Genomic DNA, 548348 nt, shown 5'->3' with positions numbered 1-548348 from the left:
CAAAAGGGCAAGGATGCATGAAGAAAACCATAGTGCCTCTACACCTATAAATAGAATATTTTGTCACTCACATACAGTGAAATACCTTTTAAGAATACCACCCCCTTTTAAACCGCTAGCCACATGCACTCGTGCGTGTGCGAGCGCGCGCGCACACACACACTCTCTCACGTGCACACACCTCTTTTGGTGCTATTCAGTTTGCTTTCCTGGAAAATTATTTTGGGGGGGGTCAAAATTAAAGGTTCATAAGAGGGTGTTAGTCATCGGTGCAATGGCAGGAAGAAGACAGAAAACTCTACCAGGAGGAGATGGGCAAGGTACCAGGTACACAGCATGGGAACTTAACCCAGCACGTATTTATTAGCTACCTGTTTATATAAAATACTATGGCAGACGCTGTGGGGGCAGGGATACAAAGCCATTTCTCAATCAAAACACAAAGAAAGGAAATACCTATTTTAGAATAGGAACCATGGAAATGTCTAGACTGCTTCTTCCAGCAGCGACCTATGCATCTTACTGGTACGAAGGTAAGTACACGAATAAGCAAATGAAATGACAAATTATCAGGCAAACATAACCAATCGGGAGATTATCTTTTACTCATCCCACAGTCTCTGAGCACAGGTGCTTTTTCTATTTTCTGAAGCAAAGTGAGACTGTGCGGTCTGAGGAGAAGTCAGGATGAGAGATACAATGCAAGGCAGGGCTGTCCCAAAAAATAGGAAAGCACTGGTTAAAAGGCTGAAATGGTTTCTTGGGTTTGTTTAAAAGCCACATCAAGGATCGGTAAATACCACATGCTCACCGGAGCGCTGCATGGGGCCGAGAAAGCAAGGCAAGCCAGTCCTAACCCCGCCCTGCAGCAACATCTAAGACCAACGGTGCAAGAAAACTGGGTGTGCACACAAACGACTTAAACGTAAATAGAAACTCAGAGTGTTTGTCTTTTTTCTTTAAATGAAAGATTAAGTAAAGGAACCCGTGGAACAGATAGACGGGTTCCAAGATGCTTTAAAACAGAGGGCATTGGCAAACCCAACACTTTGCACACTGAGGCTGACTAATTTTACCCCAGCGACATCAGTTTGCTAAAATAACACACACGATGACAGGCAGAAATGTGTTCTCCTAATAAGAATGCTCCTTTCCGAGTCCTATTATGACACAGACACTGGTATTTGTGGGGAGCCATGGTTCTGGAGATCTCCTCCCCACAGGGCTGCACGAAGCCGACCAGAGAGGAGAGGGACAGGCCGCCAGGGCTCCTTGCAAGTTCTCGTGCCCTAGACCTGGATGTTACAGCGGGCGGCGGTACTCACCAGTGTGTCTCCAGCGCCACCAGCATCCAGGAGCAATGGCCGATGCCATCTGCAGAGAACTCGCCTGTTGATAAGCGAGTGTGGCCAGCCCACCAGAGACCCAACAGCCAACAAGCGCCGGGTGCGAGAACACGCACGGGGAGCACGCAGCGGACAACACACACCTGCCCGCAATGACGGAAGCATGTGTGTGAGTTTGCGGATCACCCGATCACCTGGACGGGGACATCATGCCCACCAACAACAGGGGAAGACGCGGCACCCTCTGCAAAACACTGCCTCCCTCACGGATGTCCACTGGAGTCTGTCGGGGACATTTCCAAGGATGGGGGGGTGCAGAAGGACAAGCAGCTGAACGACACAGGAGGGGGGACACTTGGAGCCAACAGAGTATCACAGACAGCCCGGAACAGAGGGCATCCCCACTGGGGGCACACGCTGACCCCTTACAAGCTGGTCAGCGACAGGGAACACTAGAGACACAGAGAGAAGCAGAGATCACCACGAGGTTGTGGGGGGCAGGATCGGAGAACGTGCTAGCAGAACAGACTCAAGGCTGAACCCCAAGCAGAGGAGAATGGTTTGCCAAAGCAAGGACCCCAACTCTGCGGGCAGGAGTAGACACCGCAGGATTCACTGCAGGGAGTGCAATGATCTGATTGATCTGTTCCAGAAAAGTCGCTCCAGCCAGACAGACGGACAGACGGGGACACGACTGAAACAGGACCGTGTGGACGGAGGTCTGGGGAGAAAACAAGGACACAAGTGCGCAGCGTATTTCAGAAGTACAATCCACAGGACGTGGTGCAAACGACCCAGGAGTCCCCCTGACATTAACAAGGTGCGATCTCTTCACAGCTTGGAGGCATTTTCCTAGAATAAATCCCTTTCCACAGCTCGCTCTCAGCAACGCACGGAACCTAGGCAGTGCCTCTGGAAATAAACATTACCGGAGAAATCACATTAAATAGGGGAATGACAAACCCGTCCACAGAAATTTACTTCCGATGGACTTTGTGGGGGTAGCAAATCTCCCTGGTGAAAACTGACCCAGAAGCTCTGCAAAATGAAAACAGGATTTTGAAAAGCAAATCCTTTTCCTGCCTCCAACACCCTCACCCCCCAAAAAGGGCTATTTTTAAAAGGAAGCATATTTCATTTTGATTCTTAAAATATATATTAGTTTCAAGACCAAAGGTAAAACTTTCTATTAATGAAAGTACCTTTTTTTCTAAAGACATGAAAAGAAAGCTCACAAAGCTGGGTTTTTAAAGGGTAACTTCCTGTTTTTTACAATACACTTGTGATCCTATGTAAAGTTAATCCCACTCTAATTGGCTCCTCTCCTCTCTAAAGTTGTTGAACAACACAATTATAGTAACTTGGAGAGTAACAAGGCCACGATCTAGCTGTGTGACCTAGGCAAATAACTTGACCTCTCTGTTCCTCTAAACTTCTCATGAAAGCTTGATTAGATGTAATTATTGGGCCCTTTTCAAATCTAAAGTTCTATGAATCTACCAGAGCTTTTTTCAGTGTTTTATTTTTCTGCATTCAGATTACCTGTTTATCTGAAAGAATTTTTTTTTTTTAATCTGAAAGAAATTTAACAGAACAAGCATCCTCCCCTGTTAATTCTTTTCTGCCTCCTCCTATCATTTGGAGAATATTCAGAGACGGTTAAGTAATTTTAGCATAAGCCAAGCAAAGTCTTTTTAGGAAGAAAATGGGTGGGGAAGAACACTCACTAGATAGTATTCTAGAGCTAACCAGAAATTATTAGGGGTTTTTACCTATTTTTAATTATCTTTAGGCCAGCAAGGTCCAGTAGAATTTTCTAGACCTGCACGGTCCAGTACAGTAACCAGGAGCCACATGTGGCTACTGGGCCTTTGAAATGCAGCTAGTGTGAAAGAGGATTTCAATTTACATTTTCATTAATTTTAATTTAAAAGTCGTATCGGCTGCCGTATTAGGGAGCACAGCTAGCCCACCGCACAGGTAAGCCAGAGTTTACTATATTTGAATTTGGAGCATGTCCTAAAAATAACCATCAATTCTTGGCTCTCTTGAAAGTTTTAATTTAACAATAGCAAGCTAATTAAAAGAGAACACAGGCATTTTAAAACCTAAGAAACTTCAAAAAGAGACTTAACAGCTTCCCCGTGATATTCCACAAACATTTCACAACGAACGTTCCAATGTAGCGGATTTTTATAGAATGTGCTGCATTTTTGCATCAATATAATTTCAAAGAAGAAACGATCTAATAAGCTAAAGCATGTGCATCACACGAAAATCGTTTCCTGTTTTCATTCATCTATAAATTCAGGAAAATCATTCCAGCTCAAAAATGTAATCAGGCATAAAGTTTTCCTGGGAAGGAGAAAGAAGAGCCCATGAATGTAACTATTAAGAAATCAGTCAAGTATCAATGGCTTATAGAATACTCATTAAAGGGGGAAAAGTTTGCTCAAGTTTTTATGACGTCTTGGGGACTCAGCTCTCTGCACTTGCCCCTGACCAGATACTGTAAAAAAGGATTCGGGGACTATAAAGTAAGACATCAATTTAAATGCACCTAATCAATCATTTCAAATAGAACTCAAGGGTAACATTATAAATATCAAAAAGAAAGCCACATCAATGAGTGGCAGAGTTATTCTGTAAGGACAAGTGACAAGGCTTTTATTTACACAGGCGACTGCAAAATGTATTTATTTTGGCGAATGACACATCACACTTGCACTTTTCCAATAATATTTACTTTCTTCCTTCCCATAAAAGGTATACACACTCTGTAGAAATCTAGGAAAATAAAATTATAAAGGAACACATTAAAGTCACTTGTCACTCTAACACCCAGGGAGAATCACTTTTATGTGGATAACAGATCCCCCTGACAGCTTCTCTGCAGGGTTTGAGTTCATGTAGAATTTAGAATTTTAATTCTTGTTTCATTTACCATTACACAGGAAGCATTCCCCCCACGTTGTTAAAATTCCCTGAAAACATGACTTGAAATGGTTGCACAATTTTTATTATAATATGAATACAGTAATTTATTTACCATTCCCCTCCTACTGACCATTAAACTTTTTTATTTTTCCCCATCATCGTCAGTGCTGTGCTGGTCATCCTCAGCCATTAATGTTAATGCACCTCTGATGTGGCCTTCCCATGGAATCCCAGAGGTGAGATGAGGGGCCAAATGCAGGAACAGATCGAAGCCTCACAACCCACGCTGCCCAAATGCTCTCCAGCCCACAGGACTCACTTGCACCGCACTTAGACTGTGCCTAGCAGTGACGACAGACTGTATCTGAAGCCAACCCCCTCCAGGCCATCAGCCGCGTTTCCTTTCCCCTTTTCCAATGTGACATTCAAAAAACACAACATGCCATTGTAACATGCTACCCTCATGTGATAACCTTGCTCATCATATCCTTCCCACATTTTAACTGTTGGTATTTCATATAATTTTTAAGAGCGCTCCATATTCTATGTCACAAAACCGCTGCAAATATCTTCCCCAACTTTCCTTTTAGTGGCTCCTTTTGATAAAAGATTAGTTCTTTTTCTTAACTTAGTCAAATCTATCCATTCCCTTGATTTTTCTAAAAATTGTATTTTCTTTCTTTTTTTTTTTAATGAGAGAGAGAGAATCTTAACCAGGCTCCATGCCCAGCGCAAAGCCCAACGCGAGGCTCGACCTCACAACCCTGAGATCATGACCTGAGCCTAAATCAAGAGTCGGGTGCTTAACCAACTGAGCCACCCAGGGACCCCTAAAAGTTGCATTTTCAAAAAAGCCCTCCCCCCACCCTGAGACACCAGAAGTCTAACTTCTCTGGGATTCCAAGGCTTACACTTAACTCTTTAACATAGGGGGGATTTCTGCTCAAATATTCTGTGAGGGGCAGCTCTGGGCTGTCCCCTCCCGCCCCTCCCCCCAGCACAGGTAATAACCCATTTGTATCCCATTGGGTTTCCACATTCTGTCTTTATCACATATTAAAAACTTACGCATACAAGGCTGTGTTTCGGTGTACCAAAACTTCCTTGAATTATGAGAAAATTCACAGAAACAGAAGTATGACTTGTATCCATATATTCCCCCTTAGTTCAGCAGCCATTAAATTTGGAGTCCTTTGGGGTTGGTTTATAAAGGGACAACCATGATTTTGCACGGCCTGAAATGCAGTCTCCTATGACTTTATCATCACGAGGCATTTGACCGTGAACGGATTACTGTGTATCTGAAAGACACACGGGTAGAAATTTCTGTGCATCAGAGACTGCTCACTGTCCCTCCTCCACCCTCAACATCCGCTTTCCCCATCATCTACAGAGAGGTGTAAATGGCCAAGGAGTTGGATGTGGTTGTGCCAGATGCATGGCACAACCGAATCACCTGGAGGGCTTGTCAAACCTCAGGCTGCTGGGCTCCACCCCCAGAGTCTCTGATCCATAGATCAGGAGAACTGCCGATGCATTCGTATTTCTAACAAGTTTCCAGGTGCCGCTGATGCTGCTGGTCCGAGCACTACACCTGGAGAACCACAGCTTGATGAAAAGATTTTTGTCTGGGGTGCTGAGAAAGATAAAGTAGTTCTGCATCAAGAGATATTTAACATAGGTGTACTAAAAAAAATACATATATTTCTGCAAAGTCATTTACATGTGGAGAGGGGAAGGTTGGTTCTTTCAGAAATAGCTCTGCATTAAATAGTCTTGCATGATAAGTAGTGTTCCTTACAGAATGCCAGTTACCTCAGTTCCATCTTACAAAGTCAAGCTTTGCTACACCATCTGCCGAAAGGAGTTACAGTTTATCAAGATTGCATCATGTTGACTCTTCGTCGGGGAGCCACGCTCTTAATGGATCTATGTATCTGACCGAATTATTTTTTGCAGGTCTCTTTTCTCAAAAAGCAAGAGGAAACTGGGTTGTACAATCTCTAGGGACTCTTCCCATGGTGTCCCTCACTCCTCGCAATGCCCTTCTCCTTCAGATCCCTTGGCTGATTGCCATGGTGTTCATCTCCACACTGCTGATAACTCACTTATGAACTTCCCAGTTTCTGTCATCAAGTCATGGGCTAGCACTCAGCCTGCTCTTCCTCCCTCCCGCCCTTCGCCTCCTAGCAGGTGTGACCCCGAAGCTCTATGAGGACGTCCCAGCTGACCCCGCAGCACCCTGGGACTGTGTCCTTTTCCTCACACAACTCTGCCCTGGAGTCAGTCATGACCTTGTTCTTTCCACGTCCTTAGTTTTAACATACTTATCACCCATTCGAAAGAACGCAATGTTTCCACTCACTGTGGAATTCTCCTCTCCATAAACTGAGATATATAGGCATTTTGTTAATTTCATCTCAAGAACTTTCCACCAGGGCCTCTGTTCTGCTCCCATCCAGACGAACTGCCTTCTATGCCTGGCTGGCTGGCAAACGCCATCCTGAGACTTTGCTTCTCTCTCCTTTGTCACACAGCCTCTCTTCTGGGTCCCATGTCTTCCCCATTCTCGCTTTTCTCCCTTTTGAGGAGGTATGTTCCCTAAGAAAGGATTTAGGTGGAAAACATGAGGCCTTGCATGGTTGAAAATGCCGTTAACTATCCTCACGTTGGAACTAGTAGTTTAGGTGGGGAAAAAACTTCCAAGGTCAAGGGGTGCCAGGGTGGCTCAGTCGGTGAAGCATCTGCCTTCGGCTCAGGTCATGATCTCAGGGTCCTGGGATCGAGTCCCACATGGGGCTCCAAGCTCGGCAGGGAGTCTTCTTCTCCCTCTGCTGCTCCCCCTGCTCATGCTCTCTCTCTCTCTCTCTCTCACTTGCTCTCGATCTCAACTAAATAAAATAAAATCTTAAAAAAAAAAACCCTCCGCGGTGGAAAAAACATCTCGCAGAGTTTCAAGGGCTTCTGTCCACCGTCTCCCAGCTTCCACTGGGGAAGTCTGTCAGCAGCCCAGTTACTGGGGCCTCTGAGCTGAAACTTCTCAATGACGTGCCTACTGACGATCTGCTTGTGGCTTCAGGGCACACTGGCTTCTTTCAAGTTTAAAATTCATGTTCTTGTGCTAGGATATTTTCTTGAATTACTACTAATTTCCTCATCTCTGTTTTCTGTTCTTTTGCCCAAATATTCAATCAAATGTCGGACCTCCTCAATCTGCTTAATTTTTTCTTTTATGTTCTGTCGCTTTTTCTTTTCTTTTCTTTTTTTTAAATCTTCCACCTAGGATCTATCATCAGCTTCTCCCTCTAGCTCTTCTATGGAGCTTTACAATTTAATTTCCCAAAGCTCTTTTTAAATTCTCGTTAAGACTCCCTTCCCCACCCTATCCTGTTCTTGTTACCAGGATGCAAAGTCTGCTATTACCTCCCTGTGGTGATTCGTGATCTTCTTTTAGAGATTTTTCTTCTCTCCTTCATAAGAGAAGTTATTTTGTTCTCTTTGTTGGTTTTGGTCTCTACTTTTTATGTTAGGTACCTTCCTCAGAAGATTGGTGACACTTTGTGGTTCTCCTGTTTAAGAGGGGGGCACTGAGGGGCTGGCTGGCGTCTCCAAGCCAAGTGAGGCTGTCAATCCTGGGAACCCATCTGGAGGTCAGCTGGGTCATTCCAAGAGGAAATCCCAGCATGAGTGTCTTTACGTCTTTACTCCCAGGTTGGTCAACATACACTGAAAAGGATTCCACCATATTCCATTATAGAAGGGCTGGGGTCTCTGCCTACTGTCACCGGTTTAGAAGGGAACATCTCAAAACACACACATCCCTTTCTTCCCTGAGATGAGGCACGTGCAATCTCCAAGAAAGATCCCCCTCTTAAATCCAAAGCAACAGAGGAGTCCAGCTCCATCTTCAGATCTCCACTTATGAGAATCAATAAATTCTCTTCCTTCCTTCCTTCCTCACCCCACTACTGACTAATATACCACTTCTTCATCTTGATTTTGTTTTATAAGACATGAGGAATGTTACACTCTTACTGTGCAGAGACAATTATCCAAACTCAGGTGAAAACATGAAGCTTTTTATTGTAAGTCACGAGGCTGCCTCCAAAGGCTTGCAGCTCACAAGGGCTCACTTTAGTGAACTGCACTGTATTAGTGATAAAAGAAATGTCCCGTTTCTTTTAGTTACCCAGACTTTTCAAAGTGATCTGCCTCAAAGTAGTTCAAGAAACTTGCGATGTAACGACTTAACATACTCATAATTTCACGCTCCCTACTCTGAAGTGGGAAAAGGTTTGCAGTTGTTCGTTTCTTCACATGACTCAGAAAAGCAAATATTCTCCGGATAGAAAATAAAATGTGAAGGTCTAAACTCAAAGCTTATGAAATTCCAGACATGCTCTAGCTGCCCATGGATATCTAGCGTGTCTAAGTCGCACAGAAAACGGCCTCATTTCATACTCGGGAAATCTCGAAATGAGCACAGGACACCTAACCTGAGCTAAGACCTTTCAAAATATTTCAAATAAAGCGGAAAATATCAGAGGATTCTGAAGGATGCGCAACCTAATTTTTTTCCCAAATCTGATCTCTGAAAAATCACTACTTCCATCTTTGGAAGAAGCAACATGCAAATAAACAGCCAAATAACAGCCTGAGATCTTGAGAATGGCTACAAGAATCATACCTGTAAAGGGCTTTGAAGAAGAAAAGCCATGTTAAGGGCCTGGCGCTATGATCGAGGAGAGCCTCCTTCTATTTATATCCACCCTCTCACCAGATCCAGCCTGCTAATAAAGCCTGACTGCGCCCATCCCCTCCTGACTCCTAATAGCCAACACGCAGCCTTTCTAAGAAGAGACAGGTCCTGCCTGATTCCATCATCAAGTGAGATGAACTGATTCTTTGGGGCACAACGTTCATGAAATTCTGCCATCCGCCACATGCTCAGAGCTTGATTCACCTTGATTAGGACAGCAATTTACTGGCCATTTGTCAACCGGGCTTCGTTGGTTTTCACTCTAAATAGATTGAAATCTGACACAAATTGCTGTCCCCGCACAAGAAATGCTAATTTTTTACAATCAGATTCATACCTCAATCCTGGGAAATACGATATGTGGGGGAAAAGAGGTACTCCAGGAGAAAATACCAGGGCTGGCTGGCGGCAGCCTGCGGTTCCCACAATAACGTACCGTGTCTTCTAATTCATGGTTTTAACTGTCACCTCTTAACCTCCCAATCAAACGGCATGTATTACTCAAGAGTAAAGGTGAACGAAATCAGTGCTTCCAAAGGGACATTATGCAACATGAGAAACACGGCAGCGTCCCAAGCTACCTGCTCAAGAGAAGAGAAAACCCAAGCAAAGGGCAGATGAGCTGTGCACTGGCTCAAAAGTTCACTTACTAATTTACTATTTACCTACAGATTATTTAGGGACCCTTTACTACTTATTGGCTCTAAAGAAGGATGGCGCCTTGAAATCCCCAACGGAATCTACTATGCAATAGGTCTTTGCATCCAGGTGGTGATAAAGGGTTTCTTGCACCAGAAATTTGCTTCCAAGCCACCAAGGTCAAACACGGTCCTCACGTGACCCTAGGACTGACATGAGATACTTTACACCAAAGAGCCTGGAAGGGCCTTACGATAAAAAAGCATGATTTTTAGAATTAGCACAGACATCGTCCCACGCGGTCCTGACATCTTGAACTAAGCCTGGGGTTTCCCTGTCACCTACAAAGACTGAAATGAATTAGAGCATCCATCCAAGCCTCTGACAAAGCTAAAACATCCTTCATATTTTACAGGAGATGTGTATCCCACATTACATGCCCATGTGTGGAAGTCACTAGCCCATGTGCCGTACGTATGATCATGAGAACTCAAAAAGCAAAGAATTCTGACAAGGGATCTTTCAGTAAGCTAGACACGCGTAGATAATGTCTAATCATCAGCGCCTAATTTTCTGAGGGGATCTTATGTATCGGTTACTTCAAGCAGCACAGATACACAGCAATGATGCTTGAGAAATGCCACACACTTCAAAATGTCTAATGGAAGCCAGCCTGGAGAGCTGTGCAATCTCCTCGGGGATTCATACAACAACTAGAGAGCATTTCAGGTGTTTACCTGAAGCCACACCTATAACCATAAAATTGGGCATGAATCAAATTTTATAAATCATATCATTTAAATGCATGAAGGAAGTTGACTCCAGTGGTGTCCCACTGCATATTGTTATGCAGTCAACAAAAACACCCTAATTTAGCTTTGTTAGTACAGAACATGGGGAAGTAATTCACGGAGATCTGGCCTTTACACTGGAATGTAACGATCACTAAACCAGAATGTAGCCTTGGCCTTCTAACCGCAACAAGCAACACTGTTATCATCTGCCAAACACAGGGCCTGCTCTAAAAGTCTCGCCTCCCAGGCACACAGTTCAGGGAATCTGGGTTTTCACGGACCTTCCTTGTTAAAACAAAGCGTATATGGGAGGAGACAGTAATAGAGCCTCCCCTCAAATGGAATAAAGACTCAAAAAAAACAAAATATTACCCATGGTCTGAGCTGGATCCCGAAAGCTTTCGTAAAAAGAGGTGGGTCAGGACCTAAATGCCCAGCTGGCTAGTCACAGACTTAACCTGATAAACTGCATTAAGGCATTGAGGTTCCGTAGCCACAGAGGGATGGAAAGGGGAAAGGTGTCCTGCATTTTTCAGCTAGTTGGGAAGGATAAAGCATATTTAAAGTTTTAAAGACAATGAATGACAAGGGCCAAAACGAGGCTCCAAATAGTCTCTGCTATGCCGCTTAGAGTCATCCTGCCTCCTGCAAGCGTAACGTCAGCACGGAGAACCATGACTGGTGGGTTTGATTCCAGAGTTGGCTGTTTTTCTGGACCAGGGGATGTCACCTCGCCTTACCTGACATCACGGACACACCCTTGGCAGGGGTTACACACACCAGGGCATGAGGCGTTGGAGGATCTCAGAAACTGTCAGCTTCAATACAAAACATTACCCGCGGCATTCTGTTTCATTAGCACACTGATGTTAATGCTTCTCGCAAGATTCTGGGCCTGGCGATGGACTCCTCCCAGCGTCCCACTCAGCTAGGAAAGCCCTGTCCTCGGAAATGCCTGAAGAAAACATTGATGCCTAAAGAAATCTCGCCTGCCACCAGATAAACATCTGAAAACTCACTCCCACCCCACCCGCCCTCCAAGAAAACATACATACATACATACATACATACATACATACATACATAAATAAAAACGCTGGGAGGTAAGTCTCTCAAACACACATCTTGTACACACTCGGGACTTTAAAAGCCTCTGTGTAACTAGGCCACGTGGAAAATGAAGACTGAGAACTGCAAGTGATACGAACAAAGACAAAACACGTAGGATGAGGATGCAGTGTTCAGCGACCAAAATTGGGCTGACACGTCAGTGTCAATCATGGCCAATCAGTTTGAGCAAAACGAGCAAAAACAGGATCCAACCTACAGCCTTCAACAGGCAGCCAGAGGCTGGAGTAGTGATTTTGCATCTGTTGTTCGTCCGTTGACAAATAAAGACATCGTAAGTACAAAAGAGTAAGTACGATCAAAGCAGATGAAGTATAACTTAGTGAGTTAATATCAACAAGGATATGAATGCATAAGACAAGGAGGCTTCCTGGAAAAGTACATGTTTGCAGTCTGGACTTCCGCTGTATTAATGACTTCTGTCCTCCAAACCCTCCTTTTCGTCCCCAGGTACCTCCATGCTAAGGCTCCTATTTCCCTCGCTCCCACTTCTCCACCTTTCAAAAGGCAAATCCAGCTTCTTCCCTGCAGGAATAAATGCACACAACACAATGATCCAACCGAAGCGTTGGCAGTGTTCTTTGGCCCCTAATCCCCCTTGACTTTTTCTGTCCCTTATCTCTACTCATTTTGTGGGACGTTTCTGCAAGCTCTCCACAGTGCTGGAGAAGCAATGCGTCTCTTTCAGCAAGAGTACCAACTGGAAGCCTGTCTGGAACAGTCTCTTAGGGAGCTCTGCCTTTTTTCATTAAAGACCTCTAGCCTGGGGCGCCTGGGTGGCTCAGTCGGTGAGGCATCTGCCTTCAGCTCAGGTCAGGTTCCAGGGCCCTGGGATCGAGTCCAGCATTGGGCTCCCTGCTCAGCCGGGAGTCTGCTTCTCCCTCTGCCTCTCCCTTCCCCCTGCTCATGAGCACGTGCTCTCTCTCTCTCTCAGATAAATAATCTTTAAAAAAATAAAGACCTCTAGCCCACGCCATGCACCAGTTGGCATCATTTATATCAGATGATAGATCCCCTCTTCCCTTGCATGTCCAGTGTTTGTGCTAAGCACATAGACAAGTTGACTACGAGTGAATCCTCAAGATGACTACAACCAAAGAGCATTTTTTTTTTTAAACCACCCAGACGGAAACATCCTTTCCAACGTGGAGGTAGGAAGTAAAGGCGTCCTTTGCAACAGTAAAGTATGTAGGAGAGAGATTTTTTTCTCTAACAAAAAGATAGCATAATTGTCACAAATCCGTAAAAGTAAACCTGGCTTTCACCTTTTAAAGCCGGCCTGTAAAATATATTTGTACCTAGCAAGAATTCTATCTGCCATTCATGGCAGGAAAAATCGAAAACTGGAAGTAGAGGGAGGATTAAAGGAAAGTGACTTAGCCAAGGTCACACGCACACACATACACCCCCCTGGAGCCAGACCAGGGGTTCTGAATCCCTAAGCCCGGTTCACTCTAACCATGAGACCGTAGCTTATCTTCCTTTAGTGCACTTCCTAAAATAATGCCAAAAGCCAATTTCCAGAAAAATCCTGCTTACTTTGGATTTGGCAAAACTCGACATCTTCTCCTGAGCTTTAAAGGAGGTGAAATTAATACGTGCTCGTCTACAGCAAAGAAACTTTGATGGCCAGCTTCGAGCCTGAGGTCAACCTCACCATGTGCACAACCCACTGACAAGAGCAGAGTGGGCACAGGAAGGACCATGCTTACCCAGGCCTCACACAAGGAGCCGCTCTGAAGTTTTCTGTTTCTACTCAAGAAAACAATAACGTAATAAAAGACCAAAATCTTAAGTTGAATCTAAAAGACTACGCTCATCAGTAGCCGACACTAGTTAGAAAAGAAGGGCATCTGGGTGGCTCAGTGGTTAAGCGTTTGCCTTTGGCTCAGGTCATGATCTCAGGGTCCTGGGCTCGAGCCCCGCATCAGGCTCCCTGCTCAGCATGGAGTCTGCTTCTCCCTCTGCTTGCTGCTCCCCCTGCTTGTGCGCGCGCTCTCTCTCTCTCTCTTTAAAAGAAAAAGAAAAGCTACTTAGAAGGGAAAATTCTAGCTCTCTACCCCAGCTGTCCCAAGGTCCTTTGGAGTTCCACTCTCCACTTGCCTACGACTTGAGAATTTTTCCACTTACTCTCACCTACGCTGGTGTGGGAATGTCTTTCAGAGAGGAGAGAAAAAAGGAAACTGATGTATAGGAAAACCAATTACCTTTTAATTAAGCTGAAATTTCAGAAACACAACACTTTTCAAAACTGTAATGGCCAATTCACATGACAGGGAGCAACATTCTATCCCAACCCAGGACACTGAATATTTTCACTTCTACATTTAAAAACAGAGATTTAGCTTCATCTAGAGGCTCTGCTCTTCCATGACCATCTGAAATAAATGTAAACAGAAAATGCTCTAGTCTTCCTGCATTGCAAATCAAGTTCAAAAAAAAAAAAAAAAAACCAACCCTATTTATATGATGCCCTAGAACCTCTCCAAAGACTCTATCTCCTTATCAATAAAATAAAGATAACGGCACTCACCTGTAGCGATTAAGTAAGCTAACACATTTAAAGTGTTAGACACAGTGTCTCACACAGTAAATAATCAATATACAACAATTACAGTTTCAAAGACACTGTAAGACTAGGATTCAAATCCTCACTCTCTCTCTTGCTCTAACTTGCTGGCAAGACATTACTTAAAAATATTTTAAAAATAATAATAATAAAAGATTTTTTTTCTCAGCCAACAAAACTTCAGGGAAAAAAAAAAAATCACAGGATAAAAATCTGCCCCATCTTCCCCATCCCACCAGCTCCAAAATGGTCTTCTGTTGGCCTTACTCTACAGATTATCACCATATGCTCTCGCAAACACGTTATCTACCAAATGTGTCATTTTTTTTACAGAAAATCAAAAAGAATGAAACAGAAAAGCATAATGGATTCTTTGTTTCATCAGTGTCAACGACATCTATCTTATCACAAGGACAGAAACCTAAGTGACAAAAAAATAAAACTTTTTGATTAGTGAATATCATCTTATCAAAACCAAGGGACCTGACTATCAGTATATGGTGAAACATAATCATGTTTTAAAATTCACTAGGCGCTAACCAGATGGGGAGTGTGATGCTGGCATCTTTACATCACAATACCCTGACATGATCCTGCAAAACCAATCCTTCAGGGTCTTGTTCGGTGACTTTATATGAATCCTATAACATCCCTTGTTGTACTGCAAGCTCTAAACTGAATACCTTCCCTTATTTACAATATACAGTCCTGTCTCATTTACATGGACTTCAACACAGCCAACACTTGTTTTAGCCAACAAGATCATTTTTCTTAGGAGTTGTCCAGGACATGTCTAGTCTTACAGAGAGAGGAAGTATAGCTGACTCTTAAATTCAGGTTTGAACTCTAGGTCCACTGACATATGGATTTTTTTTTTTATAAAGTACACTACTGTAAATATATTTTCTCTTCCTTAGGATTTTAATAACGATTTTCTTTTCTCTAGCTTACTTCATTGTAAGAATATGGCGTGTAATACAAATATAAAATCTGTATGAATCAACTGTTCACAGTATTGGTAAGGCTTCTGGTCAACAGCAGGATCTTAGTAGTTAAGCTTTTGGGAAGTCAAGCGACACAAGAATTTTCAGCTGGGGGTGGGGGGGGAGTTGTTGCCCCTAACCCCTATGTTGTTCAAGGGTCAACTGTACTGCCTAGTGGCTCAACCTAAAGAGCAGGAATGGGGACACCTGGGTGGCTCAGTCAGCTCAGGTCATGATCCCAGGGTCCTGGGATCAAGTCCCACATGCGGCTCCTTGCTCAGTGGGAAGCCTGCTTCTCCCTCTCCCTCTGCTACTCCCCCTGGTTGTGCTCTCTCTCTGACAAATAAATAAAATAAAACCTCAAAAAAATAAAATTAAAAAAATAAAATAAAATGAAGAGCAGGAATGGTAAATGCAACATCAGATCTAGTTCTTTTACTCCCCAGGCTACCAGGAGGCCACAGTCACCCACCCACACTATAAATACTAGCAGAATGAGGTCCCAGCACTCACCCTGTCTGCCATGGTGGGGTATAGAGGGCTATGTGGAATAGTCCCTTCTAGTCCTATGAATTCCTAAAGCATACTTGAATCAGGTACTTCTTTATGACTTCTTTTCAAAACCACAATGACCTAGCCCAGCCCATGCTATTACAAAGATTATACACAAAGGCTGGGGCACCTGAGTGGCTCAGTTGGGTAAGCATCCAACTCTTGGTTTTGGCTCGAGGTCATGATCTCAGGGTCCTGGGATGGAGTCCCGCTTAGCACGGAGTATGCTTGAGATTCTCTCTCCCTCTCCTTCTGCCCTTCCTACTCATTCTCGCTTGTTCTCTCTCTCTCTCTCTCAAACAAAGAAATAAATCTTTTTTGGGGCGCCTGGGTGGCTCAGTCGTTAAGCGTCTGCCTTTGGCTCAGGTCACGATCCCAGGGTCCTGGGATCGAGCCCCACATCGGGCTCCCTGCTCTGCGGGAAGCCTGCTTCTCCCTCTCCCGCTCCCCCTGCTTGTGTTCCCTCTCTCGCTGTGTCTCTCTCTGTCAAATAAATAAATAAAATCTTTAAAAAAAAAAAAAAGAAAGAAATCTTTTTTAAGAAAGTTAAAAGATTATATATGAAGGCTCCATTTGTGTGTGCCTCCATCTCCACACCTCACTTTTGCAGGGCGTGAACGATGCCTGCCCCCATACATACACAGCTTCTTTCCCTCGACAATGTCACCACTTGACCCCTGCAGAGGGAACTACAACCCACCAACTGCTCTCACAAATGTCTTGCTGAGCCTCAGTCACCAAGGCCTGTACTTCTTTCACTCTACTTAGCAGGCATGGGGCTGACAGATGAATCACTTGAGCACGCCTACCAAGATGTGTTGAATCACTGATTTTTTCCCCCAAATAGAAGCATGGAGATCTGAGTGAGACTCCAGTCTGATGCATTTATTTTGTAGATAAGGAAGTTGAGGCTCAGAAAAAAAAATGCCATAAGTGGTCCAAGGTCACAAGGCTAGACAGAAATACCTCCTAAGTAGAACCCAGGCCTCCTGATCCTGTCCTCTCCTCTGCCAGGAATCTTCCTTACAAAATCAGGTGGTTAGATCCTGGGTCACCAATGAATGCGCAGGTTGGTTTGTTATGACAAGTTCCCTAATTTTTTTTTTTCCTATTTGTAGAATAGGGACAATAAGTCGGTACTGGGGCAATGTAGACATAAGAACAGTTTATAAAAAAACACAAAGTGTGCCTTGAACTACATATCCTAATTTCATTTTGGGACAAGAACGTTTTATAAACTCTTCTTTATGACCACTATACTGTTACGTCGTGAACTCCAAAAGTTCCAAATAGTGAAATACTATCAGACAAAGGTCCAAGCTGAGAACCCTAGAACTGGAAGTCATTCAAATCCTCACAGTGGACCATTTTGTACAAACTATTAAGAAGAAGGACAACAAGGAGGAGGAGGAGGAAGAGAAGAACTCTTTTACTTTGATACCCTGACAAAAACTTTTCGGTATTAAGTATAGGCCCTGCAAACTATGCATTTCCATTGCACGGGGTTCTTCAACCCCCAAAGCACCCTGTACCAATAAAATGGAACCCTCATTCACTTACTTCTCAGAGCAGTGTTTCCAACACAGAGAGGTGGCAAGTCCTTCGTGAGCACCAGTACATGGAGAAAGGTGAACAATGCCACCTCAGCTAGAGTGGGCAGAAACAGGATTTGATAAACCTTCAATACTCCCAGGACAGCAAAGGAAGGTCTTAGGAAGAGAGGCTAATCCTGAGATCACCCATGCTCTCCTCTTTCTTCAGGAACCTATTCTGGTTTATTTGTTTGTTTTTAAGCAAGAATCATGAACCTAGGGATTTATACCTAAAATGGTTTAAAAAACAAAACAAAAAAACAAAAACAATAACAACAACAACAACAAAAAGTCTATGGTTTCTGCAAGAAAACACAAAGAGGAAAAGCTCTCTCAGATCAATGACTCCCATCATTAGTGAAATTCAGGTCCCAGCAGGATGGCCTATTGGAAGTTCAAGGTGCTGAAACCCTAGTGGGAAATTCTTCTCTGAGAGCCAGCACTTCTAGAACAACACACATCAAAGCAGGGTGGACTCTTTTCTAGGGTAGGGGCTGCTGAATCAATCACCCTGCCGCTGGGCAGGGGTTTACACCGCCAGGGGAATGGGTCTTTAGCACAGTCCAAACTTTGGTAGGGCAGGGGAAGGTTTCTGGTGTGCGTGGGTGTGCCCCTCACCCCTTTCAGGCAGGTGGCTTGGTCCCAGCGCCTAGCTAAAATAAGGATCTGAGACATATTTATTTATGGAAGGGAGGAAGCAGCGTGTGTGCCAACTTCATGCTTACTAGGGAGAAAGTAGCAGATCTCCTATCGCACAGGAGCGCCTGGCCAATTCCTTCTGGCCACCAAGGCCTCTCCCCTCCCACTCTGTACCCGCTCAACCTCCCCCCCCCAACCCCCAACCGCCTCCCCAGAATGCGGTGCCGAATTTAAGCCGGTTTTCGCGTTTTCTCCGACCTGGTGAACCCTGGATCAACTTGCTTGGTGTAGACACGCGAATCGGTCCCCCAGGTCCCTTGGCGTCGGTGAGAGGGTGGAGGGGTGAGGGAAAGAGGACGGCAGCGGCGATGGATGCGGATTCAGGCAGGGTCGGCCCTGGTCGAAAGCGGTTTCCCACCAGTAGACTCGGATCCGCGGCGGTCGCGCCGCTGGAGCCGACAAAACGCGGTGCGGGGCCGACGCTCTCCGGAGCCGGGGCTGCGCGCGGGGCTGGGAGCCCCAGACCTGGAACGCGCCCGCGGGACCCGGGGACGCAAAGGAGGGGACGCTGGGGTGGTGAGAAGTCTGACTACTGCACCGAAAGGGGAACGAGCATCCGTACGACCAGCGCCTGGAGCCCTGCTCTTCCCGGAATCCCACCCAACTCTAGAAACCCAAAGATCCGAAAATTCCGAAAGCGAAACTGCAAGCGGGTCTCCAGAAGTTTGGGAACGGTCTCCCAGGCTTCCCGGCGTCTCTCTGCACTCCGGACACCACAGATGCCGTCAAGGCCAAACGCCCCTGGCGGTGGCGATCGCTGCGCACGGCTACCATCCGCGTCCCCGGGGCACCTCCCTCGGTTTTTTACGCGGAAAGGGCCCCAACTCCGACCCGCAACCCCAGCCCCAGCCCGGGTTCCTGGGCGATGGTCGGCCGGGCTCCTGCCGCGCCTCCCTCCTCCCGCTCCTTCCTACAAGAAAGGGAAACTTGGGCCCTGCGAGAATCCTGAGGAATGTTCTTTGTAATCGGTTGTATATTCGCTTCCACGGCACAGCTCGGTGCAAAATCGCGGGTTTCGGGGCGTTAGAGTGAATTGTGCGCTTGTCAGCGGCGACGTCAGGAGGACGAGGGGAGGGGTTCCCGGCTGAAACTGCAGTTTACAAGCACAGAGCCATTTTAGGCTGGTTTCCACTTCAGCGAAGCCCACGGGAAAGCTGTCCCCGGGAGGACCCGCTAGCCGCGCACGCTGCAAGGGCCGGGGACGCGCCGCGCTCTCTGCCCGGGGGACCCACCCTGTCTTGGCCGGAGTGTCGCCGATCTCTCAGCCCCGCCAACCCAGGTGGGAAGGAAAATCTGCCGCGGGGTATCCAATCCTAGTGTCGCCTCCCCTGGGCCCCCACCCGCGGGACACTACTTAGAGAGAGGCCTCTCCGACAGCGCGGCGTCTAAGGGGGAAGGACGAGCTGACCCTATGGATCGCCCCTCTAGGTCCCTGTAAATGCCCTGAGACCCCGTTACTGCGCTAACTACAGACCTAGCCAACACACTATCTTTTTAACCCTGAGATTTAAACACGTCTTGGCGCACTTGGCCAAGGCGCCATCAGGTTCGCCGGCCCAGATAAGGTCCCCAGAATCTGCCCTCGCCAGGCCCGGGGGACCACGCACAGCCGCCGCACGGCCCCCTGTCCCCTGGGTCCCTCCCGCGCGACCTCCGCTCGGCAGCTGCGTCCTGGCCACTGGCGACCCCTGTTGGAGATCCCTGTTCCTAGCTTAGCGAGCTCGGGTTTGCTTGCTTCCCCTCCGACTCCCCTTACAGGCTCCGACTTTGCCCCCAAACTCCAGTCCCAGACCCTCCAGGCCCCAGAAGCCGGCCTTTCCCGGACACCACTCAAACCCCAATGCCACAGCGCCGCCCGCTTGCCTGCCATGGCCGGGGAACGCCCCACTCAGATCCAGCCTTCTCGCGCCGGACCTAAGCTAGGGACACTTTCTTCCGAGACCACTTCTCCCATCCCCCACCTTCCCTAGAGCTCAACTCCAATCCAAAAGCAACTCCTCGCTTCGACCCTACACACTTTTCCGCCTAGGTCGGCGTGCCAACACCTTTCTGCCCCACCACTCTCCTCCCCACGCCTCGGCCGCGAGGCCCCCACCGCCAAGTGCGAAGTGCCCCCAGCACACACAAAACCCCACAGGCGTCTGCAGCCCGACTGCACCCAATACCCTAGACAGTCCTTTTAATAAGCACCTCCGCACTCCGCCTACTCCGGGCTTCACCTGCACAGAATCCAACATACAGAGAGCTTGTCTCAAAGAAAGCCGAAATAAATCATTGCCTCTGCCCTCATGTATTTTGCACCACGTGTCAGCAGTTTGTCACGTCAAATCATGGCAGAGTCTGGTTCCAAGACGCACACACACATTCGGGGCGTATCTCTTTGACACCGCCCCCCACAACTGCACACACCAGTATGCACACCGATCCAAAGACACATGCAGCAGTTGTGCTCGGATGCCCCAGTCTGGACCAGCGTCACCCCTTTCCCCCCCTAGCAATGGACTGGACACGCAGACTCGAAACACGGAAAAAACTAGGGCAGCTCATTCTGTCTCTTTTTTCCCATTTAATTCGCTAAAACAGCTCCTGGAGTAGCCAAAGAGAGTCGAAACTAAGGCATGGCAACTCCGGTTGGGTTTTTTCCCACCTCAAAACCTTTATTTTCAGTTTTTAAAAACCACCTTAGCCCGCCATATTGAAACTGGCAGGGTTTCTAAATACTCCTTCCCCGCAGTTGCAGCGCTTCCAAGAAAACACAAGTACGGATCGGGCTCTGGACGTGCGTCCGGCCACCGCGAATCCAGCACTTCCCACCCCCCAGGTCCCCGGTCCCCGGTTCAGCCTCTCCCGCCGCCCCGGGCCAAAATCAATAAATACATCTAAGCAGTTCCTACAGTTGTTTTCTTTTTTTCTTTCTTTTCTTTTTTTTTGGCGGATTTTTACCAACACACACACACGTTTAAAAAATAAACTCCAAAGCTAGATCAGATTAGCAATTTTGAAAGGAGGTCATATGAGAGTAGACAACAGGAAAGCCCCAAGTGACAGGATATTACTTTAAAGCGAAAAAAAAAAAAAAAAAAGAACAAAAAGATCATCCATGCCGGAGCACGCTCCGAAACTACTACTGACAATTTCATTTCAGCTGCACAGGCAAATGTTTCCAAGAGGGCGACTCCGAATGTGTAAACGATTTTTAACACCCCTGATGGCTGGTCTCCAGTCCTCACCCTACCATTTTCCCCCTCCCCGCCCCCAACACACACACCAAAAAAAGAAGAAAGAGACCCCGACAAGGGAAGAGACCGCGGAGCGCGGGGTTAGCAAGGGCGGCTGCGTCGCTAAAATGAGCGCACAAATGAGGAAGGTAGGCGGCGGGAGGGGACAGCTCGCACCCGGGGAGGAGGACACTTTGCAACTACAGACGGTCTCCCGCAAGGCCGGGCTTTTCAAAGCCGAGGGACGAGGTTGTTGGAAGGGGACGCGAGCAGCAAAAATGACAACCCGGGAGCGCAGAGCGGAGTTTGGGGCTCTGCTCTAGGGCTGCCGCTCTCCCCTCCAGCTCTTCTCTTTCGCTTCTCTCCCTCGGCACCCGCTCCTCAAGCCTCCCACGCCCGGGCTGGCCCGAGCTTCCCTTTTTCCCGAAGCTGGAAAAAAGAAGCTGACCGGCGCACTCAACCTGCGGGCCGGAGGTCTGCTCGCCGGGCGGGCTGGGCGCGGGGACAGCGGCCGGCGCGGCGTCCTACCTGGTGAAGTTCGTCCTCCCCTCGGAGTGGACCCAGGCCTCGGGCGCCGCCGGGGGGCTGCCGGCCTCGCTCGCTCGCTCTGCCTCGCCCCGGCTCGCTCAGCCTCGCTCGCTCCCCGCCCGCCGCCTCCCTTGGGCGCCCGCTCCGGTGCTCCGACTCCCACTACAGCCTCATTCCAATATGGCATCCTCTCTGTGCGCATGCCCGGCACTCTTTTTTAAGATTATTATTTTGTGTGTGTGCAGCGAACTCCTTCAACGACCTTTTCCAGCGCTAGCGGAACGTCTCAAACCAATTAGCCTGCGGGACGCTCCCGACGCCTTCCTCTGCCCCGCTGTGACGCCCCCGCGCTGGGCACACAACCCCCCCCTCCCCAAACACACACACACACACACACCCGGGCACATTTCACGCTCACACTGCCCCCTCCCCGCCCCGCTCTCCTTCCTCCTTTCCTTCAGCTCCCTCCATACACAATCTGCAGAAAGTTCACATCACAGGCGTTTCCGCAAACCCATCTGCAGGGAAATCTGGGCAAACTCCGCATCTCACTGGACACTTTGTTTTCTGGGTTTGCAATCCCTCGGCGGACGAAGCGCACAAACTTGCGCTTTATCCGCCGGTGGCTGGTTAGCAGCGAAGAGAAATTCAATCCTCTCCACCACCTCTGCCCCGCCCACTGCCCCCCCCCCCCCCGGCACTTAAATGGAACCTTTTCTATGGAGATTGAGACTTTTCCTGGTCCCGTAGGGAAGGCGGGAGGGGGCCGGGGGGAGGTTTTTCTGGGAAACGTGCCTCTAGGGGGAGGAAATGAAGTTGGGGCTGCTCGGGCGAGCTTGCAGCCGCGATCTGCCGGGCCCCGGCAGCACGCAGGTAACGAGGGTCGCCACGGCGTCTCCTGGGGCAGTGCCCGGGCCTGGACGCCCGAAGAGGGCACTTGGCCGGGGCCAGCTATTGTAGGGCGGGAAAAGAATCCTGCCCGAGAAAAAAAACGTGGCCCTCGGCGACTGTTGGAGCGAAAGGGAGGCAGCGCAGCCGGGTGCAGGGCACGGTTACCCGCCGGCGTGCGCGGGTACGCCGGCCCCTTGCCCGGGGCGTGGGGGGGGGGGGAGGACCGAGAGGACCATCCCCAGCCTAAGGCGCACTGTCTAGGCAGAGTCTGAACGAAACGTCCCCAGTCCGGAAAAGCTGGCGACGCCCTAGTGAGAAAGACCGAGAACTTACAAAGGTGGGCCTCTCTGTACTGAGAGCGAGGAGATGCTGGTCGGGGGGCAGCAATTTAGTTCCCAGGAAACTAGAGATACGGACACATTTGGTCAGGGGTTTTGTACTATTGCCACAACGTGTACAATTCCCCGAGTCTCCCAATTTTGTGTCCATCTCTTTCCTACGAACCCCTCTTGCCGTACCCCTACTCTGGCTTAGGGGGTCAGGAGGACCGCGCGGTCCCGAGCCTCCTGAGCTCTCGAAACTCCACCCACCTTCCCGGGGCCTGCCACCCCAAGTGCGTCCTCCAGGCCCGGGGAACTCTGGCAAGGGAGGTCCCCGAAGGAGAGATGGGCGCTCCGAAGGGCCGGGGACAGTGCGGGGACCTGGGGATGGAGTCCGGGGTCCAGAGTCCGACGGCGCGCGGGATCAGAGGGGTCCTGACCTGTTGGGTCCTCTGCCCGACGGCGGGGACTGAGCTTGTCTAGAAGATCCACGGGAGGGACTTGTCGAGAAAAGGCTCTCGCCAAGCCACGAGGTAGGGAGTGTCCCCCCACGGAAGCGGTCCAGGGAGCTCCGAGATGCCGCGCGGGCGTTGGCCCCAGTGAGGCCGCGCGCTCGTCCAGTATGGGGAAATAAATGGGATTTCCTTACACCTCGGAGAGCGCTTTGAGAGGTTTGAAACGACTTCCTTGGTCCTGTCACACCTCTTTGAGGCCCCACCTGAGACCGAGGGAGGTCAGGCGACTCACACAGTTCAAACTACAGCCCGAGTTTGCATCCCCGCCAGTTTTCCGGTCCCCTCCTCTTGGGGACACCATGCTGGAACCCCTAGCTCCTTCACCTGCAGGTCACTCCTCAAACCAACTGCGTCCAGTCCCTGCACATTAACCCTTTCACCCGCACCCGCGTACGGCCTCCCTCTGTGCCCTAAAACAGCGCCACATTGAGTCAGATGGACGCCCTGAGGCTCGGAGGAATCCAGAATGTGGACTCCAGACAGTCCCCCGGGCTCTGCTAGTAGGTGTCGCTCACCCAGGTCACCTCGCTCCTTCAACACAGTCTGGACGGGAGGGAAGGAGCGAAGGAGACGGGGGACCATCCCATGCCAAGAGGATTTGCACCGCTGGAGACGCAACCCGCGCGCCCTTCTCCTGGACTGCCCAAACGCTGAGCGCGCCGCAGCAGAAGGGCCCTGAATGCCGATCCCCTCCTCCAACCAGCCTGGCTCCGACCCCGGGTGCTGGGTGCACCCCGGCTGCGGGGGGCCCCGCGGGGGGCGGGCGGCTACATCCCTCCCGTGAGCCTCCCAGACCCGGCAGCCGGGCGGAATACGGGGGAGGCCGCAGGGGACCGCTCCCTACACAGGACTTCCGGAGCGCCCCTGTTTACGGGGAGAATGCGTGTTCCCTCTCGGTGAGCTGTGGCGACGTGAGCTGCAGCCCGCCATTGCGTCTCCAGGCTTGTTTACCAGGCTGAAGTCATTATCATGCTCGGAGCGTTAGTTCATCAAAACAAAAAGCAAATGCAAAGGATCACCTAATCCCTAACCCGATGACCAGTGTAGACATTATCTTGAAGTTCCTCCAGAGTCGTGGAGTCTCTCTGTTTTTGGTACTCAGACCCCTACAAAACAGAGTGCAGGAGGTCCATTTTGGGTACCTACCGTGATGAAGAAATAAATAGGAAAGCCACAGTGCACAATGGTTATCACGTTGCTGTCACAAAGACTCTCAACGTGGTCTACGGCGCAATTTCTCCCAGTTCTGTAACCTTCTACTTTCGCATTGCTTTTTCCGCGTGACTTCTGGAAAGGTCCTTGGCTTTCCATTTTGCTTCCTGCCTCCATTCTCCTGTATCCAAGGACACCAATGAGGCCAATGAAAATTGGTGAGAAGACCCCCCCGGCAGGCAATTGAAGTGGCCCCTTCATCCCACTCCAATACCTTCCAACTTCCATTTTGATTTCAAAGCCAGACACTTTGGGGATATGGGTATCCAGATGTAGAATCCACCCTAAATCAGTTGAAGATGGGGGGGGGGGGCGGAATCCAGCATAGTTAACCAAGGATAAAACCTGGTAAAAATCGCGAATGTTTCAAAGACATGATACTTTCCAACTCAGAGAAATTTAACCATGGAAATCTCATGACTAAACACACAAGATTTCTCTAATATATTGCTAACATTTTCTGAAAATCTTGGCAAAAAGAAACTTTTAATCACACCAACTGGCTATAACTGTTATTTCATTCCTAAACAATGGTTAAACCATGAATTACATGACTTTTAAAATGCACTTACACATCCCAGTTATGATTTCAGAAGGACTTTGGAATTCTTTCATATGGATGAGGCTTAAATTATACAAAATATTAAAATCATATTTGTTAATTATAAAATATATAGATGTTATTTCCATTTGCTTGATGATACAGCACAAATTAGGAATAAAAAATAAGAGTTGAAAAGTTTGTTTCTCATATACTGTGGGTTCCTAAAGTATCACTCCACAAAAATTATTGCTGAAGAGTTAACAATTATATGCATATTTTTTTAAATTTTATCTACGTTATCTGTGATTACTTAAATCTTGCTTCAATCTTCACACCAAGAAAAATATTGGTCAGTTTGCTCATAATTATTTTGTGATTAAGTTATCATTGCCCACTGAGAAAAGGAAATGCCCTAGGAGCACCTGGGTGGTTCAGTCGGTTAAGCCACTGACTCGGTTTCAGTTCAGGTTGGGATCTCAGGGTCATGGGATTGAGCCCTGCTTTGGGCTCCTATTGGAGTCTGCTTGAGATTCTCTCTCTCCCTATGCCCCTCCAGCTCATGCTCGCTCTCTCAAATAAGTGGGTAAATCTTTAAAAAAAGAATAAAGAAAAGGAAATGCCCTAAAGAATCCAACCATTATGCTTTCTTAATATAGCGAATCTCTAAAGAGATAATAGACATGCTATCTTACACAAAAACAGAAGAGGGGAAAAATCTCCCAAATACCCCCCCCCAAATAACCAAATATTTGAAGAATTTGTACAATCTTCACCTTACTAGAGGCTTAAAAGCCAAACTTGTCTTGTTCTAAGCTAGTAAGATGATATTTTTCCATCACCTTTCTATAGTCGCTAAGTGAAATCTAAAGACACTCCCTCCCTATGTTTTCACCCTTTTCCCTGATCCCCTGTTGAAGCATGAGCTCCGGTATCAGGATTCAGATGAGCACATCACTGCTCCATCACTAATTTCCTGTGTGACCTATCTCAGTCAAGTGACCTCTCTGAGCCAATCTTTTCTCCTGGGTAGAGTAAGGGATTGGACTAGATGTTCTGCAAGGTCCTTTCAAACTCTAAAGAGTGCTTATCAATCTACTCCAGGCCAAAGCCACAAATTGCTTTCCATAATATTCTAACACCATCTCTGTCCATTTGAAATGGTCAATGTGTAAATTCTGGGGTCACAAAGAGGAAAACAAAATGAAGAATACACGTGAAGGAAGGGAGAAAGGGCCTTCTTTGCCCAATGACCCTGAAGTAAAAGTATTGTTTGGTCATCTTTCTGCCTCGTTGAGATGACCGTTGGGTTTTATATTTGCTGCATGGGTTTTTTTGGTTGTCCATGGTAGTGTCAGGGCTGAGGTCAGTGTACCCATGAGAGTCTTTCTGGAAAAAGTGGGGTGATGGAGATCACTATTTAAATGGATAAAGTGCACTAAATGTGTATAGTGATGAGTAGAGGTCCACAAACATATCACTTAGCAGACAGTGAACTTTCTCATACATTTCTAGAAATTTCAGAAGCCCACTATTGCTTCTTATATAATTTGAAGGAGTTTCAGGCTTCCCTGGCAAAAGATGGGGGGAAAAATGCAGTATACAGGGCATATTAAAAACTGCATGATGTCTGAACTTCCATTTAATTAAAAAGCAGAGACGGTTTCCTTGTGGATGAGCCCATTCTGACTGATGGCTTCTTTCTCTGCAGAAGACAATGAACACCAGGACAAAAGTCACACCCAACTTCTGAGGCTCCTTGTGAAGGTGGGTGCCAGGTATCACAGGCTTCCCTTGGGAATCTTATTTTATATTAGGTAGAACCTTCTCCATCTTGCAGCCTTGCTTTCAGCCATTTCTGGAAGTGAGAAAGGAGAGCTAAGTTCTTACATGGGCTGCAGAGCAGGGCCTGACTCTCAAATACTGGTCTCTTATTCCTCTACCACAGGAGAAAGGGAAGAAGGAATTTATTTAGTACTTACTTTGTGCCAGATACTGTTCTAGGTGTTTTTACATACCTGATAGCTTTTAATGTGTTCTAGTCTTGAAACTGTTTTCAAGTATGTTTTAAACATATATTCCTTTACATACAAAGCTAGATTATGCTCTGCTGTCACTAGAACACATCTGTATATCACTTTTTTCATGGTGCTGGAGTTGCCTGGAATCATTTACATTCTCTCTGAGCAAGGATATTTATTGACCAAATATTGACCAAAACACACACACACACACACAGCACAAGTCAGGGATGTGTTTTATGACCCTGGGACAGTTTTGCTTCTGTACGTTAATGAGACTGAATTCAACCCTGTGCAAAAGTATAAAGAGTCCCATTGAACTTATAACATCATATAGACTAAACAAATTAAAAGAAGCAGCTGAAATCCCACATCAAGCAGTGGGTTTCATGTATAAGCAAGTGGACAATTTTTATATGCACTGCTCTAATAAATAAATATCCAACTATCATATACAGAGAAGAAATGCCAGTGTTCAGACCCTGTCAATCCAGCTTTATTAGAGCTTCAAAATCCCCAACCTATTTGTTTTTACTGTATAAGTCACTTCAGATGATCTTACTACAGAATAAATAATTATGATCATGATCAAAGAAGTAATAGTTAATAGACCCATAAAGACTTGATTTGCAGTGCCATCTACTGGAAACAAATAATGACTTGCTTTCAGATTATATATATATATATATATAGTTGTTGTTTTTTAAGGGAAAGAGTTTTGGGAATAACAGACACCACAGGTAAGAGAAGAATTGGGTTCTTACTATGTTTGATTACAGGTAATGATCTGGAAGCTCTAGTTTTAAATACACAGAAATATATTCATATCAAATCATGTATTCTTTGAATAGCATATAAATTACTTAGGGGATTTTCCATTTTTTAAAATGAGTCCTTACAACTAGATTTTTAATAGAGCACTATACTTTTTTTTCTTATAGATACAATTGATGAATTCTTAGAGGTTTTCATTTTAATTTCATATTTTGTGGGGGAGGGATGCAAAGATTTCTCAAGGTTTCCCAAATCAATTTCTTGAAGAGGTAAATGTTTTAAAAATTAGATATAGAAGAAAATTAACAAGTGATAAATAACAACAAACCTCTGCTCATATTGATTTATTCAACAAATATTTACTGAGTACTTCCTATGTTCTAGCCTCAGAAATACAGTGAACCAAATAGACACTTCATACTCCATGGTATTTAATTTTCATCTCGGAGAGCTCTATAATAAATAAATATGTGACATGTCTTGTGGAGGATAGTACAATGGAAAAGAAGAAAACAGGGGAAGCTATAAAAAGTGGCAACAAGGGGCACCTGGGTAGCTCAGTTGGTTAAGCAACTGCCTTCGGCTCAGGTCATGATCCCAGGGTCCTGGGATCGGTCCCGCATCGGGCTCCCTGCTCAGCAGGGAGTCTGCTTCTCCCTCTGACCCTCCCCCCTCTCATGCTCTATCTCATTCTCTCTCAAATAAATAAATAAAATCTTTAAAAAAAAAAAGTGGCAACAAGGTCAAGTAGGGAGGACATTTGCATAGGAGGGGGTCAGGAAGCCCGCTCCAATAATAATAATTCAAGTATGGGCTTGCTTGAGGGGAGTACTGCACATCCAGGAAGAGGGAACAGTAAGTACAAAGGTCCTGAGCTTGTCTTGGCTCCATTTCAAAGAAAGAACAAAGTTTCTTTCTGTAACAGTTTTTTGGGGTTTTGTTGGTTGGTTGGTTGGTTGTTGGTTGTTTTTAGAGAGGGTGGGCAGAGGGAGAGAGAGAATCTCAAGAAGGCTCCACACACAGCACAGAGCTGGGCAGGGCTCAGTCTCACCACCCTGAGATCATGACCTGAGCTGAAATCAAGAGTCGGACACTTAACCGACTGAGCCACCCAGGCGCCCCATCATAGTTTGATGATATTCAACAACAGAAGCATTAACTGTTAGTTAACATGTAGTCTAAGTGAAGCAAAGAGTACTAGTACCTCCAGATGAGAAACCACAACAAAACGATCAGTTCCAGTGCTTCCAAGTCCATGCATTCCCCAAGAGATCAAACCCAATTTTCCTGAGTTTCATTGGATTCTTAGATTGAAGGGAACGTAAAGATCATCTGGTCTAATCTCTCTCATGCCTAACACCTACCTACATTGTTCCTAATAGTCTTTCAGTCTGTGTTGGGACACCCCATTCTTTACTCCCTCCAGAGACAGCCAGTCCCATCTTTGGACTGCTCCAACTCTTCGCAATTCCATACTTACACTGAATAAAACCCATTTCTCTGTTCCCTGTGTTGGGCTGAGCTTGCCTGGCACAAGGAGAAGCCAGAGGGTCCCCTCTTCTTTTTGTTCACTGTGCAGGTAGCCTCTATAAGCAGGAGTTTTACATATGTTCTAGGACCTGTGGCTTTGCACCTGCCTCCTTAATGGACGTACAGTAAATACCATATCTAGAAATGAATTCATTCATCCTCATGAAAATGACCCCACCTTCATAAGAACTCCTCAGCCACACAGTGGTTTCTAAGCCTTGTCCTCACAACAAGGGAACTGTGTTTCCCTCGAAGCCTTTAAACCAGTAGAAATGGAGTAGTGTGCTGAACTGAAAGACCTCAATGTTTCTGGGCTCTGCCTACCTTTCATTCCTTGCTTGGTTTGCAGTTATGCTGAATCAAAATCAATCACTTAGGGATGACATAAATGAAAACAGTCTGGAGAACATAATCAGTTACAAATGAATCTGAGTAAACAATATAGTACATTTGCTGAAGGCAAACTTCATCTGGCTAGAGAATTCAAAACAACAGCTAACCTTTGCTGAGTACGTGCTCCATGCCTAACACTCTTCCAAGGGCTATACATCTATTAACTCATTTAACCCCGCAGCAAACCCATGGGTTGGGCAGTGTTATTATGCCCACTTTATAGATGCAGAAACTGAGAGCCTGGGAGCAAGGAAGCAACCAGGTCACCTGTGGGCACTAGTCAGTATTGGAGCCAGAATTTGAACTCAGGCAACCTGGCTCCAGGGTCTAGGTTTTCATCCCAAAATGACACTCCCATTATTTCTAAGAATAGAGATCCTGGAATCTAAATACCATGTATGGAGTGGGAGGTTGAAGAAACTTGTGTCATTTAGCAGTGAAATTAAAAAGGGGGACCAAGGACAAGTTGATGAGCAGCACCAATGGAAAAAAAAAAAAAAGGCATTGAAACATAGAATTGTGACCGTGACCTTGTAAGTGACCTTGAAGATGAAAAGTGCTGAGGACACTTGGAACATGACAACAGCACCAACAAGAAAGAACTACCGTTTACTGCCTGTACATCCCATGCCAGGCTCTGTGCTGCTAAGTGGTCGGCCTGCATTTGTCTTAATTAATCCTCATAAAGCCCTATAGGGCAATTACTATCATCATACCCATTTTACAGATGAGGAAACTATGACATAGAGAACTTACAGAATTGCTTAAGATAGCCAGCTAGTGAATCGCAGAGCTGGTGTCTTATATGCACATAGGTATTCTAACTCATGCTATTTGAGAGCCGAAACAGTTCGTCCTAAAGATGGGGCTACTTGGACACCACGAAAAGCTAATGGTTCTGTTTGTCAAACTCACCAAAGGCCTTCAGACACTCCCTGTTTCTACTGAATCCACGTCTGCTCCATGAGGCTGCATGTTGTAATGGAAAGAACATGGATTTGGAAGCTGGAAGGACTTCTACTTAAATCCCAGCTTTGCACGATCCATCTCCCGCCCTCTCCCTCATTCTTCTTCCTCCCTCTCTAACTCAGTTTCCTCCACGTCAGAATGGGGCTAAGGACACCTTCTCCCCACTGCAGCTTACCGTGAGGATTAAACTTCTCTTTTAGAGAGATAGACTGGCACATAACAGAAGCTTAAGAAATATTACCTACATCTCCTACCATCTGCCACCTGCTTGAAATACGCATTATTCATAAACTTCTAATACAATGTTGAAATATTTTAAATTCACACTTAATAACTATATGTTGAATGATCCAATCAGACCACACCCCAAATTTGTTTTCTCTATTCCATGATCTTGTTCCCCATGTGATCCCTATTTCAGCTTTCTTCTTCAATGAGTGTTTTCTCCCTATTAACATGATCCTTTCTGCATCACTCAGTAGTTTCACCGTCCTGAAAATGAGAATGAAATATTCCAAAACAAGAATGTGGCTAGCAAATGGTCCATATGATATCAAAAGGCTTGAAGTTCTATTCTACTCATTGGGAACAAAGCCTTCACATAGACCAATGCTATGTTCTTTTTGTGAACCTTTGTCAATCCTTCAAATTCTAACAAATTTTAATGCCCATTTTAAAAAGCAGATGAGGACACCAATAGCATGTTCATAGACAAATTGTTTTAAATTCACATGAGATGGGTAGTCACAGAATAATACTGTAGTCCCCCCCAAAATGTTACAAGAAATGAAGAGACCTGGATTCAAATCTCAATGACGTCCCTTACTAGATTCTTAAAAAGTCAGTGAATTTCTCTGAGCCTCCGATTTACAACTGTGAAATGGACATAATAACTTCTTACCTCATAGGATTGAAAGAATTGAGAGAGAAGCAATATACCCAGCGACTGGTGCAGAGCTTTGATTCGGATGCTAAAAAAAAACAAAACAAAAAACAAAACCACATTTCCTTTAGTTCTTTCTCCCTTTTTGTTTAATGATAAACTAAGTTTCCAAGTCCAAACCGTGAGTGAAAGAAAATCATAGACACTTCACACCTTACAAGGCCGCTCTATAATCCACATCAGTATAAATTATTGTCTGTTTTATTCCAGGCATTGAGCTAGGCACTATTTGCTTTCACATTTGTATTTGCGTTTCACAGTGCTTTGGGCTTTTAGAAAGAAGAGAGCTACAGAAACTTAATGTATGGCTGGTATTTCTTGGGAGTCTTTTGTTAGTGTCCCTTTTGCTCCTAAAAAGAAAAAAAGAAAGAAAGAAATCTTTAAAACCAGGAAGTTCTTTGAGACAGAAATATCTCCATCTTCTTTTCTCTTGACCCTCAGTAGCACAAATCACATTGAATGAGCTGGTATTTTCTAGTTAAAAAAAAAAAAACACCAGGTTTTTTTCTCTTCATTCTAGTTATCAACTAAAGGAAAGCTTTTTGACAAATTTTTAGTAGTGAAAAAATCAATATCTAAAGATCAGACCCTGAATCTGACACTTGCCAGGGTTATGTGTACACAGAAGGAGCTCACGGATGTTGGTGGAGTTCAGTCTCGGCTTTGACATTGACCCAAACGTAAACTATGAACTGATTGTACGTCTCTTTCCCCTTCTGCAAAATGAGTATGATATTGTCATGCATACACTTTTGGAAAGATCGTATGAAAGTCATTACAATTTTGTCACTTTTTTTAGCTTCTTGGAAGAAAAGGTGACAATAAGGATTTGGGTTTTTGAAAGCAAAGGTGGTTTACATAGCTTCTGAGCGACTGGTGTGTTCCACAAACCTGTTGTTTGCCCTTCTCATGTGTATTGATTTTGTGTTTGTTTGTCATTCTGGAGCAGGAAAAGAGATCCCTCTGGAGAGAAACCCCAGCAACAGGCTGCTGATACATTTAAGAAGAAAGCTATTTTTATAAACTGAATTTTTGAGGTAACCATTTTGGAGATGCTGAGGCCTGCAGTGTGGACCATCCTTTTTAAAAGCTATTGGATTAAAAAAAACGAATAAATAAATTTTTTTAATATTAAAAAAATACATTAAAAGCTGTCAAAAATATGACTCTCCAACGAGGGACAAAGGACCTCAAAATCTCTCTCATCAAGGCACACCAGCACTTGGCCAGCTTCAAAAGTGATACCGGGGTGAACTGTCGTTTGTATTATCGTTATTCTATCTTAAGCCTCAGTCCTGGGCTCTTAGGAGAATTTTAGCTAGTGCGCTGGCAACTTCGCTTCACGACGACTCTGACGATGTTGTCTTCAAAAGCAAGGTGTCCACCTCAACTGGGGCTCTTAACAGGAGCCCACCATCCAGAAACCGAGGTCTCTTCTCCACCAACGGTAGACAAGGTGTTTTTGTGTTTTTCCTAGAGGAGGGGATGAGGGGTAAATGTCTCATTTACATGTTTGTGTTTTTAGGGATTCTTTCCCCTTCACCTGGCATTCAGTGTAATGGCCTCGGGCTGGGAATTTTGTTTTGTTTTTAGTGTTTGAATTTTTTTTTATTATTTATTTATTTTTATTATGGTGTTAGCCACTGTATAGTACATCATTAGCTTTTTTTTTTTAGATTTTATTTATTTATTTGACAGAGAGAGATACAGCAAGAGAGGGAACACAGCAGGGAGAGCAGGAGAGGGAGAAGCAGGCTTCCCGCTGAGCAGGGAGCCTGATGCGGGGCTCGATCCCAGGACCCTGGGATTGTGACCTGAGCCGAAGGCAGACACCCAATGACTGAGCCACCCAGGCGCCCCACATCATTAGTTTTTGATATAGTGTTTAATGATTAATTAGTTGTGAATAACACTTGGTGCAAGCTGGTACAGCCACTCTGGAAAACAGTATAGAAGTTCCTCAAGATATTAAAAATAGAGCTACCCTATGACCCAGCAATTGTACTAATGGGTATTTACCCCAAAGACACAGATATAGTGAAAAGAAGGGGCACATGCACCCCAATGTACATAACAGCAATGTCCGCAATAGCCAAACTGTGGAAAGAGCCGATATGCCCTTCAACATACAAATGGATAAAGAAGGTGTGGTCCATATATACAATGGAATATTACTCAGCCATCAGAAACGATGAATACCTCCCATTTACATCAACATGGATGGAACTGGAGGGGATTATGCTAAGTGAAATAAGTCAAGCAGAGAAAGTCAATTATCATATGGTTTCATTCATATGTGGAACATAAGGAAGAGCATGGAGGACCACAGGGGAAGGGAGGGAAATCCGAAGGGGGAGAAATCAGAGAGGGAGACGAACTATGAGAGACTATGGACACCGGGAAACAAACTGAGGGTTTCAGAGGGGAGGGGGGTGGAGGGATGGGGTGACCAAGTGATGGGTATTAAGGAGGGCATGTGTTGTAATGAGCACTGGGGATTTTAATAGTAAAACAGCCATCTGCACTCATGGTGGGGAGTAGGAAAGAAGAACCTTACAGTCCGCCCCAAGAGAAGTATGCAATTCATTTATTCATCTATTTTAAAAAAGGTATATCCTCAGACCACCAATTTGGGGGCACCATCAGGGGGGAAATAAATGGCACCAAGGTTGTTATACCTGAACCCCTCCCCTTTTTTGCAAAAGCGTGAGCCTATGGAGGTTAGGCATGGGGGGGGCGTGTTTGACAGCTAACTATTTATGTGGCAACGTGATTAGGCCATGGTGCCCAGATATTCGGTCAAACATCATTCTCAGTGTTTCTGTGAAGGTAGTTTTGGCATCAGATTAACATTTAAATTGTAAATCAGATTTTCCTCCATCATGTGAATTGCCTCTTCTAATCTGTGAATGTCCTTAATAGACGAAAGGCTGGCCTCTCCCAAACAAAGGTGATTTTGCAATGGACAGCCTTTGGATTTGAACTGCAGCTTTGCCAGGGTCTCCCACCTGTAGATTTTGGACTGACCAAAGTTCCATAATCACGTGAGCCAATTCCTTAAAACACACACACACACACACAATTGGTTCTGTTTTTCTGGAGAACCCCACCCATGATTCTGTTTCTCTGGGGAATCCTGACTAATACAGGTGGTTCTAAGGGATGCTTTAGAGATGTCACTGTCCTCTGGTTCTTTTGTGGCCATAAACACAGCCTTACTGTTCCCATTTTTATTTATTTATTTATTTTTATCTATTTATTTATTTTTCTACTGTTCCCGTTTTTATGCACCTGTCTTGGGTTCACACTGCTCTATGCTTTGACGTCCTTCACCACAGAAGGGATACTGGGAATCAGGCCGAGATGACTGACTAGAGTCTTCTAAAACCTCTCACCACTTAAGGGACTGAACCCCTGGGGATGGTTTATGATCTGTGGCCCATCTGATTCCAGTGTTCTGCACTGGCATTTCTGCATATTATTTTCCCATACCATGTTATTTTATTATTAATCACTAGAGACAGATGGATATCAAAAACTCAATCTGTATATTTATAAACTGACACGTTGGTGACAACTCTACCTTCAGTCACAGTTTCTGACACTTTATATTTTACTGAGTATCTTTCAGTTTTGCTTCTGTAGACATAAGATGTGGGGAAAAAAGGCAAAAGAAAAATTAAATTTCCTTACTACGTACAGTCCATTGACAAGTTCTTGAAATAGGCAGAGTGACCTTCCTCTAGGAATTCAGCTAGGCCGATGTTAATACTTTGCTAAGGGCAAAAGGCAATCTTAGCCAAACCCCCCAAGATCCTGTAAGTCTTCTTTAACATATAAAAATACTTCTGGAAACTTCCTTTGTCTCTACCCCCCAAGATATAGGTTGGCAATCATCCCCCAAGCATATGACCCACCAGTATACATCTGAAGGATCTCATGACTAAGGTTTTATTAGATAGTAATAAATGACCTTTTCCTAACAATAGCTAGCCTCCTCAAGATCCTGGAAACCTTCCTTCCAAAATTTCCTAGAGACTTACGCTATCCCTAATCCCCTCCCAACTTGAAAGTATAAAATGGGCCACTCCTCATGGCCCCAGTGTAGCTTTTTCTGCCCACGGGTCCTGTCCCCGTGCTTTAATAAAACCACCTTTTTGCACCAAAGATGTCTTAAGAATTCTTAGATGTCAGCTCCAAACCCCAACATCTTTCCTATATCAGCAGTGCCCCAGTCAATAGATACTGCAAAGTGCTTTGGCCCCCCTTTCAGAATAGGTGCTGTCTGAGACCACCTCCTCCCTCCCTGGTCCCAGCCACCAGGCTCACCTGCCTCCAGGTGAGTTCATTGGTCTCCCTGATTCTCCTCTTACACTCTGCCTCAGGGCTCCATACAGAAGCACAAATGTGAGCTCTGAAAGAGGCAATCAAATCACGCTACTCCCTGCTTCAAACTCTCCGTGGTTTCCATTCTGACTCAAGTGAGAATCTGACGTCCTCACACAGCCTATTTGCTTCCTCCTCTCACCTTCCCATCGGGTTTTGTCCTCTGCTTCCGTCCTTTGTTTGCTTGGAGTTGGGTCTGCTCTTCCTTAGACAGGCTGAACACACTCCTTTCTTAGCCTTGGCCGTTCCCTCTGCCTGGAATATGCTTGCTCAAGTATTGGCCAATTTGTTCCTTTATTTCTTTCAGGTTTCTACTTCCCTAGCCACTCTACATGTACAAACAGCCCGTCCCCCAGGGCCTCTCTGCTTCATTATCCTTCCCAGTACTTACCAACATCAATATTGTATTATTTTTAAGAAACTTATTATCCGTCTCTCCCATTATCATAGCACGATGAGAGTAGGGAGTTTCTCTTATCCATAGCTGTATAACCCACTCCCCTAGAACAGAGCCTGGCACACAGTAGGTGCTTTATAAATATTTGTTGAATAAAAGATGAAAGAAATGCCGTAAACACAAAGTCTCTCAAAAAGGCTGAAATGAATATGTTCTACGTAAATTCTAGATTTTACATAATCTGTACTTATAAGAACAGATCAAGTAGGAACCTATTCAAGGGGGGCATGTTTACTGACCACCTGAGTGAGAATGGCAAGGTGCTTGCTATACTTTAAGAAGGTTCCTGCAAATGAGCACAGGAGACACTGAGAGATCCCTTGCCATTGAGCACTTTGCCTTATGAAAAAGACACCTCCATTTTTTTTTTTTATCCTTGCCATGGTTCCAAAATAGGATTTGAGGTCGGAGCTGCAAATTGCCTTCCTTTTCTCTGTGAAGCTACCACACTTCCAAATGAAAAAGATGTTTAAAATATTTCCTGCTCATTTTCTTTCTTGATTTTCAAGTAGATTGCAGGCATTATCCAAGCCTTATCTCATTAGTTGCCTTGATAGTCAGAGGACAAGGCCACATTCCACACCAGCACCTGTAGAGAATGGATCCTTTAAAAATAACCCATTGGGGGGGCACCTGGGTGGCTCAGTCAGTGATGAGTCTGCCTTTGTCTCAGGTCATGATCTCAGGGTCCTGGGATCAAGCCCACATCAGGCTCCCTGCTCAGCGGGGAGTCTGCTTCTCCCTCTCCTTCTGCCTCTCCCCCTGCTTGTGCTCTCTCTCTGTCAAATACATAAATAAAATCTTAAAATTTAAAAAATAAAAAAAAATTACCCATTAGGATGCCAGTATCCAGAAGGCCGGCAGAAACAAGGGTTGCTATTGGGTATCAGCTCCTGCCATTAACTCTGCTCTTCTACGAGCTCACAGCTCAGCAGTCGGGAATATGTGACTTCCAGTTCTTGCACCATTCAGAAAGGCGAGATCCTAGATGAAAGACTTGCCAACTACTATCTCGTCTTTAATGACCCTACATTATCGTAATTAGGCTCCCGTGGTATAATGCAAATGACTCTGACCCACAATTTGGGGTGTAACTTCCGCTTCTGCTTCTGGGCAGCCTTTCATCACCTCTATGATGTTGAATGAGTGAATTAACCACCTTCAGTCTAAATGTCCTTGGGTTAAAACAGAGAGAGGAACAGAGAACTAAAGTACCCATTCGAACTTCTGTATCTAATGTTTTCCATTTTCTTCCATTTCTCTCCTCTACTTCAGTGCAAGATGTCATCTAGGCTTAGCCATCTGAAGAGCTATTCTGATCGCCTTCAAATTCTATCTCCTTCCCCATGAAGGAAAGTATTGGCCACCACATCAACATTAACTACTTCTAAGTCCATTAGCAGAAATAAATCTAATGCTGTTACAAGGATGAAAGCAAGGGATTTTTTTGGACAACAGAGAGGCAAAAATAAAATCCTACCAGAAACATCAGTCATAATTTGTTGCCAAGATCCAATCTTGTCCCTTCCATCATTTCCCCACTGGCATATTAAAGAGGATGCTTGAGGTGAGCAAGCACCACCACTTCCAGCATGGAGAAGCAAGAATGACTCCATCCCCTTTGCTCCTGCATGTAAGCCACCATGCACCACTCTCCTGGGGAGGGAGAGCCGAGGGACATGGCTCATTGCTTTATCCATACTATGTTTCTTTTAAATCTCCACTTTACATGCAGATCTTGTGCCCAACAATTGAACTACTAAAACTATATATATATTTTTTTAAAGATTTATTTATTTATTTGAGAGAGAGAGAGCATGAGTGCAGGGAGGGACAGAGGGAGAGAATCTCAAGCAGACTCCTTGAGCGTGGAGCCTACTAGGGGTTCAATCCCATGAACCATGAGGTCTTGTCCTGAGCCAAAACCAAGAGTCAGATGCTTAACAGACTGAGCCACCCAGGCACCCCTAAAAGTATATTCTAAGAAAACAAGACAAGTACACAAATATGTATGTACAAAGATAGTCATCACAAAAGTGTTGAAAATACTTATAGGTGCTCAATTAAACTGTGTAAAGTATAATAAAACATAATAACAATAAAATATAATAACAGACATTAAAAATTATGTTGTAGATTTATATTTGTTGGCATGGAAAACATTTCAAAAATATCATATATATGATCTCATTTTTGTGAAAAAAAAAATACATGGGTAGATGCCTAAGGAAGGAAACACAGATACCATAATATCAAGTTTATGGTGGCATTATGCATATTTTCATTTTCCACTGTGTAACTTTCTATATATCATGTAATGTATGTTACAATATACATTTATTAATTCAGAAAAAACCCTTATTTTTAAAAGATAATGCTTGCATGTGGCACAAAATTTAAAAGCTGCAAAAGAGTCAACAATAAAAATTAAGGCTCCCTCCCTCCCATGTGCCTACCTCTAACTCTGTCTTCCCTAACCTTCCTGAGATGGTCTATGCTTTTCCATGTATTAGTTTCATGATCAGAAGAACAATGGTACTAGTTCCATTTTGGAAAAATAATTTTATTAAGATTAAAATGAAGTTTTGGGGAGTTAAAAGAAATGGAGGAACCGAAGCAGTCACAGGATTACTTGGGTTTTCTTCGTTCTGCAGCTGAGCAGTGGATAGGAAATACTGAATACTTACCCAACTCTGAGTGAGGAATAGGCCTTCTTTGTTATATTACACTGACTTAAGTACCCATCTTTCTAGTCTTTCTCCCCCATAATCTGTACATTTTGGGAGGACAGAATTGGTGTCATGCAATTTTTATCCTGCACAATTGTGTACATACAATAAAATAATTGAAGTAATCTTGGAATCATAATATTTATAAATTACCAAGATTTTATAAGTTGTAAGGCTTTATTAACACAAAGGATTATTGGGGCATCTGGGTGGCTCAGTCGGTTAAGCTGCCGACTCTAGATTTCAGCTCAGGTCATGATCTCAAGGTCGTGAGATCGAGCCCCGTGTCAGGCTCGCACTGAGCACGGAGTCTGCTTGAGGATTCTCTCTCCCTCTCCCTCTCCTCCCCCTCGCCGATACTCTCCTCTCTCTAAATAAATAAATCTTAAAAAAAAAAAAACACACAAAACACTGGGGATTATCATGACCGCTAAATAATAGTTTGTATACACCAAGCAGGAAATATGTATCTGCTTAAAAGATAAATAAATGCATATGGTCTGAAACAAGATTGAATATCTTGTTAATCATTGATCTTGAGTGGCAATGTTGTCAAATACTTATATTGTACTCACTATGTGCCAAGTATAGTTCTAAATACTTGACAGGCATTGACTCACTTAATCTTAACCATCCTATGAAAAGTTTCCCTTATTTTACAGATAAGGAAAACAAAACACACTAACTCACCCAAGATCCTCAGATGGGCTTGGCCGGGGGAGGGTTGCTACTGTTAGTAAGCCAGTATTTTTCCAACTAAGCTTCTTAAAGTATTTTATAATAGATAAATAGAAATAAACCAGTGCTTCAATAAGACACTTAGCGTTGCTGTTTGTTGTTACGTCTAAGATAAATATATCACTGTCCCTGACGGAGCTAAGGACTCTGAATTTTGGCCCCTTTTTCTAGCATCTAGACCCATTTCCCTCACCTGGAAACTGAGAGTTGCCTCATTTGAGGGGATGGACTACAGTCCGGGGAAATGAAAGGAAATACAGTGACTATTTGTCATTGAATGGAGTGATAATTGTACTCAAAGAACATTAAGAGATATTGAAGGTAACATGGTTGGAGAGTAAGGCCATGGAGAGCACAGACCCTGGCATTGTATTAGTGCCAGGGTCTGTGCTCTTAAATTTGGGTGAATTGAATTTAATCATTTCCCAGCTCGTGGCTGTTATTTTTTTTTTTAATTTTATTTATTTATTTGAGAGAGAGAGAGAGAAACAGCACGAGAGGGGAGAGGGTCAGAGGGAGAAGCAGGCTCCCCGCTGAGCAGGGAGCCCGATGCGGGACTCGATCCCGGGACTCCAGGATCATGACCTGAGCCAAAGGCAGTCGCTTAACCGACTGAGCCACCCAGGCGCCCTCGTGGCTGTTATTAAACTGACTACGTCCAGCCTCTGAGAGAGACTCCAAAGAAACCGTGAAAAGTGAAACCTAAGCTGGACATTTTCCAAGGTGCTGAGAGAAGGCAAGGTATCAAGTGTCCTAAACTCTATAGACAATTTCAAGCAGTGTGACACTGGAAACAGGAATCCTTGCTCATCTAAAGAAGTATCTCAGAAAGATGAACGGAAATGTGTGAATTATTATCATTACCCAAAATATAGTCCTCAGAGCAAAGCCACTAACATCACTTGGGGCTGGCAGACTCTCAGGCGCCACCTTAGATCGCCGGAATTTAACAAGACCCCCAGATGGTTTAAATGCACATTCATGTTTGAGAAACACCAACCTTGTTCAATCTCAATATTTGACATATAAAACCACTAAGTGCTATAAAGGAGCCCAACTCACATGGCTCAGTCTTGATGGAGACAGGATTAAAATCCAAATTGGAAAATATAGGTTATTAATACAAAAAACTGTTTTACACATTAAGTTATTAAAATGACCACTATGTGTATAAATAATTTTTGTGGTTATGCGTGGAAATGATGGGTGATGCTGAAATGGGAAGTAACTCCAGCATCTATGTAAGTGGTTGACCTCTATAATCAATGTACCCCTAGCCACCCTTAACCCTACAAATTCGTATGGTGTATTGGGCAAAGTGTATTTCCTTACTGAGGCTAATTTTCCTAACACCCGTTTTTTTCCACCCAGTTCACAGGTGCAACTGCAAAAAAAAAGAAAAAAGAAAAAAATTCTTCTTCGGCTGTCTTCTCTAGGATATGGTAATTACTGCAATATTTAAAATGTAATCCTCTTCTAAAAATATAAATGTTAAATGCAACATCTTCACTGTACACTATGATTTTCCATCATTTCAATTTCTCCACTGATTCTCCAAACAGTATCAAATAAGCTAAGTATTTATTAGAGGAATTTTTTTTCTCTTTTCCTTTTGAAGGAAAGAAGCATTTGTATTTTCATCCATGGGAAAGATAAAGCAATTATAGATTATTTAAACATGGTTGGTCTCAATTTTAATTTCTTGGGAGGGGTTAATGATTAATTAGTATTTAGATGCAGATTGAAAATTGAATTAGCTCCCCAAATGCTTAGAGATAGTAATAGTGTGCAATAGTAGGTCTTTAAAATGTGACACTTACTGGTTTTTATCAAAGCTGAATTGAATAACCGTAGTTGACATCTGCCTTAGTTCAAGCTGCTATAACCACAGCCTGGGTGGCTCACAGTTCTGGAGGCTGAAGCCCAAGGTCAAGGTGCCTGCAGATCTAATAGTGTCTGATGAGCACCTTCTCATTGTGTCCTCACAGGGCCCAGAGAGAGCGAGCTAATCTGGTTCCTGCGGCTCCACACTCATGACCTATCGCCTCCCAAGGGCCCCACTTCCCAACACCATCACACTAGGGATTAGGATTCCAATATGAACCTGGGGGACATAATCAGTCCACAGCAACATCCAGCTCTCGTACCCCAAATTCATATCCGTATTGCATACACTCATCCTGTTGAATTTGTCCACATCACCTATGATAGGTATCAGTCTCTTTCTCAACACTGATTTCCTTCTGTGCAAAAGACTCAGCTGGGATATTTTAAGCTCTTACTGTGTACCTGGCACCATAGTGAGCGCTTGCACCCACGTGATCACATTGACTGTTCAGTGTGGGTTTATGTCTTAAATTGGCCATGAGTTTCAAGTTTCTAAAAACGATAATCCTCCTCTGGGATTTATTCCAAAGAAACTTTTTTTTTCTCATTCAAATGACTTATTATTTGAGAATTCCTAATTGCCTATGGCTAAAAAATGATCAGCACTGCTGGGAAAAATGCAAGACTTGAGGCATTCCCGGGACCGCAGTTCCCACTGGACGCAACTGTCTCCCTCGTTGGCTCAGTGTGCATGTCTGCGTGGAGGGTAGTGGATACCGGGGAGGAATTAGTACCCTGGAGCCAAACTCTCAAGGTCCTCTTCAGAAAGAGTCTTGGGGCGTCAATCATTTGTCCTTGACAAAAAGAAACATGGTATTTCCCAATACTTTGCAAAAGTGTGATGCTTTCTGCTCAAATGGGGCTGTTAAAAATAAAAATGTTAAAAAATACTGTTAAACCTGCCAAGCCATGTTTTGAGTGAGAGTTAGCTAGCACAAAGTGAAGTGAAGGGACGGAACTCTCTTTAAACTTGAATTACTCGGACCATATCTGGAATGTTCCTCTCTTGCCTTCCAACCCAAAGGCAGGGAGGCAAAGAGGGAGGGAAGGAGAGAAAGACGGACAGAGAAATTCAACTTGTATTCCTCAATTATCTGGCTCTTCAGGTCTGTGAGGAAGGATGGAAAGGCTTATCTGAATCAATAATGAAGCCTCCATTAGAGTACATGCAACGGGCATAAAGGAACCAAGAAAACACATGTCATGAAGGGTTTGAGGTGATTACTAGAAAGAAGCCCTACAGTTAGGTTTCGATTTAACCAATCTCATTTCATTCAGTCTTCCGGATCATATTTGATTTAGAGTTTTTACAATATGAGTCTCAGTAGTCTTGCCGACAACATGGTGCCTAATTCCCTGAAGGCTTCATCAAACTCCTTTTTAATATATCTTTCATCACTGTATTATAGTCTGTCGGGTGATATATGTCTTTCTGAAGATAATTATATCCCTCCGGTATTTTTTTATTCTTCAATAACTGCCATGGTTTTTGAAATCTACAGTCTTTGCTCTTTTATCTCACAGGGCATAATGTTTTCCCTCCTGAAGAGTTCTTTCATAAAGAGATCCTAAAGTTCTTTACAGATGTTAATTAATTCTCTCACCAGGAAATGACTCTACCTAGTTTGCATCTTTGGGAAGTTGAGGCAGAAAACAAAGCAACACACTGAAGTCAGGTAAAAACTCAGCCCCAGAGCTGGAATTATTATCCGCCAGATAAATTCTCAGGGTTCTCTTCAGGAAGAAATTGTATTCTGAACTTGAGACAAATAATGATGATCAAAAAATCAGATCATAAGGTACAGAGACCTGCATAATTTCACTTCACTGACAGACAACCCCGAAGAACCACTTATTCTTAATGAAGATTTAGCTGCTCAGACTTCTATTACCAACATTTTATTACCACACACATACACACACACAGCAGGACTTTCAGTATCCTACTACGAAGTGTTATTTGAAATCGTTAAAGACTAAAATGCACCTGTCAAAATAAATCAACCAATACATAGAGTGATTCAGAATTGTCGCCTCTTTCTCCTTTCTATACACTTAATTCTTACTATTCTTTCCCATCATTAGTGTGGAATCTCCAAGTACTCCTGTCTTACAAAAATAGTGAATCCAAAGGAAATTGGGTATTTAACGCACAATTCTGTCCCTGGATTCTTCTTGGGCTGAGCTCTGTCACACGGTGTGCGCTTACAGTGCTGCTGTATGGGGTTTCCTCCTATAAAATGTTTTTACAGCTTTACGCTGTAAAAGTCAATCCAGCTGACAAATCTTGGCTGTTGTCTTTATGTATGTCTGTTTGATTTAACATGCTTCTGATTAACAATGGGGTTTCCTGATGCTGTCAAAATAAGCATGGAATGCCTTTCTAGAAATGACTGCTTTTGAAAGAGAGATTAAGTAAGCAAGCCATTCCTGCTGGTAAAATAATTGATTATGTTGCTGACTATTTAATATTATGTTTAGCCAGAACTCCCTAGGGACAGTTTATGGCGTTAGCAGAAACAAAGAGTGAACTGAAGGACCAGAGGTGGCCACACTCTGTGAGGGAAGCATAGGAAGAGAGGCAGTAGATAATTTGTGTTTGAAAAGAACAGGACAAGTTCTTTCCTCCCTGAAGTAACCAATGGATTGCAGGAAGACATACCCAGGGACTGGAGTGTTTCAAGTTTACCCAGGCGGTATGAAAACAGGGATGGGAATGTTTTGTAAGTTACTCTAACAGTCCTCTAATGAACTATGCAATTAAGAAAATGGTTTGGTTAATAAAGTTGAAAATCCTGAATTTAGCAGGCAGGAAATCTAGCTGGTTTTCGTTTTTATTTTGCTTCCTCTAACAGTCCACGGTTTTGTTTCCAACATGCTGGTTACACTCGGGAACATCTATTAACCTATTTTCCATGGACTCCCTCAGTAAGAGTGTCAGAAAGAGAAATTGATCCACTTTCCAAGGCACGCTTGCTGAGTGAGGCATAAAATGTGTTATTAGGAGATCCTGGGCTAGCCACTGCATGGTGTTCCACTTAGATCTGCATGATCTGTGATGGCTCCGTCATTTTTTTGAGCATGTGTATCCATTTCTTGGATTAGGAAACATTTGTTTCTCCTGCTACACTGGGTTTTGCAAGAAGGAAAGAAGGAAGCAAACAGATAGCTGGTACCAATCCGCTAGGTCCTCCTTTTCAATTGGGGAAAGCTAGGAGTTTTTACCAACATTCTTTTCTTGAATTCTCCCCCGAAACTGTGTGAGGTAGTTATTATCTGCGTTTTTACAGTGGAAGAAATGCAGACTCATGGGTACACAGCTAGAAAAGGCTGAGACTCCTTGGTGGCAAAGCGCGGGGTATTTCCGGGATGCCTGGGTGGCTCAGGTCATGATCTCAGGGTCCAGGGATCGAGTCCCGCGTCGGGCTCCCTGCTCAGTGGGGAACCTGCTTCTCCCTCTCCCACTCCCCCTGCTTGTGTTCCCTCTCTCGCTGTGTCTCTCTGTCAAATAAATAAATAAAATCTTTTTTGAAAAAAAGCGCAGGGTATTTCTGAGCAGAGAAGGTGCCAAGGTAAATGCAGACCTTTCCTGGGTGGGAAGGATGGCACTGAGAAGGAGGTGGGAAAGAAGTCCTCTGCCTCCATCATACTGTTCCCACAATGCTCCGTTCAGATGATTACCTAATATTTATTGACAGCACTAATATTACCTGATTCCTCCCATTTTTAGGAGAAAGAGATGGCTGAATAAAAGCATCAAGAGAATCGTCTAAATTTAAGGGCCTAAGTGAACTAACTTGAAAATGGAAATATTGTGTGAGGGTGGGGCAAACACCACGAATGGATATAGAGATTGATACTGATTGTTTCTCTTTTTTAGATATTCACCGTGTAGCTTTTTAATTTAAGGATAAATGAAAGTCAAACATTTCCCCCCTTGTCCTCATTGTCAGTATATTTTGGTCCATTATATGTTTGCCAATTGAAGTGTTTTCTCTTTTAAATTCTTTTTTTTTTTAAAGATTTTATTTATTTGACAGAGAGAGACACAGCGAGAGAGGGAACACAAGCAGGGGGAGTGGGAGAGGGAGAAGCAGACTCCCCGCCGAGCAGGGAGCCCGATGCGGGACTCGATCCCAGGACCCTAGGATCATGACCTGAGCCGAAGGCAGACGCTTAACAACTGAGCCACCCAGGCGCCCCTCTCTCTTAAATTCTAACTCATAGTAGCTCCCACCCCTACGAGCCCCTTCCTCAGCACCTGCCTTGGCCCCCAACATGTATGAAAGGTCAGTGAAGTGGAGGGGAGGTCCTGGGCCAGAATCATCATTTGAGATTCAACAAGACTGTCTTGTCACCTGTGCTTTCCGGGGTATAGTTTTAAAAGCATGAATTTTGAGATAAGAAAGGCTTGTCTTTACAGGTCAGTTAACTTGTCAAACATATGAATTCAAGGTTCCGATTCTGGCTCCAAAACTAAACTTGTTGCCCTGAACTTCACTTTTTTTTTTTTTAACTCCCCTGACCTTCAGTTTCTCCATCTATAAAATAGGGAAAGTATGTCTCACCTTCCTGGGTTGTGGAGGTGTTCTCCAGGTCATGACTTCAAGGCTGATAAAATGCAGGCAGCAGTAGGACCTGGTTGGGAGAGGAGAGCCTGGCTGGAGTGTTGGAGATGAGGAGGCAGGTAAAATCAGAAGTAAAATTTAGGATGAGAGAAGGGCGTGGTGGAAAAATCTGAGAAGAGCCAATCGTGTAGCTGGGAAGAAGACAGCAGAGGTCAAATCCACATGCACAAAGCATGCTCCAAAAGATGAGGTCAAGTAGAGAAATAAGGACAGAATAGGGGCATGATATTGCTGGGACTAGTGCAGTGGCCTAAGGGGATATAGGCAGCCCAGGCTGTTGGGAGAATTAACTGAGGTAATGTGAAGGCATCTGGCCTGGAGGTTGGAGTGATCTCCCAATTCTTCCTTCAATTTTTTCTCCCCCTTTCCATTCCCCATCTGCTTCCTATGAAATAGAGAAGATCAACCACTTATAAAGCTGCTAAAATCCTATCTGACCCCACTGCAGTACTTTCAAATGGCGAGGCATTAGGTCAGTGATATGGCTGAATAGGGATGCTCTAGATTCACACACTGCCAGATGTCCCTTCTATTCGGAATGACTTGATGTTCATTTGTGCACATTTTGAATTTTTTTAAGTGATCTCTTCCATAATGATTTATTCAGGGATAGAACTCAAAGTTCAGCTTTTTTTGGCTCAGGAAACCTACCTGTTAAGGAGATGGAAGTTGACATGATTTTAAATCCTTACCACATTTTCCAAAGCTCGGCTCATAACATGAATAAACGGAATTGAGTTGTGTGATTGAAGTTGACCTCAACAATATATTTTGCCCTATTTTTAACTTTCATGCAAACATTTACAGCAATGTCATACGACAGCCCTTCTGCCAATAATCCATTCCCTGCCTTCCCCTAATACTATAAATTACCCAAGACTGGAGAGGATTTCTCTTGCAAGGTAGCACTAAGTTTCTTTAATCAAATCAATGATCAACAGTTCTCACTTGGATGAGCCTCTTTTGTTGCTCCAGGCAATGGAACGTCCACGGGACAGCTCTACTCAATCGCTGGGAAGGTGATCATCGGGAACCCCTCTGGTGACAAGACTACTGTCTTGTGGGAAGTGACCAGATGTTTAAGGCATGGACTCCAATTCCTTCCAAACCCAACCCACGCCTCCAAGGCATTGGAGATGGACAGCCCGAGGTCTGAAACATACTAGCAACTTACTTCATCTCGCCGGTTTTCCGGTTTGTAACATGTGGATAATAATGACAACTATACAGAATTTTGCAAGGATTAATTAAGACAGTACATAAAAGCACCCATCACATAATAGTTACCAACTAAGTGGTGAGGGCAGACATAATAGCTAATATTTATGGAGCATTTAATATACTCCAGGCACGACAATACGTGTTTTATGGGCATTATTCTTTCTGTTCCTCGCAACAACCTTAAGAACAACTAAGTATTATTTTACTCATTTTACTGGCAAGGAGATGGAACTGGCGAGAGCCTACAGGATCTACTGAGCGTTCCCCAGACCCTCAGTAGAAAGTAAATTCCAGTTTGTGGACGTCCAGGGTGTGTTTAGTTAGATGTATCAGGAGTAGACATACACAAACTGAGCAATTTGTAAATGATTTAGAACTTCACTGAGCAAGTTGCCAACTGATTATTATTAATAAAAGAGCAATTTGTATTATATACGAGCGAAGCAACATTAACTTGAGTTACAGTAGACAGTGTTTTTCAAAATCTATTTCTCTAGAACCTATTAACTCCAATCTTAGTGAGCTCTAAGTATCAAAGTCACATTATGATGAGTACAGTGCAATCCTAAGAGAGGTAGAAGTGGTGCGAGGGAAGGTCATAATCCACGGGCTCACTGCCAGGACATGGTTTGGAACTGTAAACTCTATTTGGGTTATGACATAACCGTTGACTATCATCCCCATACTGTTATTACTTGCATGCAGCACTGGAATTCAATCTCAGACTCAATTTTTAGTGGTTGTTGTCAGCTTGTTTCTAGAGAGATTATACTTAATTATGAGGCGAATGTGGTAGGTGTTTTTCTCTGTGTGTGCGTGTGTGTGTAAGGAAAAATCTTTTAGGCTAACTGAATGGGGCCGGTGAGTATTACAGACCAAGAGGGAGACATCATGTTGAATAAAAGAGGGAGAACTTCCTATGACAAATGTGATCTTTAATGAGATGAAAGCAGAATAAATGTGATGAAAAATAGCCTGAGCTAAGGGATTAGGGAAAGAGAGCGTCTTCCTCGTCTGGGTGTTTGAGGACCTTAAGTATTATCATTAATTGTGTTCCTGTAATGTCCCAGCTACCAGGGCCTGAATGCCCACTTTCAGCACTATCTCAAGCTAGAGCAACTGAAAGGTAATAAGAGGAAAATGAGTAATGAATCCTTTTTATTGTGCGTTGTAAATGGCCTCCATTGAAAGTCTGTGTTTGGACTGGTAATAAAAATGAGTGATGAAGGCTGACGTTTAACATGGGAATTGGTTCGGGCAAGGAACATATTTTCTATTTTAAGAAAAAAAAAACACCTCACAAATAATTTAGGTTATGGAGAAATTCCTTGCTTGAAAACTTTCTGCAACTACTGTACAGTTTTTATAAGCCTTGGCAAGGCGGGCGCGTTTTGTTTTTCTTTTTGTGGCTTGAAACACTGGCAAGAACTGTAACAGTAACTGAGTAGCACAGGACTTTATGAATTTGTCAGTCTCTAGACCTCTGCAGGGCAAGCACGGAGCATTAGGAAGAATTACGTTTGTCAAACATTTGGCACTTCCTAAGCATCAAGGACTCTGCTAACGTGCAGGTCTGTCATTCAGATATTCAAACTGTAGCTTCCTCTAGACCCTGAAATCATTCATCCAACATTTTATCAGCTTTTCCCTCTTGTTTGCGTTTTCCCCTAAAAGAACATGAATCCGATTTACTGTTTTCTTACCCATCACCGTGCAAGGGTCTGAACGCCGGGATAGCTCATTTTTTGAGAACTTTCGTGTCTAGCACCCTCCCCACGACCCTTAGAGCCTCCCAGCAAAGTGGAGAGCTTCCTCCTCATTTCAGGGATCAGTTAATTAAGGCCCAGAGAAGCCTAATGGCTTGTCCACTAATAAGTGACGGAGCCTGGAATTTAAAAGCTGAGTTGGATGGACTCTGGAGGGCATAGTCTTGCCACTGCACTGCCCTGCATCTCACCGTTCAGGTAGCACCTGGCGGTCACCTACCCAGACATGACAATTACGACAATAAAGAATCACCGCCAGGCTGCAAGTTGTATAGCTAGCTAAGCGACAGCTGGGATTGGAGGGAACTACATGCACGCATGCGCACTACACACACACACACACACACACACACACACACACACACACTCACACTGTAGGGTTTTTTTTGTTTTTTTGTTTTTTTAACAGACCTTTGCTTTATCCTCAAAAGGCAATTCCCTGGAAAGAATTGGTAAAATGGAACAAAGATGAAATCAGAACTTCGAGAGATGGGCGGGGGTGCCCCTTGCTGGGAAGTGAGCCATCAGGGGTTTACCAGTGTGATTTGGAAAGTTTCCAGGCCATAGAGGCTGCACTTCACATTGGTCTTTGTCACAGGAAAATGGACATGATGGCATGGAAGAAAGGGTTCTCTTGCCATCCCCATGTTGCTCCCGCCTTCAGATCATGGATGCAATGTCCTTGGATCGCTTGCGCTTCTTGGAATACTTAGCAACTGCTGGGAGACAGGATTGTTGTTGGATATTCTGGTCAAAGTTTGCATTATTTGTGAAACCGAAGAAGCAGGTAGCAGGTACTTAAAATTAATAGTTTAAAAGATGGATTCCCACCTCAAAGCAAAAATCCTGACTGTTTCGGGCATCTGAGCACGTCAGTGTGTTAGGACCCGAAGGAACCCAAAGTTGCCCAAATATCTCCTACAGACGGTGTATGGGTTTCTTGCACTCTGAAAATACCACTCACTCCGGGAACCCCTGCACAGTGTAAAATATTAATATGCCAGAAGTGGAAATGAAGCATAACTGCTTCTGGGAGCAAATAGTCCACGACACCCAAACAGTAAGCCTGCAAGGAGATATGTCGAGAACGATTCTGATAAGAATTTAAGAAAAGCAGCATAGAACCCAAACCCTTGATCTGACCGAGCTGGCTCAGTAGCTGTCGGAAGGAGAGCCCAGGGACACCCTGTCCCGATCTCACCGTGGACTGAGCACCGTCAGCGCCACACGTCGGGGGACCGCCCAGTGCCCCCAGCTGGCTCAATCAGTACGTGAACTTTGTGACTGTCACCCACCCACTGTTGCTCACCAGTCTCCACGCCCAGGGAGTGACAGTAGCTCCATTTCTTTGGGTTTTATGAAATAAATACATTTGGTTTTGCACACGTGTGTTTTGCTTTTCCATTGGAGGCACTTCCCGGGAAACTTTCCTTGAGCTACTCGGTTAGTTTGCAGCCCGGCCTGCGCCTGGACATGGGAGGTGACAAAGAGGAGAGGTGGTGGGCCATGAGAAGGTAATGTGGGGAGCCCGGCCTGAGATTCAAAACTTGTATCGGGAAATTCAACACATCAACATGGTGCTATGGGGCTGGAGAGGATTTGGTGCCATGACAAGAAAGATGGGGGTCCTCGCTGTGCTCTCACAGGAAAGCTTAAATCATGCCGTGTAGACGCCCGGCTCGGCTGTGAGACCAACCGCTTGCTCTCTGTGTCCCTGGCATTGTAACCCATTGTTTATTGTCCCTACCTAGTAGAGGGAGAATCAAGTAGGAAAGTGCCCTGTGCAACAAACCAGTCAGAGGATTCCCAGGTAGGATGGGTGGAAGGGCCAGGTGTGCTCAGCGGGCGGGCAAGCTCTGCAAGCTTCACGACCCACACACTCAGTCCACGGGCTTGCCGGCCTTCCACAGGTCCTGCTCCGCGGTGGGAGGAGGAAGAGGCAGAGAAGTGGGGTCCATAATTTGACGACCTCTCCATCCCAGAAAAAGGATCATTTATTTTCACAGTTTCCAAGTGAGTATGCAGTTATGTCACCGAGAACGTACAATTGTTTTCATTCCCGACCTGACTTGAAATGTGTATGCTCATAAGTTGTACTGAAGCTCTCTTTCCTTGTCTGTTCCTCAATAAACACCTTTTGTCACCTTGCAGTGGGTTATGGAGATACTCAGTTATCACAATCACCAGCATTACCTTGCAACTAAGTTACGGTGAAGTAGGCAGGAATGAGGGGCAGAGCCGTCATTTAAACTCTGGATTCCCAAGTAGTGGTCTCCAAAATTGTGTACTGCATCATAACCCTCCCTGTACAAAAATAAATAAGAAATAATCATGTCTATACTCTTGATTAAATGCATAATTATTATTATGCATAATCTATAGAATTGGTTATGCACTAATAGATTGCTACTACTAATACAATACTAATAATATATTAATATTGCTAATGTGTTAGACATGGTATAAAACATAAAGTGGGGGGGAGAAGAATTTAAAAGATGAGAGAAAAATAAACTTTATTAGAAGTTCTCAATTTTCTTCCCATGCACCCTTTTTTTTTTTAAGATTTTATTTTTTTAAGTAATCTCTACACCCAACATGGTGCTTGAACTCACAACCCTGAGATCAAGAGTCAAAGCCTCTACTGACTGAGTCAGCCAGGTCCCGCCCCCCCCACACACACCATTAGATTGTCTCCAACACCCCATTTTTGGAAACCATGGATCTAATGGAAAAGAAAGAGGTTTTGGTAAAAACATTCTTAGTGAAAAGATTGACTTTTTTTTCAACTGTATTTATTGCAAATAAATAAAGAACCCAAGAAAACAGAACTGCTCTCTAAGAGGCCAGTGGCAACATTTTGATCCTAAAATATACGCAACCCTACAATGTTGCTACAAGTTCATTTTCTCGGGCAGAGAACAGTGCCTTGGTCTACACAGGCTTTGTCCTCAGTGGCTTCTGTGGGATGGGGTTGGGGACACAGGCTCAGCCTCGGGTTAACTGCGGTGGCTCTGCACCAGCCATTTCTAAGGAGATCCTGCTGAGGCTTAAATGCAGAACACCCACCCTCCCGTTCTCCCTGATCTGTCTCTGCCTAATTGAACTCCCATTGGCTCTGTTCCAGCACAGGCCTGTTTCGCTTACTGATAGATAGTCTTTGGTTTTCCAGTTTTAGAGCTAAATGAACCCCTGGAAGGAGCCACTGTTCATCTTAACTGTGTCCCCAGTGCAGAGACCAGAGCATTGGGCAATCGATAGGACTTCGCAGCAAATTGGCAGGGTTCTGCAGTTACTTGCTGGCACGTCAGAAACCCAGACATGGAATGGCTTTTCCCAAAGGCACCGGGGAACTTTGTTTGAAGGCTTAAGAAAAAAGCCTTGGGCTTCACTCTAGCTTCTTGCCAAAGTCTGGGAGTTCCAAAGGATGGCCCGAGTAAACTCATCAGGTAAATATTCCTTCACTGGGTTGAATGAGAAAAAACTCAGCACAGAATAGGCATACACATCTATCCATGGATAACATAGGAAACTAGAAACTGTGTTTAATGTATGTCTCTGAGCTCATACAGCCCCAGAAATCAAAGTAACCTAGTTTAGAGAGCCAAGAGTTCCACAGATAATCAAAACCTAGCCTCACATTGATAAGGACTGAAATCTATAGCCTGGCTTGCAGGGAAGTGAATTAGCATTAGGTTAATTACACAAAAATAGAAATTTTAGGAAGCACAAATGTGGGATGTGCTGCTTGTATTTTTTGTTTTGGGGTTGTTGTTTTGGTTTTTTTGTTGTTGTTGTTGTTTTTTAATTTTAGAGGGATAAAGAACCTTAAGCATGAGCCAACATTTCACTAACGAAGCCCAGATAGGAAAAGTAACCCACTTAAGGTCACATGCTGGTTGGTAGTAAAGCAAAGACAACAAAACCCAGACCCCTGACTCCCAGACCAGTGTTCCCTGATTTCCAAAATGGTATTAGAGTTCATACAAGACGAGATTCTTTTTCCTTCCATAATGACAGCCCAGCCCCACCTAAAAGCAAGAGTTCACTTATGTTTTTTTCAAAGCCTTTATGACGAGTAGCTCTGACTTCAGGGCAGCAAGGGAAGTCATTATCTGGAACTAAAGAGGAAGTTTGCTACTTTTATCAGCATTTTGAAGTTGTCAGTGGAGTCTGCAAATTTGCACATCTCACACATGCTGTCAGTAAATTCATGGTTTCATTTGTGCATTCATTCCCCTATGTGAAAGGCTCTGGTTTGGACTCCGAGAATATTCAAAAGAGAATATGACATGGTCTGTGATATCACACCAATATAAGTCACTTAATTATAAGCATTATTGCTAAATGCCCTCCTTCATAGCATAGGAATAACTTATTTCCTTTATTTTATTAAAAAAAATTTTAAATGTGGGATGCCTGGGTGGCTCAGTCAGTTAAGCATCTGCATTCAGCTGAGATCATGGTCCCAGGGTCCTGGGACGGAGCTCCACACGGGCTCCCTGCTCAGTAGGGAGTCTGCTTCTCCCTCTGCCCCTCCCCCTGCTTATGTGTGCGCTCTCTCTCAAATAAATAAATAAGATCTTAAAATAATTAAAAATTTTTTTTAATTTGATTTTTAAAACTTCAAATAGGGGCGCCTGGGTGACTCAGTCTGTTGAGCATCTGCCTTTGGCTCAGGTCATGATCTCAGGGTCCTGGGATCCAGCCCCGAGTCTGGCTCTCTGCTCGGTGGGGAGTCTGCTTCTCCCTCTCCCTCTGCTGCTTCCCCTGCTAGTGCATGCTCTCTCTCTCTGTCAAATAAATAAAATCTTTAAAAAAATAATAAACAAAAAATAAAACTTCAAATAATTATATGGTTTAAAATGAAAAACAAACCTCCTTCCATCCCAGACTCCTGGTTTCTCTCCTCAACAATTCCTTGTGTACCTTCCAGACATCATCTGTAGACACACATCCATAGCGCTCTTTCTTTTAGTACAAAGGAAGACATCTAGACCGTATTATTCGATACCTTGATTTTTATACTTGGCAGGATACCATGGCAATCTTTCTGTATCAGCACGTACCCCTCTACTGATTTCCTTCTAGCTGTGGAGCGCCCCATTGAGATGATATACCGTAAATTCTTAACCAGCCCCCATTACAGACATCAAAATTATTTTGTTTTTGCTCTTGCCAACAACACAGCAATGGTTACACTTTTGCATACATCCTTATGTGCATTTTCGGCATATTTGTAAACTAAATTCCTAAAACTGAAATTGCCAGGTGGAATGGTGCGTTCATTTTCTAATTTTGTTAGATATTAGCAATGCTCTGAGATAACACAAAACAAACACATCTAAGGACCTGGGCTAATTTCGAGCTCCATCCACAGTGTGTATGAGGCTGGTTTCCCTGGGCCCTTGCTAGCATCTAGCTTTGTCAAAATTTGGGGCAAAATTAGGACCTCAGTCCAACTTGTGGTTCTTAATTTTCCAGTGGGTGTGAGCATCTTTTCATGTCGATACTCAATTTAGGATGATTTTTATGTTAACTATCCATCTTTTCCATTTTCTTCTTAAAATGTATTTATTTTTAAATATCTCTATGTTTTTTGAAGCAATCTTTGTCTTATGTGTTGCAAATATTTCTTAGTTTCTCGTTGTCTTTGGTATATTTTACTATACTGAAGTTGAAGAGATTTATAGATCTACATATAAATAAAGACCTATATATCCATATCCATGTGCATATAGGTATATATATATATATATATGTATATATCACATACATGACAGAGAAGGGGCGAGATGAAATCATTTTCCTTGTGACTTCTGAGATTCCAAGGTTTGGTTCTTGCTTTGAAAGAACTTTCTTTACAGCAAATTGTAAAATAAATTATCCCATACACTCTCCTTGTGAATTATAGTTTTATTTTCTTAAATTCAAGTGTTTGATTCTGACTTCTACTTCAAGTTAGAATGTAGAAGGACATGAAAAGCCTTCATTCACATGGTAACACCAAGAAAAACCCAGACATATAAAAATCATACTTTCCCATGAGGCTAACAAAGATCAGGCACAAAGAAAGCCTTAATGAACTGAATTTCAGAGAAATGAGCCCCACGCTGGCAAAGGGAGTCAGGACAGCTCTATTCCTGGGGAAGAGTTTCAGGTCTGGTATGGCTGGGTCTGGGGAGACCTTTCAGGGAGGAGAAGAAATCGCCTGAACTTTGGGGGTATTGGAGGCTGCAGAGGTGAATGCAATGTGGATGTGTCCCAGCTGTAAAAATAAATTGCTCCAACCACTCTCACATTTCTACCCCTGCCCTCAAATTTGACCAAAAAGATTCTGGGAAGAAAGGACTAACATCCAGAGCAAGATGACAAAGACCCCCATGTTCCCACAGTACTTAGATTCCAGGGATCTTCTGAGTTGAATCCAAAGCAAATGAAAAATATTAAAAACGGAAGCCCATCAGCTCAAATATCAATAATTTCTCTCAAAGTGTGGGAGTTTGAGGGTCAGTCTAAGCACACCTCATCTCAATCTAATTAAAACTTCAGCCGAGACCCAGGTCGATTTGACTCTAGAAGGAATCTGAATAGTGAGACCTTCCCTTCAGTAGACAGAAGAAGACAGCCTACATTCTCTGAGAAATAAAGTCAAAACATTATTGTACTTCAGTCTTCATTGTCTACCTTAGGTACAATAAAAAATTACAAGGCATGCAAACAAATGGAAGACTCTACCAATAATCAAGAAAAAAACAACCAATAGAGGCAGACCTACAATTAGCCCGTTATTGGAATTAGCATCAAAAATTTTAAAACAGGGGCGCCCTGCTGGCTCAGTTGGTAGACTGTGCGACTCTTGATCTCAGGGCTATGAGTTCAAGTCCCACACTGGGTGTAGAGATTACTTAAAAATAAAATCTTAAAAAAAAAGAATTTAAAAACAATTACTATAAACATTTTAAACATTTAGAGAGAAACATGAATACAATGGGTAAGAGATAGGGGTGTTTCAGGAGAGAAAAGGGAACTCTCAGGAAGGACAAAATGGAAATGGAAATTCTAGGGGTGTAAATTGCAATGCCTAAAGTAAAATATTCACTAGATGACATTAACAGCTTGTTAAATCTTCAAAAGAAAGCATTTGCGAACTTGACACAGGTTGATGGACATTATCTGGCTGGGTCAGAGATGGAAAAGAGATTTTCACCAACCAAGTGTAGACAGTGTGAATGAGGACTGACTTACTGGAAACAATGCAAGCCAGAAGACAATGAGGAGTAATGTTAAACACTGAGGGAAAAAGCGCTATCAACCTAGAATTCTATACGCAGCGGAACGATCAGAGGCAACACAAGGGCAAACCAGATAGAAAAGAAACAAAGTCACAAGTGTGGCGGTCCTAAGTAGGGAGTGACAGATGTCCAATTCCAAGGCCACACAAAGATGTCTGGTCCCCAGAGTTCTTGTTGTCATGTATGCTGGTCCTGGGTCCTAACTGATAAGAGACCATTGTTCTGTTTTCTCTGGGGTAATGGGTATCCAGGCACTGATGTGTTTTCCTGATTCCTGTTTCTTTTTCTCTCTGTGCCTTAGGCTAAAAAAAGGACAAGTCATCATTTAAAGTAGGAGGAAGTCTCTATTCCTGGCAATCTGAAGGAGAAAAATTAATATAATTTCTTGAGACGAGGTGACTTCTCATCCAAGTTTTTGGTACATCTAACAAATACTTTATATTAAGGCATGGGGAAAGAGCCAGCATGGCAGACGAAAATAGCACATGACTGCTTCCACGGTCCCAGAGTCCCTCCACGAAACAGTCTCCTTATTTTACGTGAGGACTAAGCATCTTTCAATTAAAATTATGTAAATTTTCACAAACTCTCTTCAGAAAGAATGCAGTATTGCCCATTGGTTTACAAAAAATAGAAACAGAGAGGAGGGGTGCCTGGCTGGCTCAGTCAGTGGAGCATGCGACTCTTGATCGGGTTGTAAGTTGGAGCCCCATGTTGGGTGTAGAGATTACTTAAGAATAAAATCTCTAGAAGAGAATGAGAGAGAGAGGGAGAGAGGGAGAACGGATCATTGGCTTTGATGAGGCAGTCCAAATTTTTAATGAAGAATATAGACAAGCGTCAGGGGGAAAGTCTACATATGGCCATCAGGAAAGGAACAGTGAAGAACTTTTCACAGGTTTCTGCATTCTAAGCTGAATGGGTTTGTGAGAGTCTTTTCAAAATTACCATGATTATAATATATTCTCCCCCAGTAGTTATCACTTTGAAGTGTGTTTTAACTACAGCTTATATTCCACAAATAGCAGTTTAGCTCTTACTGGGAATACTTATTGCAGGAAACATCATCCACCAGTCCCTCTATTAGGATGAAATGTCACCAGTCATTTTTAGGGCAGTGTTTTTTTTTTTTTAAATATTGGCTGGGTTCCACCCTCTGGCAAAGGCAGGTTCAAAAATGGATGTCCTTCCATTGGCTCTTAAATGTTTATTTTACATACACTTGGAAGGGCTCCTTAGTAACAACTTAATAAAGAAGTTAGCAGGATTAATAAAATGTGATCCTGACAAACCACCACTAGTAGTTTTCCAGAGTTTATCCTAGATTCTAGCTCAGAATTCTGAAAAGCCTAACTACTCGTTTAGGGCTTGTTAATGTCACAAAGTTTCCCAAAGGGTGTTCTGTCCTCAGTGCATGATCACTCTCCGTGTGTCATTATATCAGGAAGGTTTGACAACAAATGATAGTATTCACTATCCCATGTAACAGCAAGTCCAAAGTTATGGTAGCTCTACTTCTCTGGGTTGTCTTGGCTTTGCTGCCCCCTAACCCTTATGTCAAGTTTGTCCCTCATGCTAGCACCTCTCAAGGTTGCAAGGTAGGTAAAGCATGTCTGGGCATTCCATCTGACCCAGCAATGTCCAGAAGAGCCTTGTGACGTGCCAGTGCCTAATGCAATCACCAGCAAGGAGAACTGGACATATGTAGACAAGCTAGACTCTACCATCTTCAGCTAGAGATGGGCAATTCTGAGCTTCATCAGGAAGGAGGAAGGATGAACGGATGTTAGGTGACTCAGGAAATTCTGCCCAAGTTAGAATGTTCCATTGCTGGTATTACTGGTTTTTCACCACAAATTACAGTTTCTTTAGTTTCAATGTTATTAATTTAGTTTGTTGTGGACTGTTTGGCTAAGCCTACAATGTGGAGAAACGCATATCTTTTTCAACAATGTTTTGGACTGTAATGTTTCCCATCACTAAATTTAAAGACACGTGACCTTTGGGGGCCAAGAATAGATTATCCACATTCCATCACCAAAGCAGATAAATCCACAGTCCTCACCACCATCCTCAGTACCCCCAACTGGCTTCTCCAGTGACCATCGTTGTTACCAGAGTTTTTCTTATGAAAAGAGGAGTTATGTGTGCTTATGGAGTACACTATTCTGCCTAAGTGGACTTTGCTCAGAAAGGTGTGGGAGTGTCTGCTTTGGGTAGGAACTCCCTGTGAGTTTCTTTCCATTTTTCTGTGCCACCAGGAAGAGAGGAAATGACTCTGTGCCTTAGCACCATATATGCTGACCTAGTCTTAGGGTGTGAGGACCCAGGGTCTCCTCATTAGTCTCCCATCTGGAATTGGCAGCAGCGAGATCACTTTCTCCAGTTCATGTATAAAGAACAAAGATCAAGGCTCAGGAACTACAAACACAACTATTCTGGCTGGAGTCATTCCAAGTCAATTACTACTATCATTAGGCATTAAATTAAAACATTGGCACTTAAAACTACACATGCTTCAAAGTTCAGGCTCTCATCACCTCTCATGTACATTATTACAACTGCTTCTTGCTTGATCTCTCTGGCCCCTCCAATTCATCTTGCAAGCCATTCCCAAGGGCTCTTTCAAAAACACAAATCTGGTCATGTCATTTTCTGGCTTAGAATCCTCACAACAACATCTACACATGCTTTAGTCCATTTCAGCTGCTAGAACAGAACACCGTAGACTAGACAATAACAATAGAAATTTATTTCTCACAGTTCTGGAAGCTGGAAGTCCAAGATCAAGGCACCAGCAGATTTGGTGTCTGGTGAGGACCACTTCCTGGTTCGTAGATGACCTGACCACCATCTTGCTGAGAAAGGGCGAGGGAGCCTCCTGGGGTCTCCTGTATGAGGGCTCACTTCCCAAAGGCCTCACCTCCCCATACCATTACACTGGGTTTTAGGATTTGAACATATGGATTTGATGGGGGGATGGGGATGGGAGTGGAGAGGAAAAGAAACTTTCAGTCCATAAATGGGCATACTGACCGTTCATGTTCTGGCCTCTGCCTGCCTTTCCAAATTCACCTCTTGCCCCCTTCCCCAGGAAAATTTCACTGGGCCCTGCAGTCTGACAACACCATTCTTGCAGTGTCTGGAACATACCGGAAGCTTCCAGACTGCACAACTTGCTCCCACTACCTGGAATGTTCTTTCTCCCTTATCGTCTGTCACATACCCATTTGTGCCTCAAAATTCAATCGAAGCACCACAGTCTCTTAAAAAAAATCTGTGTTTACTCCACTCGGAAAAGTTATTTACCTATCCCTGATGCATGCTGGTGGTGTTTAAGACCGTGGACTTCAGAGCCAAACTATCCAGGTTTCAAATGCAAAGTTCACCACCACTTACTGGCCACGCGGTCTTGTCAAGAATGATGTGGGATTGAGATTTTATCCTACTTACCAGCCATCAACCTTACCTGTTAGTGTTTCATAGATGCTGGTAGAAGACCTGACTCCTGGGTCAGAGACAAACGCAGTAGATTGAGCTTCATGTCAGCTAGTGTTTGCTCCCCATGACCGCCAAGTCTCATGGGGGCCATGCCGAGGGCCCATTACGATGGCTGCATAGGCAGTGAGTTGCATTGCAGGAGAGGATCCCTGAGCATGGGGGCAATCATCCCTTTCATAATAAGTGGAATAAAAAGCCTTCTCTCTATCCAGGGGGAGATGTTACCTCCTCTCTCAAGGCTGCGCTCTACAAACACAGCCCTGGGAATCAGCCCACAGAAAGAGCAGTGAGGACCTTGAGTTCTTGGCACACCCAGCAAGATCCTCCAGGAATGCTCAAGGTCCACAGTGGACTGTCTCTCCCAAAAGTCTTGCACATGCCATTTCACCTCTGACTATCTCATTTTTCTTGTCTCAAGTTGGGAAAATAATGGTATCGGTATCATGGGGACTTCGTAAGGGTTAAAAGACTTGCCGTATGTCCAGCACTTAGAACAGCTCCCAGCCCGGAATAAACGGTCAGGAAGAGCTAGTTATTAGTATTAACATCCCTCCCATATCTCCCCTTCCCACTATCCACATAGTTGATTTATAGCTTCATCACATGTCACGGTATTTGTTTACCCATTTTTCTTGTCCACCGGCCTAAGTGCTTTTTCAGGCAATTCATCTTTGGATCCCAGATGCCAGTCCAGGATGGGTAATTATTACATTTGTTGGACAAAGGAATGATTGACTAGTCCGCCTGCATATCAAACAGTGTGATCTCTGTGGCATCCTCTCTATACGTTCGATCAAATTTGAAGACTCTAAACTCTTCAGCCCTTGGTGGGGTCAGGGGAGGGAAAGGATGTTCTCTTTTATGTAGCTCTTTTTTCTCCCAGAATGACATGACATGGCAATCATGCCACCCACATGGGTAGATTAAGTAGTTCTTCCAATTGAAGGAAAATTATCTATTCTTATCCGCTTCCAATTCAGTAAAATGGCAAGAATAGCAGGGTCGGCCTCATATGCTTAGGACAGTGCTGAGCACCTACGAAATGCATGTTCACCTCTCACTCCTCACTGGATCCCACATCCCGTTATCCCCACCCCGTTAGAGGAAGTTACTGCAAGAGGTGTTTTAGTCACTGGTGATGCAGAAGGGGAAAAAATAAATCTGGTTTCCACTCTTCCTGTTGCAATTCAGAACACAGACTATCTGGGGACAGGAGGCAGATGGGCCACTGTTTTATCCACCCTTGTTCAGAAAGTAACCCAGGAAGGTCCCTGGGTCCCTGGCCGGACCCTAACCAGCACCTATCACAGATCCTGGTCTGTGACTCCCATTCGATAAATAAAGGCACGCATGAATAAATTAATAAGGAAGGAAAAAGTTACTGAAACTAACATGGTCCTTTTTTCACGCGCCTGATAGAAAATCACCATAGTACTTTTTTCCTGAAATCAAACAGGCTCTCAACGGATGGCTGACTTTCCTACTTTAATGCCCGGTCCTTTTAGCTGTGTTTCCATGAGATTATGGTCCTTCATGCCCAAACTGCTCTGACTACACAGACCTTGCTGGAAAAAGACTTCCCTGTCAGTTGGCGCCGTGCACTGTTTATTAGCTAAAAAATGTCGCCTTCCCATTGGTGCACGCATTACTGGTCTCTGGTGTGTACTTAACAGCCACAGCCCCTCTGGCCCAGAAACACAAGAACTGAGAAACGTGCCCTGCCCCGTGGTGAGAGCAGACTGACTCCAGGTCTGAGGTGTCACGGGTTGCACAACAGGACCTGTGTTCCTTCCACCCATGGCCACCTCGGGGGGGACTGAACCCACTGATGCCACCAATGTTTTGATCGCCCCTGACGACACCCACCTGCCTGGCTGGTCACCCCGTGATCTGCAGAATACACACACTTCTTCTCGGAGGGGAGAGGAAGACCGTAAGAAGATGTGATGAACAGAGAAGGTAGTTCAGCAAGTATGGAGCATTTGAGAGTGGACCTTCTAGTCCCGGTTCTTACTCTGCCTGACCTCGTTGTATATCGTGTTCGTCAGGGTTCTCCGGGGAACAGAACCGATAGGACTTATATCCAGAAACACCCGCCCAGACACGCCCAGAAATAATGTTTCATCTGGGCACCCTGTGGCCCCCTCCAGTTGACTCTAAAATTAAATCATCATAGATATGTATAGGATTTTACATGGGTGTATAATACAATATGTGTATATATTAATAGATGCATAATATACATATATCTATACAAATATAAAATATACATATATACACATGTAAAAATATATATTCTTTTTTTAAGATTTTATTTATTCATTTGTCAGAGAGAGAGCGAGCGCACACAAGCAGGGGGATTGGCAGGCAGAGGGAGAAGCAGACTCCCCGCCGAGCAAGGAGCCCCACGTGGGACTTGATACCAGGACCCTGGGATCATGACTTGAGCCAAAGGCAGACGCTTACCTGACTGAGCCACCCAGGCATCCTAAAAATATATATTCTTTAAAAAATAAATAACCAGCTACTTAGCTGCAGCAATCATCAAATATTATAGCTCTAAGAGACTTTATTATTTTTTACATCAAGACATGTGCTTTATGTCCCAAATCACATGCCCAATCAAAAGCAGGTCCAAAATGAGCGCATGGATGTTCTGACTCTCATTCTAAAGCCCTTGCCACCCTGGACCATGGTTTCTCTTCTGTGCTCCTCAGTACTAACTATTCCATGGAACCCTTTGCATCTGAAAGAGTCTATATAAAGAACTCAAGCTCATTTTCCAAAAAAACTAGAGTACAGTATCCAGTTCATACCAGCGATTTAGAGCACTCACGAGTTCAGACAGAGAAATGAGAAGCATGTCAGGATATCGCTATCCGCTCATCAACCCCCTTACCCTCTTCTTGGCCGCATAGGAGAGTACATTTCCACACCTCCTGTGCAGGGAGGTGAGGATCACATGGCTGAGTTTTGGGAAAGGCTCCCACAGAAGTGACATCCTATCAGCCTGGGCCACCCAGCACCTTCCACACCATCCCTCCTCCCTGTCCGCGGGTGGCAGGTTGGGGCGGGGCGGGGGGAGGACAGAGGGCTCTGAGATGGAGAACTATGCAATGGACAGAGATAAGATTTGAGGACAAGCTGCCTGCCCTGCAAAGTGTATCTGAGCAAAAAGGGAATTTGTATTCTGTTAAACTCTGTGATATTAGAGCTGTTTGTCACACAAGTGTATGAGATTCTGTCAGTACACCCCCCATGTCCCCTTGGTCCATCCCAGAGGTCCCCTGCAACTTCTTACTCAGGCCCTGGGTCTCCTAAGGGCCCCAGGGGATGGCTTGTCGTGCATATAGAACAGGTGGGAAGTGCTCAGGAGTTAAAACCTTTAGAATAAGCCCTCAACCAATAAAGGATGGAGGTTGGTGGATGGATAGCTCCACTTTCTTCCCTCTTGGGGGGATAACTGTAAGGTACCTCTGCATATTCTTTCGGAGGTCTTACGCAGACCTGAGCCCGGGTGCCCTTAGGTTCTCTCACTACTGCAGACTTTGTTGGTTTTCCTTCTTTCCCATCTTGCTTCTCCATTCCCTCACCGTGCTTCTGAGATCCCTTCCCAAATTAACTACTTACCCTCAAATCATGCCTCAGAGCCCCACTTTGTGGAAGGCCAAACTAATACGTGGCACCTAGCACTAATTTCCCAAGTAAGAAGAATATAGTTCATCGAGTAAAGCATCTGGTCACAAATTCCTCAGATTGTGACTTCTAATTCTGTCTGTGGTTCCAGCGCTTGATGCAGGTAATTAGGACAGTCTTACTCATCTAATATATGAGGGAGCCAGCAATCCAGTCCTGAAATTATTTGCAAATGTTAGGTAGTAGTTTCATCATAATCAGCAAAAATAAGTAGTTTGTAAAGAGTGTTTTCTGGTTACAAAAACAAAATGTAAATTTTGGAAAACCTATAAAATATGGAAAACATAGGAAAGCCTAAAGAGGGAAGTAAAATGTTTCCTGTGGTTGCTTTTGCAATTTGGGTATACAGCCTCTTGGTACTTGGTGGATACAAACTGATACACCTTTGTGCTATATTTAGCCAATTCAGGTACTTGATATACTAAAATAAAAATATTCGAAGATCAGGATGATTTCAAATTTACTTAGCGCCCTCCACGAGATCAGAGATTTTCGTGTTTTTATTTTGCTATCTCTGGAGTCTACAGTGATGCTTGGCACAATAAGCTTTCAATAAATATCTACTAAATTAAAAAATGAACAAAGGAGGCATTCGACGCCATCTTCCTGCTGGGATTAGAGCCAGTGTATAGTTAGGATGAAGCCAAGCTCAGTGTTTAATAACAAGCCCTCATGAATGTCAGGTTGCGGTGACAATTGCTTATGCATTGGATCTACTTTATTCCTTTATTCCTTGTATCAACGCCCTGCTTTTCCATAACAACTGAACATCCCAGAACAGAACTCATTCCTGTGGCGAGAACTTTCCCTTTCCCACAATATGTCCTCGTAAATCATTCACATGTGACATTCGTCAAGAAAATGGTTGAGAGCATTTTATGATGCTGTCACCTAGATTTGATCTCTGTTGCCAACATGTGATCTTCCGTCATGGGGCCACTTGCCTGCCATTCAACAGAGGCCATGGACCCATTGTCAAAAAGCTTATGGCCCAAAGTGTCATTGACATGTAATACCCTGAAATCCTCAGAGGCACTGAAAACAGAGCATCCGGCAGGCTCTTAGTCCTTTCCCTCAGGTCCAGACAAGATCTTCATGATTTATATTCATGTTCCTGCCTCTTGAGGGCTGTTTGAGATTTGAAAGCTGTTGAAGTAGCCTTAGAGACATAACTTCATGACCAGTTAAGTGTGATTGTCACCATTCTGGTTACTGGTGATTTCAGATGTCACTTGGTTGAGTAACATTGAAAATGCCACTCCAAAGGGTACCTTAGTTGTATCTGCAAACTGGCTCCCCAGGCAGAGTACTCTGCACCATTTCCAACCCTTACCACCCCTCCGGCTGAGGGAGATGGGAGACCTAGAGGCTGGCCCAGCCCCCATTCCAGCCTTTCCGGGCCACACTGTGCCACCCCATTTTTAGGTCGTGTCCACCATTTTTTTCCCTGAAAAATTAGCTTCATGGCATAAATGCAATGGTGGTCATCCATGGGAACAATAGAGGGGAATCCCAGGACCTTGAATGTTGTGGACATCCATTCAGAGTGAATTAAATGGAACCAAAGAGAATAAGCCATTGACTTTGTATCTTCCTGGCTGGCTTTGTACTGTTTCGGGATCAATGTACCCCACTATCACAAACCTGAAGAAACAAGAGGAAATAGTAATTAGTCTCCTATCTAACCAGGACAGAAAATGAGCTGTGCTTAGTGATGGAAGATGCAGAGATAACTGACGGAGTCAGGCAGAGTATTCTGTGCGGATTACTCACTGGCAATCATTAGAACACAGTCCTAGCTCGAGCGAGCGCACCCCAGCAGTGTAGGTGCAGGAGGAGGTGGGAAGGGCGAGAGAAAAGAGAGAGAGAAAAGCCCGGGGCTGAGACTCAGCCCAGCACTGATGCCTCCCGCGCTCGCCAGGAATGGGTATCCTCATTCGCCAAGTGAAATGTCTATATTAGACAGTGGCTGGAGAATTGTCAGGTTCTAAAACGTTTTGAGGAGGCTAAACACAGTAATACATTTGACATAGAGGTTTAAAGATAGGGAAGACAGAGGAAAAGTCAATCTTTAATATCGTGGTGCATCAAAAATACCCCTTACGTCTATATCACAATTTGGGGTAAATAGATGACAGAGATGAAACGCCAGAAAATAACCATCTCTGGGATAATAAAAAGAAATAGAATAACATCTTTAAATCACTTACAGTCTGCTCCTTTACAAAGAGTAATGGAGAAAGGTTCTATCTGAATCTCTCAATGAGGGAGCTTTGGGTGAAGGTGACTGTTGGTGGCCGTGAGTGGCAGGTGAGTTGGGAACAAAGAGCCACACGGAACTGGCCCGAAGCCCTGCTTCAGGTCCCGGCATCCCAGCTGGGGCTCTAAGCTGCTCAAAGAGTCAGTGGGATCACAGTGGAGTTTTTCTTTTTATAAAGCCAAAGTGAGGACCTTAAAAACACAAGCAAAAAAAGAATCAACCTCTTTGCTTAAAATTTACCCAGTAGGGAGAATAACTATCTGAAAAGTACACCCTAAGTTTTGCAGACCCTGGCCTAAAGGCAAGAGCATGGGTCCGGGAGGGCTGGAGACCTGGATGACTCCTTCAAGAAATCTTTATTCAACATCTATGAGGCACCAGGCGCCATGGGAAGCTCCATGTCCTACAACTAAGGGAAAGAGTTCCGAGTGTAGGGCTGATAGGGACACAACCCAAAGCACCATGTGGTGGGCAGTGGTTGGGAGAGGTAAGTACAAAGTGCTCTCATAGCCTAGGGATTTGGGGGGTTTTCACAGAAATTATACCTGAAGTGGCCACCATGCTGAGAAGGACAAACAGAGGGTGGGGGTAAGGGGTAAGTGTTGGACATTTCCAAAATTTCAAGATTGAGAATACCGTATATACAGAAAGAAGCCCAGAAGGGAGACAAGACATCCCCCCCAACTCATGTGCAACTTTGCACAGATTTTACCACGAAGTTATGAGAACTTCTAATACGTATTCCTCACGTCCCTCCTGGGACATAACGAACTCATTACAATGGTTTTGCTCTCTCTCGTTCAATACATGACCATTTGCAGTATTTACTTTAAAGATTAAAATTAGAATTCATGGAAGGGAAGACTTAGTGTGAGAAATGGGGAACTAAGTGCCTATGTAAAACAATAAACAATCCCGAAGTTATTTATCAGGGTATTCACTCAATACGACCAGGGCACCTTGCCAAATAATCGGCCAAAATGTTGATAAAGTGACCTTGGCAAAAAAAAAAAAACAAAACACTACACAAATTTCAGAGACATTCTAATACAGATTAGACATCTTACACAGTGGATTATGTGAAGGGGTGGATTGCTCTAAGCTTCCATCCTTCAGAAGACACAGACTTGACTTGAAAAATTTTTGACCATGTAGCAAAGAGGCGGCAAATAGAGGTGGCATGACTAAGGTTGACAGTGTGGTGTGGGCTCACGGCTGGGGAGCCTGGGGGAAGCTTGGTCCCATTTCTGCCCATCACTCCTCCACGTCTCATTTCCACTTGAGTACGCCTCCTCCCAAGCCCATCGCCAGGCTTTGAAGACGTGGAGGGAACCAGAGAGAAAGAGTGCGGAGTGCAGAAAAGGAGGCTGGAGAGGCAAGATGGAGGGGATGAGGGGGAGTGGAGTGAAAAGAGCAATGTAGAACCGAGAGGAGAGAATCAGGACTGCTGCTCAACACCGAAATACTGAAAGCAAGACCATAGCCATTGTAGGGTTTAGTGTGGTTTTTTTTTTCGCCAATGTTTTTGCTTAAAAATAGAGTGAAAGTATGGATCTGAGTGCCAGGGATGGGGTCAAGACAAGAACATGGGGGACAAATGTCTCCCTAGAGTTCACTCTCTGGGCTTTAGGATTCGATATTCCAGAGCACTAAGTTGTACCAGGTGGCCTTCTTAATTCTTGGGTCTTTAGTGCCTTTAGTACCTGTTGATCTTTAGGGTCTAACAACAACTAAAAATGCCAAGGTTTCACTCAGCAGGGCCCCTTCTGGAAGGCACGTGATTCCTGAATCTTTATCAAACATCGCAATGCACTCGTCTTCCCCGTGAGTGAGCTCTCTGCAAGAGAGTGGATGCTGGGGATTTGCTGAATCTAGAACCTCCATCTCTGTGCACACTTCCTACCCCTGCTTTCTCAAACAACATTCTGAGGCTTATCAGAAACCTCCCCTTCTTCATAGGAGTTAAACATTATTCCTTTTCCTCATTTAACCTTGATCCGTAGCAAACTTCCTTCAGCTGAAGTGTTAAGTTTCAGTAAGTGAGTGGAAATACTCGAAGCTCCTGAATGTGCTCCTAAGTGCTCTGTGTGACCTCCTGACCTTTATTTGGAAGGTGTTTCCCTGCTGGAAGCTCTTTATGAAGGACTAAATAGTCATGTCCTTTCCCTCTTCGGCTCTTTTTTCCTTATGGTCAAAGGAGGAAGCCCCTTTCTCAGTTGCAGGCTAGGTTCTTGTGAACAGCTTCTCTTGTTTATTTCCAAAGGACCCAGTAAATGATGGGCTCCCTTCCCACTCCCAGAACCTGTTGGACTTTTCCAGTTCAGCGCCCTGTGCTCTATCTGCTCTTCCTTAAGAGCCGCCCTCAAACCTTCCTGCGCTCAGCCTCTTCCGCCCAAGGCTGCAGAGGAGATGTGAGCGGCTGAAATAAATACAAAAGCTCAACACCTCACAGCATGGTTTAGGTTGGTATTCACAACTTCAGGAAACAAAACATACTCCTTTTCCCAATGAACTTGTTCTATTTTTATTTCGCTTTTTAAGAATTCCAATTAGGAGCGGCTGCCCCTGTCACAGCCCCACCACTGGTTTAAATCCTGCAGCTTGAAAGTGCTGGTCCCTCAGCTCCTGACTTTCTTCAAGGACACCTGCAGTCGTCCTAGCCTCCTACTTCCTTCACGCTCAAGCGTAGATTAGCTAAAACTGCCTTCACTGGTCCCTTCCCCCTGGAACACCCCTCCCCAGCTCTGGAGTGGAGATGAGTAACTGAGATGAGTAGCTGCACCCAGTGGGCCACCGAAGCATTCCCCAGGCTCTGGTGGAGTCTTTTACATCTCAAAGGAACTTCTGGCCACTGAATTCCCCCCGGGGGGCGGGGGAGCTGCAGAAGTAATCTCACTGTACCGCCTCCTGCCAACATCAAGAATCTGAGTGATATCTGACCGTGGCTCTGGAAAAAGTCTGTGATCGCCGAACTACATCTTACCTGGAGAAGTTATCTGGCTTTTTGAGGCCATGCTCCACCCCAGAGAATTTAAGCAGCCCAGAAAAGTGCATGGATCGCAAATACCCCCAAACCAGCTAATTCACTCCTCAGTACCCCAATGAGGCACGTCAGAATCCCCTGCCAGGCCCTTGCGAAGCGGGCACGTGCTGGAGACCTTACTTCAGAATTCAAAGTGGTTAAAGAGTCAAGGGTCTGCCCATGGGCTGGAAGATCGTTAAGATGGCAATATTCCCCCAATTGATCTTCAGGCTCAACGCAGTCCCTGTCAGAATCAAAGTCACTTTTATTTTGCAGAAATTAACCAACCGATCCTTAAATTCAGAGAGAAACATGAGGGACCCATAATAACCAAAACGGTCTTGAAAAAAGAACCCAGTGGGAGGACCCACGCTTCACAGTTTTACACCTTGTTGCAAAACTACAATAAGCGAGGTGGCATGAGAGGGCCATAGGGATAGATATATAAGTCGGTAAACAGAATTAAGAGTCCAAAAGTAAACCTTTTGCACTAACAGCCAGTTGATTTTCAACAAGTATGCCAAAACAATGCAATGGAGAAACAATGGTCTCTTCAACAAAAGATGCTGGAAGGACTGGACATCCATATGCAAAAGAATGAATTTGGGCAGCAGGTCATCGCAGCAAAAGGCAATTTCCCTGGGAAAGCCAGGAGCCGCGTCATCATACTGGCCTTGAAACGGTTTTAAAGAGAGCCTGGAGTATTCTATACCTTCCTAGCAGAAACGAAACTGGGTTTGAAGAACTACCAAGACCAGACAGCACAGATGTTCGGACCGTCTCTTCAGAGAGCCTGAAAGAGGAACACAGGAGAGAATCCCTCCCAAGGGACGACGTGCAGCTGCTGGAGCGTGTTGGGGGCTTGCCCGGAGTGCCAGAGACACTTGCCAGCCTGCAGCATCTGCTGGGGTGTGAGCACTGAAGAAGCCCATTCTCTGGATTTTCAGGCTGCTGATGTGGTTGTGCCAGGAGCAGTCCCAAAGCAATGGTAGAGAGCTCTCAACACAATTCTAGCTCGGGCACTGCTCCAAAAATGATTCCTGAATGGCCGAGAAGCGGATGACAAGATGCTGGACATCAGCAGTCGTTAGCGGAATGCAAATCAAACCCACGATGAGACTCCACCTCACTTCCACAAGACTGTGATCAACGAAACAGAAAACCAGTTGGCGAGGATGTGCAGAAACTGGAACCTTCCCACGTTGCTGCTGGTGGGAATCCGAATGGCACAGCCACCGTGCGTAATAGCTCGGCGGTTCCTCCAAGACTTAGACTGAGGTTTCCATACGATCTAATAATTCCACTCCTAAGTATATACCTGAGAGAACTGAAAACATGGGTGCATACAAAAGTTGTCCATGAATGTCCATAGCAGCATTATTCGTACTAGGCAGAGCGTTGGAATAACCCAGATGTCCGTCGACAAATGTATGTACACCTATGGTATATCCATACCAGGGAATGTTATTCACCCGTAAAAAGGAATGAAGCACGGGTCCGTGCGACCACATGGACGAACCTTGAAGACATCATATTAAGTGAAAGAAGCCAGGTCTCTAGGGGCTGGGGGAGGGAGGAGAACAGAGTGACTCCTTAGCTACAGAATTTCTTTTGGAGGGTGGTGGAAACGTTCTGGAACTAGATCATGTGATGGTTGCACCACTTTGTGAACATACTAAACAACCAGCGGCCAAGATGCTTTAAAATGGCTAAAATGTAGATATTTGGTAAATTTTGGTTCCATTTAAAAAAATGAAAAAAAAAAAGAAGAGAAAAGGGAAAGAAGGAAACCTCATAAAGCATGTGGTTCTGGTCTGGAGGCAACCCTTGTCCCTTTCTTTTTTTTTTTTTTTAAAAGATTTTATTTATTTATTTGAGAGAGAGAGAGAATGAGAGAGAGCACATGAGAGGGAGGAGGGTCAGAGGGAGAAGCAGACTCCCCACTGAGCAGGGAGCCCAATGCGGGACTCGATCCAGGGACCCCAGGATCACGACCTGAGCCGAAGGCAGTCGCTTAACTAAGTGAGCCACCCAGGCGCCCCCCTTGTCCCTTTCTTAGCCCCAGTCTGCAAGAGTGTGCAGTCCGTCTCTTCCAGCCACGGAGAGGGTGCATCCTTCAACAAATATTTGTGGTTCTCCTTCTACGCACGTGGTAGAGTAAACAATCTTACTCTGACTTGCTCCAGCCAGTGAAATGTGAGTGGAAGTCACACGAAGTTGCAGCCAGGTAGCTTGAAGAGCTGGTATGTGGGTCCCCAGGTTGTCTCTAGGTTGGCGGTGTGTCACTGTGGGGGCCTGGGTGCCCCAGCAACGCATGCTAGCTGTCCCATGATGCCTACTTGACATGAGAAGCAAGCCTTTGCTGTCTTATGCCACTGAGGTTTGGACATTGCTATTATTATGGCATCTATCCTGCCTAACGCAGGGAAATGGGCCCAGATAGCCCTTGGGGCATTCTCCCAATACCCCAGAGGGATTGATAACTAGGTATGGCTGCCCATTCTTATTGTGTTCAGAAACTTTTGCTGCAAATTCTTTTAAATGCTCTTAAGACCGTGATAGCTGACAGGTCCTGGAGAGCCGAGGGCGTCTGTATCTTGAATGACCTCTCTCTCCCCCTCCCCTAGAGTGCACGGGAAGATGCTCAGCAGGCCCATCACGCCTAACGTGCTTCGCCATGTTCTCGGGGCAAATATCGGTGAAGGGAGAGGGACTACACTTGAGATACTGTCGGCTTGAACTAGGCAGCAAAATACCACGACAGAAAAATCTCAGTTGCAGCCAAACCAGACCAGGGTGTCCTAGTGAGGCGTTGCAGAGAACGTAATCATTACCAGGCTGTTCCCCGACTCCTCTGGGTCTAATTAGCCCAGAGCTCAGCTGGGTGCTGAAGGCACGGCGGGAAAAATCACTGGACTCCCCCTTCACGGCAACAGGTTGAAAGGGCTGATTTATGACTCTTGGCAGGAACAGCTTGGCCCCGTGCCAGGGGATGCCACAGCCACAGCCCCGAGAGCCCGTCGGTGCTCCCCACCCCACCCACCACGAGGACAGTGCTCCGGGTTCCCAACTGCTCTGGCCTTGCAGAGAGAGGGACAGCCAGAAACTCCAGGGATGAACTATAAAGATGAGGGGCACCTCCTGGGAATGGCCCTGGCCAGCCCAGAGTTAAATCAACACTGTGCTATTTTGCTCCCAACCTTTCCTCCCCAGTCTCTCGCCCCGTCTAGCTTCCCACCAAGCTGTCGAGTGCCTTCCTGCTGATCCCAGCTGTTTCTTCCTTGAGGCGGCCTGGCAACCCTTCAGATCTCTGATCCTTGTCTTTGGAAGGCCACCAGTGTCCCTCCTTCCAGGGCCATGGAAGGGGACTGGTTAGTGTATCCTGATAAAGGTAACCACGCGAAAGGGTTTGTGGTGATGTGTCTTTCCCTCCCGGGGAGGCTTGCATCGTAAGCGCTCTCTCGGGACACTAGTACCTTCACACAAAGAGCTGAATCTTTAATGGGTGTTTATTTTCTTAGAAGAATGAGGTGGAAGTAGGAGCTTGAGGCATCTCTTAAAAATTCACTTTGAGATAAGTGTCCTTATAAAGTAAGGCCATTCTTGCCGGCAAATTGTGAAATGTGTGTTGGGGGAAATACAGAGACTCCTACAAAGCTGGCCTTTGGGGCAATCTGGCAAAATGAGGCACAGAGGCATGTGGACAAGGGAGGGAGCTGGGGAGAAAAGTGTGTTTATAATGACGATATAGTTAGCTCCGAAGAGAAAGAGTCCTGTCCCAACTCCTGGTGCATTTCATTTTTTTTAAAGATCTTATGTATTTGTCAGAGAGAGAGAGAGCACAAGCAGGAGGAGCATCAAGCAGAGGGAGAAGCAGGCTCCCCGCTGAGCAGGGAGCCCCACGCGGGACTGGATCCCAGGACCCTGGGATCATGACCTGAGCCCAGGGCATATGCTTAACCACAGAGCCACCCAGGCGTCCCCTGGCGCATTTGAAAATTGTCCTTCTTTTTATAGATTCCTCAATGTGTTTGGATTACTAACTTTAATAGGTATATAAGAGTTTTAAAAAAAACTTACCAGAATGGGAATACAAAATGGCGCAGTCTCTTTGGAAGATAAGTAGCAGTTTCTTACAAAACTACACATACTCTTCCCATTTGATACAGCAGTTGTGCTCCTTGGGATTTATCCAAAGGAGCGCAAAACTTAGGTCCACACAACCTGCCCATGGATTTTTATAACAGCTTTATTCATATATGCTAAAACTTGCCTGAGGCCATGACATCCTTCAGGAGATGAGCCCATCCAGACACTGGGATATTATACAGCACTTAACTGAAATGAGCTATCAAGCCAGGAAACCCATAGATGAACCTGAAATGCGTATCACCGAGTGAAAGAGCCCGGTCTGAGGAGGCTCCATACTGTATAATCCCAACTGTATGACATTCTGGAAAAGGCAGAACTATGGTAAAGAGATCAGTGGTCACCAGGGGAGAAGGGAGGGAGGGACAGAGGATTTTTAGGGCCGCAAAAGTCCTCTGTGCGCTACCACAATGGTGGATACATTTATTCAAGCCCGTAGGGAGTCCACCATCAAGAGTGACCTCAGTGTAGACTCTTGGTGATGTTGCTGTGCAGTGTAGTTTTGTGGATTGTAACAGCTGTCCCCTCGTCTGGTGAAGGATGCGGAGAGGGAGAGACTCTGTGCCCATGGGGCAGGAGGGATATGGAAAATCTCTGTACCTTCCCCCTCAGCTTTCCTGTGACCCTAAAACTGCTCTAAAAAAATAAAGTGTTCTTTAAAAAAGCTTACCAGTATTGATAACTTTCCTATAGATTAAATATATTCTTAAATGGTCACTGCCTACATCCACCAGGTAGAAACATAATGAATTTCAGGGCAGAAGAACTCCTTGCCTTGAGACACTCAGAATATCACCAACCATGATATTGCTGTCTGCCAGGTTATAAATAGTCTCCCAGTAATATAGGTAACTACCTATTCATAAGGGTTAATTTAGGATTTAAGCTCTTTTTTTATTTAAAATTTGTAAGCTCTTCTTACATTTATTTTTCTTTATTAAAATGTATATTTTGCCTTACTACATTCACCATACTAGTTCATTACAGAGAATTGAGAAAACAAAAATCCTAAGAAAGAAAGTAAAAGTCCTTCATAATTTTACCACCAGGGGTTCTTCCCCTTAATTTTTTTCTATGCATACTGATTTTTAAAACTCAAGATCATACTATATTTAATGCAATCTTTTTATATTTAGTGGGTAGCTCCGTTCCATTTCTGGCTCCCACGTGACCTGACTGACCTTTCTTTCTCTGCTCTCATAAATGGGCTTGTTTCGATCTCTCGATATTTTGCCTTTTTACTTTAATTATTTGAGTAGACTTAAACGGAAGAGATTGATTGAGACAATCTATAATGTCATTTTGAATAGCTGAATAGTTTTCTCTTGTATAAATACATAATTCAATTAGTTAATTCCCTGTTGGTTATATATTAACTTGTTGCTATTTCTTGGCCATTCGAAAGAACATTGTAATAAATATCACTATAGTGAGATCTTTGCAAATATTTCCTTAGGGTAAATTATTAGATGAGGAATTATGGGTTAAAGGAAATTAATATCATTTATGTGTTCCATCCCCAGTAATGGTGTGCATGAATATTCCTGTTTTCTGCACCCTTGCCAACATTAAACTGACAACTGAAAAAAAGAAACCACTCTGCCAATTAAAGTAGCTAAAAATATTGTCTCCCAGTATTAATTTATATTATATTTCATCACTGGAGTTGTAGATACTTCCATATATTGATTATTCCATCACTTATGCTGCATTATGAAGTACTCATTTCACATCTTTATTCGTTTTCTTCTATTTATTTGTTCATTTACATCCTCTTGACTTTTGAGTGTACTCTTTTTTTTTAAGATTTTATTTATTTATTTGAGAAAGAGAGAGAGCAAGCATGAGCGGATGGGAGCGGCAGGGGGAGAGGGAGAAGCAGGCTCCCCGCTGAGCAAGGAGCCCAATGCGGAGCTCGATCCCAGGATCCTGGGATCATGACCTGAGCTGAAGGCAGACGCTTAACCGCCTGAGCCACCCAGGTGCCCCAAGGAGTGCACTCTTTTAAAAATTAAGGACATTACACTTCTGACGGTCACATATTTTAAAGTTCTTCCTCCTCATTACCTATTTGCTTTTAATTTTACATATGAGATATTTTGATACGCATTAAACAGGGATTCGTATTGTCATGTGGTTTATTCCTTCGGTGTCACAACTAGAGAGTGGTTCACCTACCGAAGATTACATAATTACATACTTTCATTTTTAAGTAGGTACATTAGAAAAAAAGTAAAATACCATAGCACTTAGAAATCAAACACTTAAATGACATAAAATGGAGACATAAAGCAACATATACTAAAATAAAGACAAAATCCATTACTAGACCATCTCTAAAGTTTAGACATACTGAAAGTTACCAGTTATGAGCAATTCCTTCTACAGGAAAACAAAGGTGTTCTATCTCAGAATGAATTTCTTTTTAAAAGCTTTCCATCCTGCCTCAGATTCGTCTGGATTATCTAAGCCATTAAACATTACCAGGGAAAAAAAATAAGACAAGAAAATATTAAGGAATTCAGGTGGCAAAGACTTTTAACTATTTGTCTCTTTCCTGTGGATAAATTTGCACAGAGGCAATGATGAGAGAAAATTCACTCTGGACCTCCAAATTCCTATAACCCCATTCTTTTGTGTGGGGGAGTAAGAACAATTATCATCTGAATGTAAAATGCTCTCATCTAATGGACTGTGGAGTTCATCAGCGACATGGTTCCTATTCAGAAACGTCCCTAGAGAATCTTGAGTTGTCCACCGCTTAAGGCTGCATCATACATATTCACATTTTTGGGGTCTTGTGGCTAGCAGAGAAGTAAAACATGCATCGGGGGTTACAGGAGTTTTTCCATGATGGGTTGCAGCACAGACCAGGGATGCAGGAGTTGGAGGAGGAGAGTAAAAGGGAGACTGAAACCAACATTATCAAGGGCATGGCACAAACTAGTTGTTCCGTATCTCAGGTCGGGATTATTACCCCATTTTATAGATGAACAAACAGAAGCCCAGAGAGGTCTAGCAGCTTCCATGGTCACACAGCCAACAAATGAGGAGACAGGATTTGAAAACCAGGATGTTGGAAATAGCAGGAATAAGTGAAGACACCAAGAAGGGTAGCTTGTGAGACTCACATCAGTCCCCAAGGGTAGTGTTCAGGAAGACAAAATTTAGAGTTGAGCATCGAATTCTTTCTAGTCAAGCCCAAAAATACATGTCTTAGTAAGGAGTGCCTTTGGTTGGTTTATAGAAATTCGCTGACTTAGGATGGGTTCAACATAATGATTTTTCAACTTTATGATGGTGCAAAATGATATGTATTCAAGTAGAAACCGTACTTGGAATTTGGAATGTGGATCTTGTCCTGGGCTAGCAATGTGCGGTCAGTCCTCTCTCTCTGATGCTGGGCGGTGAACCGCAGATCCCAGGCAGCAATCACGAGGGCGGACGACCCATCCCAACAACCATCTGCACCCATCACCGTTCTGTTCTTCCCTTTCAGGGCCATCCTCAACACATGACACGGGACAGTCAACCCCTGATGATCAAATAGGCTTCGTGTGAGGTGTCTTACCCACCTGTCAGCTGATGGGAGTGTTGTGGGCATGTTTAAGGCAGGCCAGGCTAAGTAAGCTGTGATGCTTGGTAGGTCAGATGTATTAAAAGCATTTTCCACTTATAATGTTTTCCACTTATGATGGGTCCATTGGGACATAACCCCATTTTAAGTGGACGATCTGTATTAATTTCTTCCTTCAAGTTTTTTTTTTTTTTTTTTTTTTTTTTTTAAATTTTTTTTTTTTTTTTTTTTTTTTGAAACAGAGAGAATGAGAGAGACAGAGAGCACATGAGAGGGGATAGGGTCAGAGGACGAAGCAGACTCCCCGCCGAGCAGGGAGCCCGATGCGGGACTCGATCCCGGGACTCCAGGATCATGACCTGAGCCGAAGGCAGTCGCTTAACCAACTGAGCCACCCAGGCGCCCCTTCCTTCAAGTTTTGACATAGGTGGGTACCTCAAGGCTTTTGCTTCGGAGTCAAAAGTGCTTGCTAATTGATTTTATGTAAGAATATCTATAAATACGTTGCGATTTTATGGCCTGGTTATCCACTAAGACCTTAGGATTGTCCCTACTGAAAATCGACAGATATGCCCTCTCAAGAATATACGCCTTTGAGGGGGGCCATGCTTTCCTCTGAACGTCATAGTGCTGCATACAAATGTTCTCCGCAGCTTTAGCTTGCTTATTCCTATTCAAAGGATATGCTCTGCTTTCCCCCCAAAATAAAAGCATTTCCAGGAACACCAAGCACATCTTTTTTTTTTTCCCCCATAGACTTCCTCTTGGCAGGATCAATACGGTTGATTTACAAATTACATGGAGGTGTGCCGAATAGATGAAGGTTCATCGGATGTGAGCCTGCTCACTACACCTCCCATGTGACCAGATGTCGCCCTTAATTCTCAGCTAATCGCTTCTGCAAACATTGTTAGTTCCGGCCACTCAGGCTGCGCTCTGATCAAAGCAGCATTAGCCGTCCTCAGTGTAGGAGAGGGGAAATAAGGTCCTTCGTGTTGCAAATGAGTGCCCTCAAAGCACGACTTCCCTTGTTTGGTTTTTACTAATCCGTGTTTGAAATAGGTCCCTGTGCCTCCATATTAGGCCATCTTCATTGGCCAAGTAATTTGCCTCTGTCTTTTTTCACTATCAGCTGCAGCACTCTTTCTATTTGAATAAAGTCTTTACAGGAAAGAGGAAGTGTCTGCAATGATGTTCCTCTCCCATGATCTGACGCCAAAATGCAGCTGCGTGAAAGGCAGGGCGCTTCCCCTAAACACAGCTACCCCAAAGGAGGAATTCTTTGCCATCATGGACTAATTACTTTGTGCCGACTAATTACTGGAACTCTGTGTGTGTGTGGGCGGGGAGGGGGGGTGCATTCCAAGATAGAATTTTGGGATGGGTAAAATGTCTGGGTCTTTGCATCATCCTACTGCACAACACATAAAAACCACACGGGCACTCTGAAACCCCATGTTCTCTCTCTGCCTGCCCCTCCCAGCTAGCTGCCTCACCTCTTCAGGAATGAAAGAGGAGGGAGGGGGAGGAAAGGGGCAGACAAGTCCCTTGTACAGAGCGCCCGCTCACCCCTTGCCTCCCACGTGCACATACCCCGTCCCCCAGTGCACGCTCTGGACTGTAGCCCACGGATGATGAAGATCCACAGGATGTGGTTGCCCTTCCCCTTCCTGGCACCTGGAGGCTAGGTGGGCTAACACTGGGATGCTGTGACTGTTGACCTTCTGTGTCAAGCGGACGGGGAGAAGGGCTGCCCCGAGAGCTGGTAGAAGATTATTTCCGCACGTGTCTGTGAGCATTTCCATCCATAGGCTGGGTGAAGAAGACCCGTTCCCTATTGCAGGTGGGAATCTCTAATCCATTCAGGGCCTGAGTAAACCAAAAAGATGGAGGAAGGGCGAATTTGTTCTCTTGTTCCATGTGACATTGTCTTCTCCCGCCCTTGGCCATTGGTGCTCCTGGTTCTCGCTTGGACCTTCGGACCTGGACTGACTATATCACCGGCTTTGTAGTGTCTCCAGCTGGAGGATGGCAGGTATGGGACTTGTCAGCCTCGGGAATTGTGTGATCTAATCCCTTATAGTAAATCTCCTCTTCTAGATCTGTGGCTATATCCATATCTGCATCTATGTCTGTGCCAACATGTCTATACGTCTACATCGATAACCATACCTATACCTATTGATTTGAGGAATATATAGATATACAAAAAATATATGTAAATAAGAAACTGCATAGACAGACACAGATACGGCGGTTCTGTTTCTCTGGGGAACACTGAGTGACACATATTTAAAAATTAGAAATTACTACAATTCCTTAGACACGAGGAACCAGGTGGAAAGATGGAGGGGAAGTGATTTTTCCATGGCCACCACGGCTAACAAGCATGAGAGCCAGGGCTGGATGGCTGGTTTTCAGGGTTCTCTGTCCAACAGCAACTTGCTCCCCTCTACAAGGCTCGGCTCCCCAAGTTGGGCGCCATGACGCCAGACCCAGCCTTCTTTCATGCTCCCTGCTTGGCATCACCCTTGTTTGGTGACACTTGTCACTCAGAGTAGGAAGAACTGCCACCATATTTACGGACCCACCAGAGGAGTGGTTTTCAACCAAGGGTGATTTGTCTCCTCAGAGGTTTTTTTGAGCGATGTCTGGAGATACTTTTTGCTGTCACAACTTCAGGGGTGCTACTGGCTTGTGGTTGAGTGGAGGTCAGGGACGTTGCTGAACATCCTACAGTGCACGGGACGGCCCCCGACAACAAAGACTCCTGCCCCAAATACCAACAGGGACAAGGTGGAGAAGCCTGCTCTTGAACATCCCCAAAGTTGGTCTGCCCAAATCCAGAGCCACGTGGGTCCCTGGGATGTGGTTTTTGGCGGGAGCCTTCCCAGATCTCTGAGCACAATCGGGTAAGGTACAGAGTAGGGTAGCAGAAGGGTTAAGATATCTGGGTTGTGGTCCCGGCTCTGCTCTGAACCAGTCCTTGCATGAGAAGCCACTTCCTGTGTCAGGCCTAAGATAGGAAGTACCTATGCTCCCTGGGTGGCCATGGGTGCAGAGACCCGAAATCGCTCAGATACCACCCATAGGAGATGCCGAGGACACATCTGAGCATGCTCAGCCAGGCTTGGCTAAGGATGGAGAACCACCCGCCCCCTCCCCCTCCACTCGGGGGAAAGTCTGTACAGTGACCTGACTCCGTCGGCTTCCCTGCCCCTCAAGTCCTCAGCCACCCTCCCTGACAGGCTGGGGTGCAACCCCCAGACCCCGGGCATTTACCCTCCCCTTTCCACGTCCCACAGCTTCCTGATACTATTGCTTATTTTCTGCTTTTGCTTTGCCTCCAAGCTCTAATTCCATTTTTTAAATAATCATCATTGACAATATTTAAGGCTTATTGCAGATCAGATGTTTGATAACAGTAGGTCCACGAGTCCATCGATTTTCCTACTAGCTTTGCACTAAATCCTCAAAACCAGTATGGAAGGGGCACCTGGGTGACTCAGTTGGTTAAGCGTCTGCCTTTGGCTCAGGTCATGATCCCAGGGTCCCAGGATTGAGCCCCACGTCGGGCTCCCTGCTCAGCGGGGAGTCTGCTTCTCCCTCTGCCCCTCACCCCGCTCATGTTCTCTCTCTCTCTCTTTCGATCTCTCTCTCTCAAATAAATAAATAAAATCTTAAAAAAAAACAAAACAAAACCAAAACACCACTATGGAAGCATTTCTACTTTCTCTACCACTAAAGAAAAAAAAAAGAAGGCCTGGCTTTCCTGCTCCATCCGGTCCAGATCCCTGCTCTGGCCGGATCCCTGGCCTGATCCCTGGCTGGTTCCCTGACAACACCTGAACCACTCCGCAAGTCCCATATGCCTTCATTTCCCCAGATCTCCTCTGGCTAAAAAACTCTTCTTGGAGGACCTTCAAGGTTCTTTGAGAATCACTGTTCAAAAGAAATTTTCTCTACCTGAAATTTCTTAAGGCCCATGAATGGGTGTATTTGGTGCCTCACACACAAGAAATCCTCAACTAATATTTGAGCAATAACTCGATTTGATAATCAGCAGCCCCAACAAATGTCCCTGTATCCTATTGCTCTGTGTGATCATTGCTTTATGTCTGGGGAAAGTCAACCGTGTGGCATTTCATGAGTTTCCACATCATCCGTGGAAATGCACAGAGAGCGTGTCTTTTTCTTTTTTCTTTCTTTTCTTTTTTTTTTTTTGGAGCATGTCTTTTTCTTATCCCTGTTAGTTTCTTATCCTCTCACTAGAAACCCACCGCAGTGGAGAAAAAAACCAAAACCAAAACCAAAAAAACTCAGAAAGATAAAGAAGAGATGGAACCCAACAGAAATCTTAGGGCTCCTGCTGACCCCAAATGTGAATTTTAGAGAACACTGCTCTAATTCAAAGCCTTTCAACAAGCACGGACCCCATGAGAACACTAAGTTAAAAATTAACAAGATCTGCCTCTCGTTTTATATATTTTATAATATGGAGACAGGGACACATTGTTTGGGAGTCTCTGCCTTGTAGCCCAAAGGAGAATCAATTTCAGTAACTTGCTGTAAATGTGGCACTTTGTGAACAAGAATCTGTTAATGTGCAAAGCCATACTTTTCCATCAGGTCTATTCTGCTAACTGATACATCTCCCCAGAGCAGAAACCACAGCACAAAATGTCACAACAGGGAGGGAACCACGGAGGGCACTTGTAACTCACAAGCTATTACTCGCCAGCTCCAGAGCCGTGTAGCAGTGAGATCTTCATTATTTGTGTGGGGCCCCAGGATGTGTGCTGGTTTTGCAAAGCTCTCCGGCAGAGCCTGCCTTCCTGTTTATTTGCCCCGTACGCTCGCACAGCACACGCAATTCAAAACACAAGTGGATGTCTCTTACAACTCAGAACCAGAAGAGACTGGAGCATTTTTAATTAGACTGAAAATAAAAAGATAGCAGCTTTGGAAGATGTGTTCCCCTAGCTCCTTTCCTTTCGAAGGCTGCAATGAAACATGTTTTCAGGAGGACAGATCCTTGCCACCCCAAGGAAAGGGGGAACATGAACCCAATTATTTGGTAGTCAATTTCGCCCCTAAAATAAATGAGACCGCAAAGCTGTCTTTTACCAGATGCCCAGGCACTGACAGAAAACTGCACAACCAGAGTTTCGTACAGTTCCCCTTGGGGCATGATTTAAACCAAGAAATCTGTCATTAGAAGGTAAGTAGGGAACAGCTCCAGGGAGAGGCAAAAATGATGGTGAAGGGTTTTTGTCTCCCTCTCAACCCTGTAAAACTAAGTGAAACCGATCTCTGATTGATTATTAAGCACTTTGCGTGAAATGGCTGGGGGATATTCTGCTCATTAAATCCACAATTCTTAGCAGAGCCATTTCTGCTGGATTATATCGTGGGGGTGGGGGGGAAAGGGACACAGATAATGAGAAGGAAGTAGTTGTACCAAGTTGGCAAAACTCCTGAGGAAGTTAAAAAAACAAAAAACAAACAACAACAACAACAAACCGAACTTAATATTAGCACCATCCCCTGCAAACTGGAGAGCATTCTTTCTGAGATGAAGGAATCAGGTGAGCAAACCCAAGTCCTCACCTTTACCATGGGAAGCAGTTACTCACTACCCTACCGGGAGTGGAAGAGTAAGGTCTAGAGGAATCCTTTCTTTGTTTGGAAGAGTATACACGCTCAACATTTCCCATTCGCCTCAAATTGATTCCTTGAAGTCATAACGCCAGTAAAGGTCAATGTGTTTCTCTTTACTTCAGTCATGAATTATAATTCTTTCTGGCATCATTTTGTGTGTGTGTGTGCCTTCTAAAAATTTTGCACACCAGTGCCTCACACCCTGGTATTTAAGAGAAATGAGTTTCTCTGGTCTTAAGCAGAACCTTTAGGGGGACTCTGTGGTGCAAGTGCGGGAGGCATCATTAGGCTTTTATTTACTAGATGTGTTTTCCCCCCCCTTTTTCGTGGTTTTTACTTTTTCCCCACTTTACTTGGAATAACATCGTCTTCATTCTATCTGGGAATAAAAGATGATTACCTTTTTGTTCAGAATCCCCTAAACTAATACTGTTATTCTGTGCGTTGCTAAGCAACTGAGCGAGATTCCCCAGAAGAATCTCACTTCGCTGTTAGATCCTGGTTCCCGTTTTGGTAATTGACCACGGAGAGAGTCTGCTGATGGGAGGAAGGAGCTCGAAACCAAAAGACTGCAGGAGTAAAACAATTTCACTGTCCTGAGTTCTGTGAAAAACTTTCATCTCAGATAAACAAATTGTGGTATATTCCTCACAACAGAATACTGTTCGGTGATAAAAGGAACAGGACGCAGACGGACACAACATGGTTGAAACTGAAGTGTGCTAGAAAGGAGCCCGACACAAAAGAGGACTGGGCTGATGATGGGAATGTCCCTTCATCTGTCTCCCGATTGTGGTGGAGGTTGCACACCAACATGAAATGGAAATGGGTGCATTTTATTATTTTTTTAATTGGAAGAACATTGACATCATCTATATAGGTAAAGTGCACCTTTGTTGTTAAAGAAAGAGTTTTACTTGGGAAGAATTGCAGCTAATATTTCTCTCTTGGCTGCTTTTCTCCTTTCATTTTTATTTTTTCTTTTTCATTTTTATTAAAGTTATACATGCAAATAATTTGAAGAGCCTCCTACTCCATAGACACAATTACTTTCAACTGTTTTTAACTGTTTCTCTTAATGTCATATTCCTAGTAAAATGCTTATACTGCTGCTTCTTGATCTTTCAGATTTTGCTTTATTGGCTTTTCACTCTGGAAATTTAGTATTGCGTATCCTGTCTCTCTCTCTCTGTCTCTCTCTATCACACACACACACACACACACACACACAAACACACACTTCCATCCTTCATCTTCCCAATGTGGTTATACCATAGTTTTATTTAACTTTGTTTACCTTATTGTGATCATGGAAATGCCATTCATTGCTGAGACAAGTAGCAAACGGATTCTCTTTCCTTTCCTGCATGCTGGTTTCCCCTGGAGTGACTGAGAGCTGGGGTTTGTTTCGGTGTGTGTTTAGTTTCCTTGAGCGTGGTCCCGTGATGTGCAGGTCCCCAAGACGATGGTCACGTGGGGTCTTTCTTCCCCATCCTCGTGTGCTCCCTTTCACTTCTCATTGGACTCGCCTCTTCATCTGGCTTACGAAACTCCCTTAAAAAGGATACATGGCAGGTCTGCTTGACTAGAACCCCTTTTTAATCTGCCTCATATGTAAATGACTGCTTACCTGGGTGTAGATGTCTAGATTGAAATTCATTCCCTTTCCGAAATTTGAAGCTCTTTCTCCACTTGAATCTCAGGTGCTAGTGTTGTTTTAAGAAGTCTGTGCCATTCTGATACAATGTAGCTGTAGGAGACGATTTTCTTTCTGTGCAAGATTCTCAGAGACTCTTCTTTCTATTGTCCCAGTGTTCTGAAACATCACAATGACGTGCCCTAGCGGGGGGTCCATTTTCACCCATAGTGCTAATAACTCAACAGCCCCTTTCAATCTGGCAACTCATTTTCATCTGTTCTGGAAAACTCTTTGAATTGTGTCCCTGAGCATTTTTTTCCTGCCTACCATGTGTATGTCTGGATACCCCAGACCCATCTTCCAGTTACCTTATCTTTTTGTTCCGATTTTCTTTTGCTTTGTGTGTCCTTTCAATTTTAGTTTCCAACACGTCTACTGAGTTGCTTCTGGTCATCATAATTTCCAAGCATTGCTTCCAAGGGTTGATATATTATTTTATTTCTCTCCGTATATTAATAAATGTCTCTTAAAGTTTTGTTCTCTCTATTTAGGATCCTCTAAGTTTCTATTTTCTGTATGATTTGGTCTCTGTCTTGGTCCATTTGGGTTGCTGTAACAAAAAATGCCATAGACTGGATGGCTTATAAACAACCCACGTTTATTTCTCATAGTTCTGGAGGCTAGAAGTCCAAGATCAAAGCACTAGCAGATTTGGTGCCTGGCAAAAACCCACTTCCTGGTTCATAGCCTTCTCACTGTGTCTTCACATGGAGGAAGGGGTGGGGAGCTCTCCAGGGTCTCTTTTGTAAGGACACCAATCCATCAATGGGGCCTCCACTCTCATGACCTGATCACCTCCCACCCAAAGACCCACCCCAAATACCATCGCACTTTGGGTTAGGTTTCAATTTATGAACTTGGGGGAAGGGGCAAAGGGACAGTGAACATTCAGTCTATTGCAGGCTCTCTCTTAGGATGAAAGCTTTCCACAGATGTCTGGTGATCCTTTGCTATCTGCCCATTTTTAAGACTGGAGCATTAAAAGGCCAACAGGGAGCTCTCTCTGCGTAGACGGGGCTTGTGGAATGTGGACCTCGCTTCCTAGTCTTCCATTAGGTGGGGAAGGAGTGAGTGGAGATCAGACACCCAGCTGCTTCTTAAACAGACTCTCACCTAATCCTCTTGTGCTCAACCCCACTTACAGTGCTATTCTAGAAATATCAGTGCAGCATATTCCTGAATCTTCTGGGTTCTGCTTCTTGGCTTCCCTTATTGCAAGCTTAGAATTCATCTTTCTAGAATCTGTATCTCTTTCTACCTCTTTCCAGCTTGCAAATTTCCTCCATTACTTCCCTCCTCTGTTCTTCTTTTCTGTGTGGATTTACTGCTTCTTAGCAGATAATCCCTTTTGGGTTGCTTCTGGAGGTTTTAGGAGAGCATGGAGACAAATGCATGAGGTCCACCTGCCATCTTTAACTAGAAAAAAAATATTGTTTTCCAGTTTTATTGAGAAATGATCACTGCAGAATTTGAAGGCACTCAGCATGATGGTTTGATTTACATATGTTGTGAAATGATCACTACAGGAGGTTCAGCTCACGTCCATCTTCTTGTATGGATACAATAAAAAGAAAAGAACAAAGAAAATAATTTTTCCTTCTGATGAGAACTCATAGGATCTCCTCGCTTATCGTCCCCATATATCACACAACAGTGTAAGCTGTGGTCATCACGTTGCACATTTCATCCTGTGAACTTATTTATCTTATTACTGGAAGTTTGTACCTTTCAATCACCTTCTTCCAATTCCTCCTTCCCACTCCCACCGCTCGCCTCTGGTAACCACAGGGCTGATCTCTTTTCTATGAGTTTTGTTTTGTTTTAGATTCTATATATAAGTGAGATCATGCCGTATTTGTCTTTCTCTGTCTGATTTATTTCACTTAGCGTAATGCCTTCAAGGTCCGTCCAAGTTGTTGCAAATGTGAGGATTTCCTCATTTTCTGTGGCTGAATACTACTCCATTGTATATATATTTACCACAACTTCTTTATCCATTCACCCATCAGTGGACACTTGGGTTGCTTCCATGTGTTGGCTGTTGTAAATGATGGGGCAGTGAACATGGGGGGGGGTGGTGGAGGGGGACAGATATCTTCTCCAGTTCATGTTGTTTTTTTTGGATATGGTCCCAGAAATGGAATTGTTGGATCACATGATAGGTCTATTTGTAATTGTCTGAGGACTGCCCAACCTGTTTTCCATAGTGACTGTAGCAACTTAAAATAATTTTAAAAGGGTTTTAATTTTATATTTTGGATTAGTAATAGAACAAAAGAAGGACCCAGAAAAACATACACATATAGACAAAGTAAATATGGGAAAATACACAGAGAAGAAAGAGAAAACGCTGACCAAGTGAGACATGCAACAAAGGAGGGCAATTAAAAAACACAGATTACTGGGGCGCCTGGGTGGCTCAGTCAGTTAAGCGTCTGCCTTCGGCTCAGGTCATGATCCCAGGGTCCTGGGACCGAGTCCCGCATCGGGATCCCTGCTCAGCGGGAAGCCTGCTTCTCCCTCTGCCTGCCGCTCCCCCTGCTTGTGCTCTCTCTCAAATAAATAAATAAAATCTTTAAAAACAAACAAAAAAACACAGATTACAGGGGCTCTGGGCTGGCTCAGTCAATAGAGCTTGCAACTCTTGATCTTGGGGTCCTGAGTTAGAGCCCCAAGTTGGGTTTTGAGATTACCTAAAAAAAAAAGATTTAGAAAAACCACAGACAATATTAGGAAACCACAGGTGGGTGGGGTGATGTTGCTGTTGAAGTAGCATCCTAGTTACACAAGGAGGACATCAAGAGCCAAGGTCTTGCTGTAACTGACCCGAGCTACTGAAGCGAAGCTTGCCTGGCAGTTAAGCAAGCTGGTTACTTGTTACATAAAGACTCTGGACTTACACCTTTTTTGCAACTGGGTTTTTCCTCTGCAGTCACCATTTCCTCTCCCATGTCCCCTGCACACCATAAACAAAGGAGGATACTCTGCTGGTTCCTGCAGAAGGTGAAGCTCTGAGGGGCCCAGAACAGACAGGACCTCAGGTGACCCTGGTACCTTTGGATTGAAGAATCTCTCTGCCGCCAGACAGTTCAGTCTAATATTATCTATAATAGCCAATCACCCCCAAACAACTCAAGTGTCCAGCCGTGGAGGGACAATTTAAACAAGGTTACATTTGTGTACTTTGGACAGATATTACCTCTAAACTTCACAACAAGCCTACAAGACAGATATTTGCATCATTATTTAACAAAGACTGAAACTGACATGCAAACAGGTGATGTGACTTCCCCAAAGCCAGGAGGCACATAAAGTATTTACATTTAATTCCCAAGCCAGGGGCGAGACGTCCTTTTCAGACATCCTCTTCCAGGATTGTGTGTTTTTTGTTTCCCGAGTTGATTTAAACGCAACAGATACTAACCAGGGAAGCAAGAAACTGCGAGCTTCAAGCTTCACCAGCCAGAGAGAAGCATTTCAAATAGGCAAAGGGACAGATTCTTAGCAAGCCAGTGAGCTGCCGACACCGTCAGACTTTCCAAGGCCCAGAGTTAAAAAGGCAAACAGCACAAATCTATTGGCAGACTGCCCATGCTTCTGTCTGTCCTCACAGCACAAGATTCTCAGAACTGCATGCCCTTTGCTGATGGAAACCCTGAAAAATACCTTCCTTCGAAGTATTTTGAAGCTTGAGAGGACCACAGAAAAAAAATCAGATGGCTCCCTCCCAAGCGAAGTTTCGAGATACCACAGAAAACCTAACAAGGCCCAAATGGGAGGATTTTCAATTATGTAGCAACTTGTGACACTTTCCCCCCCCAAAAAACACAGCTGTTCCTTTGGCTGCCAATGCCATAATCTTGTTTCCTAACTGAGGCTTAGTGGAGGAGATTAATCTTCACAAGTTTACTTTGAAATCAATCTGCCTAAGAACCAAACCCAAAATCAGAGAAAACAAGGTAGAGTTGGTAATTATCCTTCACCATTTCTGCAACAACTAGGCTGCTGAGTGCTCTGCAAAGCACCCAAACAATGGTTTGAAGGAGAACCCTCACTTTGAGGAAGATTACAAATTATCTGTCCTATGCAAAGTCTTCTATATTATCAATGATAAGACTCAAATTGAGGGGCACCTGGGTGGCTCAGTTGGTTGAGCATCTGCCTTTGGCTCAGGTTGTGATCCCGGGGTCCTGGGATCGAGTCTCCGATCCACCTCCTTCCTCAGCAGGGGGCCTGCTTCTCCTTCTCCTCCTAGCTCGTGCTCTCTCTGTCTCTCTCTCAAATGAATAAAATCGTAAAAAAATTTTTAAAAAAGACTCAAATTGAAGTTTACAGCTTTATTTAATCACACTGCCAACAATAATTCCCTCTGAAGTGTAAGCTACCCAAAATGCATTAAGATGCCACCCCTCCTGGGAGCATTTGCAGTGAACCCCGAGACGGGGTAGGGGAACTTCAGGCAAAGATGTGACCTCTTCCCTGCAGAATTTCAGACAGGAGGGAGCAAAAGCAGAACCCCAGAGCTGGAAAAGACCCAAGGGGTGGTGTGCACCTGTTTCCTCGTTTACAGAAACCTCAGGCACCAAGACGTGGCTGGTGTCAGAACTCAAATTCCCTGACTCCCCAGTTCTGGGCTGGCTCCACGTGCTACCTTATCTTCTTTATGGGAGGGAAGCTGTGTGTTGTGACAGAGGCACCCGAGGAACCGCAGGGTCGGAGAGCTGGCTCCCCGTCGCCTCCCCCGGGGTTGTGTGTGGGGTGGCGGGGACGACTCAGAAAGAAATCCAACGCAGAAGTGTTTTCTGAAGACCGTGACCTTCAGCCCAGTCTTACCCAAGGTGGCAAATAGGGAAGATCATTTTATTTTTTTATTTTTTTTTAAAGATTTTATTCATTCTCTTGAGAGAGAGAGAGCACAAGCAGGGGAAGAGGCAGAGTGAGAGGGAGAAGCAGGCTCTCTGCTGAGCTGGGAGCCCGATGTGGGGCTCGATCCCAGGACCTGGAGATCATGACCTGAGCCGAAGGCAGACGCTTAACCATCTGAGCCACCCAGGCGCCCCTAGGGAAGATCATTTTAAAGTTGCATTTGGGCTTTATAGTTCCTTACCTGTGGACACAAGAAAACCCTTCCCGGCAGCCTAAGTGCTCCTCGCTATATTTCCGGTCACGATTTAAAGTCATCTCCCAGTGATCAGTGTATCAATCGTCTGAGGTGTGATGAGTCTCTGCAGAGTGTGCTCTCCACAGTGCAGTTAAACATCTTGAGACGCGCATGTTTTCCATTTGGAAAAGGCTCGATTTAATATACATCTTAACAGCTCCCCTGAGCTGCATCTACACAGATGGACTCACCATTCCTATGTTTTTCTGTTCTTTGGCTCTCTATTCTTTCTTGTATATTCTTTCCCCTTATTCTGGTATGCACAAGTGTTGCTTGGAATAACAAGGACCCACCAAACAATTATTACTAATTATTCCCATGGAGAACTCAAAATTTTGAAAAGGGGGCCAACACAGTTTATTCATTTGCAGAAAGATGGCATTTTGGAAAAGTTATGGGAGAAGTCTCAGCAACCATATTTTGTCTAAAGCTTGAATACTGGAAGGCAGGGCAATGTTGTCCTGATAGGAATCCAAATGGAATTAGATTTCTGCTTCTAAAAGCCTGATCAGATCCCAGAGAGTGGAAAAGCTGGAAGGTCCACTTAAGACACCACATGAGAGACCTCTGTGTCCCCCTTATCCGAGTTTCTCACTGGGGATCAGGCACAAGGTGATTGGAGAGAAAGAGCCAGTTCTGCTTAGAAACATCTCCACAACATATCTGGCTGATTAGTCAGCTCTCAGCGAGAACATGCACGGAACCAGGAAAGCAGGGGCAACAGGTGGAAACCCCAAGAGGAAAAAGACTACTTGCAGTTTTGCGGTGGGCTCTGGTTACCGCACAGATTTCAACGCCTCAGTGAAAGTATTACGGCCCGGTTGGAAAGCTGAAATGCTTAGTCAACCCCAAATCAGATATCTTCTTCTCCTCTGCTTCTCTGAAGGAGAGAGAGTGAGAAGGAAGGAAAAGGACAAGGAGGAGGGTAGATGCAAATATTCCCAGCATCCGACCTTCTCTAGTAGCTCCTATGTGCCAAGGATAAAGATGGCAGCCGTCCCAGAGTAAGAGAATGTTTGATGAGTTGTGTGGCCTCATGAACTGCAGGCCATATCCTTGGGAACAAAGTTCGTGAAGGTACTTAACATAGTGCTTGGCAGATGGTATGTGTTCTAGAAGTTTTTCTTAAATCTCAATCTAATCTGAGTGTCTAGGGCCTGGTGTGCTTTATTGTAGGAGTGTGACTTTCATGGTGTACAATTTCCAGGGGCAATTAGGGAGTAAGGGCCCAGTGAGTGAGATTGGATGGTTAGGGGGCAGCAGCTCCTGAATCTGGATGAGAAAATGAGACGGGGTGCTGTTTATTAAACTGTTGGGAAGAGCCACCATGCTGCCCAAATCTAAAGGGTAACGGGCGTATCCCATGAACGAGTTTCTGTGGACTCCTTCTTTGGAAGGTGGGAGGTGGTAGGCAGCTGTGCCACAGAAGGCTCCAGAGCGAGGTAGATTCTGCAGCCACGGGCCTGGTGGGGGCTCCCAGAGCAACAGAACAAGGGAAACTGGCTTAGCAAGACCCCCCCCCTCCCACGCACTTGCCATCCCGGCCCCGTCAAACTCCACTCCACTTACCTCAACCTGCCCACGTTTGTCTAGGGAAGGAGAAACCAAAGGCGCCAGACCCACAGCCAAACAGACCGTTGGCCACCCCGAAAATCATCCCGCCAGAGTGCGTGAGGTGAAGAGACCCACACCGTCCTGCCGCCCCAGTGCCCAGGCCGCGCCTGCCACCTGACCCACAGCAGTGGCCCCAGTTGAGGTCACGCCCCCAGGGAACTCGCCGGGTCTCCCCCACCGCACCCTCGGGCCTCCCGGATCCCGCTGCCCCTTTTCCCACCCATGTCCGTCGAGGCCCCGCCCCCTCGTCGCGGCCCCGCCCCCTCGTCGCGGCCCCGCCCCGCCTACCATCCTTCAGGTACAAGGCGATCTCCACTTTGCGCTCCTCCGCGCCCAGCAGGGCCTGCGCGATCTGCGCGGCCGCGCCGTGCAGGAAGTCGCAGGTGCAGGGCCGCTGCATCACCTTGGCCCGCGAGTAGCCGCACAGCTCGCAGAAGCCGTCGTTGCAGTAGATGACGGCGCAGTTCTCCACCCGAGCGTTGGCGATGATGAACTTGCGGCCTGGGGGGCGGGGATGAGCAGCTCCTGGGCCTTCTGGAGCTTTTGAGAAGGAAAGACCCTACCCTGTGGCCCTCCACCGTGTCAGTCTCCTCCCCCTCAGGATCATCTTGTTCCTCTGCTTCAGACAATGCTGCCCATCGAACTGATCCCTCCCTCCCCCAACCACAGTTACAAGCACACGTTGTCCTGTGCTCACAGGGTCATGGGCAAGGAATGTCACCCGCTCCCTGCTCCCAGGGCCCTTGGCAGTCACACCCACCATGGCACATGCAGCCTTGGAGACGGACACATGCATGCTGGGAGGATCAAACACCGACGCCAGAACATTCACCTAGCCTGGGACACTTCTGGAAGCCTCCCCTACTGGGCCAGCCTTAGGGGTGCTGTAGTCCCCATAAAGGGGCTCAGGACAGGAAAATCAGCAATATGGGGACACTGCCTGTTAGACCCTTAAAGCCCAGCTTCAGGCTGTGACACCCTCTCACTTGGGAGTCCACAGTTTGTAGCTCTGTCAAAGATTCCTCCCCACCGCCCATGCAGGACCGAACTCATGGGCTACACCTACAGCCCCAAGAGCAGGTTGGGCACTCACTCTAAGCTCTTGGCTCTCAGTCTCTCAAAAACACAGTCAAGACGGCTCAGGCACAATACTTAGTGTCCCACACTTTGGACCATATACCTTCTGTCCCTGCCCCCACACAGCCCCATCCACATCCAGAAAAAAAAACAAAAAACAAAAAACAAACTGAGGGTTCTAGAGGGGAGGGGGGTGGGGGATGGGTTAGCCTGGTGGTGGGTATTGAGGAGGGCACATTCTGCATGGAGCACTGGGTGTTATGCACAAACAATGAATCATGGAACACTACATCTAAAACTAATGATGTAATGTAGGGGATTAACATAAGAATAAAAAAAATTGCACAAAGAAAAAAATAAAATAAATAAATATTTTTGTTTTTCCTTTTCAAAAAAAAAAAAAAAAAGCCTCCTATCCCAGCTGATGTCTGGATTTAACGCAGCTCCTGAATCTGGATGAGAAAATGAGACGGGGTGCTGTTTATTAAACTGTTGGGAAGAGCCACCATGCTGCCCAAATCTAAAGGGTAACGGGCGTATCCCATGAACGAGTTTCTGTGGACTCCTTCTTTGGAAGGTGGGAGGTGGTAGGCAGCTGTGCCACAGAAGGCTCCAGAGCGAGGTAGATTCTGCAGCCACGGGCCTGGTGGGGGCTCCCAGAGCAACAGAACAAGGGAAACTGGCTTAGCAAGATCCCCCCTCCCCACCCCAACACCAGCCTGCTCTGAAGAGCTTCCCCACAGGACAACACACTCCAGCTCATTAAATCACAACGCAGAATGATCTGGCCTGCTTCCTTATTACATACCCAGCACCTCGAACAATGCTTGGCGTGGGTCAGGAACCCCGTAAATATTTGTGGAGCAGATAAATGAATGCATGCACAACGCAATTGCCCATCTGTGACTTTAAAGCAAATCTTCGGGACCGTGGCAAGTAGTTAGTACAAAGGAGGTGCGGCGCTGGGAAGCTTTGGGATGTAAATGAGCAGGTGCTGCCTCAGGATTTTGATAAGCCGAGCAAGAAATCTGTGGGGTAGCACTGACCTCCATGTCCTTTCAGCCCGAGATGGCAAAACCTCCTGCTCAGCCCCAGAGACGTTCAGAAACTCCTTCCTCTCTTTCCCTTCGAGTTGGCATCTGGCTCTAGTGAAGCAGATTGGAAGTTGAGAGTCCTGGCTTCAAGTCAGAGTTGCTTTTGATTATTTTCTTCCAGTTTCAGGTGTTTATGAATCGGTGCAAGCCCCAACACAATACACCAACGTGATTCTGTGCGTTTAGAGAGGAACCATTTCCTGCACGAGTGGGGGATTGTGCAAATGGCTTCTGGAAGACCTTCGTTCTTAGCAGCTTTGTAAGTGAAATGTTTCATTCAGAAGTCTGGACTTCCTTCACTCCTTTGTCAGCTTTATTCACGGAGTAGAACGTGTCTTGATCACGGGGACCCAGTGCGTTTCCAGGGTTCTGGGTGATTCCTCCTATCCCAGCTGATGTCTGGATTGAACGATGCCAAGCCCAAGACCTACAGCGCTGCTCCCGTACGTGCCACGAGGGAGCTAAGCTTGAATATTCCTCAGCCTGTCCGAGGATCGCGTGTAACGGGGTTGTGGCCAGGGGCCTCGTGATCAGAAGGAGGAAAGAATAAATCTGCAAGGCCCTGGACTAAGTAAGTAGTCTCTGCACTGAGGATGAATGCACGTCCAAAGTTACCCACAACCCCAAGTCCTTGTGCACGTGAGGAAGGGTGTGTGGCTAGCGTGGTCAGATGATGTCATCTCTCTGCCCCCCTCCGCCCCCATCATGGGAATCCTGGAGGTTCTTGCTCAACTTAACTCACAAGTTTGAGTGGACACCAAACTGAGGAATTAGTTTGAAAAACACTTTTAAAGCTCCAAAGTCTCAAATACAGTGCATAATTTCTGGCTTTTTCTGTTTTTCCCCTTCTTTTGTCCTTAGCACACATCTTCTTTTCTCCTTTTCCAGTGGTCTACTTACCTGTTTTTGTTGTGCTTACATGGGTTTGCAGCCTTTTAAAAAATGCTGGAAAAACCCCTTCTGACCCTTGAGCTCCATGTGCTTTTATTTTCCACTAAACTGAGCAAAGGACTCGGTACAAAGCAGGTGCTCAGTGTAGGTATGGCAACTGTATTCTGCAGAACTCACAGCCTCGACATAATTATGAGGAAGCTCCTGACATGTTTTATGTAAAGTTGTTCGCGTCACCTCTGCATTTCCCCAATTCCCTTTTTGAACATTCCTGGATGAATAACAATATACAATCTCCATGGGAACTTCTGTACAAAGAGCAAAGAAGCTAAACTATTAATTCCGAAAGCAGGGCCCAGGAGCACCCAGTTAAAGGAGGAAGATGGCTTGAGTTTCCCTCTGGACACAGAACGTCATTTTGGTTAAAAATAGGACAACAGTGTGAGTGATGAGAGGAGTTTATCCAGCCGAGCATCTCAGCTCCATGATTGACTCGCAGCCACAGGGAAGAGGTAACTCTTGACACAGTCTTTTCTCCCATGGGTTTGCTGGTCTCTAGAAGAGTAAGGAACAATGACCACGCCCGACACTTATCAAGTCTACACTCATTATGTCATTTAACATCACCCCCCAAAAAAGAAAGAAAGAAAGAAAAAAGCCAGCACTATTATTCCGATCCTTTGGGCAAGACAGAAACTGAACTTGAGAGAAGATTAATAACATGCTCAGGGTCACCAATGATGAACTGGCTTTCTGGATCATTTTACAGGTTTCTTGATGGCTAATTTATAAATTTATTTTGATTTTAAATACAAGAGGAGGAAGTTATGCCATTCACACTGCAGTCATATTATAATTTAAGTAGTGTAAATAACTAATAGGATCCCTGAGCATTTTTCCTCTGGACTACGCATAAAGCTACGTTGTTGACGCCCAGGGCTCAGATCCAGTGTCACGAGAAAGGGGATGGTTTGAGTTGCTCCAGTCCTAAGCCTGCTGACAGGCTGTGGTTCCACACACCTTGCCTGGTCTACACCGCAGCCCTTGTGCGTTAATTTGATTAAAAAAAAATGTTCCTTAGTAATACAAAGTCATGTTTATAAATTATAAGTTTTGATGAAGTTGATAGTGATGATATGATGGAGCAGGCTTAAATATCCTGTTTTTCTTTTCTTTCTTTTTTTTAAAGATTTTATTTATTTATTTGAGAGAGAGATGAGAGAGAGAGAGAACACAAGAAAGGGGAGGGTCAGAGGGAGAAGCAGACTTCCCGCTGAGCAGGGAGCCCGACGCTGTACTCGATCCTGGGACTCCATCCCGGGACTCCAGGGTCATGACCTAAGCCAAAGGCAGTCTCTTAAACAGCTGAGCCTCCCAGGTGCCCCAAACATCCTGTTTTTCATTTATAAAAGTAATTTATAGAAATTCTAAAAATTTCTATAAAAATTATAAAAGAACTGAGAATCTAACAGGAAGAAATCCCTTATAATTGCTACAAACCACAGGTTATGGAATATTGGAAAGTTTGTGCTACACTTCCTTCCAACCTTCTCTTTTAAGTCCATAATTGGCATCATGCTTTGTTTGCCAGAAGGGTGCTATTTTCTTCATATTAGGGTTTTTTCCCCCCCCATGTCACTAAAAGTTATGTGAAAACGTTTTTATACCTTTCAAAATGGCAACTTGCCATAATTTATTGAACTATGCTCCCTGTAGTTAGTTGGTCACTTAGATTATTTCCTTTAAGAAAAAAAGTCATAAATAACTGAATCTATTTGTGCTTAGTACACATTCCCAGAGGGGGGTGACTGGGATGGGGGAAGAAACAATTTGAACATTTGCAATGCAATAATACATTGCCAGCAAGTTGCTTCGCAGAAGGGCTGGATCAATTTGCACTGGTGAGGTGGATGCCTTGTGGGGTCCCAGGTCTCCCCAACATTTTGGGATTCATTCACTCCTGCAGCAGTCCTCTATGGCAGACATTCCCACTGCCACCTCCATGATCTGGTCCCTTCACCTCAAACATCTGTTTCCTGACTCAGCCGGTGACAGAGCTAGATAGAGGAGGATGTCCGAAATCCCTTTTAGAAACCTGTGTCTACTGTCTAGCACAGTCATGGGCACCCTTGAGCATCAAGTAGCGCCCCACACACCCCCTAGACCCCACTGTCCACATGGTATGTCTGTGCTCTGAGACCTGCCAGGCTCCCCGTCCTGCGTACCTGTCTCCTGCCTGGGTGGACGGGGCAGAGGACATTTCCCATGAAAGCTAACCCTGAGGACCCTCCTCCCGGTCTCCCCATGTGCATCTTGCATGTCCTTACCCTTGACTGCAACAACAGGGTACCGTTGGACCCGTCTGGGTCATCTTACTGGCACTCCCAGCTGTAGGCGCCTCCAGCACCCCGATGTGTAAGTAAGAGCTCCAGTTTGTATTCCTGGGGACACACCATACTTTTGGGGGACCACAGAACAATGGTCTATGAGGTTGTTACGAGTTCCACAGAGGTTTGGGCTGTTTGCAAATGTGTTCCCAAGTGGTGGGAGCTACCGGTGAGGTTTGTATTAGGATTAAGGGTGGAAATGGCACAGGATGATGCAGCTCGGATGGCAGAAGGCTGGGACTTGAGCTTTTTAGGATTCCGGCAAAGGAAAAGATTAATTCAGAAGCTGACTCCTTGTCAAGGGTCTTGAATCCCCCAGCTGGTGGGTGATGTGAATGGAGAAACTGATGCTCTGGAAAGTCCGACAGTAAAGGACCCTAGACTTGGAGTCCTGAATTGAGGGGGATGATTTCCTCCTTGCAGACCGAGCCTTCCTGCTGGACAAGGATGAATAGATCTGATTACTCTTGTGAGCCAGCGACCACATCTCTCGTTCTCAGTCCTGTGATTTTTTTCTAGGTCAAAAATACGACTTAACAAGTTGTGGATAAAAGCCAGCTTTTTAAAAATGGGACTGAATGCCAATGCCTTAATATACACTGTTCCACTGAATTATGATCATTAAGTCCATCCGAAAGGGTCTCCGAATGAGAAGAGTCAGGAAGTGATTTTTGTTCTATAGAGAAAGAATATATGGCAAATGATTGATCAGATACCACTGAAATCTTTTCCAGATGAACTCTGTCGTGACATCTGAAATGGAAGGAAATGGTACAATGATTAGAAATTAACTCTACCCTCTTGCTTCTTCAGGCAGGAGGGGGGGAAGACAAAGCTGGGTTCCATGGCATGAAAGCCCGGCCTGGTGAGGAGGAGAAAGTGAGAGGCTGTAAATGCTGGGGCTCACAGAACAGCAGATGGTTGGGTTGGAAGTGGATGTCTGCGAGGGAAATGCACTAAGTGGGGCTAGCATAGGCTTCCTTAAGTCCCTGACCTGCTTGTGTCTCAAAAGACTTTATTAAATGCTTGGAAAAATAGATTGGGAAGTTGATACAGCAAAGGAAAGTTAGAAAAGGAAAGGAAAAAAAAAGGAAAAAAGGAAAAAGAAAAGCGTGGAAAGAAGGAAGGAAGGAAAGAAGAAAAAAGGAAAGGAAAGGAAGGAAGGAAAGGAAGGAGGGGAGGAAGGGAAGGAAGGAAAGAAGGAAGGAAAGAAAGAAAGACATTAACTCCCCGAGGGTTGTGCCTCTCTCTCCCCTATGTGATTGATTTGTATTACCAGTAAGAATTTCTTTCATCCTGAAAAATATCAAAGCACTCCCCCACCCCCACCAAATTTCCTGCCCCCTTGTCCCTGGCCACCATCCCACTGGCAGTAGACAGAGAAGCAGAAAGCTAGGAGAGCAGCTGGGCCTTCGGCCTGTGGGCAGGTGCAGACTTGGTTTGACCCCACAAGGACTTCCTGCTGACTCTCATCCTGGGACCATCCACACGGGTGTTCATGGTGCAGCCCTGTTGGTAAGAAGGACACCACATCTCTGAGCTGTTTATTCAATAAAGGAATATATTTCTGAAGTGTATCAACAGTTTTGCTTATGTTGGACCAAGACTTAACGTTTCTGTTTGGCTTGAATCGGTATTTTCTCTGACTGAGAAGTCACCCATTGACCTTATTTATGTTTATCCTTGGTTCACAATATTGTCAGCTCCCTGAAGGAAGGCTGCTTGTCTTCCCTGCACCCAGCATGGGGCTTCTAGCTTGAGCAAGAAGATGCTCATTCATGATCCCATTGCATGGTCTATGAACGGTTCACTAGATTATCAGTTCTCTGGTGGCACAAGTCATGTTTTCTCTTTGAATGCGGTGATGCTCCATAGCAGCAGACAGACATCTTGCACCTCAGATGCTCACGAAATGTGGAATCAGAGTCTGTGGTGGACAGAACACACCCTCTTCTCTTCCCAGTGGGAGATAGCTTCACACGTGGGAAATGGGCTGCCGTGGGTCCATCTGGACCTGCCGGATACACCAGCGAGGATCAGACTGTGCCTGCCTCCTCCCTGGAGCTGCAGTCCTACAGACAGCAGGGCTCTCTGGACGGCCAGTGGTGTATTGCTCCTGAGACTGGATCTCTGCACCCCCAAAGCAACATTCCAGCCCTTCTGTTGGCCGCTGTTGGCTAGACAAGTGGACTACATCAAATCAAAAATCTTCTTTACACCAAAGGAAACAATCAAGAGAGTGAAAAGACAACCTACAGATGGGAAAAAAGTATTTGTAAACCAGGTAAGGTGTTAATCTCCAAAATATATAAAGAACTCCTACAACTCAATGACAAAAAAACAAAAACAAAAACAACCCTAATATCCCAATTAAAACTGGGCTAAGGACTTAAATAGATATTCCTCCAAAAAAGACATACAATGGCCAACGGATATGAACAAATGCCCATCATCACTAGTCATCAGGGAAATGTGAATCAAAACCACAATGAGAGATCATCCCACACCTGTTAGAATGGCAATTATCAAAAAGATAGGAAACAGGAAGTGTCGGGGAGGCTACAGAGGAGTTAGAACCCTTGTAGAGTGTTGGTGGGAATGCAGACTGGTGCAGCCACTGTGGAAAACAGTGTGGAGGTTCATCAAAAAATTAAAAATAGAACTATCATGTGATCCAGCCATTTCACATCTGGGTATTTATCTGAAGAAAATAAAAACACTAATTCAGAAAGATGTATGCACCTGCATATTCACTGCAGCATTATTTACAGTAGCCAAGATATGGGGAAAACAACATGTGTCCATCGGTGAATGAATGGATAAAGAAGATGTGGTATATATGTATATAACAGAATATTATTCAGCCATAAAAAAGAATGAAATCTTGCAACAACATGGATGGACCTTGAGGGCTTTATGCTAAGTGAAATAAGTCAGACTGAGAAAGATAAATCCACATGATTTCACTTAGATGTAGAATCTGAAGAAAAAAACCCCACCAAAACCCAAAGCAAAACAAACAAACAAACAAAAAAAAACAAGTTCATAAATACATAGAACAGAATGACGATTGCCAGAGGGGGTAGGAGTGGGAAAAATGGGTGAAGGGAGCCAAAATTTCCAGTTATAAAATAAATGTCACAGAATATAATGTACAAGGTGGTGGCTATAGTGACGGATACCGTATTTATCTGGAAGTTGCTAAAAAAATCTTAAAAGTTCTCAACACAAGAATAAAATTCTCTAACGATGCATGGTGATGGGTATTAACTAGACTTACTGTGCTGATCATTTCGTAATATATATGAACAATGAATCGTTATGCTGCACGTCTGAAACTAATACGGTGTCGTATGTCAATGATACTTCAATTTTTGGTGTATTTTTACGTATTCAGAAAGCATATCCAACAATTTTTAAAACACACACACACACACAGGATACCATCCCTACAAGCCTCTCATTGTTTGTTTGGTGTTCAGCATATCCCAGGACTGCTTGATACAGTGTCTTGTTCTTAGGGCAGATAAATGCACCACTTTTTAACATGTTGTTGTAACCTTAGAGATTTCCAGCTTCAACAATGTAAGTTGTTTTTTCCCCCATGTAGCCAGGCACTGGATCAATAGAGTAAAAGCATAATGACTTTGCCCGCTTTATTTTAGTAGGTTATCTGATACTATTTGCTTCTTTAGTCTTAGTCAATATAGGTTCCTCCCGGGAGGCAGAGATGATATCTCTTCAGGAAACCCATTTCTCCACAAGCACAAATAAAAAGCCAGCCAGGACAAAGGATGTGGACCGGAGCTGGTCATTCTTCAAGAAGTTTTCCAACAAATGATAGCTCAGCCTAATTTGTATCATAATAATTTCCTTTGCTACCAGAAGCTAAGGTGTCCTCGCCTTTCACCAGTAGCTCCCAGCTGAGTCATCCTTTAGGACTGTGTTCTGTAATAGGGCAGCCTGTCCACATTGCTCCGCTGAGGGCCTGCCGCAGGTCAGGGACAGATTTTAAAACTCAAGTGCAGAAATTCGGGCTGCATTATTGAATAGGAGGGAGAAAAGAGATTCCTTCCACCCCCTAACACAAACCCTGGTTTTCTCAAGTTCATGACATTGTGGGAACACCATACCTTCCCCTTCCTCGTTTCTGACAGCTTCCTCTCCTTCCTTCTTTCTCTCCCTCCTGATTTCTTCAAGGGCTAATTTCAAATGATTAAGACCCCCCCAAAGATGAATTTTGGAGCTGCCTGATATGACCAAGAATAATTACCTACAGATCCTATCTCCTCGGGCTTTCAAACTTAATCCAGTGTCAGAGAGCCTGCGTTCATGGGCCTTTCTTCTTCCAAATCAGACTTTGACATCAACCGTGGCAGTGGTCCACCAGAAAGCCAGTCAGATGACTTCTCATCAACAATTAAAAAAGAAAATGTTTCCCAAGAAGTATTAACAGTATCTTTGTACGCCTTAACCTCATGCTGTGACCATGGTCATTGCCTGGGCTCTCATTCTGTATGTGGGTAGACCGAGGCAACCAGGAAATGGACTCTTTGAAACCCATAAATTGAGTATCAAAAATGCACCGCTGCTGGACGAGGTCCAGTGTGGCTGTGAAAACGATGTAGAAAGTATGGGCTGCTCTGAGCTCGATTCTCAGCCCTGACGGTAAGTGTTGTGTGACCCTGAACAGGTCCTTTTACCTGGGCATCCTCATTCATTGAAAAGGAAGAGGTGGGTGCACAGGGCTCTGAGGTGCTAACGTTTCCTGATTTCTGGTTGCATGTCCCATAGGACGAAGGGCATGCGCTGAAACATACTTACAATTTGCAACTTATCTGTGCAATGGAATAAAATACTTCTTTCATGATGTTATAATTTGCAAAAGGGGAAAACTTTTATCGGGCAAACTGTGTATGAGTCGCCAATAAAACATAGCTCTTGAAAGCCCTATCTGCCGAATCATCATCTTTCATGGCTTTCCCACGTGGAAAATGTTACCCTCCTTTCCTTGTCTCAAAAAGTCAAGATGATGGATGGAGAGGGTCGTTTTCTGAAGTTGCATTTTTAGCCCTAGTGCTTCCGGTCTTTCAAGCTGCTATTTCCAAAACATTAAGCATAACGTGTTGAATTTGGAGGAGCTCCCTTGCCTCTTCAATGTTTACGAGCTAGACACTCTCCTCACTGGTTCTGCGTCAGAAACCGAATTATTTTTATCCACCTAAAGATGAGAATTCAGCATGTGGGTCCTAGAATAAATACATTCAAATGAGTCCATTTTGTTTTCAATAAAATCTTACTATTCCCTACTTATATTCAACTCCTGGAAAACGTTCAACAACAAAATTAAATATGGATTCCTTTACTCCTTATTTTCAGGATATTTCTAGATTAGTATTTCTTAACTAGGGGTTTGTGCATTGTGTCCTGAACAATAAAATGGTTTTGAGTCCTCGTAATGGGATTTAAAAGACTTCACGTGTATGTCTCTCCCTGTCACTTTTTTTTATACCTAGGAAGAAATTTCAGGGTTTTTATCCTATTTTCAAAGGAGACCATGACTCTCAACAGGAGAGGACTCTCTGCTGAGACAGTAATTCATACACTTGACTTGCTGACAGCCTCTGAGTTCTTTTCATCCACTTCCTTAGCAGATGGGAGCTGGGTTACTGGAACTGCACTAAGGTTTTCATTTGAACTAGTGAGCACCTAGGTTTAAAAAAATACCCACATTTCCAAACTGTCCACTTTGTGGATCAGAATTGCTCCCAGTCTGGGGAGATGGGGAAATTCTGTGTCCTCGGGACTAAGGATCTCTTTGTGCCCCATTTGGTACAAAGTTAACGTGCCGCATTTATTGGTCTCAGGAAAACCCTTTTGTAAAATAAATGTGTACAAGATTGTGAATATCCTTTTTAAAATTGCATGTCTTTTGGGAAGATGTTTATGTTTCTTCTTTCTCTCATTACCAAACAAACAAATAAAAATGCTACAAACCCTCTTTCGCTCTACAACTGAGCTATCAAACCGGACCATTTTAAGACACGCTTGTTTTCCTTTTTCTCCCTTCCTATTCACCAGTTTTGAAATTTGACTGAAGTTAAGGGGCACCTGGGTGGCTCAGTCAGTTAAGCGTCTGCCTTCGGCTTGGGTCATGATCTCTGGGTCCTGGGATCAAGCCCCACGTCAGGCTCTCTGCTCAGTGGGGAGTCTGCTTCTCCCTCTCCCTCTCTGTGCTCTCTCTCTCCCTCTCTCAAATAATTAAATAAAATTAAAAAAAATTCGACTGAAGTTAACAGTATAAAATGTCTCCAGGAAGACTATTGGCAGGAATTGAGTAACTACAAAAAGATTTAATGAAATAATCTGTCCTGTATAAAGTCATGCGATTTATAATCTATGCCAAGAAGGTTCCTCTTTCTTTTTCCACTACCCACAAAATTAATCATGTTAATCTAGCCAAATAGTCATTTTAGACTGTATTTTTAAAAATGGATTCCACTGTGACCTCTGCCCCAGCAACTTCTTGCTAGACATGTCTCCAAAGGCAAGGGACACAAAGGCAAAGATAAACTCTTGGGACTTCAAAGATAAAAAGCTTTTGCACAGCAGAGGAAACAGTCAACAAAACCAAAAGACAACCAACAGAATGGGAGAAGATATTTGTAAAGGACATATCAGATAAAGGGCTAGTATCCAAAATCTATGAAGAATTTATCAAACTCAACACCCAAAGAACAAATAATCCAATCAAGAAATGGGCAGAAGACTTGAACAGACATTTCTGCAAAGAAGACATCCAAAGGGCCAACAGACACATGAAAAAGTGCTCAACATCACTCGGCATCAGGGAAATACAGATCAAAACCTCAATGAGATACCACCTCACACCAGTCAGAATGGCTAAAATTAACAAGTCAGGAAACAACAGATGTTGGCGGGGATGCAGAGAAAGGGGAACCCTCCTACACTGTTGGTGGAAATGCAAGCTGGTGCAGCCACTCTGGAAAACAGTATGGAGGTTCCTCAAAAAATTGAAAATAAAGCTACCCTACGACCTAGCAATTGCACTACTGGGTATTTATCCCACAGATACAGAGGAAGTGATCTGAAGGGGCACGTGCACCTCAATGTTTATAACAGCAATGTCCACAATGGCTAAACTATGGGAAGAGCCCAGATGTCCACCAGCAGATGATGGATAAAGAAGATGTGGGAGATATATACAATGGAATATTACTCAGCCATCAAAAAGAATGAAATCTTGCCATTTGCAATGACGTGGATGGAACTAGAGGGTATTATGCTAAACAAAATAAGCCAATCAGAGAAAGACAATTATCATATGATCTCAGTCGTATATGGAATTTAAGAAACAAAACAGGATCGTAAGGGAAGGGAGGGAAAACTGAATGGGAAGAAATCAGAGAGGGACACAAACCGTAAGGAACTATTAATCATAGGAAACAAACTGAGGATTGCTGGAGGGGAGGTGGGTGGGGGATGGGGTAATGGAGTGATGGGCATTAAGGAGGGCATGTGATGTAATGAGCACTGGGTATTATATAAAACTGATGAATCACTGACCTCTACCTCTGAAACCAATAATATATTATATGTTAATTAATTGAATTTAAATAAAATATCATAATAGATAAAAAAATAGATTCCAAATGCATACTGGGATCCACATAAAACAATCAAGGTCATCCTGTAGAAATGATGTTGTAGAAACTTCACGTCCACTTAATTCATGTCTTTTCCAGTCACCTCCTGAGAGTCTGGTACCCGGGGAAGGACTGAGGAAGTGATGTGGGGTGCCTGATCCTGTCACCTGTTCACTTGCATTTGTGGCTGGGATTCTCACCAACAGAATAAGGAACCGATGAGTGGAGTGGACAGTTCAGTTGTAAAGTAGACCCTGATTCAGTCTACAGGAAGTTGGAAGAGGGCTGATTGGAGGCACTGAAGCAGTTGAAGCCAGAGTTCTAAAATTATACTTGGAGGAGGCCCAGGAGGTGGAGAAAGCACTAGAAGTTGGGGCAACACATAGCAAAGGCTTTCTCAGGAACAGTGAGAACCTACTGGAAGGAAGAGGATGGGCTGGGAAGAGAGTGGGAAATGCTGCATGGGGGCATAAGCCCGGGCTGATGGTGACAAGGGTCAAGTCTCGTCCCTACTGATACAGTGGCTACTGGAGGTGGGGTGGGTGAAGACACAGACCCCTGGAAAGAGCGAGGAGTCCCCTCACTTCAGGCACCTCCAGGGTCCAGCAGTGCCTGGACCGGGAATGGCGCCCGGAAGACTTGGACACGTACAGTGGTAGAGGGAACGAGAGAGAGGATCAGGTGGTGAGGAAGGGAAGAGGGAGAAAGTCAGAGAACAGAAGGGAATAAACTTATTCCATTGGATAGCTACTCATAAGCAGGGCTTCATAGGCCAACCCAACTCGGTGGCATTTCTGCTTCATGAAATGCTTCAGTGGGGATGGTAGCTCCCTGTGTCATAAACACAACTCCTCAGAGATGTTTTGATCTCCCTAAACTAATTTCTTTCCTGGGACCAAGCGCTTCTTGACATAGATGCACATCTTTACTCCTGCCTAATCAGGAGACCAATAAATATGAATTAAACAGAAATAAAGTTCCTTTAATATAGTTTATGAAGGATGACCTTGATTTTTTTCCATGTGGATTCCTTAACTTAGATCCCACTGTACACTTGGAGTGTGTTCAAAAGGGTATGGCCCAACCACCTCACACCCATGAGGATGGTTATTATGCAAAATGAAACAAAACAAAACCAACCAACAAAGAAATTCCAGGACAAAAAAAGAGTTGGTGGGGATATGGAGAAATTGGAACCCTTGTGTACTATTGGCAGAAATGTAAGGTGATACAGTCACTGTGGAAAATAGTATGGTGGCTCCTGAAAAAAATTGAAAATTGAATTACCACACGATCCTGCAATTCCAGTTCTTGATATACACCCAGGAGAAGAGAAAGCAGAGTCTTGGAGAGGTATTTGTGCACCCCTGTTCATAGCAGCGTTATTCACCATAGGCAAATTGTGAAAGCAACCCAAATGTCCATCACCAGATAAATGGGCAAGCAAAATATGATATATACATACAAGGGAATATTATTGAGCCTCAAAAAGGAGGGAAATTCTCATGCATGCTACACCATGGATGAACCTTCAGGACATACGAAGTGAAAGAAGCTAGTCACAAAAAATGCAAATACAGTAGAATTCTGCCTGTAGGAGGAATCTGAAGTAGTCCAAGTCATAGGCACAGAAAGCAGAAGGGGGGTTGTTAGGGGCTGTGGGCAGAGGGAATGAGGACTTCTTATTTAACGGGGACAGAGTTTCAGTTTTGGGAGATGAAAAAGTCCTGGAGATGGATGGCAGTGATGCTTATAAAATGATGTGAATAATATAACTAATGCCACAGAACTGAACGCATAAAAATGGTTAAGATGGTAAATTTTATGTCACGTATAACTGACCACAATAAAAAACTTAAACAAAAGAGGATGTGGTCCAAAATAACGAGGTAGCATGAGGTCCCACCGAGCAGAAGGGCCCCCTCTGCAACCTCTCAGAGTCTGATCGCTGGACCCAGCAGCTAGCGAGTGCCCTATTAAGCACTTAATTATTTGTCTTTGATACTGGCTTTTTAAAAATTATCTTTTAATACAACAGTTTTACTGTCTCTGATAATTACTCTGTCTCGATAGATCTGTTAAATCTAATGAGGCGTGGCAAGCTCTGCTCAACAAGGCAACACATCATTAGCTTCCTGCCTTTTTTGTCATCTTATCTCACTTAATTGCTATATCACCAGCCAGACACAAACCTGTCACTTGCCATTAGCCAAACAGTGTGAAATGACCTGCCGTCCAGGCAGTGAGTAGCGGTACTTAATAAACTTCCGGTCCTGCATTTTATCCTGCCCACAGTGTGGGTCGAGGGGACCCCTGGTAGAAATCAGCTTTCCACTTACCTAATAACAGGATCTTTAGACGGGGCCATCTGCTTTCTCACCCCCTGCTTCCAGGAGATTCTAAGGTTTTGTCTCAAGAGCCCCTGGGAGAAGTAATGCAATGAACATTGGGTTGAGTCAAAAAATGTTGGGACTCTCTTGCTGAGCTGCTCACCATCTGTATGGCTATGGGCAAACCATTTCATCTCTCTGAACCTAAGTCTCAGCCCAAACAGCGTATGTATGAAGGTGTCTTGAAAGGTAAATGAATGAATTGCCATCTCCTTGGAATCTACTTTTAAAAAGAGATAGTGTTATAAGGGGGTGGGGGAAGAGTTAGGGTATAAATCAATAACAGAGTCGAGATGCTGTCAAAAATCTACTTCTTGGGGCGCCTGGGTGGCTCAGTCATTAAGCATCTGCCTTTGGCTCAGGTCATGATCCCAGGGTCCTGGGATCGAGCCCCGCATCAGGCTCCCTGCTCGGCGGGAAGCCTGCTTCTCCCCCTCCCACTCCCCCTGCTTGTGTTCCCTCTCTCACTGTGTCTCTGTCAAATAAATAAACAAAATCTTAAAAAAAAAAAAAAAACCTACTTCTTTAGGTCTTCCTTCTTCCCCACACTTTGTATAACTGCCACCAACTTTCTATTGCCTCGTTCCCAAATCATCTGGGGATTCCTGGGGGTTCATTTATTTCTTTGGCATCTACCTCTGTTCCAGACTGTGTGCACGGTGGCCTGTGAGGTAGGGATGGTCTCTGGCCCTGGGACACCGATTGGCTCAGTAAGTGTGTGCTCTGTGCAAGGGCACCCATAGCCACAGCTTCGTACAAACGGAAAGAACAGCAGAAAGCTCATCACTTTCCACTTCCTTCTTCCCACTGCCCCAAGCAGTGTCTGGTCAAGTTCAAAGTTCAAAATACGGACACCAGTGGCCTTTACAGTGAGTGAGTGTAATGAGAAGGTGGACGGCAGTGACCACACAGAGGTACCATTTTGAGGTTGTGCGTGTGGTGTGGTGGAAAGTGCAGAAGATTTGGTGCTAAAAGACTGAGTTTTTGTTAATACTATGCCCTGGGCCTTTAGTAAAAGGGAGATGATAATGTCTCTCATAGGCTCTTGTGAAGACACGGACTGAAGCATCTGAAAATGATAGACTGTAAATAGCTATGGGAAATATTTTTATTAATTGTGGTAATTTCTCTTAGCTGTGGACAAGATAATTACTGACAATAGAAAGGGATGTTTTTAAGTTAAATATGCTCTATTAGAATAATTAAGATTTGGGGGATGCCTGGGTGATTCAGTTGGTTAAACGCCTGCCTTCGGCTCAGGTCATGATCCCAGGGTCCTGGGTTCGAGTCCTGCATCGGGCTTCTTGCTCAGCAGGGAGCTTGCTTCTCCCTCGGCTTCTGCTCCCCCTGCTTGTGCTCTTTCTGTCTCTTTCTCTCTCTGGCAAATAAATAAATAAAATCTTTTTTTAAGCTTTTATTTATTTATTTGTTTGGCAGAGAGAGAGAAGGAGAGAGCACAAGCAGGGGGAGAAGAGGCAGAGGGAGAGGGAGAAGCGGGCTTGTAGCTGAGCAGGGAGCCCGATGTGGGGCTGGATACCAGGACCCTGCGATCATGACCTGAGTCGAAGGCAGCCACTTAACCAACTGAGCCACCCAGGCGCCCTAAATAAATAAAAGCTTTAAAAAAAAAATAATTAAGATTTCAAGAACTGTAATTTCAAGAACCATCTCTCCCTCTGCCATCTTCTTACACCCATATTCTTGCTTTGCTTCCAAGCTCATTCTAAATCTGATTCTGTCAATGAACATTGGAGGCAAGAACCCAAGGAAGGCTTTCCATCCTACCAGGATTACTGATAAGATTTTGAAACGGGTCTCAAACACGCATCTTTAAAAGAAGGTCGGTTTTCACCCAAGCCCACAGGTATCTTTCATTTTCCGAAGATACAATGTCAAGTCATTTGTCATTTGTCATGTGTTTCTTCCAGGTTGTCATGATGTGAGTTTGATCAGTTTACAATAAATATAACAAACTACATTTTCATGCTTGCAAACCTGGAAAAAAAATGGGATTGTTGTTACCTTCAAAAGCTCCGTCCTTAACCCCAAGCAGAAAACCCTGGGGAGTGGGGTGTGAGTGGGCATGTGGGGGGAGGCTCTGAAAAATGTCGACAGCAGTGGGTGTCCTTGTTGCTGTGAGAACTGCTGGCTCCCAGGACACTCAGGACCCCCAAGAAAAACCACACGTCTCTGTTTTCCTTACTCCTTACACTGTCCCAACTTTGCCACCAAGGTGTTTCCTCCTCCTGGTCTGTTCCAATACCCTGGAAGTTTCTTTTTCCCCCAGAGAAAACAGGTGAGATGTGAGAGACTGCAGTCCCCATGAGTTAGTGCGCCCTGTTCGAGGGCAATAAAGATCCCCTGCTTGCTGTGCATAGCCTCACGTGGACACTTAGAGCTCCGCCTTGGGTTTGGATTTCCTCATTCTTTTGCTCTGTTGTCCCCAGGGCACTCACCCCGAAAGAATCCCGGGCAGGTGAGGAGCAAAACCGAGGGCTGCTGGCTCAGGAAGCACCCTAGAATCCAGTCTGCCTTAGATTGTGAGCTACCTGAGGACAGGGACGGCATCAGCCTGGTCCTCCTTACGTCCACAGTGCTCAGTGCAGGACCTTGCACCAAGTGAACACTGGGTAGGTGTTTCTTGAGCAAACAGATGGATGATGAGTGCATGCCTGGCCCTGAGTCCCTCACCTTGACCGTAAGTACCATCCCTACCCAGAGGTGTAGACTTGGACGCACCCCTGTAACCATATAGGGACGCTCTTCAGAACATTGAGTAACGAGGGACCCTCATCCCCCTAGGCTATGCGAAGTGAGCTACCATGGCAGCCTCCACCTATCTAGTCCTTTGCATCCCTTACCAACTTCATAGGCTTATTCATTAATCCGTTCTTTCTTTCAACATATCAGCTGAGCACCTGCCATGTGCCAGACAGGCACTTAAAAAAAAAATACATAATACATTTACACAACTCAAGAGTTCAAAATTAGATTAAAAAGATACAAACTGAGAAAGCTCCCCCACTGGTAGGCATTTTTACTTGTTTCCTATTTATAAACAAATATAAATATATAAATCTTGCTTTATGTGTTAGGAAGCGCCCTATGTATCCTGTTTTGTACCTGGATCTCTCCATGTCTACACACAGATATCTTCTTCAGTATTTTTTATAGCTGTATAGTATTCCACTACCATATGTACCATAGTTTATTCAACTTGTTTTCTACTGATAGGCATGGGTTGTTTCTAATTTTTTGTTATTGGAATACAAACAAAGTCACGGTGACTCCTTTTATGCACACACGTGCAATCGAATCTGTAAGGATAAATGCCCACAAATGGGATTGCTGGATCGAAGGACAAAGGCATTTTCATTTGGGGGAGGTCAGATTCCCTTCAATAAGGGTCTACATTCTGCACCCCCTCCAGCAATGTATAAGGTCCAGGCACCGTCTGCCGGGAGTGAGGACACAGTGGGGACCAAGACGGACTGGAACTCAACTGTTACGGAACGTGCATTCCAGTATGGACAGCCTGACACCCTTCAAGTTCAAGTAAAGAGATAATTGCAGTTGTGATTGAACGCAGTGAAGACAGTAAAGAAAGCTTGACACTGTGGTAGAGAGTCGTGCAGAGTGGTGGCTGGGGGTGATCCAAGACACAAATGGTGGGAAGGAGGCAGCCATGAGATCAGCCATGAGGCCATGAAAATTCCAGAACATCTGGGGATACACGGCAAAGACGTTTAGGTTCCTTCTGGAAAACAGTCCCTGCCCAACTCACCAGATTGCCCCTAGAAACAGGTGGATCAGCAAGGCACACCGCTTAGTTCTGAGATTCCTGTGATGCATTAATCAAGGGTCATTGAATGTGTAGTTGTTCTATATTTCCAACCCAAAGAGCATGTCAAGGTAGGTGAGGTGGAGAAAAGCCAAGTTCACTTTGTTGCTTGAAATTGGATCTTTTTGTTGTTCCCAGATATTTTTTCATAATACTTTTAAAGTTTCCAGAATATAGTAGGTACACAAATTTTTTAATTGTGCTTTTCAATTTCAACACATAACCTAAAGTTTACCATCTTAACCATTTTTAAGTGTATAGTTTTGTTGTGTGAGGTTATATTCAGACTGTTGTAGATCTTTCTATTTTTTTAACTAAAAAAATAAAATAAAATAAATAAGCCTAGGCTGTTTGTCAACCGAGATTGAAAGTAGGTAAAAATAACTAAAATGTGCAGCAGAGTTAATGTGAGTACCTATGATTCCAAAGTTGAAAGGAAATCCAAAGAGGGAGCAGTCACTTGTGGATGAGGATGTCACTGGGGGTCCTTGGCACCTGGAGATGTCCTTTCTCTAAAAGGTTTCGGATGAAGCCACCAGCTCAGAGAATGCTCACTGCGCACTCCCATCTGGGTTATAAAATTGTTGCAGCTTTTCAACTCCTACAGAGCGCTTTCATGTTTGGGAACGAATCACATCTTTTTGCTCAACGATAGAAAATAATTCATGCTATTTGGTAAATGACTGAATGAAATGAAGTCACCCCAGGCAGGTCAGTGTGGCTCTGAGACTCTGCGGTTGGCCCATGTGCTTCCTCAGATGCAGCCCCGCCAGTCTCATATTGTCACTGCCCCAGTTCCCGCCGAGTCAGTAAGTTCCTGACCCCAGGTCCCACGTGCCTGCCCACATGTGCTCCTTAGCCTCGCACACCCCCAGTGGTAATTACAGGGAATATAAGAATTGGCTACTATATAATTTTATAACCAATGTATTAATTTAAAAAAAGATTAGAGATATATCATCTTAATGACTGACAGTGGGCTGCATTCTGAGCTCCCCTTTATGGGGAGAGGATGTACATAGAGATGATGTAACAGAAAGTAGCTCTACTACCGAGAAATGAAGTGGGAAATCTACTGATAATGAAATAACATATCCTGGAGTGTCATCTCCGTTTCCCTCTCTCAGAGTTAATTTGGTTCAGGTTGCCTTATGACTTTAATCCACTAGATGGTGCTGTCCACCCGTTTATCTCCCAGATGCCACTAAGCCCTGCGCGGAACCCAATTTTGAGACTTGAAAGCTATAGGACAAGAGTTCCTTAGAAATAACTTATCAGGGGCGCCTGGGTGGCTCAGTCGTTAAGCGTCTGCCTTCAGCTCAGGTCATGATCCCAGGGTCCTGGGATCGAGCCCCACATCGGGCTCCCTGCTCCGCGGGAAGCCTGCTTCTCCCTCTCCCACTCCCCCTGCTTGTGTTCCCTCTCGCGCTCTCTGTCAAATAAATAAAATCTTAAAAAAAAAAAAAAAGAAAGAAAAGAGAAGAAAGAAAAGAAATAACTTATCAGTTAAAAAATAAATACACTAAAGATCCCTTTGGGTACAAAATGCCTACGAAGGTCCCAGGCTTCTTAGCTGCAAAGCTCGGCTTGCCCCAAGGAAGCCATGGATGTGAGGGATTCGTGGTTTCCCGGAGGTGGACGGAAGGCATGGAGGACAGACTAAGGTGCCATAGAACACCTTCCCGAAGTTTCAGTGATCCGTGCCGCTGCCCGACAGTGCCACTGTCTTAGGTCTGTGCGCTTTAGTCCCCGTTGACAGCCCACTCTGGACGTGAGGACTGGGACGCGAGGGGCATCCCCCCCCCCCATTGCCAGGGTGGGCGCGCGGAGCTCCGGCGGTGCGTCTGGGGAAGGCCGTCACCTGGAAGTCATAAAGCCACATTGGGATGTTACTGTTCGTGACCGGGGCTCAGGTTCCAAGACCTTAACCCGGGTCTGAGCCCCGAGGCCCGAGTGGGCAGGATGGAGCGCGCATTCCCACCGGAAGGTGTCGGGGCAGCTTTTGCGGCAAGGGAGAGCTCGGCCTTTCTGGGGGTTCCCCGGCCTGGACCGGCCGCGGCCCGCATGCTCTCCCTTCCTTTCTTCTCACTGCCGTTGTCCCCTCTCTCTCTTATCAGGAGCTTGATTTTCACCTGTTCTGTGACCTCCGGCCAGAACAGTCTGCTACTTTATCTCTTTTACAATTGTCCTTTTCAAGGTTTCCTCTAACATATTTTGGGGCGTAGGGAGGTATAGGGGCTGATTATTTCAGACGCACGAAGAATCGCCCTTGTCCTCAGAGGGCCGTGATGACCAGCCCCTTCACGCCGATGAACGCCTCTCAACCTGGAAGTGGGGGGCAGGGGGGTCACGGAGGCTGGGGACAGGGCGCCCCTTCCTGCTAGACCGTCGAGCTGATGAGATGCAGGGTGCCGGCTCTCCCCAGACCACCCTGGGGCGCGTCCACCTGCATTAATATCAACGTTGCCATGGCAACGCCCCTCCGCTCCCCAGGAAGGAGCAGCTGACCCATTTAGGAGAGGAATTCAAGCAAACTCGCCACCCACCCCCGTTTCTGTGCGGTCTCCCCCAGCGCCGCCTGTCCCGGGCCGCGTGCCCTTTCTCCTGGCCGAGGGACCTCGGCGACCTCATTTCCGCTGCTTTCCAAAACTGATTTTACTTCTTATTTATTTATTTTTTTTGAGTAGACTGCACACCCAGCACACAGCCCAGAGCGGGGCTTGAACCCACCACCCTGAGATCAAGACCTGAGCTGAGATTAAGAGTCTGACGCTTAAAGGATGGAGGTCCCCAGGCGCCCCTTTGATTTTACTTTTCAAGTTGAAGAAGGAGGGAAGGTGTGGGGAAGCTGGAATGAGTATGAACAGCTTGTACAATATAGGGTGAATTCCCCAATGTAAGTAGAGTCATCAGAAGAGTCAACTGATTGTGTTCATTTCATTTAACCAGAGATGTCAGAGATAGAGACAGAGATAGAGAGAGAGAGAAAGAGAGACAGAAAGAGAGAGGGAGACACATGACTGACAGGTGATGGACAGTGGAAGCTGGACAGATGGACTTCGTACTCCAGTTTATTTTTCATACCTGTAAAGGTAACCCAAAGGCACAATTTATTAGTTTACTTCATAGAGAAATCCTAGTAAAAGTGAGCTGTTTGCATATTTTGGATAAAATGAGCTATAGATCCTCCTCGAGTCTGCGATGTCTCAGCCAGGTGCTCTGCCCGTAGGAAGCAGGCAGTGGGAAGGGGCTGGAGGGTCGATGCCTACAAACGGTAACAACACAGCAGAGCAAGAATTTCGGGGCAGCACAATAAATACACGTTTATTCTACCTTTCAATGGCAGAGGGCTCAGAAGACCTCCCCCCAGGACGCTGCGTGTACACCTCCTTTTGAGGCAATCTCCAGGTGCAGGTCCAATGTCGTCCTGGGAGAACTGTTCTTCAACCCAAGAGCACCCTACTGGTCAGTTGGCTGTTGGAGGAAGATGGGCTCCTTTTTTAAAAAAACTATTTTAATTCAATTAATTAACATATAATATATTATTGGTTCAGTGATTCATCAGCACATATAATACTCAGTGCTCATTGCATCACATGCCCTCTTTCATGCCCATCACCCAGTTACCCCATCCCTCCACCCCACTCCCCTCCAGCAACCCTCAGTTTGTTTCTTGTGATTAAAAGTCTCTTATGGTTTGTCTCCCTCTCTGGTTTTGTCTTGTTTTATTTTTTCCTCTGGAAGATGGGCTCCTTGATGGAGGACCTAACTGACAGAGTTCGGGCCCTTTTGTTGAGAAATCTAAATATTCAACTGGAAGTCACATTAGAAAATGCTCTTTTCAAATTTCTCTACAAGTCTTACACACATTCAGTGATCTATGCATCCTTAAGGTTTGTATACTTGCCCTGAATAAGCCACTTTAAAAGTAAGAATAATTAATTACAACCAGCTCCACCTAGTCCTCTCTGCTTTTAAAAAGGATCCCCTCCCCTCCCCCCAACCACAGATTTGTTGTTTTCTGGTTTGGTTTGGATACAATGGGCTCGCTCAATAACAACAAAGCCACAGGCTTCACATTTTTTTGCTGAAACTGATCAGGCCCCAGGGAGACCCTCCATGACATGGGAGGTTGTATAAATGCCCTCCCAAGGGGGGAGAAAATGAAGGTCACTTCAAAGGTTTTGGTCTTGTGATTAATAACAATAAGAAAAAGACTCTACCAAGTTAGGACAGGTTCAAGCCTTCTGCCTTTACATCTTGTCAATGACTTTTCCTATCTCGGTGAATCTGAAAACATTGTGGTGGAATTCTGACTTTTCTTTTTCCTTCTCCTCTCCTGGAACATTTTAAAGAACCAAAAGAAGAAAGACTTCTGTGGACAGCTGGTCAGGTTTGACTACGTTCAGTGTGGATGGAAAGAGTTCTACCAGTTTCTCTTAATGGATGGTAATCATACTGCTTTTCGTTCCTGAATATCCCAAACATGACCCATGTGGGAGGCATTTTTTCTTAGTTTATAATATAACCTCTCACACAAAAGAAGTTGTTCTTATTCCTGACTACACGTGAAAGTCAACTGAGATAAACCTAACATTTACCCCCTCAAAGCATAAAACTACGGCAGAAATACTTCCTGACTTGAACTTCAGCTTATTTGTAAGATGCTGTTGGTTTGGGTAAATCGACGTCGGCCAGATTTCTAGTTGATCCACAGTCTGGCTGATTCATCCCCGGATGTCTCTTAAGCTCTGCATAATTTCCTCATTTTGTGAAAATAAAATGGCCTTATTACTTACGATCAGAATTACAGTGAAAGCAAGTAAAATATAAATATCGTCACTTCATTCCTTCATTGAAGTCATTGGGACCAACATCACAATGTATAAAGAGCATAATATGTATTTTATGTTCCTCTCATTCTTTCCTAAATGTCTGCCCACGTGAATGGCATAAAATTGAATGCATTTGCAAATGTCTGAGGTAGAACAGGGCAGTGTGGACTCTGGTGGTGCACCATGATTATGGCTTTTAAGGAAACATATTTCTTGGTTCTCTGAGGACTCAGAAGGAGTAATAGGAGCTCTTTTCATACACTTTGCTGACATTTCCCCAACAGATCTTACAGAACAGGACCCTGTTCTCTGCACATACAGATTCTGTCTCTAAAACACGCCATTGTCCTTGTAACCAAAAGTAATTGAATTGTGCATATAAATAATATAGATAATGTATTTAACTGTCACTAATTGGCTCTTGTTGGCAATCAGCAGGTGCTAAGTGAATCTACAATTGGTGTTTGGTCTTTCTTTGCCACCATGGCACTCTTTAAGGGGGAAAACCTTATCATGGTGATAAGCTTTTCCTTTTCCTCAATCCTTATTTATTTGGCTAATAGCATTTAACATTAAATGAACACACCTTTAGGAAAAGAGCTCAATCCATTTTCACTGGATATGCTGCATTGCACCTTGCCTTTGATCTGGGAAAATGCACTGGTCAGTTTCTTTGAAAGCTATTGAAGTTTCAGTGGTTGTCAGAAATGAGACAAGCGTTCAATTCGACAGACATTGATTGGGACCTACCTCTACCTGCCAGATGCTGTGCTGGGTTTGGAACATACAGAAATTAATTAGTCTCTGCTCAGCTTTTCGATTTGTGAAAAACGCAGACATCTGATTCTCCTGCCCTGTTCTATGCTAGGCCCCATCCTTTTCTGTTTATTTCTAGGTATAATCAATTACTCAGCACTCGTCTATTTTACAATTCATTCATTCATTCATTCATTCAACAAGTCTCTCCTTAGGACCCACTACATGCCGGGCAATGTGCTGGGTACAAGGATGGAATGAGTTGCAACAGTAAGACCTGATTCCTATTCGTGGAGCTCACTTCAGGAGAAAGATGTTAATCAAAGAATTGTCATGACCAAATGTAAAATTGTTCCCATGACAAGGGTTGTGAAGGAGAAGGGTGGTGGGTGCTTGGGTCATGGGATGGTGGGGGCGGGCTCTGGGCTTAGGATCTGAAGGTTGGTGAGGGGGTGAGAAGCAGGTGGTGTGTCCAGAGCAGAGAGCACAGGGTGGGAGAGGCAGTTTGGTGCAAGACCAGAGAAGAAAGAAGAGCAGGAGTCAAAGCATGGTGGGCCTTACAGGAATCATTCTGGATGGAGTGGTGACATATCAGGTTTGGATCTTGAAGGGATCTCTCTGGCTGCTGAGGCGTACCTTGCTGGAGGTTATAACTTCAAAGGACTCGTGATATATGAGGGAGAGCAAAAGGATGCTCATGCCCTGATGCCTAAGTGAGGGGCACTGTGTCCTGTGCACTTCCTAGGCAATCCTAGTGGTTGGGACTTGCTGGGCTGGTCTTTATCATCCATCTGCTAGAATAGACCAACAGCCCTGGGAATAAAGTTACTTCCAGTGGAGCCCTGAAAAATAATATGGATTTTATTCATTATCTGTCTATTGTAAAAAGCTATGAAAACATGGCAGAGTGAGTCAGATGGTAGAAGAAAATAACACTGTGGCCTCCTAAAATCCTCAGTACTTTGCAGACTGTTCTCTCCACGAGGGCAAAGACCATGCCTTCACTGCTGGGAAATCATGGTGCCTGTGTTCTTCAGCCAAAGAATAATGGGAAAAGACTGGATCATTTCAATAAAATGGGATTGCCATTAAAGAACTGCCAATAGAAAGCCTCTGAATTTCTTTAAGCCAGGGAAAGAGAAGCCACGTTTTCCACGGTGGAGACCCACCTATGGGGACCTTTTTGACGGGCCAAGCCTACAAGTGTTGGTTTAGCAGCTGTGTTCCCTTCCCTTTTTACTTTGTTACCCAGTGAATTTTGTCTGGGATGCCACCGTGGGAATGTTACTCCTACGGTCTGCAGTGGAACGAGGGGGACGCCGGGGTTCTTCCTGGTGGTGTTGGAGAGGATGCTGAGTAGAGATGAGATCCAGATCCACTCGGGTGTGGAGTATCTGTTTCCTCCGAGCTCCAGCTTCATTTCCCTCACACGGGCCTTCATAAAAGTTCTTTGTGAGACTGCTGTCCCCCCCCTCTGGCGTTCCGCTAACAAGAGCACTTCCAGGAGCTAAAGTGACCAATGTCCCACGTTGGTCAGGGTTCACTTGCCAAGAGCAGCAGTCCAAGCAGAGAAGGATTGATTACAGGGCGATAAATGACTCCCAGGATAGTTGGGAAGGCGGGAGAAATTGAAGAAACTCTAAGTGGAGTTTCCAGGAACGACTCCCAAAGTCACAATGAGGAATTGGGCCACCAGGGAGCTGCGGTCCTGTCATCATTCCAGCGGCAGCTCTGGGAGTTCAAGGTCCCGGCCGTGTCTGAGCCAGCACACAGCCTGCCTCGCACCCCACCTCTGTCCCACGTTATGGAGGACGATCTGCTTTGGACTTAAAGGGTAATCTCACCCACAAACACCCTCACAGACACATCCAGAATAATGTTAGGACACATACCTGGGCAACACCATGGTGCACCCACGTTGACACAGAAAATAAACCATCACACGCCCATTAACAGGCATCTCCCGTCCCTACTCCCTGCAGTACCCAAGGGGCCCCCGAGGGAGGCTGGAGGAGATTGGCTGTGAGCCAGTCTGCAGAAGCTGCTAGATCATCCTTCTGCCGTTACGACAACTCTTCAGTTTATGTATGGAATCTTGAAAACCAGAAATCAGGTATCACTGTTCCCGTCCTTGGTTTCAATTCCAAACGAACAGTTCTGTTTAAGTTCTGTCCTAGATGTGGGGATAAAAATATCTCTATTATAAGCATGACAATTTAAGTTACTAAAACAAGAGCAGGGTCATACACCAACAAAGAAAAACTTATAAAAAAGATTCTCCTAGTCTAGTTCATGGGTATTTCCAGGGGCTCCTGAAACAACGATCTTCAGTTTCCACCTTTCCTGTAAATAAGGTAGAAGTCTCCTAATTTTAGCCATTTCCCCAAATTCATAGAAAGTGACCAAATTTCTCTCAAAATTTTTAGTTTCTCTCAAAATTTCTCTCAAAACTTCTGAGATGAGATCTCTCTCTTTTAAAATTTTAGTTTCTCTCAAAATTTCATCCCAATGCCCTTCCTTCAAGAGAACGCCTTGGGACCTCCCACTAGAATTGAGGCAGTGAAGGCTCAGAGCTTCTGTCTTGACGACTGAACAGGGCTGCCAGTGAATCAGGCGCTAATTAAAGCACATAATGTAATAATCCTTCACCTTTCTCTTTTGAAATGTTTTCGTATCTGTTGCATTCTTTGGTCTTCCTGACAACCCTTGAGGTTGGTTGGTTTGTTTCAGATGAAAAAAAACCCCGAAGTTCAGGTTCATTGACTGTTCCTTGGAACACAGTGGTCAGTCCTGGAGGAGGCAAAGCCCACTCTGCTCACTCCACACCAGTTGGAGGTTCCAGTCCCTGGGATAGCTCAGCACACGTTCCCGAATTCCAACACAATCCGTAAGACACAAACTCTTAGGTCATCTCAGCCTTGGTTCATGACATCTTATGTGAGCCTCCTCAAAAGTGTTATGAAATACGCCAAGCCTTGATCCTAATTCACTCCACTGAAATGTCTGTGAGGTGTCTATTCAAGGTGTACTCAAATGCACTTCTTCTGTCTCAGTAGTTCTCAAACTGTCCCACAAGGGGGCGACCACAGTTCTTGGAGCGGACGAAAATTCTCCTACAGTCTTTCTTGTGATAGTTTGTTAGATGTTCTTCGTCTACCATCAGACCAGAAAACTTACTGTTTACGAATTTTGTGACCAAAAACCCAAGAAAATTTACTACAGCTAACTTGGTAAAAATTCTGTTTTAACCCCCTAGTTTGACCTGTTTTCCTACCAGCAGTACATGCTAAATGTAAGGTTTATTTCCCTCACCCCCTTTTTGTTTCTCTCTGCCCCCTCTTTGTTTGTGTCAGTATTTTCTTATAATTAGGTCCCTCCGATGTTGATGAGATCTCCTGCCACCGTGCTCTCAGCATGCCCCCTCACAGGCCCCATGGCATCCTGGGTACAGCAACTCTAAGAACTAAGGTCAGAATCATGTTAATTTAATGTTGTAAGAGAAAAGAACCATGGCATGGACTTCTTTGTCTTTGCCATAAGCACTGGAAAATGGGGCCATCTTGGTTCCCATGTGGTAGGGTAGTTATCCTCTGCACAAAGCAACCCCTTGAACCCTTGTCGAAGGTATAGAAGAATAAGGAGGACACGAGTGAATTAATCAATGATTGCTCTGCAGGAGAGATGGAACAAGAAGATCACGGACTCTAGAGTCCAGTGCCCGTTTCCACTAAATGATTTGTCATCCCTGAGACCCAGGTGCATCTCTTGAAGCCTCGACTCCTTTGTAGGTAATAGTCACAAACCTTGTTGCGTATCTCTTTTAAATCTCTTGGAGATGCTGAAAAAGTGGTTTCCAGCCTGCAGTGTGTGCAAATCACCTCTGGAGCTTTAAAAAATTCAGATGCATGGGCCTCACCTCTAGAGATCCTGACCCAGTGAGTCTCTCCTGGGGCAAATTTTATGCAAGTTTAATGGTGTATCTGCACACCAAAGGATAAAAACCACCGTCCTAAAGAAGACCACAGGGTCCAAGCTATTGAAATCTGCAAGAGCTTGAAAATAGTTTAATTTTTGTTCTTCCTCGTGATATGCTTTCTGCTGAGAAAGATGAGTCTATTTTTTTCTTTTATTCCCTACAAAGAGAACACTTCTACTACATTTACGCTCAGGAGGTCCTTCAGAGAATACTTCCAATTCTATCACCTGAGTGAGGCTTGGCTAATTTGTCATTGCCTCCCTGAAATAAACCGAAACCCACTTTCTCTTTGTCCCACTGGTGTTACTGGATATGAAAGTCGACTTCTAGAAAGTTACAGAAGACTTAAGGAAATTCCAGCAGATCCTCTCTAAGTCAAAGCAATACTCGTTGAACATCCACTGAGCACCTACTCTGTGTTGGGTCTTGCATTTCTCACGTGGCTTTTTCTCATTTAAGCCACATAACAATCTGATTTGGTACAGTTTCTTATTTGCACCTTAAAGATGAAAAAAGGTAGGCTCTCCGAGGCTAAGTGACTTGAATGGAGCTAAGGCACGGGGGCTCAGAGTCACCTGCTCTACCTCCATGGTTCTCAACCACTGTGCCATCCTATTTCCTACTGAAAACTCCATTTAAAAAGCATACATTTGAGCTTCCTTTAGCTGTCTTTAGAATTTGTTGCCCCTTTTTGTTGTTAAGTCAAGATGATTGAATGGCAGAAGGAAGGAAGGGAGAAAGAGAGGGAGAAAAGAAGGAAGGAAGGGAGGGAGGAAGAGAGGAAGGAAGGAAGGGAGAGAGGAAGGAAGGGACGAAGAGCAGAAAGAAGGAAGGAAGGATGAAGGAAGGAAGGAAAGGAGGAAGGGAGGGAGGGAGGAAGGAAGGGAGGGAGGAAGGAAGGAAAGAATCAGGAAGGAGAAGAAGATGACCTTTAATCATGCTCCAGGGAGTGGATAACTGGAAACTCAGCAGACCCAGGCGTGAATTGCAAGCTGGGGATCTTTCTAGATGGAAGAGATTCTGGCAACCGCTTGTTATTTGGGGTGGTAACTGAATATGAACTAATTTCCAGCTTCTCCTACAGACCTTATCAATTAGGGATACCTCCATTGCACTTGCCAAAGACCCCAGTTTTGCCCTTGCTAACTGAAAGAACATAATGCATGTTTGTAACTAGTCATGGCATCAACATATCAGAACAATGAAAAAGACATACAGACTTGAAACTGGAATTTTTTGGTTTTGTTTTTCAGTAAATATAGGTGTGTCTTCCTCCAAAGCCCCGTGTAAGACATAGAAAACTGCTCAAGAGACTACAAGAGTCACGTGGACATGGATGAAGCTGGAGAGCATTATGCTAAGTGAAGAGACGAATATCACATGATCTCATTTAAATGTGAAATCTTAAAAAAAAAATGTCAAATTCAGAGTATCAGAGAGTAGAATGGTGGTAACCAGAGGCTGAGGGGAGGGGGGAAGGAAGAGATATTAATCAAAGTGCACAAACTTTTAGTTACATAACGAATAAGTTCTGGAGATCCAAGATACAGCATGGTGACTATAATTAATAGTGTATTGTGTACTTGAAATCTGCTCAGAGAGTAGATTTCAGGTTTTCTCATCATACTCACAAAATAAGGCACCTACAGGAGGAGATGACTATGTTAGCTTGAGGGTAGTGATCATTTGACAAGGTATTCATATATCAGAACATCACACTATATACCTTAAATATGTACTTTTTGTTAAAAGTAAATTTAAAAATTAAATTTCAGAAAGGAATTATGTAAAGTTCTAACCCTACCACTTATCTCTCTGATCCACAGGAACAGGAAGACAAGTTTAAATAAAGGGATGTGGACCACTTGTTCTAATGCAGCCTTCGTGGGAAATTTAACCTGAAAAACATGTTGATCGGCATCACCGAAATTGAAAGACAATGTGTATTCGACCAAAATGTCACTTTAACCTCACTGCCTTTTCAGATACTCTGATTTCCTGCTGGAGTTCTGGTACTAAGTGAAGGCTAGACGCGGGATCTGTTCTATTTATTGATTACCACTGAACGGACCGTTCCACAGGTTAGAGATTTAGAACAATAATAATATCTATTTGGGGGCACCTGGGTGGCTCAGTCATTAAGTGTCTGCCTTCGGCTCAGGTCATGATCCCGGTGTCTTGGGACTGAGCCCCACATCAGGCTCCCTGTTCAGCGGGTAGCCTGCTTCTCCCTCTCCCACTCCCCCTGCTTGTGTTCCCTCTCTTGCTGTCTCTCTCTCTGTCAATAAATAAAGCCTTTAAAAATAATAATAATAGGGGGCACCTGAGTGGCTCAGTCATTAAGCGTCTGCCTTCAGCTCAGGTCATGATCCCAGGGTCCTGGGATCGAGCCCCGCATTGGGCTCCCTGCTCTGCGAGAAGCCTACTTCTCCCTCTCCCACTCCCTCTGCTTGTGTTCCTGCTCTCGCTATCTCTGTCTCTGTCAAATAAATAAATAAAATCTTAAAAAAATAATAGTAATATTTATTTTGTTCATGAATCTGCAGTTCAGGCAGGGCTTGCAGGGGTAGCTTGTCTCTGCTCTACTCTGTCAGCTGGGGCTGGAACATTCTGAAAGCTCATTCACTCACACGTCTGGTGATTCACACTCATGACTGGGTTTTTCTGCTGGAACATCTACATATGGCTTCTTCACAACATGGCGGCCAACTTCCAATGGATAGCGTCCTGAGAGAGATAGACAGAAGCCACGTCGCTGTTGATGACCTAGCCTCCGAAGTCCACTGCCATCCATTCATGGAGACAGCCACAAAGGGGGTCCCACCCACATTCAAGGGAAGAGGAAGACTCTGTCTCTTGATGGGGGCATTGGAGATACCCTAGAATAGCATGTAGGACTGAAATATCATGGTGTCCATTTTCTTTCAAAGATTTTATTTATTTATTTATTTATTTATTTATTTATTTATTTAGAGCACGTGTGAGGGGGAGGCGGGCAAAGGCAGAGGGAGAGTATCCCAAGCAGACTCTGTGCTGAGCATGGAACCTGATGCGGGGCTCTAGCCCACAACCCTGAGATCATGACCTGAATCAGATGCTTAACTGACGGAGCCACCCAGCGCCCCTGTCCCATTTTTGGAAAATAAAATCTGCCTCATAGTCCATTGTGTGGGAGTGCCCAGAGAGCCATATGGAGGCAGCAACATCCTTTGATGGTAGTTGGGCACTCTGAAGAGCAGATTACCTTGTCACCATGATAGGATGTCCCACTGCACCCCTATGCTAACCTCTGTCTGTTCCAGGAAGGGCTGTCTTCTGAGAGTGGGCCTTGAGCATTTCTCTCTCCTCTTGACTTCTGTTATCCTACCATATTCCCAGGCTCAGCCACACCAACTCCCATGCCTTCCCTGGCTTCTCTAGTTCACAATATTCTCTCCATCCTCTGAACTTTGACTCTATACCCCTGACCGAACCCTGCATATAATTCCTCCTATTGTGACTTAATTTTCTTGTGTGCATGTTTGCCTCTCAACTAATAGTAACCCCTCAGCATCTCTTATGCTGCCCTACACAGGGTGGGCCATTCAACAAATGGTCCTTGACTAGATTATACATTCATTGCATCACTGTAAAGCTAGTCTCCATGGGTTACATGTCAACACGGAAGAAAACTGCAGCCTCATGACTTACTTAAAAATGTGACATCTCACTTGAGTGCTGGACTGCCCTTCAAAGACAAGCAAATAAATGTCAGATTTTCTTCTTGTTTTTCTGATCTTCATGCAGTCATGGCTTTGTACCTCTAGGGATGGAAAGAATTGGATTATTTTGTGATTGCTTAGAATTAAGCATGAAAAGTGCTGAGGCATGTAGTTCTGGGGGCGGTAGGAAAGAAAGAAGCTGGGCAGGGTCAGCATTAATGGAATCTGGTGGGGCACTCCTCGCTTTCTCCCTTTGTGAGGAGAAGAGCAGATGGTGGGAGGGTGGAAGAAATGACTGTTTCAAGTTGCTCCAAAAACTGGGAGTGGGTGGGAATAAAGCAACTACCAAGGCAAATTACTACTGGTTTGTTAGGGAAGTAGAGGATGGTGAGCCATGGCATTGATCTGTTTAGAAGAAATCAAAAGCCCCGGCTCTACCTAACATAATGCTTTTACTTTTCCAGAGGAAATTTCCATCGACTTACTGAGGCTCTGTTGTCATTATGAGTGAAAGTTTATATCTTTCCTAATCCGAAAAACCCAATGGGGAGAGAACTGGTGTTTGTTTTCCTCTGATCTCTTCACTTAATAACCCTGCTCCTGGTTGTCTTCAGAGAATATTCTTAGCAGAAGGGGTGGCCACACCCTCCCTTCTATGCCAAGGACTTGAAGAATGTGCCCTGGTTAGAAGTGAAAAACAGACCGTGAAATGCGCTCTGCAGCGGTGGGCACCCTGGGGGAGAAGGAGGAAGACCGAGGAGCTGAGATGAATTGTAGCAATAATGGGTTTAGAGGAATGGGATGATCCTGTTACTCATGCAAGAGTGGAGAATCCAGAATTCAGTTCTTTTTGATTGAGAATAATGATGTGCTGTTTTCATGTCAAGCTTTGCTTTTCAAATAGTGTTCTATCTGTTTAATATTAAAATTTCTCTCTATTAAGGCAGTGAAATGTGTCCTGGAAATACGTTAGCTTCAGGAGTGAGACAAATTTGTACCAGGTATCCATTCACAGATAATAGATTTTTTTCATTCTTAGTTGACAAGTAATAGCTATGACTGATAAAAGGTAAGAAAACTGATTTTTAACATGTTAGGTGTCCGTTTCAATCCCTCCATATTTTTAAATTTTTAGAAAGATTTTATTTATTTATTTGTCAGAGAGAGCACGAGCAGGGGGAGCGGCAGGCAGAGGGAGAAGCAGAGTCCCCGCCGAGCAGGGAGCCCGATGCGGGACTCGATTCCAGGACCCTGGGATCATGACCTGAGCCGAAGGCAGACGCCCAACCAATTGAGCCACCCAGGAGTCCCAGTTCCGCCATACTTTTAAAGCAAAGATTGAAGTTCACGGAGAAGCCTTATTTTATTTCACCTTTTGCACTTTTGAGGTTAAACTCCTTGAGGACGGAGACTGTTTCTTAGGAAAAAACCCTGGAGCATGTCATACAACACCAGGCAAAACAGCAAGTATGTGGATGCCTGGGGGGTAAGAACTCAAACATTCTGTACAAAGAACAGGATGCAAGTTTGCCCTTGGGATCTGCAGTCGTTCGTTGTGCAAAGGATGAGGAGGCATAATGCCCTCCAAACTAAGGTTGATTGTGAACTCGGCTGGTCCTTTGCAGTCCTGTGGCAGACACACACCCTGCCAGGAGTGGAGGCAAGGGGGTGGGGGGTGGGGCTCCCAGCGCTGTTGCCATGGCGCCCTACAGTGTTTCTACAACACAGCCTTCCCACACTCTGGGCAAGCCGACTTGGATGGTTTGCCCTGCATGATGCTAGTCAGGCTGGAAAGTGATCAAGGACCTTTTGGGATTGATCCTCTGGTTTTGTGTGTGAAAGTTTGACTCTGGCTGGAATGGGGCAAGTATACCAGCCCAGGCTCAGGATCTCAGGATGGAAAGGGGATGGTCCTGGAGTTGCTCTGGGGTCATTGCACACACCCCGCCTCCTTTCCTTGCCGTTGGGGTTTGGTGAGCTTGCAGGGTGTGCTGAGTGTGCACGTGGCAGGGCGTCTGTGTCCGTGAGACATGGCAGCTGTAGGGGGAGGAACCAGAGTGAGACAAAGGGGAGGAGGTGGCAGAGCTAATGACAAGGGCCCAGGTGGTGGCTGACTTTTGTGGCTTGGAGATTTTAGCCTTTTCTACAAAAAAGAGTGTGCCAGCTTCTCTTGTCCCCAAGCCCACCCATCTCAGAGTCCTCCCTCCGTCCCGCTGACTCCATCGCTCATCCTAGTGACCAAAATGCACCGGGTATCGGAATATTTTTTCCAAACTTCCCCAGCTGGTAAAGTATGAAATCATTATATATTTGCTTTTCTTATCTTCCCTATTAAACAGCATATTCATCGAAAACAGACGTCATGCTTGCCCATGTTTGTATCCCCTAACTAACCTGTTCTGTGTATACATAATAAGCAAGTATCTGTTTAAATAGCATAAATCAAATATCGTGATGGGTTTGGGAGTGGACATCTACCAAAAAGGTATCAAACACAAGGCAATGGTGCGATTTCGGAACCCCTTAATCTACCAGGAAATTTTTGGTGACCATACAGATGATTTCCCCCCCACAATACCCCGCTCTTCCCATAGAATATATAAGACAATAATTTTGTAAATCTGTAAGCAATATTCACTTCTTTTCTTTCTTTCTAGACCCATCTTTGCATGTGTATGTACTCCATGTACTGCAGTGTGGTATACACAAACAACCCTCGGTGTGGTAAACACAAACAACCCTGTCTTGATTCACAACCAGCATCCTTAGAAACACCTTTATTTATTTTTTTGGAAAAGCATATAACATGGGATCTACTCTAGGCAGATTTTTAAGTGTACAGTGCAGTTCTGTGAACTATAGATACAACGTTGCACAGCAGATCCCTAGAACTTATTCACCCTGCAGAAGTGAAACTTCATACCCATTGATTCGCAGCTCCCCATCTCCATTCTACTCTCTGCTTCTCTGAGTTTGACGATTTTAGATTCCCCACATAAGTGAATCACGCAGTATTTGTCTTTCTGTGACTGGCTTATTTTAGTGTAATGTGTGACGTTTCCTCCATGTTGTCAAACAGTACAGGATTTCTTTTCTTTTTGAAGGCTGAATAACACTCCATTATATGTGTGTGCGCGCCATGTTTTCTTGATCCATTGCTCCACTGATGGACACTTAGCTTGCTTCCATGTCTTGGCTATCGGGAATAATGCTGCAATGAACATGGGAGGGAGGGTCTCCCTCGGAGATCTGGAATTCAGTTCCTTGGGATATACCTCCAGAACTGGGATTGCTGGATCTCATGTGGTGGTTCCAGGTTTAATTTTTTGAGGCAGCTCAGTACTGTTTGCCACAGATCCTGTACCATTCTGTGTTCTCACGACCAGTGATCAGATTTGCTCTTAATGTTTGTAGATTGGGTTAGTAGTTTGGCCGTTTATTTGCTCTGAAGAGATCCCCTATATAAAGTGCCCCACCTATGGTCAGGGTTCAGTAAATCTTACTAGTGCCCGCCTGTCCTCTCCCTGCTACTAAGACCCTAACAGTATGCACAGGCAGAGATTAGAGCCGGGAGCCCTGTGCTGGCTCCAGATTCTGCCACCTTGCTCAGGTGACCAGCAGGAAATCGTGTCAGCTTCTTTCATCTGCTGAGAGGGAGCCAGGGCTGTTTTTGCCTAAGACACTACCTTTAAAGCACTTGGTGATATCCCAAGAAAAGAATGCTCAAGACCCCAGGTCATTTCTCTACTGCTTTTACCAAGAGTCTCGTGTGTCTGGTAACCAGTAAAATATTTGAGTGAATGAAGAAGCAAAGCCTGGACTATCAGTGGAGTGATGCGTCAGTTTCTGGCCATCTCCTCCTTTGGGGACCCATCCAACTTTTGGGGAAATCCTCTGCTTTGAGCCCTGCCTCCCGTGTGGAAACCTTCAGAGGGCTTTATATCGTGGGGCCAAGTTTCAAGTTGAACAAGAAAGCTCTGCACTCCACCCTCATGTTTTCTTTTGCTGGGGGAGACGCATTCTTAGCAGAGGATTCCAACTTTGGTCTTTCTTGGTCTAAAAAAGTTCAAATTCTGCAGTCCTGATTTTCAGAGGGAAAGAGAAGCACGAGGTAGAGCTGGTGGAGAGGGAAGAGGGTGAAGACAACCACAGTCAGGAATCAGTGTGTGGTCTGAGGACAGCTGCCTGGGCCTCCCCTGAGAGCTGGTTGGGAATGGAGAATCTCGGGTCCATCCTCCTCCCACCCAAAATCAGAGTCTACCATTCTGCAAATTCTCCGGGGGACTCATGAGCTCTTTCATGCTTGGGAAAACGGGTTTAGAGAAAAGCCCGAGCAGCAGTGTTCAGAACTGAGACAGGGAATGTGTCCTTGACCGAGTCAGAAAGAGTTACCCGGTGTCAACACTGAGAAAGAAAGTTCTAGAAGGATATAGAAAGAAGGGTGTAGTTCTAAAGCAGACATTCCATTGCAGAAGCTTCTGGGCTCCTTTAGCTGCACATTACAGGGAGATTAACCGTCTGAGTAGGCGCAGGTAGGGGAGGCTGCGTGTGGCAGGAAGGCAGTGGTGGGCAGGAGAGAGAGGAGAGAGATCACATTATTTTCTTATGAGTTTTAAAGTGATACACATCCATTATAAAAATTTTAAACACTACATAAGAGCATAAAGTAAAAACAGACATTAGAATTGCCTTCTTGGGCACAGGCTCTGGAACCAAATCAACGGGGCTGGAAACCTGACGCTCACGCCTGCTGGCTGTGTGATCTTGGGCAAATTACAAACTTCCCTGTGCCTCAGTTTTCTCTGTCATAAAATGGAAACAACAGCAGAGATATGTGTGTTATGTTATGTGTGTAAAGCCCTTCAAATCGAGCCTGCACTTAAGTCTTATGCACTGGCTGTTACAATTCTAATACTTTAAAGATATTTCACATTTAAAACTTTGGTCCCTTTGAAGGGTGCCTGGGTGGCTCAGTCGGTTAAGTGGCCGACTCTTGGTTTTGGCTCAGGTCATGATCTTGGGGTTGTGGGATCGAGTCCCATGTCCAGCTCTGTGCTCAGTGCGGCGTCTGCTTCAGAGTCTCTCTACTTCTTCCTCTCACTTGCTCTCTCTCTCTCAAATAAATAAATAAAACCTTTAAAAAATTAAAAAAAAAACTTTGATCCCTTGGAAAAAAATGAGAAATAAAAAATAAAACTTTGATCCCTTTGGTATTTCAGCACAAGGAGTAAGGAATTAAAGGAATTCATTTTTCTCCCAAATGGTTAGCTCATTATCCACACATCATTTATTAATTAATTACTCTCTTTGCAGGTGTCTTCTGGGTTGAATTGTGTCCCCACAGCAGATATGTTGATGTCCTAACCCCCAGTCCCTCAGAATGGGACCTTATTTGGAAACAGGGTCACTGAAGATGTAATTAGGTAAGATGAGGTCATGCTGGAGTGGGGGAAGAGGGCCCTCATCCAATATGACTGGTGTCCTTGTAAAAAGATGAAAAGGACAGAGACGCAGGGGTGATGGGCAGCAGCAGACAGAAGCAGGGACAGGAGTGAGGTGGCCTCGAGCCCACGATCACACAGGCCTCCCAGAGCCTGGAAGATAAGAGGAGGGACCCTTTCTTAGGGGCTTTAGAAAGAGCATGGCCCTGCCAGCACCCCGATTTCAGACCTCTTGCTTCCAGAATCGTGGGACCATAACTTTCTGCCTTTTAAGCCACCTTGTGGTTTATTCCTATGCGTTAGTGGTATGTTTTAATGACCTGTAAACCCAGTTCAGAAGAAAGAGATATTCAACATTCCCATTTTTTTTTTCCCGATTCACAGTTTTTGAGATAAAATTCGATATCTTGATACGGAAAGGGCCAAATCAGCAACTAGTACAGGCTGTTGTAAAAATTCTCCTAGTTTTCTGAGAGTCTGAGCTCCCGTCAGCCCCACTGCCCACTGCGGGGCTCCCGACACCGTGACCTCGTAAATGAAAAATTTAACATGTCAGCCGCCATGCCTCCTCCTATTAATTGAGGGGAGTTCATGAAACCTAGTGGGATGCCATCGATGATTAATAAACTCTACCCATGGAGGGCGCTGAAGACTGTATTCGTGCAAAATACGTCTTCATTCCTTGGCTTATGACAATGTTAATTGTGTTAAGGACTCTCGGTGGCGCTGGAGAAAGAGAATGCCAATGCCAAGTTCGATTTCGCTTGAGTCAAGAAAATCAGATTAAAATAATGAATGACACTCCGGGAACTCTGAGGTTTCCGGGGGGAGCTAATGAGTGTCCATGGTCTTAGCATGAGACCCCCTCTGTGGCATAAATAGAGGTGCATTTCATAGCAGCTAAGCGTCAGGAAATATGCTTTTAATTATCACTTAAGATGTAACCTGTCAGAGGTATTAGTCTCACTTGTATTTAACGAGAATTGATTTTCAGATTGCATTACCCAGAAACCTGGTGCCTTCCTGAGACCTCAGTCGCCCCATGTATCTATGTCTGTGCTGTCCCCGGTCGGCAGCCGCCAGATACACGATCTGCTCACACGCGGCCCAGGCGGGGGCCTACTCATTAGCCTTGAAGTGATTCCTGATGAATGAGACTCCGCAAAGCTGAGCCTGGCTCATGTACTTCACTGCAAAGTGGGGGAGTCCCACAGAAGGTTAATAAGGGGTTGAACTGCTGGCTGTGGTCACAGATGGGTCTGGCCTGCGCAGGGATATGGCGCAGAAACAAAGAATCGTGGGAGAAGCATCCGCGTGAGCAGTGTCCACCTCCCGCTCGACCTTCCCCTGGTTTCCTTTCTGAGCTGGTCGAGCACGTCCTGGAGAGGCCGGCCAGGTGTGTCTCTGCCGAAAGGCAGCGAGAAGGAGGAAAGGGTGTCTGGCTTTGCGAGTGTTTCCCCAATTTAACTCATTCATGTATCATAACAGCTTCCTGTTTTTCTTGCTATAAACTGGTACTGCCTTTGCAATGATTTATCTAATATTGTGTAAGTTTGAGGTGTGCCCCATGCTGGTTTGGTACATTTAAATGTTGCATGCAGTGTTAGTTAGCACCTCGATTATGCCGCATAATTATCATCTCTTTTTTGTGGTGGTGGGAATAATTATGCTTCTCAGTTATAGATGGATATTGTGATGGTCTGATGGTCTTGCCTGGGATTCCTTTGTTCAAATGGATGTTCCAGAGGTGTTCAAGGCGTAGTCACATTATCCAGGACCTTCGCTTTTTCCTTGTCAGAATCAGAAGGGTTGAAAGAGAATTGGACAGGGAGTAAATTTTTCGCTATGAGATCCCACAGTGGTGATTTTTATGTCTGCATAAAACCTAAAACAATGGTAATGTGTGTCCCTGTATTTGGGAAAGTGATAGGATCCATGCATAATTGTGCGAGGGGCCTGCTGGCAGATGATGTAGAGGGAGGTCAGAGGAAGGTGGAGGGAAAGAGACAAAGATGAGTGAAGAGGCCCCCACGATCAAAGGGCTGCTTCTCTCCAGTATGGAAGAAACAGAGCTCTGAAAAGAAAAATGGTCCAACCTAAAATCAGCCCCACCTCAGTCTCATGGTCCCTCCAAGTTACTCTTCCACTTGGTGAGTATTAATGGCCTCCCTTGTATCCACACCGTGAGACATCCTGGAGCCATGAGGACAAAGAATCGCTGTCGTCAAGGGCTTGTCTGGTTTGGTAGAGACAGAGAGGCATGTGGACAGCGGGGCGTCTACTCAGAAGTCCCCTGACTCAGATTCTGGGAGACAGGCTGCAGCAGAGGGGAGAACGTGGTTACTGGGGTATTACCCTAATGGAGTATTCTAATCTGGGAAGTGGAAAGCCATCCCAATCAAACCGGCACATTTTGGAAAATAGTACACACCATCCTGGCTGGTTCCGCCCCTGACTTTCTGGGCAGAGGGCAAATATTGTTCCCTGCTTCACTGTTTGGCTGACTACAGAAGGGTAATACTAGTGCTCAACACCAGATGGCGCCAGTTATTAAAATTCCAAAGCCTGGGTCTCGCCATGTTGGAATTGGAAAGTTGGCTCTGAACTCTGGAACAGTGTGGCTAAATGGCTTGATGTGATTTCTTTGGGCGTCCCCAGTGTGGGTATTAGCCAGTGGCTCCCACTGGGCTCATTCTGTCCTCCAAGGGGAACTTTCCCATCCAAGGAGTGGACGGGGCAGTGTCTCCTGAACTTGCTGACCATGGTGCGTGAGAAGGTGGCCACTGGCTTTTTTCTGCTCATCCTAGGCTGGACCACGGTAAGAATTTGGGTGACGTCTCTGGCAGGTCTGTGGGCTGATGATCAAGAAAGTGTTGAAGTTTGAAGCCAGAAGGAGGATTGGATCTGGCCAACTCTTGTCTACTCAAGCACTGGTTATAGGGATTCAACCAGCCACTCATATTTGACCATTTCCCTAATCCTCCAAGGGAACATAAACCAGCCCATTTTACTCATCTTGAAACAGTTCTGGCAAAACACATATTAGGGCAGAAAATGAAAATGAAACCTTTGTGGAGTTCCCCTGGGGCTGGGAACATTTCTTGGATTCGGGACTTTTCTCTGTGCTTCCATTACCCGAATAATGGAGAGTTGCTTCTACTTGATTTCAACTCACTGGCCCCAAGCATCACTGCTTCATTTGCTGTGTAATTGTGAGCTATATGCTTAATATCTATTTTCCTTCACATTTCCTGATGACGGGGAGAAGCACAGGGGATTTTAGCTCCCCAGTGGGAGGTTGCCATGGTGTCGATGACTGAGACCCCAAGACAGACTCTACTGCCTTGTTGTGTGGTGGTGTTACTCTCTCACCTAGCTCCAGAAGATTTTACTGCACAATATCCCAGACCCTCTGTGGGATCTGGTCCTTATGATGTTTATTGTGCCTTTCATTGTCATCGTAAGTGGGTCCAGAAGGGTTCTAGAGTAGCACAGCCAGGCTCGTGGGTCAGTACAGGAAACTGGCCTCTGGGCCCCCTCTGTTCAGGATGAGGTGGAAGCCAACAGAACCCCCATGTGTCTTCCTTGGCACAGGATGTTCTCTTAAGGATTGGGATTTCCTCCAAGGAACCCATAAAACAATAAAGCAATGTGTCCTTTGAGTGGACAGAAGCACATGTGTTTGGAGAGTGCATTGTGTGAGATGCACATCTCATATGTCCCACACGAGAGTTTTGCTTTGTTTGTTTTCAAAGTATTCTCCTTGGGACATAGATCTATTTTGGCTTTCTGTGAACAGCCTGGAAACTTTGATGACTTGACTTCTGTCCTGATGCTTCCTGTCCTTGATTCAGTCTCCAAATGAAGGAGGCATGATGGCAAGTTTAAACTAACATGATTGATGGCTCTCATTCGGTTCAAAGGACAGGAAGTGGAAAATAAGTGCATCAGTTATAAGAAGTAGAATGACCCCTTAGCTCCTTAGAGCATTCAGATACTTTTGGTTTATTCAAATCACTGTGGTTCTACACCATCCACACCATCACCCTCCCTTCTCCCCAACACTTTTAATCATAAAGATTCTTCCCACATTCTTTTCTTCCACTTCCTTAACTTCTAGAATCTTCTTTCACCAGAGACACATCAGATGACCAGGAACATGTGGTCGGGACGGCTGGAAGTGAGCTGACTATGGGGATCGAACTGGAGACACATGGACAAGAAATGGTAAATGCTCTCTGTCCTCATTTCTCCCCTTCCTCCTAAGACCTTTACCATCTTCACAATCCACTATCAGGATTTTATTCAAAATCATTTCCCATTAATAGTAATAATTATTAAAATTTACATACCTTATTTTCTTTTCAAGGCCACATTTTCTGGGTGGTGGACAATGTCATCATGAGGAGGTACAAAAAGAAGACAAATAGTGGGGATGATCTTTAATGCAGACGGGAAGTGGGCAGTCTACCAGTCACAAAGCAGGAGAGTATCATGTTCAGATTAGTCCGTGCAACTTTAAACGTGATCCTGTGGCTGAGTCAGGATGCATTAAGTCAGGCATCTGGGTGCAGAAATGGTGCAATTATATTTGCAATGTTTGTTACAAAAGATGGAGACACACATACCTATAAATTCACTCAGAAAATTTATCTTTATTGTAGGAAATTTGGATACTTCTAAGTTAAAAAAAAAAAAAGAAGTAATAATGGTGTATAACCTTACCACCTAAAGGTAATCACTATTATTATTTTGGCACATTTCTTCCAGTTTTCTTTTCTATGGTTTGTATATGGCTCTCTTTTCCACGAACGTAGATGAACATTTTCCCATGTCGGAAAACATGCTTTGCATCATGAGACTCCCTCGAATGAGTACACCAGGCTCAATGTCACCAACCCTCTCTTGTTAGACACCTGAACTGTTTCTAGTTGGACTACATCATCATCCACGGATCTCTTGCCTACATCATGATGATGTTCATAAATGACGCCCCTTGTAGAAGTACCCTGAGTCGGGGAGTATGCATGTGCTTAAGATCACACTTGCTGCCAAGGTGCCCCTAGACAGTCGGCGCCAGTCTTTCCTCCCACCCTCAGTGTGTGAAGTGCTTGTTTTGCTGGGAATTATCCTGCCTCACGGACGCTAGCGCAAGGCTTCAATATGAAATCTACAGTGAGTTGGAGAAGACTTGTTAATGATGAGGCACAAAAGGTTGCCCATAAAAGAAGAATTAGATTCTCCAAAATTAAATGAAGTTTTGGAGTCCTGAGTTCGAGTCCAGCTCCAACAAGCTGCAGGACAAGCTCGAACAACTTTCCTTCTCTAGGCCTCAATTTCCTCTCCTAAAAAGTGAAGTAGTGATTGAAGCAATCAGCAATGGGCCAAAAAAAAAAAAAAAAAAATCCCTGAAATTAGGCTGCCTGCTTCCAAGTGGGCCCCGAGTGCAGGGCAGCTGCTGGAGCTGCATCCGTGGTTCTGCATGAGAACCCAGTCGCAGTGACGCTCATCCCCCTACAAGAAGGAAGCTCTGTTCTTGGCCAACACACCCATAGAGCCTTCCTCCCCTCGTAACCAGTGGGGTCAGATGTCAGTAGTGATAACCGACTTGTACAGTTCTTTTCTTTTTTTTTAAAGAATTTTATTTTTATTTTTTTTTTAAGATTTTATTTATTTGAGAGAGCGAGAATGAGAGAGAGAGAGAGAGGAGAGCACATGAGAGGGGGAAGGTCAGAGGGAGAAGCAGACTCCCTGCCGAGCAGGGAGCCCGACGTGGGACTCGATCCCGGGACTCCAGGATCATGACCTGAGCCGAAGGCAGTCGCTTAACCGACTGAGCCACCCAGGCACCCGACTTGTACAGTTCTTAAAACATTTATTGCAGCACCAATAGTCTCCTTCCAGAGTTGAGGGAACCAAGTGGACCCCGTGTTCGGGACCTGCCTAAAGGTTTTCTAGCTTTGGCGGACAAGACAGGAGTCCAAGCCTCCTCATTCCTCCCTGAATGCTTTCTTCCCATGGGTGGCTGCCTCATGAGCTGTCACCTCACCTGTTCTGTGAATGACGCGGGTTTAGGATTGTGCACAGTGAGTTATAATCGCACATTATGGACAGAATTGTGTTCTCCCAGAATTCATTTGTCAGATCCCTCACTCCCAATGTCATGGTAGTTGGAGTAAAGGGAGAATGAAGGATAGATGAGGTGATGAGGGTAGAGCTGTGATCCAGTAGGATTTGTGGCTTCACAAGGAGAGACGCCAGAGCTCGAGCACTCTCTCTCTCTCCTTCATATGAGGACACAGCAAGATGGCGGCTGTCTGCAAGCCAGGAAGTTCTCACCCAATTGGCTAGCATCTTGCTTGCGGGCTTGCAGCCCCCCGAACTGTGAGAGATGAACGTTGTTTAGCCCCTCAGGCTGTGGTATTTTGGTATGGCAGCCCCTGCAGATGGAGACACCACATGACAGAATCAGGAAGAATCTATGAGGAATAAGCATGGCTTTCACCATGGCATGACCCCTACCAGACAAACACAACTGAGCCTTTGTGGTCTCCATCGAGGCCCCAGAGAGGGTGAGGGCGGGTGGGTCCCATGCCCCACACTGATCTAGGGGCTGAGCGCCGAGCTCCCTGTGGCCACCCTGCTCTGGGCAGATGAGGGGCGGCTCTATCCTGTCGCAGAGCCCCGTTTGCTCCTGCTGGCAGCCCACACTTCTGGAACGCCATGGGGGGATCAAGTGTCTCCAGTAGACCTCAGCCTCCATCCCCAGGGCAGATTCTGTCTCTGGCCTGTGGTCCAGGAGTCACACACTTCTCACTTGCAATGGAGCAGGAAGACAGAAACATGATGAGGCTGACTCCTCACCGGCGCCTGGCGCCTGCCCCCCCATCCCGAGAACCTGATAGCACCCCACAGGCTCAGGGCATCACAAGCCACGTCAAAAAAAAAAAAAAAAAAGACCAAGCAAGAGCAAGCTGACCACTCCTTGGATACACACACGTCTGTTGTCTTATTCAGAAACGCTCCCTGCCTAGAGGTATTCGTGGTGACTCAAGGCGCGATGCGTGGTAGAGAAATCCAGTTGCTGGGCTGGTTATGGGCTATGCAGCTATCTCTTTTTTGAATACTTAGTGTATGCCAGACACGGCACCAGGCTCCGGACATTAGCTCACTGATCCCTCTCAACAACTGGGAGGCCGTCACCGAGATTTCCAGATTACAGGTGAGGAAACGGTCAGGTCACCACGTGCTCGCTTGCCACCCTGGCGGGGACCAGGACCCTTCCCCGCTCACGGATTTGCTTCTCCACGGGCCCAGTGTCTTTCTCCAGGGTCAGACAGACATTCACTGGCGAGGGACAGGGAATCTAATAATATAAAACTACTGGCACCTCATCTTTTTCTCAGTGTTAGCTAAATATTCTGAATCTCACTACTGAGAACACATTTCTTGCTGTTCCCTGGCTTGGCTTGCTCAGACTGTCAGAAGAGGGGTTTTATTCCTCACAGATCATCTCCTGGAAGTAGGTCTCTCTTGAAAACAATCTTTCCCCCAAACAGGACCAAAGAAGATACAAAAATCAAATTAAAAAGAAATTGGTTCTTTGGGATTTTCTGTAATTTCCAAGGTTTAATTATGCATATGCATTATTTTGCAACCAGATAACAATTGCTCTTTGTTTATGATTGCAAATGGAACGTCATCAGCCCAGCTCTAAGTGGGAGCACAGAGCGCCATTTTGCAACGTGTTCCCCACCCCCACCCTGACTTTGGGTGCTGGCTTTGCGGAATGTTCTTTCCACCACTCTCCTAAAGAGGGAGGCTAATGCAATGTCTTCCAATCCAGGAACAAAGCACTTCCACACACAGTATCCCTTGTCAGCCACTGACAATTGAAGCAAAGTTCTTTTCAACAGTTGATAGTTTAAATACGAGACTAGAAAGCTGAATATATTTGCAATCATTTTAGGAGTGATTTTGGAAGTCGGGGCATCTACTACTCATCTCAGACCCACGTCAACCTAGTACCTCCCTCTTTCTTAAAAAAAAAAAGATGTAAAGTTGTTAAAACCATGATCTGAATGAATGATGGTCCATTTTGAATATTTTGAATTATGACAACTGCTACTCATTTAAGACGTTTTTTTCTTCAAGGTTTAGCTTCTTGCAATGAGCGGGGTTGGTCACAGTGTTCTGGGTGTGCAGACTGGAAAGGGAGGTGTCAGGGACACGGTGTTTGCTCAGTTCAGCACGGCCACCTGGGAACCTTCACCATCACAGGGGGGTGTCGATCTAAGCGTGCCTCCAGATCACATCAGAAAAGTGGGGGGGAATATGCTATGTGGCTTATGTGCAAGCACTAGGGTGACTTATTAAGAAACATAAGAGCAGGGCGCCTGGGTGGCTCAGTTGGTTAAGCGACTGCCTTCGGCTCAGGTCATGATCCTGGAGTCCCGGGATCGAGTCCCGCATCGGGCTCCCTGCTCGGCGGGGAGCCTGCTTCTGCCTCTGACCCTCCCCCCTCTCATGTGCTCTCTTTCTCTCATTCTCGGTCTCAAATAAATAAATAAAAATAAAAAAAAAAATCTTAAAAAAAAAAAAAAGAAACATAAGAGCAGATGTAAGGATTTGATATGGAGAAGAGAAGAGGAGGAGTAGGGAGAGGAGGAGGAGGAAGAGGAAGAAAGAGGAGGAGGAGAGGAAGAGGAAAGGAAGGAAAGGAGGGGGAGGGGAGGAGAAGGGGCGAAGGGGGGAGGGAAGCCCGGGGAGGAGGGGGGAGGAAAAGAGAGAGGAGTTACCCCATCTCATCCTACAAAGAAGCTGGATATTTTCTTTTTAGAATTTTTAAAAAATTTTGGGCGCCTGGGTGGCTCAGTTGGTTAAGCGACTGCCTTCAGCTCGGGTCATGATCCTGGAGTCCCGGGATCGAGTCCCGCATCGGGCTTCCTGCTCGGCGGGGAGTCTGCTTCTCCCTCTGACCCTCCCCCCTCTCATGCTCTCTCTATCTCATTCTCTCTCTCAAATAAATAAATAAAATCTTTAAAAAAAAAGAATTTAAAAAAATCTTTTAATTTAAATCCAATTAATTAACATATACTGTGTTACCAGTTTCAGAGGTAGAGGTCAGTGATTCATCAGTTGCATAGAACACCCAGTGCTCATCACATAATGTACCCTCCTTAATGCCCATCACCCAGTTACCCCATCCCCCACCCCCACCCCTCCAGCAACCCTCAGTTTGTTTCCTATGATTAAGAGTTTTTTATGGTTTGTCTCCCTCTCTGGTTTCGTCTTGTTTTTTTTTTTTTCCTTTTAGAATTTAAAAACTATTTCTGGATCTGTCATCTACTTGTGCTTTTCTCTGCTTCCTAACTCTCAGGAAACTTGTCTGGACACAACCTCTTTTTTTTCTTTTTTAAATAGTATTTTATTTTATTTTTTAAGTAGGCTCCATGCCCAATGTGGGTCTCGAACTCAAGACCCTGACATCAAGAGTCATAGTCTACTGACTGAGCCAGCCGGGTGCCCCTATACAACCTCTTCTTCAGGCCCTGCTTTGAGGGGCCTGGGGTCCCCTTTCCATCCCAGATGCTGATTGCCTGTCTTCCAAGCGAAATCTTGAGTTGCAAACATCCCAGAGGCCTGTGACCCTCCGGATCCCCCTGCCCGCAGCTGTGCCACCGACCAGAGAGGATCCAGGACTTTGTGACCGCCTGGAATCCCCCGTGGTCATGGCCGTGGCCCTCACTGCCCAGATCACCTTCCCTCTTCACTTTGGAGCCCGTGGGGGTCTGTTCTTCAGGTGGGAAAGCAAAAGACCTGGAGGGTTTGTTTAAATCATGGCAAAATATAGAACATAAAATTTTAACCATTTAACCATATTTTGTGTGTTATTCTTTTCATGTATTCTCTTCGCCGATAATTAATGACAAATTTTTTGCATCCATGTTCATAAATAAGTTTTTGTCTGTCATTTTTTCTCATCGTGCAGTTTGTCAGGTTTTTCTATCAATGTTGTGCTCACTTTGTCTGTCGTGGTAAAAAGCAAGTAACACTGGGTGACGGTGTGTCAGCTCCAGTGGGGTTGTCGACGGGGGGGGGGCTTTGGGGGGGGGGGGGGGGCAGAAGGGAACTCCCTGTACCTTCCTCTCAATTTCGCTGTGAACCTGAAATTGCTCTAAAAAATAAAGTCTAATTTTTTAAAATAACATAAAATGGACCGTCGTAACCACCGTTAGGTGTACAATTCAGTGGCGTTAAGTTGTAAATTAGATCTCCTGAACTTTTTTCACCTTGAAGATCTGGAACTCTGAACTCATCCGACGACTCCCCTCATCCGCTCTCCTCCAGCCCCTGGGAACCATCATTTGACTTTCTCTCTCTATCACTCTATTTGCAGTACCCCATAGAAGTGGAATCATACAGTATTTGTCTTTTAGTGGTCAGTTCATTTCACTCAGCACTATGTCCTCAAAGTGCATCCATGTTGTAGCCTGTGACAGGATTTCCTTCCTCTTTAATGCTGAATTTGATTCCATTGTACCGAGAGACCGCATTTCGCTCATCCATCTACCCATCGATGGACCCTTGGGTTGCTTCCAAATCTTGGATTTTGTAAATAATGCTGCTATAAACGTCAGTGTGCAAATATCTCTTCAAAACTCTCTTTGGGCCATTTTTTTTAATACTTAAGTTTTACTCTCTTAGCAAATTCCTATTCTACAATACAGTTTACCAACTGAATTACCACACTATACAAGAGACCCTCAGATCTTATTCATCTTATAACCGGAAGTTTGCGCCCTTTGGCTAACACGTCCCCCTTTCCCCGCCTCCCAGCCTGTGGCAACCACTTTTCTACTCTCTGTTTCCATGAGTTCGACTGTTGTTTTTTTTGTTTTGTTTTGTTTTTTATTTTTTTAGGGCTCCACACACAGTGATACCATGCAGTTTTTGTCTTTTTCTGTCTGGCTTATTTCACATAGTAGAATGCCCTCCAGATTCATCCATGTTGTTGCAAATTGTTTTTCAAGGCTGAGTAATATTCCATTTTCTTTATCCATTTATCCATTGAAAGACTGGTAGGTTCTTTCTGTGCCTTGGCTACTGTGAATAATATGAACTTGGGGATGCGGGTATCTCTTTGAGACAACAATTCCATTTCCTTCAGATGCATACCCATAAGCGGGGTTGCTGGATCGCATGGTAGATCTATCTTTGACCATTTTTTTAAGGCAAAATTCAGTGTCATTAAGTGCATTCACATTGCTGTGTGTGGAGGCTGAGGATTTTGAGATTAGGCACACAAAATCGGATTCCCCCAAGAGAGGTCACCCCAATCTCCAAGCCTAGAAAGGGAAATGTGGGGTGTTGTTGCTCTCCCAAAGGAGAGGGTTTCTCACCAGCTTGTCTAGGAGGCTATGGCAAGGGACTCTTTGCCAGGGGGGGCCCCATCCCCAGCTCTGCTCACCACCACAGAGTCTGATCCATGCGCTGGTGCCCTGGGGCCTTCTTGCTGCCCACTCCCTCCCTCCTCCCCGCCTGCCCAGGCCCCAGGCAGGACCCCCTCCTAGCTGTGCACCTGCCCCCCCTGCAGACCCGTTATGTCACCAGACCAGTAGTTGAATGGGCTGACCTGAGCAAACTCCCACCTGCCCCTCTGGAAATGCACAGAGCCCCCTCCCTGGGCTTCGTTTCCCAGCCCATCCCCCACCCGCCCCAGGGCCCCTGCACTCTCCATGGAGTGCTAGAGTTTCCAGGCGGGTGCAGGGAGAGTGCCTCCGGGTTTATCAGAGTTCATCTGACTGTCTAACAGCAGGCTCCGGGCTGCCAGCATCCCTGCGACTAGAATTTCAACCATTTTCTCTGCGTAACACCTCGCTGCCCCCTCCACCCCCCACCCCACATAATAAGCTCCATTCTTTCCCAGCCAGCCGGCAGCCAGGGCAGCCCGGGACCTCCCGCGTGGGGACACAGGCTTCACTGAGCCTGCCAGAGAGTCTCCCCTTTCTGCCAGCACATTTGGCTGTAATCCTAGCAGGCCCAGGTAGAGGGGCGCCAGGGCTGAGCTGGGGAGAGCCCGGGCCCCGCCGGGGTGGACGGTGTGCTCATCAGCAGGTCGCTGGCTCTCAGCTTCCACCATGACCCTGGAAGCAAGAAAGGATAGGCTTGCCCCTCCCTGACCTTGCAAGGAGGTCTGGGAGCTGCTTTTGTCTCACTGTGGAGGAAGGAGAGAGATTGAAGTGAGGAACACAAACCAGAAACAGGGTCAGGTGTTGTCCCGAGAATTAGGCTCTGTTCTCTCAAAGGGACGGGCAGTTGGGTGACCCAGGGGAGTGAGGGTCATTCAAGGACCCGGACCAGACGAATTCAGCTCAAATCATTGCACAGGACCCTTAGCTTGGACTGTAGTGTGGTGGCCGCCTGAATTTGGCAGGAAATGATGTGCTTGGACAACTTTTATTAAGAGAGTCAGCTGTGGTTAGCTTTTTTTTTTTTTTGTAGAGAGAGATTTCCTATTTTAGCTTTTGTATTTTGTCAGGTGCTCACGAGCATCCATGACTAAAGCGATGTCAAGCACCAAGACGCTACGATCTGGTAGGATCGTGCCGATGCGGTGACCTGTGTTCTGATTTCATAGGCGTTTGCTTTCTGCGGTAACATGTGCAGCTCCACCAGCCCTGGGATTGGTGTTCCCACGGTGACCATTCGCTGCCACCTTCTGATGGCCATTTATGCCATTCCTTGGTGTCTGTGTGTTTGTTTTTAATATTATTAAAAAGCAGCGAGGAACATCCTGCGCAAGTAACTTTGCAACCTTATGTGAGCTTCTGAAATAAATTCATACAAGTCAACTGAAAAAAACCAGATGGTGTGATGTGTCCAGACCCGCTGGGTCCCTGATGAGGGTGAAGATGCTCATCTTCTCCCTGTCCCTCCCCCTTTGCTCCAAGCAGCTGGTGGGGGGCAGGCAGTGTGGACGTGAGCCAGGGGACCCCACAGCAGGGATGGGGCCCAAAGTCCCTTGTGGGGCTCAGGTGGGGGTGAGGTGCCCCAGACAGAGGGAGGGTGAGGAAGCAGGAGACGGGACACATAGGGGGGCTGCCCTGCATGGGCCAAGGCAGCAAGGCCCATTGCAACAGAACCCAGCAGAACTGTAGAAATCTGTAATCGGCTCCAGACCCGGCAGGCTGTCCCTCTGGTTTGCTTCCCTCATCCCCATGCAATGATCTAGGATGTGCCAACAAGATTGGGTGACATGAGAGACCTTCTCCAGGTACTTTACCTCTGGGCACCTTCCCACCCTCCTGCTGTCCTTGCCTGTGGCCCCAGAGCTAAGTCCGGGTGGGTTCCTTCCTTCCTCCCTGCTCACGCAGGGCTCTGCAGGGGCTCGCCTGTCCCCTCTGCAGAAACTAGGACATGTCCCCTGTGCACTGCGGCGGCTGTCTGACAGTGGGAAAGGGAAGCTGCCAGAGCGCCCGCCTCCCCAGTCCGAGCCCCTGCCAGGGGCGCCCGCGGCTCATTAATCACGTCCACAGCCGCTTTGTCTGCACCTCTCCAAGGAGGGCGAGTGACATTTCAAAGCCCTTGAGTGTGCACGGGAGTTCTGCGGCTCTCCGTTTCTGCATATGTGATGGTTGCAGGTTGGGACCCCGTTCTCCAGCTGCTCCCCGCACCTGAGCTCCCCAGACCTGCTTCCATGTCCCTCCAGCCCACAAGGATCTGCTTCAGAGAGCTGCTTCCCCAGTGGTTTCTAAGGTAAAGGGAGAAAGATGTGCTTGGAGTCATCCTGTGGCCTCCAGCCCAGCACATCCCCTGCCCCCTTGGCGCCTGGACCAGAGTCAGAAAGCAGCCCAGCCTTCCTACCATGGACACCTGCTTTCAGAGGGTGATGCTCAACTTAACCGCATCGGGCCGCCCTGCGCCATCCTTTCTTCTGTCCTTGCTCTGTGACACGAAGCTGATCCCCCAGGGTGGGTGCTGGACGCGGGCTCCAGCGATCCACCGGAGTCGCAGCAGAAGCCGCCTTTGTGGTGTCCAGAGCATGCCAGGGTCACCAGATGAGCAAAGGCACTGTGGTCAGACCAGCCTATGCTCAAAGAGCAGCTCTGTGATGAGAGTGAGGCATTCGAAGTCTCTGGAGTTTTAGTTCTTTTACACAACTTATTTTCCTTTACCTTAGTGTTTTTATTAAGAATAATTAAAGTTCTGGAGGGCGCCTGGGTGGTGCCGTCGGTTAAGCATCCGACTCTTGGTTTCAGCTCAGGTTGTGATCTCAGGGTCATGAGATCGAGCCCCACGTTGCACCAGGCTCTGGGCTCAGCATGGAGTCTGCTTGAGATTCTCTCCCTCAGCCCCTCCCCTGCTCATGCTCTCTCTTTCTCTCTCAAAGAAATAAATAAATCCTTTTTTAAAGAAAAAAGAATAATAAGTTCTGGGGGGCACCTGGCTGGTGCAGCCGGCTAAGCATCCAACACTTGATCCAGCGCAGGTTGTGATCCCAGGGGATAGAGCCCCACGTTGCACCCGGCTCCATGCTCAGGGGGGAGTCTGCTTCTCCCTCTCCCTCTGCCCCTCCCCCCTGCTCAGACTCTCTCTCTCTAAAACAGATGGATAAATCTTAAAACAAACAAACAAACAAAAAACATAAGTTCTTACATAAAATACTCCTAGTCTGCCCCTCAAGCTTCCCCAGTTCTGTAAGACTAGACCCAATGCAAGTGCCCCTTCCCCTGACAGGCCGAAAACAGGCCTTTCCTTTTCAAACTTGCATACATTTTATCTGAACCTTTGTGTGGGCCCACGGGTGTCCGTCTTTTACAACTAATTGCATGAAATGTTATCTGCAGGGATGCACTCTATCCCCTCCACATAGTTAGTGCCCACTGAATACTGGTTAAATGAAAGAATAGGTGAACATGTTAGTTTTGAAATATTTTGTCTTCTGGGAAGGTTGCATGAACAATAAAAAAAATGTTATGGCTCATCAGTAATACACACAGTTTTATATTATGTTTTCATCACAAGTTCTCAGAGTGTTCGATTTTAGTCTTCCAGGCAGGCTGAAAAGGCTGAAGAGGTTGAAAAAATAAAGAGTTGCCTCCAGATTGCAGAGGAGAACTTTCAGTTTCTAGAATATGCCTGGTCTCCAGCCTTCTTCAAAAGCAATTACACTTCGCTTCTGAGCTGAGCCTTCAGACTTTGAACTGGTTCCGCCTTCCCCATGGAAAGGTCTGGTCTTTTTCATAGCATCCATATGAACATGCAGACTAGAAGCTGGCTTTCAGCATTTTATGACATTTATAGAGCTGGAAAATTCTAGCAATATGAGGCAGACTTCTAGTTGGAAATTTAATAGGATAAAACAGACATGTATACCACGCATACATTCATTCCACTCAAGTATCGGGACTATTGTCTCTTCTACATTGCCCTTATACATTTCCAATAACATTTATTTTTAAAGAGCATACGAAAATGTATTTATAATGAATTTGGTACTGGCAGTGCAATGAAATTATTTAATTCACATATCAATAAACTTTGCACGTGTGATTTTCATCTTATATAACCAGAAATTCCCAGTGAGCAATCAGGACATTGGGTTTTCTCTTACACAAACACAGCTGTTGTTTTGAGAAAATAATATAATTAACAGAGAATTTTCAGGAAGAATGTTGTGTCAATAAAAATTATTTTAAACTGGACTCCTATGAAATGTATCCAACACACACACACACACACACACACACTTCTACCTTCATTTGCAACAACTGAAATAGAAAGGACTATTGCTAGAATTTCTTCCTTTCTTCCCAGATCCCAAACACTTATAATAAAAACATAGACACTTTGAAGATAGAAAGTTTGCTTCTATTCCTGAGTTTGAGCTGATGCCAGAATAACAAAAAAGAAGTGTCCCCAAACAAGCAGTCAAGCCCATAAATCTATTTTCGGGGGCCATCTATGCAGAGCCAGATGCTGAAGCAAGAAGTGAATGAGATCCCTATGGAAGAGCATAGAGGAGACCGAGGGGGAACCTGAGGGTAAGTCTCTAGGTTGGTAGGAGGAAAGAAATTCAGCAAAAGAGACTAAGAAAAAAAAAAATTTAATCACACAAAAGAAGCAAAGTGGTCCAGGATTACAAAGAGAAGAAGAGGCCAACATAGTCAGGTAGAAGAGGCTGAAGAGCCTGATGGCTAGAAGTGGGGGTCAGGACAGGGAGCGTGCCGTCTGAGATACACTTCCATTAACGTGGTGAGGACAGAAGCTAAATCTGATGAGTTAAGCACCTAAAAGGTAAAAAGAAAAAAAAAAAAAGAAAGAAAGAAAAAAGAGGTTTTGAATATCAACCTCTATAGCAAGCCTGACGCAGACATGAAAGATGGAAGCTCGAGGGAACCAGGTTGGGGACAAGAGTTTCAGACCAGAGGAGACTTCCAGAGTGATATTTGGAAACAAGAGGCCATAACCTGGTGGGAAACAAGAGTCTGGAGATTTTAGAAAGAAAATCACCAACTCCCCTGCCCAGAGGCCGTGAGATTGGAGGTGGCCAGTGATACTTGGAAGGAAGGGGTGTGAAGATGACAGAGCCACTTCGATACGAGCGCGAGTGAAGGAGGGAGCTCCTTCCACAGTATTCTCCCGCACAGGAGGCCAGTGACGGGGGGCCGTGGGGCGAGGTGGTCCAGAGAGCTGGAGCAGAACAGAGAGGCTGCTGAGGGCAGGGCGTATTGCAGAAAAGAGGGACCTGAGTTTGCTCAATGCCAGTGGGAGTCCTGGGGACGGGATGGGTCATGGGGAGCGGCGACTGTCCCTGGGCTGGGGACGGAAGCAGCCCCCAAATCCGGCGCAAAGTGGGTAGAGTAAGAAGGCCCCTGCCATTCGGAAGATGCTCCCAGCCGCCTAACATTATAGAAGACGAGCTTCTCTGGTTGCCTCTGCACATGCTCTTCCTGCTTGTGGTGCAACACCCTCCATCTCTGGACTGGTTTCCCCACCACCTTCCTGCCTTCACAGCTGAGCTTCCTCTGCGCGGGGCGCAGCCCATGGCCAAGTCCACGCACAGCATTTCTGGTGCTGTTTCCACCCTTGCATTCATTCTCCCTCCTGCTCGGAACTGTCACCTCCCTGGAAGCACGGGCTTTGTTTTCCTCTGAATCCCTGGGTCTGGAACACTGGATCTCAAAATCCACTGGAGTCATCAAGTGAATCATTCTGCATTGGTTACTTGGAAGTCTGGGAAGTATCTTCATCTGCCGGCAGCTGATAAAGATCCTGGGGTCTTAGTGCAGCCCCTTCGTGTTACAGGTGAAGAAGCCAAAGCCCAGAGGGGCTGACTTGACGCCCCGGCTCTCGGTGTCCTCTGGTTTTCTCTTTCATGTGGCCTTCCAGTGCCTTTGCTCACGTTCCATTCCGTGCCTGCGCTGGCCCTGACCCTGGGGGTGCTCCATTCAGAATTTAACGGAGCTCAGAGGGGATCCGCATGAGCCCCGGCAGGACCCCTCAGCCCCTGAGGGACAATGCCACAACCACGGGCTAGAAAGACTGCTTGAGGAGGGAAGACGCCCCAGAGGCAAATGGAAGAAACAGCAGCAAGACGGTGGGGGTCAGGGTGTGCAAATGAGGCACCCGATGAGGTGGCAGAAGTTCTGGGATGTCGGAGCCCCAGAAGTTAAGGGACAGAGAGGTTTAAGGCGCTTCTCTCTGTGTTTGACAGTCACATAAATCCGGTCAGGACTGTTTGCTGCAGTACTATAGCTTGTGTTGTTTTACCGTTATACTTCCGATGTCACTTACTCCTCCATTTACATATATCTTCATGTCATTCAGAAATTGCTATAAGCGAGCAGCACAGTTAGAATCATCCAGCTTTATTCTCTGCAGCCCTAACTCCATTTTCCCTCAAAACAGAAGCGTACCGATACGCTGTTTGTCTTTAGACATCAATCTCTTTGTTTAAAAAAAAAAGGCTCTTGAATGAGAACTATCTCATACCCTCCTTCTTAAACTGACTAAAATAAATATTTAAGGTTATGTTTCTAAGTCTTTGCTTAGCTATGTAACTTTATTTGCTGTTTATTTTAGCTGGACCATGTTCTCAGGGTTCCAGGAGCCCTCCCGATTAAATAACAGCACTGTATACATTCTGGGGAGCTTAACCAAGGGGACAGAATGCATATTTTGGCCTCAGTGTCTTAGTCAGCTCAGGCTGCTATTCCCAGAATACCATAGATCAGATGACTTAACGCACGTTTCTTGCTCACAGCTCTGGAGGCTGGAAGTCCGGGACCAGGGAGCCCGAAGATTCGGTGTCTGGTGAGAGCCTTCTTCCTCCTTCACAGACGGCCGACTTCTTGCATCCTCACATGGTGGAGAGCAGAAAGATCCTCTCTCCTGCGTCTCCTCCTGGAAGGGCACTAATCCTATCAGGGGCCCCACCCTCAGGACCTCATCCCCTTCCAAAGGCCCTGCCTCCAAATACCATCACACCGGGGGTTTAGGCTGCAGCCTATGAATTTTAGGAGGGCCCAAACATTCATTCCATCCAGTTTAGCCAAGAAATACACGTAAAGAAATGAATCCTGTCCCTCATCCCCCTATGAGGATTCCATGAAAGACTTCATGTCATGTCTGACAGAATCAAGGAGGGGTTCTATCCAGCTTCCAGCGCCAGAGCATCACCCTGTGGTTTACCCTCCAGGTCCCACTCCCTCTGGCTGGAAGTGGTAAATCCTTGAAAAGTCAGAATGAAGAAGATAAAGCACCCAGCATGAGTGGGTAGAGAATATCCCATCCATTTCATTTGGGGAATGGGATGCTTTAAATTAGGAAACCCTTAGAGAGGACCCCCGTTCAGATGTTTCTCTTTTTCAGATGAGGGAGGGCATAGGGACCCAGGAGGGGACCTGCTAAGACCCCGGTCAGTCAACTTTCCGGTTGTGGTGAGAACATGAGATTCATCTCCTCTGACTGCAACACAGTGGTCAGTCTCCTTTAACTGCTCACTTAGCACCCTGCCCCCCATTTATAGGTGCTCAAGGGAGAGAAATGATGGCCCACATGGTGAAATCGCAGCCAAGCTAACAGAATGAATTCTGGGGGTTCAGCCTGGCCCTGTTCTACCATCTTTCACATAACGTGGGAAAAATCACTCAACTGGACTCTGCCTCAGTTTCCCCACCAGAGAAGGGAATTCCTCCTTTCCTCTGTTACTTTAAAGCAGTTTTTAATTTATTTTTTAATTTTATTTTTTTAGAGAGAGAGAAAGAGAGAGAGAGAGGGAATGTGTGCACAAGTTGGGGAAGGGGTAGAGGGAGAGCGAGAAAACCCAAGCAGTTTCCATGCCCAGCATGGAGCCCGACATGGGGCTCGATCCTATGACCCTGAGATCACGACCTGAGCTGAAATCAAGAGTCAGCCGCTCAACTGACTGAGCTACCCAGGCGCCCCTGTATTTACTTTTAAAAAAGCTTGCTACCCACAACACACATGACCAACAGAAAATACTATGTTTTCCGATTGAATTACAAGGTCCTAAGTATAACATGGCTGCAGAGTTTTTTGGAGATATCACAGCCTCAGGCTAATATAGATCATTTAATGGTAAGTAAGTTTTCCAAAAAAAAGAGACAGCAAAGAGGTGGAAAAAGAAAAGTGGGATTTGTCTAAAGTAAAAACATTAAAATAAAAGCTCAACCTTGATCCTCAAAAAACATTTTTTTTTTCCAGAGGAGGAGGGTGTGGGGGTAACTTGCTGGAATATTCCTCTCTGCTCTTAGAAAGCAGCAGTAACTGGTAATGTGCAGTAACAGCCCTCCCTGAAGTCTTTCCTTTTGAGCAAACTCCATGCCCAACGTGGGGCTTGAACTCACAACCCCGAGATCAAGCATCGCTCTTCTACCGACTAAGCCAACCGGGTGCCGCTCTCCCAGGAGCCCTGAGGCCTACCCTGGACTGTGGGTCACGTCCGATGCTGACGGGCGGGCTGGGCCCCTAGGCTCGAGGGACATCTGGGGCTGAAGTTATGTAACAGGGGGGTCCCCTGGTGCACTGGCCCACCCCGGTGCACACTCTTCCGCTTCCTCTGAGCTCTGACATGTGGCCGTTTCTGCCGGCCATCTGGGCTGGTGTCTTGGCACCGCTGGTATGAAAACAGGCAGTCGAGTCTGGGAAGATGGGAGTCCGAAAACCCAGAGCTGGCCGGGCGTAGCCCGGTGGGGGCGCAAAGTGGGGAGAGGCCGAGTCTCTGGGAACTGAAAATGCCTCCCCCCCGCTCCGCCCACTCACAACCTCCCGAAGCCGCCTGGTCCAACAGGAACATGTGGATGTCATTTTGTTGCTTGAATGTTCCCCATGGGAGGGCAAATATGATAAACAATATTCTTAGCTCTGATTTCTCTCCAAGTCCTAAGTATGCTTCCACATCTCATGAAAGCATGCTCTGGAGTCACTCCCAACTGGAAGAAACCTCCTGTGAGGCCAGCACAAAAGCTTTTATTTAATTCAGCCTCACGTTAAAATATTCCATTTCTCTGTCCCCGATCTTTCTCTGCCGTGTGGCTCGAGGGGGGCCTGCGTCCATGTGTGTCCCGACTGCGCTCCTCACCCAGTGAGGACCAGGCTCTGCTGAACCTCCGTGGCTTCGAGAAGACCAAACAAGGCAAAAGCAAGAACTAGTGAGGAGGGCAGGGAAGGAGGATGCCTCCCCCGGCCTGGCTTCCCCCGGGTAGGGTGACAGGCTTCGCATGGGGGGTCCACTAGGAGAAGAGTGGTGCTCCCTGACCTCTGCAGCCCTGGCCACTGATTTTAACCGTTGCCTCGTGGCAGCAGATTGCTTGTCCAAGTTCTGGAACCAAAGTACCCCCCCTCGCACGCAATTCGCTGGCTTTGCCTCTCTGAGATGTGGACAGGCTTCTCAGCTGTGTAAGCACGCCCGCACCTTCCGCTGAGAACGTGCAAGCCGATCCCTGGAGGAGGCTGATGATGCGCTCTGTGCTGGCTCTACGTCCCATTCCAGGGCTGCGAGGGCCTAATCTGTCACCTCCCCGAGGACCGCCAGCAAGTAAGGCCGCAATTATGACAAGGAGAGGAGAGTGCCAAGTCAAAGGTGGGTCAGCTCTCCAACCAAGAGAGGCGAGTAAAAAACAGCCACGTGGGGTAGTCCTGTTTATTAGCTTTACTGGAATAAATAGGAGAATACCCATCAGCACAGTCAAGTGGTTTACAAAGCCCATTAGACATCGGTAGCTGGGATGAGGATTTTCTATTTTCAACCAATTTTTTTTTTTAATGCAAACTCACTTTCAAGGGCAAGATATCACAGTGGAAGAAAATCCTCTCCCAAGAAAAGACTTAATTGTTTACAATGATCAAATCTATGAGCTATTTGCCTGACCCATGGCCGGGGCCCAAGGAGAGGTTCCCCTGAGGCAGAGGTTGGCCACACATCTGGAGAAGACGGTAGTTCTAAGAGGAGAGATTGCTAAGCATTAGAATAAGGTGGAAAGCAGAGTGCCCAAACTTCGTCATTTCCAGAGAAAGGGAGCTTTGTGGCAATGTTTCTTCATCAGTTACCTTATGACAGGCTAGGAGACAGACAAGCCAGTTGGAACGAGACGCAGACGTCTTGCTTTCCCCCTTGGGGCCACCATCTTTCTCTACCGGACAGAGGGAGGGGGGAGGCAGGAGCAGGAAGTAGAAGGAAATAACATTTCTGCTTCCGAGTCCTGACTCTACCCTTCACTCAAGCAGACCCTGGGCCTACATGCCACCGAGGGAAGGTCACTGGAGGCAGCTAACTGCCAAGACACCAGGCATGCGCGAGCGACAGGAAGCGCACCGCGGGGACCCCAGAGACCACTTCCCTGTCACGCTCTCGTGCGTTCAGGCTGCTGGTGTCAGAGTCCCCTGGAGAGTCCCAGGCCGAATGACGTCTCTGAGTCAAAAGGATGGGTTGCCAGGTAATCTTTGTACTCCCCGTCGATCAGTTTGGCTGCGTTGTTCCTGGCAAACCAGCAGTCCACCTGCTCTTCCCCATTGTAGATTTTCCGCTGTTTCCAGACCACCGGGACCTGGTGTCCTTTCACCTTTAGGAAGGTCTCAGACTGCTCGCCTGCCTTCGGGAATGCAGGGTGAGTAGGCTCCTCTGTGAGGCTGGCATCCTTGTTCAGGAACTGACCTGGGAGGACACAAAAAAGCATCGGGTCTAAGTCAAGCGCAGGCAACCATGGGTTGAAAGATCTCATGTCAGTTTCCGCCACTGGTGACCAGTCAGTGCATGGTGTTACCCAGAGGCGGGGGGGACGGGTGCTCTCAGAGCGGGGGGTTAACTGACTGCAGTCCTAGGCTGGACTCTCCCAGAAGACTCACACCTGTCCCGTGTCAGGGACAAACGTGTGTGTGCTGGGTGCGGACGGGGAGTCCTAGGTGGGGTCCGCAGTGGCCTCCTCTTCTGGAAGCCGCCCGGCTGCTAACACGGGAAAGCCGCCTAGACTCATACAGACAGTTAACCACCGTCTCCTCGTGAGCTAGGAGAGCAAGACGGGCCAGACCACTAGGGAAGAGGCTGGGGTCTTCCCTCTCCTCCAGGCCCCAGCTCCCCTCCCAGACCGTGCATCCGGTGGGTACGGCTGAGGGGGTGGAAAGCGGTCGGTTCGGCCCGTTCCTGATCCGCATCACCAGAATTCTGCAGGTCAAGTGAGGGCACTGCTAAGGCCGCAGGAATCCCAGGCTGCGTCTGGGCAAGGCGGCTCATGCTTGGCAGTCAAGCAGGACAGAAACACGTCCAGCTCAAGTGCCAGGAAATCCTGCTTTCTAAACTGAGCCCTGGCGGCAGCTCACCCTTTACTTGTCGAAAGCAGCCAGAGAGGACTGCCTGCCGCCCAGGGCAGGGTGGGGGACCCATGCCCGGGGCCTGGGGGCTGTGCCCTGCCCTTTACCAGCATCTTCTTGCCCGGAGTCAGGAGCCAGACGTTGAGAAGATACCTCCCAAAGTCTTTGCTCACTTTCCCAGAAGGCCAGTGAGAATCACTGTGTGCAGCCCGTTCCCACTCCCGGGAGTCGCCAGGGGGCAAGGCATGCGATTTCGTGACTGCGTTTCTCAGTCAAGCTGACCGTATTGGCAACATCAGCCTCACTTCGGGAAACTGAATCCTGGGCTCAGAACCAGCGTGAAGAGCAGCGGCCTACCTAACAGTCCGTGGCAGTTGCCAGAGAGGCCCTCGCTGTTGGAGATGTAGAAACCCAGGTGGTTGCGCTGGTAGGGGGCCGGCTTTTTGTACAGGTGAATGAGGATGACGAAGGCAATGGTGCTCCGGACGGTAACGGTGACATTGGCATTGGCGGACACGGACACCTCCAGCCCCCGACTCCCCACCGCTGTGCTCTGGTTGCAGGGCAGGACCAGCCTATCCCCACCGTCCCAGATGACTCTGTTGGGTGTGATCTCCAGATAAGATCTCTTGGGCTTACTGACGAGGATGGTGATGGTGCGGAAGTAGGTGCGCTGCTTCTTGTGGCCGCTTGGGGGCGCCGGGGCCCCAATCAGCTCCCCGTTCACGGTCACGCCTGGAAGGCCGAGGGGAAGGGCAGTGGTTAGCGCACCATCCCACCGTCACGCTCAAGGCTTCTAATACAGTTTCCTTCCTCCTCGGGCCCCAGCGCTGTATCTGGCCCGCGGGAAGGGGCCCCTCAGTCCCACGGAATGAGTGAAGGCACGCGTGCGGGACGGCGTGAAAGAAGCCATCCCCAGGTTATCAACACGTTGGAGGAGGGGAAGCAAGATGTAGGCTTGCCCTCCCTGGGGCAAGGGGAAGGGGGGAAGGAGAAATCCCAGCCTGAGCAGAGACCAGGTACGGCCGCCTCAAGGCTCCAGGCATCTCCGGCTGTTTCCCATCAGGCACGCCATGCTGATCACAGAAACGCCAGGAACGGCCCCTAGGAAGGTGGGTGCCTCCAGGGAGGGGTACAGTCAGGCCCCCACTCCCTGCTGAGCCTGAGTTAGGACAAACTGAGATTTAGCTCAAAGGCCAGGAAGCCTTGCAAGAGAACAAGGTGGGAAAGGAGCCCCGGGATCACACATTACATAATTACATCACACGTGTCACCTGGCCTTCAAGAAACACACCCTCTCCAAACCGAGAACTGCCCCATGGCCATCCCTGCGTGTGGTTCCAGAGCTATACGTGTACTGACCTCTTTCCCCCAGCCCCTCTACAGACCCAAGGGGGTCAGAGCCCTATTCACCTCCATGTTCAAGGCACACAGAGCTGGGGGATGAACAGTGGCATTGCAGAGGAACCGAGAGAGATGGCTTTAGGACTCCGGCCTTCCCACCATTACGGTTTGGGAATGGAGAGACATGAAAACAATAATAGATCCTCAATCTCTATAGCATCTCTGCATTTACAAAACCACTTCATACCCATTACTGAATCTGGTCTTTGCAATGGTCTGATGAGCCTGGCAGAGCAAGGACCACTGTCTCCAGGTTACAAGGGAGACGTGTGCCCAGGGCTAAAGTCAGAGCAGGCTTCCAACGTTTGTCTTCTTGACTCCAAGCCCCACACACAGTCGACCACCTTTAAAGAAGCACCAACAACCCTCAGTGAATGTCTGTGATGTACCTCCTTATCTACGTGGACGTCTGTCTCAAGAACAGAGGGGGTGGTCCTACCTACCTTACCCTTGCCCAGAGGTCACAGAACCTACCAGAGTCCGCGTGATCGGAGACGAGCCTTAGGATGTCCCCTGGCTGCCCATCGATGTTGAAGCAGACAGTGAGCTTGCTCAGGGGGAAATCCACGACAAAATGGGGATCTCCATCCACTGCCAGACCAGGAAAAACAGGAGAGAGCAAGAGAGACAAGACATTTACTGGGTGTCTCCCATGCGTATACTCTCCTGGCTCAGGCATTATTTGTTTAGCCTGTCACTGATCCTCGACTTTGAAGCGAGGAAGGTGCCTGGGGGTGAAGGGACACACCAGTGTTATGCGTCACTGTGTGAGGTGCATCTGTGAACTCGGGTCCCCTCCATCCAGACATGATCCTCCTTCCACCACAATTCAGCAACAGAAAATCATTTCCTGTCTCCTCCAACCACCCAAGGGAAGAGATGTGGATGCAAACCCTCCCTCTCCTGGGACTGGAGCGCCACGGCCCCAGAGACACGGCACCGGACGTCCACAGTCCCTGCGTGACAGTGGCCATGAGCAAGCCCAACTGAACGCGGTGACCACGAGGGGTTCAGAATCACTGGGGGTTAGGAAGGACGGTCAGCGGTGGCCATGGAAGTCCCTCCTCAGGGGCACGTGGACTTAAATGCTCTCAAAGTTCTGTCCACAGAGAAGACCCCAGCGTGTGGCCGGCCCCTGTTGCTTGTGCATTTTCGCCTCTGGTCAACATGAACAGCCTTGCCTCTTATTGTACAGACAAAATAATTCCCAACCGTCTACATCAATGCTCTCCCCTCACAAGACTAGAGAGTTAGTTTCTTTCTAATTTTTATGTCAAACACAACGTGTTTCTGAATGCCTCTCTATGTTATGTGCACACGCATGTACACACACGTGGATACGGTCAGTCTTTTCAAGTCTCAGCAAATTAATGTTCTCGGTTAACTATTTAAAAAAACAAAAACAAAAAACACTTTCTGTCCCTAGCATGACTCAGAAAGGCCCAGGAAAGAACCTGGCTGGTCTCACTGTGACGTGTGTCTAGCACCCTATGATATATAAAGAAATACAAGGTACTGGTCTTTTGTAGATGAGGAAAAAAAAGAAAAGGCACCCATAGGAGACAAAAGTCTTGGTCCATATATTTGGCTCTCTTTAGGTATGAATGTAACTACGTGACGGTTCTTTGAGAGCTTCTTGTACTCACACCACTTCATTTCTACTCGAATCATCCAAATCCTGTTACCAGGAAAGCAGTTGCGGTTTGAAAAAGGAGGAGAGATGTCTGAAAGCCATTACTCCACGCAGCACCCGAGAGGAAAGTTTCCTCGCATTCCACAAAGCACGTGTGTGCTCAAAAGAGTTGTACCTTCCCCATCAGAGACCGAGTGCATCCTCTCCTCGTGGCTAATCTCTAGAACTTCCCTGGCACGTTGAGTGCGGCAGCAGCACGGCAATTCACAGATTTACAAAGGAAGACGTGTACATTTCAAGACTAAAACCCTGCCTTCATGTTGCTGTTCCATCTGGAGGCTTATTATAATCCCAGGAAGCTGGCCAAAGGAAACTCTATGGTATTTTTGTCTTTCCCTTCTAAAGCCAAAGGCTAAAATAATAATAATAATAATAATAAACTCTGCCCATCACAGATATTCGTACCACTGGGAGCTGGAAGCACGTATATGTCACGTCTCTGAAACAAGTAACGTTTAAACTCAGTCATGATGCAAATGGGCCTCTGCTGTCCATCTGTCCTGCTGTCAGGCTTGCCAGCCTCCTCCGGGCGGCAGCCGCGGTGTTTAGGGTTTACCGACCGCCCTGGTTCTCAGAACTGCCTCCCGCCATTGCTGAACGACCATGGGTCCTCATGCCAAGTTCTAGGAGCTGGTATTTTCGCGGGCGTCAGGGAACTCCGGGCCCTCCGCCTGGAAACATCTCACCCTTCAAGTGACACAGAACCATGTTCTTTTCTTTACCTGAGGTTTTGGAGACTTTAATTCTTGGGCTGTATGGTTTCTTCAGAGCAGGTCCTAGAAAGAAGAGAACCCCCATTGTTATACATTAAGGAGGATGAGGTGAGAGGCACCAACAAGAGGTTTGGGGTGAGTAAACATAAAGCTTTCAAATGCAGTTGTGGTCATTTAAAAACATCACCTGTTGTAAAGAAGGAGCTTGGCCTCACAGCACACAAATATCACGTGAAGACTTATTTTATTCTTTTATAAATTAGAGCATATTCTTCCTGTCTAAGACTTCTGCGTGTACAAGAAAGGAAAACATTCTATCATATGTAATGTATAGTTATGGAGTTGGGGAGGGTAGAGTTGTTTAATGGGTATGGAGTTTCAGGTACGCAAGATGAAAAAAGTTCTGGAGACCTGTGAATATACTTCATACTACTGAGCTGTACACTTAAAAGTGATTGATGGTAAATTTTATGTTATTTTTTACAATTTAAAAACTACAAAAATGTAAAAAAAAAAAAAGACAGTTATAATCTTATATATAAGATTATATATATAGTTATAATCTGAACCTTTTAATAAATGTCTGGTGCTACACCCCTCAAGGCAGAGGGATCTAACATTTGCAGAACACTGGCTTTGTACCAAAGATTTTAACACATCTAATCCTTGTAACAGCCCTTCAGAGAAATCATTAGTATCTACGTTTTATAGACCAGGGAACAGAAGCCCAGAGGGGTTCAGACACCTGCCACGAGCCACACAGCGGAAACAGGACCCAGCTGTGCCTGGGTCCTACCCTTCCGCTCTACCACACCCAGGTGCTTCTCAGAGTTTAGAGTGTGAGGAATACACGAGACAGCATTTGTACGCCCTGGGTTCCTGTCCGTTCCCTCTCTTTAGGAGATGTGAACTTGGCAGCAATTCAATAAAAATGTTAAAACGTAAAAAACATGCTGTTTCCCACAAGCCCTGATTGCTGAGATTATCATGCCCTGCTTCAGCAGAACTACCTTTCCTCTGCTTGTCGCTACTGATTTCCCCCAACAAAATGACAGGAGACCGGACGTGACCGTTTCTGTTTAGACTCTGAGTGAGAAGCATGTAAAGGATGACTTCTCTCGAGAATCCACAACTTGGTCCTTCACATACCTCGTCAGGACAATGCAAATCAAGCACCCCAGAGGAAGGTGTTCTCGTTGCCCAAAGCAGGTGTGTGTGGGCAGGAGCTAGGGTCCCCCCTTGGGGGCGGGGTCTCATCGCTAGATGCCCAGGCTTTGGGACGCTGCGCCCCCGCAGGTAAGCGGCATAGCTCCGAGGGACTCACAGAGGCAGAGGGGACACAAAAACACTGGTCTCTGCTCATCCTGGTGCCTCCGACACCGCGGCGCACGGGGCAGGCGCCCGACGCCGACGCTTTGCCGGTAGACTGACTTTACCGGACAACATCTCTGGGACAAATGCCTCGTTTCCTAATTTCTCTACAGAGATGTCCCCTTTGCAAGCACCCGCCGCCGACCGTGCAACACCCCCTCTGAGGCCGGCGCGACGCACGTGGCGCGGTAAGGCGCGCGGGACAGCGGGCCGCTGCCGCGGGGCGGGCCCCGCCTGCTCACCTGGCCGCCCGCCGGCGCCGCGCAGGCGCTGCACCACCGGCTCGGGGCCCAGGGCGGCCGCCGCGCCGCGCGCGTCCTCCAGCTGGTGCGGCTGCAGCGCCCGCCGGCTCAGGTGCAGCGCGGTGAGCGGCGTGAGGAAGCCGCGGGCCACGGCCAGAGTCCGCGCGCTCTGCCCCAGGCGCTGCTTCTCCCGCTCGTCGCCGCTGTGGCGCCAGGAGCTCAGCAGCTCCTTCAGGGTCAGGTAGCTCCAGAGCCGCTCCACGTGGTTGCGGCCCTCGGCGCCCCCGCCCCTGCCCGCCTGGTGGGGCTCCAGGGCCACGTCGGTCTTCAGGAGGACGAACCTCTGGCTGTTGCTGGCCGTGACCTCCACGTGCAGCCGCCCCGCCTGGCTGTCGGCCAGCTTCCCCGCGGTGACGATCTCCGAGCCGTTGAAGTAGTTGGGGAACACGGTCCTGGTGGCGTGCTCCACCGAGGCCGGCGGATAATCCACGCGGATGTCCGAGAGCAGCGGGGTCCTGATCTCATCGTAGAACCTGCAGTGGAAGCACAGAGACGGAGAGTCGATGATACTAATTCAAGCATCCCGAGCTGACTGGCCTCTCGGTGACTTTCCTTTGTACACACCTCCGTTTCTCAAAGAGCCTCTTAAAACGTTCTGAGAACGAAACACATATTCTAGGTGCACTTTAAGTAGCCCATTATCCTTGAGAAATCTCATCTTGACTCTGATATTAAGCTTGTGGGTAATGCCTCATTTCCTTGCTTTTGCTTTTCTCCTGGTTGTTACAGGTTGCTTTTTGCTGAATAAGGGGACAATCAAAATCCCCCTTCCAAAGAGCTAGACAGCACGGCTGCGGAAGCCAGCTCAGCCACTTCCTGGCTGTGTGTCTTGGGACATGTGATGTAGCCTCTCTGAACTTCCGTTTCTTCTCTATAAAGTTGGAATGTTGAAGTAACTGCTCTGGTAGATTACCAGCTGTCCCCTCAAGCTCAGTCTCCCCTTCTTTCCTAACTGAGTTCTACCCATCCAGGTATCAACCACATTTCTTAGCCTCTGCTCTGGCCAAACATGGCCATGTTCTCACCAACAGAGTATGAGTAGAAATGATAAGTACAACCTCTGCAATGCTTGCTTGAAATAAAATGGCTTCTTACTCTGGTTTTCTTTTCTTTCCCCCTTTTTGGGGCCAGAATATAGATGCGATAGTGACCTAATTTCAACCTTGCAGCTAAAGACGACACCTGAGGGGTGCAGAGCAACCAAAGGGAAGGAACGGGAGTCTCTGAGCGACTTCATGGAGCAGAATCTAGTGTGTCCAGACATTACAGGAGAGGGTCATCTGCATGGCAGCTTTGCTTGGATCCTGCTACACCTGCTCCTAGGCTTTCTGTGAAGCTCGCCAGAGACAACAGATGCAGGAAAGCCTGGCGCATCATAAGTTCTCGATAAATGTTGGGTATGGATGATAGTTTTGGTAATATGACAGTGGTTGGTTTGTTTCAATATCATTGCTTTTGTTTTTGAGAGCGTTATTAAATCTTAATATACAGTGCACTAGATTCTGCCTCTTTGAATATAGTTTTGAATAATTTTGAAAATGTGGGAAGCAAATCTGTCTTTTTATTTAAATCTTTGACCAAAATCCTGGGGGCTGGGAGAACGGTGGCTATCCTCATACCAAGGAGGCCACCTTTACTGCCCACCTTAGAGACCTCCAATTAGAATGCATATTCCTTGAATATGGCTATTAAACAGCTGCGAATCTACCCAAACCTCACTTTTCCTTTGAAGTATCTACTATACATGCTGTAAAGAAGAACCAAGCACATCATGTCAAACGGAGAGTCAGCACTTCCTCGAATCAACAGCGAAGTCATACTCTGTGTTTGGCAACATGACAGCTGTGGGAAGGCTCCAAACGGAGTTAGAAAACCTAAGAGCTAGTTTCTTCTCCACCTCAAAACAGTAAGAGAATCAGCGGCCGGTTTTAACCAGGACACAAAATGGAGACAGCACTATGTCTCCTACGTACGCCTCAGCTGAATTAACGCAAACACACTAGACAGTGTACCAGCAACTATGCTAGAAGTGTCGAGAAGATGACAAGCTAACTGAACACCTAACATGCAAAAGCCATCCTGACAATACTTGACACTGGTTTTGTCATTCAGTTGTCGACCAACCATAATCCTCATTTTACAGATGAGGAAAGTGAGTAACGCTGGCTTCAGTTTTGCCTAAAGTCACAAAGCAGGGCCCAGCATCTGAACCCAGATCGACCTGGGTTAAACACCCCTTAGGACGTCTCCCAGTGTACTGAGTTATGACCTCACCACCCTCCACCCCCTTCTGAGAGCCCCAGTCTCCCTGTCTCGAGAGGACAGATGTACGGACCCGATGAGCTGCGAGCCCGCGTCATCCTCCTCAAGAACTCGCCGTGTGAGGCCACAGTTCTCCAGTGACAGTTTCTCCAGCAACATGAAGTCCACGTCATTCCCGATGCCGATGGTGAAGATGCAGATTTGGCCTCGGGCAGCCTCCTTGGTGTTGTTGAGAATCTTGAGGGTGTGGGTCTCCCCAACGGTGGGCTTCCCATCGGTCAGGAAGATGATGAGGGACACGCTGTGGTCTTCGATGTCGTTGTGGGCCACATAGTCGTTGAGCAGCTTGATGCCCCTCTGCAGGGCCCCGTTGATGTCTGTGCCTGGGGAACACCAAAACGCACCCCAGCTTAAGCCTGTGTGCCCGCCTCCTTCACCTGGGCGCACGGTCAGGGTGATGCTTTACCCACCACCGTTCAAGCGGTAGCAGGAGGACGTGCATGGGGAAAGAAGTCACCTGGACCTACAGGGTGATGCCAGCCTATCTAGACACTTGGTAAGGGTTTGCTAAATGAATGGGAAAGGCCCGGAATTATCCCACTGTATGGCCTTTCTCCTGAATGCATCTGACGGCACCCTGGCTTAGAAATCTTCAGTACCTTAGCATCAATTGCTCCTACTCCTTTCCTGGGACTAGCTTTGCAAAGGGCAGGAGGGGGTTAGGTAGAGGAATCTGGAGGGAGGGCAAGTCCCAGGGGGAAAGTAAGGGCACTCACTTTAGGTACACACTTAATTACTTTTAGTAATTACTTTATAAAAGCTGTATACCCATCACCACAATCCATCACCCAGTCTGGAGTGATTTTTATCTACCCGCAAAATGTACCATGTTTGAGCGAACCAGGTGATTTCTCCCCATTGTTTCACATTCTCCAGAATTTCTGGCTAAAAAAAAAAAAATACATGTCTAGTCTGTGCAAACACACTGATAATTCGGAGATGCACACAGAGTCTGAATGTAAGGGAAAGTTACAGCTGAAACAGTATTTACCATTTCTTTGGGCTCATTAATTTGCCTTTCTGAATGCCCAGCCTAGTTTCAGCTGACCTCTGGATGTATGAGCCTGGACAAAAAGAGAGATGTTTATTTTCCCTTTAATCGAGAAGTTGGCAATGGTGCCAAAATTCTTATTCTACTTTAAGGCCAAGGGGAGCCCAGGCGAAGGGACAGACTTAGCTTTCCTAGTACCAGGCACCAAGGCACAGCAGGGCGTGGAATCAAGCCTGTGCGAGGCCAGGGCATGTCCCATGCTCTTAAGAACAGGGGGGGGCACGCTCCACAGGGAGACCCCCACAGAGCTGCCCCAGCCATCCTGCCGAGAGACCGCCGGGTCAAGAGAGGACCCAAGTGCACCAGCAAGAGGGACTACATGGGTGAAAATGGCTATGTCTGACTCTGAAAGAGGACTTCCCATGTGGCAGCCACTGTTCTAAGCACTTCAGATATTTTAACTGATTTCATCCTCATCACAACAACGTTATCGTCCACATGTGAGATGAGTAAACTCGGGTATGGACACAGTCAATGGCTCGTAGATGGTGGGGCTGGCTTCAGATCCAGACAGTCTGGCTTCAGAACCTATGCTCCAACCCTACCATTCCCCTTCTCTGAGAGGAACAGACTGACCTTCTGTTCACTGCAGAGCTTGGGGTGATGAAATGCTGAGAGAAAAGTAAAGGAAACTAATTAGGTTTCTAAGGTGTAGATTCCAAAAGAACATAATACACATCAGCTGTTTCCTAAAGCTCTATCCCCACACCCTCTGCCAACACACACACACACACACACACACACACACACACACACACACACACACTGTTCTAGTAATGAGTAATGCCACTGAAATAACGTTTAATTGAACAAATACTCATTGAGCACGAGCTATACACGTCAGGACCTGTGCTGAGAACCAGGGGTCATACAAAGATGAAGAAGAGTTTCCTCCCTCGAGGACTTGACGATCTTGTCAACTTTCTCCCATATTATTATATCCAATCTTTTCTCTCTCTCATTAACCAGTAAATCAGTCCCTAGACCACACTGTTGTGGAGACCGGTAGGAAATCCCATGTCAGAGTTCCATCCAAGCAAGATCAAGTTCTAAATGAAGTTCATATGGGAAATCACAGCTTCATCTTGGAAAGAAAATAATACATGGACGGAAGACGAAAAATGCCAGCAGAAAACTGAACTGGATGTTTTATATGTTCCCCAATAACCAAATTAGAATTAACCAAGACAATAGCCCCAGAAGACGGCATCTCTGTAAAGGCCCTTGTAGAAGGGGCAGAGGGAGTCTAGATGAGCTTCCATACACGCTCCCACACAGCGCACCTGTCATGGGTCCACTGTACTGGAAACAGAGTAGTGAGAGTAAGCCCCATGTCCTGCGCTGAAGGAACCTGCCTCCAGCACGGCTAGGTAACATTCTGTTCTGATTCTCTCCTCTCCCTAGAGCCCTGGGGGACCTTTTCCATCCTCCGCTCTCTCCCCGGGGGACCATACCCAAGCCAAGTGTGCAAAGACTCAGAGCCCATCACACTTCTCCAAGCACAGCATCTCCCTGGCCACCGGGGATGCATGCTCTATTTGCTGGCGCAGCCCTGCCGAGAGGCTTATGGTTCAGCAGCGCCATCCCACCTGCTGCCCCCCAAGGTGCAAACATTCAAACACACAAAACACCGAACCATCTCTGGCTTTGATTCCTCACCCAAGAGCAATTTCCAAAAACAGCTTCATTGTTCGGATCCATGAGATAAACCACGAAAGGCTCCAAAACCTATCAAGTATTTTCCCCCCTAACTTACTTGACCATCAGTTCGGGGCCTGGAAGACGAGAATTTCCAGACTTGGTGTTCAGAGAAACATAAGCTTCTGGGAAAGCTCTCACCTTTATCTCCTTTCCTGTGATCGGCTTCAACTTTCAAATCCTCGTCTCCTGGCAGAAAATTAGCTACTCGCTTATTATCACGTCAAAGGCAACAAGAAAACAAGGTCTCGTATTTACCTCCAGTGGGAGACATGTGGTGAATATAGACTTTGCCGTCTCTCACATTGTCCGGAGTCACTGATACCAAATGGTCCTTCCACACTTTGATGCGGTTGGAAAATCCAATGATATTGAAATGATCCTGGGGTCGGAGGTCGTGGAGAATCCTGAACAGGGCATCCTTGGTCTAAACCGACACAGAAGCAAAACGGGTCACAGCTGATCACCTTCATCCTCACGTCTCCTGGCTTGGAAACTGCACGCGGGGAGCAATGCTGGGGTTAATATTAAGTGCCTGAGATGTAAAGGGACTTAGATAAATGTCCAAGGAGCTCTGTCACCTAGCTGGAAAAACACTGGCGTGAACATGTTACAATCACAAATGGGGGCTTTAACATCTGAAGTGTCACAGGCTGCTGCAAGTCTTGCTCTCTCAGGCCTCCGTACCGTCACAGCGGTGATGGAAGGTTCTTTTCCTCTGCCTGACGCCCATTTGTCACCTGACAAGCTCCTACTCACTCTTCAAAACCCAGCTGATGTGCTATGGCCTCCATCTGAAACCTTTCCTAACTCCTCCAAAGAGAGCTGATCCTCTCTCCTCTAGGCTAGCACTGCCCTCAAAATACTCGTGTTATAAAGTGCATAATGACCCAGTCGTGATTATTTGCCTTTTATCTTTGTCCCTGACCGTACTGCAAGTTCTTGGCCAGCAGCTTCCAGTCATCTTCCTATCGCCCTGTGCACAGGAGAGTGCCCGGCACACGGGGGGCGTAGACAGTTCAGTGAACGAATGAATGCATACACATTTTACGAATTTTAAGACTAGAGGTATAAATAATAAACACCCCAAGAATTTAAAAGAGAATGAGAACACGGGGCGGGGGCTGCTGCAGCGTTATGAGAAGACTTCACAGGGAAGCAGGAATAGGAGGGTAAAAGGAACTGCATAGCTTGGAAGACTAGGAAGGGCATTGTGGAAGGCAGCGAAGACAAGTGAGTTGAATGAGTAAATGAGAGAGAGAGAGAGAGAGAGAGGGAGGGAGGGAAGGAGAGGGAGAGAGAGAAGAGGTGTGTGGAATGCCAAATACTTCCCGAATACAAAGGAAGTCAGAGACACCAGCCCCCACCCTTGAGAACCTCGGAAAGATAATCCTGAGAAGGACGATACGTAGGAAACAGAACTGACTGCTAGACCATGTTGGAGTAAAAATCCATCAGATAACTACATTAAACAGATGTGGGGGGAGTGCCCTAAGCGTTGACCCGGTGTCAGCCAGGAAGCTGGCAGGACTCCGACTCCTCACCCTTCCTTCCACTCGGAGCCCACACAAGCCCGGTGTGAGCATCGGCCGGGCCCAGCCTCATCCTGGCCCCGCAGCCTAGACCTCTGGGAGGCCCGAAGGCCTGCAGCTGTGAGGCGACAGGACCACAGCTGACAGCCATCCCTGAGACGGCCCCACTGGGAGCCCAGGCCCAAGGCAGGCACTGGGAAATGCTCGCGCTGCTCTCCGCGGGAGCTTGGAGCTGGCCAGGCACCACCGGCTGGCTTCGGGCTTGGACAAGGGGCAGCTTGTCGGGAGGCGGGGCTTTGTTCAGCTGCTGACATCCTTAGGGATCCTTATAACGTGCGCCAATGACCTCGAGAGGGGCCTGCCTGGCTTCTCGGCGGCTGTTTTCCTCCCATTGTGATGGATGCTCTGCTTTAGGAAGAGTTCTAGCCTCTCCACCCTCCTCCCCTTCACTCGGCAACTACAGGTTTCTTAGGACCTTGTAAGGCCACAGCTGCCGTGTATCCTCACATGCACCGAAGGCAGGCAGGCCAGTGGGCTCACATGGCTCCGTTTCCAGTTGCATCGGGACCTTCTGGATGGCCTCCCCTCCTCCCCCCCCCACCCCAGGGGCCTGGGGAGAAGCGGCTACCACTGCCTGCAGCCAGCACCATCCTTGATTGCTCTGTGGGCTCCTGCTCTCCCCTTAGATGGGCTGACAGCCCTGGGCGCTCCGCATTCTTGGAAGGCTTACAAGGCAAGCAGAAGGTCCAGATAGGAGAGTAAATGCGAGTGGACTTCAGCTGATGTTTCTGCGAACCGTGTTTACATGCTGAAGATGAACACCAACCTCGCCAGACTTCCCAAGAGTACAATCCAGAGAACAGGGTAAGCACATTCCAGAAAGATCAGAGGAAGCCCGGAAAGGCAGAGAATGTGCAGTCTGAAGGCCTGAACTACCCTGGAGGCAAAGAGGTGTCACAGGAGAGGGGCTGGTCTAAACCCTTAAGGGCCTGGAGGATGACAATGGAGAAGACCAGTCGACTCTTCCAGTGCATGCGGATGGACAACGATAGTTACCACCTCTCCCCCAGGGCCCTCTTCCAATGAATGTGACCTAAAGGGAAAGACCCTGGATGTCCCAGCAAGCCATGTTCCTTGGCCTTCTTCCCCGCCCCCAAAGCCCCACTTACCGCCCTTGCACACTAGGAAGAAGCCTGCCCGCTAGAGACAGGTAAACCCCAAGACACACCACCTGGAGTGAGGATGCCCTGAAATTGTTACTAGGTGACCACCGGAGACTGTGCAAATGTCCTCCTTGGAGACCTTTTAAAATAGGCACATACAATGTATGATTATGTACTTTGTACAGAGTTTCTGTGGAGATGAATACAATTGGTGGTTGTGTGTGATTAGTGAGGGCGGCTGGATGTCTGGCATTGACAAGCTACCCTCAGTCTTTGCGATCATCAGAGTACTTCCAGCGTGTCACCACCGTTTATGTTTATTGTCGGGGACGAGGACGGGGCTTTCTTGGGAAGAGAGGTTTGGGGTACCGTATGCAACTACCAGGTGGTCAGCCTGTTGGGGAGGAATCAGTGAGTCTTGGGGAGAGAGGGCGATCGGGAAGAGGCAGGAAGACCATCCCCTGTGCAGAGGGAGAGAAAAGTAAGGAGCACAGGGGGACGTGGCTGAGGAGGAGGAGAGAATTCTTAGAGATCGGCCAGCCCCAGAGCCATGCATCTCCTCTGCTGGGGGGAGCAGTTCCTGGAGGCGCCCCTCCACAGACATGGGCTCCCACACGCTCCCTGCTGATCAGACAGGGCAGACACCGGTCCGCGTACAGACCAGAACATTCCAGATGGTGTCTGGCCTGAAGAAAGATGGAAGGTACACAAATACAATTAATAACATAAAAGGACATATTTCTTACTATCCAGGTCATGAGGAAGCACCTTGGCCTGCCAGATTATTAAAGATGCCTTTTAGTCCTTAGCTATCAAGAACAGGAAGAATGGGAACCGTTCTCTGCTTACAACAATTTCATGTGTACTTTCCTTAGGTGAGAAGGAGGAAGCATTTCCTTTGAAAACAATGCCTTAGAAGTTAATTTCAGCTCTGCCTTGGGGTTATTCTTAAGTTAGTCTTTTCATCTCTGTCCTTAAATTGAAGTACCTTCAGGAACAAGGTAGATATAAGTAACTACAAATAAACTCTCTGTTTCAGAATCTCCATTCATTCAGTGTGGTTGGCTACGGTCCCCTGTTGTGGAGCTTCAGGAACGAGACGTGTTGAAAGGGCAGAGCCGGGTCCCTGGGATTAATGCATGCCGCCCCTTGGCAGCGCCACGACCAGGGAGGGGAGTGTCCAGGAGGCAGCTCTGGCTTGTGCACTTGGGGTCCCTGCAGTAAACTAGGGCAAGGGATGGACACTTCCTCTCCCCCTTCCCTACAAAACGGAACCCTCGCAGCTGCAGGCTCTTGGCACAGCCCCACAAGCGGGTGAGCATTCCACTGGTCGTGAATGACCATTCAACATTTCACAAGCAGGGAGGCACTGGACAATAAGACCCTCCGAGTGAAATGTCAGCGGAGCCCGTGACAAACCCAGCTGCCTGCCCACCCTTGGGACCACTTCCATCAGGGTTCCCAATGACGCAGCTTTTCTCAAATATTTCTGTGTCTGCACCAAATCACACTCGACAGGAAATAACTCCGACACAAAAGGCCTTTTGTGCCACAAAGTCTGGGTTCTTGGGCATCTTACAAGGGGAGCCATGACATCATAGATGAAATCCAAGTTCAAGGGTAGTAGATATTAGCCATTCTATGTTCTCAGCAGAATGGTCGTGCTGTTCTCCTAAGCACTACTATCACTTGCCTCATTTTAAAATGTTTACCAAGAAGTGCACATTTTCCCTTTCATTTTTCCACATGGTCCTTTGAATGAACCCAAGAGAAAAGGCGCCTATGATAAACAGCTTTAAAAAATCCCACAAAGAAACCTAAGTCCTTCTCACGTCTCCTTGGGCCACAAACGAGAATTGTGATCAACAGATACACACCATGAAAACAGCCCTAAATTTCGGAGAGAGAACACCAGGAAATGGACTACGTCTGGCTATGGGTCAGCCTTCTCCCTTCCCTAGGTGGGTACGGGTAATGGGGAGAAGGGGGAAGCATATTTATACAGTCCTCCTGTTAGCCCGCAGGGGGAAGCCCTCACTACCTGGGTGGCAGTATGTCCTTGTAATCCTTCTATGCAAAGGGACAGACACAATTAAAAAAGTCTGACTCAGGGGCGCCTGTGTGGCTCAGTGGGTTAAGCATCCGACTCTTGGTTTCAGCTCAGGTCATAATCTCAGGGCCATGGGATCAAGCCCCGAGACAGCCTCCATGATCAGCAGGGATTCTGTTTGGGATTCTATCCCTCTCCTCCTGCCCCCCTCTTAAAAAAAAAAAAAAGAGCCTGTGACTCCATGAAAGTTGGCAACATCAGATCCTCCCAGCAACCTTAAGGTGCGTAAGCCTGCAGCAGGAGACTCGATGCATCGGCCATCCCAGCATCTGTCTGCACACTCCACAGGCTTCCACTCATGGTGCTGTCCCAAGTCTCCCTGGAGTCAGGATCATGGTCAAGATCACAGTAACCATGAGGTGCCAGCAGAAGTTGCAGTCCATGGTATCAGTTATGCTGCAGGGGGACTATTTTAAGGCCATGGTATTTCAAGATCACCAAAAATCCATAAGAGGCAAGAAAACATTATATTTATACACTACAAGTCTTTCAATGATTCGAAGGAAAGTTTTCTGAAATCTTACTGTGACTGACCCATGAAATTATCAGATTTTTTTGTTTTTAATCCCAACTTTAGGAGCAAGGCAAATTGAGTAAGAAAGACTGTTTCTCCATAACATATTCAAGTCTATATCATTGTTACACTTAAAACAACAACAACCACCAAAAAAAAACCTAGCCACAGACTGGTTTCAGAGAAGAAACCAAAACATTGAAAAATAATGTTACTCCACTGATTACAATATAAGGACCCCTCAGGAGGTTCTGTCAACTCACAAAGGAAATCAGTGATCACACAATGCCTCTTGTCACCTCTCTGCCACAAATATTCCCTAAAACCAACCTCATTATATAATTTACATTAAAAATAAAAATTCCAAACTATAATATAAGAAACAAAGTATTGAAAAAAAGTGTCTTGGTCAGATTTGAGGAATCTTGTTGGAAGAAGCTAAAACTCTTTTTCTAGTGGCCAATATGTTCTTTACAAAAAGAGTAGAAACTAGAAGTTGGCTTTATATAAATGGAAAATTTGGAATAGAAGTCATCACATCTTCTAATGCTTTCAAAGTTTAGTAGATGCTAAATAGTAACTTGAAATTTCACCCAGGAGTAAACGTAGAAAACATTATTTCTTTGGTCTCTACATTTTAATGCTCATACTAGTAAGAAGGGAATATTAAATTAAGCAAAATTGTACGATTCCTGTATTTAAAAGTGTATGATTTTACGCTGTAATTTTCTTTACTGTTTGGATTCTAATTTCAAATCCTCTTTCAGTGCAGTAGTGTGAGAGGTTATATACAGCAGCTCTGTTCTGATACCTAATTACTTACGCTTTTGCCTGATCTGTATAAAAATATAAAGTGGTGGTTATTTCATAGAGAAAAACACCTTCTTAGCCTAAATATAGGTATTACTTCAGGACTGGATCTAAAAGAAAATGTTTGTTAAACACTAAATTCTGGCTAAATTTAGCCTTAATCAAAATAAAAAAAAAAAAGGTCTGAATAGGTTTAGATATTAGAATATCCTTTGCAATATAAACATAACCACATTTCACGAGTCTTTGTGTTTGAATAACCTTAATCTAACTTGAGAAGCAAATGATCTCTCATGTTAATGCTCTGGCTAATGTTAAGATTCATTACCTAATGTTTGGACTTCTTTTTGACAAATGTATGAAACATTTGCCTAATAATGTCGTTGTACATTTTTCTAAAAGGCTCTCTGCCAATAACATTAACATCTTTGATTTTTTAGAGATTAAGCACATCCATTTTTCATGCTTTATGTGTAAATAACTCAAGACTCAAAACAGATTATTTTTTCACTTCTCTTCATAGGTCAGGTTAATACTCCTCAGGATTTGCTCTCAGTGTTGATCCCACATTTCTCACCCTGGCCAAGGATGCAGCCCTACCACCTCTATCTGTAGACTCCCCGTGGCCATCCGCAGGTGTGGCTTCCTGCTCTGACAGGAAGTAAATAAGAGGATGCTGACCAAGAGATTTTCACCTACTTTTACACGTCTCCTTTGTAACTGGTGTCCTTCATCCATGTTCTGACACACCTACTGATCGACATGACTGAATCCTCAGTCCCCCCGTGCCTGGTCTAAATTGTTAAGTTTATATTGCCCAACGGCATGTTTGGATTCTGGAGCCCTGCCTGTTTCATTCTACAGATTTTTTTTTTGGCGTCTGACTCTTTGACTGCCCTTTGACTCATTCAACTTTCTCCTACATGTGAGTTCTCATGATTCCCATTTCCTTGGCATGGGTCCACCTTATGCCCTCGCTATAAATCTCCGGGGATGTGCCTTGACAAACACTGAGAACATAACAGAAAGATTGGGGAGGCTGAGAAAAAGCCATGCTAGATATCAAACAGTGGAACAGTTAGCAAGTAAACACGGCGTATCAGCACACCTACATGGTATCCACAAGAAATTATTTACAGGAAGGGGAGTCATCTCCCACCAGGCAGGGAGAGCGATGACATCCCTGTGTCTCTTCCATCTTCCCATACTCTTAACACTGTGAGACTGGAAAGTGAGATTCTGGTTGCAGGAGGGAAGAGATTCTAAAACCAGGTGAATTTCATTCTTGGGGCTTGGTTACTTTTTCTTCTGAGTTTGGTAACACTTATCCTTATTTGCAGAAGGGGACTCATTCTGGAGAGCTAGAGGAGGTTTCCTCTGCCCACTGTTCCACCAACAGGGCTGTCCTTCAAAGGAACCAGCTTTATGCAAGGGTCTCAGGCTCTAAGCCCCACTTTCCACAATGGCATATTCACTCTTGCTTCATGACTTTTTTCATGTTTTTCCTCAGCCAAGAATTCACTCCCTCCTTTCCTGTCAAGAAAACTGTGCCCTAGGGGCGCCCGGATGGCTCAGTTGGTTAAGCGTCTGCCTTTGGCTCAGGTCATGATCCTGGGGTCCTGGGATCAAGTCCCTGCTCAGCAGGGAGTCTCCTGCTCCCTCTCCCTCTACCCCTACCCCTCCCCCCCACTCATGCACTCTCTCTCTCTCTCAAATAAATAAATAAAATCTTAAAAAAAAAAAAAAAGAAAACTGTGTTGCATCTTTAAGGACTAGTTTCTATGTCACCTCTGTCATTAATCTTTTGTTGACTACTTCAAACTCTTTATTGTCCCTAAAATTCTTTCCACTGTCTATGTGACATGTTGGTTTGATGAACATGTGATTGTTGCATATTTCTTTTCTCCAGCAAAAGTCTAAGGTCCTTTTAAAATTTTTTTTTTAATTTAAATTCAATTTAATCAACATATAGTATATCATTAGTTTCAGAGTTAGAGGTCAGTGATTCATCAGTTGCATAGAACACCCAGTGCTCATTCCATCACGTGCCCTCCTTCATGACCATCACCCCACCTACAGCAACCCTCAGTTTGTTTCCTACAGCTAGGAGTCTCTTAATGGTTTGCCTCTCCCTCTGTTTTCATTTTCTTTATTCTGAGGTCCTTAATTAGAGTGACTTAAGTAGGCTTCTCCGGTACACATGTTTTCTCTTGCTTCCATGCTTTGCACATGCTATCCATCCCCCTCTGTTTGGCTCCTCTGTCCGTTCCCACCCCACCAACTTGACTAACTTCTAAAAGACCTTTAAGGCTCCACTACCCCTGCTCTGAAAAGTCCACAATCCCCTTCTCCACTCCTACAAAGGACTGATGGGCGCCCGCTCTGTGCCATGACCAGACCATACACACATCTCTACCACAGGGAGTGCTCTGCATACAACCGTCACATGACTTCGCTTCTCCCCGGGTGCCTCAAGAGAAAATGTTCTGTCGTATTTATCTTTGTATCCCCTCTGCCAATACCTCTCCCATGGCATATAATCAATATTTGTCTCATTCCTTGAGAATCTGGAGTGTGCAGCCAAAGCCAAGATGGGATCGGGAGGCCGAGTCGGGCGTCCTGCAGGAGGGAAGGAGGCTGCCGCACTATGGGGCAGGGGCAGTGCTGAGGCATTCCACCAGGCGTGGGTGGGCAATCCCTGTTACGACTCCCACATGTGTTATCTTGTGCAATTTATCTCCTTGTTACTTGTAGCAAGTTTCCTTTTGGGCCCTCCCCAGCCCTTTACAAAGTCTGCTGATCTGAGAGACTTGAGTACAAAACTGGGACGCCAGAAAGGAGAAGCTAGGCTTTTTGGTGACACCAGGACCATGCCATCACATGCTGACTAGGAGGACTACCCCCTGAACGGATCGTGGGGGACAACTCAGAACTCTAGCTTGTTCACTTTTTCTTTGTATGGGAGCCACACAGCGCCTTCATTCAGAGAGCCTCAGAACTTTTTAAACGTGGCCTCGTTTGGGTAAATCTTAACTGCCTCAACAAAAAGTTTTTTAAATGGGTACCTCCAACCTATTTAAAATAATATCATCTTTGTGGAGGGGCGAATCTTTCTGAAATAAAAAATCCAAGTTTTCAGTTGTGACCTAGGGGAAGGAATACCGTGCCCTCTGTCCATCAATTATTTCCTCATATTCTGAGTCAGAGTCAAAAACACATTTTCCCCACTGCCTTCTGTCCCCTGCCCAAAGCCCCAGATCTCTGTTTTGCAATGTATTTCTGACCCACGCATCTGCTGGTGGCCATGTTTGGACAAGAGCAGCTCAGTAGACGAGAATAAATAGTACCAACTGGAATTATCTCTAGCCCTGCCCATTAGACATCCCTGCGGACCAGGGGTCAGCAAACGATGGCCTGCGGGCCAAATCCAGCCTGCTGCCCATTGTTTCTTCTGTGCAGATGGCCTGTGGCTGGCCTGTGTCTGTCTCTGTGCTAGGCAGCGCACCTGAGCAGGACAGAGACCATGTAGTCTGCAAAGCTGAAGATATTCACTATCTGTCGCCACTGAAAAAGTTTGATGACCCTTGTTCTAGAAAACCGGACGGGGGAAGCTAGACATTCTTATTATTAGCTGAAGCCATGCTTTCAGATGTTTACAACAAGGCCTATAACCTGAAAGGGTAAGCAGGAGAACCCAAACCTTCCACCATCCATTTTTATTCGTTCGAGAGCCATATAGTGCCTATCTCTGAGACCCTCCAAATTTCCGAGACACGATCTCATTTGGCCTTCCTGAATCCTCCTTTCCTGAGCTCCTTTACTTGTTCAGGTAGCTGTCTCCTCTAACCAGGTCACTACTCGCCTGATGCCCTCTGGGCTCGCTGGCCTTGTCTGGCAGTCTTCCTGGCCGCTCACTGACGCTCAGGCTGCCCTTCCTTTGATCCCCATCACATGAAAGCTACTTTCTTGACAACCTAATGTTTTTCCAACATCTTTCCTTTCAAACTGTGGCAGATCCACACGTTCTTGAAGAAGACAGCTGGAATGAAGGTCATGACCACACGGGCCTCATAGTCACCAACGTCGTCCTTCTCTCCCCACCCCCGCTGTCTCCAGGCCGGCACTCAGCCTGTCCAACCCAAATCGTGAAAGGAAAGATGTCTGCATCCCTGTCCATGCCCACAGTGTGCTTAAAGCTAAATAATAAATCTCTAATAGTTAATTCTATGCATCAGAGCAGAACAGCTCCATTCATGACACCAGCTGCTGGTTGAAGCCTCTTAGCCTCTCAGGGCAACTGACATCTGTGTGCACTCACCCCCATCACATCACTTGGCCCTGAGGACAGGTAGAGCCTGTCCTCTTGAGAGGTGGTCTGATGTTAGGATCTATGTCTAATGGTACAGTGAAGAATGGTATAGGGAAGAGCTGGGGGAGACTGCGCTTGATGCTGAACTTCCCTACTTACAGCGTTCTCTATTTAGCATAGCGATGTCACCTCCCTGCCCCTCACCTTCTCGTTTATAAGAAGGGGATAACAATGTCTATTTCACTGGATTACTGAAAGATTCAATGAAAAAATGTATGTAAAATGTTTCAAGTGCTTGGTACATACTGGCCATTCCATGGTACGTACTCTGACTCAAAAGTGTGCGCCGCATTTAATGTTTATGTGCTGGTATGTATTTCAGCAAAAATCATTACCTACTAAGTGTCAGGCCCAGTGCTGGGCACTGGGAATATGCACGCTAATGACCAAAAACAAGATGCTTCCCAAATCTATGGAGCTTACAGACAGGCTATTTGCCTATAGGATTGCGCATAAAATGCCCAAATGCCTCTTGGAAGCTGAATTTTGGACATGAAGATGAAACTGATGACCTAGAGCATGAAGTAAGCCAATGAATGAGCACAAGCAACGTTCACATTTCCCCTCACTTTAATCTGGCAATTACAGATAAGAAACATCATGCTTGTTCTCTACCCTCCAAAACTGATGACTAAATTCAATGGAGAAAGGAAGACAAACTTCCAAAAGCTCCATGGGAATCTAGGATTAGCCCAGAATGGCACAGATGATGGGAACGAATCTATAGAAAGTTGTAGCATGAAAAGCATCTGGTAAACGATCCATTAGCCTCTGCTTGGTTGCCAGAGAGAGTCCCTCAACCAAGTTCCTTAATATGAAAGCGAAAGTAGATCTAGTTACATAGATTAGGGAAAGGGAAGAGAAGAACATGTAAACCTTGGTCGAGGAATAACGTATTTCACACACGTATTCTCCTTCTGTTCCCAAGGACGTGTATTTGCTAGTGCCAGGGCTTTACACCTGAAAGGAATCAGGAAAGAAAGGGCTACGCTGATCACATTTTCTGTGGCTCTTCTCAGCCCCTCCTCCCACTGAGAGGTTTTATAAGCTGAAATCAGGAGGCAGAAATCTTGCCTGACCTAGCATGAAGCCTCTCTCGCAGCAGATTCGCCGACAGAGGCTCGCGGGATAGAAAGCAAAGCGAAGTCATGCACCAGCAACCTGTGGGAGGCTCTGTCGCTGTTCCTAAGCCAGTCAAGTCCTGGCTTCCAGGCTCTCATTCCCACTGGGATTAGGACCAGAACCAGAAAGTGCCCAGGTACTGACATACCCTTTAGGGAGAATACATTTTAAGGTTAAAAAAATCTTACAATTCTTTATAAGTCAGTTGTTCGAATTATTCAATACCAACCCTGTGCCCTTCACTGGGATGAGCAAAGTGAAGTACTTCGGACCCATCAACGATGAGGGGAGCCAAGAACCAGCCCCCACCACCCCGTGTGACAGGGAATGATTCTTCACAGGAGCCGAGGGGACTTGTGACAAATGTCCGATGTTGCCAAGCCTGTTGACACACCGCGAAAGCCCTGTGCTTGGAGCCATCTTCCTCTTCACCAGTGGCCATGACATTGTGTATAAGGTTCCACCGTCAACCAAGCTTTTCACTCAGCACTGTGGCCTTGGAGGAGCTGAGAGCTGCTACAACAATCAGCAGTTTTCCAAACACTCCAAGGCAGCAACGGGCTTTAGAAACTGCCTCGAGGCTTCTGACATGTGTTTGGCTGGTCCAGGGTGGTTCTCCTGGAAGGACGCCATGCTGTCGCTTAGAAGCCAGCAGACTGCATGCCAGACTTTCAGTGCCCAGCAAGTAATGGAATTTTAATATCCAGGAATGAGGGAGGAGGGGAGGATAGCAACTGGAGTGACGTCTACCGTTACACTGCTCTTGCACAGTGCATGGAAATCCCTCCCGAAATGCATCCGTCTTCACTGGCTCTTGAGATGTCAAACTGCACTCACCTTGGATCCGCGGGCACCTTCTACCCTTGTACACGAGAGCACTGTCCCATCACACCACTAACCTGCACTAAGACGCCACGCCATTGTGGTTTGATGCATGGGCTCAGAGTCAGACCGGGCTTTGGAGCCAGCCCTGCCACTGACTAACTGAGTTATCCACCAGTGTAAAGCCTCGGTTTCCCTATCATTAAAATGGGGATGACGGCCAAATTGTTACAAAGATTAAATATTCTTTTATCCAATAATTCATGTAATACCTTTAGCATGATGCCTCCCGTGGTGAAAATGTTCCATGCTATATTTTTAAGAAGTGCCTGATTTTATTTTATCATTAATGGTGAGTCTAAGAGATCCTGATTTAGTTCACTGGTTTTCTCTGAACAATTTGGGGCAGGATTTACCTTTCTGGGAGTTTAGTAAGAAGGTTCTTGATTGTTCTCCCACTGGAAGTGGAAGATCCTGGGCACTAGAACGGATTGGGTTTGAGGTTAAAGCCTGATGTGACTCAGATGGCTAAAGATATGAGTCACTCAAGCTGCTGGGAAAGATGAAAATTTAAAGAGGCAGTCTCCGCATTTGGGATCACTTTTATCTAAAGGATGTTTGTCAAGGCCAAAGAAACATCTGAGAAGCTGAGCATCACTTTAGTAGCTTAGGGGGTCAAAAGTTGAAGTCCAGAGCCCACCAGGGATGGGTGCTCTGGTAAACCTCTACATTTTGTGCTATACAGAAATAAACCAGTCTTGAAAGGACTGCAATCCAGCTTTGAGCCATCTGGGCTGCCCAGAAAAATCCCAAGCCCTGAAAATGGACTAAAATGATCCCAGATTGAGGCGCCTGGGTGGCTCAGTTGGTTAAGTGGCCAATTCTTGATTTCAGCTCAGGTCATAATCTCAGGGTTGTTGGATCAAGCCCTGCATTGGGCTCTGCACTCATGCGGGCTCTGCCCCTCTCCCCACTTGCACGAGCTCTCTAAAATAAGTAAAGAAATCTTTAAAAAAAATGATCCCAAATTATAATCCTCCAGGTACCTGACAAAAACATCCCTAACTTTCTCTAGCAGAAAAGATCGTCATCCTAAGCCTTCAACTATTTCTAAAAACAAATGTTTGAATATAATGTTCATCATGCAATCATAAATGACCAGTCACACAAGGAGAGAAGAAAAATAATAAAAGCAGCTCCCAAGGGGCTCAAGTTTGGAATGATCAGATATGGACTTTAAAATAACTATGTTTATGATGCTCGAGAAAATAAAAAATGTTATTAAAAACTTTGTGAAATAACTAAACATTCTAAAAAGTGACAGAACAAATTTGAAAAGAACCAAATGGAAATTCTAGAATTAAAAAATGCAATAACTGAAATAACCCAATGGATGAGTTTGAGAGTAGACTGGACATACCTGAAGAGAGAATCTGTGAACTGTAAGATAGGTTTGGAATGAAGTTCGGAAAGGCAAAAGTAGGAATAAATAGAAGAGAGCAAGGGAAACAGGATACTTTTCTAACACTGGAATCCCAGAAGAAGTGAGCCAATGGGATTTCAAAAATAATGGCTGAGGATTTTCCCATGAATCCACAAATTCATGAAGCCCTAGCATCCTCAGGCAGAAAAAAAAAAAAAGGAAAGAAATCCACCTCTGAAATCATCATATTATAAGTACAGAAAATTTAAGATAAAGAGGAAAATCTTAAAAACAGTCAACAATAAAAGATTACGTTTAGAGGAACAACAGTTAATATGATTACTGACTTATCAACAGTAACAATGGAAGTCCGGAGACAATGGGATCTATCTTCAATGGAAAGAAAATCACTGTCAACGCAGAATTCCATTCCCAATAAAAATATCCGTCAAGAATGAGAATGAAATCAAATGATTTTCAGACAAGCAAAAACTAAGAGAATTCTTTACTGGCAGACCCACATTTAAGAAGACCCCGATGAGTATTCTTCAGGCAAAATAAAAGTAATCCCAGATGGAAGGTCAGAGATGCAAAAGGAAGGAAAAGCAATCAAAGTGGAGAAGTTAGCAGGTTGAATTCTGTACAAGGATGTGATGTGGAAGAACTACATGGAACTGACTGACAGGGCGAAGTTATCTTGCTCCTATACAAGTTAGAAATTATATCTGGCAATCTTCTGAAAGAAAAGAGTTAAACCCTATTTTTGCATAGAATGTATTTTTTACTATTTTGGGGTGGAGAAAAATAAGATGCCATGAAGGAAAAAAATCAACAGATTCTACATGATTTTTTAAATATAAACAGCCAGGGAAAGAACTTACAAAGTAGTAACTGAGAGAAAATATTTACAAGAGTTTATCAGCTAAGATCAGGTTCAACTACATGTGGAATAGGATGTAGGGGTGGAAGGAGGTAGGGTAGAGGGTTCTTTTGAGGTATGAGGTACTATTAAACCACATATTTATTGTTAATTGATAAAAATAGATAATGAGTTAAGACAGAAAAACTAAGAGAACTAAGTGTTTGATGAATGTAGAATTATAATTTGGTCTGGCAGCCAGTAGCTTTTTTTGTTTTCTGTTATGTGAGTTGAAACTATATTATAAAAGCAAATTTGTGATATTTTATGATACCAGAGTAAGATAAGGAATAGCCCTTTCCAGTGGCTTTTTAAAAAAATTTTAATACTTATATTTTCAATATAGTTTAGTATTTCAGCATAGACTACATGTCCCTTAATGTCCCTCCTATCCCTAGAATTTTAACATTTATCCTAAATGCTATAAGAATTTCACTCCTGAATTATTGAGATGGAAGTTCTTTGGTCTAAGGGTAGGCCAACAGGGCTGCCAATGACTCTCTTCCATTGCTCTGAAAGGACATGATTACCACACAGAATTATTCCATCAACAATAGTGCTGTTGAGTGTTCCTCTCAGCGTATTCCTGTCTCACATTCTCTAGTTTTCCAGTCCCCTTTTTTTCAAAGTGTCTCTATACATGCCCCTCTGCTCTCTCTCTCTCTCTTTTTTTAAAACACCATCCTAAATGATAGTTTATGTCAATGGCTGAATTGGATCATCAGTTCAGAAAGGTTCTGTGTAGGCAGGAATAGCTGGCTGGTAAAGCAGACATTTGGCATCAACTGAATTTTATTCACAGAGTGCATCAAGGTTCCAGGCAAAAGTGAGAAAGAATAAAATTGGCAGTTGGCCTCACTCACCTGCCGGAGCTTGGTTCCTACCATGGAGGCACTGCTGTCAAGCACAAATACCACGTTCTTGGGCAAAGGAGGTAGGTCTTTGGGGGCAAAGTAGTGCACAAAATAGCCATTTAGAACCTGGTGGAGGAAGAGAAAGTAAAAATGTGCCTGGAATAGGCAGGAAAACTACCTAAAATGGAGAGTCTATATAACTTCTACAATGAATGAAACACATGAAACAGATTTTATAAAGATAAAATCATCCCTTTAAAACTTACCGCCTATGTTGACTAATTCAATTTTAATTATCCACCCCCTATGGCCCTTGCCACTTGGAATTCCTGCTTCCTAATATGTGGTTTTTACAAGTTGAGATGTCAAAGTTGTCTACATTCTGGATGCGTGCTAATGCATCTTAATATTCCCACCCTGTCTCTGGAGCCATAAAACCTAAAGGGAAATGAGCCATGGAACAGGCTCTCTTAATTAAAATTGAAGATGAACTAAAATTCTAACTTCATCTAAAACACCGCAGGGAAAATTACATTACAGATTTCATTTGCTCTCCAGATTACTGAAGCAGGAAACACCCTAGTCCCCTTGGAGACATATTTTAGGTTAAAACAAATTTCTAAGAACCAGAAAGTTCTCCCTCCCTTAGATAAGAACTGGAATCCTCGTTCTAACTAAAAGTATCAAGCAACTAACACAAAATGGCAACAATGAGCCCATTACCTGGATGTCCCCAATGCTCTGTTCCCTGTTGACATCATATCTAATGATGAAATCTCCCAAAATGCCATTCTGAGCAATCCTGGCTTGTTGGACCACACTTGGCTTAAAAGTGACTTTGGCAAAAGTGTCATTTTGGTTGATAACAGTAGAAGGAGGCAGCCCAGAATCATCTGCAAACAAGATACAAACAATTCATAACTGCACGTATCAATATTTTTTTTTGAAAAGAAGCAGGGCTGTTTTGCATGGACACAGAGGGCTAGACTTTATTTTATTGCAGGTTTATATTCCATATGAATTTCATAGACTTTGTACTGATAATCCATCACAGTGCAAGAGATGTTAGAGATTTCACCTTTATGCCTTCTTTTTCATCTTTTATGTGAATTTTTTAAACACACAAAAGTAGAAAGAATAGTAAAATGAACCCCCATGTACGTTTCACCCAACTTTTAACCATTATCAACCTTTTATCAATCTTTCGTATCTGTTTTTATGAATCCCCTCACCATCTCTTGCTAGAGTATTTTAAAACAAATCCCAGACATCATATTTCATCTGTAGATACTTCAGTATATATCTCTAACTATAAGGACTTTTTTCCACATAACCACAAAACCATCATCACAAATTACAAAACCAATGCTCAATGTCATATTATCCCGAATATACTCAGTCTGTATTGAAATTCTCCTGATTCTTTAGAATGTGTCTTGATATGGCTGATTCCTTTGAATCTGGATCAAAAAAAAGACCATACACCACATCGGGTTTATGTTTCTTAAATCTCTTTTAATTTACAAGTGTTTCTTCTAATGCTACGTAAATGTGTTGTAAAACCCTGGTTATTTGTCCTGTGGAATTTCTCACATTCTCACATTTTCATGATTGTTTTGTCTTATCTTTTAACTTGCGCCTCGATTCCCCTGGTTTCCATCCTTGGTTTGCACTGTAACATCTGGGGGAACTAGAAAAAAATACCGATATCCAGGCCAAGAGCTCATTTAATTGGTTTGGGGCATAACCTGGGTAATCAGATATTTAAAAATCCCCCATGTGAGTCTACTGTGCAGTCGATGTTGAGAACCCCAGATCCATCTTCTCTGCTTCCCTGTGTTCTGGTAGGAAAGTTAGAGGCTTGCTTAGACGCAGGTCAGTACCACTGACAAGAACACCTCACAGGTGATGAGGTGAGGCTGAGTGCTTACCATTTTTTCACATCAGAAGCACACAGTATCTACCTGTCTGCTCTCAGCTGTAGTAAGAAAGATGGTGGGCTCCCATATTGTCAATCTGATCACCCATTATAAAGCTCCTCATCGATCTTTCACTACATAGTTTTACCAGACACTGTCAATGTCTGTCTGGATCCCCTATTCCATTAGAGTTATAAAAGGGTGGGGTCTAATTCTATCACTCCTTCTATATGGAAGTGTTCCAGAAGAAACACCTTACCCCACCAATCATTTGGTTGCCCTAACATACTGTTTGTCCAGAAAGTTTATGGCTCTTTAAAAACAAAAACAAAAAAAACTCCCAAAGTTTCCCCTAGCATAAATCTTCAAATATAAATTAGACTTACAGGAAAAAAAACCCATAAATGGATTTTATATGATTTAAGAAAAATTAGTGGGATGAAAGATTAAGTACAGCACAGCCCGTTTTTTACTCCTGAACTTCCCGACCAACAGGGAATTACTTTGCAGACTACCCACCTTTATAAATCCAAACATCACCAAATCTATATACTTAACAACAGAAATTCAAATTTTTTAGCTTTGCATGTGCCAAGAGGAATATAAAAATAAAATGGAGGATACATAAATGTCAGTATATGTGGAGACTTTATCCAGATACTGAATCAAAGCCAGGCTTAAAACTGCTGCAAAGCATCTGATCATTTTTTTTAAATCTATTCAAGTCGATGCCATGCATAGAGTGAGCTGATCAGCAATCCTCTATCCCTAATTAGCAAAATAAAACAGGAAACAAGGCATAATTTGCCCATGGTAATTTGTACGTAAGAATAAACTTCCTCTTGCTAAGGGTTTATTAGACATTAAAATCAGAGGAAGTTTAAACATTTCCTTCAACAGAACAGACAATTATTTTTCAGAGACAAATTAGGTGTAACCTTAACAGGAACCAGGGCAGAACTGATTCTTCTATTATTTGCACCCATTGAGGGCAGAAGTTTCAGGAGCGACCAGAAAGCCAGCAATCAGGAGATTTTCTTCTTATTGAAGACAGTTGTATGAAAGATAACATGCTTCCAACAGATCTGCCCAGCTGAAGAAGGAGCTGGGAAAATCTCAATGGCACGTTGACAAGTGCCGGCTTCCAGCTCACCAGCATGGGCGGCGACACCTGAGAGCCACTACAGAGACGAAAGGAAGAAAGGCTGAAAATGGAAAAGTTTTTGAAAGAGAAGGAACCTGCATGCTCTTCCGAGTCAGTCTCTCATGCGGTGATTACTGGTAAAGCACCAAGAGTGAGAGGCATGATAACACAGCTGAGAACTCGGAATCATGAATGAGTCAGAAGGACCTGCATTCGATACTGGCTCAACCTCTCTTTACCTGTGAGACTTTGGGCAAGTTACCGAGCTTTGGTTATCTCATCTGCAAAATGGGTTAATGGTCTACCAAACTCACACTATTGAAAAGATCAAGTGATGTCATGGACCGTAGTCCCTCCTTATCCCCACCCTAATCCCTGTATATACTATGCTTTTTTGAATACATACATATGTATTCAAAGTTTAATTTATAAGTTAGGCATAGTAAGTGATTAACAACAACAGCTAATAATAAAATACAATTATTAGAACATACTGCAACAGGACTTATGTGTATGTGGTCTCTCTCTCAAAATATCATCCTTCTTAGGATGACGGGAGAGGATAAAGTGCCTACGTGCTGGATGAAGTGAGGTGAGGAACGTAGGCGCTGTGACACAGCATGAAGCTCCTACTGCCTTCCGACCACATGTCAGAACGAGGACCATCTGCTTCCAGGACCGTGGGTGACCAGGGATAATGGTGACTGAGGGACACGAAACCACGGGTAAGGGGGAACGACTGTACTTGGGCCATTCTGATTCACGCCAGCCAACGTTATTATAAACCTTAACAATATACAAAGTAGGAAAAGGGCCAGGGAATTAAATGTAAGACAATTCAACAGATGAAACTTGGGATAGTACATGCAGCAAAAAGGAAAGAACTACTGCTGTCTATGCAGCATCTCGTAGTCATTTTGAACATAGATACAGAAAAGAATACTCTCTAGACTTCCATTTACATACAGCTCAAGAGCAAGCACGACTTGGGGCACCTGGATGGCTCAGTCATTAAGCATCTGCCTTCGGCTCAGGTCATGATCCCAGGGTCCTGGGATCGAGTCCCGCATCAGGCTCCCTGCTCGGCGAGAAGCCTGCTTCTCCCTCTGCCCCTACCCCTGCTTGTGTCCCTTTCTCGCTGTATCTCTCTGTCAAATAAATAAATAAAATCTTTAAAAAAAAAAAAAAAAAAAAAGAGCAAGCATGACTTTGTCCACAGGACGCAGAATGATGGTGAAGAATGGTAGCCACCTTTGGAGGGTGAGTACCTACTGGGAAAGGGTGCAGGAGTCCTTTGGGGTGGTGAAAATACTCTAAGTCTTGGCCTGGAAGTAGCTGTCTGGGTATATACACATGTGAAAATTCATCAAGCTGTACACATGAGATTTATACACTTTATTCTACGCATACCCCAATTTTTTAAAAATTGGAACTCGTTGGGAGTTGGATGGCAGAACAGAATGAACAGGCATTCCCTAGAATGGAACGGATCAACGTTACTTGCCAAACAGAGCCTATCTGCTCTTTTCCTTAGGATAAGTCTGTTGTGTAGGCATTTATATGGGGATTAGGTGTATTCAGAGTAATTCCAGCTGGCAGAATTAGGACCAGGGTAGGGTTACTGGGAAGCACTCTTTGTGCAGCCTCAAAAAGCTCTAGGAAAGATGTCCCCTGTGGGCAGAGGCAGCAGTCACAGCCCATCTCGCTGGAAGTGTTCAAACAAACCCACCAGCGGGGATGGTGCCGAGTGCCTCTCGTGACGTGGTCTGGGACCAGCAGCAGCGGCATCACCTGCGCACTTGCTAGAAACACAAATTCTTGAGCCCACCCAGAAACTCTGAATCCGAAACTCTGGAGGGGGGACCAGAAAGCCGTATTTGATTAAGGCTTGCGGGTGAGTCTGGTTCTTACAGAGACAATGGTCATGTGCCCTTGGTGTATGTAATTAGGCGGCACTAGATTATCTCCAACTTTAAAATTCTATGTTAGATTCGACCCTCTTTATACTATCAGCATGTACCTACTCTTCCTTGTTTCAAATCTCTCTCATTGAAATGCTCTTTACAACTCCCCTGAATTAATACCATTCATGGTTGAGTGAAAGCACTGAGGATTAAAGAGTATAATTTCTCTCTTCATAATTCATTTGACTGGGGTCTTTGATATAAGCCATGAGAAAGATAGTGTATTATTATTTTGGTTTCCTATTGACCTCTGATGTTTGCTAGTTCATGATGAAAATTCATGAGATTCCTCTAAATGGGCTTATTTTCTATGCCCAAAGAGTGGGTTGATTCCCACTTTGGTTAAATACCAAGAAGCCTAACTCCTGGGGCTGACTTCCACCCATTAAGTATCAGACAGTCAATGTGACCCAGTGAATTTTCCATTAACTACCAAAAAAAAAAAAAAAAAAAAAAATTTGCCGGGAAAAATTCCAGAGCAATAACTCTAGAAAATAAAATCATCTTTTTACCAGAGAAGGAAAAAACCTTTTCATCAATGAGGTTAATCTAGGCTGCCCCAGAGTTACTGACCAACATCTCAAACCAGAATAATACTGTTTAGCTTTTCCTTGTGTGAATCGTGGCTCGTCTTGCTGATGGCCACAAAACAGCTCATGAGCACAATGAACTTGATTTGCAGGCCCTCCACAGTCACGTGTGCTCGTAACATAATGAAGAGTGCAAGGGAAGAGGCCTGGAGCAGACCAAAAGAGTGAGACTCTGACCTACTTTTCTAATGAGAGCCCACACGTCTCTTCCTGCTCTTGGCTTTCTCTCCTCAGTGCCCACTTTGTTAGGGGAAGGAGTGCAGTGCCGTGATTGCTCTGGATTGGAGAAAGCCAAGTCTCCTCATGTCATCTTCCCATTTCGATGCAAGCATCTGTGCTCTTGTGCAAGATGACCTTCTGTGGCCCACCACGGAATCAAGTGCGTCCTCGGGAAGGTTCACTAACTGCTCCTTCTCCACCCACTCTTCCCCGCTCCTCAGGTCGCCAGCATCCCCAGGATGTGCTCTTCCTGTCTAGAGCCCGGTCTTTTTGAACAAGAAGATACATGTTATTTTAGAAGCTGCATAATACCGAAGAAAGTGGGGTCTAAGTTTTGACAGACTCAAAATGACTGACTTAATATCTCTGAGCCTCAGTTCCACATCCATTCAACTGGAGTAAATCCACATCATAGAATAGCCGTCAGAGTTAAGTGAGATCACATATACAAGGCACCGAGCATGGTGCCTGGCACATAGTAGATGCTCAATACATATTAGCCCCCAGCCTCTGCCCCTTCTGAAGTAGCTTCTTATACTCTTTGTATAGGATGAAAGGCAACTCATGAAGAAAAAAAAAATACTCTTTGATAACATACAGTTCACATTTTTGCCATAATAGGTGTCTCCATACAACTGAGAGCTTAGTAAAAACAAAATAATCATTATTTGGAGGAAAAAAGATTAATCATAATAAACATTCATAACAGGGAGTTCAAGAATATTTATAGAGATAACAATCTTTATAAAGTATAATGGAGTGGGTAGCTTCCCAAGAGGCCCCTGAAATTATATACAGAATTTTGCATAAAAGTATACATGTGTGTATTTTTTCTGGACAGAGGGCCCGTAGCTTTCCCTAGACTCTCCAAGGAGTCTACATAAGGCTAAGAAGCAAGTACACAAATTCTATTAAATATTCTTCCCACGGATTCTGTCTTGTAATGACAAAGCACTTCATATATTTTAGAGAACACGTATGTCTTTAGTTTTGTCCTGGAACATGGATGTTATTCACAAATAAACATTCTCCTCCTAGGCAACCACATGGGGACAAAAGGAAGTCAATTGCTATGTAACGTGTCTAAAGGTGAAAAGATTTAGGAGCAAAGAACCACAGTCAAGGATATCAGGAATATCTGGAATCTGTGCCCTTTGGGGTCAACTGACAGAAGGGTTTCCTGCTTCCTTCCTGTGGACCCTGGGTTTGCTGACTGTCAGAGGAAAGCGGCCAACACCTGGTGCTTTTACAAAAAGGATTTCCAAACAAACACTGCCTGCTCATTTCCCTTGGAAAAGGGGCTAAATTGTCTATGTTTGTTTATGTAACCCGCTCACCTGGACCCCAGTGGAGAGATTACTTCAATATAGAGCAGTCAAAAGTATTGCAAATAACTGGGCAACTACCCTTTGATGGTAGCAATACAGAAAAAATTCAAGCAAATTGGCAGAGTATTAAAAGAAAAAGTGATGAGGAAGCAATGTACAGCATGGTGACTACAGTTAATAATGCTGAATTGTACATGTGACAGATGCTAAGAAAGTAAATATTAGGGCTCCTGGGTGGCTCAGTCAGTTAAGCATCTGCCTTCGGCTCAGGTCATGATCCCAGGGTTCTGGGATCGAGTCCCATGTGGGGCTCCACACTCAGTGGGGGAGTTCGCTTCTCCCTCTGCTGCTCCCCCTGCTTGTGTGCTCTTTCACTCTCTCTCTCAAATAAATAAATAAAATCTTTAAAAAAAGAGAGAGAGAGTAAATCTTAAAAGTTCTCATCACAAGAAAAAAATTTCCATAACTGTGTGGTGATGGATGTTAACTAGATTTAGTGCGGTGATCCTTTTGCAACATATACAAATATAGAATCATGCTGAAACTAATATAATGTGTGTGAATCACACTTCAATGAAAAATATATATTGGCGAGGTCTCAGGGGAAAAAGCGGTGAAGTTGGGCAATAAAGATGAGAAGGAATTTGGTTAAATACCTTCATAAGCCCCATAGTATCGTTTTTTCTTATGGGAACCCTTTTTGTCCCCTAGATTGATAATAGGTATTTTAAATCCTTTTGGAAAATAGCATCATATAGACATGATGGCAATATGTAGCATAAAATACTAATGCAAATTGACAGCTGAAAGAGTTCCGATTCAACTCTATCACTTTATAATTAAGTGGCACTTGCCCAAATTTCTTAGAAAATTTGCCTTCTTCACTAGTTACTCAATGCTTTTTCTTCCTAAAATCATACATTCCTGAGCCTCAGTTTTCCCTATGTGACTGACTTTCCCTGAGAAACTACACATGAACCAAGTCACCTCTCACATATTCTATCCACCGTTACCCCCTAAAATCATGTGTTATATCACTTCATGATACCGTTTTGTGTCCATGGAAGACCTTAAATACTAGCTGCTCTAAGCATCTGAAACTAAACCAAATGGAAGCCTACCAAAAATGGTGCCAGAGAAGCAGAGGACTCTAAGATCGAGAGATTCCTGTTAAATGCCTCTACATTGCCCTCCTGCACGAAGGTGGAACATGGCCCAATCACTGGGAAAACCTTCATGGCATTTCACAGAGTCAACCTGCCAGGTTTTCTTTTGTTATTATTCAAAACTGCCAACTCTACACATCCACCAGGATGACTGCTATCAAAAAGACAGAACATAACTAGTGTCGGAGAGGATGTGGGAAAACCGGAACCCTTGTGCACCGTGAGTGGGATTGTAAAATGGCACAGCACTACAGAAGACAGTATGGAGGCTCCCCCCAAAATTAAAAATAGAACTACCAGATGATCCAGTAATTCCACTTTGGGGTATATGCTCAATAAAATTAAAAGCAGGATCTCAAAGATCATATACACCATGTTTTTATAAGCAGCACTATCCACAGTAGCAAAGAGTGGGAACAACCCAAGTGTTCTTCAACAAAATGTGGTCTATGCATACAATGGACTATTTTTCAGCCACGGAAAGGAAGGAAATCCTGCTCTATGCCACAATATGGCTGACCCCGGAGGGCATTACACTAAGTGAAATAAACCAGTCACAAAAAGACAAATACTGTGTGGTTCTACTTACATGAGGTACCTAGAGTAGTCAGACTCACAGAGACAGAAAGGGAATTGGTAGTTGCCAGGGGTTGGGGGTGGGACTGGGGCGGGGGGGTGGGCAACAGGGAGCTGTTGTTAAATGGATACAGAGTTTCAGTTTGGGAGGATGAAAAAGTTCTGGAGATTGGTTGCACAACAAAGTAAATAAACTCAACACTGTTCAACTGTACCTAGAACTGGTTTAGATGGTTAATTTAACATTGTGTGTTTTTTACCATAATTAAAATTTTTTTTAATTTTTAAGAATTGCTGACTATAAATTCTTCAAGGACAGTGACAATGTCTTAGACACATTGAGGTTCCAGGCATCTAGCACACCTGCCAGGAATGTGGTGAGAACTCAAGACAAGCTTGTTGAACACTTAACATGGAGGTGACTCAACACATTGGCACATAGTTGGGCAGATGAAGAGGGGAGCCTTTCAAGAGAATCCATCTTGAGAGTGTTTTGGTGGGCATGGCAGATGCTCTCAGTAACCCATGTCACGTGCCATGGACACATCTCTGGCTTCAGCCACAGCTATGGTGGACAGTGCCACATGCCCAGACAACATTCCACCTCATACACCAAACAGACGCAGGAAAAAGGAATAGATAGAGTGTGGTCTCCTCAAGAAGAGTAGGTTGCTCACCAATGTCAAGTTCAAGAGAGCAGACCACCCTCCTGGGTCGCTCAGAGCCATCCTGCTCACAGCTGGCCCTGACTGAACTACGGCCCATGGCAGAACAAACAAGATAACATGGTTCTCATATCACCATTAAAAACAAAACAAAACAAAACCAACTCTGGAGCCAAATGATTCATACCTGAATAATTTCTGCACTGAACAATGCTGGAAACCCTCACATAACAACCAGATTATTATTTCTTGGCAAATGTACAGAGGCCAAACAGGGCCATTCCCTTCCAGCTGTAGAGTGGAGACTGGATCTGGGGGAAGAATACAGAGCAGCAGGGAGTTGGAACCAGGGGTGAACCATCAGTCACAATGCAATCCCTTAATAGAGCAGAGCTGCCAGATTTAGCAAATAAAAACACAGGATGCCCAGTTAAATCTGAATTTCGGATAAACAAGAAGAGATTTTTTTTTTTTTACTGTAAGTATGTCCCAGAGATTGCATGGATATAACTGTCTATCTGAAATTCAAATTTAACTGAGCGTCCTATATTTTATCTGGCAACCCAGGAAAAGGAGATCTATGTATTTGTAACCAGTCTTCTGGAACCATATTCTGCCTCCTAATCCCCCCTTCACAAAGAAATAAGAGCTATGCCCAAGATCTGGCAAAATTAACCAACTTAGACCAGGAGAGTGTTGAAAACCTAGTTGCATCCTTTTTTTTTTTTAAAGTCTTCTGCCCATATCTTAATTGGGTTGTTTATCTTTTTTTGGTTGAGTTGTAAGAATTCTTTATATATTCTGGACACCAGATGCTTAGACATATGATTTGCAAATATTTTCCCCATTCTGTAGGTTGTCTTTTTAGAACGTATTTTAAGAGCACAAACTGATACTCTAGCTTTCTTCTGTGTTCTTGAGTATGGGCCCATATCATAGATGAACCATACACTGGGAGAAAATGAAGATGGTCTTCTAGCTCCTGAAACTAAAATTTCCTTTTATTGTCAGATTAGGGTGACTTCACATGAGTCCATTGGTTTTGACAAAGATGAGGAGTTGAGATTTACTCAGGAACTCCAGCTGGGAAGCTTGGAAACAGAGTCAGCAGCCCAGGACTAGAGTTTTAGGGAACAAAGAGGTAGGAATGAAGCCAAATAACACTTGAAAACAAGAAGGCAATCCTCTGATTTCCATCCCTGATGACTCTAATTTAATTGGCACGGCTAATCGATCTCCAAAAGCTCCCTGGTTGGTACTAATGTGTGCCAATGTTCGGGAGCCCCTGAGCCAGGCAAAGGAGCTGTGTGAAACAGGCAGGATGAAGGGGGGACAGTAAGCCGGGCTTCGAAAGGTAGGAGCCTCTGCTCTCACTGTGGTGTGGGGAAGAGTGGGGAAGAGCAGGAGAGGTCAGAAAGTCACAGTGGGAATCAAGGAAAAGAGAGAAGCTCTTTTGACCCCAAAAATGCACTGAATGATCATATTTATCTTTTCCAAGAGAAGATGGGATACCTAGTTTAAGGAGCTCAAGACTATACTAAAAAGATTGCACCAACCCCACTGGGATGGCCTGTTGGTACTTTTCCATTTCAAGTTCCATCTATGTTGATGAACAGAAGACGCTGCATACAGGAAGAGGTTATTTTCCACCAACTGTGTGAGTAATCCTATGTTGGCCTGTATCCAGTAGTAAAAACATGTTGGTGGAAAAGAGGAACGATACACATTTTAATAAGGATCAAAAGTATTCTGAGGGTCCCGTGAAAGTAAAAGAACAATCTTACTTATTTTAAAAGGTGTTTCTGTAGGTTCAGATTTTGACATAGTTAATGTCCCTAAAGTCTGCTAGTAAGTTCAAAGTAAAGGTTCCCAACATTTATAGAGCATCAGAATCACCTGGGGTGCTTTTAAAAATACAGCTATCTGAAGAGACACAGCACGTGGCTTAGAGGCTGCCTGGGGCTGGGTGGGAACAGGGAGTGACTGCAAAGAGATACAAGGATCTTTTGGAGTGATAGAAATGCTCTAAAACTGGATTGTGGAGATGGTTGCACAACTCTGCAAATTTACTAAAAATCAATGACTTATATACTTAAAATGAGCAAATTTTATGCTATGTAAATTAAACCTCAATAAAACTGCTTTTTTAAAAAGCAAAGAATATAAAGGGGAAACTCTATGAAAGTCATAGAACCATACCTATTTAGTGGTAGAAAAATAAGCATTATTCTTTAGCTTTACAACTAAACAAACATGTCAAAAGCACTCATATATTTTTTGGTTTCTTGTATAAATTCATAAAAGTATCACACCCAAAAATACAGCTACCTAAGCCTTACCCTGAGAAATTCTCATTCAAGTGTTTGAGGTGGGACTCAGGCATCTGTATCTTTTTTTTTAACCTCTCCAGGTGACTAAAGGGTATAGCCAGGTTTGAGTGTCATTGATTTAAAGCAAAAGGCAATAAAACAGGCAAGACACCTTATTTCTTACTTTATCTCATTCTATTTTATTCTCAGCTATCAGGGATCTTACCATAAATAAGAATTTTCTGCCAAAAGCAATTTGGAATCATGGAAAGGGCAGTAATTTAGGCACCCTGGAACATTAGGAAGTTCAAGATTTTAACACAGAAAGTGAAATAACCAGCCTTGAACCAACCACATACATGAGATATCTGTCTTGGCATACACCTTCAGAGACTCACACATCCCATGATGTTCAAGGAAAAGTCTTAGTTTCAGAGACTCTGTCCCACTGAGCTCATAAATCACCAAAATATTTTAGGGGGGAGAGGAACTGGGGGTGGGGGGCATAAGAGAAAGAGTCTTGTGTTTCACTGGAAATCAATTTATAATCTTTTAGATTTTGAACCATGTACATGAGTTAAATATTTTAGTAATCCAATAAGTATAAAACTTTGGCTTCCAAATTAGATCTCACAGAAGTTTTACACTGAGATGGAGCCCGTGAATTTATGGTATAATGGCTCTGGGCCCGATCCCAATATACCAGATGACTAAACTGATCAAAGACAGGTTCTATTGCTTTGAGCCTTTCTTTTCATTCTTACACAACTAGGGAGAGATGAGGAATGTGAACTCACATCCTCAGGATTTTACAATCTTCTATGTACTCAGTTCAGTGGGTAAGGGCATGAAGTTGGAGTCAGTTAGCTCTATGCTCAGATTCTGTTTCTAACAATAATTAAATATGAGTCCTTGTTCCTATTACTTGAACTCTGCAAACCTTAGCTTCTTCACAAATACAATGGGGACAAAGAGTACAACCCAAGAAGGCTGTTATAAAGACTGAATGAGATACAATAGAGCAAGTGCTGAGTCTAGTACCAAGCACACAGTAGTCCTAATCCAGAAGCGCATCCCTAAGGATGCGAATGGGTCCAGTGGTCAGAGATTTGCTTTGAGAAATTCCAGGAGTCTGATCTCTTAGTGGCAGGGAGATCTAGGAGAGGAATGTACTGGCATGGCTCCACATTCACACAATTACAGCTCATGTTCTGGTGCAAGCCTGATTCTGGTTTGATCTCTACCCTGGATTTCTTTTGGTAGCACGCAATAGTGTCCAGACAAAAATCACAACATCCTGTGCCTCTCCATGCTGGGCTGCCATTTTGCAGGGACAGTAATAGCTGAGTGCTGAAGGATAGGAATGAGCAGCCAAAAGGGAATCAGTCCACTGCACCTGGCTTGGGTACATACTTGTGAAATCTCCATGCTTTGGAAGGCTATATATCCGCTTTGGTACAAAAAGCTAGGAAAACAACTTTCTTAAAAATAATAGATCCCAAGAGATCAATGGTCTGGAAAAATTCCTCTGAGATTCTCACAGGCCCAGAATAAAAACAGTAAGCAACTTTTTGACTAACAATCATTAATTTGTAGGGCCTCCAAATATAACACATACACACACACACCACAACTCATACACATCCCTGGAAGAGTTGCGGTGGTTCTGAAAATGAGGCAAAGCGCACACATTTCATTACTGCAGCAGGACCACCTGCGTAGTCCCCCACAGCTGAGTGCCTCCACGCGTGGCTGAGCCCTAGGCCCTGTCCCATACACATGGGCCACAGCGGCCCTGCCCTCTCGGAGATTCCAGCAACTCGTAGAGAATCTTCTTCCTCCTGAAAATATCCCTCCTTCACATGGCTAAACATAGGAGAATTTCCCTAGAGATTATGATTAGGAAGAAATGAAATTTTAAAACATCCCTCGTTATTAGTTTGGGTGTGTATTTCTTTCTCTTTCTTAATTTGCAAGCACATAATTAGCTATCCACTGTTTAAAAGGCATTGTGTTAAATACCGGAAGGAGACAAAGTAATCGGACACAGAACTGCCTTCCCAATCACTTATGCTCTAATAGGGGAGAGAAGATTTGCACAGAAAAAGTCAACATAAGGTAATAATGGTAATAATAATATAATACTTTGTTATAAAGCCCTTACTCTGGACAGGGCACTTCACACGCACACACACATCCCAATGACCCTATGAAAGAGTTGTTGTCCCTGCTTTACAGTGCAAGCTGAGTCTTCCAAGGCCTAGGTAATTTTTTTCAGTGTTCTAGTTAACAGCTGAACTAAAATCCATTAACCACACACAGGGGGCCTCTAGGACATAAGAATGGTGTATTATATCTCACACCATTTCTGAAAGTCAGATACCTTGACAATATTTTTAATTTTTTAATGCAATCTAGATTGAGAGTATCAAACTCAGTGTTGGGAATGGCCACATAACAAAAGACCTGAGTTTCCCACAGAACCAAGACACACTCCAGTCTCTGAGATGAAACTCCTTGTCCCATGGACAGTAATGAACAGAACTGTGTGCTGGCGAGAGGAAAGAGCATCTTCCGCATGGTTCACTCTTCTGCACACCAGCCCTGGGTCCTGACTATTTTCACATTACGTTAAATAACAACGTTCTCCTTTCCCCCTTGTCAAGTCATGTCTCTACTCTCTTCTCAATCTCATTCCTAAATATTCCTGCCAAAGCAGCCTTCTTGGGATCCTCCAGACTCAGATACAGATACCCGAAATCGAGAGAGTCCAATCCTGGTGCAACTTTCTGACACATCTGTCTCGTTATCGGATTTGACACGAAGCCTGACTGGTCTACTTAGGGTAAGGCCCAACACCTGTGAACATTTCATATAAACTATCAGCTGAAATTAATATAGTAAATAAGACTAGATTGTATTGAATTTATCATTATCATTTCAACAAATAGGGTGAGATTTTAAAAATCAGAATTTAAGAAAAATCTCACGGTGGTCCTGGTAATGAACCAAAATGTCCCTGCACTCAATCAAATGTACAGTACACAGTTTTCACTGTTTAATTTTAGAAAGAGTCTCATACATCATTGAAATGTGTATGTTAGTGTTAAATGTTTAGTGTTTCAAAAATAGATTTTTAGAAAAATAACCCTGTAATCCCTCACCCCCTAGAATAAAAGGATTATTTTATAGAACTTTCTAGTCTTTTGTCAACTTCACATTTAACAAACTTAACATATTTAACATTACAAAGTGCGTACAAGTGTGTCTTTTTCCTCCCCATCACATGCTGCATTGTTGTCATAACCCTATTTTACTAATCACGTTTGTATGGCTGAATATTTAGGATGACAGAATGTTTTTGCTACTACAAATGTTACCAAACAGAATTGCGTGTATAACATTCCCAATATTTTAGATGCTTCACCTGGATTAGATGCCCAGAAGTAAGATTACTGTGTCAAATGATTTAAACATCTTTAAATCTCCAGATAGAAACAGCTTTAAAAAAACAAAACAAAACTGTACAGGGCTTTGCCTTTGTTGTGTTGCCATCTTTCAGATTCTTGCCAACTCTCGGAGCCTTTGTTGAAGGGGTCCCCTCTGTCTTATAGATTTCTCTGAAGCCCACGCCCTGCTCTGAGTTAGCACAGGAGACCCGGTGATCACACTCACCTTCCCCTCTCCCACTGTCCTTCTGCCGGCTGTGCTGTAAGGGTAGCACCTCCAGGGACTCGATGCCGGACCTCTCCAGAATGTTCACTTCCACCATCAGCCTCCCCACCAACTGCTGGGGCCGCACACTGATAACGTGCTCATACTTCCCCAGCCGCCTCTGTAAGAGTTCTTCATAACTGAGGAGGAAGGCAGCTTTGTCCTTGCTGGGAATCACGACAGAGGCTCTGAACATATCAGTCCCCTTCTCCCTGTAAGGAAGAGAAAAGGGAACACAGGGTCGGTCAGAGAAAGCCAGGTTCCCTCAAATCCCTTCAGGGCACTGGCCACTCTCTCAAGAGAGTCCTTAGAAGAAAAACTACATATTAGTATTGGGAAGAGAAGCAAAGACCTGAACTAGAGGAAGGTCACAAAGTTTCAAGGAATACTGAAGAGGACAGAATTCAAAGACTGCTGAACTTTCCTACCTCTCCCTGAGTCAGGCTTGAGGGGGCAAAGGGGAAAGGGAATATTGAAACCGGTGAACTGCTGGAAAAGAGAGTTTTGGAGTCAAGATGTGAATTGCATTTTTCTCTTTACTGGAATGACCAAACGAGCCTGACATCTGAGGTCACTTTAAAATAGCTAATATATTAGGTTTTTACACTTTGCAAAGTTTGGTGGTTGTGGCTAGGGGTAAGGATAAAGAATAAAGGATTGCAAAGCATATAAAAATACAAGCCATTCCAAATGTTTTCAGTGCTTGGAGTGAAGGTTCTCTGATTCAAGACGGCAGACTGACCATAAAAGGGATAGTAAAGGATTAAACCAAAGGAATGAGTGGTAGGGGCAATCATCAGTGGGTATGGCACTTCAAAACATTTCTGGAAGATGGGGAATTCAGTAGAGCCAGAACTCTACAGCTCAGACTATGTAGGCAGGGGCTGCAGCAAAGGATCAAGATGCAAACCATCTACAGAACATCAGAGAGATGGCAGGCTCTGGCTCAGCATAAGATGTGAGTGGGAAGGGCACCAAATACAGGAAGGAGACCTCCAAGTCCATATATGAATGAATGACCAAGATGACAGGCTTTCTACACTCCTCTTTCCCAGAGCTAAAAAGCTAGGAAGAATGACTGAAAAAAGACTGACACTTAAACCCATTATTGTAAACTCCCAAAACATCAGGTAGAGGAAACACAGAAAAGGAGTAGTATTAGACCACATTAGATGCATCATCAGCAATGCCAGATGTTATAAAACACTGGGAGCAATGTCTTCAAAGTTGGGATGATAAATTATTCTCAATCTTAAACTCCATATACAGTCAAAATATTAATCAAGGTCTCAGAAAGTGTGTCTCCCATACATCTATTCTGGGGGAGTTACTTTAGAATATACTCCAGCAAAGTGAAAGTGAAAAAGAAAGAGGAAGTTATGGAATATAAGGAGTAATAAAAGCAACCCAAAAGAAAATGAAAAGAAATCCCAGGGTAAACATTGATGACAAGGCTGCAAAGTAATGACAGTATTCCATGGACCTAGAGACACCATTCTTCCATGATGGACAGCTCTGAAATCATGATGTACCTCCCGATCAGTGATGCCTTCCAACTGCTGTCGGCAACAACAGCATTGCAGAATTTGCATCTGCAATGACAGCATCTGCAGCATTGTCATCGCTTGCAGAACTAGGTCATAGCTGTTCATTTAGTCACCATTTCAAAAGAGTTATGTGTCTTGCTAGATGTTAATAGTAACAAATTATGTTTTATGTCATAAGAAAAAAGAGAGACAATTAAAAACTCCAGGAAAAACAAATGCATATGTTGTGATCCAACTGAACTAAACTGTGGCATAATTATGAACAACTTATGAATTGTAATGTGAAAAATAATCTTCATAACACTCATCTAATAAAGACCACTCGGGATCCACCTGCAGTCCAACAAAATTAGATTTTAATAAACTGCTGCAGGAGGGGAGACTACATACCAAAGGCATCATGGAGAATCTTGCCAAACAAAGGAGGACATAGGGTAATATCATAGGATTGGGAGAAAAGTGGAGTGTAGATAAGGTTAAATGAAACAGTGTTTGGAGGCTCGAAAAAAAGCAGGGCTGTGTGTAAAGTGTTTAGTGGAGGGAGTCTTCCTTCTCAGCCTGGAGGGAGAAGCAAACTCGAGGTTCTCTGTCCTTAGGAACTACAAAGTTAAGATAAATGTGGACTTTTGTGTCCAACAATGCCTTATCTGAAGCTGTGAACCTTGGCTGCTTTTTGTATCAAAGTAAACCCATGACTCACATCTTCCAGGCAAGAGTGAGATGTTCCATTCTCGATAATAGGATTTCCAACAGCAAAGTTTCTGACAGTCTATGATTTTAAAGAACAAGCTTTCTCAAAACTGCATCCTTTTATTAACAAACAAAAACAGGGTCACATGTTCACACCAACTTATCTGGATACCAAGATCATTTTTCTTCAAAGGGAACAGATCACTTTTCTTCAAATGGGTAGAGAGGGAAATAGAATCTTAGTATACCAAGTGGCTCTGCAGTTAATGCCATTTATGTAATCATTAAAACTCAAATACTAGTTAATGGTTTTCAATGTTTAGATTCAAGTTATAGACAAAACAAAGAAAATACATATCATTACAGATCGGAATTTAAATATTGGTAACTCTGACAGCGCAAAAGTAAATGATCATGTAGAAAAAGATGGGCACTGGAAATGGGAAAGGAAAGGTAGGGTTTCAGTGAAGGAGAGGGAATTATCATTTAAGATAGTAGGGCTATTCTAAGATGGTGTAACACGGCTTACATTGATGGAAGAAGAGATACGAATGTGAAAATGTGGAATGCAGAGGGAAAATGGGAGTGTTGTACATATGCTAAATCATCTTCCTTCACAGCAGAGAATCAACAGATAATGTCTGATGTTTATCAAGAAATTTTTAAAAAACAAGAAAGTACTGTAAGTTTTAGAGTTAGGGAGGTCACTACAAAAAGAAACTACAGAAATATTAGAAGTGGGTGTCTCTAGGAAGTGAGACCTGGGGAGTGGGAGTGGTAAAATATTCCTTTTTATTATAAACTCTTTCCTGCTATACTGTTAACTATATATATTTAATTACTTACTATATGATAACAATAAAAAGCAGATAAATCCTTGAAGGAAGGGAAGAGAAAAAGATGGGTAGGCAAAGGAGTAGGAAACGTGGCCCTTTGCTGAAGTGGATTTTAATTACTTAACTCCATGGCACTTACCCATTATCTTCTGAGGTTTTATTCCTTTTCTCTTTTACCTTATCACCATTTTTCTTTTCTCTCCCTGTAATTTCTCCCTGATACACCTTGTCTCCAATGAGCCTGAAATACAAGAGACAGCTGTGTTACCACCTTGCAGTTCCAAGACAAATTCAAACATGGATCTCATAACCATGACAACCCTAGAAAATATTTTTATGTGACTCTTGGATATCCAGAAAGAATGCATTCCAGACCAAGTCACTATCCTTGAATCATTCATTTCATTCTAGGGCAATTTTCAACAGGTCCAAATAGGCCTGACCCATGGTGCCTCTGGGATTCTCCAGGAGGAAATCAGATCTGCTCAAATTTCCATGAAGATTCACCAGCTTGAATCTTGCCCAGACCCAATAGGACACCCCCAAAATCCACCCTATTTTGCATGTCTTTACCTCCTAGTTCAGAAGAAAAGATGAAATAATTCACCTTGTATATCATAGGGATCACGCCATCTCATCATTCAGATCTCGACTTAAACATGGCCTCTTCTGAGGCCATGATTTCTCCCTGCCTAGACAAGCCCCTCTCGGTCCTATTTGCCATCTTTAAGCACTCGCTATGGTCTGAAATTATCTCACCTATTGATTTGTTTACTTACTTATTATTTCTCCCACTGCAATTTCTGCAGCCAAGCAACATTGTCTGTTTCATAGAAGTACACACTTCACTTTGAAGAGCTCCTGGCCCGGAGTGGGCACTTGTTTGTGGAGGGAAGGAGAGAAAGACAGAAGAAAAGAAGGGGAATCGAAGGCAGGAAGAAGACAGGAACAGAACGAAAGAAGAGATCATGAAAAGGAGGGAAGGAAGAAGAAGGGATGGAAGGGAGAGAGAAAAGGAAGAAGGAAGGTAGAGAAGGAAGGAGAGCAGGAAGGAGGGAGTCATCCTTCTCCCAACCATTCGCTGGGAGAAATTCTCACACCTGAAGGCTGTGGAGCTCACATCCTCTCAGGGTCACCCTGGCCACCCCACACAGACATCTCCATTCCAAGGTCTCTGACCAGACTGTCGCTTACAAAGTGAAGTTGGTGATGAAAGCTGCAGCTGGAATCTGCATCTGAAACTCAATTTCCTGGTCCTCGGAAGCTCTATTCAGCATTCTACAGGAAACCGTAGTGAAGGCGTAACGAGAAATAATGGTAGACTTCACCGAGAATTCCGTCATCAAGGGTTTGGTTTTCTGTTGGAATTAAAACACATGGTATTTTCAGTGACGTGTGAAAGTGGGAATCAACCATTCTGGGGAAGGTGTGAGGCTCTGTTTTCTTCAGAGAAATAATCTTCAACTTGGGAGCCTTTGGCATGTGATTCCTTTCTTCTCTGTCTTGTCCTGGCTTTCCCATCTACCACTCTCTCCACTCATAAAACAACTGTGGTTGGACAACCAGCTCATGAGACAGAAGCACATCTTTTAACTTAACCTTAACAAATGGACACAGTTAAGATTTCCTATTTAACAGAGAATACACAGTGCTGAAGTAGTTTAATGAAGTATCGGAATTTTAGAAGTGAAGTATGAGAAGTACATAATGCTTTTCTGTTATAAACTCTTAGATCACATTTACAGGATCATGAATTGATGAACACATCAAGGCACAGCCAAAGAAATTCTCATATTTTCAAATTAAATTCAATATCAACTTAGAGAAACTAGATTCCAGAGCTTTCCCATGGAGACTACAATCACATTACTGGAAAGTGGGAATCGATACTGAGCTCAAGACAGTATTTGGGCAATTAGAACCCAGAAAAAGGAAAGTGTCTGCTAATTAAATTTATCCCCAAAGGCTCTGATAAGAGAAGCTGCTACATGGAACAAATTTAAAAGCTGGTTAAAACTTTTCAGCGTATTTCTAGCCTTCACAACAGTGCTCCAAGTGATGGCAGCAGACGCTGGAGAAGGAAGGAAGCATTCATGAGGAAAGTTAGCAGAGTGGTTCTATAACTCCAAGAACTGGCTGAACAACTTACAGGCACGGACTGAACGTTTGTGTCCCCCGTCTCCCCCACCCCACCACCACCACCAAATTCACATGGTAAAGCCCTAAACCACACCCCCCCATGTGATGGTACTTGGGGATGGGCCTTTGGAGGTGAGTAGGGTTAGATGAGGTCACGAGGGCCTTCATGATGGGGTGAGTGCCCCATAAGAGGAGACATGAGAGAGCTTGTTCTTGCTCTCCATGGGGACCTGGAGAAAAGGCTGTGTGAGTGAGAATGTGGCCATCTACAAGCTAGCAAGAGTCTGCACCAGAAAATGAACCCTGCCAGATACTGATCTTGGACTTTCCAGTTTCCAGAACAGCAAGAATATAAATTTCTGTTGTTTATGGTATTTTGTTATGGCAGCCCAAGCAGACCAAGACGAGGCATTATCTCATTATGGACTTGGACACACATTCAAAGTAGGTGTTTTTTATTCCCATTTCATACATGAGAAGAAGTCAAGCTTGCAAGTTTACATATTGGCCCATCATTAATGGAGATGAGACTTGAATTCAATCCTACCTGCTCCAGAGTCCACACTCACCACCATGATGCTAGGCTGCCTCTGCGGATACGTCTTTCTATCTCTGTGTACTCAAACCCCAGCATGGTCTTCAGCATACTGCAGGCTCTCAATAAATGCTGAACGGAACCAGGTTACTCTGATAGGCTTCTACTTTCTCCTATGGGAATTGACCAACCTAGTCAATGTTTATCTCAACCTGTGTCTGCTCTCTAAACTTCTTTCCAGGCCTAAGCTAGTTTTCAAAATAACCATAAGATAATGACCTGCTGAAATCAAGGCATATTTAGCTCCTGTGATATACAGAGGGAAACTTAAACCCCATTTCAGGAGAGTTTCACAGTGCGTTGCTCTATTTAAGTATATTTAAATGCTGGGAGTCAAATCATACCTTTCATAACAAACTACCAAAAGCTGACAGATACTTTATATGACATGTTAGAAGTAAGACTGAGCCCTCCTCAGCCCCCTACATCTGAGAACACACAGGAACAGCCGCAAGATGGGGAGCTGCATAGGAGCAAGGCCAGAATGCACGAGTGCTGGGCACAGAGGTCAAGGGATTATTCATCTTTGTGGCTGAACTTCTAGTCTTGGTGACTCAAGGGATAAAGACAAATGGCAAGAGTTTCAGGAAAAATGTTAAGAGAACATGTACCTTTCTTGGAAAGTTGGGAAAATATAAGCACATAGGTTCAGTGAAAAGATGATCAAGTAGAAAAAAAAATCTAAACATATTTGAAAGATTGTTTTCACCAGCAAGAGGAAAAGAAGTTCTCTGATTTGGTCTGAGAAGGAATTAGGTCAAAGCAACGGTTCTCAAGTGTGGTCCCAGGACTAACAATATGAGCATCACCTGGAAACTTGTTAAACATGCAGAATCTCAAACTCCGTCCCAGACTTGCAGAATTAGAAACACAGGAGATAGGGCCAGAAATCTGTATTTTAACAAGACTTCCAAGGGATCCTGATGCTCAAGTTTGAGAACCACTGTTTTTTTGTTTTTGTTTTTGTTTTTTTAGTTAACTGTAGATTATTTTTTTTTATTATTATGTTATGTTAGTCACCATATAGTACATCATTAGTTTTTGATGTAGTGTTCCATGATTCATTGTTTGTATATAACACCCAGTGCTCCATGCAATACATTTTAAAGTAACACAAGGAGGTGGCCCTCTTCATATTTCTTCATCTCTAAGTTAAGAGAGCTTGAATAAATCACTAAAATTATGTCCAAGTCGAGATCCAAGAACCTAAGGCAAAGCCAAAAGTAAGGAATAAAACTGGGTTTTAGGAAACTATTCTGGAATTCAGAAATACTTGATTGTGAATAGTCTCCATGAAAATCTAGTCTCCTTAGGACAATATCTGACTCTCCAGAAGTGACTTGGATTAAAAAGAGATTCTAGGGGTGCCTGGGTGGCTCAGATGGTTAAGCGTCTGCCTCTGGCTCAGGTCATGATCCCAGGGTCCTGGGATCGAGCTCCACATTGGGGTCCCTGCTGAGCGGGGAGCCTGCTTCTCCCTCTCCCTCTTCCTGCTGCTTTCCCTGCTTGTACACACTCTCTCTCTGTCAAAAATAAATAAAATCTTTAAAAAAAGAGAGACAGATTCTAGATGTGGTTTAACCAAATGCCTCTGTTAATATATATACCACAGACCCTGAGCAAGATGGCAGAGGAGTAGGAGACCTGGATTTCGTCTGGTCCCAGGAATTCAGCTGGATAGGGATCAAACCATTCTGAACACCTACAAACTCAACAGGAGATCGAAGAAAAGAATAGCAACAACTCTCTGAACAGAAAAGCGACCACTTTCTGGAAGGTAGGACGTGTGGAGAAGCGAATCTGAGGCGATATTCGGGAGGATAGACGGCGGGGGAGGGGGCCTCCACCAGCCCCTACCGGCAAGTGACAGAGCAGCGGAGTACAAAATCGGAATGTTTAGAAGTCAGCTCCGCTGAGGGACGTCGCTCCAGTGGCTAAGCGGGGGGTGGAACCCTCGCGGGACAGTGGGGTCTCAGGACCCTTGGGGTCACAGAAAGACTGGGGGTGCCCGAGTGTGGCAGAGCTCCCAGGTATCGGAGCGGGGAAGCCGGCTGCAGAGGCGGAGCCCAGGCGCGGGCTCTCAGCTCGGGGTTGCCATAGACCGTGATCCACAGCACAGTCGGGCCACTGCTCCTCCAGCAGGGACCCAACAAGCGGCAGATCCAGGAAGACTCCCCTTCCTCCCCCGGGAGGAGCGGCGCGGGAGTGCACCGCAGGGATCTGCTGGGTTTGGAGACTCCACACGGTGTCGGGTGCCAGAGATAGAAACGCTCAGTCACAGGCCGGGTGAGCACGGAGTACAGCTGGAGACTGGGGAGACGGGAGTGACTGACTGCTTTTCTCTGGGGCCTCACTGAGGAGCGGGGCCCCGAGTTCTCGGCTCCTCCAGGGCGGAGATTGGGAGGCCGCCATTTTCACTCTCATCCTCCAAAGCTGCACAGAAAGCCTGCAGGGAACAAAAGCTCCGGAGAGCAAACCCGAAAAGATTACTTAGCCCAGCCCAGCAGAGGCGGGGCAATTAACCTCCGGCAAAGACATTTGGGAACTATGGCAACAGGCCCCTCCGCCAGAAGATCAGTGAGAACAGCCAGCCAAGACCAAGTTTACCGATCAATGAGAATGGCAGAACTCCAGCGCTAGGGGAATACTGCACATAGAATCCATGGCTTTTTTACCATGATTCTTTAGCCTTTCACAGTTAATTTTTTTTAACTGTCTTTTTTTTTTCTTTTTCCCTTTTTCAACCAACATTTTATCAATCCCTATTTTAAAAAAACATTTTTATTTTTCATTTTTAGAGTCATATTCTATCCCTTCATAGTAGTTACCCTTATTTTTGGTATACATATATAAGTTGTTCTCTCTTTAAAATTTTGAGATACAGTTTCTTCTAACAGATCAAAATATACCCTAAATCTCTAGTGTACAGCTTTGTTCTAGTCTCCTGCCTGATCACATTCTCTCCCGTTTTTTTTCTTTTTTTAATTTCTCTTCTTTCTCTTTTCAACCAACTTCTTATGAATTCCTTTTATAAAATCTTTTATAATTTTCTCTTTACACTCATATTCAATCCCTTCATTGTATTTACCCTTATTTTTGTACATATATAAGCTTTTCTTTCTTTAAAATTTTGGGAGACAGTTTCTTCTAACAGACGAAAATACGCCCAAAATCTAGTGTGTGGCACTGATCTGTTCACCAGGCTGATCATATTTGATCATATTCTTTTTTTTTCATGTTTTTCTTTTTCCTTTTTTTTTTTTTTCCCTTCCTTTCCCCCTGGTTTCAGGTCTCTTCTTATCTGTTTAGTGTATATTTTTCTGGGGTCGTTTTTACCCTGTTAGCATTTTTTCTCTCATTCATTTATCCTCCTCTGGACAAAATGACAAGACGGAAAAAATCACCTCAAAAAAAAGAACAAGAGGCAGTACTGACTGCCAGGGACCTAATCAATACGGACATTAGTAAGATGTCAGAACTAGAGTTCAAAATGACGATTATAAAGATATTAGCTGGGCTTGAAAAAAGCATGGAAGATATTAGAGAAACGCTTTCTGGAGAAATAAAAGAACTAAAATCTAACCAAGTCAAAATCAAAAAGGCTATTAATGAGGTGCAATCAAAAATGGAGGCTCTAAATGCTAGGATAAATGAGGCAGAAGAGAGAATCAGTGATATAGAAGACCAAATGATGGAAAATAAAGAAGCTGAGAAAAAGAGAGATAAACAACTACTAGATCACGAGGGCAGAATTCGAGAGATAAGTGATACCATAAGACGAAACAATATTAGAATAATTGGGATCCCAGAAGAAGAAAGAGAGAGAGGGGCAGAAGGTATATTGGACCAAATTATAGCAGAGAACTTCCCTAATTTGGGGTAGGAAACAGGCATCAAAATCCAGGAGGCACAGAGAACCCCCTCAAAATCAATAAAAATAGGTCAACACCCCGACATGTAATAGTAAAACTTACAAGTCTCAGAGACAAAGAGAAAATCCTGAAAGCAGCTCGGGACAAGAGATGTGTAACCTACAATGGTAGAAACATTAGATTGGCAACAGACCTAACCACAGAGACCTGGCAGGCCAGAAAGGACTGGCAGGATATATTCAGAGCAGGAAATGAGAAAAATATGGAGCCAAGAATACTATATCCAGCTAGGCTGTCATTGAAAATAGAAGGAGAGATAAAAACTTCCAGGACAAACAAAAACTAAAGGAATTTGCAAACACGAAATGAGCCCTACAAGAAATATTGAAAGGGGTCCTCTAAGCAAAGAAAGAGCCTAAAAACAACATAGACCAGAAAGGAACACAGACAATATACAGTAACAGTCACCTTACAGGCAATACAATGGCACTAAATTCCTATCTTTCAATAGTTACCCTGAATGTAAATGGGCCAAATGCCCCAATCAAAAGACACAGGCTATCAGATTGGGTAAAAAAACAAGACCCATCAATATGCTGTCTGCAAGAGACTCATTTTACACCCAAAGACACCCCCAGATTGAAAGTGAAGGGGCAGAAAACCATTTACCATGCTAATGGATACCAAAGAAAGCTGGGGTGGCAATCCTTATATCAGACAAATTAGATTTTAAACCAAAGACTATAATAAGAGATGAGGAAGGACACTATATCATACTTAAAGGGTCTATTCAACAAGAAGATCTAACAATTGTAAATATCTATGCCCCTAAGATGGGAACAGCCATTTATATAAGCCAATTAATAACAAAAGCAAAGAAACACATCGACAACAATACAATAATAATGGGGGATTTAAACACCGCCCTCACTGAAATGGACAGATCATCTAAGCAAAAGATCAAGAAGGAAATAAAGACTTTCAATGACACACTGGACCAAATGGACTTCACAGATATATTCAGAACATTCCATCCCAAAGCAACAGAATACACATTCTTCTCTAGTGCCCACGGAACATTCTCCAGAATAGATCACATCCTAGGTCACAAATCAGGTCTCAACCAGTACCAAAACACTGGGATCATTCCCTGCCTATTTTCAGACCACAATGCTTTGAAACTAGAACTCAGTCACAAGAGGAAAGTCAGGGGCGCCTGGGTGGCTCAGTTGGTTAAGCGACTGCCTTCAACTCAGGTCATGATCCTGGAGTCCCTGGATCGAGTCCCACATCGGGCTCCATGCTCGGCGGGGAGTCTGCTTCTCCCTCTGACCCTCCCCCCTCTCATGTGCTTGCTCTCTCTCATTCTCTCTCTCAAATAAATAAATAAAATCTTTAAAAAAAAAAAAAACAAGAGGAAAGTCAGAAAGAACTCAAATACATGGAGGCTAAAGAACATCCTACTAAATAATGAATGGGTCAACCAGGAAATTAAAGAATTAAAAAATGCATGGAAACAAATAAAAATGAAAACACAACGATTCAAAATCTTCGGGATGCAGGAAAGGCAGTCCTAAGAGGAAAGTATATAGCAATACATGCCTTTCTCAAGACAAGAAAGGTCTCAAATACACAACCTAACCCTACACCTAAAGGAGCTGGAGAGAGAACAGCAAATAAAGCCTAAACCCAGCAGGAGAAGAGAAATAATAAAGATCAGACAGAAATCAATGAAATATAAACCAAAAGAACAGTAGAACAGATCAACGAAACTAGGAGCTTGTTCTTTGAAAGAATTAACAAGATTGATAAACCCCTGGCCAGACTTATCAAAAAGAAAAGAGAAATGATCAAAATAAATAAAATCACGAATAAAAGAGGAGAGATCACAACCAACACCAAAGAAATACAAACAATTATAAGAACATATTATGAGCAACTCTATGCCAGCAAATTAGATAATCTGGAAGAAATGGATGCATTCCTAGAGATGTATCAATGACCAAAACTGAACCAGGAAGAAATAGAAAACCTGAACAGACCTATAACCACTAAGGAAATTGAAGCAGTCATCAAAAATCTCCCAAAAAAAAAAAAGCCCAGGGCCAGATGGCTTCCCAGGGGAATTCTACCGAACATTTAAAGAAGAATTAATACCTATTCTTCTGAAACTGTTCCAAAAAATAGAAATGGAAGGAAAACTTCCAAACTTGTTTTATGAGGCCATTACCTTGATCCCCAAACCAGAAAAAGACCCCATCAAAAAGGAGAATTACAGACCAATATCCCTGATGAACATGGATGCAAAAATTCTCACCAAAATACTAGCCAGTAGGCTCCAACAGTACATTAAAAGGATTATTCACCACGACCAAGGGGGATTTATCCCTGGGCTGCAAGGTTGGCTCAACATCCGCAAATCAATCAATGTGATACAATACATTAATAAAAGAAAAGAACAAGAACCATATGATCCTCTCAATAGATGCAGAAAAAGCATTTGACAAAGTCCAGCATCCTTTCTTGATCAAAACTCTTCAGAGTATAGGGATAGAGGGTACATACCTCAATATCATAAAAGCCATCTATGAAAAACCCACAGTGAATATCATTCTCAATGGGGAAAAACTGAGAGCTTTCCCCCTAAGGTCAGGAACACGACAGGGATGTCCACTATCACTACTTCTATTCAACATAGTATTAGAAGTCCTAGCCACAGCAATCAGACAACAAAAAGAAATAAAAGGCAAAGAAGAATTCAAACTCTCACTCTTTGCAGATGATATGATACTTTATGTGGAAAACCCAAAAGACTCCACCCCAAAACTGCTAGAACTCATACAGGAATTCAGTAAAGTGGCAGGATAGAAAATCAATGCATAGAAATCAGTGGCATTCCTATACACCACCAACAAGACAGAAGAAAGAGAAATTAAGGAGTCGATCCCATTTACAATTGCACCCAAAACCATAAGATACTTAGGAATAAATCTAACCAAAGAGGTAAAGAATTTGTACTCAGAAAACTATAGAATACTCATGAAAGAAATTGAGGAAGACACAAAGAAATGGAAAAACGTTCCAAGCTCATGGATTGGAAGAACAAATATTGTGAAGATGTCAATGCTACCTAGAGCAATCTACACATTTAATGCAAACCCTATTAAAATACCATCCACTTTTTTCAAAGAAATGGAACAAATAATCCTAAAATTTGTATGGAACCAGAAAAGACCCCGCATAGCCAGAGGAATTTGAAAAAGAAAAGCAAAGCTGGTGGCATCACAATTCCAGACTTCAAGCTCTATTACAAAGCTGTCATCATCAAGACAGTATGGTACTGACACAAAAACAGACACATAGATCAATGGAACAGAATAGAGAGCCCAGAAATGGACCCTCAACTCTATGGTCAACTAATCTTCGACAAAGCAGGAAAGAATGTCCAATAGAAAAAAGACAGTCTCTTCAACAAATGGTGTTGGGAAAACTGGACAGCCACATGCAGAAGAATGAAACTGGACCACTTGCTTACACCACACACAAAGCAGGAAAGAATGTCCAATGGAAAAAAGACAGTCTCTTCAACAAATGGTGTTGGAAAAATTGAACAGCCACATGCAGAAGAATGAAACTGGACCATTTCCTTACACCACACACAAAAATAGACTCCAAATGGTTGAAAGACCTAAATGTGAGACAGGAGTCCATCAAAATCCTAAAGGAGAACACAGGCAGCAACCTCTTTGACCTCAGCCGCAGCAACTTCTTCCTAGAAACATTGCCAAAGGCAAGGGAAGCAAGGGCAAAAATGAACTATTGGGACTTCATCAAGATAAAAAGCTTTTTCACAGCAAAAGAAACAGTCAACAAAACCAAAAGACAACTGACAGAATGGGAGAAGATATTTGCAAATGACATATCAGATAAAGGGCTAGTATCCAAAATCTATAAAGAACTTATCAAACTCAACACCCAAAGAACAAAGAATCCAATCAAGAAATGGGCAGAAGACATGAACAGACATTTTTCCAAAGAAGACATCCAAATGGCCAACAGACACATGAAAAAGTGCTCAACATCGCTCAGCATCAGGGAAATCCAAATCAAAACCTCAATGAGCTACCACCTCACGCCAGTCAGAATGGCTAAAATTAACAAGTCAGGAAACAACAGATGTTGGTGAGGATGCGGAGAAATGCGGAGAAAGGGTAACCTTCCTACACTGTCGGTGGGAATGCGAGCTGGTGCAGCCACTCTGGAAAACAGTATGGAGGTTCCTCAAAAAGTTGAAAATAGAGCTACCATACAACCCAGCAATTGCACTACTGGGTATTACCCCAAGATACAAATGTAGGGATCTGAAGGGGTACGTGCACCCTGATGTTTATAGCAGCAATGTCCACAATAGCCAAACTATGGAAAGAGCCAAGATGTCCATCAACAGATGAATGGATAAAGAAGATGTATATATATACAATGGAATATTATGCAACCATCAAAAGGAATGAAATCTTGCCATTTGCAATGACATGGATGGAACTGGAGGGTATTATGCTGAGCAAAATAAGTCAATCAGAGAAAGACATGTGTCATATAATCTCACTGATATGAGGAATTCTTAATCTCAGGAAACAAACTGAGGGTTGCTGGAGTGGTGGGGGTGGGAGGGATGGGGTGGCTGGGTGATAGACATTGGGGAGGGTATGTGCTATGGTGAGCGCTGTGAATTGTGTAAGACTCTTTGAATCACAGACCTGTACCCCTGAAACAAATACTACATTATATGTTAAAAAAAAAGAAGACGATAGTAGGAAGGGAAAAATGAAGGGGGGGGAAATCAGAGGGGGAGACGAACCATGAGAGACTATGGACTCTGACAAACAAACTGAGGGTTCTAGGGGTGGGGTGGGGGGATGGGTTAGCCTGCTGATGGGTATTAAAGAGGGCACGTATTGAATGGAGCACTGGGTGTTATTCGTTAACAATGAATCATGGAAGACTACATCAAAAACTAATGATGTAATGTATGGTGATTAACATAACATAATAAAAGAAAAGAAAAAAAGAAAAATATATATATACCACAATTCAGGGCGTCTGGGTAGCTCAGTTGGTTAAGCATCTGACTCTTGATTTCTGCTCAGGTCATGATCTCAATCAGGTCTGTGGGATCAAGCCCTGCATATGGCTCTGTGCTGAACGTGGAGCCTGCCTGAGATTCTCTCTCTTCCTCTGCCCCTCCCCCCATTTGTGCATGTGCTAATGCTCTCTGTAAATTAAATAAATAAATCTTTAAAAATACACACACACAGACACACACACACCATATTTCAGTAAGGACAATGAGAATAAGGCTGGGGAAGGTGGTAATGGTAATGATCTCAAGAGCACAATAACCCGTTGGTTTTTTTTTTAAATTAAAATTTGTATCTCCTCATCTTTCCAAAATGGAACCCTGAGATAAATTAAAGCATAAATTGAGATGCAGTGTTTTACTTTTACTTAGGGTTTCCCTGGAGATAGGTTTTCTTCCTAAATTATCCATGTTTCAACATATTCTTTTATCTCCAATATCCTTATATTCTTATAATGTGAATTTGTGAAGCATCTCAATACCACTGCGCACAACTCTAATTTCTATACATACATTGGGTAAAAAGGAGCCAATGCTTAAAAAAAGAAAGAGAGAAAAATCCCATGAACTCAGAAAATTCTAGTTATCATTTTCCACTTTATTTAAAACGGAAACCAGTTTTTTAAAAAATATCAGGTAACAGATGCACATGGTAAAACTTTCAAATTACACAAAAAATAAAAGGAAACACAGTGGTCTCCCTCCCACCCTAGATCTAAGTTCTGTTTCCCAGAAGCAATATTTAAATTAACAGTTTTTGGTATATCCTTCCATAAATACATGCTGTATTGATTTGCTTTAATTTCACCTAATAATACAGTGTGTTCATCTTTCTGTATCTGTACATGTTCCAATTATCTCATGCTGCATAACAAACCACTCTAAAACTTAGTGGTTTTAACAGTAGCAATCATGGCATTTTTCTCTTGTGGTTTCTGTGGTCAGGAATTCTAGAAAGGCTTGGCCGGGGAAGGGGAGCCAGTCAGAAGGTGGCTGGAGCTGGAAGAGTGAGCTCCTGAAGCGGCTCAGGGCTGACTGGCATCTCTCTATCTCATGTTGTCCCAGGGCCCCTCTACGTGGTCCTTCCACATGGTCAAGTTCAGGCTAACTCACAGCATGGACTACACACACATTAGTCCAACTGATGATGTGGAAGCCAGAGGCTTCATGAGTGCACATTTCCCAACATTGAGGTGGAAGCTATATCCCCTTTTATGCCCTAACATACTCTACCGGTGAAAGAGTCACAAAAGCACATTTGATTTCAAAGGCTGATCTCAATGGGAGGAGTGGAATATCAAAGGGCCACTATCTTTGAAAAAATGCATTCTGCCACCGTACAAACCAATCCCTCTCATTCTTCTTTTAATAGATGCACAGCACTTTCTTTTCATAGATGCACTATATTTTAATTAACGAGTCCTCTATCCCCCATCAACCCTTTATAATTATTTTTCCTGATCGTGTGAAACTTCCTTCAGATGTCCCAGCCTTCTGACTCGTCTACACCAGGCGTCGGCAAACTATAGCAGGCAGGCCCACAGGATTTTGTAAATAAAGCTTTATTGGAACAGAAATTCATTTATATCCATTCATCTGCATATTATCTGTGGCTACCTACTTTCATGTTACAGGGTAGAATGGTTGAGTAGCTCTGTAATTGTGACAGACTACATAGTCTTGCAAAGCCTGAAGTACTTACTATCTACGCCTTTAAGTAAAAGTTTGCTGATCCCTGGTCTGCACTATTTAAAGAGATAAAACCCTGATATCAGTCATTTGCATACCTTTACTGAGTGGTGTGTTTTAGGAAGAAATCTCAAATTACATAGACCACAGGCATTTTTATTTGACTTGCACAGTCTTTTAAAATTTTTCATTTAGGGGGACAACATTTAAAAATTGGAAAGTTCGCATCAAAATCCATAATGCCCATTTCTCTTGAAACAGATAGTGGGGGCAACTCTGGATGCACATTGCCACATGACCATAAGCTGCTGGAACTAATTAATGGTGGCTGATGCTCTAGATCAGACCCAAGTCCTATACGAACAGCTCCCCACGCCTACCAATCCCAACTATCTCACAGACCCTAAGGCTGAGAGTGAGCAGCCATTTCACTGTGTTTTTACTAGATTTTTCCTTATTCCAAGCTTATTCTGCTCATTCATGTCCTCTGTTCTACTAGATTAAAAGTGACCACCATCTCTACACCTATGTTCAGCACCACATTATTCACAGTAGCTAAAATGTGGAAGCAACCTGTGTCCATTGACAGATGGAGGGATAAACAAAATGTGGTTTATACATATAATGGAATATTAAAAAGGAAGGAAATTCTGACCCATGCTACAAGATGGATGAATTTTTTAAAAAGTCTTTTTAAAGATTTTTATTTATTTGACAGAGGGAAAGACAGCGAGAGAGGGAACACAAGCAGGGGGAGTGGGAGAGGGAGAAGCAGGCTTCCTGCCGAGCAGGGAGCCCAATGCGGGGCTCGATCCCAGGACCCCAGGATCATGTCCTGAGCTGAAGGCAGACGCTTAATGACTGAGCCACCCAGGTGCCCCTGGATGAATTTTTTTTTTAAGATTTATTTATTTTAGAGAGAGAGGGCGTAAGCAGGGGGAGAGGCAGAGGGAGAGGGAGAGAGAGAATCTCAAGCAGACTCCAAGCTGAGTGTAGAGCCCAATGCAGGGCTCAGTCCCACAACCATGAGATCATGACCTGAGCTGAAACCAAGAGTCAGATGCTTAACTGACTGAACAACCCAGGTGCCCCAACATGGATGAATTTTGAAGACATTATGCTAAGTGAAATAAATCAGTCACCAAAGGACAAATACTGTATGGTTCCACTTGCATGAAATACCTAGAGTAATCAAATTCATTGAGACAGAAAGGAAAATGGTGGTTGCCAGGGGCTGGGAGTAGGGAGGAATGGGGAGTTAGTGTTTAATGGGTGACTGGAGATTGATGGTGGTGATGTTTGTATGACTGTGTGAATGTACTTAATACCACTGAACTGTACACTTTACAATGGCTTAAAAGGTAACTTTTGTGTTATATGTATTTTAATACAGTAATGAAAAAATTGAACAAAATTTTTTGATGACCACAAATTCTTTTTCTTGCCACTGAGAGGTGGAGTTGAATTCATTTAATCTTTGAATCTGGGCCACAGTGACCCACCACTTACTTCTTTTACATAAAAGTAGAGTAATAATTGGGAAAAGAACTTAGTAAGTTCCCAACTTAGAGGAACACAGTACACAGCCCCAGCTGTAGACCATTCCAAGTGAAATCCAGCTCCTTCAGTAGGTAATCCTTGCCCAGCACTGTTCTGACAATAATATGAAATTTTCTTCACTTGGTACCCTTGAGACTGTTTGTAATGTCATGTTAATTTGTCCTTATTCATGAGATAATTGTCAATTATCATTTCATTAAACTTAAAATTCAAATGTGAAATTAGAAGACATCTGACAAAACACTAAGCTGAACCATTACGGTATTTTTTTTTTTTTTTTTGGCCTCAAATTAAGATTATGGATATGGTAGACATTTTCCACAGTACTACATCAAAAATAGGACACACAGTTTATGGGCCCAAGAGACAGATTGAGAAAAGTTTCAAGAAACTATTTTAGTTTTATTGCTTCTGCCCAGTTACTATTTTCCCACAGGAGACCCCACTGTTACTTATGCCTCGTGGACCCTTGCCCTACCAGACAGCACCCTCAGCCTACAATCTACTAAAGCCACTTATGCGCATTATCCACCCCACCCCCAAGCTGCTCATCCCTTCTCCTGTCCCTATGAGACCATACACAGAACAGGGACCATGACTTCTTCCTTTTTTTTATTTATTTATTTTTTACCCATAGCTGTCAGCATAGAGTAAAACTCAAGAACATTAATGGAATTGAATTTTTGAACCTTGAACAATGAAAGAAAAACACACATCCCCCCCAAAAGAAATGGTAATTAACTCGAATTTATTAACCACTCCTCTAGATTAAATTCCATGAAGGACTGAGAAGAACCACTACACATGGATCCTTCTCTCAAGGCACCTATGATCACATTGGGAAGAAAGGGCAAAACATAGAAAGCAACATAGGAAGATATATAGAGATGTACATATTCACTCATTGCCTGAAGACCTTCCAGAATTCATAAGAAAGAGAAATCAGTGAGGTCTGTAAAAGTAAGAAAAGTTTTTAAAATAAATGTAGAATTTGTATGTGGTGAAGGAGAACAAAAAGAACATTCTAAAAACACAAAAGGCATAGAAGCAGGAATGAGCCTTAGCACATTCCTGGAACAAAGAATCGAGCAGTTTAATTAGAAAGGGGGTGCGTTGTGAGAACACTGGACGGGTACACAAGACTATCAGGAAACCGACATGCCCAAAGCCAAGGACAGAACTTGGAATGGCAGAAGTTCGTGAAAATTTGTCATTAAAGGAAGGATATAAAATAGTTGCTTCAGTTTTTCCCAATGCACGGTTCTTAAAAATCCAACATGCTTTCCATATTTATAGTTAACTCATTATTTCATTTGGGGATGTCAACTGGAAAATCGGAGGCAAAGTCAAGTCTTCCTGTGACAAAACAGCTTCTTCATTATTTTTCCTACAAAGGCTAAACAGATGAAAAAGCAGTTTGAAGCAGGGAGTGTCTTAATTAGCTGCTCAAGGGACCAAAGCCTTCTGTGTGACTCATGTGAGTCACTTAAAATCAAGCCACCCAGAGGATGTCCTGAATTACCCAAGATGCCATCTGGAAATTAACTGAGCAATGTTTGGTCAGAATCAGGACTCTTCCCAGAAGATTAACCTTTTGTTGTTTTATTCTGGTCTAACGGTTCCCTAGTGACCATTAGAAGAAATAATTTTGGAGATGGTAGAGAACCACAGAAATCACGTAACTCAGCATCCCCTCACTTTATAAAGAAGAAGGTTGGCACTGGGCACTTGGTGGACTCTGGGTCCAGAGACCTTCATGGCACCTTCATGTCTCTCCTTTTTGAGAAAAACAACCAGCCCATGTTGCTGTTACATGAAGCAGAAGACTTTTAGACAAGGCAGCTCCCTGGGGACTGTATTTGCCACCTGGGTGACACAATTTTACACCTCTATAGACAGAGGGTGGCATCAGCTCTGAATTGCCTGTTTGTGGTAATACATTCTACTGAGCAACGTTTCATTACGATTAGAGGAGAGGAAACATAAAATGCAATTATCACTTCTATGTTAAGAAAAAAACCCTATTCTATGTTATACGAAAACAATGAATTGTGGATCACTACATCAAAATCTAATGATGTATTGTATGGTGACTAACATAATAAAATAAAATTTTAAAAAAAAGAAAAATTTAAAAAAAGAAAAGATTGTAAAACTAAACAAAACAAAACAAAACAAAAAACCCTACTCTATACACCTCCTAACAAAAAATAAACCACAATGGCTAGAGTCAGGACAAAGGAGACAGACACATATGTAACTAGCCCTCAGTGAGGTAACAACGCTCAGCACCATGCTGGTTGACTATATTTTCTATGTTCTTGATGCTCTGGCATTTGGGGCCTTGCTCCTGGAGAGACTGTCCCTCCCAGGGCAAGCTAATTCCTAGAGACAGCAAACTACTCCTGTGTGAGCCCACCTTTGACACACAACCCACCCGTCCAGAGCCCACACTCCCAGCCACCTCCTTTGTCAAGCTCTCATACACCAAGCCAAGATTCCCCTTTCCCCAAGTCACCCCAGGGCCAGATCCCAGACAACCAGAGACCAGCACGGGGCCTCCTGTTCCTAGGGACCTGTGAGTATAAACTCCTTTCTTCGTGATGATCAGTTCCAGGTCTCCATGTCTCACCATATCTGCTTATAACAAACCCCAGGTACAAATTTTAGACTACCTGCTATGAAGAAGATGCCAAGACATGCTCCTGCCACTGAGAGGTTAAATGATGACAGTGAAAATCAGGCCACTGTTAAGTACCATGGATACTCAGATACAAAGATACCCCCTGATTTTTAAAATACAAATTTTCTTTGCATATGTGTTTGCCAGAGAGTGTCATAAAAAGGGTATCTAATTAATTCAAAAGAAAATCAGGCAAATCCCTGTGGTTCATGAGCTGGCAGTGATATGAAAGGAACAGCTATTGCCATCCACATTCTATTCATTACTTAGAGAACATCCAGAGACCTTCAAATTAGCATGGCCAACTAGAGCATAAACTATAAGGAGACTCACAGGATAAACTGAGGCTACAGAGGCTGACCACAGTCAGATCACACAGGGCCTTAGGTGTCCTTGCAGTTTATCCTATAGGTAATGTGACGTCACCACAGACATTTGCAAAAGAGAATGATGCATCAGGTCTACTGCTGGGAAGAGCATTCCGGTACCCATTGGATGTACTAAAGTTCAAGCGTCAAGAAAATCTTTGAAACCAAAAATGAAAACTCAAAGGCTATAAAGAAAAGATAAACTTATTTATTACTAAGGCACTTAAAACTTCTACATGGAAAACATACCATAAACAAAGTTAATCGACAAATGACACATTTGAGGGGGGGAATTCTTCCAGTTTGGAAGACAGAGATCTCTATTATTATTACAAAGATCTCTAACATACTGATCACTGGGGGATAAAAGGCACAATAGAAAGATGGGTACAGGACACACACATGCGCACACGTGCACACACACACACACAATTCACAGAAGAACCACTCTAAATGGCCAATAAATGTATGGGGAAAAAAGTCTAAATTCATAAGTAGTCAGGCAAATGCTAGTTAAAGGAACAATGAGATAGCACTTTATATCTAAGAGACTGACAAGCCAAAAAGAGTGATTATATGTTTGCTGGCAGAAATGTGCATATTTACCATCGCTCATAGAAATGGAATTAATACAGATAGTATTAAGAGCAATAGTATTCAAAAGCAGTCTGACATCTATCAAAATGTAAAACGTCCATGCACTTTGATCCAGCAATCTTTCTATTGAAAATCTAGGCCATAGACTAAAAAGCACCCACATAACAGAATGATCAGAAAAATTTTTTTGTAGCATTTTTTACAGAGGCCAAAAAACTGGAGACAAATTGAAAGCTCATCCAATTTATTAAGCACAATGCTTAATAAATTACGGCGTGCCAACAACGTGGAATTTTTTTCACCATCTAAAAGAATAGATACACAGTTAGGCCAAATGACATACTGTTGATTGAAAATAATAAGAAATGGGAAAAGAGACCAGTATTTGACAAGGCAGTGCGTGTGTAAAGAGTGCACACAGAAGCCAGATGTGGGGCTCAAATCCTGGTTCTGTCACCTCTTCCCAAACATGTAGTCTTGGGTGAGTTAGTCAATCCCTCTGAGCCTCTGCTTTCTCCTCTGTAACGCCTCAAAGAATTGTACAACGTGACACACTTAGAATAATGCCAGGCCCACAGCAAGCCCTCAGCCAGCCTTAGCTGTCATTATATGATCCCCCTGTTTGAAAGCGAGGATCAGTAATCTCATATATGCAAATGTCTCTGTTTCTGCCATCTTCTTGCGGCGTGTTCTTTTTCTCAGTGGTACCTGTCATCTCCTCCGTTACTAATACACTTATCATTTGTTTATTCACTTTGTCTTCTTTGCCTATCTCTGCCCCACTTTAAAATTCAAGGTCTATGAAAGACAGGGTCTTTGGTCTGTCTTGTTCATTGCTGTATTCCCAATGCCTATGATGCAGGGTAAATAGTAAGCATTCAAAAAAAGAAAGATCAGCTGGAATAGATGCATGCATGAGTGAATGAATATGTGTACAGGTCTTGCCGGGAGACTATTCTCCAGGAGCCCCTGGTATTTCTGCACATTTTTCGAGCAGAGGCACTAGCTCCCTTTGTTCTGAATTGTCTTTTCAAGGATGTTTGGATGGTGAACAGCTCTGGAAGAGTGAGGTGGGATCTCCCTCCACAGCAAAAGGGAAGCTGGTTTAATATCTAGAATAATAAAGAGAACGTGCCCGTCCAGGGACAAAGATCAAGCAGGCTTGGTCCTCATAAGAGTCAGGTTCCCTCCGCGCAGAGCTCCTCACCTGTGTCAGTGTCTCCAGGCGCCCTCCGTATGACCATATGGGAACAGGACGGGGCCCAGGAATGGTACAAACACTGACACTCTGGCACTGCTATTCTGTGAGCAATAATCGCCCTCTGTCTCTGACCCAGGAGTCTCCTGCATTCTGCTGGCATGCATGCAATGGCAACAAACCCACAATCCTTGGCTTGCAAGCTGGGGAAAATCCAGACTCTTCACAATTCTTGACATGTTTATGTTTGTCTACGTCTGTCTACGACTATGTGAATGTGGAGAAAAACGTGAAAGAATGATTATGAGGTTACCAAACTTGGGAGGATCAGGAGAAGGAAGGGGGAGGGGGAAGCCGAGCAGGGAATAACAAGAACACAACATCCCAGCCCGACAAAGATGGTAATGATCGTGCCATGGGTCACGCTGAAGCTAGAACTGACTCAGACACCGCCCCGGTGTAGAGAGGCCCTGGAGGGACGCCTACCTCCTAAAGAACTGCTGCCGAATCCATATCTCGGAATGGAGATTGGTTCAAATAAGCTCTTCAAGTTCCTGAACACTTGCCCAAATTCCAATCCGATAGCCTCCAACACGCACCGAGAGCCTCGCTCAACTCCATTCCATGAAGCTGTAAGCTACCAATGTGAATTTTTTGCTTGCTTTAGTTGTTTACTTCACTACAAGGCCTTTATTTCTTGTGTAAGAATGCCATAAAAAGTACAGGTTAGCTTAAATTTTTTATTTTTTTGAAATGCTTTGAAACTCCATCCTTTGTCCTTAGAGCCCAACGGAAATAATCAGGTCTCTTTCCAGATAGAAAAGTCCACTTCAAGAAAGCCTTATAAAAGCTACACTGTTTAATGTCAGCATTCTTCCGCAAGCAACTTTACAAGCTTTGGAGGAGCTGCAAGCCAAGCTAGGGCCTGATTCAAAATACACAGAGTAGCGAGGGAACAGACGTTGAAGATGCCCCCGGAACATACATACCAGCCTTTGCAACAGTCGGGCTTGCCTTGGCAACCTGCGTCCAACCTATAAGAAGAAAAGAGTCATGAAATATGATTGTGAGGTCATTCTGAAATGCATTACATGAGGGGGGTTAAAATCGATTCAAATTCACAGAAGAGACAGTCCATCCTGAAAAGTAGATTGGACCTTCGATGAAGGAGCTGCTGGGCCAGAGCGAGAACCCACCCCCTCAGCCCGGGTTGACTGCTTCAGTCGTGATGGCATTACCTCATCACCTGCATGTTCTTCTGTCTGTTAGAGGAGTATGAAATGACAAGAGCAAAGAATTCCTCAGAATATCCGCACTCCATTTTATCCTATTTCTGGCTTCAAAAGAAGCTCTTTGCTATTGTGTCTATTACAATGAGTAAATGTATTCAGTTCTTCTCTGAGGGGCTCAACTATTCAACTCAAAACTTTAGGAAACTGCAAGCAAAACTGAACTTACCTTGAATTTTCTCACTGTGTTTTTTCTGGTTATTTAACCATACTTTCCCACACGGGGAGGAGGGGCATGGGAAGGTGATAAAAATCCTCATTTAAAGAAAACTTGTATTATGGGAGGATGGGTTAGCCTGGTGATGGGTATTAAAGAGGGCACATTCTGCATGGAGCACCGGGTGTTATATGCAAACAATGAATCATGGAACACTGCATCAAAAACTAATGATGTAATGTATGGTGATTAACATAACAATAAAAAAATTAAAAAAAAAAGAAAACTTGTATTAATTAATCAGCCACTCTGGACTAATTTAAAAGTCCTAGCTGGTTGTTGAACATTATTCATGGCAAATCACTGTTCAAATAAAGTGTTAACTACTATTGCTGTGAGTAATGAATCATCCTTTCTGGAGGGCAATTTGATAATGTTGATTGAAAACTTGAAAAATATGCTTGGACTTTAGGCGTGTTTTTTTTTTTTTAACAGCGCAAGGATGTGTAACTTACAAACAATACAATTCATTCACTTAAAGTGCACAAGTCAATGTTTTTTAGCATATTCACAGAGTTGTTCACCCATCACCACCATCAATTTAGAACATTTTTATTATGTCAAAAAGAAACCATGCACCCCTTACCTGTTACCTCCCAACCAATAATCTACTTTGTCCCTGTGGATTTGCCCATTCTGGACATTTCAAAGGAATGGAATCATACAATATATAGTCTTTTATGACTGGCTTTTTTCACTTAACATAACCTTTTCAAGGTCATCCCTGTTGTAGCATTTATCAATACTTCATTCCTTTTCATGTCTAAGTAATATTCCATTGTATGGATATGACACATTTTGTTTATCCATTCACCAGGTGACATTCAGGTTTTTTCCAGTTTTGGGCTATTACGAATAACGTGAAACTTTTATAAACATTCACATGCAAGTCTTTGTGTTGGACGTAAATATCCAGGAGTAGAATGCCCAGGTCATATGGTAAATTTAAGTTTCACTTTTTAAGAAATTGCCAAACTGTTTTCCAAAGTGGCTGCAACATTTTTCCATTCCCATCAGTATGCATATCTTTTAATTTAGAAATTCTACTTACAGAAAAGTACCATAAGAGGAAAAAAAATAAGAAAAAATTTTGCAACTTTTAAAACAATTGTTAATAATTAGAAATAGCCTAAAATATCTTTAAAAAAAGGTCTGGTTCAGTATATTATTCAGTATATTCAGTATATTATGATACATAGATTAATTACATGGCTATAGAAAATAATGATGTGTGGGGTGCCTGGGTGGCTCAGTCATTAAGCGTCTGTCTTTGGCTCAGGTCATGATCCCAGGTCCTGGGATCGAGCCCCGCATTTGGCTCCCTGCTTGGCAGGAAGCCTGCTTTTCCCTCTCCCACTCCCCCTGCTTGTGTTCCCTCTCTCTCTGTGTCTCTCTCTGTCAAATAAATAAATAAAATCTTAAAAAAAAATAAAACAATTGTTAATAATTAGAAATAGCCTAAAATATCTTTAAAAAAAGGTCTGGTTCAGTATATTATTCAGTATATTCAGCATATTATGATACATGGATTAATTACACGGCTATAGAAAATAATGATGTGTGCGGTGCCTGGGTGGCTCAGTCAGTTAAGCGGCTCTTGGTTTTGGCTCAGGTCATGATTTCATGGTCATGACATCGAGCCCCACATCAGGCTCCTCGCTCAGCCCAGAGTCTGCTTGGGATTCTCTCTCCCTCACCCTCTGCCCCTCCTGCTCGAGCTCTCTCTCTCTCAAATAAATAATCTTTTTAAAAAAGAAAAGAATGGCGTGTATCTATATTTACTGGCATCAATAAATGTTCACTTTACTGGACTTCAGTGCTGTCCACCAAACATTTCTCTGGCTGTCTGCCAGAAGGGTTGCATTTTCTGGGACCATTGCGAAGGCAGGGGGCCATGCAACTAGCTCCAGCCAATAACTTAGGGATGTAAGTAGCATTCGTCACTTCCGGGTCAAGTGATTTTAATTACAGACGTACGATCCTACAGAACTGCTTTTGCTTTCTGGTACAGTAATTAGCAATGTTTGAACTGGTAGCTGCTCATCAAGCCCGACTTCCCAAGTGACCACCACCAATCCACGATGGACAGGTTGTGTAAGCAAGACATAAATGTGTGGTATTTAAGACACTGAGATTTTGAAGACATTGTTACCACAGGATAACCTAGCCTATCCTGATTAATATATCCATGACACATTTTAAGTGACTAAATCTGGTAATAAAACATTATAGAAGGGAAAAATGAAGGGGGGGAAATTGGAGGGGGAGATGAACCATGAGAGACTATGGACTCTGAGAAACAAACTGAGGGGTCTAGAGGGGAGGGGGGTGGGGGGATGGGTTAGCCCAGTGATGGGTATTAAAGAGGGCACGTTCTGCATGGAGCACTGGGTGTTATGCACAAACAATGAATCATGGAACACTACATCAAAAACTAATGATGTAATGTATGGTGACTAACAACATAATAAAATAAAATTTAAAAAAATTGTATTTAACATGATCTAATTTTCATAAGTGTAAATGTTTCTATGTGTAGAATGTGCAGCACAGTGCTAAGGGCTGCTACCTTTGGGTGGTTGAATTATTTTTCTTTAAACTTTCCTGTATTATCTCAGTTTTTCACAAATTAACATGCTTTACTTCCATAACAGAAAAAAACAATAAAGATATTTCTGTTTGGTAAACTAAAGTCATAACAGTAATGTTTTAATCCCTATCCTCCTTTGATCTCCCCTGAAAAAAAAAATATAGATACTATTGTAAATTATCATTATAAGCCATTACAGAGCCTCCTATTCTATAGAACACGGAACAGGAGAAACAGTACAGGATTTAGGTTGACACCCACCACCCTGAGTCCAAATGAGAACCAAACAATTAGTAGGATGATACTGGTTTCTCTCTCTAAAATGAGGTTTTATATCTGAGACACTGTCCACAGAAAGCCAGAATAAGCATTCTGGGCAAGGTCTTCACCAGCTCTGCAGGTTCATGTCAGGTCTTTCTCTTCCTCAAATTGTGGAATAGGCTGGGGACCGCTTAACATCTCAATGGTCAGAAGGAAAGCCCAACCTCTCTCAGGTATTATAATCTGTGATTGATCTCAAGTATTTTCTTTGAAGTTCCGTCCTCTGTAAAATAGGTTTTCCAAGAAAATAAACAAGCTTTCAGGAGAACAAGAGAAGTTTGTTTTTCATTTTTGAGATGACTATCTGATGTCTCAGGGGATCACTATGGCAACGCTTCAGTCCAAGTTTAAAGGAGATTGAACCAGAATCAAAGCTTCCTGGTGGAGACAGACTCCTGGTGCCAGTGAGGATTGGAACTGGAAACGACACCAATGTCGTCATCGTTGTTTTTAGTTAGGAATTCCTGATCCCTTTTATGGTTCGAGTGTTTCCCAAAGCCTCATAAGAATTTGGGAGTGGGGTTTCAGGACAGATACGTAACTGACTCCAGCTCACTGTCAAGGGTGCCATGAGTAGTGATCTCAAGAGCTTGGAGTTCCAAATCATAGACTTAGGAGATGGCCCAAATAAGATTCTTTATTCTTCCTGAGCTGGGCTTATTCAGCATTGGAACAGAAGATGTCCAGGCCACAATATTTATTGAGAAACATAAGCCAGGACCCTTGCCATCAAGGACCATACTATATAACTTGAAAGAAAGAAAAGTACTCATGAAAGCTTAATAGAGAGGGTGGTTTTTGTAAGTTACAAAGGAAATGGAAAAAGAGTTTGCTATGCCCCTGAGTGACCATGAGAGGCTCTACGCTAGAGGTGTAGTTGAACCAGTCGTGCAGGCATTTGCTGGAGTGGGACGAAAGGGCAGGAAAAACTGATGGAGCATCAGGTTCAATACAGGAACTATGCTGAGAAATAGCTTCAGAGACCTACCACTACCTCTCAAACTCGTATGGACCAAGCAGCACTCACTACCAGGAGTGAGAGGGTTAGTGAAGATTTCCTTTGCACAAAAAGTGTAGCAATAACACTGTCGGGGCTGTGGAGTCTAGAATCCCCCATCTATGTTATCATTTAGTCCACCTATAGGTAAAAGATAGCAGGCATTGCGTAAATATTCATAATTTGAGTAATATGGACTGTATTTTCCCCCCAGATTTATCACAGTGTTGGATCAGTATTAGAAGAAAGAGAAATACCCTTAGAGCTTTCCAAAAGGTCCATAAATGGGAAAGAGCATGGGAAGAGAGGAAAACAGCGAAACCTAATTCTAACCTGGGCGAAAGATACTCAGAATATGCAGAACACAGACATTCCCTCTTGGCATGGATGCTGTAATGACCCAGGTTGACTGAACAGAAATGTCTGGGTTCCATAACAGATCCAAGGGATGCTGTATTTGGGCCAACCTCAGCCACACCCTCATCAAGGGACAGAAGGGGAGAGTTCCTACAAGGCTCTGTACTAGGAACCTACTTATCATTTGGCCCCTGTCCGCTGACGGTGTTCTGATCCTGAAACCAAGAGCCAGGAACTCAGGAGTCTGGGCCTCAGAGATGTGCTAGAGGGCCTGACACAAAACCTATGGCCACAGGTTGGAAAAGCACTAGAGTCGCAGTCCGTCACCTGGGCTGAGAACAATTCATCTGGGAAGATTCCTTCCTGTTTGGGTAATGACATGCTTCGCACAAAAGTTTTATTCCTTCAGAGTAATGTTGCTGTAGGATGTTCGGCTAATCATAGCCGAACATCCTGCGTTTGCAATTCAGGGGCACCCATAATCTCAGCCATGGAAGAAGAAGAAACTTCACTTTTGGGCTACAATTCCAAACAATTTCCAGGTAGTTTAAAAAAAAAAAAGGCAACTGGCCTTAGGCAAGTCACTGTTTCTTTTCTTCACCTGTGAAAAACAAGGGAAATGGACTTTGCCTCTAGGAAAATAAGGAGATTCAGGAATCCCGCCCCCCCCCTCCGAAATGCTTAGGTCTCCTTCCCATGGCCCCATCTTCCTAAATGGAGCCAGCCAGCTGGTCGTTAGCTACAGGGAGATAGCCGGGGTCTCCGACCGAAACCCTGAGAATACCGGAGGCAAGACTGCTTTCGATGAGCATCCGAGGTGTGGGGGAGATTGCTGGGTAGGAAAATGAAGTCAAATACAATTCATGGATCCGGTTCTCAATACGTCCCTCTCCTCCCTCCCCCTTCCACTCAATGAAACAAGAGACAGCTGGTTTGGGAGTGAGTAAATCTCTGAACCCTCTCCCACGATATCCTCCTTCCCATTCATTTGACGACTCCTTTTTAACAATCACACCCATGCCTCTAAAGGAGACAGTCCGGAGTGGTTTGGAGCTCACAAAATCTTTTAGTAACTTTACTTTTTAAAGAGTTAAGAACAAAAACAAAAACAAAAAATTGTCTTGATTCTTGATTTGTGTTTCCAAATGCAGAGGTTTGGTTCTGAGCGGCAGATTATAAAAAACGAAAACTCCAGAAATTCTCAATTTAGGGAATCAGAAATCTATCCCCACAATCGATGTGGTACCACAAGCATATACTGAACACTATCCATATGCCAGAAGTCGCAAATAAAAGTGACACTGAAACAAATTCTATTACGTTATAAATATGAAAGTGGCTTGGTCTTTGGAGGAGTCCGTAAAGCCCAGCCTTGGCATTCAGCACACCTGGTTTCTAATCCAGGCTCTGCACGTGTCACTAGGGTCTGTCACTTCCCTTAGGGGGAATTCTGTGGTTCTCCTGGAAAGTAAGCACACTAAGACTTTCCTTGCAATGGTAGTCAGAGATTTAACCAGGCGGTCCATAAACAATAAAAATAGCTAATATTACTTTGGTGCTTACTGAATGCATGTACTCTGTGTGAATTAACCCACTTACTCTTCACAGCAACTGTAAGAGAAGTGGGTTTATTATTATTATTTAGAAGCTAATAAAATGTAAGCTTCAGGATCCCTCACTTGCACAGTCCCTCAACAGTGGCTGATGTCTGTGGTGTTTGTCAGCCTTTAAAAAGGTGGCATTTGTTGTGAACTGTTTATCACCTTAAACATTCACTTTAGCACCTAATTTTTGTGGTCATAATTTGATACTCTTTTTCTTTAAGAGGGCCCTGCCAATTACATAAACTTGACTTGCCTCTAAAAACCTAGATCCACCCCTGCCAATGAGAGTAACAGTTCTATCTTGCAGATGATGAAACTGAGACCCAGAGAGGTTAAGTTACTTGCCCAGGTACACACAGCCAGTTAGTGCTGGGATGCAGATTTGAACCTAGACCGTCTGGCTCCACTTGGAGTGCTCTTCATCATATCCTTTATTGCTTCTTATTATTTTTACATAGAGCCACTAGCAAACTCTGTGGGACATTAGGAACACTCAATAATTAGTGGCTATCGTTATTTTGTAAATTAGAAACTGCTTTTGTAGTAATAGGAATATAGCCCTATCCTGATTTAAGGAAACAATATCAATTTGAAATTTAGGAAACAGATAAATCTGTAACAGGCTGATTTTATACAAGAGACTTCCTTTTTAATATTAATTTCCTGAAAGATTCTTTTAAAGTAATAATATTCTACATGTGGTTGGTGGATCATCTGTATCAGAATCACCTGGGCCCCACCCCAAACCTAATGGATCTAAACTGAAGGGAGTGGGGTGGGGGCTGAGGAGTCTGCATTTTTTTTAAGATTTTATTTATTTATTTGACAGAGGGAGAGAGAGCACAAGCAGGGGGAGCGGCAGGCAGAGAGGGAGAAGCAGGCTTCCCGCTGAGCAGGGAGCCCGATGCGGGCTTGATCCCAGGACCCTGGGATCATAACCCAAGCTGAAGGCAGACGCTTAACTTACTGAGCCACCCAGGGCTCTGAGTCTGCATATTTGATGAGCGCCCTGAGTGTCCTTTTGCATACCAAAGTTTGAAGACCACTGCTGAGAGCAGTCCCTTCCTCTGGGTAATATTTACAAATGGGGTGGAGGGCCAGAGTGGATGAAGGAACTTGAATTTAAGGTGTTATTAGTAATATTGCCAATTGAAGGTAAGCAACAAATAACAATTGCAATGCAAGCTAATAGGCATGTTCTTGGACATTAAAATTTACATAAAATTGACATACGCATTTACATTTATAAATTAAGTTTACATATAATTTTGAAGACCAAAATTATGGAGAATAAGCACTAACTCCATTGCTAGGTACTGTTTGAAGTTTCAATCTTCAAGATCCTTTTAATTAAGTAATTTCACCATCCCCATTCTAGAGATGAGTGAACAGAGACTCACAGATAATAAGTAACTCTCCAGGGAGTGCAGGGCCAGGATTTGGACCCAGGAAGTCTGGTTCTGGAGCCTGTGTTCTTAAATCCTACATCACACACACACACACACACACACACACACACGTTGTTACTTTTTTTTTTTAATAGAGATAAAAAGGTAAAATTTGCAAATTTTCATAGAATTTCGTATCTTGGGAATTTCTGTCTGAGTCATTTTCAAGATGCATAAGTAGTGCTGTGGTTTGAAGGCAGCATGAAATCCCTAAAATGGGCCAAACGCATGTTATTCTATGCAGGAAAAGTTTAGTGTTAAGCCTACTTGCACTGGCAGATGTTGGAGCTTTAATCCCTCCTCCTAGCTCATAAACAGAATCCTTGTTTTGGTTCCTCCCACACTTTCCTCCCTCCGCCCCCCCCCAAAACTTTCAAGCTCTTTACCCCAAATTCCTTCCCTCTGCGTTTCAGCAGCCCAAGCCTGATGGCAAGAGCTAACAGTAAGTGCGGACACTGTACCAAGCACTTTAGGAGTATTAACTCTTCAATCCTTAATACCCTATTATTTCCCACAGTTTACAGAATTGGAAATTGAAGCAACCAGTAACTTGCCCAGCATGCCAGAGCTGGACAGAACCAGGAATCAAACCCCGGCCGCCTGACACCAAGCCCATGCCCTTAGCCACTGACGAACACATCTAGCATTTATTGAGCGCCCACTGTATACCAGGTCCTTGACACAAACTAGCAGCTGGCTCCTTAAAGTATGCTCAAAAGGAGCTGTATTCCCTGCCATGACCAACCAGAAAGGAAGGCGAAGAGAAATTAAATAGCCTGTCTGGGCCACACAACTGTAAAGGGCAAAGTAAAGACTAGTCCTTCTTTCTGGATCCAAAGCGGGCACTTTCCCCCCTCCACCTCTCAGCCTCCTGGACTCTGTCCTGGTTATTCCTCCTGACGACCCTATAAGAGAAGTACCATTTCTTTCATTGTGCAGAAAGCACATCCATGGGCAGAGTCAACAAGAGAGTAACTGTCTTCCAGATCTGCTCTTCAGAGCAAGCTGCTAGAAAAGTATGTCTACTGATCTCTTGTTCCCATCCTGTGAAACATGCTTTAAGCTAAACAATTTTCAAATAATTTAAATGATACATGTGGAAACAGCACCAGGAGATGTAGATAAGCACTGCCTACTTTAATTGGGACACAGCCATTTCCCCCATAAGGTCTTTACATTGATATTTTTGTCAATTCGTTTTATATTTTTCAAAAAGCTTTTCTGTTCCTCAGACATGGCAATGAGATTTCATACTTGCAAGTTTTTATCCACCTGTGAGGTTGAGCCTTTCAAAACAAACTCTGGCAGATACACAGAATATTAACTCCAGTAAGTGAGCCCTCGGTTTTTGGTCCTCCCCGACCATCAGGCCAGCTTTGAACTGCTAACCCATTGATAAGAACCTGATGCGAAAGTCGAGTTCCCCTGATTTTCAGATGGGGAAAGTGGAGCAGAGTTTGCAAGTTCTAGATTGTGCTTTTTTCTCTGAACAGCTAGGAACAACAGTAACAACACACCACCCCATACTTGCATCTTAAAGAAGAAACGTTGTAATTGGCTTGAGGCTCTCTCTCTCTCAAAACTGAACACCGTCAACAACAGGAGCCAATATTTGGTTCTGCAGAGCTTTCAAGTCCCAGACACAATTCTGCAGGAAAGTTCATCATCCAAACTCTCGCCAAGAGTGACCAACAGATGGAGAAGCTTGCGAGCAGAAGATTGGGGATCGGAGAGGAGAAGGGGGGACGATGTGACAGGAGGTGGGGGTGATCCCTCCCTTCCCTGCGTCCAGGAGCCATTCAAGGGAGTCTGTCCAACAGCCACGCGCCGGAAGAATGCGGCGGGAAGGGATGGCAGCCTGCGCCCCGGGCCATCTCTAGGTCCTCCCAGATCTACTTACTTGTTCCGAAGTGTCATCCCGGGTTCTCGCGTCTTCCAGAGACCCCGCGCAGAGCGGCAGCCCCAAGCACAGCCCTAGCAGCAGGAGCATGGCGGGGGCGAGAGCGCGTCGGTGCCACTGGGACGAGGCGGGCCGCGCGCAGGGGACAGCTCCCGGGCGCCGTGGCTGCAGACGTGCTCCGCCCCCCTCCGGGCCCCGACCCCGCGCGCCCCGCCCCCGGCCCGCCCCGCGTCCACCCGGGGCCCAGTTGGGGCCCTCCTGCCCCAGGAAGAGGCCCCGCAGGCCAGCCTCACCGCGAGCCCAGCTCGCCCCCGGGGCTCCTCTGCGGCCCGCCCTCAGCTCCGCCCTCCTCGCCCCATTTCCCTCAGTCGCCTTCTGCCGCCACCTTCAGGGCTTGGGACACCTGCCACCCGACCCCCGAATCTTTCTCTCCTGCAAGTTGTGAAATGCTTCTTCCCGGACTAGCTTAAGTTCCTGTGGCAGGAGAATACCGGAGTAGCCCACCACCCCCCTCACCTGCTCTATATACCACTCCCCCACCTGCTGTGTATACCACCACATCCCCTCACCTGCTATAAATACTACCCCTTGCCTGCTGTATATACCAATACCCCCCATCTGTTCTATATACAACTCCCAACCCGCTATATATACCCCCTGCCCTCACCTGCTATATATACCACCCCCCAACTGTTCTATATACCACTCCACCTGCTGTGTATGCCACCCCCTGCCCTCACCTGCTACATATACTACCACCACCACTCCCCACCTGCCAGCATAAAGCCAACATGAGACCTTCTTACTTCTGCCCAGGGAGCAGCACATGCTTCTTGGCATCCTGCATTGAAGCTTAGAAGCCAAATCAAGGGATGCTAATTAGTAGTTTAATGCAGAAAGTACCAGCAAAGTTTTCCCCTTTTATGCAGTTCTGGCTTAAGGGGGCAGAAAAAGAGAGGCTAGAATGGAACTGTGTAGCGTATTTCTAAGTGAATATCACTGTGTATGTTAGTTACAAACTATTGGTGGTGATTTCTGTTCTGCCATAAGAATTATTATCTGCCAACTCTCCACACGCGGGCTTTCACACCTTGTGTCATTTTTTATCTGCTAGACACACAGTGTAGCTAGAGCCACTTGTTTATTTCAACTTTCAAAAGCCAGTCGCTTTGTCAAAGATGTTTTCTCTGTCTCTATAAAAACTGCATCTAAATCCATGAGCTGAATGATAGTGAGAGACTGGCAACAACCTTGATGGCCAAGAACAGGGAAGTGGCTAACTCAAATGATGGAACATCCATCCTCTGGAATATTAGGCAGCCGTTAGATAAGAATCACAAGGTCTGTGGAAACATGAAAAATGTTTACAGTGTAATCTAGAGGAAAAAATCAGATTACATAACCATATCAACAGTATAAGGTAAAAATACAGACACATGGACATAAGAACTAGGGAAAAAAACATGAAAAATGAAGAGAATGGGTGGTTAGTTCACGGTGATATCTCTTCTTAAAATATTTTATTTACTCTTATTGAAATGCTGTTTGTTCAACAAAGACATTAAGAAAGGAGGGAGAAACAGGTTGCCATTGTAAAAGAAAGGAAAGAAAATCATTGTCATTAGCAGTTAATCATTTCCAAGCCTAACCACTAACTGAAATACACTCAACCAACAAGAAGCAACAGTAGCTGGTCCAGCGAGGTTTTACAACAAAACCACCAGTATCGGAGAACTCTGAAGCAGGTCAAAGGATTTTTATTTTCAGTTCTTCGACATAATCTAGCCATGAGGTTGCCAATGTACCCCATACCCAGGCTGACTCTGAAACTTGGCGGCATACGAATCATGTACACACCCTCTCCTCATTTCTAACTAAGGAGGATAGTCCCCAATCTTCTGGAATCAAAGCATGCCTGTTCCCCCCACCCCCCTTAAAGGAAATACCTACTTGTGAACTGAAAGTTGAATTGGAACAAAGCTGGGTTTTTTGAAAGGGGACCACAGAACTGGGATCCTGTCTTTGTCTTCCCCTTCCTACTGTTTCCCCTCTGTGTCTCAACTCTTTTTGGCCTTCAGTCTGCTCTTTTCCCAAATCTGTCCCAACTGGTTTCTGCAGGGGTCCAAGGTCAAGAAAAAGGAGTTTTCCTTTCTTCATCTTGTAGGACTCTGCAATTCTACTGTAGGCCATGGGGCTGGGGCTTATGATGTTCATTTTGAGGACATCTTTACCAATTGGATCAGCAATTCCTTGAGCAAAAGCATCTCCCACAACTTCTAGCGCTGTGCTAAATATATGGTTAGCACTTAACGAACATCTGATGCAGGGAATTAGGAGACGGGAGGCCTGGGGGTGGGAGCCTGAGCTGGCTGTGCTGAGGACAAGGAGGCCTGGGCTGTAGTCCCAACCTGGTCACTATCTAGCTACATGGTTTGGGAGAGTTTCTGAAATTCCCAGTATTGGCAAACGATAATACAGGTCAGAGAGGCCCTCTGTGCCAGCTCTTGGTAGGAAACGGCTCCCCGAGTAACTGAAGGGTGGGCCAAGGGTCCCAAAATTTTAGCGTCAGACTCATTAGAGTTAGGGGCTTTATCCTGCTCTTCTGCTTGAGACTGCCAACGGATGGCTAAGCTAGCCAAGGCAGAGACTGAAGAGGAAAAGGTGGGTTGTTGTCCATTTATTTTCTTTTTCTCTCCCTTGAATTTGTACCCTGAAGCCCCAGGTTCCTCTGTCTAGCTGTTCTGAGATTCAAGCCCTCCCCAAGTCCTCTGGGCTCCCCCTTCGGTCCCTCCTTTACTCCATTCTCCTTTTTGAGTGTCTATGAGGCCATTGTTCTAATCTGGGCCAGCTACTTCTTCCTTCCCTGGTCTCACATTTTTATCTACTTATATAGCCTTGTAGTTCTCTGGGACCCCTGACAACTTCGCATAATTGCTACAGTTTCTTACAACTTTGGCTTTTTTTTTTTCCCCCTCAATCAAAAGGCCTAAGGAGGAAATGGACTTCGGCTCCATATATCTCAGGAGCCTGGGATATCTTGGGAGTCTAGTTACACCCACTTTTTACCTATTTTACCAACCACTGATTTTTATCCAGGGAGAAGATTTGCAGAAGTAGAAATAGAGAATGTAGTTTTCTAATTTCTTCTGATAATGATTTGCTGAAGTTATCAACTAATCACAAAGTGTAACACATCATATTTTATTTTAATGTGGTTTCCTAAACAGCCTCTTGCTCTCTCTTGACCCTTGCTCTTCATGGATTCCTCTCCTTTCTGGAATGCCTCCCATTGGCTCCCCACCCAATTCTGCAAATGTCACTTCCTCCATGGTCCTGGTCAAGTAGGTAAGTGCTATTCATACCTCTGATGGAGCCCTCATCTCTGTGTTTACATGTCTTTCTCACTAAACCAAGACCCAATGAAGGACAGGCTGCGTGTTTTATTCATCTTTAGATGCTTTGTCAGCATCCAGTATGTCATCCAAGCTTGAGAAATATTTAATGAATAAATAAGGAAAACTCAGAATGGTATGCTTTCCATATGGTGCATTTCACTGAAAATTTGTATAACACCAGCCTGTGTGACCAGTGACTGGACGCAAGACCACAGAGTACTGACCTCTCTGGAGGTAAATATTTTCAAAGAAAAACATAATATTGACTCCTCAATTGCCAAAAACATTTTAGCCCATAACTATCTATCTTTGTAAGAGTTATTATAAGAACTGGGGGAAAACAAGTGAATTTTAGACCCTCAATATAATACTCTATGGGATGCTCAATCTTCTCTCAGACTATTGAATTCCTGATAGACTTGAATTCTACATGGTGAGGGAAGCAAGTTCTAATCCAACAATTCCCCACTCTTACCTCTATTTTTCTATCCCAGACACCCTTGCTCCTTCAAGGATCTCCCCTCAAAAAAATCTGCTTTCAGAGACTGCTACAATCTGTCTCCAAACACACACATAAGAAGCATCTCCCTCCCTTCAAAAATTTTAAGGTCTGTATGTAGTAATATAATTTTAATATTCCCTAGGTCCACAGAAGGCACAATTAGCACTAATTTTGCCTTATTTTCTCTTGCCAGTTCTTCACTGTTCGGTATTAGCTGTAGGTGGGGTCTTTATCTTTATCTTTATCTTCTATATCTTTATCTTCTATATCTGCATTAATGTGTAATTCAAAGCCAGCAAACAATTCTAGAGAAATATTTGTCAGCTGAACAATGCTTTGTCCCTGTAGAAATGCTTGTTAAACAGTGAACAATCTCAGTACAAAGTTAAGAATCATTTTTATTTTCTTTTGGAAGGATTCCTAGAGAAACAAGTGGCATCCTAATTTTCTGGGCTTTAACGTGGGACCACAGAAGACTTGGAATAGCACAGAGGATCCACTGATGCCATCACGGAGGTGGACATTCAGTTCAACCTGCCTCGGTGCCCGATATTAATGCCCCATCCTGCTACTGTCTCTGACTCCAGGGCATGAAGACAGAAGCCAGCAAAACTGCAGTTGATCTACAGGGTGTGTTTCCTCCCTGAAGACTTGCCGGATCCTTTCCAGACAGATGTTGGGAGATGTCCAGAGAACTTTCACTGAAAGCCACAGGTGTGTCTTTGGAAGGCTCTTGGCTAAAACAAAACAGCGTTGGTTTTGTGGTTGATGCTGAGAGATATATTGTACTCCATGAATCAGACCTAAAAACAGAGCTGTCATCAAGTTCTTTCAGTGGTGCTCATGGGGTTGTTGCCTGCTGGCAAGCAAGAAAGCCTCCTGTCTGTGTAACATATGCACCAGGTTTGGATCTCACGGGTGCGGACTTGCTGAACAAAAATATGTAATCCTTTCTTCCTTACATCTCAAGGTTTTCCCATACTGAGTTCCCATTCTCTTGCCAATTCATGATAAGCCATCAATATGGTTTTTTAAAAATTAAATTATTTAAATAATTTAATAATTAAATTATTATTGTTTCTTAGTCAATTTAGGGTTCTTTGCCTTCTTACCTATCCATTGGATTGCTTCTAAATTCCATTAAGTCATCAGAGAATGGAGTGGAGGTGTAAAGGAGGAGCCTCTGGTCCTTGGTCACCATCTGTGTTATGGACAGAATGTTCGTATCCCCCCTCCAAATTAATTATGTTGAAGCCTTAATCCCCAATGTGATGGTATTTGGAGGTGGAGCCTTCGGAGGTAATTAGGGTTAGATGAGGTCATGAAGGTGGGGTTCCCATGATGGGATTCACGTCCTTATAAGAAGAGCTGTGTAAGGACCCAGTGAGAAAGCCACCATTAACAAACTAAGAAGAAAATTCTCACCAGGAACTGAATTGGCTAGCACCTTGATCTTAGACTTCCAGCCTTTAGAACTATAAGAAATAATGTTGTTTCAGCCACCCAGTATGTAGTATTTTGTTATAGCAGCCTGCTGCTGACTAATCCAACCTACCCATGTTGACATGCATCATCCCATCTGGTTTAGGACCATATGTCTACCTCTGTGCTGGACTCCACTCAGTGACTCAAGTGCCCAGATAGCCTCTGGTTATAAGGTTTATCTCCATCCACCCAAGTCCCCTCCTTCCATTCACAAGGCCCTTCCAGGTCTGCTGACTTTCAGCATCACATGCCTACCATCGTCAGTCACCTAGGGAAACCTAGACTCTTCCTCTCTCCATTAGGACCTCCACTGGACTTATTGAAGAGTTCTTAGACGTGACCCCCAAAGCACAATCCATACAAGCAAAAAATCATTAAATTATACTTCACCAAACTCAAAACTTTTGCTTATAAAAATACCTCACTAAAAGGATAAAAAGACAAGCTACAGACTGGAAGAAAATATTTGCAAATCACTTATCTAACAAACCACTTGTCTGACTTATCTCATACCTAGACCATATAAAGAACTCTCCAAACTCAACTGTAAACAAACAATCCTATTAGAAAATTGACAAAAGACATGAACAGACATTCACAAAGAGCATATATGGATTGCAGATAAAGACATGAAAAGATGTTCAATATCTTCAGCTATCAGGGAAATGCAAATTAAAACCACAACAAAATATCACTACACACCTATCAGAAGCACTACAATAAATTTTTTTAAAAAACTGACAATACCAAATGCTAGCAAAGATGCAAAAAAAAACTGGATCTCTCAGAATTGAGGGTGGAAATGTAAAATGATACAACCACTATGGAAAATAGTGTGGAAATATCTTTAAAACAAACAAACAAAACATACATTTACCATACAACCCAGGAATCCCACTCTTACACATTTATCCCAGAGAAATAAAAACACAAAACCTGTGCATGAATATTCATAGCAGCTTTATTTGTAAAGAAGACCAAAAAAAACGGAGATAATCCAAATGTTCTTCCAAGGGTAAACAAGCTATGGTACGTTCACCCTCATGGAATATTACTTTGGCAATAAAAAGGAACAAAGTACTGATACATCCAACATCTTGAATGGATCTCAAGGACATTATGCTGAGTGAAAAAGCCAGTCCCAAAAGGTTGCATACCATATGATCCCATTTATATGATGTTCTTGAAATAATAAACTTACAGAGGGATGCCTGGGTGGCTCAGTCAGTTAAGTGTCTGCCTTCAGCTCAGGTCATGATCCCCGGGTCCTGGGATCGAGTCCCACATTGGGCTCCTTGCTCAGCGGGGAGCCTGCTTCTCCCTCTTCCTTCCGTCCCCACTGCTTGTGGTCTCTCTCTCTCCCTCTCTCTCTCTGACAAATAAATAAACAAAATCTTTAAAAAATAATAATAAACTTACAGAAATAAAGAAGAGATTAGTGTCTGCCAGGGTTTAGGGATGTGAGGAGGAGCTGGAGGAGGGAGGGACCGGGTATAATTACACAAGGGTAAGAGTTTGAGGCCATCTTTGTGGTGATAGAACACTTCTGCATCCTGGCTGTGGTGGTGGTTACACGAATCTACATGTGTGATAAACTGCAGACAATTGAGCACACACACATATGCACGTAAGACTGGTGAAATCTGTGTTAAATCTGTGGAGTACCAATGACAATGTCCTTGATTTTGATATTGTGCTATAGTTATACGAGATCTTACAAGTGAGGAAACTAAATGAAGGGTACATGGATAGAATGTATTATTTTTACAACTTCCTGTGTATCTATAGTCGTCTCAAAATAAAAGTTAGAAAATAAAGTTTGTTATACTCCATGTTCTTGTGAAAAATGGGGCTCGTGGTGGAGAAGAGGGCAGGGAGAGGAGGGAAGGGCCTTTTCCTGCTATTTTTCCAATAACGCTGTGTGTGTGTGTGCACACGTGCACGTGTGTGGTCTTCTTCTACCTTCTCTATACCATAGTTACTTTTATTTTGATCTGTGTAATGAAAAATAGAAAAGAATGTCAACATATCTTGGTTTATTCTATCAACTAGACGTGACATACCTAGTAGAGGAAACTGTTGACCAATGAAATCCTACTGTACACATTCATTTCTCATCTCTGCCACTGGTTATATAGAGTATCTTTTAAAAAAAATATTGCCATGGCTTTACCACCATTTAAGTGAAAATACCAGTACATACCCCCTTCTATCAGGAGTCCTGCTAAGATAACTTTATAAACACAAGAGCGAAATCCAACTTGCTTCTCTTAATACAGCCATATGCCAACATTATGCTCAGTGTTGTGTATGACCTATCTTATTTTCTCCTCAGGACAATCTCCAACACAGATAAAAATATGATTTCATAAAGGTGAAGTAACTTCTTCAGATGTTGAAAATGGTAGAGCTGGGATTTAATAAATCCATAACTATCTGAACTTCGAAACAGCTACATGGCTGCCCAAAGAAAATGAAAATACAAATTCAAAAAGATATAAGCACCCCATGTTTATTGTAGTGTTATTTACGATAACCAAGATATAGGAGCAGCCCAAGTGTCCACTGAGAGACAAATAAAGTAGATGTACTACACACACACACACACACACACACTCACTAGAACATTCCTCGGCCACAGTAGTAAGAGCAGTCAGCTTTATCCAAAGTCCACCTATTTAAACGTTAATCTCATCCAAAAAACATCCTCACAGAAACGTCCAGAATAATGTTTGACCAAATATCTGGGCACTGTGGCCCAGCCAACTTGACACATAAGGTTAACCATCACAGTGCCTATGTTGGGTCATAGCTGTGTCTTTCCTGGCCCTTACCTCTCATCTCCCTCCCTGTGTATCCTAGAGGATATGCCTGATGAGAGGACAAGGACCAATTTAGGGAAAGAGAGGAGAGCCATCCACTCCCATGGAGGGCTTCGAGCCTAATGCAAGACCAAGCAATAACCCAGGGACTTTGAGAGCTCCCAACGCTTACTTATGAATTTTGTGTTCAACTTCTTCACCCTCACTAGAAGTGATGGTTGTACCACACTGTGAATGTGCTAAATGCCACCAAATCATTCACGTTAAAATGCTTGATTTTATGTTATGTGAATTTCACCTGAATTTAAAACAAATTACATTTATAAAAACAAAAACAAAACCCAGCTTTCACATACTCCGATAGTGCTAATATGGTGAACTGACATTTAGGGGAACTTGGGACTACAAATTTGCAACAAGTAGGAGTATGCTGGGGTGAAAATGCAGAGAAAATAAGGAAATAACGGAAATGTGTTTTTTCTGTGAAAAGTGGTCATCATGGGCACTCATGCTAGTCTTTCTTTTACTTCTGTTTTGAAATTTCCCATAAGAATTTTTTGTAACCATAATTGTGTATTTTAACTTTATCTTTTTATAGTTATTAAGTGTTTAATTTTAATTCCAGTATAGTTAGCATGCAGTATTATATTAGTTTTAAGTATGCAATATAACGATTCAGCAACTCTATACATTACTCAGTGCTCATCATAAGTAAGTGTCCTCTTGATAAGTGTATGCTAAGTGCACTCTTGATCCCCATCACTTATTTCACCCACCCCCCCCACCCACCTTCCCTCTGGTAACCATTAGTTTGTTTTCTTTTTCTTTTTTTTTTTTTAAGATTTATTTATTTATTTGAGAGAGCGAGAAAGTACATGAGAGGGGGGAGGGTTAGAGGGAGAAGCAGGCTCCTCGCCGAGCAGGGAGCCCGATGCAGGACTCGATCTAGGGACTCCAGGATCATGACCTGAGCTGAAGGCAGTCGCTCAACCAACTGAGCCACCCAGGTGCCCACCATTAGTTTGTTTTCTATAGTTAAGAGCCTGTTTCCTGGTTTGTGTGTGTCTCTCTCTCTTCCTCCTTTGTTCATTTGTTTTGTTTCTTAAATTCCGCATGTGAGTGAAATTATATGGTATTTGTCTTTCTCTGACTGACTTATTTTGCTTAGCATAATACTCTCTAGCTCCATATGTTGTTGCAAATGGCAAGATTTCATTCTTTTTTATGGCTGAATAATATATACCACATCTTCTTTATCCATTCATCAGTCGATGGACACTTGGGCTGCTTCCATAATTTAGCTAATGTAAATAATGCTGCAAAATAAACATGGGGTGCATGTATCCTTTTGAATCAGTGTTTTCATATTCTTTGGGTAAATACCCAGTAGTGCGATTACTGAATCATAGGGTAGTTCTATTTTTAACTTTTTGAGGAAACCCCATACTGTTTTCCACAGTGGCTACACCAGTTTGCATTCCCACCAAGTCCATAAGGTTCCCTTTTTCCACATTCTTACTAACATCTGTTGTTTCTTATGTTTTTGATTTTAGCCATTCTGACAGGTGTGAGGTGGTATCTCATGGTGTTTTGATTTGTATTTCCCTGATGATGAGTGATGTTGAGCATCTTTTCATGTGTCTGTTGGCCACCTGGATGTCTTCTTTGGAAAAATGTCTGTTCATGTTTTCTGCCTATTTTTTACTTAGATTATTTGGTTTTCACGGTGTTGAGTTAAGTTCTTTATATATTTTGGATACTAACCCTTTATCAGATATGTCATTTGTAAATATCTTTTCCCTTCAGTAGGTTGTCTTTTAATTGTGTTGATTGTTTCTTTTGCTGTACAGAAGCTTTCTTTTTTTAATTTTTTTTTAAGTTTTTGTTTATTTATCTGACAGAGAAAGAGATAGCGAGAGCAGGAGCAAAAGTAGGGGGAGTGGGAGAGAGAGAAGCAGGCTTCCCACGGAGCAGGGAGCCCGATGTGGGGCTTAATCCCAGGACCCTGGGATCATGACGTGAGCCACAGGCAGACGCTTAAGGACTGAGCCACCCAGGGGACCCTGTGCAGAAGCTTTTTTATTTTGATGTAGTCCCAATTGTTTATTTTTGCTTTTGTTTCCCATGCCTCAGGAGCCATATCTAGAAAGATGCTGCTATGGCCAATGTCAGAGAAATCACTGCCTGTGTTCTTTTCTAGGATTTTTATGGTTTCAAGTCTCGCGTTTACGTCTTTCATCCAGTTTGAGTTTATTTTTGTGTATAGTGTTAGGAAGTGGACCAGTTTTATTCTTTTGCATGTAGCTGTCCGGTTTTCCATAATAAGAATTTTTTTAAAAGACAACCTTGACTCTACCAGACAGGATATTTTTGGCCGCATGTAACAGAATACCTAGTGAACAGTGGCCAACTTCATAATGATATTTATTTTTCACATCACAGGAATTCCAAACAAAAGGTTGTCACCATTGATTCAACTCTCCCATCCAATACCCACATTCCCTTTTTTTTTTTTTTTTGAGAGAGAGAGAGAGCACAAAAGCAGGGGCTGAGAGGCAGTGCAGAGGGAGAGAGAAAGAGAAAATCCCAAGCAGACTCCCTCCTGAGTGTGGAACCCAACATGGGGCTCCATCTCACAACCCTGATATCATGACCTTGAGCCAAAATCAAGAGTCAGATGCTTAACCCACTGAACCACCCAGGCACCCCCAATACCCACATTCTTTTTATCTTCCTGCTTTGTGTTGACTTTTCATCCTCTTCCTTGTCACCTCAGGGTCTCAAGAAGATTGCTGTAACTGAAGGTGCTATAACATGCTTAAGACAGGAAAGAGAAGAGAATCTCCAACTGTGTCAGTCCTTTTTGTCGGGAAAGCAAACACTTTCTCAGAAGCCACCCAGCCAACTTCTCCTTATGTCTAATCTGTTAGAACTGGATCACAGGGCCATTCCCAGCTGCAAACGAGATGGGAAGTCCAATAGATGGTAAAGCAGTGTCCAACTGTCATAATACATATATTTTTTTTTTAAAAGATTTTATTTATTTATCTTAGACAGAGAGAATGAGAGAGACAGAGAGCACCTGAGAGGGGGGAGGGTCAGAGGGAGAAGCAGGCTCCCTGCGGAGCAGGGAGCCCGATGCGGGACTTGATCCTGGGACTCCAGGATCATGACCTGAGCCGAAGGCAGTCGCTTAACCAACTGAGCCACCCAGGCACCCTGTCATAATACATATTAACCAATCATGATTCATCACCTTCTTGGCCAGGTCTTGTTGTCCAGGAAGAAGGAGAAATGACTGTTGAGTAAGGAACCAAGTAGATCTGCCTGGCTGCCTGTTGTCTATTGAATAAACTAGCAGGGCGTCACATGCCTGCAAGATCATCTAGGTTCATATTCTCTTCCCAGACACGCTTTACTGCAGTTTCCATGCTTAATTCACTCCAGCCTCCTCTAGATCCCACGGACATGTCCATGTGGCCCTGTTTATGAGTCTTTGTTCAGGCTGATAGTTGGCTGAGAATGCTTCCCGCATGTTCCCACCCACTGAACCCCTTGCCATTTCGGGAAGCTCTACTTAAAAACTACTTTCTCCTTCCAGATTATCATAGTCACTAGCATCATTTGTGTTTCTTCATGGTTTAGTTATTTGAGTGATCTCACCTCTTCTATGAAATTCCTAGATTCTGCAAGGCAGAAACCATGCCTTCCACATTCTCATAGCCTTCTGATTCACCCACAGTGACCAGCACCATGTCTTACACATAATAAGTACCTAATACTTTTTTGTTCAGTTGAACCCTAGAGTGAGTTCCTTTGTAAACTGGAGAATCAGGTTATAATAATTATGATGAAGACCAGCACTTACATAGCACTATATTCCAGGCAATATCTGAAATGCTTTACAAAGACTGACCCTTCCCAATACTCTGTGAAGTAGATAGTATTGTTCCCATTTTACAGATAAAGAAACCAAGGCAAAGAGAAGTTAAGTAAACTTCCCAAGGTTATAGCTAATAAGTGATAGAAACTAAGGGTACAAATTTGGGCTGTTTGGCCCTAAAGTTTATGCTCTTAACCACTCTTGTATAGTGCCATAAAAAGTCTAACAACATGGGTGCGTGGGTGGCTCAGTTGGTTAAGCAACTGCCTTCAGCTCAGGTCATGATCCTGGAGTCCCGGGATCGAGTCCCGCATCGGGCTCCTTGCTCAGCGAGGAGTCTGCTTCTCCCTCTGACCCTCCTCCCTCTCATGCTCTCGGTCTCCCATTCTCTCTCTCAGATAAATAAATAAAAAATCTTTAAAAAATAAATAAATAAATAAGATTTTATTTATTTGGGCGCCTGGGTGGCTCAGTTGGTTAAGCGACTGCCTTCAGCTCAGGTCATGATCCCGGAGTCCTGGGGTTGAGCCCCACATCGGGCTCCCTGCTCATCAGGGAGCCTGCTTCTCCCTCTGACCCTCTCCCCTCTCATGCTGTTTCGCTCTCTCTCTGTCTCTCTCAAATAAATAAATAAATAAAATGAAATCTTAAAAAAAAAAAGTTTAATAACATGACTGTATAGAGAAAGTATTCCATGAATACTCGTTGGTTGACTGGCTGATTAGTTTACTATAAATAATTACCCACACCTTTTGTTTTGTAAGCAAAGTTTCTGGATAATACTTGTAAGTGAATCACTACTGTATATTCATTATGCACATGTACTGTATCTCAGATCAATAGTTTTACTATATGACTACTTAAATATGTTTTTGGAGAGGAACACTACATAATTGGCTCTAGTGATATTAGGTGTATGCTTATTAATGACACTACAATATAGCTCCGTATTATGTTATTCTGGAAGGACATAGTAGTTCATATCCACCAACTGCCTGGTTAATATTATGTTCAAGTTCGTCGCCTACTTCGTACAAGGTCCTGTGGATCAGCGCAAAATAGGTGAGCACTTTACGCCATCTAGTGGGGACACATTTTGAAAAAACATTTCCAGTGAGTTACTTTGCTGTAAGAACGGCGTACTGTTAACGTCCAAAAGCCATAGATACACTTACAAATCACGATAAAAACAGAAACTTCGAATAAAACTGGAATCTTTGCTCCAATTAGCAGCAGCTGTAAAGTCATTCTCCCAGACTCTTCCAGATTGCCCTCCCCCCTTTTCCCCTTTTCCCGATTCTGCCTAGCAACCACCTACTAAAAACACTCCAGTGTTTCCTAGAAGGGACCATTCTCCCTATCAGTTGACCCCAAAGATATATTTTCTTCACAATATGATGAAAGCTCTCCTGGGAAAGTCGCTATTGTGTCTGGTGCCTAGAGGAGATGGGTGCAGGATCTGGTGGAAGGTGCAAATTTGTGATTTCAGTAACCCTTTGTCTAGGTAAATGTCATTTGAATGTGCTATTCCCTCTTTGATGGGGAGTTCAAGCCCCTCCCCCCCCACCAAGATTTCCACAAATTCTGGAGCTAATTCCTATGGTGACATCTACTTTTATTACCACCGAGCTCCTAACCTCTGGTAGCAGACATTATTCTACACGAAAACCTAGCTTCCTTCTACTTCCAAGCATAGTGAAAGATAGTAATTCCCTGCCCCTTGAAATTAAGCATGGCCATGTATGTGCTTTGCTCTGGCCAGTGAATTATGAATGGGAATGACATGTGTCACCTCCAGGTAGAAACATATAAACAAGACACTCCTCCCCATTTTTCCATCCTCCCTACCATGGCTTTCTCAGCCTGAGCCTCTGAGTGAGGGCAACAGGGTGCAGAACCCTCTGCCCACCTACAATGGACAGATAGTAAATATGTTCAAAGTCTGTTGTTTTAAGCCACTGGGATTTGGAGAATGTTTGTTACCTAAACATAGCCTAGTACTGACTAATGTACTTCCCAAAGTAATTCTCTTGCTCTCGCTCGCATGCTCTCTCTCTCTCTCTCCACCCTCTCACCCTCTTTCTCTCATGCACTGATCTATCCATGGACTATGCCTCATCTTTTTTTTAATTCTCCAAAATACCACTTTTGAAACCTTCCAGGAAGATAGGAAACATTTTTAGATTAAGCATTATCCATTCTTGATCTTAAAGATTCTTTGCCCACATTCTCATCATGCTCCTTTCTCTCTTCTCCCCGCCAACTCCTGGTACACACAAAGCATGTTAGCAGTTCCTTTGTCTTGTCTCCTCTAAACCCCTTGTTCTCAACTCTGTCAGATCCAATATCCTGTTTCTTATAATAAACATTTTAACATTCCCTTTACTACCTTGAAATAAAATTCATAGATAATTAGCCTACCTACACACCTAATTTAAACTTCAGTATAAGCTCTTAACCATATAAAGGAGAAAATAATCTATAATAAAATCTGATTTTCAATAGTTACCTGCTCAGGTGTAACAACATGAGATGTTATGAAGGAGTCAGATGCCTACACATGAACAGATCACTATGACAGACATAACATTAATAATAGTAATAATAATAATTTTTAAATAATGATTATTATTATAGCAGTTACTATTTAATAAGAACTTGCTCTGTACCAGTTATTATAAAGATCTCCATATGTGCATTTCAGTTAATCTTCATAATAACCTCCATTAGGCAGTCATTTCCATTTGTTATTTGGAATCTCTGAAACTCCCTTCCCTTATATCATCTTCTATCTCCCATTATTCCTTGTAGTGGATTAAAGATGGTCCCAAATGCTTCACCACTCTTTTAATCAGAGATGAAATGTATTTGCCCTCCCTTTGAATCTGGAGAGACAGGAGATTTGATTTACCCAGTAGAATGTAACAGAGTGTCACTGTGTAACTTCCAAGGATGGTCCTTATGAGATCTACAGCTTCATTTTGGCACACTTGGAATGCTCCTCTGGGAATGCTCCTCTGGGAACCCAGCTGCTAGGCAGGGAGAAGCCCAGCTCATATGGGGAGGCCACATAGGGGAAAACTGAGACGTTCTGGTCAACAGCCTAGGCTGAACTTCCAGCCAACAGCCGGCACCAACTCGAGCTGTGTAATGAGCTGTGTTGGATGTCATAATCCGGCTAAGCCTCCAGCCGACCGTGGGCAACACCACACGGAGCAGAAGAACCACCCATCTGAACTCAGTCAACCCACAGATTCAGGAAAAATATTAAACTGCTGTTTTAAAACACTCCATGGGGCGCCTGGGTGGCTCAGTTGGTTTTGTCCAACTCTTGGTTTCGGCTCAGGTCATGACCTCACATCATGAGATTGAGCCCCATGTTGGGCTCTGCACTCAGCTCGGAGTCTGCTTGAGAATTTCTCTCTCCTCTCCTCTGCCCCTCCCCCCACTCATCATCTCTCTCTTATTTAAGATTTAAATAAAATCTTAAAAAAAAAAAAAAAGCTGGAACATTCCAGATGCTGTTCTCTGGAAATATGGTGATTTAGTCCATCTCCACAGGACAGTTTGACCCAGTTTACCACCAATGGAACCTCGTCCTGGCCTAATGAATCCTGCCAAATTGCACCTCAAAGAAATGTGCTGGCAGGCTCTCAGCATTCATGGTGTTAACTCCAGAATGGTCTGGTTTAACCCAGTTGAAATTCCCCCTGTTCACAACCTCCTCATACAGTGTTGATCTTGCTCATTCTTCTGCCACAGAGATCGGCTACCTGCCCAGCTTCTTCCAGCTTGTGATTTCCTGGATTCTAACTTCTTTTGTCCATTCTGGCATGGAGTCTCCACAGAATGATCACCTCATAACTAACCTCCTCTTTAGCCAAGAGGTCTCATACTTGGATAGTTTTCATATACATCCCGTGTTCTCATTGTCGGATGGCGTTTTTCTTGAGCTGTGTATTAACATTATGTCCTTATATGGTTGTTTTCAAATCCCTCTCTCGTAAATACCCTCCATGGTTTACCTCTAATTTATTAAAGTCCTTCATGATACTTCATTTAGAATTGGATGCAGGGGGGCGCCTGGGTGGCTCAGTCGGTTAAGCGACTGCCTTCGGCTCAGGTCGTGATCCTGGAGTCCCGGGATCGGGTCCCGCATCGGGCTCCCTGCTTGGCAGGGAGTCTGCTTCTCCCTCTGACCCTCCTCCCTCTCATGCTCTCTCTATCTCATTCTCTCTCTCAAATAAATAAATAAAATCTTTAAAAAAAAAAAGAATTGGATGCAGGATTCCAGGTTGTAGTCTATATTGGAGAATGCGCTCAGGCAATACAAGGAATGCTTTTAGAATTTATTTTTGCTTATAAAGATGCCTTTGGATGCTCAATCTGTCTTCCAAAACATTAGGCATCCTTCCCAACTACCTGTCATCTGAAATTTTGTTCAGCATTTAATTCAAGTTTATTTCGAGTATATTTTATTTTGAACAGGTTCCGTGGATTTTAGGACCCTGTTTCTCACCATTAAATTCATTCCTTCAAGTTAACATCAATCTGTTCATCAAAGCTCTTGTGCTTGGATTCATTCAAACAACTGGTTCTATAATTAACCAGTTGAAAAATCATTCTATTTTCATTTTCCACTTCACCCATGATAAGCACATTAAAATCCATCTGTGCTTGTAACAAATCTGGGTCTCCAGTTTGAAAACACCATGGTAAAAAGAAGTAAAATGCGTTCAACTTGACATTAATCAAGCACTATATAATCTCTGATATTTTAGGCAGTAAATGGCTCTTTGCCATTCACAAGCTCAAAAATCCGGGGGAAGAACTTGGCTATGACATCTGGGCAGTGTCTATGAATTATGCGTGTCACCAGTTCCTGACTCTTCTGACAGATTAGTTTGCCTCTCAACGCCTGACCTTGGACTCAAGCCAACATCAGCATGCACCTGAAGATGGATTCGTTTCTCCTGCTTCCTGACCCTTCAGCGTGTCTTCACAGTATTCCTTCAACTTACCTTGGTTTTCAAACTTCTCTCCTGCTTCCTGTGTACTCACCCCCCTAGGATTTCAGTGCCCAGGCTGTTCCCTGCCCTCTGTGGTCCGTTGACCCTTCAATTCCACACAGATTCCTCATCACCCAGTGAACGTCCCACTGTATTCCTGTCCCACATCTAATGAGCCTTAGTTGTCAAAGCCCTTCCACATAGATATAATATTTTTTTCCAAATAAAGTCAACTTCAAGCTCCCCAACCCCTAATTTCTAGAATAGAAATTTTTCCTTTTTGGAAGAAAGTTGAAGCAACCTAATAGTATTAATTTACAAGCTCTTTTAACCTAGAACTTTTTTTAGTTCCCTGGAGTGTCATTAGTCTGGGCCTAGAAATGATTCATTTGAATTACTCTGGTGCAGTCTTATTATCCACATTTCTCTTGGGTTTATTATCCCCTGATCCATTGCTTATGCTACTCTTTCCAGGTTGGTGGTCATATTCCAAGGAAAAACCAAGCTAAAAGAACTACTAATTAACATGACCGCCTCTCTTCCTGATTGTAAACCTACTGCTTTTATTAATTTTTCCCGCTTGTTCCAAATGTGGTTTGGAAAGTGAGTTTAGGTGTGCTTATCTCTCCCAAGTCTCAACTTCTTCCCTCTTTTAGGCTTCCCAGCACTGCTCTTACGAGGGAGTGCCCCTCTTGATTATGATTTCTTCACTCCACTTCTTATCCCATGTCCCTCTCAACTTTCATCTCAGTAGAAGGAGAGAGGAGTGGGAGTGAAGGAGAGGATAAAGGTGGACAGCCCTTGATGAAAAGCTAATAAGGGCAGGCTTTCTCCTTAGCTATGTTCATTCTATTAAAATACCCTTAAGACCCCCTGAGAAGACAGGAGAAGTAACATGAAGTGAAAAAATGTGTTGTACCTATCTAAAGATCAGAATTCCCTAGATTGGATCTGCTTTAATGCTGCTGTTGCTAATGATAACAATAATAATAATAACAATAATAATAATAACTGAGCACTTAATGTGTTCCAGGCACTGTTCTAAGTCCTTTACATGTGCTCGTATGTGAGTACTATTTATTATCCCCCCTTTTTCAGATAAGGACAGCAAGGCACGCAGAGATATGCCCAAAGTCATGAAGCCAGTTAATGAGCAAGAGAGGCAGGTTAGGGCTGTGGTTGGTAGTGAGGCTCTGGAACCAGATGGCCCAACTCTGAACCCATTGCTACTACCAGCCTGTCCCCTTATCCCTGCCCAACACCCCTTCTCTATCCATTACCAGCTTGGACAACTCTGAGCCTCTCTTCTATCATCTTTTAAATTAAGGGATCAGGCTAGATGGCCTCTAACATCCCTGTGGCTCAGATATCCAAAGATATTCCTCGCCCTATTTATACCTGAGAGCCAGCCACAATAACTTATATGAGGGTACTTCCCAGCCTGGACATCAATACGAGATCACAGTGTTATGGTGAAAGCAGCTTCCAGTGAGGTCCTTCCCCACCAGAAACACCCCGATGCCCTGGGAGGAATTCTGGAATGCTACACTGAACTGACGTGTAACGGCTGGCCACTGGACACCCCTCGGCCCCACTGTCTCTACCTGGGCAGTGGGTTTGACTGTGAACTTCTGAAGGAACACAAAAATTGAGATGACTCAGCAGCAAAGCCAAGTTTCCATGGCCCAAGAACAAGGACGAAATCAGCCTCATACTCTCTAATTTCATATTTTTGGCCTGTGGTACCTCTATCCAATTTCTAACATGTCTCTTGCAAAACTTCTTTATATTCTGGCCCCAAATTACACTAACCCACAGCTGTATTCAGTGTGGAAAAAGAAAAAAAGATGTGACAGAATAATAGAATATCATCTAGAGAAATAAAATAAATAATCCTTGAAGAACCTAAAACAAAATGACTTAACTTCATTTTGAGTAGGAAGGCATCAGACTTCAAATATGTGTAAAAAGCAGACTTTTTCCACGTTATGCCTCATCTGAACCAATGAACAAGCAAGTAAGGGTCAGATAGGGCTATTTGTAAGTTAGTTCACTTTCGACTTTGGACTTTAAAAAATATACTCTTTCACAATGGTGAAACTCGAACTGAGTTTTAGGAATGTGTGCTAGATTTGCCATGTTGTTAGCTAAGCTACGATGACTTACATTCAGAGTCATGAATCTCAAGTTTATGGATATTCCTTAGAATTCTCACTGAGTACTACATGAGTTATTATGTGATTTAAACATCATAATGTAGTGACACTTTCTTCTTTATACTTCCTATTGATTTTCACAGATATGCAAGTCAATATTCTTGTGGCATTTGCAGGAGTGATTTCCCTCCTACAAATCAGGAAAACTTAAGGAACAGCTCGCAGCGGCCCAGGCGCGAGGCAGGCTGGGAAAGCCCCAGGTTCAGGACCCAGTGACCTGAATACACATTACCCTGATAGGGATCCATGGTGCCTCCGAACATCAAGAGAGATCAAACATGGTGTTTTTTTCTCAAGACCTTGGGATTAGGACAGAAGCTATCGGCATAAAGAGAGAAGAGTTCCCAGGTTGCCCAAAGTGTGGTTTGTGCTGAGGTCATTCTGAATATCCGATTACAATCAGGAGATGAAATGATCAATGGAAAGGGCCATAAGGTTGGAAATCACAATTATTTCTGAAAAACATGCCATGGGGTCTCAGTTACTCAGAGGCATTATCTCAGCAGAGAATGCAAAGCTGTGACAGCATTTTCCCGTGAGGAATGGGCTGAGGCACCCACTTGGCTGAGAGCTCAGTCAGCCTGTCCTACACAAGGAAGGGGAGGGTTGGCTTCCTCCCTCCCGTTGCTCCAGAAGTACATTTTCCCAGAACATACACTTTTGTGCCATTCCCGAGGCCGAGGGAAAACCTAGGCAGAAAAGTGGAGACAACTCTCAGGTCTAGGCCCTATGATTATACCTCACACTCCCAGCTGGTTTTCTTTTGCCTTCTAGAACAATGACAGTGATGACACAGTCCCTGGAGTAGCCATTCGCTTTGTGCCAGGCACCATTTTCTTAACCTGCTCCTCGGTCACTCTTCGTCACAGCCCCTCCGTCCCGTAGATGTTATATCCCCATTCTACAGATGAGGAAACCTGTGAGAGTCACACACCTAGTAAGAGGTAGGCTCTTGGGAGTCAAACAGCATAATGGTAAAATGTGAAAGTATTTTGAAAAGTACAGTATATGGGCTCTCTCTCTCTCTCTCTCTGTCAAATAAATAAAATCTTTTAAAAAATGGTTAAGGGGGTAAATTTATGCTACGTGTTTTTATCACAATTTAAAAATATGCATATGTAAGTATATATGTATATGAAACAATAAACATTTCCAAATATTTTTCGTATTTGCTTCAAGTTCTTTTCTCTAAGAAAGAAAGCTGGCTACTACCAACGTCTCCTCCTTCCCTTTCTCCCTCCCTCTGCTGGGAAACCATCACTGAACATTAGTATGGATTATCCCGATGCATGTTTTCATAGTTTTCCTGCGTGGGTATACATTACTGAGCAATTCGGTACTATTGTTTTGTGTGTTTAAAAATTATACTTTTAATTTTTGCGGTACCTCTCCCTCCAGGGCCCTTCAAAAAGTCCGTGATGGGATGCTATGAATGATGGCTGAAGAAGCCCCCTTCCCAGAGTTGGCCCTTCTGGTAGATATGTGGTAGCCACAAAGCGTGGCTTGGTGACCCCCCTCTAATGTCCCTTAAGGGGCTTCCCGCCCCCACTTAAACCTGACATCCATGTGTCACCTGCATCTATACTCCCTGGGCATTGGAATAAATGTCCCCCAAATTCCCGTTTTCAAGCCAGCGGAGTTTGAGGCCCCACTTTTAACTCTGTGGGTTCCCAGCTGTGAATCTCACTGGCTCCCACATTCTCAGATCCTGTGTCCATGGAGGCCACCACTCGATCATCCTGAGAACAAAGATCCATCACCAGAGCCTGTAGCCATCTTGCCCCCTTCCCCCCATGCTGGAAACGCTTTTCCCCTCTCTTAACTCTGCTTGAAACCCAACAGGTGCCCAAATACAGACTTCTTTGCTTTCCTTCTAAAATTCCTGCCATCAAAATTTCCAATGGATATAGAGACGTAACAGAGGCCACCTGGTCAAATCCCTTCTTCCAATCTGCTGCTTTGCTAGAGTGGGGACGGCATCAAATGTAGCAGGAAGCTCCAGGCCCCCCGAAGCTGGCCCTGGGCTGAGACACGCTTCCCCATCACCTAATTCTTCCCGGGGCTGGAACTGCAGAGTTCCTCTCCTCCAGAGAGGCCGAATTTCTCTTTTGTGGCGAGGAAAATAAAATCCTCCCAGGATTGGCTAATACGTAAAATCTCTCCACTGTATCGGTCTGCAATGTGGGAACAGCTTTATGTGCTAATCTGATAGGGAAAGTTGATGATAAACAAAGCATAAAATCTAAGGTATATGACAGTTGACCTGTTCAGAAGAAACAAAAACAAAAACCAAAAGGCGGTAGCAGCTTGAAATAGTCTATGAAGAACTTCCAAAAGCATTTAGCAAATATCATTTACCATCTACAGTGGGCAACAAGGTGCGCTGGTAGGTGCAGAATTAAGATTCACTGTCTCAAATCTAGAAAAATAGGAGAGGTAAATTTATGGATAAAAATGTTTCCATAAGTATTAAAATCTGTGTGTGTGTGTGTGTGCCCTAAATTTCCTTACATAGAAATCGACACTCTAATGATAAAAGTAGTTCATAACTATAGCTACTGTTTATTGAGCATTTAGTATATGCCCAGTATTGCATATGCATTATTGTACTTAACGCTCACGAGAACTCTGTAAGAATTCACCTGAGTGCCTCGGTCGGCTAGGGCTGCTATAGCAAAGCATTATACTGGGGGTGGCTTAGCAACACACATCTATTTCTCACGGTTTTGGAGGCTGGGAAGTTTAGGACCAACACTGAATCAGCCAACTGGGCTCATGGTGAGTGGTCCCCTCTAACCTTGCAGATAGTCACCTTCTCACTATGGACAGTGTATTCACCTGGTAGGGAGTGAGGGGTAGAGAGGGAGGCAGAGAACTCTTTGGTGTCTCTTCTTAGAAAGACACTAATCATGTAGGATCAGGGCCCTAGCTTTATGACCCTTGTTAAACTTAATTATCTTCTTACAGGCCCCATCTCCAAATACAGCCACATGGGGGGCAGGGAGAGGGGTTAGGGCTTCAACAAAAGAATTTGGAGGGCATTTAATTCAGTCCATAGCAGTGGGAGCTCATTCTCATTTTACTAACAAGCCTCCAATTAGGGGGCCACTTAAGGTCTCACAACTAGTAAGTGAAAGAACCAGAATTATGAACACAGGAAGACAGACTCCAAAGCCCAATGCTCTTTTTTTTTTTTTAAAGATTTTATTTATTTATTCATGAGAGACAGAGAGAGAGAGAGAGGCAGAGGGAGAAGCAGGCTCCCAAGGAGCAGAGAGCCCAATGCAGGACTCGATCCCAGGACCCTGGGATCATGACCTGAGCCGAAGGCAGACGCTTAACCATCTGAGCCACCCAGGCGCCCGAAAGCCCGATGCTCTTAACCACTTACCCTAAAGAAGAAAGAATTGTCCCTAAACCTTCCACCTAGACATGACATTTTAGTCACCAAGATTTCTTGACTGTTTGTCAACTTACACATTTTTTATAGCTATAAATGTAAGTCCTTACTAATCTGTGTGCTGTTAAACATTAATCAGCAATAATCAGCACATACTTTTTTTTTTGAGAGAGAGAGACAGAGAGTGGGCGTGGGAGGGGCAGAAGGAAAGAGAGAATCTTTTTTTTTTTTTTAAAGATTTTTTATTTATTTATTTGACAGAGAGAGACACAGCGAGAGAGGGAACACAAGCAGGGGGAGTGGGAGAGGGAGAAGCAGGCTCCCCGCAGAGCAGGGAGCCCGATGCGGGACTCGATCCCAGGACCCCGGGATCATGACCTGAGCCGAAGGCAGTCGCTTAACCGACTGAGCCACCCAGGCGCCCGGAAAGAAAGAATCTTAAGCAGGCTCCACACCCAGCATGGAGCCCGACATGGGGCTCCATCCCACAACCCTGAGATCACAACCTGAACTGAGATCAACAGTCGGATGCTTAACTGACTGAGCCACCCCGCTGCCCCTGGCACATACAATTCTGTATATCAAAAGCACATACTTGCCAACTGACACAAATATATAGCATTTTATGGGAGCATCTTCTGGTCGGTCCCCACTGCGGTTGCTTTGGTTTAGACCCTCATGCCACTCCACTGTGTGGGCACCGTCAGCCTCCTCAGGAGCTCCCTGGGTTTTGTCTTTCGTTTCCATCATCCTGGCTGCACCCAAAGTGATCTTTATAGAATGTGGATTTCGTCATGCCTCTGTCCTTCTACAAATCCTCCACTGGATCCCCGCTGCCTACAGCACAAAGTTGAGAGTCCCTTGACGCAGTGTGTCAGGCTCTCCTGCACCTGTCCCCGTGGCCATCTCCTGCCAGACTGAGGTGCGGCCAGTGCTCCGAATGCCCAGCCGCCTCTGCACACTCTAAGCTCACTTCCCAAGTGGGATTCTCCCGCTGTCAGCCTGGACAAATGCTGCCCTTCCTTCTAGACCCAATGGAAGCAATGTCTCCTCTGTGCAACGTGCATCCATATCCTTTCTCCAGTTTATCACAGGTTGCTGAGCGCTGTCTGCCCTTCACACATCCTTCTGCACCACCACGCTGAGCCACTTGAAAATCAGAACTCCCTGTGATGCGCTTTTAGTATTCAGTACCCAGTACAACTGATCAAGTCTCCATTGGTGTTTATGGTACATGAACTCATTCATGAACAAATGAACCATTCTCTTAGCCATCCCCCCATTATTTGTCAATTTGCTTCTTGTCCATATTTCAGTGGCATCAAGTTTTCTATACAATTTTTCCTTTTGAATTATTTCCTGGGAATTTCTTTCCCGAGCAGAGAGCATGTGGCAATGGTTTTATAGTTTGTCATTTATACTTTTACCATATTACTCATGGGAGACACTGGAGCAACTCACTGTGCCGCCAAGCAATTTGTGATCATCTGTTTCTCAATAACTTCCAGTACCGTTTGTAAGACCCTTAATTATTTTTTGGTGGAATCCACTAGTCCCTCCTCCCTTATCCAGAGTTCCAGTGTCCTGGTTTCAGTCTTCCCTCGGGGCCAGCCATGACCTAGAAGAAGAGGATCCTCCTCTGACGCGTGTCAGAGGGTCAACAGCAGCCCCGCGCTACGCGCCGACGCATACGTCACCTCCCCTTCATCTCATCATGTAGGCATTTTGTCATCTCACATCATTGCAAGAAGGGTCAGTGCCCGACAAGAAGGTATTTGGAGAGAGAGAACAGAGAGACCACATTTAGGGAACTTTTCTTACTATATTGTTATAATCGTCTCTATTATATGATCCCATGACACCCCTCAACTGTTGTTACTAATCTTTTCCTGTGCCTAGTTATAAATTAAACTTTATCGTAGGTACGTATATATAAGATCAAACAGTGTGTATAGGGTTCAAGACTATCCGCAGTTTCAAGCATCCACTGGGGATCTTGGAACTCATCCCCACGGATAATGGGAGGATTAAGGTACATGTTTGATAGTAAATTAAAACTGCTTTCATTCCATATGAGCATTTTTTTTTACCTGTGTAATATAATGTCTGCATTTCATTATATGTCATCTCTCTGCTCATCTACGTCCCCCAGTGTGGGCAGGAGCCAGACCATCATCTTTTTTTTTTTTTTAAGATTTATTTATTATTTATTTATTTGAGAGAGAGTGTGCATGTGCCCGCGTGTGAGGGTTGGGGGGGGTGGGGCAGGGAGAGAAACAGACTCCCGCTGAGCATGGAACCCGCCTCAGGGCTTGATCCCATGACAGCCCTCAACTCCCCCAACCCCCCTCCACCCCCAGATCATGAGGCCAGCTGAAATCAAGAGTCTGACGCTCAACCGACTGAGCCACCCAGGCTCCCCCAGGCCATCCTCTTGGCAGGTGATGGGCAGAATGCAGGCTTGCCAGCCGCAGGTCTATGTTCAGATCCTGCCAACCATCTAGACCCAGTTACTTAACCTCTCTGAGCCTCCGTGATTTCACCTATAAAGGAGGAGTAAGGAGATTGCTGCTTTCACCAGTCCTAGTAAATCTTTTTTTTTTTTTTTAAGATTTTATTTATTTATGGGGCGCCTGGGTGGCTCAGTCATTAAGCGTCTGCCTTCAGCTCAGGTCGTGATCCCAGGGTCCTGGGATCGAGCCCCTCATCGGGCTCCCTGCTCGGCGGGAAGCCTGCTTCTCCCTCTCCCACTCCCCCTGCTTGTGTTCCCTCTCTCACTGTGCATCTCTCTGTCAAATAAATAAACAAAATATTTTTAAAAAAGATTTTATTTATTTATTCATGAGAGATAGAGAGAGAGAAGGAGGCAGAGGAAGAGAGAGAAATGTATATATAAATTTAGCTAATGATTTAATTATTAGCTACTTTAACTACTAGCATTAACAATTAGTATTTTTAAGAATACAGTGCTCCATTTATTCATGGCTTCCTTCTTTTTACCAGAGTTTAAGATGTTTCTTGTTATAAATCTCTGTCCTGACTTAAATTCCTATGTGCTTTTGAAACAATTGGTAAAAAAGGACTTCTTTTGTTCTATTTCTGGTGCAACCACTAATAAAGAGAAATGTAACTGATTTTGTGGGTTCACCTTGTACCTTGTTGTTTGGCTAAATAATTTTGCTACTTCTAGTAATTTTTTTTATGAGACTCTCAAATTTTCTAGATTAGGACTCTCACCCTCGACAAAAACTAATCTCTTGGTTTCTCTTTTTAAGAGAAGTGACTTTTCTACATGTGTTTCTTAATTTTTTCCGACCTGACTCTTGGTTTTATATACATGTATACACATACACACACACACACTTCCCATCAAGTTAAAAAAAAATTGCCTCCTGAGACTAATATTTTAAGCACTTTCATCTGAAACAGATTGTGGAATTTACTGAATGGCTTCTTAATAGCTATTGAAATAGTGAAAAAATTTAGTATTTTTGTTGCTGAAGTTTTAACTGGATAAATTTTCTTGTGTAATATCAGCCTCAATTTCCTAGGTTAATCCACTTTCCACTGTTGTGGATTATTCTTTCTTGGTACAAAAATGTTGTCCAGGATAATATCTACTGTTTTTAATAAGGTAAATTGGCCCCAGGGCGCCTGGGTGGCTCAGTCGGTTAAGCATCTGACTTTAGCTCAGGTCGTGATCTCAGGGTCCTGGGATCGAGTCCCGCATTGGGCTCTCTCTGCTCATCAGGGAGTCAGCTTCTGTCTCTCTACCTCATGCTTGCTCTCGCTCTCTCTCAAATAAATAAATAAAATGTTTTTTAAAAAAAAAGGTAAATCGGTCCTAAAATTTTTTAAGTGTGTACTTCAGATTTGTGGATAAAAACAGAATCCACCTCATTAAATGAATTAAAAACCACAGTGTCACTTTCTGCATATTGTTCAGATATTGTACATCCTATGAAGTTCCAAAAAAATTGTCAGGCTCAATGAATTTTTTATGCACCTTTTTCTATTTCTCTCTCCATTTTTTGGTCTGTTTACCTCTATATTATGGATTATTTTAAATATTTTACATTTCATGTAAGATGTCTTATAAATTTGACACACTGGTCAATTCATGTTACTATTGTACATCTCACTTTTTAAATTTATTTTTATTTTTAATTCAATTTAATTTTATTTTTAAATTCAATTTTAAATTCAATTTAAATTTGAATTTCAAATTTTTAAATTTTTAAATTAAATTAATTTAAAATTTAACTTAAATTTTAAATTTTAAATTAAATTTTTAAATTTAAAGTTTTTAAAAATTATCTTAAAAATAAATTTTTAATTTATTCTCATATATTCTGCATTTATTAATTGGACAGATGGATCAATGTCTTCTAGTTTAAAAATCTATTTTATCATTTTTCTCCAAATTTTTGATTTCTACTCTTAGATTTAACTTTCTTCTGACTTCCTTTTTGTTACTATTTGCCATGACATCTATTTTAACCTGATACCATCTTTGTAACACCTGTTTTCAAGTCTCTGAAATAAAGATTTTTAACATGATATCAACTTTTAGTCTATTTTTATCTCGCCGAGATAAAGAGTCTCATGGAGACAGCATAGGGTTGAAACTTAAAAAAAAAAAAAAAATTGTCAGTAACCCTTCCTAATCTTACAGATAAATTTTTTCTGTGTGCATTTTATATTCTACTTGCACCTACACTTTGAATTATTTTTGGCATGTGCTTGGGTATTATAAATAAAATTATAAGTTTTTAAGTACCATCCTACACATTTCAATTTATAAGTTTACCTTTCTGGTATTATTTTTGACTTTCTTTTTTTTCACTTGCATTGTTTCTGAAATCTTTTTTTTTTTTAAAGATTTTATTTATTTATTTGACAGAGAGAGACACAGCGAGAGAGGGAACACAAGCAGGGGGAGTGGGAGAGGGAGAAGCAGGCTTCCAGCAGAGCGGAGAGCCCGACGCGGGGCTTGATCCCAGGACCCCGGGATCATGACCTGAGCTGAAGGCAGACGCTTAACGACTGAGCCACCCAGGCGCCCCTGTTTCTGAAATCTTTTAAACCATTTCCCTTTAAACAAAATCCAAAGGCCGTCTCAGACAACGGCCCGGGGTTCAATGTAACTCTCACAGTCGGTCTTGGAGGCTCAAGGGAAGCTGCCCGTTGTGGTCAGAATGGGAGCTGCTGAAAAGAGCCCTAGAGCATCATGTTTCAGGGACCACAGCAGACTTCCTATGGCTATATGGGTGTGAGTTCCCCATGGGAGTGGATGTTTAGAGAGTGGTCCTTTCCAGCAAGCAAGTGCATGGCCAGGAGCTAGATCACAGAACATTAGGCAGGAAGCCATGCGTTCCATTCTGAGAAGGAAAGCCAGAAATAAAGTGAGGGCACAGGTCCCCTGCTGACCAAACTGGGATCCACAGCATGATCCATGTTCAAGCAGATGTCTGCAATAGAGGTTCAAGAAAAAGACCCACTAAATAGACCTGCCACCCAGGTGGGGAATTACAGGTGAATTCTAGCTTAGATTCACACCTGGAACCCTGGATCCCAGTGATGGATGGCAGGTTGCCCCTCCTAAGCCTATGGGGTCATGAGCAGCGAAGGCTTTGGGGTCAGGCCAGACTTGCTGGATCTGCGTCTTCACTTACTAACCTTGAGGTGGAATAAACGACTTAGCCTTACTTTCTTCAATTATAAAGGAGGACAAATAGAGTGCATACCTCACATGGTTCTTTTGTAGATTAAAAAATAAAAGAGTTACGGGCGCCTGGGTGGCTCAGTCATTAGGTGTCTGCCTTCGGCTCAGGTCATGATCCCGGGGTCCTGGGATTGAGCCCCGCGTCAGGCTACCTGCTCGGCGGGAAGCCTGCTTCTCCCTCTCCCACTCCCCCTGCTTGTGTTCCCTCTCTCGCTGTGTCTCTCTCTGTCAAATAAATAAATAAAATCTTTTAAAAAAAATAAAAGAGTTAAAGATAATACAAGTGAAGGTACTTGACACCAGGAGGCTCAATACATCTTAGTTAACATTATTATTACATCCAGACCACACATGGGACGCATACTGCGCAGGGCTTCCAGGCTGGGTTTTCTCTGATTGTGGAACGGAGGAGATCGATTCTCCACTGACCTGAGCGAGGCTGATCAGGGGCAGCAGCAGGGACAGACACTGCTCTCTTAGTCAAAGACATTCGTGAAACGGCCCCACACTCTTCAGCGTGTCTTTGTATCTGGCCCAGCTGCATGCCCAGTTCTTTACTGCACTAGGTACTTAGTTCGCAAAGAGAGAGGGAAAAACACTAGCAGTGAATGCTTTGCTCAGAACACCATTGTGTTTCTTTTTCCACTTTTGCTAGACTTCTCCTGCTTTCATTTAAACAAAGGGATTTCATTTCCAGAAGCTTTACATTTTCGCCCTTTTCTCTCAGACTCTATTTCCCCGTCTAGTTTCCCACCTGGTCCTTCAAAGAGGATGAGGCTGATCTTAGGTCTCTGATTCTGAGATGAACAGAAATCAGCAAAGCCAAAGAAAGCACATCCTCCTGACCCTGATCTGTCCTCACAGCCCAGTGACTACCCCCGGCTCTCCTGTTTGAATAACCTCTGGGTGTCCGATCCACCCCCACAGCTCAAGTTTGAACTCCAGAACAAATATTTGTCCTGTTTTTGAACAAAGTTTGAGAGCTTTCTTCTTCTTTTTTTTTCTTCTTTTAAAACACGAACTCTTCTGCTGTTCCTTTGAACTGGGTTCAGCGAGGAGTGGCATTCTCCCGGGACCCTGCACGGATTGCTTGGCAAAGCCAGCCCGCAAAATGAATCAACTCACGTGCTTTCTCATCTGCGTCTTTGTTTCTGAAACACAAGGCTTCGAAATCCCCACCAATGGACTTCCAGAAGTAAGTACTCCCAGAAAAGTCCTTGCTGTGGGCCTATACACAGGCTCAGTAAATAGCCTGTGGCTATTGCTATTCAAGGACTGTGCTCTGTGGCGAAAGGAAATTTATGATAAAATTCTTGTGAGCAGGAGTGTTCACTGTTCTAATTACTGGAACGTGTATTTGCCTCTTAAAGCGTTAATGGGATTTGCATGAGAGTTCAGTCAAATTCAGTGGACCGGCCCCACAGAGCAACATTTATGGAACACAGCTGCCTACTCCTTATCTAAACAATGGGGATAATTGATCTAACCCAAAGGGGGTTAGGGGAATTAAATGACATATGTAAACTACTGAGCACAATGCAAGCACTAGGAAGCACTTAATAATTATTAGCTGTGATGAGGATGACACATCATTATCACTCTTGCACTAAGAGTGTAAGAAAAGTCATTATCAAAGCACCATTGTCTTTCCTACCTACGTGAACAATGAGTCCTGTCACGAGGGCAGTTTAAATATTGCTGTTAAGTGGGGGAGATGGCAAGTGGGCTGGCAGAGTGCAGGGATTATTTCCAGGGAGCTCAAGGTTTCCACTTTGGATCCTTGGCCATCCCCAACATAAGGAAAGTTAAGTCTTGGACTGAGTCAAAAGGAATGTGTGTTATGGGAATATCCTAGGAGATGCAGAAGCTTTGTAATACTTGCAGAGTGGATTATCCACAGAAATGCTAAAGAACAGGATTGCATATTTGCAGGAAAGAAAAAAAATCACTCTGTCTGCTTAAGAAACGATCTTATTTTCCAACACCTTAAGAACCGCCAGAGTGTGTTGGAAATCTGATTAACAGAGCTGGGGATCGAAGCCAAGACATCCAAACATGTTTGTGCTTGCTCAGTCACTTCTTACTGGTATTCCTTTCCTATTGACATTTTTTTCCCAACATTTTTAATTGGAGGAGACGTATGGGCACATTTATCCACTCACACACTTGCTGATGCCAATGTTTACCCAATAGCTCCCCAGGTACCTACCTGATCATTGGGTTACTGTGACCCCGACCTGTATGCCCCATCATCTTCCAGCAAACTAAAAAATGCATTCCTTCATTCAACAAATTTGAAGAGAATAGCTTCCATGGATTCACCTCTGAGACATAGCTAGCAAATATAAACACATTAAAGAAGTAATTGTATTTAAAAAAAAAAAGTGATTTCCCAAAGGTATAGGAAACAAGATAGAAAAACAGGATGAATGCCTTTATGCCTGTCCCCATCTGCTTCTTTTGCTCTGGATCTTTTTTATTAATAGAAATAAATATCCTAAATTCTTTTTTAAGTTTGCAGAATACGAAGATCTTGTTGAACTGGCCCCAGGCAAATTTCAGTTTGTGCCGGAGAACCGGAGGTATCAGGTACAGTAAGCCTTAGTCTCAAAGGGGAAATTAGTGAAAGAGATCATGATTGATAAGGGAGGGGAAGGATTAAGGTGCTTTTTGCTAGATTATCTCAGAGCTTCTTTTTTATCATAGTGGTCACCTTAGTTCCTTAAAGGATGGATGGCTATGCATTTTCTTCAAATTCTAAGATGGTAGGATGATTTTACTGCCTTATCAGGAAAGATTTCCTCTTAGGAGGGCATTGCCTCTCCCAGGGGTGGCAGATGCCGTCCACTGAGCAACACATCCTCCTCGGGGCGGTCACTGCTGCCTTGGGGAGAAGCTCAGAGAGCATAGGGACCAGCCAGGTCCCAGGCTGCATCCTGGAGGCCGCCCACAATAGCGTGGAGGCATCCTCTAATTCATAGGGGTGAGTTCTCCAAGAAGCCAGGAGGGGTGTGGCTTCTCCCACATGGAGCCCACGTGCTGAGAAAGGGGGTGTTTATGGAAGCAACACTAAGCTGACCAATGACTTATTTTGTATGGGTGTGAATTTTGGACTTCCTAGGAGTCCAGGTTTCTTGTAGATCAATAATATAAAAACCCAATGGGCAAGTTCTCGTGTCATCTAGCCACAAAAGAGAAAACTTCATCATTGAGAATTGCATTCAAAAAGTTGAAAAGAAGTCAACTGTTGACCTCAAAAGGTCATATAACACTCTCTAAAACCCCAGTTCACTCCAAATCAGGCTAGCTAGCCTTATATCCAATACCTGACTTATTCTGTTAAAGTCCCACAGACATTAGATGTTCACCCATCGTTAAACCCAGTTCAGCTTTAAACCCAATTCAGCTTTCTTTCCATGCCTAGAGGACAGTCCTTCATGTGGATAATTCTCTAGCATAACAATGAAAGTGCAGGATTTTCCACACGCCAGTCACTATGCCTGGCTCCAGGGCCACCCCAAAGAAGAAATGCCTCGAAATCCCGAGCCTCATGTAGATGAGTCCAATGGAGGAAACAGACAGCACTCCCACTGTCTTGCTTGGGAGGAAGAGCTTAGCTGCCATGAAAACTTAGTAAGAGAAGCTTACCTAGTTTGGGGGTGGGCCTGAGAGAGCTTGACTGAGAAAATCTCCCTCAGCTGAGATCTGAAGGATGAGTGGGGGCTGGGGGATGAAAGCACTACAGATCTTGCAAATGTCCTGTCCAGAGCCCCATGGTAGCCTGGGGCATCCAGATTACCATTCAGCTAAATAAGAAAATAACTCAAACGTGATAAAGGGGAGATGCGCCACTCAGCATGAGTTCTGTTGAATATTTTCATTTAAAAGTAGATGTTCTAGCATTATATCAAAGAATGGTGTGTTTGCAAAGTGGCTGAGAAATGTGTTCAAAGAAAAACACCAGTGGGAAAATAGTATTCCAGAATATTTGACATTTATGTCTGCTCCAATGAATGAATTGTAACTCAGTATTGAAGGGGGGAAAAATTTTTTTTTTGACTGAGAGAAAGCAGTTTTTGTCCTCTAGGTAATAAGTAACACACTTTTGGAAGAATGATTATCTATCTTCCTTTCACAGAGAAGCGTTTCTGGAGAATCTGGAGAAACGATGGTGAGTTTACTTTGGTTTTGTTAAAAATTGATGACCGAATGATTTTCCTGTTACCTATTATCAGGAGATCAATACGGTTTCCTCTTTGTCTCTAGCCCTGAGAGCATTTACCTGACTTTCAAAATACCCTCTTGCCTAATTCTGTTTGGAAGTATGTCTAAAATTCAGCATGAAAGAGTATAGGATATATGTAGGAGAGATGTCACCAGGTGAGATGTCACCAGGAGAGATGTCACCAGGAGCTGAAAAAGTCCTTTCTCTCTATTCTCTTAAGTTTTGCGAAAAACCTAGGTTTCACCCAAGCATACATATTCATTCCAATTTAGCCGTTTTAATTTAAACTATGACACCTAACGGATTTGGAGGAAGGAAAAAGACAGTGTGGGAAAGGAGTTCCCAAACATGAAATGGTCTGATTTCCTGAGATGTTCAAAAAAGTCCTTCCTGTGGCGAGAAAACATCAAAAGGAAATGGTTTCCATTGGCTTCCTGCTCTGAACTGACAGAAACTGTGAGAAGCACACACTTAATGGGTAAGAAGGAAAAGTAACTCAGCCTGGATTTCTGTCTTAGTTTGAGGTGAGCTGGCTGTTACGGAGTTGAAAGGCTTAATCTTGCCTGACAAAGTTTTGGAGATGACACCTAGTATCGAAATAAGCAAATCCTTTTGGAGAAGAAAGCAAAACCTAATGGGTCACCTAATTGCCCTAACCCTGAAGGAGCTTGCGGTTCTCAGGCATCTCCTGAAAGACATGTGCTTTTCAGCACAGTGGTAGACTGCAATTTGTTACACCGGAGCTGCCTTAAATGAATAGACAAGGAGTAGCAAAGGAGGTCCAGAGTGCTGGACCAATCATGGCATCGACAAGATACTTTTTCTTCATATTCCAATTGTTGCTCACGCCCATCAGTGTGTCATATTTTGTTCTAATTGGAAGGAGAAAAGGACGAGAAGATGGCGCCATAACAGATAAGATGGAAGAAGGCAAGGCGCCTGGCTGGCTCAGTTGGTTCGGCATCTGCCTTTGGCTCAGGTCATGATCCCAGGCTCCTGGGATGGAGCTCTGCATCATGCTCCCTGCTCAGGGGAGAGTCTGCTTCTCCCTCTTCCTCGGTGGCTCCCCCTGCTTGTGCCCTGTCTCTCTCATTCTCTCTCTCAAATAAATAAATAAAATCGTAAAAAAAAAAAAAAAATGGAAGAAGGCAGATAGCAATATGGGGACCACAAGTATACTTCCACCCCACTCTACCCTTGTTTGCACCTCCCTCTGAAGATACAGCCAGGGTCTCCTAAAACCCCGCCATCCTTATCCTTTCCCTTGCTAGGGTCCTGCCTTTGAAGTTATTTCCTGAACTTTCTCAATCCAATCTTGCATCGCACAACCATTTTCCGTATTTGCATTTTAAACGTCATTATGAACAGACTCATAGAGCTGAAAGGCATCGCGAGCTATCTCAAAACAAAGGCGGGCTTCTGCCTGGCGGGGGGATTCCAAGTTAGGAGAATGCTTAATACTACCTGAGTTATATGCTTACCAATGCCTGAGAATTGTTCATAATAAAATGTGGTGCTCTTACCATCAAATACGTGGTGAAGTTCTATGTAATTTGGCTCTGAGTACCCCCTATGCTTTCTTGCCAATTACAGGAAGAGGCTGATCAAGTAACTCTTTATAGCTATAAAGTCCAGTCCACTATTACTTCTCGTATGGCCAACACTGTCATACAGACCAAAGTGGTGAACAACTCCCCAGAGCCTCAGAATGTCGTGTTTGATGTTCAGATTCCCAAAGGAGCCTTCATCTCCAACTTTTCCATGTGAGTAACTCCTATGTAGACTAGAAATTGGATATGCTCTACTCATAGAATCCAAACTTCTCGTAGTTAGAATAGACCTTAATGGTCAACTGCTCCACTGGTTCTCGCTCTCAGATCTGTGGACCCACTGGATGTCAAGGGTCCCCATAATTTGTTTCTGTTCAAAATATCAGGATTTGTGAAGGATTTGCTTTTCATATCTAATAAATTAAAGCAACCAAGCTATCTCCCTGGTAACAACTCTTACTTGCATTTTAATGTGTTTTCTTGCAGGGGAGGGGGTGTGGGGGGCGGGGAGAAATCTATGGATTTGCCATGGCTTACAGGAAACCATATATGAGTGCAGAGCAGTTCCGTGTCACCTGTCATATGTTTCTTTATGGGGAAAAAACATGAGAACCACTGATTAAATCCAATCATCTGTCCAGTGATTGAATTCCTCTATTACACCGAGGACAAGTGGCTTATCCAGGCTTGACTTGAATATCTCCTTAATGATAAACTCACTACTTCCCAGAGCAATCCACTCAATGATTGACAGGTCTGTTAGAATTTTTTCTCATACTTAATTGAAATCTGTTCCGTTTCTACCCAGTGACTCTGGTTCCACTCACAAATTTTTTTTCTAATTCTCTGCAAAATACATACTGAAGTGTTCGAGGATGAAATGATATGCTCTCTGAGATTGGCTTCAAAATAATCGAGATGGAGAGGGTGGGGGTAGCAGTGAACTGAGACTGGCTGAGTACTGATAATGGTGTGGCTCAGGGTTGGTTTCATGGAGGTTTCTTCTATTATTCTATTTTTTGTCTGTTTGAAGATTTCTGTAATTAAAAATACTTTTCAGCCACTCCAGTGCTCTTTAAAAAGTGAGGCCACTTATCTTCTTCCACCTGGTGGCTTCATGCATCAAGGCTAAACATTCCCTGTTCCTCCAAGTATGTGGATGGCTTTCTACCCCCGACCATTTACACAGCCATCCCCAGAGTGTTCTCTGCCTGGCCGTGTCCTGTCCCGGTTGCCTAGAACAGAGCACAAGGCTCTGTATACAATCTGGCTATTTTTTTTTTTTTACTAAGACATTAGATTGAGTTACTTCTCATCGGCTTTGGTCTTTCAACCACCAAGGTAACCAGAGATAACTGTGAATAGATAAAGCATTCCAACACCATGCACTTTGACTTCTAAAAATTACAGAGCATGTTAACTATATTTTTTAAACAAAACAAAGTAGGTGGGGAAAAGGCATTAGGTGACTTTGAATTGGTATCCTTTGAATTGGCTTAGAAATTTATTTTTCAAAAAATTTTTAGTTCTAAAAAAGGAAATGTAGAAAGAAGAGCTTTTATGTAGTGGCATTAGATGACACTGTGTCTGAAAAATTACATTTAGAACTGTTGTAATAAATTTTTATTTTGAAGCCACATAACCAGAATTTATTCTAGATATTGCTTCTTTCTGTTTTCCTTTATTCTTTTCTTCTTCTCCATCTCATGTCCTAGAAGATTTGAGGTGACAAAAGATAGAATTACAACATACACATTTACTTTGGTCTCCCTCCACTTAGGGCTGAATTTATGAAGACCAGAGAAGGTAGCCAACTTGATCACTGCAATTTCATATGAATTGCACAAAATATTTCTTCTAGTCAAACTATTTCTTCTGCCTTTTTAAAATCAAGGTTCCAAATATTCTCCCATTAGAGGTAATTTCGTTTTGTATTAAAGACTTCTTGGTCTTTGAACCAGACTATGGATTGCTGGGAATAGTGCAGACCTGGACACGTGGGGTCTAGTTCTAGCTGTCTCTGACCAACTGTGTGACCTTGAGCAAGTCACTGTCTCCTGGCTCTGACTTCTCCTCTAAAGAGATGGCCTTCAAGTGAGCCTCACCAAGCAGGTCACTGGCACTTGGGACAAGAAATTGGCCCTTATGCTGCCAAATGTCTAGCGTTCTCCACATGGTGAGAGATCCTGTCCATTTGAATGCCATGGAGTCCATTCTACTTCTGAAATTCTGTAATTCGATGGCTCTGACCAATCATTACTTGGAACGCATTAGATGACAGTCACTGTGTTGAGATGGAGTTGCAAAGGGAAGCCAGAGATCCCTAAGGGAGATGTTAGGGGGATAAACACAAATTTGCAAAGGGATTCCCCAATGCCTCCCTCCATCTTCCCTCACTCTCTTCTGCTCTTGCCAGAGAGCATGAGCCCCCAGGCTATTAGAGTCATCTTCTAAACAAATGTAAGCCAGATAACTAGTGATTTATCAATCACTTCTCCTCAGCATATTTGTAATTCAAAAGGGTTACCCAAAGAGAACAACACTTATCTGAAGGGTAAAGCTTGAAAATGAGGAACAATTTTAAACACAAGCAACAGCACCCAAGGGGAGGCTTTCAGGATGGGTGCCTCTTTTTTTTTTTTTTTTAAGATTTTATTTATTTATTTGACAGAGAAAGAGAGCGAGAGCAGGAACACAAGCAGGGGAGTGGGAGAGGGAGAAACAGGCTTCCCGCCGAGCAGGGAGCCTGATGCGGGGCTCGATCCCAGGACCCTGGGATTATGACCTGAGCCGAAGGCAGACGCTTAACGACTGAGCCACCCAGGTGCCCCTTATTTTATTTTTTTAAAGATTTTATTTATTTATTTGACAGGGAGAGACAGCCAGAGAGAGAACACAAGCAGGGGGAGTGGGAGAGAGAGAAGCAGGCTTCCCGCCGAGCAGGGAGCCTGATGCGGGGCTCGATCCCAGGACCCTGGGATCAGGGCCTGAGCCGAAGGCAGACGCTTAACGACTGAGCCACCCCGGCGCCCAGGGTGCCTATCTCTTCAATCACACTCTCAGATAGAGGGACTCCTGACCAGGCGATAGGCAGATGTCTCTCTTCTCATTTCTTCTAGGTGCAAAATTATAATGGCCCACATTCACTAAATCCAACTGGTTGGGTTATTTGTTGTTAGTTTGTTTTGTTGAGACTACTGCGTGGGAAAACTCAACAACTCGGGGGCCTCCTGTCATTTTTTAGGACTGTAGACGGCACGACATTCACTAGTTCCATTAAGGAGAAGACTGTGGGTCGAGCTCTCTACTCCCAGGCAAGAGCCAAAGGCAAGACTGCGGGGTTGGTGAGGTAAGGGCTGGGCCAGCGCAGATCGTGGTCTCATCCGCTAGCTGCTCCCACTCAGTCCCAAAGCCCAAATCAGCCTCATTTGATAATCCTGCCATTTCCTCTTTAAAACTAAACACCTCAAGCAATGATCACAGTAAACTTGATATGTATGTGTTTAAATAAGGGCTTACGTTGGGAATACATATTCCACTTGATGTAATCATAGATTTCTTCTTCCTGAAGACTTTCAAGGATGTAAAGAATCTCTAGAATAAGCCTCCAATGCACGAATTATCAGTTTGGGTTTGAGCCCTTGCCCCACAACTGAGTAGCCAAGTGGTCTTGAGCTGGTTACTAATAATCTGTCAGCCTCATTTGTTATCATCTGGAAAACAAGGTTGATGATACCCATCCTGCAGAGCTGCCATGTCAGAAATGATACACGTCAAGGTCCCGGCGTGGAATAGGGATCAGTAACTGGTAGCTTCTTGCAGATAACACTCAGATCTCTAAGAAGCTCTGGAAGAAAAAGATCAGGTAGGAGAGGAGACTAAACTGTTGGTAGAATTAAAGCTACCCAGGAATTTCAGTGATCTGGATTGTACCTCCTGTCTGTTTTCATAAACACCTGAGCAGCCTGATTGCCCACAAAAACCTAGGTGCCCTCTGCATAGATGCGGGGTCTTGCTCTCTATCATGCATGTGCTGACTTACATCCCGGGGCGGGTGTTAAACCTTTAGGAGCAGGGCTCTTGATATGGAAAACTTCAAAACCGAAGTAAACATCCTCCCTGGAGCAAAGGTGCAGTTTGAACTTCACTACCAGGAAGTAAAGTGGAGGAAGCTGGGGTCCTATGAACACAGGCTCCATCTGCAGCCAGGACGACTGGCCAAACACTTGGAGGTGAGTTGGAATTTGCAGGGCATGCAGGGACCCCATCCACTGATGGCTCCTAGCCCCGATTTATACTTTCCGGGGTCACCACTCTTTGTGGCGTTGGATACATGCAAGTCAGCAAGACGGTGATGGATTTGGAGTCCACCAGGTCTCCTCAGGGATTTCAATGAGGGCTCGGCTCCGTATTAGCTGTGTTAGTTTCCTAGGCTTGCCGCCACAAGCGATTACAGACTGGGTGGCTTAAAACAGTAGAAATTCATCTTCTCACAGTTTTGGAAAAGCAAAGCCTGAAATCCAGGTGTTAGCAGGGCTTTACTGCTGAAAGCTTGGGGGAGAATCTGCTCCTTGCTTCTCCTCGTGTCTGGCAACTGCTAGTACTCCTTAACCCGTGGTCTCATAGCTACAGCACTCCAATCTCGACCTTGGTGGTCACACCATGTTCTCCTCCATGTGTCTCAAATCACCCTCTGCCTTCTTCTTATATGCAAACGTCACTGGACTTAGGGTCCACTGACATGATGATCTCATCTCAAGATCCTTACCTTTTAACTTCATCTATGAGGATACTTTTTCCAAGTGAGGTATCATTCAGTTTCCAGGGATTTCATGTAGACATGTCTTCGGGGATACGGGTAGCGGGGAAGAGCGCCGTTCAACCCTTACACTAGCCTTCTCTGACATGGGACACATTCTCCTGATGGTCCCTTTTTTCATCTGAGGAAAGGGTGCTAGAACATATTTTCCATATAATTTATGGAAATAGGTGGCAAATAATAGGAACTCAGTGAATGCTAGCTGTCTTCCTTTGCGACCCCGTGGCCCTACTCATACGAACTCACCTTTACTATCATCTTCACCTGTTGCCCTAAGAACTGAGACACTCTTTGGGGGCTTGAATCTTTGTGACATCACATGAACATTTTGTGTCAAAGGCAGAGCAGAGGCAGAAGCAGCCCGGGAGAGTATATGATCCAGTCTGCCTCTCCATTTGACTGATAGGAAGGTGGGGTCCACAGGCAGAGATGACTCCAAGGGATAAATGGATCATGATGAAATTTTTATTCCAATTTGAAAAGGTGCATATCTGACCAATGGAACCCACCTTCTTCCCATGACCACTGTGTGGCATCGGCTTGCTCCCAGGGGATATGCCACTGAGTTCTTTTCAGTGTCCCTGCTGGCACATCTGGGGCCTTGGTGAAAATTAAGAAAAGATGCCCTTCGTCCTGGCAAATGCAGCCCCATGTCAGGGCAAATGACTTGGCCATTGGGTTATGGGCAGGATCTCAGCACCCTCTTGAAGCCCTGGCTGGAGGCTCTGCACAACTCAGCACGTGACCCTGGCTATTTTTCTAGGAGTGATGATGAATGTGTGCCATTCTCTTGCTCAATTCTATGAATCCCACGGTAAATAGATGTGATTGGCATCTTGCCTACAATGATGCAAATGCTCAGGTTGTTAATAATATTAATAGCAACTGAGTTAGTGCTATGAGAATACTTCTGTAATATTTTGGATCAGATACTTACATTATATGTCATTGATTCCTCCCCACAAGTTATAAAGTAAATCTCATTAACCCTGATTTAGAGAGATATATAAATAACTTGCCTAAGGAAACAGCTAAGAAACAATTAAGATTTGAGACTATGTTCTATGCTATTAATCCAAGAATTTGAGTTTGAGTCCATGAAGATAATGATTCTTAACACACATACTATGTAGCACATAAATCTTTCTTATATTTCTGAAATTTTTGTTCATCCTTAAATTTTCCATGCTCTTAGGAATTCCTTGTCTTTAAAATAAGACAGATGGAGTCTTAATTTATTAGCAAGAGTGTTAGACAAAGTGGCAAGTTTCCCGAGTTCTGGTCCAGAATTAACACTCACAGCCCTGGGCTCTGGGCGAACCCATTTCCTGGCCTTCAGTGTCTCATCTGTGTTAGGCGAACGTGAAAACCAGTACACTACGGAAACCTAACTAGTGTCTCATCTGTGAAAGAAGGTTGGACCAGGTGATTCTTAAGGTACTTTCCAGCCATAACCGTCTATGAAATGTATTCATTTCTAAAGAGGCTTGATCTTATCCAGAGATAAGTTAAGGCGAAATCATAAAATTAGACCTTCTCCTTGTGTTTATTCCAGAAAAGCTTTCTAATCACCATCAGAAGGGCCACCTAACTGGAAATACGTTTCCCTCACAGGAATCACAGAGAACACATCTCTTTTTAACCCCCACCCCTACCTTCCAGATGTATCAAATCTTGGAAAAAGATCTTATTCCAACTCCCATAGCTGGTTCCTTGCAGAAACGCCAATAAATATGGTGGGTGACTCAAGGCCACCATGGACTGGTCCCAACCTGTCAATGAACCAGTGATGGGATCTTAGGTACACACCCCCAAAGCACAGTTTCCTACTAGATTTGGGGGCCATGTCTGCATCAAATTGAGCACAGGACTACTAATAGCTTCTGTGACACTCGGGAAAAGATCCCTCTGCCATTTTTATGCTCTTATGGAGAGACTGAACTTTGTCCTGAGTACTCTACACTTATTTATAGGTAGAACCTTATGGAAGAGAGAAAGCAGTGGACCCAGTTTTCTGCAACTCCCTGACTTTTCTCCCTTTCCTCCAGGAACTGCTCAATCAACTACCCAAAATGTCTGGGTCAAACTGTCCTGGGTTGTCTGATCCACCTGATTCTGTGTAGATTTAGTTCTTACCAACATGGAGAACCTGGAGCTAATGGGAATCTTGGAGGCAAATTAAACTCACATCTTATGCTGGAATTTGTAATAACCAAGAAAGAAAATGTTGGCTCTGCTTAGACAAGTGTCCATGACTTTTTGAAAGAAGATTAAAAAAAAAATCAGGACACCTGGGTGGCTCAGTCAGTTAAGCGTCCGACTCTTGATCTCAGCTCAGGACTTGATCTCAGGGTTGTGAGTTCAAGCCCTGTGCTGGGCTCCATGCTGGACATGGAGCCTACTTTAAAAAAGTAAAAATTAGAGAAAAATTTGGCATGATTCCAAAGGCAGGGACTTCCAAAAGAGAGCGAGCTCATCACTGTTATAAATGATCCTAAATGAGTAAGAGGCAGTAAGGAAACCAATGTGCATAGGGCTCCATCTGATGGCCTCACATTTAAGTGGGTGTATGCAAAAGCTGGGAAATCTCATGAAAAACAAATAGGATATTGTGGCGTGGGACTAATGAATAGTGTGGCCAAGTCAACTGAAAAGATGAGCACAAGCTATTGGAAGTCAAGAAGCAGTGTAAAATGTATTAGGAGCTTGGGTCCTGGGTTTGAAGCCTGGCTCGGCCACTTCCAAGCTGGGTAATTCTGAGTCTGTTTCTTCATCCATAAAATAAGCAATAACAAATAAAATAGATAGTAAGAATATCGGTAAGAGTTAAATGAGTTCATACATGTGAAGTGCTTAGCAGAGCACTTAGAGTCTATAGAGAGAAATGAAAGCCATGGTTATGGTTTTTCCAAGGATCATCCAAAGGGAGTTCCTTCTGCTTCGCTCTGTTCAAAGCACGTAGACAGAAAAGGAATGAAAGGGCCCTGGCCCTTCGTTGACAGATCCACAGACTAAGGGCAGAATCATTTCGCAATGGCTTTCCTTCCTTTGTTTCCTTTGACAACATGAATACTCTTATAAACAACAACAATAAAAATAGACTAGGATAGAGATGGGGAATGAAACCCAGAGGAATGAAGCAAGAGGAGGGGAGCACTGAGTTGCCCAAAGGGTCTTCAGCCCCTGTGGCGAGGTGAATCAGATCCACGGCAGTTAAGGAACGTGCAGAAGTGATCATGGACCCACACTGGGTCACTTCTGGGAAAGCCTGAAGATGAGAAAAACAACAGAGGATGTTTTCATGGTACTTTTTGCTCAAAAAAAAAAAAAACCTTAAAAGATACCTTGATGCTTTGAGTAATTTTCTTTCTCAACTCTAGGTAGACGTGTGGGTTATTGAACCTCAGGGAATCAAATTTCTCCATGTTCCTGACACATTTGATGGCCATTTTGATGGTGTTCCTGTCATATCTAAAGGACAGCAGAAGGTATCATAAGGATTGCTTGTTGTAAAGAGTCTTATTTTAAGTGGCCACTAGCTCATGGGTTCTTTGCCCCTCCTGTGCTCTGGGGAACAGAAAAGTGGTCAGGTAGTGAAGTCTGTGAAAGAACAGAGATCCCTGAGCAAAATCTATTGTTTCATTACATTTTGACCAGTGACTGTCCCTTTTGGGGCCCCATTTCCCTCAAGTCATGTGCTTGACCGTAGCTAAAAGACAGCTTTCACATAATCACATAAATCACCTGGTAGATTTTCATTAGTCACAGCAAGAGATGCTCAGCTTAATTCTCTTCGCTTCATGACCAATAATAACCAACAGTGGAGGAGTCAAACTCCTCTAAGAACCTTTCACAGACTTTCTCGAGCTGGTCGCCATCTCTCTGTTGGGGGAAGGGAGGAATTCTTTGAGTATCTTAAGAAGTCCTAAAACCTGGGCAGCAGCACCACAGGCTGGCAGATGCCCTGTCACATGCCCGGCCACTGTCCCTTACATTGGGAATGCGACTTCTGATGCTGCCTGGGTGGGGGCTGGCCATCAAGCCACGGGCAATACTCTTCACCTGTGTGCACAGGAAGCTGTCAGCCCCCCATCTTGGGAGGGAGAGGCGCAAAGACTGGGCTCTGATGTCTCTGTTCTTTCTAGGCACATGTGTCCTTCAAGCCCTCTGTGGTACAGCAAAGAAAATGCTCCAACTGCTCTGAGACTGCAGTAGACGGAGAGCTGGTGGTGATGTATGATGTGAACAGAGAAGAGAAAGCCGGAGAACTCGAGGTGAGTAAAACCAGTCTCCAAGAGGACTGTCATGCTGAGGCCAAACAAAGGTGTCTTTTGGAACAAGCCCCCCTGGCTTCTGGGTGGCTCCTAGCTGCCAAGGCAAGCGTCCAGTTTCAGAGAAGGGATAGAATCCTATTTCCCTAAGTGTTACTAAGCATCATCTTTTCATGTCAAGAAAACCAAAAAGAGCATCATTGAGTTTCATGTTCTTGTCTCAGAAGGGTACTTCTAGGCCTTATATGAAGTACAATAGGAAAATCACAAAATGGGAGTTTGGGATAACCTACGAAGGCCCTTTGCAATTAAACTATCAAAGAAAGCAGAGAGATTATGGGGATGGGTGGATGGAACAACCAAGAGAACGATCTGGGCTAGTGGTGATTTTCAGGGCCAATGTTCACTGTGAGATTTCTTCAATTTCTTTTCCCCCTTTGTCGTGTCTTAGGTGTATGTCTGTATTTCCCTTGTGCTAAGGTAGAGCCCTTAGAGGGTATCTGGAAGTCTGTGCTTCTCTCCAGGATGGGGAGGTAGAGAAGTGTCCACAGCTACACATTTCCAGCTAGGCATCGTACTGTCCTGGTAGAAGCGACCAAGGGCAGTGGAAAGAGAACTAGGGGAGCCAGGCGTTAGAGCCTAGAGCAGAAGACAAAGACGGAGATCCCAAATCCAGTTGGAGCGAACTTCTAGTAACTTCGAGAACAATCTAAACTCTCTAGAGTGCTGATAAAGGTCCTTCATGATCTGTCCTGCTGACTCTCCACTCTAATTCCTTGAATTCTTGAACTCAATAGCCCTCGTGATGCTGAACAACTTACAGAGCCCCTAGTGTGCCATATTTTCTCACCCTTGTGTGGAACTCTCCTCCCCACTCCTACCTGCACCCCCCAAGCCTGCCCAAGTCCCAAACTCATGCTCAAGTCCAGTGCAGATTCCATTTCCATGGGAAAGACTCCCCCATCTGAGTCAGATACATGTCCACTGGGCGTTCTCAGAGTCCTTTATTTTCCTGATCACAGCATGTAACACTCTGCTACAACTGTCTCTTTACTTGTCTGGATTCTGGGTTGGCCTGTGAGCCCGGTGAGAGCAGAGATTCTGCCCGACTGGCTGTTGGCTAGCAGAGTGCCTGGAAGGCAGGCTCTCCATGAAGACTGGGTGGATGGAGGGGAGCAAAGTGAAATGCCCTGGGGAATGAAACTACCCAGAAGTCTTGGACCTTCCCAGCAGAGGAGTGGGGGAGAGCAGGAAGGAGGAGGGAGAGACACGGATGAACACCGAGCCTCCCCTTTATGACCAGCATTCCTCCTGTTCCCTGTGGCTTGCCTCTTCTCTCTTAGTCCCTAGGGCCCTGCCTTCCTACATGCTAAACATTGTGTTCTGTTTTCCAGGTATTTAATGGATATTTTGTCCACTTTTTTGCTCCTGAAAACCTGGACCCAATTCCCAAAAACATCCTCTTTGTCATTGATGTTAGCGGCTCAATGTGGGGAATAAAAATGAAACAAGTAAGTACCTCCTTGTTGGTAAGGGTGCTCAGGGCTCCCCGCTTTCTTTGATTCCCTCCCAACATGGCAGACATTCAATGCACCTTCCCCCCAGGCCTCATCTTGGTCACCTGGGGCTGCTCTGACAAAGTACCACAGATCTGCTGGCTTATGACCAAGAGGTTTTCTGGATGAATGACAGCTTGAGTTGGTACTTGCAAGATGATAGGATGAATTCTTGGTCTTCCTCCTTTCTTCGTGGGCTGAGAATTAATGTAATGAGACCCTTCTTCATTCTTTTTTGAAATAGACAGTGGAAGCAATGAAGACCATATTGGATGACCTAAGAGATGAAGACCAATTCTCTGTGGTTGACTTCAACCACAATGTTAGAACCTGGAGAAATGATTTAGTCTCAGCTACTAAAACACAGATTGCAGATGCCAAGAAGTATATTGAGAAAATCCAGCCTAGTGGAGGTGAGTGACTTTACCCTAGAGCCCAGTGAGAAACATTCATAGGGTTCAAATCTTCATTCACTTAGCAAGTATCACTCCCTACCACAGTGGTCTTTGCCCAGCTTGCAATGGCCTGCCTTAAGTAATGCATGCATTATTCCATGATGAATACTAATTTCTTGTGAAAGTACGAGGCATAACCCATCTCACACAAGTCTGTGACCATCCCAATCTTTCTCAGAAAAGGATATCAGCAAGTGACACTAGCCTTCTTATTGCTCTCAGCATAAAATGCAACTGTCCCCAGACCAATGTCCCAGCATGTCAGCAAGGCTGATTTAGGGACCTTCTATTGGGTGTTTAACAAAATGACAGATGGGTGCTTTGAAAGGATGAATTCATCTTTAAGGGAATAGTTTACTACAAAGTGAGTATTTTACTCCCCTGGGGAATCTTGGCCAGCCTGGGAGAAATTTGTGTCACTTGGAAAACAATCGAAGGATTTGGGTACTGAATAAAATGACATATGAGTAATCACCAGACGGACGAACCTGAACCCAGGATGTGATGGTTTTTGTGCAAAGAGAGAGTACATAACGGAACAGCACATAATGTTACTTTAACAGGCACAAATATCAACGAAGCCCTTCTGCGCGCCATCTTTATTTTGAATGAAGCCAATAATTTGGGAATGCTGGACCCTGAATCAGTCTCTCTGATCATTTTGGTTTCTGACGGCGACCCAACAGTAGGCAAGTAGCACTTCAATCTTCTAGTGACAAATATTTAACTCTTGCTTCAAATGGGAAATCTGATGGCATTTGCAAGTTTCTAAACCACTGTAGCCCCATGCTTTCTAACAGGAGACTTCTTTTGACCCTAGAGCACTCATTCCCTTGAAACCCAGTCCCAGACATTTCTTGGTGATGCTCTTGAAAGCGCCCATTTGGCCTCCACAACATGGGGAAATTTGAGTATGAATTGTAATAATATGCTATTACATTTATTCCCTCAACTTAAGGTATGTGAGGTGGCGTACGGGAGTGGGTGGGATGAGTGTGTCCGTCCCCAGTCTCCAGAACACTTCTGGAGTCTGCATCCTTCTCCATCCTATTCCATCCTTCTCCATATTCCCCCAGTCACTCACGGCAACTGGAGAAATGACTTCTTTCTGATATATCCTGTACATTATGCATTCTTCGCCACAAAATGGCCCAACTTCTCCTGGCTTCTATCATGTGCTGTTATTTTTATCTGCTTCATCTGTGTCTTTCTACTGGCAAATACAAAAGTGCATGCTAGATTGTGTTGCAGTCTGCCATGCAGATAAGGACCTGTGCCAGACGCAGCTCGATGGAAGGAAGACAAGTGGACCAATCATGACAGTGGCCACTAGAGTTTTAGATGAAAAGCAACCATTTGTCATTATGGTTTTGTGGTAGATTCAGTGGTAGAGATTGAATTCTACCTCTCAGATCAGCTTACTTTTTAAATTCCATTTCAGGGGCACCTGCCTGGCTCACTTGGTGGAGCATGTGACTCTTGATCTCGGGGTTGTGAGTTTGAGCCCCACACTGGTGTAGAGATTACTTAAAAAAAAATAAAATCTTGAAAAAAATAAAAATAAAAACTCAATTTGAGAATAAACTCATAAAGAAGGAAAGGAAACATAGCAGAAAATTAAGTCTGCTTCTTATTTCTGTCCCTTAACCATCCAGTTCCTGTCCCCGGAGGCAATCTTTGGTTAGCAATTTCTTGTGTATCTTTCCAGATATATTCTGTGCATATGTGTGCACTCCATATACATATATACACACTTATATGTGAATATATATACACACTCATACATACACACATGCCTATATGCAAATACATCCTACATATACCAATTTTTACACTGTTTTCCCCCTTAAAAATGTATCTTTGAGATCATTCAATATAAATACATACAGTTACGTTGCTCTTTTTAATAACTGCATAGTTGCATAGTATCCCACAGTTTGAATGTATCATCATTTAACCAACCTCCCTTACTGCTGTGCATTTGTTTTCAATCTGTTGCTACTCCCAGTAATGTTGCTATGTATGATTGCCCATACGTCATTTCCATTTGTGTGAGTGCAGCTTAAGAAAAACCCCTAGAAGTTGAGTCTCTGGGTCAAAGGGGAAGTGCAGGGGCACCTGGGTGGCTCAGTCGGTTAAGCGTCTGCCTTCGGCTTGGATCGTGATCCCGGGGTCCTGGGATCGAGCCCTGCATTGGGCTCTCTGCTCCGCGGGAAGCCTGCTTCTCCCTCTCCCACTCCCCCTGCTTGTGTTCCCTCTCTCGCTGTGTCTCTCTTTGTCAAATAAATAAATAGAATCTTTAAAAAAAATTTTTTTTAAAAAAGGGGAAGTGCATTTTTAATTCGACAAATTTTGCTAAACTGCCCTCCGTGGATTTTCCAAAAACATTATAACATTGCCCCTCATTCTCTTCCTCTCTGTCGTCATCAACTTTAGGTGAACTGAAATTGTCAAAAATTCAGAAAAACGTGAAGCAGAACATCCGAGACAATATCTCCTTGTTCAGCTTGGGGATAGGATTTGACGTTGATTACGATTTTTTGAAGAGACTATCCAATGAAAACCGTGGAATTGCTCAAAGGATTTATGGAAACCAGGACACATCCTCCCAGCTCAAAGTAACACTTTTTTTCTGTTCTTTCTTCCTCCTTCACTCAAAGTCATTCAACTAGCCAAATTTAAGTCACAATTGTCATCATTTCAGCTATGTTCGGCCGTGACAACCAGAAAGTGTTCGATTGCTTTCTCACCCCACCCTGCATGGGTATCTGCTCTGCACTGACAGTGAGATTTAAGGCAGGAGGGGGATGGGCACACACTCCTTACTCCCTGAGCAAGTCCTCCCACGCATCATCAAAGCTTCTGGGCTCTCCAGTCCCACTAAACAACTGGTCCTTCTTAACATCACGGCCATTGTTTCCCCTTCAAAGTGCATTGGCATCTTGGTATCAGCTTTTTATAATGCAACACAGATCAAACGATAGCCTGTAAATGTACTTGAGCAGGGAGCCTGATGCGGGGCTCCATCCAAGACCCTGGAATCACGACCTGAGTCGAAGGCAGACGCTTAACTGACTGGCGCCCCCAAGGGTAATATTCTTAACAATTTTTTAGTTTCTCCATTTCTCAGTTCATCTGATAATTGTGAGAATTTTCCCTGTCTCATAGCTTTCCACAGAGATCCTGTGAAAATAAATTAAGAGATACCAGCTAACCATTTGAGGAATCTCAGCAAAAAGTGCTTTAGGGGCACCTGGGTAGCTCAGTTGGTTAAGCGTCCGACTCTTGATTTCAGCTCAGGTCATGATCTCAGGGTCGTGAGACCCAGCCCTGAGTCGGGCTCCGTGCTGGGCGTGGGTCCTGCTTAAGATGCTCTCTCTCTCCTTCTGCCCCTCCCCCCTTTTAAAAAAGTGTGTTAGACTGATGAAGTAGTGTGAAAATAATGATTTCTCTGTTTTTTATGAATTGTAGAAATTCTACAACCAGGTCTCTACTCCATTGCTCCGGAATGTTCAGTTCAACTATCCCCACTTATCAGTATCGGATGTCACTCAAAACAGTTTCCACAACTATTTTGGAGGCTCAGAGATTGTGGTGGCAGGAAAATATAACCCTGATAAATTGGAGCAGTTACAGAGCATCATCACTGCCACTTCGGTACTTCTACTTATCTCCTTATTTCTCAAAAGACTAACTGGTCCCCTTGATACAGTCCATCTTGTATATTAACAGGTTAATATTTTGCATTCCAAGAATCTTGCATGTGGAATAAAAGTGATAAAGTGGAAGGGAAGGCATGAGAATATCTCTGCCATGGTCCCCAAACCATTCTGTAAATCCTTCCCTTCTGATCCCAAAGCCAATCCCAAACCTTGCATGTGTGCACTTACTTCCTCTTTTGTATTCTTTTGAATTATTTTGCGCTTCCCTTGAAGTTACATAGCTCCCTGATTCACTCACAGTAGGTAGGAAAAATGTGGATTGATTAACTATAGTTCTGCTCCCCCGATGTCTTTCAACTGAATCTTCCATCATCCAGGCTAACACGGAGTTAGTCTTAGAAACTCTGGCCGAAATGGACGACTTGGAGGATTTTCTATCAAAAGACAAGCATGCAGATCCTGATTTCACCAGGAAATTGTGGGCCTATCTGACAATCAACCAACTTCTAGCTGAGCGGTAAGAAGAGAAGAGTATACATAACAGGGATTTGCAAAAGTAAGAGGTTTGCCTTGAATATTTTGAAAGTAATACACAAGAAGGATTTGGAACCAAGAAAAGCGGCAAATTAACTCGGGATTTGGATTGTCAATTTCCACTGGTTCCAAGCACTTTAAGTAAAGCTGAGTTCACAATTTTCTTTTTTATCGAGCTATAACATACACAAAGTGGGTGAAGTGCATGAATTTTAAGCGTACAGTTTAATGAATCCTTAGATGTGTCACCCATGTAATCACCACCCGGATCGTTATAGAACACTTCTGTCCTCTCTGAAGGGTCCTTTGTTCTCCTTCCCACAGAACACCCCCCCCACACACACCTGTGGTAGAAATCATGGTCACCATCAATTAGTTTTCTGTGACTATCCCTGCCCCTTTACTGAAGCATGCTGGGTGCATTCACAGCAAAATTACAGATACACAGCACTTTGCTGAAGTTCAATACTGATTTTTCAGGAACAATCCCTGGAAAACAGATCAGTGGTTGCCGGGGGCTGAGGGGCAGGATGACCGGGCGGAGCACAGGGGATCTTTAGGGCAGTGAAAGTGTCTGTACGATAGTACAATCGTGAATACATGTCATCACACGGTTGTTAAAGCCCACAGAATGTGCACCGCCAAGAACAAACCCTAATGTAAACCATGGACTTTGGTGATGAGTAAATGTCTGCGTAGGTTCATAGGTTGTAACAAATACACCACTCTGGTGGGGGGTTGTTGATAATGGGGGAGGCTGTGGTGTGTGGGCACAGGGAGTATCTGGGAAATCTGTCCTTTCTCCTCAATTTTACTGTGAACCGAAAACTGATCTGAAAAATAAAGTCTATCTAAAAAAAAAAAAAAAAAGTCCTGTAGGACTGCATGGCTAAATAAAATCCTGGCTTCATGGAGCCAGTTAGCCTTCTTTTATCTGGAGTCCCCAAGGTCCCGGATGAGCCCAGAGGTGGTGGGGTGTGGGACGTAAGCACAGTAATGTTCTCGAATGCCTCTGTTTCCCAAATATAGAAGCCTGGCTCCTACAGCTGCTGCCAAAAGGAAAATTACAAAAACTATCCTGCAGATGTCTCTGGAACATCACATAGTGACCCCACTCACCGCGATGGTGATTGAGAACGAGGCCGGGGATGAGCGCATGCTGGCCGACTCTCCCCCTCAAGATCATTCCTGTTGCTCAGGTCAGTGCTTCCATCTGCTGGACAAATAGGGCGGGTCAGCTTTCTTAGCCTGCACTGGGGTCCTCCAGCCTCGGCTCCTCTCCCCCTGTAGCCCACCTCTTGCTCCCAGCCCTGGGTCCCCGTGTGTCCGAGTTCTTCCTGTCAATTCACTTTGGGGTAGTTTATTGTTATGGTCTTAGAACTTTTGCTCACTTAGCTCCCAAAGGAATTTTGAAGACCTACGTACCCCGGCACGCATTGTTTAAATCAGCATTTAACCATTTTTCACCACACTTAAATAGTTGCAGCGAATTTAATTTGGGGCGTATTGTAAACATTGAATTTTTTTTTAAGATTTCTTATTTATTTATTTGTCAGAGAGAGAGAGAGAAAACACAGGCTTAGGGAGCAGCAAGCAGAGAGAGAAGCAAGCAGAGGGAGAAGCAGGCTCCCCACTGAGCAGGGAGCCCGATGCGGGACTCGATCCCAGGACCCTGGGATCCTGACCTGAGCCCGAGGCAGACGCCTAACTGACTGAGCCACCCAGGTGCCCCAGTAGTGAATGTTTAAAATAAACCTGTTACATCACTGTTTTAAGTGTATCCAACGACCTGGAATACCTAACTTGGTACTCTCCATCATCCATTAAAAAAAATACATAAACAAATTCTATTATTAGAAATTCTATATGGTTCTTTTTTCTAGTTGAACTAGTATTTCCATTACTGGCAGAATTATGTCTCAGTGTAATACACTGCTATGTGGGAAAGACTTTTACTGATCATCCTGCTCCTATGCAAGAAAAATGTTTACAAATTTAAATTTTTTTCAATTTCTTGTGACCATTAGATTCTGAGTGTTCAAATTTTTTTTCTAGATTGAGTTTTATTAAAATTACTACAAGTAGGCAATTGGTCAAAATAATATACATGGATTATAAATTTGATATCCCAAAGTAAAATTTTATTGAAAATCATCTCTTAATGAGAAAAAAATGTGGCTGTTTTTTTGAGTACCTATGGGTAAGTGTTATTTATTAATAGATTGAAAGAGATCAGATTCAGTGTCATTTCTTCTTTAAAAAAATTTTAGGGGCGCCTGGCTGGCTCAGTCGGTGGAGTGTGTGACTCTTGATCTTGGGGTTGTGAGTTCGAGCCCCAAGTTAGATGTAGAGATACCTTAAAAATAAATCTTAAAAAAAATGTTTTTATAGGCCTAAGTCCAGATAAATCTTGTTGACATAGGTTAAGTAGATAGGAATGGAATGAATTTAGTCACAGCAACTGTCACTCACTTACAGCTTCTTCAAAGTTATATGCCAAACTCACATAGGATCTAGTATGCAAAAATTATTTTTAATGATCTAGCGCGTGACAGCTCGGGTCCTACTTCAACTCTGTTTAAAGCAAAGAACTGGAAACTGACTTGCAAACGGATTTGTGTCCCTTGCAACGGATTGGAGTCATTCCAGTTTTCGGCACTACACCAATTTTCCCGGGGGGTTTTTAGTGAGAGAGCATGCCTTCCACTTCTCAACTGGGAGAAAGGGGTTTTCTTAGGAAAAGTACACGTGGAAGCTGAGAACCTTGAAATTGCCACAAAGCCACCCACGATTTCTGTGTCCTGGGGAGAAGTCCTAAGCTGTGCTCAGGGGCACGTGTGCCAAGTTTAGAAGACGTTGGCTTATCACCTTCTTCCTGCCCTCCCTTTCTTAGGAACTAGTCCTATTGAAACACAGTCTTAAGAATGGCCTGCACACCCTGGAGGGATCACTTTCCACATTTTTCATTTTGTCCGAGTGAGATGCCAGGTAACCGCAGCAGTCTAGGGTTCAAGGAGCTCTTACTTCTGACATCCCAGTTACAAGAGCCTGGGGCCCCACAGCTAAATTTCTCTGGGCAGAAACTCGCCCTAGATAAACTGGCATTTATAAGTGATTTTGTATCAGCTAGGTAAGACGCCTAGGTGAACTGCCATTTGTTTTCTCTAAGACAGGAAGGCTGCCTGTATATCAGAAAGCAAAATGAACTTGCTATAACCAGCAGGGGAAACGAGCTGGCTGAGAAACTGAATTGTTTAGATTGTTGTTTGGTGAGGCAATAGGAAGGGACCCAGGCCGAGGTGGCTGTAATCCAGGACTTCTCCAGGGGCTGGCCTGGACATCATCTCCGGGGCCTGGGCTGAAGACGTGGGGCCCTTCTCCAGCCTCTGTGGGGCAGAGCCCACAGTCCGGGGCCCAGACTCTGCAGAGAGCCCTCGAGCAGGCCCCACAGTGGAAAAACAGGAAAAGCGGGAACAGAGAAAGTTCTGGAATAAAAGTAATGGGAGAAAACCATAGCCGAGAACCTCTAGGGTCTGCGTAACACGGATACTTGAAGTTGTAAGAAATCTCCATGGGAACTAATGGCTACGGGTTTCTCTATACAGGCGCCCTGTATTATGGAAACAAGGTTGTTCCGAGTTCAGTCCCATCTTGGGTCAACCCTTCCCCAACACCGAAGATCCCAATGCCCGTACTGGGAGCCCAAGTGCTGGAGGCAACTCCTCCCCAACATGTGATGAGAGGTAAGAGACCTTTACCACCGCTTTCACATCCTGGCTTCCTGGATCGCAATCCCGTGGAGCATTTATTTATATACATTTAAAAGTCGTCCTGGTAAAATAAATAAATAAATACATAAATAAATACATAAAATTAAAAAGTCCTGGTAAACCAGGTGACTTCTACAGGCATGGTTGACCTCCACTGAGAGAGGAGAGTTTCGTGTATGAATCAGCTTGGGCCAGACACCAGACAGTACTTCATTAGTTCCTGATGTAGTGTTCCAAGATTCATCGTTTGCACACAACACCCAGTGCTCCTTGCAGTACGTGCCCTCCTTAATACCCATCACCGGGCTAACCCATCCCCCCACCCCCTTTCCCTCTGAAACCTTCGGTTTGTTTCCCGGAGTCCAAAGTCTCTCATGGTTCGTCTCCCCCTCCGATTTCCCCCCCTTCATTTTTCCCTTCCTTCTCCTAATGTCCTCCATGCTATTCCTTATGTTCCACAAATAAGTGAAACCATATGATAATTGACTTTCTCTGCTTCACTTATTTCACGTAGCATAATCCCCTCCAGCTCCATCCAGGTCAGTGCAAATGGTGGGTATTCATCCTTTCTGATGGCTGAGTAATATTCCATTGTATATATGGACCCCATCTTCTTTATCCATTCATCTGTTGAAGGGCATCTTGGCTCTTTCCATAGTTTGGCTATTGTGGACATTTCTGCTATAAACATTGGGGTGCATGTGCCCCTTCTTTTCACTACATCTGTATCTTTGGGGTAAATACCCAGTAGTGTAATTGCTGGGTCGTAGGGTAGCTCTATTTTCAGATTTCTGAGGAACCTCCATACTGTCTTCCAGAGTGGCTGCACCAGCTTGCGTTCCCACCAACAGGGTTCTCCTTTCTCCACATCCTCACCAACATTTGTTGTTTCCTGCCTTGTTAATTTTTGCCATTCTAACTGGTGTGAGGTGGTATCTCATTGAGGTTTTGATTTGGATGACAAGTGATTTTGAACATTTTTTCATGTGTCTGGTAGCCATTTTTATGTCTTTGGAGAAGTGTTTGTTCATGTCTTCTGCCTGTTTTTTGACTTGATTATTTGTTTTTTGGGTGTTGAGTTTGAGAAGTTCTTTCTAGATCTTGGATATCAGCCCTTTATCTGAAATTTCAATAGCAGAGTAGCTCCTGATGTTCCTAGAAGCTTGCAGCCTTTCTAGGCTGCCTGGAACACAGATTCTTCTAGCAAGAACATTTCTGACTGTCAGAACTGATTTCTCAAGACTGTACACCCACCACTTACAGAGCACCAAATTGGCAGGAGAAAACATAGTGAGGACTTCGATTCAATTTTTAGAGCGAGTGCAACTCACCCCTATGGCTTGTCTCTAAAAGTATTCTTTGTGGGCCAAAAGTGATTTGCTTTTTCGCTCTTTCATCTGCGGCAATGCTTTATCCGGAGGTCCCTCCCCTGTCCTACCTGGCACGTCCGAGGACAGAGCTTCATGAGGGGCTCTGCACTGAGCTTCCGGCCAGCAGTGGTAATTTAACTTTACAACACTGCACACGTGGGGAGGGCATCCACAGGTCAGGTTACAGTGCTGGCAAAATTGCCATCTTTCCTGTGCCGAGTGGCTCTCAGAGCAAGAGACAAGGGCAAGGACAGGTGCGTGAGCCCCTCACACTGTGGCTTTGCAAGACGAAGCTTCTGTAGAAACATGTAGAGATAAAGCTAACCTCATTTTTTATATTCTTTCCAGTAAGAATGCGGTGCTTCCTCTGAGTGTACATAGTCTGCTGTACGATGCAGTTAAAGGGACAAGGTCTTGAGAGTCAGACAGTTCCGGGGTCAGACTCTGCCCCTGTGACAGTGGGCCAGACTCTGGGACTTCTCTAGGTCTCAGTGAGCCCACCAGTAAAATGGAGATGGTGATAAATTGCAGGGTGGTTATAACCTTAGTTCCTTGTGGAAGCTCATAAACACCAGGTCCTCAGGAATCTATGAAGTTAGTCATGGAAGCCCTCAATCTACCTTCAACCTGATCTAAATGTAAGGCTACACAGACTCACCTAAATATGACGTTTCTGCTGTCTAGAGTGATACCAGTTCAGTAGTTGATTCGTGGTTACCTACCAGCAGGTCTGATTAGTGGGATTTTGGTTAATTAAAATGGCAAAATCAATGATGATCTCTAATAAAAGCTATGTCCTTCAAAAAATATTTCAAAACACCTTATTTGTGTAAAGGAAGAAGCTATCATCACAAAATGAATTTTTTTAATTGAAAAAGAGATGAGAACCTTTGTTCTGTGTTTTAATGATGCCCTCTAGTGCCCAGCTCAACACAAAATCAATTCACCAAGTATTTATTGACCTCACCACGAGAGTTTGGTAATGTGAGGGGTGCAAAGAAGTACCAGATTGTATTCCTGTTCTGCATTCGCTTATCTTCCATTTCATGTTCCAAAACACACACATGAACGTAAACGAGCGTATCAGAGCAGGTGGGAGAATGGGCTTGTCATTGGACAGCTTGGCTTTGCTCATAGCTCTGCCACGCACTAACTCTGTAATGTGACCTCGGGCAGGTGACCTGTCCTCTGCGAGGATACGAAGAGAATTAGTTGAGTTAATGTTTGCATGGGACTTTGTGACAACATCTAGAAGACAATAGCCTCTCAATGAATGGAAGCCTGGTCTTTCATTTTAATCTGGAAAAGACGACCACTACGGTTCTTACAGCTCAGACCTTCCTGTCTCTGGGGCCTTGAGGGACTCAGGCGGGAAGCCTGGCAGATCTGAATTGTTCCTCTGCGCTAAGTTACCTGACATTGTGGATTCTACCACTGGTCTCTGGAATCTTCCGTCCCCCGTCCGTCCTGTTTCCCATTCAATGTAACATCTCTTGCCTGGGTTACTGCTGCGTTAGCTGCTAACTGATCTTCCCACGTCCGCTTCCCAATACTTAATTTATGCTGTGACAAGTAATTTCCCTAAAGTCAAATCATGTCCCATTTTTTTCTCAAAAACTACAAATAGCTCCCCAACTTAAAGCTTCATTCTTAGGTGTGGTGCTCCACCCATCTCCACAACCCCCATTTTTGGTCTTTTTCTACATTCTTCAAGAACCCATCCCCTAGTTACATTGAGGTACTTTGCCAACAAATCACCCACTTTTATACCTCCATGCTGTGTACTCAGAATAAAATCTGTTTCTTCTGTGTCTTTTGCCTCTCCTAGCTTCAAGGTTTTGTGTGAACTCCTTCACCAGGCCTTTCTCAACTGGCCAGGCGGGGCTGGTCACCCTTCATCTTTACCCTCAGAGCATTGCACTTGTGCTATTTTTGTGTCATTTATTTTATTCTCTCTTCCCTCAGTGGGTGTGTCTGTCTCAATGAAGAAAAACTGTGAAGGAAAAAAATTATTCCTGATATTCGTTAGAGCACGCAAGGTCAGGAAGACCTTATTCAAGGGGGCCATTACAACGGGTATGGGGACCCCCTCAATGGGGTCTTGCAGTTGGGTGGAGAAGATTGGACTCAGCTCCAAATACAGCATGGCAAAGTTGAAGTTTATAGACAAGGACAGGGTGAGGCAGTGGGTGCAGAATCACTCAGAGGAAACATCAGGATTAAGGGGGATTCTGGCCAAACCGACCTAACAGGATTCTTGCTGAAGGCAGCCAGGCGATCAGATGTCACCTGGAGGGCGGTGGGGGGTGAGGAACCCAGTTAGATATCAAGGGTGCTCAGTATGGCAGGTGGGGATTCTAGCTAAGCCAGCCTACTAGGATTCTTGCTAAAATTGGACAATGCAGAGACAAACATGTAAGTCCAAAAGTTGAGGCCTTGTTGAAAAGGTCGGGGGAGCCTAAGTGGAGTTTGGTCAAGGAGAGAATCTTGGTCACTCCTTCATTAAATTGTGACTTTCTTGAAGGTCTTATAAATAAGACCATGACTTATTTGTAGCTATACCAAACATTGCCTAATTCAGTGCTTTGGACATAGTTGGGTTTTTTCTCACCAACTATTTGTTGAATGATTAAACAAACAAACAAACAAGAAAGATCAGTCAGAATAAAGTTATCTAGTAGCAAAGGAGTTCTTTCTTGAGAGAAGCTTGATGCTTCATTGCTCTTGGAATTGATTAATATCTGTATGCCAACAAATAATATTATGTCTCCTTTATTTTTATGTTTTGTGTATAGCTACTTAAAAAAACACACATCTTTTTCTCTATCTATACAACACTCACGGTATGTATATACACACATATAGTATATATATGTATACCTGATGTGTATGTGTGCTTTTCTTATTCTTTGTGTCTTTCTTTTTTTTTAATATTTTATTTATTTATTTGACAGAGAGAGAGAGAGCAAGGGGCGGGGGACACAAGCAGGGGGAGTGGGAGAGGGAGAAGCAGGCTTCTAGCTGAGCAGGGAGCCCAATGTGGGGCTCGATCCTAGGACCCTGGGATCATGACCGGAGCCGAAGGCAGACGCTTAACGACTGAGCCACCCAGGCGCCCCTTTTGTGTCTTTCTTATTCATTTTTTTATCTCTAGCCTAGATCATATGTGATAGTTTCAGAATAAGTATACACTATATTTGTAAAATAATAAAACTCTGACGGAAGCTCCATGGGGAAGGGACAATGGGTCTGCACCACTGGGTCCCCAACGCCTAGAACAGAACCTAGCATCTAGTAGAAGCACCATAAATACTTGTTCTTGTTAAGTTAAAGATGTTCAGGAATAAAGTACTGTTCAATGTCACCTTCCTTTCTATGATTTTGTTTGATTTCATTTTCTCTGTGTATTTTCCAGTTGAAAATGACCCACATTTCATCATTTACCTACCAAAAAATGAAAAGAATATTTGTTTCAATATTGACTCAGAACCTGGAAAGATTTTCAACCTTGTTTCTGATCCAGAATCAGGTAAAATAAAAAGATGCTATATTTGAAATAGGCAATTAGATCATTGTCATGTTTCACTGTCACTACTTGGGATTTCTTTCTTCCCCACCGTAAAAGAAGTCCTGTACTTTTCAAACTCTGATAATTAGTGAGAAATGAATTATAAATATATTCCTAAGGGAATTAGAATAGCTAAGAAACTGTATGAACTAGCAGATCTTGCTGTGATATAAATCATTTAAAGTATAATAAGACATAGTAACAAAGTGAAAGTTGCTTAGGACAAAAATGTAAGTCCTGAAGCAAAAAATAATAATAATTTTCCCATATTGTCAAGTTTTGTAAATTTGAATAATGGTGCCCGCATGTGCCAAAAAATGGCGCACAGAGAGAAAAAAGCGTGTTTTCTCCTCCAGGGATTTTGGTCAATGGGCAGCTCATTGGTGCTAAGAAACCCAAGAATGGAAAACTCAGCACCTATTTTGGAACACTGGGATTTTATTTACAAAGCGAAGACATGAAAATAGAGATCAGCACCAAGACCATCACTCTGAGTCGGGGCTCTCGGGTGTCTGTCCTTTCCTGGTCTGACACAGCTCATGTCATTAATCAGAGGCGAGTACTGTCACGTCCAGATGCGGGTCTGTCATCCACACATGACTACACAAATCGATCCAGAAATCCGTGATCGAAACGCAGAACTTACAGTTATCATTTTAAATGTGAAGAAGTCGAGGTTCAGAGAGATTGTTGTTGCCTACTCAGCCCTCCGCCCCCCGCCCCCCGGCAGCTGAGTCCCTGTCTTTTGGCCACTGTGTGTCTCAGCACCAGCCTGCGGCCTGTCATGTAGTGAGGACTCGATAAAGACGTGCCGGATAAGTGAATGAATCCATCAAAAATCCCCAGCCAACTCCATGTCGGAGTGTGCCCGGAAACACTATGATTGTGTCTTATGAGTCATATTTTCCCATGATTACCTGTTCATTGCTTTTATACAAACATACAAACTGACAGAATTCCGGAGCCAGGAGCAAAAACAACATTCTATAATGAAAAGTGCTGTAGAGGGCCTAGAATACTCGTGGGATTGTCCAGGGCGGGATGGCGAGCTAAGGTTCACAGTGGGAGGAATGACTTCCTAAAAACAGTGTGTTCTAGAAACATTGACTCCATTTTGCCTTTTGCCCCAGGGTGCTTGTCTCTGTGAAGAAGGAGCAAACTGTGACTATCACCCTGGATAAAGACATGTCCTTCTCTGTTTTACTCCATCGCGTTTGGAAGAAGCATCCAATCAATGTAGACTTTTTGGGGATCTACATTCCCCCCACAAACAAGTTTTCACCTAAAGCACATGGACTAATAGGTATGGTATTTATCACCCATCTGGCAAGTGAGTCTTGGTCTTGAGCAACTTTGGAGGTTAGAACTTGAACAGTGATGGGTCTGGACTCAAAGGACAGGTTGGGGCCATGCTCTGTGCCTGGGTCTTGATTTATACAGGGGACTGAGGACACACAGGGGCCAATGCCATTGACAGAACCATTTATTGTCACTCAGGTTCCCCTAGAAACAAAGAGGCATGGCCCACAATGCAGGGCCACGGAAGAAAGCCAGGTTTTGGTCAGGGACCCGAAGCAACAGGTTTAGGCCAGAGCCTCTCCTGAGCTTCTGTGGGAAGACAAAGCAGAGCAGGGTGGTTCCGGGTTGGCTAGCTTGAATCATTTCGGCAGGCTTTGGGCTCTTGGGTGGTCTCTAGTTACCTGGCCCCTGGCCCTGGAATGCTTCCGGGTCACACAGGCCAGGTAGAGGAGGTCTGGCCCTGGGATGGTTTGCATGCAGATCATAGCATGCTCCTGAGTCCTCCGCTGTCTTTCAAAACTGGCTGGCCCTGGGGGGGCAGTCTCTCCCCAGCCAGTCAGGGTTTTTGATGTCAGCTCATAATATACAGAAGATAACAAACATGATTCATGCAACCCGACAGAGCAGGGCAGCGGGACTCGGTGATGCTCTAGCCAAGACCATTTGCCCGTTGCAGGTGAGGTTTTCCTCGAACCAGGATTTCATCCTCACAAACTGGGCAAAAGGTTAGAGAAGCGATATACACTTTCAATTTTATGTGAAAGATGTTTTTTTTCTAACTGAAGAGAGGTGAACTGGTTTTGGAAGTCTGTGATAACAAGCAGGGTATCTAGGTCCACTTTCCCTACTACTTTTTAAGGAATGGTTCCAGTTTAAGCATGTGGCATCACAAACCTTGTCCCTGCGATTTAAGCCATGTGGCAGGTGCTCACCCCGTCATCAGGGCGGGCGTTCCGATCCACTTCTTGTCCAGTAGGTCAGCCTCATATGTGAGATGACTGTGGCTCGAGCAGCCCAGCTTTGCTCTTGGGAAGGACCCATCCCTTCCATCGCTCTGCCCTTCTCCTCTCAATATGTCTTTCTACCCCAGAAATTCTGGGGAGGGGGTGGACAGAAATGCAGCTTGGGCCAAATGATGATGAGACTGGTTTTTTATTTACCCTTGGGTTCTGTGTAAATCAGCATCTGGACTTTGTCTCACTAGGCCAGTTCATGCATGAGCCGAAGATCCGTATCTTCAATGAACGACCGGGAAAGGTCCCCAAGAAGCCAGAGGCGAGCATGGAAGTGAAGGGATACACGTTGACTGTCACCAGGTAGGCCTTGGAGGCATACAACAGGAACGGAGAGCACGCCTCCCGGGATTAAACTCACACAGTATCATAGAAGCAAGAAAAGCTCTTGCAAGCGTTACCTATGTCAGACTGAACGGTTCATCAGGAAGACACATATACACAACGTTTGCATAAGGACGCCGCAGGTGGGCCAGGCTAAATGCAAATAAGGACTAGCTAGACAAACAGGTACCATAAAAGGCCGAGGACAATTAAGCTGTTGGTCTCACCGTCAAGCATTACTAGCCCTATGGACACAAGCTGGATTACTGAAAAAGCTGATCAAAGGAGGAAATCGTAAAAGTCCCTGTGAACTAGGGCGCCTGGGTGGCTCAGTCAGTTGAGCGTCCGACTTTTGGTTTCCGCTCAGGTCATGATCTCAGAGTCGTGGGACCGAGCCCTGAGTCAGGCTCCTCACTCAGCACGGAGTCTGCTTGAGATTCTCTCTCTCCCCCGCCCCTCCCCCCACTCGCTCTCTCTTAAAATACATCTTTTTAAAAAAATACCTGTGAACCACAGTGCTAGAGAATGAATGGATATGTTTACCTAAGACTGGAGCCTTCTTCTTCTTCTTGAGCATGAATCTACCCAATGCATTTTTGTGTAGCTTTTCTCATGCAAACCATATCCATATGCTTCGTTTTGAAGTGAGAATTCCATCTCGCAAAGCATTCTGAGTGTAACATTCTTATCAGTCTTTTCAATTTCTCCCAGTCCTCGACAGTAGTCTCCCCTGTGCTATCTGATAGCATCTTAAAGCAGGTGGTTTTTTTTTTTTTTTTGCCTTTTAAGAGTTTTTAAAAAGCAATCAACTTTGCTTTATAAGAAATGACTTTTTAAAAAAGATTTTATTCATGTATTTGACAGAAAGACACAGCGAGAGAGGGAACACAAGCAGGGGGAGTGGGAGAGGGAGAAGCAGGCCCCCCGCCGAGCGGGGAGCCCAATGTGAGGCTCGATCCCGGGACCCTGGGATCATGACCTGAGCCGAAGGCAGACGCTTAACCAACTGAGCCACCCAGGCGCCCCAGAAATGACTTTCTTTGCATACAAATGTCATTGGCTTCTATGTAAGTAAGCGATAAAATTGCAGTCATAATTAAGCCATACATACCACCACACGTAGCTTTGTGAAGTACAACAATGAACTCTTGGGGCGTCTGTTTCTCCCTCTCCCTCTGCCTGCCACTCCCCCTGCTTGTGCTTTCTCTCTCTCTGTCAAATAAATAAATAAGTCAAAATCTTTAAAAAGCAAAAGAGAACAAAAGATGAGCTCTCGGTGAGTATACCACTCACCTGGTTCCGGAGCACTGGAGACCAGTGAGTTACCAATGGGCATCAGTGTGTGTGTTTGATAAAGCAACGGTGAGCACAGGTAATCACAGTAAGAACAGTTATCTGGGGTTGGTGAACGCACATCTGCTATCCTCTAATGACAAAAGTAACTGTTAGGCCTCAAGTTCATCTACCGCAAGCACCTAGTGACGCATAACTGAAATTGAGCTGACCTGGGGCCGTGCACTCTTGTATATATTCTAAAGCTCACTGGTGACAATAGGCCCTATGACTTTTTAAATCATTGGCTTCTTTGTCCTTTAAGTGAAAGGCATGAATTTCTCAGAAACAGCCGGCATCGCCCTTACGTAGCACTCTCACCCGCCCAGGGAGGTGGGGGGCATCTTGGATTCATCCTGCAGGTGACATGTGAGGTTAGCCCACAGCACTCCAGTGTTGGGTTCCCGCCTTCTCTCCAACTGAAAGTTAATTTGCACTCCTCACCGGAAAAGTCTCTATTGGTCAATCTCCAAAGGGTTATTTGAATTATCTAAGGATACACTGCTTATTCCCTGTCCTTCCAACACCAAGCCCCAGATAATGATGTTGCATACGACTTGGAGAGTGCGGATGGGTGGGGGCGAGCAGATATGGCCCTAGAAGGAACGTGCTACAAAGAACAGCAAGGGACGGGGCGTGCCTCCTTTCCAGATATGCAGACTGGCCAAGCCTCGGACTGTGTCCTAACCATACGCACCATTTTCCTTGCAGAGGTCTGCAGAAAGACTACCGAACAGATAGAGTGTTTGGAACGGAGGTCTCCTGTTGGTTTGTGCACAACAGTGGAAAAGGTTTCATCGATGGGCATTACAAGGATTACTTCGTGCCTCAGCTTTATAGCTTTCTCAAAAGGCCTTAAGATTGATGGCTTTGGAAATTATCTGTAGGTACAGTTTTTCCCTGCAGTCATTCTTTGGTCTGAATAATTAAAACACTAACCAGATATCATGGTGGTTTTTAAAAGCTGTTAATACATCTGAAGAAAAATAAACACTTTGCAAAGAAGAGTTAGGATTTTGTTGAGTCTTCCGATGTTAAGAGGTGTTCATCAAGGTCATGCAAAGGAGAGCTGCTTTGGCGAGTCAGACTGGCTTCCGGACAGAGCCCTACATTTGGCATTTACTGTGATGATTTCATTATTCTCGAGTGTCAGGTCCTCAACCTTGCAGGCTGAGTACATTTTTACGTTGTCAGGTACATGGGATGTTCATTTCTGAGAAGGTGATTTGGCGAACATCGAGTAAGAACAGGGAAGTTCCTTGATCTTAACTGTTCTGTGGCTATAAATACTAAAGCCCTGTCACCAGCTGTTGGGATAGACTTGCCAAGGTACCTGTGATGGCCCAATATGGTTAGCAAGGATTCCCTCCACAGCGTTGGCCTTAGAAGTCCTTTTTAGTCCATGAAGCCTGTGTAAGTCAGGTGCTCCAGAGAAAGAGAAACAAATATATGTGTGTGTGTATATTTAAATACACACACAGGGAGAGAGAGAGATTTATTACAACAATTTGTTCCCATTGTTACAAATGCTGGTAGTTTCAAACCTGCAGGGTGGGCTGACCGATGGTGCAGGAGAACCAGGGAAAGCCGATGTTTTTGTTTGAAGGCCATTAGGCAGGAAGAATCAGTGTTGCAGATGAAATCCACAGGCAGTCAGCGAGAGCATTCCCACTCACTGGGGGGAGGGTCATCCTCTCTGTTCCACACAGGCCTTCAACTGATTGGATGAGGCCCACTTCAGAAAGGCCATCTGTTCTACTCAGTCTATGATTTAAATGTAAATGTCATCCAAAAACACCTTCATAGAAACCACCAAAAGCATGTTTGACTAACTCTGTGGGTACCCCATGGCCCAGCCAAGTTGACACATAAAATACACTGTCACAAGGCCTTAGTTCACCAACCTCTCTCTGTTCTCAAAGCCATTCTCCAAATAAGATATGGTACAAATGGGAGGGGTCTGCTTATTAAATTACAATCTCTCCTAACAGGTCTGCCTCCCTGACATTATTCCAAGGTCACCTCAGAGATGGTGTTGCTCCCAAATTCTTCACATATTTAAAATCGCTCCGGACATTACCTCACATGGCTGTTGATGTTACTATGAATCTGTAGACAATCACAGTTCCAGATTCTCTGGAAGCCACATGTTTCACACCGATTTAATGATCTTGAACGCAGAGGCTTCCTGAGTATTCCTTGTAGACATTTTGTCTGAGAGTAATGCCATTTACATTATTAAACCTTGTATGATTAGACTTCGTTTCAAAATAAATTTGACTAGCAAGTTATGTCCTAACAAAAGGCTAATGACATTTATAAGGCAGAATAAATAAACAACTAATCGGATGTCTTCATCACGTCCACATTAATCTAGTGGATCTTCGTGATATGGTGCCAGTTGGATTCATTTTAAGTCTGTACTTTCCTTTGTTTCTAACTGCCCTTTAAAAATCAATTCCTAGAATTAGGATATATTTCCAAAGGCCAAAGTGGTAAAATTGCACTTAAAAAAAGGTTTAAAGTTATATTGTTTTGAAGCTTTCTCTCCATAATTTAGTAAAAGTCATTTTTATTTTAGAAAGTACACAAAACTCCCTTTTTGGACACACCCAACCTCTATTTGAACAATCAAGTGATTATCTGTTGACCTAATTGTAAAATATTAAAGAAATGTGATATTTCTAGAATCCAAAGGTGACCCCAGTGCTAAAGAGGCAAATGGCATTGGTTTTCAGCTTCATCTATGGTTACCTATGATACATTAAAAGAGTCTATGACATCTTTCCCATTTTCTATTTCAAACATACTGATCTTAAAATGCTAATATTTAACACAGACTTCAAAAGTGGGTTCTTATAAGGGTGCCTGGGTGGCTCAGTCGTTAAGCGTCTGCCTTCGGCTCAGGTCATGATCCCAGAGTCCTGGGATCGAGCCCCGCATCGGGCTCCCTGCTCGGTGGGAAGCCTGCTTATCTCTCTCCCACTCCCCCTGCTTGTGTTCCCTCTCTCACTGTGTCTCTCTCTCTGGTAAATAAATAAAATCTTAAAAAAAAAAAAAGTGTGTTCTTACAATTAATTCTGTTACTTGGTAACAATTTGGACCTTAAGACTTTTATGCCTTTAAGACTTTTATACCTTTAAATATATAAGTTTAGATCGATTCCTAGTATTTTATATGTGCTCTGTAGTTTTAAAAATAATAATGATGATCTTGGGCTGTGCATTTCTACGCAGGATATTGAACAAGGGTTCTATCAAATAAACTAGATTTAAAGTCAAATCCATGTTATTCAAATTATTAAAATCTTCATTAATAGCTGGTGTGTTGAATAATAAAACTAACCTTGTATTCATACTGTCCACATGTCCCCATTGAGACCAGTAATATGCCTTCTCTATATAATTAGAGTTACAAATGAATAATCAATTTTGAATTTCAAATGAAAGAACCAAATTAACAGAGATAGTTGGAAAGGAAGAAACTCTTCCACTGTCTACCTCTTGATTAGTTTCTGAAAGTATTATGCTTTCAGCAATAAAGGAAAATAACCTGACAATTACCTATATTATGTTTTCTCATTCTTTGGAGCACTTTGTAACCCACTGGGAATTGATCAGTATTTAATTTTGTATAGAGTAGTGGTATTCAACTTAAATCTCAGTTGGGGTATCACAGAGCTGCTATCTGTCATATATATTAATCATCTTTAGGACTTCTGTAGCCTAGCTTCAAAGCACTTTGTAAGTATCAATCTAAATGGTTTCCATTAAACCAAGCAAATATATGTCTTATTGTCGGGGAAATTAGAGCCCGTGTTTGAAAAAAACAGCCTCTTGTCTCAGATTGCATCTCTGTCGTAAGTTTGTATGTTTACTTGTGTTTTTAACTTACTGAAAATCAATTTTCTAAGAGTTGGAAAATTGGCAATCCAAAGAAATAACTGAGAAGAAAAGGAAATTAATGATTGTCTCAATGTATAGTAAAAATGAACTATGAATCAGGAGTTATTTTAATATCCTACTGGTGTGAGATATGCAAATCATTGTACATGTTTATAGGATCACTTAATTCCATAAAAAGTGGCATTTTAACTTCAGCCTTATCCCAGTTGAAAGAGATATGTCATTCCAAAGACACTAAGATCAAAGTAAAAGTTACCTGGCTGCCGGAATACATAAAAATGCTTAAGTAATGCTCATGTATGCTGGGTACATAAAAATGCGGTAAGAATTTAGTAGTATTATTTTTAACACTTTTTCCACACTGGCCAAGTCTACAGTAGTGACTTTTTCTGGGCTATCCATGTAGGAGAAAGAAAAATAGAGGATGTTTCCTTTTAATAGTATAATGATTCAGTTATTCACTGAATGTTTCTGGGGGACACTTCAGTCAATCCTATAACCAATTTATCAAGGCTGATTCATATTCTAATCCTGTGATTCTATTTTAGTGAAGTAGGAACTGAGGTGTATGCTGATATTAGTTAATGAAATCTCTTACTGAGGCCCAGCAAAGTTAGGGTGGATTTTTAAGTTGCTGCCCTAGATTATCAAGTTCCTCTTTACTCGCCAATCATTTCATTTGAATATCAGTTCACTGAACATTGTCAATTCCTACATAACACACATCTTGGGTCTATACCCGCTTCTCACATCTTAATCTCCAGCACCTACTGCAATGACTTATTTACCAGAGGCACTAGGTAAATGTTTGTTGAATGAATTTACTCAAGTATGACAGCAAAAATGGATAGACAGAAGTAGACAAGGGGAAAAGCATCAAAGAAGGCAATAGGATCCAATGGCATGCCCAATGAAGAAAACTCAGGGAATCTGGTTTCCCAAGACACTATTACCAATAATTTGATATGACCTCAAGTGATATGATGAAAAATAGCTTTCTAAAAAATGAGAGGACAAGCCATGTATTGGGAGAAAATATATTTGCAAAAGACTTATCTGATAAAGGACTGTTTTCCAAAACACACAAAGAACTCTTAAAACTCAACAATAAGAAAATGAACAGCCCAATTAAAAAATGGGCAAAAGACGGGCGCCTGGGTGGCTCAGTTGGTTAAGCGACTGCCTTCAGCTCAGGTCATGATCCCAGGGTCCTGGGATCAAGTCCCGCATCAGGCTCCCTGCTCTGCGGGGAGCCTGCTTCTCCCTCTCCCACTCCCCCTGCTTGTGTTCCCTCTCTCGCTGTGTCTCTCTCTGTCAAATAAATAAATAAAATCTTTAAAAAAAAAATGGGCAAAAGACTTAAACAGACACTTCACCAAAGAAACACAGATGGCAGATAAGCACATGAAAAGATGCTCAATGTCATGTCACTAGGGAATTGCAAATTAAAATAACAATGAGATACCACTACACACCTATCAGAATGGCCAAAAATCAAAACACTGACAACACCAAATGCTGGTGAGGATGTGGAGCAACAGGAATGCTCAATCATTGCTGGTGGGAATGCAAAATGGCGCAGCCACTGTGGAAGACAGTTTGGCAGTTTCTTAGAAAACTAAACATATCTTACCATATGATCCAGCAATTGCGCTCCTTGGCATTTACCCCGAGTTGAAAACATGTCCACATAAAAACTACGCATGGATGTTTATAGCAGCTTTATTAATAATTGACAAAATCTAGAAGCAATGAAGATGTCCTTCAGTAGGGGAATGGGTAGATTGTGGTTCATCCAGAAAAAGAAATATTATTCAGCGCTGAAAGGAAGTGAGCTATCAAGCCATGAAGAGACATGGAGAAAACTTACGTGCATATAAGTGAAGGAAGCCAACCTGAAAAGTTTACATAGTGTATGATTCCAACTATATGACATTATGGAGAAGGCGAAACTATGGGAGATAGCAACAAAAAAAAAAAAAAAAAAAAATTCAGTGGTTGCCAAGCGGTTGAATTGTGGGGAGAGAGGGATGAAGAGGCAAATCACAGGATTTTTAGGCTGGTGAAAGTATTCTGTATGATACTATAATGGTGAATACATTTCATTATCAATTTGTCCAAACCCATAGAATGTACAATACCAAGAGTGATGCTAATATAAACTACAGACTTTGGATGATGATGAGGCATCAATCATTATCATGGGTTCATTATTAACAAATGTGCCACTTTGGTGGGGGATGTGGATAGTGAGGGAGATTGTGCGTGTGTGGGGACAGGGGATAGATGTGAAATCTCCATACCTTGTGCTCAATTTTCCTGTGGGGGGGAAAAAGTCTATGTAAAGAAAAGTAGCTTGTGATGCTTTAAAAAGGAAACAAAGAGTCCATATAAAACTTGATTTTAGGTGTCTGCAGTCACTTTGTGTAACATAACCACTACTGGACTCTAAGAACTTACGGGAAAAAATGTCCTGTCACCTAGAATCATATTTTTGTGCTTCAGATTCTTAAAACTTAAAAGTCACCTCAATTATGCCACTTTATTTCATTCTGAAGATAATTTCAGGAAGATGTTGGGGAAAAGAATAAAAATGTGGGAGGCAGAGAGGAAATATTTTTTCCTATGAAGAAAACCAGGGAGGTGATTCCAAACAGATTTGGGGGAGGCATGTGAAATCTGTCGCGGTTTATTTACCATTTTATTATCGGGGAGAACCTTCTCCCTCCTGAAATTCTTCGGGCCAGATTAATACCAGGCCAGGCCACAGACGTGTGGCCCCATTTACTGAACCTACGCCCACCACCACATCTGACACTTCCTATTATTTTCTGTAGTTCTCACAACAACCCTAGAGGGACACATTTTTTTTTTTTTTGACAATTCGTATATTAAAAACATTGAAATTCGGGGCACCTGGGTGGCTCAGTCGTTAAGCGTCTGCCTTCGGCTCAGGTCATGATCCCAGGGTCCTGGGATCGAGCCCCACATTGGGCTCCCTGCTCTGCGGGAAGCCTGCTTCTCTCTCTCCCACTCCCCCTGCTTGTGTTCCCTCTCTCGCTGTGTCTCTTTCTGTCAAATAAATAAATAAAATCTTTAAAAAATAAATAAATAAATAAAAATTTAAAAAAAACATTGAAATTCAAGAACATGATATTTTCTAAGATTACATAGCTGGTGAAAAGAACAGCCAAAATTCTATCTCAAGTCTGCTCGACTCCGAAACTCAGTTCCTTTTCATGTGACTATGCTGTCAAGTTAGTTCAGAAACACTTGAATTCCTCCTGGAAGAATTGTGTTGGCAAAGCTACCGACATCATCCTATTAGTATGTCTTATGCTGCGTCTTCTGTTTCTGTTCACCAGCATATATTCTCCCAGCTTCTGGCTAGAGAATTTCTCACCTCTCCCTGATGCTACATCCATAAGAGAGTTGGCCTAGGGGCTGGCACACAACCCAAGTCTGGCCAATCAGTATATTCCAACCCTTGCATTTGGAGTGATCTGTCCCAATGTGGACTGGTTAAAACTCAATTCCAGTCTTCTGTTTGAACTGTGGGAGAAAGGAAGATGGGAAGCTGGAGATGCCAGCAGGCATCCTGCTGGTGTGAGGAGCTGAGAATGGAGCCAACACAGAGAAAGGAAGAGCCGCAGAGACCAAGCCCCAATAAGCTGTTCACTCTGAACCCCATTGGGAGCTAAGGTCTGCTCCTTTTGTCCTGTGACCTATACATTCATTTACTAAAAAAGATTTTTTTTTTGATAACCCAACTAGGAGGTGGATTTCCTATCTTTTGCATCCCTAAGTAATACACTGCTCTATTGCTTAAAAATGTATAGTTCAACATTGTTGATGGGATTGTAAAATGGTGCAGCCACTTTGGAACAGTCTGGCAGTTCCTCAAAATGTTAAACATGGTATCCCATGAGTTACAGTGAGACTCAGCGACTCCACTCCTGGGTGCTGAAAACGTACGTCCACAGAAAATCTTGTACCTGAATGTTCATGTAGCAGCATTACTCAGAATAGCCCCAAAGCAGAAACAGCCAAAATGACCACCAACTGACCGATGGATTTTAAAAATGTGGCCTACCCATACAGTAGGAAAATGGGAGTAGGCCTACCCATACAGCAAGAAAATGGGAGCGAAGTATTGATACGTGGCCCGACATGGACAGACCTTGAAAACATGATGCTACATGAAAGAAGCTCGTCATAAAAAGACATGTCATATGATTACGAAGTGTCCAGAACGGCAAATCAGAGACCGAAGTAGACTGGTGGTGGCCAGGGGCTGGGGAGAGAGGGAGGACAGGGAGTGACCATGGGCACATGCGGTGATGACAATGTTCTAAAAGTAAATAGCGGGGATGGGTGCGCGACTCTGTAGATATACGGTAAACCACTGAATTGTACGCTTTAAATGGGTAAAATTATATGGTGTGTGAGCTCTATCTCTATAATAACGCTGTGACTCTATTTATAGTCTGACTTTTTAAAATGTCATTATATATTTATAGTTTGCAACTTTACTACAGAAAATATACAGTATATGAAGGATTTCCTCTAACTGTATGATTCTAAATAGTCTTATATAAAACACTGTACAATAACATTCTTTTAATGAAGATTAAAAAATCATTAAGGAAATATTACAAAGGAAACAAAAACAACAAGAACAAAATTACATTGTTTTGATACTTCGTGAGACATAATTTGATTTTTCTATAAGCTTAGCTGAACAACTATACAGTAGTATTTAAATAAATCCATCTGCTTTATACAAAAGAAACACCCTAACACAGTAGAGTCTCATAATGTCTTGGTGAACACCAATTTGATGCTTTAGGATTTTAATGTGTTAACAAATTTTCAAACTCAGGCAAGTTTTGAAATGTCTTCATATTGAATTCCTTCAACTCTGCGTCCTTTTAAAGGGCCCTACAAGTTAAAACAATAGGAAAAAAAAAAGATTAAAAACACACAGGGACTTAAAAGACAAGAAAATGACACTACACTTACAGATCCAAATGCGCCTTTTCCATACCCCCGTAACCCTAGTACAGTAGCTAACGTTTCTCTGCGACTCTGAATTTTAAACTTTTCTAGGGCATCCTCATCACAAACTGCAGTGACTTCTTCAATGACATGTGAAATGTGTCATCACTACATGCTGTGGCAGGGACCTGCTGGCTGCTCCGTGTGTCCTCTGATCCCAGGATGCTTTTTCCCCGGTTCCCCACGTGGGGAGGTGTGGTCATAAGATGGAGCCCCGGCCACAGAGGGGAACGGAAGTGACGCACACGGTCCTCGTGTGCGGCCCACCTTGCTCAGCCTTGGCGTGTGTGAAGCACATGGCAGCTGTAAAAGCCACTTGTTGAAGGTGGTAGAGACACGAGCTGTAAAAATCCTGGGCTCACACATCGCCCCTCCGAGAAGAGCTGATCAAGCTCCCATCTTGATCTTCCTGATCAAGAACACCCATCCTGGACTTTCAGAAGGAGAAGTTAAATTTTATCGTGTTTGTGCCATTTGGGGGTTTCTTTTTCAAGAGCAGATAGTATGTTAAGCAATTCAGATCCTCAAACATTCTGTCTAGTTTAGCTCTGACAGCTCGGCTGGTCTTTATTACCGAAAATGAGCCCAACTTCAAATGTATTTGCTTTTTCTGTTCGTATCCAAAAGAAAGGAAAAGGGTTAAACTAGATACTGGGAAAGAACACCTGTCACAAAAGTGGATACAGCCTGGGAACAGAGAGGCACGAATGTGGGTCCTGAGCCCAGACTGACCAAGTTCAGATCCCACCTGCACAAGTGACTTGAGCCTTCGGTGCCCCACTATCCCCGAGGGGGGGATTAATAATAGGACCTAGGCATGATCCTGGAGTCCCGGGATCGAGTCCCGCATCGGGCTCCCTGCTCAGCGAGGAGCCTGCTTCTCCCTCTGACCCTCCCCCCTCTCATGTACTCTCTCTCATTCTCACTCTCTCAAATAAATAAATAAATCTTTAAAAAAAAAAAAAAAATAATAGGACCTAGGTTCCTGGGCTGTTGGGAAATAGAAACAAGTCAATAAAGTGCTTAAAACAATATCTGGAACATGATAGGAATATGAGCTCAATAATTCTTGGCTCTTACTAAATCTTTTGGTTAAAATTTGAAAGCTGGTCCTCTCTCTTGCAAAGTATAAAATGACGATGATGATGATGACTCTAACCTTGAAGTGAGGTTTCAGTGTTTTTCATTGTGAATCATACCTCCCCTTAACAATCCTTTTTAAAATGCTACTCCTTTAATATATAACAATGACTGTATTTAAAGGAAGTAAGTTCCCAGATGAAGCATGACAAAGGGCTGAATCTTTCATTATCAAGTACAAAGGCCTGTAGTCAAGTTCGCTTTTCTCTCTCTCTCTTTTTTTTTTACAAAGCTGGGGAATGGGAAGGGAGCCAGTCCCTCAGTTAATTAGGCAAACAGGCTAAAAGGCTGAGACAGTTTTTGAACAATTTGTTAGCTACTTACAAATCTGCTTAATAAATGAGTAAATTTCAAATATTTTGATACTGATCTACAATTTCAGATGTCAGAAATGATAAAAAATAGCGGGAGAAATCCCTTAGAAAGTTTGTGTGGTTCATGGCAATGATGTGAAGGAACCATGGGGACGCAGACCAGTGGACACAGGCTCACACAAACAGATTATTTTTTGCATGTCATCCTTGCGCAGGGGTCATGCTAATCTTCTCTGTATTGTCCCAATTTTAGCATATGTGCTGCCGGAGCGGGCACAAAAGATTATTTTTTAAATGGGGGCAAGCTGCAAAAGAAAAGAAAAGTAGTAGGTGGATTTCTCCTTTGAAACGTACATGCTGCTTTGCAGTCAAGAAGGCCTTCCATGCGGGGCCCTCCCAGCCCCTGCCTCACTGCAGTTGTGTGCCACACAAGCTTAGGAAGGAGGAGCCGCTCGGGTCACAGCGAGGGAGGAAAGGAACAGGCCTATGAAAACCACACACTGTGACCCAAAGGGATCTGGACGGAACCTAGAATGCCCTCCGCAGTGATTAGCTGTTTTGCATTTCCCTGAGATGAAAGCATGAATTGAAGCAGGATCTAATTTGGATAGGACTATGCATTTAAAAAAGTGCAGGAGAATCATTTCGCCAAGGAAATATGAGATGTTCCATGACCTTATGCTGGTTGAGAGAAAAACTGACCGAGTTTTTAAAAAAAACTCAATCTATGAATTCAGTCAGATCGGTACATTTCTCAGTACCAGGAGAGACGCCTTTTCCTTTCCTTCCCTTATGGTTTATGTTCGTGAATGCCAGTTTTTAAGTTCGTGTTGTCAGAGACAGAAAAAAAAAATGCTCAATTTACTTAAATGTGGTTTCTCTCATATAAGGACCTACACCATTTTCCAAACGCAGACCAGTGTTGGGTTCAGGTGCCTACAACCCCTTAACGCAACGCATGAAACTGGGCAGTTACCTGTCAGTTCTAGAGAGTACTCAGGACGGTCATCAGACTCTCCGAGGGGTCTATTAACCCCCCAAATGCTAATGCTACGGTACTGGGTGTGAAAACTGATTTCATTTGGAGGCACAGCACAGTCGTTTGCTGTTCCAAAATGCATTAGGCGGCAGGGGGGGAAAGCCCGCTTTAGGTCCTTCATTCCCCCAGGAGACGTCTCAGGCCTTACAGGGCCGTGCTCCCAGGCCTGTCAGTGAGCCATCCGTTCTGTCAATCAACACTTTGAATTGCACATCAGATTTCCTGAAATTACTTTACTGATCTCTGCTACCTTCTAGCCCTTTACGAAAGAAGGGGAGGACTGTTTAAAATATTGATCTCTGGGGCTTTTCCCCCATTACTTCTGACTCTATATTCCCCACTAATTATACCATGTCAAATTGAGTTTTATATTAGATGTGAGAGAAAAAAAGTCAGGATGTGAAACTGTACACACGGCATACAATTTTATAAAATTGTATGACTGGAAAGGAACAGATCAAAATATTAAAGGGAGTTATCTGGCTGGGGGGATTATGGGTAATTTTTAAAGCTATTTGTATTCAATTGTCCTTTTCAGGTTTTACACAATGAGTATTGCTATAGACTGAATGTGTCCCATCCAGAATTCATAGTTATGACCTAATGCCCAATGTGATCGTATTTGGTGGCAGGGCCTTTGGGGAGTGATGAGGTTGTGGGGGTGGGGCCCTCATGAATGGACTGGTGCCTTATAAGACCCCAGAGAGCTCCTTTGTCCCTTCCACCAGGTGAGGACACATGAACCAGGAAGCAGGCCCTCCCCAGAAGCGAAATCTGCCAGTGCCTTGTTCTTGCATTTCCAGCCATCAGAACTATGAAAAGCACATTTGCTTATAAGCTACCCGGTCTATGGCATGCTGTTACAGCAGCTTGAGTGGACTAAGACACATATGCATTTCTTTTGAAATCAGAACACAAAATACTTTACAATGGCAGAGTCATTACAGAAACTAAGCAGACAGATTTCCATAAAGGAGAGAAGACAAACAAAAAACCCAGACTCTAAAATAAAACAAAGACCAACCCAATGAAAAAGAATTCTGGCACATTTTTAAAGCATTTAGAAATTTCTTTGTGTCAACGTACGTACAGTTTCAATGACTATAGTAGCTGAGAAGGTCTTCTCATTGATGGATTCTAAGATGCCTTCATTCCCTCTGTAGCCTCCATTTAAAACGAGAATTCTTTTTCCTACAGTAGAAAAGAGTATCACACTGAATGCAAAGAAATGTTCACTTTTTTCTTCTACTTTGTTATAGCAAAGTGCAGCTACACTGAATGAACATAATGAAAACCAGAACCCCTCTTAGAAGTTCTTCATCATTTTAGAACTCTGTAATATTCTAAAGGAGAGTTTACAGATGCCTTGATCACTGTTAACATTCTAAGAATCCTCATGGTTTTTTTCACTTACTTGTCAAAGGGATACATTTTAACTTAGACTGCAAGGAGTAGAAGGTACTTAGGGGAAATGTCTACAGTCCAGAAATAATCAGAAAAAATTTTAGCTTACTTTGGCTTTTTTTTTTTTTTAAGAGATGGCGGGTGTGTGAGCAGAGGGGGAGGTGCAGAGGGAGAGAGAGAGAATCTTAAGCAGGCTCCACGCTCAGTGTGGAGCCTGACATAGGGTTTGATCTCAGGACCCTGAGATCATGACCTGAGCTGAAATCAAGAGACAGATACTTAACCAACTGAGCCCCCCAGGTGCTCCACTTTGCCTCATTTTAAAAATCATAGGATTGGGGTGCCTGGGTGGCTCAGTTGTTGGGAGTCTGCCTTCGGCTCCGGAAGCCTACTTCTCCCTCTCCAACTCCCCCTGCTTGTGTTCCTGCTCTCACTATCGCTCTCTCTGTCAAATAAATAAATAAAATCTTTTAAAAATAAATAAATAAATAAAAAATAAAAATCATAGGATGGTTTGGCAGTTTCATAAAAATTTAAACATATCCCACTATGAGTGAACTATTCTACTTCTAAGTATTTTCCCAATAGAAAAGAAACCATATGTCCATATAAAGACTTGCATATGAATGTTCTTGGAAGTTTTATTTGCAACAACCAAAAAACTGTGACCAACTGAAATGTGTATCAAAAGGTGACCAAATAAACAAAAAGTGGTACATCCATACAGTCAAACACTACTTAGTAATAGAAAGAAGTGAGCTATGTATACACTTGACAACATGCATGAACCCAAAATAATTATGCTTAATGAGAGATGCCAGACCAAAAAACAGGACACGTGGTATGATTTCATTCATATAAACTTCTAAACAGGAACTCTTCTGTAGTGATGGAAAGAAGACAAGTGGTTGCCTCGGGGTACATGGGAAGCAGGAGTGGAGGGGTGGCGGGGAAGAATTATAAAGGAAAGTGATAAAACTTTGGGGGGTGATGGGTACATTCATGATCTCGATTGTAGGGATGGTTTCAAGAGAGTATTCACAGGTTAAAACGGATCAAATTGTATACTTTATATGAGTGCAGCTTACTGTGTGTCAATCACATCTCACTAAAGCTGAAAAAAAAATTTTAAGCCATAAAGTGAGTTTTGTTTTAGGGGGAAAGCATAAAGGATCCAATAAGTGGAAGTTTTAGAGTCTAACACTGCTGTGCTAGCAAAGATAGTATTGTGAAGTCTGGGTCAGAGGCAAACAACTTAGGCATAGCAGCATTCATGCTAGATATTCAGAAGTACTCAAATGATAGAGACAATTAAGGAAAAGAAAAAGCAAAACAATACAGACTTTTACTTTACTATCTCAGGTAGCTAGAGAAATATATTAATAATAACTGTAGTACGATTTTTTTTCCTTGTGAGTTTGTTTTGTTTCAGAAAAAAAAAAAAAAAAGAATCCCAGAAAGGGAAAATTGATTCAGCCACAAAATAGCTTTCACAAAGGACTGGTAAACAAACTATCGTGTCACCTGAAATGAAGTGTATCAGTTACACCGGCAGCTATATATTTCTAGAATGGAAATCTGGGTCTGTAACTATCAAGTAATGTCAAGAAACTATGGTTTTAAGGCTGGGATCACTCATTTCGATAGCATACACATTAAACGGTCTGCAAAAAGATTTACCTGGTGCTGGAATTACTGTTTCTAAATGAGTCTGGTCAAGTTTCAGCTTGTCTCCTGAGTCAATCATCTTTACAACAGCTGTATATTTGTCAATTACTTCCTGTCATGTGAAATCAACACTTTTATAATAGCAGAAATAAGTGCACACAAATTTCAAAGGACAGAAATAGATAAGATGAAAACAAATGAAATTCCAGTCAAAAGGTAAGTGCTGTAACTCCTTCTATAAATGACACTATTTTATAGATTCCATATACGACTATTCATTCTAGGCTTTTTAATTTTTTAAAAATTTTATTACGTTTTTAATTCCAGTAGAGTTCACACACGTTGTTACGTTAGTTTCACGTGTACAATATAGTGGTTCTATGCTTCCTAATAAAGAATTCAATTCAAGGCTTAGTGAAGGTTTTCGTCTGGAGAGAATAAAGGACTGGTTGGTGATCTTAGACTACGATTTCAACAAATACAGTGAGAAGAAGAATGCCTAGCTTCAAGTACAATAGAAGGGCATTTCTGCATGCACAATGCTGGGTTCCAGAATGAAACTATTTAGCAACGGCAAAGAGAGAAAAGGACTGGAGCGTTGACCTTTAACTTTTAAAATCCTAGAACAACTAAAAGTTTCTCGGGCAAAACACAACAAGGAAGTCCTCCTTAGAACTCTGGGGACATAGCTGTCTTGCCCATCATTAACAAAGAGGATGTGTCTCACTGATTGGCAAGGCACGCAGAGCGAGCGAGTTTAAGCTGTGCCAGTGGGATTTCATACATGCTATTTGCCCCAGTAAGAAAGCACACCAAAGTGAAATAGAAACTATGGCCACAAAGGAATCATTTTCTCACAAATTATGAATTCAGCTTTCCTTTTATGGAACCATCAAGATCCTGAGACACAATGTTCCTGCCCCGAGGACGTGATTTTTCAGGAATATCAAAATGGCTTGACTCGGCCAGGCCCAGCTCCTTCCATAAATTCCATTCACAGCCTCCCGTCCTTACCTTCACAACACCCTTTTTCTTATGATATTTCTCTCCGAGTTTTTTGGTTATAATTTTCACGATGATTTCCTAGAAAATAACAACAAAAAAATAAAGATGAAAGGGAACACACAAGTTAGCTTTCTGGTTTTACTCCTTCGCTTTAAACCATGTTCACCAAAAATCATAGCAAAACGTAACTGCTCTGCTAAATAAGAAATTTTGGAGTTCTAAGCCTTCCCAATTATGCAAAACATTCCCTTAGTGATCTTTTATTTCTTCTTTCTCCCTTTATTCAACATGGTTACCAAGAGGTAAAAAAAATACCTGTCTCAAGGCTGATTTCCACACTGAAGGTCTCTTGAAATCTAGGACTTTTATCTGTCAATCTCAACCCTATTAATCCATGCCTTTCACAGATAGCTTCTTTCTCTCTCTCCATTCAAGGAAATGAAAAGGGCCAAAGATATTACAGTGTTGGTGTTCACTGCTGATAAAACCTCAGATGGCAGGTCTCACTGGGAATTGCAAGGAACTGAGTCTTTGAGCTTATGCATGACATTTTTCACAGTGTTATTTTCTCATTAGGTTACTCTGAATTTTTGATACAGACAGGATTCTTCAAGATTAGCTCCAGCTAAAAGTATCATTATTCTGAACATCTAATTCTCAAATGGGAGAGAAATCTGGGCTTATTTCATATTAATGCATTTTCAGTTTGCTTCTTTATCGTCATTTTCCTGATTTAGATTAGCTGTCTAGTGGCTGATCATGAAAATTCATTCTTCTGACTTAATGCTATAATCACTGTAGTGATTCTGTATTTGCTACTTCAAGTGAATGTAACAGAGGTACTAGATGGTCACAAGTAAGCCAGGCTAAAAATTTTATTAATCAAAATTCAATAAGGACTTTGTAGGGAGGATATATTATAGCAGAAAAACACGTTTAAGAGAAAATGTGAATGGTCTTATTCTTAGGCCTCTATTCTAAGAATCTAAGACTTTCTAAATGAAGCCAAGTAATGCCAAAACAGCTTCTCTGATTTAGCCAGAGTATTTCTGGGCTAAATTTCTCAAAGACCCTCATGGGTACACACTTAAAATTTGAAGCTAACTCATTACATCATTGGGCTTACTGACACTTGCTCACACAATAGAACGGTTCAAAATACTTCTTTTCTGAGTTTAAATAAAGCTCTCCAGTCTATCTGTGTGGACTGCTGGTTATTTTAACAAACATATTGACCATTTCAACATAAGAGACACACTGAGTCATCAGAGCACTGTTGGATGATCCTCACTTTTAACGTAATACTCTGTTAGTAGGGAACTAGGAAAAACATTTGAATAATTTATTATAAGAGAGAATTATCAAACAGAAAATATAATTGAACTGAAAGTATTACCAGTGGGAAGAAAATTTTTGGACTAAAACTTGGAATGCTTTCTCTTTTTTTCTTTTGGTTTCTTTTTCCTTTAAACCAATGAAGGGCATACATCAGGATCACCTAGGAGGCTGGTCAAAATGTGCATTTCACTGCAGGAGACTGGAAGGTGGTAGTAGTAAACATATATAATCTGGAAAAAACACTTCTCTAAAAATCTGTGAATTACTCTCTGGGTAAGAACGAATGCTTTCAGCAAAATTCTTGATTACGTTTTCATAAACAATAATCAAACTATTAATATTTACGCTAGCTACTGGAATGGAGAAAACGAAACAATACAGGGGTGGTTTCTTCCCTTCAGGTCCAGCCTTTACTGATCTTGACTCAACCTGTACTCAGAGATGGGAGTCAGGGCGCCTGAGACACCCCAGGATGCAGGTCTGTTGACCAGTTGAGAGCACAACCTACTGAATCAGATTGCCAGGGAGATCCTGGCTCAGGGCTTACTCTATGACCTTGGGGAAATTACTCAAATGCTTGATGCCTCAGTTTTCTCACCTCTACAACGGGAATTACAACAGGAATTACCTTATAGGGCTGATAGAAGAATTCGTTGAAGTAGTTCATACAAAGGACTCATTTGCGATGTAAAGCAGCAAGTATTTTCATGTTAGCTAACCTGCTTCCTGAGCCTTCACTTGCGCACCATGTGGAAATGCCTCCCATGCAGAAGACCACAAACTAAGACATGGAAATGAAATTGTTTTCCTGCTTAGAGGGAGCAGGACTCTGAAGATCTGAATGAGAACTCTGGACTTCATGACCTTCTAGGTTATTGTTAATCTTACTTTTTGCATCAAAATTATCTAAATGACCCATATTCTCACTACTTTTCAGTCTCCTATTATTGATCAAACCAGCTTCTTTTAGAAGCTTTAACAAACGCACCCTGAGCGTCTTGCGAAAACTTTACATCTAGGTTCAAAACAGAGCATCAATAAATAATGTTTAAAATTATTTAACTGTTTCAAAATTATTATCTTAAAATAACAGCAATAATAAATATACAATAAAATACAAAGCTCTACTTGAGTTTGTAAAATGAAAACCGGCTTTTTCCGACAAAGTACCTAAAGGGAGATTCTAAGTTCAAAAAGCTGTAAGTTGAAAACAAGTGCTTCGGCATTCACAATTCTACCTTTCAGTCCCGTTTCTGAAAACACAACCCTTGTCTTATAGCAAAATTGGAAATAATTACAGGCTTAAATTCAAGATGTCCACAAACGAATCTGGCATTAAACTCAAGAAATCTTACCAGCCTACAAACGTGAAGTAACTCTCCAATACAGGTGCAGCTGATCATTTAAGATCAGATAAAAAGAAAAGTCATGAATGTTATAGATCTATCCGTATGATTTAAGTATATTTGAGAAATTCAGTCATTTATACCAAATGTTCTTTACATGATTCACTTTTTTAAAAGCATTCAGGAAATAAGAAGCTTCAACTCAATACGTACAGGCTGTAGCCAGTGGTCTGTTCGGGCAGTTCTTTTCTTTTCCTCTTCAATCTGTAGCACACAGAAGATACAGAATTCTCTCTTTAAAATCCTCAATTTATTTCAAATACCATTCTGTGTAGCAAATGCACACCATAAAACATATACCTCAAAGGCGATCCGTGTAATTTACAAGCTCTGACAAATACAAATAAACATTTTTTGCAATTAATTTTTAATTAAAAGAAAAAAAAACCCACTTGGTGGGGTGGGGGGTGGGGCGCACCTGGCTGGCTCAGTTGGTGGAGCATGCAATTCTTGATCTTGGGGTTGTGGGTTCGAGCCCCACACTGGGTGTTGAGATTACTTAAAGATAAAATCTTTTTTTTTTTTTTTTAAAGATTTTATTTATTTATTTGCGAGAGAGAGAATGAAAGACAGAGAGCATGAGAGGGAGGAGGGTCAGAGGGAGAAGCAGACTCCCTGCAGAGCAGGGAGCCCGATGCAGGACTCGATCCCGGGACTCCAGGATCATGACCTGAGCCGAAGGCAGTCGCTTAACCAACTGAGCCACCCAGGCGCCCTTAAAGATAAAATCTTTAAAAAAAACCACACACACACATACTTGGATGTACAAAAATATGTGATAAAGCACGTCAACTGGCCAAGAAAATAAACACAAGCGACCTCTACTTAGTCAAGACTGCAAGGCCACATGCCAACGCTACATCGTCGTTTCCCCACTTCCCTTGTGTGCCTGTCACAAGCTGGGAAACAAGCAACATGTTCATGTGGTAAAAACACAACACTTTAAATCAATTTTGCGCAGCACGGTTAGTCCTACAGTGATGGCCAAAAGAGGCTTCTCTGTATGATAAGGATAATAAATCTTGTGAATGTAGAGCAAGAAAAACATAACCACGAGAGATGTAAGCACAAGGGTGTCCAAACAAAGAGTGCTGAAGAGCCACATTGCGCCTTTTTCTTTCTCGATGGCTGCAAGTGAACCTGAAGTCCCAACTTTCAGTGGGACAGGATGCTGCAATTCTTTGGTTGATAATAAATTCCATTTTAATGTCTCCAACTTTCCAGTATTAACAAAGAACATTCTAAATTTAGCAGGTTTTACAAGGCAGGTAGGTCTGGCTTCCCATTTTACTTTGAATTAGATTCAGGAACCTCCTGTCATGGACTATTGAGACATCTAAGATGTTGCTCCAACTTCTCTCTCAAACTGCAAATGCTACCACTCTCGCACTCACCATTCTCCAGCCACATGGACCTTTCCTTCAGGTGCCTGAATTCAAGGTCTTTCCTGCCTTGGCACCTTTTCACAAGCTACCCCCCATGGCCCGCCCTCAGACCGCCTTAGCACTTAGCGTTTTGTAATAACTTACTCACTTGTTCACTTGTTCATGAACTGTCTCTCCTACTAGAGCAAAAGCCCCATGACACAGCGGGACTGTATTTTTCTCCCTACTACACAGACACAGGACCTCGCACGATGCCCAGCACACAACAGCGACTCAGTATATGCTCAGTGATGGAGCAACCACATCTCTTAGTGTACACATTTTATATTACACTCTCAACTGTTTAGACCACCCTGTATCGTAAGAGCACTCAGAAATGGGGAAGACCGAACAATTGTCTCTATCCCTTCACAAATAAAGAGGAAGGTTGGGGAGATTAGAGGAAATGATATTACAGGAAAAAACAAGTCAGCTTCTTCTGTCCATTTCTTCTTTCTCTTCACCTGTCCTTCTTCTCCTTTCTACTTACTTCATAAATGTATTGATAAGGTAAGATTTTGTGTGGAAAGGGAAAGAGGAAGATTCAGAACAGCTCTGGAGGTGCAAGTAGATTTAGAGCCAAAGTGTGGTCCTCCATCTTAAATCACGGGTTTTCAAGGATTCATCACATAGGCTTAGCCATTAGGTAAAGTCAAATGAAGACAACGTCATCGCTTCCTGCTGCTGGCTAGGAGGTAGTAAGTGAAGTCAGGGGCAAGAGGAGAACAGAGGCTGGTGGGAGGAATCCACGGAGGACGACAATTTTACAGAGCCACAGAAGGCAAACAGAGCTTTTGTTTTGAGCTGCAGTGACCGCCCAGGTCCTTCTGATTGAATTCCACTGACCAGGAACACATGGAGAGTTCTGAACACAGCACCCGAGGCACGAAAATAAACTTGTGATGAGGGATTCCAACTCTACCCAGATGGAACTGCGTCCAGACTACCTTCCCCTAACCTAGTCTGCATACATTTTCTGACTTTATATTAATCCAAGAATTGGTGAGACTAAACTTTCCTTAGTTTGAATTATGTCATTCCTCTAACTGCTAACACATCGATAAGTAGCTCGTAAACTATACCTCCATGATTTCGTCGAGGGCAGATTTCTTTTTTTTCTTTTCTTTTGATTGAGCTGAGCTCCGGGAAGATTCTTTTCTTTTAACTGATGCTGCATTCCCGATGGTACTCAATGCGCTTGGTCCCAAGGAACTGGTAAAAAGAAAAGCCATGCTTGTTAACAAAACCAATGCACATAAGAAGGCTTTCTAACGTGCAGAACAGTACAGAAGAAATTTGTTACACGATTAATTTACAACAGATTAGTCAAAACAACAGAGGACCTAGGACCTAAGCAGCATGAGAACATGTAACCATTCCCGCCTTAACGTCCTCTTCCCTCTTCCCACCCCTTCACTTAGTGCCAACCATGATCAGCACAGACCAGTGGGGTGCCAGCTTCGGGGTTAGGCAGATCAGGGGCTAAGGAGGCTTCTGCTTCTGACCTTGGGTGATTCACTTTTCTAAGCTTCAGTTTCTCATCTATTAATGAGGATAACAGTGTGAGCCAACTCAGAGCTCAATTGCAAGGATTAAATAAGAGGTTGGCAAAGAAGTCTAGCAATTACTGTCAGTTCTATTTTTTGAAAGCAATCTGAACATGTCACCTAATTTCTGATCGTTCCTAACTGCCTAGAATTGACAGTGTAAATTCTACTTTTTTAGTGTGGTATAAAATTGTCACCACTGGCCCAAGAATATTATCTCTGACTTATTGTATACACCAGCCATTCTGAATAACCCATTACTGACTGAGCCATGCCATGTTCCATGCCTTTGCAAACTGCCTCTTTTATACCTAGTGCAATCTCTCCAATTATCTCTATTTGTTCCAATTCTTTAAGATCCATTCTTCCAGATCCATTCTTCATGAGGGTTTGAACTGCCATAGCACTTTCTAGCATGTATCATACGCCACCTTGTATTATAATAATTTGCATATATGATTTGTACATATAATAATGGGTATATATTTGTATATACTTATTTTTTCCTGTAAAGAGAGTTGCTATCTTGAGACTCACATAAAATACATGCTCAGTTAATATCTCAATGAATCTTACCAGTGTAATCCTTTAGTTTGTCATATTTGCAAAAGACGAACAAAGGATAAATACATGCACGAAGCTACCATGAAGATAACCAAGGAAAAAGGTGTGATTAACAGAAAAACAACAGAATTATTATTCAGGCTTTTATTTTTCAGGGGAGAAAGCATGAGTGGAGGGGGTGGAGTAGGGGCAGAGGGAGAGAGAGGGAGAGAGACAGAGGGAGCAGAAGCGGGGGAGCGGCAGGCAGAGGGAGAGGGAGAAGCAGGCTTCCCACGGAGCAGGGAGCCCGATACGGGGCTCGATCCCAGGACCCTGGGATCATGACCTGAGCCGAAGGCAGCTGCTTAACCGACTGAGCCACCCAGGCGCCCCCCCCCAACCACTACTTTTCTGTACAGGGGGCCCAGGTCAGGATTCCCCCACTCGGTCATCACGGCAGGTATTCTTCGTTCACCGAACTGTAACGTTTTACATTTACCCTTTTGAAAAATCACTTACTGGGTTTTGTCCCATAATTCAATCCTCTGAATAGATTTCTAAGTTCTGATTCTGTTTCTGGGACCCTTGCGCTCTGGTGGTGGGGATGCCAACTGGGGCAGCTGCTGTGGCAAATAGCGAGGCAGAACTATCATACAACCCGGCACCTCCGCTGCTGGGTCTCCATCCAAAGGGACTGAAAGCAGGGACCCAAAGAGGTATCTGAACACCAATGTTCAGAAAAGCATGGTTCATGAACGCCCAGAGGTGGGAGTGACTCAAATGTCCAATGACTGATGAAGAGATGAAGCAAATGTGGTGCATACATACAAAAGGATATTATTCAGCCTTAGAAAGGAAGGAAATTCCAACACGTGCCGCATCATGGATGAACCCTGAAGACATTAAAGTGGGTGAAAGAAGCCAGGCACAACAGGGCAATCGCTGTAGACTTCTTCTCCTATGAGGAGCCTAGAATAGTCCAATCCACAGAGACAGAAAGCAGAATAGAGGCTACTGGGGGCTGGGGGCTACCGGGAAATGGGGAAGCAAGCATTTAATGGGGACAGAGTTTCAGTTTGGGATGATGAGAAAGTCCGGAAGATGGATACCGGTGACGGCTGCACACATGACATGAATCGCCTGAACTGTATGCTTAAAAATGGTGAAAATGGTCAACTTTATGTTATATGTATGTCACCGCACAAAAAAACTAAACTGAAGAGAAAGAAAGTTTCCTATCAAGAACATTTATTTGGCCTTATTAAATGTCTACAGCGTGACAAGCAATGGTGATAAAAACACAAACAGAACAGCCCATCGGGATCTCACGACAGGGTGGGAGAACAGACCCGGAAGGGCATTCCGGGAAGTAAGGACAAAAGATGTAAAGGCAAGAAAGGGTGAGCCACCGTGGCTCACTTAGGATGGGGCAAATAATTTAGCATAGCTGGAGGGCAAGGGGCGGGAGAGGCACCGGATCAGTAGCATGGACAAAAATGACGTTATCCCGCAGGTGAAAGAAAGACATTTAGAAAGATCCTCCTGCTTGCAATATCACGATTCTATTAGAGCTAAAATGAATAAGGAAGAATATAAGAAATGTTGACAGAAGAAATTATGAAGGACAGAAGTCAGTAACACAGAAACCAAAGAAATGACAATTTCAAGAAAACAAAAAGTTGGTATTCTAAAAGATTAATAAAATAGCAAATTTGAGAGCCTAGGTAAAAAGAGTATTCTAGAAAAATCAAAATTATACAAATTATTGAAATTTGTATGATCAGGATTATATTGAGAAGTTGAATAAACTAATGACCATAATGAAACTGAATCAGTTTCCCTCTGATTCAGTAAAAAAGTATTCCCTCACCTGTAAAAGATACTAGCACAATATTTTACCAAATTTTACCAAGCTTTCAAAGTGATAATCCCTATCCTAAAAACACTAGAGTCAAAAAAGAATACCTATACAAATCATTTTAAGAGTAGAAATTTAAATATCAATCTCAATAATGAACATTAAAGTAAAATGCAAAACAAAATAGTCTATTTTTTCAGCTATGTATTATTATTAATTAATTTCAGCTGTGTATTATTATTAATTAATTTACTTTTTTAGAGAGCGAGCACCCCCCAGTGCATGAGCACACAGAGGGGGAGAGGCAGAGGGAGAGGGAGAGAGAATCTCAAGCAGACTCCCAACCAAGTGGAGAGGCCGATGCGGGGCTCAGTCTCACGGGCCCTGAGATCATGAGCTGAGCTAAAATCAAGAGTCGGACGCTTAGCCAACCAAGCCACCCAAGCGCCCCAGCTGTGCACTGTATTTGATCTTACACTACCTGCTCTAACAGTAACACCCCTCCTCCCCAAAGATGCTATTGGAGGCTGACAAATTGAGACGGGGCAAGATGGGGCTCAAATCAAGGCAAGAAATGAATGGGAACAGACTGGAAATGGAACGTTTGCTTCTAGAACAGCCCTAGATTTCTACTTTCAGTAACTGGAGTGGGTCCTAACGCAATTAAAGAAGAGAAGCCCCAAAAGAGAAATGGAAACTCAGTAACCTCTGTTCAAACACTGGAGAAGCAGGGCTTATCTTTGTGCCTCCATATAATCTAAAGTATCAATTTTTTATATCTAGATCCTTTTGTTCATTCTGAGTTTCAGATATACAAGAGATATAAATCAACAGGAAAATAAATCTCAAACTCTATAAAAATGGACCATAATCTCAGAAAAAGAAAATTTAGATGAGTCTTTCCATTGTATCATTTGAGACACTATATATGAGTTATTATAGATACTCGAGACTGAACTCACAGAACTTAGTCAAATAAAACTATTTTTACTAGTAACATCAGAGCCTGGCATCGGGCTATATAGAAGGCTAACTAGCAGACCCGAGATAACAGGTCCTCATCCTTGGAGTTAATAAATGTTACCTTATTTGGAAAAGGGTCTCTGCAAATGAGATTAAGTTACAGATTCTGAGATGAGATTATCCTGGATTGCCTGAGCGGGCTCTCTATGGAACCACATACATCCTTTTACGTGAAGACGGAGCAAAGAGAAATGTGAAGACACTGCTTCTGAAACTGAAGGATGCAGCCACAAGCTAAAGAACTCCAGAAGCCACCAGAAGCTGGGCAAGGCAAAGACCGGATTCCCCCCAGAGCCTCCAGAGGAAGTGCTGCCCTGCATGCAGCCTGATTTTGGCTCAGGGATACTGACTTCAGACTTTTGGCCTCCAGAGACAGAACACATTTCTGTTGTTTCAAGACACTTGGTTTGGGGTGCCTGGATGGCTCAGTCAGTTAAGCATCTGCCTTTGGCTCAGGTCATGATCCCAGGGTCCTGGGATCAAGCCCCCCATTGGGCTCCCTGCTCGGTGGGGAGCCTTCTTCCCCTCCACCCCTCCCCCTGCTCGTGCTCTCTGTCTCACTTTGCTCTCTCTCAAATAAATAAATAAAATCTTAAAAAAAAAAAAAGACACTTGGTTTATGGTAATTTGTTACAGCAGCCATAGAAAACTGATACAAGGGAGACCAATTTGGGGGCCACTGGGACCAATTTTAACATTTACCTACACTCAGGAATAACAAATAATAAAGGAGAACAGAGAGAAACAAGTACGGGTCTAAAACCATAAGGCGTGTGTGACTGGATATATTTGACTCTGTCTTCCAAGTCATATCCTACCAATATTTTGAAAAGAATTTTCTTTTCAAATGTACTGTATGTGGGACCCAATTAACCATGTCCTTCATGGTATCTAATGTAGGTGTCAATTCTGAAGCATTTAGATCAAAGTGAAGATCTCTGGCAAGCCCAGAGAAGCAGTTATACATTGCTCCTGTATTTCCTTCACTTCTCCTGGCCACTTTTCTAGCTGTGCCAAGAAGCACTAGCCTATAACTTAACCAAGAAAACTGAGTTAGGTCTTAAATAAACAACATGTAAAATACTAAGTAAAGGGGCGCCTGGGTGGCTCAGATGGTTGGGCGTCTGCCTTCTGCTCAGGTCATGGTCCCGGGGTCCTGGGATCAAGCTCCGCATCGGGCTTCCTGCTCTGTGGGGTATCTGCTTCTCCCCCTCCTTGCTCGGGCTCTCTCTATCTCTGTCTCTCTCAAATAAATAAATATTTAAAAAAATAAAAATAAATAAATAAAATACTAAGTAAAATAAATATTGGCCAACTCAAAACGAAATTCTGGTAGACGCTGGGAAGGCACCTTCCTGAATATCTTACAGTTTTGTTTTGTTTTGAATCTCCATAATCAAACTGGACACATTGTGCATCACAGATCGTGAATAAATATTTGGTGAAAAAACAGATAAGAACCGCAAGAGAAGAGAACATGAAAAGGGAACAGAAGCAACCTGACCACATGCTATGTCAGGGTTTGGCAAACTCCAACCTGAGGGCCAAATGCAGCCTGCCACCTGTATTTAGAAGTAAGATCATATTGGAATACAGCCACATGCATTTGTTGGCACATTGTCTGCGGCTGCTTTCTCACTCCGACGGCAGTCAAGTGGCTGTGACAAAGACATCCGGCCAATCATGTCTAAAAAATACTTACTATGTGGCCTTTTACAGAAAAGCTTGGTCAGGCCCTGCTCGGCTACTTACACCAGGCAGCCGGGAGCACAACTACGAGTACGTGCCTTCTGGTGCATTTATACTTTACCAGGGCCTAAGAAGGCGGGTGAATAACCTAGTCTCTGTTCTCACAAAATCTTAACACAGTAGGCAGAACAAAAACTGTATACCCAAGCTAATATTTAAACTTGGTGAGTGGGCTGTGATAGAAAAATCCATAGCACTGCAATAGCTTAGGGGAGCCACTTAGCGGAGAAGGACTCAGAGAAAAGCAAACACTTGTCATGTGAGGCATTTAATCAAAATGTGCCTTTCCTCAGAAGCATCGTATCACGGGCAGGTAAGGAAAAAGACAGGCGCTAACAAAAGAAAACCACCATCAAACAAAAATGAGACAAAGAAGAAAATCACAACCAGAAAAAAATAATTCACAATCCTGCGCTTTGAAAGTGTAGTAATCAATATCTCACAAAAATTCTCAGGTTCCAAGATGTATGTTCATGGAGCTCACCTTGATTTGGATGACGTTGCTGCTGAACTACATGCTCCTTTATTCAAATTGAATGTAACTGGAAGAAAAAAAATGAGGTATTTTTTTACATGTATATTTCATCATATGTATTATATATATATATAATGTGTGTGTGTGTGCGTGTGTGTGTATATATTTCAGGAAACTTATAAAACTTATCAGATAAGACACCACAATGTATCCACAAAAAAGCTCACGGACATTTTGAATAAACGAGAGCTGGAATGCTCCTATCCAGAGATGATGAATTCCTGCAGATAATACTGAATGGATGCTCACAGAGCTGGGAAAGATCTACATATGATCAAGCTATAGGGGACTGCCTTGGCCACTCCCCGTCTCCACGGGCCCCCTCTCCCCATGCTAAGGGGACAGGACTCCAATTTTGTTTCTTACACCTCTCACGCATGGCTTGGAGGATGATAGAGTCTGAATGTTTGCATCCCCCTAAAACGGGTATGTTAAAAACCTAATGCCCAAAGTGATGGGATTAGGAGGTGGGGGGCTTCGGGAGGTAAACAGTAAGGTTCTTTTGCTCTAAACCAATCAAAATGATGCCACTTCCTTTCCCAGTGCCTGTTCTTGAGGTGGAGGTTGATATGGACTGGCCAGTGATATTCAAAAGGAAGTCTGCTGCCTGGAGGAGTGTCTCCTAGCAAAAGTTTTCCTGCTCACAGGGGACTCCAGAAGAGATGCTCTCTGTCATCCTCTGGACATTGTTGGGTGTGCATACGATGGCTGAAAGTGCCTACCACCACCTTGTGTCCAGCTCCTGATGGATGGCCTGGCATCCAGAACCGCCCTACCTCTGGGACTCTTGTTCTGGCAAGGTATTTCCTTATTATTTAGGCTAATTTTAGTCGGTTTTGTTACTTGCAGCTGAAAGCATCCTACCTGATTTATTGTTACCTTTTCATAAATCAGTAAAAACAATGCAATCCAGACAGATTATACGTCTTGCCCCTAAACATGGTGCTAGTTTTTGGCAGAGCCAATATAAAATCATCCATATTAAAAGAAGAATAAGAAGGGTGCCTGGGTGGTTCAGTTGGTTAAGCGACTGCCTTCGGTTCAGGTCATGATCCTGGAGTCCCTGGATCGAGTCCCGCATCGGGCTCCCTGCTCGGCAAGGAATCTGCTTCTCCCTCTGACCCTCCCCCCTCTCATGTGCTCTCTCTCATTCTCTCTCTCTCAAATACATAAATAAAATCTTTAAAAAAAAAAAAAAAAAGAAGAATAAGAAAAAAAGTAAAGCCACCTTTTTCTTCATCATTTTCTCTGCTTAATTCTGTAAAAATAGGAGCCTCCTAAAAGGAAAAAAAAAAAAAGAGTATGAAGGTTTGGTTCACAGTGCATTTACTATCAATATTCAATAGTCCCAATTATGACTTGCTACCCATGTTGCAAGGCAGCTCCAACATGCAGCTCTAAAATGATGAAATTCCAGGCACCTGGATGGCTCAGTCAACCGGTTAAGCATCTGCCTTCGGCTCAGGTCATGATCCCAGAGTCCTGGGATCTAGTCCTGCATCGGGCTCTCTGCTCAGCGGGGAGTCTGCTTCTCCCTCCCCCTGCTCGTTCTCTCTCGCTCTCTCAAATAAATAAATGAAATCTTAATAAAAAAAATGATTAAGAGCTTGTTAAGAAATTATATGTACTGCAAATATTCTTCAACTAAGAATTATTCTAAAGGGGAAAAAAGTGGCTTCTCTGTACCACATCCCAGAAGACTACTTACATTTTTATTTCTACTATAATTTAAACAGGAAACAACATAAAACAATAAACCTTAAGAATTTTAGCTAGAGGATGGGGCACCTGGGTGGCTCAGTCGGTTAAGCATCTGCCTTCGGCTCCAGTCATGATCCCAGTGTCCTGGGATTGAGCCCTGCATTGAGTCTGTTTCTCCCTCTCCCTTCCCCTGCTCATGCTCTCTCTCGCTTGCTCTCTCAAATAAATAAATAAAATCTTAAAAAAAGAAAAAAAGAATTTTAGCTAGAGGATTACTTTAAAAAGCAAAACACTTCTCTACTGTGGGATAGTTTAGTGTAAGATCAAGAGCCTAAAACGAACTCAGACAGAACTGCAGGTCAAACCCACCTCTGCACATTATTAGCTTCATCACCTGTCAATCTCACGATCTCCCTGTACCTCAATTATTCTGTCTTTAAAATGGGAATAATATGCATATGTAGGGATGTCATAAGGATAAAATAAAGGAAGCATTTAGCATAATGCCTGCAATAGTGTTTAATAAATGTTGATTGTTTTTTCTATTAATAAAAATGTTGTTCTTGAGATCCTACTGAGATATTCTTTCTCCATTAGGATCTCACAAAGGAAGGCGACAGATATGATGTTGCTTTTTAAAAATTTATAATATTTAAGAGTGTGATGAGGAAGCACTGATCAGTAGGACTTCCACTGCCTTTTAGGGGAAGATGCTATTTATACTTGAAAAGTACGAATTAACTTGAACGTTTTAGTAGAATTACGCTAAAATGTTAAAAAACAATGCTATTCCAAAAAGTAAACCAATTTCCTCTGTACATGATGTGATCCTTCTTAATTTCCACAATAGGAAATTACCATTTTCCCTCTATTGAAAGCAGAGGTTTAAAATGAAAAAGGTAAGAGAAGAATTTCAAGAATAAAGAACTTTCAATCTTAGGCAAGGGTTTAAATTTGACAGTTACAGCAGTTTAATAACCATTGTTATTTTAATTTAATACAGAAAACTCCTAAAAGGCTGTGTGAATACACGCATATGAATACACGGATATGGAAAGAGTACCATAATACACATGCACACCCATCACTTATCAAGGAGGTCAACTAACATGGTATAAAAGTTGACTCATGAACGGATCTTTACTTTCTTATTGCCGACTACTTCCTGCATCTCTCTGTACAAAACAGCTTCTATAAGACATGTACACTAATGATCAGACCAGCTGTATTCACCATAGCCAAAAACTGAAAACAATCCACATGTTTCTCAAAAGGAGAATGGATAAATTGTGTGACGTTCATAAAATGGAATAGCAGACATCACTTTTTAAAAAAAGAGTTAAACACTGATAGGAAAGAATATAGGTACAGGAAACATAAAGAACTTCTGTTTAAGTTAAAGAAGCCAGACAGAGAGTATATGGTATGATCACATTTCTACAAAGTTCACAAACACACTAACAGATAATCAACAGTGGTACCAGAAGAACCCTGGTTCCTTCTTGGGGGACGGGGACTATTAACTGGGAATGACTATGACCCCTGGAAATGGTCTATTTCTTGATCTGGTGGGTCGCTACATAGGCTATCCGTCCATCTACTTCCATCCATCCTGCTAAAGACACATACATGTGTAAAATTTCACTGAGCTGTCACCTTAAGATTAACGCCCATCATACACTTTATAACATGTATCTTATACCACGAGAAGCTTTTTAAAAATACTAAATGGCTAGTAGTTTCACATATATACTAGGTTATATTTTCCTGTACTTTTGATATGTAAGCACCATGAGGCAGCGAGTTTTTACCTTCTGTTTACTGCTCTATCCCCAGTGCCTAGAAGAAGGCCTAGAAGAAGGGGGTACCCAATAAATATTTGTTAAAATAAATGCCTTACTCTAGTTATTCCAACATCTGAACCACCTGAACCATGTCTTCCTTCCCCCATTTGTCTGGGTTTTGCCCATTGATTCTTCAAGCCCAGAGGCTGTATCTACCTTCAGATACTCTGCATCCTCCCCAGAATGGGGTGAATGCTGGCCCTATAGGTTCCCACACTGTGTTTAACTCCAGCACTACGTTAATTCCAGCCCAGTGATGTGATCTGCTCTGTCTTCCCCATTAGCTATCGCCTCTGCCTTAGGGATAAGGAAACCGAGGTTTAGAAGATTATATAATTCTGAGACCGTGAGTCAGTAAGTTAGGAATTGAACCCAGATTTGTCTCAACTCCAAAACCTGGGCTTTTATACTTGGCCACGTTCTTTCTTCTCTTAATTAAGGAACAAGACCTACAAAATTCAAGTCAATGCTTAAAAATTTTGCTTCCTGAAGCCTTTCTCTGTTGCCTCCCAGAATGATATTGTTGCCCACCTGTTCTTTCCCTTCCAGACCTCTTCTCACTTGTTCTTCAATAAATTTGGCGGTTTTTTCCTCATCATCAAGGTCCTGCTTCTTCTTTTTCTCTAGTTCCAGTTGCCGGCGGATAGTTTCTGGGTCCCTGTCTATGTACTGAATATACCAGCCTTTCGGGGTCTCATCCACCTTGCACAAACCTTAAAAGAAAAAAAATTTTTGCATACAATCAAAACTAAAAGTAAATACAAATGTGTCCTATCTCTGCATCATGTGCTTATTCATTCAAATACATTCATTCAGTTTTGTATGGTGATGAACATAATAAAATAAAATTTAATTTAAAAAAGTTAAAAAAAATACATTCATTCAAACACATTCAAATACACAAATTCATGCAGCACACAAATTTTCCATATTCACAGCTGATGAAACTTAGGTATTTTAAGTAGAATATTTTATCTCCTTAAACAGAAAAAATTATTATTCTGATTTTTAACTAGCGAGGTTAAGTCAACTATTTAAGCAAGGGAAACACACGAAAGAAGTATTCACCTCGCTTATTTAACTGTTTCTTTTTTTTTTTTTTTTTTTTTTTTAAAAATTTTTTATTTATTTATTCATGAGAGACAGAGAGAGAGAGGCAGAGGGAGAAGCAGGCTCCCAAGGAGCAGGGAGCCCGATGTGGGACTCGATCCCAGGACCCTGGGATCATGACCTGAGCCAAAGGCAGACGCTTAACGACTGAGCCACCCAGGCGTCCCTATTTAACTGTTTCTAAGTATATAACATACAAGGAGTACATGATATTCTGCTAACTTACTAAGTAGAAATTTTCCCCATACAATGGAATAAAGTAACACACTGAATAAGTAATACATTGACAGAAAATTTCTTTCTCCTCTCTTCTCCCTAGCTTCAGCCTAGGAAGATCAGAAATGGAATAAACTGAAACAAAATGTTAAAAAGCTTGTGGTGTGCCTGGATGATTTCGGCTCAGGTTGTAATCTCAGGGTCTGAGATCGAGCCCTATGGGCTCCCTGCTCAGTGTGGAGTCTGCTTCAGACTCTCCCTCTGCCCCTCCCGCTTGTACTCTCTCTCCCTCTAAAATAAACAAATAAATGTTTTTTAAAAATAAATAAATAAAAACCTCCTTAAGCGGGGTAACAAAAGTTTCCGAAAGTAAAATGAATACAGCGATAAAAAAGGAAGGACTGATAATAATTCTTACCCCAAATTAGAGGATGCTTCGGTGATACATCTTTGAACTATCAAAAGAACCATTCCAGACACTCATATTCAAGTGTAACAAATGAAATCAATCCTGGAAGATTCTGCTCCTGTCCACGAGTTTTTAATTGCCCTACTCATCCTTGTTTCTGTAAATTTACACAGAAACTATGACAATTCTCTCTCCCTGCATTGGAGCCACGTAACTATTTAAATCCTGTCTTATTATTACCTTCTCTGCCCAGCCACTTAGTAAAATCAGTCAGAGTCTCCCACTGAGTGGCATTCATATGGATGTGCTCTCGATGGCTGATATACTCATTATAAACGATGTTGTTGTGAACTCTCTTAGTGCCTAAGAACAAAATACGACACTGTCAATCCTGTGCAGGTTATAAGATTATGACATTGTTATATGCACAATACTCGGATGCTTACCAAAGCGTCTCCTGAGAAGTTCTAGGAAGTCATTTCGGAATTCCCTAATAAGGAAAGGAAAGAGAGCATTATGGTAATTCTACAAATATAAAGCATCATCTTCCTGAAATATAAGCCAGCATACAGTGTGAACGCCCAAATGATATACAAGACATCCATGTGAATATCTATTACGAACCTTTAAAAATTAAAAAAGGAAGGAATCCCAAAAGAGTGTAACTTTTAAGAACTATAGTTAAAAGTCAGTCTGGAGTTGAAACTGGAGCAGCCGTAACCAAACTGACTAAACATCTTTGCAGAGGTTCCTTCATCAAGTCTCTTAGTGCTACTGAATGTGGCATAATAACACAGTTCTTCTTCTTTTTCTTTTATTACATTATGTCAGTCACCATATAGTACATCATTAGTTTTTGATGTAGTGTTCCATGATTCCTTGTTTGCGTACAACACCTGGTAACAAAACTTCCCTACTCCACAGGAAATTGGCACTTACCATGTCCCTCTGAACTGAGTACCGTGCTAAGTGCTAGGTAAACATAGGTGAATAAAACAGGAATCTTGACCCAGGTTACAATCTAGCAGAAGCAATCATAACAGAAATCAAACTGCAAAAGAGATATAACAAAGTATCAGGGGAGTCAAGGGAGATGCCCAGAGGTGATCTCTAATATGTGCAGTGAAGTATAAATAGGACTTTAGAGGTGAAGAGGAAGAGGCCATTCCCAGATGGCAGAGAGACATGAAAGCATCACATCTGGGAAATGATAATCTAATTGAGCTAATGTTAAGAGTAGACAGAAATGAGGGACACAGTGGGATTGAACAGAATAGAATAATGGGGCGGGGGTGGAAGACAATAGCTGGAAAATACTGGTAGGGCTAATCTTTGAAGTATCTTGAATGTTATGGTAAAGAGGGTGGGTTTTATGCGTGCAGTGGAAAAGCACCAAATAATTTATTTAGGAATTAGTCTGTGAAAATCTGTGATTTAGAAAGATAATCCTGTGGAAAGTATAGAACAAGAATTCTCAAAGTGTGGTCCCCAGCACAGCGGCATCAACATCACCTGGGAACTAGATAGAAATGCCAAGTCTCCAGCCCCACCTCAGATCTACTGACTCAGAACCTGCCACTGAGGTCACAAGCCCTGCAGGTGATTCGGATGCGTGTAGTGGTTTGTGATCCACTGGCATAAAACATGTCTGGGAGGAGCGGAAGCTGCAGCTGGGAGCCCAGTGAGGAATTCATGGAATTAATTTAGGTGAGAAATGATGAGAACTATTATTACTAGAGCCGTGAGAATGGAGAGGATGCAAGTTTAAAGGACACCGTAGAGGAGAATTGACAACAGGGACTTCCGAGCCTCGCATTCCGGGTAGGCAGTTATCAGCCAGCCCAGGATAACAAGCAGGTGTGGTGGGCAGAATACTGCCTTTAGCTTTAAAATGTTGGCTCTGAGAGAGCCTTCAGAAACATAGAACTGTGCAGAGAAAAAAAAAATCTACACCTTAAGACAGATGTTAGGAATGAACGGTAAGATTTAGGAGTCATCCAACACAAAGGTTAACAGCTGCAAGAATAACGGAACTCCTGGAACCCCTGTACTATGGAGGGAAGGAAGCCAAGCGGGCGTTCTGAAGAACATTCTTGCATTTGAGGAGCTGCGGGGACAGGCAGAGGGTTAAGGAAAAAAGTAAGCAGAGGGAGGAGGAGTAGGAAAGAATGGAAAACAGAGAGGCGTTCACGGACAGTTAAGAGCACCATCCACTAAGAAAAGATAGAGAGGAAGACGGAAAGAGGCACAAGCGACCCTCCAGGGGGCTGGCGGAGGCGGAGGGCAGCTACCGAGGACGCAGTGGACGGGCGTAGAGAGGAAGGCTCTAGTGTGGATGGCTCTGGCCAGACTGATATTTCCCCAAATGTGGCACATGTATCCAGTGTATTCCAGATGTTCTTAGGCGGTTCACAGATAAATCCTTTCTGCCCTTTTACACTGTGCTACTTGCCTTGATGGCACGATAAGCCATGCAGGGAGAACCTGCTGGCATCTTAGCCAAGTCCAGGCAGTAGGCAGTGAGGCCACCCTGGACTAGCGGCCCAGGTCTTCTTCATGGGCAGGCACTCTCGGTGAAAGTCAATGCCAGTCTCATCGAGAATGTCCTTGACAAAGCAGTATCAGTAACAGGATTAAATCTCAACCTGTGGGGCTACCTCTGTCCACTATCCTATGTGATGAAATGGGATTATGAGTAAACCACTTCTGTTGCTGGACAGTGATTATCTTGAGCAAAGCACTTGTGCAATCGTTTGAGCTTTGCGCTGGACTACCTTTTTTCACGGAGCACCATTTTTATTGGAAAGAATGACTGACAAATCAACCATGATTATTCCAAATTGGATATTTAGTAGGCATTTCCTCAAACATAAACAAAGGGAGCCTTGTCATATCCAGGAAAACAATGGACGGTATTTGTTGCCAATGATAAAATTTGAGCTTTCGGGCAAAATTTGAATCTGGTAAACTAGCATCAGTCACTGTGAGTTTGACATACGTCCCAAAACTTAAAGACATTTCCAATGACACTGATGCTCACATTAATAAATATGATTTTATAGTTACTGTGTAACAAAATGTGTCACCATTCAGAATACTCAGTGAACTAATATTTTCCAAATGACCAATGCATGATGATATAAAATCATGCATGGGTACGAGATCCATTTAAAGTGAAAGATCGAGGGATCATAATGTAATAGAATATAAAAAGTTTGCTGATGTGGTTTCAGATTCCACACTGCAACTGATCTTTAAGAAACTACTCATGCCAGGGAAGCCTGGGTGGTTCAGTCGGTTGAGCCACTGACTCTTTTTTTTTTTTTTTTTTTAAGATTTTATTTATTTATTTGAGACAGAGAGAATGAGAGACAGAGAGCATGAGAGGGAGGAGGGTCAGAGGGAGAAGCAGACTCCCTGCCGAACAGGGAGCCCGATGCGGGACTCGATCCCGGGACTCCAGGATCATGACCTGAGCCGAAGGCAGTCGCTTAACCAACTGAGCCACCCAGGCGCCCTGAGCCACTGACTCTTAATTTTGGTTCCAGTCATGATCGAGCCCTGCGTTGGGCTCCACCCTCAGCGGAGAGTCTGCTTGTGGATTCTCTCCCCGCTCGGCCCATCCTCCCACTCATGCACAGGCAGGTACACTCTCTAAATTAATAATAAATAAATATTAAAGAAAAAAGTTTAAAAAACTCCCATGCCGTTGTTTTGACGTAGTATCAAAGAAGAACATCCAAAATTATCTGAAAAAGGCTATTAAAATATTCCCCCCTTCCAACTATACATCTATGTACAGGGTGGGCTTTCTTTACGTGCTTCCCAAAACATTTTGAAACAGACTGAATGCAGAAGCAATTGTGGTATCCAACTGTCTTCTATTAAGTCAGACATTGGAGAGATTTGCAAAAATGTAAACAGTGCCACTCTTACTTTTTTGTTTTAGAAAATAAAGGTTTTAAAAAAAAAGAAAATATAGGCTTTTTAAATTAAAAAATTCACTTATTTTGACATGTAATAGGTTTATTATTATTTTAAATAAATTAATAAATATTTTTTTTCATTTTTAATCTCTAACTTACAAATAGCACTGTAGCAATATCAAACATAAACAAAAGCTCTTTGGGGCTCTTCAATAATTTTTAAGGGTGCTTAAGTGCTAAGTCCACTCTCGGCCTCCTTAAGAGCTCTTCTCCTGTCCCTCGGCTCAATCCCATGCCACTGGCCTGATGTCAACGCTCCATCCTAGAACTTTGGAAAGAAAGAGCTAGGAAACTAAACATTAATAGTAATAATAATTAACAGCTATTAATCGAGTACTGGGTACTCTTCTAAACACTTTAAAAGTATTAACTCATTAATCTTTATATAAGCTCTAGAAAATAAAGCAAATGCTTGGAAGATGCTGCTGTTTTTAGTCCCATTTTACAGATGAGCAGACAAAAGCACAAACAAATGTAAGTGGTTCAGCCAGTCACACAGCTCATGAGTAGAGAAGCCTGGATTTACAGGTTTAAGGTAGGCAGTCTGACTCCAGAGCTATGCTCTGAGCCACAACTGAGTTAGAAAGAGAGTTTTTTATGCTTGAAGTGCAAGACTAAATTGTGAGAACCACTTTTCCAACAATTTCATACTCTGATAAACTGTCAAAGGAAAACAAAACCTGAGCACAGGATAATACAGCTATCGTGTTAATGTGTAAGGAATAAACACAGCTCCCAATATAGAAAATACTAAGCATCTACTAAATGTCCAACTCAATAAAGCTTATGAGAAAAGGATGTCTTCAAGTTACTTACTCTGAAAAATAATCCATAAACTGCTGAGGATTTTCAGAAGCCAGCAAGAGTTGTCTCTGATGAGATTCGGACATACAGTGACATTTGAAGCCATTCTACAAAAACGTAAAGGTAGTAGTTACATTCTGATTTAGGTCATCACAATGGGCCCTAAACAGAAGTATTTAATCAACCCTAAAAAGCTACTCTTTGATAATAAATTGTAAAGGGAAAAAAAAATAGGAAAAAGGAAAGGAAAGGGAAAAAAAAGAAAAATCACTAGCTCTAAGCACACTATTAATTTTATTTACAAGTTTTTTACGAGGTTGAGTTATGCAACACTGCTAACCAAAGAATAATTCCAGATTAAAAAGAGAAAAACAGTGCTTTGGAAAACAGACATTAGTAAGAAATGTGACAGGGCACAGTACCAGAAGAGTGACTTTGTTTTTTAAAATCACTTTAACAAATTCTACTGAACACCTACTTCATGTAGGGCTGTGCAAGTGCTTGGAGGGATGGAATGAAGTAAGATGGGCCAGTAGTGAATTTCCATGAAGGGGACTATTTTCACTCTACTTTAGTTCATTATCCAAAACACACTGCGGCATATTACAGAAACCTCATGTGAAATACACTAAATCTGCATCTTCTTCAGATGACTATAAAAAAATTACAAGCTTTGACTTGTATCTACTCAACTTAACATTTATACCTGGTTCTTCATAGAAAGAGAAATGAAAAATGTGTCTCTCCTCCTGTATTCCCCATCTCGGTGAACAGCACAATCCCACACCCACAGCCAGGACCCTAGAGACAGGCATCCTCGAGTCCTCCTCTACATCTCCCTTCCACGTACCACTAAGTCCACTCTCGGCCTCCTTAAGGGCTCTTCTCCTGTCCCTCGGCTCAATCCCACGCCACTGGCCTGATGTCAACGCTCCATCTTGATAAGCTTCCTAAGCTCTGGTCGCCCACGGACTACCTACACTATTCCTGCCTCATCTGTGTAGTACCTGTGAATTACTCTTACTTAATTGTATCTTAAAAGGAAACTCAGTATCAGTCTCATAAATGAAAAAACCAGTACTACTTTCCATAAATTGAAAATAAATCAATAAAATGAAAACAAAATGATGTTACTAAATTCTAGAAACCCATGAGTGGATGGGCAGAAGGGGATACTCTGGATCTGATCTTCTCCCTCAATTTTCCAACACTGAGAGAGGGGAGGACCTTAGAGGGGCTAACTTCTCCTCCTACAGGTCACCCTCCCAGGTAGGGAAGGCAATAAACAGATTTGAGGGCAAACAGGACAGAACCACCACAAGTGTCTTACTCTGAAATTGGTAACCAAAGGAAAGAATTAAGCCTTTAACCTCCTTTTCTCATAGGAATTATAATTTAGGGTAACATTTAAGGATAACCAAATAGGCCTAGTTAATGAGAAAAAGGACATTTTTTAGAAAAGAATGGTAGCCAATAATAAATTTAGAAAAATATAGAAAAACAACCACTTTGCAACTCTTAAGGCAATAATGGACTCAAGCAAGGATGGTAAAACACCTAAGTAAAAGACTGATGGGAAACTAGATATATTCTTTACTAGTTACTTGCTCTTGCAAGAGGAAAAATATTACTTTCTAACATTACTTTACAGGCTGTCATATTTACTCAAATATCCTAGCACTATCAGATATTTATGGGCTTCCTTATGTGATGTAATAGGAAATACATGGGATCACCTATCAAGTAGTCTTCCCCAAAATATTTAACCTGAACCTAATCAAGCCTTCAGATCTAAGTTCCAGTTTATAGAAAATATAAGTTAGAGAAGGAAGGTGAAAGACAACCACAAGAAAACCTAATTGTTTCATACCAGAAAGTGGCAATGCTCCAAGGCAGTTATTGGCCTAGTCTCTTCAAGCCAGGATCAGAAAAACAACTGAATAGCAAAGATATGAAAGTAACTCAAGAATCCAGTGATAGATGAATGGATAAAGAAGATGGATAAAGACATACACAATGGAATATCACTCAGCTATAAAAAGGAATGAGTTCTTGCCATTTATAACACTATGGACCTAGAGGGTATTATGCTATGTAAAATAAGTCAGAGAAAGGCAAATTTCATGATTTCACCTATATGTGGAATCTAAAAAACAAATGAATAAACAAAAACAAAAGCACAATCAGACCTATAAATACAGAGAACAAACTGATGGTTGCCAAGAGGGGAGAGGAAAGGGGGGTGGGAGGATGGGCAAAACCGGTGACGGGAAGTGGGAGATAAAGGTCTCCGGTGATGGAATGAATATGTCATGGGAATAAAAGGTACAGCATGGGGTTGGGGGTGGGGGGCGCCTGGGTGGCTCAGTCGGTTAAGCGGCTGCCTTCGGCTCAGGTCATGATCCTGGGGTCCTGGGATCGAGCCCCATGTCCGGCTCCCTGCTCAGCAGAGAGCCTGCTTCTCCCTCTCCCTCTGCCTGCCACTCTGCCTACTTGCTCTCTCTCGCTATCTCTCTGTCAAATAAATAAATAAAATCTTAAAAAAAAAAAAAGATAGCATGGGGAATATAGTCAATGGTATAGTAAAAGGCGAAAGATTTATGCGATCTGAAGAGAAACCAGAGTATAGTCAATGGTATAGTAATAATGTTGTATGGTACGGATGATAGCTATACTTGTGGTGAACACAGCATAAGGTATAAATTTGTATATGTATAAGGTATAAATTATGTTGTACACCTGAAACTAATGGAACTAATGTAATGTGTGTGTGTAATGTGTGTCAACTATAGGCATATAAAAAAATTAACTAAAAAAAGAAAAATAATTGGGTTTCAGGGGGGCAGAAGGAAGGGTGAGGGAAGTGGGTTCTATACTCAGTTTAGAATTGAGAGAGAAATAAAAGCCCTAATAACCGACTGCAGAAATTTTTAAGGAAACAAAACTATTCTGTATGATACTACAGTGATGGATATATGTGTCATTATACGTTTGTCCAAACCCATAGACCATCCAACATCAACAGTGAACCCTACTATAAACTAAAGACTCTGGTGATGATGATGTGTCAATGTAGCTTTACTGACTGTAATAAAAGTACTACTCTTTTGCAAGATGCTGATCCTGGGGAAGTTGTATATACGTGAGGCCTGAGTGTGTATGGGAAATCTCCGTACCTTCCGCTCATTATTGTTGTGAACCTAAAAATGCTCTTAAAAAAAAATCTGTTTTTTAAAGTCCAAATAACAAATCCAATTCATAGCTTTTGATTCGATCTTAGTTTGAAAATAACTTTTAAAAAGCATTTGTGGGAACAAGTGAGGACATGTGAATATGGAGTGTGTATCAGATGACATAAGGGAATTTTTATTAATTTTGTTATGTGGGATGATGTTCATCGTGGCTATTTTGAAAAATATCCAAATATCTTAGAATACTTAGGTATTTAAGTATTTAAATACCAAAGTATTCAGAGATGAAATATCCCGATATTTGCAACTTACTTTAAAATATTTCTGAGGGGCGCCTGGGTGGCTCAGTCGTTAAGCATCTGCCTTTGGCTCAGATCATGATCCCAGGGTCCTGGGAGGGAGCCCTGCATCAGGCTCCCTGCTCAGCGGGGCACCTGCTTCTCCCTCTCCCTCTCCAACTCCCCCTGCTTGTGTTCCCTCTCTCGCTGTCTCTCTCTCTGTCAGAGAGATGAATAAAATCTTTTAAAAAAATATTTCTGAAAAAAGTAAAGATAGGCAAGTTGCTTAAAATGTTAAATATGGGTAATGGATATATTAATGTTCACTGTACTAGTTTCTAGTTTTCTGTGTGGGAATTTCACCTTGACTACTAAAAATAAAGAACTGGAGAGAAATGAAAAGGAAAAACTGCATCAGTGTTATTCAGTGTAAGTCCTACTTAAGTATCTCATCTCTGGCTGCAGAAACACTCCAGTAGATTCTTCCAATTACCCAATGTTCCCCTGCACCTACCCAATCCAACTCAGTCTCCAGAGAAAAATAGGATCCTGTCACTAGCTTGCTCTCAATTCTTCAAGGTGCTTTATCATCCACCTCATTAATGAAAAAAAGTATAAACTCCATTGTATGGCATACAAAACTTCCTATATCTGCCCAAAGACCCCCTGAGCCACTGAACGCATAATTCACTGATTTAAAACTCACAATCTTACCGGTAGGTACAATTGTTATTTCCACTTTACAAGATAAGCATACAGGCAGAGGGAATGTAAGCAACGTGGCCAAAACTACATAGTTAGGAAGTGGCGCGGCTGGGATTCAGGATTCTGACAGTCTGACTCCCGTCCACGATCCTATCCACAGCAATACCCTGGGCCCGACACACTGTAGGTGCTCCATAAACGCTTGTTAGGTGAGTAGTGTGCCAGAGCTTAGTTGTCCTTTTTCATCTAATCCCGAAAAGAGGTGTGAATCCTAACCATCCTGTTTCTCTTGAGTCGAGTCAGGTCAGAGATGATTGTTACTGTTCTCCCCCAGGCATCCGGCGCTGCACTATTCAACGCCCCCCGTTTCATGACAGCTTGAGTAGCATCACGTCTACGAGAGCTGCAAAACCTTTTCTTATTTCATTTATTTTTGGAGGAAGATCGTGTGGGAATGAGGTGTTAGAGACCACTGGTCCCCCTAGGATGAGGGCTGCAGGTAAGGATGGCCCTACTGACTTGAGAAGCTGACTCGCCCAGCGCGAAACCCACGACTAGAGACCTGAGATCCACTCCCTCACCCCCAGTGTCAGGGGCTTGAACCCGGATCTCCAGCAGGGCCCCATCCAGGCCCGCCTACCTCGTCCCGGCACTGCTTCTGGCACATCTGGCAATACCAGCGCAGCTTCTGAAGCCCCTTGGATTTGATCCTGTTGGCGATGGCCTTTGGGGTAAGAAAATCTGACTTCCCCATCGCGACCACGGTAGCGACAACTTTGCTGAAGCCCAGCGCCTCGCCAACCGGAAGCGGAATGAAGCTGTCGGGGAGGCAGGGGGAGGAGTGGGCGGGCCAAATACCAGCCGCGAGCCGGAAGGAGGTGGGGCCTCCGGAGGCTGAGCACCCAACGCTCGCGAGGCTTCCCGTCCGGCGGGAGGAAGCGAGACTAAAGGGGAAAACTGGGTGGGAGGGCGCCTCGGGAAGGTCCCGCGCATGCGCGGTGAGGCCTGTCTGACCGACCTTCAGCCGGGCCGGTAGCACCATGTTCTCTCGGGCGGGCGTCGCTGGGCTCTCGGCCTGCGCCGTGCAGCCGCAATGGTATGGCAGTTTGCGGAAGGAACGGGAGGGTTGCGAGGAATGGAGGAGTTCGGTTAGGGGGAAGAGGAAGCGAGTGGAGGCGAGTGGGAGGACACGGGTCGCAGGGCCTGCGAGGCCCCCAGTCCCTAGGAGGCCCCGGGAAGCCCAGATTGTAGGAAGCCCCTCAGATCCGGGAAGGGTGCTCGAAGGGGCTGCGGTGACAGTAAGGGCTCGCCACGTCTCTTGAGGGGGAGGTGGGGCGGGGTGAGGGCCACGAGGAGCGGTCATCTTGGACCACGGGGTTGAGACTTTAGTCTGAATTGATTTCAGGGCGGTCTGGGATTCACTCAACTAACACTCACGGAGCCCCTGCTGCGTGCGGGCTGGTGAAGACCGAGTCTTTCCCCGGGCCCACAAAGGGGGTGGGGAAGACCTAAGAAAAGGTCTAGGGAAGGTTAGGTTGTGCTTTCTGTCCTTGACGCCTTTTGGAACCCTCTAGTGCTGGGCAGGGTTTGCATGGGCCAGTAAGACCTGTTCGATTCAGCCAGGACGTGTATGCAGCGCGGGCTCTTTGCTGGGCACTGCTGAGTAAAATAAGTGCCTTCGTGGGCTTATGGTAGTTCGGGTGCAAAAGGGACCTTAAAAATCCGCCTGATGGCGATCGGAAGGGAAAGACACCTAGCCCTGTCTTGAAACCATTATGTTGAAGCAGTAACCCTGCAAGGTCATGAAATTGTCCGAAGGTCCTGAGGAGGAGGAGATAGATGGCTTTCAATGGCCATCTGTTAACTGCCGTGCAAGTTTAAGGAATTTAAACATTGGTTTCCGAAAAAAAAATTGCATATTAGAAGGCCACGCAATAGGCAGATAAACGTTGGTTTGTGGGTTGTACCATATAATAGGATGAAATGTCTTAAAGCTAGACAGAGTCTGGAAGAATTTCAGACGCGGTGCTAAGGGGATTATTGGCTAAAAGCTGAGTGTAGCAATTCTCCGGTTTTACAGTAAAGAAGAATTCTAACGAGCTGCAACGCAAAACTAGATTTTGTGTCCTAATTTTCATGTGGAGGGACTAGAAAGCCTTAATGGAAATAAGTACGTTTTTCACTAAGGAAATAATTCGTAACAATAGAGAAAAATTTTAGGGTAATGAGTAGGATGTGAATACCTACATAAAACTGTTGGTGGATTTGCCTTCAAAGTCAGATTTTTTTCTAATATTGAAAATGAGTATTCATGGCAATTAAATCACCATAGTTGGACTCTCAGTCATGTAGGTTGTCCCATTTGTTAATCACTCAGCACACATTTGTTGGGTGCCTGCCCTGCACCAAGTTGGTACTATGGAAAGTACTAAAAAGTGGTGCTAAACAAATACATATGGTCTTAGTGAGCTTTATGGGACAGTTTCTGCCATGCAGTGGCGCTCAGCAAACATCAGCTCTCCTTCCCCTGTTCCGGTGCAGAAATGTCATCTGTCAGTATTTTCACCCAAGGTAGTATCCGAATTCATCTTTAAGAAATAGAAAGAGTTTCTGAAACGACAAAATATTTTGCGTAAAATTGTAGCAATTTTTAAAAAAACTTGTAAGGCAGTTTGAAGATCTTATAATAAAGGATGGTTTTAGGGCGCCTGGGTGGCTCAGTTGGTTAAGCGACTGCCTTCGGCTCAGGTCATGATCCTGGAGTCCCTGGATCGAGTCCCGCATCGGGCTCTCTGCTCGGCAGGGAGCCTGCTTCTCCCTCTGACCCTCCCCCCTCTCATGTGTTCTCTCTCTCTCTCTCTCATTCTCTCTGTCTCAAATAAATAAAAAATCTTTAAAAAAAAAAATGGTTTTAAATAAGAGTAGTCTGACGGAACTGTTAGGCTCCTAAATTAGAACCTACATCAGCAGATACAGGTTGTAATCCGGACCTTAACCCCTTTAGAATGTTGGTTTTAAATTGGTAGGTTATGAATATTCATCAAACATTAAGGGAAAGCATTTTCACGTATTCCATTATTCTGGGTGGCCTTTTGCTTCCTGTTCATAATTGCCTTTTAAATTCAGAAATGAAAACCATCTTAATGTTTCACACTCCACAGAATTAATTTGGAAGGGGAGAAAAATAGCTTTGCCTTTACAGAACCAGGAAGGGGCATTTTCTCCGTTCTGTTTTGGTCATTGGAAGCTTTAAAAATGCCATTTGTTACTGTTACAGGTTTTGTTTCAGGGAGGTTAGCTTACTAACATTAACTAAATATTAGGCCTTGTTAAAATCTTAGTGAAATTATATTAGTTGTTTAGGATATCAGTAAAATACCCAAAATTTCGGGAAATTAAACTTGTTTTTAAGTAGCATGTAAGAAAATGGAAATAAGGAAGAGAAGTGTGATTTTTTTTTTTTTTTTCCTGTCTTCAGATCAGGGGAAGATACATTTCTATTTTGTGTTCCCCATTCTCTAAAGTGGAACTGTTTTATGGTAGCATACCAATAGCCATTAATTGAATTATATTTGTGGAAAAGGAAGGGAGATGGCATTTCAGGAGACAGAAGGCAGATTACATTCAGAGATTGAGGTGGCAGATATTTATTTACTTGTAAAAGTAAAAAAATGTGAGGCATTGGGGTATGTAGTGTAGGAGATCCACTCTGGAGCCAACTACCGGGATTTGAATCTCGACTGCCACTCACCTGGCTGTGTGACCCTGGACAAGTTACTCAGTGTCTGTGCCACCATTTCTTCATCTGTTAAATGGAGGTAATAATAGTGCACAGTTCATTGGGTTAGCATGAAGATTAAATGAGTATTTGCAAAGAACATAGCGTGGTAGAAGAAATGCTGGTATGGATCCAGATACATGAATTGAAAACGACATTATGCAGTTCCTACATAAAATGTAATATAAGAAGGTTTATTGTACTTGCCAAACAAGACTGGATCATGGGTGGTCATGGGGGAAAAGTGCCAGGGAGTCATTTTTTGGCGGACAGGCAGGTGATGGACTTTCATACAATCATTTATTATTAGAATTAGACATACTTCATAATTTCCCCCTAAGAATTAGCTGATGCTGCTGCTTCCTTAATTTTTACATTTATACAGCATACATCTTAACATTCTTGCAAACTCTGAAATTTCTTTAAGGAATCGTTCCCCTAGCAACCTTGCTGGGACTCCCTCCTCTATTACTACTCTTAGTTTTGCTAACACTGCTGTATGATCATAGTAAATAATGGTAATCCACAGGGGCGCCTGGGTGGCTCAGTCGGTTAAGCGTCTGCCCTGGGATTGAGCCCCGAGTTGGGCTCCCTGCTCTGCAGAAAGACTGCTTCTCCCTCTGCCCCTCCCCCTGCTTGTGTGCTTGCTCTCTCTCTCAAATAAATAAAATCTTAAAATTTTTTTTTAATTTGATTTTTTAAACTTCAAATAGGAGCACCTGTGTGGCTCAGTCTGTTGAGCGTCTGCCTTTGGCTTGGTCATGATCCCAGGGTCCTGGGATTGAGTCCCACATCGGGCTCCCTGCTCGGCGGGGAGTCTGCTTCTCCCTCTGCCTGCCGCTCCCCCTGCTTGTTCTCTCTTTCTGTGTGTCAAATAAATAAATAAAATCTTTAAAAAATAATAATAAAATAAAATTAAAAATAACTTGGGACTCCCAGGTGGCTCAGTCAGTTAAGCGTCTGCCTTCGGCTCAGGTCATGATCCCAGGGTCCTGGGATCGAGTCCCGCATCAGGCTCTCTGCTCAGCAGGGAGTCTGCTTCTCCCTCTGCCGCTCCCCCCACTCATGTACGCTTGCTCTCTCTCACAAAAAATAAATAAAATCTTTAAAAAAAAAATAATGGTAATCCACAACCTCTGACTTTTCTATCCACTATATCTGATATGTTTTAAGTTTCCTCAGTAATCTCCCAAGGATTTCTCAGGATTTGATGCAGTTTCCAGAACAAACAGCTGATTCAAAACTTTATATTTTCATTTGCAAAAATTATATATTCAGTAGAGCAAGCTGCCCCTAAAGAGAGTTGGGATCAGCTTATGGTTATTCTGTATGTACTCAAATTGTACCTAAAAATAACGTAGACGTCTTTAGAACTGAATGAAAGCTAAACATGAGAGCACTTCAAAATAGGAAATTAGGGCATGTGCACAGCATAAAGAATCACAAAAGATCCTACCTCTTCATACCTCTCACTTGGGATACTTGTGGAAACCAAAACATTCTGTGTTCATCCAAATATGGCATGCAATTCAGATTTATTCCCTGATACTCTCTGACTAGAAACTTACGTCCGTTAAATTGGAGTATTTGCCTAAATCCATAATGTCCAAATGTCACTCCTTATAGTCTATACATTTAGATTGGTTGGGGTGAAAAAGTAGGTATTACAAAAAAAAAAAAAAATCAACAAATGATGTTATTTTCCAAGCGCCATTATGAACAGATGTTAATGGAATGGTCAGGTCAGTATGTCAGGTAAGTGCTCTGAAACAGCAGAACTTGTCAGTTTTTGACAACTTCTGTCTTATCCGTTAGTGGATCCATTCTTATAACTAAATCTAAAGTTTTTCATGTAGTCTCCGTCCTCTTCTCTATATTTCTTTGTCTATGGCTGCATAACACCAATAGTAAGATATATAAGTCAGATTTTGGGGCACCTGGGTGGCTTAGTCGGGTAAGCGTCTGCCTTTGGCTTGGGTCATGATCCCAGGGCTCTGTGATCGAGCCCCACATCGGGCTTCCTGCTCAGCGGGGAGTGTGCCTCTCCCTCTCCCTCTGCCCCCCCACTCGTGCTTGCTCTGTGTCTCTCTCTCAAATGAATAAAATCTTTTTTTTTTTTTAAGATTTTTTTATTTATTCATTTGACAGAGACACAGCGAGAGAGGGAACACAAGCAGAGGGAGGGGGAGAGGGAGAAGCAGGCTTCCCGCCGAGCAGGGAGCCCGATGAGGGCCTCAATCCCAGGACTCTGGGATCATGACCTGAGCTGAAGGCAGACGCTTAACGACTGAGCCACCCAGGTGCCCCATGAATAAAATCTTTAAAGAGAGGGAGAGAAAGGTTGTTAAAAATACAGGTTTTGGTTATGACCTTTTCAAACTTTTTATGCATATTATATACATATAATCACAAAAATGGGATCATAAAACATAATTTTATAATATCCTTTTCTGAAGGTATTGTGAAGAGGCTTTATTTTTTAGTACAGTTCCAGATTTCTAGAAAAGTTGAGTACAGAGGGTTCCAGATACCCACATCCCACTCTGGACAGTTTCTCCACTTAACCACATCTGGCATTGGTGTGGTGTATGTACTACAATTAATGAAACAATATTGATACATTATTAAGGTGCATGGTTTCATTAAGGTCATTCTTTTTGTGGTATATTCTGTAGGTTTTGACAAATACGTAATGACATGTATCTACCATTACAGAATAGTTTCACTGCCCTAAAAGTCTTTCCCCAGAATCCTAGCAACCACTGATCTTACTCTTGCTGTAGTTTTGTCTTTTCTGGAATGTCGGATAGTTGGAATCAGACAGTATATAACCATTTGAGATTGGCTTCTTTGCTTAGCAATATACAGTTAAGGTTCCTCCATATCTTCCGTGGCATGATAGCTCATTTATTTTTATTGCTGGATAACTCCATTGTATGGATGTACACGTTTTTCCATTCATTCACATATTGAAAGACATTGGTTGCCTCCAGTTTTTGGCGATTGTGAATAAAACTGCTATAAACATTTGTGTGCAGGTTTTTGTGTAGACATAAGTTTTCAGCTCAATTGGGTAAATACCTAGAAGCGTGATTGCTGTATCATATGTTAAGACTGTTTCGATTTTTAAGAAACTGTCAAACCATCTTCCGAAGTAGTTGTACCATTTTGTATTCCCAACAGCAATCAGTGAGAGTTCCTGTTGCTCCACATCCTTGCCATCATTTAGAATTGTCATTTTAAAAAAAATTCAGCCGTTCTTGGGGCACCTGGATGGCTCAGTCAGTTAAGCATCTGACTCTTGGTTTCAGCTCAGGTCATGATCTCAGGGTTGTGGGATCAAGCCCTGAGACAGCTCCATGCTGGTCATGGAGCCTGCTTAAGATTCTCTCTCTCTGCCTCCCTCTCCCAAAAAAAAAAAAAAAAAAAAATTAGCCATTCTTACAGGTGTGAAGTGGTATTTCATTGTTTTAATTTGCAATTCCCTAATGACACGATACTGAGCGTCTTATGCTTTTTTGCCATCTGTTTATCTTAGGCTTGTGTTTAGATCTTTTGTTCATTTTTTATTTGGGTGGTTTGTTTTCTTACTGAGTTTTAAGAGTTCTTTGTATATTTTAGATAACAGTCCTTTATCAGATAGGTATTTTGTAAACATTGTGTGGCTTGGATTTTCCTTCTCTTAATAGTGGCTTTTACAGAGCATAAGTTTTTTTTTTTTTAATTTTTATTTATTTGAGACAGAGAGAATGAGAGAGAGAGAGCACATGAGAGGGGGGAGGGTCAGAGGCAGAAGCAGGCTCCCTGCCGAGCAGGGAGCCCGATGCAGGACTCGATAGAGGGACTCCAGGATCATGACCTGAGCCGAAGGCAGTCGCTTAACCAACTGAGCCACCCAGGCGCCCCCAGAGCATAAGTTTTTAATAAAGTCCAGCTTAATCATTTTTTTCTTTCATGGATCATGCTTTTCATGTTTATCTAAAAACTTAGAGCCATACCCAAGGCACCTAGATTTTCTCCTGTGATATCTTATAGAAGTTTTATAGTTTTGTGTTTTATCCTTAAGATCTATGAGTCATTTCAAGTTAATTTTTGTGAAAGGTGTAGGATTATTATCTAGATTAATATTTTTCCATATGGATGTCCACTGTTTGGCACCACTTGTAGAAAAGTGTATCCTTTCGCCATTTAATTACCTTTGCTCCTGTATCAAACATGAATCAGTTGACTGTATTTGTGTGGGTCTATTTCTGGATTCTCTATTCCTTATGCTGTCTGTTTTATTCCCCAGACTTACTCATTCTGTAACTGGAAGCTGGTACCTCCCACTCCCCTTCACCCATTTTGCCTATCCCCCACCACCCCTCTCACCCTGGCAACCCTCAGTTTGTTCTCTGTGTTCGTAGGTCTCATTCTACTTTTTGTTTGTATTTTCATTTGTTTTTGTTGTTGTTTTTGACTTCACTTATGAGTGAAATTCTGGGTTCTCTCTTCCAGTGATCTAGTTGCCCATTCTTTCACCAATACCATACTGTCTTGATTACCACACTTTTATAGTAAGTCTTGAAATCAGGTAGTGTCGGTTCTCTGGCTTTGTTCTTCAATATTGTGTTGGCTATTCTGGGTGTTTTGCTTTTCCATATAAATGTTAAGATCAGTTTATTGATATATATAAAACAACTTGCTGAGGTTTTGTCAAAAATTGTATTGATCAAGTTGGGAAGAATTGGTATTTTAGTAACATTGAATCTTCCTATTCATGAGTATGGAATCTCTCTCCATTTATTTAGATCTTTCATCAGTTTTGTTGTTTTCTTGTGGCATATTTTGTTGGATTTATATGTAGTCTTTTTCTGTGTGTTTTTTAATTGTGGTAAAATACACATAACAAATTTACTATCTTAACCATTTTTTTAAAGATTTGTTTATTTCTATTTATATGTTATATATATTATGTATATTATATTTATAGATTTTATTTATTTGAGAGAGAGAGAGCACCAGCTGGGGAGAGGGAGAAGCAGACTCCCTGCTGAGCAGGGAACCCCCCTTCCAGCCCCCCACCTCGGAGCTCCATCCTGGGATCGAGCTCCATCCTGGGATCGTGATCTGAGCCAAAGGCAGACGCTTAACTGACTGAGCCACCCAGGCACCCCCATCTTAACCATTTTTAAATCTACAATTCTATGATACTGTTTTTCTTTTTTTTAATATGCTATTTTTCTAACTTGAAATTCCTGAGTGTTCATAGCTGATAAAAAGAAAGCAGTTGACTTTTGTATATATTGACCTTGTACTGTGCAACCTTACTATAATTGGTTCCAGGAGTTTTTTTGCCAATTCTTTGGGATTTTTCTACATAGACAGTTGTGTCATTTATGAACAAAGGTAGTTTTACTATTTCTTCCTTTCCAATCTGTACACCTTTTATTTCCTGTTTTGTCTTACTGCATTAGGTAGGACTTCCGGTACAATGTTGAATAGGAGTGAGGAGAGAGGACATCCTCGCCTTAGTCCCAGCCTTAGGGGGAAACTCCTAGTTTCTCATCATTAAACCACAGGGGTTTTGGGTAGATGTTCTTCATCAGGTTCAGGAAGTTCTCTATTCATAATTTGCTGAGGGTTTTATTTTTACTGTTAATGGGCATTAGATTTTGTCAAAAAATTTTTCTGCATTTATTGGCCATATGATATTTCTTCTTTAACCTGTGGGTGTGATGGATTATATTATTTGTTTTTTAAATGATGAACCAGCCTTGCATACCTGGAATAAATCTCACTTGGTTGTGGTATAAAATTCATTTTAATATATTGTTGGATTCAATTTGCTAATCTTTTGTTGAGAAATTCTGCATCTATGTTCATGAGAGACAATGTCCTTTAATTTTCATTTCTTACAATGATTTTATCTGGTTTTGATATTGGGGTAATGCTGGCCTCATAAAACTAGGAAATGTTCCCTCTGCTTCTAATTCTACTTCCCTATTTTGGCACCAAAATCCATGTTCCGTGAGTTAGAGATCTGTATCTCAAGGCTCAAAAATATCACGTTTCCCAAGCCCATTGGACATTTCCACCTTGTCCCATGGTCTTTATGTCATATTCATTAAAATTCATTATCTCTAGAGAGATCATCCCCATTCAGTTTTTCTACCTTGGTTAATGACACTATCCACTCAGGTCACTAAATTGGAAATCATTCTTACTGGTTTCCTCTTCACTCTTGAGAACTTGCTCATAAATCTAGTCTTCCTGTTGCTTTGCCAACATGTTAGTTCACATTCTTGCCTTCTCCAGTCTGAAAACTGCAGCAGCCCCATGCAGTCCCCATGTCATCAATATTCCAACATCATTTTGTGTTTTTCACTGCCATCTGAGGTACTTTACTGAAAAACTAAACTGGTTGTGGGCTTGTATGTATTCATTGTTTCCCTGCTACCTATAAAATAAAATTTAAAATTACCCAACCTATGTCTCCAGCTTCAAAACTACATCCTGTTTGGGAATGTCCTCCTTAGGCCTTCTTTCTTTATGCACAAATTCACAGATTCTTCAGTTCTCCCATGGAGCTTTCTGAGCCAACACAGACACTTTGTGGAGATTTAAGGCCTAACAGATAATTTCTATCTGATAGCATGTTGTCTTCCTTAGTAGGGTGGCAGTCCTCTCGTATTTATCTTTCATAAATGAAGCTTTCATAAATGTAGATGTGTGTGTGTATATTTAACATACATTGAAGTCAAATCATTTTTACTTTTATGCATTAGCACTGTAATCATAAAGATTGGAAAAATATTTAATGTACATTTTATGTAAATCTTAAGTTTTTATGAATCTTGTTTATGAGATAATAGTATGCTTCCTATGGTCACAGACCATGTCCGGGAGCATAGTAGATGCTTAGCACATTTTTCTTTTTTAAGATTTTATTTATTTATTTGAGAGAAAGAGAGAGCATGAGCGGGGAGGAGAGGGAGAATTAGGCTCCCCGCTGAGCAGGGAGCCCGATGCAGGATTCGATCCCAGGATCCTGAGATCATGACCTGTGCTGAAGGCAGACGCTTAACCGACTGAGCCACCCAGGCGCCCCTGCTTAGTACATTTTTTCTGAGTTGAAGAAGAACTGGTTTAAATAAACTGTACTTTAACACATGTGGTCATGTTAGAATGTATAATTGATCCTAAGTGTTCAGTGAACTAAGGAAGTCAAGGTAGCTTTTTATAGGTGGCTGATCTTGGTTTTAAGTATACTTGGATAGCCTAACAATGGGAAGGACTTTTTTGTCATGGAAACTGTACAGGCAGAGGCATGAAGGTGGGACTAGGAGCATGTGTGATCTCCATCGTGACTGGTGGAAGGTCTGTGCTGTTAAGGCAAATGAAATGAGGCCTTTGGTAGTAAGGTTTGGTATCAGTATTAAGGGATTAAATATGTGTGTGTATGTGTATAAATATCTATATATCAGAGTCCTGTATTTAATAGATTGTTTTTTTATGGGGCATTCTTTAAATGTATTTGATAGTTTTTCTTGTATCAGGGGCTCTTTTTCAGAAAACTAAAATATTTTTAAAATCTTCTTTTTCAGGATCCAAGTTCGAAATATGGCAACTTTAAAAGATAGTAAGTACTTTATCTCAACATGTGAATTAAGAAAAGCTAATTTTTGACAAATAGAAATAAAAATATGCTGCTGTAGCCCATTGTATATTTGATAAAACTTGACAAAATATTCTTTTTGTCAATTTGTGTGTGACATTGAACTGGTTTTGGAAAAGACCAGTGTGAGGCAACACACGGTGGTTCTGATTCTGTTGTCTGTACCATGACAGTGATATGAGTAGAAGAAACTATTTAAATGTTTTTAATGTGTGCCGCCCTGTTCTGCGGCCATCCTATTCTGTCTAAGTGGCAGCTGGGTTTGACCTTCTGTTAGCTTTCCCGTGGCCTCCTTGCCTGTCTGAGCAGCGGCTGGCTTTCACCTTTGCTCAGTACTCGTTCTAACTTCAAGCCTCAATTGACATCATGCTGTTAATCGATGGTCTAAGTGCTACTTATTCTACCTCACAGTTTAGAAAGCTATTGCGATAAATTCACAAGTGAAATGGTAACTCCTTTATCATAACACAGTATTTCTCTTTTTCAGTTACCAGGCGACTAAAGTCAATCAAAAACATCCAGAAAATCACCAAGTCTATGAAAATGGTAGCGGCAGCAAAATATGCCCGAGCTGAGAGGGAGCTGAAACCAGCTCGAGTATATGGGATAGGATCTTTGGGTAAGTGAAGGGTATAATTCACAAATTATGAAGAACTGTTTAACAAAGATCACCACTAATGACTTTTATTTGGTGCTTGGTGACGACAGGTCTAGTCTGAGTGTTAGACAGTCCTCGTTTTTCACAACAATCCTACAAGGGTCAGAACTGCTAGAGTCCCTGCTTTACAGATGAGAAACACTAAAATCAAGTACCTTGCCCAAGGTCACATACTTAGTGGTTTGGCATCAAAGCCTGCCTGTTAACCGCTGTATGTGACTGTGAATATTGAAAATACTTTGAAAATTTTCCCAGATTATTAACTGTATATTCAAAAGAACTTAGAAATATAGTGCATTCAACTCAGGTGCTTGACGTCGTCCTGTGATGTTGTGATGTTGTGATGTGCTGGTTTAAGACTGCGGGGTGCAGAGGTGATACCCTGCAGTGGAGTTGACTGAGCAGGCATGGACAGGACTCATGAATACTTGAGTGGAATGTTTAAACTCAACCATAAAGAAGGCAAATTTTGCTTATTAACTTTGCGTGAGAAAATGATAGAGCAGTAGGCCTTGGTGGAAATGAGTCCTCGCTCTAAAAATGCCACATTTCGTTTCATGTAACAGGTGCAGAGGACAGTTGGTAGGTTAGCTTTCAGCGATCCTTATCAACTCCAGCCCTTTGCTCTCACGAGTCCCATTCACTGCACAATAAATCCTAAGCACGTTGGTGGCTCAGTAAAGTTTGGTTGATAAATTACATATTTATATGAAAAGGGAAAGTTATTTCAATATTTACCTTTTTTGCTGCTATGAATAAGTATAATAAATTTGTTTCCCTCCAAAGTCCATAATCACAAAATTATCTCATGAAACTGGCTTAGATGTCTGATTAGAGTATTTGTGGTAAAATATTAAAAATTCAAGCCAAGGCTGCCAATCAGTTCTGAAGTCCTTCAAACCAAATACTACCTGCTAGATATTAAGTGGCTAATTATTTTAAATATTTAAATTAGAAAATTTTAACAGGCATTTTATGCTGTACAATATAAAACATAAAAAGAGACTTAAAAGAAATATTCTCCCCATTCCCCTGAACTTTGGAGTTGAATATTTACTTCTCTCTGCTTTTGGTTTGTTTGTTTCAAAATTTTATTTAAATTCTAGTTGGGGTCACCTGGGTGGCTCATTTGGTTAAGTGTTCGACTCTTGATCTCAGCTCAGGCCTTGCTCTCAGTGGTGAGTTCAAGCCCTGCATTGGGCTCCATGCCCAGGGTGGAGCCTCCTTTAAAAAGAAAAAAAAAAATTATCTAGTTAGTTAACATATAGTGTAACATTGGTTTCAGGAGTCGAACTTAGTGATTCATCACTTATATATAACACCCAGTGCTCATCACAATAAGTGCCCTCCTTAATGCCCATCACTCCACTTCTCTGCTTTTTATGGAGGGACCTCAGGTGTTGGCGTTTGAGAATCCCTGCTCTATAATGAAAAAGGTAATAGCAGGAATTTTGTTGAAATGGGCGAATGTGGTGGCTGTGAAGATGCACCTTGTACCCCCAGGGGCACCAGCTGCTGGAATTCACCCTGCGTTTGCACCCGGGCCATGCCTAGCCAGCACCTGAGCAGGCAGGATACTTGAGCAAGCACGTTCTTGGGAGACTTGCAGCCACCCCAGTGGTCTTGCTGAACTTCCCCTAAACTGCACAGTGGTCCAGGAAGCTGCCACCCGACCTCTCTTCCCTCTTTCCCGCAGGTCAGAACTGCATCATGTTGTGATGGCCCTTCTGACTCCTTCCTGCCTTCTCCCACAGCCATTTCCTCTGTTTTCCCCAGTAAAATCTGTGCATATTTCATCCCATTTAATCCCCTCTTGGCCTCTGCCGCTGACAAGGCTAGACCAACCAAGTGAGGTGGTCAAAACAATCCCCAGAATAAAAGTGGCATCTGCTATTTTAATGCCAAAAGTTTTTATAAGAGCTTGATATGCAGATTATATGAGCAGGTCAGTAAATATTTGCTTCTTACTTTTTTGCTTGTATACTGAAGATTTGCATCCTTCCCAAGTCTGGTATCTAGGTAAGTTGGTACTCTGTAATTCAGACCTCCTTATAAATTCTTTAATTGTACTAGAGATTTCTTTAAGTCAACATTTGAGGTAAATTGACCATTAGTTGGCCCTTGGAGCCTTTATCATATAGAGAATTAAACCTTTATGGTTTTCAACCTGATTATAAATGGAATAAGTACACAGACAGTTTTGATTATATCAGATGCCACCTACATTAAAATGCATCATTTCGAAAACAGCCAACTCTTTCAGCTCTTTTGTAAATTAGGGATCTTTGCTTTATTTCGTATATGTTACATATTTTTAAATTCTTGCTTTTTTGTTTGTATTTAAGCTCTGTATGAAAAAGCTGATATTAAGGTGCCTGAAGACAAGAAGAAACACCTCCTTATTGGTGTGTCCTCAGATCGAGGGCTCTGTGGTGCTATTCATTCCTCAGTTGCTAAACAGATGAAAAGTGAGGCGGCCATGCTCACAGCAGCTGGGAAAGAAGTCATGCTTGTTGGAATTGGTGATAAAATCAGGGGTATACTTCATAGGTAATTTAAATAGATACTGTTTATGTGTAAATGGGTGCAAGCATGAATAAGTGGGAGTATCTTTGATAGTTTATTTCAGCAAGGTGTGTCTTTTTTTGGTTACCTATTTTTATACCCATAGAGAGGGTTTTGTTTTGTTTTTGTTTTTTTAGGACAATCAGAATATATAGATTTCTTCTGTTTTTTTACTTGTGTTTCTCCTTCATCCAACCCATGAGTGGAACACAGTAGGAATATCAAAAGCTAGTTGCCATTTTAAACAAACAAGGACTCTGAAGAGCTAGCACAGCTTGGAAATGTCAGAAGTGAACAGCAGTTAATTGAGATGGGAAGAAGAGAAATCAAGGCATAGAGAAATATAACACAAGAGAGGCCTGATTATTAGTCCTTAGTTCTTAGCAGCCACTAAATAATCATAATAATGGATGGAACAACTCCATTCAGTGAACACCCCCCTCCCCCCCCAAAAAAAACTTGATCCAAAGTGATAATACTTTCCCTCGTTCCCTGTGTTATTTCGGCAGAAGTATTCCTTTAAACTACTCTGTGTGATCTGATTCTCTTGTAGGACTCACTCTGACCAGTTTCTGGTGTCCTTCAAAGAAGTGGGAAGAAAACCTCCTACTTTTGGGGATGCGTCCGCTATTGCCCTTGAACTGCTAAATTCCGGATATGAATTTGATGAAGGGTCTATCATCTTTAATCAGTTCAGGCAAGAAAAATTTAGAAATCGAAGCTTTTTCATGCTTGTGTTCATCCTTTAAAATAAGTAAATGCTTACTTAACAGTTTATTATTTTGAGATTGACATTTGCTCGTATAATTTCTAGGTCTGTCATCTCCTACAAGACAGAAGAAAAGCCCATCTTTTCCCTCGAAACTGTTGCAAGTGCTGGTAAGTAGTTTTTGCAGGAAAAGGATTTTTCTGTGTAGAAAGCAGAGGTTTATACCTTTGGGAAAATAGTGTTTGTCAGGATGGCCTGTTTTCGGCAGTAACAGAACCGTGTTGGGCTTTATCACCGTCTGTCAGTGGCTTCCATGATCTCTTGATCCATTCATTAATGACTCTGACTCCATTCCTTCATTAAGAGAACATAAATAAATAAATGATTAGACGTGTTTTCTGTTCTCAGAGATTGAAGAGCCTAGCTAGAATTGGCTTTGCAGTCTCTGTCTGGGCACTCTCCCGAAGCACAGTATATTCAGCAGCTCTGGAGTCGTGACGTGAACAGTCCTCACAACTGATTTGCGTTGACCCACTCAGTTCTCTTGTCTTACTGTTTGAGTAACGTCATCATTGCTCAGGGTAGCATCATAGAAATAATATTCTGGAACCGATTTTATTTTCCTGAGGCATTTTCCCCTTCTGTACATAGTATTTCCTGTATTAAGATGTATACTTTTTTAACATTTTAATGTCTCTGAAGTTGGGATGTTTCTGCCAGTCAATGGCATGCCATTTTTAATTGTTGGTATTTTCTTTCTTAATGGTCTAAAATCGGGGTTATCATCCATAGCATTTTAAGTTTGATGAAGTACAATACTTTAGCACTTTACCCTAATAAATGAAGGTTGAGGTGTGCCACTAAATTTCTGCATTGTAATCAACAAGATGTAAGTCGGTCTCTGATTCCTGTCCCCCTCTTCTGTATTCCATTTCCCTCTCATTTACCTGATGGACACCTGCAGATTTCTCCAATAATCAAATGGCTAATTTGGGATTTTTGTATTCCACTAAACGAGTTTCAGTTTTTTCATTCATTCTTTTATTTTTTAAAAAAATATTTATTGAGTATTTGCTGACATTGTGCCAGGCACTCTGTTTGATGCTATCCAGAGGACCTCATGACCATGAAATGCAGAGAAGTTATTTTAATTGTTCGCTTCTTAGGTTTTAGTAAGTTAAGCATTTACAGTAGAATATCAAATGCTTTGTTTACACATTATATTTTGGTGAAAGCCTATAATCTATAGTGTGGAAATAGATGAAACTTTCAGAACTGAATGTTTTAACCTATCTTACATTGATTTCTGCTCTGTAATTATTAAGGGTTTTTAGACTGGTAAGCTGTTTTTGTTTAATCCCTCTGTGCACTATGTAACTCCAAAGAAATTTATGACTTGTTCTTTCAGAGAGCATGAGTATCTATGATGATATTGATGCTGACGTGCTGCAGAATTACCAAGAATACAATCTGGCCAGCATCATCTACTACTCTCTAAAGGAATCCACCACGAGTGAGCAAAGTGCCAGGATGACGGCCATGGACAACGCTAGCAAGAACGCTTGTAAGCACACAGTGGATCTCTTCTGAAAGCGTTATTCTCTTGCTGAGAGTAGCATGAGGACCTTTGCATCAAAAACATTACTGTCCCTTGAGTAGATCAGGAAACAAGAGAACAAGGATCTAGTCCCAGTCCTCAGTTCTCTTGTCTTACTGTTTGAGTAAGACACTGATTCTGCCACTGATTCTGTGACATTTTTGACCAATGACCATCTCTTTCCTTGAATTTTTCCGTCTCAAAAGACAGACAAATAATCATCTCTGCCTTTAAGGAAGTATATCTCACTTGGTAGGCAGTAAATTTGCAAGTACTTTGAAAAGGTATCTATGGAAGAGGTAAAAATATCTTTGTGAAATTTTTTGAGAGGCCAGGTTTGGTACCCAAAAACACATAAAAATTCTTATTTTTAAATTAAGCAACATACATCTCTGAATACATTAAGGAATGAGTTATTCTTTCGTAGTGTGAGATAGTGTTGTCTAATCCCTTTGTTTTGTTTGTTTGTAGCCGAGATGATTGACAAACTGACCTTGACGTTCAACCGCACCCGCCAGGCTGTCATCACGAAAGAGTTGATTGAAATCATCTCCGGCGCAGCAGCTCTGTAAGTAGCAGCAGATTGCCTCCAGACACTTTTCCTCCTCTCTTCCGTGTCAGCTGGCTTAACGTGACGATGTTTCAGTTTCACTTTTGTTGTGCTAAAGGTGAAATGATCTGTTGCCTAACCTTGTAATCTACCTTAAGGATATAAAGATTTGGTGAAAATGAGATCTCTGGTTTCTTCTGCTTCTTTCAAGCTGAAACCTTTGGGGTTAGTTTCTTCTTTTAGAAATCAGTATATTGTTAGCTCTCACTTTCCTAAAGCATTAGGAATAAAGATGTAAATAATTTAGTATCATTTATAAAATCTGTCTTTGGAACTTAAAACATTACAAACCAAGCTTTCCAACTATAGGACTGGTTTTGGGTTTGGTTTCACTTAACTCTTGGGTTTTTTGGTAAATCTTGGTCAAAATTGGTTCTTACTAAATTTTCTATGTTAGTACCATATGATAATGTAGCATTTTCCTCAAGAAAATTTCTTGGTTGTCTAGAAATGTTAAGGTTTATGAAACTAGGGTTGAGAAAATGGGGAGTCTATTTTTAAAATGACTAAACTGAACCCCCACCGTGTGTCAAGTTCAGTGCTAGGAAGTGTCAAAGGATGTGACCAAGGCTTTGCTGTTGTAACAGGATAACAAAAACATGTAGGTAATTGTGATGAGAGGTAAATGTATAGTAAGTTATCTTTGACTCTTCTTTCTCACCTCCTCCTAATTGGTCACTAAGTTCTGTAAATTTTACCTTGTTGATATCCCTTGACTCTTTCCCCTTTATGCCCACCTAATGCAGATCCTTGTCATTTCTCTCCTGAATTAATAAGGATATCAAGTGCCCCTTATGTGTCAGACCCTGTGCTAGACACTGAGGATGTAGTGGGGACAGTATTTGCCCTCAGAGAGCTCACGGCCTCCACAGGGAAACTCTTTTCCTCTTTTCTAATTATCTTAGAAATTGCAGGAGAAAAGAGGGTCAGCGTACTATGGCTCAGAGCCAAGAGCAGTTTTGACATTTTCAAAGGGTTATTTTGTTTAAAAAAAGAGACAGTATGTGACTCACAAAGCCTACAATATTTACTGTCTGGCCTTGCAACAGGCTGTTACAAGGAAAAGAATAGAATCCATTCTCTTACATAATCATCCTGCAGAACACCTTAGCTTGAGATAATGTGATCCTGTGTTTTCTGGCCACCAACACTCTCTAGTCTAGTCCTAACCACCACGACTCACTTCCCCTTGAACTTCACCCGCATTGATGTACTTCAGTTCTACAAACACGTCATGTGCTTTTGCCTGAAATGCCATTCTTTTCTTCCTTTTGCACCCTGGATTCTTCATCTGATAGACAGACTTCCATTTCTCTGTCTCCTGAATTGAGAGAAGCCTTTCTTCCAGGAAGCCTTCCTTCACCATTCGGGTGGAGCACCCTTTAGCATCCTGTGCTTCCCCTTTTCAGCATTTACACTATTTTATTAGGAATTGCCTTTTTATTTGCCTGTACTCCTGTGGCTTGGGAGGGACTGTGTCTTACTTTTGTAGCCCTGCCACCTGGCACATACTTCCTCGGTAAATACTTGTTGAGCGAATGAGTGATGTGCCCTAAGAGGTGGAAATTCAGAAGAGGGAGAGATAACATTTCAGTGGGTGTGTGAAAATGTGGATCCATGTTTGCGAATCAGGGATAGATAGGTTCGTCACTAAGGTGAAATTTAAATTGGGTATTAAGTAATTCCTTAAATACTTAAGGAAGTATTATCTCCCCAGGATAGAAACTGGGCAGAATGCCAAAGAGACACATAAAACTGATGGAGACCATTGTATAAGTTGTCAGTCAGATCCATCAGCTTTGCTAGTCCAGGCGTTCTTGTCTTAGTTTGCTTTCCAAGCATGACTTTGTTAAGACTAACCCATCTCTCAGTCTAGTCACTAATGTTGTGTTAGCATCAGAGAGTACAGTGCAATGATGAATGGCCCTGCCACTTCCTAGCATGATAAACTTGGCTGTGATACTCTTTCTGTGACTCAGTTTTGTCCTATAACATGGGGGCTAAGGCGAGGATTACATAAGCATATTATTCATTCTCTTCCTTGCTGTATGTCCTACTGCTAATGCTAAGCTGTTTTCTTCTTGGGTGGTAAGTGTGAGGGGGCCTGGGGGAGAGAGCTGCATTCTGAAGGTTCTAGGGACTGTGATCCAGGGAACCAAGGATCCTGTTTTGCTCTTGAAAAAGGAATGCTGGGAATAAAACGCCAGGAGACCGCATCTGCAGTATTGAGGACTGCCCTCTTCCTTGACTAGAAACGTGGGAAACCTGGCTAAAAAGGAGCAAAACCAGGGGAAATGAGGAGAGGGACATTGGGACATAAAAACTGAGAATCAGAAATTGACTATTAAATTTTGGCTCTCTAGAAAAGTAGTCTAAATCCTTTAGGGTTGGCTGTGCAGTCCAAGCTTGGAGTGTGTATATGAGTGGATTGCATGCTCTGTAACCTATCAATTATTCTGGTTAAAACTTTACTATTTAATACAAACACATTTGACTCCTTAGTAATACACTGTGTGCTATTTATCGGGAAAGTAGTGGCTTCAATTACACTTACGTAGTCTTGCCTTCTTGCATCAACATGGTTTTATTGTTCCAACCAGAATGAAATTAGTAACTTTTTTAACAGGCATCGGATCTGTTTTAAAGGAATAGTTTGGTAACTAATTTACATGATTTCCTCAAGATACCGAGTGTGGAAACGGATGTTTTTAGTTGGAAATGATACCTGATTAACTAGCATGGATTGCTTCTTGACTGGCTTGTTTTGTCTTTTTTTCTAACATAATAACCAGGGATTAATGAAAACCAAGTTTCATCCTCAGACAAGAGGTAAAGTGGCAATATTTCACACTCTCTCCCCTAACCCCACCAGAAAGAAATCTAGCTAGATACGATTGACGCTGATTAAGCAAGTGAAACAGATTCTCTGAGATTTAGATTTTGGCCCATTTATAGTAGCTGCCAGCTTGTGGTAGCATATGGGTAATGCCAGGCACTTTTTTTTTTGATTTATTAAATAAACTTTACGGATAGAGAATTAGCATTATTTTGAAATATTAAATATAGACTGGTGGTTCTCAAACTTGATGGTCTCAGGACCCCTTCATCTCTGACATAATAGAAGAGAGCTAGATTCTCATTTGTTTCTGTATTCATTCTGTCCTGATAGTACATGTCATTTAGCCCTGGAAAATGCTACCATGTACTCTTGAGAATGAGTAAAACAGGCAAATAAGAAAGTAGTTTGCCTTCATGGACTCCGTGGAAAAGTCCCTAGACCAAAATTTGAGAACAACTAGTATATAGAAACATTTTATTGTGTAAAGTCAGTTCTTTAAACCCCACTTAAATAGGTATTGTCTCTTGACATCATTATTTTTCCCTCCAAAACTGACTTTTATTTGTTCTGTACTTTGTTTTTCAGGTAAAGAAGGAAAATTCAGCCAGCTGATTTTATTTTTAGCTTACTGTTGTCCTTGTCAGAAGAAATTGTTGGTCCATTGTTTAAACTACTAAAGACAGCAAGAGGTTTGTAAATTATCTTACAATAAACAACTTACCGAAAGAAAATCACTGTCTTTTCTTGTTATATAGGAACAGTAGTTAATAGTTTTCAAAGTGGGATGTTAAAAGTACTTAAAAATATTGACCTGCTACTGCTAAAATTTTTTGGTAAGAAGATAATCTAAGAGCCTCTGCTGATTTTACAGTTCCAGAACACCCTTCGCAAGTCCAGAGTATTTGGGGTTGGGGGGAAGGAAGAGGCAGCAGGCCACAAGCTAGCCCAGGCTTTCATTCTTCTGCTCTTTCAAAAAGAACATCCAACAAAATGAAGTAAAAATGCTATTGGAGTCATTTGCTCTTTCTCATCTATGGGATATAGAATTCCAGGCATATACTTACTTTAAATTTTAAATATCAGGGCATCTGAGTGGCTCAGTTGGGTAAGTGACTGCCTTCGGCTCAGGTCATGATCTCAGGGTCCTGGGACCGAGCCCCCCGTTGGGCTCTCTGCTCAGTGGGAGTCTGCTTCTCCCTCTCTCTGATCTCTTTCACACTCGCTCTCTCAAGTAAATAAATAAAATCTTCAATAAATAAATAAATAAAATTTAAGTATCTTTTCCAAGCACTGAGAAATCTTTCAGTATGATAATTCATTCCATATTCACATTTAGATAACCATTAAGATTGGATGCCTAACCTGATTATGCACAAGTTGGCTGTGCCAAAATGTCAGGGTTTTCCTATTTGTTTAAAATAGGGAAATTATTTTTTTAATTACAAAAGTAATATATAAATTACAAAAAGAACTATAAAAAAATAATATATAAAAATATAGGGGCGCCTGGGTGGCTCAGTAATAAGCGTCTGCCTTCAGCTCAAGTCATGATCCCGGGGTCCTGGGATCGAGCCCCGCATCGGGCTCCCTGCTCCGTGGAAGGACTGCCTCTCCCTCTCCCACTCCCCCTGCTTGTGTTCCCTCTCTCGCTGTCTGTCTCGCTGTCAAATAAATAAAAACTTTTAAATACATATATATATATATAATATACCCATTCTCATTTAACAATTTGTATGCTGCTCTTGACTTTTAAAAACCATTAAATACATCTATTTAGAAAGATTTCTTCAAATGCTTTATTATTTTGCCAACAACTATTTTCACAAAAATGAAGTGAATGGTAAGTAATATAAAAATTGATGAGCAACCACAAGCCTGTAAGGAGCAGTACTGCCTTCTTACAAGAAAGCTGCGGAAGAGAAACTGAACAGCACCCAGGGTCCTTTTCTAGCTTCCCTGAGCCTTTACAGGAATCACTTGACGGGTCGATGAATGAGGCTGAGGCATCGGGCAGACAGTACGTGTGTTCAAACTACTAGATCACCTTCAGGAATGTTAGCGAGGAATGGGGCTAGGTGGCGTTTTTTATCTTGCTTCTAAACACGTTGGCCCATCTCCAGTTTTGAGGACAACAGAACACTTCCATGAGGGTGAACTGCATATTCTAGACAACACAGCAGGAAGAAAAGCAGGAATGTAAGCACATTGTCGAGTAAAAATCTGTCAGGCTCAACGTGACAGACTCAGAGGTTCAGAAGAGAGGACAACAGTTGTGGGGGCCTCATGGTGCCAGCCCTCCGTTTGTCTCTGGAGTATGGACGTTCTGGTCTATCAGTGGTGCTATGTCAGGTGCCTCGCTCTCCTGGGTTGGAGCTCACTTCCTGTGTCACACTTTTCCCTCTCTGATGTTTTGGTGGTGTACATCTTCCAGGTAAATTGGTAAACCTTTTAAGAGCTTGCATATCTTAAAATACCTATTCTATGACGTTTTCATGGAGACCCCGCTCAACCCTTACTGGTGGTGTGATCTTGGGCAAGTGACTTACTCTTTCAGTCTTAACATCTGTGAAATGGAGATGAAAATAGTACCTCATAGGGTTGTTAGGAAATGAGCTAATGCTTGCCAAATACTTAGAATCTGATACAGGGTGAGTGCTGAATACAAAGTGATGCCCCCAGTGTGCTTGGGGCCCCCTAGGCCTGTGCTGTAACCCGCTCAGCTGGGTTCTTTCATCCTGGTCCCCAGCACTTCCACGTTCCACATTTCACTGGGACAGGATGGTAAGGACCAGGGGTCCTTGGGTGAGTCAGCACTCTGCTTTCAGGATGAAAGTTCAGTCTGCAGGCCCTGGGTCCTACTGGTGTGTCAACAGACAGTGGATAGCAGCCACCCCTTGTCCCCGCTGCTGCAGCTCTTGGAGGAGGTGCTTGTCTCCTTACCACCACTCAAATCCGATTCTCTCAAAATAACACCTTCACTGAGAGAAGACATGTGTGGTAAAATTCACTGTTTTAAAGTCCATAATTTGGGTTTTTAGTATAGACAATTGTGCTCTAATTCTACACGTTATTGCAAGATGAATTGTTCTAGAAGGCATACGTTTATTGAGCACTGACTGCCCGCTAGATACGATGTTGTATACTGGGCACTGATGAGTAATTGAGGTGAACTCCTGAAGTGTACAGCCCAGAACAGAAAGAACGATGAGTTTCGTTTGGGGCATCCATCAAACACTAATTAAATGAGTTGTAGAAGGGATATCCAGATAGACATTAGTTGTTGAATAGACACAGTTAGTTACACTAGTCTGAAACTTAGGAAAAATTTAGGATAAACCGTTATGTTAAGGAGTCATCTTTATATAACCATGCAAATTACTGCAGTGAAGCATATAAAAAGGGAACAAATACTTAAAAATTAGGCAAAGGCATTAGAGGAGAAAGCAAATATTTGCTATAATTGAAATCAGGGTTCTTACTTTGGGAGGAGGGAGATATGAAATGGGAGGAGGTAAAGAATATGGAGTTAGGGGTTTGAATCAGGCATCAGTATGTACTTCAGACTTTTGGAATATTTATATTTTCTAGTTTTCTCCACCAAAAGGCCCCTGAAGCAATGACACCCCAGTAATAATGAAGGTCAGCTAGAGCCCATATCTTGGTTTCTAAATAGCGAACGAGAGCCCCTTAGAGAGATGGCTAATTCTAAGTCTAGGGCAGGGAAGAGCATAAGGTGAGCCTGGGAAAATCTTGTGCCACCAAGTATGGAAACACTCAGTGAATGACAGAGGCATGTTAAAAGCACACAGCAACTGGCCTGAAAGGACTCCTGCTGGCCAAATACAGGATAATTTAAGCAGCAAAAGAATAATAATGTTAAGAGATTCTAGCTCACTGGATAAAAAGCATGTCTGACTCCATACTAACATCATACTAGAAAAAATGAGGGAACTTTCTAGAACGTCTGCTAAGAAAGGTAGAAAAAAACGCTCAGATTAGAAAAATCAACGCTTAATAACTACCAGAGTAATGACTGACTGACTCAGTAAGAGATCAGACATGGATGCTCATAAAACCACAGTGGCGAAAGGTTGTGGAGAAGCAGGTTATTCAAATCGGCTCAAAGTATCACCTTATGGATTACTTATTAATCTCAAAGTTAAAAAAAAAAAAGGATACCTTACAATGGTGACTGGTAGATACCTAACCTTTACAAATGACCAAACTTTGTCACTAGTGATGGCACAACATGACCCTTGCTGTTGACCTGTGTAGGAATATTGTTGCCAAAAATGTTTAGCTTGAACCTAATCAGGTGAGAAAACAATCAAAGATTGCAAGACATTCTATAAAATAACTGTCCTAAAAAACAAAACAAAACAAAACTCCTAGACTTTGCAAAAATGTCATAAAAGACCAAAAAAAAAAAAGCCCAAAAAACAACGGGGCGGGGGGGGGGGGGGGGGGGGGGGGGGGGGGAGTGCTGATCTTATTAAAAAAGACTATAGAGATGTCAATGAAATGCAAGGAGGGATTCTTAGATTATGGATTGAAAAATTAAAAAGCTAAAAGGCATTTGGGGACCATGGGAAGATCTGAATACCCACTGGATACTGGGTAATACTACTGTATCACTCTTGAGTCTGTTGTGTGTGACAATGGTATTATGGTGTAGCAGAAGGTGTGATGCTCCTCCCAGATCCTCCCGCCTCCACCCCCCCCCCCAGTAGGACTTAGGGGTGTGTCTCCCGAGCTTCTGGAACTGTGTCAGGACACAGCCCTCAGCACTTAACCCTCTTTGGAATCCTCAGCTGGAGACTGCCCTGCCCCAGATCACAGCCCCCTCCCTCCTGGGCAGCCCACACCCAGTGCCTGCTCAGTGTGGGAATATAAAGCCAGTCCCCCTTGTCTGAACTCACAGGATGTCTCCCTTCCCCCACCCCCACCTGCTTTCCTTCCCTGGGTCCTGATCCCAAGAGCACTCCTATAGACTGATCTCCATCTCAGAGGCTGCTTCCTGGAGAGTCTCACTTGGGGCAATTTTTTTTTTTTAAGATTTTATTTATTTATTTGACAGAGAGAAAGTGAGAGAGGGAACACAAGCAGGGGGAGTGGGAGAGGGAGAAGCAGGCTTCCCGCTGAGCAGGGAGCCCAGATGCCAGAACTCTGGGATCATGACCTGAGCTGAAGGCAGATGCTTAATGACCGAACCATCCAGGCGCCCCATCACTTGGGGCAGTTTGTATTGGAAGGGGTGGAGGCAGTAGATACTAAGACAGGAGGATTTTAGGAGCTGGGTCAGCCACCTGGCTGGCCCTGAGGACCTCAGCACTGGTGGTAGATGGAGCATGATAAGCCCCTGGCACAAGGTAGGTAGTTCCAGAATGTGCAGGCTGTAAAACTTTTACCAGGGGTGAACTAGGGCGGTATAAAGTGGAAACAAGCTGGTATGAGGTATCAGTGTTCAGATATTCAAGCAAAGTGGGGACAGTAGGACTGTAAAATAATACAGGCCAAAAGGGCTGTACTTCGCTGTGTATTAGTCAGAAGCCACGTGAATGAACTCACGATAAGAGAAGTTAAGAGGTGGGGGAGGAAGTCACCTGGTGAGTTTTAGAGATGGTTCCCGGAACAAGGGTGGGTGAAACAGACAGATGGGCAGCCGATGAGTGGGCTCCTCAATCTGTACCATCAAAATAATTCACGGATAGACAACTAGGTGGCTGAGGACGGTTGCCCCAATGAGCAGCCATGATTCCTTACCCAACGTCTGGATCTGAGCCAATTTTCAGACAAACTCTTAAGTCTTTAGGAAGAAGAACTCAACACCAAATGGAGAGGATAATGATGTCCCTACTCCTCTGGGCAAAGGAACCAACAGTCACTTACTCAAGTAACCACCCACTGGAGAAAGGAAATACTCAAACATTTTAAGGATTTCAATTCCCTGATCCCCCAATGTGTAGTTACATTAGACATACAGGGAAGTTGGCACAACCTCCACACTGATTCCTTGGCCTGCGGGGTCAGAACTATGGTAGCGGGGAGGCTGAAACAAGCTCTTGAGATTGGTCCTGTAGCTCAGGGAGAAGGGGAAGGGAGAAATTAGTGGCATCCTTAAGGACTCAAAGAATGCAGGGCCAGTGGTCCCCATTGTATCTCCATGTATCATTTGACAATTTTGGCCCCTACAAACGTAACTCTCAGTGACCCACCTGTGAAACTGTTCTTGTCCCTGCAACTCTGGCTCCTCCAGGTTGATAGTTCTAATTTGCAAAAGGGGGAATGCTTTCACCACGGGACACACAGGAGTCCCACTGAAATATTAGCTACAGTTGCCAGTTGGGCACTTCAGCCAGGGGTCAGCATGCAGAAAGAGAAGTCATTGTGCAGGTAGGAATAACTGACTCCGGTCATTAGGAGCCCACGCTGTAGTTACACAGTGGGCAGCAAGGAGAGATGGGTGGCACCCAAGTGGTCTGGCTGGGTGTCTCTTGGAACTCTCTTGCCCAATGTTGCTGGACCACGGACAGGTTCAGCAGCCACTGGAACACTCCTTAATAAACCTTCTGCAGGCTGATCTCCATCCCAGAAATAACTTCCTGGGGAATATCCTTGCTTTGAGGAGATACATACTGAAGTGTTTCTTTTCTTTTCTTTTCTTTTTTTAAAAGATTTTATTTATTTATTTGACAGAGAGAGACACAGTGAGAGAGGGAACACAAGCAGGGGGAGTGGGAGAGGGAGAAGCAGGCCTCCCACGGAGCAGGGAGCCCGATGCGGGGCTCGATCCCAGGACCCCGAGATCATGACCCGAGCCAAAGGCAGACTCTTAACCAACTGAGTCACCCAGGCGCCCCAGTGTTTCTGAGTTAAGTGTGATGAAGTTTGCAACTTATTCTCAAACCGTTCTGAAAAAAAAGTATGTGTGTATACGTATAGAGTAAATGTAACAAAGCATTAACAATTGATGAATCTAGGTGAAGTATATGCCTGTGCTTACACTTTTCCATTTCAACTTTGCTGTAGGTTTGAAATTTTCCGAAATAAAAGATTAAGGAGTTGAACACACACACAGAGGCAAATGAAGAAGGGTCTAATATAATACTGAAGGGACAGCAAGATAGTAAGGTATTGTGAAATCCAAGGTATAAGAGAGTTTCAAAATTAAGGTAGTGTTCAACAGTAACAAATGGCTACAAAATGGTCAAGTAAGGTTAGGACTAAAAGTCCTAAGGCTAAAACTCCCATAGAGTTTGCATCCCAAAGGTCCCCGATAATCTTGAGGACACAAGTGTCACTGAAGAAAATATTATAGGCACCCCACCACGGAGCACCATCTCTTCAGAATTGTCATTTGGCTGAAGCACCACATTTTCAGTTCTACTGTGGTTTTGACTTTTAAAAATTGAGTATCTATTATGTTCACAGTTCTGGAATACTCCCTGTAGGGAGAATGTAGATCCATTCAGAAACACGATTTATTGGGAAAGGCGCATAAACTCAAATACTAAATGCACTGTGCCAAGTAGAAGAATAGAGAAATTGACAGAGAAATACAGAGGAGAGAGATGAGGGGAAGGAAGGAAGGAACACTCTAGAAGCTTGGGGTGGGGGGGGAGCACAAAAGGGCATATTTAAGAGATCATTAGATCAGCCATTACAATTGACTACCCATAAGTTGGGTAATATTTATAACTCGAGATATTTATCACAAAGTCCAGAGTTCCGGTCGTCTGGAGAGATCTGGCAACACTTGACTGGGGCTGGGAGAAGAGTCTTGAGTAGACAACAGTTCCCCATTCTCTCAGCCTGCTTCATCGATTTAAGGTACTTATTTGTCCTCTGTAGGCAACTGAGTTTTATTGAACCCAGGGCTGGGATTAGAATGAGGGGAGTAAGGCAGGAATTTGGGGGAAGTGGTTTGGATTTTTTTTTTAATACTGTATTAAAAAATGATTGATCTTCAGTTTTCTTGTGCTCCCATAAATTTTGCACCGAGGCTAGTGTCTCACTCGCCTGATTCTAACCTCTGAGCAGCTTGGGTTTGGTTTAACCTATCTATACATGGTAAGCAGCAGCATAGGCAAGATCGGATCAGATCCGCGTTTGGGGGCACTTAAGTTCCCACGCTGCAAATCCCGCCCCTGCACTCACAGCCTCTCAGGTTCCCACTTCTAACACCCGCATTTCGATTTCATATCCTGACTCCCTCTTTTGCTCCTAAACCACTGACGGTCCCCTCTCCTTTTCCCTCCAAGAGAGCCCACCCAAGGCCCCAAGCACCTGCCTCCCCGGGCGCATCCTCCACCTGCGCTCAGCACAGCCGTTTCCTGCATCCTTCCAGGCCCAAGAGTCGCTTCCGACACCATCGCTCTGCCCCAACAGGGCGGAGCTTCCTCATTGACGCGATCAACATTCGGCTAGTGCTGCCTCGCCCCGGCGACCGTCCAGCGGGAGGCGGAGCGAGTCCAAAATGGCGGCTCTCAGGCTGGCGCGCTCCGTGCTGCTGGCGCTTTGAGGTGGTCGCCAGGGGTCGGGGGGACGATTTCCCCGCCGCGGGGGCCCTAGAGGATGAATCGAGGGCTCTGCTAAGGTTAGGCGGTGGGGGTGGAGAGAGTGGCAGCAAGGGCTGCGGTGGAGTCCACGGAGCGGGATGTGCGAGAGTTACTCCAGGTCGTTGTTGAGGGTCTCGGTGGCGCAGATCTGCCAGGCGCTGGGCTGGGACTCGGTGCAGCTCAGCGCCTGCCACCTCCTCACGGACGTGCTGCAGCGCTATCTGCAGCAGTTGGGACGGGGCTGCCATCGGTACTCTGAGCTGTGTGAGTACCGGGCTGGGTGCGGGAGGGCTGCCTCTGGCCAGTCACGAGTGACACCTCCGGTCTCCCCTCTCTATCTCACCGTCTCCAAGGTGTTCGTCCTCTACCCCTACCCCGAGATCGGGCATTTTCTCGCCCTCTGACGTCCCTCGGGTTCCACTGCCCCTGGAAACTCCAGTCATCCCTTTGGTGCCTCTTCCTCATCCACAAACTTCCCGCCTCCAGCCGGGACCCCTGTCTCCGCTCTCAGCTCCACACCCTCTCACGTCTTCTCATCGGAAATATGCATCGGTCTTTCTCATCATCTCATTTTTGCTGCGTGTAGAACCACCTCCAGAATGCCTTGCAGCCTCTTTTACTTTGGTCCTTTTCCTCCCTTGCCTGCAAACTACTACAACTAGTTGTCACAGGCGCTCCGTCTACCGGCCGTTTCTTACAAGGCTAGCCATTCTTCAGCTCATAACAACACATACTCGTTGACAGCTCTGCTCCGTTGGGGACACTGCCTCTTCTTTCTGTATCTGTTCATTTCATAGACAGTATCTCTGTTTACTCATTCCCAAGGCCAACTTTGTCAGTTTCACTTAGATTAACTTTCACTTACATCCCCGTTACTCATTGATTTCCTCCTTGATATTTTCATATCAGTGGTTATAAAAGTGTAATAGAGGGAACATAGGCAATTTACAAGGGTCCCCAGGTAGTCTGGGCTGCAGTACTTGGTTTTTAAGTGAGTGTCCAGTAGTATCTATAGCTGATGGCATTTAATAATTCGGAATACTTAATAGAAACCACACAGCATCCCACTGATGTGAAGTAAGTGTGTGTGTGTCTATGTGTATGTATGGGGGAACTGCCATTCATTGAAATTTCAGGTCGTTACTCTTAAGGTGGGTAAGCTGGAGAACTGGGTAAAGTGTTTCATAAGATACTTTGCTTCCTTGAAGTGGATCCTAGACTGGAAAATTGAGACCCACAGATACACTTTACTTCTTGAGCCCCCAATTCCATTCCTGCTTCCACAGTGCTGTCAAAGTAATTTGTCCATAAACATATTTGATCGTGTCATTCTTAAAAATATTTTAATTTGTACACCATTGCTTGCAGGCTGAACATCTCAACTCTTCAACAGCATATTTTCTTTGTGAGCTTTTTCTTACTCCTGCTGTTCCGATTGCAGCCATGCTGAACTACCTGCCTTATCCAAAACATTTTAAACTATCCATTCCTATACACATGGGGTTTCCTAGAGTATCCCTCACCCCCTGGTGCACCGGTGGTACTACTTCTGTTTTGAAATTCACTTATCACTTGATTTGGGAAACTCATATGTCATCTGTTCTCCTAATTCTGCACATATTCCTGTATGTAACACCTTGTTTTGTAATCATCTGTGTCTGTTTCTCACCCTTTCCTTTTCTTCTCCCTAGGCGACAAATTTATTATATTTGTATTCTGTAACCTAGTACGGTGCTATCATTTACTAGGCACCCAGGAGATATTTGCTGAAGAAATGAATGAACTGATAACCTACTACCATAAAAGCTGTTTAGTCACTTGACTTTTTGAGTTCCAAAATGTGGTATTTTTTGAATGCTTGATTTCACTGATCCTTCTAATCTAAATATGGCACTGCAAAGTAACTCTCATTCATTGTTATCTTGAAAGTACACCACCAGCACACTGTTCTCTTGGCTTTTGCTTCTTTTCCTTCCCTCTCCCTTTTCATGGTCCTTGAGTATACTGTTGCGGTTATGCATAGTCCAGATTATATTTTTGCTACCAAGTTCCCTAAATAAGGACAGATGTTCTGTATTTTTAGGTAATGAAAATATCCCCTGAATACATAGTTACCTTTCCTGCCTTATACACAGAACAGTGCTGGCACTGCAAGTAACCAGGTATTCCAAAGTCATCAAGTAATCATTGTTATGTGTTAATGTTAATCCCTTTTCTAATTACCGAATTTTGGCAGCCAGTTTTCTTGCTTTTAGTGAGAATGTGATTATCAGGTTCATTATTCTCCATCATAGTTTTGTGACTTATTAAAAATGCCGATTCCTGGTATACTTACTAGTTACAGACTTTTTTTAGGTTCTTTTTTTTATACTATCCTAGTTTTAAACTCAGATTTTGATCTCAGGTTACCACTGTGCAGTCTTGTATTCTCCTTCTTTAAATCCTCTTTGTCTTTTTGACGACATTCACTGAGCACCACTGAGAACTGAGCAGTGGGGCCCCTGGGTGGCACAGTTGGTTAAGCGGCCAACTCTTGATTTTGGCTCAGGTCATGATCTCAGGGTCATGAAGTCAAGCCCAGTGTTGGGCTCTGCACTCAGTGCACTCAGTGAGAGTCTACTTGAGATTCTCTCTCTCTGCCCTTCCCCCTGCTCATGCTCTAAATAAATAAATAAATAAAATCTAAGAAAAAAAAGGACTGAGCACTGTGTTGGAGACATCAACGTCCTAAGGCACAGTCCCTGCCCACAAGTTGTGGTCAAAGGTGCAGACTGTCAACAAAATAAACTGATGATGTTTGCTCCTTTTAAAAAAATTGCTCTCAAGTTAAAGCAAGTATCAGAAGTTGCTATTAATTCAACAAATGATGCATTTTTAAATTTCTCTAAGGTAATGATTTGTGAAAGCATTCAGGGCAAATATTTCTCGCTGTGTCGTATTATGTATTAAATATGTGTGCGTGCACCGAAAGTAGGTGCTAAATATTTCAGAATGACTCTTTAAGACTAGTACTTGTGACTTAATAATTGCATGATATAGGCAGTAAATGCAAAAAGAAGAAGGTAAAGGAAGATGACTGTGGGCTGGGGCAGGATGACTTCACAGGAAAGATGAAATTTGAGTTGAGCTGTGAAGCCTGCCTATATAGAGGTGGGAGTGGACGCCAGGCTAGAGAAAAGCATCACCTATGATACCCAAGTAGGACTGAGTGTGATGAAAGTACCAGTGAGGTGGCCAACTTGACATATGTGGCCAGTTCATTAGGAAGGTGTTACAGAACATGTGAAATCAGATTTGGGAGGGACGTAGAGGAAATGAAAGCATGGTCAGACACACTGCATGCTTCTAAGGAGGGAAACAGTATGATGAAAGTGATATCTTAAGAAAATTGTGCTCCCGCTGAGTGCAAGAGAGACTCAAGTGAGGATACCTGGAAATTGACCTAGGAGAGTGATGGTAGGAAGAGAGGGAAAGAAAATGTTCTGAAATCTGTGGCCAGAAATGGACAGGAAGAGGGGAGAACCAGGGGTCTTGCGTTGAAATTGCAAAGCATATGCAGGAATTCAAGATGATCATTTATTCTGGACTGAGAGAGTACTACTGCTTTTCCTAGGAATAGAAGAGTTGAAATGCATATCTACATCATTAAGAGGAAGAATGAATATCCATTTTATTTATCCCTGCTATTTTATACATCATGGAAGTAACCCCTACTTGTAGCAAAATTGAGAGACTACAGAAATGTTTGAAGTTACAAGTGAGAGTCTCCTGCTTCCTTCCCTCTGCACTGCAGCTTTCAGCCCCTTAAACTGTTAACGGTTGGATGTATATCCTTCCAGAACTTTTTTATGTGGGTGTGAGCAAGCATGTGTCTAATTTTTATAAACTTTGGGTTATTTTCATTTTACAGCATGATTTAATTTCAGACATACTGAGTTTGAAGTGAAGTGATTTCAGTTAAAAAAAAAAAAACAAACAAAAAACACCACTTTTGTAAAGAGAATCTCGCCTTAACTTTGTATCTTTCTATCTCTGTCCATTTTGTATGGTGTCTTCTAATGACATTTAAAATTTGCACATAGATTATCTTTCTGATCTAAGTGTTTTCTGTAAATTTTCTGGGATTTAAAAAATTGATTCAGTGCCATACAGTTGTCTCCCCTCATCCGCGGGGGATACATTCCAAGACCCACCCCCCAGTTGATGCCTAAAACCACGAATAGTACCGAACCCCAAATATTCTGTGTTTTCTCCTGTACAGAGCTATGATGAAGTTTAATTTATAAATTTAGGCACATTAAAAGAGTAACAACAATAGCGAATAATAAACAGAACAGTTATAACAGCATATTGTAATAAAAGTTAAGTGAATGATCACTTTTTCTCGGTCTCAGAATATCTTAATGTGCTCACTCGCCCTTGTGATGATGCGAAATGACAAAATTCCTATGTGATGAGATGAAGTGAGGTGAATGACGTAGGCATTGTGACATAGGGTTAGGCTACTGCTGACCCTCCCAAGTCTGCTGCTTCACCGCGTTAACTGTGGGTAACCGAAACCAGACAGAGTGAAATCTGGGATGGCGGAGAGGAAGTACTAGAGTTCATTCAAAAAATATTTATTGAGTGCCAGCTGTATGCCAGCCACAGTTTTAGGTTCCAGAGATGCATCATTGAACAATGGTGAAAATGGAATGGACATTTACTTAGCACAGCATTCTAGTCATTTGATAAAAAACAGCAGTAGTAATATTTACTGGGCATTGGGGTGCCTGGGTGGCTCAGTCGTTAAGCGTCTGCCTTCGGCTCAGGTCATGATCCCAGGGTCCTGGGATCGAGCCCCGCATCGGGCTCCCTGCTCCGTGGGAAGCCTGCTTCTTCCTCTCCCACTCCCCCTGCTTATGTTCCCTCTCTTGCTGTGTCTCTCTCTGTCAAATAAATAAATAAAAAATCTTAAAAAAAAAAAATTTACTGGGCATTTACATTTGGTCCGTCACTGTTCGTCTGTAAACTACTTCTGAAATTTATTCGGTACTAGCTGATTGTTAGTGTGAATTGTCTGGTTGTCAGATCGTATTTCAAATTGACTTCAGGAATCAGCTTTCTAATATTTAAACAGTATGCTCTTTCATTTAAAATCTATTAAATTCTTTCCAATAACTCAGTCTTAAGTATGTATAGTATATTTGATTCTGAGCTACCTGTGAACCCAGTACTTCTTAATATTTTAAAAAGTATTCATGGAATTTTCTTAAAGTAATTTGCTTGGCTTTTGACTTTGTTTCAGATGGCCGAACAGACCCAATTTTGGATGATGTTGGTGAAGCTTTCCAGCTTATGGGGGTTAGCCTTCATGAACTAGAAGACTATATTCACAATATTGAACCTGTGACTTTCCCACATCAAATTCCTTCATTTCCTGTTAGTAAGAACAATGTCCTCCAATTTCCTCAACCTGGAAGTAAAGATGCAGAGGAAAGAAAAGAGTACATTCCCGATTACATGCCACCCATTGTGTCTTCACAAGAAGGTTTGTGAGTTTTTTGTTTGTTTCTTACTCATACATTTGTAACTATTTTAATGCGTTTATAATCTTCGTTTTCCTGAGTGAATTGTATAAAATGCTATGCCAATGTATAAATTCTAGAAATGCAATCAAGATGTTTTAATGTTGTTTACAAATTAGTCTAACCCTTTAGCCAACACCTTTGCGCTGGCATCACTAGGCAGAGCCATGGCACAGTCAAGCTTATGTCTGATGAGGCATCTGTTTCCTTTCTGAATTTTCAGTAGGGGAGAACAGAATGTGACCACAGAGAGAAGGCTTTCAAGAGATGTATTATATGGGAACAGGATATTAAATAAATTAGAAAATCTTTGCAACATAAAGGAAAACCGGTGTCGCTCTTTTCCTCTTCTTCTTATTGTCAATGTGAGTCGGATGATACTGGGAACAGAGAGTGAGTAAATATTCACTAGTGTTATGCAAATTTATCTCCACTTTTTAGTGATGAGTAGAAATGTTTATTGTTTGGCCAAACAGAATTTTTGATTAAAAAATAATAGCTAATCAGGCACAGTCATCAATCACTGCAGAGGTCCTTCCTCCCTGCATGATTTTACATGCTGATCATTTAAGTTCACTAAGGCTCTTAAGAGATACCTAGTAATTTGTGATCTCTCATGCAGGTACACAATATTTTTCCTTGTAAAAATGGAAAAGTTGCAATTCATTTCCTCTTTACCTTTATATTTGCACCATTTTACCTTCCACCAGCAATGCTTCAAGGTTCCAGTTTCTTGTCATTCATTTCTTATACTCTCCTGTTCCACTTTAATAGCATCTTGGAGTGCTCCCCATTTGTTTCATGGACTAGCTTTAGACTTGGAATAGTTGTACAATCTGTGTGCAGGTTGCCCCATTTGAAAAACTGACCCTACGTGGTAGAGACTTATCATGGGTTGGTGTATCTTCCTTAGACAGTTTGGATCTTGGGTGCAGAAGGCCCTCCCACAGAGTGCTGGTGCTGTCGTAAATGGGTTGAGGACGCAGTACCGTACCTGTGCTTGTTGGTAGCTGTATACATATGGAAATTTAGATAGGTAGGTATCCTAGTTTTCTGCGTTGAGTGGCTTGGGAAGTTGACTTTGCTTGTCAGCTCAGCACTTCTCCACTGCAGGGTCTTGGGGATTTAATACTGATGGATGCAGGAATTCGTATCACCAAGTGCTTCCCACAGAGCGTGCCTTTGGTCAATGTTCTTGAACTGAGTGAGATGCTATTTATAAGGTCTTGTTTACGGAAGTTCTTTGTTTCTCCTCCTTTCCAGGCCGACGTTTGTATTACTAACAGTAGGACTTGGAAATCTACAGATGTATCTCAGTCATCCCAGCTTCCCATAGTACCTGCTTAAAATTCTGTCTCCTCCTCACCATTGACTTTTTTTGTGTCTGTTGCCTGTATTATCAGGAAATCTTACCCTTCATAGCCCCCATGTAAGGTCTATCTCTGTAAATGTCAGCGTCTTTGACCTTAGAAACCTATATTTGTTACAACTTTCTAAACACGTATTTGTTTACTTTAAAAATATAACCAATGTAGTGCAGTATCAACATTATCAAAGGAGGGTTGATAATGGGCAGAGGCCTGGCTAGTAGCTGGATTGCAGAGAATTCCATTTTCTGTTATAGACAGGTCACGAATATCAAGCAGGCCTGGAATTTTCTTCTTCGCTGTTGTCACTCAATATGATTTATTAAGCATCCTAGACATCTTTATGAAAGCAGTGCTAAGTTAGCCCATGATACGATCTCTTATGCTTTAAGAGTAATCTTTGAGTGGCTCTGAAATTTTTAGCTGAAAGGCCACTTAAAAGGACAAGAAACACAAAATTTGGAATTGTGCTAAGAAAGCCTAAGTGGTAATGCAGTGCTGGGAGAGACCTTAAGGTGTTATACAGGAGGAAACTGAGGGAGCCACGCTAGTGTAAATAACTGGCACATCAGCAAGCCTCTGGATGATGGGTGATGATGAGTTTGATATCAGTGAATTAGCGGTAAGTTTCACCAACCAGGACTTCTGTGCATTATCAATTGGCATGTTTTTGAACCAAAACTACTATCTTCTCCATTTATAACATTTTAGTCCATTTTCTCTGTGCCTTTTGGAGCTTTCTCAATCTGTTTTGTGGTTTATGTATCTGTCTCCTCTTCTACCTCCTATTTAATAAATTGCGTAATTTTTTTTTCTGGCCTTTTAAAAAATCTGGACTCAGATGGACATTTGATTAATCTTAACCCGTGATTCATGCACAAGCTCATCATTGGTCCATGCATAACCTGCATTTATTCACTTAGAGAGTTTATTGAATCATTTTTTTTTTTTTTTTTAAAGATTTTATTTATTTATTTGACAGAGAAAGACACAGCGAGAGAGGGAACACAAATGGGGAGTGGGAGAGGGAGAAGCAGACTCCCTGCCGAGCAGGGAGCCCGATGCGGGACTCGATCCCGGGACTCCAGGATCATGACCCGAGCCGAAGGCAGTTGCTCAACCAACTGAGCCACCCAGGCGCCCTATTGAATCATTTTTAATAATCTAATAAGCCCTACCAAGCTTACTACTGAAAACTAAGTTCGGGGCTTTGATAATCATCAACACTTAACCACTTAGTCCCTCTCGTTTTATTTTTATAGCATGCAAATGATACACAAGGAAATTCATGGTTAGCATTTGTAAATACTGCCACAGAAATGTAATTAAGGTATAAGTAAAGGAGTCTGAAAAACAGTGTAGGGATTTTAATACTGACTTCAGTCTGAAATTGCTACAGTAAATTTTTGAGTCACTCTTCTGAATTATTTGAAGTAGAATCTTATTTCATTTGAAGTTTTAGGCAATATAAATTACAAACATTGTGAAAGGAAAATAACATAAGCCTTGAACACTCCTTTTTTCAGCTAACAGTTACAGATTCTCTCAGGAGCAGAAATATTGCTGATTCATAAGGTATGCATAGGGTTCCTAAGGATGCAATAAGTGATAGTTAGTACAGTAAGATGCTTATCAGTCCGATTCTTCCTATTCAGGGAAAAGGATATCAAATGCAGTCCTGTGGTTACCATTTTTTAATATAGTCTCCCAAGTCAATTTAATACATCACTTACAATCTGAAATCTTTTTTTTCCCCCATGGGTACAGCATGTTAGAAAGTTCCTAGTATTCTGGTTAGTGGTGCAGAGCGTGGTACAGATGTGCAGACCTGTGATAGTCAGGCTTGTTCACCAACTTCTTTATTTTCCTTTTATTTCCTTAAGAGCCACAGACAGGGCTAGACTTTGGTTATAAAATATAATTAGCAAAGTATGGTCATGAGACTACCCACTTCTCGATCCTTCAGCTTGGCTCGTGTCAGGAAGGCATGGGAATGTCTTGTCTGCTTGCAGCACTGTGAGCAAGCACTCTGCTGAGGGTATAGGAACAGGCGGTCGTAGAGGCAACATGGGCCCCGTGGAGCCACTCAGGCATGACTCAACGGGTTATTGAGTTTATCGTCTGACCAACTTGCTTTGCCTTTCTTTCTTTCTTTCTTTCTTTTTTTTTTTTTTTTAAAGATTTTACCTATTTATTTGACAGAGACACAGCGAGAGAGGGAACACAAGCAGGGGGAGTGGGAGAGGGAGAAGCAGGCTCCCCACGGAGCAGGGAGCCCTATGCGGGGCTCGATCCCAGGACCCTGGGATCATGACCTGAGCCGAAGGCAGACGCTTAAGGACTGAGCCACCCAGGCGCCCCCTTGCTTTGCCTTTCTGAACTTCATATGCATCATCTCTAAGAGGTTTAGTAATACCTACCACATGGATGTCCGTGAGGCATAGGTGAGAGGGTTTTGTGAGACATTTGTGTAGAATCTTACAGCGCTTCACACATAAGACACAGAACAGTGAATGTTCGTTCTCTTCCCATTTCACCGTCCTCACTCTCAAGGAATTTACTTTTCAGTTGAAATAGCATATACATTTGTGAAGTAACTCTACAAGGAGAATAAATCCAGAACGGTGGTGATCATAGGCTTAGGGGCTGAGGGATGCACACCTAATAGCTGGGCTGGAGTATATGCTTGACTGAGGAGCCGTGTGACTCTCCACGGCACAGGGGTGACACAGGAGATGACACGGAAGGAATATTTGCCTGTTGTATCCAGTTGTATGTTTAGAAATGAGACCTCCCTGAAAATGTCTTGTAAATGCACATTTTGCATAGACTGTTCCAGTTCTGATGGCTGGCACCCGGTGTGTTTTATCCAAGAACATTCTCTCCTCAGCTTGCCATACGTATTTTCAGATTCACATGAGTAACATATTTTTTGCTCCCTGTTTTGTTGTGCTGAAGAATGTCTGCAAATAGCATATTATGCCAGAGTCATGGTTGGGTTCTGAGGCTGGTCACTGGATCGCTGGTGTGTGAGAGTCTTCTAGGTGGTCTCTTGATTGGTCCAAGCTATCTGTGTGAGAACAAGAGAAATAGAAGCCATTTGCTTGGCTTTACTTACTATAAGAAACTTACCCACCTTGGTGGCGCCTGGGTGGCTCAGTCGTTAAGCGTCTGCCTTCGGCTCAGGTCATGATCCCAGGGTCCTGGGATCGAGCCCCACATCAGGCTCCCTGCTCAGCGGGAAGCCTGCTTCTCCCTCTCCCCCTCCCCCTGCTTGTGTTCTCTCTCTCGCTGTTTATCTCTCCCTGTCAAATAAATAAAAACAAAATCTTAAAAAAAAAAAAGAAACTTACCCACCTTAACTTGCACTTGGTAGAGATACTGTGATTTTTTGGGTTTTTTTTTTTTTTTTTTTTTTAATTTCTAAATAGACTTTATTCTTTAAAATAGTTTTAGCTTTACCTAAAACTTGAGAAGGTAAATACAGAGTTCCCTTATATGCTGTACCCAGTTTCCCCTATTATTAATCTTACATTAGTATGCTACATTCATTATAATCAACGAACCATTATTAACTAAAATCCATTATCTTTAGTGTTTACCTAATGTCCTTTTTAGGTTCCAGGATCCCACCCAGGATGCTGATTATTTTATTGTCATGTCTTCTTGGCTCTTGTGGGCTGTGACTTTCTCAGACTTCCCTTGTTTTTGATGACCTTGATAGTTTTAGTTATAGAATGCCCCTCTCCTGGAATTGGATCAGATGGGGGTTACTAGTGTTGGGGAGGAAGGCCACAGAGGGAAAGCTCCACGGTCCTCACGTCGTATCGGGGTGCGCACTGTGAACACGGTTTACCACTGTTGATGTTGACCTGGATACCTGGCCTAGGTAGTGTCTTTGGGTTGTCTCCCTTTGAAGTTACTCTCTCCCCCCTTCCCACGCTGTCCTTTTTGGAAAGAAGTCTCTGTGCACAGCCCACACCTGGAGTCGGGAGTTAGACACCCCTCCCTGAAGGTGGAGTATCTCCGTAAATTAAACTCTTCTGCAGAAATTATTTGGAGCTCTTTTGATTTGTCTCTTCTCCCCCCAGGGTTCCTATTTTTTTAATGAAGGCCTTTTAAAAAGTAAACATTTACAAGTTTAAAATAACAAAAGTAACATAAACGTTGAAAAATAAAATATTGTTCAAGTATATGAAGTATAAAATGAAAGGTCCTCCTCACTTTCCTTATACTCCCATTTCCCAAGAGTAACCTTGTTTAACAGGTATGAATCCTTCTAGATCTTTTCACGTGAGACACTGTGACTCCTGAGTCAAGACTCTGTGTCCACTCCGAAGCCTGCCATTTGTTTCTCAAGCTGTGCAATCTGACTTCTACCCCCATCCCTTTCTTGAAACAGCTCTCACTGAGATCACCAATTCCTACCTAATTGGCTGACCTAAATGAAATTTTTATCCTAACTGCTCTTCTTTTGGGGGAGGTGTAGCTTCGTGTATTATTGTAAGGCAAATACCTCTTAAACGATGTGCCAGTTCAAGACATAAAACTTTACCAGCTACCCCAGAAGCTCCTCCCAACCCACTGTGCCCAGCCGCCGCACTCAGCCCCTTGTCCATAGTCCCTCCAAAGTAACCCCATCCTAACCTCGTAGGGATTACTTCTTGCTTGCCTTCAGTCCTGTCAGTCAAACGTGTATCCCTAGACCCTTTAGCTTAACCTCTCCCCCTTAAATAGGATGTGTCTTCTAAGTCTCTTTTCCTGAACAGGTCCCCGCACACCAGCCCAATCCCTGTCTTCTTCTTACCATTTATTTATTTGTTGCGGAATCTGGGTCATTTGACTGGAATGATTTCCCACAGTGGATTTTGCTGATTGTGTGCTCATAGTGCAGTTCAGTGTGTTTTTGCACATTGGCAGCAAGAATCTGAGGCTTAATCAGACTCTGGTCCAATACCTTTGGCAAGATATACGTACTGTTGTGTTCCTTCGTCAGGAGACTGATAATGTCTAGTTTTCACTTTTTTGATGTTAGCAGTGTTGATACTTACTGTGTAAATGGATTAATTCCTCGGAGTTGCAAGGTTTTTATTTCATTCTTTCGTTAGAATAATTTTATCAGGTAAGGTTTTCGCTCATTCACTAGTTACTTAGTGGCAGAGTTCAGACAGAGAAAGGAAGGTAAATGCTTGATGGTAAAATGCTCTTTCATTTTATACACCCAGTTTTCAAGATAATGAATTGGTTCCTTATCATCTGTAGGTGACTAGTTTTTTTTTTTTTTAAGGATTTATTTATTTGACAGAGAGAGACACAGCAAGAGAGGGAACACAAACAGAGGGAGTCGGAGAGGGAGAAGCAGGCTTCCCACTGAGCAGGGAGCCCGATGTGGGGCTTGATCCCAGGACCCTGGGATCATGACCTGAGCCGAAGGCAGACACTTAACCGACTGAGCCACCCAGGCGCCCCGTGACTAGTTATTTTTTTTAATATGGTTATGAATTCATAGATTTAAACATATTTGATAGGTTTCTTTCATTACAGCATTTACCCTTATTGCAACTCAGATTGTCCCATCCTTGGCCAGTGGCAGCCTCTTCAGTCTGGCCTCTGAATCCTTTTAACATGATGCTAGTAGTCTTTGATAATGTCCTTGCAGCCTGGTGTATCAAAATATTGTAGGCTTATCTTGTGTATTCTTGTCCCACACTTGGAATCCTTTTCCAAGGAGCCCAGGCTTCCTGGGAAATGGCATTTCATGTCCATAATCTGGGCACTAGGGGTACTTGTTACAACTGGTCATTGTTTCTAGGCAGTAAGTAAATATTTATACTCAAAAATATATGTATACGTGTATGTTGATCGATAGATAAGGGGCAGGGTACCTCATGAGTTCATGCAGACATTTCCAATTCAAATTCAGGCCTATAGGATTTTTTACTGTTATATCAGTAGATACTTTGTCCATGACTAAGAATTCTGGTTCCCAGGCATAAACAGGAAGATATAATTAGAACATTCCAGAATCACCCTTTTGCTGCATCCGAGGTGGTGCATACAATGGTAATACTGATACTGTCCTTCATGATTACTGAAACAGGCTAAATTTTTTTTCCTTTTGCTATCCTATTACTCATCCCAGTTGTCTGTGATCGCACCGTATACACATTGTCAGGTCATTTGGCTACTTTCTTGAGTTCCGTGTTCTTTCATATCTTTTAGACCATTTCAAAATAGTACATTAGCGTTTTCATCTGTTTTTTGAGTATGTGTTTCTCGTGTACTTTGGTTGCCTGTAGGGATATTGTTTTGGTGTTTAGTCTCCGTTTTCTTACAGAAGTTGTGTGTGTATGAATGTAGTTCTTCTGAACGTCTAGAAGGAAGCTCACAGTGCTCCCTCTCCTGTTGTTCGCTGTCATGCGCAGAAAAAGCAGCTTGCTCTCTGAGATTTTCTATTTTCTTGCACCGCTTTTATTTGGATCTTCTCTTTCCGTGATGCCGGTTTCCTCTTCTGCTCAGTCATGATGTGGTCTTAACAAGTGTCTTCTCAGCGGGCTGTGTCCTGGGCAGAGCAGTGGAGGGTCGGATGTGAAAGCTCAGGGGCTGGACTCCTGAGCTTCCTTAGATCCTGCCTCGCTTCCTGTGTCCCCCCCACCCCCACCCTCTTCCTGTCCCTATCCTGGAAGAAGTCACACCTGTTGCAGCTTCTGAGCCACTCTTCGCACGTTGGTCTGCCAGGCTTTCAAGGAATACCTCCTGGCTTTTTGAGGTTCTGCTCTCTCGGGCCAGTCTCTCCATGGCTTCTCACCATTTGCCCTTGCACAGATAGGTAATATTTGGCTTTTGTGGCTCTTGGCGGTTGGCCCTCACCCCTTGTATTTTGGTGTTGCTGGGTAAACCCTGTCACCTCGTTATGTTGCTGTATTTTTATGTAGCAGTTTGGGAAGATCCCAAAAGTACATTGCCACACCTGCCACTTTTCTTCCCAGGATTCCCTTCATTGAACTTTTTGCTGAATTTATCACTGTTGGGCACTTCTTGAAACTACTTTTCTTCAGAGACAAAATACTCTTTAATGCTCCCTCTATTATTAATTCATTCTCTGTGTCTTTCATGGCCCATCTTCCATGGCTCTTCTACTTCTAAAATGTGGGTGCTCCGAAAATCTTATTCTTGACCTATTGCTTTTCTCACTTTATATAGTTTCATTGTGTGATCTAATCTACTTTCACGGTTTCAAGAACCGTTTATGGTGACTCCCCAAACTGCTTCTCCATACCACACCTTTCAGACTCTCTATCCAGTTGGCAGTGGGCCATTTCCACATTTCCTGCAGGTGCCTCAAATTGCTGTGCCAAAGGCTCCACACAGTATTTCACCGTGAATACATTTGTATCATTTATCTCAGTTGGTGGCACCATCGAATCCCTAGTTCCTCAAGCTAGAAATGTGTCTTTGACCCCTTCCCTCATTCTGTTCCTTCATTCCCCAAAAACAATTCTGCTAATTTTATTTCCTAAAAATTTCTAAAATACTGTGCCATCATTCCTTTGTTTAAACCTTTATCGTTTGTTTGAACTATCCTTGCCTTCCACAACAAACTGTTTAACAAAAAGTAAGTATATTCCACGGCGTAAAACACTTTATTAGCTTCCCACTGCTCACAGTTAAGGGGAGCAAACTCCCCCCGCCCCCGCCCAGGGAAAACCAATAATATCTGGGGAGCAATTGCATTTTTTCTTTCAAAATGAAAATAGCTTTAGTCATGTAGAGAAAAGATGCTTATTCTTACAATTTAGATTACTTACTAAATGAATAGAAGAACGTTAACGAGGAATTTTGTACTGCTTTTCAGATACTAAAATAGTAGTATTTGTGTTTATTTGAAAATAGCACTATAAAAGCAGCCTTCAGGTAATTTATTTTAGATACCACATGGTGTGTTCATAAGCATTATCTCATTTCATCTTGAAACAACCCCTAAAGGCCGATGCTAGTATCATTCCCACTTTACAGAAGAGAAATGGAAGTTCCAAAAAAGGGCGTGTTGATGTGCCTTGAATTACATTGTGAACTGGGAGCACTGGATCAGGATTTAGTCGATGACACTCGGTGCTGCCATTATGGGTGCCCACCATGTGTTGAGTCCTACACAAGGAACTGGAATTGAAGGTAGATGGATAAGATGTCCCTCCCTGCTCACTTTTGGCCTTTCTGTGGTTATTGGAGTGCTCTGCTTGGGTATGACTTTCCTAAGTGGAGAGGTACCATCATCAAACCAGTTTTCTCAATGGACAGGCTTGCAGAATTTCTTCTGGCCTCCAAAGTCCAACCTCACTCCTAACCCCTCTATGAATACGTCTTTGCCTTGCCCTCGACACTCAGATACTTTCCCTTTGTTACCTTGCAGGGCTAGAGTGCAAGGGTCCTGGCCAAGTTTATTTTGTGTATCCAGGGTTGTTTGCTGGATGCATCGTGTTGTTTGTTTTTCTAGTTCTGCAGCATCTGAGCCAAAAGGTTGCATCTGAAGGATATCAAGGGCTGATATGTGGTGACTTGCCTGTGACGTTTCAATCCCAGATATCTCAGTGAGAACGTAGGGCTGTCTAAAACCAGACTTCTGCCTCCATTACCTGCTAGTTTTCTGCCCCTCATTGCCTCAGGCTTTAATCTCCAGAATCACAGACTTGCTTTTGTTTCCCAATAGGAACTGTGGGCCTCCATATCTTTACTGAGGCTGATTTGGAGCTCCCCTGCCTTGCCATGCTCCTCTGGGTACCCGTGTAATATGTATCTCTACCTCACACTGAATGTATTTTTTAATTACTGATTTTATTTTTCTCAAGAACCTACACTGGTCTTGCTCCCTCTTTCAAGCCTGCACTCATTCTGCCTTTCACCTTTTGTTGCACAAAACTAAAGTTCTCTGAGGCTGCCCGAGAGGTAAATTCAAGACATGGACAAAGTTACCGCTGTCTTTAGGGAAATTTCTTCAGAATGTTGGGGAAGCTGTCTCAAAAAGTAACCTGCCTGAAGTCACACAGCTGTTGAGTGGCAGAGAAGACAGTCAAGTCCTAGATGTCCCAGTCTTAGCCTACTGTCCTTTGTGTCCTTTATTACCCTGGTATTATTCTCAGAATATAGATATAAAACAGAGAAAGGTTTATCTTGTGACCCTTCAAGTTTTTTTCTTTTCCTTTCACATTGACCTCTCAAATCTGGTTACTTGGGGTGAAAAAAAGCATGTTTTGATAACATCTTATTTGAATCTTTTACTCATGTTACTTTTCCTCCTTATTGTCATCCTTAGAAATAGTTTTTATCTACAGCAGAAGGATTACAGGTTTTTAAAAAATTGGGTATCTCAGGGCAGTTAAGCATCTGCCTTCTGCTCACGTCATGATCTCAGGGTCCTGGGATCGAGTCCCGCATCAGGCTCCCTGCTCAATGGGGAATCTGCTTCTCCCTCTGCCCTTCCCCCCTGCTCACACACACACACTCTGTCTCAAATAAATAAATAAAATCTTAAAAAAAATTGGGGGGCGCCTGGGTGGCTCAGCCGGTTAAGCGTCTGCCTTCGGCTCAGGTCATGATCCCAGGGTCCTGGGATCGAGCCCTGCATCGGGCTCCCTGCTCCGCAGGAAGCCTGCTTCTCCCTCTCCCACCCCCCCTGCTCGTGTTCCCACTCTCGCTGTGTCTCTCTCTGTCAAATAAATAAATAAAATCTTTAAAAAAAAATTAAAAAATTGGGTATCTCTGGCTTTGCGTTCAAACCAACAAAAGTAACCCTAAAGTAGAGATGTATGTATTTCAAGGTAAAGAATAAAAGTACCATCATACGCAGATATGACAGATCATAATTTATAGTGGACTTGGTCAAAATTCTCTTCCCTACTCATTTTTTTTCCTTTAATCTCTGGATTTATAAAAATAAGAACACATTTTCCAATATTACAGTAAGATAGTTTTTATTTTTCTAAATCAACAAAGTAGTCATACCTAGAGTCTTAGAAAAATTAAGTATTTTGATATTTTACTTACTATTTTCCCCCTGCAGACTCCAGAACCACAACAAAAAAAGATTTTGATATTTTACCCCCAAATTTAAAAATATCCAGAAATTTTAACATCTTTTTTGTCCAGTTATATTTTTAGGAAAATTTCCCACACTAACCTGTGTGTGTGTGTGTGTGTGTGTGTGTGTGTGTGTGTGAGTGTGTGTTAAGAGAGGGAGGTCAAGCAGGCGTAGGGCAATAGATGTTACATGGCTGACGATATAAGACCCCAAAGTTAATGCTTTTGTTGTAAGTTAGGATTTATTCTGTCTTGCTTTCCTGAATTCGAATCTTTTCAGCAATTGCAGTAATTGCATTTTATTTAGCTAACTACCTGCCCTAGCTACATAGAGCTTTCCTGTTTCTGATAAAGCAATATAAAGTTGTTTGCTTCATTTATAGTACTTATATCCTGATCTTGTGCCAGTGGTGCTCAAGGGGAATCAAAATCACTGCCAATCATGCATGTAGTTGTGGAGAGCCCACTATATGCCAGGCATGCTGCTTATTGCTGGAGATACAGAGGTGAACAAAAAAGAAAGGGCCTTCTTTTCCCTCCTACAGTCCGATCTATGTGGAGAAAGAGAGATGAGACTAATAATTACATATGATTTTAATTTATAATATGGGATATCTACCCAGTATTATATAAGGAATGAGGGAATCAATGGATATTTTTAAGAAGCTGGGACGAGCTGCTTAGATTAGTGAATTCTGGTGGCAATGAGAAGGGTAAACCCAAGAGAGAGGGGGCTGAGGGAAAAGAGTGTTTCTAGAGCTGCTTTTTGTAGTCATCCAGGGCAGGGATGATCCAGGCAGGGGCCTGGATCCTGACTGTGATGAAGAAGAGGGGCAGAGGAAGGGCCAGATTTGAGAGCTAGTGGATGGATGGCGTTCAGTGATAGATTGTAGAGAGTATGATAGAGGAGCCAAGGTTTGGGAGACTGTGTGGGTAATCTAAATATCCAGCTCTTAAACAGACTGGCCTGATCTGGAGTTAAAATTTGGAATTGAGGGCGCCTGGGTGGCTCAGTTGGTTAAGCGACTGCTTTCGGCTCAGGTCATGATCCTGGAGTCCCTGGATCGAGTCCCGCATCGGGCTCCCTGCTCGGCAGGGAGCCTGCTTCTCCCTCTGACCCTCCCCCCTCTCATGTGCTCTCTCTCTCTCTCATTCTCTCTGTCTCAAATAAATAAATAAAATCTTAAAAAAGAAAAAAAAATTTGGAATTGATCTCATATCCCTCAGGCAGTGGTCTAACATAACCATGTATTTATTTTTGAAATAAAGGAATCAGGTGAGTTCAAGACTGTGTAATCTGTCATGAACCTGAGACACAGTGCAGACTTTGTTGCTTGTTAAGGGCAGTGGATACACTTGCTTTAAAAAAGACCAGATCTACTTATTATTGTTCTTCTTATTGTTATTATTACTAGTTTAACTTAGAGTTTCCACTCTGTGCCAGGCACCATATTGGGGGTGCAAAGGCTCTCCTTTCATTGACCTGAGGTGCAGTGAGTATATTTAACCGTGGCCCTGTTTGTCATTGTAGGATACTGAATTAACGTTCATTGAATTCTTAGAAATTGCTGGAAAACACCTAACAGTTTTTTTTTTTTTAATTAAGAGATTAAACATTAAGCTTTAGTTTACTAGGTTAGGACTTTGACTGCCAAAAATTTATAAATTGGTATTTCATTGAAGTATGATAATTTTAAAACCATTGTTTTACTTTCTCCCGAGTGTGCCTACTCACTTTTTCCTCTCTCCTAGTTGCCACATTTATAAAATGGGAATAATAATCTCCATTGAATTGTTGTAAATGAATGAGAAAAATGTTATCTACTATGGTAGATCTTCAATATGGTCTTCTTAGAACCCTCCACATTTACAGTTCCTGAAGTTCCTGAAGATCTCAGCTCCAAGTATAATGGTTGTCATACCAAGATATCCAGAAAAAAACCCACGTACAGCGCAGTCAGTGTGCACGTTTGTGATGCTGTCCACCCTAGTTCTTTCAGATTTGGAAACCCTGAGGTGGTATGTGGAATGCCATGGTGTAGAGTAGGCTCAGTTCTCACCTGCTTGCGGGACTGCCCTGCATGCTGGTGAAGTGGGATATTATTCCAGCTGGCATGGATCCTTTGACCCTGAAGACCATAGCATCACTCAAAATTTTATACGATTGATTAGCTTTGAGAGAAAGAAAATGACACAGGAGGATGTGCAATTTGTGTTGGCCAGATCTCTATAGTTCCCTCTTAAATTTCTGTAAGTCTCTTCCATTGTTTATTTTAATGATAGACTTTAGTTTTACTGATCTACTTGTAGGAACTTTGAATCAACTTTTTCTAAACCTTAGACATATTTGGGAATTTCATTTGAGATAATTCGAATGGTTATTTGCATCTAATTTAACACAAGAAAGAAGCAGTAATTTCCCTCTCCTTTTTTTGTTGTGAGCATGGTGATGTTCTGTGATGGTGTTGGCTGATTGGTACTGGTCTGTGCTAATACACCACCCTGGGCACAGTTAACACTAATTATTTCTCATTCATGTAATCAGACTGATTTGAACTTATCATTCATTTTTATCAAGTATTTAGTAGCAAAAAGGTAATGTTTAAATATATTCAGTAATATTTAATTATCCATTTTATTCTTGCTGGGGACTTCAAATTCTGCAGTCTAAATAAGAATATTGATTTCTTTTTTTAATGCGAAAGTGATTGCAGTTCAGTAGGTGGCACTCTTTCCTTTTCTGTTAGTGTTAATGAATATCCAGTTAAATGACAAAAAAATTTTTCAAAGTCATAAGAAAAACCATACAGCTTAAACCATCACTGGCTTGTTTTAGAAAGAAAAACAACAGTTTTGTTAATGATTTAGCTTCTGTGCGACTTTGTTAGAGCAGTTACAAATGAGTAGATTTAATATTTATTTTCCTAAGGAAGCTTGTATCCAGAGGAAAATCCCTTTTATCATTTAGCAAAAGCCTTATGTTCTCTTTTCTGAAACTAGATTTTCTTTTTAAAAATTTTAAATTATTATCTGTTGGTATCTACTTTCCTTCCATGTTTTGATTTTTAAACATTATCTTCAAAGTCCCATTTGAGGATACTTACTTTAAAAAATGAATGCACTTTCCCTGATTTAACGTAGCAGTTTTCCTGATTTTTCAGTGTGCCCATCCCTTTTGTAGTTATGAAGAGAATATTTAGTAGTTGAAATAATTAATACAATTTTCTTGTACTCTTTTTATTCAACATTATTTGTGTTCTGCTTTTTTTTTTTTTTTAAGATTTTATTTATTTATTTGACACAGATTGCGAGAGAGCACGAGTAGGGGGAGGATCAGAGGCAGAGGGAGAAGCAGGCTCCCCGCTGAGCAGGGGGCCCTGCGCAGGGCTCCATCCCAGGACCCTGGGATCATGACCTGAGCCGAAGGCAGATGCTTAATGACTGAGCCACCCAGGCGCCCTTGAGTTCTGCTTTTTTAATATAACACTTTTGTTGTGTGTTTTCCTTGAGCAGTTCTTACTCTTTGAAAGTACTGGCATTTCATGATATTTATTCCTTCTTAGAGGTTTTCAAAAGAAGAAAAGAGAAAATTTACTTTTTTTTTTTATTCTTATGTTAATCCCCATACATTACATCATTAGTTTTAGATGAAGTGTTCCATGATGCATTGTTTGTGCATAACACCCAGTGCTCCATGCAGAATGTGCCCTCCTCAATACCCACCACCAGGCTAACCCATCCTCCCACCCCTCTCCCCTCTAGAACCCTGTTTGTTTTCCAGAGTCCATCGTCTCTCATGGTTTGTCTACCCCTCCGATTTCCCCCGCTTCATTCTTCCCCTCCCGCTACCTTCTTCTTCTTCTTCTTCTTCTTTTTTTTTTTCTTAACATATATTGCATTATTTGTTTCAGAGGTACAGATCTGAGATTCAATAGTCTTGCACAATTCACAGAGCTTACCAGAGCACATACCCTCCCCAGTGTCTATCACCCAGTCACCCCATCCTTCCCTCCCCACGAAAATTTACTTTTTTTAATAAATTGAATAAAGCTCATTCTATCCTGCCATTACCATATGGCTCTATTGAGCTCTTTTATAAATCTAAGTTACATTGTGCAATCTTATGGATTGTATTTTCCTGTATCTTGAAACATTTTGCTTATTTTTCATCATAAGAATTATTTATTATGACTTATCATTGCTCCTCAATTAGTCCCAACCATGCTTAAAAAAAAAAAAAAAAAAAAAAAAGTTGGAATCGCCTATATAAAGATTATCCAATATTAAAATAAATTTTAATCCTTCATTTTTCTAATTGTGGGACCAGAGTATTATATTCTACTTCAAGAATGTATTAGGCCTGGAAACACTATGTTTTAGTCTACTTTTAGATTTCTTTGAATATAGGTGAAAATTTGGAATTGTTCATTTTCCACTTAAAGTGGAAAAGAGAAAAACTGGCATGTTTTACAATTATGAGAGAAATCAAAAATACATGCAAAGAGCTAGCCACATTTCTGGTCGATGATGATGATGATGATGTTGATGAAGAAGAGGAGGAAGCGGAAGGGGGAGGAGGAGAAATGAAAGTAGTTGATTATATAAAAGAAATCTCAGATTCTGGGTCTTCAGATGACAATGTGCTAGATGAATTTTCAACTTAAAATTGACAACTGAACAGTGTTTCTCAGGTATGGTTTTCTTATCCAGCTAGTCATTCATTAGGAAATGCCTCATGATACCATATTTTTGTAACAAGAACCAAAACCATTTCTTTTGCTAAAAGAATGTGTGACAATACTTTTTCATGTTTCATGCTCTTATACACCAAAATTTACATGCTACAAAGGGTGTGCTGTGTTTATAGTCTTATTATAATTTCTGATAAACTAGTTTTTGCTCTCCTTTTATTCTTACTTATGTAAATTATTTGTAAAATGGCTTAAAAATGTAAAGGTTCCATTGGACCCAGATGTCAAATGCTAATAGCTATTTTTCCTGATGTACTGAGGGTTAAAGTAAAAAAAGTATTTGTCAGATTTAATGGCACTATTACATTTTCACACTTCTTTTTAGTGTGCAACCCTAATTATGTCTGACAGACACAATTGGGAATAGTTAGAAGGAAATAGTAGTTCTGGACCAATCAGCAGTGGAGTAAAACCCTCAGGAAGTCCCAGTGCCATGGTAAAGGAGAAAAACTCACTTTTCATTTCCTCTCACGTACAGTGTGTTCAGATTAACTTTAAAGGAGCCCGGGATGTAGGTCGGAGACTTTGTCTGCAGTTGAGTGTTAGCTGTGTGTGGAGCCCGCCTCAGCAGGCCTCCCGTCATCAGCTGACAGACCTTCCCCCGTCCCTCGAGAGCTGCCGGATATCCTCTTGCAAGTGAAATATGAAACAGGGAGACCACTTAGGTTTTCGCTGAAAGGATTCGTTCAAGTTCAGCTTCAAATGAGGCTGTTAGTGCGCTCACTAGTGGCTTTTTAGTTCAGGCTGACTTTGCTGGGAAGGGAAGGCTAGCTAGTACTGTCCTCCACGTTACGACGGAAGACACTTTGGAAGAATAGCAATGAATGGCATAAATGCTGTACCTTTGCATACCTGTATGGTGGCTGTCATATGTCCTCTTGCTAGTACTGGGCAGTTGTTAGGTCTGCCGAAGTGATATTTCATGTCCTGTGTCGGGAGAGCCTATCAGCAAACGTGTATTTATAGTTTAACAAATGTTAAATGTTTCAACAAATGCTTCATAGTGGGATTGCTTGGAGACTTTGTTTTTTCAACTTTGTCTTTCCAAACTTTAATCACAAAAAGAAATAACACATGGTGAGTTTATAACAGCTTGAGGGACAAGAGACCAAATTCTGGATTGGGTGAAACTTAGTAGACACCTGTGACACGTGGCTGGCGTAACTCGGGTGCTGCTGCACACTTCTCTAGGCATCACCCGCACTGACTCATATGCTCCTTGTAATAGCCCTACGCCTTAATGGACTCTTTCTGTCCTCATTCTGCAGATGAGCAAACTGAGGTGCAAGGATGATAAATAACTTAAGGTCACACACTAGTGACTGGGGGATCCAGGATTTGAATCCAGGCAGTTTGACTCTGAAGAACTAGTTGCTTTGTTTTTTTTTTTTAATTACTGAATAATTTTTGTACTTAAATTCTATTTCTAGGGGCGCCTGGGTGGCTCAGTTGGTTGAGCGACCGACTCTTGTTTTCGGCTCAGGTCATGATCTCATGAGTCCTAAGATGGAAACCACCCCCCATCAGGCTCCATGCTCAGCTGGGAGTCTGCTTGGGATTCTCTCTCTCCCTCTTCCTCTGCCCCTCCCCCCACTCACACTTGTGTGTGTGTGTATGTGTGCACTCTTTCAAATAAATAAAAATTCTTTTTCTATAAGTGATATTCCCATTTATTTATAAGGTTGAAATATTGATTAGGAAGATTTTAGACACTATACCACTGGTTTCATCCTGTAGATCTTAGACTTCTGGGAAGACTTGGGGTTATTGCAAGGGATGTGTGAATTTATATTGCATAAAGCATCATGTGTAGGCTAAGCAAAAAAATACATATAAATGTATACATACATACATATATGTACATAACTACTTTAAATGCGTATAACGGTGGTTGTGGTTCATAACATACAAATTCATTTAGTATAGCTTAGTTCAGAGCTTTCTGTTTTGATGTATTTCCCTAATTAACATATAGGAAAATTACATCTGTATTGTTGGGGTTCTTCAAAGCTTTTGATGTTAAAAAAAAGTGGGTATTTATTAGAAATGGTTGGGAGCCATTGAGTGACAGACGACAGGATTTGCCTGATACATGGATTCCCATCTCCTGATGAACCCTCTGTGTAAATTGCTCAGCTAACAACAACAGTGAAACTCGGTGTTATTTTCTATTCTCAATGATATACCTGTAGATTACATCTTTGCTATGTTTTAATTAAGAAGCACACTTGACAGTTACCACTCTCTTCATTGATTTGCTCTCATGAATGAGAGCATTCATTTTATTTTGGAATTGATAGGACAACTCATGCCATCAATTTGGGGAAGTCATATGTGGGAGGCAAAATTCATACCATACATAAATTTAAACTTAAAAATTGATAGTATTTAAAATATTGGCTTTGCAGTACATAGTCCTTTATTAAACTTATTCAGCACATACTTATCAATCTCTGGTTGTGTGTGCCAGGCACAGAAAATACACAAGTGAGCAAAACAGACAAAAATCCTTGCCCTTATGGAGTTTATACTTCACTGGGTGGAGTAGACAGGAATAAACATAACAAAATAAATAAACTGTATAACATTTTGTATAGTATTTATTGGGGAGGGTACTATGAGAAAAAAATAGAGCATTATAAGGAGAAATGAAATGCTAGGGGTGGGGAAGATAGTTGCAATTAAAAATATGGCAGTCACTGGGGCGCCTGGGTGGCTCAGTTGGTTAAGCGACTGCCTTCGGCTTAGGTCATGATCCTGGAGTCCCAGGATCGAGTCCCACATCAGGCTGCCTGCTCAGCAGGGAATCTGCTTCTCCCTCTGACCCTCCCCCCCTCATGCTCTCTCTCTCTCTCAAATAAATAAATAAAATCTATAAAAAAAATAATAAAATAAAAATATGGCAGTCAGGTAGATACTGAGAAAGGAGTACCTGAGCACAGATTGAATGGGGATGAGGGAGACGTCTGGAGAAAGAGTGTTCAGAGAAAATCTGAGCAAAACCCAACAAAGGGCACATGGTTGTACATTTGACATGGGGGTCAGTACTGCTGATACAGAAGGTGATAGAGGGGCAGAGTGTTGAGAAGGGTGGAAAGAAGGTAACACTAGAAGGGATTGTCATAAGAGGCCTTGTGGTTGGAGTGAGATGTACTTTCAGTGAGATAAGATAGCTATTGAAGCATTTTAATATTTTAAAAAATGTATTATAGAAAAATTTCAACACGTAAAAGTGAACAGACTAGAATAATTCACTTCTCCATATCAGTTACTCAGATTCAACACTCTCTTCTCATGGCCAATCTTACTTATTCTGTCTGTATTCCTGTACACTTCTCCCCCTTTAATATTGTTTTGAAGAAAGTCCTTGACATCATGTTAATTTGCCAATAAACGTTTCAGTATACATCTCTAAAACATAAAAATGGGGCGCCTGGGTGGCTCATTCATTAATTGTGTGCCTTCGGCTCAGGTCATGGTCCCAGGGTCCTGGGGTTGAGTACCACGTTGGGCTCCCTGCTCCGCGGAAGGCCTGCTTCTCCCTCTCCTGCTCCCCCTGCTTGTGTTCCCTCTTTTGCTGTGTCTCTCTCTGTCAAATAAATAAATAAAATCTTTAAAAAAAAACAACATAAAAATGATTTTTTAGCATAACTACAATAGTATTATCACATCCTCAGAATTAACAGTTCTTTAACATTGTCAAATAACCAGTCTTTTTTCAAATTTTAAATTGTCTGATAAATGTTATAAATGTTTATTGGTTATTTTAAATTTTTAAAAATCAGGATCCAAATGACACATTGTGATTTGTTGATATCTGTGTGTGTGTGTGTGTGTGTGTGTGTCTCCTTCTCCCTCTCTTTCCCTTTTGCATTTGCATATTTGTCGAAGAAATTTGGTTGTTTCAGCCTGAATTTTACTTATAGTATCCTAATGGCTTTGTTTTACATGGTCTTCTATATATCCTGTAGATAGAGTTGGATCTAAAAGTTTGATCACTGTCAGGTTTGATTGTTTGGGCAGCACCATTTCATAGTTGGAGATGTGTAATTCCATCTGGGACACATCGTGTGTGTGTGTGTGTGTCTGAACCCCCGTGTGTGTGTGTGTGTGTGTGTGTGTCTGTCTGTCTGAACCCGTGTGTGTGTGTGTGTGTGTGTGTGTTGTGTTTCTGAACCCATCAGTGGAAGTTGCAAAATGGTGATAGTCTAATCCTATCCTTCTTCCATCTTTTATCAGCTGGATTTCTTCTATAAAGAAAAATTTCCCTTCATCCACTACTTGGTTACCTAGTGGTACCGTTTATAAATGAAAGGCTGGATAAATGTTTGATCTCTTTTCTTCATTCATCAGTTTTCCAAATAATGAATTGGTTCCCTAGCTTCTTCCAGCAGTCATCAACTAGTTGTGCGTGTATTTTTTTTTTCCCTAAGTATCATTGTGAACTCATGGATTTAAACAGATTTGATGGGTGTTAATCCATTGCAGTTATTATCCTTACTAATGTTCAGATTGTCCAGTCCTTGGTGTTTGGGACCTGGCTCATACCCTCCTCTGGGGACCAGTTGTTACGTATTCCAGAAATTTGTGGGTTGGTTGTTAAACACAGCCTTTATTAAAAATTAAATCATATAACTTACAATCACATAACTTATATTAAATGCAAAGGTACTCAGAACTCATCACATCCTCGTTGTTTTGTCATGAGGTTAAGTTTACTGTGTCTGTAGGGTGGAGTGTACTGTATAACTGTGCATCCCTGTGTGTGTCCTCCCAGCTCCCCACTCGAGACATGACACTGGCAGTTCGAAACCAGTTGCGGCACGAGTATTTATATCACAGAAATCAGCAAGTGCTATTTTGTTGATTGTCTAGACTTCAGAAAGTAATGGTGAAGAATGTTGGAAATAGAGATTAACTTCAAAATATATCATGCCTGTAACTGTTCCCTTGTAAATTGTACCAAAAAGTGAGGGAATATTTGTCTAGTATTCTAAAACTGTTAGATATGAGTTAGCTAAGAGGTTGCTCACATAGTTGACAATCACGTGAAGTTCTGACCTGAGCTTTCCTTATTTTACTTTAGTTTAAACCAGAGGTCGACAGACTATTTTTGGCCAGCAGCCTGATTTAATAAATAAAACTTAATTGGAAAATAGCTATGCCCATTTGTCCAGACCAAGATGAAATACCTAAAGATAGTGGCAGCAGACATTTTCCAACTAAGTAGCCTTGTCAGATCCCTCTAAAGTGAAGTCCCCGCTTCACAAGCCCCCAGCCCCACTGACTTACTCAGAGCTCCCAACTGGCTTTTTAATTCCACTCTGAAACATGAGCAGATAACCAGGGATTACCAGACAATTGAAAAAGCTGCTAATGTGAAAGAAAACAAAACAAACAAAAAAGCAACCTGGAGGAAACACAATCATGCAAGGGAAAAAAAAAAAACTTGGTAGTTCTTTACTAATATCCTCAGAGACATAAAAGGAAATATTGTAACCATGAAGCAAGAACAGGACACTGTTTTTAAAAAGGAGATGGAGGGGTGCCTGGGTGGCTCAGTCGTTAGGCGTCTGCATTCGGCTCAGGTCATGATCTCAGGGTTCTGGGATCGAGTCCCGCATTGGGCTCCCTGCTCGGCGGGAAGCCTGCTTCTCCTCCCACTCTCCCTGCTTGTGTTCCTCTCTCGCTGTGTCTCTCTCTGTCAAATAAATAGAATCTTTAAAAAATAAAAAAATAAAAAGGAGATGGAGGAGGAGAAGCAGCAGAAGCAGCAGAAAAACCATTCATTCCAAGACTAAAAGCGCCTTCAGGAATTAAAAATCATAGCAGAAATAAAACAAAAAACTCAATAGAGAATTAGAAGGTACAGGTATAGAAAGGAGAACAGAAAAGATTTTAAAAGGGAAAATTATAGGACCCATCCAGGAGAGCCCCTGACAGTGACCAATCCAGCAGCATTGAGTACCGTCAGAGCCAGATTGTTGTCTCGAATTTATTTCTCCTTAAAAGGAACCAGGGCTCCTTGGAAAAATGTCTGTTTCCAAGTCTGGGCAGGATATCTACAAGGTGTTCTAGAACATCTTGTTATACCAGATAGCAAGAAAGCGATCAAAGACTGCAAGGGTAGTATCGAAAGGACTCAGAAGCCAGTTTAAAGAGGGGCCCATTCACTGGCGTTCTGATGTTTCACAACTGCTCCCTTCTTCCCCAAAAAAGAAAGTAAATGCATTCCCAAGTTTATGATAAATTTTACCAACATAAAAATGTGTGGTACACAATTTACAAATTATTATTATTACACTACTCTCTATTGAAGATTCCATGTAGGCACCTGATTTTCACAGCATGCTCTTGCTGAATTTTGCTAACCTCTTATATCTATGACCAAACTATAGTGCAGCTGACAAACAGGTATAGTGCCAACATGAAGGGTGGTTGGTATCTTCTCTTATGTCAATGAGTAAGACAAAAGTGAAACAACAAATACGTATGTTGAAACTTCACTCATTCATTGATAATACGAGGGACTTATTTGCTGAGTTAGATGCTGGTTTTTGAATTCTGGCAAAATATTGTTTCATTTTTTTTGTGCTGTTTACAATGGAATGGCTACAGGCACAACACACTTTTAAATTTAATCTGTATTTTCAACATTTTCTCAGTCACTTTCTTAAGCCTAGACAATCAACAAAACAGGAAATCATTCTGTGTGTGTAGCATTTGCCCATTTCAAAGATGTAAAATCCTCTCCCCATTGGTCAGTTTCACTGAATGCAGTGTTGGAAGAGAACCAGTGGCTTACATTATCATACAGTATTCTCATCGTACAGGTATAGTAGATGTAAATAACCAGAAGACGATCATAATCAGGAGTGATGAATTCTAAGCATTTGTTACTTTTTCTTTTCATGTAATTTAATTAATTGTAAGCATATAATATTTAATTCTAAATCTTTTTTCTAAAGATTTTATTTATTTAATTTTGAGAGAGCGAGAGAGACAACATAAGGGGGGGAGTGGCAGACGGAGAAGCAGACTCCCTGCTGAGCAGGGAGCCCAATGTGGGACTCGATCTCAGGACCCTGAGATCACGACCTGAGCCAAAGGCAGATGCTTAACTGACTGAACCACCCAGATGTCCTTTAACTCTAAATCTTATATCTACTCCAGCACACATAGGTATGTATCTGGAAGTTAAAAATAGAATTTAAAATAAAGATAAAATGCTCCCTACTTAAAAGGTGCTTGTTCCAAATTCTCTGTAAAGTGAGGAATCCTTCTGTAAAACAAGTAATGATCTAAGTTTCAGATTAGTTTTTTGAGGAATACCTGTCTACACACACAAATAAGATCATAAAACCCAAGAGAGCTAGCTCGAACCTTCAGCTCACTAGAAGGAAGGTAGGTGGTGCCTTGTATTTAGAATATTATCATAATGATATTATATTCCATCATAAAAGAGTAACTTGAAGACTATACATTTTCTGGTTAATGTTCTAAAATTTCTTTTGAATTTACTTCTTTATGAAATCAGATCTCCTCTTTTATTTGAATAATGATCATTGCAAGTAAGCATTTAATTTAGTTTCTAAGGTGCTATTATTTGGATGGTCATGCTGAAGCCTAAAATAAAGGAATGTGAAAGTAAGGAAGAAGAAGGACAAAACAAAGATTAATTGACTGAAAATGCAGGCTCATCAGCAAGCCATACAAACCTTTTTCTGAAACTGTGTCTTTCCTATCACAGGTACATCGTTTTATCCCATTAGTAAGTAAGAACTGTTTCTCACCACTGCTCTCTCAGACTATATGTCTAGGAGAAAGTTCTTTGGAATTGGAGGAGAAATTGGCTGGGTGCCTGCAGAATAGCAATAGGTACTCCCAGAGAGTCAGAGTTGGTGCCGGAAAGTCTTTGGGACATTAAAGTAGACACTGGATAGTGTATTATTTGGTGGACTGTCACAGGACTCTACTCAGACTTGTTCTGAAGTTTTAAAAGGCATTTTGATTTTATGTTGCTTGAATTCTTCATCCTATTTGTGAGTTATTTCATGAAAGGGTGATTGTATTTTGATTTGAGGGAAATAATGACTTTTTTCTTTCACACGGGTATAACTATCATCCAAGAACAGCTCTTGGCTCTCAGCTTTTTTACATGATTATTTACCTCAGTATCTTAAGTGGATGTTTTGTTAAGCTTAAGAAAGAAAAAGGTAGGAGAAAATCAGAGAAGTTATGAAACTATTAGCTTTCTAAATTCATTAGGGGAGAACTCTGCTTTTCAGCTTTACCCCACTCCAGGGTTCTTTGCAACATTTCTCAATTTTTTTTTTTTCTACTGACCTCAGGGGTTTCTTAGAAACTTCAGCTATTTGTCAGTTGAATTATTTGGGGGAGCAAAAGTAGGGAAGAGTGGAATTAGAGGATATATAGGGTTAACAGCTTGTAAATAGGTTTGAATGGCTTTAGTAGCACATTAACTTTTGAGTTCTGTTTTAGTATAAATGGGGACATGAAATCATACTACCCTCTTTTATATCCCATAGTAAAAAAATACTCTTTCAAAATAGTGACTGATCTAGTTGTTAAAAAAGGTCTTCTGAAAAGAATTGTAATGGTAGAATAGTAAAATCTTCATCCTCGTTCTAAAGCCACCAATTTACAAATCATCAAAGAAATGAATGATATTATAGGCGATTTCCAGTAATTTTGTATAATTTGGACTTGGATTCTGGTTCCTGTCCCTAAATTACATATGTAATTTTTCTCCTTGGCAGTTGGTGCTTTAGAACCCCCAGTATGACATCGTAACTTAGGTCAGCTATGCTGTAGTTATTATCATTGACAGAGTTGATTTATTCTTGGAAAATAAAAAACTCCTTAACTAGTTTCTCATTAGTTAAGGAGATTAGTTGGGAAGCCTGTGGCTTTCCTATTCAAATGTGTCTGCAAACCGGAGCACTGAGCCTGAGTCAGAGCCTCAGCATTCATCCCGGACTCCCAGCTCTGTAGTGTTGAACAGTCTTAGCTTATAACTGAGTTCTGTCTTTTTGTTTGTTTTGACCTTCAAAGATACACCTGTTGTTAACTACTCACTTTAGGGTTGTTGTGAGGTTAATACACATAACACATTTAGGATACAAGTGTCAAGCGCCCAACACATGTTTCTAACTATTGATGGTTTTCATGTGAACAGCATCAGCGCTGGGTCCTTGGTATTACAGTTTTTTCTTGTTTTTGTTTGCTTGTTTAGTTCATCCAAGGCACTACTCTACTTTAGAACAGAGACATGAGAAAGTGCTTGCAGAGTTATGCCCATGGCTTTGCTGTTTATCTGAAACCAGCTCCCTTCAGAGTGCAGCGAGGTGGAAAATCGGGTATCCTCAGGTGGGAAAGGAGTAAGAACTGAACCGTCAATTCCTCCACCTCCCCAAACAACGATTTTATATAGAAACAGTTCTCTCCTTTCCCTTCGGTGTGTCTTTCATGGACAGTGCTGTCTGACCGCAAGTGACCAAGCCCCTCCAGCCCACTTATTTTGAGAAATACGATGCTGCAGAAAGCCAGTGTAAGCACAAAATGTAGATAATCTCTTATGCTTTGTTGTAATAAAACTTGGACTTAGTGTGCCTTCAGATGGTACTTAATTGTAAAGGCTTGGTCTCCTCAAATTTCAAGCAAACAGCAGCTGACACTGTTGTTTGCAGCACTTGGTATCTGCTTTTGAGTGGAGCTTAAAATGGAGTTTCTGTTTGGACATTTAGGAATGAACCAGCTTATTTTGAGCATTTACCATGTGTTATGGTCTGCTTATTGCTTCAGATACATCATCTATTTCATCCTCACAGCCACGCTGGGAAGTAGCTATTGTCATCCTCATTTTTGATGAAGAACTGAGGCCTAGACAAGTGACATAATTGTCTGAGGTCCTGCATTTCTTATGTGGCACAGCCACGTTGTAAAGGCAGCTTTGCAGGACTGTCCGTGTACAAGTTTCTGCTGTTTCTTAATTAGTCTTGTATCACACAAGTACGAATGACAGTTGGGATGCATAGGGATTCTCAGACTTAATGTTGTCCCTCTCCTGTTTAAGTTAGAGACTTGTTGGTGGGGATGACATCGGAGGCTTTGCTGTCTACAGTATGTGTGTTTATGTGAGTGTGTGTGCAGGAGTATGTGTGTGTGGGAGAGAGAGAGAGAGTGTGTGTGTGTGTCCTGACTTAACTGTTTGCTTCCTCGCCTTCTGAAGGTCTTTATTCATGCCATCTTTTCATCGAGACCTTTCTAGAACACCTTGAGAATTGTAACCCCTCTTCTGTACACAAATATTCGATCTTCAAGTCCTGCTGTGTGGATTCTGGGTTCCAGGAGGGCTTGGTCAGGGAGTCACCTGACATGGGCTTATTCTTTAGCCCATTCCAGGCTAGGGGGATGATGGGGACCCATATTCCAACTTCCCCAACTCCTGAAGTCATGTCCAGGATACGGTTGCCTACTGTTTACTGGCCCAATCTCTTTCATTTCTACCCTCAATGTCTTTACCCTTGATAAAGAAAAGAACTTCAGACCATCCTTCATTTGAGAATGAGGTAAGGAAATAGGAAGAGATTCATCTGCCAATTGTGTTATATTCCATTTTTTTCCCGGTGGTGCATTAATGGCTGCACTTTACTGTAATTTATTAATTTCATTTCTCTGTCTTCCTCTACTAGAACAGAATCCATGAGAAGCTCCATTTTATTAACTGTTTTGTTCCCTGTGCTTACGCAGTACATAGCCCCTAGTGGGCCCGCATTAAATGTTTGTGGAACAAGTGGCTATTTCTTGGAGAATTTATTTCATGCTGATGATTATGTGTACTGCCCTAGCATCCTTGTTTTGTGTCTCCCAGTTAATTTTACTCTAAGTATGGTTACTAGTGGCTGTTATTTTGGTTGAAATTCATCCTTTGAAATTTTATTCAAGAAATGAATTCTTAGGGTGTTTGAGGTTTGTTGTTTGAAAAATTGATTTTATAAAAATGATTGGTGTGATAGGGAGATATCCATAGTGCAGTAAAATAGTGCTTTTTTTATAAGTGAATTTGATTTATTACCTTTAAAAATGTATAATAATTTGTATCACTAATTAACTAGTATGAGCAGATACGCAGTGACTAGTTATACTATTGCCAAACTATGCTGAGGCATTCTGGGGTAGCACAGTGAACTGACACGGGTACCATGGGATATTTTAAATTTCCAGCAGAAATGACTACTTAACATCTTCCAGACACTTGCAAATACTAGCTCAAGGTAGTTTATAGTATTAACATTGGATAACACTAAATATATTTAGATCACACTAAATATAATAAATATATAGTGTTAACATTAGATCACACCAGATATATGTATTTACAAAACTAGATTTTTAGTGGTTGCTGTGATTAAAAATAAGAACTGTTTGTGAAAAGCACGAAAGAACAGGAGATGAGGATGCTTGTGTCCAACCTGGCTGCAGGAGTAGAGAAGTCGTGTACTGCACACAGGTGCACACATCCTATGAGTAACTAACTGGGTTATCTAAGACCCAAAACATAGATATTAAAAAAAAAAAAAAGTATATGTGTTATTTAGTAGTTTAAATAGTTGTCAGGTTGTTAGGACAGAAGTGCTGAGTTAGTTTGGGTCTAATTACTGAATAAATGGAACTGTGAGATACTTCTTTTGGCCCTGGTGGACCATGAAAAAAATTACTGAGATCTGCTAAGGCCTCTGTGGAACTGAGATAGTTTGGGTACCTCTGACGTAGGCTGTAAGAGGTTATGGTGCCATCAACAACACATGTTTTTTATGGGAGGGGGTGTATAGGAAGCAGTCAAGAGATAGGTAACAAACTCAAGGAACTTAAATAATCGATTAGATTTAATCAGCAATCCCTATCAACTTTAGTTTCTATAGTTCTGTGAACATTATATATATAATTCATGTATATGAATTTATTAAGCTTTGTTTTAAATCCTGTGTTGCTTCGTGAACTGTCTTTGGTAAATTTTACATTAGAACTCTTGGAAGCATTTATAGTTAGCAAACTTATGGAAGCCTGTAGATCTTTAGGTCACTAATGGACTCCTCCAGCCAGGAGCAGGTGTTTTTGTCTTCGGAAAGGCTTTGTTCTGATCCAGCACTCAAATTTCCATATCCCAGATAAGGCATTGCTAATGCCAGTGTTTTCAAATTGGAAAGATTCTACGTACCTATTTCGAAAGCAGTCTTAGAGGTTTATAACTGAGAAGTTGAAATGATCTATTAGGTTATTTTGCCCCTTTCCAATCACAATCCCACCAAAAGTAGCTTATACATTAACTTTTGAGTACACATTGAAATGATTTTACAAGGACACACTTCCCCTCAGGAACTACTGGGTTATCTAGTAGGATAATTCATATAAAACAAAAGGCAGGATAAATACTTGACTTATTTTATGTACTGTGTTTTCAAGTGACTCCTTGACAAAAGCATATATAATGGATTTTAATCCATTTTTCGTTCTTATCTTTATTGGAGCCCAGTTGCCTTGTCTTTTGCTAGCAGAAGCCTCTTAATATTTGCTCCTTATTCCTTTTGACTTGGTCTTTGATAGATTCCTTGCTATCTGATGTGTCAAGTTGCTACTGGTTCTTAGGGTTGGTCTCAGTTGATTACCTTTTCTTTGAGGATGGATCGGATTTTCCTGTTTCTTCATATGTCTAGTAATTTTTATTATGTTCTCTATATTGTGAATGACAGTTTACAGAGACTGTGGATTCTGTTATATTCCTCTGAAGAGTGTTGATTTTTTTTCTTTGTGTGTTTGTTTCAGCAGGAAGCTAATTTGGCTCCACTCAGACTCCAAACTGTGCCTCTCATATGTTGGGCAGCTGCTGTAATCTGAGTAGTGTTCGATTTTTTTTTTTCTTATACTATTGTCTTAAATTTCTTTCCAGTTTAATTGAGGTATAACTGATGTACAGTAAGTTCCACATGTTTAAAAAATACAATTTGATAAGTTTTGACACATGAAAATTGACATTGTGAAATCATTGTCACAGTTAAAATAATGAACATGTTTGTCACCCTCAAAAGTTTGCTCAAGCCCTTTGTAATCCATCCCTTCTTCCCTCCTACCTAAATCCCTTTCCAGGCAACCACTGACCTGCTTTCTGTTGCTATCAATTATCTTGCATTTTCTAGAATTTTATATAAAAGAAATCATAGTATACTCTGTTTTTCTGTCTGGCTTTTTACATTTAGCATAATCATTTTGAGATTCATTCATGTTGTCACAAATACCCATATTTTGTTTATTTTTATTGCTGAGCAGTATTTTATTGTATGGGTATATCACAGTTTGTTTACCCACTTACTTATTCATAGACATTTGGCTTGTTTCCTCTCTTGGACTATTTCAAATAAAATTGCTGTGAACATTTATGCTTTCACTTCTCTTGGATAATTACCCAGGAGTGGAATGGCTGTGAGTAATAAACTCTTCCTTCTCTGAGTCAGGGGTCTAGTGTCTTATACCAGAATCTATGAAACTGTGGCAGACTGACTTCTTAGCTTGCAAGTGCAATAGCATTTCAGACCCTTTATGTAAGTTCTTGTCAGTAGGTCCTTTGCATTTCCATATAAAATTTAGAATCAATCTGTCAATTTCTATAAGAAAGAATGTTGGAATTTGTATTGAGACGGCACTGAATTTATACGCCAGTTTGGAGAGAATGACATCTTAACACCATTGAGGCTTCCAATCAGTGAACATGGAATATCTACATTTATTTAGGTCCTTAATTGTTCTCAGCAATGTTTATTTGTTTTCAGTGTACAGCTCATACATGTTTTATAAACTTTTTGATGCTGTTTTACATGGCATTAAAAAAATAGACTATTTTTTTAGAACAGTTTTATGTTCACATCAAAATTGATCAGAAAATTCAGAGAGTTCACATATACCCCCTCCTACCACATGTACAGACCCCCCACCCTATCAACAACCCAAACCAGAGTGATATGTCTGTTATAATCAATGAACCTATATTGACAGATCATTATTACCCAACATCCATAGTTTACATATTAGGGTTCATTCTTAGAGTTGTACATCCTGTGGGTTTTGATAAATGTATACATGTCATACATGATACCATTACAGTGTCATGCAGAGTGGTTTCACTACCCTAAAAATCATCTGTGCTCTACCTATTCATACCTCCCTTTGCACTAACTCCTGGCAACCAGGGATCATTTTAGTGTCTTCATAGTTTTGCCTTCCCCAGAATGTCACAGAGCTAGAATCATACAGTATTTGGTCTTTTCAGATTGGCTTCTTACACTTAGTAATATTCATTTAGGATTCTTCCATGTGTTTTCATAGCTTGATAGTTCATCTCTTTTAAGACCAAATAATAGTCCATCATCTGAATATACCACACTTTATTTATCCATTCACCTACTAGAGGACATCTTGGCTTCCAAATTTTGGCAATTATGAATAAAGCTGCCATAAATATCCGTGTGCATGTTCTTGTGTGGGCATAATTTTTCCACTCATTTGGGTAACTGTTTAGTTTGTTTTGTGTTTTGTGTTTTGTTTTTGTTTTTTTTAATCATTATCTGATCTGCTTGGAGTCTGCCCTGCATGTGCATAGTTTAGAGGTCAGAGATTTGGGCAGAATTTTTAAGCAGGAATGGGGGCTCCCCCTCTGTGGCTCTCTCTTTTTAGGATTCTTCCCTTACTTTCCAGTTATTATAACTCCAAACCCTGTCCAGTAAAACTGTAGGCTTCTGAGTTCTAGTCCTTTCTCAGAGCCCAGACTGGGGCCCTCCCTTCAGCAGAGAGCTGTAGGACTAGGAAACTACTCAGGGCCTCTCCCTTTTCCCAAGTGGTGACACCCTTTCACATTCTACTTTCGGTTGCTCTCCAGTGCCTTCTGGTAATTGCTTTTAATATTTTCTCCAGAATTCCTAATTGTTATCTGGGGAAGGCTTGGTCTGATCTGTGCTCTTCTGCCATTACTGGAAACTGAGCTCCAATCACCAGTTGTTCTTTTGGGAAATGGCATTTCAGAGCCCTTACTGGTTGTCGGGCTGCTCGCTGCCGTTGGCTTAGTCTGTCATTTCTGGGTCTTTCTTCATCGGTATGAATCACTTGTTCTTTTTGCTTCAGTGCCCAAAGGAATGTTTTTTTCTTTTTCTAAAATGTCTATTGATTTTACCAGAATGTCTTGGCATTTTTTGCTCTGGATTGATATCCTCAGGTACAATGTGTCCTCTTTCAATATGAAGTTAAAAATCTTGAGGAAAATTTTCTTCAAGTATCGCCTTAGTGTTTGTTCTGTTCCTTTACATTGTTTATTTTTTCAGGACTTCTCTTAGCCGTATGTCAGGGCTCTTTTGGCCTTTCATCAAATTCATTCTAATCTTCTAATTCCAATTTTCCAAATTTCCTTCTTTTCACCCCTATTTGCCTTCAGGCAGTTTTGTGTTTATTTCACTTTTTGTTTTCTAGTTTAGTCTCTGTTTCTGAAATGTTTTTTTTAAAATGTCTAATTATTTTGCTTTTATTACCTCATTTCTGAATTTTTCTAATTCTGTTACTTGTATAGCTTATATAATTTTTAAAGTGTTCATTAGCTTGTTTTGAGATAGTATGTTTCAGTGTTGAACTGTTTCTGTCTTTTCAATGTTTTTTTTCAATGTTTTTCAATTTTGCTTCCATTTTTGATAGGATGTTAATCTGCTTCTTTTTTCATATAGTAACTTTGTTTGGGTTTTGACCTTGATACTTTTCTGATGCTCATTTTCCTTGAGATTAGTTTTCTTGACCGCTTAGAAAAAGGCTAGGTTCAGGTAGCCATTCCAGCTTCCCAGAGCTCCCTCTTATGGTGTTTACACGTAGTGTTAAAAAATCTGGCAGTTTGACTTCTGAGATTAGCTGGCAGTGTTCCCTTTGCCCACTTTATATGACTTCATCTTCCTTTCGTCTCTGGGGTCCATGCTGTGCTCAAGTTGGAGACCCGTGCTTTGGTTTCTCCTCATTGAGGGGCCCTTTTCTGAAAGGGTGCCTTGGCAGGTCTGTCCTGAGAGTTCACAGAGGCTGGACTTCACCAGCCCCTGCAGACTTGACTGCAGGGCTCAGAACTCGTCTGGTTTGGAGTGGCCAGAACCCCGACAATGTTGGCCACAGCTCTCGCAGTGGTCCCTGCGCTTTCCAGTGCATGTCTGTTGGTTATTGGGGTCCTTCTGTTCTCAGGTTAGGTCAGAGATCTGTTGCTTTCCTTGACTTTTTCCACAACATGCTGGAAACAGATGGATCTTTTGCCTCTTAGTTGTTTGTCCACATCTGCTTGTCTTTTGAACTTGTTGAGGATACCTTATCCCTTAGTTTGTCATCAAGATGATCAGAGGGGTTCTGATTTTGCTATCTCCTTGTTCTGTCTTCGTATGGAGCCTTAGAAAGAGCCAAATATTACGCTACTCCCCCACCATTATTTTCCCAGAGTTTTCAAGGTACTTTTTAAAAGCGTGAATCACCCCAATAAGCCCCTTTGTCATCAATTTCCTCCTCTCCTGACCCTTCCTCCCCAGCAACCACTGATCTGTTCTACCCCTGTGATTTTGCCTTTCTAGAATGTCATAAAAGGAGTAATTCAGTACATAACCTTTTGAGTTTGTCTTTTTCTGCTTAGCGTAAATGCTTTTAAGATTCATCCATATAGGGGCACCTGGGTGGCTCAGTCATTAAGCATCTGCCTTTGGCTCAGGTCATGATCCCAGGGTCCTGGGTTCGAGCCCCGCATCGGCTCTCTGCTCAGCAGGAAGCCTGCTTCTCCCTCTCCACTCTCCCAGCTTGTGTTCCCTCTCTCGCTGTGTCTCTCTCTGTCAAATAAATAAATAAAATCTTTAAAAAAAAAAAAGATTCATCCATATAGTATGTGCCGGTGGTCATTACTTTTCATTGCTGAGTTGTATCCCATATTATGAATGTGCCACAATTTGGTTGTTCATTCAGCAGCTGATGGACAGTGTTTAAAGAATTTCTGGCGATTGGCGCCTGGGTGGCTCAGTCGTTAAGCGTCTGCCTTCGGCTCAGGTCATGATCCCGGGGTCCTGGGATCGAGTCCCACATCGGGCTCCCTGCTCCGCGGGAAGCCTGCTTCTCCCTCTCCCACTCCCCCTGCTTGTGTCCCTCCTCTCGCTGTCTCTCTCTGTCAAATAAATAAATAAAATCTTTAAAAAAAAAAAAAAGAATTTCTGGCGATTGTGATAGAGCTGGTATGAAACTCGTGTGGGTTTAGGTATAGGCATGTGTTTTCATCTCTCTTGGGGGTAAATATCTAGGAGTAGAATATCCAGGTCATATGGCTTGTTTGTTTGTTTGTTTTTTAATTATTATTGAAGCTGTCAAAATTCTTTATATTTTCTGGTCACCAGTCCTTTATCATACATGTGTTTTGCAAATATTTTCTCTCAGCCTGTGTTTTGTCTTTACATTTTATTAACAGTGTCAGACATTTTACATTTTGGAGCAGCGTTTTACATTTTGATAAAGTATTTTTTTTATTTGTACTTTTCGTGTCCCGTGAAATCTTTGCCTAACCCAAGATCACACAGATTTTCTCGTATGTTTCCTTCTAGAAGCTTTATAGTTGAAGGTCTTACATTTAGGGCTGTGATCCACTTTGAGTTAATCTTTGTGTATGGTGTAAGAATAGGCTGAGTTTCATTTGGCGGTTTTTGGTGCATATGGATGTCCAATTGTTTCTTGCAACTTTTGTTGAAAAGCAACGCGTGCTTTGTTGACTTGCCTTGACTCCTTTGTTGAAAATCAGGTGACCAAATATGTGCGGAACAATTGTCTTTGATAAGACATTTGCCAATTGAAATGGGAGGATTCAGCAGAAATGGGGTCGATTTGGTGAGGGAGTCGGAGGGTAGGGGAGGTTTGTAGCCTTTGGCTGTGAGCCGAGTCTGTTGAGTGGAGAGCAGTCAGGAGCACAGAGAGGATGGAGAAGGCGGGAAGGTAGGAAGGCAGGCCCTGGACACAGGCAGTGTGGTTGTGGAGTTGTGTTGAGGGCCTCCTCTGAGGTTGGTACGAGTGACGGGACTGCTGGTTCTGTTCAGCTTTCACCGTGTCTAGCAGTCTGGATGCAGGTGCAGGGAAAATGGCCGTTGGGTTCGTCTAGACTTAGGGCTTCTCACAGGCAAGAGAGGATGAAATAGAAGGGTTAGTTATTTGTCTTGAATGGGCACTACTTTCACTTAGTTTGAAAATCAAAACAACCCGGAGAAGGTTGCTCCCTCCCGGGGCTTTGCCACTCTATTTCATTTCCTCCTCCTGCTCCCTGTGGGTATTAACTTCTCTGTTTCTCTTTGTAGTTTATTTATGCAGATGAAAACAACCATGACTGTATTTTACTCCCCTCCCCCCTTTCCTACACAAATTGGAGCTTCATTGTACACTGTTTTGCACCTTGCTTTTTTACTGTACCTAACACTAAATTCTATTGATTTTCCCGTTAGTAGTTAAGAACTTTTGAGTCATCTTAGTGATGAATGTGTCAAAATATTAATAGCAGTTTTATTTGGAGTGTAAAATAATTTTAAAATGTTTTCCCGTATTTTCTAAGTTCCTTCATTATGCATATGTTATTTTTATGATTAGTCAATTTGAAACATTAAATTTAGTTCTGTTAACAGATGTATACTTTGTGCCCTCATTGTTTTCTAAATACTGGGGATGTAGCAGTAAATAAAACCGGCAGGGTTCTGCTCCAGAGCACCTGCATTCTAGTGAGCGGTGATGGTAATAATCACCAAATAAGAAAAGAGTGTGTGTGTGAGTGTGTGTGTGTGTGTGTGTGTATAGAGAATCAACATAGTGGGGCTGTGATTATGACCAACTATGGGATTTCAAGGAAAGCCTCCTTCAGGAGGAGAGCATGTAGGCGGCGAGGACAGGGACCACAAAGCAGGTCATGATCAGGGAAAGAGTGTGCTAGGCAAGACAGGGAGCTGGTACCAGAGCTCTAAGGTAAGATTAAATGTGATGTTTTCGAGAAACAGAAATAAGGCCTGTCTAGAACCTGCTGAGAAGGAGAATGGTGTAAGATGAAGCAGGGGTCAGTTCTTATCTGGTAATCAGGGAGGAGAATGAGGATTTTCTTTTAACTACAGTGGGAAACCATGGAAGAGTTATTAGAAAGAAAACGAGCTTAGGAAAGGCTGCAGTTGACAGATGAGTTGAAAGAGAATCTAGAAAGCCCAGTTAGAAGCGAGTCTCAAGAAAACCCTGCTGTGTTAAATTCATCAGGTGGATGCTTAGGTTGAGGACCAAAAAGGTTTATTAATTTGTTTTTATGGTGCACTCTAAAATCTAATCTACCTGAAACGGTAACTCCAAATTCAAAAGATAAATTAAATTTTAGATCAATATACAGTTTAAATTCCAAACAGAGGAAAGCAGTTTTTAAAGATGTGATTTCAGGTATACATTTAAAAGGTATTTATGTTTTAAAGAAGTAGTACTTAGTCACTCCCTTCTTCCAGAATTATTATGCTGACATTGAGGCTTCAGGAAATCCAGTGTTTAAATTGGTGCTTAAAAACAAATACCTCCTCACTCATTTAAAAATCATAGCCTGGCTCCGAATTAGCCAAGATGTTTGTGTTTTACTGTTCCTAGATTTATAGTGTACTGGAGTATGTAGGGAATTCAAGGAAGGGCCATACTCATTCTGTATGGTGTTTGGATATGGAGCAAACAGGATGACTACTAGAAGTTGAAGGGTGAGGAGGGGTATAGTCTTGCACAGCTTTTAATAGGAAGGAAGATTGGGGGGCTCCTGGGGGGCTCAGTCAGTTAAGCGTCTGCCTTTGGCTCAGGTCCTGGGATCGAGCCCTGCGTCGTGCTCTCTGCTCAGCGGGGGAGTCTACTTCTCCCTCTCACTCTCTCTCTATGCTCTCTCTCTCAAATAAATGAATAAATCTTAAAAAAAAAAAAAAGTAAGGAAGATTGGTGTATTTGTTAGCCAAAATGAAGTTAGATTTTTATTATATGGACAAGTGAAATGTTCTGGAGTAAGAGTAATAGAAAATCATCACCCAGCAGTAGTGATAAGAACAATAGTAGCACAACTGTGGTGACCGTTTAGAGGTGGAGGTGCTATAACATAGTGGTTAAAACCTCGAGCTCTGTAGGCACGCAGTCTTGGGTTCAAATTCTGGAGCAACTCCTTAGTAGACATGTTTTATTGGATGAGTAACTTAAACGTTCCAAGTCCTGTTTCCTTATATGTTACATATACATAATAAAGAGTTAACTTCGTCACAGGGTAGTAGAGGAGATGAAGTGATAAGCTGGGCAAAGTCTCAGTGCCCTGTGTTCTGGCACCTAGAAGGTGCTGGGTAAACAACAGTAATATAATTAATATAATAATTATTATAATTTATTACCTGTTTCACTCATATCCCATAAGGCAAGTATTAATACCCCCATTTTTCAGATGAAAAACCACTTAGAGGACTTTAAGAAATTTTCCAGAGTTCACACAGCTAGCAAATGCAAAGGTTGGGTTTCAATTCAAGATGATCTGACTCTAGGGGCCTGGGTGGCTCAGTCGTTAAGCACCTGCCTTCGGCTCAGGTCATGATCCCAGGGTCCTGGGATCGAGTCCCGCATCGGGCTCCTTGCTCAGCAGGGAGCTTGCTTCTCCCTCTGCCTGGTGCTCCCCCTGCTTGTGCTCGCGCGCTCTCTCTCTCTTTGACAAATAAATAAATAAAATCTTTAAAGAAAAAAAAGGATGATCTGACTCTAGAATTCATGCTTTTAATCATAACCATAACATCATCTAGACAGGCCCTTATAAGATTGGAACTCAGGTCATCGGGATTCAGAGTTCAGAGAGAACAGTTGTTCAGATAGAACAATCCCCTTATTTTGTCTGTTACTCTGAACGTTTTACAGCATATTCTCATGTCCCACTCCTATTTTAAAAATAAAAACTCTATCACATAAGAAAAATACTAATTTTAAAAAAATTTAAAAATACATATACGATCAAAGAAAGACATCCCTTAATAACCTCACTACATAATGGGGTATGTCCTTCCTGATTTTTTTTCTCCTGTGTATGTGTATATATCTGTAGTTCTTCTTGGTTTCTTTTTTCCAAAATGAGATCACACCATACGTATATGTTCAGATTTGGTTTCCCTCCCCTCTCTTACTTTATTATGAATGTCTTTCCATGTCTGTTACTGTAACCTAATGGCAGCTTAGTATTGCATTATATAGGTGTGCCATAATTCATTTACCTTGTTCCTTGTAACAATTAGGTTGTTTAGAATTTTTGCCATTTTAACAGTGCATTCATGAACGTCCTTGGTCACATACCTGTTTGTACTTTCTAATGATTTCCTTAAAAGAAATTCTTAGTTGTAGAATTGCTGCATTGACTCAAAGGTTGTTGCCACATTATTTTTTAAAGATTTTATTTATTTGAGAGAGAGAACGAGAGAGAGGGAGAAAGAGAGAGAGAGCGTGAGCACTAGCAGGGGGAGGGGCAGAAGGAGAGGGAGAAGCAGGCTCCCCCGCTGAGGAGGGAGGCAGACTTCAACTTTGGGGCTTGATCCCAGGACCCTGAGATCAGAACCTAAGCAAAAGGCAGATGCTTAACCACCTGAACCACCCATGCGTCCCTATTTTTAAGGAACTTTTTTTTTTTTTTTTAAGATTTTATTTATTTATTTGAGAGAGAGAGAATGAGAGACAGCATGAGAGGGAGGAGGGTCAGAGGGAGAAGCAGACTCCCTGCCAAGCAGGGAGCCCGATGCGGGACTCGATCCTGGGACTCCAGGATCATGACCTGAGCCGAAGGCAGTCGCTTAACCAACTGAGCCATCCAGGCGCCCTTTAAGGAACTTTTAAGGATACATATTCCAAATTGCCCTCCAGGAAGGTCATCCCAGTGTGCTCTCCTTTAGCAGCATGAGACCATCTCTTTCCCAGCACTTGCATCTGTAGTGGGTATTAGTTTTTATCTTTGCCACACTGGCAAAGAATGGTTATATCTTACATGCCTTTAATTACCATTAAATACATTTGTGAACTATTTGTCTTTTTTCCATTGTAAACTGCCTCTTTTAAGATTATGAGAAGAAATGAAAGATGGTCTGTAATATACAAATAGTAATAGAGGTATCAGAAGAAAATAAACAACATGCTCTAAGGATTTGTCTTATTTCCTTCTATGTGTTAGATTAATTATTAGGAAATAATAAAATTCTGATCCCAAGAATGATCAATTGCATCCTTTCCTTCTTGTAATTCATAACTCCTGCTTTAATTCTGAAATTGTTATCAGTCATTGTTATACTTTGGAACTACTTAGACTTTTTAAGGAAGTATGTCCTTAAAAAAAAAATCCTAAGATCCATCAGGAATCTGTCCTTTCCATTTTTACTTATATTTTAATTCTCTGCTGGTGTCCTGTTTATTTTTGTTTCTTTTCTCCTAGTGGTCAGTTTGAATACAGTTTCTTTCGTAATTGAAGATACTTTCTGGTGGTCTGTTACAAAATTGAGAATTAGCTGTGGTGAGAAATGCGGGTCTTTGTTGAAGCCAACTCAGGATGGTAACTGGTCAAACTGACCATCAACAAAACTCTTCTGACTTGGGAGTTTCAGCCCTGACCTAGCAGCAGACCTGGACCCATTTCTGCTTCCTTCTCTTTTTCTCTAGATCTGTTCCTTGAACCTCTCAACAGCCTGTCCAAGACTTTACACTCCAGTCTGACAGTCTCCTGCTCACGGCTGCTTTGTTCTTGATCCCTTTGGTTGAAGAAGGGATCTTACTCCTTGTTCCCATTCCTCCTACTCCTCCCTCCCTCCCATATTTAAGTTGCTGAAAAACTATATTCTGGGCATCACCATTCTTGAAGCTCAGAGGTTCATGTTCTGTAAAACAAATTGGTTTCCTATATAGTCATGAAATTCTCATACTACTTTTTAAAGTACAATTTCCGGGCACCTGGGTGGCTCAGTCGTTACATGTCTGCCTTCGGCTCAGGTCATGGTCCCAGGGTGCTGGGATCGAGCCCCGCATCGGGCTCCCTGTTCGGCGGGGAGTCTGCTTCTCCCTCTCCCACTCCCCCTGCTTATGTTCCCTCTCTCGCTGTGTCTCTCTCTGTCAAATAAATGAGTAAATAAATAAATAAATAAAGTACAATTTCCAAAACTTAGATTATAGGGATCTGTGACAAATACTATATACAGGAAAGACAGTAGATAATTTTCTTCTGTTCTAGGGATAAGGAATAGTTTCTTTTGGCTAGAGATTTAAAAATCATAGTATGTTGAGGTCAATTGAATGTACTTGTTTTCAAACTTTATTTGTTCACTTTTTTAAAGTTTCCTATCTCACAATGTGTAAGATTCAAAGGTTTTAAAATACATGTAATTTTAAGTCTCCTGTTGTGATTTCTTGTAAGCCAGGCTTTCATATGTGTTTTTACTTGAAACAAAGGAACTATATAGTAACGATGGTTATTTTGTTATTGAAGCCTTGTGCTAAAAGCATAGATTATTAATTGTTGCTGAGACCAAGGGTATTCTTACAGAAATACATATTGATTTAAATTGCTGGCTAAACGAAATGGGAGAAATACATTTTCTCTGAATCTAAGTTGGTTTGAAATATCTATTGCTATTGTGACATTATGACATTATGTGCATGATGGTTTGAGAAGTAGATAAAAACCCATTTAATGAATATATATGAAATTCATTTAATGAATTGAATTCATATGCAAATTTTAGATTAAGAAATAGTATTGATGAATTATCCAAACATTTCTAATATTTATTCATCATTTTTAAAAAGTTTGTCTTTTAGCCAGATGGTATATAGTTGGAAGCCATATTTCTAGAATTTAATTTTCAAAACTATAAATTTCATCAAGAAGCTTTTCAAATATAAAGTTAAATATTGATTTAGGTTTAAAGTGACACAAGTTGGATTTCATTATTTATATTAAAGTAAGGCAGCAAGATTTTCATAATTAAAGTTTGTTCTTCCTGGCTTTAGTTTCTAAGTAAAAGGTCATTTTTTTTCCCTGCAAAGTTCTACACTTATCAGTAGAGGGCACTGTTGTAACGTGATAGAAGCATTTTATTGATTCACTAACTCCCCCAACTGCCTTTGCAGTTTGGAAAGTGTTTTTAAAAGCAATGTTCTCTGTGTAATTAAAATCAGTTCCCTGTATAATTAGCAATGGATCCTTATTCTTTGTGGCAGAGTTTGTGGATGGTGTTATTTTTTTTAGTCTGTTCTCTTCTATAGCCAGTGCCAAAAACTGTGGCCTATTAAAATATAGAAAGTTGTATTGTGGTTTATCAGCACTAAGCAATATTGTAGATGGAATATATAAAGTTACAGTATGTTTCATTTATGTGCTCTGAGCAAATTATTTGATAGGGAACGTTTAAAATTCCTGGTTCTATCTTGAGAAATAGCAGAGTTAATGTGCCATAGTAATATCTTGTGTTCAGGTGCCCTGAATAATAATAGAGGACAATGAATTCTTGCAGGGTTTTTAAAAATGTACCAGCATTAGTGTACTGCTTAAAAAAAAAAAAACATTGATCTACTTAGCAAATTCTCTGTATAATTTCTTTTTGTGCTTCTTTAGAATCATACAATATTGATATAGATATTTAACTACTAAAATAGTGACTATTAAAGCACAATTAAAGTTATACCTCTCTTTCTTAAAGGAACATAAATGTCATATAAAATGACAGTAAATAGGCATTTATTTCCTGGCTACCTTGGGAAATGTCTGGGGGCAGAGAGGTTAGAGGAAAAATCCAAGCCTGAATTTTTAAGTTGTCAGAGGTGTGATTCATAAAGTTGTAATTTATCCATAAATCCCAGAGTCCCCTTTAGTAGTTTAAAGCCAAACAGAAATCTTATTTCAAATCAAATTATAGATTATTAGCTTATAATTTTTAGGAACTTTAAAAAATTTAAGTAGTAATTTAATGTGTTTGAGATTAATTTGTTTCTCTGCTTTAGCATTTGTAAAAGAAAAGAATTTGATAATTAAGAGTCTTAACTTTATTTTTTAATCTTCAGTTGATAGATAGCCGTGTGAAACTAGGAAATTAACTAGCATTTTCTGTAATTTTTTTTTTTTTTGGAACTTTATGAAATGCTCTAGTTAAGGATCTAATCAACTGTTGGATTTGTGTTTTTCTCAAAAAAGGCCTTTATTTTCAAAGGTGAAGAAGGGCTTGCTTTGGCTTACTTTGTATATCACAGACTTTGAAAAGCAGAATAGATAATTTCATGTTGCCTTATTTACTCTGACAATAAAAATGTAGGGGTAAAATCTGAGAGAGGAGTAAGATTGTTGAAGGAAGCTACCATGTAATTAAACAAACAAACAAACTTAGAAACGTCCTTTATGCATTAGTCACTGTAGGTGTAATTTTAGAACATTTTAGTTGAGTTGGAGTAAAGCATGAGCTGAAAATTTAAGTACACCTTAAAAAAGCTCTCTGTCACTTTTTTTTCTCGTGTTATGATGTTACGGATGTCCCCAGAGGAAGACATTCTGGTTTTGTCGCTCCCTCATATTAGTAGTTCCATACTCCGGTGCTCTCCGGATGCCTTCTGAGATATAGATGGAGCCAGGTGTTTTGAGGTAGTAGCCAAATAACAGAAGAATATTCTAGAAACTGCACTAGTTTCTTGTTAGGAAACTAAAATATGTTAGGTTGATGAGAGAAAAACTTAATGCTATTTATCCATAGATCTAAAACTATTGTTTCCTCATTTCTTATTACCAAAGTGAGAATAAAACAAGTTTTCATTTTGTTGAAACATTTGTATTGAGTACTTACAGTTCCCTCTATCATCTTGGTAATGATTATAGCTGTGTTTTCCCCAGGGAGGCCATCCCAGGTTTTAGTCTAGGCCATTTGTATTCAGCAAGGTCAAGATAAGTTTTATCTCTGCAGGTAAGTCAAATGCGTTAGAATCAATAGGTAATAGTAAAATGCACTGAAAATATTATTGCCAAGGTCTTAATGAATTTTTAAAGCTGTGAGCTTGTCATAAAATATGCCTCTTATATTGTTTTTATTTATTTGTGTGGAGCTCAGGAGTACAATTAATTTTACAAACATTTTAAAGAAAAGAAACTTAGGAATGAATTAAAGTAACATTTTTAGAAATCCTTAACTGCTCTAGATTTAAACCTGTACTGATGAAGTTTCAGAGGCTTATATTTTTAAAGAAAAGAAATGCAAAAGAATAAATATTATAAAGCACTTATAAATTGCAAGCATAACTTGAGTTTGCTTGTTAAGATAATCATTTTTATGAAGTTGTATATATCTTACCCATGGGCTTTCCTGTGCAAATCAGATTTCTGCTTCCTTGGTTGGGGGACAGTGGTGGGAAAAAGACCTCTGTATTACACTTATTGAAAGATGATGGTGAGTATTTCATTATTTTAGAATTTCTGTTCTAACCTAAATATATAAATAAGTTCTATGTGTTTAAAGACAAAAAGGATTTTCCATTGTTTGTTTTTTTTTTTTTTTCCTTTCTTGGAGGAATACTTCAATGGCTTATATTCATGAATGTATTCAAAAGTATAGATGCTAAAAAGAATATGTTTTGTCCTCATTTTTTTCTAGTCAGTTTTTTGTGGTAAACATGACCACAATCTTAGAAATAGCAATTGAATTAATTTTCTCTGTAGGCACAGATTACATGGAAAAGTTGCCCACGGATTACTTACCTACAAATATCAACTAACTCTTCAGAACACATATACTAAGGAAATTATGTATTGAACTTCAGTTCTTTTCCTTCTTCAGTATTGCTGTTAAAAAAGAAAGCCTTTCTAAACTTGATGGGTTTATCATTTGGAATTTCGCTGTGCCTGCTTGTGTGTTTATGCTTTGTTAATTTCCCCAAATGCTCTGTTTTTCTTTTGACACATTTAAAAGAGACCAATTTGTAGGTTTTCCTTGTTTTAAATGAAGCTTGCTTTTCTTGGCTGTTAATTGAAATAAGGAGACCAAAGCCAGTCTTCGTGTTGCTTTTAGGTATTATTTAACAGTCATTATTTGTATGGTAGTAAATAAAAGACTCTGTGCTGTCATAACTGACCCTTCCAATTTCTTCGCCCCCTCTCTCCATACTTCATACATTGTTTATTTATTTAACCATTTAAATTGAAGATAATATAAACATCTGGCACCGTTTCTGGAAATTGTAACTGTTTTCTTGAAAGTTCTTCTAAAGGATGGTCTTGAGCCTTGCATTTATTAATCTTCATAATATGGGTCTACATTTTCACCCACTTAGCTGTTTCTCTTTCTGGCTGAAGGATGACGATTTCTCCTTAACATGAGGCCAGTTTATTTTTTTGCTGGAGTAGATAGGTTGTGCTATAACAAAGACAAAATCCGGAGGTGTGCAGCGAGTATGGAAAACTCCTCTGGAAACAGGCGCTGGTCTGGAGTGCGCAGGCAGGAAGGGTGCCGCCGGCTGTCGGGGCAAAGGAGTTTGAAATAGAAGTTGACTCTCTATTGGAAAGTTATCTCTGCGTGGTGGTCCTTAATGCAATTTTCAGAAAATTAGAGCCTTAAAAATAGAACAATAGTCCTTTTAAAATATATCTAGTTTAGTGAATTTACCCCCCAAATGTCTGGTGTCTCATTACTCAAAACAAAAGAGAAAAAGGAGAAATCCTTATCTACTGACAGAAAAGTACATTACAAAAAGTGGCAAGTTTTTACTTTTCTTTGAGGAGAACATTTTCATTCTGCTTTAATCAGGAGGGCAGCTAAGAACAAACTGGGTTTCAAAAGCAGGCAGATTTTAAAATATTCATGCTTTCTCCACATAGGACTGATTTTACTGACAGACACAATCTCCAAGTGATAGCAATCTCATGTTACTCTTAAACTTTAAAATGTATGTTTCTAAAAAAAAAGTTTGTTTTCCCTTCTTACTTATGTTTGTCTCTTCTGTATAATAAAGGGAGACACCTAATGACCAAAAGAAAAATGTTACGTGTATATAAATTAGTGTGTGCAGGGATCTTTATGTTTTTCCTTTGTTCCTAATAGTCATAAAATAGGAAAGTCTAATAAGAAAGAGACGAGACTATTGTTTAGGGTTAATTTTCTAAAATAACATACAGTGGGTGTTGTGTTTTGTTTTTAGTTTAAAAAGATGGTTACCCGAAAACAACATGTAGGGCCTCCATTTCTGACTGTGGACCTTGTACCCTCTACATTTAATTATGAACTGTTGTATAGAGGTATTTTATTTTGAATTAAATGGGCCATGTGCAGGTATGTTAAAGTACAGACTGTCTTCTACAGGTTTTCCTGTTGGTTTTGTAAGAATTAAATTTGAAAGGACAACTTATTTACTGTCACAATAGCTACCAGAATGCTGTTATTAGAAATGATTTTATTGTCTATGTAGGAGAAAGAAGCGAATGGCAGTCTTACGGATTCCCGTATGTGAGAGCTGTGTGCAAAATCATGGGTATTAATTGTTACGTCACATTCTTTGTATTTGTTTTTAATTAGCTTATTTGAAAATATAAATGTATTGTCCTAAAAGTTATAAAGCTTATGTGGTTATTTTCTTTATCTTTGGGGTATAGTCAAAATCTCTTGTTTTACAGAAATCTCTATCTAGGCTTTGAATTCTCTGCCATCTATTAAAACTGTTTTTTCACCTGTCCAAACAGACTGCTTAAACTTCGGAAAGTGCCTGATTCTTCCTCTGGACTTTTTTCTTGTACTGGAAATAGGACAGCGCCAAACCTATCACTTTTACTTTGATTTGCTTCCTTTATCTTTAGCAAATCTAAATAAAACTGTCATCCTGATTTTCAAATCTGTCTTTGAACTTCCTTTACCCGAATTGCTCGCTTTCCTATCTGCTCACTTCCTTTTTTTTTTTTTAATGGAGATTCTACATCTGATGTTTATTTTTTACTCTGTTACTGTACTTTTTGGATTTTTAAAAATACTTTTACTTTATAATTTATTAGTTGTTCCTCCCTTTCTATAACCACAAATTTAGTTGAGAATCTTAGAGAATAATTGAGAAAATTGTCAGTCTCCAAGAGTTTTGAAGAGTAATTAATACTGATTTTACAAATTTTTTTAAAGATATTTGAATTTGTAACTTTGGGAATCATCATTTGGGATTGAGGTAGTGGTAGTAAGATTGTGGGTACCTAGGAATGTTTTTTTCTTTTACATTTGAATGTATTTCACATAATTAATCTCTCAGTATTATAAAAGCATTGAGTAAAATAGGTAGATAACTTCTTAGCCCAGAATTGTCAACAAAAGTTAAAACGAAAGGTTGGAATTTCTTGCTCAGTTCTTAATGACACATAGAAAAAAAATATTGTAAAAACTACCTGTTTATTTAATTCCTAAATATTTAGAATATGAGTGAGAATATTGCATGATGTATTATTAGAATTTTCAGATATTCTTTCAACAAAACAATGCTCCTTCCTATATTGTTATTATCTTAGGGTAAGAGAATCTAAGAATCGCAGAGCTGAAGAGACCTATCACATTACAGCCCTTCTATCTAAAAGATAAGGTAACTGAGGCCAGAGTGACAAGTGACTTGACCAGGGCTTAAAGGCTACTTAGTGACAGGGGTAGAAATAGAATAAGGTTCCTTGGTTCTTACTCCACTTCTTAAAAAGTGTGAATTCAGTGTCCCTCCCACCCCTATGAGTGCCCCTTATACACTATGTATATTGTTTTGAGAAAGGTCTAGCCGGAGAGGTAGTTTCTGTAGTGTAATGACAATTCAGATCTAAAATACATTTGAGCTAATGTGTCTGTCACCATTACTTGTCATGGTTTCCTTTGAGTGACTTTCATTGTACTTTCCGACGTGGCGTTTATTCAGGAGACATTTATGAGTACATGCCGTGTACCAGTGGCATGCCAAGTGGTAGGTCACAGATAATGTGGATCTTGACCTTCCCATGCTTTTAGTCATTCTAAAACATGACTTTCAAAAAGAACACAAGCTATTTCATCATATGTATTCAGGAGCAGATCCTGGTTTTGTGAGGCTGAAAGCTTATACAATTTTGGGAGCCTTTGTGAAGAAAGTAGTATAAAATGATAAATATGAAAGCAGATTCAAAGGCCTAGCAACTGTAGAATGGATAAATAGCTTGTGGAATATTACATGGCAATGAAAAGTGATGCCCAGCTGCACACAGTGCAGAAAAATCTTTCAAACACAAATCAAGTAAAAGCCAGACCCACCCAGTACTGCTTATGCTCTTAGAAGACCCTGTGGTGGTGACCAGAAGGGGTGGGAGTGGTTTGGGGGGGGGGAGGCTGAGAGGAGCAGTGGGGTGCTGCTAAGGTTCTTCTCTTGATCTGAGTGTGTTTGGTTATGAAAATTCATCAAGCTGTATGCTTATACTATTTGTACTTTGTGTATGCATATCATATCTTAATAAAACATTTTTAAAAATCAGATATACAACCTTAGGAGAGGCTCATATAAGGAACCCAAAGGCTATTAGCTTCATGGTAAATCCCTCTCCACATACACCATAATAAATTCAGTTTACTAGTTTTAGACACACGCTGGTTTTACTATAGATATCCCCCTGAAGCTGAAAGTTTACCAATTTATAATTTTATAAAATGTTTAATATGTCCATGTTTGGGGTTTTTTAAGTACTGTTTTCAAATTGAAGAATAACAAGGAGCTCTTGTTTTCTCTTTTTTCACACTTTTTATTTTAAGAGGTTGTGTCTTTGATATAAAATTTTCGTCACCAATTTTAAATATTAAACTATGGTAGATAACTAATTGCAAACTTTTCTAGGAAAGATTTTCGGAACTATATACTATTAATGAAAGGCAATTTTGCATCACAGCTGGTAGCATGCTACTACATACTCGATTATATATTTTATTTTGTATGGTTTTGAGTCAGAACTACTCTCAGTATATGTTAAACAAAACAATGATGCTCACCCTTGTTTTGTCACAAGATTAAAATGAACAACAGACTTTTTTTTTAAGTTTCCAAATGACTGTTTTATCAGATTGTTTGAGTAACAAGGAACTTTTTATTTGCAAAATGGCACAGTATTATTTTAGATGACATTTAGAAATTTTATGTTAATAAACCCCAAAATGGACTCCTAAAAGAAATACAAACTATAGCCACAGATTCTTTCGGTAAGATAATTTAGATAGCATTCGAAATAATGGGAGTTGTTTTTAGGATATTAGCTTTCATCCTCCACCTGTTGGGTAAGTCACTTTGTCCCTCTAGTGGACCACAGTTACTTACCTTTCTAGCTTTTAAAATATTGCTTTGGGGGCGCCGGGGTGGCTCAGATGGTTAAGCGTCTGCCTTCGGAAGAGGTCATGATCTCCAGGTGCTGGGATCGAGCACCACGTCGGGCTCCCAGCTCAGCAGGGAGTCTGTTTCTCCCTCTCCCTCTGCCTCTCCCTCTGCCTCTCCCCCTGCTTGTGCTCTCCCTGTCTCTCTTTTTCTCTCTCTCAAATGAATAAATAAAATCATTAAAAAAAATAAAAATACTGTTTTGATTTTGGTTTTGCTTCTTAGTCCTATCAGCCTGTATCACTGAAAGTAATGATGCATGTAAAGAAAAATACACACTTGAATATTAAACTTCATTCCTTAGACTTTGCGGAAAATAAAATCTTCATTTAGGAGAATGCATTCACTTGAAGCATTTTTGTACATTTGAAAACAAAAAATATTTTCTGATTAATGTGGTCATCTGTCATGAAATGTAATATGTTAGGTGAAATTCTGGAGGAAATTAGTGGATGTGAGAAATCAAAAATATACAGTGATTTTTTTTTTTAAAGATTTTATTTATTTGAGAGAAAGAGAGAGAGTGAGAGAGAGACCAGGAGCAATGTTAGAAGCAGAGGGAGAGAAGCAGGCTCCCTGCTGAGCAGGGAACTTGATGTGGGACTCGATTCCAGGACCCTGGGATCATGACCTGAGCTGAAGGCAGACGCTTAACCGACTAAGCCACCCAGGCGCCCAAAAATACACAGTGATCTTGACCAGTACCTCTGCACTGCATAACAGTGTTGAGGAGTATTTAAGATAGTAAATAGTGGCGTAACAGATGCTGTATCAGAATGTTCTTATATTGAGTGTATGATAGCTCATCTCACTGCCATTGTTTTTTTGAGGGCAGTTTCTTATAAATGCGTTCATATTCCTAGTATAAGCTAGAATCTATAGAACAAGTTACATCTTTCCATGCTTTAAGTCTCTCATCTGTGTGCATTTTCTGAATGGTTTTTATTCTGACCACCAGGGTTACCAGAATCAACTTATTACTCATCACTTAGCTATATTTACTGAGCTGTTTGTAATTTGGCAAACATCATTTTTGCTGGTGAGTACCATAGAATGTATACTATTTAAACCACGTAACCTATTAATATTAGCATATCTGCTTTTCTGCAAATACAAAGAACATCAGTGTTCAGAGGGACAAAGAGAAAAATTAGGAAGAAATTCACATCACAAAAGGATTTCCTCAAAAAGTTCGTTCTTTTAATATACTATTTTCCCACCATGTGTTTCAATACTTTGGTGTATCTTAAGAGTCTTCAGTTATATTTTGATATCCTGGGTCCTAACCTTCAAGAGCTGCCTTTAATTAATACCTCCGTGTCAGCACTATATCAAAATTCCAGAATTCCCTTTAAAAGGACCATATGTCATAAAACAGGGTAATCTAATTCAATTAGGAAGGAGATAAACAAAAGGCTTTTGTCTCTGAAACACACAAAATGGACAGCAGATTTAGGACAAAATTTTGTAATAACACAGGAACTTTAGGAATAATTTGTTTTTATATCAAATATATGTTTATATATGTTTTACAAACAGAGAGAGCAAGACATAGTTTCTAGAGAGCCCCTCCAAACAGGATCGAGTGAGCTGTAGGTTTAAATGTAATGAAACCAGTCCCCTAGAAGCAGCATTTTCAGGTCAGGCCGGCAGACTGGTCCAGTAGGAGGAGCTCTACTGGGAAGACTTAGGCTTGAGTCCTAGTTCCAACTTTAAACCTCATTTACTGTAACTTTGGAGTTACTTACCTTCTCTGCCCAGGTTGACTCTTTATATATATTATGGAACTGCAGTTTGTGATTCTTCAACAGAGATACCACTAGAGACATTTCTGTTAGATGTGGATTGGCTTCCAGATAGTCTGTCCTGTAAATTCACACGTGTGTCATGGAATGAGTAATGTAAAGAATTAGTAAGTTCAGTTGAACAGTTACCGATTGGGCACCTCCCAATCAAAATATAAATCAAGCCATTTTAATTTATCCACAAGTTTTTGTGAACACAATTACTTCCTAAGGTGATGCATTATATGTTTTACTGAATTACAGGGAAACAATTAGGAATTTAAAGGTGTTTTCTTTTTAAAGATTTTTATTTATTTGTTTGAGAGAGAGCAAGCGCGAGCAAGAGAGCACAAGCAGAGGGAGCAGCAGAGAGAGAGGGAGAAGCAGACTCCCCCCGAGGAGGGAGCCAGCCCGATGTGGGGCTCCATCTTAGGATCCTGAGATCATGACCTGAGCCCGAAGGCAGCGGCTTAACCACCCAGGTGCCCCTAAAGGTGTTTTCTTATTCAAATTTTGGAAGGTTACATATAATCTGTGGCATAGTGCAGAGATCTTCTTATTGGAGAATATAAAAAAAGCATTGGTCTTATTTATTTAGCATGTTAGATTTGGAGGTTTCTTCAGTCCAATACCTGCGTCCCCCATTTACCATGCGTTAGTGTTGGTCCTACAGATACTCCACAGTCCTTGCCTCTAATAAACTCAGTCCCATGGTTAGGATCTCAGAGGCCATTAGTCCATCTACTTCATTTTATAGTAGAGGAGGTAATATTATTAAGGGGATGAGGAAAGGAATCTTCAGAAGCAAGAAATGAGAGCGAGAAGTTTGGCCTTTGAAAAAGGAACATGTTACCATTAAACCTGAAGAATGATAGAAAGCCTTTGAAGAGATTTAGGGAAGTAACATTCCCTAAATGCAGATGGGTGAAAAATGCAGAGGGATAGATTTGGACTCTGTATAAGGAAGAATTCTCTAACAACTACAACTGTCTGAAGATGCAGTTGTTCATATCAGAAGGTGGTCGAAGCAACGAGATGGGCGTGGGTACTGCTCAAGCATTGCCCAATAATCATTTGATGTTCTTGCAAAAATATTAAACAACAGCTGGTTTAATCCACTGGATGGTTTTGTTTTACTTCTTACTTTAAAGTAATTTCAGCATTAACAAAAGGCTTAAGAATAGCACAAGGAGGGGGCGCTGGGTGGTTCAGTTGGTTGGGCGTCCGCTTTCGGCTCGGGTCATGATCTCATAGTCCTGGGATTGGGCCCTGCATCGGGCTCCCCTGCTCGGTGGGGAGCCTATTTCTCCTCCTTCTGCCTGCCGGTCTCCCTTCTTGTGCTCTCTCTCTCTCTCTGTCAGATAAATAAAATAAAATCTTAAAAAAAAAAAAAAAGAATAGCACAAGAATTCCCATATATTCATCATCTGGATTCCCCAAACATTAATATCTTATCTCATTTACTTGTCATTCTATTTTGGTATATATACATGTTTTGTTTTCTGAATTGTTTGAAAGTAAGTTCAGGACAAGATGCTCCTTGTATTTCTAAAACAAGAGATTTCTCATATGTAACCATAGTACAGTTATCAAAATCAAAATCAAGAAATTAACATTGAAATGATGCTAGTAAGTAATCTATAGACCATATTCCACTTGCCATCAGTTGTTCCAGTAATAGCCTGCATAGCAGAAGGAAACAAGAGCGAGTCTGGTCCAGGATCCAGTCCGGAATCACACATTGTGCTCAGTTGTCATGTCTCTTTAGTTCCTTTCATCTAGAACCTTCTTCAGGCTGTCTGTGCCTTTCATGACCTTGACGTTTTTGAAGAGAACAAGTTAGTTACTTTGTAGGGTGTCCTTCGACTTGGATTTATCTGATATTTACTCATGAGATTCAGGTTATGTATTTTTGTCACAAACAAGTCCCACAGCAGTGGTCTCGCGTTCTTCTCGAGCGGCAGGTGAAGAGCCCCGTGATGTCAATTTCTTGTTAATTGTACTTGGTGAAGGTGGTGCCTGTCAGGTTGTAATTTGGCAAACTGTCAAGTTACTAGTTTCCTCTTTGATATTGATAACTGTCTAGTGGGTAGATGGTTGGCTATGACGTAAATATTCTGTTTCTCACCAAATTTTACCAGATTTTAACATCCATTGATGATATTTACTTGGATGAGTTATTATTGTCCTAGTTGCTGGAGGATGAATGTCTAATTCCATCTGTCTACATTTATTAGTTCGCATTCTACTTTAAGGAAGATTTTCCATTCTCTCCCACTTATTTATTTGTATATTTATGTCAGAGTTCACTTGTGGATTTTTATTTCAGTCAATGTATTATACTCCATTCATGTCATCATTTATTTTGGTGTACAGGTTGCCTCTGATTTGGCTCATGGAAGCCTCTCAAGCTGTCTCCTGTGCTCTTTGCCTTATTTTTTATCATTTGAGCAATTCATTACTTTCTGGCCCCACGAGATGATTTCTTTTTGTACTTCTCAGCTCTCGTCCTGGAATCAGCCCTCCTCCAGAGCACAGGCTCCTATTTTGTGAAGAACAGAGTTTAGAATCCAAGATCAGGACACTAGAAGGTCGTTGCTACTACACTGCCCTTGCTTTTGGATGCTTTTAGCAGACAGAGCTAGGAAATACATTTATGTGTATACACACACATCTGTATGTATTTCCACAATTATTTGTCCATAAGGAGTAAAAGCATGAGTTCCTACTGATAGCTCCAAATCTAATTCAAAGCACAGAGTTTATTCTTTTATTTCCTTTTTCTGGAATACACAGAAAGCAGCTTCAGAATTGCTAATCTTTGGCAATGTGAAAAACAAACCCACTAACTAGACTTCAGTTTTTGTTCACCGTTTTTTGTTTTGCTTTCATCTTTAGCTTGAAGATATGTAGTCAAAATTGTATACTCATAAGTTATGTGGAAAGGCTAGCAGAATGGGGCATTACTGACTGCTTCCTGGCCACAGAGTTTCTGCTTGAGATGCTGAAAACAGCCTGGAAATAGACCGTGGTGATACCCGTACAACACGGGGAATGCAATTCATGCCTCCAAATGGCCCATTTACAAATGCTTTAATTGGCAAATTTTACATTATTATATGTTTTACCACACGCACAAAACAGTGAACTCGGGTTAGTTTCCTTCCCTCCCCCTATCTCCAGTATAGTTTTGATATGCATTTGAAATATAGGTAGGGCACCTGGGTGGCTCAGTCATTAAGCGTCTGCCTTCGGCTCAGGTCATGATCCCAGAGTCCTGGGATCAAGTCCCACATCAGGCTCCCTGCTCAGTGGGAAGCCTGCTTCTCCCATTCCCCCTGCTTGTGTTCTCTCTCTCTCTCTCTCTCTGTCGAAAAATAAAAAAAAAAAAAAAGAAAGAAAGAAAGAAAGGTAGGTTATCTGTTTCTTTTTTTTTTTTTTAAGGTTTTATTTATTTGACACAGAGAAAGAGAGAGAGTGAGAAAGGGAACATTAGCAGGGGGAGTGGGAGAGGGAGAAGCAGGCTTCCCGCTGAGCAGGGAGCCCGATGTGGGGCTCGATCCCAGAACCCTGGGATCAGGACCTGAGCTGAAGGCAGACGCTTAACGACTGAGCCACCCAGGCGCCCCAGGTTATCTGTGTCTATTTATATTCCTTTTTAGGCTTGGCCCCTCACTGAGGATTTTTTCCTGTGTCAGGTACGAACATAGTTGCAAACCCTGGGTGTTTACTCAGGCCGGTGTGTCACAGTATTACCACCGTCTCTCACCCCTCCACTTCTTCCCGCCCACCTCAGTAGGTTCTGCTCTATCCCTCATGTCTCTTCAGATTCCTCTGTTGTGCCTATATTTGATGATAAACGTTTCTAATTCAAATATTTCTTTGTGTGCCTTTGATCTTGGTACTTCCCACATGGTGTCCGCTATCCCCCAAATAATCAACCGTTCCTCCCCAACGAGGACAAACATGCGTATGTTCTCTCTTATTAGCAAATTCCCGTCTTTTCTCTAAATGGAGGCTCTTTGAGCTGAACCTTCTCATGGGTGCTTGTTTCCAGATGATTATTTTTGATTACCATTTATTAGGGTTTTAAGTTTGGAGAACCCTAGTTAGGCCAGATCTTCCCTGTTGACACTTTTAGACGAGTCAGCCACTTGTGACGTAGCGGGTCGCCCCTCACCTTATACCAGCTGTCTGTCTCCTTCTGCAGGACCGGCCTCACCTGGGTCCCCTCCTGCCCCTCTTCCGTTTCTTAAGTATGTTCTTTGTTTTCTTTCTCCTACTTCTTTCCTTTTTATTACCATCCTTCCACAGTCTCCTTTAATTTTTTTTTTTTATCCTTAGTATGTAACTATAGTTGTTTCTTTCTTTACTCACAATGTGTAGTAACCAAGGAAAAGTATGGGCTTTGCATTCATAGATCTGGCCTAAAATTGGCTTTCGCACTTACTAGCTATATGACTCTCTTAACGCCTGTGAACTGGCATTTTCTTATCAGCAAAATGAGGGTAATAATATCTTACGGGGTTGTTGTAAAAAATAAATGAAATAACATATATACATCATAACACATAGCAGATATCCAATAAATGTTAATCCCTTTCCCATTTACCCGTCTTACTCGTTTTACTTTCACACTTATAACCTAATCTCTGCTTTCAAGTAACTTCTGTGAGTCTTATTTAGGAAGTGAAACTTACACTCATGCATTAATAAAAAATCATATAGACTGGAGTAATCTTATATTATACCCACTTGAAATACCTTCTTTAGGATTATCCTTACATTTTGTTTGAATGTTCTTTCTTATATAAGGGATACAAACTGGCTAGGGAAAGGGAATCTAAAGCAGTTTATGGACTGATACCGTCTTTAAAGGGGTTGCTAAGGAAAATGAAGTTACTCGGGGACTTGCCACTTTATGTAAAATAGTGTAGCTAAGAACCGGGCTTGGAATTTTGCTTGCAAAATTGTTGTAAGTGTGGAAAGAACTTTGATCTCACAGAATTAAGAAAGGCTTTGTCCTCACAATGAAAAAGACTCCGTACGTAGTAGCTCTTCCCTCTTTTTCTCTTCTTCTCTTCTTTTTCTTTCCCCACTTCTGCTGCTTAGAGGGAAAGGAAGCAGGAGATCAGAGAGCAGAGTAGATGAAAATGCAACCTAAGACTTTGCCGGTGATAACCGCGAACTGTTTAGGCAAGATGAATTGACGGCCTGTGACTGAAACAGATAAGAGCCCCAGGAGTGTTTTGATGCTGAATCATCTGAAGTCTGAGAACAAACCTCAAGAAAGGCTTTTCCATCCAAGCTAAAATTGGGGGTGATAGAGGAAAAGTTAAGAATTACAGGGGGAGATACCTGATTGTACCTTTAGGTTATTCAGAGTCTTTGTAATTTTAATTGGCCATTTAAAACAGAACGCCAGTGTAAATTAGAGTTGAAAAAAATGAAGCATTTTAAATCTGAGCTTTAGGTCAGTGGTTCCAGCTCCATGCCATGGAGCAGTCATATCAGAATGACTTAAGGGCTTTCTTTCTTTTTTTTTTAAAGGAGATTTCTGGGCCGCTGAGTCCATATTCTAAAATGCCTCTGTGGTCATGGTGACAGGACCCACCTTCTAGCTTAGAGTCCTTACTCCCGGGAGAGCCGTCACCTCTCTTCCCATCACATGGTCTCCCTTGGCTTCTTCCTGCAGCCCACACATCACTGCAGATTACGCCCATCTTAAGAAGACCGTTTAAAGCCCTTTAACTACATCTTTGTCAAAGCCAAGATCAACACCCTTTCTTTCTTTTATAGCCAAGCTTCCCCAAAGTGCTCAAATGCGTTTCCTTTACTTCCTCGCTCTCTTAACGTTTGCAGCGGTGGTTCCAGAGTGGAGTGGACCGGGTGACTCATTGGGACTCATGTTTAACTTCCATTTATTTGTATCTAAATTTATTTTTAAAAAATTTTATTACTATTTGATACATTTAACTTGTTTGTATTTCGTACATTTCAACATTAATACTCTAATTCAGTTCTTCAATGTTGAGGGGTTGACTGGAGTCATTCACCCATTTGTTTTCTGTCTGTAGCAGTGTGTAACAGTTTATGTGTGTCCGGTTAAGTGCATTTATGGATTATGTAGGTTGAACCAGATGAAATTGCCAATATTTGACCATTTTTTACCTACAAAAATGATGATTTCATATGGTTCAGGCAGATAACATCTAATTTTAGCTGAGCCTGCTCTTACCTACTCTGGTACATGCTTGTTGTTAGCTACATTGTACTTTAAAAGTCATCATCTAACCTGATTTAGCAAGAAATTGTCCCCCCAAATTGGAAGTTCTTAAACTATTTGAACTGGATTTGACCTCTTGCATCATTGGTGTTTGAAAATGTCATCAGGCATATATTGTGCCTTGAGACATTAGTCAATGTTAGTAGTGTAAGGATGTTATTTGTAACTATAGATACAATAACTGATGTACAAATCTATTCTCCTATATATGGAGCATATAATCGTAAAAATTTGGAGACCAAACTATCGCTGCTTTTATTTGAATCGCCAATGACTTCTTAATTCCTGAATCCAGTTGACATTTTCAGAACTTGACTTCATATCTCAATTGCTCAATATTGCTGACTTTTCCCAAACTGTAGTCTTTTTTGGCTTCTCTGACAATACTCTGCCCTCTTCTGCTTCTGCTCTGCTGCTTTTTCGCTTGTTCTCCCTCTTGAATGGTAGTGTTTCTGGGGTTTCCTCTTTGGTCTCTTCCAGCTGTCCACATTTGGAGGCTGATCTCAGCCATACAAAAGCGTTGGTCACAGTAACAACAGGAGCAACATAAACCCAATACCCAGTAGCACTTACTACCTGCCAAGCTCTCTTGTATAACACTTCATATACACTCATTCTGTCATCACAACGACCTGGGAAGGAAGTACTATTATTAACCCCCCCCCCCCCTTTTTTGGTACAGATGACAAAGCAAAGGCACAAAGAGGCTGAGTAATTTGCCCACAGTCGCAGAGCCAGGATGCACACCCAGCCTCGCTCCCAGGACCATGCTCTTCACCGTTCGCAGATACTGCTACTGTGTACCTCTTCCTCACGCCCTCGCCTCTTTTGTGAGGTCCAGGCCCACGCATGCAGTGGCTTCCTGGACAAGTCCCCTGTCCCATTCAGTATCTCAAACACTGGGTCAGTCATTTCTTCCGCTGGCCTGGGTCTCCCCGTGTCCACATCTTGGTCGCTGGCCTCCATCATGTGTCTCGTTTCTGGTGCTCAGAGCCTGCCGGTCTTCTCAGCTGCTTCCCTTCCACACTCATCTCATCAGCTTTCTCTATTTCTTATCAATTCTACCTCCTAAATATTGAAATGATACTCTTTTCTGGTCCCATGGGCCCTGTTCTGATTTGGATTTCTGAGTTTACAGTTAGCTTCCGATTTATAGTCTCCTCCCTCCTCCGTCTCCCATACTGCACCAGAGCAGTATTTCTGAAATAGAAATCTGGTTAACAGTCTACTTAGTCCTTCACATTGTCTTGTCTTCCCAATAAAAATCAAACTGTTGGCCATGGCAGGTAAGACCAGCCTTACTTCCGGTCAGTTCCCCTTTACCCTTACTCACAGGCCCACAGTGCTGCCATCCGAATGTACCACGGTCTCTCACCTGCCCACCTCTGTCTCCTCTGTCTCACAGCCCTCCTCTTCTATCTGCCTGCTGAGCTTCTGTTTCCCTTTTCACATTACCTCATGTTAGCTTCCCTTTAACCTCCCGGCTGTCCAAGCCTGGCTGGATGCTCTTAGCATCCTATTCCTATTTCCCTTGCGGCATTTTATATTACTGAATTCTCTCTCCCACCAGGTTAGGAAGCTCCTGTCTTTGTGGTTCAGTTTCCAACACAGTAGAGAACTCTTATCCTTTCACAGTTGGTTGTCAGTTAAACACAGAGAAGAAGTTAAAGCAGGGAATTGTTTTTTAAAAGTCATATGTGAAAATCTTAAATACTGTATTTCCAGTTAAGATGTAGAAATGTACATTCACCTGTCTTTTTAAGTGGGGTCAGGGCTGTTGGAGTGTTGCTTCTCTGATTGGAATTTAACATTGCTTTTCTTGTGTAAACCACACTCTAGTTTATCACCTGGGATCTCCCGTTTCAGTGGAGTTAGAACTTTAAAAACTTGCAAAGTAATCAGTGCAGAATCCTTCTAGATTTTAACTTCTAATCCTTCTGGGTTATTTTTTAAATCCTTACCCACACTTAAATCAACAGACATTTCCCCCCAGTGATTAGTCTATATTGAGTCTTTCAATTTAGTTTTCATCAGAAACAAGTCTCTTTTTGCACTCATATTTCCTTGGTTAATATTTAATTAAGCAACCCGACAACAGTAACCAGTACAACTGGCAAAAACGAGTTTGAGAACAGCACAACTGATTTCTTTTAAAGATTTCTTTTTTATTTATTTGAGAGAGAGAGAGAAAGAGCTTGGTGGGGATGGGCATAGGGAGAGGGAGAGAGAGAATTGCAAGTAAACTCGCCCCTGAGTGGGGAGCCCAACCCTGGGCTTGATCTCACAACCCTGAGATCACGACCTGAGCAGAAATCAAGGAGTCGGACACTTAACCTCCTGAGCCACCTAGGCGCCCTGCACAACTGATTTTTAATAAGCACATGGCTCAACTAGTGGATCTAGTTGCATGCTTTGCACAGACTGGGAATATCAAGAGATAGAGTTCAGAGAAAGGATGGAGCATGTTAGTTAATCTAGTGAGTCAGTTAAATGAAGGTTACAGGTATTTGATACAAAGTTATCTGCCTTTGTTTGGTTGATGGTTTTAATTGTTTTTAGCTGCTATCATAGTTTTATCCATTTTGATATATAGGAGTAAATTGTGAATCAGTTTTAACCTTTCATCTTTTATGGATTTATTATTTGCATCACTACTTGCAAAAAAGCCTGAAGATGCTTATAGTAAAAGATGCAGATAAAAGTTAAATTTTATACATGCAACCATTAAAAAAAATCTACAAATTAGATCAATTTCAAAAAAACTTAATGTAAGAATTCAGTTATTTTAAGTGATTATTTGTGTGCTAACTGACCCTGTGGTACGAACCAACCAATAAATGTATTGAAAGGCATGATTGATTCCTGTGGTATACTACTTACAGAAGAAGTTAGAAAAACATTTTTTTCTAAAAATATCAGTAAGCTTTTAAAAAGTATTTTAATTCCCCTCTTTTTTCTCTTTACCCTCTTCCTTATGTTTTTGTTAAAAACTTTTTTTTCTTAAGATATTTGATTATGGCATAAGGCAGCTAATTTAAGCATCTGTTTATCACTGCCTGGCTAGACTGAATGTAAAATTTCAATTGAATTACCTCCCAAGAGAGCCTTGAGCTCTTAGGGTAAAACACATCATTTTCTCTTCTCTCCCCTGGGATTGTCAGCAGAAAGAATTCATCTAAATAGTTTACATGCATTTTGAAAATGTTATATCTACTGGACTTAGCTTTGTTGTTTGTGGAACATTGCCAATATAAATGGAATATCTACTCTGCTTGTTAACTCAAGCACAATAGTGTTATGTGGTATTATAATACACGTATAAATTGTAACAGTGAATGACTTTTGCTGATAGTTAACTTATAACCACTTTTCATATTAACAAGTAAGAGATTTTCCTCTTTTAAAAATTTAATTTCAAAACCCAGATGTTCATTCACTTAATTCATTCATAAATTACTGTGTATACAACTTTATATATTACAAAATTCATATATACACTGTAAATGCATTTTTGCCCCCTTTCTCTGGAAGAGTTTTGGGTTTTCTGTGTACTTTACTGTTTCGGAAGGGCTTGATTAAGAAATAATTGAACTGAACTCAACATATCAATCAGCAAAGTCAGTGTGTACTCTCTGTCAGGGACTGTAACATGGACTCAGCCTGAGTGGGTTCCTGAGCTCTTAACTTGCAGGACTCTTCATTCCTTTTTCAAATACAAATTGCATGAGAACAGCACCATAATTTTCTTTGTTCTACTTGATTGTAACATTTTTGCAAATATCACCGTGAAAAAAACAGACAAAAACTCGATGCGCTAGTTTTTCTTCTGTTATAATAACAACAACAAAAAGATTGTTTTTCAAAGCAGCACATGGTATTTTATAATTTCTTTAAATGTTTTAAAATATTAAATCTTATCTTGGTAAAATAGAATATATTGTCAGATTATTAAAATGAAAATACTTGTTATCTCTATCAGTTCTGTCAAATTTATGTTGGTCTTTGAAACACACTGTGTTTTACAAAATCCCATAGTCAGCTCATCAGTTGGTCAGTTGTCCATCTTTACTTTGAAATCTCAAGGAGTCTGAATTGGAAATAACTTTTCATTATTTCAATATGTTTCATTAAAATTTGTAAATGGGCATTAAAATGCAATCTGATTCCAGTTATAAAATAAGTAAGTCACAGATAAAAAATAAAAATAAAATAACAAAAAATAAATCACAGATGAAAAGTACAGCATAGGGAAAATGCTCAGTAATATTATAATAACGTTGTATGGTGACGGATAGTAACTACACTCACTGTCGGGAGTGAGCAGTATGTAATGTATACTTGTTGTAACCCTGTGACGTACACTTGAAGCTAATAGAACATTGTGTGCCAGCTACTATCCAGTAATAAAATAATAATAATAAAATAAAATACAGTCGTAGGGTATTTGAGATGTATGTTGGGAAAATTGCCTAATTGTTTCTTGAACTTGCTGTCTTTTAAGAGAAGGATGTGAAGGCCTAATTTCTGAAAGAAAGCTTTGTTATTTAATAATGGATTAGTATAGGCCTACCAGGGAGAAACGTTTTATCTATGATTTTAAATTTGGTAAGATTATCACTTAAAAGACACGTTGCTATTTGCGATCAAATACACAGGTAGGAAGCAGGGAGGAGCTGTGCAGTGGGTAAGTTCTGCAGGTCTGTCCTGAGGGGCGATCCATCGGGGACTGTTGCCCTTCCCCAAACATGCCTGCCTCAGAGCCTTTTCCTCTGCGCTCCTATCTCGGGTGGCTCTGGGCCTTCGCTGCTCGCTTGCCTTCCTATTGTCGGTTATATTTGTCACTTCTTTTTCATTCCTGGAGCCGGATCTGTCCTGGTCGTCTTCTGCTTTGACTGTTGCCACTCACTCCTCATTGCTCCCGATGCCTCTGGTGTTGTCCTCACCTATCTGACGCGTGTTTACTAAGGTTAATCTTTTCCTTCCGCTCTTGCAGCTGCAGCTTCTTACCTCTCCTTTGCCCATATCAACCTTCTATCAGATATTCTCAATCCTTGTTAGGCACTTTCTTATATAAATTCATCCTTATAATTAAAGTACCATCTCTTTATATTTCAGTACACCCCACATCTATTTAATCATCCTTCTCAAAGGAAGCTTAAGAAAAACAGAAAGAGATGGGGTCAGTCTCCGTTACTGTCTCTTCCCCTATCTTTAACCTGATGCTTTCACCAGCAGAGTAGGCACAAAACTCAAAATATATTTCTTCTCTCCAACTGAAATCTTCTGTCCTGTATCAGCAAGGGGATGGCACATTTTTTTTTTTATTAAGCCTAAAATTATCCTTTCTCTTTTTTATTTTTATGTTGTCTTTTTTTTTGTCAGGGAGAGAACGTGTGCACAAGCAGGGGGAGTGGCAGGCAGAGGGAGAAGCAGGCTCCCTGCTGAGCAGGGAGCCCGATGCGGGGCTTGATCCCAGGATCCCAGGATCATGACCTGAGCTGAAGACAGATGCTTAACTAAGCCACCCAGGTGTCTCTATTTTTATGTCGTCTTAAAAAATTAACAATTAGCTATTCTAATGAAAGCTGTGGAGTATAATCTAGAGTTATAGTTACTCTCTATTTGACTTTGGAAAGTCACACATTTTAGAAACTTTATCTTTCCCCACCAGTACACATTCTTCAGTGACATAATTACTGTCCCTACTGTCATCAGGGAATGTTAGTCCTCAAGAAACACATTTGGTCATAGAGCAAATAAGAAAATGACCACATACAGTAGAAAATGATAATGTAGAAAAAACAGAAACAACCAAAAATTGTTGCCTAGCATTATCTCAGTGCTGCCTGGTTTCAAACATAGGTCTCTAAAGTAGAGATGAGGTCTCATTCATCCTAGCAAGTGCAGTGTGTTGTGTAAGTGAGCCAACTCATTCCCTGGTGATGACTGAACATTGAACTATTGAAAGTGGAATAATGATTTGCTGTTGGTCAGTGTTGTATTTTTTTATTATTTTTTAAAGATTAATTTATTGAGAGAGAGAGAAAGTTAGAGCATATGTGGCCTGTGTGTGTGGCGGGGGAGGTGGGGAGTGCAGAGGGAGAGAGAGAATCCCAAGCAGACTCCCCACTGAGCACGGAGCCCAATGCCAGGCTCAATCCCATGACCCTGAGATCATGACCTGAGCCAAAACCAAGAGTCAGACGCTTAACCAACTGAGCCACCCGGGCACCCCTCAGTCAGTGTTTTAAATTGGAGTTTATTTCCTGAAAACTTACTTTCTATTTATTTATTCAGTCACTTAACTTTTATTTACCACTCACTTAAAAATGTCAAAATCATCTTTGAAAATGTTATATATGTTTATTGAATATATAAAATCAAATATACATATATCAAATATAAGTAAATATCTTCTGTCTTCCCTATGATTTTCTTAATGACATCTTCTTTTCTCTAGGTTACTTTATTACAAAACTATAGTATGTAACACATCTAACATACAAAATACGGGTTAATGGATGGTTTATGTTAGCCGTAAGGCTTCCAGTCAACAGTAGGCTATTAGTAGTTAAGTTTGTGAGGAATCAAAAATTAGACACAGATTTTTGACTGTGTGATGGTGCCCCTAACCTCTGTGTTTTTCACGGGTCATCTGTATTTAACATGGAACTACTTTAATATATATTTCTCTTACAGAGTTTTTCTTGACAGGCTAGGGGTATAGGCTAAGACTTTATTTAAATATGAGTCTGATGATGTTTTGACCAGAATTCTTCATTTGCTGTATAGGAAGCCGTCATTGCTCCAGTAACCTTCAAACTGTATTCAAATTAGGGTCTTTTGCTCTCGAAACATTTTCTTTTTTCTTTGATGTACTTGTTTTAAGCCTCTACCTTTCTCCAAATGGTAAATTCTAAATAAGGGGCAGTTTCTTTGGTGATTACTTCAGTGAGCCCTTGCTTGCTGTTATTGGCCCATTAGATATCTGCCTAGAATTTTTTGCGCCTTCCTTTTCAGTGATGTCAGCTTTTCTGGAAATTCTCTGATGGATCTATAATGGCTTCAGTTTCCCACTAAATTTAGATCGTGTGACAATTATTTCTCTCCTGAAGGTAGCAGACAATTCCCACTTGTTCCTTAGACGTGGCAGGGTTCTGTCTTCGGCATTTGGAAGTGAGGCAATTCTTTTCTTAGAATCATTGCATCACATTTCTTATTGCCTTTATTAGCTTGGCACCAGTTAACTTGTCCACCCACTTCTAATCTGCTAGGGCTTTGGGTCACTACCATAGGAGTCTCATTTACGGTAAAAGGGAAAAGAGGATAAAAGCACAGGGCTGCTGGTTGAATCTTGGTAGACTGGGACCTGATTCTAACTGGAAAAAACAAAATGAATGGGCTTTGGAGTAAGACTTGCCATTGCACAGATCTTTTCACTAATTGTGTGGCCCTCACGAGTTAGAGAGCCCGTGCTTTCTCATCCTTAAAATGGGGGTGACGATACCTCCCCTTAGGGTTGATGGAAAGATAACATGAGATAATTTATACAGTTTCTCTGGTATATAGTGGACATCCACAATGCTGGTGTTGCTTGGTCCCCACCCCTGCTCCTAGTTATAACGTGATAGGAATCCACAGTGTGTTTGTAAATGCCAGCCTCAGCATGTGAAGGTGGAAATATTAAATTGGGCCGGTAACTATACTAGTAAAGGAGTAGAGATTATACTTGGGCGGCAGGGGTTGGGGGGGACTGGAACAGGAGCATTGGGTCAGGAAGAGAAAAGGCATGGGGTTGCCGATGACAGTTCAAAGTAGGTTACATCCATTGCTGCTATTTGGTCCCAAGCCTTAGGTTACCTAGCCCTGGAATAGAATATTGGAACTCTGTTCTCTTCTGTTATAATATAAAGCTAGGTACAAAGCAAGTCTGTTTCAACCTTCCAATTTTCTAAGAAAGTAATAACACTCCTCTATATTATTTTTCTTAGATCTTTTAACGTTGTATTTTGGTGAATGGGCGAGACAGGGATGAAGAGCCAAGCCAGTTCTTGGTGAAACCTTCCTCATTCTGGGTGTGGTTCTTTAATACTATCCGGTGTGACTGCTCCCAAGGAGGAGGAGATCATAATACTAGGGGCAGGCAAAGAAGGGGCTCTTACAGCATTGTATTTTTTTTTTTTTAAAGATTTTATTTATTTGACAGAGAGAGAGACAGCAAGAGAGGGAACACAAGCAGGGGGAGTGGGAGAGGGAGAAGCAGGCTTCCCGTGGAGCGGGGAGCCTGATGCAGGGCTCGATCCCAGGACCCTGAGATCATGACCTGAGCTGAAGGCAGACGCTTAACTGACTGAGCCACCCAGGCGCCCCAGCATTGTATTTTAGATCTATTCTCTTCATGAGAAGATCCTTCACTGGCAGGTTTCAGTTCCTTGCATCTGTAGGACTAAGGTCCCTGTTCCCTAGCAGCTGGCTGCACGGAGGCTGCCCACGTTTCTTACTACATGTTCCCTTTATCCTCAAGCCAGTAAGGGCCCATCAAGTTCTTTTCACACTTTGAATCCCTGATTTTTCTCTCTCTCTCTTTTTAAAGGACTTGTGTGATTAAATTAGGTCCAGTGGATTAATCTCATTTTTGTATAATCATGGGAGTGATATCTCATCATATTCACAGGTACCCCCACACTCAGAGGGGAGGAGATTATACAAGCAAGAATCACGTTTAGAGTTCTGCCTGCCACAAATCATTTGGCTGAATAAAAAATTCAAAATTGATGTTTATTTTCCTATAGAATTTTAAAAAGGATTTCTCCATTATCTTAGTGTTTAGAAATATAGTTGAGACATCCTGTACCATTCTGAATCCCAATTATATTAGTATTTTTTCTCTAGCAAATTTAGATTCTTCTCTTTATAAGCATATTTTAAAATTCCTCTGTGATTTGCCTTTTGTGGGTCTCTCTCTTTTTTTTTTTTTCTTTGTGCTACTGGGCACTTGGTGGGCTCTTTTGATACCCTTCTTTGATGAAAAACCTCAGGTCTTGTGCCAGAGCGAAGAAGGAAGAGTTAGTTGCCTGGCTGCTTAGGGTTGGGAAGGCCGTCCTGTGGCTGAGTTCTAGTGTGTTCAACCAGTCCTCCTTTGTTAGCCCTGTGCCCCACCTTCCCCGGGACCCAGTGCCTTTGACTCCTGAACTTCATCATGATCTATCCTGGGCAGCAGTTGATTACTCATTTGCATTTCTCTTTGCAGCATTCTTTAAATAATAGCTTTTCCTTTCCCTTCAAAGTTAGATACACCCACTCATTCATCCCTTCTCCATCTTCTAAAAACATTGACATCACCCTCTACTATGTTCTCTTCTCCTGTTTATCATTGTGGATTTAACACAGTTTTAAGTTCCTTTAATGACCTTTTTTTCTTTTTGGCAGGAGGATTGGATGGGAGCAGAGATAAATCCCTCTCATTCTGCCATGTTGATCCAGAAAGTCTCCCTTCTTTGACTGTTTAATCATGATGATTTAATCTTGGTTTCACTATAAAATGCCGTCTTGTGACATAGAGGACTGGATTACAACATGATTCCTTTTTAAGTCAACTAACTTTTGAATGTATATTCTGAGTACAGCAATGTGTAAAGTAGGGGGGCACCGGGCAGGAAGGACATAGTCTGTGTCCTCAGGAAGCTGTCAGTCCTGTCGACGTTGAAGAAGAGCACAGGGAGACATAAAGGAAAATTTGGAAGGGAAAACCTAACTGTTCAACTGAACAAATAATTTATTTATAAGATAGACTGTTGAATGCTCATTGAATAATGTTTTTGAAAATGAATTAGGGATATGCTCTTCATAATGTGAAGTGAAAATGGGATGTAAACTGTTTAGTATGATTTCAGTTATGGAGGGAAAATATAGGAAAAAATGTAGAAAAATATTAAAAGAAAATGAAAACTCTCATATGAACAGTGATTTTTTTTCTAGATTGCAGAATTATGGTGATTTTTAAAGAAAAGTATCTTTTCATCTATAATTAGGATTGCCTTTCCCTTCATTTTCTTCCATTGCCATGTTAACTTGCATCTACTTATATCTACTAGGATATCAGCACTTTTTTATTTGCCTTCCCATTACTTGTCTATTGGAGTATATTGGAAAGGAGTAGATATTTCTGTAATGGTATAAAGCTTATACCAGTAAAATGTACTGACTAGTATAACTTAGTATGGCTGATTATAACATCACTTTTGCCTTTACCTTAACGCTTTTAATACCATAAGTTTAACAACTGCTTACCATTTTTTTCCCATGTTATTTCATATTGCCAAAATAAGTCTTCTATTCTTTAAAAAAAGTCAAGTCTTGATAAAGTGTACAAATAGTCTTTTATAGCAATTATTGCTACGTTATACTTTTAATAGGGCATTTGTCTCAAAATCATGTTAATGAAGAAATAAATAGAATACAGTATCATTTCTTGGGGTTTTGATTGGTTTTGGTAGCTGGAATGTTACAGATAAAATAGGTGACTTTTTTTTTCCAAAATAAAGATATTTTTATTTCAGCAGTAACATCCGGGATTTATTTAATCCACTTCCACCATTTTTTTTTTTTATGTTTCAAGTTTTATTTAAATTCTAGCTAGTTAACATAGAGTGTAATATTAGTTTTAGGAGTAGAACTTAGTGATTCATCACTTATATATAACACCCAGTGCTCATCACAGAAAGTGCCCTCCTTAATGCCCATCACACATTTAGCCCATTGCCCCACCCACCTCCTCTCCAGCAACAGTCAGTTTGTTGTCTATTGTTAAGAGTCTCTCTTATGGTTTGCCTCCCTCTCTTTTTTTCTTTTTTTTCCCGCTATGTTCATCTGTTTTGTTTCTTAAATTCCACATATGAGTGAAATCATATGGTATTTGTCTTTCTCTGACTGGCTTATTTCACTTAGCATAATGAACTCTAGCTCAATCCATGTTGTTGCAAATGGTAGGATTTCATTCTTTTTGATGGCTGAGTAATATTCCATTGTATATCACATCTTCTTTATCCATTCATCAGTCAGTGGACATTTGGGCTCTTTCCATAATTTGGCTATTGTTGATTATGCTGCTATAAACATCGGGGTGCATGTACCCTTCGAATCAGTATTTTTGTATCCTTTGTTTGGGTAAATACGTAGTAGTGCAATTGCTGGGTCATAGGGTAGTTCTGTTTTTAACTTTTTGAGGCACCTCCATACTGTTCTCCAGAGTGGCTGCACCAATTTGTATTCCCACCATCAGTGTAAGAGGGCTCCACTTTCTCCACATCCACACCAACATCTGTTGTTTCCTGTGTTGTTAATTTTAGCCATTCTGATAGGTATGAGGTGGTATTTCATTGTGGTTTTGATTTGTATTTCCCTGATGATGAGTGATGTTGAGCATCTTTTCATGTGTCTATTGGTAATCTGTGTGTCTCCTTTGGGAAAATGTCTCCTTTGGAAAAATGTCTGTTCATGTCTTCTGCCCGTTTCGTAACTGGATCAGTTTTGAGTTTGGTTAAGTTTTTTTATATATCTTGGATACTAACCCTGTATCAGATATGTCATTTGCAAATATCTTCTCCCATTCCAAAGGCTGCCTTCTAGTTTTGTTGATTGTTTCCTTCTCTGTACAGAGGCTTTTTATTTTGATGAGGTCTCGGTAGTTCATTTCTGCTCTTATGTATAACTACTGTTGCCAGGTGGGTGGCTGAGCAGTGAGCTGGCCAGCCAACTATTGTTTTGTGATTCTGAAGAGAACCAAGAAAACAAGCACAAATGTTATAAGCTGGCATCATTGAAAACTCATGTGCCCCTATCATGTGTGGCTGTGAAATCCTGTCTCAGAAAATAGAAAGTGGAGGACTAGGAAATGGTTTAGATTCCATGAATTACTACAAGAGAAAAATTCATTTTATAAAAAGCATCACTCATGAGATACATTTAAGTAACAATTTCCCCAACTTTCATGGAGATTGCATGAGGAAGGTACATCTGTAATCATAGGATATTGTTTATTTTTAAGTTATTCTGGTTCATAAAAACATTTTTCTCTTTAGGATTCATATTAAGAAAATTCAGATTTTAATTGGAACTGTGTGAATTTTATCCTAAGTTAGCAAGAGATCATAAAAATTGTTTTAATCAACAAATTCATCACAAAACAAATCACATTTAGGATGCCATTTTAAAAATTATAAAATAATTTTCAAATTATTTTTTAAAGTCATGCTTCATAAATAAGTATATATAAATATTTATAATTTCTTTCAGCATGGTTAAGGCACATTTCCAGGTGTTCACATTTTTTTTTTTTAAACCTAGACTCGGGATCCCAAAACCAATGTTTAGGTTACATATTTAAAGTTACTAAGATCCATTGTATTTGATTATAGTTTACTTAAGAATACCTCATATTATAAACCTATTTTATAAACATAAACCTATATTATAAAGCCTCATTTATGAGGCTTTATTTAGGCATGTACTGTCAATGATATTATTAAAGCTATTTGTCATGAAGTTTAAATACTATAACACCGTAAGGTATATCCTTAAGATAAAAAAAATTCCAGAAGTAAGATTTTAAAACAAACAAAAACGTTCTTGGAGTGTTTCCAAACCTAAGCATAGTCCATGCCACAAAATAAGAAGTCTTTCTTGAATGAAGTTAATTACCCACAGGGAGCATGTTGGTCACTCTTTAAAATTCTTATAAAAACAAAGAAATTAATTATCCAGTATAAAAACAAGTCATACTCTTTCTGGCAAACATTCAATTAACTTTTTAGTGCTTGCTGTTTAATGTTGTTTTTGACCAACCAACCATTGAAAACTACTTTCCTTTGAATTTGGGCTTGAGTGGAAAACCATGTTTGTAGCTATTTAGATGGTCAGTTGCATTTGATCTGCAACTTCTCTCTTACAGTCTTTGAATTCAATGGCTCGTTATATTTTAGACTCACTGTGAGGTTTGCATTGAGCAAACCTGTGAGTTTGTGCTTAACAGAGTTAATCTCTAAAATCTATTGGGAATAAAATAAAAATTCTTAAATTAGTACTTAATATTAAAACATTTCAAAAATTCCTAGTATTGAGAAAGTTTTCTGCCTGATCAACTAAGGCCTCTGATAGTTAAATTAAAAAAAAAAAAAAATGGGGGATGGGGTGGGGTTGCCTGGGTAGGTCAGTCGGTTAAGTGGCCAACTCTTGATTTCGGCTTAAGTCATGATCTCAGGGTCCCGGGGTCGGGCTCCTTGCTCAGCAGGGAGTCTGCTTGAGGATTCTCTTTTCCCTTTCCTCTCCCCTCCACCCCATGCACACAATCTCTCTCTCTCTCCCTCAGAGAAAGAAATAAATCAATCTCTTTAAAAACCTTTTTCCCCCCAGAAAATAAGTGCTTGCATTGCTCTTCTTTTTGATATTTTGACTGATAGATATCTTTTGTATTTTGGAAGGTGTATTATATTTGAAAGGTATTATTGATAATTTTAACAATTTGCTACATTGGCTTGCTTTCTCTTTGAACACACACACACACCAAACTTTATTTTCTGAACCACTTGAGAGTGATTGCAATATGGTAATACTTCACCCCTATATATTTCAGCATGTTTTCCCCAAAAAAAGGACATTTCTCCTGTATAACACACTTAGGAAATTTAACATCGACACGGTATTCTTGGCCAATATTTAGTTTTCCCCACTTTTCCCAGTGATGTTATTTGTAGCTGTCTTTTTTTACCACTCAGTTCAGGATCCAGTCAAAGATCATACACTGCATTTAAGTTCTGTCTTTTTAGTCTCTAACAATCACTTAGCTTTTTGCCCTGAATCTTTTATTACAGTGATATTATTGAAGAGCCCAGCCCAATATGGGTGTGTGTGATTGTTTCCTCATGATTAAATTCAGGTGAAAACGTTGTGGCAGGGATATGTCATAGGTGATGTTAGTTTCTTTCCAGCCCATTACATCAGGAGGTACATAATGTCAGCTCATACAGTTTGGTTTTTTGGTAACAATCATTAAGTGAAGGTAGTGTCTGCCAGCTTTTTTTCATTGTAAAGGTACCTTTCCCCCCTTTGTAATTAATGTGTGGTATGCCAGGGGGTTAGTTGAGCCTGTACGAACACTATTCCTTAGCATTCATTTAGCATTAACTGATGATTCTTGCTTAAATCAGTTATTATGATGTTGGCTGTAAAATGTTGATTTCCAGGGGCACCTGGGTGGCTCAGTCGGTTGAGCGTCTGCCTTCAGCTCAGGTTATGATCCCAGGGTCCTGGCTGGGATCAAGCCCTGTATCAGGCTCCCTGCTCGGTGGGGAGTCTGCTTCTCCCTCTCCCTCTGCCCCTCCCCCTGCTTGTGCACTCTCCCTCTCTCTCTCCCCCTCTCAAATAAATAAAATCTTTTTAAAAAATGTTGATTTCCAGGGCGCCTGGGTGGCTCAGTTGGTTAAGCGACTGCCTTCGGCTCAGGTCATGATCCTGGAGTCCCTAGATCGAGTCCCACATCGGGCTCCCTGCTCGGCAGGGAGTCTGCTTCTCCCTCTGACCCTCCCCCCTCTCATGTGCTCTCTCTCATTCTCTCTGTCTCAAATAAATAAATAAAATCTTTAAAAAAAAAAATGTTGATTTCCATTGCTTTCATTTCTTCTCCGCGGAAATTCCTCTGTTTCTGTCCCCTTCCCGTCTCCTCTGCAGGTTATTAGACTGGACTCAGGGTTCTTTCTGTATTCAATTTGTAATCCTCTCTTCATGTCATTAAAGTATTACATATCTTGCTACTCTAATTTCCCCAAAGTGAGCCAGTGAGCATCCCTCAGAGCTGTCCTTTGACATGCCCCCATCTGCTTTGCAACACTCTTTTCCTTTCTGCCACCACATTTCTGGGCTCACTGCACTGTCCTTTCATTGTCTCAGCCTTGGAAGCAGCCATTTCTCATGAGGCCCCTGTTCCTTTTAGTGGGGAAATGGTAGGCAGCAAAATTTATGATTTTTAATAAGGTCGGAAGTGTTCAACTGTATTATAAATGTGTGGTTTAATATGCCTTTATCTTGGGGAGTAATTTCTTATCTATGAAGCAGGGAGGTGTTATGATTAGTTGGTATTTGAAATTACTTAGATGATCCAGAGCGTAGTACTGTATAATATATATGACATTAGAATTAATTGTAGGGACGCCTGGGTGGCTCAGATGGTTAAGCGTCTGCCTTTGGCTCAGGTGGTGATCTCCAGATCCTGGGATCCAGCCCCAAGTTGCATCAGGCTCCTGGCTCAGCAGGGAGTCAGCTTCTCCCTCTGCCTCTCCCCTCTGCTTGTGCTCTCTTTCTCTCTCTTTCTCTCTCTCGCTCTCAAATGAATAGATGAAATCTTTAAAAAATAATAAAAAAAGAATTAATTGTAAAAGTGCAATTTTAAGAGGACTACTAATATAGTAAAGATGAGAATATTGATCTTCTCTTTGAATTTAATTATCTTTTTTCAGGAAGGCAAAATTATTTTTTTATTTAGCATGTGTTTATTCAAGAGGTATTTGTTATTATGCTAGGGAGGTTCATAAGTATTAAGGTGAGTAGGACACAGATCTTACCCTTGAGGAGCTTATAATCTGAATATTCAGAGATCTGTAATAATCAGAGATCTATAGTCATTGCTTTATGTCATGAGATCTTTATTCAGAGATCTATAAGGTGAGATAACTATAATAAGCATCACAAAATATTTTAAGTTGGTCATGGGGATTCGGCAAATAGAGATCAAACCTGACTTCGGGTATCAGAAGAGTTTCATGGTGTGTTTGAGTTAGAGCAGAGTCCACTCTACCGAGGGCCACAAAGAGGGAAGTAATAGAAATGGCTAAAAATGAGATCGAAACCACCTCAGGAGGCCTTAAATTTCAGGCTAAATTTGTTCTGAATCCCTGGTAGACAATGAGGGACTGTTCATTCTTGAGTAGTGATGTTTGGGAATGTTCTTCAGAGAGAATGGGTGGATCTCAGTGGAGACTAATTTGAGTGAAATGATAGGGATCCCACATTAAAGAGTCTTCCCTAACCAGGGAAGAGTAGGCTGTGTTTTGGTTACGCTTTGTAGTCCTAACACAAATGAAATTAAATCATCTCTGATGTATTTTTTTCTCTAATGTCACCCCCATTAGAATGCATGTAAATGGCCACAGAAAAGACCATGCCTGTCTTGTTCATAATTGAATATTCTCTCCCTAGCATAGTGCCTGGCACACAGTAAGTCTGCATCCCATATTTGTTGAATACTTGAAAGAATCAGAGAGTCAGTAACAGAACAAAGTGAAGGGACATGCAGAGGAATAGACAGATGAACTGATTGTGCACATAGTAGTGATGGGGAAAGCTGGAAGAAGAAGAGAGAAGGCCTGAGCAGAGGCTCAGGTGGTGGGCTGGATCTGTTTAGCTTTCAGTGTGGGCCTTCATGATCTTTTTAGGAAATTTGAAATCGTTGCCAGCATTTAAAACTTGGGATTTTTCTGGCTTCTCTTGGAGAGCTGGAAGATCTGGTGGTACTGGGCCTGCCTTAATTGGCTGAAGCGAAATAGAACCAGGCTTTCCACACTGTGGGTTGGCTGTGCCGACCCCAGCTCGCTGCAGCTCCCTCCCCTCCCTGTAACTCCTCTGGGACTTGCCATTTCTCATTTCACTTCCCTTGCACTGTCCTTTTGCTTGTGCTTTCCTTTTTTTGTGTGTGTGTGTTAGAGTTAAGAGGAGAAGAGAAATATTTCCCATATCCCTGTATTTTAGAAGTGAAAAAAAAAATAAAATAGAATGAAAGGCTCTGTGTTCCAAGAAAGATGAGAGCATCTTTCTTTGTGGATGTGAAGAGTATTCTTAGTCTTTAATACACAAATAAAATGTGTCTGTATTGAAAGAATGCAACCCAAGGGGCTATTTCCGAAACCGACCCCAGAGACTTCCCCTGTAAGCATGGGAGTCTGAGAGCTCTGAGGTGCCCTGGACAGAGCTGACAATGGGCAGATGAAGTGAGGGGCAGGAGAGAAAACTGTTGGCCGAGTGAGGGCCACCACTAACAGAAACAGGAGAGTTAAGAGAAACATGTGCTTTTGGGGGAGCCAATGATTGTGACTTTTGAATTTCTGCATTTTTCCTAATTTTAATTCAAATAAATGACCGGTTAAGTGTTTTCTCTCTTTTGGGCCTAGTCAGTTTATTTTCATACACCATGACAATGTAAGTGGTGCTTGTGATCCAACTTTATTTATATTTTGAGTGTGGTTAGCAAGAGTTTAGGTAGCTAGAGATGTCTGTGTTACAGTCTGTTCTTGAGTATTTTCTATGAAGTTTACAACTCAAAGGGTAAAAATATTACAAGGCAGTAACATTCCTTTAGGAACTTAAAGTTAGGCAAAAATTCTACCTTATATAGTTATATTTCTAAAAAGAGGTGGTAAATGCACCGATTTGAGGTAGAAAGTTACATTCCAAAAGCTTTTTGACAACGGCCAACCAGGCCAAAGGTGATTTCCTAGAATGTGACTTAGTGAAATGCATTGGGGTGGTTGAGGTGCTCTGAGGGTAGGAGTTGGTGCTACGAAAACACTTCTTTCGTGGCTTGAGTGCTTTAGAATATATAGGTGAGGTCTCTTCTCTTGTCCCCTCCCTCTCTCCCCTAACTTTTCCTTCAGTGTTTCCTACTGAAGTGACTGCTTCATAGTGTCCTATCTTGAATTTCAGTACTGGATGGTAACATTCCTCTTAGTTATCAGAACATCCTCCTAACCAAGAAGTAGAACAAGTAAGGTAGGTGATAAAGCCCATATTTAACCAGAACAGGATTGCGTTATATAAGAATATCCATTCTGACCAAGCTCTTAGAAATCAGTGGTAACTACAGCTACGTGAGTCTTATTCAGAGGAAAAACCTTACGTTTGATCAGAGAAGGGGTCGGTGTGCTCATTAAGATTATATGCTGAAGCTCTCTTCTTTCAGAGTTAAACTTTGAATTTGAAAAAAAAAAAAACTCAGGAAAATATAGAAAGATTTAGAAAGGTGCCTGTTTTATGAAAGCTTAAAGATTTTCTGTTAGTTTGCTCTATGGATCCAGTGCAGTATGAACGAAGACATCGTACTCTGTTGATTGGTCCTTTGTAGCCTCTTGACCCCCTAACCTAACCGTGTATTTCTTATCTAAGACTCCATATGTGAGCACGAGCCTTTCCGTGAGTCTTTCCTTTCTCCCATGCATTTTGGGCTGAAACTTAGGTGACTCTTGTTGGGTGAACAGTGTGTCCTTGTGGCCAGCTGATTTAGCTTCCTGGGGACCTGAGTTGCTTGAATAACTTCGAGCAATTTTTGTAGAATCAAACCCAGGTTCTGGCACATGCAGAGTACCAGCAGTGCACACAGAATCTCCCCGAGTTCAAAGCCCAGGCACACTCACATCTCCATTTGTTGTGTTGTTGTCTTTGACCTTCAGAGCACCAGTGGACCAACAGCCCTTCAGGAGGTATTGTAGAATTGCAGAATTGTAGAATTGTGAGATCGTATCAATCCAGCAGTTTCCAAAATGGGAGATTCTGGCAAGTGGGGTGATTTGGGGTGACAAAAAGATGAGCATTTCAGTTTTTTAATTTTAATGTGTATTAGAAAAATATATTTGACACAAGAGTAAGGTGGCTGTGTAAGTTTAAAATTGGCTAAATGTTAAGAGAAATAAAGGAATAATAATTCAGACGTTATGCCAATACTGCAAAAAAAAGAAAAAATAGAAAGGTAATATGCAAATGCCAGAAATTTGGGAAATACTGACGTAGTTGAACCACAGACAAAAAAAATGAAAAGTTAAACGACTTTCCCAAAGTTAGACCGGTAATCGAGCTTTGGAGTGCTGACCCATTGCCCTGTCCACTGTGTCCCACTGTCTTCTGTTCTCTGCTTATACCCAGGAAGGACATCTGCAATAAGTCGCGTGGTGCGGCCTGCTCTTTGGGTTGCTGCCGTTTCACACCGCCTGTCTGTCTTCACAATAGGAAGACTAGTTTTCTGTTCCCCAGCCTTGCCGCATGTTGTGCTATCCTGTTCTCTACTTTTTAAAAGTAAAAAAATAGATTGCTACCAGCCTTACCCCTAGCACTTGGGAAGGAAAGTTCCTGTGCCTATCTTCTCCCTACTAACTCCTTTTCTTTGTCCAGAATGTGCAGTTTGTTAGTTATTTTTGCTAGTGTGGTACCTGCGTGGGTGGTGGTTTACATTTTTTGTTATTTTAGAAAGCATAGCATTTTCTCAGAGCTTAGAACCTCTGGTTTATCATTGGCTTGCTTTCTAAAAGGGTTAAAAGGCTACATAAAAAAAAAAAAAAACAACACACATACACACACAATTGTATTAACTAATGGTAAGGTTAAGCTGCAGTAATTAAAAGGCCAAATAAAACGGTGGCTTAAATAAGACAAGAGTCTGATTCCCCAGTGGACACTGTGGCTGGTGTAGGCTTGCAGGACAGCTATCTTTCATGGAGTGCTACATGGACTCCATTCTGGCCCATCTTACTCAGCTGTCCCTAGGAGAACTTACCCAGTCTACATGGGTGACTGAGTGACTGCCAGCTGGGTGTCCCCAAATCCAAAGAGGCTTAATTGTCACTTGGAGATCCTTCAGCACTAACATGCTGCCGTGCCTACGCACTCGAGCCCTACTTAGTCACGTGGCCATACCTAGCTTCAAGGAAGGCTGTGGAATGAACTCCCTAGCTGGACAACAACAGGTGCCCAGGATGAAGGCAAGAAACGGATTGTAAGGGACAACGAGAGCAGTCCCGTGTTCATCTTTTTAATATATGTACATCTCAGGTGACTTTTCTCATGAAGAAGAAGGTTCTCTGTCTTTGTTTGAAAGCCCATATTATAATAGTGTGGAACTGTGAAAGGTTTTTGGCCAGAGGGCGGAATGATCAGGTATGTATTTTAGAAGGAGCACTTACAGCAGTGTAGAGGTGGACCAAAGCGGGGAAGGACTCAGGACAGGAGCTAATAAAGTGAGTTCTGTAATCATCAGCACAAGTTGGTGCAGACTTAAGCTCATTGCAGGAGGAATAGAAAGAAGGGATCTGTTCAAGAGGTATTGAGGCATTAGCAATAATAATGATGTACAGAGTAATGTATAGACTCTGCCCTGTGCCCACACAGAGAACGAATTCCCCACCAAAGCCTTTCTTCGGCATTTCTTCCATTCTGCTGGTCCCTTTCTTCCCTGTCCCGTCTGTGTACAAGTAGATACTTCCCCCCTAAAGCAGGGGCCACAAACTCAAATGCCTTCCAGAATGAAATGAATGAAAATGATTAAGGGGCCTGAGGGTGGGGGTAGGAACCTTCGACTGGAGAGTGCTTTTTCTGTCTAAAGTGCACAAGCCTATGTTGCCAGGTTTTTCAGTTTTAAAAATAGAAACTGGAAATTCAGATTATTAATTGAAATCTCCCAATGTTTAAATGGCGGTTACTTGAAATTCTGACAGTGGTTCTTGCATGGGATGTGTATGAAGATAAAACGGGCTAGTAAATGCAAAGGTCTCAGAACAGTGCCAACATCTTGTAAATGTCATCTGTCGCTAGCCAGCGTCATCACTGTTGAACCCCCCTTCTGTCCACCTTCTCTCCGTCTACATGTGTGTTACTGAGAGCTGCTGGAGGAAAGCAGCAGAGCTCTTTCTTGCTAAAGCGTCCAGGTCTCTCCACGCTGCCAGAGTCACAAAGCACATAACGAGACAGAAGCTAGTACCAAACATTTTTCAGGCCACAGAACCCTTTCTCCCACCAATGCTTACCTGGAAACCCACCTACGTAGGGGAGATTAATTTAGCTCTGCTCTGTTTGCAGTGGTTATGGAGAGTTGAATAGAGCAGTGGTTCTCAAACTCTGGCTTGCTGCAGAATCACTCAGGAGGCTTAGTAAAGCACAGATTTCTGGGCCCTGACCCCAGAGTCTCTGAGGTAGTGGATCTGGGATGGGCCTAAGAATTTTTATTTCTAACCAGTTCCCAGGCCCTGCTACTGCTTCTGGGGGCTGAGGGGAACCACAGTTGAGAACTCCTGTGCTGGAGGTTACAGTTCCATGTATTGAGAGACTTGCTTTGAAAGAAAAAAGAACCCGAGGAGGATTGTTGCTTCCCAGCCCGAGCTGGAGCTCTTCCTGCTTGTCTGGAATGGGTTTGGTGGTCCAGACCAAGTGTGATCCACCGGCCAGCAAGCAGCGTTAACATCGCCAGGAGCTTTGTGTGTATCCAAGTTCCTGAGCCCCATTCTAGACCTGTTGAGTCAGAATCTCTTGCGCACCCAGGATCTGTCTTTTTAAAAGCTCTCTGGTTGATTCTTATACATGCTGAAGTTTGAAAACTGCTGGCCCTACTCCAGAGTTGGGGACAGCCTTAAAAACTCTCCATGGCTAGAAGTGTTCGCTGCTCTCAGTTAAGCTCCACCACTGTCTACCCCTCCAAGTAGCCCTTCTGCGAAATGAAAAGGCCCTGGTTCTAACAGAAGCTTCCATGGCCTTCACTCCCCCGGTATCATTGCATAAACTGTCGCACCAGTTAACAGCTTAATTTCAGAAGTGGTTCAGGTTACAGGAAATAAGATGGGAGGATGAGCCGTTAATGTAGGAAGGATGATGAATTAAATTTTAGAAATATTATTTGTGGGGGCGCCTGGGTGGCTCAGTCGTTAAGCGTCTGCCTTCGGCTCAGGTCATGATCCCAGAGTCCTGGGATCGAGCCCCGCATTGGGCTCCTTGCTCCGCGGGAAGCCTGCTTCTCCCTCTCCCATTCCCCCTGCTTGTGTTCCCTCTCTCGCTGTGTCTCTCTCTGTCAAATAAATAAATAAAATCTTAAAAAAAAAAAAAAAAAAGAAAAAAAAAGAAATATTATTTGTGGTTGGTGGTCATAAATCCAGAGCAAAAGCAAACTAACGTTGTCCAGTGTATTAGGCTATTAAACACCATTAGTCTGCCGAATATGCCAGATTCTTTTGTGGGCCCCATTTAATTCTCATAACAACAAAGAGAATTACCATTGCAAAGTAGAATTTGCAGAAGAGGAACCAACTAGGAATTAGCAGAGCCAGGATTTGAACCTGGGTCTTTGTGACACTAAAACCTGTGCCCTCCACTCTGTGGTAGTAATTATTTCCCTGAGTTCTTAGAGTCCTTTAATCTCCTCCTCATAGTGAGCACTTACAATTTGTAAACGCCGAATTTTTCCTGCTTTATTTAGCTAGGAAGTGTTTAATAAAAATATATTGTATAGTATGATATATAGTAAATAGGCAACACTAACTACTGCAATATAAAAACTAGTAAATATCAGGGGCACCTGGGTGGCTCAGTCATTAAGCGTCTGCCTTTGGCTCAGGTCATGATCCCAGAGTCCTGGGATCAAGCCCCACATCAGGCTCCCTGCTCAGCGGGAAGTCTGCTCCCTCTGCCTGTGCTCTCTCTCTCTCTCTGTCAACTTAAAAAAAAAAAACAAACTTAAATATCAGGGCTTTTGAAATTAATTCTATACCTTCTAAACTTTAAATAGGTGCAATTGTGAGTGTTAAACGAAAATTAATTTTTCAGGGACATTAACCCAACTACTGACCAAAAGCTAGAAATAATTTGGTGAATTCTGAACTGAATTTAAATATTCATTTGTATGCAGAATCATGAACGAGGTCAAAATCTTTAAGAAATATATCAATAAGTTCAAACCAGAAGTATGCATGCTTTCTTAAGTTGTTGAATAAGAACAAAACTGGGGCAAATAGTATCTGACCCAAAATGATATTTTACTTGTTATGTAGAGCTCCTGATCTTGATAAGATAGCCGGTTGACTTTAGCTTTAAGTATCTTTGATTTTTTTTTATCATTTGCCACAGCCTCGGTGCTAAATGATATATGATATGTTTTGGGGGTTTGATATGGTATTTTTTTTTTTTAAGATTTTTATTTATTTATTTGACAGAGAGATAGCGAGAGCAGGAACACAAGCAGGGGGAGTGGGAGAGGGAGAAGCAGGCTCCCCGCCGAGCAGGGAGCCCGATGTGGGACTCGATCCCAGCACCCTGGGATCATGACCCGAGCCGAAGGCAGACGCCCAACGACTGAGCCACCCAGGCGCCCTGATATGGTATTTTGACTTTGAGTCCATGAATTTGAGTAAAAAAACAGATTTGAAAGTTTAGTCTTACAATGTAGATCTTTCTAAGAAAGTGTTTTGATGGAAAACGTGTGTTAATTGTTGATCAAACACATATCTATAGAAAATAGAAATCATAACAAGCAGATGTGGGGAAAGGCTTGAATATTAAATCCATGAGTCATTTTGATTATCTTGAATTGGTAAACGAAATCTGGCCTAATCTGGAATGGTAATTTCTCTCATTTAAGGATGTAAATTTAGATTTTTAAAAGAAAATACTTAGGTTACTGAAATTATTTGTAAACAAAAATGTTTTCTCGAATTTCGCAAAAGACATCGATCCTAAGTTCTCTGCCAACTGGCAGAGAAGTAGATGCAAAATAAAATAATGTATTTTAACAGATGCCTTTGTTGTGCTTAGTGTGATAGAACAGCCCTAGCACAGTATTATTCTATGAAACTACTACAGTATATCGTTTAGCTTGATTTTGTAGATTTCAGGGGCTGGCAACATCAGGACATTTACCAGAAGTTGCAAACAAGTTAGGGCATGGGTATAATTTTCATTCATCCCGCAAATATGTTTAGTTTGACTCACACAGTGTATTTTACAATTTTTTCTTTCAGTGCCAACATTTTTAAATTGGATAAATTTTATATACCAAGCAACTCGTTTTTAGATCTTTCCTTAAAAACCAAAAGATTTGGGAACATTCAGCTTCTATTCTAGTAATGAACACAATTATCTAGAGCTGAGACTTGCTCTCTCTAGTTTGTTCAGGGGCCAGGACTCCTTTCTGTAACATATCCAGCTGGCTCTCCTTCTTGCTCTATTTCTACTGCTTGCTTCTACTCCTTGACTACATGTTTCTGGTCCCTGAGGGCACTGGGGTCAGGACCCATGCTGCCACAAGGAGTCACATTCACCTTAATAATTTTGTCGTCTAGAATTCTGAAATCCTAATTATGAAGGATTTATTTATTATATGTACATTTGTTTGGGGAGAGATTTTTTTATATTAATAGAAAACATATTGTGCTCATTATCTCATCGTTCAGGAAGCATGTCTTTCAGGAATTGAAATGGAAAAATAAATAGCCAGTAGATACAATAAAATGTGAACTTGGCACTATCTATGTTAACTAAACCAAGTCATTAGGAGAAAAAAATCTTAAATGGTAATTTTTCTGAGTAAGAAATAACATGGTGTAGTGAAAGGAACAACAGTTTAGGATTCTTTTGTTCTGTGACCAGCTACACGTCTGGTTTTATAATTTCAGTAACTTCAGTTGATCTTGGTTTTAGCTGCGAAATTAAGACCCAGTGACCTAACCCTTCCAGGTATGAATTGCTACCGTTTTCTTAATTTCTGGAAATATATAGTGATTCTGAAGGTAGAAACTTTCAGAAATCTTTGGGAATTGGCACGGCTACCAGTCAGAAGCTTTAGGAGACAATAGCGTTAATACAGATAGATCAGTTAATATCTTCCCCCAAATCCACGTGCAACCCAACAGTTCTTGCCGGGGCTGCATCTGTCAGCTTAGGCCCTCTGTGGCTTTGGAAGTACTCTTTGGGGAGTAAGCTGCATTCCATGGTGCTTTTCTTTTTCTTTCTGAATTGGGTCTCAGGATGCCCTTTGCTAGGTTTTTTCACCTATCAGGTTTTTAGATAGAAACGAAATAAGAGTGAGTGACGGGTTTCTTTTGAACGCCGGAATAACATGAGAATGTCCCATAGCAGCTACTTCACTTCTTTGTCCCTGTTTGCTCCAGGCAATTCCCGGTATCCTGTTTCTACCTCTTTATCGAATAAATAATGGAAATAGAGAAATCAGAAGCACGCTCCCCACTTCTGAAAGGTGGCTGACCCAGTTAGGCCATAGTATTTTAAGAGTAGTATTTCACATCCTTTCTGATGAGGAGCTCCCCACCCTGTGGACAAGCCTGTGTGTCTAAACCCATCTTCTCCAGCTTCATTGCTAGCCTTTATCTCCTAGATAGCCCCTCCTGCCTCAGGAGACACTGTTGTCCCCTGTGCTGGAGACATCCTTCCACCCTCGCTTCACATCATCCCATTGGTGAATGGTGGCAGTGCTAAAGTGGGACAGCTAGTGTGGCATGGTGAGAAGGACACCGCATCTCCTCTGAAGTGTTCTTGCCAACAAGGTTGAACTTGAGTATAATCGAGACTTGGGACCCAGCTCTATGCTTACAGGAAGCATGTCGGATAGAGGGGCAAGTGGAACGGTACCACGAGGATGGACACAGCCACGTCTGGAGGGTGATGTTCTACTACACAAATGACCCAGCACATTAATGGCATGAAAAAGGAGAGGGCCGGGCACTGTCACTGCATGAAAGAGATGTGACAGTTCAGCTAACTGCCCCGTGGGGTCCTATTTTCGATGCCGGCTCCAAGAAACTGACTATAAAAGACAATTTTTTTTTGCAGTTTTTGAGGAAACTTGAATATGAACTATGTATTAAAATTCTTATTAATTTTGCTCAGCGTGATAATGGCAGCGTGACTATACGTATTCTTTATATGTCTTTTAAAGATACGTATGGAAGGATTTGCTGGTGAAATAATATGTTGTCTGCGATTTGTGTTAAGATAGGTGGGGGGCAAAAGAGAGAGATGGTTGGTTCCTTATCCTTCAGGTCTCAGTTTCTGCTCCCTCCTTGGGGGGTCCTTGGCCAGAGTTTGTCCCCATCCCAGTAATTTCAATCATGCTTATTTCATAGCATTTGTCATAAGCTGTAATTAAGCACCTATGTCTATTTATTTACTGTCTTTCTTATGACCCCAGACTCTAGACTTGAGAAGACCAGGGACTACCTCTGGTTACCACTGTATACTCAGAACCTCGCATACCGTACGGCACATGGTAGGCTTTCAGAAAATATGCATCAAAAAAAAATAAGTGACGTAAAATCTGATTTCATATAACGTTTGCATTTTCCTGTTTCCAAATTTGGACTTGCACTGTAAATTGTTATCATCTGTTGTAAATGCCTGAAGCTTCTTTGCTTACCTTCGTTTGGCAGGAGACTGGGGGAGACGGTAAATGCTGCCTAAACTTTGGTACTTGAGAACTCAAATATGAGATAAATGTGGACATCTTAAGTAGTAGCTTCCTTAACCGTTGGTACTTTTTTACTAGTTTTGATGGTAGAGTGAAAAGCTTATTGTTAAATCCCTGACCCATTAGGCCTTTCCTCGTGTGCAGTAAACACATACTTACAACATTTACCTCTTGTACCTGTATGCTTACACATGCTTTCCCTCAGTGCTTTCCTGAAAAACCTGTTGCTCTTTCCTTTGCTCTTACTTTCCTACAGGTGCGTGAATCCTTGTTAGAGTTTAGAATGAGGACTGTTTAGGCTGCTGAAGAACTGTGCCATCCTGAGTTTATTAAGGCCATGGAGCTTTTAAGGCCCCAGTCTCCTTAAAAGTCTACATGGTCTATTAATCTGTCCTATCTGTTGTGTCAAAATGAACGAATGGGGGGCGCCTGGGAGGCTCAGTCGGTTAAGCGTCTGCCTTGGGCTCAGGTCATGATCTCAGGGTCCTGGGATCGAGCCCCGCATCGGGCTCCCTGCTCAGCGGGGAGCCTGCTTCTCTCTCTTCCTCTGCTGCTCCCCCTGCTTGTGCTCACTTTCTCTCTCAAATAAATAAATAAAATCTTTTAAAAAAGAAAGAATATAAGAACTGAATTAATTCTAAATCTATGTCAGTACATCTATCGATACACCTACCCGTATCTCAGTTTCAGTAGAGTTTGTTTTAATAACTAACACCACATGTGGTACACACTTTTCTGTTTAGCAGAACTTTCCAGATAACTAAACTTATAAGACTTGTAAGGCATGTGTCTCAAAACCAGTGAGATTTTAAAAATTGAAGTTTGTGGATTTCATTTGTAGATCAAATCCCAGTTTAACGGCTCTAGTGTAATTTCTTACTTAAAGGAATTTTTTTTAAACTCAGTTTTATGTTTGTGTTTATAAATTTGAGCTATCCTGCATCTTGTTGCCTTAAACCAACCCAGGAGTGTATGTAGCTTTCTTCTTCCAATAAATTTTGCTTACTATTTGAGGCATATTCTTTATCTTAAAACATAATAAAGTGTTGAAGTAAGTTAATTGGCTGGCTGATAAAAAGTAACTTAATTGGGTTTAGACTCACTTCTCTAATTCTCTTGAGTAACACAGGCAGTAGGTTGTGTCCTAGAAAGAACTCAGGCTTTGGACTGGTGGGGACCTGGGGTCGAAGGCTCGCCACTGCATACTGTAAGTTCCCCTGGTCAGCAGGTATTTACTGAGTACCCGACCTGTCTGCTCAGCACGTGAGCGGGAGATACATCAGTGAACAAAACAAACAAGGTTCTTTCCCTAGTGGTACCACACTTTGCTTGGGGAGATAGACCATATAAAAAGTAACTAAAAAAATACTTGATTTCAGATAGCAATAGGTGCTGTAAGAAAAAGAAAACAAGGAAGGGGGGGAAGAGAGTGAGGGTGAGGAGTCCGAAGAGGAGTTCCTTTTGAGGGATTGATCAGGTCCTCGGAGCAACCTAATGAAGACATGCACGTGGATGTCTTTTTTTCCTTCCACCTTGCAGATACCTTAGGTAAAACTATTTGAAGCAGAGGGTGCAGCAAGTACACCTGTTCTCCCACAGAAACAAGCTTTGCACTTTCTAGGAATAGCAAGGCGGTCTGTGGCAGAGCAGAGCCTGGAACGAATGGAAGGAAACAGATGTGGAGGGTTGATGAATGGGAGAGGCAAGCAGGAACCGGTTCATGGGCCTGTGGCAACAGTGTGGAGTAGAGTCTGGATTTGTTCTCATCTGAAAGGAGTTTTGATCAAGCGAGTGGCATGATCTCATCTATTTTTTAACAGAATCGCTTTAGATGCTGCTTGGAGACGAGAAGGTAGGGGTCACGTTGGGAGGCTGTTACCAGGCATGTGGGAAAGTTGGTTCACGCTCAGAGGTGGCCGTGGATGGGCTGAGAGGTGGATTTGCTCATGGATTGGAGATGGGGGTATGAGGAAAAGGGCCAACTTGGAAGCCAATGAGGAGAAAGGCAACTAAGAAGGAAATACTTTTGAGAAGTTATAGAAGATGAAGACTGAAAATGGACTGTTGACAAGACCTAGACAAGAGCGATTTCAGTGGAGGGATAAAAGTCTAATTGGAGGAGGCTGGAGAGAGAGAACAGGAGATGAGGAAGCAGATACAAGGAGAGGCGATTTAAGAGCATTTTTTTGTTTGTTTCATTTTGCTTTTAGGATTGGAGATAGTACAGCCTGGATGTATGTTAATGGGAAAGTCCTGGTTGAGAGGAGTCAGTTGATGGTTAAGACAGAGCATAAGTGGAGGAGTAAAGTCTTTGAGTAAATTGGCAGATTTGGGAACAAGAGGTAGTTCTGGTTGCTTCTATTGGTAAGATGAGCGAAATAAGAGGCATTTAAGGACTGAGAACGAAGGAAGGAGAAGGGGGTGTTGAAAGTTTGAATAGAGAGGAGAAGGTATGAAATAGTCTTTAAGAAAGATGGGAGAGAGGGGCACCTGAGTGGCTCACTTGTTTAAGCGTCCGACTCTTGATTTCAGCTCAGGTCATGATCTCAGGGTTGGAAGATTGAGCCCTATGTTGGGCACCATGCTGGGCATGGAATCTGCTTGAATTTTCTCTCTCCTTCTGCCCCTCTCTCCCTTCTTTCTCTCTTTCTTTCTCTCTCAGAAGGAAGATGGGAGAGAGGGTTGCCAGGCAGTGCCAGGGGCCGATTTAAAATACATGTTTCTATGTTCAGAGAGAGTCCAGCCAGAGTGAGCTGGCTGGGTAGAGGCCTAGAGTCAGTGAAGAGCTCTGTTTAACTGGGATTGGGATTGGGCCAGTTAAGTGTGATGATGGGAAAGAGGAGCAAGACACTTGAGAGACCACAAGACTGATTCAGGTTTGGTCTATGGTGTCTAACCTGGGGAAAGAGGGACCTAAGAATGTGAGGGGAGGATTGGATCCTGAGTATGTAGTTAGGTCAGATTTCGTGATTTTCCTCCCATTACAGATGAGGAAACAAAAGCACAGGGAGGTAAGGCAATGTGCCCACCAGTAAGGGTTGAAGTGGGAATTCAAAACTTGGCATTTGGCCTTGGAAACCATTACATTATATTGCCTGGGTTCACTAGAGTAGCGGTGGAGAGCATAGTAAGCCAGGTACTGACGATGACTGCTATAAACAAGAGTAGCAAGTGGGATTACCTAATGGCCTGTGCTTCAGAGGAACTGTGGAAGAAGAGCAGGAGGAGGGGGTAGTCTAGAAGCAAAACGAGGAGCAAAGAGGGATTTACCTCACCTTGGGACACTTGGGTATGTGGCATATGGGAGAAAACCATGCCTCCAGTTGAGGACGCTATGATAGAAGTAGTATCCTAAGAGCTCTAGCAAAAAGGCGAGGGAAGCATCTGGAGAAGACCCTGGGCACATAGGAGATTCTGCTAAATGATAGATTGTGAGTTTCAGAGGGCACAGAGTCTGGGCAAGATGGGAGACTGAGGCAGACTAGGGGCTGGAAAACCATACAGGAATCAGCATCCAGGCGATGATGGATGGATAACCTGGGTGGTTTAGCCTCTGGGATGACAGATGACTGGGGTTATAGGGGATGTCAAGTATATGATATCCATCTTGATTTTCTCTTAAAGGGAGGTGATAATCCGCTTTATTCTCGGCCCCTTCTGCAGTGTGTGGCAGTGAGGTGGACAGCGTGGAGCCCAGGGGAGCGGCGGCCCTGCTGAGGACTCAGTAGTCCTTGCTTCCATCTTGCGGAGTGTGCTGTCCTGGTGTTACTTAGATTAACTATACGTGTGAGCAAGTCATGTGGCCTATCCAACCCTCAGTGTTTTCACTTGTAAAATAGAGAGAAAGTCCAGTCTTGCAGTTATTTAAGATTTAGGGATAATGTGTATATAGATCCCCGGTAGGGACTGGGGTTATAGTAGATGCTTAATGACATTTTTCCCCATGTATGTATTTAGAAAAATATTTTATACATTTCTATTCCTTGCTCATATTCTATGATCATTCATTCATTTGTTGCTGTTATCCTCAAAAATAGACACACACACGCACGTGGGATTTATTTGGTGGGTTTTCTCCTCAACTAGATGAATGCTGTGTGGGAATTGTGTGATCCCAATCTTTGTTTATAGTGTTGAGCTTTTCATGCTGTCCATTTTGTTCCGAGATATAAATGATAAAATGTATTTCTAGCCATCTTATACCAAATAAAGTCATATTGATTTTTTGCGTAGCATATAATGAAAAGAAAATATCTCCTGGTGTCTATTCTGTATTATTCACAGAAACAATTTCTAAAGAACAGGTCTGTGTTTGTACAATATAAATGCCTTATCTTGTTTACTGGATAGAAATTGGCATTTTTGAAGTCAGAATGGAGATAAGAACCTGAGTTAATTGTTGTCCTTCTTTAACATAATGTGACTAAACCTAAAAAGCTTTTTGATTTGCAGGTAAAACATTTTTGAAATAAAGCTTATCTTTTTACCAAATATTTTAAGGAAATTTGGTAGCACTGAAATACAGTGAAATCGTTTTTGTCAATTTAGAAAGTTAATAATTTTGTTAACAGCGATTTATACTGTAGCTAAAAAGCTGTTGTGAATCTCCCAAATCTTAAAGCTAACTGACCTTGCATTTGAACCCAGATGTAATGTAAACATTCTCTTGAGCCAGGGAGGGGTTGGGCTAGTCAGTCTGGAGGATATTAATGGTGTTCTGTGTGAGAGAAATTAGAATCCCTAGATAATTCTTGGGAGCTCTTTTTTAGGTCAGAAGCTGTCTTAAACGTTATATATTTCTTAATTCTTCCTCAGCCTTGTTAACAATGCATACTATTTCTCTTGGAAATCTAATTAGTAAAAGACATAATTATCTTTACTTGGAAGTAGGAAGTAAGAGTAGGGTTTTTTTTGGGAGGGGGGTTGGTAGTTTTTCTACTCTTTCTACTTTATGTAGATGATAAAAAATTTGATGTAGTATTCAGAGTACTGGGCTTGAGCTTATTTCCCTACTGCCTTTAAAAATTCTTACCTCTCAGTATTCCATTACTTATCCAAAATATTTTGTTTAAAACTGAACTAAAGACTGGTTCAGCTCCCTTTGACACCACCCTCCTGAGATGTACTGAGCACTGTTTTCCAAACTTCAGGTCATGACCTATTAATGCTTGTTAAATCAGTTTAGTGGTTGGAAATCAACATTCAAAAAAAAAAAATGAACTAGGATACATCACTCACAGTGACGGATGGAAATTGTCTCGTGACACTTTTGTTGTATTTATTACATGTATGTGGTGTGTCTTTATGTAAGTATAAAAAACGTATATATACTTTATACTGTAAGTTGCCTTCAAGATTTGAAAACTATTGCTACAAAGAATATTTCAGGTAAAGGTTTCATTTTCTTTTTTTGCAAGTTCACTTTTTAAAATACTGAACTTTCAGCTAGATGGCTAATACTGTTGTTAGTTGGATATTTTAGAAGAAAAATACAGTAAAGTTTTTTTTAACTACATATTTTTTAAAAAGTGATTTTTAGTTTCTAGTTCTGACATTGTCATGACATTGTCAAATGATCAAAAGCTGAAATGCCAGAGCTACTACCCAAAAGTCATGCTTCTCTTAATTCAAGAAACATTTATTAAGGCTCTCATGCTAGTTAATAAGTATGTTGAGCTATATAAGGTACAATTTCCCATCTCCATTAAGTCACAAATTTTTGTCAGACTCATGTTGAAATGCATATGTTCATATTTTAATTTTTTTCTCCTTAAAAATGGTGACCTGTTTACTTAATAAATTGACTGTCAGTATCCAAAGTCATTAAGAATTTTTTTTAAGATTTTATTTATTTATTTGACAGAGAGAGAGAGCACAAGCAAGGGGAATGGCAGGCAGAGGGAGAAGCAAGCTCCCCGCTGAGCAGGGAGCCCAATGCGGGGCTCGATCCCAGGACTCTGGGATCATGACCTGAGCTGAAGGCAGCTGCTTAACTGACTGAGCCACCTAGGTGCCCCCAAAGTCATAGGAATTTTAAAAAGAAATATTTGCCCCTAGAATCTTGTCAGATTCCTCAAGGCTATAATTATATATTTCTTCCTACTATAATTTTTTCTGCTCATTGAATAAATGAACTATCATTGAACCAATGTTAATTGTTAAGTTTTTGGAGTCGTTTGTATTTGGGGCCTAATTTGGTGGATATCCTGGTTACTTTTTCTGGAATCAGGTGAGGACCAGTTTGTGAGTTTTAAACATGGAGGGTTTTTCCACTGGGATATTTGCTCTGTCTTAATCCCATCCCTTAATGTTGCCAAACCTCTCTTTTCCTCTTCTGTAGAACATAGATAATAATCAAGTCAAACTCCAAATATCAAACAGATGCCTCAATATCTAATTTGAAATAATCCAGTACTCAAATCCTGAAGACATTACAAATTACAATATGCTGATTTATAATATGGATCATAATATTTTATGGACAGTACTCTGTAGATAAAAGAACAGCATAACTGAGATGACTGCCCAGAGGTTGAGACTTGACTGTTGGCTCAGAACCGTGGTTGTCCTCTGTCCTCACTTAAGTCATTAGTTTTAAAACGGATGGCTAGTAGTCCCTCTCTCAGAGTGTATTACTTAGTTATTAGTGTTTCAGTGTGTGTGTTGACTACCTAACACCAGTTGTATATCCTAGAACATGTAAAAGGTAAAAGGTATTCGATCTTCAAGCCGTGTTACAGAATAATGATGCTCCTCCTTGGAACATTTCGAAATCACCTCGAGTTCATATATCACTTTAGAGAAAACAAGAGCAGATTACAGTGCATAATTGGAACAGTACATTGGCCTGTCATAAATAATAGGTTTATTAGAGAACTTGTATCTCCTAGCTTACACATTCGAACCACTTAGTAACACTAGTTTCTCTGCATGTGTATAAACCTTCTGTGTAAGATTCCTGGTCTGCCCACCAAACAGTTAATTGCCTCATACTATATTTAGTAAAAGTTTTGCTTTCTATGTGAGTAAACAGAAGTCATTAAAATGAGCAACTGTGTTTAAATCCTAGTATGATTATGACAGACATCTCCAATAGCAAAAGAGTTCAACGTGAAAGCTGATATTCTATATCCTTGATTCATGGCATGTGAACAAAAATAGTCATAAGAGCAGGGTATCAGATATAATTGAAAATTGCTTTGTGTCACATCTTAAATAATGATATATAGTTTGACTTTTTATTAACCTTTTTGTTAGAGGTTTTATATGCATGTGTCATGAAAATGGACTCCTGTGTACTTTGGTGGGGGGTTGTTTATTATCTGTAATCTGTAATATTACTTGCATGAAAACTCATGCTTATTCTTACTGTCCCAGTTTTGCCACATCTTTATGTTCAAAATGCTCAAAAGGACCTTAATTATTTTTTCTGCCTTTATTTTTGAAGTTAGCATGACTCCGTCTGCTGTACAGCAAAAAAAGCCTTTTTTTCTTCCAGCCTAGTTGTCACATTAGTTTCTAGTTGCTTTGGTGTTCATCCTGAATTAAACACAATAGTTGATGCATGATGATAATTTTTTAAAAGAGTACCTTCCCACTTTAAATGCAATCAAAATATGGACTCCCTTCCCCAATTTTTTGGATTCCTATACAAACATTGCTGTAGTTGATAGTCTGCAGTGTCTGAATAAATGGGGAAAGAATTGAATTTTTGCACACATGATTGACTTTTTATATAAAAACCAAGGTTAGATATCTTGAATAAGAAATTTGTATAGAACTAACATTTGATATAATGAAACTGCTTATTTTCATTTTGAAAATAAAGGGACATCCCAAGGTATAAAGTATGTTTCATACTTGAATTTTATAAATATTGATAGAAACAGGAAAAGGAAGACAGTTGAACTATGCAGTTGACAATATTTAGACTATAATTTCATTAAAAAAAAATGTTGAGTACCCTCATGCCATTAAAAAGAAAGCATTCAGTGTCTTGACTGCCAACATGAATAAGTTCGAATATATCATTCTTAGACAATGTTTATTATTTACTGTTCTGTATTCAGTGCCGGGGTATTTGAGAGTCAAGGTAGAAACAGAAAGCCAAAGCTGATTTTTTGGTAGAATACACCAAGTTTGTTTTATTTTGTGCTAACCTGATGAGAAAATATATTGGCACAATAACGCTGAAGAAAGCAACAGTTCTCTGCTCGCATGTTTCAATTTTGAAGTACATGTGAGTGGTCTGAGCTTTTTGTCCTGTTAATGTAGCTGGTTTGCTTGGTACTGGTGCTTCATTTATCATTTAGGAGTTTGAAATTCCCTGTGAGCCTTGCTTGTTAAGTCCAATGGCCTGCCTACCAAACAATAACAAACATAGGAGTCAAGCATGTAGGTCATTTACACATCTTTATGGGATATGTCTGCCATTTTCTCTTGAGCCTTTTTCAACACTAAACTCATTTCTCTTGGTCGAAGTTAAGAGTTCACTATCTTGGTGGTGGCCCTATAAGCAAGATCAAGTGTTCTTTAAAAATCTGTTCTTTTTTTCTTTTAAAGTATGTGTAATGTTACAGAAAAATTGAAAAGTGGAAAAGAAAAACACCTATAACATCACCACCCCATCACTATCTGTGCTTACGTGTGTGTGAGTATGTTTGTGTGTGTGTATGTTTGTGTGTGTGTGGCAGAGAAGGGAGATGGATTTTAAAATTTAGAGGAAAATCCCTAGTTATTAGTTTCATTCTATCATAGGACACAAGTGTGTCCAAATCTCATTTAAAAGATAAGCTATTCAGAAAGTATAGGTTGCTGAAGATTCTGCTTTTTGGATAATCATGTCAATTTAGTTTCCTGATACCTTATCTGACTACCGTTTCATGTTTTTGAGAGTGAGAAATACCCTAGAGTCATATGTTCAAACTGTAATAATTTTTTTCAAAATTCCTTTGTTCAAATGCAGAGGGCACCAAATTTTAACCCTCAGGAGATCACCGAGATATTAACTAATACCGACAACCCAACATGTTTCCTGTGAACCTTGGGATAAAGCTCTTGTTATTTTTGATTAGTTTTAAACTCCATAAATGGGTAATTGACTAGAATTGTAGTTCTTTATTGGCCTTTTGAAGAGTTGTGTTCCTTACATGTTTGCTCCCATAAAAGTGAGCAAGGATGTGTCTTTTTGGCATGTGACACCCTCAGTTGCCAGCCAGGCAAGGTGCTGGTGTATCACCTCAGCATAGACTTTCCATCTTGCTTAGTGCTCATCTTGGCTTTGTTGTAAAATAGCAAGTAAATGCATCTGAATATATTTTGTCATGATGACCTTGGAATATGGAGGTTATAGCTTCTTTTATAAATATGGAATGCTTTTTGTCCGACACTTGATTCATATTATGTCATTACAAATAATTAATTGTGATAACAAAAACAAAGTTTTCTTGAAAACCCAAACTTATTATCTAATCTTATTAAACTAATCAAGGATGTTGATTAGTTTAACTGAAGAATATCCTGAGTTTACAAAGTAAGCTGTTAAAACTGTTAAATAATGCCTTCTATAGTTATGTATAAATTTTTGCTTTAAAAAGGATTTTACTAGGGCGCCTGGGTGACTCAAGTGGTTAAGTGTCTGCCTTTGGCTCAGGTCATGATCCCAGGGCCCTGGGATCGAGCCCCACGTCAGGCTCTTTGCTCAGTGGGGAGCCTGCTTCTCCCTCTGCCTCTGCTGCTCCCCCTCCTTGTGCTGTCTCTCTCTCTCTCTCTGTCAAATACATAAATAAAATCTTCAAAAAATTTTAAAAAATTAAAAGGATTTTATTGTTTATCAATATTGAAAATGTCTGATATTAAAAAAAAGCAGAAATGGGGCACCTGGGTGGCTCAGTCGTTAAGCATCTGCCTTTGGCTCAAGTAATGATCCCAGGGTCCTGGGATCGAGCCCCGCATCGGGCTCCCTGCTCAGCGGGAAGCCTGCTTCTCCCTCTCCCACTCTCCCTGCTTGTGTTCCCTCTTGCTGTGTCTCTATCTGTCAAATAAATAAATAAAATATTTTTTAAAAAAGCAGAAATGACAAATATAGATACCCCTTTGATTTAAAAAATTGTTCAATGGAAATAATATCTTAAATAAACCAACCAAGTCACTGATTGGTATTACTGATCTGAATGAGAAACAGTGATTTAATTTCTAGCCATTCTGTGTGTGATCTAAATAATTTTATGGTATCATCCCTTTTTACTTAGGACCTCAGTGGGTTATTTATCTTGTAATATATAAAGGTTCCTTTCTTTTATTAAAGCACAAAAAAACTGGGTTGGCTACCATAGCATTGTGTGTCCTGTGGATGTTCAGTAAGTGCTGTCTTACTTGACTGAATAAAAGTTAAAATTCATTCATTCAGAATTTTGATTGATCTGGGCTCAAAATTATTCTTCCACCACCTTAATTAGGAAAAGTGTTTCTGGGTACATTAAATTACAAACAGAATTGCAGAGTGCTTATATTTTGCCAATTAAAAAAAACCTATTTTTAAAAGACATTATAATACTAGTTTTGAATATGTGAACAATCATTGCTGCTTATTATATGAGTTATTTCTATTTATGAAGTACTTTCAGTATCATGTCTACCTAAGATCTTTGAAAATTTGTACAATTACTCTGGTCATTTGAAAATTAAAAGCAAACATGGTCTTTAAAATGTATCCTCTATTACATTTACTACGCTAATTCTATGCCCTCTTCCTTTTTAGTTTCTGAATTTGAGCTAATTATGTCTAAAATAAAAATTTCAATTCTTTGTGAAGTAAAAGACTAATAAGTAGTATTTTTAAAACTACTTCTTTTTAATCATGAGTGCATTAATTTTATTTTGTCAGCTTATTCCAACATTTTAATATTAACATTCTCAGAGAGAGAATTAATGATAATGTCCTGTTGGGTTCAATATCATCAATGACAGTGGATCCACAGGTAAAAATGGCCTACCGTTGAAAATATTACAGAGAGGGGGACAGACACAGAAAAAGACAAGCACATTATAACATGTGTTGAAAGATAAACTGAGGCCTGTTAAAATATTTAAGAGTTCATTCAAGCAAAAATTGATTCGAATCGGGCAGCATCTTACCTAGCAAGTAGAAAGAAGTTCCGAGGAGCTGTACAGAATGAGACTATTATAGCCAGAAGGGAGCGGAAACAAATTATACTAGGCAAACAAGCGTGTTGGTTATTGCAAGGTTACTTTCCCTTAGGAGGGGGCAGTGGTCTATCAGGCAGATGACCTAGCTAGAGCTGATCAGGAGATTCCTGATTGACTGGTTGAAGATTCTGTTTCTGGGAGAGCTGTACTGTCATTAAGTCAATTTGGTGACATGGAGCTTAAGCATAAGCAACTCCATTTTGTACTTGTTGTCTTATTTTTTAACAATGATAACAATGTGGCTTATCAAATGGTGGAGATGAAATGCATAGGTCCTTTGTAAGTACTGTGAAGGGGCACTCATTCAAACTGAAGATTCAGAGAAGGTTTTACTGAAGTCTAGCATAGCAGTTATCTCTGTCGTGGATCATGCCTTTGGTGTTGTAACCAAAAAGTCATCACTGTGCCCAAGGTCATGTAGGTTTTCTCCTATGTGATCTTCTGGGTGTTTAAAGTTTCCTGTCTTACATTTAGGTCTGTGAACATTTGAGTTAATATTTGTGGTGGGTGTGAGTCTGTGTCTAATTCGTTTTTTGCATGTGGATGTCCAGTTGTCCCAGCACCATCTGTTGAGAAGACCGTCTCTGCTCTGTTGTATTGCTTTTGCTCTCTTATCAAAGATCAGCTGACTGAAGTACAATTATCCTGCATCTTTAGGTAATTGGAGGAGTTACATAAATAGATTTTCCATGAAACTTTACCTTTTGTGTCAAAAATGCCATTTTAGTATATTTATAGATATTTTCAAATTATATCATGTTTTATTAATTTCTTAACCTGGAGTACTCCAAACATACTTCATCTGCTGACCCTAAATTGCTATTATCTAGGCAGTGGCCTACGACTGGCTCCCATCCTCTTAACCAAGTAATGCAGGTGATCTTTTTGGCAGATATTTACTATTTTAGTAGCTTTTGTTTTTAGGTTCAGAGAACAATATTCTGGAATATGAAGATTTTTTGATGCCTGACCGGTAGAGAAGTAGGCATATTATAAAATAGGTTACACTATGTAGATGAAGACATGCACTTATGATAAAATTTTCATCTCTAAAGCAGAATTACTTTTTTCTTTATTATGTTATGTTAATCATCATACGTCACATCATTAGTTTTTGATGTAGTGTTCCATTATTCATTGTTTGCGTATAACACCCAGTGCTCCATGCAGAACTTGCCTTCTGTAATACCCATCACCAGGCTAACCCATCCTCCCACCCCCCTCCCCTCTAGAACCCTCAGTTTGTTTTTCAGAGTCCATTGTCTCTCATGGTTCATCTCCCCCTCCGATTTCCCCCCAGAATTACTTTTTAGTGGTCTGTATTTGTTTGTACTGTTTGAAATGGCACATTGAGAATATTTACTCTTTGCATAAACTTGAATTTAATGTAGTAACTATATTTGTTCTGCAATGCATAGTTATGTTTTAAGGAAGGTTTTTTGCCTTCCGGATTGTTTTCTTTCTGCTTTTTATTCCAGTCAGAGGATTTAATTCATAAATGTTTTATAGAGAGACAGGCCTTACTAACTATAACTAGAAATACAAGAATCTCTTCATTTGTATTAACTGAGAGAAGTAATTTTTTTCCCTCTATTTATGGTAACAGTTTTCCAATATCTCTATTGTTGTTAGCAGTTCAGTCCTTTCCAGTTAAGGAGGATTGTGTGAATGAAGATGAGCACCAGGGAGTAGTACCTCTCGGGGTAAAGATCATGTTTGGTTTTTGTTTGTTTTGTTTGTCCATTTCTTTGTTGATGTTCCACCTTATCTCTGTTTTCTACTTTTTAAAAATAATAAGTCTATTATTCAAACAGTATGTTACCAATAAATAAGAAAACTGTAGAATACTGTTTATGTTTACTTAAGAGTTGGGCTTTAATCTACAGTGGTTCTAAAGTAATAAGATGCAAAGAACAACAACAACAAAACATGTCTAGAAGCGATAAGAAAAGGGAAAAATAAGTCAGAGTGAATAAACCCAAATAAGAAGTATCCGTGTAAATTTGAAGGACTAAGCTTTAGAGAGGAACTAAAAGGCTAACAGTTTCATAGGCAAGATATATTTTTAGGTAAGAGGTGGGCAGGTAGGAAAGGAGAAAAAGATGGACAAGTGTATACTTATTTGAATTATATATAATACATTATATTATATTATATTATATTATAACTGAGTCTTGATCATCCCTGAGTAGGTTATTAAGGTCATGTGTTCCCTAAGAAATGGAGTCCATGTGAAAAAGTAATTTTGAATAATTAATTTTTGTAGTCAGCAATACTATAAATGTACTTAATGCTAGTGTTCAGTTTTTTCTCTTACTGCCAGAAGATTAGCATAGGAAAATATAGGGGCTCTATTTTTGTAGCACATGTAATATGCTAATATCTCTCCAGGAGAAAAGGATCTTTATCTTTAGAAATCCCACAGCTCTCCCTTTCCAAGATTGCATCTACCAAATCTGTGGGATACACTATAAGTATAGCAAGAAGAACGTAATGTGAACATACATTACCAACTAAGTCTGTTGCCATCTGATGTTAGTAAATGTGGTTAATTTAATTAGTAGCATTGCCTGCTTTTTCTAGTTGTTTTTGATTTTCATTTGGTTTTTGCTTTATTTAATATTATGCTTGATTAATCCATCAAATAACCCATATAACAGTTAAAACATATTGAGTGTTTAATATGTACCATGTGTTGTCTCAGTTAAAACCAACTCTTGGTTACTGTAAGAAGCGAATCATTATTATCCCCATTTTACTGATAATGAACGAGGGCGTGGAGAAGTCAAATTACCTCTTCATATTCTCCTGCTGATCAGTAGAAAAGTTGGACCTTGAACCCCAAGAAACTCTGTTCTCAATCACTATGTTGTGTTTTTATTTCTGTTGTTCCTGAAGTTGGTTTAAGACTGAGATCTCTTACTTTTTCACCCTGGGGTAGACCTGCCATGGATACTTGAAACTGTGGTTAACTATGGGCTTGGGTCCCAGGGAATTGAAGCCCACAAGTTAAATTCTGGTAGACCACAAGGACAGGCCTTCAGTTATTTTATATTTCTGATACAATAAGATTTTGTAAATAAACGGAACACAGATCTTCATGAAGGTTCTAAAATGTAAATGTAATAATAACCTGAAGATTTCAAAATGGAAGATAAAGAGCCCATATTTTCAAATCTTAGATTGTGATAACATTTTATGTACTGCAGTTTGATTGCGTAAATTGATTCTGGATAAGTCCTGGGTGCTCATTTCCTTTGTTCTACAGACATTTTTAGGCAGTTACTGTATGCCAGGTATTGGACACACAGAAATGACTACGATAGTTCCTACCTTCTCAGAGTATTATCGTATTGTCTCTAACCTTATGAATAAGACAAACACATCATTTATCATTCAGTGGATTGTTTATCATACAGTATGAGCAGGTGAAAATCACAGAAGTGCACTGGGTGTTTGAGGAGTACAGGGCGCTATCAAAGTGGCACTCTGCCAAAATGTTTTTCATATGTTATTGTTAGTCAAGAATATTACTGTAGGGGTGCCTGGGTGGCTCAGTCAGTCAAGCGTCTGCCTTCGGCTCAGGTCATGATCCCAGGGCCCTTGGGATCAAACTTGCCTGGGGCTCCCTGCTCAGCAGGGAGCCTGCTGCTCCCTCTCCCACTCCCCCTGCTTGTGTTCCCTCTCTGCCTGTGTCTCTCTCTGTCAAATAAATAAAATCTTTAAAAAAAAGAATGTTATTGTATTACCCTATGTGGGGATTCAGAAATTAAAAGAACCTGTATGGATTTGTGTTTTAGTTACTTTTTAGGAAAAATGAGTATCAGAAATTTAACTAGGGCCATATTCAATACTGGGAATATAGTCCATGTTTTAAAAAAAGTGAAACAAGATGAACACGCAATTAACTACAATGGTAACCCAATTCTTACTTGCTTTTCTTATTGATCTCATTTTCTCTTGACTCTACATCTCTTGCCTTCCCCTTCCCACCATTTCTTTACATTCTTAGAAAGGAAAAATGACCTGCATCAACCATTGTGACAGTTGGTCCTATTTGAAATGGTGTGAGGGATAGAGCTGTGCACTAAAGTGATACCAGTTTTCACCTGGGCTGATAATCCACTCTCTTTCCCCCCTCTTCTTAGAAAACACTAAAGCTCAACGACTAAGGAGTATACTGGCCACGTTTGCATTCAGTCCAGTACGGAGAATGGCGTCTCCGCTAGGCTAGTCAGTATTCCATCAGATAGCACAGACCCTGGAAGTACTGGGTCAATGTTTTCTGCAGTGAATATCCAGAAGGGCGGGGCGGAGGCAGGGGGGAGGATGACTGCTTGATGGCTTGATTGATTCTGTGTGGAACCAGAATTTAAATGTACAGTCAGAATCACCAGTAAAACTAAAACATCTTTATATTCTCTAACTTAAAGTAATCCCAAATGTAAACACCAGTTGTATTAGCCTGTTTCTTAGCCCAAAATACAAATGTTTAACTGATGGTTGATTTATGTTATACTTAATATTAAATGAGCAATACTTGAAACCCAATTCTGCTTAAATCCTTGTAGTTTCAGTTTGACGGTCTTGGCTGCTAAAAAAAAAAAAAAAAGTTGGAGCGCCTGGGGGGCTCAGTCAGTTAAGCAACTGCCTTCAGCTCAAGTTATGATCTTGGGGTCCTGGGATAGAGCCCCATGTCAGGCTCCTTGCTCAGCGGGGAGTCTGCTTCTCCCTCTCCCTCTGCCCCTCCCCCTGCTCATGCTCTCTCTCTCAAATAAATAAAATTTTTTAAAAAAGAATAATTTTTTTAAAAGTCATATAAAGTAAACCAAAAAAATAGCTGGTTGCTCTGAAATGAGGTGTGTTATATTGCCTTCAAGATTTCTTTCATCTCTATTGCGTATTTCATGTTACTGAAATGCAGTTACTTAAAACATATACAGAAATTTGCTCTAAGAGCACAAACAGCACAAACGCTGTGGGCATTTTGCTTTTTTAAAATGTCAGTTCACTGAAAATACAAGTGGTTGCATGAAATAAATTCCAGATCAGAGATACACAATGGAAAGAGTTTATCTCGTCATTCTTACATTATAATGTTCTCAATGCAGCAGCTCTGTGGAACCCACCTAAGGAATGGAAATTCCCCAGTGTAGAGCCGGGGGCTGCATTGCAGCCTCTGAGGCAAGCTCAGATGAAACCGCGCTTGGGCCATTGGAGAGCAGATCTATTACCGAAAATAACTTTTCCAGTCGTGATAACATCTCTAAGGGGAATTTCTGTGCTGGGTTCCCTCTCCGTCTTGTCCTCTTCCCTCCACCTCCTCCTCCTTAAATCCAAGTAGAAAGAAAAGTAGGACACTATTGACGGTGATAAAGCGATTACAAACTTGCTCAGCATTCTCTCACAGATGCATGCGCGCGCGCACACACACATCTCAGTGCTATCTTTTAGAGATCTCTAGAGATGAGCCTTTCTGCTATAGTCCTCAATGGGGAAAAACGGAAAGAAGAAGAGCAACATAAAGTGAGTATACAAGACTAACAACAAAACTATGGAAAACATCCTAAGATTATTTCTTTGCTATTGTGTATTAGGAAAAAAACACGTTTTCTGGATTCTAAGTTGCACATCTTTTCATATTTTAGCATTTCTGGAATCCAGATGCACCTTATTTATGGTCACTGCCTGGCAGCTCTCCTGACATAGTTGTCATCACCTGCCCACGTGCACCAGGGCTTACAAAACAAGTGTCATGGCTTGTGAGAAAATCCCAGAGATGTTCATTGAACACAGAATACTGTATTTCTCACACTCTTGATGGCATAGAGATTGATACTGTGTGGAAAAGCATGAATTTTGACAACTCAGCGTTTAAAAGTAATTCAGAAGAATCAGGCACTGAACGTAAAGAAGTTTTAGGACTACCTTAAACTTATTTCACTTTTCTTTTTAACGTATGGATGAGTCATATATTAAAATCTGTTTAAATACATCTAGAGCAGCTTGTTCAATCAGTCTAAAATAAAATGTTCTAAGTGATGAAAATGCATTCTCATAATTGCCAGGGTTTTTTTTTTCAATGGTACATAACGTAAGTGTGTGTTATAATTGGCATCTTGCTTTCAAAGAAAAAGGTAGTTATTCTTTCCTTATATAAAGATCTTTATCTCCTTCCACTTTGTTAATATTGAAAAGTACTGTGATTTTCTTGAGAAGTAATAACTGCTCTTAAACACCAAATGCTAGTTTGTTAAGTGGTCCATTCATTCATTTCAAAAATAGTCATTGTGCCTTTACTATGAGGCAGGCACTGTTCTAGAAGCTGGAAACACAGCAGTGAACAGAACTAAAGTCTGCTGTCATGAAACATATGTTCTAGGGAGTACAATATACATTAATAAATATTAGTGTCAAGGGATAAGTACTAAGAAGAAAAAGCTAGGCAGAGGGACAGAGAGTGGTGAGGCTTACTACTTTAGATAGGTTATTAAGGGGAGGTCTCTCTAAGAAGTAGTAATTCCATAAGACTGGAAAGAAATAAGGGAACAGACCATGTGGTCACATAAGTGAGGGCATCCCAAACAGAGGGAACAGCAAATTCAAAGGCCTTGTGGCTGAAAAGTGTTTCGTTTACTCAGGGAACTGGGGTGGGGGGGGGCGACAGGAGACAAATGTGACTGGAACTGAGCAAATGGGAGGGAGTAATAAGAGGTCTAGCAGGGAGGGTGTTTATGGACTGTGACAAGGGCTTGAAGTAGTGTTGTGAGGTGGGAAGCCTGAGGAAGCTCTGGACTAGAGGAGTAAAATGATCTGGACTCTCACTCTGGCTGCTAACCATCAAGGGCACAAGGATGGAGGCACCAAGACCTATTCAGAGATGGTGGGAATCATCCAGGAGAGACAGTGACATCTAGGACCAGTGAGCTGGTTGTATATTAAAATAGAGAGGTGATGTGATTCTAACCATGGTTTTGAAGTTGTAAAGCCAAACAATGGACAGTGAATTAAGATGGATTCTGGTAAAGAATATAAGTTATGCGCTCATTTCTTTGGATACGTGGAAAATGAAACACTGTGGGTAACAATATTTTCTTGAATAAAGAAGCCTTGCGTAATTTTTTACAAGTAATTTACTAGGCATTGTGGGGTCTATCAAAAGCTATAAAATGTCATCTCTGGGAGCTTCTAGTTGAGGAGATAAAACATAGGAGAATTTCAGTAACAGGTCAAAGTAGTATATGCTTAAGGATCATATATTAGCTGGTTCTTTTAGAATTAAGAATAAAAATTCTGTGAAAAGCTTCACAGAAGTGTAAGACTTAAACTGTACCTTTTTTAAAAATAGACTTGATTTTTTAGAACAGTTTTAGCTTTACAGCAAAATTGAGCAGAAAGTACCAAGACTGCCATACATTTACTCCCCCTTGTCCCACACAGCCCCCCTTACTGAAGGCATCCCCAACCAGAGTGGCGCATTTGTTACAATCATGGAATCTACACTGACATGCCATTATCATCCAAAGTCTTTGGTTGACATTAGGGTTCACTCTTGGTGTTATACATTCCATAGGTTTTGACAAATGTGTAATGATATGTATTCACCATTGTAGTACCATACAGAATAGTTTCACTGTCCTAAAATTCCTTTGTGCTCCTTCTATTCATCCTTCCCTCAGAAGGGGTCAGGAGCTGAAAACCAGAATTATTTGAAAGTCTGTAAGGAGCAGTGACCCTTAGGTACTCATTCACTGCTGGGTGACTACCACTTCCCCATCATTTGCTCGTGTTTGTTAATGGGCAACAGTGAGTGAGTGAACTCAGCAGAGCACAGGTTTGGTGCTCAGTACTGAAAGTGGAGTTGAGGTGCAAGTCTGCATTCCTACCTTACAGGAAGTCGGAGGAGCCTTCCCTGAAGACACCAAGTAGTTCCAGAGAAAATACCTCCAGCAGAGTCCCAGCTGTGCCACACACAGCTTCCAGCAAGCTTTCTATTGACTATCTAACTTGGTTGACTCTTAAGTCAATAGAAAGACAGCCAATAACTACCAGACATTGGAGGAAAAATAACCAACATGAAAAACAAAACAAAACATCAGAAAGAGAGACAATAAACAGGAGAGAACTCCACATGCAGGCATAAGTGTGTGTGCACACACGCACATATGCCCTTCAGGGAAATAAGAGCAAGAACTGTCAATGAGGAACAAACAATCACAGAACAAGAGCAAGTTGTTGGAAACTGGAAGTATGGTAATCAGAATAAAATGTTCTACAGAGGGGTTTTAAGATAAAGTCAGGAAATCTAAACAGTTAAATTGAGAGAGGAACAATAGAGGAGACAAAAGGGAGACAACTACAGAACCCATTGGAAGGTCCTAGAGCCTACTGAGAGGAATTCCAGGAAGGGAGAACAATATGAAAACAGTGAAAACAAAGGAAATGAAATTATCAAAGAAATAATACAAGAAAACTTCCCAGAACTAAAGGATATGAATCTCTATATTAAAAGGGCCTAAATGGTACCCACAGCAATGAATGAATAAAAAATTGCACACTAAGGCACATTATTATGAAATCAGAGGCCATCAGAGATTAAGAGACAATCATACGTGCCTAAAATCACAAACGAAAGATTGCAATTCATCATGGTGTCTGGCTGAAGGAGCACTGTCTTCTAACTGACAGTGGTACATGGCATTGAAATTGAGAATGAAATCATTTCAACCTCAGTTTCTACATGCAGCCCAGCAAGCAGGTGATAGGAATAGAACAGGAACATCTTAGACATGCATGGTCTGAAAACATTTACTTCTCACGCAGCTCTTATCAGGAAATGACTAGATGATTTGGTCTAATTCAATGAAATATAATAAGTATATGAGCCCTCACTATGTCTTTTAGCATGATGTCATGCATATAATAAATATCTTATGCATACTTACAGACTGGCATGAAAAGATTCAAGAAACAAAGATGATTTAAGGCATAGTTTGTATCTTTGACAAACTTTGAATTTTTAAATCCTGAGTAACACAGGTAAATAACTATATAAGACATAATAAGCACAAGTAGTCTCAGAAAGTTAGAAACTACCATGGGGATTTGGGAAATGAAGAGCTCAAATCAGATTGGAAGAAGGGTTTCATGAAGGAAGTTATTATTTGAGACAGTTCTTGTAAAATAGATGAGATTTTGATAAGCAGGTATGGGGAGAAAAGCTTTCAGACAGAAACAATATAACCAGAAGCACAGCACTGGAAAGCTCATGACTTGTTGATGTAAGTAGTTCAGTGCTGCGGGGATGAAGGAAAGTTAGGGGAAAAAAGAGTGAAAGTCAAGGTCAAACCATATTATAGAGAGCCACAAAAATCTAGCTGAAGGTTAAAAGGGTCATCTTCAGTTAAGTAGACAAAAGGGGAATCACTGCAAGATTTCCATCTGGAGAGCTGTCTTTCAGGACAGTTAATCCAGCAGATTTATCATGTTTTGCCTGCTAGATAGAGCTCATTGACAGACTGAAATTGAAAGTCTTCCTGTGTCCAGTACTTTCCTTCCTTCTTGGCACTGACTCAGTATGCAATAAATATTTGTTGAACTAAAGTTTAAATGAATGTAATGAAAGAGAATTTCAAGAAAGGGTGCCCAGCAGTCCTTATTATATTAGAGGTTGGGCAGGATGAGGATTATTTGTAAAGAGAAATGAGAAAGTTCCAAGGGACCGTGGGAAAGCATGTCCAGTGAATGGTCTGTCAGTCAGATAGGTAACAGTTTAAGAGCGAAAGAGTGGTGAAAGGGAGTGGTCAAGTAAAAATGTCTTCTTTGGAGCAATTGACAAAGGACCAAGAACCCTTCTTTTCTGATCTGACTCTCCCGTTGCCTCGCTGTATTCTGAGTTTTTGTATGTATCTTTCCTGCTAGACTGAATTTCTTGGGGCTAGGAAATAACTTTTCCTGCTGACTGTTTACATTAGATCTGGAAAGCAGTAAGTTCTCAAGGAATCACAAATAGGTAAAAGAAAACATTAACTTGAATTGGGTAGCAGTGTTGAGCAAAGATAGAAAGGTTGTAAGAGCTGAGTTTTTAGTCTTGGCTGTCATTATAGAGAAGCGTTGAACCTCTTTGTAAGCAATGAAAGAGAAAGAAAGAAGTATATGTGGGATCTGGTATAAGGTTCCTACTTTCTTAAATAAGATTTTACTTTCGAATCTTGTTTGTTTTTAATGACTCATCTTAGTTACTTCTTGTCATTTCCCCCCAAAAGCGTCAAATTGACTGCAGCTCAAGGAGTCAGGAATTTTTGTTCTGAGGTCAGTTTCTTCAAAAATGGGGTTGGATCCTGTGACTCCACTTCAGGTATATTTCAGAAGGTGACAGGTTCACATTTTTACTAAGTTCTGTAATGTTCTATTAGTTATATTCCTATAACTCATAATTCTGATTTGGAAGGGGTCTCTCTGTGAGAGTACAGGGAAAAGGAGAGTCAGTGTGGCAGTCATCTGTGGTGATACATAAATTGCCTTTTATAGCTCTCAGTAGGGCTTTCCATATAGAATGAGTATACTGTATAAATACTACTTATCTGAAAAGATACTTAAGGTAAGTATTTTATCAAATATATTTCTAGCCTATCTGTTTTAATTACATTCCATTGGCATCTTTATAGGACTTGTCTCTGGTAGTTCACGGTTTTTTCTAGCTGAAAATTATAATACTTTTTTCTTCCAGACAGAAACATTTTATTTTATTTTATTTTATTTTTTTAAAGATTTTATTTATTTATTTGCGAGAGAGAATGAGAGACAGAGAGCACGAGAGGGAGGAGGGTCAGAGGGAGAAGCAGACTCCCCACTGAGCAGGGAGCCCGATGCGGGACTCGATCCTGGGACTCCAGGATCATGACCTGAGCCGAAGGCAGTCGCTTAACCGACTGAGCCACCCAGGCGCCCAGACAGAAACATTTTAAAAATGTATCTTCATATTTATATGATACTGCCCCATGGAAGTAATAATAATACTATAAAACATTCTTGTTGGTGGGCCTTTAAAACCATACGTTTGGCCTTTCTTAGTTAAACGAAGTTCTAGAGAAAACTTCAGAGGATCTATTCAAGTCCTAAGTCATTGCCAACTGAGAGGATCCTGGGGTAGGTCCATTTCAGGCTTTCCAGGGAGATTAACATAGATTCCCAAGAGGAGCTGGGAGTGCATATGCCCCATCTCAGGTGGGTGGCCTTACTCTGCCCCCATGGAATGTGGGTATAGAATTCTAGATCTTCTGACATTTTTAGTAAAGGCAGGAAATTTAGATTTGGGAGGAAGAGGGATGTTTCTGGATTCTTAAATCTTGGTAGCCAATTAAAAATGTTTAAAAACATCAGGCACCCCCCACCCCCAGAAAAAAAAAAAAGCTGCTTTCAGGCCCTTGGGTTGACTGTTGGGATCTTCTGGTCTCAACAGGAATTTGACCACCAATCACGATCTCCACTGCTTGGGTTCAAACTCTGTCACCTCTCTCTTGGGCTACTGCAATCAGCCCACAGCTTCTCTCTGTGACTGTGTTTGCGCCCCCAAAGTCAGTTCTCAACTCAGCAGCTGTTGTGATCCTGCTAAAATCAAGTGAAAGTCAGTCCTGTCATTCCTTTCTGTTGCATGAGACTCCTGAGAGCTGCATACAGCCTGTCAGCACTGCTCTTGTAGTCACCTCGGGATCAAGGAAGCAGGCTCATGTCAGCCTCGCCCTCTTGAATTCTTCTGGATCCTGGTCCTACAAATGCAGGTCCCTTGGTGGCTATGTGAGGCCTTCAAAGAGATGAGAGAGAAAGAAGAGTGAGGTAAGGAGGGAGAGGGAGAGAGCTCGCTCGCAGATTTTTCTAGCTGTTTTCTCCCTGGGCTTCATCTGGAGCAGCCTGGTCAGCCAGTGCTGATGGCAGAACTCCTCTCAGTGGTCCGCGTGGTGACGGAAGTCTTCCTTCCATAACCTAGTGACTTTCTGTAGGGGAGAGAACCTGGAAGAAGATGTGGATATAAGAAACAGCAAAATAAAATGCTGACATCTAGACAGAAGCACACATATAAGGTATGATAATGAAGGTAAAGAAAAGGTGGTGAGAATTCAAATGTCCTCCCTCCAAAAAAGGAGAGCAAGAAAGTCTGAGAGGGGAGAGGCTTGAAAAGCGTACCAGAATGACAAGCATTCAGTGCGAGGATTACATTGTCATCTACAGAAGTGCCACTTAGTGTCCCTTCTAAAGTGCTCAAATTAACCATAGTGAAGCTATCACTTACTCAGCAAATAAGATCTCACTGACTTCTTGACGTGGATTGAATACCTAGAAATACTTCAGGCATTCCACAGAAAAGACATTTCTCTTGCATGTGGGTTTGCCATGTAAAACAGACCGTGTGAAAAGGAGAAACAGCAAATCCAGGGTAGAAGAGAGTCAAGCCAGTTGATGGGCTAGTTGTCTTTCTTTTCTCTCTCTCTCTCTCTTTTTCTCTGGCTGAATTTTTTACTCTACCATTTAGCCAAAGTAGTATTGAGAATATTAAGTCCATATGGTAATGATTTTTTAAATATTTGTAATCAAAATCAGTCATAAAATGATAGGAAGAGAAAGACATCTTTTTACAACAGTGCACTTTAGTTAGTTCACTGTGTTGGTCTTAGACTGAAGGATCCATTACGGAAGAAGTCTGTCTGCATGGGATCTCTATAGATTCCCATTCTGCACTGCCATCTAATTATAAAGCACACACACGCAAGTGCACAACACATGAACATGGGTAAAAACATGCTGTCATCCCTTCCCCATTTATAGTAGCACACCCCATCCTGCTCTGTCCCTTAATCCTGCCTTTTTTTTTTTTCATAGCATATATGTTTGGGATTTTTGTTTTCTATCCCTGTCAAGTTAGGAACTCTGTTTCCATCACTACAGTATCCCCAGTGCCAAGGGGAGTGCCAGCCAGCCAGTAGACACCCACATCATCGTTGAGTGAATGATTGGTGTAATATAACAACTGTATTGAGATATAATTCACATACCGTACAGTTCACCCATATGAAGTGTACCCAGCTCACTGGTTTTTAGTTATATTCATAGAGTCATGCAACCATCACCACAGTCAATTTTAGAACATTTTCTTCCTCCCCTGCAAATAAACCCCATACCCATTACCAGTCACTCCCCATCTCCCCCAACTCCTGTCAGTCCCAGGGGGCTGCTAATCTACTTTCTGTCCCTATAGATTTGCCTGTTCTGGACGTTACATATAAATGGAATCATGTAATATGTGATCTTTTGTGACTGGCTTCTTTCACTAAGCATACTGTTTTTAAGGTTCATCCATGTTGTAGGATGTACCTGAACTTCATCCCTTTCTGTTGCCAAATAATATTCTGTTGTATGAACACACCACATTTGCAGGAGTGAATGAGTTTTAATAGCAAGTGTACTACTCCTAAATTGATATCTCCTACCCAGAGAGCATATTTCTGACCAGTGCACCCCCATCCCATCCCCAGTCTGCCTTCTAGTGAAATCTCAGCAAAGACCATGTAAGTTTCATATTAATCTAGAATAAACATGATTAGATGTTGCACATTCTGGAAAAGTGTGATTCATTTTAATTCAACAAAGATTTGTTAAACCTAGTGCCTATCGTGTCTCAGGCACTGTAATATATACTAGGCCTTCAGGGTGAGTTAAGTCAGGTTTTCTGACTAATAGGCTAAGAAGAGAAACAATGATAGAAACAAATGTCTCGAACCATGAGAGACGATGGACTCTGAAGGACGGACGGGGTTCTAGAGGGGAGGGGGGTGGGAGGATGGGTTAGCCTGGTGATGGGTATTAAAGAGGGCACGTTCTGCATGGAGCACTGGATGTTATGCACAAACAATGAATCATGGAACACTACATCTAAAGCTAATGATGTAATGTATGGTGATTAACATAACAATAAAAAATTTTTTTAAAAAAGGAAACAAATGTCTCTTACTCACAGAGGAGGGAATTATTACCGGGAAAAGAAAAGGAAGGAAGCTGATCATCAGGTGCCCTTCATTTGGTAGATACTATGTTAGGGTTTTCACATCAACCCTACAAATTATATGTAGAGAAAAACATGCAACTCAGAGAGGTTAAGTGCTTTGCCTAAAGTCTCAGAGCTGATACTTGTCAGAATCACACTTCTCACCTGGGGTCAATATGATTCTAGGACTCTTGTTCATTTTTGTGCTCTATGGAAAGAAGATGAAAGTGATCATTCTCCAAGGAGAGGGTTGAGTCAGGGTTTTTCTGAATTCTTAAGATGTGTGTTAAGTGTCTTCTTTTTTAAAAAGTCTTCTATAATAAGGAGGGCATCGAAATTTTCTTCTATACTAGAAACGTAGGAAGAATTGTATGGTCAGATGCAGAGTAGTGAAACCATTGAAGATTTTTTCAGCTGAAGAGTAGGCATGATTAATGTCCTTGATTTCAAAAGATAATTCTGATAACAAAGTATATGTTGGATTGGAGGTAGCAAGAAATCAGAAACCAAAAGACCAGCTAGTATTTCGTGTTAGTAATCCAGGCAAGAGAGGGTAAAGATCTGAACTGTTGGACTAATTATAACAACTACCTTTTATTGGCCACTTTGAATGTAATAGGTGCCACGCCAAGTGCTTTGGTGACATTAACTAGCTATATCCTTACACAAACCCCTATGACATAGATATTAATCCAGATCATCCCATTTTACAGACAGAGCTTAGAGACCTCCCCAGGTTTACACAGGTAGCAAGCAATGAAGACAGGATGTGAAGTCAAGCCATCCGACTCCCAAGCCCACATACTTAACCACTGCCTTATGTTGTGTTCTAGCACCCAGACAGATGAATGGAACAAAGTTAGCTGATTTGACAAATGGTGACATGAGTACAGGATTTAAAATCTACTCTTGTGAACACACTGCTATCTAGGGAACTACAGATTACAGTTCTAGAGTACCAGGTTTCTGTGTAACTCTGACCCCAGCATCCCCTTGTTAGTACACCGTCCACGGTAGACCATTAATAAGTGTTTGTTCCTTTTTGGTATCTTCTCCCCTTCTTTATAAACCGCAGTTTTCTGCAGCTATTTCTGATACTGCTTCTCTGGTTTTCTTTTAATTGCACATAGTCAACCACATATTCAGTCTTTTTCTTTCTGCTTCTCATTCACCTCTTAATCCAGACCTTAAAATTCAGTCTTTTTCTTTCTGCTTCTCATTCACCTCTTAATCCAGACCTTAAAAACATCTAGTCTCCAACCCAACTTGACCTGATGGAATTCGAGACCTGCAAATTCAGCAGGATGGCCACTAGCCACAGGGCTCCATAGAGTACTGGAAATGTGGCTCATCTGACTGAGGACTGATGTTTTAATTTTATTTAGTTTTTATTGTATTGTATATTTAGTATTTATTTAGTTTTACTTAATTTAAATTTAAAAACTGATGATTTACTCACTATTAAAAAATTTCTAGGTATGTCTGGAACAACTCAGGTATGTGCGTCTACTTGTCAACTGTAAATATTATCTACGTACAGATCAAGTATTTCCAATGAAAATTTAGCATCTGAATCGATAGGTGCTATAAGTATAAAATACACCTCATATTGAAAGCTTAGTATGAAAAGAAGCTGAACTAGCTCATTAATAATTACTTTCGTGTTGATTACATGTCAGAATAATATTTTTGATATATTGAGTTAAAATAAAATTGGTTTTACTGTTCTTTTCGATATTTTAATGTGGCTACTGAACAGTTTTTAATTCTATTATGTGGCTTGTATTATATTTCTATTGGACATGCTGTTCTTACTATTTATTTCTGAGATGCCTTAGAGCTCTGTTTACTTTTTATTATTGCAAACTACCTCATTTTAAATGATATTTGTTTCTCAGCTGGCAAATTTCATGTGGATGAGCATTTTGAGGCTCTTTTACTTGAGTTTTTTTTTTTTAAGATTTTATTTATTTATTTGTCAGAGAGCACAAGTGGGGGTGGGGGGGGGCAGCGGGAGAGGCTGAGCAGGGAGCCTGATGCTGGACTCCATCCCAGGACCCTGGGATCATGACCTGAGCCAAAGACAGATGCTTAACCAACTGAGCCACCCAGGCGCCCCTTACTTATTTGAGTTCTTAGCATGTGGTACCGAGCACATAGTAGGTGTATGACAAATGGTTACTGAATGGAAGCCTCTCTTTTGCAGACTTTGTCCACATGGCTTCCAGGTCACATACTGTTCTTCACTTTTACTGCCAATCCCATTCTAGCTGCCAGGGGTGTCTGAGAGCCACCAAACTTGGACACTGCCAGAGACAAAGTTAATATGGCCTTGAAGAGTACTTTTCAGTTTTCTTGGAATTGAAGGCTTACAGATGGTAGGTGCCCAGTAAACATTAAATGCATGTGTGCTTCTTAGCTTTTGTTCTTCTGTGCCAACTGAAGTTCTAGGAGGAACTAGAGGCAAGCAAGAATTAGTTATGGGGTTTTCAGCTTTCTATTAGCATGCCTTTCACAGCAATTACTAATGAATTTAGAATCATTGTTCTATCATATTCATCTGTTAGCAGAGATAGCCAACAAGTGATGTATCTGACTTGTTTTATTTGGAGGATAAGTAATTAAAAACAACTTTACCCCTTTGTAGACCATGTTTGAGTCAGGTTCTTTGAAAATGGGATGGGTTTTCTTGTTCTATCTGCAATTGATATTAAGAGAAGGATGCAAAACCATAAGTCTATTCATGAAATACACCTTTAAAATTATTTGCTCATTTTTAAAACGTGTGTATGTGTGTGTGCGTGCATTTGAGAGAGAGGGAGAGAGAGAGAAAGTAACTTATTTAGGCACGATTGTCAGTTTGCTTTTATTTTCTATCTACTTATTGCTTTGGATAAACATACTGAACTACTGCCAAAAATTCAGGTGGCTGAATACTAATTTTGCTGAAATTAGATGGAACAACCATCCCCTGCCAATTTTCTGTCTAAATTATGCAAAAATTTGACTCTTGCAAGACATAAATCTGGTCAAAAATAGAGTCCTAGTTTTCTGATTAGTCAGTAAGACCTTCACCAGACTAATTATTCTTGTTTCAGCTTTAATTTTTTATGTAGGAAAAGAAATCAAAGAAGAATAAAATGGAGGAAAAGTTACTAGTCATTTTTCTCATGTGACCCAAATGTAGATTTGCAGTGTTAAAGAACATAACATTCATAACTTGTCTGATACAGATCAGGAGTGAGCCTCGAAAAACAATTAGTGCATCTTTCAAACGTACGATAGTTATTGAATAATTACTCAAATAATGGTCAGTAATGGAATACAAAGGGTTATCTCTTAGCTAATCCTTAAGTAATGGAATTGGTGTATCTCTCATTTTTCCCGTAGCCTTCCAGGGTTTAGAAGAATGAGACAATAGTGATTATATGGGAACCAGAGGGAGCCACTGGAGGCCAGCAAGGAAAAGGAGGCCTTATCTTAAGCAATTAATCAAGAAACTCATATTGTGGGACAATTATTCCAAGCTAATTCTAAAATAGCTTTAGAGCCCCAGGTCTTGAGATCTTGCTTCTAGAATTTTGTCAAGGTCATTTAGAGCACCAGGACAGTCTTTCGTTAGAGTAGAAGTTTGGTTAACTGTATATATTACTCTGTACCTAGGAATATCTGCAACAAGAAGATGTAGCATCAAGCAACTTATGTGGTCGTAATTTTTTACTTTATTTTCATTTTTGTGGTAGTAAACTGTCAACATAGAGTAAGGTATTATCCCAAAGATAAACAACCTTTAAGTGCATAGGCCTCTGGCATGTCTGTTTGCTTTACAATGTAAAAGTTGAATAACAATGCTGATTCATGCATGCCTAGTGGGGTTTGGTTTGTTTTTGTTTTTGATTTTTGTATGTATGTCATTTCATAGGATAATTGATTTCCTATTGGGTGTGGTTGTTTTCAATCGGATCAGTCATTATAAGCTTCATATTACTGTTTCTTTTTCTCCCCCCTCCCCATTAGTGGAATATGTTAGTTTCTGGTTCTTTTGTATGTCTTATCTGATAGTGGATCTTGTTGATCTACACAGTGAACATTTTGAAACCTTTCCTTAGCTTTCTTTACCTTTCCTTTCTTTCAATCAAGCTTCCTTGCTTGCAGCTGACCAGTGGCTTCCCGTTGTGCTCAGACACTCCAGACCCCTGGGCACGGAGGACAAGACATGCTCTGACTGCCACGCACCAGCCTCCTCCATGGGCTTCCCCTCCAGCCCCAGCGCCTGGCTCCCGTGTGCTGAACACGCGAGTCTGTTCCCACAGCAGGGCCTTGCCTTGCTCTCTTTTCTCCCCAAAAATGCTTGTGCAAAAGATCATCTCATGGCCACAGTCTTCTCGTGAATCTGGTCTCAACTAAAATGTCCCTTCTTCCGTGACTGTTCTTTCTAAAGTAGCCCTTCTCCCCCAGCACGTGATCTGTTCCGCTTTATTGTCTTCTCAGCACTTCATCACTATGAATTGCTTTTGTGTTGATTTGTTGCCTACCCACCCTACCGGCAGGGGAAGTCCATGAGAAGAGAAACCTTGGCTTTTGTTTCCTTACATCTGTGTTGCCCGTTGTACAGATTGTCACAAGTATTTGTCAGGTGAATGAATGGATGAGACTGCTTTAGTGTGTGATATACAATGTGCCCTCTGGCATTTGCCTCCACCACCAGACTGAAGCTGTTCACTCAGGTCACCAGTGACCTACTTCATATTCTTTTCACGGCTGCTGGAGTAATGTTTTTCCAAAACAGATCGGGGGGCGCCAGGGTGGCTCAGTCAGTTGAGCGTCTGACTCTTGATTTCAGCTCAGGTCATGATCTCAGGGTCGTGAGATCAAGCCCCACATTGGGCTCTGCACTCAGTGTGGAGTCAGCTTGGGATTCTCTCTCTCCCTCTCCCACTGCTCCCCCCCCCAAATAAGTTAATAAATCTTTTAAAAAATGAATTAAAAAAAAACAGATCAAACTTATAAAACCGACTCTTCACATGACCCGTGAAGCCCCATCTACCTCTCCAGTCCATCACATTCCATCTTACTGTCACATTACACTGACCACACTGGTTTCCTTTCAGTGCCTCAAACATACAACCTCGTTATACATATGGCTGTTCTCCTTGCTCTTCCCTGTGCCGAGAATACTTTCCCTCTGGCTTGTCTCTAACTAGCTGTGTTCTAATTATTCAGATCTGTATTTAATTGATATTAAGGTAGTTTCTTCATTCTACTGGAGAAGATGGTACTCTTTCTCACTACTGCCTCTGTAGTTGCTGTCTTCTATGACTTTATCCTGTTTATTTATTTCATAACATTTATCATGGAGAGTAATAACTTTTGAGGGGGCGTGTGGTAAGCTTGATGTTTTTGTGATCTTTGGCACAATTGAATACTCCTTTCCTGTTGAAACCCTTTCTTGTACTTGCTTATATTTTCTCTTCTGGTTTTCCTCCAACTTATTGGCTGTTCACACACTGTATATTTCCTCAGGCAATCTTTCTTACACCCCCCAGCTTCAGCCATCCCCGTGGGAAATACCGCATGGTCATTACGAGCTTTTGCTCAACAAATATTAAGGGCCTCCTCTGGGTTAGCTACTGTTTTAGACACTGGGAATACAATCTAGAAGATACAGCCCCTGCCCTCAGAAGGCTTACATTTTAGTGGGTGAGACAAAAATAGCTGAGCAAATAAATAATATAATGTGAAGCGGGAGTGACTGCAATGGATGTAAAGCAGGGCACGAAAGTCCTTGGGAGGCAGGTAGGTCACAGAGGGTGGGTGATCAGAGAAGACCTCTGAGGATGTGACCTAGGAGACCTGGATAAAATGAGAGAAGCAGCCATGAGAAGACCTGGAGGAAGAACATTCCGGACCATCGGGAGAGTGAGTACTGGGAAGCAATGCATCGAATTTGAGGAATGCCAAAGAGGCCAGTGTGGTTAGAGAGGAGGAGCAGCAGGGCAGGGCAGTGCAAGGTCCTGATAGGACATTATAAGCCACAGTAAAGGTTGGGATTTTAATCTCATTATGACTCGAAGCCATTGGGGAGGCCTTTGAGCAGGGAGATGATGCAGTTCTGCCTTTGGAGTTGGAGAGTCCTCCAGCTTCACCCATTCTGTAGCCTTAATGGTGAATAGGCACAGTCATGTTAGCTTTTGGTAGTCAGAACTGTTTATTTGCAAAGTCACACAAGTGCTGTAGGGAGACATCCATCCCTGAAACACTGTGGCTTCCTGACATACTTTCATCAAAGAAAGTTGACGTGAAGTTCCAAGTAGTTTGTTGTTAAATAGAGTACCTTCGATTAATCTGTAGTTGAGGTATATGGTAACTTTCTGTTACTCACAAGTTGATTAACCTCTTGGCTCCCCTCCCCTACCTTTCATCCCTGCCAGGAAAGAGTTGATTGTAATTTCATAGCATTTTTCTAGTAATTTTTATACCATTGTGATGTGCTTGTTTTTGTGGCCTATAATAATGGATGGCTTCTTGGGGTATTTTTTGCTAGTTTCGAATCACCAAATTTGAGAGACCAGCAGCAGATTTTATAGGCTATCTACTAAATATGAGGATCTTTGGGGTTGATGGAATGAGACAATAAAATCCAGAAGCTTAAATACTGTTTTCTTTCCCCATCAAATTTATCATTTGGTACTGAACTGATGTTTCTCTTACCACTTCACACTGGTGTTATCCTGAATTTGGTCTTCTTTCTAATCTTGCTTGTTAACAGCCATTGTGTAATTATCCTGAGCCTTCCTTTTTTCAGGATTTTGTGGAAATCTCTGGGGTCATACCTACATAGTTGGGGGAAGAGGGATAAGAGTGAGTGCAGGAGTGGCTCCTCCCTGCAGCTGGCTCCTGGTTGGGGCCGGGTGAGTGGAGAGGGTCACAGCAAAGGGTCTGCCATCACTGATAATCCACGGCCATTGGGACAGTTTTCAACAGGATTTCACACTGAGTTTTTACCGACTGTGCATGATAATCCTGTGAAACAAGTAGGGTCAACAGTATTTTTGTGTGCATGTACAGTGGAAGAGTCTTGTGCTCAGCAACACAAAGAACAAAAAGGGCTGGTTCCATAAACCAGGGTTGACTTCTAGTTCATTGTCATTTCCACTATAATGAAACACTGCCTTAATAATAAAGTTTGGACTTGAAATAGAGAGCGTGCGTCTAAACGCAGAGGTCATGTGCCAGGTCAATCTAGTAAAAAGGATTGTATATAAGATATAACTGATGAAGGGATATCTTATGTAAGTGAGTATAGGAAGGGAAAGAAAATGAAGAACATAGGGCAACAACCAAATCATCACCACTTATCTGAGCCATTCTCACTGAGTCACAGTTTGTAAACCCTCCCTTCTTGGGCCCTTGGGTTTTAGGTTTGTCCAGTTTACTATTGCTTTAATAGTTTAAAACAGTTTCTCTGGGTTCTAGAGAAGGAATATAGTAAGCATTTAATTATAATTTGGAACAACTGTCATACTTCATTGATCCTAAGACATCATTAATGGTAAGAAGCACCATTCTGTTATGTGCCCCTAAGGAAAAAAAAAAAAAACCACAACTGCCAATTAGTCTAAGAAACAATTCTTTATCATAGAAAATGTTACTTTTTAACTGCATAGAACAAATATTTCTTCTTCAAATTTTTAAATGGTTTGTTGTCTGAAACATCTAGGAGTTACAGTGTCCAGCCATTTTACTAAGAATGACAGGTTTACCCACAGGCAGGAGATGACCTACATCACTATTATTACTTGTCCAACAGAGACAAGATGCTTTTTTAAAAAAAATTTTTTATTGTTATGTTAATCACCATACATTACATCATTAGTTTTTGATGTAGTGTTCCATGATTCATTGTTTGTGCATAACACCCAGTGCTCCATGCAGAACGTGCCCTCTTTAATACCCATCACCGGGCTAACCCATCCTCCCACCCCCCTCCCCTCTAGAACCCTCAGTTTGTTTTTCAGAGTCCATTGTCTCTCATGGTTCGTCTCCCCCTCCGATTCCCCCCCCTTCATTCTTCCCCTTCTGCTATCTTCTTCTTTTTTTTTTTCTTAACATATATTGCATTATTTGTTTCAGAGGGAGACAAGATGCTTTGATTATAAAACATATCCCAACTTCAGAGTTACACACTTTTTTTAGCACGTTAAGAACTTAGAATCAATATAATCTGGTAAATAGTTTTATTATTTTTCTAATAGTAATACTGCTGAAAAAAATATTTATTGTCAGTGTGGGATGATTGTTTAGCAGCTACAGGCAAATATGGTTCCTGTCTTGGTGGAGCTTAGTTGAGGAAACAGATAAAAACTGCTAAGAATCAGTTAACAGTTGTGACTCTTTATTTTGGAGGTAGGGAATGACCAAAGATATTCCTTTGAGAAGGCAGTACATAAGCTTAAGATTTAAAGGGTGAGAGAGAGAGACAAGCATGGAAATAACGAAGGGGAGAGTGTTCCTAGTAGAGAGGAGCAGAATATGTGGCTATAAAGATGCCGAGAAGGGAAAGAACTTGGTAGGTTCCAGAAGTTCAAAGAATGGTCATGTGGCGTGAGCAGAAAATTTGCGCATAGCTAATACTCTTGACAGCTTTAAACTGAAATATGTCCCAGTTTGGGTTTGGAAAAATGCCTTGCCAGATATGGTCACAATGTTACAGTTCTTAAGGCATGTTTAATCTTTTCATTAAATGCCTTCTGAGGACTGGAATTACTTTCAAATAAAATCTTTTATTTATTTATTTATTTATTTTTTTAAAGATTTTATTTATTTATTTATTGAGAGAGAGAGAGCAGGAGAGGGGGGAGGGTCCGAGGGAGAAGCAGACTCCCCGCCGAGCAGGGAGCCCGACGCGGGACTCGATCCCGGGACTCCAGGATCATGACCTGAGCCGAAGGCAGTCGCCCAACCAACTGAGCCACCCAGGTGCCCCCTAAAATCTTTTATTTTAAATCCATAGTCCATAAAAGTATTTGATGCTGATGAATTTATAGCCATATAATTATATATAGTTGATCCTCATTACGCATGAATTCTGTATTTGCAATTTTACCTGCTCACTAAAATGTATACGTAGCCCCAAATTCAGCGTGCGTGATGCTCTCCCAGGCACTCACAGATGTGCCAAGTGTGGCGAAGAATTTGAGTTCCCAACGTGTATGTTTCTAGCTGAGTCCAAACAAGGGGACACTCTGCCTTACTGTTTTAGTTCTCATACTGTAAACAAGTGTCATTTCCATGGTCACTTTGTACCATGTTTTTCATATTTTTTCGCCTTTGGGTTTTTTGTTTTTTTGTTTTTTGTTTTGGTGATTATGCTGTTTAAAACGACCCCCAGGCACGACGCTGAAATGCTGGGTAGTGTTCCCAAGTGTCAGAAGGCTAGGATATGCCTTATGGAAAAAATACATGTGTTAGATCAGCTTCATTCAGGTGTAAATTACAGTGCTGCTGGCTGTAAAAAATGAGTTCAGTGTTAATGAATCAACAATGTATATTAAATGACATAAAACAAGGCTATGTATTGATCTGCTGACAAAAATACAGTGACAAGAGCCTCACAGGAACCTAACCTTATATTTCCCCTGGGAGCAGCAGTTCAGTTTCTGCTAATTTAGTGTTCACAGCACCTTTGGAGAAAGAACCCCTGCAGATGACATGAGTCCATCGTACATGTGTATGTGAATACATGATTAACATGTTGCTGTGTAGCGAGCCACCCCAAAATTGAGCGGCTTAGAATAATAGCAACTGTTCATTAGCTCCCAAGTCTGTGGGTTGGTATTTGGGGTTGGCTCAGCTGTGCAGTTCTTTCGCTGGATGTGGCTGGCCTGGGTTGTACACTTGCAATCAGCTGGTCATTGATGGCCTCACTCGTGTCTGATGATTTGGCTGGGGCTCTAAGGCATGCACTTCTCATCCAGCAAGCTAACCTTGGCTCATTCATGTGGGGGTGGTTGCAAGTTTCCCATGAGCAGCAAGAGGGCAAGCCCCAGTATACGAGTCGTTTTCAAACCTCTGCTTATGTCTCATTTGCCAACTCTGACCCACTGGCCAAGGCAAGTAGGCTCCCCCTCTTGATGAGGAGTCCATTGAAAAGGCATTGATGTAGAGAGGGGAAGAATTTATCTTCTGTTTTTATACTCTAACTCATTTATTAAGCACTTGGCTGGATTCTTTACATACTTTGTCTTATTGTTACTCAGAAGCCAAAGAGGTAGTACTTTCTGTTAACCCTAATTGGCGTGAAAGGAAATTGAAGTTCAGAAAGATGAAGTAACTACATAGCCAGTCATTGGCGAAGGCAGGTCGCACATGTCTGAATGATTGCAAAGTTTTTACTCTTTCTCTACTATTGGCCTTCTGATAGACAAATGGCTAATTTGCCTAATTTGTTTGGTCCTGGGGGAAAAAAAAAAACAGCAGTAAGATTAGTTTCATCATTATAGGAAAGAAAAACCTGCCATTGTTTGTCTTGGAAAAGGAACCGTCACTATTATAGTATAGTGCACGTGGTCTTACTGTGAGTTTGAGGAAGTCAGGGCAGCAGTGATGTGCAAATGTGTGGTGCTTGATTTGCACAAAGGGCCTACATCCTTGGTATGGAATCTTAGTTGTAATAGAATTTATTCCAAAATACTTAAAGGAAGTTGATTAAAATATTAGAGATATTGATGTTGTCTGATGAGATCTTGTATTTATTTCTTTTAAAAAAGAATCCACAATATTACCATAGCTAGGCCCTATTATGCTATTGTAATCATAGTTGAACCAAGAAGGGTGATTAATGATAGCAATTTATTGTACCTGAGGAGGAGAGAAAATAGGAGATGTTGTCGTTATCATAAATCATATCATAAATAACCAAAAAGAAGCACTCAGAATGCTTGTGTGGTGTCAGCAGCCAGCCCCTTCAGGCCCGTTAGCCCAGGATGTAGCCATAGAAACCCCAAAGTCATATTGTTATCTTAGTCTTGCTGCAGTTATGTGATACAACAGCATTAACATATAGATTAGGCCATTTATAATACTAGGTGTCATTTCAGGTTGGCTTGCTTATATAGCATTTTAGTTTTTTATTGTGCAGAATGTTAGGGAAATAGTGCTTTTTTACAGGTCAATGTGTGTATAAGTATTTATAACACATCATCTTCACTCTGCTATTAATTTATTGTGTTATTGATTGGTTGTACCATATGAATTGTCACTGCCTAATTGTCTTGTCTTTGCTAGTAATTTCATTTTTTTAAGTAAATAGGTTTATTTAAAAAATACCTACCCACTTACACACACTGAGTTGTGTGTTAAGGGTCTAATTTCTGCTACATTATAGACAGCACAATTTGAAAAATATTTTATGAGGGGATGTAGATGGGATTTAAAAAAATTTTTTAGCCTCATTCGGAACTACAAATAAAATGTTGCTGTGGATTGTTTTTGTAGTGCTACTCTTCCTGTCTTTCCCAGGCATCCAGTGTCCGCTCACCATTTTCCAGCTGCCCCAGACCCCTACTCACCCAGCATCTTACCTGACCGAGCCTCCTCCCCCCCGCCCCCGGCAGTACCCTGTGCTCTAAACCCTCTTTGTCCCCAGTGTTCCATCAGGTTACTTCAGTTATGTTCCAGTTTCTCAGTCTCCTTACCTCAAAAAGTAGGGGAGAGTCATTCATTCATTAGCTTTACAGCCTCAAAAATATTTGGGCAGCCTCACTTATCTAAGACCTAAACGAAGTGGTCAGAATGCCAAGCACGGTTGTGTGTAGTCCGTGAAATATTTAGGGGCAGAAATAGCTCTGTCCTGCCCTTTAGATCATCCCACGTATACGGTCGACTATGTGTGGAGATGGCCCCAATTAAAAAGATCCTCAACTCTTACAAGTAGGAAGTCATATGTCAATACTGAGGTTTTGCAGATGAGAAAACTTCGATGTGGGAGAGTCAGCGGGTGGTGCGAGGTGGACTCATGGCACTGGTAACAGATGCCACACGTAGTTTCAGTCTGGACCCCCTCTGTCCTCATCTCCCTGGATGGGGCTGTATGTGGACCTTATACCGATCCCTGCCACAGCACTTGAGCTGATGGCCACAAAATGTGGTTGATTCTTAAGGATGGGAAATCATGTCCTATTTGACTTCATACAGGATGGAACAGAGTGCTTGCCACAGGGATATTCAGAAGACACCCAGTTGACGAGGTGAATGAATGAGTAATAGCAAGAGTGAGTCCCTTCAAGGAACTAGTGACAATAGTATCCAGATAGACAGAAAGGTGTTTTTTGAAAAAATACGCATTTTAAACAAACCTTTTCATATTTGTTAATAAAAGAGGGATCTATTATAAAAACAGCAGGATGCATAAACTAAGAAGAAAATAGGTAAGTTTGTGTCATAATTGCTAGAAGTTTCTGCATGTGTATTTCTAAAAAAAAATCACAAGATTTTTTAGTTTTAGAAATCACAAGAAATCTAGTTTTAAATACATTTAATTTTTGGTGAAATACGTACAGATAGCATTTTATTGTCCCTATATTTAAAGTTGAGAAATGCAAGTATAGTTTCTGCCTATTTTGAGATCATGCCACTAAATTTTAAAGTTGCATGCATCTGTGTAGTTAATGAGATAAAAAGCTTTCAATGCCATATGAAAACAATTTCCTTTTTTTCCCCTAATGTCCATGAGCTTTTTAGATTATAGTGTTTCTTTAAAGGCATTTATTGTTCTACTTAAAAAGATATTTTGTTCTGAGTCAATATTTATAGTAGCTTAGAATTAACCTATTAAAAACCCTTGCGGTGTGTTCAGGCCTTATTGCCTTGTTTTGTCTTTTGTTCGAGAAGTTTGGTAAAGAAGCATGTTTTTCTCATTACTCCTCTGGGAAAAGTAGCGAGTGTGGATTATTTATTTGTGTCATTAATGAAGAAAAATTGGAGTGGAGTTTGTAGTGACTTGCCTACCTGCATCAACATCTGTGAAAGTTTTAAAAAGATGGACGTTACCATGGACCCATCTTATTTCTGGTCCGTAAGTAGAAGGGAACTTGACCATTGTTCTGCAGTCAGTCACACACTGAAGGAAAATGTTAATTTGGTGAAACTGGGTGAAGGGTATTCATGAGTTCTTTGTAATGTTCTTAGAACTTTTCTGTAAGTTTGAAATTATTTCAAATTAAAAAGTTAAAAAATCATTTTACAATCACATGTTGACCTGGAATCATTGATTGTTTAAATGAGAAGACACCTGAGAGATCATGTCTATCTCCTTCTTTTTCCATACCTTATGATAAGATACGGAATTTGCTACCAGTTAAGTGTCTCTTTTAAATTGTATTTCTGACCATGGTGATAAATTTGCGCTGCGTCATTCACATTATTTACCATCATTTCCTTTTTTTGACAAATGAGAAAGCATACCACGTATGCAAAACTCTGGCAGAATGAAAAGTTACTTTTTAATATGGTGGGTTTTCCTTAGATTGAATTATAGCACTTATGTAATTTATAATTATAGATTGAGTAGATTATAGATTGAATTATAGCATATGTGTGTGTGTGTGTGTGTGTGTATACACTTTAGTGAATTTATATGAAGAACAAGGTTGTTGATAGCGGGCATGAGCCTTTACCAGAGACTTGACATTTTTTTGAAAATAAAGTTTCCCCTACTGCTTTAAGTATGGTTCTTCGTATGTCTCTTTTCTTATTGTCAATATCTTTTTTTCTCCTAGAAGTGTAGGAGTTTTATCATAATTTATGGTATTCTTTGAAGAATGACAGTACTAATGATCAGTTATAACAGATATCACAGGTTTGAATAAATTCTCACAAAAAGGATAATCAAATCAAAAGTCTTATCACCATTAACGTTAGCCAAATTTTAACACAAACAGAATAGAAAGTCCCAGTTTTGTTAATAATTCCTTACCATACCTTTAAGAGCATGAACAGTAACACTTGCCCAGAAGTAGCTTCCCTTACTAAAGTATCTGTTCTCCTTAAAAATTGTCCCCAGCAGCTCTGGACTGCTTTCATTGCAGGATAGAGTTATTAGGCCAGATGGGGAGGAGGTGATATCCACTTGACCTAAATGCTAACTTAGGACTCAATGCTGTTATGTGGGATTTGAGAGAATTGGGTTTTTTTGTTTTTTGTTTTTTATCTTCTCAAAAAGGATTGCAGGGTTAACTTTATAATGTATATCTCTGTTATTGACCAGTATTATTATTTAGTAGTTTGAATATTGAACTCTAATTCGTTGTTCTAGCTCAAAAAAACAAAGAACAGGCCTTTCATCTGGAGGACCTATAACTAACTCTCTTTCTGTTGGTCCTGGGAGTTCCCTTTCTAGGGATTGCTTCCATTAGAGTAATCCCTCTGCCCTCCCAGGGCATCCACCTAAGGCACTCTCTGGGGGACTCACCCTCCCAGAGCTGATCTAGATCCAGATGCACCTCCAGAGTTAGGAGAGCAAGGCATGCTTTAACATATTCTAAAGGCCCTGCTAAGCTGAACCTTCCTCTTTCTGCTTTGGCATCGTTGGGATTTATGAACTTCTGTCGGGTAGGAGGAAGTTATTTGGAATTCAGAAATAAAATGGTAATAAGTACTCTAAAATTTTTTATTCATTCGCTTGGAGAATATCCTAAAGCTCTCTTCTTTCCAATTTTTTCATGTTTGCCTATTAGCAGTTAAGCAGATTTGAGGTCTGTCTTGTCATTCTGGTGAAGACAGGGTTGGAAGGGGCTGTTCAATTTTTCTGAATAGAGTAGATCTAGGACAGGGATCTGAAAACTTTTCTGTAAAAGGCCAGATAGTAAATATTCTAGACTTACTTGTTGCTTATATAACCAGAGTACGGTAGAGCCCAAAGCGGGAGCGTGGCTATTTCTAGTTGCTACGAAAAAGTGTCACGGAAGAGGGAACTCATGATTGGAGGCTAAGGAGAGATAGTCGCCAAAGTGTCAGGGGGGCAGAGCCCTCCAGAGGCTCCAGAGGCACAGAAGCGTGTCCTAGGGGAACTGCAAATCAGTCCACATGGCTGAAAGGCAGTGTGCTCAGGGCGCAGTGAAAAGTGAGGTGAATTACGGATCAGGTGATGGAGCACCATATAGGTGGTGCTGGGGAAATTGGGTTAATTTTACATTTTAGAATACTGGTTTTCAACCTGTTTTAGCCTCATAGCAAAAGCTTTTGTGGAAGGCCAGCAGGTAAAATAGATAACATTAGGGGTAACCATTCCACTTAATGGAGAATAGGGGGGCCCAGTCTGCACTGTGTGGTGCCTCCAAAGGGGTCCCTCAGGCTCCAGGGAACTCCTTTGGCAAAGTAGTGCCATAGGGACCCATGAAAGGTTCTTGAGACGGGGAGTCACACGCTCGGATTTGTGGTTTCAGAAGATCGGTGTAAGGCAATAGGAAAGATGGGAGCTGGAGGCAGAGAGACTAGTTAGAAGTACAGAGGGATGGGGTGGCTGGGTGACAGACACTGGGGAGGGTATGTGCTACAGTGAGCGCTGTGAATTGGGTAAGACTGTTGAATCACAGATCTGTACCTCTGAAACAAATACTACATTATATGTTAAAAAGAAAAGAAGAAGAAGATAGCAGGAAGGGAAGAATGAAGGGGGGAAATTGGAGGGGGAGACGAACCATGAGAGAGGATGGACTCTGAAAAACAAACTGAGGGTTCTAGAGGGGAGGGGGTTGGGGGATGGGTTAGCCCGGTGATGGGTATTAAGGAGGGCACGTTCTGCATGGAGCACTGGGTGTTATATGCAAACAATGAATCATGGAACACTACATCAAAAACTAATGATGTAATGTATGGTGACTAACATAACATAATAAAAAAAAAAAAAGTACGGAGCAGAGGTGCTGAGGATTCGAACAAACAGTAGTAGCGATGGAGAGAGCGCGTTATGGGAAATGCATTAGAAAACTGTGTTCACGATGTGGAAATGGAGAAACAAAGGAAAGAAGGAGTCTGCAATGATGTTTCTACTTAGGTGCCTGGATGGGTGATAGTGTCGTTCTCAAGTCATGCTAACTAAGAGTCCACATGTCTCAAATTTGTCTTGTGCTAGTCATCATTAACTGTTTGCCCAACTGCGTGTCTAGGGCTTGAGCTAAGTAATAATCATCTTCCTTCTCTACTTCTTTATTTCTCTTAATGACTGCATTGCTCACTCACCAGGGCTCAGAGCCTTGAGATGGTGCTTGACTCCTTTCTCCCCTCTTAGACCTAATCATGTATTAGATTCTGTTCATTCTATCTTCAAAATCTCATCTACCTCTATTGCTTCCTTTTGTTACCGCTGTTCTAATTCAGACCCTGTTGTCACTAACCTACATCATTTCAGTAACCCCTAACTTGTCACCTCTCCATTATTATGTTACCTCCCATCCATCGTGTATGTTCCTGCCAGAAGAATTTGCTAATATATACCCTGTGATTTTTCTTCCTTGTCTAAAAATCTTCACCAGGTCCAAACTACCAGTAGAATAAAGATAATTCGTTCTCTCTGGAATTCAAAGCTTCTAGGGCCTGAATGCAACCTTAGTAGGCTTGCTTTGTACTATTCCCCATCTTACACCCTGCTTGCCAGACGAATTATTCCCCGGCCTCCTGTATTCTACCTCCATCTCTTCGCCATCTGTTCCTTCATCCTGTACTTCACCATTCCTAGTCTCCAGATATCCAAAGCACTACCTAATTAGTGAAATCTTCCTTAGATCTTTAATATTGCAGTAATCTTTCTGCTTTGAACTGCCCTAGCTCTTTATCTGTCTTATGGTGCTAATCACCTTCTGTGTGCTATACACATACACTGTGTCCCCATGCTAAACTGTAACATGCTTCGTTAATATGTGTAGAAAGAAATAATGTGATCTTAAAGCAACTCAGTCAAGTAGGCGGGCCAGTAACATTAGCTCCTTTTGAAAGGTCAGGAAACAGGCTGCAGGGGTAAGAGATTGCCCAAGGCCTGTTGCTCCGTGGTGCCAGAATGCTAGTGGAAACACCATCTCTGTAATGCCAAAGCCAATATGTTTGTCACCCACCACTCTTGTCTCTCAGAGTGGCTGACGTCAAGCAAACAGAACAGAAGACGTAGTAGTATATGAATCGTATCCAGGTTGGAGGCTTGCATTTTCTAAATTCCAAGAATTAACATTTGTTATAAGAGTCCTAAAAAATGTATGCTTTTTTGTCATTTCTGAGGTAGTAGTCATATAATAACCCACCTCTTGATCTTTAGAGGTATGTGGCGGGGGGCAGGGGGGGCGGTGCACACGTATGCACAGCTATACACAAGAGGAAGAAGGAAGAGAAAGACAGTATTTAGTCAGGTTAGGAAAATAATTAAGGAAGCGGGAGACAAACAGGAAATACTTAGACTCCAGATCCTGAAAGTAGGGCCAAACCACTTGAAAAGAAAATAATCAGTCTGGATATCTGCTGTCTCTGATTGTCACTCTTCAGAGAACGATGGCGGGCAAGTTTGGAAGATCCTTGAGGATCTACCACTTTACTTACCCTCTAAACACTGTCAATAAATTCCTGTCTTTCCTAGAAATCACGTTTGAAGCATTGCTGTTATTTGTTAGGACTTTCTAAATATTCCACTAATAGCTCTTTTCTTTTCCTTTCCCAGAAGAAGAAGAAGAGCAGGTGCCCACTGATGGTGGTACGTCTGCAGAAGCCATGCAAGTTCCACTGGAAGAAGATGATGAACTGGAGGAGGAGGAAATTATTAATGATGAGAATTTCTTGGGTAAGAGACCATTGGATAGTCCCGAAGCTGAAGAAATGCCTGCCATCAAGCGACCACGGCTATTAAGCACTAAAGGGGACACCCTGGACGTAGTGGTATTGGAAGCGCGAGAACCCCTCAGCTCAATAAATACCCAAAAGATTCCGCCAATGCTCTCTCCGGTCCACGTACAGGACAGTACAGACCTGGCCCCTCCATCACCCGAGCCACCGATGTTAGCTCCAGTTGCAAAGTCACAAATGCCAATCACAAAACCATTAGAAACAAAGTCATTTACACCGAAAACAAAGACTAAAACTAGTTCTCCGGGGCAGAAGACTAAATCACCTAAAACTACTCAGTCACCAGCAATGGTCGGAAGTCCTATTCGGTCACCAAAAACTTTATCCAAAGAGAAGAAATCTCCTGGACGCTCTAAGAGCCCCAAAAGCCCCAAGAGTCCCAAGGTGATGACTCATATTCCCCAAGCACCTGTCAGACCGGAAACACCAAATAGGACTCCTTCAGCTATGATAAGTGAAAAACTTAGTAAAGAGACCATTCAGGTAAAACAGATACAGACCCCGCCAGATCCTGGGAAACTCAACAGTGAGAATCAGCCAAAGAAGGCTGTCGTGACGGATAAAACGATCGATGACTCTATCAATGCCGTGATTGCACGGGCTTGCGCCGAACGAGAGCCAGACCCTTTCGAGTTTTCTTCTGGATCGGAATCCGAAGGAGACATTTTTACCAGCCCTAAGAGGATTTCAGGTTCAGAATGCACTACTCCAAAAGCTTCCACCTCCTCCAACAATTTCACTAAGTCAGGGTCCACTCCTCTGCCTCTTTCAGGCGGAACTTCAAGTTCTGACAATTCGTGGACAATGGATGCATCCATTGATGAGGTTGTGCGGAAAGCAAAACTGGGAGCCCCTCCAACTATGCCTCCCAGCTTTCCCTACATCTCTTCTCCTTCGGTCTCTCCTCCCACCCCTGAACCTCTGCACAAGGTGTATGAGGAGAAAACCAAGCTGCCTTCATCTGTGGAAGTCAAAAAGAAGTTGAAAAAGGAACTGAAGACCAAAATGAAGAAGAAGGAGAAGCAGAGAGATAAGGAGAGGGAAAGAGACAAAAGCAAGGAGAAGAGTAAAGAGAAGGACAAAGGAAAAGAGAAAGAGAAAGAGAAGGAGAGCAGCAAGGAAACCAAGTACCCCTGGAAGGAATTCCTTAAAGATGAAGAGCCAGATCCCTATAAGTTTAAAATAAAAGAATTTGAGGATGTCGATCCAAAAGTGAGATTGAAAGATGGAATAATGAGGAAGGAGAGAGAGAAGCATAAAGATAAGAAGAAAGACAGAGACCGAGGCAGAAGGGATAAAGATAAGAGAGACCGGGAGAAGGTTAAAGAGAAGGGGCGGGAGGAGAGGCCCAGAGCGGCCCCTGGGCCCCTGGTGCTGCCCCCAAAGGACGCGCCGCTGCCCTTGTTCAGCCCCGTGGCGTCCGCCAGGGTCCCTGCCGTGTTGCCCGCTCTGTCGTCGGTGCTCCCTGAAAAACTGTTTGAAGAAAAAGAGAAGCCCAAGGAGAAAGAAAGGAAAAAGGACAAAAAGGAGAAGAAGAAAAAGAAGGAGAAAGAGAAGGAGAAGGAGAAGAAAGACAAGGAAAGGGAGAGAGAAAAGAGGGAGAGAGAGAAGAGAGAAAAAGAAAAGGACAAGCACAGGCATGAAAAAGTAAGCACCTTGCTGTGTCCAGCGCTGTCCAGACCCAGTCAGGCTGAAAAATGCAGGTAGACAAAGCCCGTGGTCCTGTCTGTGTTCTGGATGTGCACTGCCCGTAAGGAAACGGGAAGATACTTGTAATGTGGTGATGAGGTTTAATTTTAATTCTAAGACCCACAGACTTGTAATCAAGCCCCCTCCGTGCTAAAAAATGTTACAAACTCATAGCCCAAGAGGAATCTAATCTCAGACCGTAAACCCTCTAGTAAGCAGACAGACTAACTAGTCTCTAGTGGTTTAAAAACACCTGTCACCTTAAACTGTAAATAATATTTGTGTAATTATCAAGTGTACGGCACACTGCTTTGTGCCCAAATTATTAGATACCCCAAAAAAGACAGCATCCATTTTACTCAGGGCATGCAGAACTGTGGCACTATTTTCCGAGGACAGCTAGGCCTGTGGAGTCCCTCCTGGAGGATTCGTGTCCCTTTTTGGTGAGCCGTGTCTGTAAGTGTTTAAGGTTATGACTGTCTCCTCCTTTCTGTAGCGTCTCTTATCCTTCTATTTTCTGCTTTAATAAGATTAGGACATGTTTCCGAGTATCTAGGCTCATCGGGCTGCCTGGCCGGTGGGCAGAAAATAATTCCAAGTATTTTACAATGTAAGTAAATCAGGCTCCCATAAAGTCAGCCAAGAAAACTGATCTATATCCCGCAGTTTTGTAAAAACGGGGACCCCAAGCCTTGGGGCCCAGGATGTGACCTCTGCTTTTATGGCTTTGCTCTTCTGTTCATGGTTCCTTGGATTACAGTGGTCGACAGGTTGGTTTGAACATTTCTTTTAAACTTTCTGAAAAAGTGTCTAAGTATTCATAGTGTCATACACACAGATTCTCAGAGACCCTTTCCCTGCCCTTCTAGAAGCAACCCTCTTGGAGCCTGGCCGGAAAATAACACACAGTCATTTTTTTTCCACATAATAAAATAAGATGTATTTGACCCACGGCGGATCTATGACCAGTACTTTTGCAATATTTCAAATTTTAGACTTACCTAGAAAACTCAGTTTGGCTGACAAGCAGTAATGGCAACTCTCACATTTTTCTGCCTAACTTTATGCTTTTTCTGTCCCCCTTGGCTGTTCCAAAATATAACAAAGTAGAATGGAAATCCTGGTATTAATAACTAAACATCCGCAAATTAACAAGACACAGAACTCCAGCTCTTGTTTCCATTTTAAAAATCATCTTACTCTTCTGTTATGTTTATGTGGCACCTGGCACTTCCACGTACCTTATTTTCTCCTTCTAATACACCTGTGCCTGAGGTCCAGCAGGTACTGTTACCAACATTTGTGGATGAGGAAGTGAGTGTGAGAGGGTGAGTTGTCCAAGATCAAGGTCACACAACCAGCAAAAGCCAGGTCACTGACACGGAAATACTCTTCACGGTTTCGAACCATTGACTGCTGGAGATCGTGCCTGGCAGCAATTATCACTTCCCCATCATACACCTACCACCTTGGCTGCCGAGCCTTCAGTAGATCAACAGGGTACTGTTGCTTTCATCACCATCTTAACTTAGGAGAGCCAATGGGTTTGTTTCAACAGCCATTATGAATTTGAGTAAAGCCCATCAGATTAGATTTGTAACAGCAGTCCTCACCTTTCTGCAGCTTCTACCTGGCTTTGGGAAAGAAAAGTTCCTCAGACCACCTTGGTTGGAGGTAAAGGCTTAGTTCCGAGTTGCTAGATTACACCTAACAAGAATACAAGTCCTTGTATCACGTCTCATGGGTTATGGCTCAGATGAATGACAAAAGATAAAAATTTATAAAAGTTAGCTATCTTTTAAGGTCTTCAAAAAGAATAAACAGCATTGTCTCTAGAATTATACCTGAGTTCACATCCTGACTTTTTTTAGCTGTATGACACTGGGCAAATTACTTTAGTGAGTAATGAATGAGATTACATCTGAGACGTGCTCGGTACTGTATTTGGCACGTAAGTAAATGCCCAGTGAATGCAGATCATGCTGAGGATGGAGGCAAGTGTTGTTATTTCATTTTGAATCAACCCGTAACATGTAGAAACCTAGAGTCTGCTACTTCATTAGACCGGACTAGCTAACTTAGGTATGACAGAGGGCATCAGCTATGCTTAGCAGTTTTGAAAAATTTCTCTTTCCTTGGCATTCTTTTAAAGTTTAGCTCTTTATGGAGAGAGGAGAGGATAAAAGCCAGTGCAGCCTAGGCAGATGCCACTGACAAGGTGTAGAAATTGAGATATTAACGTAAACCTTGACTTCTCCTCTTTCAACTCTCCACTTATTCCTCCCCGAGGATCAAGCCATATGAGTAAATGAAAGTATACCTGAAATTGGGTTACATAGGGCTTCAGAAGTCCCTTACATATCCACAAATCAAAATAAGGTACATCTCAGCTGCCCCGAGAAAATGTCTTTTGTCACAAAAATGAGGGCCATGGTGTCCTTCTTCCTTCTCATCCTGACCAGCTCACAGGAGCAATTCTCACAGACATTGACCCAGACCAGTGAGCAAGGGCAGTGTTTTAATGAAAAAAAAATCTCCCCATATTTATTTAACCTGCCTATAAAGTTTTTACCAGCCACACCCACATTCATCAATACAAGAACCAAAAAAGATACCATTAGTTAGGTGGGGATCTGCATGGTATGTTGAAGGAGCCTTGGGCTCTGGAATCCAGCAAATCTGAGTTAGGATCCAGGGCATTTTTTTAGTTTCTTTACTCCTTAGGCACGCCATCTTTAAAGTAGGGATATGGTGACACTCACTGAAAAGTAGGAAACACTAATAGTTAATATTTATTGAGTAATTACTATATGCTAAACACCATGTAAACACTATGTGTAAGTTTAATTTCTTACCACAACTCTGTAAGGTAGATACCGTAATTGTATCACTTTAAGATGAGAAACTAAGGCTTGGAGAAATTAATAATGTTGCCCACAATCACACACCTTGGAAGTGATTGAACAGGAGCCACGATTTCAACCCAGGCTGTCAGGTGCTATCATTGATGTTTCTTAACCACTACACTTGCCTACATTAAATAAAAATGGATTAATTGAAATAACGTATGCAAGGCACCTGGCTTAGTAGGTGCATCATCGGGAGGAAAAATCATTTTTCTGGTAGTGGTAATAATCCACAGTGTAGTGACTTATGCACAATTTGTGGTCCCCTTTTTGTGCAGTAATATGCACTAGTCAAGGTTAGGAGTCTGATCTTTTAAATAGAAGCAAACTAACTTTTTATGGACCACATACTAAGAGCAATTATGCTGAGCAGTCGCAAACGTGACATGATAGATTGAGCAGCGAGAAACCTAGCAGTACCTTTCAGATCAGTTACAATTTCCCATTTGTGCTTGTGTCAGTTGGTGTATGTACCACATGACTTAATTTATCAACGGTGGGTTTATGAAGTTTAGCTGAATGTTACAGGACTACTTTAATTCAAATTGACTCGATATTTTAAGTGATTTTTGGAAGGAGGATTGCTGTGAAAAAATTAAATAAGAAAATGTCTCATTATTTGTTAGTGGAATTGAACAGTTAGTTGTCCATATAACCCAATACAGGACGTAAACCAAAATCTACCTGTCAGATTTGGAGATGTGTTTTCATGCTCTTGAGTACAATCTGAGAAGGCGTGGTAGAGTGTCATCTCAAAAATGATGATGTCACAAACCTGCGAAGAAATAGGCCCAGTGCTGGCCCAGGAAGATCATGGGCTTTGGCAATCCGACTGACCTGGATCTAAATTCCAGCTCTACCACTTCCTAGTTTTTCACCAGCCTCTTCGTACCTCTCTGACCCTCTGCTCCCTTCCGTCTGTCTCCTTCCCATTCAATACTGGGAAGAGACAGCATCATCATAAAGTATGGGTTACCTCTGCTTTAAAAGAATAGTTTCATACCTTCTCCAAGAATAGTTTGGCTTATAGAGGCCTTCTCTTGTACCCTCTCATGGAAAACTCTAAGTGAAGACCAGTTGGTGTCATTTAAGATGACTCTCCAGATTTCCTTACAACTAACCAATTATATTGATGATCAGCCCACAGATAATTAAGATTTGTTTGTGATGGAAAGGTCTTAAATTCTATAAAGGATTCCCCAATTTTTATCCTATTGATTGATGAATGTTATTTTGAGCTAACATCCGCTATTGGATGAACTAACCCGGATAGTAAATGATAGTAGCAGCTGCTGCTTAGTGAGTGCATACAGGCACCAGACCTGGCCAGAATTCGATTAATTAATCCTCCCCAACAGCTCGGAGGGTTTGGTGCTGATGCCGCTGTTTTGAGTTGAAAAACTTCGGAGAAAGGTCAAGTAGCTTGCTGTAGCTGGTGGGTGGAGGAGCTGGGACTGGCCGCAGGTCTCTCTTAGTGAAGCCTGTGTTCTTTGTCACCCAAAATGGCCTTCTCAGCCAGTCACCTCAGACAGAGCTGATGTGAGGATAAACACGGATTCACACTCGGGAGTAAGGTGAACATCATGATTTTAGAAAATGGTAGTCCCTGAAGAGACCTTAGAGAGCTCCTCTTCAGCCACCATATTTCAAAGAACGGACAATGGCAGTCCTCTGCATTTTAATGACTTAAGTTATCAGAACAATTAAAATGTTTCACGTTTCTTTAATCTACCCCAAATCCCTTTACATTTGTCCTCAAATAATCTTTTATTGAACTTAAACAGTTTGTTCTTTAGAGAATGACAGATAGTTGTACTGGTTTGTGCCTTTAACAAAAAGGTTGTCATTGTTTTTCCATCTGTTTGGAGTAAAATACTCTCATTTCCAGTCTTTTCTCATCAGCTCTCATAATTAATTAGTGAAATGAAGGGTTTTCAGTCAATACAATAGCCCGGTAAAAAGTGGGAGATACTCTCTTCCTGTTTTTTGTAACTGTTCCAAGAGGAAACCAGTAACTTAACGTTTACAAACATGAGTGTGTTTGAATTTGTAGACATTTACCAGGGGCCATCTTCAAGTCTCCATGTGAATGAACTTGAGCGCTTAGTGAAAGCCTGCGTTCTGTTTCACTTGCCCTTGCTGGATTCCACTTGTCATACTTGACCACACCATAGAACTTCTTCTGTCTTTTTAATGTCTTAAACAGTTTATCAGTTTTTAGACTATGTTTCTAAACTGAATTAATGTAAAGACCTTAATTGCTAAGAAAGACAACAAGGTACTCACTGGTCATCATAATTCCGCATCCAAAATGTTAGCTTATTAAAATTAGCTCTTCATCAGTACTATTTCTGGGGTATTTTGATGACCCATTAGCATAGATGGGAATCTGAACTAGCATTCGCTGAACTTGCTGCCACCCTATCTAGCACACTTTTTTTTTTTTTAATGAAAGAAGTTTAACATTAAAAAAATAGAAAATAAAAACTTGGCCAGATTATATTGACAAAGCTGCCCATTACCTTTGCAGAAAGTCCCTGTCAGAAGATAAACTTTAAAGCTGGAATGCATGAAAGAGTTCCAAGATAGAATTTAAATTTAAACTGATTCTTTATAGATAAGCTTTTTAAAAATCCACCTCTTTGCTTCAAGTCAGGATTTTAAAAATAAATTTCCCCTTTAAATCTCTTGAGCGATTTTCATTTTTTGCAAGGCCGCACTGCTGGTGTCCTGGAAAAATGGAGAGTTAGAGCTTTATCAGTTGGTGCCCTGAGGTATGTGGCAAAGAAGCTAAATCCTTGAAGATTAGCAAAAAAAATGCAGCACATGGCAATAAGGGGCTTATATGACTACTAGTATTAGTTCAGGTGAAAGCAGTATTGCTTATACATAAAACTGGACAAATCCACTGACAATGTATTTTTAGTTAGCTACAAAGGAGTCTTCTATTACTGGACTTTGCTCTTTGGTGGATTGGGAAGCTTAGTAATCCACTGTAAATGCTCTGCGTGCCCCAATTCTCAGCTCACTCTCAAGTGCAGTGCTTTTATTTTAACCCTTAGAAGCTCATGTTGTCCCCAGAGTTTGGCTTCATGCCATTAAAAGATGGCCTTAGTCATATGGGTTAAGTAATTCAAATAATTGTCAGTTAGTTTATTGACTTCTGGGAAAGACACATGAGAAATCACTTTGTGAATGCAGGACATGTCTTTGTTTTTATTTTAGTAGGCGTTTGGATAAAGTTAATGTAAATGGAAGTCTGGTAAGAAATTTTAGTTTAGAGATGGTGTTTTCTGTATCTGTATTATTAGTATCCTCATTAATCTTTTTTTATACTTGCTTGAATATTATCTTTAGGTTAAATCCTATTTAGCTTCTTTAAGAATGAAACTAAGGTTTTAAGTGTTTGTAGGGAAGGTTACAGTCCTGGTTTGCCTAGGACAGTCCCAGTTTACACACTTTTGTGGTGTAAATAGCTCCCACTTTTACTCTCAAAGGTGTCTCTGGATAATATGGTCACCCTAATTTTACCCTAAGGTAAAATTTGGAGCTGAGGTAACAGGTTCTGAAGCATTCATTAATTCCACAAGTTTACAAAATATCTTTTGTCTTCAGGGCACATCCACATACCATTTTTAATTGGACTTACAAAATGTATCTCAATTTTTGTTTGCTTATTTTTTTACATATCGTATCATTTAACTTTTTAAAGTAGTAGGACATAAATAAACCATGTCTTGATTCTTTTATCCTGACGAGGTACTCAAGAGGACATCAAAACCCCAGCCAGTTCAGTTGAATGGAGGTGAGGCCAAAGTCAATCACTATTTCCATATGAACTAGTGAGCCTTACATAGAGAAAAAGTATTTTACAACCAATGCTAGGGGCACGTGAGTCCTCAGTCAGTTAAGAATCCGACTCTTGATTTTGGCTCAGGTCTTGATCTCAGGGTCGTGAGATTGAGCCTCATGTCGGGCTCTGCGCTGGGCATGGAGCCTACTTAAGACTCTCTCTCTCCTTCTCCCTCTGCCCCTCACCTCCGCTGCCCCCCTCTCTCGGCCTCTCTAAAAAACAACAACCAACCCTAGCCATCTCACAAATATATGTCATTTATCATAAAAGACATTTACACAGAAAGTGAATAAACAGCTCCACGTGAGACCCCAGCATTACCAGAACAAAGGACTCAGCAGCATGGTAGAGGTAAGGGTGAATTTAGTGTCAGGAGACCTACAGGTAGATCATTTACTTACTTAACTTTTTCACTCTGGGCAAACCACTTAATCTTTCTGGTCCCCAATACTTGGGGATGATAATACCTTCCACACCCAACTTAGCACAGAGTTCAAAGAGCAAATTGGATCATGTATATGGAACACACTTTGTGCTATGCAAGTGTGAGTTATAATTATTGTGTAGTGTGGTAATAGAAATGAAGCAAATGACGATGAGAAGCATAATAATAGTAAAGATATTTTTCAAGGTAAAGCAGCTTTATTTTTAAATAAAGCTTAAAAAAAGGTTAAGTGCTTTAATAATAGTATTGCAGGCTGAAGGAATGTGGAATATTACTCATCATTTATGATCATATGGCCCTAAAGTTTTTTAGAATTAAAAAAATATAGGAACTTTATATAATTTTCCATTCTCTGAAACAAAACAACTGAATCCAATCCTAGTTTTGCTGTTTGTGTGACCTTAGAACAGAAAAAGGAAAAGGAAAAATGATTGCTTCATATATGATCAGTTTCCCTGTTAAACAGAAACCCTAATGCCTACCCCACATGTTTGTTAAAAAACCTATATGAGAACATCTGAAAAATATCCAACCACAGTGCCTGGCATGTAGTAAGTTGTTTAAAATGTTTGTTTGTTTTGGATATATTTGTCTGTTCTCCCACAGATAATACAGAAAGGTGAGAAAAATAGAGAAATCTTAATAGTTTACAAAATAGACCAAACCATTGGTTTTCAGATTTGGTTAGATCTGGAACTCTCTGTTAAAAAAGGAGTGGGTGGAAGTGGATGCAAACCCTAGCTAGTTGTCCATGGATCTTGCTCTGACCACACCCCAGTGGCCCCTGGTCCCCTAGGGCCTTAAGGAGAACCACTGGACATGCTGTCCAAAGAACTGGGCAAATGGAGGAGACATGTGCCAAAAGTGAGAACATTTGGAGGAGCAGGTTTTTGTGGGGAAGTTGATAAGTTAAAGTTTAGATGTGGTGAGATGAAACACAGGAAATTGTGTTCAAAATGTTTAGTAGGCAATATTCTATTTTGGTCTTAGCTTCAATCAGTGCTAGTCTAGAGACGGAGATTTTGAAGACATGACATATTGTAAAAACCTTCGATTAAAACCATGAACATGGATGAGCTCACTGAAGAAAGTGTCAAGGGACAAGGGGAGGGGGCCAAATAAGATCAGGCAAAGGCAGAGGACCTAGTAGAGGAGAAGGAAGGAGTATGATAAGATCCCCAGTGGAAAATATACCAAGATGTCAGGAAACGGTTGGTGTCTGAGGAGAGTGGTTTCAGTGACCTGCTTGGGGGAGAAAGTAGATTGGAGTGGGTTGAGGAATGAGTAAGTGAAGAAGGAGACAAAGATGTGAGACTGAAAAATATAAGAGGTTGTCAGGGAGAGGCTGAAGGGCAGGCAGGTTTTTTAAGATAGTTGAGCACATTTAAAAGCTAGCGGAAAATTGTGGAACTGCGAAGTTGAAGATGCCTATGGGAGAAGGAAGTTTCCTCAAGATACCAGAGGAGACGGACTCTAGTATAGTTGTTGATGCAGAGAAGTCTGTAGGTCTGTAGGGGCTGAAGAAGCTCTCCTGCCTGGTGGCCTCAATGTTTTTTTCCTGTGGAGCCTGAGGAGCAAAAGAGGAAAGGAAATCACGGGAGACAGGTCTGGAAAGAGGTAAGGGTTTGAAATCCTCACTTCAGATACCTTCTTTCACTGCACTTAGGATATGTCAGCCCCCGTGATAGGCCCTGCGAAGCAGCAATAAGCAAAACCGATATGGTCTCTGCCCTCACCTCGCTGAGCTGTAATCCAAATAAACAGCATTGAAGGCATAGGCGGAACTCGAGGTTCTGATGGTAGACTTTTATGTGGTCTTGAAAATTTCCTTTGGAATTACACGGTGCCCTTGAGGATGATTTCAGATTGGTCCTGGACAGATGGCGAAATAACCAAGAGGCAGAGAGTTGAGGGTGCTTGAATTGTTAACTCTGTAAGTATTCGAGTGCCTCCTGCGTGCGGGCACTGTTCAAGGGAATGGTCGAAACCACAGGTCTTGATGTGACGATGGATTAAAAAAAAAAAAAAAACCCAGGGAGATAGTTAAAAACATATGAAAAAATAGTAAATTTGATCGATGTGCAATACAGTAATTAGACGATTGAGGATTATGTTATAGATTCATTCCCCTTTAGAACTACCACACTGTCCTGTTAGGATTTAATTCTTGGGCTTGAAATGTGTAAGTCAGTGGTTTGCAACTAGTTATCACAGGGACTAGCAGGGTACTGTTGGCAGGTGGCAGGACCCCAAGACAAGGGATGTTGAACAGCTCGCAGTGCCTCCACCTTTCCGTTCAACGAAGAACTGTCCCACCAAAAATCCCAAACACCTGTGGAAAAACTCTGATATAGATGATAATGTGAGCTACAGAGCTTTTGTTCAATTTGTTCATTCAAAACATCATACCATAGGATCTTCACACCAACACATGTGAAGAACCCCTTTAAAATCACCCTTGATTTGTGTGTTCCCGTTCTGACCGTTGGCTCAAATATTTGTGAAGATCTTCAGCCTATTCAGCAGCTATCGCCTTCACTACAAATCCTTCTAAAAACCTCTGTTTTTCTTTTACAGTATTTCAGATCTGTTGACCACTAGCCAAAAAAAGAGCAGTTTAATGCTGCAATTATACTTGGTATTACCGTTTTCTTGTATGGTAATGCAAACTTAGGATGAGTTTCATGTTTTTCAAGTTCCATAAAGAGATACATTTTATCTTACAGATGCAGATATCACTGCATTTTTTTTCTATTTACTTGAAGTCTGGCAATTATTTAAATGTTCCCCAAATGTTCACCAGACTAGATGAGTTTTTGTGTAAAAATGCTAACAATAAAATCCAAGAAATTAACCAGAACTAAGAAAATGCAGAAATATTTCCCATCACTTACATGAAATAATTCAAGTTTGTAGAATTTCTCATGAAGCCAGAGAGCCTGCAATTTTTGAGAAACAGAATCAAAATAACCCTGATTGTCCTTGCAACTCACATTTTAGCCACATTTGAGGCTTACACTGGCTTATCAGGCTCGTGGAGATGAGGAAGTAGGACAAGAGGTAGGAGGAATTTTGTTGAAAATGCATTTAACTCTAATGTAATAACTTCAACAGATCAAAGTGGAGCCAGTTGTCCCAGCCCCAAGTCCGGTTATTCCCCGATTGACTCTCAGAGTTGGTGCTGGCCAAGACAAGATGTAAGTAGAAACGTTTTCAATTAGAGTGAAATAAACTGAACTTAACCTTCTCTGCTCTTTCCTAATGGGTTTAGAACTCTAACCTCTTCCAGGTACAAACACGGAGGGTCAAGCTTTACTTTGGGAATTCTTCATTTTCAAATTGTATCGGTTTCTTCCTCAGAGGAAATGCTTATTGCTTTATTTGACATACAGGATCCCTTCTTTCTTGTTCTCTGTTTTTTAAAGACATGACACTGTGTCTGCGTAATTCTTAAGGTCCTGGTTATGAAAAGGAAGAAACTATATATTGAGTGAACTAACTGCCATATTCCGCCCAGGTGGGTGCAATGTTATACCTTCTCAAGTATGTCTTCTCTACCCACCATGACAAAGAACGGAGATTCTCATGGTTTTATTCTGAAATAAATATACCTGTATATTCCGAAATAAGTATGCCTATAGATGAATTTATACCTGAAAACAAAGATACTGCCCAAGGCTTGGTGAAACAGTATATAATAGTAACAACTGAAGTCTTAATTACCAGCTTGTTTGCTTGTTTGCTGAAGAGAAGACTAGAAATGTGAACCCCGTGTTCACTGTCCATCTTAATTTTCACAGAATCACAGCCCACCCTTCTTTTAAAGTAAATTAGTCGGCTTTGTTTCTTTTATTCATTTTTGGGATATGAATTAAATACTCTTACATGATTTTAATAAGGTGGTAAAACATTTATTTTTGTAAATTATATTAAAAATCATTCTTCTTGTTGTAAAAATCATACTGTTTATCATTTAAATGAATTCCACAAGCTAGAAGTACTAGTTTACACCTTATTTTTCACCAGTAAGCCTGAAAATGGATTCGTTTACATTGAAACAATCAAAGATTGTGTAGAAAATGGGCTTCAAGGGCATTGAATTTTCATTCAGTTTTTAGCCATAATAATGAAAGTAGGAGCCATGCACTTACATAGTGGGTAGAGTAGACAACAGAAAATATGCTTTGTGTTCTCAGTGGTTCATTCCATCTTAAAAGTTTGTATTTTATGCTGTTGCTTGTGTGAATTCCAAACATAACGCAATGAAAAGGCCCAATATCATTATGAGGAATGATGTTGTACAGGCAAACATGGTCTTCCAGGAAAATGTATGTGCTTCTGAAGAGTGAAAGAAGAAGAAGAAAATCCAGATAGTTCATCCTTTTCTCACCTAAATTATCCACATAATTTCCACATTGCTCTTTTTGGTTATATCAATAGATACCTAGACAGTGGGTGGTAGTGTTACTGACAAGCTTAGACAGTGTTAACAAAAATACTGTAGATTCAGCTCTTCTTTAACCAGATGCTGGTTTACCCCATGCCCTCTATTTTACCTACAAAAATGTGAATAATGTCCTCCTCTGTCAACCAGTAGAAGGCTGATTACCAGGGAGACCCAGCCAGAGTAACTATTGATATTATCTTTTTGGAAATTCTGTACTTGGGCTCATTCCTCTCACGGGAAGATATTCTTATATATCATTCAACAAATACTTTTCTCTTATTAGTTCACATTTATGACTATTTTCTCAGTAACTCATCATTACTTAATCTTTACTTCCACAAAAGAGTTTGGTTTGCTTGGGGTGCTTGGGTGGCTCAGTCGTTAAGTGTCTGCCTTCGGCTGAGGTCATAATCCCAGGGTCCTGGGATCGAGCCCCGCATCGGGCTCCCTGCTCAGCCAGGAGCCTGCTTCTCCCTCTCCCGCTCCCCCTGCTTGTGTTCCCTCTCTAGCTGTCTCTCTCTGTGTGTCAAATAAATAAATAAAATCTAAAAAAAAAAAAAAAAATTTGGCTTGCTCATTCCCTTTAGAGAAATAAGGTCCATGAAAAGACTTTGATGATAATATTCCTCTCATGCACCCTTAAGCATCTTTCATTCATTCTCTTGACTATTTTTCTCCTCTCAACAAATCACCTAAGATCCTGGGAAACGTGAGAAATAGATCCTGTTATCCTGGAACAGACTGTCCAGTATTAGGGAAACTATAATACTCAGACACTGTAGACAAATTGCCTGTGAGAGTATAACGTTATATAATATGTGAACTTCCAAACATTTAGGTAAATAACCCCCATGGTATAAGAATCATTAATCACTTGGCCAAAGTCAGACACAAGGGAATACTTATAATAAACAAAGGAATAAATTAAGTGAAATAGATTACATTTTAAATTAAAATAAGAGAAAAAACAGGCCCAAGTCACATAGTAATAGGATTTTATGTAAAATATATCTTAATCAGTAAAGAGCTTTTTTAAAAAAAATCTAAATCAAAGATCAGCACACTATGGCCCCTGAGCCAAAATCTATCCCACTGCCAGTTTTTGGATGGCTCTCAAGCCAACAATGGTTGAAAAAAATTAAAAGAAGAATATTTTATGATGACACATGTAAATTATATGAAATTAAAAGTAATCTCTTATTGTTGTAGCATAAGGATACATGGCTTATTCCATGGCAGTAATAATGGAAAAGAGGCGGAAGATTCATATAAATGTGCCTTTACTTAGTTTGTACACACATGGGGCTACAGTACTCTTTTGAAGTGAAATTAATGAGCAGAGATTCAGAAAGGGGGGTCTGAATAGTCCGGGCGAAGAGTTTGTTTATTGCTGAAGAACAGGCAGAGGATAGTCTTTTGAAATTATGGGAAGAAGGAAAAAGCTTTACAGGGTTCAAATTATACCCTCTCATTGGAAGATCTTTAAGACAATATTTAGTTTCTAAATTTTCCTAAATAAAGAAGGTCTTCTGCCCTTGATCCGGGAAAGTACTTTGAGGTTAGACTATTTCCTCTGTTCTCTGATGTTGTTCCTCATAGCAAGACAGAGACACCTTGTTTTTGCCTTCATTTAACATGCCTGGAATCTGTATTCTAAAGGGTCTGTGGGGAGTCCAGTGCCTCCAGCAGATAAGTGTTAGAATTCAAGATGACTTTGCAAGGACCTCAGATTCCTTTGACATGTCCCCCAGGAATGGGTCTCCAGAGTTGCCCTTAGTCAGTAATGAAGATGAAACCAGAATAGTAACCCTGAAATTGTAATCCCCGCCCGTATAAAGTTCGTGAGCAGTACGAGTGGGAAGCACATTTAAGTAAACTGCAAATACCTCAGCCTGGCCTAACTGTCAAGTAGGTCTCAGCTTGCCCAGGAACAGCTTTGCACCTGTGTTGATGAGGATCATGATGTCGCACTTGTACTTGGGGACAAAGAGCAGGGTGAGTAGAGTGTATGTAGATGGGCAAGGGGCAGCACAGCGTGGCCATCTTACTTGTCATCCCGGTCTTTACCGTGGACTGAGTTAGTTTATGTTGAGCAAATTAGGACGAGTGAGCTAACTTACGGCATTCATTTATCCCTTCATTTCTATGAAGAAAATAGAGCAAAGTCATGTGATGGGAGTATCTTGGAAGCTGGGACTGTTAAGACCAGCAGGAAGGACAGGGCAGAACAGGGCCTGCGGCTCTTCTAAGTTTAAATGTGTGTGGCTCCATGTTTAAAGTTCAAAATTCTGTTAAAGGAGCTTCTCATTAAAAGGAAAGATAATTTTAAATATTGGTAAAGTCTTAATAAATCAATAAATGTTGGTAATGTATTAAGAAAAAAATTAAATGTATATAAAGATTGGGGTGGATAATAGCAGCAGGTATGGGATTAGGCAAACACCCCCCCCCCCCCACCTTGCATTTCTCAGATGCCTCTTCCTTGCTGCCCTCTGCCAGTGCTGGGGAGGAAGTCTCTGTCTTTTTTGCCCTTCTCCTTGAGTGGAGCTCTTCCCTGGTGAATCCCCCACCCGTCTGTCAGCTCTATTATTCCGGGTGGTCGATGGGGGTTACTGTGTTGGAGAAATTGTACACTGGTCCCTTTGCCCTCAGGACACTGGTGCCCTTATGCAGTGAGCTCACCAGAGAAGGGATAATTACTTGAGCTCCACCCCTCAGACATCCAGTAATGGTTGGTCATTTTTTCCGATTACTCTCTGATAGTATATTTGATCAAGTGACACAGAATCATTTATGATGCCTTTCAGAGAACAATATTATTATCAATGATAATTCTAAATTTTCTTTTGACAGATTACAGTAGCTTGTCTTTTTATAGATGTAACCCCTTTCCCAAAATATGCAAATTATACTGAGATATTTTTCAGTGACCAGTTTACTGCTGGCAATTATAGTTTTCTTTTTACCAGCGTTTTGGTTTCCACTGTAAACACAGCCCTGAGTGTTTTCAGATTCCTTATGATTCAGGAAACTCTTTCATTGATCAGACCTCTCTTAGCAAAGGTGCTGAAAATTGGATGCTTTCCTTTTTGTGTAAGTAATTCAGTTTTTTGTTGCAGTTTACGGAACTTAGTTATTTCTGGGAGGGGGCTTTTTAATAGTTGGAATTTCTAAATCATATGTACTATGAAAATGGGAGCTAAAAGTTTGCTCGTTAATCTTTAAAAACATAAAGGGTTTAATCTTTAAAAAGAAGATATTTATAGATATTTGTTGTCTTTTTATGATCCAAACTTTCCTCAGTAATGCTTTTTGACAGTACAGCTAGAAAGAAGTAGAGAATAATCATGAGCAATTACAGGAATAATCATTTAAAATATCTTTAAAGAAAATAAGCATTTTACATTTTAAAATGTAGCCAGGTTTAGCTGAAAGACATTTAACAGGGTGAAATGTGTGTTGTGGTTTTTATTGATAAGTTCTTTAGAGAAATAATAGCAACTGATTTTTATCCTACTTTCTGCATTTTCCCTCTTTATGTGAAACGTTGTTTATTCATATATAATTTTTTTCCAGTCTAAACAAATTTATGGCAGCTTAGAGAGAGTACAATAAAGTTATTAGAAAAAAGGAATAGGAAACTAACACCAACAAGAGGAAAAAGAAACAAATGATCGCACATCAGGTAGGATTATGGCTTCCTAGCAAGGAGGGCAAACAGTGAAATACAGTTTTGAAAGGGAAGGTACCTCTGAGTTTCTCAGGAGAGAACAAGTTTTTCAGGGCACCAAATTTAAAAATTTATTTCCATAGGGAACCAGCTGACAAACCCATGTCTTCCATAGCAGCTTTTATAGCAGTTACAAAGACAGTTTTTGTTTATTTCTTGTAGTAATCTCTAATCCCAGTTTATAGCATAGTAGTAACACGCTCAGTGAAGACGAGTCTGTAAAGAATCTTCTCATCTCTAGTTGGAACACTTGTGTTTTCTTTTTGTGTTAATCAAGACTGTTAGTTTCAAGTAACAGAAACCCAAATCAAACTAGCTGAAAGGGACAAAGTAAAAGAGGTTTCTTTGACTTCAGGTGAGGCGGTATCCAGGGTTCAAAACAATATCATTAGGATGCTGCTCACTTTCTTTGACTCCGTTGTGCCATCGTATGGTGGCAACCATGGTCCAAGTCACCCAAGGCTGGGATGGTTCCTAGTGCTCTGCACGCCTGGTTCCCCAGCACCTGTGGTTGCGGAGACACCGACGGAAGGGACAATGGTAGTCACAGAAGGAAAGGAGGACTCTCTTACTAAAGGACGAGGGGCAGGCAGAAATGACTGATCATGTTTTATTTAAGAAAAGGCAGTCATGGGCGCCTGGGTGGCTCAGTTGGTTAAGCGACTGCCTTCGGCTCAGGTCATGATCCTGGAGTCCCTGGATCGAGTCCCGCATCAGGCTCCCTGCTCAGCAAGGAACCTGCTTCTCCCTCTGACCCTCCCCCCTCTCATGTGCTCTCTCTCTTTCGTTCTCTGTCTCAAATAAATAAAGAAATAAAGAAAAGGCAGTCATATTTCATATTTTTATAGAAGCATCCTGAGGAGGCCGAGCAAAACTTGTTGGTTTAAAAAATGATCCTTTAGGGCGCCTGGGTGGCTCAGTCGGCTAACCGTCTGCCTTCAGCTCAGGTCATGATCCCGGGGTTCTGGGATCGAGTCCCGCATCAGGCTCCCTGCTCAGTTGGGACCCTGCCTCTCCCTCTCCCTCTGCCTGCTGCTCCTCCTGCTTATGTGCATGCATGTGCGCACGCTCGCTTGCTTGCTCTCACAAAAATAAATAAATAAAATCTTTTAAAAAAATAAGAAATGACCCTTTAGAAGTAAAGCTCAGGAACATTTCAGAGTCAGACTTAGAAGGCCTTTTGCTTTTCTATTTTTAATTTGTCTCCCTTCCAATAAAACTGTCTGCTTTTGATTAAAAGAAAAAAAAAGATTGAAACATGTTGATAGTTTTGTTTTGCTCTGATAGCTTGTCACTGAGACTAAAACATTTCATAGGTATTTTGCCTATATTAGAAGCCAAATGATAGGAACAAGGATCCCCCCCCCCAAAAAAATCCTAAGAATAACTATATTTTAAAATGTATGGCAAATGACTTATTTGTAATGCTAGTGACAAATGGTAACATTACAAATGATGTTCCCTAGCGGCTGAACAGCTGCTGTATACATTATCCTTGCTACCTTATTAAGTACTTATAAATTCAACAGACCCAAGCCCTTATGTCTCAGCTGCAATTCTGAGGGGAAGCAGGTAGTTAAAATTTTTCCTATTCAGGTCTTTGGCCTTTTTCTGACTTTCACAGACAAGGCGTTCTTGGCCTCCATCTCTGACTCTCTCATTGTTACTGACCTAAACTGATGATGAAATCTCCAAGTTTAATTTCCTCCCCTGGCATGTTGTAGTTTGTTCATTAACACCAAACATGCAGTATGTGTAAGGAAAAAAATAGCATGCTGTCCGGAAAACTGGCTTTAGGTTTGGGGAAATGCTTTTACTACACAGTAAAACAAGTGGAAAGATTATAATCAAAGCATTTCCATCTTACTTGTAAACAATTATAGCCGTTCTTACACGGATGCCACATTAGAAGACTTGGGGAAATTTACTGGATTCCATTCTAATGCAATTAGAGCTAATTTTGTTCTTTAAATGAATAAAAGGTCAGCTAGTAAATCTAGCTTATCTTGAGTCCAGACTTCAATAAATTGTTTTATTTAATTTGTTGTAAAAGATCTTATCCTTAATGGGTCTAGGTCTTATTAGTTCACTTAGGTTTTAAAATATTTATGACCACCTTTTTAGATATGATTTGAATGATAGTTGGAAAGTTTCTCTCTGCAGTGTTATCAAGGCCCAAGATCACTAATTGAGTGAATATAGGAAGGTACTTAAGATTTGTTATCTAGAAAAAGCTGATGTGAACTTCCAGAATTTAAATGTTCTTTAACCTGTGACAGGCAGAGATAATTTAGCTATATCATGGTAACCTTTTGGATACTGTTGGACTATAATTTTCCCTACAGATCAAACTACTCACACTTCCAGTGTTTAAAAAGAATACGTACCTGCTGACGGAAACATGGAGGCACTCCTACCATTACTGACAAGAACATAGACAATTTAAATTATTTACGTTCTCTTAATTTCCTGTCATTTTGTGGGGCCATGATGTTAAAGTACATACATAAAGACTCGAGAGGCATAGTGTAATGTTTCTTCTTCTCTGTACCCCCTCCTGCCCCTGATGTTTAGAAGACGGATAACCATGTCACTGCAGGACTTCTGTGGCTTAGAATCTTGCAGCTTATTTTAAAAATGTGATTGCCGAAGTCTTAACCCATGGGTTGAAGGATATGTCACCATGTGGGACTGAGCCATATCTAAACCTGCTCACCAGCTCCCCGGCTCCCTGCTAGATGCCAGAAAAGCTATGACTCCTCTTCTCGTTTTGACGTCTCCAGATGTACTTCCTTCCAGGTGCTTCCAGATGCTTCATTCCTAAACCCATCGCATTCTGGTATCTGCCCTCGAAACTTTTCTGGAGCTTCAACAGTTCTTAGCTGCAACATTCATGCTTTGTGCTGCGGTAGACACTGCTGTTCCCCCCAGGCCCTCTCTGACACCTTCTATTCTTGTTTCCCTTGCTCCTTCACTTGACTGATTCTCTCCTTCTCTGTCGTTCCTTCTGTTTTTCTCATGGACTTCCTTCTTCTTCTTCTTGCCTGTGGCCCACTTTACTTTGTTCTTTCTCCCCAAATCCTCCTGCTCACTCCTTAGGTTTCAGTTGTGTGGTGATGGTTTCCAGCTCAGATTTCTCCCCCAGGAGCAGACCAGCCTTCCTGGTTACTTGCTGCCAACTTCCGACTGGATGCACTGAGGCACCAAAAACATAGCATTTCCAAAACTGAACACCCGGTTACTTCTCCCAACATGGTTCTTCTTCTGTTTTTGAATCTGTTGATGATGAGACCAGAGCCTCCATTTTCCAAGGTAACTTGGCAGAAGGCAAAGGCTGTCTGACTAGTGGAATCGGGAGATTTTTATTTGCCATAATACCAGCCTGGGCATCTTGAAAACTAAGCTCTAAGGGTGTCCATAGCTCCAAAAGGGTTGTTTTGAACAAAACTTAGGGAAAGAGAGACTCTGTCCAAAGGAGTCTCCTCGATCCTCATTTGAGCTCTCAGCATCTTACAACTTCTGGGCAGCATCTACAAGTGTGGAGCTCCTCCTTGGCCAGACGCCAGTGGCCAGCAGTACCAGAGAAAGGAAAGATGTCTACATCCTCATACACAGACATCCGTCATGGGCTCCAGAGGAAACAAAAAGCCATGAGATACACACAGATATTTTGCTTCCCAGAGAGATTAAGTGATTATTTTTGAGATTTTTTCATTTCTCGAGTACCCAGCACAGATCATCCTGCATCTGAGTTCTGAGCTCTGTCCTCACAGCGTAAAAAGCTCCCAGCATTCCCAGCCACACTCACCGAAGAAACTCAGGGAGGAGTGACCCCTGTCTCCCTACCTCGCAGCCTCCCCCACCCAACAGCCAGCCTGTCCCCAGTCCCCGACCGTTTACCTACTAACATTTCTCAGTTCCTTACCCCCTTCTCCGTTCCTGCTGCACTCTCCATACTTGCCCGCTCCAGAGCCATCTAGCTAGAACCCGTGAAAGCGTTTGGGGGCTTGCTTGGTACATTTAGCACTACAGAACTTCTTGCGGTTCCCCACACAGAGCAGGGTATTTTTCATCTTTCTTTTCTCGGGTTGTACCACCTGCCTTGCAGTGCCTTCCACCACCCTGCCTCTTCATCAGAGGCATATTCATATTCACCTTCTAAAATTGTCATCTGTTCTTGGGAGAGGCAGTCACAGCCCACCTCCCCATCCCTACCCCCAGCTGGTCATCCCTCTTCCAAGCGCCCAGAATACACTGTTTGCATCCGTGTTGGAGCACTTGGTATGCTTTGTATATCTGTCTGTAACTGTCTTCTCCCACAGACCAGGAGTTTCTTGGAAATTGGCGTGTGTGCCCCAGCCACCTTTTTATCTCAACTGCCAAAGAGTAGGAGATGTAGTAGACTGAAAATAAAGATTTGTGGGGATATATTCAAGGATTCAGACAGTCTCTTAGCTTTTCAACCATGGACTGATTTTTACTGTTTGAACAAGCTTTCCTAGATTTGGAGTAGTATCCAAATAGAATTTAATTGAGCTACTTTTATAGAATTGCTTTCACATTAGGAGCAACTGTGTTTTTATCAAGTTAAAAAAACATACAAAAAAAATCCTTAAAATAAGAGAGTTAAAGGAGCCTACAGGAAGCTTGCACTTTTATTTTACTTTTTTGAGTATAGTTGATGAGGAAGCTTTACTCTTAGCCCTATAGTAACATTTAAAATAAAGAAAACTGCATTTGGTGTGGAAGTCTTTTGTCAAAGATTGCTTTTCCTCCCTACCCATTGCTCTTGGTATTTTACTTAATTTTAGAGGTAATTTGAATAATAAGAAGATGCTGAAAATAAGTTGCTTAAAGGATTTGGAAGATCTTACAGGTGGAGTGACTAAAATTTCCAAATTTGTTTTAAATAATATGAAGTTGGTCCCTCCACAGTCTATGTAAAAAGGAAATGTGGATCTTTTTAAGACTTGTATTATCTTTATAATAACAGATGTACCACTCTATACTCTGAATAAACAAAAAAAGGATAGCCATCAATTTGAAAATGAAATTATTAGAGTAGCTTTTCTTCCAAGGCGCACTGATTGTCCATCCGTGGCTCTCTGTCCCATATATAGTTAGGATTTTAATAAACAAGGAGTAAATAAGAATATCTGGGAAACAAAACTTGTAAAACCCTGATCAGGATATAATAGGTCTTTAATAAATGTTAGTTACATGTTTCTTCCTTTTTTTTTTTTTAAAGATTTTATTTGTTTATTTGACAGAGAGATAGCAAGAGCAGGAACACAAGCAGGGAGAGTGGGAGAGCGAGAAGCAGGCCTCCTGCCGAGCAGGGAGCCCGATGCGGGACTCGATCCCAGGATCCTGGGATCATGACCTAAGCCGAAGGCAGATGCTTAATGACTGAGCCACCCAGGCGCCCAACATGTTTCTTCCTTTTAATAAGCTAACTGGACATTTGTTTTATTATTTATTATTTTTTTTTTTTTAAAGATTTTTATTTATTTGACAGAGACACAGTGAAGTGAGAGAGGGAACACAAGCAGGGGGAGTGGGAAAGGGAGAAGCAGGCTTCCCACTGAGCAGGGAGCCCGATGCGGGACTTGATCCCAGGACCCTGGGATCCTGACTAGAACCGAAGGCAGACGCTTAATGACTGAGCCACCCAGGCGCCCCTGGACATTTGTTTTAAAGAAAAATATTTTTCACAAAGATGTTATATACAGTCTTTTGCATCCTTTGGGTAAAACCAGGTATAAAAAGCAAAAGGGCTTTTCAAAACATATTTTGAACAAGTGCTACTAACTATTGAAGTACTTGGCTTTGTGTCTTAAATCTTTTTTTTTCTGATTATAAAAATAATACATAGTATTTTTTTGTTTCAGTTTTTTAAGATAAACTGTCTAGAAATGTGTAGCTTAGGACATGAACCCTCCCCTAAACCCATCCTTCTGATAATACTCATTGCTGGCTATTTGCTGGGGAAAAAACAAGACAGGAGCATCTTACACATACGATTTTACAACTGGCCCTTCTTTAACATAGCAGCACATCATAGACTTGACATAGACAGGTCGACATGACATGGTATCTTATTATACTGTGGTATCATAACTAATTTATCTTTTGAGTTTTCAATTCTTGGACATTTCAATTGTTTCAGATTTTGCTATAACAAACAGACAGCATCCTCATATACAGACCTTTGTGTGTTCGAATGTTGCGTGGTCCAAAAATATGAACATTTAAAAGATTTTTAAGAAATTATTATGCCAAATTATCAGCCATAAGTCCATACCAATTAAAGTTCCCTCCACCAGAAACGAGAATGAAATGACTATATGTAAGGATTGGTCAGGGCACCTGGGTGGCTCAGTTGGTTAAGCATCTGCCTTCAGCTCAAGTCATGATCCCAGAGTCCTGGGATCGAGCCCCACATCGGGCTCCCTGCTCAGTGGGGAGTCTGCTTCTCCCTCTCCTTCCCGCTTGTGCTCTCTGTCACTATCTCTGTCTCTCTCAAATAAAAAAATAAATTCTTAAAAAAAAGAAGAAGAAGGATTGGTTAAACCTGACAGTGCTAAAGTTCTAAGGGACTGTGGGGCAGCTAATGAGTTATTTTATGTCCGTGACTAGCCTGATGTCTGTCCTTTATTGACATATCCATCAGGCCAAGTTTGTAACCATCAGGCCAAGGTTTGTAACCTTTCTCGCCCTTCCAGGCCATTCTTGGAGTGACAGAACAGTAGGTAGAACTTTGAGGAGACTAGAGGACCAGACTCTGAAGCAGCCTCTAAAACTCACAACGGGGGCACCTGGGTGGCTCAGTTGTTAAGCATCTGCCTTCGGCTCAGGTCATGATCCCAGGGTCCTGGGTTCGAGCCCCGCATCAGGCTCCCTGCTCAGTGGGAAGCCTGCTTCTCCCTCTCCCACTCCCCCTGCCTGTGTTCCCTCTCTCGCTGTCTCTCTCTCTCTCTCTGTCAAAATAAATAAATAAAATCTTTAAAAAATAAAACTCACAATGAAATTCTGTATTTAGGCTACGAAGTATGTAGGAGTTGCATGACCTTATCGTTTCTTCCTTTTTTTCATTCTTTTTCTCTCCTTCTGTTTGAATGATCTTCACTTTGAGTGCGACTCTGAAGTCAGTGGAATAATTCCAAAAGTCCTTTTCTGCCTCAGAGAAAATTTTAGAAATATAATTTCATTTTATTTTACTTTACTTATTGCTTTAAACTCCCTTGGACTTTTTTTTTTTTAATGGATCTTCTTCATAAAAATCCTTTAAACACTAAAGCAGCCAAAATGATTGCCCATTAAATATTTTATCAATGTTAAGTGTAACTCATTTTTTTCTTTGGAGCATGAGAAAACATCCTTTTATCTCATCTCCTGTTTTACAGTTTAACCATTGGACATGTTCTTTTCCAAACAAATTGTTGAAATCCCCTTCACTCTCATTTTGGAAGATCATCTTTATTATCAAAGATATAAGATCAAACAGTCTAAGAGGAGAAGGATCCTGCAGCTGTCCAGAATAGGCTACATATTATGCTGTATATATACACAAGCCAATTGATATACACGCACAGTAACTGTCAGGGTAGGCTACATAGCAGAGTATATAAGTGAAGTATATAAGTGAATGAAAAAGTACATGTGCATGTAACTTGAAAGTTTAGCATATATACATGTATGTATATATACGCACATGTATTTTTTCCTGTATATATATATACATCATATATACAATGTATATTCACTTATTTTAGCCCACAAAGATGCCAATACATATATGTGTGTATATCTATAAATATTTCGCATGCTGTTTACAGAGGAAGATAAGAATTCATGGGAAACATGGTGATTTTTGGTGAAGACACAGCAGCTATTATCAGATTTTAATATCTTCTGAAGTAGTGGTGTTGGATTTTCCAAGCATGACTGCAGTAATAACTGAGTTTTATAACACTCCAGTGAGATACAAATCTCAATCACAATCTTGTTCATTTTTCAGGTTCACTGAGTATCATCTTATTGCTTTGAATGTTTTCAAATAACTGAGATGTTCTTTAATCCAAAAATCAATGAATGAGTGAATGAATGAATGAGTTTCTTATCTTTCATAGTTAACTTGCAACTTTAGCGTATTTTCATCTAAAAGCATGTTTTTCTAAGTAATTAAGCATCCTCCTCAGAGAGGAGTATTAAGAGTAAAGTCTCACTGTGTTGAGTGTTAGTTGTATTTGGCTTTGCCCTTCCTTACTAAAGGCACCCTCTTACTTGCTGGAGAGAAGCAGAAGCCTTTCTGAAATGACAAAATCTTTTAGTATTTCTGACTCCAGAAAATTTAGTTTTTGGAAAGAACCCTGACAGTGCCCTAGAGAACACCTTCATGGGTTTCCGTTTTTTAGAAATTGATCTGCATTCAACAAATACTAATGTTGATTATATACGTAGTACAACTGTGTCGAAGGAGATAACACTTATGCAAGTGGTAAATTGGAATCAGATGTTGGTTCTCCTCTCAGGAACATAGATAGAAATAATCACAGTGGAAGGGAGAAAGTGTTAAAGGTACATCCAGAATTAGATAGAAGTTCAAGGTGATTACTTCCAGCTAGGAAGAGTTAGAAAAGCCTGGAGAGGAGAATTTGAATAGAGCCCTAAAGGTGAGTAAAATTTGGAGATGGAGAAATGTGAAGAGGAAAAATAAAAGCAAAGATGTATTAAGGCAAATAACCAAAGCACATTTACTTTAAGAAATGTTAATTATTCTGTTGATATAAGAGTGCACACGTGCCCTGGATTTTTTGTGTTTTATGAACCTCAATGATTCTGGATAAAATGCATATTACCAATATTTTTAAAAAGTTTTTATTGTGAACATTTTCACACATAACCGAATAAGCTCATAGACTTTGATGTACCTAGCACCTGATAGATTTAACAGTTAACAGAAGGCTGCCACACTTCCTTGATTGAATCCTTCTCTTTTTTCCTGCCCAAGTCCTGGCTAAGCAAATCCAGGCCCAATGTCACTTTACATCCATGTACTTTAACATGCAACTTCCAAAAATAAGGTTATTTTCTTGTGTAATCACGGTGCCATTACCACACATCAAGTATGGGAACATTTTCTTGCAATTTACTACCCAGCCCATATCCAGTTGTCTCCCTTTGTCTCAAAAATATATTTTGACAGTGGCTTTGTTTGAATCAGGATCCAAACCAGACTAAGCACTTGGAATCTAGAGCTCTCACCCTCTGTCCTGCTTTTTGCCATGCAGTTCACTCCTTGAAGAAACCAAGTCATTTTTCCAGCGAGAATGCCTCTCTTTCTAGATCTCTCTGCTTCTCTCGTGTAGCGTCATTTAAATGGCTATTCTATCCCTGTCACAGGCATTTAGCTCTGAAGACTTATAGTTCTAAAGATGTGATTAGATTCAAGTTCAGCTTCTGTTTGACAAGGATATTTTGCTGCTCTGTATTTCTACCTGCCGTCAGCAGGTACCTATCTAGCTGTCATGACGCCATGAATGCTGGACCAGTCATTTCATTAGGAGTTGTGAAACGGTAGATTTTTTTTTTTAATTAAGTCATTCCTTTCACATTTATTAGCTGAAATGATTTTCTTCATCAACTAGGGCATTTTGGTTACCCTGAAATAGAGCTCATATAAGAGACAGGATAAATGCTTAATTCTTTCTTTTTACTTGCCAAACTTTAGTCTAAGGAGTTGGTGGAGTTCACGCCGTAGTTAATCTCCTGTGGTGATTGTTGAGTTTTGGTTTTAGAAAGTACTCTCTCGGGACGCCTGGGTGGCTCAGTCGGTTAAGCGGCTGCCTTCGGCCCAGGTCATGATCCCAGGGTCCTGGGATGGAGTCCCACATCGGGCTCCTTGCTCAGCAGGGAGCCTGCTTCTCCCTCTCTCTCCCTCTGCTTGTGCTCTCTCTGTCAAATAAATAAAATCTAAAAAAAAAAAAGAAAGTACTCTCTCGCTCTCCCCCTCCCCATCATCTTCCCTCTCTCTACCTCTTCCCCCTGTTCCTCCCTTTCCCTTTCTCTCTCTCTCCCCCTTCCTCCCCCCAATTCTTTTGAATATCCAAATGGTCCCAGCTTTGCAGATGGGTCTTTGTGTGGTTTTCTGGGATTTATCACAACCCCATTCATCTTTGATAGCTTTCTCACTTTCTGGTACGAAACGTTCCTGGTTTATCTTCTATATTTCCTGACCACAGACCTGAAATTAGTCATTCCTTCAAGGAACACTGGTTCCTTTTTATGGGGAATGGTTTTTAGGAATCACAGTCTGGTGCTAGAGGTACTCATTGCTGCTGGGGATGTCCTTGCTGCTAGCTAGGGCTTTACAGTGGAAACAAATTATAAATTTATACTGTTATTTCCAGCTAAGATTTAACATTAATTTCTTTGAATTTATTTCTGCATCTTTTCTTTTACATTAGAAGTCTTGATTGTTAACAGCATTAACATAATTACTTATTTGCTTTATTCTACAAGAGCTATATGAAAAAGTAATGCCCTTTTAGTAATGATTGTTACTAGAAGCAATAATACCACTATTACTTGTATAAATAAGACTGCTGAATAAAGTTAAAGATCACATGGTTTTTTTTTTTTTTTCATTCCATTTGTTCTTAAGATAAATCCCCTATGGATGTGTGACCAAAATGCCATCCTCCTAAATTCACCTGAAATTATTTTTTTGCTGTGTGGTTATCACCAGCGTGATATACTTGGAGGTTCCTTTATTTCCATTTATTTTCAACTTGTAGGCATTTTTATAAATTCGGTTTGTTGAATATGTGAAAAAGTGACTTGACTCCAAAGTTGAAGCTCTAATAAGATATATCCAGACAGGTCCTGCTGTCATGTCTTTCCCCCTACCATTCCTATTCCTTTCCCTATAAATAGTGACCATTTTTTGTTCCATTTTTAAAAAATTATCCTTCCACTGTATCTTTTTGCAAAAATGAAAAAATATTCATTATTTATTATTTATCTGAATATTAATACCCTTTTAAGAAATTTAACAGATTTTGAACATTTGACAATACAAGTATAATCATTTGGGTATCTCCTTTGGAAATGAAGATTTGACAATGGCTATATTTTCCTCTAATTACTTCATGCAATTCGTTTCATTTTTCAAATAGGTCATGCCTGAATTAAAAGATAAAATGTTTTCTACTTGATATGTTCTTGGACTATGACAAGATAAAATATCCGTTTTATGAGATGATGTAAATATTCAAGAGGCAAGCCATGAGCTTGAGGAATTAAATCCATTTACAGTTGTGTTAATTATATGAATGCTAAAAGTTGAGCTGTGAAGATCAAGAAGAATAAGCAGTAATGATTGATTTGAACAATCAATATAAAACCGATTCTCATAATTGTATTTGGGTATTTGTTCCTTTTGATGAAATGTGAAATATGGAAATGACACTGTTACAATTTGGCATTTGAAGCACTGATACTCTAAAACATAATTTCCCCTAAATTTTGAATATTTATTTATATACCTAAATGAGATAAAATAAATACTTGGTATATTTCTTACTTCCATATAACCACTGACCCTAAAACTTAGCAACTTGAAGCAATAAACATTTGTTACTTCCTAGTTTGCAATGGGTCAGGAATCTGGGTGGTTCTGACTCAGGTCTCGCATCTAGCTGCTGTGCAGGGCGGCAATGAAGGCCTCGCCAGGGCTGGAGCATGTGCTGGGAGCTCACATGCATGGCTGTTGGCAGGAGGCTTCCATTGCCAGTCACGTGGGCCTCGTCCAAAGGCAGCTTCTGTGTCCCCCTGATGTAGCAGCCGACTTCCCCAGAGACTTCCCTGACTTCCCCATGATCCAAGAGACAGCAAATCAGAAGCTTCGGTGTCTCTTCTCACATAGCATGGATGCTGTCCACCATTGTTTTCACAGAATCCTGTTAGTCCTACAAGTCAGCCAGCCTGTCTTGTGAGGGGACACACAGTGCAGGAAGACTAGGAGGTGGGGTCCTCGGATGCTGACTGCCATACTTTGGGGTAGCATTTCTCTCTTTCTTGGTTTTCTTTCTTTTCTTTCTTTCTTTCTTTTCCTTTCTTTTCTTTCTTGATTTTATTTATTTATTTGAGAGAGAGAGTATGAGCAGGAGGAGGGGCAGAAGGGGAAGGAGGAGCAGGGAGCCCGAGGCGGGGCTCGATCCGGGGACTCCAGGATCATGACCTGAGCTGAAGGCAGACACTTCACCAATTGAGCCACCCAGGCACCCTGGCATAGCATTTCTAGGACTTTCAAAATGAAAATAAGAAAACAAAACTGTGATGTTTTATAAAACCACTGTGACTGCATATTGGGTCACCACTGTGACCCAATATGCAGTTTTATAGTAATATGAAAGTGAAATCTCAGTGGGCTTTTTGTATGTGTTGTAAGGAGTTAGTTTAAAATGCAGCATGGGAATTTGGTTTATATGGTATTTCAAAAGGTACATGGTATTTCTGAGATTGGCTGAAATGTTAAATCTGAAGAAGAAAAGGGAGTTGTGGCTCAAGGAACATTTTTTTTCTTAAATCAAAATGGTTTTTCTTCCAAACAATGAAGAACTTGCCTGTCCCGAAGTTTACATTAAATTCCTGGAGGTGATTAAAATAGTTTTTACCTATGGCTTTATTTTGTTACACTTAAAAATGGCCGTTCACTTTTAAGGGTGAATAAGTGAACCATTGTGAGGGAACTTTTGAACTTTGTATGCAGGTTAGTAGCCAGTTATTCGGACTTTGATAATTCAGGTTACTGGCTTCATAGTATTTGCACACAGTAGCTGAATAATGAGAATCATTAAACCCCCTGGGCAGACATATCCAAATTGTGTTTGCCTCTAACCTTGGAGGCTCTGTGTGGCTGGAGAGGTGAGGATTGGTTCTTTATTGACTTGTCAAGCTGTGAGTTTGCCTTGCAGGCCAAGCAGCCCATGACCCATTCTATTTCTTTCACTGTTTTGTGGTGGGGAAACAGGTAAAGAAATCCCACTGAAAATCCCTCCTTCTACACGTTTTTATGAATAACGCCAGTGTTTATCGCAGTTAGGGCACTCTGATCAAATCCTCCAAAAGATGTAATGTTAGCAGCATGGAACCATTGTGGGACACAGCTGTGGGCGGTGTTGGTTACTCTGCGCGACATTGCTTATTCAACAGAAAGCTTTGGAGGGGAACCTGCTCTGCAGTTAAGTAGGGGAAAAGGTGATACTTCAGGGAGAAAAATATGGAGACACAAAACACTGTTTAGAAGTATGGGGGGAACAGTAAAGATTGGCAGTGAAGGCCCCTAGGAATCCAAAGTTATTTTTACAATGATCATAATTAGGTTAGGTGATGATAATTTATCTCACAAGCTATGAGAAATTACATCATGGTGAACTGTTTATTTTTTCTGGAATGTGCAAAATTGAAGAGATAATGAAAGGATTGTTCTTAAAGCTGTGTATCCGGTTACCACAAAAGTCACCTAGCAGCTAAAATCAAAAATAACTTTTCAAGCTCTCGTGTATTTTCTCATAAAATGCAGAGGAATCGGGAAAAACAAATCACTTTAGTCACTTTAGTGACCAGTCTAATCTCTTGGAAACAAAGTTAGGACACGTTTTGTCTATCAATACTGAGTACCCACTTTAATGTTTTTCCTTTTGCCACTCGGGAAATTTGAATGAGAAACACACACACGTACCTTTAAGAGGAATAATTCACTTGAAGTAGAGGGGAATATCAGGCGTTTTGGAAGGATTATTGTTATTATGAGTAATTTTCATCAAACCACTGTCTGTCTAAATTGAAAAATAAGATATGTATGAGCAGGTAGATCTCTGAGATTTTGGGCCCTGCCCCCATGAAGTGATGACCTGTCTCTACATCCATTGGCTGTACAGCTAATGCTAAGCCATTCTCGGGGGTACCATTCACAGGCCTCATAGGTAAGAGAGAAATCTAAGAGAAGTGAAAGAGTCAGGCAAGGCAGATAATGTTCATTATGTGTTTGGTGGAGCTCAAAGCAACTTAAAAGCATTTCCAGACAATAGTTAGATTGAAACCTTCAAGATGTGCTTGATCCTGACATTGATGTGATCATCATTCTTGGTCTGAGGGTCAGTTCCCAGGTGAGGAAACCACATCCATGCTGGCAAATAGAAATCTCAGTGGTCTTGGAACTCTTTTAAGTATTATGTTAGGAAGGTAGGCAGGAAGGAAGGAAAAGAGGAAATTGGCCTAGTCCAAAATCTTGTAAACAGACAAAAATATTCAAAAGTAAAACACTTATTTTTAAGAATTCTCAATGTAGTATTAGGCCTTACACTTATTAAAGTTGATGAATATGTATTAAGACACTGTTTTATACTGCAAATAATTCAAAGACAAATAAGATACCCACCTTACTCCCAAGAAATGTACTGCCTAATGTGGATGATGGAGACAGATGTGCACATAATTGGGACACAAAGCAACGGCACACATTTTATTCCTTTGAAAAGACAAGACTGTGAAGCACCTTAATACCTCGGTTCAAATTTATGATTTTAATTATGTACCAGAATAGCATAACTTTATGGGGTTCTCCTCCCTTGACCCTTTTCTTGTTGATCTATGTTAATGATGATACACTCAGCTTAGATACACTCACTTGAGCAGCTTTTGAATTTAGCTTGGGGCTTCTACACCCAGACCATGGTCAGCATTTGGCTGGAAGGCTTTAGCCAGGCCATTGTGTTTTCCCAAAAGTTTACTAAATAAACTATAACATATGTACAGAAAAGTGGACAGATCATAAATGTGCAGTTCAAACCATCATTCACAATTCCCAGCAACATTTTAGATGTATATATTGTGGCAAGTGTTTTTAACTTAAATCTTTTATTACACAAGTTACATATGATACCAAAAGAAAAAAAACACCTATCACTATATCAGACACCTGAAACTAATATAACACTGTGTATTAACTATACTGGAATTAAAATGTTAAAAATAAAAAAATTTAAAAAAAAGAACTGCCTGTAGCCCCACCATGCAGAGCCAATTTCAGGACATTTTGGTGTGTATTCTTTTGAACTTCTTTCTAAATACACACTCATCCATTCTTATTTGCTTTTTTTTTTCTTACAAAAATTGGATTCTCTTACGCATAGTATCCATAACTTGTTGGGGGGTAAACATCATTTATGTATGCGTGTATCATCTCTTCAGATAACAGTGGCATTTTGTTTATCTTCATTTATTTAACCGATCCCCTGTTTGGGGGTATTTTAAATTATAGTCATTGTAGTTTTGGGCAATCATAAACAATGCTATAAATAATATTCTTTACCCATATCTGTGCATAGTTGTCTAATTATTTCTCAGAATCGATTTCTATACATGGAATTGCTGGTCAAGACTAGTACATTTTTAAGGTTTTGTTAACCATTTAGAAGTGCTGTACAACCATCCTTCCCATTCCCCCATCTTGACATCTTTTTAATTTGTATCCAAAAAGGTATTTTATTGTTGTTTTCATGTTCATGTCTTTGATTACCATGAATGTAGAACTTTTTTTTTTTCTGTTGTCGATTTTTGTTTCTTTCGCTCTCTATCACCTGCTTGTGTCCCCTTTGCTCACGTTTAATAAGAATGTTAGTCTTTTTGGTTTTGATTTGAAAGAACTCTTTATGTAATAGGAAGTGAACCCTCTATCGTATGTTGCAAGTAACTTTCCTCCATTTTGTCTTTTACCTTTGCTTAAGATATTTTATGGTATTTTGTTTATGATATTTACAGTTTTTGCCCAATCAAATCAGTGTTTCCTTTTATGGTTTCTACTTTTGCGGACATACTTAGAAAATCCTCTTCTACCCCAAGATTAAAAACATATGTTTACTCGTTTGTTGGGGTATTTTAATGGTTTTACATTTTCTTTTACCAAATACTTAATCCTTTTAGAATTTATGATTTGCGATATACCCTGTAATTTATCTTTTTTCCAAATTAACTACACCATCTTACAACTCAAAGCTAATTGTCAATTTTGTATGATCATTGTCTATTAGATCATGTGAATACCATTTTAGGTAATAAGTTCAGTTGTTAACCTCCAGCAAACATTTTCCACTGGAATAGCTAATAGTAAAGTTGAAACAAAGTGATAATCAGAGGAACAAATTCTTTGCATGTCCTTTTGTAAGTCCCCACCCATCATTCCTCTGAGTAGGTAGGAGATAGAAAATGTCCTTCCCTCCAATAGCCCCCTCTTGTTGATATCTTAGATTTCCAGGCGTATTTCCACCTCTGATCCTCACATCACAAGGCTGTTTCTTCTTCTTGTCCTCCTCCTGGTCGCCCCCCCTCCCCCGTCCATTGGCTCTGTGGAACCCACAACCACAGGTGCCTGGGTCTCCCCATCCCCCTAACCTGTCTGGTATTTCTTTGCTTTATCTCCTTCTCGCTTTACTGACATCCCATATTTTCCTCTCCTGTCCTTTATCTGTCTTTCTTCCCACATCATAGTGCATATGACACAGTGCAGTTTTTTCTTGTAATTTTTGTTGGCTAGGAAAATTTCCTCAATGTATCATTTCTTCTAGGAAACCACTACTTGCAGGACCAGCTTTTGTTTGTTTGATTAATAAAATTAACTATGTTCAGATTTGTGAGGTGACTACAAGTGCCAGTTGCCATGTTAGGTGCTGAGGATACAGAAACGTAAAGGCTTTGCATTCCTTTGAGGGAAAACTAGCATCGCTGGGGTAACAGGTATGTGTACAGACTGTGCAGAGTATTTTTCGGCCTGATGGACTTGTTTGCTCAGTTTCTTTCAGTGTGTTCTTGAAAAGAATAAATAGTCTGTATTTGTTGAATACAGAGTTTTTTAAATGTCCATTGGGTCAGTTTTGTTATTTTTGTTACTTTGTTCAAACCTTATATATTGTTACTGGGATTTTTTTTTTTTTTAAGATTTTATTTATTTGAGAGAGACAGTGAATGAGAGAGGAGAGAGCACAAGCAGGGGGAGGAGGGGCAGAGGCAGAGGGAGAAGCAGACTCCCCACTGAGCAGGGAGCCCGATGTGGGGCTCAATCCCAGGACTCCGAGATCATGATCCCAGGACGGGATCATGATCTGAGCCGAAGGTGGATGCATAACCAACTGAGCCACCCAGACAACCCTTTACTGGTTTTTTGACTGCTTACTCTCTCAGTTCCAGATAGATATCCTAAAATCCCCAGTTACACTTGTGGATTTGTCCATTTCTTACAGTTCTCTTGGTTTTGCTTTATATGTTTTAAGGATATGTTTCTAAGTGCATTCAAGTTTTAAATTGTTATATGTTCCTGGCACATAGGGACCTTTTATCATTATGGAGAAACCTTCATTACCACTGGTAGTTCTTGCCTTACAATCTGTTTTGTGTGCTGTCACGTTTCCGTGTGTCCACATGCCACTTTTGCTGGCCAATTCCCTCAGCCTTTCCGTTGCTCTGTTATTAGACATGCCTCTTATAAATAGCATACTGTTAGGTTTCACTGTTTTACCCAATCCGACAAGTAAATTGTTTAGACCATTTACATGATATAATTATTGATCTTTAGAGTTATAATCCACCTTATTTTGGGTTTTCTGTTTGTCTTATTGTTCTGGGTTTCTCCTTTCCTTCTATCAGATTGGTTATTTTTTTTTAACATTCCATTTTTCTCCATACTAGTTTAGAAGTTATACTTCATTCCTAATCTTTACATGGTTACCTAGAAATTACCACATTTTATTATTATTTTTTTTTAAAGATTTTACTTATTTGACAGAGAGAGACACAGCAAGAGAGGGAACACAAGGAGGCGGAGTGGGAGAGGGAGAAGCAGGCTTCCCACAGAGCAGGGAGCCCGATGCGGGGCTTGATCCCAGGATCCCGGGATCATGACCTGAGCCGAAGGCGCTTAATGACTAAGCCACCCAGGCGCCCCTAGAAATTACCACATTTTAAATTTAATACCTTTTTTACCTTCTTCCAGATAATAGAAGTGCATTAGAATGCTTTAGCTCTATTCATCCCCTGCTGGTTTATGTATTATTGTTTCCATGTATTTTATTTAACTTTATTTAATTATATTCAACTTTACCAACATGTCTATCATTCCTCCTTGCATCTCAGACCTTCTGATGGGATCACCTTCCTTTTCCAGAAGTACTTCTTTTAGAACAGAGGTGCTCAGAGTGGTGCTTAGGCCCTCAGGATATCCAGCTTTTCAGTAGTTTGTGTGTCAAAGTGGATAGTGATGAAATAGGAAGCGTTAATAAAACACTTTCTCTCCATACCAAAATATAATAGTTGTCTTGAGGAGAAGTATTTGTGTGATTATTTAAGTTGCAAGCTCAACTAGCAGCTTTTCTGAAGATAACCATTTTTACTTGAAAGAGCAACTGACAAACAATGGTTTTCCAGACTTAGATATTTAGCCAACGTTTCCCCAAAAATGAAAAAAGGAAGCCTTTTACTTCAGGGAAAATACCTGTGAATATTTGTTATAAATGATAAAATGGCAACTTTGAAGTAAAAATTAGAGTAAAAATTAGAGAAAACATATTACAAGTTGACAGCTCCTCAGTACTCCAAGACATTTTTGATGAGATGATGTTAACACCAACAAATGTGATATTTTAATGCTGTATAATGAAATGTGTAAATATTTGGAAGATATGCATAATTCAGTGAACCAATATTACAAACCAGTGCATGATGTTATAAAACCATGTGTGGGTAAAATAACTATTCAAAGTGCTAGCAGTTCAATGAATTTTAATGTAACAAAATATGAAAAGCTTACCAATATCGTTTCAGATTGTACATAGCGACTAACTGAAGAAACTATCACTCATTGCATTTGGGTGCAGTATTGAAGAATTTACACAATTATCTGTAAAGGCCGTTAACACACTCCTCCCCTCTCCAATTACTTATGCATACATTAAGGAGATTTTCAAAAGTATGAAGCTAGTGTTAGTCTTCTTCCGAATTGATTTTTAAAAAGTGTTATCTGTTAACATGTAATGGGTTTATTATTCTGACTTTTAAATGAATTACTAAGTAAGTATATTTTAAGTTCTCAGTTTTGATTTTTAATATGGCAAATATTGACAGGTACAATGCACATAAGCAAAAGTTCTTTGGGTTTTTCAGTCATTTTTAAGAATGTGAAGTAGTCCCTAAGACCAAAACATTTGAGAATTGCTACTTTAGAATTTCTTTTAGTAAAGATCCACTGTTGGCGGGGCGCCTGGGTGGCTCAGATGGTTAAGCATCTGCCTTCGGCTCAGGTCATGATCCCAGGGTCCTGCGATCGAGCCCCACATCGGGCTCCTGGCTCAGCAGGGAGCCTGCTTCTCCTCCTCCCTCTGCCTCTCTCCCTGCTCATGCTCTCTCTCTCCCTCTCTGTATCTCTGTGTCTCAAGTGAATAAATAAAATCTTTAAAAAAAAAAAAAAAAAAGATCCACTGGGGTGCCTGGGTGGCTCAGTTGGTTAAGCGACTGCCTTCGGCTCAGGTCATGATCCTGGGGTCCCAGGATCAAGTCCCGCATCGGGCTCCCTGCTCAGCAGGGAGTCTGCTTCTCCCTCTGACCCTCCTCCCTCTCATGCTCTCTGTCTCTCATTCTCTCTCAAATAAATAAATAAAATCTTTAAAAAAAAAGATCCACTGTTGGCAAGTCCCTAGATTTTCCTTGCCTGAAAATGTCTTTATTTCATCCTTGTTCTTGAGAGATGTTTTCAAAGAGAAAATGGACTTTTCCTCAGCACATGGAAGATGTTATTCCACTGTCTTCCAGTTTCATCGTTGCCATGGAGAAGTCAGCTGCCATCGGTTTCTTTGAAAGTAATGTTCTTGGGGTGCCTGGGTGGCTCAGTCGTTGGGCGTCTGTCTTCGGCTCAGGTCATGATCCCAGGGTCCTGGGATCGAGCCCCGCATCGGGCTCCCTGCTCGGCTGGAAGCCTGCTTCTCCCTCTCCCACTCCCCCTCTTGTGTTCCTGCTCTCGCTAACTCTCTCTCTCTGTCAAATAAATAAAATCTTAAAAAAAAAAAAAGTAATGTTCTTTTTCCCCTCTGGCCACTTTTCAGACTTTCCTCTTGGTGATGTTTTGTAGTTTCACTCTGATGTGTCCAGGTGCAGATTTCTCTTTCTCTATCTTGCCTGGGACTTGTTGGGCTGCATAAGTCTGTGGATTGGTATCTGCCATCAGTTCCATAAAAATCCTCAGATATTCTTGTTAACATTTGCCCTCTGCACCATTCTTTCTCTAGAATTATGATTAAATGTGTAGTAATTATTAAACATTATTATTAAACATTAAAATTATTAAAGGTTGTAATTTATTGTATTCTCTCCTTCCCCCTCCAAGCTACATTCTAGATCATGTCTTCTGTCTTCTTACAGAGTTTATAGTTCTCTCATTCTGCTGAGAGTAAATTTGTTGGTGTATTTTTCATTTCTAGGTCAGTTCGTTTCTTTTCAAATCTGCTAGATCACTCTTTATAACTTCCTATTACCTGCAGGTAATGTCATGCTTTGCCTTTTATTTTTTTTGAATATTGTAGGCTACAACTACATGTAGTTGCTACATAGTTGATAATTCTAGTCCCTGCACTCTTTATGGGTCCCTTTATTCTGTCTGTTATCTTCTGGTTCTCCCTGATGCTCTCTCTTATATTTGGTTTTCTTTGATTATGTGCTTTTTTTTTTTCCTCTTAATAACTATCTGCACTAATAATATAGGTAAAAGGCCTAGATTTCTTTGATTATGTGCTTTTTTTTTCCTCTTAATAACTATCTGCACTAATAATATAGGTAAAAGGCCTAGATTTCAAGTCACTTCCTCTCAAGATGATTAGTGCTGGGTACCTACGCACATTACAAGTCCAGAGTACTTTTTAATACAGTGTCCCGGACAAGCAGAGCTAAGAATTCACAAGGCCCTGATTCATTCTTCCTTAATCAGTATAGCCTGCTGGGAGTTTTTAATGTGGGATGGGAGTTCTATTAGACTTTCCACTTTGGCAGGCCTGGGCATTGAAACCTGTCATCTTTATCAAAACCAAAGATCAGATTTACGGTATGCACACACACCCTCAGGGCGAAACATCTGTGTTCAACTTACCTCTCTGGGTTCCTGCTTTCCTTTAGTTTTGATTCCAGCACCTATATTTCAAACCATTATGGGAAAATGCCTCCAAAAATAGTGTGTAACATTTTGGTCTAACCATGAAAATAAGGAGTGCTTGCACTGCAGATATAAATATGCCCATAGTAAGGTCTTTGAACTCCCACCTTATATGTAGGGCAGAACTCACTCAGTAAGCAGTGAGAGAGACAGCATAGTGTAGTTGTTAGGATCACAGGTTCTGAAATCAGACTGCCAGGGTTTAAATCCTGGCTCTGTCTCATAGTAGCCTATGAATTTGTACAGGGTACATAATCTCTGTGTGCCTTGGTTCATGAAAGGACAATAATCAGAGTTTTTAACCTCATTTGGTGGTTGTGAAGATCAAGTAAGTAAGGCAAGTAAACATTTAGCACGGTGCCTTCCATGCAGTTGGCTTTCAAGTGCTGAGAACAGTTGGGTACTTAGTAAGTGTTCAATAAATATTCACTATTAATTGTATCAAGCAGTACTGAGTGTCTCCTGCACAAACAGCCTCTGTTAAATTTTCTCGGTCTTTGGCTACATTCAAGTTAGGAGGGCAGTCACACTTGGATGAGACAAATGGAAAGCAATTAGAGAGCATTATTTGCTTACATCGTGGAATTTTTAAAGTAATTTAGTGTTGTATAAACTTCCAGTGAGAGTAGCAAAGAACCAGTGGTTTTTTGTGGAGGTGCTTTCTAAACTCTAAGCCTTTAAGAAGGTAGAAAGATGCCGGCCGGTAACGGTGATGCTAGGCATTACCATGAGCTAGCTACAGGCGTCCGTGTAATGCTGGTGCTCACACTTTACATTTAATGTTTTCTGACACGTTTCTGTATATCCAGGTTTTCACTGTAACTCTCAGAGGCAGCTGTCTGTATTTGTACCTTGTTGATCAGCAAGGCAGGGCTTGGAAAGTTTAGTGTGGGATAGTAGAAAGAGATGAGTTGGTGCAGTCATTTTAGGGAATAGATTGGGATTCCTGGTAGAGATGAGAATGTGCATGCCCTGCGACCCAGCAACTTTATTCCTGGGAATATAGCCTGGGGAAACTCTTGAACGTGTTTCCAGGTCAACATGTAACATTTACAAGGTAATCTATTTTACCCTCAGTAGGGCAGTGGGCACAAACCTTTTGACTTATTCATACCATGGAATACTATATAGCAATTAAGGTGAATGCTACAGATCTATATGTATCAGCATGGATAAATCAGGAGACCTAAAATTAAGTGGGCAACTGTAGGTAGACAAGTAAGTTCTGGAGATCTAATGCAGAGCATAGAGATTATAGTCAACATTACTTCATTATAACCTTCCAAGTTGCTAAGAGACTAGATCTTAAATGTTCTCAACACAAAAAAGAAATAAATATGTGACATGATAAAGGTATTTGCTGACGCTACCAAAAGAATCATATTATTACTGTACTGTAATAATCACTGCAATATACAAATATATCAAACCAGTACATTGTATACCTCAGACTTACACAGGTTATAGGACAACTATATCTCAATTAAAAAAATAACTAAGGAAAGCTAGTTGACAAGAATAAATATAGTGTAATATTATATTGTTTATATAGTTAGAAAACATAAAACAGTGATACAGTATGTATCGTTTGTGTGTATCTACAAAGAGCATACTTGGGGCTTGAGGACAGTGGTTCCTTGCAGAGGAGGAAGGGAGATCAGAAGTGAATGTGGCAAAGGGCGCATATCTGTGTACCTCTGTTTCCTAAGCTGTCTGGAATACTGCCTTCTCTCTGCTCGAAATTATATATAATATGTATGTGCATTATATATAACTGCTTTTCTTTCAAATAAGGCATCTTTTTTAAAAATGAAGAAAGAACTTGGAATCGAATAGACCTTCGTTCAAAGCCTGCCACCCATGTAGCCCCATTCCGTTCTCTAATCCTGTTTCCTCATCTATGAAATGGGATCATGGAAATTTTTTGAAGTTGTTGTGAGGACTGGGTGAGGTGATATATGTAAAGTGCCCAGGATGATACCTACCTTGGTACAGGTGCTCAGGCACAGTATTTTGAAGTGACTTTCCCGAGCTCACAGGGCTGGCCTGTGGCAGATCGAGGGTTTGAGCTCGAGTCTGCAACTGCGTGAGTTCTGGGGATGCACACTGCTCCTGGAGACCCCCCAGCTGCAAACGGCAGGAAGGGAGCCTCAGCTGCTCTTGCCCCCCCAGGGGAGTGCCCCTCTCTCCTGCTACTAACTCTTCTCCCCAGGCCTGACTCTGACCAAGTTGAGAGGGGAATGGGTGGGGAGCCTTGCTATCCCCAGACGCTCGCTCAGAAGTGTTTTGCTCCTGGATGCCTGGGTGGCTCAGTCGGTTGGGCATCTGCTGTCGGCTCAGGTCGTGATCCCAGGGTGTTGGGATCGGGCCCCACGTCGGGCTCCCTGCTCGGCGGGAGCCTGCTTCTCCCTCTCCTCCCGGCTTGTGCTCTCTCTCGCTAGCTCTGTCACTATCTGTCTCTCTCAAATAAATAAAGAAAATCTTTAAAAAAAAAAAAAAGTGTTTTGCTCCTAGAAGAAGAAAGTTATTTTTGTGATAATGTCTTCAGTGCCTGATTTGACTCCACTATCCTGTTGTGACTTCTCCTTTTCTCTCTCTTGTTGACAGCGTTATCAGCAAAGTGGTCCCAGCCCCGGAAGCTAAGCCGGCCCCTTCTCTGAGTAGACCGAAGACCCCACCGCCTGCCTCAGTCCCTGCCCCTGTCCCCGTGCATGTCACCCCCGCCCCGGTGCCTTCGCCGCTCCTCACGCAATCCACCGCGGCCCCGGCTTTGATGCCGGCCCCGTCCCCAGCCATCTCTGGAGCCGGCACGTCCAAAGCCCCGGTCCGAAGTGTGGTCACGGAGACCGTCAGCACTTACGTGGTATGCTGCCTTTTATTTCTGTAGTAGTTAAGGAAGAGCCACCTAGGAGCTGACTCTTCCACCGTGAAAATGTTTTCAATTAAAAAGCAGTGTCTTATGTCCTTACGGAATTTCAGAGGCAATCCTTTATGACTAGACAGATATTTCCACCGCGTTTTCAAGCTTTGGGCTATAGAGTGTTGTTTAAGGTGTTTGCATATTTAGTCTCCATAAATAATATCAAAGCATTGTTTTTCTTTAGCTTATATTGTTTTATACGTATATACAACAATGTCAATGAAGAAATATAGGGATGAATAGTGATATTTAAATCCCACACTGAACTTCTTGATCAAGCAATTAAACTTTCACTTAAGAGTCTAAGTTACATCATGTGCACAGATCTTATGGGCCAGATGCTGTTTCTGGGTAACAACCCTAATTATTTCATTGGCGAAGGTCTGGAATATACCAGGGCTTGCATGTTAAGGAAATGAGCTTGAGTATGGAAGCATGTCTTCAGATGGTAAAGCTCGGCTTGTTGAATGAATTCACACTGTTGTCGTGGGACTGTTTTCAGGTGTTTTCCCCATGCTGAGTAGTATCAGGTCTCATTCAAACCCTGAAGTCAGTCTAGTAATGACGTGTTTTTATAAATATGTCCCTTGTACACTGTGGAGTGACATACACACAACAGAAAGATTTTAGGCGCATAGAGGCACTCTGTGTACAATACTGCTCTGACCACCAAATGTGTAAACTGTGATCTATCAGCCTCCTGGTGGCACAGACCTGTCTGAATAGATAGGATTAGAAAGTAGGACTCATGATGATTGTTATAAGTCAGGTAAATATTATATCTCTTTAAGGCATTTTAGAAGGAAATTTCAATAAATCATTATACGTTTAAGGCACTATAATGATATAAAGGATAAGAAAATCTCAAAAGTATTGAGAGAGGATATAAAGACATGTAAAATTAACAGAAAAATATCCAAGACAAAAATAGAAGATGTGATAAAATCTGTGATCACCGGGATGCCTGGGTGGCTCAGGCGGTTAAGCGTCTGACTCTTGGTTTCAGCTCAGGTCGTGATCTCAGGGTCGTGAGATGGAGCCCTGCTCAGGCTCTGCGCTCTGTGTGAAGTCAGCTTAAGATTCTCTCTCTCCCTCTGCCCCTCTCTGCTCATGCTCACTCTCTCTCTCAAAATAAATAAATAAACAAACAAACAAACAAACAAACATGGCCCATTCAAGGACCAGTTGTTCCAGGTGTTTGAATTGAGGTCGCATCACCCCAAGATGGGTTGGTTGATCAGGAAAGATTTTATATTTAACCTCTTCTGCCTCCATTGCTTCATCTGTAATTAGGGGGTTCATGTCAGACTAGATGATCAATACAGTGTGTTCTAGCCTAAAATTTCTGATTCTCAAGTGGATTTTTGGGCTAACTCCCTGGATCTGACTGGCATAGGCAACATGGATGGAAAACCTTATATCTCCTCAGAGACACTTTGTAGACAGGGCCCAAAATGTGTGATCTGGGGAAAAACATGGGCTATCGGGCAAAAATGTCACTGCCTAATAGTGGGACTTTGCTGCTGTCACTTACATTCCCCCAGCTCGTTTCCCCGTTCGTCACCCATCCAAGGGTTGTTTCAGGATGAGTAAACAAAGTAAGATGTTTGGAAGAACTCAGTACACTGGTTGGATGTTAGTTATTAAGGATGCTACGGCCAATTTCTGATGTAGCAGCAGAGTCACGGCCTTCTCATTTCAAGAGAGGTCAACCAGCAGCCCGGCTGGCCACGCATGGCCGCTTCAGGGCATAGGACGCTGGACCGGTCTTACCCTTAGAGAGCTGGCACCTGGATCTCTGCCCTTAGACGTAGGGAGGCCTAAACCAGAGCTGTAGCGGCCCAGGTTTTTTCAGGAAGCTTTCATGTCAGTGGAATGAAGCATCTGTGTCCGCAGTACGCCCATCGCACACGAAGAGAGCCATTCTTTTCTGAATATCGGGTCAGTGTTGTATTTGAAAGTATAGGAACCGACTGTACCTTGCAAAATAAACTGAATGAGACTGTTTGCCGTGTTACTGTAAAAACCTTTGAAAATCAGCTCGTAGTCTGCTGTTTTTTGAAGGCCCGTCATAGATTTGTTTCTTCAAATTGGTTTGGTTAACATGGAATTTGAGGAAGCGACATAATTCGGGATGCTTCTCATTTGGAGCTGCTAAGTTAAGGAAAGCAAACTCCAGAGCACACCACAGTTACAGCAAAATGATGTTAAAATGTGTAGCTCATTGGCCTCCTGCACCCCTTATTTTATTTGCCCTTTACTTGATTGTGCTTTACTGAAAATGTCATAAAGGGAATGGAAAGTTACTTAGTAACAGCTCTTTTATATCCTTGATCTTATCAGCTAGTTCAGGAGAAGGGCTTGGCTAATAAGTAATAAGGTGATGCACGCACACTGGGCTGCATACGTTAATTCCATGCCCGTGGATGTGACTGAGGAGGCTGCATATGGTCGAGCTCCATGGCTTGCACAAATATCAGCTTTCACTGCCGTGATGACCCGAATCAGTACCAACCCACGTGTTTACAGTAGTTTTTAGATCATAGTGGCTACAGGTCATACCATTCGTAGAACTGGTTATAAAATGCTTTGTTTTTATGACTTACAAAAGAGAGTTGAAAATATTCATTACAAATGTCTTCTCACTGAGTACCTAGTAGCTCTCTCTTTTTCATGCGATCCCAGGGTAGTGATGATGGCGATCATGACTTCAATAAATTGTAAAACCACCGGCTCTCTTTTTAGTTTAACTTGTTTATGAGGTTCACGGGAGAAAATGATAAAGTAATCATTCTTATCCTGTCCTCTTTTTGGTTCTTTTTTCCCATTCCGTCTCTGTTTTTGCCCTTCCCACCCCATTCCCCCATCTAAAAACCTCAGATCCGAGATGAGTGGGGGAATCAGATCTGGATCTGTCCCGGATGCAACAAGCCCGACGACGGGAGTCCCATGATCGGTTGTGATGACTGTGACGACTGGTATCACTGGTGAGTGCTGCAGGCCGGGCCGGCCGCGATGGGGGCTCCTCGGGGCACAGCGGTGACCGCAGTCCGTCCTGGACGCACTCCCAATTCCACGACTGTCCGAGGAGCAGTGTAGGGAGCACAATCACAGTCAGATTAACATGTGATAAGTATTAACGCCAAAAATCAAGAATCTTAGGACTGTTGTTCTTCAACCTAAATCCCAAATATTTGGCCTAGCCTATATATCCTTCTTATTAAAAAAAGAGAGAGAGAAAGAGACAAAGGGTTTCCCTTTCCTTTTTTTCCAGTAACTTTCTATAAGCTGCAGCACTTGACGGTAGCGTGGAGGGAACCCCTTGCTAAACACATCACAAGGTGCAGGAAGAGACGGCTGGTGTGCTCTTCATAGCTCTCCCAGCCGTGCCCCCGAACTGAAGAAACACTGCCAGAGTTTATGCAAATAATCTCCTCATTTTATAGTTTAAAAATCAGATATAAAAAGATAGAAATCCATTCGGTCACACGATATAGCCAGGCCACTGCTCGGAAGAACTAGCCCGTTGTGGCTGAAAGGAGGAATGACCACTAACTCCCACAGGGCGTCCGAAAGGGCCCTACCGCGAAATCCAGTAACGCACACGTCTAGCAGCACCGCTGTCTGTGCTAGAACTCTTCAGCCTGGACTCTGCTAAACGGGCTGCAGACTTAGAAATTATTTAATTATATACATAAATATTTACATAAATTAAGCTGGTTTATCCAAAATCTTTTTTTGTTTGTTTACGCCCGTGTAGGCCCTGTGTTGGAATAATGGCTGCACCACCGGAAGAAATGCAGTGGTTCTGTCCCAAGTGTGCCAACAAGAAGAAGGATAAAAAGCACAAAAAGCGAAAGCACCGGGCCCACTGACGTGTCAGGTGGCATGGACGAGTGGCATCGCCTTGGAGGGGAGTTGGGGCAGTCCTGGCATCCCGTCTACCACCCACATTCCCACAGAGAGCGGATCTCGGAAGCCCAAGGACAAGAATGCACTGTCCACTCTGGATTTGGCCCCCGTGACAGACTGGCCTGGGCCCACATGGCCGTGTGACTGAAGACAGACTCAAGTCGAGGCGTGGCTCAGGACCGCCACGTCCCCGCTTTTCTATGACCAGTGACAAGTATTATTAATAAAAAGACTGTAATCTTCCCTGCTGATTTTCTTTATTCTCTCCAGGGCCTTTTTGCTAAGGTATTAGATGAGAAGACAATGTGTCAGCCGCCTCGACTGTAACTCCTGGACGCCATTAGTCTGTACAGTTTGCAACCTCTCCCCTCTCTCTAGTAAGATAATCATAATGACAGAAAAGAAAACTCCACTTGGAGTACCGGTAAATATTTTTGTGATGAAAATATATGAAGCTTCCCCGCCCCCACCCCACCCCCCACTTTTAGTACTAACATGTAAAATGTTCAGGCTTTTGTGAAATACCTTATATTTTTTAAGAAAAAGGTTTCTATCATGTCCTGTTTGCTTTTGCGCAGATTATTTTTGTTGACTCGCACGTGGTTTCTACGTTCGTGGCATTCTGACTGTGCCCTTCTCCAAACTGCTGGCTTTCTCACGGCTTCTACATTTCACCGACTTGTATAAAAACACCCCGACTAGAAGATCTCCCCTAATGTAAATAATAAATATTTATGAAGTAGTTATTTTTTAAATTTTTATCGTGTTTAATTCTGGCTTTCTCTGAAATCCACGGTGGTTTCAGCCGTGTCTGTAATTACTGCTGTACACACACAAAGAAGGCTAGAAGCAGAGCCATAGTTCCAAGTAATCTACCTTGAGCTGAGCCCGCGCCGTGCCCTGGACACCGTGGGGCAGAGGGCCTTAGCAGTTGGAAGGACAGCAAGGCAATTTAAGTCTGTACTTTATGATTTGAGATTGTTTTGTTAACTCTAAGTTTCTTTGACTTACTTACTTTTACTAAGTGGACATGTAGATTCCCCGAAAGTAAAAAAAAAAACAACAAAAAACAAACAAAAACAAAAAACAAAAACCCGAAAAAACATGTTATACTGTAGCATTTTGTGTTTATATTGTTTTATTTCTGCAAATCTGTTCATTGAGATTGTGGTTTAAGGCTGAAATGAAGTATATTATGAATTTTTTTTTTAAAGAAAACGCATCAAATTTCAGGGTATCACAAAACTTTATTATATTACTATACTGCCCACTATTTATTATATGTTGTAGATGTCTGAGAGATAAACCAAATATTTTATTTTTAATGTAAAACATCAAATTTAACTTTATTAGCGTATTTTAGCAACTTTGGAATAAATATGGACTTTTACTTGATTTTGAAATAATCCCAATTTGGGCCAGTGTAATGGATATGTTGAATGCTAGAATATCGGCTTTGAACCTAATACAAATATATTAATAGAAATTGTGAATTTTTTTAATGCCAAGTAAATTGATATTAGTGTATGAATTAGTCATATTTTAAAACTTATTATGTGGTTAGAGAAATGAGGTTTTCTGCCATGAATGTTAAATTGCAAATCAGTGGAAACGGAGCCAACCTTTTCAGGGTGCAGTATTTCACTGCCCTCCTTGTTCTAGAAGCCAAAATGTTTCTATCCCTACAAAGAAACGAAGCATCTATGTTGAGATATGTGGTTTTTTTGTTTTGTTTTGTTTTGTTTTATTAATTTGAGATCATCCTAAATACTTTATACAGTATTTTCACATGCACAGATCTACCCATTAGTGCTTTTTGGAGAGGGATGGGGGCGGTGGGGAAGTGCAAAATAAAGATTATTGGCTATTTCATAGTTTGCTTTTCCATTTTATTTATTTAGGATTTAGTTCCTTGAGGCACGGTCAGTGGATCTAAAGTTGCCACGTTTAAGTGAGCCGGTCACACTACTGAAATAAGAACGGAGGTGCCTCTATATAACTTTCCCCCCAATCTTACTGTCGAGAAACTTCAGCCCATAATACATTGAAGGAATTTCAATCAGTTGTTGTCCCTTGCTATTTCATGGTTGCTTTCCTAAATCCAGTTCATGATTTTATAAATGGCCTTTGCAATAATAAAACCAAAGAATCATTTTCAGGGGGCTGGATAGCTCAGGGGATTAGTAATGGAATACAGAGCCTTTCACCTCTAGGTCAGTGAGTTGAATCCAGTGCAGGTCACCAGAGACCCAAAGTTGTTACCATCTTCTGACTGCTCCGTGGCCTGTGCTAACTGGCCTGGTGGTCTCGGTGTTTGCCAGACGGCCGTCCGTGCACCAGCCAAGGGAAGTACAAGAAACTGCACGGAGAGATGGATTTGAAAATAAAACACCGAGGGTACAGAGCCAAGTGAGAAAGCTGGGCATCGCCATTCTCCATCAAGTCGAATGAAGAACAACAGATAGGTAACTTAGAAGGAGTACAGACAGTAAGAGAGCACAGACGTGACTCGCTTTGCTTAATGAAGTCGAACAAAATCGGCAAAGAGGAGGCCAGCGCTGGACGAGAGGGGAGAGGGACACTTGTTGGGAAAGATGATGTAATCCGGAGAAAAGTTTTAGGGGACTCGAGCCATAAGAAGAAAGCGGGTTCTGACTTTTGGCAGAGAAGAAAAGCCGAGTAGCAGTGACGTGAGGAAGAACTGTGACAGAACTGGGCACCAGGGGACAGAAAGGGCCCGCCTCTGCAGCGGCGGAGGCCTCCCCGTTGTCCACCAGCCCGGCTGTCCCCACCCGGGCCACCACCGCCACCTGCCCTGGGCGGGCCCCACTTTATAAAGGGAGGTGGTTGGGGGCGGGGGACCCACAACATCCTGGCTGGTGATTTTCTTGGAGGAGGTGGAAACAAATTTCTGATGAGACCATCCACATGCTGAGCCCTATGTGGCCGGCAAAGTGCGATTCCTGTGTGTGACCGACGTGGGGTTTCTCTTCTGAAGGTGTCTGCAGCGAAGTACAGTGAGGATCCTTCTCCTCTGGCTGACTCATGCCTCCCAACGTCCCAAAGAAAATCAGAGGGTATCAGAGCATTCCGGCTTTGTCGGGCTTTTTTCAGAGATAAACTCTAGTGCCTTACTCGACCGTATCACCTAAGCCGTCTTTGTTCCTTTTTCAATAGGACCATGAAACAAAGGCCCACTAACCAAATGAAAGTCTAAAATGAACACTGAGATATGGAAATGTTGCCAGTAAGAATGCTAATGAACGAAGTTCACGAAAGGCATGCTGGCTAAGTTTTCAATACAAACAGTTTTATGGCCAATCTCTTTAGATCACAGCAGTTTTCTTTAGAAGGTCTAAGTCTAAAAGTAGATGAGTTCCCCTGACTGAAGAGCGAGACAGATAATGTTCCGAATGAGGTCTCTCTGCAGCGGGATCAGCCGTTCCTCAAGGAGAGGATTTCTTTGAGAATCTTGCATTAGTAGTAGCTAAAAAGTATAAAGTAACTATTAATCCATGCGTGAAGGCCAGTCGATGACACTGGAAATTAGATCTTTAGATGGACAGCGAAACAGTGCATGCTTAATATCGTTTCAACACAACGTTGGGTTTAGGTGTGAGTTATTAGAACGACTGCAATTAACTACCTTTTCAACCTGGACAACCCGGTCGTTCGTTTCTTTTGTGGAAGAACAGTTGTAAATGCTTCCATCTGTCGATTCAACATTTGCTGGGCACCTTTCAAGCAGATGGCAAAAACGGGTTAGAGCCAAGTTTGGTTTTTCCCAGGGTCTGGCTTGTGAGGTATGCTAGTTGTTTCTCTTTCTCCAGGCTATAAATACACACACATACATACACACTAGGTGTTAAAATATTTCATCGAATCCTGAGAACCTCCCATGCTGTTCTTCTGCCATTGTTCTATACATAACCTTTTATCCACTCCAGACCGCAGGTGGTTTTGATGTTAATAGAGCTTTCCACTTTGAAATGTTTGTGTTTACGACAAAAGATTTAAAAGCTTGGCAAGTGGTTACATTACCGGAGGAACTAGCAGAGCTGATATTATGTGAACATACATACACACTCCACAAGATTTAAATGTGTGAGGCTTTCAGAACAGAAGCAGCATCTGGGGCACCTGGGTGGCTCAGTCGGTTAAGCAGCTGCCGTCAGCTCAGGTCACGATCTCAGCATCCTGGGATGGAGCCCCATGTGGGCTCCCTGCTCAGCGGGGAGCCTGCTTCTCCCTCTCCCTCAAAAAAAAAAAAAAAAAACAGAAGCAGCATCTTTTTGGTCCTTTGCCCTAAACAATAATTTCCTATTGTATCCTGGCAACCTAGTCAGTATTTTGGTAAACTTTGGAAGTTTTGTCAGGGTTTTGAGTTTGGTCTTATTTTTGACTAATGGAACATTTAGAATGAGACTATCTTGGGCAAAATGATACAAACCTGAAGAATACCATTGGTACTGTCCCTTAATGAGCTAAGTATTGCCAAGTTAAGTGCTTTGAAGAAAATATTGGTGCTGCTTCCAGTTATCTCATTTAGACCTATCGAAGTACTTATCAGAGGGAGTTTTAATAGTCCAAAAATATTACCAGGTTATATTCTGATTCTTTCTTTCTTTTTTTTTTTTAAAGACTTCATTTACTTGAGAGAGAGAGGGGGAGAGAGAGAGAGCATGATCGGGCTGAGGGGAAGAGGGAAAAGCAGGCTCCCCGCTGAGCAGGGAGGCCGATGCAGGACTCGATCCCGGGACCCCGGTATCATGACCTGAGCCCAAGGCAGCTGCTTAACTGACTGAGCCACCAGGCGCCCCTCTGATTATTTCTTTTGGAATGTTTGTTAAACTTCTTTTGCTAGCTTTTAGAAAGGGAATTCTCTGTAAATGGATTTCTAAATAACCCAATTCCTCACCTTTCCTCTCTTCTGTTAATTTCGACGTAGCTATTTGCAACATTCACAAAAACAAATAATAGGCCCAGGATGTCTTACACTTAGCCGTATCCTAACACTTCTCAAAAAAATCTTCACCCGTCCTCTCTCTGGGCAGGCACATCATGCATGGGGGTGCAGAGGTGAAATGAGACACGTCCCCAGTGCTGTAGAGAGCTGTCCCCGGCAATCACATTGGAAACGTGTTCTGCACCTCACAAAGGATCCCAGCCTGAAGTTCATGGTAAGATGACCAGTCCTGCCCTCTGTTTGACCGACTCTGTCCCCATCAAGGTGCTTATGGTGTTTCTGATGAGCTTCACGCATTAAACTGATACTTGCTGCTTTGCACATCTTCTCTTCAAATTGTGTTCAGATTTTTCACTGGATTTTGAGGAATCTAGCATGATAGCTGCCAAAAGCACACACTTTTTTTTTTTTTTTGTAAGTCAGAACCTGGATTTGAATCCTGGCTCTGTTGCTCAACTGCTGAATGAACTTGAATAAATCACATCTCTAACTCTCAGTTTCCTTCTCTGTAAAAAAAAAGAATAAAAACACCTGCTTTGGATAGGTGTGAAATTTAATGAAGTCGTATACCACTTTGCACATGCTCAATGAATGACAGCTATACCATCTATCGAGGCTTCTTTTTTTAGCTTACTCCGTTAATATGTATTATCTTGCTCTTTCAATAATTTCTCAGCACTCTATGAATTCTGGATTTTTCTACGAGCCTCAGATTATGAGTTTCAACACCCCTCCAAGAGGGATCTTGATATGACCATCGAGGCTTGAAAAGTTGGACAAGGCAGTAACTAGGCAATTTTATTATCAAATGATTTGATTATTGGCCATGGACGATTACCAGGAGAGAGAGGCTTTCTCCCAGTGCCCTGGTTTCTCCAGAATGGGCAGCAGCTCGACTTTAATCTCGCCTCTATGCTGAACAGAGGCAGAGAGTAGAAGGAGATACATGCCACCGTCCCACACCCCAGCGCATCCTTTGGCAGGACTGTATGACCAAGGCCAATATGCCACGAGTCAAAACGCAGTTGATTTGGCATTGGCATTTTCTAATTCTTCTGCTAAACAATCTCGGGGAACTAACCAGAACAGTAAACCACGGAGGACACGCCGTATTCGCTTCGCTTACGTTCAGCAGCCCGTTCTTGAACAACCTCAGGCTGCGGTGCAGCAAACGTATCCGATAAGGAAACCCAACTCACACTTAAAATGAGGAGTGTTTCTCACAGCCTGGGCAATGCGGTCCCCCCGCGGGGAGGCACCAACTTTGGGGGCGCCCTCTGGTGGCGGAGCTACCAGGGCCGCCTCCCTCTCCGGGTTGAAGAAGCTGTTCAATACGCAAATACTCCGTCTCGGGGCTCAGGCTGGTGAGCAGAGTTTCCTGCCCTGATGGGCATGTCCCATAATTTCTGCACCGTCCAGTACGGCAGCCGTGGCCACATGGCCTCTTGGCACTGGACATGTAGCTACGCCAACGAAGAAACTGAACTTTTAACTTTATTTCATTTCAACTCATTGAAAGTTAAATAACCACAGGCGGCCGGTCACTGCCGCACTGCGCGGGGCAGTTCTAGAACATCCACAAATGTCGATGTTCCTTGCCACTGCGCTGTAGTCCAGTTGTCCCTGTGCGTGAGGACGCTGTGGTCACAGCCACACTTTCTAACGACAGGCTCTACTCCGCCCTTTTGTTTTGACGCGAAGACGTCATGTGCCATCTGTATACACTTGCAGCTCTAGCGTTCCCTGCTCGAGATTTGAACCGTCAGGTCTGTTTCAGAGGCGGTGGCCCATGAAATCTCTCTAATGCCTGTTACGATGTCAGATCCAGAGGTGAAGGGGTGTGCGCGTTGTGTAGTGGAACGCAACTGAAAACTACTTACCCTCAACACTTTTAAAGTACGGGTGTGTTTTAAAATCACCAAGAATAGGGACGCCTGGGTGGCTCGGCCATTAAGCGTCTGCCTTCGGCTCAGGTCATGATCCCGGGGTTCTGGGATCAAGCCCTGCATGGGAGCCTGCTTCTCCCTCTCCTCTCTGCTTGTGCTCTCTTTCACCATCTCTGTCTCTGTCTCTCTCAAATAAAGAAATAAAATCTTTTAAACAAATAAATAAAATCACAAAGAATAGGCTTATTCCCCCCTCCTTTTTTTTTTTAAAGATTTTATTTATTTGACAGAGAGACACAGCGAGAGAGGGAACACAAGCAGGGGGAGTAGGAGAGGGAGAAGCAGGCTTCCTGCTGAGCAGGGAGCCCGATGTGGGGCTCGATTCCAGGACCCTGGGATCATGACCTGAGCCGAAGGCAGACGCTTAACGACTGAGCCACCCAGTGCCCCACAAAGAATAAACTTAAAGTACAAAAAGAAGTCAAGTTAGGATACAAAAAGTAGGCACAGAAGCTCTCCTTTTCAGATTGTTTACCTCTTGCAAGGGCAAATTTTAAAAAGAACAGCAGAAGGACGTTTGTCCATCAGGCACGATGGCTGTGGCCGGGCTGGGTTGGGGTGAGCATACTGACCAACATTTCCTGCACACACAGCATTTTGGCTAAAACAACGTGGAAGCATGTGTATTGCTTATTGTCAGATAAAATGGAAAAAGGCAAGTTGAAGAAAGAGTTTGTTTTCAACTTACTAACAATTCCTCACTAAGTACATCCTTTATGTCTCCAGGACTCTGAACCTATGTACAAAGGATCAGTTGTCAGGGGTTCATATTAGACTTCAGTGAAAATTTTGTCTACCGCGTTGATTTAACCATTCATATGAACACGAGATGTACTTGTTCATATACACACATTCAACCTGTGGCCATGTGAACTGCTTGCATGAGGTTGGTAGCTTCTGGGAGGTAATATAAACCATTTCAGCATCCACTTCATTTCTTGGATGGAGAGTTATTTTTTTCAAACATTTTTAATGTGCAAATCATTGTCACCGAACTTTGTTTCAAATCACTAAAAACAACAGAGAAGGTCCACTCATTGATTGCAAAATACCAGGCCCCCCACTGGAGGGCTTCGGATTACCAGACCACCGAAACAAAGTTGGCCCATGTTTCAGTTCGTAGTCACAGACAATACAGCGATTTAATGCAGCAGAAATCCTGACCGGATTCGAAAGATAGATGGTATTTCTGCCGTAAGGGGTTATTCACCTCCTTTCCCAAGTAGCTGGTTCACGTAGTCAGTTGCCCACTTTGTCTCTGAGAGGTGTATCAGAGTTTGCCTCTCAGATTCATCTGAAGGACGTCCGTATGAAAACACGCGGCGTCATTATTTCGTACACCCCACAACACTTCATACTTACCTATATATTTGTGTCGAATGTCTGCAGTTATGCGGTTTACAGACAGAAAAGTCACACTAACTGGCTACCATTTTTAGTGGGTGTCATGCACTCGGGAACAAGATCAGAGTCTACAAGTTCTGGTGGTTAATCTCGTTGCTTTCGTCCTCGAAGATCAGAAGAAAAAGAAGAGGTTTGGAGCCATAGTAAGGAAGGGTCCAGGTGAGCTGTCTCCCCCAGTCCCTGCTCAGGCGTGATGACAGCCCATATCACTAAAACAAACAAACCTCACCCCAGCCTTTCGCTGGCCTTCGCTGGCATGGTCGGATTGTTTTTCCCCCCAAAAGAAAAGCTGGCCTTTCATATGAAGTGGAGTCATGTCAGCAATCGGGCTGACGGGGTGTGCAAGGACGAGTGGAAATAGTGCACCTTATGTAAAGAAGCTGCACAGGTTGAAAACGTGTGCTAGAATTTCAGTAACTTGATTGTTCGGACTCAGGTGAGGGAACTAGCTCTTTGAGCCAAAAAAAAAAAAAAGGAAAGAAAAGAAAAAGGAAAAAGAAAGAAACATTAATCATGTTGTACCTAAGCCAACCCACTAATCAGGAATACAAATATGGTGCTAAGATATTAAGGCGCTATGGAAATGCGGCCGAATAGCAAACATGAAAGTAAACATTCCAAATTCCCTACCCCTCTTGCACCTAATCTGATAGAGCCACCCAATGGCTTCACACAAGGGTAAGCAGAGACGGCTCCCTCCGCGTCTATCGCACGCTTTCAAATGGACTTCTATTAAAAACCCAGTTGAAGTATCTCCTGGGATTAGTGTGATAGTTGCCGGCTGGCCCAGATTGGCTCAGCCACCCTGCAGTTAAACCCCCACGGTAAATGGAAAGCACCACGTGATCGCCCAGGTCCACCCGGGCTCCGGTTTCAAGGTCTTTCCTGAAAGTTGGCCACATAGATAACCTGGTTTCCATGCTATTTACTGCCTAGGAAGGAGGAAGGGTTGAGCCCAGCCCCTCTGGGATGTGAACTTGCGGTTCCAGGGAGTCTAGGCAATCAAATCTCTTGCTTTCAGGACCGCACTGCCCCAAAGAGAGAATCCAGCCAGAGTTTTCTCTTAGAACCAAGATGGGAACTGAATTACAGTAGCTCTTTCTTAGTTGTGACACATTAAAAAAAAAGAAGAAGAAGAAAGGGGAAAGAAGCTTTCCCTAGTACTTTAGGACACATTTCACCTGTGGCCTTTGCAAATAGCAATTTTTCTACATTAATTTTTTTTTGTTACCTGAAACATCATTTCACCCGGGACCTCCATTTACCGGTGGCAAATCTGGTTAACTTCCGAGACCCAGTATCACTTCTGCCATCAAAATTGATTAGTCTGCAGGTTGGGAAAGATTATATGGTCGGGTCAAACTCCACCCCTCCTGCCCAGCATTTTAGTAAAGATAAAATTCAAATGATGTTTTTAGTAAAAATGATTGCCTTCTTTTAAAAGATTGCATTAAAGATAACAGCGCCATGATAAATTTTATGCGACTGCACCAAAGTTTGGTCTCTTTGTAACGGGATTTATGCAACAGCCTCCTTCCATGTACTTTGAGGCTTTGGCTCTGGCTGAGTTCTGGGCAAAGCATACTGCGTGGCCCCCTCTTGTTAACACAGTGATGAACCTCAGCAGGCAAGACTTATTTAAAGACAGTGACAAAATTTACCTCCTCGGCTTCTGAAAATAAATTCTTAGGCTGCTATCAGTTTTGGATACGATTTTGCAACTTCCAAAGAGTGGCAGGGAGGAGCATCTCTGGCCACCATGTTCCTCCCGAGGATTGAAAAGCAGATTTTCACCTATTCGAAGCTCCTAGGAAAATATCTGTTTCGATTTCTCAAGGTTCTGCCACTCTGTGGAAGACTCGTCTGAGAAATCCGGTTCCTCAGACTTGCTCGGGTTTCAGGTGACCGGAACACAGTGCGCCCCGAACCCCTGTCAAGGGGCACCTTGGTTTCGAGCTCTCGCTGATGGTTTAAAATTATTTAGAGAAAGTCGAGTACTGACTTACAATGACGTATGTGTCCTCACGCGCAGAAAATGCTTCCTCCTCACTCCAAAGAGCTAAAAATTTGGGCCCCATGCCCGGCACTTTAAATAAAGTTGCCTGTTCTAGGATTATTTATCATGGTTAGTGGTGGCCATCAGTCATGAAAAGTTAACAAAGACCTATTGGGTTTATCTATAGGCAGCTAAACAAACATATCTTGCTCTTCTGTTATCTTCTTGTTAACAAAGCCCTATCAGGATGTTCTAAACATCAGCATTTACTGCACTGGGGTCCTTTATCTAGGATGATATATAGAGAGCCCATCAATTAGCGTGAAGGTTCGTAGATACCTGCCATATATTGCTGAGCAGGCACGGCTCTTCTCTCTCCCACCGCCGCCCCGGTGCTGTGGGGGGGTTCCCTCCATAGTGTCACCACTCGCCTTCCGGCCTTTGGTTCGTCCCGGTGGGAGTGGGGAGACTGTGAGAGCGCCTCGGGGACCGCGGTTCTCAGAACACTTACACACTGAGGTCCCGCGCGGCAAGATGGAAACCACACATAGAGAAGCACGAGCCTTGGTGGATGTCGCTTTGGCCCAGGCGTTTTGAGAAACGAAAACCCAGTGTTATCACCCACTTTGCTCATGAAGTTGGAAATAGGGAGGCAAACACTTTCATTCCTGGTGTGTGTCTGAGAGAAGGGAGGGAGCTACTCAGCAGAAGGGCATTGAGAATCTACAACTTACCTCCCGATCACACGGCCCCTCAGCTTAGAGACTCCCCTCCCTGGTTCCCCAGCACCCACAGCATAAAGCCATTTGGCTTGACCTTCAAGGCCCTTCATGGTCACATGTCCCGACCCCTGTCACTTCTCTCCTCCCAGGGCAGGCCACGTTTCTCAGTTTATTGACCTCCCTGTGCCCCTTCCTCAACCCTATGCCACTGCACTTGCCTGCTCCTTTCTGGAATGCTCTTTGATACCTGCTCTGCTCCACGAGCTCCTAAGCATCCCCTGAGATCCAGATCAAGCGGTTGCCAATTTGGTAAGCACCGGGAGACGCTCCCGGCCATTCCGTCCTCTGGGCTCACACACCAACATGGCATGCACTTACCAGAGTATTTATTGCATCTGTAAAGGTCCATTTGCTTGTCTTTCTTGCCACTCTGCCCATCAAGGTTTCCACCAGAGAAAGTTTCCTACTTTGTAGTCTCAGAGCTTAGCAAGGTGCTCATTAGGAGAACACAATGTCAAAGGAAGGAAGGAGTGATAAGTGAATGAAAAGAAATGCTCATACCTTTGTGGGTAGCCCTCAGCCTATCCTGAGGTCTGGCAGGAGAGAAGGAAGTCCGCGGAGCGGTGACGAGAGCTGAGGTCAGGCCAGGTGACCGCATCACCTGTATAGAAGGGACAGACCTATCTTAGAGGATGCTCTAAGTATTTAACGAGCATTATCCTGTAGCCCGCAGACGTTATGATGGATGCAGTTACTATTATTATATAATAATACTGTTACAGTTTTGGGCACCAGTGCCTAAGCCTTAGTAATCAGGGGGACCATCTCCCAGAGCAGGATTTCCAGCGGTTTCCCCCAAGATAGCTCAGTTGGGGGGTGAGTGGTGACCTGCGCTGCCTTAAAATGCATGGATGGCAGACTTGTCAGACCGAAAGCTGCCCGGCAGTCAAGGCTCCCGCGGCCCCCGTTACTGTGTTCGCCCCCACTTACTATAAGCTGGCCTGCAGCTTGGAGCACCCGTGGGCCTCCCCCTGCACCCCGGAGATCTGTGGCCGGTCTCCTACCACTCCTCAAACCCCCGGCTCCCACACACGCCCGGACCCCCTCCTGCCCTCGACCCTCTCCCTGCAGTTGGAATCTGACACACATCCACACCTAGGATCTCCACTGGGGCCACCACTGCCCACCCCATGCCCCATGTCCCCTCTCCAGCCCCCTGCCCTGCCTGGGTCAGGCTACTCTAGATGCCAGCATCCTGACGCCTCTTTGGGAAGGCCCTGCAGAAGGCGAGCTGGAATGAGGGTTCATGTGTCTAGATGATGTTCCCGCGGGAGGTGTGTCGGTGTGGAGAGGACAGACACCAGGAAAAGCCTGCTGACTTGCAGAGAAATGTTCCCTCCTCCCTTTCTCTCCAGGATCTCCCTTGCACGAGGGACCCCACTGCCCCTTGAGTGGGGGTGCTGTTAAGGGGCCGTGAGGGACCCCCCCCCC

The 548348-nt window shown here is 42.3% G+C and overlaps 5 protein-coding genes and 1 pseudogene across 6 annotated transcripts; 3 read left to right on the top strand and 3 right to left on the bottom strand.

Annotated features, from left to right (window-relative positions):
- Nucleotides 1–150623: 150623 nt before the first annotated feature.
- ITIH5 (inter-alpha-trypsin inhibitor heavy chain 5) lies at nucleotides 150624–227875 on the bottom strand. The gene is made up of 15 exons (XM_021696688.2): nucleotides 227841–227875; nucleotides 227610–227739; nucleotides 217876–217920; nucleotides 198243–198406; nucleotides 197188–197289; nucleotides 193937–194187; nucleotides 179105–179274; nucleotides 178391–178507; nucleotides 163002–163170; nucleotides 160008–160317; nucleotides 157613–158145; nucleotides 156009–156062; nucleotides 154068–154184; nucleotides 152547–152924; nucleotides 150624–151536 (listed from the first exon to the last, which is right to left on the bottom strand). Exons 2-15 carry the CDS (start codon nucleotides 227697–227699, stop codon nucleotides 151256–151258), a joined length of 2781 nt encoding a protein of 926 aa, XP_021552363.1. The 5' UTR covers nucleotides 227700–227739; nucleotides 227841–227875; the 3' UTR covers nucleotides 150624–151255.
- Nucleotides 227876–257022: 29147 nt separating this feature from the next.
- On the top strand, nucleotides 257023–290775 carry ITIH2 (inter-alpha-trypsin inhibitor heavy chain 2). Its single transcript, XM_021696715.1, has 21 exons — nucleotides 257023–257241; nucleotides 258561–258635; nucleotides 260185–260217; nucleotides 261865–262034; nucleotides 265066–265170; nucleotides 265891–266053; nucleotides 270021–270128; nucleotides 270786–270914; nucleotides 272306–272422; nucleotides 272712–272880; nucleotides 273486–273611; nucleotides 275359–275540; nucleotides 276394–276579; nucleotides 276962–277101; nucleotides 278148–278317; nucleotides 280724–280861; nucleotides 285674–285787; nucleotides 286183–286381; nucleotides 286957–287129; nucleotides 288330–288441; nucleotides 290506–290775. The coding sequence occupies exons 1-21, from the start codon at nucleotides 257158–257160 to the stop codon at nucleotides 290651–290653; spliced, it is 2841 nt and encodes a 946-aa protein (XP_021552390.1). The 5' UTR covers nucleotides 257023–257157; the 3' UTR covers nucleotides 290654–290775.
- Nucleotides 290776–298325: 7550 nt separating this feature from the next.
- On the bottom strand, nucleotides 298326–331876 carry KIN (Kin17 DNA and RNA binding protein). Its single transcript, XM_021696718.2, has 13 exons — nucleotides 331635–331876; nucleotides 326833–326927; nucleotides 322477–322520; nucleotides 322271–322393; nucleotides 320827–321008; nucleotides 317979–318027; nucleotides 316700–316757; nucleotides 310578–310707; nucleotides 308225–308275; nucleotides 305337–305405; nucleotides 304335–304434; nucleotides 302341–302441; nucleotides 298326–298640 (listed from the first exon to the last, which is right to left on the bottom strand). The coding sequence occupies exons 1-13, from the start codon at nucleotides 331746–331748 to the stop codon at nucleotides 298578–298580; spliced, it is 1179 nt and encodes a 392-aa protein (XP_021552393.1). The 5' UTR covers nucleotides 331749–331876; the 3' UTR covers nucleotides 298326–298577.
- LOC123324958 lies at nucleotides 300390–300488 on the bottom strand (annotated as a pseudogene).
- A 55-nt stretch (nucleotides 331877–331931) lies between the features above and the next one.
- Nucleotides 331932–352128, top strand: ATP5F1C (ATP synthase F1 subunit gamma). 2 transcript variants are annotated; one of them, XM_021696785.1, is made up of 10 exons: nucleotides 331932–332090; nucleotides 342359–342393; nucleotides 342917–343048; nucleotides 345433–345637; nucleotides 346206–346349; nucleotides 346467–346531; nucleotides 347770–347925; nucleotides 348430–348526; nucleotides 351361–351397; nucleotides 351993–352128. In XM_021696785.1, exons 1-9 carry the CDS (start codon nucleotides 332035–332037, stop codon nucleotides 351365–351367), a joined length of 897 nt encoding a protein of 298 aa, XP_021552460.1. In that variant the 5' UTR covers nucleotides 331932–332034; the 3' UTR covers nucleotides 351368–351397; nucleotides 351993–352128. The 2 variants fall into 2 exon arrangements, with proteins under 2 accessions (XP_021552460.1, XP_021552461.1); XM_021696786.2 differs by lacking the exons at nucleotides 351361–351397; nucleotides 351993–352128 and having other exon boundaries at nucleotides 331973–332090; nucleotides 348430–348530.
- A 7759-nt stretch (nucleotides 352129–359887) lies between these two features.
- TAF3 (TATA-box binding protein associated factor 3) lies at nucleotides 359888–536164 on the top strand. Its single transcript, XM_021696695.1, has 7 exons — nucleotides 359888–360229; nucleotides 365253–365495; nucleotides 490487–492315; nucleotides 502676–502758; nucleotides 531599–531854; nucleotides 534792–534898; nucleotides 535672–536164. Exons 1-7 carry the CDS (start codon nucleotides 360064–360066, stop codon nucleotides 535784–535786), a joined length of 2799 nt encoding a protein of 932 aa, XP_021552370.1. The 5' UTR covers nucleotides 359888–360063; the 3' UTR covers nucleotides 535787–536164.
- The last annotated feature ends 12184 nt before the right edge of the window (nucleotides 536165–548348 follow it).

The sequence above is a fragment of the Neomonachus schauinslandi genome, chromosome 5 (assembly GCF_002201575.2).
Source record: "Neomonachus schauinslandi chromosome 5, ASM220157v2, whole genome shotgun sequence".
Taxonomy (NCBI): Eukaryota; Metazoa; Chordata; class Mammalia; order Carnivora; family Phocidae; genus Neomonachus; species Neomonachus schauinslandi.
This window is presented reverse-complemented; position numbering and strand designations above follow the sequence as displayed.

Coding starts and splice junctions, on each gene's coding strand:
- ITIH5 (XM_021696688.2), bottom strand. CDS start 227,699: ATGCTCCTGCTGCTAGGGCTGTGCTTGGGGCTGCCGCTCTGCGCGGGG. Junction 198,407..217,875: donor CCCGACTGTTGCAAAGGCTG/GTATGTATGTTC, acceptor TAATTCCAACAG/AAAACCAAACCCTTGATGAC. Junction 179,275..193,936: donor GGACAGTGGGAGAGGGGAAG/GTGAGTGTGATC, acceptor TCTTGTTTGCAG/ATGATTCTGGGCTGCCTCCT.
- ITIH2 (XM_021696715.1), top strand. CDS start 257,158: ATGAATCAACTCACGTGCTTTCTCATCTGCGTCTTTGTTTCTGAAACA. Junction 258,636..260,184: donor CGGAGAACCGGAGGTATCAG/GTACAGTAAGCC, acceptor TTCCTTTCACAG/AGAAGCGTTTCTGGAGAATC. Junction 287,130..288,329: donor TAAAGCACATGGACTAATAG/GTATGGTATTTA, acceptor TTGTCTCACTAG/GCCAGTTCATGCATGAGCCG.
- KIN (XM_021696718.2), bottom strand. CDS start 331,748: ATGGGGAAGTCAGATTTTCTTACCCCAAAGGCCATCGCCAACAGGATC. Junction 305,406..308,224: donor CAGACCACTGGCTACAGCCT/GTACGTATTGAG, acceptor GTTATTTTCTAG/GAAATCATCGTGAAAATTAT. Junction 302,442..304,334: donor AACAGTAATTCCAGCACCAG/GTAAATCTTTTT, acceptor TTTCTACTGTAG/GAAAAAGAATTCTCGTTTTA.
- ATP5F1C (XM_021696785.1), top strand. CDS start 332,035: ATGTTCTCTCGGGCGGGCGTCGCTGGGCTCTCGGCCTGCGCCGTGCAG. Junction 343,049..345,432: donor ATATGGGATAGGATCTTTGG/GTAAGTGAAGGG, acceptor TTTGTATTTAAG/CTCTGTATGAAAAAGCTGAT. Junction 345,638..346,205: donor ATCAGGGGTATACTTCATAG/GTAATTTAAATA, acceptor ATTCTCTTGTAG/GACTCACTCTGACCAGTTTC.
- TAF3 (XM_021696695.1), top strand. CDS start 360,064: ATGTGCGAGAGTTACTCCAGGTCGTTGTTGAGGGTCTCGGTGGCGCAG. Junction 360,230..365,252: donor CCATCGGTACTCTGAGCTGT/GTGAGTACCGGG, acceptor ACTTTGTTTCAG/ATGGCCGAACAGACCCAATT. Junction 502,759..531,598: donor GGTGCTGGCCAAGACAAGAT/GTAAGTAGAAAC, acceptor TCTTGTTGACAG/CGTTATCAGCAAAGTGGTCC.